Here is a 576,716-nt window from a genome sequence, read left to right on the forward strand (position 1 = left end):
CATAATGGAAAGATCGTAACAATAGACCAGCTGGCTTACTTTTCATCCGACCCAGCCTCTTCGGAGAGTATTCAGCATGTCGGTAAATCGACTATCCCATATAAGGATGTTGGAGTAGGATTAGTTAAAGATGCCGGTTTACTGGGAACTTTTCCTTTTCCTCCAATCAACGCATCATCTTCATTTGCAACCATTCATATGATTACATCAGACACCATTTTTTATGACGATCCTTGGATCGTTCCTTCTGAATCTGAAATAGACTCATTTGGTAATTCCATGCCTTTGAGTCCATATGAAATTGCCTATGAAGCCGTGCAGTCTTTTGCCGACCCGTGTTCAACCGAAAATGACTTAATGAATGTGATCCGTGAGGAATCACTTTTCACATCAACCTCGGATTTAACTACGTTTTCCGAACTTGTTCACTCTGATGAGAAAATTCGTGAAATCCTATGTGTAGATGATTTACCATGGGAAGATCTCCATCACAGATCTTCGTTTTTACCTGAGGATGATCGTTTTGAAAATGATTTCTCATCAATTTTTACGACTGAATATGTCAAGGAACCTCAGAATCCAATGAAACATGTAACAGTCCAAAGATAAATATCTAATTAACTTTTCTGATTAACATTAAATTCAACTAAGATACGGTCCAAAGATAAACGTTAAATTCAACTAAGAGTAGTGCTTACCTGTCGTAGAAGTAGGCTTACCGCAACAAGGTTTTTGGGGATGACTCTCCACCCAACCGTAGGCTCAATTGTGCAAGGATTCTGCTACAACTGGCCACCCCCGAGCCCTCAATCAACGTACTACTGCCAGTGACTCCTAAGTGTTAGAACACCATTCTCCCAAGAGAATGCAAGATAGAATCTCGGAATGATGGAATGCAGGAATGCCTCTCATCTTCCTCACCATCTATTAAATAGAACAATATTGGAAGGGGAACCACATGCACACACTCCATGTGTCTACATGCAACTTTCTTTTGATTTTTAGCTTTCTTGTTTTATTTCTTTACTTTTCTTTTGATTTTTAGCTTTCTTGTTTTATTTCTATTTATTCTGATTTAGAGTTTTAGTATAGTTATTACTATTTTTATTTTTATTATTTTTATTTATTTTCTTGTATATTTTTAAATATCATTTATTATTTATGATTCATTATTTTTATTATTCATTATTAAGTGATTTATTATTTATTTGTATTATTTATTATTTATTATTATATTATTATTTATTAGTTTTATTATTTATTATTTATTATTAAGGGAAGGGATATTACATACTCTACCCCTTTAAGGAACTTCGTCCCGAAGTTATGTTGAATTATGTATTATGTATTGTTTTTATTATTTATTATTTATTATTTTATTTACTTCCTGTTGCCAACACCCTTTGCTGAACTAGTATAACCAACAGGCATCGAAAGTCCCCAACACCCCGGGAAATCTCAAGGAATCTCTGTCCTTTTTCCCACTTTCGGCACCAAGCTAAGCCTGACCCAGTCTGTATCCTAGTCCAAGGCTGGCCCCAAGGCTCGCGCCTGACTCAGACCTCATCTGCCCCAAGGCAGGCATCCGGTCTGGTACTCAATGACCCCGGGCATCTAGCAAGGCTGGCCCACTCCCTCCACAACTACTAAGGCGCACAGCCCCAGGCATCGAAGTCTTATACAACCCTTCCAGACTTCAGCATCCCAATCCAATAACAGGCACCAAGCCTAGAACATCAGGCACTTGGCCTCCTCAAGATGGTCTCATAGCTCTTCAAGAGCTATCCATCAAGAGCTGTAAACAAGACAAAAGAACCACTGGCATATGTAGTGTTGATTGAGTTTTGTCCCCATCCCATATGGTGTTACTTATTCTCCCTTGTGCGTATGGGCTCGCACAAGATCATCAAATAAACTGGCCCTCTTGGCCCATTTGTGGAGTCCTGTGAATTATCACATCTCAACATGCATCCAATGCATTAACCATACCATCATAGTATCATAGGAAATAATCCACATGCGAAGTCTTGCATGTCATCATGAGAACGCTCATCTTTGTTAATCACAATATTATGAATAATAAGGAACTGCATGCTCATGCATGTCATATATGCTTCAGTTATACCATCAACATAATTATATCTAAGACATGTCATGACTTCACATAAATAAACCACATGTCAATAATCCTCATATTATAGCGTTATAATTCCTATGCCACATACCATATCCATCATGAGTATTGAACATTAAATACCTAGCATCACGTGGTAAATGAATATGTCAATATTCCTTGACATAACGTCATAATACCTATGCATATCGCTTATTATCATATGGATACATTATCACTATAAGAATCATATATACATCATTATCTTGAGTCTTAATCTCTCGTCATATTCTTCCTTCCCCAAGGAAATTCTGGTGAATTTCATTGTTTAAGATATTACTAGTGATACCATCATTATTGAAATCATCTATCTCAGAATTAAAATCCCTTGATTTTACATCCATTTACCCTTTGGCTTACTGATTCCAATCCCGCTATATGCATATAAATACTATTTTCATCATGATTTAACTTTATATCATGCTTAATTTTCTTGCATGAGAATTTGTTGATCGATGTTGACTTATTTAACAATTAGCACTTCATCCACGGAAATATTTTCTTTTCTCGTCAAGTTCGTCTCTTTTAATGTTATGGAAAGTCCTAGTCAATACAACCTCGATTAATTGACTTTTACGTCTTTGTCACTATGTACACAATCCTTCTCACGGTATCCTTATAACATTTCTAGCAACATTCTTTCCTATATCTTCCAAGTTTATCATTACTTGGTCATCATGCAACTTCATACATTACTCTTTCCCAACTTGGGTAATACCTAAAAATAATTTCATTAAGATAGCTACCAAATGTAATCCGCTTATCAACATAATAAAATTACCTGATCATACGTCTTGTTATCCATAATTCCTTCATATAGTTAGTCACCTATGGAAAACTTTACAATGTGGTTCTCCCATTAGAGAGAAAATTGCTATAGATGTTGTCACACACACAACTTATCCTTTCCAATCATTTTATCATACCTTCCAAGTTTTGTAAAATTATTACCATAATTATTCAACTTCGTTGGTTGATTGCCAATATTTTCTTCCTTATGTGCATCATCCTTAGATAGACCTTATAGTGATACCTTTAGAGTACCAAGTTATGTTTATACTAAATTCTTCCATTATGTTCCAAAATACCACAATACTCTTCTTTTATGTTCCAAAAGAGGTTGTCTCTTCTTACTGATTTATTATCTTTGTTGTGATAATTCTTCTTTGCCACCTTAAATATCTGATCCAAGTTGGCCATAATCACATGAACTATCATTAGTTATCATCCTTAAAAAATTGCAAGTTTCTCCTTTCCATTTCTCTTTAGAAAACTTTAACCATTATATGTAATTAACCTTGAATCCCGAACCATTATACTCAACATCTGAACTTTAATCCAAATCTGTACGATTTGCCACTGAGACTATATACTCTCTCGTAGCTTGATGATGTTTAATATACAAATGATATGAGTAGTAAATGAGCAGATACATGTAATCTGAATGGCAATTGCAATGCAAAATTAAATTTATTAGAAGATCATATGGAGAGAGTTGTGTTCTTGCAATAATGGACCAGAGAAATGCCAAGCAACTGCTATTGCTAAAGGTCAGTAATCCAACAAATAATTAGTGAATAATATGATCAACATTCACATAATGTTATTGCTGTGTTTTTAGATAAGATTGAACCATAAAATAATGAGCAGATGCAAGTGAACAATGATCAACTAAAGGTAATAAGATATCAGAGTTTATCCATTGTGAATTGGAATAGATCTCACTATTTTAGAGCACTTTAATTGGTGACAATTTCAACTTCAATTATCCAATTACTTCAAGTGCTATGTAAATTGTGTTGTAAAATGAACCAGTGGTGAGTAGTTATGCCAGTATACCATATCAATAGTGTGATCTTTCAGAGAATTTATATATCGTCAATTATGGGTAGATTATCACCATCAAGATGATAAGATTATATACTTTTCTAATGAATCGATGAGTCATAACAAAACTATATACTTTTAATTAGGTGAGTCATTTAGAATTTCACTTTGTTATATGGTTGTAATGGAGAGAACCATTGTAGTTGATTATAGCACTTTTTAGGTTTAGAAAATGATAAGAGGATGGGGACACAAACAACTCAATAAAATGAGATAGTGGTTTTACCATGTAATGAGATTCTAATGCGAACAGAGAACCAAAGAATCTGCTATCTATAATGATGCATGAGAATACCAATGAGGAATTTAATGAATGCACCAACTTTAAGTCATACCAACGTTATTCTGTTGTCAAGAATCTGATTGTTGTAGCTTATTGCCAAGAATATATCAGTCCTTAGATACCAAATTGGATAGCTAATTAAAGTAAAACTGCAATGTGATGTGAGTCACTAGATGATTCAATCAATCCACTAATTCACTTTTCAAATGATCACTGAATGCAAGATAAGGAGTACTAATGATCTAGATTCAAGCTTAGTGCCAAATGCAAAGGTAATATATCATGGTAATGTCAAGATCAGACCTATATCCGACCTCTAAAAATATCAGATTTCTACTAGTGAAATCAAGTCACCCGCATATGCATGCAATGATATCCAAACACTGTAATCAGTCACTAATATCAAGATTCATCACTGAAGAAGCATAAAATAAGAACCAAAATACTTATATTATCGTTGTGATAATTATGCAGTGAATTTTTTAACCAGATATGTATTAACCATGCTAAATTTATTCAACAAAGTTTTGAAGATTCTTGATTCATTTCAATCTATATTTTTCCCCTACTGCATGGCATGCAATCAGGCCATTGCCAAATTTGAAACTGTGTGATTGATCATGCAAATTATCAATAATCACTAGTTTTGTAGTATTAAAACTTAGAGAATTGTCTCAACATAAAATCAAAATTCCAATGAGTAAAGCTTAAGAATATTAGTGGCAGTATTGTTTTAAGAAGGTACTTGAATTCTGAAAGAAATTTCACCATGACTTTTGAAATTATATGTCATGCCAATATTATGTCTACAGATTCATGACCTTATGTGCTAGGATAAATTGAAATTATGTGCTGTAGAGTGAAATATTGTGAGTATCTGTTTAAGCAATCATAACTTATGTTAGAAGAATTAAATGGACTGCTTTTAACAAAATAAATCAGGAAATTTAAGAAATAAAACAACCAAAGAAATATTCCACACCATAAAGAAGAGACACCGTCACCCGATCCAGAACCGGATCGGATGACTGGGAAGGTTATCCCTCCCCAACACAAAATAAAATCATTTTATTAATTATATGGCTTGCCTGCAAGCGCACCCACGAAGGCAACACCATCCCTTAAATTACAATACATTTAGCCATATTAATTTCCTGGATAAGACGTCAAATTGCCTACATAAGATTGTAAGCTTGCAGCCATGGCTATGCGTGTTCCTACAAATTCCATTGTTCCTTTTGACAACAATGTCGAGAAATCTGCACACACTATAAGATCAATAGTACCATTTACCCAATCAATAGTACCATTTCCTCATCCAAGGTAGGTAATTGTTCCTTCAACAAATTATATAGAACTGGTATTTGTTTATACTCGTTTATCGAAGTATTCACACTACTAGTACCAGAAGAAGAAATTATACAACAATATTTTTTTCACGGGCTGTTGTATTGAGGGGCAGAGATGGCAACAGAATTAGTCAAGATCGGATTCCTTCCAAAGGGCAGAAAGTGACTAGAGGTCAATGAAACATGTTGGTTAATATATATATGAAATTACATATATGATTAATAAATAAATAAAAAAAATACAAAGAAAATCATTGGCATGTAATAAACAGTGAAAGAAAATGTACTTCTCATACCTGAACGGCTTATAAATCTTATCTCACCGCCTATTAATTCAATCAAGCATCGGCTGATACTAAGGCCATTCATGTGTAATCATTCTCAAAGTCACATTATAGAATTTCCAATAGTATTTCCTCCTACACTTCATGCTTGGTGCTTTTCATTAGTCATAGTGTCTTTCATTTTCCAAAAGTTAAACAATCATTATCCAAATACTTTATTGTGAAGAGAGATGCTTGTTTGTTTTTGTCAAGATAGAAAGAAAGTAGTAGCCACATGGGCCTTAATTGGTATTTCTAGTCCCTTCGCTCCAAAAAAAAAAGAAAAGGTTAACCAATCACTATGTTTGTATTTAGCATTGTGCATTACCAAGTATCCTGATTAAGAAGGCTAATATTCAACATCATTATTCATTAAGTTTTTCCTTGCCATAGTTAAGATATCCCCTTACACTAAACCAACATATACAGTTTCAATTCTTTTTTTTTAAATAAATTCATCTTTTATAACTCATTTAAAAAAAAACAACTTCACTACAACTTATAATCTAATAACATAACTAATTTTATAATTACTACTCTATACTAATTAACAATATACCAAATATTTTCACCTATTATTATATTTCAATATACAATATTACATTTTCTCACAATATTTTTATTTATTCTATTAATAAAATAATTACCATCCATCCAAAATAATTATATTTATTATTTTAATTTAATTTCACTTTGCAAAAATTATATTTTTATAACTCATATATATATATATAATACAAAATTACAAATACATCTCAGAAAAAGAATGTGATTTTAAATGTGCTCACACACGTATATTTCGTTAAAGAATTGATTACTAAATTTAAACACCTTCTACCTTATTGTATTAATAAGAATAAGTACGTTAAACTATAGACCATGTTAATGGGTAAACTGTCCAACTCACTCTATTAAAAAAAATAAAATAAAAAAAATCAACGCCTACTCTATCAAGCAGGTCTTTTACCGAATGCCTTTACATGTCTATGAGCAATTATAGCATGATTTTTGCTTTTATTCATCTTAAATTAGATACGGAAACACGATTGGTTTTTTTTTTTTCGATAACAGTAAAATCAAGTCTCCTCCGTTACAGCAGCAGCTAACAACGTGAGAACAAAATAGTGAAATAAATGAATAATTGACGGTTATTTAAAATGCTCAGAAGTAATTGTTTTTCCGACGTTTAGAAAGCTTCACAACGTTAGATATTTATTAAATATCTAATTAATAATAAATCTGATAACGTATGAATCATGACTTCCAATATTTAACAAATAATGAACTGAAACATCCACCTTTACCATACGGCCAATCTGTAGGAATTATTCTAATGCATGGACCAGCTTCAGAAATTTCGCTTTGAGATTATAATTTTAACCCTTGAAAAATGAAAGACTCGCCAAATTCCACGGAAAACTAAAATATTTTGAAACATAAATCATTAGATAGATAGCATAGATGTCTGGTCACTTCACGCGCGTAGCATATATTTATGTTTTCATTTTACTTAAATTATCTTTATTGAAAATATGTTAGGACTATAATACTATTTATCTTTTACATGTTTTTGTGAAACACCGTCTTTTTCACAAGATAAATTCAACTGTTTTTACAATGGTCTTTTGCTTCATCGGATTACTCGCCTTTTTGCAAAAATGAACCTCAGAAACTCAAAGATGCGGACATATCAAACAACCGTCATAAAACAATGATTACAGATGAATTCTCCAACGCATTGCAATCTCCTTTAATCATATGACAACAAAATTGCTCGTATTTACTATGAGTTTAGGCAGGAATTATTAAGGGATATGCACGAATTCCAACATACAGAAATATCAATCATCATCCATGCATGGCAGGAGAATTATAATCCACATTAAATCAGACGACATCATGACTGGAAAATGTACACTCTTGCATTAACATTAAATTATTGATTACTAACATTCAAAAATACGAAGATATATCTATAAACTTGTAATTATAGATGACAACTAAATATTCATATTTATTGCAGAACGGCTTACTGTAATTCAAACATTTTTCAACAATTCTATTAAGTATCAAACTATGGAGTTTAAAATAAAATGATGTTACTACCCACGAAGTCTATACATACCACAGGATTTCCTACTCTAAAACATAATATTATTAGCTTGTTAATAATAATAATCCACAGTCAAAGAAGTTCCAAAGAAAAACAATAAACTGTATAATAGACTTGAACCCACTAATGATTTTCCTTTGTAAGCGTACCTAATCATATTGATGTTCTGCTTTTTAAATAAGATCATACCAATTCTTTTGCTTTAAAATAAGATCATCCTACGCTACAATCCTCATAGGCTTAATAAAAAAATCTTTATCTAGAGGTCACCCAGAGTTGAACCAGCTCTGATACCATATGTAACAGTCCAAAGATAAATATCTAATTAACTTTTCTGATTAACATTAAATTCAACTAAGATACGGTCCAAAGATAAACGTTAAATTCAACTAAGAGTAGTGCTTACCTGTCGTAGAAGTAGGCTTACCGCAATAAGGTTTTTGGGGACAACTCACCACCCAACCGTAGGCTCAATTGTGCAAGGATTCTGCTACAATTGGCCACCCCCGAGCCCTCAATCAACGTACTACTTCCAATGACTCCTAAGTCTTAGAACACCATTCTCCCAAGAGAATGCAAGATAGAATCTCGGAATGATGGAATGCAGGGATGCCTCTCATCTTCCTCACCATCTATTAAATAGAACAATATTGGAAGGGGAACCACATGCACACACTCCATGTGTCTACATGCAACTTTCTTTTGATTTTTAGCTTTCTTGTCTTATTTTACTTTTTTTTTTATTTTTAGCTTTCTTGTTTTATTTCCTTCTTTTTGATAGTTTTCTTGTTTTATTTCTATTTATTCTAATTTAGAGTTTTAGTATAGTTTTTTCCGGAGAAAAAAAGCGAACTTTTTATATAGAGAAAATAAAAAGTTACAAGCAGATGCAAAAAGCATTCAGTTCTGTGAGGACTTCTTCCTCAGCAGACCCAGAGAAGGATAAAGCTTCTCTGACAACTAGCCATAGTCTTAAAAAAATTTCAGTTCCCCTGTACCAGGTACAGGTTGCTTCCCCTTTGGGATCCAAGCGTAAGCCCCAGTCTTTGTGTTTACAGACCACGACTTAGACCAAAACAGAACAGTTCCGTGGGCCTCCTTGAAAGGAAAACAGCCCACCAACAAAAAGACGCCCGCAAACATTGGGCAGATCGCTAATAGTGTCCAGCATTAACTTGTCCATTACAAACAAAAAGATACATGCGGCTATATACAGAAAGAGAAAATAAACAACAGCAGAAATAAGTAGAAACATTTAAGTATAAGGAGGGAGATCCGACACACGGATCTGTTCATGCACTTTTTCAGTTATTTTCCAAATGCCCACAGCCTGCTGCAGACCATCTTTAGAAAGCTTATCCGCGGCTTCATTTCGGTCCCTGTAGATATGTTCAATTGAAAAAGCATTAAAGGACTGTTTTAATATCAAGATCTCTTCAAGAAGTGGCCTCAACATGTAATTAAGACATCTACTGTTACCATTTACCCACTTCACTACATTCAAGGAGTCTCCAAAAATCTGAATTGCGAAGATGTGCCTATGGACAAGCCAACAGAGGAGAAGCTTTAGAGCTGATAGTTCAGCATAATTATTTGATCCGGATCCAATACCCACTGAAGCCATTAAGGAGTGAGATTCGTTTAAATGAATGATTATCCCTGCCCCAGCTGAGTTGTTCTGTGAAGCCCCATCAAAATAAGCCCACGGGATGCCTGCTCTTATTTGTTCCTCCCGGCTCTGGGGCTTTTTCCTTGAATCCTCTGGTTCAGGGATACTGGAAAAAATAGCTGAGCTTTGAATGGCTATAGCTTCTGCTGAAGGAGTACTGTCATTGAAGAGGCTTCTGTTCCTGGCTATCCATACTCCCCAGCAGATAATGGGAGGGAGATTCCTCAAGTTCCCTTCTGAAAAATGGTTCCACCACTGCTCCCAAGCAGTCAAAATGGTTCCCCCATCCCATCTTAGTTGTTTCTTCAGTAATTTTTGAACCTCCTCCCACACCTTTTTAGAGAAAGGGCATCCCATGAAAAGATGGAAAATGGTCTCCGAGTCCTCTTTACATAGAGGACATCTTCCAGGCCCTTGTTTGAATCTTGCTTGGAGAACGTCCCAGGTTGGAATCTTCTTTTTCAGTACACACCAAAAAAATAGTCTGGCTTTTTTAGGACATTTTAATTTCCACAAAGGTTTTGCCCACCAACCTGGGTCTTCCCATCCTTTTTTCGACATTAAGAAATTGTAACCTGCTTTCGGGGAATAGGATCCTGATTCAGCATGGGCCCAGACCAACTGGTCAGGTCTATCTCTTATTCTTACATTGGATCTTGATAATTCTTGAATGAAAATCTGCCACTCATTCCGCCAAAGAGGACTGATCTCAAGATCTTCTCCCGATTTCCAAGCTTGCCCCCAAATGGAAGACTGCCCTATTTTCTCAATCTGATGTAGATGAACAATGCCTTTAGAATCCAGATGTCTGATGAGCCCAGGGGACAAAGCAAAGAGTTCATTACATCCCACCCAGGGATCCCTGCCTATCCTTACATTTTCACCATTTCCCACCTGCCAAGCCAAACCTTGCTCTATAACTTTAAATGCTTCAGTGGTGGCCTTCCAAACCACTGAGACATTCCTTCCTTTCTTATTTTGATTACGGATCCATTCTTCCAGAGGAACTGGATCTATATACTTGCGCTTCACTACTCTTGTCCACAGATTCTCAGAGGTTATGAGTCTCCAACCGGATTTAGCTGCCAGTGAGATACTGAAATCATTGAGATTCTTTATACCCCAACCACCCCAATCTTTAGGTCTAGCTATCTTATCCCAGGCTGCCCAGGGAAGAACAGAATCCTCCTTGGACCCAGACCAAAGAAACCTGCTGCAAAGCTTTTTTATCTTATGGAGGATCCCTTTTGGAATCCAAGTCAAAGCTGCCCAAAAGACTGGCATGGCTTGCAAAACTGAATTTACCAAGGTCAATCTGCCTGCCCTAGATAACCACTTGAAACTCCAGTGATTGATTTTTGCTTCAATTTTGGCCACCAGCCAATTCCAGTCCTGCTTTTTATAAGAATTTGGTTTCAGCCAGAATCCCAGGTACTTGAAAGAAGTCTCCAAATTGTAGACCTCAAAAGGAAGAATAGCTGTGATGTGGGCACATTCGTTTCTGCTGAAACCTTCCATTATTAGTTGGGACTTCCTGAAATTTATTTGCATTCCTGTGGCTTTCATGAACAGATCAAGAATACTCTTTAGTTCTTTCAATTCATTCAGGCTCCCATTTGTAAATAATAAAATATCATCTACAAAAAGGAGATGAGAGATGAACATATTTACAGCTACTTCCAAACCTTTTATCAAACCTGTTCTTCTTGCCTCCAAGATCAATCTGCTGAGCCCTTCTGCCACAAGGAGAAAAAGCAATGGGGATAGTGGACATCCTTGTCTCAGTCCCCTTTGCCCTTTGAAGAACTGAGATGAAGCCCCATTTATTAGGACTGCAAAACTTACGCTGGTTACACATCCCATTACCCAGTTTATAAAATCCAGCTTGAAACCCAGATGGGTTAGCAGCATCCTGAGATAAGTCCAGCTGATCCTATCATATGCTTTGGACAAGTCTATCTTAATCACAGCCCCTTTCTTGATAGACTGTCTTAAGCTATGAATTGTCTCCTGAGCTACCCCTATAGCTTCATGGATTTGTCGACCATCCAAAAAACCAAATTGTTCACTTGATATACTTCTTGAGAGGACCGGTTTCAGGCGCACAGCAATAATTTTTGCTATAATTTTATAAACACAATTGCAGAGGGAGATGGGCCTGAAATCTTCAAAGGAGTCCGGGTCCTCCTTTTTTGGGATGAGAGCTATGAAGGTAGCATTGAAAGAGGGGTAGATCTCACCTTTTCTTCTTGATTCTTCCACAACCTCAGTAAGTTCTTCTCCAATCGCATCAAAAAAGTGACTGAACAGTTCAATAGTCCACCCATCTGGGCCTGGACTCTTATCTTTTGCCATTGATTTTACTACATTTTCAACTTCCTCCTTTGTCACCACATCCACTAGACCTTCAGCTTCTTCCCCTTCAACAAAGCGTGGAAAACATTGGGTTGTTCTGATTACCTCTGCTAAAGTGATCCCTTCTTGTTCTGTAAACAGGTTCTGGAAGTGATTCTTTCCCATAGTTGAAAGGTCCTCAAAAGATGTAGCTTCTCTTCCATCCTGATCCTTTAGCTTCCAGATAGTGTTTGAATTTTTCCGGCCTTTAGCAAAGTTATGGAAAAATTTTGTGTTCTCATCTCCAGCTTTCAACCATATCGCCCTGCTTTTTAGCCTCCACTCCTCTTCTTTGTCCAATAAAATCTTGCTTCTTTGTTTTTCTAGCATCAGGATCTTGTCTTTCGATTCCTGATTTACATACCCTTCTGCCTCAGGATCCTCCATAGCTCTAATTTCAGCATCGATTTTGGAAAGCTCCTCATTCTGACTGATCTTCCTAGCTTTTGCCCATTCTATGGTCGCTTTTTTGAGTCTCTTTAGATTATCCATGAACAGGGCCCCTTTGTTCTCCGACGAAGAACTGTCCGGATGCCTCCAAGTGTCCCTGAAAAGGGTATTGAAAGAATCCTCCTGCAGCCAGGATGCATTAAATTTGAAAGGAGCAGCTGGTTTAAGGGGAGGCTTTTGAAACTCCATTAGGATGGGAAAATGGTCAGAGTTCCCCCCTTCACCAATCCATTGCCTGAACATAGGGATGCTGACTGTCAAATCTTCACTTATGAGAAAACGATCCAATCGCTTTGCCACTCTTCCCTCCCCTGCTCTTCTGTTCCTCCAGGTAGGCTTTACTTTGATAGGATTCACATCTATAAGGTTATGGGAGAGGAGGGTGTTTGCAAAGAAATCCGAAAGCGGATCTTCCCTGGCTGAGGGACCCCAGGCTTCCACATTACCCATTGAGAAATTTAGATCTCCTCCTAGAATCAAACTTCGGTTCTTCAGAAGAGATTTGGATAACAAATTGTTCCAGAATGACTCTCTCCCCTGACATGGCCCATAGATATTTAGGATCAGAATAGGGAAGCCAATCTCAGGGGACCAGACCTCCATACCAAGAACATGAGCCATTCCCCAAAGGCTATTAATCTGCAACCTACCATCTCGAACACCAACAGCCAAACCCCCTGAATGCCCCTCAGCATCTATGGCATGGAAAGTCCATCCTGGAAAAGAAATCCTAAGGACAGATTCCACCTCCAGGCTCCTGCCAAGGGTTTCTTGAAGAAAAAGGATATCTGGATTATAACGAGAAACTAACTCTTTTAACGCCAGTTTTTTGGGTTTACTGGCTAAACCCCTACAGTTCCAGGATAAGAGGATCATTTTACAACCTGATCGGGGGGATTTGCTGCTCTAAGCGCCCCAGGGATGGACATTTGTTTTCCATCAGCAACATCGAACTTCGCTTTAACCTGTGCTTTTGACAGGTTTGATTTCCTACCCCTACCCTTCCTTTTGGAAACCTGAGACGAAGAAGGGCCTAAACCTCCAATCGGATCAGGGGATTCTATCACTTTGCCCGGTCTTTTGTCCAGAGATCTTAAGTTATAGTGACAAGACGGAGTGGAGAGGGCAGGGTTCAAGCTATTTTGAGGTTCATCTTCGCAATTCAGATCAATGGAGGGAATTGCATCAATAAGATTTTCTATCGATAACTGATCAACTATACTACTGTTTTTAACAGGAATTTCAACATTTGAGAGATTATCAACCAAATCTGAGAAAGGAGGAGGATTACAAAAGTCACGTTGCATACCGTTATGATCTTCCATCACGATATCAGTTCCTTCAGCTGGAGTCTCCAAGGCTTTCTTCTCCAGGGGAGCTTGGGCCTCTGTGACTTCGGGATCAGTTTTTGTTGCCTGAGTGACAACAGGTTCCTTTTCGATCTGGATCTCCTCCATTTCAGTATCCTTTTGGGGTTCCTCAGGCATGAAATCCTTCTCCTTCCTCAATTTCTTCTCCCTCTGCTCACCTTTCTTCTGCGACCTTCTTCTGCGATTTCCCAGAGGGCAGTCCCTTGCCAGATGCCCATATTCATGGCATCTATGACACCTAAAGGGAAGGTGTTCATAATCCAAAGGCTGTTCAAACACATAGTCTCTGTACTGAAGATTAATGGATTCTGCTAGCCCCTCCTTAGGGTTTAATCGAACAAGGATCCTGGCCATCGCCCTTTCATGAGTGTGAAGGAATGACATATCGGCTTCAAGGTAAGTACCCAGCAGATTCCCTATGGACTTGAAAACAGATTCCACCCACAGAAAAGGAGGAAGGCCGGGGGCTCTGACCCAAACTGGAAATTCGTCCACCTTCTCCTTCTTGGCGTCAAATAATGGCGACCACCTCTTAAACAGGACCGGTCGATTTCCAAAGGCCCAGTTCCTCTCTGCAACCCAATCAGCATCTTCCTTTTTTTCGAACCTGGCCATGAACCAGCCCTTCACTAGAACAGCAATTCTAAACGAATTAGCAAGAGAATCCTTCCATTGGGTCTCAGCCCACTGGTTCAGCGTTTTGCCAGACAAAGCCTTCCCTCTAACTCTACCCACTAGGGTACATTCCGCCACTACTAATGCATCTTCCACCTGGACGTCCATGCCAAGAACCAGATTATCAAACTTCCTCTTCTTTAAGGGTTTTTCTTTCTTTCTTTTGCCCCCCGCCTTATCCTGATCAGGATCTTCCTCCCCTCCTAAAGGGTTTTGGACTGCAATTTCCTGCGATTCCTGATGTCCTAGCTGCCTTGCCGCAAGAGATTGAACAGCTATGTCATCGTGAGAAACCTGGCGGCCACCTTTCAAACCCTCCTTATCATTTGTGCCGAGCCCCGAAATCTCTGCTTCCTTCCCGCCGCTTAGGGTTTCCCCAACCTTCCCAGCCTTCAAAGCCTCGCTTGACTCAATGGTAAAACCTTCTATGCTCGGACAGGGTTTTGGCAACTCTTTAAGGGGTGAGCGCCTAATAACAGATGGCTGGCTGCTCCCTTCCTTTGTAGATCTTCCAGGACTTAAATCCCCTCCAACCGACCTCCATACTCCCTGATTTGTTTGGAAGTTGATGATATCCTCGAGCCCCCCTGACAGACGGACTGCGCCTGAGAGAAGTCTATTTTTACAACCCTGAGAGCCGACTGGAACCTGATCTTTCTCCGAAAAAACTGGTGCTATGATGTCCTTCTTTCCTTTGAAACTCAGCCCGGCCAAACCCAGGTCTTCCCCTAACTGACCTTTTGAACCTTTGATGCTCCACACGCCTTCTGCAGACAGATCAGCGGGTGCATGGCTGCCATCTGACCCGAAAAACTTGACTAGATTCTGGGCAGTTACCTCTTTTCCCCACACCGACAGTATGTCCTCAGGAGCCGGGTCTAGGTCAACAGACTCATTTGGTTTCACCATGGTAAGAAAAACAGTAAAAAAACCGAAACCTGACACCGCTAGCGGCCCGTTACCTGTTGCTGTCGAGCTGCTTGGGAACGTCGACCGCCGGCTCACCAGGAAAAACAAACAGCGAAAAGCCAAAACCCCCTCCGGTTTGACGCTAACCTCTTCCGTTTCGGAGTTAAACACTGCATTAACCCTAAACGGCCCTTCTAACAAAACCTCCCTTACCCCGACCTGCGCCTCGGGGGATCCACCAGATGTCGCTGCCCGTACCGTTACGGAAACTGCCAAACCCTACCGTGAGCCTGAACTGCAGCAACCTAGGCCATCGGCCTAGGTGGCCCAAGATCGAAACCTGCTACCTCCGCGATCCTTCATCCTCATTGTCCGTTGCCATTAGAGTTTTAGTATAGTTATTACTATTTTTATTTTTATTATTTTTATTTATTTTCTTGTATATTTTTAAATATCATTTATTATTTATGATTTATTATTTTTATTATTTATTATTAAGTGATTTATTATTTATTATTTATTTGTATTATTTATTATTTATTATTATATTATTATTTATTATTTATTATTAAGGGAAGGGATATTACAAAACATCCTGATTCAGAGTTAAATTTGGGAAACATCTCTCGAACTATTCCTATTGACATTTCGGTTAAGCCCGGAATTGTTGAGAACATTCATATAGGTGCCTCGTGTACAGATGACGAAATTCAATTATATAAGGCCCTATTTCAAGAATTCAGCGACGTGTTTGCCTGGTCCTATGAGGAAATGTCAGGAATTGATCCCGCGATTGTTGTTCATGAGATCAAGACTTACCTGGACGCTAAACCCGTCCGGCAACGTTTGCGTCAGATTCACCCACGAAAAGCTACTGCAATTAAAGCAGAAGTTGAAAAACTGTTGAAAGCAGGTTTCATTTATCCAATCTCGCTAACGGATTGGGTATCGAATATTGTTCCGGTTAACAAAAAGCAGGGAACAATAAGAATATGCATCGACTATAGGGACATTAATCGAGCCTATCCAAAGGACAACTACCCAACTCCCTATATCGATCAAATCATTGATGATTGTGCCAGCATCGAAATATTTTCCTTTATGGACGGTTTTTCCGGATACAATCAAATCAACATTCTACCTGCCGATCAACCAAAAACGGCTTTCATTTTTCCATGGGGGACATTTGCTTATTGCAAATTACCTTTTGGGCTTAAGAATGCCGGAGCAACTTTTCAGAGGGCGATGTCTTATGCGTTTCATGACATCAAGCACATTGTGCAACCCTATCTCGATGACTTGCCTGCTCATTCATTACATCGAGCTGATCACCTCGTCCATTTACGAGCAATCTTTATGAGGTGTAGGCATTATCGTATTCGGTTGAACCCACACAAATGTGTCTTCTGTATAGAAACGGGTCGATTGCTGGGATTTGTAGTTTCGAAAGCCGGCATTCGCGTTGATCCCTCGAAGGTCGAAGCTATCATCAATTTGCCTCCTCCTTCGAGTCTTCGCCAACTCCAAAGTTTGCAGGGGAAAGAAAACTTTTTACGACGATTCATTCCTAACTACGCCGAGGTTACAAAGGGTTTTACACGGTTGTTGAAACAGAACACTCCATTCTATTGGGATGAGATAGCTCAGAAATCTTTCGATGCACTCAAACACGTGTTGACCCATGCACCGTTGTTGCATCCTCCCAACTACAACCAGGATTACTTCTTGTATCTCGTCACCTCTCATTCCACCATTGGAATGGTCTTAGTTCAGGAAGATGAATTTAGAACGGAACATGTGATATATTACCTTAGTCGAACGTTAAATCCAACTGAGCTAAAATACTCACATGTGGAGAAATTGGCATTGGCAGCCGTTCAAGCTGTCCAACGTTTTCGTCACTACATTCTACTACGCAAAACTACTGTAATTTCGGATTGCAACCCTATGATCTACATTTTGACCAAGCAATTTCTAGGGGGCAAGTACTCTAAATGGATCGTTATCCTGCAAGAGTTCGATTTGGAATTTGAAAAATCTAAGTCTAAGAAATCTTTAGTTTTTGCGGAGTTAATGTGTGACTTCCCGCGTGCTGAGACGGAAACTGTGGCGGAGGAACCCATTGCGGACGAATCCTTGTTTCTAATCAGCACTTTAGATCCATGGTATGGGGATATTATCGTCTATCTCCAGACCCAATCCTTTCGGTCAGAAATTTCAAGTTTGGAACGTCGGAAAATTCGATTCCAGTCCCAACAATTCAAAATTATTGGAGATACTCTTTATTGCCGTGGGGCGGACTCTATTTTTCGACGTTGCTTAACTCACGAAGAAGTTGAAAGGGTTCTAAATGACTGTCACTCTGGAGCGTGTGGCGGTCATATGTCTGGGTATGCCACAGCCCAAAAGATATTGCGCGCTGGCTACTTCTGGCCGTCTTTATTTAAAGATTGTATTACCGCGGTTCGAAAATGCCACAACTGCCAGATTTTTGATCGTAAGATGCGCGCTCTACCTGCTCCTCTCCACCCTGTAATTGTTGTTGGTCCTTTTGCCAAATGGGGTATCGATTTTATTACATGTAACCCTCACTCGGCCAGGGGGCATGCGTATATCATCCTTGCGGTAGATTATTTTACTAAGTGGGCCGAGGCGATGCCTACATTCGAGGCAGACGGCAAGACAGCTGCAATTTTCGTGTTCAATCATATAATTGCTAGGTTTGGTGTTCCACAAGCGATAATCACTGATCATGGGCGTCATTTTCGAAACGTTATGATGACCGAACTTACAGGCCAGCTTGGTTTACGTCACGATAGTTCAACTCCTTATTATCCACAAGCGAATGGTCTGGTTGAATCCATCAACAAAGTTTTAGTTATCATGATCCGACGAATCATTGGGATTCATCGGTCGAATTGGCACAACATGCTATTTTCAGCGCTTTGGGCGTACCGAACTTCAGTAAAAACATCAACAGGGTTCACTCCTTTCCAACTAGTCTATGGTTTGGAAGCTATGTTACCCATTGAATGCGAAATCCCGTCACTGCAAATGGCCATCGAGTTACTTCCAGCTACTTCCGAAGAGGAAAAGCGTTTGTTATACTTAGCTCAATTAGATGAGAATCGACGTGATGCTGCATTGGCGATCGAGACTCACGCAAAACGTATGAAAGCTTAGTATGATCGGAATGTGACCCCTCGAAATTTTTCGAAAGGGGACCTAGTATTATTATATGATCAAGCTAATGATAAATTAGGCACTGGGAAATTCGTTCCTATGTGGCATGGTCCCTATATTGTTAAGCGAAAGCTAGCAAAAGGGGCCCATGAATTGGTAGACTTTGATGGGGACTCTTTGGGTAAACCCAGAAATGGCCTTTACTTGAAAAGGTACTATGCTTAAAAGAATGGGTATGGAGATTTTTAGTTAGGATAGTTTTTTCTTTCTAGCTGGTGTGTTTTAGTTTAAAAAAGTGTGCTTAGCTTAGAGAGTGTTTTTTCGTCATTATTCCTGCTTATCTTGGTTTTACTCTTGATATTGCAGATGTTGATGCCTCTCCAAACATACATTGGATTTGCTGATGGTGCTTGTCGTAATACACAGAACATCTCTTCCGCAGCTTGGGTTATCTATTCGCCCTCTGACGAGTTAGTTTCTATGCATGGGGTAAGCCTCGGTCAAACAACAAACAACATTGCAGAGTATAGTGCAGTGATTGAGTTATTATCTGAATCTATTTCATTTGGGATTCGGAGTTTGATAGTGAGGTTAGATTTTGAACTCGTTGTATTACAGCTTAATAGAGTGTATGCCATTAGAAATCCAGTGTTATTAAGATTATTTTTGAGAGTGCGTCTCTTGGAACGTGAATTTGATTACATTGAATATCAGCATATTCCAAGGTCTTTAAATACATTAGCAGATGCAATTGCTTCTCGAATGTTAAATAGACATTTGCAATAATCATACATGTAAATTTAAAACCATTCCATAACATGATTTACAAGATAAGCCGGTAATAGTGATATATATATAGGAGTGTGTCAAAAATACATCGTCCTCGATCATAGGTTGAAAAACACCTTATGATCGACAAAAATGATAAGTACAAAAAACAAAAATGTCACATGTGCTCACAATAGGCGATCATCCTATCACTGGTGATGATCTCTATAAGAAACCATTGCCCGGGCCACCTTGCAAAGGAACCTCCTAAAAGGTCCCGGGACTCCAATCACATAGCGCTGAAGTTGACGAGGAATGTCATCTATAGTGGTCTCGGGAATATCTCCTGTCAAACGCTCGAGATGACCCTCCAACTCGGCCAAAACCTCTGCTGATTCGTCTTGCGGGGCAGGCACGGGTGAAACTGGTTGCTTCCTATCGAAAGGCCGGAGAGCGGCTGGTCGTTGTGGACCCACATATGCATTTGAAACTTTTGCTATCAGTTTTGAGACGATGGAAAATAACAAAAAATTTTAAAATAGGAAAAATGTTGAAAAGGATTTTACCTGAGTCATCCCACTGCTCTCCTGGTGGAAGAGCCATGTCTGGGTCACCACGAAAATCTATCCCAGCGTAAGGGAAATCCTGAATGGAAAAGACCTGGTTTTCCAGCCATTGGAAATACTCAGGTTTGAATCAAGCAACCTCTGTCCTCTCGTCCGGGTGACGGGCCATGACTGCGACCCATCGCATCAGTTTGGGCTCTTGAGGAAGCCCAGCTCCAATAGTAAGGTGTTGTGGGATCAGCATAGAAACCCACTCCAGGCCAAAGCTCACAACCAAAGCCCCATAACCAAAGGTCTTTAGTCGTCCGCTCTTGGCCCTGGTCAGTTGGCCTTTCACATTGGCCAGCACAGCATCGCACCAGTTGAAGATGGTGCCTCGAAAGCAATCAACTGCCATACGCATCTGGGATCCGGTGGCAATATGTAATGCGGCAACTCTGCAAAGTCTGGTGACAGTAAACGCAATCACCATGAGTTCAGGACGGGATATGGTCTTTATGTCTATCCCTTTGTCTCTAGCCTGGCTGTTGCAGTACTCTAGCCAGAGGCTATCGACATACTGGCCACCTGGCCTAGTCCCGTGCAGAGTCAAGTCTTCGCCTCTCTTAGGCAAACAAGTCAAGAAATAAATATCGGCCAGCTCGATTTCGAGCTGGTGGCCGCCAATGAAGAAGCACTGGTCCTGTATGCTCCATCTGTCAACCAGCCACTGTAAGAAATCCACCTGAGCCCTCATGCCAGGAATGGCCCAGAATTTGTACAGTCCGCACGCCCTCAAAGCATCAAGTGAAGGCTGATGATTCCATGCAGCAGCATCCACGTCCTCATGCCCTCGTTCACGCCAGTCTAGCATGATGTACTCTCTGCATCAAGTATACGGATAAATTAAATTGCTAGAAAATATTTTGTGTGGTCCATTTTTGAGAACTTTTGGGTTCAAAACCCTTGCGGTGGGGTACGCACCCTCCGAGTTAGACACAGTGCGTGGGACCGCACTTTGTCTACACGGAAGGTACGGACCCCGAGCTTTTTCCCAATGGAGAAAAAATCGAGGTCCGCGGGTCCGCAATGGTAAACCTGCGGACCCCCGCGCGCGGGTTTTGTGCCTAAAAACCCTCCCAAAAATGAAATAAATGACTTAAACAAAAAATTAAACGGTTAAAAATGAAGAGTGGGATGATGTGGATTACCTGGAGAAGACGGCGTTCGATTTTGACGGTTGGATTTTCCGCAATCTTCATGGGAAGTTTTCTAAGCAAAAGCACTATTTTCTCACCCAAACTCAAACGGTAAAAATGAATTGACAAAGGCCCTTTTTATAAGTTTTTTGAGTAAATGAATTGCAAATTTGTTTATGTTTCACTTTGAAAATGTATTTTGCGACATTTTTATCCATTTCAAACAGGTATGAGTAATGTTTGTGTTTTTGTGCAGAATAAAGGATTATTCAGGCGAAATCTATCATTTTCAACGAAAAAACAAGTAGAGTCATCTTTAAGCCCTTTTCTGACTCCTAAAATATGAAAAGATTGCCGAGTGTTTCTTTTACACTCATTAAAATGGAATTAAAAGATGGTCCACTTACAGCTCTTTTCCAACTGTAAAAATACGAAAAGATTGCCGGATTTTTGTCGTTTCAAATTCGATATTGGTTATAAAACGACGTGTCGTTGATCGCTTTTTTACTTTTTCGGATCAGTGACACTAATAACGAAAAGTACTCCTTGGTCGTAAAAGATCAAGCGGTTCTCTCAAGTATTATTTTATACTTTTTCGGGCTTGGGAGACACAAATTTACGAAAAAGGTCAACCCTGGAGTCTTCTTAAGTTTTTTTCAGACTCTCTAAAATTGAAAAACACCGAGTTTCTCCTATACTGGACTCGTTAAAATTTCACAGTAAAGGACCTGTTCAATTACAAATAGGAACGAACCACTCCTTCTTAGGGTTCGAATCTAAACTAAGTTGGACTCATTCGAAGGATGAGCTTATAATCAAGCAAATGTTATCCTCCTCAAGCTTGTCAAAAATAAATAGGTACTTGCCAGAAATGGTGGGGGAAAAGGGAGAAAAATGAGTCTATTTGTCATACTTTGTAACCACTCTTGAACACAACACTTTCATTCACCTGGGTTGGGAAATCCTTTGCCTAACAGTTGGTCAAACCACATTGAATGTCTTCAGCCGGTTTTGGGTATTAACTTTGGGTCAATTGTTACCAAGCCATCTGTTGTGTCGTTATGTGTTCAAGAGGTCACTGCCAATAAGCCATTCATCTGCAAAATATCTGTCATCCATCTTGACCATCCCTGAGTCAGTCCTTGCAACTAAATTTCTTCAACTTGATCTATGATTTCGTGTTGTGGGCTTGCCTGCGACGGATCGCTTTCTATCGACATCAGCACATTATCTAGAAAGATGATCTAGGAATCATCAGTACCTTGAGATCTGCATGCCTCAATGGCAGGTTTCTCGCCTTTGACGACAGTTTACATCATTGACTTCCGATCAAAGGATTCCGTGACATGTTCGACATCAACACATTTATTCACATCTCATGGATTGTACTGGGTACTTTGAGAGCCATTGACATCACTGGTGGTTTCTCTCACACTTGTTAACAGTTTACATCATTGACTGGTAATCAAGTGGTTTCTACCATGTTCGACATCAACATATTTATTCGCATGGATAGAATCGTACTATTTCAGGAAGTAGAAATGAAGACCCTGGATCTAGTTTCCACTATCCAGGATGCGAGAAATTTTGTATTCATTGTGTTGTGGACTATTTATAAACAGATGGCTGCGTCCATACTGTGTTCACACGAGTCTATACTTGTGATGTCTTACAAGATCATTCCTATATCAGAGCAGTAGATAATTTTCTAGTTAGTTTTGATCTGAGTATGGGAATGCCTACCTCAGCGATGATATGATCTCATATATATATCTTGCATTGAATGTTTTTACAGGTTCCGACCGGGCTCTCCACAATATGATCCTCGAAATGATAAAGTGCTTCACTCTTCCTATATGATAAATGAAATCCTCATCTACTACAGACTTCGCACTTTAGGGGGCAATCTGTTACACAAAAATATCGTCACTATGATTATTTACAGTCAGTATGGGTTTATCATCACTTGTACTGTCCTCCTAAGCAAGTCTAAGACCTCAGCTCTTCAAATCAAGCTTTGGAAATGGGAGAAAGACATTAAAAATCAATGTAACTCTGGTTCCGCACTTTCTCTCATGGTCACCTGCGGTCCTACCCGCTCTGTCCCTAACGGTGTAGGTGCGGACCCCTGTGAAAGTCAAAAGGCGCAAGTTTTATCTTAAAAAACTCACTTTGGGTTAATTCTAGAGTTTTCTAGAAGGAATTTTGACGTGGATTGTTCGCTCTGAGGTGGTTTATGCATCCCAAAAGAGAAGGAGCTAATCCCTTGACTAAAGGAGCTATCCCTTTGAAGGAGGACTTTATCCCTTTGAAGGAGGACCTAGTAACTTCCCTCCATTGCACTATAAATACAGGCATTGGGGTGAAGAATAGGGAGGTTAGAAGCTGAACATTTTGAGGGTAAATGCTGGTGAAATTAAGACTCTTTGGTTGAGCTTGAGAGGAGAGATCACATACCTCTTGGTTCCATTGGAGAGTGAGTGAAACTTGTCAAAGTAGAGGAGACATCTTGTTGGACCCTGGGAGGAGTTTGTACAGCGTCAAGGCAAAGGTTGTAAAGTTCTTCTTCTTTTGAATTAATACAATCAAACTCATTTTTCTCAACAAGTATCTTATGTTATTTGTTTCATGGACTCCTTGACTTTCATGTTAAATATGTTTTATGCAATTGGCTTTTCAGGTGCTATTTAATTTGTTTGCCTTGTTTGTGTTTGCAGATTCGCGAAAAGGAGCTCATTTGGATCAAAGGAGCGAGGGCATCCACAAGCTTGCGTTGGACCAAAGGTAGGCCCTAAAAACACTTGTTTGCTATTGTTTATCAAAGCATATTTAGAGAAAGATAGTGTCTGGTTGGTTTGCTTGTCATTAGGTCTTCTTTAGATTCTAGGAAGGTCTATCTTGTCCGCAAGATCGACTCATTCCGCGTGACACTTTCCTTCCTGGAGATCTGACCATGCCACATTAGTAAGCGTCTGCATGTTGACAACTCCTTCATTGGACAACCTGTCTACCACAACATTTGTTAACCTCCAAACTAGGCTGGATTCCACTTTTATCGAAGTCACTAGGTGCTGTTGTATGCATTGGATTAATTGTGCTAGATGCCAACTCCTTGTAACCTTCCTTACCTATGAGCCACATTGCAGTTGCCTTGATGCTTAGATGGCTATCGTTGAGTCTCCCTCCATAGTAGCATTAACAATGATTTCTCGAGCAAAAATTTCTAGTCTTTGTTCTAGGACATGGAATTCAACTGCTTTTTTTGAGGTGTGTCCAAAATTTATAAAAAATACCCTACAAATTTTCCCTCTCCATTATCGTATAAATTCACCCTCTCTTGCACTACTAAGGTTACCTTTAGATGCCCCATCAAAATTCAACTTAAAGAAACCTTTAGGGGAGGAATCCAGATCATTGTGCCCAAATGGATTCAAGGATCTTTGGCCCGTGACGCTTTCATACCAAGGTAATCTAGCTCTAAAATATTTAAGCTCTTACCTCTTGTGGAGATGGTTGTTTCTCAGATATTCTAGGTCCTTTATTGATTATCATTCCTTCAGTTGGCATCAAATGGATTCCACCAGGCGTTCTACAGGGAGCTTCTTATTCTGGAAGACTTGTTGGTGCCATTCCTTCCATACTGAATAAAGAATGAAACAAGGAACCAAGCACCAAGTGAGTTTTACCAATTCATTGTTTATGTAATTCCCTTTCCATTTTCTAATAGTCTCTTTTATATTGTCCCTAATTCTACCAGTTTTCTTGAAGATATAAACTATCCAATCCCATACGAAAAACCTATGAATATAGATGTTTAAAAGATAATTTAGGTCTTCATCTTCACATTCACAGAGAAAACACCATGAGGATCCAATAAAACCTCTCCTCACGATATTTTCCCATGTGAGAAATTTCTTGTGCAACACCAGCCACATGAAGGTTTTAATTTTCGGTCATTGGGGAGATAACCACAGTTTCTTCCAAGTTGGATCAATTGCCTCACCTTCGGCACCTTCTATATAAAGTTTCACTTCCTTGAGATCAAATTCTCTACCTTCTTTTCCCCCCCATCTTAATTGATCATGGTCATCATTACAGAGAATTATTCTCCTACTTAATTACTCTACTAATCCTTGAATCACTTTTTCATTCTGGTTGGGCTCTTGGAAGAGGCTAAGGTTCTATTTTCATCATTTATTACCATGCCACCCTTGTTCCCAAAACTGGTGCACTTCATTGCAACCTTGGCTCTCAATAAATAATTGGATTGGGCACCACTCTTCCTTGCTTAAAGTGGGTAGTTTTTTTCCAAGCGTCTTCCCAAAACAAAGCTGACCTTCCATTTCCAATCTCCTAGAAGCAATGGTTTTTTCTTACTTCTATATTTCCCAAGCCAGATTCCATATCACCAAACATTGAATAGACCTCGACATATGGACTAGGCCTTGCGGAGACCAGTTGGGGGCATATTTTTCTCTCCAGAGCTGGGCCCATGACGTCGACCCTCCTCTTAGCTAGTGCCACCAAATTTTAACTCCACTTTCTCTATTGACCGTCTCTGGATCCTGTAAGCCCAGGCCCCCCAAACCTTTTGGTTTACATATAGTGTTCCAGGCTATCATCGACCATTTCCTCTTATCCTCAACTCCTCTCCATAAAAAAATTATTTGAATTTCTCTAATTTTTTTCAAAACCCCTTTAGAAGTTGGGAGTATTAATTACATATACCTTGGAATCGCTTGCAGAATGGATTTAGTAAGGACTAGTCTAGTTTCAAGGTTCAATGCTCTAAACGTCCATCGTTTAACCCTATCCTCCAAGCTCGAAACAACCTTTTCCTAATTCAATTTCTTCTAGGCTTGAATAGTTAGAGGGATACCCAAATATTTGGAAGGAAGGCTTTTCCTTTGGAATCCTAGGATAACAGTCAAATTTCTCTAAATAGCAATATGTGTGTTGAAGAAAAAAATCATAGATTTGGAGTGGTTTATCTCCATACCTGAATCTGCTACAAAATTGTCCAGGATAGACTTGAACAAATGAGCTTCCTTCACTGTAGGTATACCATGTTACATGGTATCATCTACAAACTGTCGGTGCGTGGTAGTTAGACACCCCTCATGCAATTAGAGCCCCCTAATGTCCCCATCCACGAGAGCTGTTGAAATTTCTCTGCCCAAGCCTTCCATCATTATGAAAAACAGGAATGGTGACATAGGATCACCTTGGCATATTCCCCAGGAAGGGAAAAATGGTTTTGCATGAGCGCCATTTAGTAGAATTGAAAAGATAGGAGAGGTAACCAAGGCCATTATCCAGTGGATCCATCTATTATCAAATCCAAAGGCCATTAAAATAGCCTCCATGTATTCCTAGTTGATATTATCATACACCTTAGAAAGGTTAAGTTGTATTATCATACTTGCCTTCCCCAATATATTTAGAGAATGGGAAATCTCATGGGCATGAATCACATATCTATAATTTGCATATCTTCCACAAAACTTGATTGTTCTTCTGAGAACTTGCTAACTCTTCAAGGGTGACAATAACCAAATATTCCACTGATGAAACCAATACACCAGTACAAGTTATCTCTTTCTTTCTTGGATATGAGGAAGGTCATGGGCAACAAGAAGTAATCCAAGAGCTCTTGGGAAATGAAAAGTAATTGGCTAGATTGTACGGATTTGATTGTAGGTAAGCTCAAAAGTTTGTTTCAGACCAAGATGAGAAGATTCTCCAATTTTAGTAATATAATTGGAATTGAACTCAGACCGTTATTGCCTTGCACAAATGTTTCATTGTTCTGGTGAGGTAAATTTTCATCCATAAAAAGGTGGCCACCCTCCTTCTAGCGCTAAAATGTTGACGGTATTGGAGCCCACCAACATAGAGGGGATCTCCCTAACATGAAGTCCCAATTATACCTCACACCGTTTGGTATAGGAGTCACATTCGGATAATGGCCCAACTGCCATTTACTTAAATATTTTCCTTTGCTTGAGAAGTTAGCATGAGAGAGAAGCACACACATACTTTTGAATGAGCAAGAAACCATGCCTTGTTAAATTTCCAGTTGTAAAATATATTAGGTTTCTTTCACTGAAACGAACAAAAGTGATTCCTCAAGAGACAAGTATTAGTACTGATCTAGTGAAGACACATGAACATATGCATGAAATAATCGTTAGACATCAAGAAAAATAGTTCACATAAATGCAACAACCATTATAACTACCATAACACACTTTCAATAAGATAAGCACCATTTCCACCGAAGTAGTTCAATTTCTTCAGTACATAAGAATGCCAACATAAACCGACAAAAAATAAAATAATAGTCTCAAATAATCCTCGATCTATGCATGAAAATGTGTTGGCCAAATGGGCTTCAAGTATTAAGCAAAATTTCCAAGATACATGAGTACAATGAACACCACTTGCTCCAAATAGTGGAGCATTAGAGCCATCACTTGCTCTCCAAAGGAAATATCTTTATCTCTCTAATGCCTTGTGGGAGAAGCCAAGGTGAAAAGTCCTCCCTTTTAGTAATGAGACCTATTTTATAACTAGAGAGATGAATCTTCACATCCTCATGACTCTTGACCTTCTCATATAATGTTTCAACTTCTAATGACCTTTGGACTTCTAAATAACCCTTGGTCTTCCAAATGACTTTTGAACTTCAACATGACTTTTAGACTCCTTTATGTCTTTTTGAATTCTACATGTGACATTTGGACTTCCAAATGTGGCTCTTTTGACCATACATGACTCTTAGACATCCACATATTTATATTTACAATAATTACATCATTATTTCCACATCATGATATGGCGAAAACAAGACAAGTCACTAACATTGATGACTTGGAACCATAGTGACTTGTGACTGGAATTTCTTAAGAGATGACAATGCTACCACCTATGGCTTCAATTATTGATGCAAATTCCTTGTTTTTGTTTCCATTTACCCTCCAAAGAGTCTTGAGATACATGGAGTCTATATGAATCACTTTGGTCATCAGAATATGGTGTTATTTCACTTGTAACAATAACACATTCTTTGTCTTTGAATGCTTCTTTGTGCTGTTTCCTTTTACATATATTCTCATGCCTCCTTCCCATGTTTTTCTAGTTAAAAATTCAAGTAAGAACACTCATGACAAGAAAAATCAGCCTGAAAAATATTCTATTCTATCATGTTTCATTCAAACCTTCCAACTATGAATCAACAATGTGCTTGGGAAAAGAAGGGAAAGCTTTTGGGTGCACAGTCAAGAGACAAGGGTTGTGTGTTGAGCACTAAGAATGTGTTTTGTGCTCCACTGGGAAGAGGAGGCTTGATGGAGGGTGCAGGGCATAGTCTCAAGGGACTAGGAGGCTTAATGATGCTTTTTGATGCACCATGCACTCAACTAAGGAGGCCTGAGTCATAAAGAAGGTGCAGGGCACAATGTTAGGGCTCAAGGAAGGCTTGATGTTCATTATTGGTGCGCTATGCACTCAATTGAGGGCAGAATATAAAGGCTTAAGGAAGTTATAATGACCACTTTCGGTGTGCTATGCACTCATCTGTGTGAGATGGTTCAAGAAGGGCTATAACACCTCTTCCCACATTTACCCACTTTTACAAGCTCTCCTGGGTAAAGATGAACTAATTTTCACTATGATATGACCTGGCCTCCAAGTTCCAGTTATGGAAGTGGGGCCAAATAAATGACAACTTACATCAAGCCCTTAGGGACTATAGACCACACAGGAGCCTGCAAACCACCCCAAGTGATCAATCCCTGAGCTGAAACTCTTTTTCACAAGAGAATCTCCATAACGACACCCATAACACCTTACACATGAATTTATGAGGCTATAAACACACTCAAAAGCCTTCTTCCATGTGGTTATGACCCACAAATTCTAGTTTTGTGCCAACAGTTCCGAGGTCTGAGCCACTTTTCCAGTCTAACCTCTAAACCACTGGCCAAAACTTTCTATAACTTTCCAGTAATATAAACAAGATGATAACAATGCTAACCATTCAAAAATTAAACAAGAAATTGACCTAACCATGCCTAATCCATGATAGACATTTCATCAAACATGTGATAAACATATAAGCTACAGGTCATGAATTCATATATGATCATAAACTTTTGAACTTCACCTGAGAATCACCAAGAAGACTTAATGCCCTATCAAGCTACTTGCAACAAAAATTGTTAGCCCATGCGTTCATCAACCATTCAATAAACTATCAAATCATGAACAAGAGCCATGGCTAGAGCACATAATAGAACCATGCTTATAACCAACATATAACCAAAATATCAACCATGACAAATTAGTCATAAAATCCACATAATAACAAGTAAAATTTCTTATAGATCATAATAGGGAAAAATATCATATATTAACTTTTGAAAAGCCAACCAAGTTAGGGACTTCCACATACCACCCAACTATAGATTGGGCTAAACCAAATTTGTCTTTCAGCCAATCACCCACGTGCCATATTCCAAGCATGAATGTGGGATCTCATGGGATAAACCAAGACACAGCCAAACAAATAATCCATAGGTTAAACCACCTCCACCCTAAAATAACCATGATCTCAGCTAAACTTGTCCCGAGATCACAAAACCAAAACAAGCTTGGATGCCTCAAAATTCCTTCACCATACCTTGAGGAATTTTTTTTTCTCCACCCACATGATGAGGGCTTCTTGGAGAAAAATAGCTCCACCCGCAACCCTTGGAATTTTCTTGAGACCACCTCACCTGGTTCCAAAACATTTAGGCAATCCAAAGCTCAACCAAGAATGAATCCCATCACACCATGATTATCCAAGAAATGGCAAGGCAAGGTTGAAACCAATGTCAAACCAAGCAAAACCCATGCCAATGACAAAAAATGAACCAAATAAACAAATGCATGTACCATGCATTCACATCTTAGCAAGGAAATCATAGATGCAAGATTTTACCTAAAAAATCCTCCTGTTGAAGATGTCAATCCAACCTTCTCCTTTCTTTCCTTCTCTTTCCTTTTCTTGTCCTTTTCCTTCCTTTGTTTGATTGCCCATCTTTCTCCAAATCCAAGTGAATGCCCAAGTGCTCGAAGAATGCTCTAAGTGTGCAAGAGTGTAAGAGAGCCAAAATCTAAATTGACAAAATCTAAGAAAAAAGTTGTGAATTGTTTCTCTAATGCCTTTTTATCATTGATTTCCATGTTTCCTTCATTTTTCCTCTAATTTCCCTTGCATGCAAATTTTTACCTCTTCACCTTCCTTTTCTCATATTTTTCTTATTTCTCATAATTAAATGCCAATTAATGCCTCTTTGCCTTTGCCAATTCCTTTGCAAATTTCCATATCCATTAATAAACCACAAGTGATGCCCACTATAATGTTTTCCCGACATTCAACTTGGAATACGTGTCCCATGACCTTGGTCTTATTTTTCCTTTATTATCCTTTATTACATGAAACTTTAACCATGGGTTGTTACAAGGGCGTAGTTTGGAAGAACAAGGAGAGCTTGTGGCTTGAGAGTGTGTTGTGTGCCCAAGAGAGAGATAATGCTTAGCCTAGGCGCAGGGCGCATCCTCAAAAAACAAGGGGGGGTCTGACTAAGCTTTGAGAGTGCACTATGCACTCTCCTAGGCTTCATGGGTAAGCTTTGTGAAAACTAAGATTTGTCTAAATATGGAGGGTAAGGTGCAAGAAAACAAAATGAGTTTAGAGTAAAACAAGTGCGACACATACTAACTCATCAATACAACTTACACAAAACCCAATACTGAGAAGTATACATCAAAATTCCATTTTACAAACACTCTCAAAGGATAATGGACAAAGTATGTGTGGCTATGATCAAAGTGTCATTTTGGGAATAAATTTGTACTAAGACTGAGAATTGCATCATGGATGTTCTAAATGATGCAATGATACTTAGGAAAGAACAAGGACAATTGAAACACATGGAGTAACATGAAACATCAATGGTGACCAAAAGCGAAACTTAATATGACAAACAATAGGCTAAAAAATTGAATGTAGCAAAATTTTGGAGGTTGTTGTAGCAACGACAACAATATAAAATGCTATCCACATGTTGACATGATCTAGGTGGCTCTAGAAAGGCTCAAAAATCAAATTCTTTGGTTTTCAGCGAAACCAAGACTAGAGGGTAGATCTCGTCTTCTTGATTCCAACAGAGTAAATGACACATCAATCCAAATTCGTATGTGAAAGTTATGCTCAGTAAAAGTTTCAGTTAAACTGGGAAAAAGTCAAAGTCAAAGTCAACATTCTTCCACATGGTAGGCCATACAAATGACGGGTGGCATAAAATTCAGCAAACCAGGTGGACCCTCAAGCAGATGATGTCGTAGCACCATGAGTCGACACATGGAAACTAAGTGATATAAGTGGCATATGATGTGGACCAATGAAAGCCTGACACATGGCCCAATCACATGGTGCCACATGGCACCTCAAATTAGGCCCAAGTGGCCTTAGGATGGTGCAACCTCCATTTTTGTCTTATTCACATGGTTTTGGGAGTCATTACAATATGTACATATGATTTCCATATATTATATGGTTTGAAAACTACATTAAAACCAAAATTGGGCTTTAAAACCATATTAAAGAAAAATTGGGAGTTTGTGGGTTTTGAACCCAAAACTACCCCAACAACAAGTAACTTAATATGACTATGCCAATCATTGTTCCAACCATACACTTTGTCTTATTCACCCCCACACTTTTTTATAAAATTCCATTCAAATGGTTCAAAGGGAACCATGGAGAATACATGAGAGATGAGGGCATAGGCAGCCAATGAAGACACGAATCTCAAGAAGATTCTAGGAATATTGTTAGAGAATATGTTAAGGAATATTTCAAAGAATATTCTCAATGAATAATCTTTAAGGAATCTTGGGGAAGAATTTTGAAGGCGTCAAAATTATGTCGAGTTGATACTTATTTGAACCAATTTCTCACCCGGAGTTTGATGTTGCAGTCCATTTCTTCATCCGAGCAACATATTTTTCGCAAGTTGTCAAAATAGAATATTGTGAGGAATCTAAAATATTCCCTGGGAGCCCAAATATGTCCGTGACAGAATGGGGTTGTGTTTATGCTCAGATTTCATGGTTTTCCGTAAGGAACGTGATGTCACAAGCTATTTCTTCATCTGAGTAGCTGATTTTCAGGTCATCGCCATACTTGGAGGTATAAGGTGCATTGTTTCCATGTGTTCATTTGATTTTTTCTTAGATGATGATTTTATTTTGAGATCCATGTATGCCACATTGTGAGAGGATCATTGTATGCTACTTTATGTGTGATTTTTCCTTGTCATGCTGAAGGAGAACATCTTGTGAGTGAGAGTTCTTTGTAGGAGAGCGTCTTGTGGAGAGACATGCCAATATAGATAAGGGGGTTAATCCTTGTGTTGATAGAGATTACATCATGTACTCATCACCTTCTTGCAACAACTAATGAAGTGGCCTCCCCACTCTTGCCACCAGGCCTGGAGATGTAACCCACACTGGGTGAAATCCGTTATCAAGTTGTGTTTTTTCTTTGATTTGATGGTTTCCTTTATGTTTCCTCTTCTTTAAAGTATGCACATGTGGTTTTTCATACTCTTTCACATGCAATTCTTCTAACATCATAGAAGTAAAAGATCTTGGTTAATTCCGGTAGCTGAGCTAAACATAGTGTAATTCACATATTTGTCACTATGTACACACATCACCCCACAAGTTCAACTTCTTATAGATCCTCTTCATATGAGTATGATTTTCCACTTTAACTCATTGAGATCTGGGTGAATCAAAATATTGGATTGGTTTTTTATAATATTGTCATTTCACACGCTAAAGTTTCATAAAGGGAAACTTTCTATGTTTCAAATGTAAAATGAGCTTAAGTCATCATCCCCAACTCCGAGTCACTTAAAATCAAATATAACTTAAGAAATTAACCGTCCCCATCGAGGGGCCATAAAATAATTTTATAGTTTATGTTAGGACTTTAAGGTAGGAATCCAAATAATCCCTCTTAGCCATTTTACGTTTGAAACATAGAAGTTTTCCCTTTAGGAAACTTTAAATCCTCTACCATCCTATGTAAAAAAGCTACGGTGGTGAGAAGAAACTCATGTAGGGGGTAAGGCTTAGAACTACAATCTTTGGAGACCTCTTGAGTCTCCCAACTCTTTGTAGAAGCTCCAACTTGGTGGTTGACACACAGAAGTTGGGATTCTCTCATCCACATTGGATAAAGGTAACTTAGTGGCAAAAACTTAGGGCATCCACCCAAGGTGGTGGTTGTGGGTAGAAACTACACCTAGAGGTGATTTTGAATGGATATTAGACGTGTTTCCAACTCTCTCAAGAGGTGCCCCAATACTCCTCATTATAAACATGCTTTCAACATTCACTATTTATTTTTCGATGGAATCATTCCCCACTATTGAAAACTTTTGATGGCCCAATTACTCTCTAAGGAAAGATGTTAACTCTTTTAGTATTTAATGTATTATTACCCCTTTTAGCCATCATTGAAATTGGTATGTTGACAAATATGAAATATTATTAAGTGATAAACTTTTTGTTTTGCTTTATTTTATGCATTGCCTTTGCATGTTTCAAAATCCCCCTCACAATACACACAACATATCGAGAACCGTAGGGGACCATTTAGACCTTGGTGGTATCTGTTAGTGTCAGTCTTTCCAGCCTTCCTACAGTGATCAAATGTGCTCTTACAAAGTGATTTTGAAGTGTCAAGGTCAAATTTTGTCATTTCAGTGAGTCTTCAAGCAAAATTTGGTCACTAGGCATTAGGTCTAGGGTTTGCCTAAATGTCAGTCCATGTCATCATTCAGCTGAGTTTATCATCATTCATAGGGTTTTCATTATCATGTCAGTGTCAAATGAGTCATTTTACACTTTGTTCATGCTTCAGTTGCCACCCAGGCAAGGTCATTTCCCTCTCCTAGGGTTTTGAAGGCAATTTCTCTTGGATGGTCAAATCACCGGCAAAAATTGTTTCCAGATGTTCATACACCTTCCCCTACCCTTCACCTACCTTATCAAACACTTCCCAACACTCAGATCCCCCAAATTCCTCATTTTTGCACAAACCCTAGTTTCTAGCTACAACCTGGCAATTTTCTAGGTTGGGCCTGTGTTTCGCCCTTTTGGACCCCTTCCGCTCACTCAATCTCTGAGATTCCACTTTCCCTTGCTTCCTAACATCCCTCCCTACTTCCAAAAGTTTCCCCAAGAATTTAGAAGCCCCCTATCCCCTTCATTTCGCTCCATTTCGACAAAATTCTTTGTTTCACACATCGGGACAAGTTTCACTCAAAAGCTGTTTCAGAGCAATCAGAGATGAATTTTGCAAAACTGAGAGAGGTTTTTGTCCAAAACATGCCAAGGAAGAGAAACCTCCTTCACTTTTTACACAGGTGTCATGGTTTGAGAGAAATGTCAAGAATACCGTTGCCTCAGGAGAATCAAAGGCACCTCTAAAGTGACCTTGGGAAAATCAAGTTTTCTCCTAGCTTGGTTGGCCAAATGACTTTATTAATGGGTAAAATGATAACTAGACACAAAGATCTTTCCAATGAGCTATCATGAGCTCAATTTGGGGTTGAGGAAGGCATTCAAAAGTTGACTGAAACAACACTCTTCCTTGAGGCAGCCTCATTGGGCACTTTTTGACCAGTCTTGGGAGATTTGATTTTTGACAGGTCAAATCAACTCCAAATTGAAAAATTCCAGTTGGGTTGGAAATTAGACTCAAAGACCTTTCCAACGAGCTATCCTGCACCCAATTCCGACACCGGGAAGGCCTCCAAAAGCCTCCTGCAAAAGCGCGACCACTCGAGCAGGGGCGCGACCACTCAGAGGCCTCTCTGCAGTGTATTTTCCTAAGGGGCGCGACCACTCAAGCAGGGGCGCGACCACTCAGGCTGTAAGTGCCAAATTGACTCAAATTTCCTCCAAATTTGCAAATTGGAGTGAGGTAGGCCTCCTAAACATTTTAAGTGATGGTGCCATGGATTCAATGATTGGTTTTTGCTCATGTTCACCATGCAAAAAATTATCAAACGATAGGTTAAGTGACTTGTTGTTTTGCAAGCTTATGTTAGGTTGTATTGTTGATTTTTCAAGGTAATAATTCCTTTATTCCCCTCCATTATTTTCCCAATATAAAATCACATGTGTTAGAGTGTTGTTTTCATTAATCTCATTTGCAAAGAAATGCCAAACCCCAGCCCAATTCCATCAAACCCTAACCCCTCCTAAACCCTATTCAAACCCTAAATGCTACCATGTTTCTTACCCAAACCCTACACTATGACACACAGCAAAATCATATGTAAAATGCACAGCATAATGAAAAAGAAAACATAGTGAAAAGAAAGGAAAATGATGACAAAGGCATGCACATGAAATATCATAAAAAACAGAGTAAAAATATAACTTGCATAGCCTAGTACAAAAACAAAAGAAAATAGACATATTGCTGTGCCAATATCAGAGGCTAGAGGGCTGTGAGAATGTTCATGACAAAGATTATCAAATGTACAGCTGCAATGTTTCCAAAAGGAGCAGTTTGCTGTGACTAGGGTTTGCACAAAGACATGATTCATCTCCCTATCCCTAAACTCTGTTTTCCGACCTATTCCCTTCATAAAAACCCTAATTCAATTGCCTATCCCTTCCTAAAAATCTCTATGCAATTGAATTCCCTTTCCCTTTTGTCAAAGCATGTAAACAAACCCTATATCACCTATGACAAAAGCATCATGAAGCTGCCAGCATGGTTGAAAGAACTGCTGTTGTAAATTATGGGTGGCAGACATTGTTAAAAGGTTTCATTGTCCCAAAACCCTAATTTCCTTTATCCCCTCATTTCCCTAACTCCCTTGATACAGTCCCTCTCCCTTCCATTGCAAAACTGTCATAAGAACCCTTTCCCTCCCCTTGTAATCAAATACCCAAAACCCCTGTTTCATATTAGCATCAAATGGCCATTTCAAAATGTGGAAAAAACAGAGTATGCTCATGAAAGACATTTGAAGACAAAATTAAAGGAGCAGCTTGTTGATGCTAATGATTGATGCTACCCCATACCCTATACTCATGCCCTCATTCCCTCCATCATGTAAATCTATATTGTCCTTTCCCTTGGTGATCAAAATACTCATTTTCCCTAATAAAGTATTGTTTTGCAAATGATGAGAGATGAGATGGCATGTTTGACATTGTGTGATTATTTCCTTCAAAGTTCCCTGTTTTTTGTATATATTTTCCCTTTCCTTATGTAAACTCCCTCCCCTAACATTTCCCTCATGATTTTTCCCCTTGAAAACAACATACTTCTCAGCATTTTGCAGGCAGGGCAGCAATCATCTTTGCCTATTTGATTCCACCTTGCTCAATAACATCATGTCAACCAATGAGACTAATGAGCAAGGTGATGACCGGTCTTCTTCCACGGAGGTTGAGACACAGCAGAGGCTTTTAGAGAAGGCAAATCATGACAAAGAGCTGCTCCGGAACATGAAAACACATTATTGGGCCAGAATGCATGTTTGCAAAGCAAGGATGAAGATCCTTCAACGGCGGTTGAACGAGGCTCTCATGAGGAAAAAGAAAAGGACAAACCCACTCCGTATCTTGGCTGAGGCATCCCTCACTCACCATGGTACTCATCAGCCTTGATCCAGCATTAAAATCTAAAAATTTTGAGAATTTTGGAGCATTTTGGCAATTTTTTGTAAATTTACAGGTTTTTGCCTGTGGAGTGGTCGCGCACCCCGCGCGACCACTCGTGGGGACAGCTCAGAATGAGGAAAGGTTTACATTTTTGGAAAGGGCATGCAGAGACTAAAATTACCTATACTTGGGAGAAGCTTGATTTTGAGATTTGGGCCTCCAAAAGCTCAAAATACATCAAAAAAATGACTTTCTGCCCACTTTTTGAGTTGCAGAAAGTGACCTTGGGAGAATTGACTTTTGAGGGGTCAAATCAACTCCAAATCCAGAAATTCCACTTGGGATGGAAAGTAGACAGACCAAGCTTTCCAATGAGCCATCTTGCACCTGATTTGGACCAGTGGAACCCACTCAAAATTTGCTGCAAAGGGGCGCGACCACTCGAGCAGGGGGCGCGACCACTCGAGCTGAATTTGGCAGTTTTGACTTTTCAGGCCAGAAAACACTGTTTTCACCTTGGTTGATGATTTTTACTTGTAGATGATGGATGAATGTATAATTTTCATGGCACATTGATAGATTTTATCTCTCTTTACCCTTCTAGAAGCTTCCTTGATGTAAAAAGTGAATAATTAATGCATGGATGAGTTAGCTAAGTAATAGAGGCAAGTTGTTGGACTGCCTATTATCTAGTGCTTAGTTTAGAATTAGTTCAAACTGCTCCTAGGAAGCTGAGCTCGACCCCTAGAGGTGGGGAAAGGAGTTAGATGGTCTATATTATGCTCTCTCTTTCTCATTTTCATGGTTGGACTCTTGTGGGAGAAGTATTATTGCATATTGTACATCTATTACTGCAATTTAAGGAAAAGGAAGGCCAGGGTTTTGCAGACATCATTGTGGATTCTTGTGGATTGATGTGTTGATGGTGTGTTCTCTACATGTTATTGTAAGTTTGTTTATGTATTCCACATCTCTCTTTTGCTTCTAATTGGACAGATGAAGTGGTAAAGTTTGAATTCATGCTTTGACATGCTCAGCTTTTAGTTTGTTCAATATTTATGTTTTCTACTGTCTAGAGAGGATTCAAAATGGTTGTTTGCCCTCTTTAGCTCCTCCTCTATCATCCCTGATCATCCATCTCAGATTAAGGCATCAACGCTCACTCCTACCTTGCCCCAAAGACCCACCTGCAAAAACTGAGCTCAATCCCCGCACCCTGAATTGCACTCCCTCCAAATTGCCACCAAAAAACCCAAAAACTTTAAATCAAATCCCCTTATCAGTTTACTAGCCTAAAATCCTTATTCCTAATTGGTCAAACTCATCTCATTGAGAAATCCACCAAGTTTGACCCGAGAGAGCCTTCTCATACCTCGTAGGGCTAGCTACGAAGTGAAATGGTTTGATGTTGCCTTGAAGGTTTACCTTCCTCAGCCTAGGGTGAAATCTCAAGCGCTAACAGTATCATCAAATCCAATGCCTTCCACCTTTGGTAGGAGGAGTTCTAGGACTTGCTTGATCTTCACCTCAGTGGGCATCATTTGGTCCAACCATGTTAGGTTCACCTATCTTAGGTACAACATTTTTAGGTACCATGGTACGTCAAGGTAGCCCCACATCCAACACTTGTTAATATCAAGTCATGCAAAACCCAAATCCAACCACTAATCTCTTGTTTGTTTCTTTGTTGAACCTTCAACATTTGTTGAAGCTAACAAATGATCCCATAGTGCATAAAAACTTTTGGACCACAATGGAAACCAAACTACTTTCAAATATTCCAAAGTTTTATGGTAAGCTAGGAGAGGACCTTGTTAACCATGTAATTACATTTCATTTGTGGCGCTCATCAAAAAGCATCATTGACAACTCAATACAATTGATGATTTTTTAATGCATCTTAACTATCCCCTCGACCTACATTTGAATCCATGGCAAAGACTTTTCTCACATTTTTGCAGCTACCAGCCTGTCATGACTTTGGACTAGATTTTTAAACAGATTTTAGACAAACATAATCTACCCACATAACAAATCATATCCATGAATGGATAATATGTTGCAACACCTGCAAAGTGAAGGTTCCAAAATAACGTCTTTTATACTTTTTCCTCGAGTCATTTTTTCCTGTCATAGAAATATATGTCGCAGCCATTATGCCTCAAGACAAGGAACAAGCCATGAGAAAGGCTCAACAATTTGATCTAATTTATGCGCAATTGGGATTCCTCTACATGTTAATATTTGATTCCCCACAACCCTAACCTTTCAAAAAATAGAAACTAAGGGCATCAAATCTTTTTGATGAGCTTATCAAGTCCATTACCTAGTATAACCCTCAGTGTAGGAATCAATTTCCCTATAATATTCATGGAAATCCATATGGGCCACCCCACATTTTTGGCCATGGGTGTGGTACCATATACACCTACACCCATAATGGGTGGCTATTATCAAAACTCTCATGTTACATCAAGTGTTCCTCCCATGTAGGGCAAAAGTTACTTTTCACAATTCTTACGAGATGTCTACATCCCAATCTTCATATAGGAATCTTACACAAGGAAAACCTTACTTCCATTTCCTTTTCCCACCCCAATCTAACCTACAAACCAACATCCCCAGTAGGATGCAAGTGTTAAATTTATTTAACCTTCCTTTTTACAATAACAATAGGCCTTTTAGCAATTCAATATGGCCAACAACCCTTCCCAACAAAATAGTGGGAAAAAGAAAGGAAAGAAAAAGTAAAAAGAAACTGGGAACATGGGGGAAACCTCCAACAATAGACTTTATAAGGTGGAAGCAATGACCAAAACCATAATCAACATTCTAACCATGGTCCTAACAATTTGCAGAAACAAGGAAAGAACAATGATATTTGGACTAACTTCTTTCACACATTATGTAGAGAGTATGGCCATTACATTCATAACTACCCCCATATTGCCAAATTCAAGCATATGAAGGAGGTTATGGGTAGTTATGGCCCTAGTGGATAACCAAGAATAAAGCATAAACCTATTGTATTATAGACTCCCTTTACTTAACAAAATATGAGAGCCAACCAATAAGAGACCAATGCTCCCCATTTCAATAATTTTGTACTAGTAAATTCACAAAACACCACAAATTGGGACACCGATATGAATTCTACAAGTATGTTACTACAAACCCACCCTAATTATTATATCCCACATCCTAATCCCAATCCATCTTTGAACAATGATATTTTGTCTACTCCCAGTGCACCCTTGGTGATTCCACATCCGAAAATTGATCCTTTTTCAAGGTTGACCAAAGGACCACTAAGGCAAACCACTCATAATGTAAAAGTGATGCATAGTTTAGCATCATTAATGATTTAGCTAAATCCCATGTTTCCATGTTAGCATTGGATATTCTTTAAACCTACCCAATGCAATGTAAGTAATTTCTCTCAACATTGGGGCCGATTGATCCTTTCATTTTTCTATCTAATCACATTTAATTTTAACAACTTGGAATTGTGACTCCCATCACTTGCTACCTTTTAGATACTTTTTACCATTCATCATTGGATTCATTTATAAAAGTGCATCTACATGCATCATTTCTAAAATAGTGTGGCAGAAACACAAAGCTCCTGAACTCGATACTTTATCCATCACCTTGAGGGCATATGATGATTTCCATTCACAACTTGTTGGCCTCTTTCAAAATGTACTTGTGGAACTTGTAGGGAAATAAATCCTTATAGACATTGAATTTCTTGTACTCTTTTGGATTATAACATTTTTTTTCTTGATGAAGTTACATATATGCTATGAAGGTTGTAGCCTCCTTAGTTTTTGGTACAATGAGTGTTCCCCATAGTGGGAATATCATCACCATAGACCAACTAACACACTATGAGCCTCGACCACCACCCTCAGTAGATAGGATGTTACCATTTGTTGGGTTGCAATAGAAACATGTACCTTTCTTCATCGAAGTAGGACCTATAATTTTTAAATATTCCTTTCTCCACAGTACATACCTTGGAGACCTCCCATGATGCCTAGTTCTAGCTCTACCCTATTTTTGTGTTTACCATTTCTCCCATAGAATCATCTCAAGAGACTCAACCACCTATGTTATAACTAGATATGACCTCCATGAATGATAGGCCATTCATCCCTTATGTTATCACTCAAACACCTTTCTTGTACCCACCACTTGGATTTGCATCACATCGAGTGATGGCCACATTAACCCTTCCCAATATGGTTTCGGCATTTCACATATGGTATCTAACACCTCTTGTTGTGTTCTTCATGCTAGTAGCCATGCCTACTAGTTACATTCATATCACCTCGTCATCCATAGACCAAATTACCACCAAGCCACATAATTCTAAGAGGACACTAGATGGCACTAAGAAACATACTAGGGGAAAGTAGGAAAAGAAAAAAAATTTCCTCAACATATTCCACCCCTATGGTTATCCCCCCTTGCACCCTTTGCAACACTCAGGGTCACCCTACCAACCTATGTCTTTCCCATATAGAGTCAAAGAATTTTATGCATGCCACATAGGAACCTCTTTTTCTCCCCAATCCATCATTTAATATAATTATACCTACATGCACTAAATACTTGTGAAATAAGCACCTATGAACCATTTTCGCTCAACATAATCACTATACACATTATTGACCTAATCTCCCCTAATATCAAGATGCATTAGTCGCATCACATCATACATCCATCTTAGATATGGAATTCCCACTAACATTGGATCCTAAGGATGCCCCATCAACCATATATGGTGACAAAAATGATTTCACTTATCTTTGTCCCATTATCAACGCACACTACATATGAAGAATGATTTTTGTATCAACCATTACCCAATATGATATGGTTCAAACACTCATGAAGACCTAACTGACTCCCTTAGAGTCCCAAATTCCTCCAAGAGTATAAGGAACTATTTAGTGGAATCCGTGTATATTCCCACAACAATAGAAACATTGGATGTACAAATTGCCTTCTCACAGGGAGCAAGGGAAGAAATGCCTCTACATGTCTTCCTTTGCTTCATGACTCTTCTCAAACACTACCATCTATTTTAGAGGTATTCCATTTAGATGAAGACATTCTTGAAGTCATGATAGAACTTGAGCACTCTAGGGATGACATGCATCATCAATCCTTTTGACCTAAAGGACCATTCAGACCTCCCGTACCACATGTGGTAGACGTTTGTGTGATGGAGATAAAATATTTAATTCCCTCAAGCCATGTCAATTGGTTTAAAACTCATATTCTTGCAACATATGCCTCTGAAGAAGGTAATATGGATAACATCTCATTGACTATCAAGATCGACATATCTACTAAACCTCACATCGTTGAAGAATTATTGATGGGAGTGGTTTATTCACTAGAAGAGGTTGCGTCCTATACAAATCTATTTCAAGAATTTTGAGATATTTTTTCTTGGTCATACATAAAAATTCCTGGACTAAACCTCACCATTATGGAATGCCACATTGAAACATGGACCAATGCTTCTCCAATTCGATAGAAGCTACCATTAGGGGATTTTTGAGGTCTAAAATGGGCCTCCTAAGGAAATTATAAAATAATGGTGGAAATAATAAAATAAGATTAGATGACATCATCAAATTTTAGAGGGAAAAAAGAAAAAACTATTTTTTCAACTTGTATTTTTAACTTATCTCCCTATAGGGTTACTCAAATTTCGAGCGGAAACACTTGTTGGATGCATAATTTGATTCCTCATCTAAGGAGTATGCATGTTGCATACTTTCGATGGACCTTGCTACATGAAAACTGAGAAATACATCAAAAATGTAATTGTAATCACGTGTTTTCATGTATTTTTCATTTTTCATGTAGTAGGGTCCATCGAAAGTATGCAACACAGGTAGTCTTTGGATGAGTAATTAAATTTTGCATCCAACAAGTACTCCTACTCAAAATTTGAGTAAAACCTTAGGTAGATAAGTTGAAAATACTAGTTGAAAAAGTAGTTTTATTATTTTATTATTTTTTATTATTTTTACTTTTTTACTCCAAAAATGGTGAATCATCCCCCATGGCTGACATCATCATCTTGAATCCTATTGGTTCTTATAAAGTTTATTTTGGTTGTACATTTTTCTTAGGAGGCCCACTTTAGGCCTCAAAATTCCCCTAATGACTTGTTGCACCCATCTAAATTCATTGCTATCAAAGGTGAACTTCATAATCTACACAAATCAAGCTTCACCTACTCCATTTCTTACACATAATGGGTTTCAAACCCTATCCCTGTTATCAAAAAGATTTTCGACTCTGCATTGATTTATGAGATCTGAACAAAGCATATTTGAAAGAAAAGTTTCATATTTGATTTATTGATTAGGTCATTGATGCTTTCACAACAAATGAAGCATTGTACTTCATGTACAACTTCTTAGGATATAATCGGATTCAATTTTCCCATATGGATCAATGCAAGATAGCCTTCACCATTCCTTTGGGCACCTTCACCTATCACATTATTCCCTTCAGACTCAAGAATGCCAAAGCTACTTTTTAGTGAGCCATGAACTACATTTGTCATGATCTGGCTCATCTCATACTTTCTTACTTAGAGGATCTCACTTCATGTTCCACAAAGCATTCTCAATACTTGAGGATCTCTGCATGGTCTTCTAGCATTGTTTATAATACAAGCTTTGCATGAACTCACTCAAGTACATGTTTTATGTATCCGCTAGACATATTCTTGGATTCCCAACAAGGGATTATGGTTAACCCCTTGAAGTTCCAAGCCATTCAAGAGACCCCCCTACCAAAAAGCTATGTGCCAATTGTGAAGCCTCTAAGACAAGGTCAATTTCTTGTGATGCTTTGTCCCTATTTACACAACTTTAGCACACAATTTTCTACATATCCTTTTTTAGGATTTTCCATTCCAATGGGATGAGAAATATCAATAATCATCATTCTATGCTTTAAATGGTGCATCATCAAAAGCCCCATTGATTAGTCCTCCTGTTTTCACTAATGATTATACCCTTTACAAGTCATCTTCCAAATTTACCATCATTAGAGTATTAATTTATGAAGGAGATGACAATCAATAACACTTCATCTACTACGCAAATAAAAACTTATAAAGACCACCCCTCATCTATGAGTAGGATGAAAATTTGTTCTTGGAATAGTGCACATAGTCTAAAACTTATGTCACTATATCATCTTATGGCTATGAGAGTAGTCAAAATTTCTAATTCCATGCATTAATTGCTTAGCTAGAGAATGATGAACAATAATTTTTCTTGATAGATAATAATTTTTAATGGGGGCATGTCCCCTGTGGCGGGGGTCATACTCCTTGCATTTTCCATACTCCTCGGAGGAGGGGATGCCTGGAGAATATTTTCCCCAATGTGGGGGATGGTTTTCCCCAAAAGGGGTGCTTGTAGGTGATCCCCCTCAAAAATGGATGGGCATCCCCCTTGAATTTGCATAAAAGCAATAATTTATGATTGGGAAGACTAACATTCAACTCTAGGACCCTAATAATGTTATGTAATTCATGGTAATATTAAGTAAAAATATATCATTTTACTTAGGTTTTCAACATTAAAATTAATTGTTTCTTGATGTTTGAGAGTGGTTCCAACCTCATTGGATTTCACATGGAGAAAGTAAAATTTTAAATCCCACACAAAATCCTTGAGACTTAATAGTTCCGAGGATTCTAAGATTGGGGGAATTGCGGGTGTTTACTTTGGATTCTATAATGTATGAGGGTATGGAACTAGTATTTAATCAAGAGCAAAAAGCCCTCTATGTACCTTAATGTTGGTGGCCGTAATAAAAATCTTCCCTATCACTAAAAAAAAAAAATCTCAATTTGACATGTTAAGATTTTTCTATCTTATTTTAATACTTAAAGGGTGATATTGACAATGAGGATCCCAATATAGGAAAAAATTTAGATTATATGTAGGTATTTGTTATAGGATCATATTTTTTGGACTATGTAAGCCATCTAGAGCCTCTTTTTTGATGCATTTTTGGTTCAAATATGTATTACACTTGGTGTTATTTTGGTTATAAGCACCATAATTGGTCCACTTCCTTATAATCCATAACCCTTACTTGCTATAGATGTGAGAAACTTAGTTGTGTATAATGGCTTGGATGGATGGGTATGGGGAGAGTATTTGTTGGGAAAGAGTATGCTCCAGAGAGCAGAGGGAGCCTTTAACCATCTCTACCAGGTCTTAGCACATAGAGCTTTGCTGAGGTTTTATGAGTCCATGAGTCCTAGACCTCCTACCACTTTGGACTGGCATAATTTTCCAGGCTACTAAAGCCCACTTCTTTTGGAAATTGGCTTCCCCCCCCACCCCCCCCCCCACCCCCCCCCCCACCCCCCCAAAGGAAAGAGCGTTGGAGGCTATGAAGTTTATTTAGAATAAATTTAGGGGCAACAAGAGTGGACAAAAGATAAGTGGGAAGAGATTGAAGAACCAGTTTTAGCAATATAAATCATCCAACAAAGTTTAAAGCATGAAAAGTCAAACATGAGAGCTTAGATTCAAATTTTAGTAGAAGGTCTTCCCAAACAATCTTTCTGAGAGGGTGAGAAGTGAGTGGGGCTCCAAGATATCTAGATGAAAGGGAGAGCTTTTGGAAGCCCACGAAGTGTGAAATGAAGAGTTGAACTGCTTGAGGAGTATTAAAAAAAATGATTAGAGATTTACTTTTATTGATATCCATACCTGAAGAGGCAACAAAAGCGTCAAGGATGTCTTTGAATATTTTATATTCTTTGATGGAGGGATGCCCCAGGAGGAGAGTGTCATAAACGAACTGTTAATGAGTAGAACGAAGATTATGAATACCAAGTGGAATACCCTTTAAATGATTATGAGCAAGGGCATGCTTGATGGAGTGGCTTAAAACTTCCACATCTAATAAAAATATGTAGGGAGAGAGAGGGTCTCCTTGATGAATACCACAAGAGGAAGGGAAAGTGGAGGAGGGGGAACCCAGTGAAAATGATTGAAAATAAGGTTTTAGAGACTATAGACAGCACCTAAGAGATTCATTTTCCATGAAAACCATATGCACGGAGAACATGAAAGAGATATTGCCAGTTGAGTTTATCGAAGGACTTCAACATGTCCAACTTAATGATCATACCTAGCTACTTGGATGATTGTAGGGAGTGAATTTGTTCTTGGACAAGAATGCTACTATCCAGAATTTGTCTTCCTTCAATGTACCCAGTTTGATTAGGAGAGATAATACCCATAAGAATGAGCTTGAGGGGATTGGTAATGGTGTTTTAGATGATTTTTCAAAATTATAAATGTGCAAAGAGCTATGGGATGGTAGTCTGAAGGAGAAGTGACCTATTGGGATTTTGGCATAAGAGAAATGAAGGTTGCATCGAAAGCATATAGAACAAAACTAGAACATCTAGAATCCTCCATGACTTGCCAAACATATTGACTGAGAATGGATCAGTAAGATTGGAAAAATTTGGTCGTAAATCATCTGGGCCTAGTGCTTTATTCTTTGGCACATTCATGATTACTTCCTCTACTTCTTGAAAGGTGATTTTACTTAGGAATATTCTAAGTTCTATCTTGTATGGGTTCTTTGAGAAGATAGCTAAAATCTTGGGTGAGTTTGGCTGCCATTGCCTCATGATCTTCTACAAAGTGATTATCTTGGTTGCAAATTCTAGAGATTCCATTCTGGTGCCTGTAATTTCCCATGGACTTGTGAAAAAATTTGGTGTTGCGCTCTCCCTCTTTTAGCCATTTTATTCTTGACGTTTTCCTGTATAAGATCTCTTCCTGATCCCTACAGTACATATCACATAAGAAACACTCTACATTAACCTTCTATATATTCTAGGGGATACGGAGGTGCATAAAAGAAAAGGGAAAAAAAGAAAAAAATGATAAATAAATAAATAAATAAATTTGAACAACGAGATCTAGATATCAAGGAAACAATAATAAAGATTGTTGCATACTCTGGGGAGATTGGACCTATTATTAAAAAAGGACATAGAGGTAATCTTGGGCCTCAAATATGCCCATTTTTCTGCTATATATTACCTCCATTCATAACATAAATTCCTATACATTTAGATTCATTCCATACCATAATTCCTCGACTTGTTGCCAAATCACATCTTACACCTTGTGGTTGATTATCATTGGTTTTCTATGCTTTTCTATGATTAGAGATGATTTTGTCATGATTTACTAATGAATTTTTTTGCCAATTTCATTTGCTACAGGGTTTAATTGCCGAAAATCTTCACAAGTCAATTAAACTAGTTGTTATAAGTTGAGTACGGAATAAATTCCTATAGGTAAAAATATCCAATTTGGAGCTTCGACATCTCGGCATGCTTCCGAGGAAAATCGAGGAAGGTTATTGTCCAAAATGATGTTCTAACACCTTCCCATGAGTTGGATTGCACCCAGGTCGCACATGTGGGTCTCTAGAAGAAAATCAACAAATCTACTCAAAATATGCACAGTTTTCAAACTTCCAAGTTTGACCTCAATTTTCATGCAACTGGAGGTGAATAAGGAAAATATGAGAAAATGGGGTTTTTACCAATATAAAAAATTATCTATAACCAAAACCGTTTATCAATATTCTCTTTGGTTCAAAAGTTACATGCGTTTCTTTAAGGAAGTTTCATAAAAAAACATTGTTTTTCCAGAATTCTAGAATCTTGCAAAAAGAGCCAAACAATCAACTTTGGGCACGCTTTCCGAGGATATGGAGTTGAATGAGACAAATATAGGAGAGGTTGTTTTTTAAAATATGGCAAATTAGGTTCCCTCCAAACTTTTTTCCAAAATTCGCCATGGTTAGGAAGATATGCCAATATCTTTGAGGCCAATTTGTTAAAAATATGCAATTTTCTAGAATTAAGGAAAATGATTGATTCGCCTTGTAAATATTATAAATGGCTTATCCATGGCCTGTGGGAAGGGGAGGGGCGGGGAGACAAGGTGTGAATAGGAGACAAATGATTGATGTGATTAGGTTTTACCTTAAACAAAATTGAAGGAATGTATGCAAGTGAACTTATGATTTGAATCTTAATACAATTTGACTTTGCCATGAACTCTCTATAAATGTTATGGTTTTGCTTAATATTTAGGCATTGATTTAGTCTAAACTAGCTCCATGAGTGGTAAGGGCCCACCACGCCTGGAAACTAGTTCCTTCATTTGTCTAAGTTTTAGAATTTACATTTACAGTGTGGATTGGTTTTCGAATCATAAATCTGAATTCATAGTGTGAATTGTGTCTCATATTTAGAGCCCTATATTCTTAGTTTGAAGGATGAATGCTTCTTTGATGATTGTAGCATTGTTGGATTTCATTGAGGTTTCCATTTTGTGCTTAAGTAATACTTGTGGAGGTATCAACCAATTCAATTCCTGTAGAGAATTACGAGATTAATTACCATGTGGCGAGAAGATTAATATATTGTTTTGAGTTAGATGAACTGCAATATGATTAATGCAGTAACTCAGTAAGGTACAGGATTGAAATAGGATTTTTTGCATATTTAATTGCCACTGTTAACTACAGAACCTGCGACTTCTTGCTCGTTGTTGCTAGTACATGAGTGCGAGTAGTATAAAGTATGTCAAGTTATTTGAAACAATTTTTATTTGAATATTAGCCCAACTGATAGAATTTTGTAATTAAAGGTTCTCTTTCTGTTTGATAGCACGAATGTCTCTTTAAGAAAAAAACAAAGTGTGAGTTAGGATGTGTGATCATAGTTCGAATAGTGATTGATTTCATTTCCAATGCTTCTGAAGTTTGGTTATGTTTTAGAAGAATAGAGAATGAGTTTGATTGTGTAAGGAGGAATTGTAGTTTGGACATTAATTAGTTTAAGTTTTCATTGGTAAGTCTAGTTTCCATTTATTTTTGAGTTTTGGTTATTAACTCGTCATTATCTACTTAAACAGGTCCGGAAATATTATGTTTTATATGAATGACCAACAATGACATGACCACATATTGATGGTTGTAGCTTAGTTTTGAGATTAGTTTGAATTATTTTTGGCTTGTTTCATGCACCCGGGGATTAGAATCAGTCTTGTTTGGATTGTTTATTTTCCTTAAGTTTAGAATCGATTGAATTAGAATTAGTTTTGTTTAAGATTGAAATTAGAATAATCTGATATTGAATGATAACTAGTTTTGTTTGATTTTAGATTTCTAAAGTTTATTGTTTGTTAAGTTTTACTTCCATTGTGATTAAGTTTGATTGATTTACTTTAATTAGATTGAGATTAAAATTGTTAATTTTCATTATGTACTTAATTCAGAAATAGGAATTTGATGTTAATTTAGGTTAGATGCTTTGATCCTGCATTACCTTCACTTGCGCCTCTAAGTCTTACAACCCCATATTGATAATTTAATGTTGGAATTGTAACACATATAATTTCCCCAACGGGTACCAACAAATATATCGACATTTGGAGTGAGCTCCTAGCTGGGTTTTTTGATGGGGCATGTACAAAGGAAATGTGGATGCAGGGCATATATAATAATAGAACCTGGTACATTTTTACCAATTTTGGTGGGAAGGAGGAAGGGGCACAAAAAATCGAGAAGAACGTGGGGGACATTACTATGTGCAAAATGGTTGGGTATTGAGACTTTAAATATATTCGAGGACACAAAAAGTGTCATCGAATGGGTACAGGGATCTTCACAATTTAATCCTTTCATTCTTATTGCGTGGATGAGGCACATCTAGATTCTGGAGTAGTCCTTTCGTCAGATCACATTCAGGCATGTGTACCTTGAATAGAATGGGGTTGCAGTCATGTTTTAAAAAATGGGAATTGCAGCAGAAACATGTATGATTCACTTTTATGCATATCTACAGGGTTCTGTAGTTAATGAAAGAACTACAGAGATCTTGTAACATAGCAAATTGATAATATGCATTTTGAAGTTGTAATGATTCTTATTGAGGCAATCACATAGATACTACAGAAACAATCAGAGGGGTTATACTAATAGATTTCTAAGTGGAATCATCACTAGGTTTTGGGGATATGATATGTAAGTAGAATTTTGTATTAAGTTTTGAATGGAGGTATAATGATAAATCTATGACTAAAATGTTTATTTGGGGAGGAAGAAAATTAGAAACAAGCTATTGTAATCATTTTATTGATGAAAGATGATTTTTTTTCTACTGAAGAAAAATAAAATAGATCTCTTCCTGAGCCATTCTTTCATGGAGCTAATGTCGAAGGGTTTCCTCTAGATCTTTAGTCTGTTTGGTAATACCTTCATTGATAATTTGTTATTGGACTTCTTTCATTTGAAGTCTGACCCTTGCTTTGTCTTCCCAGATGTGGCTAAAGTCCTTTTTATTATATTCTCACAACTTTGCCTTGAGGAACTTTAATTGCTGCAGGAAGCGATACATTATTCGACCTTGAATGACTACAAATTCTGTCAACCAAGATTAAATTTTAGCAAGGAAATAAGGATGCCTTACCCAGAAGGCCTCAAATCAGAAGGGTTGATTTTTTGGAGAGGAAGACCAGCGGAGCTACAGAGCGATGGGCCAGTGATTCGATCTGAAGCTTGGAAGTATTAAAGCACCTATATGCATACCAAACATGACTAAGGCTTCAGAAAGTTGGAAATGGTCCAACTTAAAAGAAACTTGATGTTTCCCCCCTCTTCTATTATTCCATGTGTAAATACTATAGAAGTTTGGATATCCACCAGATTTGTTGAGTCGATAAAATAATTGAAAGTTGTGGCTTCTTCTTCCAAACATCTTATACCTCCCTTTTTTTCCTACAGAGATCGGATTAGATTGAAGTCACCTCCCAAGATCCACTAGTCAAAGGATTCCAGACGGACAATAGAGGATAGGTTGGTAAGGAACATTCATTTATCCTAAGGGATAATGGGGTCATAGACATTAGAAATTATACCTAAATGGGAAGAGTCAGTGAGTTGAAATCTGGTCGATAAGATTTACAAGAGAGAGAAAGAATCAATGATGGCCACATCCTTGGGGTTCCAAATAATGGAAAGCCCTCTTGAAGCACCTGCAAGTACCTCCAGATAGAGCTGATAATCCTTGAGAGGTGTTGATGGGTGCATTTGGTTTCTTGAAAGAGAAGAATGTTTGGATTTCTTTAGAGATGTGATTCTTAAGGATCTGACGTTTATACTTTTCGTTTAATACTCTCACATTCCAAGAGATGATATTCATCATGCATATTTGGTGATGGAGGGGAAAAGGGAAGTCATTGGGGCTACATGGCCCAAATTAACCAAAAATTCACCAAGATCGTAAAGGAGTTAGCTATTTGTTTTGCGACCCTTTTTCTTGGTCTCCTAGAGAGAGAGAGAGAATTATCTCGAGGAGCATTTATTTTTATCCCTTGCATGGAAAATGAGGGGAGGGAGAAGGAGAAGTACCTTGATTTTTTTTGAGGAAGCGCATCCTCATGACGAATATATTCTCTTTCTATGAGTTGGATCTGGTAGCCAAGAATGGTTGTTGGATCCATGCTCTCTAGTAAATATTCCTCTTCCATGGGGGTTGGTGTTTCTTCATTAGGAGTCTTCAAAGTTGGTGATGTATCTAAGAGTGGAGGGTTGTCTTTTGAAGCGTGATTTGAAGATTTTTCATAGTTTGGGTCCCCTTGGGCCTGGGGTCTTTCCTTGTCTTCTTGCTGAAGGATGGAGAATATGTTCACCCCTGGTTGTTCTTGAGATGAAGAAGGATCCCATTTCTTTTTGGTTCTTTCTTTCAACTTGCAATAGTGGTGAAACCATCTTTATTCACCGACTAAGCATTCGAAGGATGTGCCATATCTGTGGTAGAGGGTTTCTTTGGGAAATCTTTCAATATATGCCCATACGCATGGTAGCGTCTACAGTAGAAGGGGATTTGCTCGTAATTGATTGTTTGTTCCTAGATAATGTCCTCGTAGGTGAGATGAATAGATTTTTTGTTCCTAGATAGACTTCCTATGCCAAGTTGTGCATTTATATGGATTTAACCAAATCCTTTTCTTGCTAAACCTCAAGAAAATGCCAAACTAAAAATTTGGATGTGTTTAGTGAAGGTTTGTCCACTAGGACCTTTTTTTGTTTAATTTTCTTGCAGTTTAGGGGAAATTCTTGATAGTGAACATGGATTAGGGTTGGTTGTCGTCGAGCCACTTGAGAAGAGGACGACTGACTACTAGACTTACACGGTTGTTGATGAGAGGAGCGACCAACAATGGATTTGAATAAGGGGTCGCCTTTGTCCCCCCCATGGGGGTGTCATTCGATTACAGCAGAGGATGTAGAGAGAAGATCTCACGAAACCCTAGTTTCAACGTTGACGTCATCTTGCCTTCACTTAAAGTAATGGATGTTCCTTAAACTATATTGACTACTAGGATTTTCTATCATTCCCTTTCCTTTTTTATCCTCTCAATTTATTGATTATTATTCTAAATATAAATAAATATTTAAAAGAAAATAATTAAATAAAAAAAATAATGCAAGAGTGAATTATCCACAATTTAGTAATGGGGTAGTCTAATTAATGGATGAAATGACTTTCTTAGTAGGAATGAATTTAACACCCTAAAAAACTCATGATCGAACTTTGTTGACTAAACAACTTAAACTTATAATTAAAATATATATATACCAAAATTGACTAGAAAAAATGCCCAAACCAAAAAAATTGGCCATTTATGAACTAGACTACACATTTAATAATTAAATGTAACAATGAAAACTTAAATTAAAAATTGATGTCATTTATAAATACATAGATTAATGTGCAATTTTTGAGCTGGGAGGGTCATTCTACATATCAAAATGAGGGAGATGTGTAATTCCGCCAGTGCTCAACTTCAAGTTCACATGTGTCCATTAAAAAACTATTCTCTAAATAAAAAAATGTGGGCTATAATAAAAATAAAAAATGAAAATATGTCTTACTCACTCTCGACATAAATTAAATATTTAAATGTTCATATGAAATATCATAATTATATATCAACTTTATAATGAAATAAAGTAGCTTAAAAAACAACTTTTTTTAATTGTGAGAAAGTTGTATAAAAAATATTCTAGCACATGACTTAAACTTTTTAAAAATATTTCAATACATTAGTTGAATAAAGTTTTTAAATATGCATGTTTACTAATTTATTTTAATTTCAAATTCATGCATATATATAGAGAAAATAAATGAAAAAATATTTTAATGTTGGTTATAATAAAATATTTCATTGCAAGAGGAATAATTAAAAAGATATGCAATTAAATAGCTAAATAAATATATAATTTATTTAATTATTAATATTGTATTTAAAAAAATATTATTAATAATAAAAGTTCAGTATGAATAATAAATAAATATTTTAATATTTAAGGTTAATATTATTCTAATATTTAAAGTCAATTAATATTGAAGTATATTTATAAATATAATAATATTGAAATATATTTATAAATATATTAATGTTAAAAGCAACACGCCCTATCCTATTCTCCTCAAAATTAAAAGCAACACACCCTATCCTATTCTCGTGATAGAAGTGGGTATTTCCTCTATTGAGAGCCTAGCTATGACTAGGCTTCTGTTGTACAAGCACAAACTCAATAACATAGGAGACCATAAACTTCCTAAGCTAGCTTTAAATTCCAGCCAAAACCACTTACAAACTCAATAACATAGGAGACCATAAACTTCCTAAGCTAGCTTTAAATTCCAGCCAAAACCACCGAAGACTCAAACGAGGTTGGTATAAAGACACCAAGGCCCGGTTAAACCATTGGGAGATCGACGAGGATGTTGCATTGCAAAACATTAATAACATTAAAAATATTGTTACTTCTAAGTTCAAATAAAAAATGTGGTATGAGAAAGATTTAGTAGCTAAAAGATAAGAAGGTCATCAACCCCACCCTAGAAGATCAAAATTATCTCTTTGTTTTAATTCATTCAAAGAAGAAAATTAATATAGCCAAGATTAGAACGAACTCTCATGAGCTCCATAGTGAAAAGGGTGGTTGGGCAGTTCCTAAAACACCATGGATGGAAAGGTTCTGCCATCTCTGTGAGAATACCAACATCGAGGATGAAAATCACTTCATCTTAGAGTGCCCCGCATACAACCACATTAGATCTCAGTTTCAAAATCGTTGTTGCAACACTGACCTTCCTAGCCTTTTACGTTGTCAAAATTACAGTGAGCTCAGGAGGCTTCTCTCCAAGCTTTTTGAGCATAGGAATAAAATCTTATAATTCGTTTCTTTAGGTCTGATAAACCAAAATTTGGTCTCAGTAGACTTTATCCATCATCATCATCATCATTAATAATAGAAAAAAACATTAAATTTTAATGTGGACAATATAATTCATAAATAAAATATTTCAAGTAAAGTATTTAAATGTGTATATATTATATATGATTAAACAAAACTATGTATACATTATATAAATAAATTGAAAATAAATAAATCAAATCATAGTTAAAATATTTTAAGTGGTATTATTATTATTTTACAATGTGCATATTTTTATGTATATTTTTTGGTGAATTTTGTTTGAAATTGAAAAAATATGTTAGAACAACAAATTTAAGCATTGTAGCAGACACTATCTAAATTTCCAAATAAATTTTGAAAACATTAAATTCATTTTTATAAATTTAAAAATGCAAAATATATATATATAAATTCAAAAATACAAAAATATATATATATTACAGATCTAATTAACTTTTATAGAAATCAAATATATCAACTCAGCCGCCATCATCATTGTATCTCATTCAATGTTTATCCATTCCTGAACATGGTCTCACTTTTTCCTGCATTCCCGTGGATTGCTCAAAAGGCAAGCGCGAGTTTGAGTATCTCCGCAAAGAAAACGAACATCAAAATCTATTTGAAGTGAGATATTTTAATCTTTACATTCCGAATTGGCCACATTTTTGCATATACATGTCTATGTTTTAAAAAATATAGGTGAATGCAAACATAACCAAATCTGTGAACGGAGAGCCCTCATTGTGTTAAATATGCATGGTTTTTTCGCTATAATATATGGCCTGGAAGTCTCATATATGTAACACAAACTCACGTAATAGACGATACCCTAACAACTATGTAGCAAAAATGGAAGCTTAAACTAATAACAGAATGAAATGCCATGAGCTTTAAAGCTATAATGACAATTCCCAGCAAACAGTCTGACGTTTCATAATCTTAATGCTCATGTCAGCTCTCATCGGCCTTCTTTTCTATCACTATCAATCTTTGATGGAGATACATTCTCCATCTTCTGAAGACCAGGCCAAGCTGTCATGGCTTAAATTGATGAGCTCTCTACGCTGTTGTACAATGGTGGTGTTGCTACGACAGGTGTACTGCCACTGCCGGCAATGGTAGCGTTATATTGCTGAACTCGTGTTTCCCTTCTCTAGATTCAGAAGAGAGTTGCTTCACTGCCACCATTTCACCATCTGAAAGAGTGCCCTATTTGGTGCCACAATTTAGAATCGCGTTAGTCAGACTAATTTAAGAGAAAAGACAAACAATACAGAATGACAGTAGTAAGACAAATTTAAGAGAAAAGAAGCTGTTTCTGTGACCTGTTCTTCTCTGTCTCAAAGGATTGACAGTCTCCAAAAGCTCGCTCTGGTTGGAAAATGGTATTTTCCAGAAATGAATGAGGAAAGCATGAGAAAATGGATTTCAGCGTCTTGGTCCCCTCTTATTGGCTACACTCCAATAATCTCCCGCCTCATGAAAGATTGGCTCTCCTTCCATTTTCAGAAGGCTTCGGATTTAGAGCTGATCTTGAACAGACCTTGGGTTTCTGGTCGAAGTTTTCTCTCACTGTCAAGATGGTTCATGGGTTTCGACCCGCTCAAAAACACTCCAACACACAGCATGATTTGGGTCAAGCTCCCAAACCTGCCCTTAGAATTATGGACGACTGAAATTCTCATTATGATCGGAGACGCTGTTGGCAAATTCATATATGTCGACCCATGGGTCAGGGGAGAAAAAGACAAGAGAATCGCGTGGATTCTTATTGAGAGGCCTTACAAGGGGGGCTATCCGGACCAGATAGAGATTTTATGGTAGGGTTTTAAAACTCATCAAAGGCTTGACTTCTGGGGCATCCCTTTTCGATGCTCCTCATGTCATCGAATGGGTCACCTCATTAGGAATTGCAGGTACCGATCTAAATACAGGAAAAACAGGTCCCCCCCAGAAAAGAAAAGAAGCTCGGGGCCAGATTCTGAAGATGTAAATGATTTGGAAAATCTCTTATCCTTTCAATCCACTGATCTTCGTTGCTCTCAGTACAAATCCCAATTTCAATTTGAGTCGCCAAAACTAGCGGATTTTCCTTGCCCCCCCATTCCTGAACCGCAAGATGAGGATCCTGTTCCTTCTCCGCAGATGAAGAATCAAGCTGATTTTGTGGTGGGATCACACCCGATTTAGATTTCCTCCTCTTCGCCATCTTCAAATGGGCCGCCCCTGTCATGCAAAAGGGTAAGGAACCTATGGTAACCCCTACCCCTCTCAACTCCCCTACACAATCCCCTGTCAATAGTCTCGATAGCGATATTGAACTCCTCCTTCAGCGGAACCCATCGGTGCTCGAACCTCTCACTATACATAAGCCGTCTTTTCCATCCATTAGTCCCAATTCAGCCAAAAATATCACTGTCAGGAAGAAGAAAAAAGGAGATAGCCATCACTTTCGAGGCAGAACTATTGCTTCTGACTTGGGGGTCACTAATTTGTCTCTTGTGGAAGTCCCAATCATGGAACCTACTGCTTCACAGCCTCTTAGAGCATGTCAGGCTGGACAAGCCTCCAAATGACTTTTCTAGTATCTTTTAATATTAGGGGACTGGGTGCCGCCCCTAAATTCCTGGCGCTAAAAGAAACTCTTGCTTCTGCTCATCCTCTCATCATTTTTATACAGGAAACAATGCATCCAAGTTCGGTCTCTCTGGCTTTTTTCAGAAGAATGTTCCCCAGCTGGTATATGGTTGCTACAGAAGCGGAAGGAATGTCTGGTGGTCTGGCAGTATTGTGGAACCCAGCCTTTGTCAGAGCAAAGGCTTTCAAATGTTGTGCTGGGATTCTCATTTCAGCTTCTATCAGAGGAAGGTCACTGTCTATCAACATCTTGAACATCTACGCGCCCTACAGGGACAGATCTTTTTTCTGGGACAAGCTCTTTGAATCTGAAATTCTAGACATAAAATCCCTATTAATAGCGGGTGATCTTAATTTGACCCTCCATGCTGCGGAGTGCTGGGGCAGTGGTAGAAAACAGGATCGCTTGGCCGATAAAATGTGTCGGGAACTGCTAAATAGGAATTTAGTAGATGTTATCCCTGACCCTATGGTCCCAACTTGGGAAAATGGCAGGACGGGCTCAGCATACATTGCAAAACGTATAGACCGCTTTATTATTAATGTTAGCATAATCGAAATCTGGGGGATGCCTGTTGCCAGAACGGGTTTGGAGCCTTCCTCGGATCATAGACCCATCTTCCTCACATGGGAGCACATGAATTGCAAGTTGGGGTACCCTTTCAAATTTAACAGCTCCCATCTTGAGGATGAATCTTTCAATGCTCTTATAGCTAATTCTTGGAGGGATATCCATCTTTCTCAAGATGCTTTCCTACTTACCTTCCGAGAAAAAATTCAAATGCTCAGAAAAGCAGCAAAGGATTGGCAGATCAAGAAGAGGCGTTTGGACAAACAGGAGCTATCTGCCATCAAAGAACAAATAAGTTATCTCTCTAATTCGGCTCAGGATGGTCTAACTTTTAAACAAAAAGTCCTCATTAGGTCCCTGGAAAAAAAGAAGATCGAGCTGCTGCAAAAGGAGGAAGCATTATGGAGGCTTAAAAGTAGAGCGACTTGGCTCAAGGAGGGTGATCGAAATACTAAATTTTTTCACAACTTCGCAAATGCACACCGGGCCAAAAACTCCATCTGGAAGATTGAGGATGGCAACGGAGGTTTCTTCCATTCTCAATAGGATATCTCGGAGGAAGCCTCTAGATTTTTTCAAAACCTTTATAAAAGGCAGGACAGCAACGCATATGACTCCTTATGGGCCGTGGATCAGATGCCTGTAATGTTTGACGAGAACGCAAATGAACAGTTTTTTAAGCCTATCATGGAGGAGGAACTTCTGGAAACCATCAAAAAGTTCAAAAGGGAAAAAAGCCCTGGGCCCGATGGCTGGCCGATTGAGTTCTTTAGTCATTTTTATGATCTGTTCAAAAAGGATTTGTTGGGAATGGTGGATGCCTCTCGCATGTCTGGGAACATTCACAGTGCGCTATCTGCCACGTTTATAGCACTTATACCCAAGAAGGACAAATCGGAATCTTTCTCTGACTTCAGGCCGATAGCCCTTTGCAACACTCTATTTAAAATCATATCTAAGATCATCGCCGAAAGGCTGAAGGCGGTTCTAAATTCCTTCATTACAAAGGAGCAGCATGCCTTTTTAAAAGATAGGCTTATTTTGGACGTTGTTGCTATGACGCAGGAGTGCCTTTTCTCAATTACAACAAGAAATATAGATGCTGCAGTCCTGAAGATTGATCTCAAAAAAGCCTACGATTGCGTAGACTGGGGCTTCCTTCGAATCCTTCTTGCAAAAATTGGATTAAATGCTCAAGGTATTCGATGGATCATGGCGTGTGTCGAAAACGTCAATTACTCAGTTCTCATCAATGGCATTCCATCTTCTTTCTTTCCTGCGGAGAGGGGCCTTCGCCAAGGCTGCCCTCTATCCCCGCTTCTTTTTATTCTTGTAATGAACTCCCTTAGCACACAGATCAATCGGGCAGTTGCAGATGGGAGATGCAGGCCGATCAAAATCTGCAAGGACATTTCCCTCTCACATAACCTCTTTGTAGATGACATTCTCCTTCTCGCGATGCTCTGTAAATCTTCATGGGTTTGCTTACATGTCATTTTCCAGAAATTTCACTCGACATCGGGCCTCTCTATCAATAAAGATAAATCCACTTTGTATCACAATGGTACAAATCCGGACATAGCACAATGGATCGCTGCTCGTTTTGGCATAAAATTGGCATTGATTAAGGACGGGTTTAAATACCTCGGCTTCCACTTAAAAGCAAAAGCTTATCATGCAAAGGATTGGCAATGGCTGGTCGAACGTTTTTACAAGAAAATCTCATGCTGGCAGATGCGCTTCTTATCCTTGGCAGGCAGATACATATTGGTTCGCTCTGTTCTTTCCCAACTGGCGGTATATTGGGGCCACCTCTTCCTACTTCCTGCATCTATTACAAGAAAAATGGATTCTCTGACGGCTTCTTTTTTATGGGGTGGCAGTACTTATCAGTCAAAGATCCATCTTGTTAAGCTGGACTCCATCACAAGGCCAAAGGTGCTGGGCGGTTGGGGCCTTCTGCACATGCCGTCTTTTGGGAAAGCCTTGCTATGCAAATCCCTCATCAGAGGTATCTTTGGGAAATGCCAATGGAGCACTATCATAAATCAGAAATACCTCAAACGAAAATCTATGGTTTTTTGGTACAGAAGGCGCTCTCTTGGCATCAGTCGAGGCTCCCCCATCTGGCGGGGTTTCAGAAAGATCCAGTCACTCTTCCTCATGAATCTAAGATGGAAACTGTTCACGGGCTCCAGCATTTTTATTGGATTGGATTCTACTGTTTTTGATCTGGAATCAAAGATTCCCCCGGATTTGCTTTCTTTCTTCTTCCAAAGGGGCTTGTTCACATGGGACAAATTAATAAAATCTTGGTCATCTCAGTCCCCTGTGTGGAAGGATGCGGATGATTTATCTCTTCCTCTCCCTCTTCGTCCCTCTTGGTCATCTGCTATAAATGGTTTTTCCTGCAGGGGTTTCTCTCGATCGGGGTCCAAGGATGAACTCATCTGGTCGCTCAAGAATTCAACACACCCTATCACTGTCAGAGATCTTTATGCTGCTTTTCTTCCTCAATAGTCACCTCCCTCTCCCATCTTTCCCCTCAAACTGTGGAAAGCCTCCTGTCCTCTCAAGATGATTCTTTTCTCATGGCTCCTCTTCTCGGACAGGAACCTCACCTGGCAGGTTCTCCAAAGAAAGGGATGGCAGGGCCCTGGCAGATGTCCAATGTGCCTTTTAGATGCTGAATCCAATGCACACATGTTCTTCAGCTGCGCCTCATCTTCAACAATCTGGTATGAATTATCTTTGATATATGGTTTTCCTCATCAAGTTTTTTCATCTTTACAGGAAGGTTTTAACTGGTGGCGCGCACAGTCCCCCTCCTGGCGCACTTTGTTTATCCTCACTTGCTGGTATCTTTGGAAATGGAGGAATGAATGTATCTTTCAGAACTCCAGACGGGCCCTTGATACTATTCTGACCCAAATCACGGGCAATCTGCCTCCTGCAGATTAATCTCCAATTCGGCTCTGGTTTTTCTTATATAGCATATTTCAGCATTTTTCTTTCAATGCTGATGTATTTTCTTACTGGACTGACTCTCACATCTTTTTTGGATGGTCTGTTTCTATTTGAAGTGACAATGTGGTTTTTAGTTCATGGCTTTTTCTCTTGCCTATCGGCTACGCTTCTTTGCTCCAGGCCGGACTCAATGTCTCACACTGGTTTTTCTCTATAAAATCAATGATAATGTATAATGTTGTCTCAACAGTGCGCTCCAATGATCTGCAGCATTCTTCCTGTTGTTTTCACTCAGATATGATATGTATTTTGACTTCTATATTTTCTTAATATAACTATCCTGATTTTCTCTCTGAAAAAAAATGTTGAAAGGCCAAAAAAAAAAAAAATGTGAGCTGTTCAACATTACATCCACACAGAATTGGGGTTCATCTCTTTTCTTGTTTCTCATTACAATGACCTAATCATTACTATATAAACACCAAATTTACTAACTAAATATAGAATCATGCAAATTCTAACTATCTCTTGGTGCTTTCCATTACAATGACCCAAACACTAATATATAAACATCAAACTTATTAAATACATAATCATGCAAACTCTAACTAACTTAACTTTTCTCAACTAAAACTGCATGCAGACTCACACTAAAATTGAATTCTAATAATATTAAACTCTATTTGCTTTTCTTAACTTAACTCAACTCTCCATGCATTACATAAAAGAGAGAAATTACTATTTCCAATACCATAGATGGAAAGAATGTTAAGCCACCTTATAAACTACACCATATCCTCCCTCACCTAACTTATTCTCTTTAGCAAAATCTCCTGTTGCAGTTTTCATATCCGCACAGCTGAAAATTTTCAGTCTTGAACGGATATCGTTTATTGCTGACAAAAAGAAGAAATCGTCGTTAAAACGGAAAAACTACTAAATCCTTATTTTTTTTTTTTTTTAAATCTAGGATAATCAGTAACTGGTGAGAGTTATCCTGAACAGACCCAAGATCAAATCTAACTAGCTGAACTACTAAATCCTTATTGCAACTTTTAAACCATAAAATGTTAGGACAACTATCCCCGCACGAGTCCTCGAATATTTTGTCAATACCGTTGTCTTCCTCAACATCTGCTGCTGCGAGCTTTTGCACTCTCCTCCTCCAAAGGAGAGAAAACAAAATTATGCATATCAAAGCCGCAACAATCCCAGTTGTGATTCCAATCACCATTCCTGTCTTACTCTTCTTCTTGGGATTGAATTCTACACACATTTTAAAATCAGAAGTGACAAAGGCAGGTGAAAGTAACAAAGCATTTACAATTTCATAATTGAAAATTAATTTGAAAGTTAATATAAGAATGTTTTAGTACAACCATCTTTGGCCTAGTTCATTATACCCATCCAGGCTAGAAAACTGTTCTATCTAGATATTTTTATTTTTACTTTTATTTTTTTCCTTATCAGAAATAAAATTACACATGTCCAGCATGTATTCGTATACGTAGATCTGTCCAAAAATTGCCAAAAAGCTACGGTAGAAACTGTTATCCCGGGCTACTATAAACACATATACAAAAAATAAATATATAAGTGCTGTTTTATACGGAAAGAAATTAAATTCTTTTAATTTAATGAAACACATCATTTATCATCACCTGGCGTAACACTTATAGCTGATACTAATGGTCCATAGGTTCCTTGGGCTGGAATACAGCAAGTTCCTTTTCCAGCCCAGAAAAAAGGAATTTCGAGGAAGTTTGCTGTCACATTGGTCATGTTGAAAGATTTAACAACACCTATATTTTAGCCCCCTGCCTCCTTTCGGATGTCAAAATCTGTTAACACTTTCTGCCCCTACAATATCAACGTACATAATATTTATACTATTTAGTTAAGCTATAAACATCGTAGTCAGTAACAGGAGGAAATAAAATAATACAGTTTCACTTTTAGAATGGTATTTTTAATCTATATATAGATCATTTGCTTAAGGCAAAAATACCTATAACTACAATTTCTCCATAAAATAATGTAAACAGTGCGTCAATGGTTTACGTAAATAAAAACATTCTTTTTCTTTTTTGGGAGAGTAGCAATAACACTTTCAAATAAAAAACATAAACATCAAAAACGCGTCTTCCAACACTCTTCCAACTATTAGAATTTTCAATCTGTATCTCTGCAAAATGTAGTTTTACTGTATATGGTCCATTCTCGAGCCCTAAACCATAGTATCGAAGTGAGCTGGGAGATAAGCGTGCTGTCTCATACAGTTCTGAGTTTAATGTCTTTGCATTACTGCTGTCCATAAAACGTCCAGCATAACTCACTCCCCACTTCTGTGTATTGCTGACATAAAATGACGTATTATCAAGTGATTCGCTGTCCGGCTCAAAAGCATCTCCCATAGCAAAAATCTTCTGTCCGCCTCCACAATTTATAGCAAAGCGAGAATCTGCAAAAGGGGGAGCCAAAGTGTGAGTTTTGTGGGTCGTTTTTTCAATCAGACTAGGATGATATCTCAAAAACCTTGATCTCCGACCCAAGGTGAATACAGATGCCAGAATATAGATCTGGAGGATAAAATGTAATTAGGTTACTTCTAACTGTTTATGCCCATTAAAATTCAGTGTCATATAAGACAAGATAGGAAAGGAAAAAGTAGGGTAACCAAATAGGAATTGATATTTGGTGAAAGATAGACAAAATTCAATTCAGTGTCATATAAGACAAGATAGGAAAGGAAAAAGTAGGGTAACCCAATAGGAATTGATATTTGGTGAAAGATAGATGAAATTCAAGCGTCATATAAGACAAGAAAAATATAATTATCTTGAAATGAGTTTTTCATTTTAAAAATATTTTATACTAGCATTTGCACCTTGTTGCAAAGGAAACTCCTTAAGGCATAGTGTGTGGAAGAATATTGAAATGTGAATGGGCTTTTTTGAAAGCAAGGGTCGATAATAATGAGTTTGAATTGAGGAAGCCATGCCGAAAATCCTATTCGAGGGTTAAAGTGGCTATGAAATAGAATAAAAGTAGTCATAAATATCCATTGAACTTGTTTAGATGCCTTAAAGATTGCCTAATTGAAGGTGAAGTTAAACAAATGAATTCACGCGAACAACAACTAGGTATCCATATTGATATACAAAATTTTAAGGAGAGGTATGTTAATCTTTTCAAACAGCATTCTAATGTATTTGCCTAGAAATATGAAGACCTTAAACCATATCACATTGTGATGAACTGAATCCTTGCCAGGATATATTCCTTATGACGCAGAGGAGCCACAGGTGGTTGATAAGGAGGTGAAAACAAATGCTTGGGCTCATGAAGGAGCTCTGTATTGTCCTCCAGCCCACATTGTTCCTATGCCTATTATATTCCATGGCAACATCGTACACAGAGATATCTCTTGCTCATTACTCCTAGTATGGTAATATTGACTAACTCTGCATGTGTCACAAATCATATAAAATTGGATTTCAGTTAGCTCCATGGTCCTTGGAGAATAATAATATATACAACTTTCATCCATCATGGCCTCTCAATAGTCCGATTACTTAGCTAATTGCAGACCTATCTTGAAACATTCTATATGATGCCACTTTTATTACAGGGATGCAGAAATCAGATTTTAGAATGGAAATTGTGCTTCAGTGTTATTTTCATTCAAGCGGCATTTGTGCCAGCTATGTCTTTTGGACAGTTATGGTTATTCTAAATGGTAATGTTGTGTCAAGTAGTATGTGCTAGCATTTTTATTTTTATGATGAAACCTGCATATTATATCAGTTTAAACAAGCATAATCTGATTTTCATGCTACACTGCAATTTTTTTCATAGGCATTGAGTTGTTTTTCTGCAGAGTATCCAGAAGTCTGAATGCCCTAAAGAATTAGAGCCAAGAGAGTTTTGGCACTTCTGGAGGGTTTTGGCCAGAAGTTTGTTTAGAATGAGAGTAAGAATGATGATGAGCAAACTTGCAAAAAGGATGCCAATTACTACACAAATTTGCAAAGGGACGGTCCAACCCCAATGCAGCCACCACGGAAACTCTCCAAAACAATATGCATCTACAGCTATGTAGTTTACAATCTCACCAGTGGCATGTCTTCGTCTTCCTAGAATGGACAAGCGAACTTGTTTCTGATATACAACTACCATCAAGGCCGAACGCATTCACATACCTGTGCGTCTGGAATTGAAGTAGTTTTTTCCTGTTTGCTTAGGTGGGCCAATGCATGTTCTGAATGTAGGGAAGTCTGAAATTCTGTTGACTGTCATTCAATGCGCTTAGGAAGTTTTGCTGTTGGAAAGTTTGATTGGGCTGCATTGAATTAAGCAAGGCTGAAACATTATTGTTGACGTTGTAGCTGTAGTTGTTCTGCATGTTGTTGAATCTCTTTGTAGGGTTGGTTTCATCGTCCCCATATGATAAGGAGAGGGTCCTCTTGAGAGAATTGAATTTGTTGTCATTCTCCACTGCTAATTCTTCTTGTTTTGGGACAACTTCATATCGGCAATCGCTATTGTTGTCATTGTTATTGCTGAAATTGTTTTGAGAGAGGTTGGACGACTGGACTTGAGGTAGTCTACTGCTGTTTCCATTGCCATCCATGGCTTCATCATTTAAAAAACCATCTATGAAAGGATCGTCACTCTCCAATAACCCACTGAAAGAGGCAATTTTGGGCAGTTGCAGTTTGTTTTTCTAATCAATATCAGGCAAAGAAGCCATCACTTCATCTGCACTTCATGATTCATCTCGTTCTACCCCTTGTACTCTCTGAGAATGACCATTTTTCTTGTAAATTCGGCATAGCACCCAATCATCAATCTGGACAACAAAAGTGCCATCAAAATCAACAATACCAATTTTAGTTGAATGAATCAATTCCTATTCATAAAGAATCAAAACACAAGAACTGTGAAAGGAAAATCTTTCATATTGATCAATATTCAAGAAGACATCACTTTGTAGGGTGTGTTATTTGTATTTACACAATTGATTTTTTTGGAGTAGTCTACCTAGGCGAAGGAATTGCCCGATTTCCGTCGCCGCCCAGAAAATCGTCCATCTCCGGCCGTCGACAATCCCTCCGTCCTCCGCCACCCTCCCCTAGCTCCGCCACCCTTTGTCCACCACTCCGCATTCATTTCCTGACAGATCGGATCGGAGCTGGCAATCCTGACATTCTCTGACAGATCGGATCGACGCTGGATTTGATGCAGCGGAGATTTGATGTCATTTCGATTTCAAAATGGAGGAATTTCTAAACCGCGCGCTGCTCCCCCAACCAACACGACTCAGCCCCTGCAGCTCACTCACCTTCCTCCTCGACTCGGCGCCTACAACTCACCACAAAACTCCGGCCCAAGAAATTCCTCCGCTTTGCAGCTCACCACACAAGGGACGTCACCTTCAGGTTCAGGCGTAATTGGGTGAGTGCCGATTTTTATTATTTGTTGGTAAATTGAATAGTGGGTGCTTCACAAGGATTCCATCCACCACGAGGTGAGCAGAGTTCATTATATCCACCACAGGCTAATGTCGAGCCACAAGGACATATGGTTAAGATCCATTGTGAAGCCAACCCAGAGTATTTCTTGGTTGCTCGTGGTGATGTTGCAGTGCTTGCGCTGGAAAAACCACATGATCCTCATAAGGTATGTTCATCAGTTTGAGCTACTTTATTTGAAGCTCGCTGAAAGCATTTGTTCATCTGATAATTGATGATTGATCACTATCCTTATTCCCCTGTTTGATGGAACCTTTTATCAGTAATGGATCAAAGTAGATTCATGGGGCCTTCGAGTCAAGGATGAAGCTGGCTTCCCAGCATTTGCCTTTGTGAACAAGGCCACCATACATGCTCTAAAACACGGGGATAAAGAATGGGACCAGGTAAAACTTTCTATTTCCCTTTTCCTTTTAGTTTCATTGTTTAATATAGCCTCTCCTCTGGATATGTAGAGAAGTCTTATTCATTGCAATGCTATAAACCACCTTAACTCAGGGTTTTAGAATGCCAGGGTCTTGGGCATTATGGGCTGCAACAGAGCTGTTTACAACGGTGTTCCCCTAATCCATAGTTTTTGTTAAATGTTGTTGAACAGATATACTTGGTAGATTATAATCATGACAAGGCAGAGCAGTTTGTTCTGTGGACCTTAAGTGCAGATGTTGGAAATAGGTATCAATGTCTAAGGCTTGTGAACAACATTAATTTGAATATGGATGTGAAAGCTGCAGATAGCCATGTTGGAGGAATACATGATGGAAATGAACTCATCCTCTTTGAGTGGAAGAAACAGAGCAACCAGAAATGGAAGCTCTAGCCCATCTATTGTAAGCAATCTAACAATAACAAGTTGTATTGCAAGCTCTTTATTGAAAGTAGCATCATTTATGTAAGTTTATCAATAGAAAGGACGGAGGGTTCATGCTACTTGAAAGTTTATCATTTCTGACATTTTCTGTAAGTTTTTCTGGCATCACTTTCCACATTCTTTTGTTTGCAGGTTTGGGTGTTCATCATAAGTTTGCTTAGCCTTGCACCTCTTGCTGAACGTATAGGCTTTGTGACCGAGTAAGTGAAAAATTGCATGGTATATGTACATAGGTTACGTGTAATCTATACCTTGTACTGCAATTGTTTATACACTTGGAATGGTCACTGCAGTGCAGTGACTTCATAAAATATTATGTTTGTTGGTTCTACAATCTGATGTTTTGTTGTAAATTGTTGCAGACAAATTGCATTCTACACTGGACCAACAAGTGAGATTCTTATATGTATATGGACTATGTACTCATATTTGTGGATACAAGATATGAACTAATTGATATATATGAGAAAGTGTTTGATATTTCGAAGTAGCTGATGCAAATATATTGTTAATTAATTCTCCTATAGTTGGTGGGCTGCTTAACGCCACATGTGGAAATGCAATAGAGATGCTCATTGCAGTGTTTGCACTTTACCATGGCAAGACCAATGTGGTCAAGTATTCTCTACTAGGCTCTGTGCTTTCCAGCTTACCTTTTGTGCTTGGCACATCTCTCTTTTGTGGAGGAATTGCCAACATGAAAGAAGAACAACGGTTTGACAAGGCATGTGATATATTTTTAGTTTTTCTTTAACAACCTAGGCCACCAAAACAAGTCCGACCTGCTCATGATATTCATTCATTAGGGCCTAACCATGGGTTTTGTATTGCTATATGACGTAGGTTATTTCTGGAATCGACTCCAGTCTTCTCATGATGGCTTCACTGTGTCTCATGCTACCCTTGGCCCTTCAACAATCTATGGCATATAGTGAAGCAGCTGTATCAAAATTACAACTGTCTAGAGTCAGCAGCATCATCATGCTGATAGCTTATGCTACATATTTGTTCTCTTCCAATTAAGGACACACAGACAATTGTTTGAAGAAGGCCCAGAAACAAAGGAGCTTTTTCTCTGAATCCTCAGCAACAAGAATTCTTTGTCTTGGGTGGTTCCACTCCATCCCCATCTCCATATACATCCATAATATTAACTCTGTTGAGAGACAATTGAGACTTATAGGAATCTAAATTCAGCATTTTCTTGCTCACATTAGTGTAAATCTCCTTGACCACAATTTGGAATGCATGCAATACATTTGTATTATCCAGAGCCAATTCATATTCAAATGAATCCATGCATGATTGACTACAATCAATGGCTTATCTAATCATGATTCAGTGTTTGGAGGCTACCAATTTGACTCAGAGGAAGAGGTAAGTGACGCTCCAATGGTAATTGGGGATCTCCTTCTAGATTTGCAGGACACTGGCTTGGAGCTTGCAGCTCTGGATGAATCTACGTCAAATGGAAAAATTTTGTATTGTCTCAGATCGAAACTAGAATGTGTCTTGGAAAGGAGAGGCAAAAATGGTGATTTTTGGCACTCTAAATTTCTCGATTTCTTAGTGGTATTGTCTGATAGAAGGTGCTATTGTGTTGAAAAGTGGCTTCACTGCAACACTGCAGAATTTTCTGGGAATGCTGATGTACAAAAGTTGCAACTGGAGGCAATTTTATCATTTGCAGAATTGAAACAGGGACTCTCTGTATGTGTTTGTAAATGTTCTATATGTTTTTGGCGATGTGTTCTAGAGAAGGGCCATTCCTCTAATCACTCTTGTATGGGTAACCATTGTTGCGATGAAAAGTGCACATATTGCTCTATCGAATCACACCAATGAAATGAATTGGAGGAATGCCGAAATTTGGTAGGTCATGATGGGAGTCATGATTGCAAAAATAAAAATCATACATGTATGAAGTTCTATTCTTTATTTGATAAATCTTCTAATTGTAACAAATTTTGTTGCTTGAAGGTTGGCCATGAAGGTTACAAATTGCTACAAATTGGCAAATGCCTACAAATTGTTCATTTTAATAAAATGAAAAGTTATTTGCAGGTGGGATGTTGTCTTTTAACAAGTAGACTTCCAAGGGTTGCCAAACTAAAGTCCCCATATGGATTATTAAGCAATGACACATTTGATATTAGGACAAATTCTATATCAGCATCTTATTATACAACCTTAACTAATGCATTGACTAGCTTTTCCACTAGGCAATCAACTAGTGTAACAGATTTCACTTCGAGTGGATCTTTTCCAATATAATTGACTACAAACAATGGCTGAATGCAATAGGGAAGTCTGAAAGTCTGAATGCAATAGGGATTTTTTCGAGTGGGCAATGCATGCTCTGAATGTAGGGAAGTCTGAAATTCTGTTGATTGTCATTCAATGCACTTAGGAAGTTTTTCTGTTGGAAAGTTTGATTGGGCTGCATTGAATTAAGCAAGGCTTAAACATTACTGTAGACGTTGTAGCTGTAGTTGTTCTGCATGTTGTTGAATCTCTTTGCAGGGTTGGTTTCATCGTCCCCATATGCTAAGGAGAGGGTCCTCTTAAGAGAATTGAATTTGTTGTCATTCTCCACTGCTAATTCTTCTTGTTTTGGGACAACTTCATATCGGCAATCGCTATTGTTGTCATTGTTATTGCTGAAATTGTTTTCAGAGAGGTTGGACGACTGGACTTGAGGTAGTCTGCTGCTGTTTCCATTGCCATCCATGGCTTCATCGTTTAAAAAACCATCTATGAAAGGATCGTCACTCTCCAATAACCCACTGAAAGAGGCAATTTTGGGCAGTTGCAGTTTGTTTTGCTGGACAATATCAGGCAAAGAAGCCATCACTTCATTTGCACTTCGTGATTCATCTCGTTCTACCCCTTGTACTCTCTGAGAATGACCATTTTTCTTGTAAATTCGGCATAGCACCCAATCATCAAGTTGGACAACAAAAGTGCCATCAAAATCAACAATACCAATTTTAGTTGAATGAATCAATTCCTATTCATAAAGAATCAAAACACAAGAACTGTGAAAGGAAAACCATTCATATTGATCAATATTCAAGAAGACATCACTTTGTAGGGTGTGTTATTTGTATTTACACAATTGATTTTTTTGGAGTAGTCTACCTAGGCGAAGGAATTGCCCGGTTTCCGTCGCTGCCCAGAAAATCATCCAGCTCCGGCCGTCGGCAATCCCTCCATCCTCCGCCACCCTCCCCTAGCTCCGCCACCCTCCGTCCATCACTCCGCATTCATTTCCTGACATTTCCTGACAGATCGGATCGGAGCTGGAAATCCTGACATTCTCTGACAGATCGGATCGGCGCTGGAATTACCGCAACGGAGAGTTGATGTCATTTCCAATTCGAAATGGAGGAATTTCTAAACCACATGCTGCTCCCCCAACCAACACGACTCAGCCCCTGCAGCTCACTCACCTTCCTCCTCGACTCAGCGCTTGCAGCTCACCACAAAACTACGACCCAGGCAATTCCTCCGCTCTGCAGCTCACCACGCAGGGGACGTCACGTTCAGGTTCAGGCGTAATTGGGTGAGTGCTGATTTTTAATATTTGTTGGTAAATTGGACAGTGGGTGCTTCAAAAGGAGTCCATCCACCACGAGGTGAGCAGAGTTCATTCTATCCACCACAGGCTAATGTCGAGCCATAAGGACATACGGTTAAGATCCATTGTGAAGCCAACCCAGAGTATTTCTTGGCTGCTCGTGGTGATGTTGCAGTGCTTGCACTGGAAAACCCACATGATCCTCATCAGGTATGTTCATCAGTTTGAGCTACTTTATTTGAAGCTCGCTGAAAGCATTTGTTCATCTAATAATTGATGATTGATCACTATCCTTATTCCCCTATTTGATGGAACCTTTTGTCAGCAATGGATCAAAGTAGATTCATGTGGCCTTCGAGTCAAGGATGAAGCTGGCTTCCCAGCATTTGCCTTTGTGAACAAGGCCACCATACATGCTCTAAAACACGGGGATAAAGAATGGGACCAGGTAAAACTTTCTATTTCCCTTTTCCTTTTAGTTTCATTGTTTAATATAGCCTCTCCTCTGGATATGTAGAGAAGTCTTATTCACTGTAATGCTATAAACCACCTTAACTCAGGGTTTCAGAATGCTAGGGTCTTGGGCATTATGGGCTGCAATAGAGCTATTTACAATGGTGGTTCCCTAATCCGTAGTTTTTGTTGAATGTTGTTGAACAGATATACTTGGAAGATTATAATCATGACAAGGCACAGCAATCTGTTCTGTGGACCTTAAGTGCAGATGTTGGAAATAGGTATCAATGTCTGAGGCCTGTGAACAACATTAATTTGAATATGGATGCGAAAGCTGCAGATAGCCATGTTGGAGGAATACGTGATGGAAATGAACTCATCCTCTTTGAGTGGAAGAAACAGAGCAACCAGAAATGGAAGCTCCAGCCCATCTATTGTAAGCAATCTAACAATAACAAGTTGTCTTTCAAGCTCTTTATTGAAAGTAGCATCATTTCTGTAAGTTTATCAATAGAAAGGATGGAGGGTTCATGCTACTTTAAATTTTATCATTTCTAACATTTTCTGTAAGTTTTTCTGGCATCACTTTCCACATTCTTTTATTTGCAGGTTTGGGTGTTCATCATAAGTTTGCTTGGCCTTGCACCTCTTGCTGAACGTATAGGCTTTGTCACCGAGTAAGTGAAAAATTGCATGGTATATGTACATAGGTTACGTGTAATCTATACCTTGTACTGCAATTGTTTATACACTTGGAATGGTCACTGCAGTGCAGTGACTTCATAAAATATTATGTTTGTTGGTTCTACAATCTGATGTTTTGTTGTAAATTGTTGCAGACAAATTGCATTCTACACTGGACCAACAAGTGAGATTCTTATATGTATATGGACTATGTACTCATATTTGTGGATACAAGATATGAGCTAATTGATATATATGAGAAAGTGTTTGACATTTCGAAGTAACTGATGCAAATATATTGTTAATTAATTCTCCTATAGTTGGTGGGCTGCTCAACGCCACATGTAGAAATGCAACAAAGATGCTCATTGCAGTGTTTGCACTTTACCATGGAAAGATCAATATGGTCAAGTATTCTCTACTAGGCTCTGTGCTTTCCAGCTTACTTTTTGTGCTTGGCACATCTCTCTTTTGTGGAGGAATTGCCAACATGAAAAAAGAACAACGGTTTGACAAGGCATGTGATATATTTTTAGTTTTTATTTAACAACTTAGGCCACCAAAACAAGTCCAACCTGGTCACGATATTCATTCATTAGGGCCTAACCATGGGTGTTGTATTGCTATATGACGTAGGTTATTTCTGGAATCGACTCCAGTCTTCTCATGATGGCTTCACTGTGTCTCAAGCTACCCTTTGCCCTTCAACAATCTATGGCATATAGTGAAGCAGCTGTATCAACATTACAACTATCTAGAGTCAGCAGCATCATCATGCTGATAGCTTATGTTGCATATTTGTTCTCTTCCAATTAAGGACACACAGACAATTGTTTGAAGAAGGCCCAGAAACAAAGGAGCTTTTTCTCTGAATCCTCAGCAACAAGAATTCTTTGTCTTGGGTGGTTCCACTCCATCCCCATCTCCATATACATCCATAATATTAACTCTGTTGAGAGACAATTGAGACTTATAGGAATCTGAATTCAGCATTTTCTTGCTCACATTAGTGTAAATCTCCTTGACCACAATTTGGAATGCATGCAATACATTTGTATTATCCAGAGGCAATTCATAGTCAAATGAATCCATGCATGATTGACTACAACCAATGGCTTATCTAATCATGATTCAGTGTTTGAAGGTTGCCAATTTGACTCAGAGGAAGAGGTAAGTGACACTCCAATGGTAATTGGGGATCTCCTTCTAGATTTGCAGGACACTGGCTTGGAGCTTGCAGCTCTAGATGCATCTACGTCAAATGGAAAAATTTTGTATTGTCTCAGATCGAAACTAGAATGTGTCTTGGAAAGGAGAGGCAAAAATGGTGATTTTTGGCACTCTAAATTTCTCTATTTCTTAGTGGCATTGTCTGATAGATGGCGTGATCGTGTTGAAAAATGGCTTCACTGCAACACTGCAGAATTTTCTAGGAATGCTGATGTACAAAAGTTGCAACTGGAGGCAATTTTATCACTTGCAGAACTGAAACAGGGACTCTCTGTATGTGTTTGTAAATGTTCTGTATGTTTTTGGCGATGTGTTCTAGAGAAGGGCCATTCCTCTGATCACTCTTGTATGGGTAACCATTGTTGCGATGAAAAGTGCACATATTGCTCTCTTGAATCACACCAAGGAAATGAATTGGAGGAATGCCGAAATTTGGCAAGTCATGATGGGAGTCATGATTGCAAAAAGAAAAATCATACATGTATGAAGCTCTATTGTTTATTTGATAAATCATCTAATTGTAACAAATTTTGTTGCTTGAAGGTTGGCCATGAAGGTTACAAATTGCTACAAATTGGCAAATGCCTACAAATTGTTCATTCTAATAAAATGAAAAGTTATTTGCAGGTGGGATGTTGTATTTTAACAAGTAGACTTCCAAGGTTGCCAAACTAAAGTCCCCATATGGATTATTAAGCAATGACACATTTGAGATTAGGACAAATTCTATATCAACATATTATTATACAACCTTAACTAATGCATTGACTAGCTTTTCCACTAGGCAATCAACTAGTGTAACAGATTTCACTTCGAGTGGATCTTTTCCAATATATTTGACTACAAGCAATGGCTTATCTAATCATTTGACTATGAATTCTCATGGTGAATCTAATACAAAAATTCCATCTATAATGGACATTTGTCTTCTCCAATGGTTGACTAAGACAATTGAAGTTGTCGATGTTAATGTAGGTACGATAAATGACTCAAGAAAGACTTGATAGAAATAGTGTGTTAGTGTTGCTTTCATGGCATGTATCCTAAAGGAATTGATCTCAATAGACATTCAGATGCACAAGTTTAATCTAAATGGGAGAATGATATGACTAAAGAGTGCAATTCCTTTGATGAGAAATAAAAGTTGAGACTGAGTTCCTCGGGCATAAAGAAAGAATGTGATGAAATATCTAATGGTCTACAAGACTAAATTTACCATCTGCAAGTGTTATTGAGAAACATAAATCTACTCGTGACAAAAATCTTCTCTCAACAAGATCATATTCATATTGACTACATTGAAATCTTTGCACCTATTGCAAATATGAACACTTATCTACTTATTCTTTCACACATTATTCATTCTGTATAAGAGTTATAACATACATCAATTGGATGTCAATAGTGTTTTTTACATAGTGTTTTTTACATGGTAACCCAATAGGAATTGATATTTGGTGAAAGATAGATGAAATTCAAGCGTCATATAAGACAAGAAAAATATAATTATCTTGAAATGAGTTTTTCATTTTAAAAATATTTTATAATATAATTTTGAAAATGTCTTAAAATTATATTATCATATACCTATGTGTATTTTTTTAATTTTTATTTTTAAATTATAAAGTTTAACATATATATTGTGAGAGATAAGACAAGATAGGAACGGAAAAAGTAGGGTAACCAAATAGGAATTGATATTTGGTGAAAGATAGATGAAATTCAATTCAGTGTCATATAAGACAAGATAGGAAAGGAAAAAGTAGGGTAACCCAATAGGAATTGATATTTGGTGAAAGATAGATGAAATTCAAGTGTAATATAAGAAAAGAAAAATATTAATGAACGTTGATTTTATTTAAAGAAAGTATTTTAAATTATTTTATAAATGTGAATGGTTTTAAAACCAGCTAATGTTGTAAGTATGTTTGGATAGTACCTGTAGTATTGGATTTACATTTTATTTATATGATAATATTGTATATAGGTAATTTTTGAATATATACTTTATCTCACATCTTAATCACTTGTATAAGTAATATGGGTAATTTGTGCATATAAACTTCACTGCACAATCTTAATCACATGTATAAATAATACATGGAAAAAATACACAATCTTAATCACATGTATAAATAATACAAGGAAAAAAATTCATAATCTTAATTATAGGTATAAAAGGAAAAAAATAAGTTTAGATAGAAACACTTTTAGTATAAATAATACAAGGAAAAAAATACATAATCTTAATCATATGTATAAAAGAAAAAAATAAGTTTAGATAGAAACACTTTTAATACTACATAAATAAATTATTTTCTTCATAAAAATATAATTATCTTGAAATGAGTTTTTCATTTTAAAAATATTTTATAATATAATTTTGAAAAAGTCTTAAAATTATAAAGTTTAACATATATATTGCAAGAGATAATAAAATCATTCACTAACCAACTTTTTATTAGATTTCAAATATCAAAACACAATTTTGTAAGTGTGGTTTCTATGTAACAATTTTTTTGTCTTGTCATATGTTTTTTTTAGTTTTCATTCATTTCCAATTAATGTGGATGTGCTTTAGAACTGGGTTAAGTTTGATCTAAGTTGGCTCTTAATAAATTCACATCTCTATATACATAGAAATTCATTAACATATTTTTTTTATATATTTTTAAATGTGGTGTGAATAACATTGATTCATTATAGGTGTATGTGTGTCAATTTTAATCTTAAAAATAAAATCTCATCACATAATCAATCATCAACACAATGTTTGAACACAAGAATTAAAATGAAAATCCAAATTTGAAGAAGAAATGTTTTTCAAATAGTCATGAATTTATTACAACCAGTGGTGAGGACGCCAATCCTTTGTAATCACCAACTTATAGTTGTTTTATTGTTAAAGAGGCAATTTTTAGGTTTATCACTTATTCAAAAGAAGGTCTAACTTCCTTGCAGCTTGTACCCGACTCAAACTAGAATTTAGCATCCATAAGGACTACAACTTGGTCTACAACAAAGCTCAGCCTCTAACCAAAATACGTCTTATAATTTGGCTCTAAGCAGAACTACAACTCAACTTATGACTAGGATTGCAACTCAGCCTCAAACTAGGACAAAAGCTTGGCCTCAAGCTAGAATAGGTCTAATAGAACTCAGTCCATCAATCCCTGAGCTCAACCTCCTCAATAGACTTTGAAACCGACCTCCTTAACAATAGAACTTGGCCTCAACATGCCTCAAACAGAACGGGAACCCTTCCCAAGATTTACACCAAAAACCCTTCCAACTTGGCTTCGATTCCAACTCGGATTTACGTTACTTGGTTCATGAGGTATGAAACTCAAACCTATTCCTTTGTTGACCTAAAAACATAATCGAATTGCTTGAGAAAATGAGTGTCTTGGCTTCTCCACATAACACTTATTTATAGTGTTCTTGGGTCCAGAGTAGGGCCGACTTGAGCAAATGAAGGATATTAACTATATATACATGAATATATTTCAAAAGTTAATTTCTTCTCGGTTGTGTTGAGTTAGGATGTGTGTTACGTATCATTGGAAAGGTCTCTAAATATGCTATTTGACTATGTAATTTCCTATTCATTAGGATATCCTTTAACATCAATCATAACCATTTTCAACAATATCCCCTTTCTAATTGATGGTAATACTTTGATATCTACTCTTTTTAATAGTTTCTCCCCCTATATGCATTCTCTTTCCCTTTGAAATCAATAGCAAAGGTTGCTCCCCTTAATTTTGTGCTTCCTTTACTAAGATAAAGGAGAGATCCCTCATAACGTTTCCCTGAGATATTCAAATGTTTCTCTAGGAATAGGCTTGGTATATATGTCAACAAATTGTTCTTCGGTGCCAAAATATTCCATCTTGAAATTTTTCTCAATGACTTATTCTTTGAGGAAATGGTACTTGATTGAAATATGCTTTGCTTTTTAGTGCATGACATGATTTTTTGAAATATTGACTGCACTACAGTTGCCGTAGAAAATGACAATTGGTTGATCATATTCCATTTTGATGTCATGCAAAGTTTGTTTCATCCAGAGAACTTTGGTACAAAAGTCTATTATTGTTATGTATTCAGTTTCAATTATTGAAAGAGAAATTGGTGATTACTTTATGCTTGAACAAGATACAAGGAAATCTCCTAGGAAAAATGCACTCTCACTGGTGCTTTTTCTAATATCAATGCTACTTGTTTTTTTTTTACAATAACGGTTATTTTTATTTAGGGCGGCAAACTAGTTGCCGCATGCTCTTACAATACAGCGATGACAGAGATAGATTCTCGTGGATAGCTGTTTGGAATTGCTGTCAAAGAAACCAGAAGACAGATAGCAGAGAAAGGTTCGCCTCGCTTCGCCTATTTTGACAGGAGAATGTCCCTCAAAGCTGAGTGAGGTGTTGTAGGGCAATGGGCGAAGCATCGCACAAGGGCCAGAAGACTTCCCTGGGCATTTCATGTTCGTGCAATACATAGGATCAACGGTGCAATTGATTGGTGGAAAGTAGTGATGGTCCGCGTCTACTTTGGAGATGCTGCTACTGTAGAGGAGAAGCTCCAGCGCAGGGCCCAATTTTTGCTTCGCACAGAAATACATGTCGAGATTGCAGCCTTTCGGAGATGAGAAACTGTGATAATAATGTAAATGGGCTTCAGATTTGAGAGCAGAGTAAAAGTCAATACTGGAACTGAAATGGCATCTTGAAGGTTCTTTGTGGACGCTTGTAAAATAGGCCACCGACAGGAAACAGAGGCCATTGAAAGGAAGACACACAGGAGATGAGAACAGGCCTGAGACCACAGTTTTAAATAGATTGAAATTACAATGAGGTGAGATCCCGAAGAGCAGGGTATTGAGGAGTAGAGTGATAGCCCTAGGATCAATTAGGAAAGGAAGTCCGATCAGCAGAAACATTAAGGAATGGAACAGGAGGATTCAATCGAATTGACCACCAGAGATCTCCGTTTACAGAGGGAGCCAAGATTGGCCTCCATATCAGCTTGAGAGTTGAGATTCCTTAATATGTGGAAGAAGGAGATTTTACTGAACTTGGGCAATAAGAGCCGGATTTTTTTGATAATAGTGGCTAAATGAACCTGATGGGAGGTCTTATGAGAGGTCAACGCCTGGATGATAAGTCTAGAATCTCCAAAGACAGAGAGAGAGAGAGGATATTTCTATTAATCGCCAAACTCAGCCCCTGCCACAGTGCGAGAGCCTCCACTCTGTTATTGGATTCGATGCCCAGACCCCAATGGAACCGCAATTCCGATGAACCTCCAGGACGCAGAAGAACCCCACCACTGCCAACAACCCCAGGGTTTCCTTTAGAGGCCCCATCGAAGAATAAACAGTGATCATCCAAGGCCGATCTCCACTTGATAAACTCCAGTTCCTCTAGCCTAATCTCCCAGTTGGCATGGGCCAATGCAGGAGGAATGGACCTTTCCTTCAGATTCAGAACCAGTTCTTTAAGCCAATGCTCCTCCTCTTTGACCAGACTCATTTCGTTCCTTGAGGAAGTATTGGCTTCCAAAGCCTCGCCCAACAAAGCTTTGATTTTAGAAATAACTCTTGTAGAAGTGCAGCTTTCCCCTCTGAAAATTCTATTATTCCTCTCCAACCACAGCTTCCAGCAGATGAATTTAGGGATCCACATCCAACTTGTTTTAAGAAGACTTTTTTTTGTAAGGCAAAAGGGAGATAAGCTGGCCCAAGTTCGGAGCAGAGAAGGAATGCTGTCTGGGAGGTCAAGTTTAGCTGGACCTAACATCAGAACTCCCCTCCAGACTACCAGAGCAAAGGGGCAAAGCAACAGCAGATGATTGGCAGTTTCTTCATCAGACAAGCAAAGAGGGCACCTGGAAGGCCCTTCCATCCCTCGTCTACGCAAATTATCTCTGGTAAGAATGCTTTGGTGCGCAACAGTCCAACAGAAGAAGTCAATTTTGGGGAGAGAGGGGAAATCCCATATAAATTTCCATTGAGCTGGGTCAGGAGGAGCATATGGGACAACCATCATTCTTTTATAACCTTCGGAAGCAGTGTAAGAGCCTGATAGGGAGCCCCAGCCTCTTTTGTCTTTAGAAGTGGCCTTTGAGGGAGATTTGCCTTGAAGCAGATCTAACAGTAATGAAGCTTCCCCCTGCAACATAAGGGGAACCTCCCCCAGATTCCAACAATCCCAGAGTCTATCGGGATCATCCTTCCAGTTAGATATATCCCACAGAGTGTACAAATTGCAGGACTGAAGCCAAGCTTTGATATTTGCTAGACCTTCCACTTGAATCAAAGGTTGATCACCCAGAATCGAGTCTTCCCAGATTTTGATTTTTCTCCCATTACCAGGGATCCAGTAGAGATAATGGCTGAATTGCTCCATAGCAGAGCTGCAAAGATTGAAGATCGGAGATCCTTTTAAAGATCTTGGGGGCTTATCCAAGCATCTCAGGCGTTGCCCTTGGAAGTATTTCTTCCAAATGACTCTTTTACTCCAGCTAGAATTTCCAGAGACTAAATTCCACAGGATCTTGGATCCCAAAGCAAGGTTTTGAGCAGCCAAGTTACGCAGATGGAGGCCTCCTTCCAGAAGAGGTCTCTTGAGAGTCTCCCAATTCACTAAATGGAGCCTTCTATCGTTGTTGTTCCCACCTTCCCACAGGAATCTTCTCAACAGACTGTCCATTTTACTGAGAAAGGTTTTGGGGGCAAGGAGAACGGAGTGTTGATATAGAGGCATACTTATAAGGACCGATTTCATAAGGATGAGTTTCCCTGCATTATTCAGCCAAGAGGCTCCCCAAGCTTGGATTCTGTTCTTTAGCTTATCGAGCAGTGGCAGCCAATGAGCAACTTTGGGCTTGGATTTGAAGATTGGGATCCCTAGATATTTAAATGACTCCCAATTTCGAATTCCATCCATTTCTAAAAGCCTTGCAATATCTGACAGCTCCTTTATTGAGCAGTTCCAGCCATAGATAGAACATTTTCGATAGTTAATTTTGCTGCCCGAGAACAACCTGTAAATGTCCAGCTCCTTCTTGAAGGATCTGGCAGAGATTATGCTGGCTCCTCCAAGCAGCAAGGTGTCGTCGGCGAACTGGGCATGATTAATGTCTTTCACCTTGTGAGTCGTTCTGAGGCCAGGCAGGGTTTGAATCTGCTGGTTATGATCGAGTTGGAAACTGAGCACCGAGGCCTGAACAGCATAGAGGAGAGGAGACAAAGGACATCCTTGTCTAAGGCCCCTAGAGGCTTGGAAGAAGTCAGTAGAACGGCCATTGACCAGTGGCGCGATCCATGGCGAGGCAATACAGGCATTCACCCAGTTTATGAAGGCTATTGAGAAGCCTAACTTCTTCATCACAATGAACAAAAATTCATGTCTCACCCTATCAAATGCGTTAGCCAGATCGAGCTTAATCACCATACCTTTCTCGTTTCTTTGGCAGCTAGAATGAACTGCTTCTTGCACCAGCACAATGTTGTCCAATATCTTTCTTCCTTTTATGAATCCGCCTTGATTTTCAGGAATGATGGCTGGCAATATATTCTTAAGCCTGTTGGCAATTATTTTGGAGACCAGCTTGTAACTGGAATTGCACAAGGAAATGGGCCTAAATCTGCTGAAGTCGGTGGCGCCTTTCTCTTTTGGGATCAAGGCTAGAAAGGCCGAGTTGATGCCACCGCCCAGCTTTGCACAATTCTGGGACTTTCTGACCATTCTCAAAAGATCTTTTTTTATTGTTGACCAGCAAGTCAAGAGAAACCTGACAGAGAACCCATCAGGGCCTGGGGCTTTATCAGGGTCCATGCAATCCAGAACTTTCTTAAGCTCGTCCATACTGATCAGAGCAGTCAACATAGCATTATCCGATTCCTGAACGCATTTGGGAATTAAGTCAATCGGGTAGGCATGAGGATCAATAGGGGGTTCTTCAGGAGCTGAATAAAGATCTTTGAAGAAGGAGTAAGCAGCTCTCTTAATGCCATCGAAATCCTTAACCACAGTGTTTTGGTAATGTATCTCAGAAACTGATTTGGAATGATTTCGAGCTTCGGCTTGCTTATGAAAGAAACTGGTGTTTTTATCTCCGGACTGTAACCATAGATTCCTAGACTTCTGTCTCCAGAATTCTTCCTCCTCCCTGCTAGATCTGTGAACCTCTTTTTGTAGCTCGACTTCTTTTTGGAGAAGACTTTGTGTTACAAGACTGTGCTCCATAGCTAATTGATGAGCAGCAAGACTATTAATAGATTCTTTTCTTTTGGCAGAAGGGGTTTTCAATCTTTTAGCCCACTCCTTAAGACTTCTTTTTAGGCCCTTGATTTTCTCTTCCCACACAAAGAATGGAGAACCATGGATAGGCCTATTCCAGACTTCAGAAACCACCTCTTGAAATCCTTCTTGCTGAATCCACAGAGGACTGAAACGAAAAGGGATGGGGCCTAGATTACCATCCAGGGAAAGCTCGAGGAGGATGGGCTTATGATCAGAAGTGAGATTTGGTAGAATTTTAGAAGTGGCCATAAGACCGCATGTCAAGAAAGAAGAGTGGACAAGGAATCTGTCCAAACGGGAAGCAATGTGATTGGGGGCTAATCTTTTGTTGGACCAGGTGTATTTCCCTGAAGAAAGTTTAATATCCTCCAGATCCTAGCCTAGCATAATATCTTCAACCCATTCTCTGGCAGGGTCCCTGACCATGGAGCCTCCCTTTTTCTCATCAAGAGCAAGGGTGACATTCAGGTCACCTGCAATAATGATATTTCCTGGATTTTTCTCTGAAAGAAAGGATTGAAGCGAATTCCAACAAATTTTTTTCTCGCTTGGCAATACCGGAGCATAAAGATTAAACATACTTACTTGTTGACCAGAATCTTTGTGGAGGAGCTGAGTGAAGAGCCAATGGGGGCTACTTTTTTCTTGAATAAGATCATATATGGCGTTGTTCCAAAAGGTGGCTATTCCACCAGAAGCGCCTCTTGCACTAACCGCTCTTCCATGACCTTTTTGCCAAAAAAATTTACTAGATTGGAGGAGAAGAAGATCCTCCAGCTTTGTCTCCTGGATGAGGAGGATTTCAGGCGAGTATATTCTCACTATGTCTTTCAAGGCTTCCTCTTTCAACCTGCTACCTAAACCTCTGCAATTCCAGGAGACGTATTTCATTATTTACTGACTTGGGGGGTTGAGGCTCCTTTTGGAGCCCTGTTACTCTTGCGCCCAGATCTGGTATTCATCATTCCTTTGAGGGTTTTTTGGGAGCCTTGGAGGACATCTAGATAAGTTTTTTCCTCTCTCTGTTTCTTCTTGGACTTCCGACCCCTAGTCGTCTTGATAGGAGTGACTTGCGAGTTATCAGTTTCAGAATCTCTCTCTTCTGATTCTCCCTCAGAATCGGAGGCGAGACTGATGTGCTCTTCGTTGCCTTCATTTCCCCTCTGACAATCATCAACTGGTGGAACAGTTGATTCGACTTCAGTTTCTTTCACTTGCTTCAACTTATTTTCTGTTTCCTCTTGGGTCTCCATGACATCCACCTTTTCTCCTGAGGAGGAGCCATCTTTAGAAGTAGCAGTGGCCTTTGTATTAGATTGTGGCTTCCCCAATGGTACGGAGTTATTCTGCCCCGGTGGCTTTGGAATAGCCTTTCCCTTTTTAATTTCTTTCCATCCTTCTTCTTCAACCGTGTTCCCTGTTGGAGCTTTTGGGCAGTTTCGCTGGAAGTGTCCATGCTCATGACAGGTTCGGCATTTGAAAGGCAACTGCTCGTAGTCCAACTTCTGGTAATGCTGCCATTCTCCAACTGTAAGTTTGACCGCTTCTGGCAGACCGGCTTCCAGATCGACTTCCACGCAGATTCTAGCGCAGGTATATTGGCCGTTGTGATCAGCTTTGTTAATGAAACGACCCAGCCCATTAGCAATCTTCTGCAGGGATTGATAGCTCCAGCAGTGTATCGGGAGGTTAGGGAGACGAACCCAGACCGACGCCTCCTTAGGGACATCGACAGAGGGATCGATATCAGGGCTCCATTTGTTAAGATGCAGTCCCTGATTTCCCATAAAATACGGTCTGTTTCTAAACACCAGATCACAATCTTCTTTGGAGGTAAATTCAAAAATGAAATAGCCTCTTCCAACAGCATAACAAATCACGTTATTTTTCAGCTGAGGTCTCCAGTTTCTCTGAATCCAATCGTCCGTGGTTTTTGTGGAAGGCCAGTGACCCATAAATTTCCCTACCAGGCCTCTGTCAGCCAGAGCAAGAGCGATCTTAATCGGTTGTTCCTCTGGAAGTGCGATCTCTGGTATTTCTTCGAGCTTTTTTATGAATTTCGGCACTTCAGAGATCTGGCGTTTCTTCCCTTTCTGAGTTAATAGGCTACGGAATGCGTCTTCAGCAGATGATGGTGGGGTGGGAGCGGACTCCCCACCCCCAGGACCGCTCATGGCAGCGTCAAAGCTCGACGGCGGCTGCAGACCTAATCCCAACGCCGCAGATCAGAGCAGAGCGCGCACAAAAAAGGTTTTTTTTTGTCAAAGGTTGTTATTCCTAATCAGATTAAGAATTATTATTATATTTTCAATGCTACTTGTTACCCACCATTTTGCGGGTGATATCCCTCGGAGATTTTTTTTTTTTTTTTTCAAGATGGTCCTCAGATGACAGGCACTAGCCCCTTGTAGCCATCAATTAGCTCATTCTTCCATTTCTCTGTCACCTGAGCCACCCATGTGGTCACTTGATGCAGGAGGGCATTCAGCTCAACAATTTCATCATAGTCTAGTGAACTTAGGGGTCTTGTGTTTTCAAGGAAGTTGGATTCCTATGTATGTAATCATTAATGTTTTGAGTGATTAGAATAGGAATTAATTAGGTAAGTGTGAGGATATTTGTAAATGGTCTCAAGTGTAAGAGAACATGAGTGATTAATGATGATGAGAGAGTTGGAAATCAATTGTAACTCTTATAGGTCTCATGATTCGAGGAACTAGAGAGGACTCTTAGGGATAAGTAGGAGTTAAAAGTGGATTTAGAAGAATTTCAGGAGTTAGTTCAACAAATTAAGGATCTGAACTAGAATTAGTTCAACAGAACCTTTTTGTATAAAGGTAAGCCTAAAAGGCGAGAGCAAGTTAGTTAGTCAGTAGTTAGAGAGGAGTAGATAGAGAGTAGTTAGAAGAGTTAGTGAGTCAGATTGTAAGCCTATGGGCAAGAGAAGAAAGGCCACTGATCAGAAAATCAGGCCAGGGAGAGGGACTCTCATGTAAATACTCGTTTATTAATACAAACAACTCGATTCAGAGTTTGTATAATGTGTACTGTGTAATTGAATTATAATCTGTGTGTGGCTAGAGTGATTCTGCGTAACTTATGTTGCAGGTGCAGAACAGAGATGAAATACAGAGAAGTGTAACAAAAAACTTCCAACTGCGGTTGGGTAGAAGTTGTTGAGGCAGCTCCACAGTTGTGATTGTGGGTAGAGTTGTCTTAGAGATAACAGTTCCAGCAAAAGGAGCGTTGGGTAGAATTATTACTCAGCAAGAGGTTTGAGGAGAGAACCATAGAACTTGCATTACGACTTTGTACACATGGACACTACAGAAGAGAGCCTTTAGTGTTACAGTGAAGGTGAAAGAGCATAAAGGTGTGAGTGGAATTAAGTTAATGAGAGAGTTGTGGTGGAACAGCGAAGGATTGGAACCTTGAAGAAAGCCGAGCCCATATAAGGACATTGAATAAATGGCACAAACCCAAAGTAAAGAGTAGTGGGGGTAGGAAAGAACAAATTCCTTTGATTATAGTTGAAGTCCCGTAGTAAATCCTGACCGTCGATCGCCAAAGTCAATGCTTACATCATAGTCAACTATGGGATTAAGCTAATTGATAACCTGTGTGCTAGTTGAAGGGTTGTAGATCGTAGGATTTAAGAGCCTCGTCATCCAATGGATATCGGGCCGTAAAGAGATTGAGAGTTAACTGTAAGGGCGGACCCAAACTTTTATAGATTGAGGACTTATAATTCTCATCGGGTCCGAAAAGGTGTTAAATGTCGTGTAAATGGTCCACCCGATATCATTGTAGACCGTTGGATCAAGCGGATCTCGATCAACAGTTATAAAGCATCGGAAAGTCTGTTGATCAGGAAGAAGTACAGCCGTTGGATCGAGGGTGAGATCGACGGTGGAGATTGAATCAAAAAGAAATTGGAAAAGGCAGACCCAAAGAGGTTATAGGCGCAGCTTTAAATATATTTGAAGTCTAGTTGTGTTGTCACACGTCGCTTGCGAAAGGCGATGGAAGCACAAGTTGATGTGTTGCAATATTGCGAGAGCTGTTGATCTGATGAATGAAATCAACGGTGGGGAAAGGCAATCGCATATCGCAAGTGGGGAGTTCCAAAGGCATGATCTATTGAGTTGAAAGGTTTCATGATAAAGGAGGAGTTGTCTTATAGAATGGGTTTGGTTAATATGCATGGTTAAAGGATTAACCAAGGTTGCCATAAAGGATGAAAGGTTTAGTTATAAATTTCTGATATAAAGATTGATGAAGGGTTAGACTATGGAAAGTCTAATGAAATGTTTCCGCATGAAGGTTAAATGAAGGGGCCTTAACCTTAGCTTATGAAGGTTTGACCAGGCGGGTCATAATAATTCTTGGGACAGATAAGATTATGCATTTATATATGCATACTGTGGGTAATGCGGGTTTTACCCTGCGTTAGAGTGGTATCAAAGCTATTTTTAATTAAAGCATAATTGTGCAGAATACAAGTGTGATTGCAAAAGAAAGAGGAGATCAAGTTATTTGAATCTGATAAGTAGAAGGGATGAGATAAGATGATAGTAAGTGATACTCTTAAGAAGAGAATGTAGAAGCATAAAGAAAACACAGTGATGTTTGTTTTCTTGAGGAAAACAGAGGTTCACTCAAATGTGAAGAATGGATGGAAACTGCTTGTGAAGCCATGTAGTGGCAGTGAACTTGAAGAATCCAATTGAAGGTTGAACAGAGAGGATAAGAGTGCTCTCAGAAGGAAGTTGAGAAGCAAGCTTTTGAAAGCTTGGAAATGATTTTTGGTTTGAATATCATTGATACATAGGTGACAACAAAGGAATGTGTGAAGATTGTAGCAACCTAGAGCAAGGAGTGCTCAATTGGTTCCAGAGGAAAGAACCAGAGAAATGCTAAAAGACTGAGCTCAAAGGAGAGAAGCTTAGTGAGGCATGTGTAGCAAGAAGGAGTTTTGTTACTGTAGAGGTATTGTTGCAGCTCACAAAGGCAATTCCACAAAGGATGTGGGTATAATTGCTAAGGGATGAAGAAAGCTGATAAGACTTTCTGAGTGAAAGAAGAGGTGGTCAGAACCTAGTATTTCATTTGTAAATGAAGTACAAGATGACAGTTGTGTTTTTAAAAGGTGCATATGAGTTGAAGCCTAAAAGGAGTAGAGAGAAGTGCTCAAAGAGGTTCCATAGAATAGAGAACCAAGTGCTTGCCAAAAGACCAAGTAGAAAGGAAAGCTTGGTGAGGTAAGTGGCAGTAGGGAGGAATTGCTGTTGCAGAGGCTTTAATGCAGCTCATAGTAAGTGAGTGAGGAACTCATGAAGATGGAGAAGATGACTATTGATAGTCATAACAAAGATAACAGAGGTTCTAAGGAAGACCATAGTAGAAGTAAAGTGAAGAAGTAGGATGCCAAGGTAAATGGCAAGAGGTTGAGTCAAGAGGAACGTGACAAGGAGATTGCAGAGTTAAAAGAACAACTCGATGCATTACAAAGGATATTGGAGGAAAGCCAGAGATTAGGTTGGGTCTTGAAGAAAAAGGCAGTGAAATGGTCTAAGTTATAGAGAAGGCTATGGCAGAGACAAGTGAAGAACCTAGTGGAAGAACTCAGAGAAGCTGAGTAGAGAATGGAAGTTTCCATTTGTGGATCAGAACAAGGTGAAGTTCTAGGTGAAGATGAAAACTGGAGATCTGTGGAAGATATTATGAATCATATGAAGGATTCAGAATAGCAAGGAGATATGATGATTGAAACATCAAGTGAGACCACAAGGTCTTATGTTTTTAAAATTGATAGTTTGTGTATGATTGCAGGTATTGCAGGAGAAAAGAAACCTTTTAAAGATGTCTTCAGAATAGATTAAGATCTAGAAGTAAAAGGTAACCAGCAGAAGATTAAAGGAAAATTTAAAGAAGAAACTATGTTAGCTGAGAACATAGTAAAGGATCATCATTCCATCATGATGATAGGCACAGTGGAGATAACTAGGGAAACTGTTGAGGCAGTCAACAAAGAAGGACTAAACTCTCATCAAAGGATCAGTGAATGGGAGACAGAATTGGAGCTACTAGAGAAATGGCTGAAAGCACCAGTAAGGAAGAAAGACCCTGATGAAGATTGCAAAGGATATGCAAGAGAGGAAGAGGAAAGAGTCTAGCACAGAAGGGAGTTGGAAAAACATAGAGATCATTGAAAAAAATGGTATGGAGGAGAGACTAGCTGACAGTCTCATGAATTCTTTTGGGAATTAAAATCAGCATACTGATGTGTTGATAGAGGAGGAGAAATCAGAGCAGCATATTGATGTGTTGCCAAAGAAGGAGAAGGTAATGAGGCCTTATATTTTTAATTCTAATATTTGTTTTATGATTACAGGATTTGTTGAAAATGAGACAGACATGTTTCAAATTGAAGAGTCAGCTTTAGAACTGAAGAAGACTAGAAGTTCCCAGGACAGACATGTTGATGAGGAAAAAGAAAAGCATGAAGATACTATGCTTGAAGAAGTTAAACTGATTGTTAGAATCAGTCAAGAAAGTGAAGGACAATTATTGAGGATTGTCAAGGAAGAAGAAGGAAAATATGTTGGAACTGATGAACAACATAGTGATGTATTTGAGGGAAATCAAGTATGAGGGAAATTGGAGAACAATTTACTTTTTGAAAGTAAATTTACAAATATTGAATAGAGGTTGTTTGGATAGAAACAAGAGGGTAAGGATGAAAGGGCGGTAGTAAGGATCCAACAACTTCAAAGAGAAGACAGTAAACAACAGTTTGAAGATGAGTGGACAGAGTACAACAACAATTGGCAAAGTAATTATCAGTCAAAGGATAAATTGGACATAGAGATTGAAAGAATAAGAAGATTGATGATGAAGGTGCCTCAAAAGAAAACAAAGTAAGAAGACCAAGGAGCAGCAGAAAGAGAAAGACAGCAACAGACTATGAAAGCATAGCTAATGAAGAAAAGCAACATAAAGTGTGGAAACCTGGAGATCAACAACAAACAACATCAACAACCAAAGGAAAATTACAGAACAAAGTATGGGATCCAGGGAGACAAAGGACAAAAGCACATGATTAGGAGATCATGATTATTTTAACCTTGGGAGTCTGATGTAGGAGCATTCAGCTCAACAATTTCATCATAGTCTAGTTAACTTAGGGGTCTTGTGTTTTCAAGGAAGTTGGATTCCTATGTATGTAACCATTAATGTTTTGAGTGATTAGAATATGAATTAATTAGATAAGTGTGAGGATATTTGTAATTGGTCTCAAGTGTAGGAGAACATGAGTGATTAATGATGATGAGAGAGTTGGAAATCAGTTGTAACTCTTATAAGTCTCATGATTCAAGGAACTAGAGAGGACTCTTAGGGATAAGTAGGAGTTAAAAGTGGATTTAAAAGAATTTCAGGAGTTAATTCAACAAATTAAGGATCTGAACTAGAATTAGTTCAACAGAACCTTTTTGTATAAAGGTAAGCCTAAAAGGCGAGAGAAATTTAGTTAGTTAGTAGTTAGAGAGTAGTTAGAAGAGTCAGTCAGTCAGACTGTAAGCCTACGAGCAAGAGAAGAAAGGCCACTGACCAGAAAATCAGGCTAGGGAGAGAGACTCTCGTGTAAATACTCATTTATTAATACAAACAACTTGATTAAGAGTTTGTACAATGTGTATTGTGTAATTGAATTATAATCTGTGTGTGGCTAGAGTGATTCTATGTAACTTATGTTGCAGATGCAGAACAGAGATGAAATACAAAGAAGCGTAACAGAACAACTTCCAACTGCGGTTGGGTAGAAGTTGTTGAGGCATCTCCACAGTTGCGATTGTGGGTAGAGTTTTCTTAGAGATAACAGTTCCAGCAAAAGGAGTGTTGGGTAGAATTGTTAGTCAACAAGAGGTTCGAGGAGAGAACCATAGAACTTGTGTTACAGCTTTGTACACATGGACAATACAAAAGAGAGCCTTTAGTGTTACAGTGAAGGTGAAAGAGCATAAAGGCGTGAGTGGAATTAAGTTAAGGAGAGAGTTGTGGCAGAACAACGAAGGGCTAGAACCCTGAAGAAAGCCGAGTCCACAGAAGGACATTGAAGAAACGACACAAACCCAAAGTAAAGAGTAGCGGGGGTAGGAAAGAACAAATTCCTTTGATTATAGTTGAAGTCCCGTAGTAAATCTTGACCGTCGATCACCAAAGTCAATGTTTACATTATAGTCAACTGCGGGATTAAGCTGATTGATAACTTGTGTGCTAGTTAAAGGGCCTCAGATCGTAGGATTTAAGAGCCTCGTCATCCAACGAATATCGGGCCGTAAAGAGATCAAGCTTTAACTATAAGGGTAGACCCAAACTTTTATAGATTGAGGACTTATAATTCTCATCGGGTTTGAAAAGGCGTTAAGTGTCGTGTAAATGGTCCACCCGATATCATTGTGGACCGTCGGATCAAGCAGATCTTGATCAACGGTTATAAAGCATCCAGAAAGTCTGTTGATCGGGAAGAAGTACAACCGTTGGATCAAGGGTGAGATTGACAACGGATATTGAAGCGAAAAGAAATTGGAAAAGGCAGACCCGAAGAGGTTATAGGCGCTGCTTTAGATATATTTGATGTCCAGTTGTGTTGTCGCACGTCGCTTGCGAAAGGCGATGGAAGCACATGTTGATGTGTTGCGATATTGCGAGAGCCATTGATCTGATGAATGAAATCAACAGTGGGGAAAGGCAATCACATATCACAAGTTAGGAGTTCTGAAGGCATGATCTATTGAGTTGAAAGGTTTTGCGATAAAGGAGGAGTTGGCTTATAGAATGGGTTTGGTTAATATGCACGGTTAAAGGATTAACCATGGTTGCCATAAATGATTAAAGGTTGAGTTATAAAGTTCCAATAGAAATATTGATGAAGGGTTAGACTATGGAAAGTCTAATGAAATGTTTCCACATGAAGGTTAAAGGAAGGGGTCTTAACCTTAGCTTATGAAGGTTTGACCAGGCGGGTCATAGTAATTCCTGGGATAGATAAGATTATGCATTTCTATATGAATAATGTGCGTAATTAGCCTCCGCCAAAATTCAACAATGTAAACTTTGAAACAGGAACTATAAACTCAAAACGGGAACTCTGGCCAAAAAACCTTGAAAAAACATCAAAAATAGTGTTAAAAACGAAAAGTGTTGATGCTGGAACAACACCTTTTTTTTTCTTGGGTAAATTTTCAACATGTTCTAAAAATGGCGGTGAAAACCAAATTTTTGTGCAAAAATTGTCCAAAAAACACCTCAAAACGAAAAGTGTTAACGGTGGAAAAACACTTTTTTTTTTTCAAAAGTAAAATTTCAATATTTCAAAATAATGGCGTAAAATATTTTTATCATGACCCCCAAAAACAATAAAATTTAAAAAAAATAATGAAAACATCAAAAAAAAAAACACACAAAACAAAAAAAGTTATAAAACATAACAAAACATAAATTAAAATATATACTAATAAAAAAAAAAAAAATCAATCAATCATAAAAAATGTTAAAAAAAAACCAAAATTAAAGATACATATATATAAACAAATAAATAGTTAGAAAAATATTTAAAAAAAATGGAATAAAATAAAATAAAATAAAATCCTCTAAACAATAAAAAAAAAATATAGAAAAGAAAAGAAAAAAAAGATATATATATATATATATATATATATATATATATATATATATATAAAAGAAAAAATAACATTTAAAATAAACTAAAAATTAAGTAAGAAAAAAAATTAAGAAAAATTAAGAAATTAAAAATTAAAATTAAAAACAAACAAGATTTTAAAAAATAAAAAATTAATAAAAAAATTAAAAACTAATAAAATTAAGATTAAAATATTGATTACTTAAAAAAAATATATAAAAAGGACAAAAAAAAAGAAGAAAAAAATGTTAAAAAAATTTATCTAATAAACCATAAAAGAATTTGGAATATATATATATATATATATATATATATATATATATATATATATATATATATATATATATATAGAGAGAGAGAGAGAGAGAGAGAGAGAGAGAGAGAGAGAGAGAGATTGAAAAAAAAAACATTAACAAAAACTAAAAAAAAAATAAAAAAATAACGAAAAAAATTAAAAAACTAGTAAAATTAATATTAAAAAACAAAAATTAACTCAAATTATAAAAAAAAAAACCCAAAAAAATATGAAAATTAATTAAAAAAACCCAAAAACCCACACATATATATATATATATAAACAATTTTTTTTATTAAAAAAGAATTATTATTATTAACTTTTTTTTTAAACAATTTTTTTTTTCTTATTTAAAAAAAAAAATCATTAAAAAAAATGTAAAGTTTTTTTAAACGAATTAAAATTTTTAATTTTAAAAAATTATTTAAAAAAAAATAAAATTTAAAATATTTTTTATCAATTTTTTTAAAAACAATTTTTTTGAAATAATTATTATATTAATTTTTTTTTAAACTTTTTTTTTTTTTTAATTTAAAATTTAAAAATATATAATTATTATTTAAAAATATTTTATACCTTTAAAAATTTTTATTTTAAAATTTTAAAATATATAATTATTATTTAAAAAAATTATTTGGGTCGCTTTATATCCACTTGTTGATTTATCCTTCATTTTTTAATCCATATATACTGGGTCTCCTCCCATCGATGAAAGTTCGTAAATAACAAGAAGGCTTAGCTGAGGTGACAATGGGCTAAGTCTCCATTTTCTTCCCTTGGTCTAGCATTTGCTCCTTTAGGGATCCCTTTTAGGTCCCCTGCTAGTTTGAGCGGTAACATTTTGGCGTTGTTGTCGAGAGGAAGCAGGTCATTGATCCATCCCCAAAGATTCTATCTAGTTCTAACATTGACCCAAAACAAGATCAACCTAAGATGACCAAGAGTGAAAGACACTTGGTTAGTGTCTTTTCCCCTTTGAAATTGAGTGATGATCCCAAACCATTACCTGAAAAATATAACCGATGGTTACCCAAATTCAAAGGGGATGCTACTTGGACTGCCCATGGTTTTATTGAAGAATTCTATTGGAACGTTGTCCCCTAGAATGATCTATGATGAAGATAGACTCCTGATGCTTTTTGCTTTATCCCTTGAGGGACAAGAAAGAGATTGGTACCTTAGCCTCCCCCCTGCATGCATACAATACACCAATGAATTTGAAGACCTATTCATGAAAAGGTGGTCATGCAATGCCCAAGGGACCTTTAATATCGAAAAATTCTACCAAATAACCAACGGAAAGGAGGATGTGTGAAAATTCATTCAAAATTTTGATAGGGTAGTCAAAGATATATCTGATCATTTGAAGCCATCTGAAGCCAATATCCTTGATAAATTCATAAGGCGGTGGGTGTCCATTTCACCTATGTGTTAAGGGATAAGAAACCTTCCACTTTGGCTGAAGCTAAAGAGATAGCAATGGAAGTTGATGAGAACATACAAATCTCAAAGATTGATATCAATGGCCACCATAGAGCTAAATCTGAAGTTAAGAAGGAGAAATACAAAGATCAACATGAGGAAACTCTCCTTGCCATCCTCAAAAGGATGGAAAAGTTCACTGAAGAAGAAAATGCACGTGATAGGGTTATCATGAACAAAATCACCGCCATAGAAAGGGCCCAAAAATCTAGTTATATCCCTAAACGAAAGCATTTTCCCAAAAAGAAAAATGAAGAAGATAGGCCAAGCTCTTCTCAAATTCCAAACACTTTGGCTCCAACTAGTGTTGTTGAGCCAGACTCTTCATTTGAGGATGAGGAAAGTGAAGGAGAAGAGAGCGAGGATGAACATGAGCAGGGCAACCTTGTGGAATCTAACATCTTTAACATTTTGTTAGGGGGTCGTATACACATCCTCCCATTAGTAATGTCACCCTTAAAGAGGAAAAGGAAGAATCCATTCTTAACTCTGATAGCCAGGGAATATTCAAAGGGGTCCAATATTCATGAAAAGAAAAGGGAAAAGACCCCTCAACTCTTAAGAAACCATTTGACAAAGGTCCATCACCTTAGCAAGCCCCTTCTAAAGAATTTATCCCTGAAATTCCTCCCAAGAAGGATCCCCCAACTAAATCCAATCTGAAAAAGGATCCTCCAAGGAAAGAATACATCAAGAAGAAGGAAAAAGGGAAAGAGGTTAAACTTGAGATCGACATAGGGGTTGCCATGGGGAGAATGACTATACCCGTTCCTTTGAAGCAGATTGTTAAGCTTCCCGAGCAACAACAACAAATTAAGAAGTCCCTTGGAATTTAAGAAGAAGAACTACGTGAAGAATAGCAAAACATTCATATTCTTGACCGAAACCTTAGACATGAGCCCTTCTTGCTTACTTTGGCTATTAATGACCTCTTCTTACACAATTTTATGTTAGACTCAGGGGCTTTCGTAAATATCATGCCTTTGACATTTATGAAACAATTGGGTCCCAACATCACTCAACCATACAAGAAGGTGTGTGGTTTTAATTCCAAACATGTGGAAGTGGAAGGTATCATCAAGAACCTTACGGTTTATTTAGCTAAGAATCGTGATATATCCCTCATGGATGTTATTTTCATTGATATTCCTTATCTGTGGGGGATGCTATTATCTAGGAAATGGGGGGCATGTTGAAATGGATTTATCATATGCCACTATTATGCAATTTGATGGCACCCTTTTTATCCTTTATAGGGAACCTACCTACTTACCTCAAGTGATCAAGCCTGAACCTTACTATGAAACATGTGAAATCGAGAAGCCTTCTCCTATTCCCTTGACTCAAGAAGTTTGTATCCTCAAGTGGCCAATCTATAAAACAAGTAAAATGTGGAAACCAAAGAAATAATATAAGGGTGGGGATTTAGTCTTGGTTGATAGAGATCCCATACCTGTTAGGATTCATGGAAAGGTTGGGGATGATTATTACTACATTGCAAAACTTAATGACCAACTTTGGCCTGATCCAGTCAAATTAAGTCGTATCACCTCTTTCCTTGAGACTTGAGCTTATATCATATGCATGGTAGAGTAGGATGCATTTCGTGATGATTTTTGCGTTATAATTAACGTCATCTGATATTTCTCATGGTAGATAGATGCATGTTTGCATATTTTATTTTATGTTGATTTTATGGCCTAACATTTCGCATGTGTGATCATGAGATGTCGCACAATCATGTTGCCCCATGTTTTTCATATATTATATGTGCAGGTGACAAGTATATGATAACCAAGAGATTGTTGGAGTTCTCATGGCCTCCCATTTGAGTAGCTTCGTCCACTTCCTCAAGAGATCACGTCCCAATTGGAGCCAGATGTTACCCACCATTTTGTGGGTGATATCCCTAAGATAATTTTTTTCTCCAAGATAGTCCTCAACCGACAACTAGCATCCACTTGCAGCCACCAACTAGCTGATTGTGCCATTTCTCTGTCACCTAAGCTAGCCATGTGGTCCCTCGCCCATATGCCATGATCATATGCTTGAAGTTGAGCCTCCCAAACCTAAAGGTATGCCTTGTCATTTGGTAATTGAGTATTGTAGTTTTCTTATCATGGACACTTCTGGGCATGGATTAATGGGGGGATTCGGTGGAAAGAATGGGCTACGTCTGTGCTCTTGTCCCCTAGACCCCTTTTGGATATTAACCTTGAATTCTAGTCTCGTGGGATCTCTTTTACTGATCATTTGGATTTAGGGATGGTATTTCACGGGAAACCTTGATTTTGGTTCCGTAGTCCCACTCCCATATCTGCTTATATTACCACATTTCCACTCATTATTACACCATTCATAATTTCTCCCACTTGAGTCCACATTCCTTCACTAGGTCCACATAGGGTTGGCTCACCCCTTCCCCTTGCACACACTTTGGGGCAGGCATGAAACGATGCCCTGGAGGTTGATGTAGATAAAAGAAAGATAAAAGCATATTTGGCCATGTTAATTAGGAAAATGTACCACAAAATGCAAAAGATGGTTCAGACAAACACATTTAGCATGTGGGAAAGAGCCAATACATGAGCTCTACCCCATCATCATGGTCATCACCCTGGTTCCTACATGTTCTATGAGCCTCCTTCATCATATAGGAACCCATGATTGTCCCAACCCCTGGTGGGAAATGAACTTACCTACCTTAAAAGGGGGTATTCATTGCTATATCTTATGCATCATGCTCTTACCCCTTGAGCCTCGAGCAGTTAATCAAATAAAATCATAAAAACGAAAAAGACATATAAAAAAGGGTGGAAAAATCAAGGCCGAGGCACCTCATCATGGAAAATTTTAGAATGTTCGCCCAGTGGGCTAATTTTCCATGATTTTTCAAAAGATTCGCCAATTTCCAATTTTATAAAAGACGATTCGCCCAAATTTTAGAATATAAAATTATTTTACCTTAAAAATCGCCAACATTATAGAGAGACCAAATATATCAATAAACATTTATAATTTGCATATTATGGATTAGTGAGATTCGCCAATGTTTTAAACTTCAAGCCATGCACCTCATGTACCACGATTTCTCTTCCTATACATTATAAACCCAAGTGTTGGCTTCCCTTTTATTAGCTACGCTTGTACCCAACATGTGGCCCAGGGCTGCCCATTTTCATCCCCTACTTCATTCACCTATCTGTCACATGCCACCTCCTTTTGAAGGAGGTACCTTGAACATATTACCCCTTTTAGAACTAGAAAACACCTAATAGGATACTTGGTTAACCCCATTTGGAGTGTAGGAGACCTTGGCACATCCCAAAGCCCATTAGGAAGGGCATGCCATTATGAAGTCCCCACCTGTGGTCCATGGTTGGTAATCTCATTTATTCGATTTCTCTAATGACTGGTGTTGAAAGGATAGGGGACGTATTGGATCTTATGAATGATTGCAAATGGTCTCCATCTTGGGTTTCTCTCCCTATACGGGGTCCTAATCCTCCAGAGGGCTAAATTATAACAAGTAGGGTGTGTGTTGAGAGCCATGTGCCTCCACAATAGTAAACAATACTCCATGGATCCCCAAGGATGTTTAGAGATTGCTCGAGATTCACCTATTGGACAAGGAAGATGCACCCGGTGCACCTTTGCCCAGCCAGCCCCACAGATGTACCATACACTTGGAAGTTGACCCAGGACCTGTAGGATGATGTGGCATCACCTACACCATTATCAGAGCCCTTGCAGATGATCTACATGCATCTTCAACTCATTTGGAGACCTATGAGGTTATTATTATGCCCCCACACCCACTGGGAGCACCATAGGTTTATTGTTTGGAGAACAAGGGGCCAACCCCTTGGCCATTACTTTTGAGGTCCTATTCTTCAATATGGCACCTATGGACCTCATCATGCCTCTTGGAGGGCCCTACGACATGTATTATTCATCATCTAGCCTATTAAGAGGCTTATTCTTTCATTTGTGAGCTAGTTTGGTGTCCTTGTCACCAAAAGTTAGATTATTAGCACATTATTTTATTTTTGGGGCTTATGTAGGCCAAGGAGACTAATTCGAACTCCCCATTAGTGTATAAATACAAGTGAGATGTGTTCATTTTCTCATCATCACTTTGGATTTGATCTCTTCTCTCTCTTAAGAATTTCACACTTTTTATTGGAGGATGAACTGAAGCTTTATGGATGAATTTTGATGTTTGGATTTGGTTTATCTTATCTTGGAGCTTCTCTATTGTCAAATTGTGGATGTTTGGATATGTTCTATTACAGGTAAGTACATGATTTTAATTCTATTCATGTTTTACTTTGTCATATACATTGGATTGGGATTTTCGCTATTTTTAGGGCTAATTGATGCATGCATTTACTGCTTAAATTGTGGAATTGTCTCTATATAACATCTCACAATGTATGCGACATGTAATTTGAATGAAATTTTCTTGGGATAATTCTATCAACGAATTCATCTTGATAAGCCATCACATTTTGCAAGTCAAAGTATAAAAGTTGTAAGGTTTCTTCCCTTACCCTACGAGGCTAGTGAGGTAGTCTTAAGGCCTCCTTGACTAAGAAACAATGTCCTCATTCATATTTATCCTAGAATCCATTCTCCCAAGAATAAGGCACTGATCTACCAAGGGATAGTCACCCAAAATCAATTCTTTTTCACCTTTTCCTAGGTCTAGCCAAGTTGGGTCACCTAGGGCATCATTTTCCCGACAAAATAGCCCTAAAAAAAGTTTGAACTCTTAGCCTACCCTATGTTAGTGTCTCCTCAATTCCTCCTTCAATTTTGAAGCCATTCTGACAGTGGCATTGTGAGAAAAGCGAAGCCCTAGCTCCGAGATTAAACTTTTCCCTGGTATTCCTAAAGCTAGTGCCTCGTAGGATCAATTCAACACCTTTAAGTGAAAATCCTTTATTTGATCCTTTCCCCCTCCTTGTCTGGGCAATTGGTTGCTAAACTCTTACCTCCTAACCTAGGCTTGGTCCACTTGGCCCCGTGTGGTCCCATTCCTTTGAAAAGACAAATCTTCAAGAACCATCTAGGATACCAATTTCAATAAGGATTTTAGGGATTGGGAAACTCTTTCACAAATCATATTCCCTAAACCTAACCCTCAAATCCTCCCATCCTTCTCCTAGAATACATTGTACCTTGCTTAGAAAGAAAGCGAGATATATTCTTCAACCTATTCTGGAAATGGATTATTTGGGTCACTCTATATCCACTTGTTGATTTATTCTTCATTTGTGACTCCATATATATCGGTTCTCCTCCCATCTGTGAAAGCCCATAAATAGTAGGGAGCCTTAGTTGAGGTGATAGTGGGCTATGTCTCCATTTGTTTCCCTTGGTTTAGCATTTGCCCCTTTAGGTCCTTTGCTAGTTTGAGCGGTAACACGACCTACCCAGTTAGTGTGAAAATTTCAACTATTGTAGCAACTGGAATTAATTTTTCTAACAGAAAAATTAATTATGCAGTTCATTGCTACGACAACAATGAATTAATCACACTGCAATATTCACAAATAAAATACCATGGAAAATAAAAGTGTTGGAAACAGATAAATGCTAGCACACACACATGTCAAAATGACATTATTATTTTTGGAGAAAAGTCCTTGGAAAAACCCAATGTGGGAAAATTGGTTGCAGCATATGAGGGTTTATATTATTATTTGCAGAAGAAAATTTGAATACAATAATTTGGATGCCAAATTCTGAGAGAATCAACATGAAAAATTATTGTGAAGATTTTTCCTCACCCTATAGTTGATTTCAGCTCTAGAAACTGGCCCCTCAGCAATTCGCTCTTTCCTCTGTCAGCTTCTGCATAGTGCTTGTGCAAGACTTGCTACTACTGCCTTTGAAAACTCCTAATATATGCAGTTTTGCTTCTCTTTGGCTCTGGAATTGATTCACTGGCCCTTATGATCAAAATCCCAACTTCTAGCTAGGCCTTGCTACTACTGCCTTTTGAAACTCCTAAAATATGCAGCTTTGCTTCTCTCTAGCTCTGGAACTCATTCACTGGCCCTTATGATCAAAATCTCGACTCCCAGCTACTAAATTGACTACCCATCCATCTAGATCGAACTGCATTGTTTCTATTGCCTACACAGTCATTGCACAAACCCTCTAGGCATACTCACACTCCCTCAATTTGACTCATGGATACTGCTGACCTCTCTTGCCACCTTCTATTCACCCATTGGCTCAACCTCCATTGTTGACTCATTCCTAGTACTGAGAATTCGACTTGCCTAGGAAATTGAGAATTTGAACTTGTGTGTTCTCCATCTACCCATCGACCTCTTCTTATAATCTCCAGTTGGGACTCCAACGACCACGATTAAAACTTAATTGATGGTTGATATCATCTGCAAGTCGATCTGTGTGATTTTCTAGAGAATTCTCACCTTTCTCAATTAATTACTATTAATTAACAATTTTTCCTAAGTTATACTTAGGAATTTTTTAATTATGGTCAATTAATAAAATGAGCCACCTCTTAGTGGAATTTCTACAAACGATTTATGGGTTTTGAATAACTCATGTGTTTTATCCTCTCCACAAAGTCTCAAGACTAAAAAACCATCCAATATTACAAAAACTAACACTCCCTCTTAGTGATGAAGGTGTTTTAGTGTCGTACTGCTACAACCCCCTGTCTCTGCATCATCCTCTATACGTTGTTGATGTTTGGCCACTATGAATGTCTACCACTACCCATCAACCATTGCGCAACTCTAATGTTGCATTTGTGCTACCACTGACACTGCTATACTACTACCAACTTTGCATTTGCACTGTAACTCCCTCCCAATGGTTTTTGTTGCTACTGCAACTACTACAACTGAGAAGCATCCAAGATACTATGTCCCTACTACTGAAATAGCTTCACCACCATACCCATTTTTTCTCTGAAATAGATGAACTTAGCTCTCCCTAGAGCTTTCATAAGTATATCTGCAACCTGCTCATTTGTGGAAATATACTATAGTTGGACACACTGCACACAATCTCTGATGAAATGACATCAAATATCTATGTGTTTCGACCTGTAATGAAACAATGGATTCTCAGAGATATTGATGCAACTCTAATTATCATAGTAAACATTGGTCGCTTCCATCCTCTGCCTGAACAAGCCTACTAGCAGCTTCCGAAGCCATATAGCTTCACACGTATCTGTGCTCACTACCATATACTTTGATTCTACAAAGCTCAATGCTACTGACTTCTACTTCCTGGTGCACCCAAAAACCATCCCTGATCCAACATTGAAGCAGTACCTAAAGGTAGTTTTTTTGTCCACTGAACTGCCTACTCAATCTGCATCTATGAACCCACATAGTCTGACATCATCCCCTCAGGTTTATTTTAGCCCATACTCTATTGTGTCATGCACATACCTAAAAATTTGCCTCGTCGGTGTCTAATGTACCCACTTCGATTCCACCATAAACTCGCTGAGGTATTGACTGCGAGGAAAATATCCGGCCTAGTGTTGACCAGATACATGAGAGAACCGATGAGTTGTCTATACAAGGTGGGGTCAACATCCTTGATATTTGATGCATCTATTTTCTTCCAGTAGGTCATCATGGGCGTAGACATGGGTCTACAATCCTACATTCTGAATCTCTTTAGAATATCTGTAGCATATCTTCCTTGGCCAAGTAAGATCTTCCCATTCTTCTACCACACTTCCAATCCTAGGAAATAGTGCATCAACCCTAAATCCTTCATATCAAACTTTGTTGCCAAGTTCCTCTTGCAGTCCTCTATGAGCCCTAATGACCATGTCAAGAAGAGATCATCCACATACAACACTAGGATGAGTGGCTCATCCTCTACCAACAAATAGTAAAGGTTGGTATCTGCGTCACTCTTGAAGAATCACATCTGCTGCAAGTAGTTGTCAACCCAACCGTACCATGCCTTGGCAGCCTGCTTGATCTTGTATAGAGATTTTTTCAGTTTGCACACATGAGTGTGACTCTCATGAGTCTCGAAGCCCTGTGGTTGTTCTATGTACGCCTCCTCCTCTATCACCTCGTTAAAGAATGTTGCCTTGACATCCATTTGGTGAATCTTCCACCCCATCTGAGCTGTTAGGGATATATCTAACCGGGTAGAAGCGTATCTAGAAACTGGGTTTAAGGTATCCTCATAATCTATCCCTTCTTTCTGTGGATACCCCTTTGCTACGAATCTAGCCTTGGACTTCTCCACGCCGTTATCTACATCGTACTTGATCTCATAGATCTACCGAGAACCTAAAACTGATCCATCCTCAGGCCTCGACACCACCTCCCAAACATCATTCATCATGATAGAGATGTACTCCTATACCATGACATCTACACATACATGATGCTGTGTGGCTTCTTGAAAGCTGGAAGATTTTGCAACTTGAGCCACCAATGCTTGGTACCTGTTAGGCTATTTGCGCTCTCTCTTTTTCGTTTTAGCAACTCAAATGAAATCCTCCGCATATCTCAATGTTTGACGAACTTCTTTGCTAGTTTGACCACTAGTGGTGGAAGGTTCAACCAAATCCTCCTTATCCTACCTCTGATGCTCTGTTTTCTGTCAATGGATCCCCTACACCTGAGGAAATGCTAGTACTAGTCACTGTACTAGATCCCTGTGATTGTCCCACTGGCTACCCATGTGGCTGCCCTTGTTGTTGGACCAATGGAGCTTCAACTAGTTGATTCTGATCACTTGCAAGCATCTCACGAGATCTCTTGAAAGCTCGGTCCTCCATGAAATTTATGTCCCGTCTCGCTACAATCTTCCTATTGCTAGGAATGTAGATCATGTATGCCTTTGAGATTTTTCTATACCCAACAAGGAACCCCTTCTCTACAGTTTAATCCAATTTTGTGCGCTTCCCATCTGGCACATGGCAATAAGCAATGTTGTTGAAGATGTTGAAGTGACTAACTTCTTCCTTGTGAATACTCCTAGTGTATTCCTCCCCAATTGCTTATGAGGAGTGTTATTATCAATATACACCATTGTGTTACATGCCTCTGCCCATAAAAACTTGGGAAAATCCTAGTCATATAACATTGCTTTTGTAGCCCCAACTATAGTTCTATTTTTCCGCACCGCTACCCCATTTTGTTGTGGATTGTATGGAGTTGTCCACTCTCTTCGGATTCCTTCCTTCGCACAAAAATATATGAAGTCTTTATCAATATACTCTCCACCAATATCTGAGTGAAGCACCTTGATCTTCTTCCACGTTTCGTTCTCTACGAGAGCCTTAAACTCCCTAAAATGATTAGAGACCTCATCCTTGGTCTTCAAGAAGTAGATACAAGCTTTCATGGAATGGTCATCAATAAAGGCAACGAAGTATTCAGCCCCACTGAGATCTCTAGTGGATGTTGGGTCACAAATGTTTGAGTGTATAAGTGTTAACACACCATCTGCTCCGCTGTCACTTCTTTGGAATGTTGCCTTAGCGTATTTTCCAAGCACGCACCCTTTGCACACATCATCGTGTTCTGTGCCAAGTTCTGGAACCCCTGTTACTATATCCTTGAGTATATTAAGTGCTCACTGGTGTAAATGTCCCATTCTCCTATGCCATATCTCATTCAATTCCTTCCCACTGAAATTGTCGTTGCCTATTAGAGCCATTGGATAATCAAGTCGCAACCTATATAACCTGTTGCTTCGAACTCCAATCTATCTCACCCTCTTCCATCTCGGGTGTTTGAAAAACACCTTCTTCTCTATGAAGTGGACATCATATCCCTTATCCTGTAGCTAGGATATTGAAATCAAGTTCATACCCAACCCTTTCACATGCAGTACATCTATAGCATTGGTACTTGCTCCTGACTCCCTCTGAAAATCGATGGTGCCCCTCCCCACTGGAGTACACTTCGTTTTGTTTCCCATTGTAATCTTGAAGTCCATCTACTCCTCATTGTAGCTAGAGAAATATTCTCTAATCCTTTTCATGTGAGTTGACGCTCCACTGTCTATATCCCAGACACCCTGTCAAGTTGAGCCTGATAAGCAAGCAAATTCGTCCTCCAACTTGGAAGACAATTCTAAAGCCTCCTGAATATCAACTCTATCCATGGTTTTATTGAAGACAAATTTTTGTGCTATTCCTCTTCCACTCGACACTGATTTTGCTCTAGCAAACTGCTGCAAAACCGTTTGTACCTAGACAAGAAAAACTACTCAGCGAAAATAATGATCTGCTTCATCGGAATAGCTTCTCGGCTTCACTACTTCCTGTTAGAATTGCTATTGGGCTCTGCGAATTTTTCCTACCAATTGGACTAGAAAAATTTAACCCTTTGCCCAACAAATCGAACTGCATGGCCAACTTTTGCACAAATATGAAAGTCGAGCTATTAGACTCCCTCTGAATTTGGACGATTTCTCCCTTCTTCTTCTGAGCTTATTTCCCGATAAAATAAACTCTGATACCATGTGAAAATTTCAACTATTTTAGCAATTGGAATTAATTATTCTAACTATAAAATTAATTATGCAGTTTATCGTTATGGCAACAACGAATTAATCACACCGCAATATTCACAAATAAAATATTGCAGGAAATAAAAGTGTTGGACATTGAGAAATGCTATCACACACACATAATAATGACACCGTTAGTTTTGTACAAAAGTTCCTAGAAAAACCCAATGTGGGAAAATAGGTTGCAGCAACTGAGGGTTTATATTATTATTTGCAGTAGAAAATCTGAGTAAAATAATTTGAATACCAAATTGGCAATCCAATCTAAGAAAATCACTAGAAAATTTATTGTGAGGAGTTTTCCTTACCCTACATCTAATCTCAGCTCCAGAAACTGGCCCCTCAGTAATTTTCACTTCCCTCTACATCAGCCTCTGCATAGTGCTTGCATAGGAATCGCTGCTACTGCCTATGGAAACTTCTGAAATTTGCAACTCTGCTTCTCTCTAGCTCTAGAACTGATTCACTAGCCCTTTGGATCAAAATCCTGACTTCCAGCTACTGAATCGACTGCCCCTCCATCTAGATCAAACTACATTGTTGTTGCTGCCTACAGAGTCCTTGCGCAGACCCTCTGGGCATACTCGCACTCCCTCAATCTGACTCTCCAAACTTGGAAAATATTCCTTCAGATACTACTGACATCTGCTGCCACTTTCTACTCACCCACTAGCTCGACCTCCATTGCTGACTCACTCCTGATACTAGGAATTTGACTTGCCTTGGTAACTGAGTATCTGCACTTGTGTATTCTCCATCTACCATCGACCTTTTCTTATAATCTCCAATTCGGACTCCAATGACCATGATTAAAACTTAATCGATGGTTGAGATCATCTCCAAATCAATCTGTGTGAGTTTCTAGAGAATTCTCACCTCTCTTGATTAGTTAGTATTAATGAACCATTTTTCCTAAGTTAGACTTAGGAAATTTTAATTATGATCAATTAATATAATTGAGCCATCTCTAGGTGCAATTTCCGGAAACTATTTCTGGGTTTTGGTGAACTCATGTGTTTTAGCCTCTCCACAAAATCTCGATACTAGAACACCATCCAATGCTACACAAACTAACATTTAGCTTATGTGTATGTTGTTAATGTGAAATTTGTATATTTAGAATACCAAAGCCCAAAATCGAGTGTGCCATTTAAGTATCGAAATATCCTTTTCATTTCTTGCATATGTGATTCCTTTGGCGCTGATTGAAATCATGCAGTCATTCATATTTCCTGAATAATGTCTCGTATCGAGGTTTTCAAGTATAGTGGACTCACAATCATAAACCTGTAAAGAGCTGAATTGACATAAGGAGATTCATCATCCTTACTCAACTTTCTTCAGGGAATCATAGGGATACTGACTGGTGCACATTCTTCCATTCCAAACCACTTGAGCATCTCCTTAAGGTATTTGGTCTGGTCAATGTATATTCCTTCATCGGTTTGAGAAACATGTAGTCCAAGGAAGAAGGATAATTATCCAATGATTGATATTTCAAATTCATTTGAAATTTCCTGAGTAAATCCATGACTCATATAATCGTTATTGCTTCCAAAAACTGAGATTGTCCACATATACAAGTGTAATTGTTAAGTTGTCCTTTTACATATTGATGTAGAGATTATTATCAATAGCCCCTCTTTTGAAGCCTTGTTGTTGAAGATAATGGTCTAGCATGGCATACCAAGCTCTTGGAGCTTGTTTTAACCCATAAAGAGCTTTCTTCAATTTGCACACATAATCTTTATTCTCGAAAAAGTCAAAACCTTATGGTTGTTCAATGTATACTTCTTCCTTTAAAATATCCATTTAGAAAGAATGATTTAACATCCATCTAATAAACTTTGAAGTCTTTTGAACATGCAAAAAACATTCATATTTCTTCTAATATGGAAACTGGAGCAAACGTTTCCTCAGATTCAATTCCTTCAATTTTTGCATATCCCTTACAAAAAATTCTTGCCTTATTTCTGATCATTTTTCCTTCTTCATTCATCTTATTTTTGAATACCCACTTCTAGTCCCAATCACAGTTTTATATTTCAACTATGGAACAAGTTCCGAGGTTCCATTTTGCTCGGAGTTTGATTCAATTCTTCTTCTATAGCATTCACCCACCTTACTCGATTGTGAAAATCCCCTTGGCTCTATTTTAGATAGCAAGTAAAATTTGACTTTTCTTGGAGAATTGGTCATTCTCCTTTGGGTTTGTTTACCTACATCAACATCTCCAATAATTTGGTTCTCCGAGTGATGTTTTTGCACAAATTTAAAAGTTGTATTGGATGAAGATTGTTCTTCTTTTTCCTTCTCTTCCTTTGTACTAATCTCTCTTGGTCCACGTAGATGGTATCTTCTAAATTCTCACTTGTTTTTCCTGTTTTTTTCTTTGTCCAAGCCTCATCTATTCTTAGATCAGTGCATTTCACAACTTTGTATAGCCCTTTATTGTATCATTTTTATTCTTTTCTTCTTATTGAGTATCCAAAGAAGATTCCCTTGTCCACTCTAGAATCAAATTTTCCCAAATTATCATCACTTATTTTCATATAAAACTTTCTTCCAAAAATTCGGAAATACTTAACTGAAGTTGGATTGCCTTTCCAAAACTCATATGGTGTCTTGTCGATGTTAACTCAGAGTTTTTCATGTTCATGATGTAAACTGATGTTGCAAATGCTTCTCTCCAAAACTTATCTGTTAATTTAGCCTCTAACAACATTGTTCTTGATGTTTCTTGCACTCACTTTTTCTTTCTTTCCACAACTCCTTTCTATTGTGGATCTCTTGCAACTAAAACTTTTCTTTTGATTCCATATTTCTCACAGAATTCATTAAAATCATCCAAGGTAAATTCATCTCTTCTATATTAACTTAAACATTTGATTCTTATATTACTTTCATATTCAACTAAGGCTTTGAACGATTTGAAAGTATCTAGTGTTTTTTATTTTTATTTAAGAAATGCAACCCAAACCATTCTAGTATAATCATCAACAAACAACATAATTTACTTTTCACCTTGCAGGGTTGGTGTTCTTGTTGGTTCATGGAGATTTGTGTGAACAAGTTCTAGTGGTCTTGACGTTGAACACTCATTTGAATTCAAGCTCACTTGTATCTATTTCTCATGTTGTCAAGATTCATAGATGAAACTTTTTGGTTTCGAGATTATGGGCATATCTCTCATTGCTTGTGTTCTATTGATTTTTACCACACTATCGAAGCTCAAGGGTCCTAGCCTTTTATGCCATAACCAACTCTCATATGTTTTTTCAATGTAGAATTTTATCCTTGAGTTTATCAAGAATGTTACATTTCCTAGAGTCCTTATCACTCTTCCCACTAATCTTTATGAATTAGTCTTCCTTATTTCACAATATTTAGTATGAAAAGTGAGATCATAATTTGATCGCACATTTTCCTGACACTTAAAAGATTATGTTAGAGTCCTTCAATATACAAAACATTTTGCACTTTAGTCCTACCTTTTTCAAGGTTTACAATACCTCTTCCATTGATTTTCACAAATCTATTGTATCCAAAACCCACATTTTCTCCTTTTTCTTCTTTTAGAGTAATAATTTTTTTGATCTTTGGTCACGTGTCTAAAGCACCTGCTATCACATACCACTGAATTTGACTGTTTCAAGCATTACATAACTAGTTCACATTTTTATATTGGTGGTTCTTCCTGATTTTTCTTCCAAAACCCTTTTCTTGATTTTGTAGGACAGTCTCGTGCTATATTTACAAAATTGTTGCATCTATAACACTCTATAGTATACTTGGATAATGGAGCAAAGGAATTATTATTTCTATTATTAAATCCATAATTATCTTTGATTATGTTGTCTACAAGATTATTCCTATAGGTTTGATGAGAACCTATTTTAAAAATATTATAATATTTACACTCTCTTGCTCGATGTCCATATTTTTTGCATAAAAGACAATGACCAAGAAAAATATTTTGATGTTTGGCTACGTATGTTTTCCTTAATGGAATAGTTCTTCTAGAGTTGATCTACTTTGGAGAATATTTATGTTCCTTGTCCCTTATCATATTTCTACCTGCATTGTGAATGGAATTCTTGAGAACATCAACATAATTTTTTAGTGCAATAGTGTTTCTAGACTACTCCTTACTTTTGTCCTTGCTCTTGCCAAGATTGGAACCTTCAGGCTTTTCTTCAAATTCCTTTCTTGGTGACTTGGGATTTGCATCTTATTTGTATGAATTCTCACCCATTTAACCAATACCAGTCTTGTCATATGGTGGACTTTGAATACTGAGAATAACATCCAGGGTTTGAGAGCTTTTCATGTTGTATAGTAATCTTCGGCAAAATCACATAATCAATCTTTTGTCAACGCGTTTCGAACCAACCAGTGTGGTTCATCGTCAGGACAAGTTGAAGAACTGATCAGGCTTAGCTTGATTAAATAGAGTGTGCAGAGACTCCAACGGCTAATTTTGACCTGATGATCATAGTCAAACTAATAATTTTATTATTAATAGAAACATATTATTATTATAATGGTCATTATATCTGCATAATTATTAAAAACTTATATTTTTTATTATTCTTAGATTATTTAATTACAAATAAATAGTGTTAAATTACTATTTATCTTAGAATTTAGTTACAATGGTAACTGTGTATTTATATAATAATAATTGTTTATAATTAAGGATCCAATGGTCATTAATAAATTATGGTAAATTAATAATGGTAAAATATAATGGTCATTAATTATATCTTCATATAACCTATATTTCTTATTCCCAAATTATTTAAATATAAATAAATAGTATTAAATTCCTATTGTTCTTAGAATTTAGTTACAATAGGTAAAAGTTTAAATCCAATAAATCATTTTAATTAAATATTAAATGTAAAGGCCCATTCGAAATTAAAATAGTAAGTACTAAACAATAATATATATATATATATATATATATATATATATATATATATATATATATATATATATATTTCTTCTTAATAATTTATAGTTCTAATATTATTAAACAACAATAAATAGTATTCTAGTTAAATCATTAATACTCCTAGAATATAGTTACCTAGGGAAGATCCGTGTATGTTTATTAATAATAGTATATCCATTAACTCAATGATATTGGTATATCATATATTTCTAATAATTTCTTGTTTATCATTTAAACTTAAGGGTCAATTGGTAAAACTAGATCACCTCTTATCATTAATTTAATAATTTATATTAATTAATCAATAATTAATTATTAAAATTAACTAGGTTATTAGTTAATTATCTTATTACTTATAAGGCTTAAAAAGGGGGGCCTTTATTAATACGATATAAGGAAATCAGATAAAGGTAAAAATCAAAAAATCAAATCTAATTCTAAAAAACCCCCTGGAAAAGGTTAAGCCCGAAACTACTTAAAAACAAATTAAAACCCCAAGCACTCCATAAAAACTTGACAAACCCGCCAAAACCAGAACTTGAGGAGAGGGAAGACGGAAACCCTAAGGCCTAACATAGAGGGAAGGAGGAGGCTAGGAAGACAAGGCTGGGACCCAGCAACTGCTAATCTTCCAGCCATCATCCCTATTAAGATTGTTCGGCCTTTTCTCAATCTCCAGGGCCTCTCTAAATTTGCGATGGTGAAACTGTGCAACTTTGGCAATGACTTGAGCATCTTCTATACAAACATGATGCATAGTCTTCCCCGCATGCTCAGCCAGGGCTGAGGACTTGGTCCTACCATGTCTTAAGTCAGCTGAATGTTCGCTAATCCGCTGATTGATAGAGCGACCAGTCTCACCAATATAAGGGGTCCCACAGGAACAGGGAATGACATAGACGCCCTTCATGTCCTTAGGGTCAATAGGGTCTTTCACAGACCTGAGGGAGCTACGGATAGTGCGGAGAGGTCTAAAACTTGCGGGCACATCGTACTTCCTCAGAACCCTCGCAATCCTATCTGTGGTCCCTTGGATGTAAGGAAGGTTCACACCCAAGATATGGTCTTTGGGAACCTTTCGGATTGAAGGCTCCTTCTTGGCCCTGAGGAAGGCTTTTTGACCTAGGAGCCTATTATAACCATTCTTCTCAAAGACATCAAGGAGATGAGCCTTCTCCGCTTCCAGGCTTTCCTCATCCGAAATTCTTACAGCACGTGTGGAAAGCGTGCTAAGGACCCCTAACTTCTGAGCGGGGAAATGATGCGAAGACGCATGCAAGTATTGTTCGGTATGCGTCTTCTTTCTAAACACCTGATGAGAAAAGGAACCATCCACCTTCTTAGAGATGAGAACATCTAAGAACGGAAGACAACCATTATCTTCTTTTTCCATCGTGAATTTAATGGCGGTGGACCTTATTGACCTTATTTATCTCTTTCCTTAATGAGACAATTTTTGCTTCAAGTTTCTCACAATTTTCTTCCTTTTCGTTTATTAGAATATTCAACACTTCTTCCACTCTTTTTTCTTCCTCTTTTTCAGACTTATTGAAGATGATTTCCTTGGATATATTTTGTTCTTCTTCCTGAGGTTATCAATATTTTTTAATGCATTGATGAGTTCTGCTTCAAGATCCACTATGCCTTCAACTCCTTCTTCTTCTATTTTTTTTCTCATCTAATTTGTCTATGTTGGATTCTTCATTTGTAGCTAAAGATAGGATCTCTCTTCTATCATCATTATAATCATATTCTTCTTCTTCAAAGAGATAATTATCTTCATGGGAGTAGAGAATTTTATTTTTTGAAGATTTTCTTTGAAGACATTTTTTTTTGGGTTCTTCCTCATCATCACTATCTTTCTTGAAAGTAAATTAGCAAAATAATGTCCTATCTCACCAAAATTGAAATAGTTGAGAGGTAAATTACCTTTGGATTTGGGATTTTTTTTTTTTTTTTAAACTAGCTAAGCCATTTTTGTATTGGATTCATCACTGGAGCAGTCACTAGACTTGCATTTTCTTTATTCTTAGATGCTTTAAATTTTTCTTCCTTATGTGATGAATTTATCGCCTCATTTAATATGTAATGAGAATTTTGTGAAGCTTGTCCATTTTTAGATTCTCAAAATCCTTTAATTCTTCCATGGCAAATAATTTGACATCAAAATGCAGAGGAAGAGACCTCAAAATTTTTTGAACTGTTGTTTCTTCAACTTTTTCACCAAGTCCTTTGAGACAATTAACCACTCCATCTATTTAAATAAATTAAGTAGCATCATCTTCTTCATCATTCATTTTTAGGATTTCATGTTATCTAGGAAAGTCTGAATCTTTCCCTTCTTTGCTTTGTGATCTCCTTCTTAATTGCTTACAAGTTTGTCCCACATATCTTTAGCTGATTCACACTACATAAATTTAACAAAGTCTCATTCTGACAAGCCACTTAAAATGGAATTCATAGCTTTTGCATTAGATAGAAAGCCTTTCTCCCATCTTGATTAGTTGGAGGAGACGATGGAACCTTATATCCATTTATAACAGGTTGCCATATCAAGTGTGTTTTAATTCTTATCTTCCAAAAGGATAAAAATGTTCCATCAAAGAAAGGAATTTTGATTGATGCTTCTTGACTGGCGATGGACCCTGTAAAATATTCTTGTAGATGTTAGATTCTTCTTGAAGAAGCCTGTTTTGATACCAAGTATTGAAAATACACAATGATACTGAGAGTGAGTTGAATCAATAATATCACTTAGTTTTAAACTTTTTCACTCTATTAATCTTAAAAATAAAATATCAACACATAATCAATCATCAACACAATGATTGAATAGAAGCATTAAGGTCAAAATCCAAACTTGAAGAAGAAATGTTTTTCAAACAATTTTCAATTTATTACAACCAATTGTGAGGAAACCAAATCCTCTATAAGCATCAACTTACAAAAATAACAAGCTTCAACCTGTCAAGAAGATGAGGATACCAATCCTCAGTAAGCACCAAATTACAATTATTTTACTATTCAACATACAATTTTTCGGCTTAGAACTTGTTCAAAAGAAGGGTTTCCCTCCTGGCAACTTGTACCCAACTCAGACTAGAATTTTTACTCCAAAAGGATTATAACTTGGTCTCCAACACCTGGTCTCCAACCAAAACAAGTCTTATAATTTGGCCTCTAACCAGGACTACAACTTAGCCTCAAACAACAACAAAAACTTGGACTCAAACTAGAATAGTTCCAACAAAACTCGGTCCAATAAACCTTGAAATCATTCTCCTTCACACCAGAACTAGACCTCCTCAACGAAATTTAAACTCAGCCTGCTTAACAACAAAACTCAACCTCAACATGCCTCAAATAGATCGGAAACCCTTTTGAAGAATTATACCAAAAACCCTTCCAAATCGGCTTCCAAATGAACTATACTTTACTTGGTTCATGAGGTATGAACCTCATACCTATTCCTTCATTGACCTAAAAATAGAATCAAATTTCTTGAGCGAATGAGTACCTAAGCTCCTCCACATAACGCTTATTTGAAGCATTCTTAGGGTTCAGAGTCAGGTCGACTAATCCACTAGCTGGGCGGACTTAGGCAAAGGTAGGATATTAAATATATATAAATGAATATCTTCAAAAATTAGTTTCTCCTCAATTGTGATGAGTTAAGAGGCATGCCGCATGTCATGAGAAAGGTCTTGAAATATAATATATGGCTATGTAATTTCCTCTTTTATTTGGACAACTTTTGATATCAATAACAATTGTTTTCAAGAAAATTTCAATATCAAGTTTTGAAATATAATAGTTATGAATATGAATCATTATCATTTAAATTTATTTTAATATGATATGTATATTATGATTTTTTTAAATTTTACTAATAAAAACAAATTTACAATATAACAAATTGAATTGAATGAATTATTATTTTTATTACTTTGTAATTGAGTCCACATTATATTTTATTATAATTATTATTTGTTTATCTAATGTTTCATTTTAGGGAGACTACAACATCTCCTCCATATTGGGTTGTAGAGTGCAATTAGACATCGAAGAGATTTCTATGTTATTCTAATGTGCTTTATATCATTTTGCTATATTCACCTTTACAATGTTATATATACGAGAGCACTTTACATATTTGGAGTTTAATGGTTTGGGTTTATATATAGATATATTAAATGTTTTATGTATTTTTTGGTAAATTGGATTTTTCTAGGTTCTAATATTTGAAGTGGGTCAATTTAATTTTGGTTATAGGTTTTAGGGTGAATCGGTTTTGATAGAATTTCCTCATACTGTGATAATATTTTACTATAAGTTCATGAACAAGTAATGAACATAACCACAATTTCATAATAAATAAGGCATATAAAGATGATCTTGTCCTTTGTTTAGGTTCCTAGATACACAATCTACGAGTGAAATACTACCTTTGGAGGTGATGATGTGCCGTTATGCATATCAAATGGGAGAAAAATATAAAATTGGGCTAGAGGAACTCTTAAGCTACAAGGTAGTTTATTCTAGTATATATAGGAGTGAAAATGAGGGTTTCCTTCAAATGCATGTAGTTGTGGAAGTAGTTATGAAGTTTAAGAGTTACAAGCTCTTTTAACTCAATTGGAAATCAAACAGGTTTTACAAACTTATGTTTGAAACCTATATAAGATCCCCTTTTGAATTGGATCTCATCAATGAACAACACTAGGGGATAATCTTTCTGACATCCATGTTTGAATGTTGGAGGAGAGTCTAACATACAAACTAAAACCCTTTTCCAACAAGATTAATTAAGGATTAGAAAGTCTTTACACATATCCAATGTGAGAAAAATATAAAGTTAGGCTAGAGGAACTCTTAAGATACAAGGTGGTTGTAGTCTACTATATATATAGGAGTGCATAGGGGGTTATCATTGAGATCCATGTAGTTTTGGAAGTAATGATGAAGTTTAGGATTTGCAAGATATCCTAGCTCAATTCATGTGGCATTAAAGTGGTTTTTATAGATATTAGCTTTGAATCCTATATAATATCCCCTTGTGAATTAACTTGCATTTATGAACAAATCTAAGGGAGAAGATTTCCAATTTATCCATGTTTAAATTATGGAGAATGCTCTAGCATACCAACTATTTACAAACCCTTTTCCAACAAGTTTGATTAAGGATCAAAAAGTCTACCATGCATCAAATCCATGATACCTATTACAACTTAAGTGAAAGTCCACCATGCATCAAATCCATGATTTAATCAATATATTATTTACAACTTGAGTGGAAGTTCACCAAGCATCAAATTTTTTTTTATCACAGTGAGAACATGGAAAATCATGGATGTGAGGAGTGGGACAACAAAAATGTCAAACTAGATGCTAGAATGTTGAACTATTTTCTTTGCATTTATATGCTTATAAAATATACTAATGAGTACACTCTTTATGTGTCTCTAACCTAGGAATGGGATGCAAACCTCACAACTGTAAAGGAGGGAAGACATCACTAGAGTATGAAAGAGGTGAATCTTAGCCCACATATCTTAACGTTGAAGCTAGAAACATTGTCTCTCCAAGGTTATCAATGTCATGTAACCTATACTCATTCTTGATTCTACTCCTAGTGTCATGAAGGATGGGCCAAAGAGTACAACTCCAAGGTAAGTGTAGGACACCAAAACATCTATGCCTTGTCCTTTTCTTTGAGATGTTAATGGCCATAATGATTTCCTAAGTAAGGTTGAATCAAATTCCATGACTATCCCAAAATGAGCTTAAAGTATCTAAGTGTTGTTTGTTGGAGTGTTACAGATCCATTTGGGCACATCAAATCCCGACATCCAAATCAGTGTTTTAGGGCTCATCAAACCCTAATTTCAGTTGCATCATGCCCTAAGCAAGTCACCCCTTTGAATGCTTCCTTCCCAAACAATTTCATGACTTGAAGACATCCATAAATAGCCTCTAGAGGGACCAGCATAGGTAAGCCCTTATGAAGGTGCACCGCAGAGCAGTTAAGTCCATTGCCAGGGTGCTTTGCTAAGCACTTAAGCTTCCTTTCACCTGCGCTGGGTGAGAATGAGCGAAATTCATATAGGTTTTGGGGAATATTCTTATCTTTTGGAGTCATATAGAAGTTTCCCTCACTTATCAACTCATAAGAGCTTGAAAATGGATGAGGAATGAGTTAAGGTGCATCCTATCCTCTCATCCCTTCCTCCATGGAACTAATTCTAAGTATGGAAGGTCATTCAATGCCACCATTAATGACAAAACCTCCTTCATCTTCCTATAATTTACCACTCATCTAAGTGATCAGGGGCTAGATTATATTGAATTGTAAGGAGATAATGCTGCTATGAGATTTGGCTTTGAAGAAAGTATTGTGATGCTACAAGTTTGTCATGCTTTTGATGTGATGTGGATGGGATCCAAGCTGAAGGAATGGCTTTGAATCAGACACCGATGGTTGTAATTCCTTCTTCTATCTAATAAAGTGTTTGAACCTTTTCCCATATGTTTCTATTGTTTCATAATGCTTATATGTATGAATTGTATATGATTCCTTTCACTTATATTCAATAGATCGTATGCTTTGATCGGTTTTTGTCTGCTGTTGTGTTTACATGGTACTTCTCAAGCGGATTAAGTACGGGAAGGAGCGACGGAATCGATACAAGGTAGATGAGAGGAAAGTGGAACTACAGGTAGGCCTTCTATCTTATCAGCTTATCTATTGTTTATAGGAAAAGTCTAAAACACTTTAAACTGTTGTTCTAGATACAACTACTTATATACGGAATTAGTATTTATCCATAGATGCTAAATTCTCCAAAACAAATTGGCGACTCCACTAGGGAAGAATCCTCTTTCCTAGTAGCTTATCCACCTCCTAAGACATCCTTGTAGACATTATTTGTGTTCATAGACTGTATTTCAACTCTTTTCATTGAATTTTGGTCAAAAATTGAGGTTGGATGACTCTTGAGTGGCCTCTCAGAAATCAGCGCAGGCTTGGTCAGGGGACAGTTCTCTACAGTGCAGTTAGACCCTCTTTGACCTGCGCTGATCAACCTTAGGTTGAATTCCCTCCTTTGGAAAGTGTTTTTGCCAACTTTTATCTATGTGTTTGCTTGTTGATTGATCAATGAATGTCATGTCTCAGAGAACAAATTTCTATCTCCTTATCTAGCCCTACTTTCACTTGACTGATTAATGTTTTCTTTGTCATTATCAATCTATAGTCAAAGTTAGAATATAGTTGATTAATCTTTGTTCGAAAGAAAGTGTTGTAAAGTCTTCTTTTCCTTCAAAACAAAATTGTCGTCAAAGTATTCGTTCTTATTAAAGATTGATTGATTATATGTGCATATTTCCTTTTTGTTCATCATAACATTAAGGGATTCGAAAAGAAAAACTTGCATCGTTCATATTGTAGTTTGTGAATGCTTGAAAGGAATAGCTAGGGAAATTGCATTAGATGTGCTCTTTTCTCTTTGTCAAAATCTGATTGCTCTATCCCTACTAGCTAAGGATTTTCATTGTTAAATTGAATGGAAAGAATGCTTATCATATTAGTTGCATTTTAGGAATTGCAAACATATATCACGTGGTGAACCTCGAAAGGAAAATTCTAAAGAAGATCAACTTAAAATTTATCTTAATTTACCTAATGGAGCATTGTCACCTAACGAAAAACATTTATTGGTTCTAGGCTAGAGATGTGTTATGGCATCGTAAAACAAAGTAGTTGTCACTAACTTGTCTGCAATACATTCCGAGTGTGATACCTCATTCCATGTACGTGAGTATATCGTAGCTTTTCCACATACCTTTGGGTATATAGGGCGGTGTTACAGTACGTAAAGTATATGGGAATGCTCTCACTGTGCGGTTTTGCATTAGACAACGCTTATACAGATTAGGCCTCCACGTACTTTCGGGTATATATGGGAGGACAACACTAGGTTGCTATCCATCCTTAGCTAACTGAGTCGGTCGCCTTGTACACTGTGATACACCGAACACAACATTCGGGGAGATTGCCTACCCGTACTTCTCGGTTCGTCGGGAGGTATTCTGCAGTTCACAGTTGCTTGGTAAACCTTTTGCCTAGATTATCCCTCTTTTGTTTTGTTATGTTACTTTGATTAAAATAAAACTAATTGACTGCAGATAACATCCTCCATGCTCACTCCTTAGTCGATCTTAGGTTGAAACATATGGCAACAAATCCGGAGTCCACAAATCAAGGAATTCCTTTTGAAGGGAATCCTAGTCTTTTTCCTTCTTTTGGAAATATTGGTGCTCCATATATGGTTACATTGTCCCTTCCGGGATTTACCATTGGCTTGCCAGTATGGTTGTTTCCAACCTCATTGGTTCAAAATTTCGTGATTTCTCTGCAATCGAGTACTCCTCCAACTGGACAAAATCTACCTCTAGTTGATCCTAAAGTTGACCCTTTGCCTTCTTCCTCGGTTGTTTCTTCCTCCCCTTCTTCCTCTTCGCTTGGTGAAAGTATTGATACTAGTAACCACATGGCTAAGAAGAAGAAGAAAGGGAAGAAGAAGAAGAAGTAGCAAATTCAGCAAAGGGGAAACCAAGCAACCATTGTTTTGAATGCAACATCTGATGAGAAACTGTCTATCAAGCCTCACAAATTTCGATATCCATGCAAACTTTGTGCGGGAGACCATCTTCTTCGAAATTTTCCTGATATTCCTCAGATCTTAAAAGAATGGTCTTCTCATTCACATCATCATGTGTCATCGACTTCTGGAGATCATGCTCGTGACACACCATCAACTAGTGATAGTAAAGTTCATGGAAAGAAGGGTAAAGTAAAGTTTCCCTACAGGTTATGTGAATGGAATCACCCCATTCACCTTTGTCTCTATCTGGACGAAGCCAAAAAAGTGTTCGATAACCGTCCTGTTTCACCGCACTGACTTCCATCTGGTTACAGGAAACTCTCCCTAAGTCCTTCACTAGTTGATGAATTGACAGACCAAAATCAACCGTCGGTCAAACCCACTCTCTCTGAAAGTGAATCCTATGTGTCTATACTTGACCCAAATCAACAGGTCAAGGTAACAGTTGACCCGATTTCACCTTCAACTAATCGTACCTTTCTCGAAGAGAGTGAATATCATACCACTCAGGTTCTTTTTGTTTCTTCAGATTCCAATGAGCTTGGGGGCAATCCTCCTGTTCCATCAAGACAGGAGGAAAATCCTCCCGCTCTCGTAACTCAAGGGGTTAATTCTCCCGTTCTTACGGGACCCCCTCCAAGTAGTCTAGTCACTTCCTTTGATTGGAATCGACTGGCAGGATTCCATATTCCTTCTTATGTGCCTTTCCAGATCATAGTACAAGTTTGTAATATGATTGTATCGGGCACTATTATAGATGAGGGTGCATTAGTGAGTATCCTTTCCTCAACTGCTTGGCAAGCGCTCGGTTCACCGCCACTTGTGCCTGTTACCCAGAATATGTTGGATTTTAACAGAGGAACTAGTCAACCATTAGGGATCCTCCCTTAGTTTCCTATTACTTTGGGAAAAAAATTGTTTATCTGAATGTGATGGTAGTCCTAGGCCCTTTAGATTACAACTTACTTCTAGGGCACGACTATTTTTATGACATGGGAGCTATTGTTTCTGCACTCTTTCGAGTGATGTGTTTCCCGCATGAAGGCAGAATTGTCACCGTTGACCCGCTTTCATTTCCCGGTCTAAATATGGATTGTAGTCAACCATCTTCCCTAAATGGTCCTTTTGTACCAATGGTATCATCCCCGCCACAGGTTAATTATGTGGCAACCTGTTCCACGCCTACATCAACTGGCGATCAATTCAGTGATGTTGTACATTATGTACTAGGGGCATTGGAACTAGATCTCTCTTTACAGAGCATTGTTCTCCCATCAGATGGGAACCTCTTGGAAGTCATGACCTCTTATGAGTTGTGAACAAGGGTCTACGAGGATAGTTCTTTTACTGTGTCAACCTCGTTAAAAAATGCAACCAAGGATATGAACATAGTTCCTTGTCTTGTGTCAAGCTCGTTAAAAAATGAAACAAGGAATCTGAGAAGAATTCCTTGTCTTGTGTCAAGCTCATTAAAAAATGAAACAAGGTCCCCTGGAGAAAAGTCCCAATTCGAGTATTTGATTAGATCTCGTAAAATCCCAGTCGAGTCTTTCACTTGATCTCGTAAACTAACCTTCATTCCATCCACCTGATAGCCACGAGTAGCCTACTTAGGTGAATGTAATGAAGCTTGGGGGGCATGCACCCAGTGGTAAAGTTTCCCTGTAGGTTATGTGAAGGGAATCACCCCATTCATCTTTGTCCCTATCTGGACGAAGCCAAAAAGGTGTTGGATATCTGTCCTGCTTCACCGCAACGACTTCCATCTGGTTATAGGAGACTCTCCCTTTCATCATGCTAGGGGCATGTAAACCAATCTCAAGCATAGTTCTTCGTTTTAAGCTTGTGTAAAAATGAAACTGAATCCAAGCATAGTTTTTCGTTTCAAGCTTGTGTAAACATGAAACTGAATCCAAGCATAGTTCCCTATGGTTCAAGCTTGTGTAAAAATGAACCCATCTCCATTTTAACCCTCATGATTGTCGTTCTATCAACCTCTTTCATCAGATGCACCTTGGTTGTTTTCATCCCATCGCCACCATCCCCTTGGCCGATCATACGCTTTCACTTGGTTGTTCTACCCTTTTTGAGGAACAGTTGCAATGAGTGGTCTTATTAGCCAGCCTCTTCACATAAATCAACATATTTTGAGAAGTTCCAACATCACCAAAACTAGTTGCTATCCTAGACACCACTCGTTCCTCAAAGTGGAGTCCTCTTCTCTAAACATGAAAAGATTGCCGAGCGCTTGTCCTTTCCAGCTCGTTAATGGATTGGAAACGATATCTCTATTGTATTATTTTACGCTTTTTTGGGATTGAGATATTAATTTACGAAAAAAAACTTGCAGAGTTTTCTTTTTGTATATTTTCAAACTCTCTAAACATGAAAAGGACCGAGTTATCTTTGTCATTAAACTCGTTAAAACATCAAATAGCGAAAAACTTGTCCATCTCAACAAGATCGAGTTTCACCTTCACTAGACTCGTTAAAACATCAAATAGTGATGGATTTGCCCCAAGGTGAAATTATACAACAAGCATATGTTATCCTCCTCAAGCTTGATAAAAATAAAGAGGTACTGGTCAACAATGACTGGGGAAAATGGGAAAAAGGGGAAAACCACTTTATGGTAGCAGGTCGCTTTTGAACATGACACTTTCACTTCATCTCCGCGACTATTTGGGTTGGGTTATCTGCTTGACGGTTATCATACTTATGGTCTATCACACCATTCATCACTTTTGTTTTGGGTCAATACTGCTAATTCATTCAGATTATTTGGGTTGGGTTATCTGCTTGATGGTTATCATACCTATGGTCTATCACACCATCCATTACCTTGGTTTTGGGTCAATGCTGCCAATTCATTCAATGTCACTTATATGTTCAAGAGAAGTCATCCTTTACAGTACCATAAACATTCATTCTCATGACCGCCATTCTTGAACCTTGTGTCGTCAGTGAAATTCCATCTAAAAAATCACTACACTTGTTTCGTGTCATTAATGTGGGATACATCGAGGCCCTCATTTGACGAGTCGCTTCTTGTCGACATCAACTCATTATCCAAGAAGTTGACTTAGAAACACCCATTCAGTACCTTGAAGCTTGCATGCATCAATGGCAGGTTTCTCGCTTCCAGCGATAGGCATGCATCAATGGCCTTCGACCGAAAGACTTTGTATGGTGTTCGACATCAAATCATCCATTAACACCATGTAGAATGTACTGTAGTACCTTGAGGATCATTATCATTATCAGTGATTTCTCCCGCATTTGTTAACAGCGTACATCATTGGCTGGTAATCAGATGGTGTCTTCCCATGTTCGACTTTAGATCACATATTCACATGGTTAGACTCATACTTGAGCAAACGGTTGAATGAGATTGAAGACCTCGGATCTAGTTTCATCCATCCGGGCTGAGATTTCAGGAGTACTAAATCATATGTGCAATGGCTTTACATTGATGGTCATTCCAATCATGGATTGTATCTATAGACGACTGTTTATGTACATGTAATGAAAGTTTATAAGCTGAGCATGGGTATGCCTTCCCTCAGCAATTCATGTAAAATCAAATATCATGATATGTGTATTGTAATTGATACAGTTCACCTTCCACTTTGATACCTCCTCATCACATCGTAAAGCATTTCATCCGACATTGACAATTTTCTGACTTCATGCTTTAGGGGGCAATTGTTACAGATCCATTTTGGCACATCAAATCCCAACATCCAGATCAGTGTTTTAGGGCTCATAAAACCCTAATTTCAGTTGCTTCATGCCCTAAGCAAGTCACACCTTTGAATGCCTCCTTCCCAGACAGTTTCATGACTTGAAGACATCTAGAAATAGCCTCTAGAGGGACTAGCGCAGGTAAGCCCTTATGAAGGTGCGCTACAGAGCAGTTAAGTCCACTGCCAGGGTGATTTACAGAGCACTTAGGCTTCCTTTCACCTGTGTTGGGCGAGAATGAGTGAAGTTCACATAGGGTTTGGGGAATATTCTCATCTTTTGGAGTCATCTAGAAGTTTCCCTCACTTATCAACTCCTATGAGCTCGAAAATGGATGAGGAATGAGTTAAGGTGCATCCTATCCTCTCATCCCTTCCTCCATGGAACTAATTCTAAGTATGGAAGGCCATTCAATGCCACCATTAATGACAAAACCTCCTTCATCTTCCTATAAATTGAGCACTCATCTAAGTGATCAGGGGCTGGATTATATTGAATTGTAAGGAGATAATGCTGCTATGAGATTTGGCTTTGAAGCAAGTATTGTGATGCTACAGGTTTGTCATGCTTTTGATGTGATGTGGATGGGATCCAAGCTGAAGGAATGGCCTTGAATCAAACACCGATGGTTGTAATTCATTCTTCTATCTAATAAAGTGTTTGAACCTTTTCCCATATGTTTGTATTGTTTCATAATGCTTATATGTGTGAATTGTATCTGATTCCTTTCACTTATATTCAATAGATCGTATGCTTTGATCGATTTTTGTCTTCTGTTGTGTTTACAGGGTACTTCTCAAGTGGATTAAGTACGGGAAGGAGCGATGGAATCGATACAAGGGAGACGAGAGGAAAGCGGAACTATAGGTAGGCCTTATATCTTCTCATCTTATCTATTGTTTATAGGAAAAGACTAAAACACATTAAACTATTGTTCTAGATAAAGCTACTTATCTAGGAAATTAGTATTTATCCGTAGATGCTAAATTCTCCAAAACATGGAGTCCCTAAGTCCCATGGGATATGACAATTTATAAGTGCATGTGAGTGAACAAGAACGATGAAATGGCAAAAGGAGAAAGCACACAATGGGACACAAGTCAAAATTCTATATATATTTGGTTGGATATGAAATTCACCAAAATTTGAAATTCAAGGGTTAAATTGGGAAAACCAAATAACTTAGACTATAACCATGTGATTGAAATATAATCCCTATCCTCACCTTCATGGCTTAGCAAATCTTAAGAATCCCTGAAGTCCACTCTTTTGGAGCCTATAATAGTTGCAAACTCTTTGTAAGTATCAATTAAGAAAAGTACAAGGTATTGCAATATTGTCCATGTTTTGATTCAAAATTGAATTTACATCATTGTGAGTTTGTGTCATTTCGAATAATATTAATAGCTTAAATGATGATCCTATCGGCGTTGATGACTATCTATTAGCATGTGTCTAAAATGTTAAAGAATAATATCTCTTGTTATTGAAGTAGTTGGACACTTAGCCGTGAGTCCAAGTCACTTTAGAAAAATATTTTAGACACTATCAATCAAGACATTTTTAGAAAATTCTCGCAAATCCTAGATATCTTTAGAAGTGGTTAATCTTAGGCTATTCTAGAAAATTCTTGGTCTATGTAAAATCTATTTAATAATGAGAAAGGCTTGTAATGCCACAAGGGTGTATGACAACTTTTTCCTCATTCAGTTTTTAACTCCCTATAAAACTTTGCTTCGTATCAAAGCCAACATAAGACTTTTCACTCTTCACAGAGTGGAGAGCATATCCAAGAGAAAACAAATTTCAAAGCAGGTCTAAGACTCTTCGCAAAGTGGAGAGAAAATCATGAAGATCGTTAAATAAAAGATTTGAGTTTCAAAGTGTGAGGTCTACATAAAAAGGTTGACAATTTTTTTGGTGAGTGATCCCTATGGCATTTGTTGTAGTAGAACCATTGTTTCCCAGCTACCACTGCTACTTTGCAAAGCTGCCATATGCCATAAAGCAGTCGTTGTACGTAGGTACATGAATTTTCCCTAGTCGTTGCCGTGAGCCATTATTCATTGTTGTAAGAACTATCTTTGTTTGTGATATATATATATATATATATATATATATATATATATATATATATATATATATATACGCGGGTACTATATGATAGAGTTTGGTGTGTATATATATAAACGTGAGCCATTATTCATTTTTGTAAGAACTATCTTTGTTTGTGATATATATATATATATATATATATATCTATATATATATATACACGCGGGTACTATATGATAGAGTTTGGTGTGTATATATATAAACGGGTACTATATGATAGAGTTTGGAAACTCCGCAAGAGGTCCACCCATTTTTTCAAAGTAGCCAATGTAAAGAGTTAACGGTGCATTAGGGATGTAATGGATTTCTTTTGGATTTAGGTAATACGCTTAGTCATGCAAATACTTGGTATGTATTGAGGTTATGGAATTATTAATGATTGAGTTAAAATTTTAGAACCTTTTAGAATACGTTCAAGAAAGGATAAACAAGAAAAAGTGAAATCTCAATAAATTGTTTTTGACCAGGGGATTTTTTCTAGTCTTTTTTAATTATTATCTAAAAAAATATAATGAAAAAGGGTAGTCAAGGATTAAAAAAAAAAGTTTTGAAAGGTATTTAAGTTTCTTGAGAAAGATCAATATGGATTTTTTTAGTGGTTTTTATTTGCCAAAACTTATTAGTATGGATTTTCTCAATGTTATTATTTTCTATCACCTATTTTCATTGGTTAACATTATGAATTTTGGGTTTATTAAAATTAGAACTAGATTACAAATGTATAATTTATGGAACATTATTTCAAATGGGCTTGAGGAACCCTTGAGTAAGGGAGTCTCTGAAGCTATGACACAAGATCAAAAGGATCAACTCTTTGTGAACAACAAGTATGATGCAACAACATTGTTTCTCAACCACCAAGGTTTGGATGAAAGTATTCTTCCTAAGATTATAGCAACAACCACATCCCAAGAAGCTTCGAATATTCTAGAAATGACATATAGTGAAAGAGGAAGCAAGATTGATCAACATCAAGATGAGTCGAAAAACATTATAGTTGTTAATGAATTTCCCATTGTAATGGGAGAAGCAAGAGAATTTGATATTGTAGAGGTAACAAGAGAAGCTATGGAAGAGTTTGCCGACGTAGAAAAATGTATACAACACATGGAGACTACAATTATCCTAAACAATATAGTTGAAGAAATTGTGGAAGCAAAAGGTGATTATGTGCAATATGTTATGCATGAACATGGTAAAAATAGTGAAGCTAAGTGTGCAGATACACATGTGAGGATGAAATTAAATATTGTCTTTACAAACGTAGAAAAAGGTATACAACACATGGAGACTACAATTATCCTAAACAATATAGTTGAAAAAATTGTGGAAGCAAAAGGTGATTATGTGCAATATGTTATGCATGAACATGGTAAAAATAGTGAAGCTAAGTGTGCAGATACACATGTGAGGATGAAATTAAATATTGTCTTTACAGTCTTGAATTTGATTATGAAGTCGAGTTAGCGTTTCTTGAAGAGCGACTTTCGAACACCAAGTATGATAAAGGAAAGTGGTTATGGAGAAACTACAATAACTACAACAAAAAATTCAATAGAAGAAATCAAGGAAACCATCAGAGTTCTTGAAGACTTTGTGGTAGTGGAAGAGAAGATGAAAGAACATGAATATGTTGTTTTTGATCTTATAGTAATTGACAGAAAAGTTTAGTCAACAGTAGCCAAGGTACAAGTATATGAGACAAAGAACTAGATAAAGACGGCACTAAAGACAAGGAACTATTAAAGAAGAGTAAAAAGTATGTGGAATACAAAGTTTGGAGCAAAAGGAAGAAAAGACTTGTGCAAGGTAGCGTTGTGCATCGACTTGCACAAGTAAAACAAATTTTGAAATGGTATAAGTATTGTAAGCCTAGTTGAGACCAACAAGTAGTAGTGGTCGTAATTAAGAGGGAGTTGTTAATACTAGTGAATGTATTAGTTGAGATTAAGAGGGAGTGTTAAAGAATGATATCTCTTGTTAAGAGAAGTAGTCAGATAGTTAGTTGTTAGTCCCGAGTCACTTTTAGAAAGATATTTTTAGACACTATTAGTCAAGGTATTTTTAAATAATCATGAAAATCCTAGATATATTTAGCAGTGGTTAATTTAAAGTGATTTTGGAAAATTCCTGACTTATGTAAAATTTATTTAATGATGAGAAAGATGTGCAATGCCCCAAGAGTGTATGAAGCATTTTCTTCTTTCTCTCTTCCTTTCTATACATCTTTCCACAAAATATAGCAGAGTGACTAAGTTTTAGAAAAACATTTTAAATAAATGGTATCACTAATGACGAAAGGGAAGGTTCTCTTATGTAGGAATCATTAGGGAAGAGTCTTATTGCTAGTATCTATTATCAGCATGAACATGTGAAGTTATAAGACAAGGATAAGGCTATAACAAAATTAATTATGGCCACAGGTAAAGCTATCAAAATGGAGGACAATTCTGAAAATTGTATCAAATTCTGCAAACAGCTCATTGCTGAATCTTCTCAATGAAGACCAACAAGGAAGATCAAAGGTTTAATGGGTCATGGGAAGGACATATTCACTATATTGGATTATGAAAGGCAATTTTATAAATAAAAGTAATATGCATTTGAAAACATAGCACAAACCAAAAGAAAGAAAAAATGAAAACCTTTAAGTTGTTGCCGTCATTAATAAAACCCACTTTACAGGAACAGTTACCCCAAATTTGCAAGTGCAGGATCCTATATACACAGTACCCCATAGGAATAAAACAGATGACCCTATGTGAAATGCAACTTTTGTACTCAAAATGGAAGCAGTTAAAATAACTCACAACGTGGAGCTCCGTTGCAAGGAAAGGTTCGTTGGAGGCAACCTAATCCTCTCCCAGAAAATCTGTAAGAGCGGTAATTACCAATTATAATGATTATTCACGATGATTATAGTCGAAAAAAACACCACTTAATATTCTAAAAAATATAACCGATAAAAATTCAGGATATTAGGACACAGGTTTCAGACTCATGCCCAATTGCTTATATCCTGAATAAATATTAGACCGATGATTTTGTAGTCTATTAAATTCTAGGCTTTTCCCCTTTAGCTGGTGAAATCAAACAATATTTTTCAATATTAACTCAATATTTTTCATCTGTCTTTGCTCTTAAATAAAATGTGAGATAGAAAGAGGGCGTGGCTACCTATTATCTATTTCATTTGTTGCGAAGTAATTTCCTACCAGATTCCTGCATGTCATGATATAACATATTATAAATTGTGCAATGTAGTTGATAGAAAAAGGCTTGTTGATTACCCAACGATAGACACTGACGTTTACTAGTGAAGAAGGAAGTTACTAATAATAACGGACAGTAATATGAAATTAGTTTAAAAAGTCAACTGATGACTTCATATCAGAAATTACTCCTATTTGCATACACTGTCAAACTGTTCAGCCATCCTGGAAGAGCTCCAGAAAACTGGTTGTAAGATAGATCTCTGCGTACACAAGACATTAGAAGTATAGTAAGACAAAATTGTTAATAAAATTAAGATTCCATAAACAATAGCATATTATCTTAGAATATATGCATATGAGCGTAATGATGCGTAAAGATAATATACTTTATGTTACTCAGTTGAACTCAGCGTAATCATGTAATTATCGGTACCTTATGTAGTCTTTAGAGCTTTATGTTTGTTGTATGTACTTATTCTAGTTGTTTGTACGTCATTTACTCATTAAGGTTTTAGCTAAGTCATGGTTGGTGGGACATTAATTGCCTTAAATTCATTTTAAAGTAAGTTATAAGAGGAATTGATACACAGGTAGCAATTGGAATGTTAAAGATAATGCATGCATGTAAAGCCATTTATCCCATATGCAAGGATCAAAGGAGTAAGAGGGACAAGAAATTATAAATAGGCACGTAAGTTTCAACAAATGCCATGATGTTCAGATGTATATGCAAGGATCAAAGGAGTAAGAGGGACAAGAAATTATAAATAGGCACGTAAGTTTCAACAAATGCTATGATGTTCAGATGTTTTGTTGTAGGTAGTTTAATTTTTTTAGCAAATTAATATTATATACGGTTGAAGAGTACCTTTATCAACAAAATTGTTGTATTTGGAAAATTAACATTGTTATTTACATTTAGTTGCATAGTTTTTAGAATGGTTGATAAATTGTTGTATTTGGAAAATTAACATTGTTATTTACATTTAGTTGCATAGTTTTTAGAATGGTTGTCAGAATACTCTAAATTGTGATAAGTAAATCATTATATAATACAACATCATGTACTAGTCCACTGCTTTAATGGCATGTCATTACATATTGCACCTTTTTAAGTCTTTTGTCACAACTATATGTTACTAGCTGATTTTTTTAAGCCTTTATCGGCTCTTTTTTTGGACAAAAATTGTTCATTTTTCCTACTCTTTCCTTATTTATGAATTGTGTTCAAGTAAGATTATAATAATGGTATCAAAGAACTTTATTTGCTTCATGTGGAAACACCAACAATGGCTTATTTTTTAGCTATTGAAAATAGTTGAAAATCAAATAATTTACTCGCTGCAGAAGAAGCCATAAAAATCACATGGGTGAATAAGAGACACTAGAAAAAACAAATTAAGCCATTTGTTCAATGATTGTAATGATGGATAGAAGGGAATGATGAGATGAAAGAAGTGGTGAACAAGGCCATCGAAGACACTAAAATTAGAGGAGGATGGCTATCATGATCATGATTTTATGCATTTTTCAAACAAATATACAAAATAAATGGGCAATCATATGAATCAATCTAATTGAGAAAAGGATGAACCAAAAGTTACATCCCCATTCCTATGTTTGGCCATATTAGCAATGATATCAAACCAATGTCTTGGATAGAGTAACTCTCTCGTCTTTTAAAATTGAACCCCATGGTTAATAACAAAAAAAAATATTTTACAACTTTCACCTTGATGGATTTGTATTTGATTCACGGGATGAGAGAGATCAACAAAAGATAACCACTAGGAACCAATTTGTAACTACATTTTATTATTGTTTTGCATCCTACTTGGCCCTTAAATCATGAAGCAACAAGGCACCATAAGATACTACTACAGAGTTTCATTGAGCTATCTTGTTTGTAGATAATATTTCTCCTGGGCATGAAGTTTCCATGTATATCTACATATTAAAGAGTCCATTTGGGTGTATGTTAAAGTGTTCCAGCCTGCCACTCTTGAGTAGGGAATTTAACAAGCAAAAGGGTATTTACAAGTTTCCAAAAACCACTTATCAAGAGAATCCTCCTTTGAAAATGAAGGTAGACCTCAAAGATAAAGTGGAAGATAAATTTTCTCCTTTAAACATATTGTTGGAAAGTTTAAATGTATAGTAGTAGGCTCTACTATCATTGTTAATTTATATTGAAAACAACTTTGTTTTAATTGCAAAGAGAATTGGTTCAAAGGGCACGAGGATAGAGCTATTAGCATGATCCACATGATAGAATGTATATCCAAAGAACAACCAAAAGTAGTTGGGAATGATCAAGAGGAGGTAGCAGAAATTCAGGAGAAAAAACAAAAAGAGGACCCAATTTTGTCCCTTTCTGTCCATTGGGAATTATTCAATATTAGTTTTTTAGGTTAAAAAGTAATTTAAAAGGAAAGAATTGTGGTTACTCTTATTGATTCTAGCAGCACCAATATTATCATAACCAAACTAGACCGGTCAAAACCAACAGGTCTCATGGGTTGGAGGGAAAAACCAGTTTAGACCAGTAAACCAGACTGTTTTGGGCCGAGTCAGTAGCGAACTTGCCTTTTTTCACTAAACCGGCCAGTTTGGTAATGAACTGGCCCTTTGTCACTAAACCAACAAATTTGGTACCAAACCAACTAGTTTTGTACAATGCTACGCAGAACCCTTTGAATGCATTTTTTTTAAAGCAATGATTTATGAGTGAGGAAGCCTACTATTTGACCATATTCCCCTACTAATGCTATGCAATTAATGGTAATGTTAAATTCTTGATGTGAAATGACGAAAATGAGAATGTCACTTTTACTTAAATTTGTAACATTACCATTAATTGACTTAGGATGTTTGAGAGTGGTTACAAACTCATTGGATTTCATATGGAGGAAGTCGAATTTTAGATCCCACTCAAAATCCAACAAAATTAAGATTCCATAAACAATATCATATTATCTTAGAATATATGCATATCAGCGTAATGATGCGTAAAGATAATAACGTAATTATGCGTAAAGGTAATATACTTTATGTTACTCAGTTGCACTCAGCGTAATCATGTAATTATCGGTACCTTATGTAGTCTTTAGAGCTTTATGTTTTTGTATGTACTTATTCTAGTTGTTTGTACGTCATTTAGTCATTAAGGTTTTAGCTAAGTCATGGTTGGTGGGACATTAATTGCCTTAAATTCATTTTAAAGTAAGTTATAAGAGGAATTGATACACAGGTAGCAATTGGAATGTTAAAGATAATGCATGCATGTAAAGCCCCTTATCCCATATGCAAGGATCAAAGGAGTAAGAGGGACAAGAAATTATAAATAGGCACGTAAGTTTCAACAAATGCTATGATGTTCAGATGTTTTGTGGTAGGTAGTTTACTTTTTTTTAGCAAATTAATATTATATACGGTTGAAGAGTACCTTTATCAACAAAATTGTGTTTGGAAAATTAACGTTGTCATTTACATTTAGTTGCATAGTTTTTAGAATGGTGGTCAGAATACTCTAAATTGTGATAAGTAAATCATTATATAATACAACATCATGTACTAGTCCACTGCTTTAATGGCATGTCATTAAATGTTGCACCATTTTAAGTCCTTTGTCACAACTGCATGTTACTAGCTGATTTTTTTAAGCCTTTCTGGGCTCTTTTTTTGGACAAAAATTGTTCATTTTTCCTGCTCTTTCCTTGTTTATGAAGTGTGTTCAAGTAAGATTATAATAATGGTATCAAAGAACTTTCTTTGCTTCATCCGGAAACACCAACAATGGCTTATTTTTTAGCTATTGAAAATAGTTGAAAATCAAATAATTTACTCGCTGCAGAAGAAGCCATAAAAATCACACGGGTGATTAAGGGACACTAGAAAAAACAAATTAGGTCATTTGTTCAATGATCGTAATGATGGATAGAAGGGAATGATGAGATGAAAGAAGTGGTGAACAAGGCCATCGAAGACACTGAAATTAGAGAAGAGAGGATGGCTATCATGATCATGATTTTATGCCTTTTTCAAACAACTATACAAAATAAATGGGCAATCATATGAATCAATCTAATTGAGAAAAGGATGAACCAAAAGTTACATCCCCATTCCCATGTTTGGCCATATTAGCAATGATATCAAACCAATGTCTTGGATAGAGTAACTCTCTCGTCTTTTCAAATTGAACCCCATGGTTAATAACAAAAAAAAATTATTTTACAACTTTTACCTTGATGGATTTGTATTTGATTCATGGGATGAGAGAAATCAACAAAAGATAACCACTAGGAACCAATTTGTAACTACATTTTATTATTGTTTTGCGTCCTACTTGGCCCTTAAAACATAAAGCAACAAGGCACCATAAGATACTACTACAGAGTTTCAATGAGCTATCTTGTTTGTAGATAATATTTCTCATGGGCATGAAGTTTCCATATATATCTACATATTAAAGAGTCCATTTGGGTGTATGTTAAAGTGTTCCAACTTGCCACTCTTGAGTAGGGAATTTAACAAGCAAAAGGTTATTTACAAGTTTCCAAAAACCACTTGTCAAGAGAATCCTCCTTTGAAAATGAAGGTAGACCTCAAAGATAAAGTGGAAGATAAATTTTCTCCTTTAAACATATTGTTGGAAAGTTTAAATGTATAGTAGTAGGCTCTCCTATCATTGTTAATTTATATTGAAAACAACTTTGTTTTAATTGCAAAGAGAATCGGTTCAAAGGGCACAAGGATAGATCTATTAGCATGATCCACATGATAGAATGTATATCCAAAGAACAACCAAAAGTAGTTGGGAATGATCAAGAGGAGGTAGCAGAAATTCAGGAGAAAAAACAAAAAGAGGACCCAATTTTGTCCCTTTCTGTCCATTGGGAATTATTCAATATTAGTTTTTTTAGGTTAAAAAGAAATTTAAAAGGAAAGAATTGTGGTTACTCTTATTGATTCTAGCAGCACCAATATTATCATAACCGGACTAGACTGGTCAAAACCAGCAGGTCTCATGGGTTGGAGGGAAAAAGCGGTTCAGACCAGTAAACCCGATTGTTTTTGGCCGGGTCAGTAGCGAAATTGCCTTTTTTCACTAAACCGACCAGTTTGGTAATGAACTGGCCCTTTGTCACTAAACCAACAAATTTGGTACCGAACCAACTAGTTTTGTATGATGCTACGAAGAACCCTTTGAATGCATTTTTTTTTAAAGCAATGATTTATGAGTGAGGAAGCCTACTATTTGACCATATTCCCCTACTAATGCTATGCAATTAATGGTAATGTTAAATTCTTGATGTGAAATGACGAAAATGAGAATGTCACTTTTACTTAAATTTGTAACATTTGACTTAGGATGTTTGAGAGTGGTTACGAACTCATTGGATTTCATATGGAGGAAGTTGAATTTTAGATCCCACTCAAAATCCAACAAAATTAACAATTTTTTAAGATTTTAGGATTGGGGGGATTACAATGTTTCCATTGGATTTCATCATATACGAGGGTTTAGAACTAGCATTTAATCAAGAGAACCAACCCCTCTATGTACCTTGATGTTAGTGGCATTGGTTGTTGAACTCATGTATCATGATCCTACAAAAAATGTATTCATCACTCAAACAAAATCTTGACTTGACATGCTAAGTTTTTTCTATCCTATTTTAATGCTTAGAGGGTGATATTGATGATGAAGATCCTAATATAGGAAAATATTTTGATGATAGGTAGATATTTGTTGTGGCATGATTTTTTTGGATGCTAGAGGCCATCTAGGGCATGTTGGTTGATGTATTTTCAGCTCAAAGATGGATTGTACTCCGTGTTATTTTGGTTATATGCATCCTTACATACTATATAAATGAGAGCTTTCGCTTATTTGTGTATAAAGAGTTTAGAATCCTGGATTCATATGGATGCACATGAATGTATATGTTTTTCTTTAAAATTTGAATAATTTATGTGTTTTTGGTTGATTGATTTTTTGTTCTATTTTTTTTACCAGTTATTCTCCAATTTTGACCAGTTTCGAGTCTGGGGGGTCTACCAGTTCGATGACCAGACCGGTTCTGATAACATTGAGTAGCACTCATAACTTCATAGAACCAAATTTGATGCTATTAGTGATTTCCAGATGGAATTTAATGAGTTGTACATGAAATTTGGAAAAGGACAACAACTTATCACAATTAGAAGGATACAACTAAGTCCATATCGATTGATCTCAATATACAATGGCCAAATATCTTACGCAAGGTGACTTTTATTTCATTTTTCGATGTAATTCCATGAAGGGATTGCATTTCAAGGTAGAAGCATAAAAAATAGAAATACAAAAGGCCCGGTGCAACAATTAATTAATGAGTTTGTTGACCTATTTTGGGACCCACCTCTAATTCCCACTACATTGGGGACAAAACCATGTCATTAAGTTGTTAGCAAGGTTGAAACTAGCCATTGTTCTTCCCTTTAGAATCCTAGTTCCATGCAAGAATCCTTTTGCATCTATAGTGTTGTTGCCAATGAAGAAGGATGGTTCCTCTTTGCACAAATTGATTAGAAAGTATTGAGTCAGGACTACTACTACAAGGAGTACACCAATTAGCAAGGGATTTTCTGGATTTTTTTATTTCATATACGTTAGATACCTAAATCTTGGTAATATTGCATTGTAATTTTTTAAATATTAGAGAAAATGAAGAGTCATAGGTGAATAGGAACAACCATCCTCGGACTTGTGGGTAGATGAAACAAAAGGTCAATTTTGTGTATATATTTGTCTCATTTTAATAAAATTACCATGTATGGAGTTATATAATCCCCAACCTATCGATGGTATAAGAGCTTGGTGCCTTTTTTTGTTAACTCCATTGTCTTGGGAGCATCATTGTCCTCCTGTGGTGCAATATGAGTGCATCAATTATTCATCTTCTCCTTTTTCTCTGTAATTTGCCTTTCAAGCCCTACCTATGCATTGAGATTAAATGTTGATAAACCCTAAAATTCCTCCACATGTAATGTTCTAAAATTTGTGCGTGTAGAAATCACTTAGGAGATTTGCCAAATTTTGGATAATATTTGAAGGGGAAAATATTATTTTGGGAGAAAAGGGGAGAAATTATTTTAATGAAATGGTGGAAAAATAATATTTTATTGGAGGAGGAAGGAAAACATTATTTTAATGGAATGGTGGAAAAATAATATTTTATTGGAGAGGGAGGAAAATTATTATTTTATTGGAATGGAAAAAAATTATTATTTTATTTAAATGGTGGAAAAAGTGGAGAATGGCTCCCACCAATAAAATAATAAGGAAAAAGGCATAATCTAGAAGCTAGAGGAAGGTTCCATGAATAATTATAAAAGGAGGAGGAACTCAATTGCAAATTATTCTATTCTATCTATTTCATTGGCAATTGAAAGGAGCTCAAACGAGTTCAAGAGTTTCAAGCGAAACTCAAGCTAATTTCGGCGGACTTCGAGTGCCACCATAGTTATCTCTTGGGGGAATATCATTTCTGTTGATTTATGGTAGCATCAGATGTGCTCTAAGACTCAAAAGTTGCAAGGAGGCTTAGACACATGCATTCTCCAATACCCAGAAATCGTTTTGGGAAATTCCACCCGGAGACAGTTTTATTACAATAATTAATTATTTTTAATGAGACCCTAAGTCTAAACTCAAGAAATTAAAATAATTAAAGGGTATTAATCTAACTGTGGGTGAAACTTCTAGAAGAAGATGAGGATCAAGCCAAAATAATCTAATCCATTGATTAGAACTTAATCTGGGTCGTTGGTTGTCCAACAAAAAGATATAAGAAGAGGTTTGAGGGGCACTTGGAGAACACATCAGGGAGAGATCAAGAGATCAAATTTCTCAGAGAGGGTAGCGCAACAATTGCTAGAGAGAAGATCGAAGTGATTTCTTGCAGTGAGGGGCAGGGATAGTAGACCGGATGAAGCTTTCTAGATCTGGGGAATGCAAGGCAAAGAAGGAAAAGAGCAATTCACTGATGTAGTGCAGAGCTTCAGAGGGAGTTCAAATTCAAACTACGAGAGACGAGATTCAGTGTAGGAAGTTGGTGTGTGAGACCGAAAGGCCCAGAGATCAAATTTCCTATCAACAGGAGGTCAACAGAGGGATTGATGTAGAGCCCTGCCAGAGTGACGCAGTTCTATGTAGGGCTGATGTAGAAGCCGCGCAGAGGTAACGTGGGGCCAGTCAACAAGCCCCATATTAGAATCGAATCTCCCAGAACAGTGTGATATTTCTCTCACTAACCTTTTCAATAGTTTCTCTTTGTATTGGATATCTAGTTGGGCGTCCAACGAATTGTACTTAGATTTACTATTGCTTAATAATAGAAACCCTGAGTTGCTGCAGTGATTTTCCCACATTGGGTTTTGCGGGGACACTTGTCCAAAAATAACTGTGTAGATGTGTTGTACACTTTTTTCTTGTTCGGTTTCTTATTTCTGCATTTTATTTAAATGGTGAAGGCTGCAATGTATTAGTTTCAGTGTTTACTATAGGAAATAGTAAATAATTGTGTTCAGTAATTAACAAATAGAATAATCACAATCAATTGTTGTAGTATATATTTGGGCATCCAAATTTTCACATGGTATCAGAGGTGCAGGTGAAACAAGAGAGAAGTGTTGAAAGATCCCAGTGCTGAAGGAGGAAGGGAGTTCGAAATTCCTATAGAGGTAGCAATTCAAATCCCCTGAGGTTTGCGTAGTCAGGCCAAGGGGGGAGATTTTCATGGTAAATCTCTCTCTCAGTGAGTCGACAGAGAGGTAGGATTTCCAAATCAAAATATGTTAGCCACAGAAGGAGCAGCGCAACAAAAGCTTAAGCAAAGAGGGGTTTCTGGTGGGACACAGTTTATTGCAAGCAGTTGCTGGGAAGAAAGATGTCAGAGGAAAGAGAGAGACATGGTTGAGGGAATTCTTCCTCAAAGGACTTCCAGCCAAGGAGTCTAAATTCTCACTTGTTGAGCAGAAACGGAGACGGGCAGATCTACAAGTTCCAACAAGGAGTGCGTAGGCCAGTCTAATGTTGAGCAGAGGAGAGAGGAAGCTATTCAACTTTTTTCATTTGGAAAGGATGACAACCAGTGTACTAAGAGATCAAGATAGGTTGGATGGGGCATCCAATTATGTGATCTAGAAGACAAGGATGTCATGCCTTCTGGATGAGAATTTTCTAAAAGTATACGTCGACAATGTGGTAGCTGAGCGTGCAGATCCAGATCCACTCAAGAAGTACAAGGGAGAAATGGTGAAGACAAAGAGAATGATCCTCAACGGAGTGAAGGCTCATATAGTCTGTCACATTGATGGTAGAAACACTTCCAAGGAGATGTGGGATGCATTGTCGATGATATATCAGGGATCTTCTAAGCAGCGAAAGATGTACTTGGAGTAGAAGATGAGGTATATGGAGATGCAAAAGGGGGAATGCATTGATCCTTTCCTTGCAAAGCTTCAGGAGACTCGAGATGAGCTGGTAGTTATGGTGTCAACACCTCAAGGTCTTGACATGGTAAGACTGGCCCTTAATTCAGTGTCTGAGGAGTGGCAAGTCTTTGTCTAGAGCATCCTGGGCAGGGTGACTTTGCCAAATTGGGATAAAATGTGGGCAACTCTTAAGCAAGAGGAGCTGAGGAGACACTTGGTCAAGTGTAAACTTGACAGAAGTAGCAGCAGTGGGTCAAAGCCCAACGAGAAGGAAGAGAATGCAACCCTCACATCCAAGTGGCAGCAGGAGCAACGGAAGAAGAAAATGCTTCAGGTGTGGTGAATTCGATTACTACTCAATGCAGTGTCCTCTTAGGAAGAAGGACAAAGATGAGAATCATGATCCGAAGGTTGCAGCCGTGAAGATTGAGGAGGATGAGTTTTCCATGACAGTCAAGGTGTCTCCAGGAGGGAGGTGGTGTGATCTAGAGCTGTAGTTTGAAAGGACTGTAGTTGGGCAGGAACTTTGAGGAGTCCACCTCTCGGATCAATTCCTTGCTATGTGAAGCCCAAATCAGAAGTAGCAGGATGGACTAGTGCAGTTGGCACAAAGAAGAGGTCAGCAGTAGCGCAAAAGCTTCAAAGGGTCAGAGTAGAGACTAGTAGTAGTCAGACTCCAACAACAAGATGCATCATATTGAACACTAGTTCAGTAATTTGGGATGATTTTCCATTGCTGATGCAGTAGCAGCAACAGCTGGAGAAGATTGCAATGCAGATGTAGTATTGACAGTGGCAGGGTAAGCATCAATACAAATGAAACATTTTCCCAATAGTTGGTGGACAGGATGTCAAACATCAACAACACAGAAGGAGATGTTACAGAACAGAGTGATGCTTCAGCAGGTTGCATTGCTAAAGCACATTCCTCGCTAAGAAGGAGTGTTTATTTATGGTAGCATGAGATGTTCTCTAAGTCTCAAAATTCTCAGGGAGGCTTAGACCATGCATTCTCCAAAACCTAGAAATCGTTTTGGGAAATTCCACCCGGAGACAATTTTATTAAAATAATTAATTATTTTTAATGGGACCCTAAGTCTAAACTAGAAAATTAAAATAATTAAAGGGTATTAATCTAATTATGGGTGAAACTTCTAGAAGAAGATGAGAATCAAGCCAAAATAATCTAATCCGTTGATTAAAAATTAATTTGGGCCATTGGTTGTCCAAAAAAAAGATATAAGAAGAGGGGGCACTTGGAGAACACATCAAGGAGAGATCATGAGATCGAATTTCTTAGAGAGGGAAGCACAGTAATTGCTAGAGAGAAGATAGAAGTGATTTCTTGCAGTGATGGGCAAAGATAGTAAACTGAAGGAAGCTTTCCAGATCTGGGGAGTGCAAGGCAGAGAAAGCGGAGAGAAGTTCAGTGAGGCAGCGTAGTGCCACGCAGAGGTAGTGCAGACCTTCAGAGGGAGTTTGAATTCCAACTAGGAGAGACGAGATTAAGTGCAGGAAGCCAGTGTGTGAGACCGAAAGGCCTGGAGATCGAATTTGCAGTCAACAGGAGGTCAGCAGAGGGATTGACACAGAGCCCAACCAAAGTGATGCAGTTCTGTGTAGGGCTAACGCAGAAGCTGCACAGAGGTAGCGTGGGGTCAGTCAGCAAGCCCCAGAACAGTGTGAGATTTCTCTCACTAACCTTTTTTCCAGTTTCTCTCTGTATCGGATAGCTAGTTGGGCATCCAACGAATTGTACTCATATTTACTACTGCTTAATAATATAAACTCTCAGCTGCTGCACCGCTTTTCCCACATTTGTTTTTTTTGGGGACATTTGTCTAAAAATAACTGTGTAGATGTGTTGTGCATTTCTTTCTTGTTCAGTTTCTTATTGCTGCATTTTATTTAAATGGTGAAGGTGGCAGTGTATTAGTTTCGGTGTTTATTATAGGAAACAATAAATAATTCTTTTCAATAATTAACAAATAGAAGATCATAATCAATTGCTGCAATAGAAATTTGGGCATCCAAATTTTCACAATTTCAAATTTTGCAATTGCATTTGCAAGGATATAATCTCAAGGACCGAGTTCAATTATTCACCAAAGGGTAAAGTACTCAAGGGTCTAGAGGAGAATAATTCTTAAGCAAATATCAAGAGCTAAGAATCAATATTATTTTCCTCAAGAGGTCGTGCTATTCCTAGCGCCAAGTTGCAGTCAGTGTTTGTGCCAAAAACAAAAACCAGGGTGAATTACAAAGAGGTCATGTGCCAAGGAGAAGGATGATTCCTGTTGTCCCTCAGATTGTACAGGCATCGCAACAATGGCTCAGGGCAGGGGCTATCACTATGATCTCTGCCAACTCTGTTCTAGTTGTCTCCCAACAACAGGCTATGGGGGGCATGTGAAAATTCTAAAAACCAAAATCTTATTGCAGCAACTAGTATTATTTCTTCTAACTGATAATTTAATTATTCAGTTTATTGCTACGACAACATCGAAATAAACACACTACAACCTTCACAAATAAAACTGCGGAAAATAAAATAGTATTGGAACTGAGAAAATACTAGCACACACACATAAAAATAAAACTGTTGTTTTTGGACAAAAGTCCACGGAAAAACCCAATGCGAGAAAATTGGTGCAGCAGATGAGCGTTTTATTTTATTATGCAGTAGTGAAATCTGAATACAATCTAGATGCGTGAAACTGGCAATCAACAACAAGAAAATCTAGGCAAAATTATTGAATGGAATTACCCTTCCTCCACAAGAAAACCCAACACAACTTGCCTTCAGAAAACTCAACCTCCTGGACCCTCTGCGTCAAATTTTGCGCTGCTCTGCATTGTCTCTATGACATCAATCCTCCAACCAATCTCTCATGAAGTCATTCTGCCTGCTTCCCACGAGGAAATTTGTTATAGGCATTTTTGGGCACTGCGACCCCAATCATACATGTCCATAAACCAAGGGCTCCTAAGTCCCTAAAAGTGTTGCTTCACACCCTAAAGGAACAAGGTCAGCTGATTACATCATCTGCCAGAAATTCTCCACAGAAAACTACTCAGAACTGGTCAAAGCTGGACCATATAGACTGCCCAGTGCAGAGGGTGCGATGCATCTCACCTGCTCAGTGTAAAAGGTGCAATGCATACTGGAAAGCCCTTCTATAGGGTGCGATGGGAGAGAGTAGACAAATGGCAGAGATAGTTTGCAAGGTGGATCGTCATGGAATCTTCCAGAAAATTCTCCTATGACACTTGCCTCTCTGAATTCGCCCAGGGATGAGTAAGAGATCAACAATCTCCAAGTGGAATCAAGAACTATCATAGAGAGGACACTAATCAAAATCCCAAAAGCTGACTCACCCCCCTGCAATCATCTATATATGAATCCCTCATTCCAGAGATCCAGAGGCTGGAATTTTGTATCTTGTAAGGAAGTGCTATTGGTTTCTTGGTGGAATATCATAGTGTTGGGTGATCTAAGCTTTTCATGAGGTGAAGAAGGGCTTTCGTGCTAGGAGGATGACGCTGGGTCAGAACAATTAGTTGTAATCCTCTTTGCTATTCTTGATATTAATAAAGCTATTCAAGTTTTCCTCCACATCCTTGTATGTTTGATGATATATGCATTTGTGTGGTTAATATATATCTGGTCCTATATTGTTTATGATTGTAGATCTCTGTTCTTCGATAGTATTATGCTGCTTTGATTCCACAGGTGCTCTTTGAAGCTGGGTAGGTGAAGGAAAAGTAGAAAGGATCTATCAGAAGGGAGAGGAACCAAGCAAGGAACCAAGCGCAAGACTGAGGTTGGTGTCCTTTGTTCCCCTCTTATCTACTTCTCATAAAGGAAAGCGAAAGTAGTATTAGTTTGTTTGTTTCTAAGATAGCTACCAGTCTTAGTGGGACTAGCAGCTCCGAGTGGACACTAGATTTCCTGATAAAAAAATGGCGACTCCACTGGGGAGCGAATAGATTGTTTGCTTGTCTATATTTGTTTGCTTTATAAACTTACAGACGGAGCCTGAAGTTAATCTAGCTAGCCTTCGAACTGCATTTGCTATGCAAGTGCAAAGTAGATCAATGCTGCTTCAGTCTATCTCCGGGTTTTGTTTATAAACTAAACAATCGATTTGCAAAAATCCTAATTGCCCTAGTGGTGGCTGTAGTAATCTCATTGGATCAGCCCATGTGATTTCTATTTACTGACTATCATTAGCTCGGCCTAAATCCCTGAACTAAGCTGCAAATTGTGACCCAGAACCAAGTTGAAGTCTCGTCCCTGGACCATCGCACTTTCTCCTCTTGGGAATCTGCATGCATCGCACTTTCCTTGTGTTGTAGGTGCGCTGCATCGCACTTTCCTTGTGTTGCAGGTGCGCTGATCAGACAAGACCTCTTATGCTCTCAGATTTTGGTTTTTATGTTCACTCTCTTCGGCTTTATTTAGGAGTTTTGCTTTTTGTGATTAGTAGACCACTGTAGAAACTCCCTTCTTTTGCATGATTCCGCCTCCAAAGTGCAAATAATTGTGAATGTTTTTATGTATTGTGTGCCATTTACAGTTCTCTTTTACAAAAAGTAACATAATCACACTGTCGTCTTTTGATTTGGAAGTGTCGCAAGTGTCATTTTCAGTCAAAGAAAAGAATTCTATTGTTCTTGGTGGTCAATTATACAGTTACTCTTGTATTTGATTTGAATTAGTAGTTTTTAAAAGTGTCTAAAGTAGTTTTCAATTCAAAATAGCAAAGTGTCGTCATTATCTTCCTTTCGTTTTGAAGAGAAATTTGTTAGTACTGTCGCTTTGAAAAGATAATTCAGATTTGTACTTAGCATTCTTCTTATCATTCACACATTAAGAAAGCTGAAAAAAAATACATGCATGTGCATTTGCATTTAGACTGCTTGTTGGTTTGATTTAGGACAGTGCATCTAGTGTGTGCTCTCTGCTCTATGTTGAAAGAATATCATCTCTCTTTCTTTAGTAGCTAGGATTTTCATTGCAAAAAGAAGATTAAACAATTGTTTATCATCTTAGATTGCATTTGAGGAATTGTATATCTACATCACGCAGTGAACCTGAAAGGAAAATTTCTTAAGAAAGATCAACTATAAAATAAATTTAATGAACATAAAAATGCTTTGGAACCTAACGCACAACATCTAGAAGTCTAGGCTAAGAGACGTATTCTAGCGTCGTAAAGCCTGGTAACTATCGCTTTCAATGTTGGTTGGGTGATTCCTCCTCTTTGAGACGACAAGTGCCAGTATGGACTTGTGCTCCCACGTACCGTCGAGTATATATTGGGAGACCACAATAGGCTATATCCTTTATCCATAGGAAGCCGTGTCTGCCGCCCTATCGAACGCAATGCACTGAACACAACATTCAGGAAGATTGACTGCCATACCGTAAAAAGTATTCTACAGTTTTGTGATTGGTTTGGTGATCCCTCTATCTAGATTTCCAGAGTAGTCTCTTTCATTCCTTTTCAGACTCTTTAAATGAAAAGGTCCATCTGAGCACTTGTCACTTCAGGCTCATTAAAAATCGAAGGCAACTAGAGTTATCTTTTGTTTTTTATCGACTCTTAAAAATTGAAAAAACAAGTTGTGTCAAAGCATCTAAAATTTATTTTAATCAGAATAATATCACCATTCCCGCATTGGTCTTAGGTTGAGAAAAATGGAGTCCACCAACCAAGGATTTCCCCTTGGAGGAAATCCTAGTCCTTTCTCCTCTTGGGGAGATGTTGGTGCACCTCATATGGCCACATTGTCACTTCCAGGATTGACGATTGGCTTGCCAATATGGCTCTTCTCAATCTCCATCGTTTAGAACACCGTGATTCCTGAACAATCGAGTCAGCAATTGGATGATACTAAAGTTACCCCCCAACCTTCTACTTCGTCCAATTCACCCTCTCCTCCTTCCTCTTTGCTTGATGAAGCTGGTAAAGCCAAAAATCACGTAATTAAGAAGGAGAAGAAGGGGAAGGAGAAGAAAGAGAAGAAGAAGAAGAAGGAGCCAAAGGCGAAATGGGGTAACCGAGCATCGTCTAGTGAAAATCCGCACACTGCACTATCCAAGCCTAAATCTCCATGTGTCATTTGCAAAGGAGACCACTATCATCGAGATTGTCCTTGCATCCCTCGGATCTTAAGGGACTGGTCTCCTTGTTTGCGCAATCCGGTGTCATCAACCTCTGAAGATCGTGTTGAAAGTACACCATCAACTAGTGAAAGCGAAGCATTTGGACATAAAAGAAAATGTAAATTTCCTTGTAAACTGTGTGAAGGCGATCACGTCGTCCACCGTTGTCCCTTCCTAGACGAAGCTAAAAGAGTCTTGGATAACCATCCTGCTTCACTGCTATGGCTTCCTCCTGGATACAAGAAACTCTTGTCGAGTCCATCGCTAGTTGAAAATCCGACCAACACGCTATTGTGGTCGGTCAAAACATCTTTCATTGAAGATAAACTCGCTGAATTCATACCAGATGAAAGTCAAAAGGTTGAGGCGGTAGTCAACCCGGTCTTGTCTTTGGAAGGTCCATCTTCAGATGATACAATCACCGAAGAGAATGAGAATGACACCATTCAAATTATTTTCGTAAACACAGACTCCGATGAATATGGGGACAATCTACCCATTCCTTTACAGCAGGAAGGAAGTTCTTCAGAGTCATATCCGGCCGTCTATTCGGTCCCACCTCCAAGAAACCTAGTCGTTTCTTTCGATTGGAATCTACTAGGAAGACCCCGTTTACCGGCTAATGTACCATTCCGAATCATTATACAAGCTTACAAAATGATCATGGTCGGTACCATCATAGATGAAGGGGCTTCTGTGAGTGTCCTTTCTTCAACTACTTTGGAAGCACTTGGTTTGCCATCGCTTTTGCTTGAGATGAGAAATCTGACAAGCTTCGACAAAGGAACTAGTCGACCGTTAGGGATCCTTCCCAATGTGCCCATAATGTGGAGAAGGAAAACCGTTTATATGAACGTAATGGTAGTCCAAGGACATCTAGATTATAATCTACTCCTTGGGTGCGACTATATTTATAGCATGGGGGCCATTGTCTCCTCACTCTTTAGAGTAATGTGTTTTCTGCATGAAGGCCGAGTGGTCCAGCTCGTAGACCAGCGTTCGTACCCTGGCTCACACATAGCTAATAGTCAAATGCCATCCCTAAATGGTCTTTTCACGCAAGGAATGTCTCATTAATCTCCAGTCTGTCCACCTGAAGAGTGCGAGTAATTCGGGAGGACATGACTGAAACCCTAGGGGCATGCACCCTGGTCTTTTTCGGCAAGAAAACCTTGGGTATAGGGTAGGTTTCCACGGAGGATATATGACTAGTCTGACACACCCGTCCGTTTAGGAAAATGGGATTAGACTGGAATAAGATTCCCTCGTCAAAGTTATGTGAGTGGAGGCGACCGCCACTCACCTTTGTCTATTTTGGTAGACATCGCCAAGGAAGTGTTTTGTGTGCAACGCTGATGGAGCAATCTTGCAAATGCAAGAGCTTTCATATGGTAACCTAGAAACTCTACTTCGCTATGCCTGGGGGCATGCAAACCTTTTTGCCTGAAAGTAAAGAGCAACCATTTATTTTCTTAGTTTCTAGTTTCTCAACCCTTTAAACTCGTAGGATTGGTTGTTCCTAGCTTGCATAATGAAAGGATCCGGAGCAAAGTTTTCAATGGTGCAAGCTCCCTAAAAATTGAACCTATCGATGAGACATCCTTATTATACGACTGGCACAAGCAGTTTTTATACGAAGTTCAAGCTCGTTAAAAATTAAACCTTAGCAATGAGCAAACATTCCCCCAGAGTTTAATCTCATTAAAAAATGAACCAACCACCGGTAAATAACCATTGTGAATGCATTATCATCAGCTTTTGAGCCCTGGTCATGTACTTACCATCACCTCCACTCTGTTTTAGCCGATCATTCACCTCCATTTGATGGTTTACCCCTTTTGAGGAACAGCTGTTAAGAGTGATCCTGTTAGCCATCCTTGTGACACTACCGTGATTGGAAAATTCCAAACCTTACCTGGAATTAGCTGCTACCTGAAATTATCACTCGTTCCTCAAATAACGAGTCTCCTTTAAGCTGTTTTCATCTGACTCGTAAAATATGAAAAAGATTGCTGAGCAGTTGGCCTCTCCATCTCATTAAAGATACTGGGAGTGCTATCCCTCCTCTAGATTTTAATCTTTTTGGACCTGAGGGATTATTACACAAAAAGATCGAGCGCTTGTTTTTTTCGGCTCGTTAAAATTATTGAAAATTCATCCCCTTTGTATTATTTTATACTTTTTCAGACTTAAGGGATTATATCATGAAAAAGGATTATTGGAGTTTCCTTTACGTCCATTTCAGACTCTCTAGAATTGAAAAGGACCGAGTTATCTTTGTCGTTAAACTCGTTAAAACCAAATAGCGACAAACTTGTCCATATAGACAAGAACGGGTTTCAGTATCGCTAGGCTCGTTAAAACATAGCGACGGGTTTGCCCGAAGGGAAAATTATAGAACAAGAATATGTTATCCTCCTCAAGCTTGATAAAAATAAAGAGGTACTGGTTAGCAATGACTGGGGAAAATTGGGAAGAAAACTCCAAGAAACTTTATTGGTAGCAAGTCGCTCTTGAACATGACACTTTCACTCCACATCTGAGTCGGATTGGGTTATTCCGTTCACCGGTCATATCACCATTGGTCCGTCGCACCATCCATATTTGGGGTTAACGCTACCAATCCACTTCAGTTTCGCTAGTATGTTCAAGAGAAGTCACCTGTGTCTCATCCGCTGCAATACATTCACGCTCCATTCTTTCATGACCGCCACCCTGAACCCTGTATCATCAGATCATTTTCACCTCCAAAATCATTTACCCCGTTCCATGTCATAGATGTGGGATTCATTAAGGCCCTCCTACGACGGGTCGCTTCTTGTCAACATCAGCGCATTATCCAAGAAGTCGACTTAGGAACAACTCTTTCAGTACTTTGAAGCTTTCATGTCTCAATGGCAAGTTTCTCACTTCCGGCGATAGGTTTACATCAATGGCCTTCGACCGAAATATTTGCATGGTGTTCGACGCCAAGTCCATTTTTCACACCACGCGAATTGTACTGTAGTACCTTGAGGGTCATCATCATTATCGGTGATTCCTCTCGTGCCTGTTAACATCTTACATCATTGGCTGGTAATCAGGGGATGTCTTTCCATGTTCGACTCCAGAACATCTTTCACATGGATCGACTTGTACTCCGAGTGAAGATTGGACGAGTTTGAAGACCCCGGATCTAGTTTCATCCATCTGGGCTGCGATATATTCAGGAAAATAAAGACATCAAATGTACATCATTGCTGCACAGATGATCATCCGAATCAAAGGATGATCGCTCTATCAGAATCATCAGTTTTCCACACAGATGGTTGTCTGTCTTATGTACATGAAAGTGAATTTATAAAGCTGAGCATGGGAATGCCCACCTTAGCTAGATCATGAAAAATATTATGAAGATAATGTATTGTATTGTATCTTATTACAGGTCGCCTTCCAGCTCGAAAAAACTTCGGATCCTCATGATAAAGCATTTCACCCGACATCAAAAGATTAACAACCTCATGCTTTAGGGGGAAACTGTTATAAAAATTTTTGGGCACTGCAACCCCAATCATACATGTCCATAAACCAAGGGATCCTAAGTCCCTAAAAGTGTTGCTTCACACCCTAAAGGAACAAGGTCAGCTGATTACATCATCTCCCAGAAGTTCTCCACAGAAAACTACTTAGAACTGGTCAAAGCTGGACCATACAGACTGCCCAATGCAGAGGGTGTGATGCATCTCACCTGCTCAGTGTAAAAGGTGCGATGCATACTGGAAAACCCTTCTATAGGGTGATGGGTGAGAGTAGACAAATGGCAGAGATAGTTTGCAAGGTGGATCGTCATGGAATCTTCCAGAAATTTCTCCTGTGACACTTGCCTCTCTGAATTCGCCCATGGATGAGTAAGAGATCATCAATCTCCAAGTGGAATCAAGAACTATCAAAGAGAGGACACTAATCAAAATCCCAAAAGCTAACTCATCCCCCTGCAATCATCTATATATGGATCCCTCATCCCAGAGATCCAGAGGCTGGAATTTTGTATCTTGTAAGGAAGTGTTGTTGGTTTCTTGGTGGAATATCATAGTGTTGAGTGATCTAAGCTTTTCATGAGGTGAAGAAGGGCTTTCATGCTAGGATGATGACGCTGGGTCAGAACAATTGGTTGTAATCTTCTTTGCTATTCTTGATATTAATAAAGCTATTCAAGTTTTCCTCCACATTCTTGTATGTTTGATGATATATGCATTTGTGTGGTCAATATATATCTGGTCCTATATTGTTTATAATTGTAGATCTCTGTTCTTCGATAGTATTATGCTGCTTTAATTCCACAGGTGCTCTTTGAAGCTAGGTAGACGAAGGAAAAGCGACAAGGATTTGTCAGAAGGGAGAGGAACGAAGCAAGGAACCAAGCGCAAGACTGAGGTTGGTGTCCTTTGTTCCCCTCTTATCTACTTCTCATAAAGGAAAGTGAAAGTAGTTTTAATTTGTTTGTTTTTAAGATAGCTACCAGTCTTACTGGGACTAGCAGCTCCGAGTGGACACTAGATTTCCCGATAACAAAATTGTCTCTCCGACACTCTAGAACCTCTGCCCAACCTCTGGAACTGAGAATGAATTTTTCCTCAGCTAAATCGAACTACTAATATGAAGCAAATGCCCAGTCCTCTACGCTGCCTCATTGGGAATAACTCGACCCTCTTGTTGTGGCCTCTTTGGATCTTGAAAACTTCCTCTGGGCTCACTGTCCCTGCCCTTCACTCAGTGCTTCAATCTCTGACTCTCCGGAAGCTAATTGTCACTACTCTAGAAATCAATCTGCCAAGGAAATCAAATTTTTGGTGTTCTCAAGTGTATTCTCCAAGTGTTATAATCCATTGTTGGAGCACCAACGACCAAGATTAAAACTTAATCAATGGCTAGGATCATCTTGGGATTGATCCTTGTGAGTTCCTAGATGATTATCACCTTGACTTAATTAATACTGATTAATTAACCACTTTTCCTAAGTTTAGACATGGGAAACATTACAAAATTGGTTAATAATCTAATGAAGTCACTTCTAGGTGGAATTTCTAGAAATGATTTCTGGGTATTGGAGATCTCATATATTCTAGCTTCTCCACCAAATTATGTGGCTATAACACATCCGATGCTACAAAAAATGACATTCCCACTTAGTGAGGAATGTGTTCTAGTGCTGCACACCCTGTCACAACACTTTGTCTCTTTATCATCTCCTATCACCCTGTCGATGTCTGGATGTTTCCACCCACCAACTACTGCTCAAATATGATTCTGCATCTGTGTTGCCGCTAACACTGCCATACTGCTTCCAACTTTGAATTTGCACTGCAACTGCCTCTCATTTGTTGTTGCTGCAACTGCAACATCTATAACTGAAAAGCATCCAAAACACTGAATCAAATGGGTTCAGTATGATGCATCTATCTTCCGAGTCATGGACGCTACTAGCAACTGCACTTTCCACCAAGGAATTTGTGCTACTACTGATTCTGCACTCTACCACTTCTGCATTGTTGTCAACTCTACACTGCGCTCCCCAGCACCTAAGTGCTACTAGTCTACAACTGTCACTTTGGTACTTACTACATCAACTGCCACTGATCCATCCTTCTACTGAATATTATGGGCCCTTGTAGCAACGTATTGATCCATGAAGTGGACTCCTCAAGGACCCCGCCCAATATTTGTAGTTCTCTGTGTTAGTTTTTATAGCAATGGATGTGTTCTAGCCACGAAATTTGGTGGAGAGGCTGCTTTGAAACCAAACAGGCCATGATACTTCTAGCTGGGCGTGAGAGTTGATATCAACCCGTTACCTGTGCATACATCTCCCTTATCAGTGCTAAATTGTCTCAGATTTACTAGAGGAGTTCTATACGTGTTGTGGAAGAGGAAGAAAGAGATTAGGAGGGTTTTCTTCCACCTTATACATAGAAATATTTCCAAGAATACAGGACTATCCATTGCCTTAAGAATTCACTGATTATTTCAGATTCTCCTTACCTCCTTTTTTTTGTCTATAAGGCTAAATTAAATGTAAGGTCCATCTCTTTTTAAATCTGACATCGGTCTCTTTTTGTTAGTATTTAATGTAATTCTGGCCTAATATGTATATCAGAACAGCATGTAGAATGTGCTTAATTGCCATTATGCATATTTGGTTGGCAATGTATTTCTAAAGAAATACCTACAACACTTGAGGGGTTTATTTCGGTTATGCAAAATCACCATTGTGTAACTTCCTAGAGTCAAGCAATTAAAAATCATCCCTGCAGTAGTGTGTATTAACAACCTATTTGGATGGGACGAGTTGGTCTCAAAAAATATTTCTAGATCGATCATTTCAAAGTCCAACCCATTGGCATCAAATTCCAGGTGTATTCTCTACAATGATGTTATAAAAATTGGCATTTGCTCACAATAAGAAACCAATATTTTCCTCATCTTTGTTGCACATAAATTGTTGACAAATTCCCTGTGATAACTATAGGAATTGAATTTTTGAGTTTGCGCTCAAATTATTTGTCAAAAGTTGTCAACGAGAATTTATAAATATTTTTGGAAAAATTTACTTGAAACAGTTATTGGTGAGCTCTAAATTGATTAGAAGATTTTCTTGGGTGGAAATGTTAATGTTGTAGCATAGGACATGTCTAGTATTTACTATAAATTCTCCATTAGGAATATTACACCAGATTTCTAGGAAACCTTGATCTATTTTGTCAGTCACTAGAAAGAAGATCGCTGACTTTTTCTAGCATTTAATAATGAGATGGCTGCAATGAAAGAAAAACAAAAGTCAAAATATAAAAGATGGTTGAGACATAAGTTAGCATGTGGGGAAAATCCTAGCATGATTTCATCCCCCCTCATTAGCCATCACCCTATTCCTGATCACTTGATGATCCATCCACTGAAAGGAACCCTTGCATGTCCCAACCTTGATAAGCGAGAAAATGTCTCATCTTAAGAGGTGAAATAAATACTACATCAAAAAGAACAAGATTTGATACTTGAGCTATGCATCAATTAAAAAGAATTATATAAAAGAAGTAAAAGGCACATTAGACGGGTGGAAAAAGCAAGTTGTGAGGGGTGACTCGTGCCACAATTTCTCCCTCCATTACGCCTATGTACTCAAGATATAGACTCTCATTAGCTAGTGCCCTGTCCATGGCACTTGGCCATGAAGTCCTTCCCCTCCATTGTCATGTCTTCTCATTAACACCTATGGATTGAAGGGTTGACCTTGGAAATTCGAACTCCCCTTGGGGTTTGGAAGCACCTAATAGAGTTGAATACTTAGCCACCCCTACAAAGTTAGGGAACCCTTTTACGAGACCTGCTCTAGTTAGATATTTGAAGGTGACCCTAGTTTGAAGTACTAATATTCCCTTAACACTTAAGCATGGTCCACTTAGACACATTTATGATCTTAGTCTCTAATGAATGATGGTTTTTTAATTTGAGTTTGAGATAGCTTTTCCAAGTTTTCTAGAGTAGAAAATCACTTGAGGGCACTCTACTCCACATGATTCCCACACCATACTACACTCCCGAAGAGTATGATGATCTGGCGCTATAGCATTGCCCCTTTCTAGTAGTGTGTTGGCCACTTTTCTAACTTGAGCAATTGATGGATACCCCATAGCACCCCCAGATACTAGAATGTTGAGATTCTCTTGCTTGGCATGGAAGATTCTTGATGATGTACTAGTAGACCTAGTGTGCCCTCAGGCTGGCCTTGAAACTACTTGATGGGCATGCCTTGATCTAGACCCCAACAAATGATGATGACTATCCCCTAGGATGATTTAAGAGGGCTTCTTGCACTTGATGGAGCCCCAACTCTAGATATAGAGAGAACCATGTTGTCTACTTGGCACCCATGGAGATGAAGTAGGGAACCCACAACTGGATTTGGAGACATGGAGATGCTTTGAGGCTTGATATGAGTATTTTTCCTCAAATGGAGTATTATCATGATGCTTGGAGACCTTTGTAGCCCTTACATTGCATTGATGGAGCATTTGGAGCCATATAAGGGCGTGATATCATCCCTTTTTGAGGTTTACGACTCACACATGTGGGTTTCTATTGGAATATTTTGTTGTTGAGCTAGTGGGTTGGCTTGTAACTCAATTTTACTTTATGTCTACTAAAAATAAAAATAATTGTAGGGGATTTTAGTCATTAATTAGAGGTGATAAACCTCATATAAGTAGAGTATCACCTCTATCATTTGTTCATCATCACATTTATGGAATTTAGCCTCTCTAGAATATATTCGACTTGCTTTTTGTACTTCACTACTTGTGGAGATGTGATCTTATGTGGATTTTGGCTATTGGAGACTAGTTTTTGTTGTTGAGACACCATTTTGGGATTGAAAGAAGACATGTTCTTGGATATATTGTGAGTATTTTTGTTGAATATCTTTTATGGTTTTGCATGTAATGGAATATTGCTAGGGATTCTATTTTCCTTGTCTAAATTAATATGTTTACATGAAATTATTGGTAATTATTGAATGCTTAATATTGTTTCCTTGAACTCCATATAGAACCTCCTATGTAGCCTTTTTCTAATGAATTTCTCCCCTTATAGAATGATTTCTAGGGCTATGAAGTGAAAACTAGGGTTTTCCCCCTTACTTCCTTCAAGGATTTGATATTTCCATGGTTAAAGTTTCTAAGATTCCATCACCCAAGTAGGGAAAAGGAATTGGAAACCCTCTTGATAATAAAAAACTCTATAACTTTATCTTTTACCTTTATTTACCTATTTTTGGACCTTCAAGGCAAGTCGCTAGGGCTAGAGCTAAGGACAAATTCAACTAGGGCTTGAATTATTGGAATGTTGGAGCTGATTTGGAATTCTCCGCCCTTGCTTGAACTCACAAAATGAAAATCTAGCATATTGCATGGTGAAAAGTGCCTCATTAGGGTTGAAATAATCAACCCTAGGTAATTTAAGGCCTTACAAAAACCGTAATTTTATATAAGCCTTCAAGTTAGAGCTATTTGAAGGTTTGCTACTCCATTGGTTGATCATATTTTTCAAATCAAACCCTTTCTATATGCTTGTATGTCTAGATGTACCATTGTTGAGCTACATCTTGAAACCCTAGGCTTCAAGTACCATTACCTAGGCTTCTTCATAGGTACGTTGTTCCTTTACACGAAGAATTGTTCCTGGTTCCAAGTGAGAAGTACCTTGATAAAGCCTCTCAAATATCACCTTGATTCTATCAACATAGAATACCTTTGAGTAGTTTATACTGGGAAGCTCCCCATATGGTGAATTTCCACTAAATAGAAAGAGGTGGAGTGCTAAGGTGGCAATGGAAGCCACCTCATTGTTGTAGTAGGGTCTGGGCCTTGCCTTGTGAGCACTCTCACAACGCCTTGTAGATTTTGAGGAAACATCTTTGGCACTGTTGTCAGGGAGGATTTGAGTCAACCTCCTTGTTATCTAAATATTGAGCTTCAATAAATTTTAAGATAACATTTAAAAATGACAATGTAGATTCTCTTCTTGCAACTTCTAAAATAAATCCTATTATCTCCACTAGTAGTTCTTTTGACAATACCATAGCTCCAAGAAAGAAAAGAAATACTCATAAAACAATTGTTGACACTACCACATCTTTCTTGCTTCAAAAGACTCTTGTTGTTAGAATCTTATTCATGGATACAACCATGAACAAATCCTATCTCATTGTAGCATTCAAGCCATTGGATGTGAGTAAATTCCCTGGTGCTCCCCATTCATTGCCTAATAAATATGAGGAATTATTACCCAAATTCAATCGTACTAATGCTATTACTACAAAAAAACATATGCATGAGTTATATTAGGATGTTAGTGCTAGGTTGGTCCAAGATGAGGATGTGATTATGAAGCTTTTTGCCTTGACCTTAGAAGGATGTGCTAGGGATTGGTACCTTATTTTTCCTCAAGGTAGTCTTACGAACTAGGGTACATTTCACCAAGCCTTCAACAAAATATGGGCCATGGTAAAAGAAGGAATTATGCTCCTTGACAAATTCTAGGAGGCTAGAAAAACCAACAATGAAAATGTTAGAGAGCTCATGCATCATTTTGATAATATACTCAGGGAAGCGCCTAGTTTATATAGACCAATTGATGATACCATCCTTGATAGATTCATTAAAGCATTTCCTAGACACATGTCATATGCTCTGAGAGACAAGAATCTTAAATCTTTAGATGAGAGTAAAATCTTGCATATTTGTAATATTCCTAATAAAAAGTTTAATAGTAGCTACTAGAAAGGAACTTGAACTAGTCACAAACATGCTCACGATTTCGATTTCTCTTAAGAAAAATTGATAGACTTGAGACTTCAGAATTTTAGCTTCTTCAATTTGGATTTTGACTTTGCAAAATGTGCTCAGAAATTTCTTCATGTAGCTTTAACTTCAAAAATTTGGTAACCTTTGATAGTGGTCTCAAAATAGGACTAATGCCCAACATAGACCTTCAACTAATGCATATGAGTGGATTTTTTGGAGATTCTCGTTCTAGGGCTTATGCACAGAACCATACACAAATTTCGAACTATAGACAAAGGGTTTTACTCCTTTCTAGGATTGATATAGTTTCCAATAGGAGGGCCTTAAGCGCCTTGCAAAACTAGAACAATCCATTCTTAATAATTTCACTGATCAATAATGTACATACGAAAATCTACGTAGATGTTCATAAATTCGGTGATTTCGAATATGCATACCTAGGGGGCACCTTTTTGTTTTTCGCTACAATGTGGAGAGGTGTGGCTTCTATTATGTTGCTAGATAATTACTTTGACTCTTCAAAAATATGGTCCTTACGCCTTTGCTCTACTAAAGAAGGTTTGCGGTCTTGATTGTAGAGATAAGAGGACTATTGATTTTTGCTTTTCATTGTCCAAGACTTGGGGAAATTGGTGTGAAAAATAGAAATACTTGTGTTCCTCTAGAGCAACAAATTCATCATCGAGGATTTCATAACTTGTGTAATGTTGATACTCATTATCAGAAATGCCAATATTTGGTGCAAAATTCTTATTGTTGTCATATTTGGAGCAAAGTCTCTTGTCCTCGGAGGGATATTCTATCCTCAATTCTTGTGACAAGTCTAGGGAGGTTAGTCCAACATTGTTATAACATGACATAGTCTCAAAACCCTCCTAACGGATGCTTGTGAAGGGCTCAGAATCAGAGTTCCGCTCTTCTTCGTGATCACCAAACATCGGTGGTCCATGCAAGTAGTGTATAGGACTTGCCTCTACCCAACCCCAAAGATATGCTCTGATGATTGATCCATACTGATGAGAGGATAATTATGAGTGTCTAGGCTTATGTTTTCATTATTATGACTATCATGTACATAAGCCATAAGAGAAGGGAGTTTTCTTGTTTTTAGTTTTGAGCATAAATCCCATGCCAAATTCATCTCAAAACTGCTACTACTTTCTTCTTTTGTATCTACAACATTGTTTCCTATGGGGAAGCCAATAAAAACATCACCAACCTTATGCCAATCCTCACCAGAAAGAGTGACACATGTATCATTTGAAGGTGGTGTAATAATGCCATCACAGTTTTCATGGTGGTACTCATTTATGTGTTAAGCAATCACTTTAGATGCTAAAATGGCCCTCCTTCCTGTCATTGTTTCCGCAAGGTTGTTCGTGTTACAAATATATAGTGTTTTCATATTCAAATTTTGAGCATAATCCCTCTTCCATAGATGCTCCACTTTCATCCCCAACAATGTTATCATTTCCTTCAAAAAGTCCAAGGAGGCCTTCCTCTTGTAGGGTTGTCAACAACTCTTGATATGTACCATCAAATTTCTGAACCTTGGGTGGCAATGCTTGAGGAAGATTTCAACTACAGATTTGAGAGAATGTATGTTGTTTGGGATGCAAGAAAGTTTCAGCTAGCCACCATGCCCTTGTCCTAAAGAAATCATAAATAACCTATCATGAAATTGTCATGTCTTTCCATCAATTCCCATATATGCTTCATAAATGCCAGGATATGTGGGGCAGTAGAAAAAGAGTTCCCCTCAAACTGTGGAAGGTCCTTGCTATAGCTAGGAGGACATGATTTTTGTGTGGCAACCTATTATTCTCTAATACACAGAAATAAAAATATGCCCAAAAACTTAAGATGTGTATAAACTCATCACATGAAACTCCTATTGTATAATCTCTCATACTTTCCATGAAAATTTCGTTACAAAGGTGAAATATTTAAAGTGAAACGTACAACTACCTTGAGTGATGTATGAGATATTCCTTTAATAAATTGTGGATGGAAACTTCAACCATAATTGCACCTAGAGAAGTGAGGTGATCTTACATCCCAGTTGGAAATCCCATAGAGAAGGGAACCACCTGTATCAATTTGAAATGAGATCTTCTAAATCATCAATATAAAGTTGAAAGAGTATGGGACCTGGGTGACAATGGACATCTTTTCTTTGACATGTATGGTTCTATGTATTCCATTTGTTTCTCTGCCTTGCTACTAAATAGTTTAGTATGTCTGATTTATATATGCTAATTTTATTGGTTTTTGTGGGATTGTAGTGGCACACCAACTTGGGTTTTGCACACAGACACTAGCAGAGGGAGAATGTAAAGATAAGCAGGATAAAATCATAGTTGTCAGAGCATTTACACAACATAGGTCCAAGCAGATAACATTGTCCCAATAGTTGAAACAATAACACTCAACATCCAAGAGAAATATGCTCACCCAGAGAGAAAGAGAGTAGTAGCCATTTTGTTGAACACCAACATTATGAACCCTAGCCTAGAGGAAAATCACAATGGGTTTCTTTTGATTTTCCCACAGAAGTTTGTTCGAGCTTTAGTTCTAGTCATAATCATCATTTTCAGCAGCAGTTGCATCGTCCTGCTCTACCATTGTCTGGGTCTAGGATTTTGCCCCTAATTAGGTCTATTTTTTGCAGAGGAATACATCGGGCTCTCTTTATGATTCACCTTCATCCGAGCCTATATTTCAAGGGAAGTTCTTGCATCTAATCGATCTCCTGTTGGTGACTGTGTTGGGAGCTCTTTGCATGAGCCATTGCTATTAGCACTGTCTAGGGAAGCTATTGTAGCAAACAGAGTTGGTGCAAAATCTTAGGTGCCCATTGACTCTTCTACACCATTGATTAGCCTCTTTATAGTCATTGGTTGGTAGTTAGGTGTATATCATATGCCCTTTAGGTGTAATTATTTACTCATACTGATAAGATGTAATTAATGTCATATGCATCCAATGCCTCTTTATATGCCATTTTTGGAATCAGTGTCTGCTAGACTGATAAGATGAATCAAGAATATTTTTCTCATTAGAGAGATATTAATTCAAGACATTAATAAGTATACATTATTCAAACCAGAGGTATCTTCTAGTAAAGATGAAATATATTCTCATAAAAATAAATCAGAGTGAACTCTGAAAAATATCGATAAAGCAATCAAAATGGAAAATTTCATATTTTTTATAGTTAGTTGTTATATTTAATTCTAACATAACCCAAGGGGTTAGCTAAATGGTTTGTTTCCAATGTTTTTAGTCATTAGCTAGTTCCATGCCGACAGACACCTGGTTTGAGTCCCATTGGGTTAGGTGCAATAGTCTATGTGGATGGTTTTATTGGAGTTCCATCCAGTAATGGTCTACTCCTTTAATTTGGACTCAAGAGATGAAATTATTGTTTCTTGATCATCCCTGCAACATTTTTGTTCCTTCAATTCTACCTCTAAATTTCTCAAATTTTCTTGTAACGTCTAAGCTCTTTATCAAGTTTGAATTTTTCCTGGTAAGATTCTTGTAAAGTAGCCTCTAACTCTGTCTTCTCTACTCTGGAACTATCTAAGGCTATTTCAATTGCATCTAAGCCTATTTTAGTATATTCTAGGCCAGCTTTCAGATGCTCATACTCATGAGCCTTTTGAGTAAGTTCACTCTTTTCATTCATAAGGGTTTGAACTTCACTTTGTAATGTGGCTAGCTTCAGAGACAACTCTTCAATATGACTCCTATAATTAAGTTCATTCTTCACTTGTTTCTTAATCTCATCCAATGTGTTTTATAGCTTTGATGACAATTATTCACTCTCTTTCTTTGAGAGACCTAATTGGTTCATAAGTTCTTGCAGATTTCCTGATATTGCTTTTTCATAGATGTAATCTCTTCTTCAGCCTTTCTCAGTGATTCTTGCAGATTGGTTTTCTGTAGGTAGAATTCAAAAGCTTCTTTAAGTGCTTGTGTTGCTAGTTTCTCATTAGTATCGAACGTTGATGACAGATGTTTAGAAAGCCTCTTAAATTCTTCCTGAATTCATTCTGTTGTAGTAGAATTATTCCATCGAGTCATTCTTAGTGCTTCTTCTTATTTTTTGGTCCTTTGTTCCGGTTCCCTTTTAGACTACAACAATGCATCCAAATCTGCTACAAACTTTGTTGTCTTTGTATCTATATCTTGCTATAATTGTTCAACCTTACTCTCTAGGATACTTATGGTTGAAAAAGAAGTTGCATGCTCATCTCTGAGATTTTGTAATTCTTCTTGTAGTTGTTCCTCCAATTTTTTAGATGAACACTTCTCATGCTCCTATTTTAGTGCTTCAAATTCATGCTCTAATTGATCCATCTCTTTTACCAAATAGTCCCATGCTTTTTTGTAGTCTTCAACCTCTCTAGAGAGTTCAATAATATTTGCCTCTAATTCAAGTGTTTATGCAAGCTTCCCCTCCATTCTCATCAATTCCTCTCTTCTTTCTTTTGTTGTTTCTTTAGATCCACTTTTTTCTTCATCATGATTTAGTTGTCTCAAGCTCAGAAATTCTCTTAAGTTGATCATTTTTCTCCTATAGATGTAGTAGTGTGCTACCATTATTTCTGTGATCACCCTCTACTTCATAAGTTTTCTTATCTAAGATTTCTCTTATTTCATTTTCAGATTCAGTCTTTCCTGAGTATAATGACATTTCTTCCATTAGGTCCCCAATCTGTTCCTGTGCTAGCTTGCTAGCTTCTTGGCTTGCATGGAGGCAATTTTTCACTTGAATTTTTCTGCCTCCAAAGTTTCAATTTTTGCTTCCAGATGCTGGTTAGTTTCTGTAAGTTCCTGGGCTTACTCATCAACCATTGCAAGTTGAGATTCTAAGTTTGCAATGTCAAGCTTATATATCCTAATTTCCTCCTCTAATTTCTTGTTCATGTTTTCCAATTCAACCTGTACTTCATCAAGTTGAAAAATCTTATCCTCCAAAACTTGTATATCACATATAGCTTCTTGGCTTGCATGGAGGCAATTTTGCAACTCAAGGTTTTCTGCCTCCAAAGTTTCAAGTTTTGCTTTCAGATGCTGGTTAGTCTCTCTAAGTTCCTGGGCTTCCTTGTCAACCATTGCAAGTTGAGATTCTAAGTCTGCAATGTCAAGCTTATATATCCTAATTTCCTCCTCTAATTTCCTATTCATATTTTCAAATTCAACCTGTACTTCATCAAGCTAAAAAATCTTATACTGCAAAGCCTGTTTATCACATATAGCATTTTTCTTGAATGGGTGGTTGTATTCCAACCTTTCATCCTCTTTCAAGTCAAGAGTAAGGTTTTTGACATTTTGTTTTGGTCTTCTAGATTATCTTCACTTGTTTTGACAAGATGGATTGTCCTGGATGAATTATGCATACCATATTCAAGCTCAGATATTATTTTGTTTCTTGTATCTATTTCATTTTTTAAGTTACACATCAATCTTCTACTTTATTTTTCAGCCTCTTAAAAATCTGTCTCTAAAGTCTCCATGTCACCTCGTAGGAATTGGAAGCTTCTTCCACTATTACTGTGGATAATTTTGTTAGTGGTCTCTCTAATTTTTTGCTTTGAAGATGATAGCGTTTGTAGCCACTGCATTTCAATATCCCCAATTTGCCTTCCTTTATTATCTTCACTAGATTTTGAAACATCACAGGATCTGCTAGAGATCTCCTCAATCTCTTTACTTTTCTTTTGTAATAACACTTCTAAATCTTGAACTTCTAGAAAAAGCTCGAAATTTGATTCTTGTGTCTTCTATAGCTGCAAATTGAGATTTATATTAACCTATTTCTCATAGTCTATCTCTTGCTCAAGCTCCTCTATGATACGCTTGGCATTATCCATCTCATTTGATGCTTTATTTGTAGCTTTAAGCTTTTCATTGCCTTGTCCTAAACCCTTGAGTTTTTCAACTTCTAGTTTCATGTTATCTCGCTCTACTTTGAGAGAGGAAATTTTGCTTGCAAATTCTTGTCCCTATTTAGTCTCCTTCACGAGCTGTCTCTTTAGTGTTTCCATTTCCATGGATAGTTCTTTTGCCTATCTATCCAGTGATGAAACATCATTCTTGAGTTCCTCAATGGTTATTTCAAAAGCTTGCAGCTTTGCTTTCAGCCTTTCAAATTCTTTGTATATATTTTCTTTATTAATTTCCATGGAGCAATCTGAATTCCACCTCCACCTACACCTCCTTCCATCCCTCCACCTCCACCTCCACTTGTCAAGTCTGCACCTACCCCTGCACCTTCCGGCCATGGTAAGCATCTGAAATCATTTTAAAATCCTTAAATTCTCTTTTTGAAAAGGTAATTTTGTTTAAGTATATGTTATCTCAATTACAGATTCCATTTTTTTAAGTATTCTTTGAAACATAATTGATTTTCATTAGTATTCTTTGAAACAAAATTGTCACGAGAATCGTGACTCATAAGTTTGCATTATCACTCTGCCAGCATACTCAGAGAGAGGGCTTTATATAGGAATATGTTCAGTATTATTAACATTAATCATTAAATCACAGGCTTGGTCTTGGCCTTGACTTTAAGTCACTCCATATGGGTGAGAATGACTTTATAGTTTTATAGAGATGGTTCTTACCAAAATACAAGGGTAGATATTTTTTAGGATACACATCTATCAAACCATAAGATACATATATGTTAAACCTTAACACAGATAAAATATTCAAATGTAAATCTGTCAATTCTGGAAAAAACTATTTAAAATAAATATAGTTTTAAATTTTGGAGAAGGCATTTATCTTAGTAAGTGCAGATTTTGAAATATTCAAGAACTTTCAATTACACCATTAAATTTTCAAAAATTCTCTTTTTCAAATTTGGATTTTGAAATATTTTAGAAATCTAAAGTATATCATCAAATTTTCAAAAATTCTTTTTTCTTGATACAAATTCTGAAATATGTCGAAAATGTTTAGTACACCATAGGAGTTAAACTTCCTCCAAATAGTTCTCTGAGCATCATCACTGGCTAAGACTTGGTTGCCATAGGTGCTGCAATAATGCTACAATAATCTTCCCCATAGGAGCTGTCCAAAGTGGAATTTGGCCCTAGTTACCAATTTTAACATGTATTTACATGGTTGAAACAATTTCAAGATGCAGAGATGTTTGGCCTATCTAACTTAATAATGGGAATTTTTAGAAAATCATTTGAAATTCTAGTTACAAATCATGTTAAGGTTATGAATTAAAAATAACTATACAATGTTTTGCCAAGTTCTGGTGCAGCAATAAATCAGCTCTCAAATATATTTTAGTAATATTTTTTATTTCGGGTTTCAGTTCCATTTGAAGAATCCACCAATAGTACATTTTGAATCAAGGTGTTTCATCCAAATAGTAATATTTCTTCATGTTTTTTGAAGCTTTGAATTGAAATTTCATACCTTGCTTCCTCGCTCTTTGTTTTATAATAACTAATATGCTTGTGGAATTTTACTTACTTTTTCATTTATTTATGTGCAAAAACATATGGATTTGTTTTATAAAATTTCTACCAGTGAAGAGAATTTTATCATTGGCGTGGTCAAGTGTCGAGAAGGTTGTGCATTTGCTGAAATTCGTGATGGAATTGTGGATGATGAGATCATTGGATGCCCTTTTGATTTTATCTAGGATGGAGCAAGTTTAAATCCAAAGCAAGAGAAAAAATGGAAAGTTTATACAACACTTTTAGGTATCAAGAGGAAACTAGGCACATTTGATGTGGAAAAAAAGTGTTCAAATGTAGTGGAAACAATACCAATATTTGAAAACATTGAAGTGAATGTGGAGGGACCTATGCATAAACAACCAAGAGTTGAAAATATGTCTTTGTTAGTGGAACAAGCCATACTTGTTGATCCTAGTGTATTGGCATCTTGGGAAAAAAAGGTTAAAATTTTAATGGAAGAGTTTGTCAATGAGAAAATTACTCTCAAAGTATATTCAAAAAAGGGAGAATCTAAAATAAAGATCCATTGTGAAATTTGTGGCATTGATTATGGAATAGGTGATGTATCCTTGGCAATGCGAACAACACGCAACTTCAAAAACCATCATATGAAAATAGGGACCCATCAACAACGCCTATCAATGCCAAGTGGTAGTGAAATTCCTTCATGTAACGAAGTACAACAGACAGTGATGGTTGGAGATCAATTTCATATTGATCAAGAAATCAAACTTATAGATGATTTCAACAAGACACAAGAGCCTAATTTGTTCAAGGTGGTGTAAGCAACATTTGCAGACTATAAGGACATGAAAAAAGTGAGAGTGGAATGTACACAATGCAATAAATGGTTTTGTTTAGTGTCGACAAGTGGTAATATTGTCAGTTCTATAAATGAACACATGAAATCAAAGAAGCACACTTCTATTACTATAAATGAGGGTTCACATGAGGAGATTGGGCTGAGGAGTGGCACGGTTGGGAGACCCAAGAAGCCTACTAATGATAATTCCCAACAAAGTTTGACTAGGTTCTTGGTCCCATTATCACCATCAGTGTTACATAGGGGTTCTACAAGTGCAGATCCTTCTACTTTAGGTGTGTTAATTAACAGCTTAGACTAAACTTGAATATGAATTTGTAGATTATTTTATTTATCTTACTTCAAATTTATTTTTTTGTTTTCATCTTATTATAGCTCAATTATCTCCCTTGTTACCACAATGTTGGGGGTATTGGTATCCTTAAATTGATAGAAATGGGGAGAGATTAGAAACAAAGGTCATAATGGATGATCAAAGGAGTGGAAAATTATGGGCCATAGAGAAGCATACCAAGATCATGTTATGTTATGAGGGTATTGAATGTCGTATTGATGGTAGATATAGGCATATTCATTGCGAGAGGGCTTCTGAAACAGGGATCCCATTTGATTCATTAACATGCAAATTTTGTAAGTTGGTTCTAGAATGTGATGACTTCAGGATGCGATTATATCATGAATCAATGTGCACCAATAAAAGAAGTGAACAAGATACAGGAAAAGGTAGAAGACTCGACTATTTGACTCAAAATGAACTGAAGAATGCTGCAAGGGTTACAAATTCTAACCATAGATCAAAAATGTGATCTCTTTGGTGGGAGAGGACAAAGGTTGCTACACTCTCTATTAGAATGAGATCCCTAAAGGAAAAGTTGTTTGAATCGATAGAAAGGAAGGATGTCTTTAGGTTTTGCAAGGATGTGTGTGAGGCACATAAGCAAGGAAAATTACAAGGTAAAGATGCATTTTGGGAATTTTTCAAGGATATTTTTCATAACTTGATGCATGCAAAAGCAGGGAGAAGTTATAGTACATCCAAAAAATCCCTTTATGAGATAATCAAGTTATGGGGAGGTCCTAGATGCATAGCTTTATTAGCTTGAATTTGGATGGTCCTTCAATATCTACGACTTTAAGGCAAGTTAGAAAGTCATTAGCATATATCCCAGGGGAGAATGAGCATATTTTTGAGGTAGTCGGAAAATTTTATGCTTTTTATAAATCCAAGCATGGTATTGCTCACTGAAAATGAAACAGTTGTGAAAAAATATGTTAGGTTGGTAGAAAAAAGTGATACACTGGTGGGGTTTTGTGGTACAAAAGAAGAACAACAATGCCAATCACATTTCTTGGTGAGATTTGGTGAGGGAGCTTTAGGCTATGAGATTATAACAGATTCTTTAAGAACAATGTTATTGGTCATTATGCACGTGTTATTATTGCAAACCCTTTACATGAAAATCTTCCTCATTTGGTTGTGGTTGTTCATCCAACATGCAATAGGTTTAGTGCAAATTTTGTTTATCAACAATGGGAAAAGGTAGAATCTATGTGGAAGAAACACGTGGAAAATAATTTGGAACCTATTGTTGGTCATTCCTCGGATGGGGATAGCAAAAGAAGACAACTTATGTTGAAGGATTATTCTTCAACATCAGGTCTTCGATATCAAATTCCTTGGGAATGGTGGAGGCTAATTGGGTTGTACAATGGTTGTAATGTAATAGGATTGCATGACCAAGATTACATCCACAACGAAAAAAAGCTATTGAATCCTTCATTTAGAGGTCGATGAGAATTGGTTTTAGGAAATGATTACAAAAGTTTTGGTCATGTCAGAATGGTTTATCACACTTTTAAAGTGGATGATCACAAGCTTAAGGGTGAAGATATAGAGAGGATGGATCGAAAAAATTGGGGATCCGCACAATGCATTGCTTCAAGGCATGTTCAGAGGTGTTTCAAAGATTTGAGAAGTACACCAAGTGGAAAGTTGGAGAGGAAACTAGCTATAGAGACTTATCTAATGATTGTTGCTGACTACATTGACATCTTTATGTCTCATAGTTTGAGCCTTTGGGAAAGGGTGCGAAATGCTTCATGAGTTCATCATTTCTTCACATTATGGTTATGTTGGGTACAGAAACAATCTCATACTAATGTCAACATAAATTTCATTAGCAGAGAAGCATATCAAGATGTGAAAATTTCTTGCCATTTTTGCAGTTTTGTTGATGAGATTTTTTTTTAGATCATTACTCTAACTTTCCATGTGTTTTGCACCTGACTAGGTCAGATGTATGTGAGAACTTCTTTAGTAAAGTTGGTGGGATGGTTGGAGTGGAGAGGGCCTATGATTTCACTGACTTGCTTCATGTTGTTGGAACCCTTAATAGAGTTGTTGAAGAAGAATCAAATCCCCAAGGGCTTCATTTTAATAAATCTCATAAGAAGCAAGAAAGCATTTGGAATATATTGCGCCAAGAAACAATACAAAACATTCACATATTGTCGCAATATTATTCAATATCAACAAATGCTAAAATTGTAGAAGCCCTTAAGATTGGATTGAAGGATGCATAAGATATTTAATAAACTCTTGGAATGCAACCAGAAAATTACACTCAATCTTCTTCATGGGTTAAACCATGGACAAAGGATCAAAATTATCCAACATTCCAAATTGTGGATGAAGTAGTTGATGCTTCTCCACCGAGTTTCTCCAACTCTATATTCCAATCATCATCATCATTGGTGCACAATGAAAGTGAATTGAAAATAATGGAAAGTGAGTGGAGACACGATTTGGATGAAATTTTAGATTCCATTGATGAAAATGGAAGCAAAACAATAAAGCCAGTGGTGGATCTTGATGGTAAGGATATGTTTAAAGCATGTTTGGTTTGTCAGTTGAATGGAAATCTGACATTATCCAAAGATAGGTTAACAAAAGTGAGAAATGGGGTCTACTTTAGGTGAGATGGGAAGGCTCCACAAAAGGGTGTTTCAATTGGCTTTGGAATTGGATCAGATTGTGGGGTGTTGTTTGAAAGCAACTCAATTCCCCCACTGAACGTACTGCAAGAAAAGGTGTTCCTCGAAGTACAAAACAAGGTGTTTCTTGTGGAACATGGTACATTGGAAGGGTTCAAAGAATAAGGAAGAAGGATAGTAATAGGGTGTTTGATTACCATAATGACATTGACCTTTTGGATAGATTAGAAGGCATCGAGCTTCAATTATGTTGTTATAGTAGAATAAATGGGCAACGCATGTATAAGTATGATTTGACAGATCATGTTTTTGTACAACTTGAATCTGTTATAGCAATCGCAAAATTATCATACAGTGTTAGGAATGATACATACAAATTAGAAGAATGTGATTACAAAGTTTTTTCAAATTTTGTGAAAAATTTTAACAAGGTAGATTTTCAAAACATTCTACTTTCTCTTTCCTTATGTATTTCCATATGTTGGATCATTTATAAATAATTCTTGGTTGTACTTTTTTTGATTTGTTTGTATGAATCTGATGTTAATTTTGTACTTTTTGGTTTTAGGTCTATTGAATAGTTCAAATGGTAAATGTTTGGGATAACTCAACCTTTTTTTGCTACCTACTTTTTGGTGTAAGTTTCTTTCACTAGCCATTCATCCTTTTGTAGTTGTGTTTCATTCAAACGTTAATTTGGTATTTCCTCCATAAAAACAATATAATTACATACCTATATAACTATATGTACCCCTTACCTCAACACATATATACAATTTGGAGATAAGGGTACCCCTTACCTCAACACATATATACAATTTGGAGATAAGGGTACCCCTTACCTCAACACTTGTGTTGGATGCCTTACATTGTGGTTCCTCTGAAGTTGGTCCATTTAATCATGAAAAACAAGAAGAGGTGGTTTCTTTTTCATGAATATGTTTTGTGGATAAGTATGTGGTTCTTCTCACTAATGTTGACATTTTCCTTGAATTTTTAGATTAATGGTTCGCTTGCTAGAAAGGATATCAAGGCTCTGATGGCATGAGCTTTAGTTAGGATGGTTTTTGTTCACTCAAGTTAACAGATTTACACTAGAGCAACGTCTAGCACATGAAGTGCATTTTATTTTGAATGTTTATGTGGTAGTTGGATTTCCTATTTTTTAAATTGGACATATAAATCAGAGTCTGTAGTTCAAATGTGCCATTACAATCTTTTTGGAAGTATTTATGTTTTGGCCATATGCATGTGGTCTACAACAGTTAAATTGCACTTGGTTATTATTGATAATTGAGTCCTCAATCATATTTTGGGCATTTCCTTTTAGTGATTTCACTAAACGAAATTAACATTAGTTACTATTTGTAAAGGCTTTTGGACATGTGATGGTAGTTTGTTTTTAAATTGTTTGCAACTTTATTAAGATATGTGCTTCTAGTAGATTGGAAGGGTGATGGAACTTTGTTTTCCCAGAATCTCCAAGATGGCTGGTAAGCTTTTAGAATTCTTGAATCCTTGCAATAAATGATATGAATTACATAAGCAATTTGAAAGAGCACTTCTAAATCAATTTGAATATCACACTTTGAATATCATGTAGTTTGCACCCTTGTTACTGGGAACTTCTGAATCAATTTGAAAGGATCTTGGGTCATTATGAAATGATTTAACTTATGAGGCTAATTTGTATCTATCTTTAATTTCCTTTTGGTTCATTTAAGGCACAAACTAGCCCTTTCTTGAGGCCCTTCTCGACCTTTCTGAGACCCCCCTTGTCTGAGGCATTTTTTTATTAATTTCAGGCCTGTTCTAGGACCTATTTGGGCCCTCTTCTTGGTAGACCTCAGTAGTATTTGACCTAAGTATTTTCAATGGCATCTCTATGGACAAAATTTGGGATTATTTTGAGTGAATTTGGAGGACATTATTGTGTTATCTCTCTATGGTTTCTAGAATAATCTAATGCTCATTTAAGCCTTTGTTCTAGGCTCTTCTGAAAGAAATCTATATATATTCAAAATACGTCCAAGGCAGATTGTTTGTAGCCTTATCCTCACCTTCTGTAAGATTTATCATTTCTTCCAAATTTGAAGGGTTTGCTGAGCTATATCTAGACCTCTCTGGAGTTTCATCTAGGACTAATCAAGGGCTTATTCAAAGAAATGATAGAAGCCTGTAAGGAAATGATGGCTATAATCAAATTAGGTCTTGTTTATGAAACAATTACAAGAAGTCTATTATTGGCCATCTCAAGGGCAGATCTCTCATTGCTACTGGTATTTGTATATTTTCTTAAATTTCAATTTGATTTTATGTTGTTCAATAATTATTATTCTATTAGAAAGTGTATTATGTACAATTTTGATTACTTTCTATTGCCTTCCATGAATTGAATATTTTTTTTATCCACAATGTTTGACTATTTAAAGGTTATCGTGTAGTCATATCATAATATTTTACATATTACTTAACTATTTTTACACAGTAAATGATGGTGCAACAGAGTGCATGGGACTTCCATCCCAGCAACATGTTATATATAGGTGGATGTGGCAGCATAAGGTAGATGTGTTGTAAATGGCCATCTTTTGGTTAACTATTTGGAGCATTACTAAGAATAACTTGCTATTGGATACAATAACTATACCTATTTTATTTTTCCTTTGCAACACCTTGTTGACTTTTTATGCATTGTATATGTGCAAACTTCTTTGCTCTTGAAAATGGTAGGAAGAATCCATAATTGTCCTTTTACAAGTCTTGGTGGGGAGGTGAACAAATTACAAGTCTTTGTTGATAAATTTATCCCTTCGTTGAACAATTCCGAGGTATGAAAAAGTGTTGTTGGGACATTGTAATTTTATTTAAAGTTTTAACTTTAAATTTATTATTGGGTTGAACTTTGTATTGATAGACATATGTTCTTGGCAGGATTCTTTAGATAAGTATGTTCTTGGAGGTGAGTTTATCGCTATTGAATCTAGAAAGAAGTATGCACATTTATCATTTCAAAACAAATGGAGGAAGTGGTGTATCAATTATTTTTGGTGAAAAGGTGTATCAATTATTTTTGGTGAAAAAGGAAATGCAAGCAGATGTTTTAGCATTAGTTGAAGAGTGCATTGGAGAAGACAGTGTAATGCCCACCTTGAGTCAGATATCAGACCACCTTTTTTAGTTTTTCAACAAGTGATATTTTTGTGCTTACTGCAAGACATTTTCCCTGATATTTGCTGCTTAGATCTGTTTGAAGGCTTCAGATTAATACTGCATACAAAAATAAGTGTGACACTTCAGAAGGGGACAAAGCAACAAAATTTCCATATCTCGCATAGAAGAAGGCATTCATTTGTCTTGAAGCTTATTGCATGCTAATTGAAGAAGACTTGAGAAGAGAAGGATAATGTTATGCTTAAAGTTTTCACTGGTCTCACAATTCTACTGGGAAATTTTAGTGTTGAGCTCATCTACAAGGTTAATTTCGTAAGTCATTATGTGCTCGACATTAAGGGTTCTCTGTGGTCCATTTTCTTTTGTGTATAGCATCTCTCATCTCCCAACAATGTACAAATCCATAATGCAATGGTTGTTGGCTTTGAATCTCATTCATTAATGCAATTACAACTTGCTCATATGTACCAAATTCTAGCACTATGACACATTCTACTTGTATGTGTTCAACGACTTATCAATTTAGTTTATTTATGGGTACAATGTGGTTATGTTACAAGAGGTACGATGTGCTTATGATATAAACAAAATATATTGTTATGGGTTTATTTTAGGCCCTATACAAGCATTCATGCTTTGAAGCCCAAATTGAAGAGTAAAGTGGCAATTTCAGAGCCTATCTCTTTAAATGAAGGCCCAAGAAACACCCTTGTGATCTATCCTACCCCACTTCTACCATGCCAAACAAATATGAGAATAATATTCAAGATCTAAGCATAAATGTTGCTTCAACAGAAGCTATAGGAGTTGGTGCATCAACATTTCATAAGAAGAAGGATCTAGCTTTTACCAGAGTGCACATTGATAAGAAAAAACTCGATTCAATTTAGGAGGGCATGGTAGACTATGAATTGTATGATATGTACTTTTCAACTAACAAATGAATATTCTAACACCAGGCTTTGTAACGTGTCTTAACAGTGGTCAAAGTATTTTCACAGTAGTCATAGGTTTTCTGTAGTGCTTTTACAAATCATTTTTTGACCAGTGCTTAACAAGCTGACTTGGCTCTAGGTCTATGGAGTTGTTTCATAGATTCAATTTATTCTAGCATGAAGCACGATCCTAAACATGCAATATTTGAGTTTGTAAAAGTGGACATTTCTAGAGTTGGATGTACAAATCTATTGTTGGTTGTATCGTCATCCCATAAACAATTGTTTGATGGAGATGTTTTTTTAAAAGATATATCATAATATTTTGAGGCCTTGGCATATATTCGTTGTTTAGATTTAAATTGTGGAATGGTTGGAAATTTGGAATTTGGTTTTTGATGGTGCACAACCTAGATATTTTGACTTCATGCTATATAGTTGGGAACTTTCAAGTGCAATATGATCAGATAAAGAAACTTTTTTCTTCATTATGGGTATATATACAAATTTAGTCTTGTTTATAGTGGAGACTATGTTTTTTCACGTTATTTCATGTTATTGTGTATTTAATTTGTGTTTTGAGTCTTGAAAATATGATTTTTGTTTACACCATAGTGTTTAAAGTAATTTTTCTTAGCTTGTCCAAGAGTTTGATTCTTCTCAAGGCTCTTACACTAGATTGGACATTGTAGGTGGCACAATTTTTATGAAAAATCCTTGTATGACTATTCGTTGTGTTGCTACAATAGTGCTTGAATTCCACTGGAAGGTCACCCACTTGCATTTTTTGTTAACTGTAAGAATATCATAGTTTTAGACTTTAGTATATTGTTTTATGTATATTTATATTTGTCTAGGTACACCTTACCAGTGCAAAAAAAAAACAATCCAAAGTTTTCTCAAGACATGATTTTCTTCATAGTCTACATGCAACTGTGTATTGCTAAGGTCAGTTTGCGATATGTAATGAGAAATACTGGATATGGTTTTATTTCACATCTGTTAACTTGTTAATGCTTTTTCGTTATGTTACAACTAATAAGTGTGTGTATCTTTAATAATAAGTGATGTTTATTTGTTTTTTATCATTTAGTTCCCCTTAATAATGAATTTAATTACTGTCATTTTTAGCAACTAGGAAAAGATTTCTTGCTGATGTTGTCTATGTAAAATGCTAAATTATGTCTAACATTTACAACCACACATAGAGATCCGCTGCTTCAATTCTGCTAGGGCTAAAATTGCCTCCAGTTTCAACTTTTGTATATCATTATTGCATAAATTTCTGTAGTGTTGTTGCAAAGCCACTTCTGCACATTAGCATTCGATGTAGATTCATCTAGAGTTGCAAGCTCAAGACCTGTGCCCTGCAAATAAATGCATCTTGCTTTAACAGCAGAAACCAAATTCGAGCGAAGGATATGAACCTTCATAGCAACAAGTTCGAAATCTACAGGGGACCAACCCTTCGCTGCTATCTGGGCTATAACAAGTTTCGAATCCCTCAAGAAGGTACGACCACTGTCATAACTATGTTCCAAATCTTCTCTATAGCCAAAGCTATATCACAAGATGAAACATCAACCATTGGTTCCTTGATGTGAACAAGTACATTGAAATAACAAAAATCTTATTTCTCACAAAAAGTTTTGATTCTTCATCCTTTATCCACTTCAATGCCTCCACATCCATCTTGATCTTGTCAAAATATAATCGGTAACCTCTTTTGCTATTGTGATCCTCCGCTAGATTTATGCCATCATCAACCACCACAGCTCCAGGCTTCAGGCAGTCACCATGAACCAAATTGGCCATACCTGCATAAGCTAGGCATAATAAAAACTTGGACCAATATCTTGGACCAATCTCAAACGGCATGAATGCGAATGGATGCTTTGCGGCTTTTTCAGTTCCCACACCAAATTGTGATGGGTTAAATTCCTTTACATCATTTCCCCGCAACGACGGATCATGGTGGATTGCAAGGATGGGCAGTAGAGGGCCAGTGCCTGCAGGAATTGAGAGGTTTCAAAGCTCCATTAGTTTGTGTGTATGTCATTCTCATGGCGAAGATAGATGTTGCGCATCTAAATCATGGCCACACAAGATTGTATTTCCACTTTAACCTAGCGTTGTTATTGAAAACACCAACAGATTTCGGAGGGGGTCTGAAAGGGTAAATGGTTTTGGATGTGGGGGATCAAAACTCCTCCCGCTGATGCCACATAGTATCAAAATGGTTTTGGAAAAACAAGATTTCGGACCCCTCCAACTATTAAAGCTCAGATGACTTTGGGGGGTCCGAAATGAAATGACAACCTTTGATCTTTATGCCCTAATTTTTTACCATTGAAAAGTGATTGATATTTATCCCATGTACTTAGCATATTATTTAATGCACTGACCAAGGTATGTAAAGATCACGAAAGCGTCATAAGTGAGTTGAAATTGGACGAATCACTATTATCCCACCTATGTCGTGTACGGAACCTGACTACTTTTGGTATCGGAGAGGGGGAGAAGCATTATGTCCACCTATGAGAAAACAAACCTTTGGCTTCTGTCTCGGTAGGTGTATTATTCATCACTTGCCCCACTATCCTTGATAAGCTAGGCATAATAAAAACTAACGAATCCAGGTCTCTCCTGCACCTTTTATAACTCGTATATAATATCTACTCCTTGATTTGCGAGGTCAATTCATATAACTTGGAGATTGGATGTTTGGTCTAATAATTTTAACAAAAAGTTTTAATAATAAATAAATAAAATTTATAAAATATATATAATATTTCTATAGATTTTACATTCATTAAAACTTTTATTAAAATATCATCATTTACAAACAACAATTTTATAATTGTTTCAAAAGAATGGGCTAGGAACAACCGATAAATTCCACTGAAAATTAATTTTTGGTGTACCGAAATATGTTACAACAGATCCCTTGTCCCACAAGTAAGGGGGTCTCATACACCAATGTGGTGTTTGGCTTGGTTGTGACCTTAAAATTGGATAATCAAAATATCCTCTAGAAATTTTAGAATTGTATTTCAAAGGTATGAGAGTGCAAGGAAGCCTTGTCTTTAGTGAGGTGCATGATAAGGTAATGCTTGCCTTCAACATGTAGAAAATATCGTAGACGTTTGGAGGTTTATTTTTTAATACACCATTGTTTAGAGCTAGCCAAATGGAGTAGATCACCTCTACAACCAAAATTTTGTCTTATGTTCTAGTTGTAGTCCATTTATTTAATGCCTCTGTGTTATCTCCAATCCATTGTTGCATTTTACAGGGTCTATGAGTGATAGCCCATATCTCAGTGGTGAGATGACAGTGAGTCAAAAGGTGATTTCATGCTTTCGTGTTATTCCCTTAAGAGCGCATGTGTTGGGACTTGTCCATCCTCTTCTTCTAAGCATGTCTAGGTTGGGATTGCACCCTTGATTTGAGATTTGGGGCCCCAACCTTAGTTGTAGATAGGCATCTTGCATCTAGAGGGTCTAGACTTGTGCGTGAACACGTTTTTCGGTGCAAACCTATTCACAAAGATTCATTAATTGATTTTTAATCATCATATAGATCAATTTATATGTTATTTTATATACATGCACATAATCAATCTTCCTAAAACATGGTTGATCTTTGTGTGCCTTAGACCATTAAATGCCACAAATCATAGTGAGATGTGCTTGAGTGTGGGTTAAGTAATTGCATTGTGGGAGAACTAATATGCATTTACAATGTATATCAAAAGAAGAAAGGTGCAACTAATATGCATTTACAATGTATATCAAAAGAAGAAAGGTGCATTGTAGAATGCATGTGGGGTCATAAGAGAGGCATCATGTCACTATACCAGGGATATAAAAATAAAAGGGTATAAAAAATGTGAATAAAAAAATGGATACATACAATATTTAGTGAAAATAGGGGTTTTATAAATTGGGAAGGTGTATTGGATTTATATTGGTTGGGTGGTTAAATAATGTGATTTTTAGAGGTATTTTCCAATATGTTGTCAAATTAAGGGTACTGTTTAGTATGCATCGAACGCATGTGCTATGTTAGAGGTTCAGTGAGTGAAGCCCCCGTGAGGGCCCTCTAAGAGGCATAATGAGGTTTGTGGGTTCCATAATGAAAAGTAGGACCTTCAAAAGCAACGGACAAGGGGTTGGCCCCTTGTAGCAACCTGTGGTGCTCCAAATGACATGTGGGGGGCACACAAGTGTCCTCATGGGTCTCCAAATAAATCGAAGATGCTTGTAGATCCCCTGCAAGGTCTAGGACGATGGTGTAGGTGATGCCACATCATCCTGCAAGTCCTTGACCATCTGCCAAGTGTATGGTGCAAATCTGGGGTCAGCTGGGCATGATGGATTAGGTGCATCTTCCTCCTCTAATAAGTGAACCACAAACAATATCTGAATGGTAGTGGGAATCCATGGAGTGTTGTATGTTGTTGTGGAGTCCCATGGCTCTTAACGCACACCCTAAATGTGCCAATGTATCCCTCTGGAAGATTAGGACCCCGTATAGTGAGACCAAACCCAAGATGGAGACCATCTGCAATCCTGCATAAAATCCAATGTGTCCCCTAGCCTTCCAGTATAACAAGTCATTAGAGAAATATAGTAAATGAGATTACTAATCATGGACCATAGGCCGAGACTTCATAATGGCCTACACTTCCATAATGGGCTTCGGAATGTGTCAATGTCTCCTAAACTTCAAATGGGGTTAACCAAGAATCCTATTAGGTGGTTTCTACTTCTAAAGGGGAGAATATATTCAAGGTACATCCTTCAAAAGGTGGTGCCATGTGACAGATAGGTGAATGAAGTAGGGGATGAGAAGGGGTAGCCCTAGGCCACATGCTGGGGTACACGGGTAGCTAATAAAACGGAAGCCCACACTTGGGTTTATAATGTATAGGAAAGAGAAGTCGTGGTACATGAGGTGCCCAAACCTTCACTTTTTTACCCTTCTTTATATGCCTTTTTCCTTTTTATGATTTTCTTTGATTATCTGCTTGGGGCTCAAGGGGTAAGAGCATGATGAATAAGGTATTGTACTGAATACCCCTTTTTAAGGTAGGGTGGTTCATTTCTCACTAGGGGTTGGGACAATCATGGGTTCCTATATGATGAAAGAGGCTCATGGACCCTGTAGGAACCATGGTGATGGTCATCATGATGGGGTGGAGCTCATGTATTAGCTTTTGCCCACGTCCTAAATGTGTTTGTCTTGGCCATCTTTTTCATTTTGTGGTACATTTTCCTGTTGAATGTGGCCAATTATGATTTTATATTTCTTTTTGGCTGCATCAACCTCTGGGCACCATTCCAGGCCCTGACCCACGTGCGGGAAAGGGGAAGGGGTGAGCTAACCCTATGTGGACTTAGTGAAGGAATGTGGACCCAGGTCAGAGAGATGATGAATGGGGTAACAGAGTGGAAAGAGGGTAATATAAGCAGATAAGGGAGCGGGACCATGCAACCAAAGTCGGGGTTTCCCATGAAATACCATCCTTAGAGCCAAATGGTAAGTAAAAGAGATCCCACAAGACTAGAATGCAAGGTTAATATCCAAAGGTGTTTAGGGGACAAGGGCACAAACCTAGCCTATTCTTTCCACCGAATCCAACCATTAATCCATGCCTAGAAGTGTCCATGATAAGAAAACTACAATACTAAATTTCCAAATGACAAGGCATACCTTTAGGTTTGGGAGGCCCACCTTCAAACATACGATCATGGTAGATGGGTTGGGGACCACATGGATGGCTCAAGTTGCAAAGAAATGTCACAATGAGCTAGCTGGTCGCTGCAAGGGGTTGTTGGTTGCTAACTGAGGACCATCTTGGAGAAAAAAAATCCTCCTATGGATATTACCCACAAAATGGTGGGTAACATAACGTTTTCCATTCCTTTGTCCTTGTTACCCACCACCAATGGATGACCCCATAGGAGAATTTTTCTCCTAGATTTGTCTTCAGTCAGCAGCCAACAACCGCTTGACAACCACCATTGTAGCCAATGTTGTGCCCTATATCTCTGCTCCTTGAGCCAGTCATATGTCCCTTCACCCATCTGTCGAGATTGTATGTTTGAAGGTGGGACATCCAATCTTGAAAATATGATTTTTCATTATGTAATTGGGTGCATATGCTTGTTTTTTTTTAAAACACTTGGGTATGGATTATTAGGTGACTTGGAAGGAGGAATGGTTTCAACTGTAGTCTTGTTCATCTTAACTGGGGGGTTAATCCTCAACCCTAGTCAAGTAGGATGTCCCTTACTAGCTTACAGCTTTAGGATGGACACTACATGCGAAAACCATTTTTTGGTAGCACGGTCCCGTCTTCCCAATCCACATTTTTCACTTCCCTCCACACATTACATGCCCTATTTCATCATCTTCCCTCTCTGGGACCACATGACCACTAGGTCCACAATGCTCTAGTATCCCCCTCCCCTAGTCCACATGTTTGGGTCAGGCCTCGAACGACGCCCCATAGGTTGATGCAGCTAAAAAAATAGATAAAGTATAATATGGCTGCATACAATAGGAAATGTACCACAAAATGCAAAAGATGGTCAAGACAATAAAATTTAGCACATGGGAAAAAGCTAAACATGAGCTCTACCCCCTATCATTATGGCCATCACCATTGTTCCTAGGTCCCCTATGAGTGCAAATTGCATCGTCAAGGAACCCACGTATGTTCAAATCCCTAGTGGGCGATGAACCTCGCCACGTTAAAGGGGTAATCATTGCAATATCATTCACGTCATGTTCTCATCCCCTGGAGCCTTGAGCAGTAAAATAAAAGAAAAATCAATATAAAAGAAAAAGGAAAAGGAAAAAGGGTTGAAAAACAAAGGTTGGGGTAACTCATGTACCGCGATTTCTCCCTCCTCCATTCATACACCCAAATATGTGGACATCCCTCATCATTACCACCCTTGAGCCCATGTCACTTAGCCTTGAGACCCCTATGTCCTAATCCACCTCATCATCATTCACATGACACCTACTACTTGAAGGATGTACCTTGGAAATTTCCTTCCCTTTAGGGGCTGGGAAAACCTAATAGGGTGATTTAATAACTACTCGTACCTATTGAGGTAACACCATTATGTGCTCAAAGCCCCAAGTCTGGAAGGGAAACCCACTATGAAGTATCCATTTTTTCCCTTGATCAATACTTCATTTTTTCCCTTGATCAACAAGCTTATTTACTCAATTTCTCTAAGGATTATTGTATCTAAAGGTGAGGAGACGCATTGGCTCTTATACATGATTGGCAAGTGGTTTCACTTTGGGTTTGGCCTCCCTATATGGGATCCAAGCCCACCAGAAGATCATATTGACACATGTAGGGGATGAGTTGAGAACGACAGGTTTCTATAATGTGACAGAGCATTATCTCATGCCATGGGCAGCCTTCGCACCTTTAGTAGCTTGTTCATTGCCCACATTATATGAGAGATGATGCACTTGGACTAATAGTTCCCCCAATTGGATTAGCAGGGTATACAGGGTTTGGCAACTGATCTGAGGCCTAGAGGAGGTTTGTCTCATCCATCCATAATACATGGGAGGGGAAGCACCATCTTCTGCACCCTCATTTGGAGCAGTCTATAGGCTTATCTTACACTAGGAGCCCCATGACACCACTACTTGTGCCCTAGAGCTACTTTGGAGCACCACAAGATGTTTTGCTTGGAGATCAAGGGATGTGATATTCCCACTGAGCAATATTGCTAAGTGAAATATCGATTTTGATCAATTTTGTCAATTTTGGGTTGCAACTTAGGAAAACTGGGTTATGGGGCCCCACTTGCCATTTTGGGCCAAAAGAAGACTCCAACATAAGGGAAAAAGGGAAAATCGAATTGCTAGTGGATGGTGGGGGCCACTCCCAAAGGGAAAAATTCTCCCCTTGGCTAATACACACTCATGGAGGGAAGAGAGATGAGGAGGTTCGATGTATGGGTCCCACATGGAGAATTGGAGGCTCAAGGTTAAATAGGAGGTGCATTCATCACTTTGGGGACTTTTGATCATTTGACATTCACACTCACTTAGCACGCTTGAGCTGAGAGCCAAGTCAACATGTGATGTTGAGCACATGAGATTTTCATGCATGAATCTAACTGTACCTTCGGTGGATTTCAAGTGCCAGCCCAAGGAGGTGATCTACACTATGTTGGGAGTTGCCTGAGAGCTTATCTGGAAGATTCGTGGAGCTAGTTCAACATATTGGGCACAGTGAAGGAAATATGCATCACTTAGAGGAGCTGGTTGTGGAGCTGAGAATTCATTGGGCCTTCCAGGAGTGATTTGGGCCACCATTTGTTGGAGATTTGGAGTGCTAGCTGGGCACGAATTTGAGTAGGTTATGTTGTGTGATTGAGCCATCATCAAGGACTGCATGGGCCTGCATAGTGGTGTTTTCGTACCACAAGTGGGAGCTTGGGAGAAGGCCAATTTAGGTGATGAGACATGTTGGTGCTTGTGGGGACTTCTGGAGGGGAATTTGATTGAGCCTTGCTACTATTTTGGGGACTTCTAACAGTGCAATTTTCTGGAGGGTCGATTTGCCCATCAGTTGGAGGATAACATGGAAATTGTGGCAGATTTCGGAGATCAAAACTACACCAAACCCTTTTTAGGTTTTGGTGCGTTATTTGTGGAGAGACCTAGATTAATTTCTCAGAATTTGTTGAGCATCGGAGGAGGGCCAAACAACAGTTTATTCCAGCCAGCAGTGCAATTTTCTGGGTCTAGCGCAGAGCATTTGAGGGGAGCATCTTCCTAGCAGCTGAGCGGGAATTTTCATCACCTGGGCCATGTTAGTTTACCTTAGGTAAGACCAGTTGCATACATTTTGAGCTTATATTGTACCCCCCTTCGCATTATAAGAAACTGGCTCAGTTCTGCACAGTTTTGAAGTATTTATGAGTATTTAATTTTTTGTGAAAATTGTGTTTCGTTTATTATGCATGCTTTGTTTATCATTGTTAATTTTCCTGAGGGATATTATAGTGGTATAAGAGCTCATAGTCTTGACACAACCTGTGAGAGAAACTGTCAGTATATGACACCAGAGGATAGGAAGAACATCACGTACAGGAGGCAAAGGTATAGAAGAAGGAAAAGGCGACTACAAATTACTCCTGATACAAAGACCCTTGAGCCGGAGGTTGAGGGGCCAACTATGGGGGATAACCCGAATGATAAAGTGAGTAAAGAAGAGGAGTTTGCCCAACATCTCTTGAAGGCTATCCATGACTTATCTAGGGGTATTGATGAGTTGAGGTAGCAGAACAACAATAACAACAAGGGCAAGGGCGTTCAGGGAGATATTCATTTGGGTGAGGGCTCGAGTACCTCGCACCACCAGGCAAAAAACCCACCCAATGTGCCTCATGTCTCTAGCACACCACCCAGGTCGACCATCCCTACATTTTTAGCATCAGGTGCCAGAGGGCCACAGGGGCAGGAGGACATGCCCATGGGAGACTATTTCGTGGAGTACCAGTCCTATGGGGCTGATTTCAGAGATGCCATCACCTTCAAAGACTTTTGCCAACTGAAGGGAAACAATAGGAGCAAGGGGTAGAGTGGAGGAGGTTACACGCATGGCACCGATTTGCAGTGCATGGTGGGAAGGTTATTCCTTCCAACTTTTGATGGCTCACCTAAGAGCTCAGCCAGGGTGTGGGTTGAGAAGTTGGATGTTTATTTCTAGCATAACTAGATGATAGAGGTGGAGGCAATCAAAATTGCCACTTTACACTTGGAGGGAGAAGCCCATGAATGATTGTTCCATGGATTGATCATGATGGGGCATGCGGGCATCATGACCTATGAGGATTTCACATGGAGGGTACTTGAGAATTTTGAGAGGAGAGACCCAAAGGAGCACTTTGGGGAGTTGATGTGCCTCAAGAAGAGCGTTAGTGTAGAGGCATACATCTCTAAGTTTTTGAGAGTATTAGTGATGGTATCATATCTATTGAAGGCCAGGAGGGTTTTCCTATTTTTGGAGGGGCTAGCAGAGCCATTGAGGGGCTTTGTGAGGTCCAATAATCCCATCACTTTGTAGGACGTAGTTGGGAGAGCCTAGGAATTGCAGGATGCTCTACCGAGGATCAGAGCGCAGATACCCATTAGACCTATATTCCCGCAGAGGGGAAGAGAGACTAGACCCTCACCACAACGAGATATTCAGGGGAGTGGGTAGTTGGGTGATAAAGCTAGGAGGGACCTCTGTTATAGGAAGTTGTGCTTCACTTGCCAGGAGCCATGGACACCATGACATTAGTGTACCAATGGAAAGGCACATTTCATAGAGGTATTTTCTGACAGTGAGTCAGAGGATGATGTGGAGCAGGATATAGGCATTGGAGATGATGATCCACCAACGGCTAGAGGAGGAGGTGGAGGCCCACCACCCCCACCGGGGAGAGCCCCTTTCTTACCAGTAGTAGGAGTCATTGCTTCACTTCGAGGAGTGCTGAAGTACCTCACTTTGAGGATTAGGAGGACGGTACAGGGGAAACGTGTTTCAATGATGGTAGATAGTGGGGCCACCCACAATTTCATAGATTCCCATATAGAGTAGAGGAGGGGCATACTCACAGAGTCCTTTGAGGGATTCTTGATTTTGGTGCCAGGAGACCGTACCATGCAATGCACTAGATACATCCTCAGCATGACTATGGTGATGGGGAACTACTCTATGACGGACCACTTATTTGTGGTTGATGTTCCAGACACCAACGTGGTGCTTGGTGTGCGATGGTTGTACTCTCTTGGGTGCGTTACTACTGACTAGCAGAAGTTGGAGATGGAGTTCACAGGGCCTGACAGGAAGATGGTTTTATTGAGGGGCATGCACTCATACCCCCAACAAAGGGTGTTAGCACATAGGATGGAGGTAGATTTGAGGCATGGTGATATAGAGTGAGCCATAGAGCTGAGGATATCTGACGCAGGGGGCAAATCCCAACCACCACTTCTAGACATCCAGGCCATTCCAGACAGGTACCCATCATTGTTTGGAGACATTCCAGTAGGACAACCACCTGATAGGGGGTTTGAGCACACTATTGAGCTAGAGCCAGGTGTGTAGTCAATGATCACGACCCCATAATGACATCCCAAGGCTTACCGGGATGATATTGAGCAGGCTATTCATGAGTTGTTGGCTTTGGGGCACATTAGGCCTAGCTCAAGTTCGTTTGCTTCATTAGTTGTCCTGGTGAAGAAGAAGGATGGCATGCTGAGGATTTGTATTGACTATAATTCCCTTAACAAGAAGACCTTGAAGAACCAATACCCCATTCCCTGCATAGATGAGCTGATTGATGAGCTTAGAGGAGCCTAGTACTTCTCTAAGATAGATCTGTGCTTGGGGTACCATCAGATTCGAGTGAGGGATTAGGATATCCCCAATACAATGTTCCGATGTCACTATGGCCATTTTGAGTTTTTGGTTATGACCTTTGGGTTGACCAACACCCCAACCACCTTCCATTCTTGCACGAACCATGTGCTCTGCAAGAAACTACGCAAATTTGTGCTAGTGTTGTTTGGTGACATATTGATCTATAGCAAGACGTGGGAGGAGCACCTGCAGCATCTTGAGGAGGTGCTTCGCATTTTGGAGGGACAACAGTTCTATGCGAAACTATCCAAGTGTGAGTTTGGGCTGACTGAGATGCTCTACTTGGGGCTTATCATTGGAGAGGATTGCCTGCGAGTGCATGAGGAGAAGATTAGAGCCATCCGAGATTGGCCAGTTCCCCAAAATGTGACTGAGCTGAGGGGGTTTGTAGGCATTTACACCTATTACAGGATGTTCATAAAGGGGTTTTTACAGCTAGTATCACCCCTCACAGATGTGACCGAGAAGGGGGCATTCACATGGATTGATAGGGCACAGACAACATTTGAGCACCTTGAGCAGGTGATGGGAAATTTCCCGATATTGGCAATACCCGATTTCACATAGCCCTTCACCTTGGAGTGTGATGCATCAGGTGAGGGCATTGGCACAATTTTGTTACAGGGGGCCATCCTATAGCTCTTGAGAGTCAGAAGCTCCTTAGTCATGATAGGTTGTACTCAATCTATGACAAGGAGATGTTTTCCATCATGCATGCTTTGGCTAAGTTCCAATAGTATTTGGTTGGTAAGAGGTTCAGAGTGAAGACAAATCATAACAGTCTTTGCCGCTTTCTAGGGAAGAAGGGCCTCAATGACAGGAAGCAGAAGTGGGTCAGTAGGATTCAAGCCTACAATTTTGACATAGAATATGTCAAGGGCAAGCATAATGTGGGGGCAGATGCCCTATCTAGGAGGCTCATGACACTTTCCCTTATGAGCATATGCCATTATTGGAAGCCACAGTTCTTGGTTGAGTACTCCAAGGATCGACAAGCGTGTGAGATCTTGGAGGGTACCCATGGGGATGAGCACTACCGTGTGATGCCAAATGTCATTTACTACAAGGGGCACATCTATTTGGTTCCTGGTTCACAGTTGAGGGAGAGAATCCTTGATGCAGTGCATGATTCACCACTATCAGGACACCATGGATTCCTGAAGACTTACAGGATAGTCAGGGAGTGCTGCACGTTGAAGGGCCTCAAGGGGGATGCACTAAGACATGTATAGGAGCACGAGGCCTTCCAAAGGAACAAAGGGGAGTTGACTCATCCAGGTGGGTTATTATAGCCATTGCCTATCCTGGAGGGGAATTGGGAGAGCATCTCGATGGAATTCATCATAGGAATTATCACAATGCAAGGTCGTGTTGCATCAACATGGTGGTGGACAGGTTGAAGAAGTATGCCCATTTCTTCGTTGTTCCCGCTAGGTACTCTGCTTCGCAGGTTGTGGAGTAGGGAGGTTTTCCGGTTACATGGTCTTCTCAAGACCATAGTGAGTGACAGGGACAACCATTTCATGGGGGCCTTCTGGCAAGAGCTCTTCAGGCTAGTGGGCACAGAGCTCACACCAAGTACCAACTACCACCCCCAGATGGAGATTGTTAACAAATTGCTAGAGCGTTATTTGTGGAATTACGTGACAGGGTAGCAGAGAACTTGAACAAGATGGCTACACTTTGGGGAGTATTGCTACAATACTACCTATCACATTTCTATTAGTATGTCACCTTTCTGAGCTTTATATGGATATGATGCTTTATCTTTTGTTGAAATTTTTTTTGGAGACACTCAGGCCCCAAGGGCCAAAGATTGGATACAGGAGAGCCAAAATATTCTTAAAGCCCTCAAGGATAATTTGCAAACAACCAAAAATCAGCAGAAGATGTATGTAGATAGGCACAAGGTTGAGAGACATTTTGAGGTGTGGGACTTAGTTTTCTTGTGACTCCAACCTTATAGGCAGTCCACGTTGATGTAGAAGGGGGGAGAGAAGCTACATCCATGATTTTATGGCCCTTACCAGGTGACCAAGAGAATGGGTGAGCTGGCATACGAGTTGGAGCTTCCGCTTGGGAGCAAGGTGCATAATGTCTTCCATGTTTCGTTCCTCAAGAAGGTACTGGAACAACATCTGACAACATCCGTTGAGCTACCTCCACTGGATGATGAGGGGCATCTAGTTCTTGAGCCTGAGGCTACCTTGGAGAGCAGGGAGAGGAGATTGAGGAGTAGAGTCATCAAGGAGTTCTTGATCAGATGGAAGAACCTGCCCGATGAGGATGCCACTTGGGAGGGTGAGCAGATACTATAGCATCCAACATTGCAGTTGCTTGAGGGAAAGCAACATCTTGGCGAGGAGGACTGTGATATTCCCACTTAGCAATATTGCTAAGTGAAATATCAATTTTGATCAATATTGTCAATTTTGGGTTGTAACTTAGGAAAAGTGGGTTTTGGTGCCCCACTTGCCATTTTGGGCCAAAAGAAGACTCCAACATAAGGGAAAAAGGAAAACTTGAATTGCTAGTGGATGGTGGGGGCCGCCTCCAAAGGGAAAAATGCTCCCGTTGGCTAATACGCACTCATGGAGGGAAAAAAGATGAGGAGGGTCGATGTTTGTGTCCCACTTGGAGAATTGGAGGCTCAAGGTTAAATAGGAGGTGCATTCATCACTTTGGGGACTTTTGATCATTTGACATTCACACTGAATTAACACGCTTGAGCTGAGAGCCAAGTATGCATGTGTTATTAAGAACACGAGATTTTCATGTGAGAATCTCACCCTACTATCAGGGGACTTCGAGTGACAAGCCAAGGAGGTGATCTACACTACGTTGGAAGTTGTCCGAGAATTTATCTAGCAAATTTGTGGAGCTGGTTCAATAGATTGGGCATAGTGAGGGAAATAAACAACACTTAGAGGAGCTAGTTGTGGAGCTGAGAATTCATTGGGCCTTTCGAGAGTGATTTGGGCCACCATTTGCTGGAGATTTGGAGTGCTAGCTGGGCAAAATTTTGAGGAGTTTCTACTATGCCATTGAGCCATCATTAGGGATTGCATGGGCCTGCGCAGTGGTGTTTTCGTACCACATGTGGGAGCTTGGGAGAAGGCCAATTTTGGTGTTGGGGTAGTGTGGTGCTTGTGGAGACTTCCGGAGGGGAATTTCGTTGAGCCTTGTTGCCATTGTGGGGACTTCTAATAGTGCAATTTTCTGGAGGGTTGATTTTCCCAACAGTTGGAGGATAGCGTGGACATTGGGACAAATTTTGGAGGTCAAAACCAGACGAAATAATTTCTAGGTTTTGGTGGGTTATTTGTGGGGTCACCAGGGTTAATTTCCTAGAATTTTCTGAGCAGGAAAGGAGGGCCAAATAACATTTTCTTCCAACGAGCAATGTAGTTTTCTGGGTCCAATGTAGATCATTTGAGGGGAGCATCTTCCTAACAACTGAGCAAGAATTTTCATCACCTAGGACTTGTTAGCTTGCCTTGGTCAAGCCCAGGTGCATACATTCCGAGCTTATATTGTACCCCCTTTTTCATTATAAGAGAATGGCTCAGTTCTGCACAATTTTGAAGTATTTCTAAGTATTTAATTTTGTGTGAAAATTTTGTGTTGCTTTTTCTATGCATGCTTTGTTTATCGTTGTTAAATACAAGGGGCCACCCCCTTGGCCATCATTCATGGATCCCTCTTCTTCATTATGGCACTTGAGGACTTGATTAGGCCTTCCAATGACCCCTCCTACACCATTGATACATCATTTTGGCTTCATTTTGGATGTCTTATCTTAGATTTTACGACTATTTGGTGGGCTTGTCACCAAGGTTATTGTTATTTTCCACATTAAAGTGAATTTAGGGGCATCTTAGGCTAACTCGAAATCCTAGAGCCTTGTAACCCACCATTTTGTGTGTAATATCCATAGGAGAATTTTTTTTTTCTTGAAGATGGTCCTCAGTCAGTAGCCACTAGCTAGCTCATTGTGCCATTTTCTCCGCCACCTGAACCAGCCATGCGGTCCCTTGCCCATCTTCCATGGTCATATGTTTGAAGGTGGGCCTCCCGAATCTAAAGGTATGCATGCCATTTGGAAATTGAGTATTGTAGTTTAATTATCATTGACACTTCTGGGCATGGATTAATGGGGGGATTTGGCAGAAAGAATGGGATAGGTCTATGTTTTTGTCCCCTAGACCCCTCTTAGGAATTAACCTTGGATTTTTGTCCTATGGGATCTCTTTTACTAACCATTTGGTTCCAAGGATGGTATTTCACAGAAAACTCCAATATTGATTGCGTGGTCCCGCTCCCTAATCCGCCTATATTACCCTCTTTCCATTCATTATCACCCCATTCATCATTTCTACTGCCTGGGTCCACATTCCTCCATTGGGTCCACATAGGGTTAGATTTCCCCTTCCTCTTGCCCAAACCTTGGGTCATGGTCTGGAATGAAGCTCGGAGGTTGATGCAGCTGAAAAGAAAGATAAAAGTATATATGGCCATATTCACCAGGAAAATGTACCACAAAATGAAAAAGATGGGCGGGACAAATATATTTAGCACGTGGGAAAAAGCCAATACATGAGATCTACCCCATCATCACAACCATCACCCTATTTCCCACAGGTTTTATGAAGCTTTTTTATCATATAGGAACCCATGGTTGTCCCAACCCCTGGTGAGCAATGAACCTGTTGATTTGGGGTAGCATAGGATGTGCTCTAGCCATGAAAATTGGTGGAGAGGCTAAAGCACATGAGATCTCCAAGACCCATAATGGTTTGGGCAGATTCTAACTGGTTTAGGAGATATTAAATTAATTAATATTTTTAATGGAGTTTCTAAGTATAAACTTAGGGAAAATAAAATATTAATTGGTATTAATATAAAACTGGGTTAGAAGGTTCCAAAATTCATGGATCAAGACAAATATAATCTTAACCATTGATTAGAGATGTAATCTCATCCGTTAAAGGACCAACATGAAAAGTATAAGAGGAGGCTTGAGGGTCAGTTGGAAAACACACCAGAGTGATCAATCATTCGATTTACGAGAGTGGGGATTGCTAAGTAAAGTCAAATCAGTGATCAACAGTGAGGGGCAGTGAGTACTGGACAGAGAGGCAGAGATAGTGCCGAGAGACTAGTGCAGAAGTAGAGAGGTAGGCGCAGAAGCTAGAGCAGGCCACATAGAACTCAACAGAGATAGCGCAGAGGCTAGAGGGCCTGCGTTATCCACGCAGAGGGCAGTAGGAGTGACACATAGGGTCCCAGAGGCTACCAGTGCCTTAGAGGGCTGACATAGAGGGTTCTGAGGTTGACACAGAGGCCAAAAGGGCCAGCACAATGCTTCAGAGTTGCTGGAGACAGTTTTGTGGGACAGGTTTTCTGAATACCTGTTTCCGAACAGAGAGGTATTACTATCGGTTGTTTTTCTCTATCGGGTGAGCTAGTTTGTCACCCAGTTGTACTCAAGGAAATACTGCATAATAATAAACCCTCAGAATTGCTGCACTGGTTTTCCCGCATTGGGTTTTTCTGGGGAGGAGTTGTCCAAAAATAATGGTGTCACTTGTCTAATTGTTTTCTTTTAGTTTTTGATCTGTAGATGGTTGAGACTGTATTGTGTTTATTTCGTTATTTATTTGTTTTAAATAACTTGTTCATAATTAAGAAGTACAAGAAATAAACCAGAAGAATACAAATTAAATTTCTAACAGATAGACTTAGAAATTTCAACATGGTATCAGAGGGTGGTTGCAGATCACAAGAGAGCTGAAGGCATCAGCTAAGCAGAGCATTTGCAACAAAATCAGTTGTCTCGAGTGACAGAAACTGATCCTTGCAGAAAGCGACAAAAGAATGGTTGACACAGAGGGACTGCACCAATAGTTCGGGCTAGATAGAGGCCAATGTAGAGGCTGAGGAGGGCAGAAAAGGCTTATGCAAAGACCAGGAGGGTTGACACAGTTGGCTGAGGGAGCAGTTTTGCCAATGCCAGGATTGCACAGAACCTAGAGGCTTAGTCCTTAAGTTGCTGGGGCATAGGAAGCTGTGGGAAGTTTGCGGGAGTGAAGCTGGTGGGGTATTGTGGGTAGAACATTACCTGACAGGGAAAAACCAAGGTAGAGGGAGCTGCTACTGAGGCGGATTTCTAGCCAAGGAATCTGGATCAGCATTGCAGGTGCACAAAAGATCGGAGACATGCAACTTGATGATTGGTAGAAGGACTTCCAGAAGGGAAATCGAGACTCAAATGGAGTCTAGTAGAGAACTTCCAGAGGGAAGTAGAGAGACTCGGAGGAGTCGACAAAAAGAGTAGAGAGATGGCCATGAATTGGTTGAGGGATCAAGACAGGTTGGACGGGGCATCCAACCTTGTGATCTTGAAGGCCAAGATCCTGTCCATTCTAGATAAACATCGCATCAAGGCCTTCACCTTGATAACAGTGACGATCCCAGTTGACCCAGCTGATAATGAGAACTACGAGGAGGCAATGGCCAAGGTGAAATGCATCATCCTTGATGGGGTCAAGGATCATGTGGTCCAACATATTACCGAGAAGGAGATGGCAAAGGAAATGTGGGACACCCTAAAGAAATTGTACGAGCATACTTGTGCAGAGGAAGATGTTACTTGAGAATTAGTTGCGGTCATACCAGATGCAGAAGGGGGAGCAGATAGATCACATCTTTGGTCGGTTGAAGGAGATCTGGGACAAACTAACTTCCATAGGTCCCACATCGAATGAGTAGATGTTGGTGAGGACCGCACTTAACGCAGTCTCCGAGGAGTGGGAGACATTTGTCTAGAGCATACTGGGCAGGGCAGATCTTCTAGATTGGGAATAATTGTGGGTGGCTCTTCACCAAGAGAAGATCAGAAGGCTGAGCAAGACGGAAGTACCATCAAAGGAGTCTGGATCAAGAAGGAAGAGGGAGAGGATGCAGCTCTGGCATCTGCGAGAAAGTAGGAGAAGAGGAAGAAAAAGGACCTTTCCAAGGTCAAATGCTTCAACTGTGGGGAATTGGGTCATTATGCGAATCAGTTTCCGAAGAAGAAGAGTAAAGGAGAGGCATCTGACTCTAAGGCAGCGCCGGCGAAGGTGGAGAAGGAGGTTGAGGAGGATGATGATTGTACCCCTAGAGAAGAGGTGGGGACACATAGAGTTGTAGTTAGGATGACTACAAGCAATGAGGGCAACATCCTTGAGGAACCCAACCTCTTGGATTATACCTTGCTATAGGAGCCCTGAAGAGAGAGTAGCAGGACTGGCAGATGTCGGTAGAGACGGATGTGGATGAAGCGGCAGAGAGTGCTACAGTGTAAGAGTCTCTGGGCAGCATGAGGCTAGTAGGCTGCAATGGTACGAGAGGCACGGAGAGTGTTGCAACAGTGCAGGATGGCATAGAGAGGTTTGCAGCGATGCGAGATGCAGGGAGTTGTTGCAGCAGTGCAGAGGTCAGCAGAGGGAGCACTTGTTAGCAGCAGAGAGAGCTTTAGCATTGGGAGCATTTCTAGCCTAACAGGGATGTCAAAAGTTGGGTGGATCAGTTACTTACTTCTCAGTAACTGAATTGCAGTGCAGTAGCAGTTGGCAGTAGCACAATGCAACATGATGAGAGGAGGATGCAGTGTTGGGAGGATGGACTAGTAGCAGCACAAATGCAAAGGGTGCTACTGTACAAATGCAATAGTGGCAGTGGCAAGGCCATGGGAAGTAGTAAAGGATGCAGCAGTGCAGAGGATGTTGGGTGGGGAGACCTAGCATCAGCACAGGTACCAGTGCCGAATAATCAGAGTGATGCTCAATGAAGAGTACTACTAGAGCACAGTCCTCGCTAAGAGGGAGTGTTGATTTGGGGTAGCATCGGATGTGCTCTAGCCATGAAAATTGGTGGAGAGGCTAAAGCACATGAGATCTCCAAGACCCATAAATGGTTTGGGAAAATTCTAACCGGTTTAGGAGATATTAAAATAATTAATATTTTTAATGGAGTTCCTAAGTCTAAACTTAGGAAAAATAAAATATTAATGGGTATTAATATAAAACTGGGTTATAAGGTTCCAAAAGTCTTGGATCAAGCCAAAGCTAATCTTATCCATTGATTAGATATGTAATCTTGGCCGTTGAAGGACCAACAAGAAAAGTATAAGAGGAGGCTTGAGGTTGAGTTGGAGAACACACCAGAGTGACCAGTGATTCGATTTACTAGAGCGGGGTTTGCTAAGTAAAGTCAAATCAGTGATCAACAATGAGGGGTAGTGAGTACTGGACAGAGAGTTAGATATAGTTCTGAGAGACTAGCGTAGAAGTAGAGAGGTAGAAGCAGAAGCCAGAGCAGGCCACGTAGAACCCAACAAAGACAGCGTAGAGGCCAGAGGGCTTGCGTCATCCACGCAGAGGCTAGAGGGCTTGTGTCATCCATGCAAAGAGAAGCAAGAGTGAGATAGAGGGTCCCAGAGGCTGCGCAGTGCCTCAAAGGGCTGACGCAAAGGCCAGAAGGGCCAATGTAGTGCTTCAGAGTTGCTGAAGAGGGTTTCATGCAATAGGTTTCCTGAATACCTGTTTCCGAATAGAGAGGTATTACTGCAGTTGTTTTTCTCTGTTGGGTGAGCCAGTTTGGCACCCAGTTGTACTCAAAGAAATATTGCATAGTAATAAACCCTCATAATTGTTGCATTGGTTTTCCCACACTGGGGTTTTTCTGAGGACGAGTTGTCCAAAACTAATGGTGTCACTTGTGTTTGTTTTCTTTCAGTTGTTGATCTATATATGGTTGAGATTGTATTGTGTTTATTTCGTTATTTATATGTTTTAAATAACTTGTTCGTAATTAACAAGTAGAAGAAATAAACCAAAAGAATACAAATTAAATTTCTAACGATAGACTTAGAAATTTCAACAAGACCGCCCCACTATAAGAGGGGGAATTCACTGCTACATTTTATACATCATGCTCTAGCCCCTTGAGCCTTGAGCAATTAATTGAATGAAATGATAAAAGGAAAAAGGCACATAAAAAAGGGTGGAAAAATCAAGGTCGGGGCACCTCATGTACCACAATTTCTCCCTCCTACACATTATAAATCCAAGTGTGGGCTTCCGTCTTATTAGCTACCCTTGTACCCCAGCATGTGACCCAAGGCTACCCTTCTCATTCCCTCTTCATTCACCTATCTGTCACATGCCACCACCTTTTGAAGGATGTACCTTGACTATATTATCCCCTTTAAAAGTAGAAACCACCTAATAGGATTATTGGTTAAACCCATTTGGAGTTTAGGAGACATTGGCACATCCCAAAGCCCATTATGGTAGGCCAGGCCATTATCGAGTCTCGACCTGTGGTCCATAACTAGGTAAGCTCATTTACTTGATTTCTCTAATGAGTTGTTGTACTGGAAGGCTAGGGGATGCATTGGATCTTATGCATGATTGCAAATTGTTCCATCTTGGGTTTGATCACTCTATACGAGGTCCTAATCCTCCTACGTTGGCACATGTAGGGTGAGCATTGAGAGCCATGGGCCTCCACATCAACAGATTGCACTCCATGGATCCCCACAACCATTCAGAGATTGCTCATGGTTCACTTATTGGACAAGGAAGATGCACCTAATCCATCATGCCCAACTTGCCCCAGATTTGCAATATACACTTGGCAGATGAACTAGGTTTTGCACAATGATGTGGCATCACCTACACCATCATCCTAGCCCTTGCAGGCGTCTACATGCATCTTCAAGTTTTTTGGAGGCCCATGAGGACACTTGTGTGCCCCTACATGTCATTTGGAGCACCACATGTTATTACAAGGGGTTGACCCCTATTCCACTGCTTTTGATGGTCTTATTCTTCATTGTGACACCCATGGACCTCATTAGGCCTTTTAGAGGACCCTAGAACGAGGATATATTATTATTTGACCTCTTAAGAGGCTTACTCTTTCATTTATGAGCTAGTTTGGTGGGCTTGTCACCAAAAGTTGAATTATTAGAACATTATTTTATTTTGGGGCTTGTGTAGGCAAAAGAGGCTAATTCGAACTCCTAAGTTGTGTATAAATACAAATGATATGATCTCATTTTCTCATCATCACTTTGGTTTGGATCTCTCTCTTCTTTAGGGAATTTTACACTTTTTCTCGAGGATGAATTGGATCTTTTATGGATGAATTTTGATGTATGGATATTGGTCTGTCTTCTCTTCGAGCTTCTCTCTTATCAATTTTGAATGGTTGGATATATTATGTTACATGTAAGTACACACTTTTAATGTTATTTTTGTTTTACTTTGTCATATACATTGGACTGGGATTTCCGTTGTTCTAGGGCTAATTGCAACATGCATTTACTACTTAAAATTGTGGACTTTTGTCTCTATTGTAGCATCTCTCAATGTATGGGCCATGTAATATTAACGAAATATCCTAGGGGTAATTCTATCCAAGAATTCGACCTTGACAAGCCATTTCTTTTGCACATCAAAATATAAAAGCTGCAAGGTTGCTTCTTCTTGACCTAGAAGTCCAGTGAAGTGATCTTGAAGCCTCCTTCACTGGGAACCAAGAAATCCTACTCATATTCATCATAAAATCCATTCTCCAAATGATTAAGGTATTGATCTACCAAGGGTGGTGATTAAAAATCATATTGTTTCACCTCCTTCTATGTCTAGCCAAGTTGGGGTATCTAGGGCATCAATTTCACGACAAGTTAGCCATCCAAAAAGTTCGATCTCTTAGGGTCTCCTGCGTTGGCCTTTATTCAAGCTCTCCTCTAATTTTGAATCCATTCTGACAGTGGATTTGGGAGAAAATAGAAGCCCTAGCTCCGGGATCAAACTTTGCCCTACCATCCCCAAGGCTAGTACTTCGTAGGGTCAAAACAACATCTTCAAGTGAAAGATCTTTCTTTGATCCTTTCCCCACCTTGTCTAGGGTAAGAATATCATTGGTTGCTACATTTTTTCCTCATACCTTAGATCGGGTCCACTTGGCCCCATGTGGTCCCGCTCCTTTGAAAGATCATTCTTCGGAAACCATCCAAGATACCAATTCTAACAATGATTTTAGGTATTTGGGAACTCCTTCTCAAGTCTTATCGCATAAACCTAGCCCTCAAATCCTCTCTTCCTTTCCCTAGAATACATAGTACCTTGCTTGGAAGCAAGCAAGTTCCATCCTTCAAACTCTTCTGGGAAAGGGTTTATTTGGGTCACTCATATCCATTGACTTATCCTCATTGGTGACTCCATACATACCGGGTCTCCTCCCATCGGTGAAATTCTGTAAATAGAAGGAAGCCTTAGCTAAGATGACAATGGGCGAGTCTCCATTTGTTTACCTTGGCCTAGCATTTTCCCTTTAGGGATCCCCCTACTAGTTTGAGTGGTAATATTTTGGCGTCATTTCTGGGGACACGAAATGTGCGTTTTGTTCCCCATACGACATATTGAGATATCATTCTTGGCGACTTCATTGGAAGAATGAATCCCAAGTTCCTCATTAAACTTTAAGGTCGATGCTTGTAGGGTGAAGCAAGGATTTTTCTAGGTATCTTTAATTTCATCCTGGCGATCCTACATTGTTTCGTGTATACCTCAAATAGGTTGTCATTATTTCATAAATTTCCCGCTTTGGACATTGCTAGCATCCCTGGACATCCTAATCATGTCACGGGAAGGATGCTACATGGGATTCCTGTGTTTAATGGTGATCCACTATCCGCAATTAACCACATAGAAATATTTAATTCACATTCTTCAAAGAGAAGGTTGTCCACCAAGATGTCCTTATGTTATTATTCATGGGATCTCTCGGTGGTCATAACTCATGGCTGCATGATCATGAACCTAGGCGCATCTCATCTATTGAAGAGTTTGTTGATGGCTTTCTTAGACATTTTCAAGTACACCTTGCATTAAGCATCTAAGAGGAATCCCTCATTGAGCATCATCAAGATATTAAGAATCTAGGTAATGAGCAAGAAGACGGGTCCTCCCTGGGTTCGCATGATGAAAATGATGATTTTGAGGACACATGTGCTAGGAAGGATGAATTTATGGAAAGTGAAATTGAGACCAACCCTACCTTTCTCAAGGAGATTACTCCCGATGAATCCTCTTTTGAAAACCTTGAGAGAGATGATCTCATTAGCCCTTTGAAAGATGGAATTGAAGATTATTTCCGCATTGAAAATGAGAAATGGGAAATTGCAGGTATTCAATTTGATTTGGATCCCATTTACATCACCGACAAGGAGGATGAGGATGAGATTGGTCTCCCCTTCCCCTCAAGCATTATTTATGATGACATACCCATTAATACCCTTGGGAAGGAGAATCTTCATTTTCCTTTGGATAAAGAGGGGCAGTTGGAAGTGATCAATTTTCCTTTTAGGAGAAACCAAATCTTTGATACTAAGGAAATTGATAAGGCTCCCACCTCTCCTGAGTATGATTCCATGTTCAAATCACTTGAGCCTTTAGATTATGATTTTGGGAAAGCACAACCCATTGAATACGATACTTCATTCTCACTTTTTCCTGTTGGTCATCATCTTGGGTCTTAATCAAGTGATTCCCTCAACCGTGGTCATATGATATCAAGTAATTGTGAACCCTTTTCCCCTCCCGAGTATAGTGTCAAGGAAAATCCCATCACTGATTATACTTTTCCTCCTTGGATGCACCCTCGGGGTTTTGATCACTCCATAGTCTCCCCTCTCCAATGTAATCATTATGCAACCTACTCATGTTTCTCCATTTCGTCGACCTCCCTTTCTTGCTAATCATAAACCAATGAAGGTCGTAAGCCATGACGCAAATAATAAGGACAATAGTGGAAGTGATATGCCAAAGGTCGTCATCCATCAAAAGTTTATGAGCTTGGTTGTTGACATCTCTATATTTTCGTTGCAAGAGAAGATCTCATGGACTAGATTACATTCTTTTCTTACCTCTTCTCACATAACTATCCATATGTGGGCATAATATTTTCCCACCTCCCACACACAACATCCTCCATGTGTTTGGGTTTGCATTCACTTTGGGACGTGTTGCATGAATAATCATATAGGCAGGCATATTTATATTGACTTGATGATATGTTGGTTGCACTAGCTTTATGATTACACTTAATAATAGCTTCGTCATATGCATGTTAGGGTAGGATGCATTGCATGCTCATTTCCACATTAGAATTAACGTCATATGATATTTCTCATGGTATATAGACGCATATCATATTTTATTTTATGTTGATTTTATGGCCTAAAATATAGCATGTGCGATCATGAGACGTCGTGAAAGCATGTTGCCCCATGTTTTTCATCTATCATATGTGCAGGTGATAGGTCTACAGTAACCAAGAGATTTCTAGAGTTCTCATGACCTCCTGTTCGAGTAGCTTCGTCCACTTCTTCAAGAGATCACGTCCCAGTTGGAGCTAGATGTTACCCATCATTTTGTGGGTAATATCCATAGGAGAATTTTTTTTCTCCAATATTGTCCTCAGCCAGCAGGCAATAATCCCTTGCAACCACCATCTAACTCATTGTTCCATTCCTACGCCACCTGAGCCATCCATGTGGTCCCTCACCCATCTGCTATGATCGTATGTTTGAAGGTGGACCTCCTAAATATTAAGTTATGCCTTGTCATATGGAAATTGAGTATTGTAGTTTTTTTATCATATACACTTATGGGTATGGATTAATGGGGGGATTTGGTGGAAAGAATGGGTTAAGTATGTGTTTCTATCCCCTAGACACCTCTTAGGAATTAACCTTGGATTCTAGTCCCGTGGGATCTCTTTTACTAACCATTTGGTTCCACAGATGGTATTTCACAGAAAACCCCAATATTGGTTGTGTGGTCCCACTCCCTAATCCACCTATATTACCATCTTTCCATTCACTATTACCCAATTCATCATTTCTCCTGCTTGGGTCCACATTCCTCCACTGGGTCCACATAGGGTTGGCTTGCCCCTTCCCCTTGCCCACACCTTGGGTCATGGCCTGGAATGAAGCCCGGAGGTTGATGCAGCTGAAAAGAAAGATACAAGCATATATGGACACATTCAATAGGAAAATATACCAAAAAATGAAAAATATGGTCGAGAAAACTACATTTAGCACGTGGGCAAAAGCCAATAAATGAGCTCTACCCCATCATCATGGCCATCACCCTGGTTCCTACAGGTTCTATGAATCTTCTTCATCATATAAGAACCCATAATTTTCCCAACCCTTGATGAGCGATGAACCACCCTATTATGGCCCAAATCTACCTGAGGTTGAGAAAGGCAAGTCTAGGGTAACATCAAACCACGCTTAACCTTGTAGCTAGCCCTACCAGGTCGGGAGAGGGCTATTTCCTTGTCAATATCAGGAAAATATAGCAAGTGAGGCTTGAGATCACTGATGTAAAAACTAATTTTAGGCTAGGTATATGCTCAGAGGAGGTTGATTGAATTTTATGGTGGTCTACTGGATCAGATGTCAAAGGCAGTTTTGGGTCCGGGGAATGAGCTCAGTTTTGCAGAGGTTTATGTGGGGCGAGGTAGGCAAGTGCTTTAGTACTTTGAATTAAGTAAAATGGAGAGTCTTAAGACTGGTGAGGAGTTGGAGAGGGCATATAAATGTCATGAGTCCTTTTCAAATAGTAGAAAACATGTAAAACTAAAGAAACCCTAAGGTAGAGCACTGCAACATCAATGATTTCCACCTTTATATTTGTTTCATTTAGTTAAGTAGAAAAGAGAGAGATAATGGCACACATAAACATATGATAACTTGAATCAGAGAAGGAAAAACAATACTAAGTCACCTTGCCACAAGAATCCCACAAAATGCTGCAAACCCTGGTCTATTTCCTTGCCAAACTGCAAACATGAATGTACAACATTGTTCAAAGCATTCACAAGAGTCCAACCCTGACAAATGACTAAGAAAGTACAAGATATAGGCATCAAACCACCTATGCTAGCCATCAGGGGTTGAATCCATGAGTCAAGGAGTTGTTTCAACAATATCTAAATTAGGAACTGAAAAATAGGCAATGGAACAGCTTGCCTCTAAAACTATGGAAACTGATTCATTCAGTTCAAAACCACCTAAAACTGATGTATCTACTTCCTTGAGTCAATTTTTATCCTTTTTACATCATAGTACATCAATTTACATCATGTCACATCATGAATTTGACCATAATAGAGAAAAATTCAAACTAGAAGAAAACTAGGTGAAATTTTGAGCAAACAGGCAAAATTGGCACCTTTTCATCTTGTGCGTAGCGCTTTTTCCAAGTTTCTTTTAGAAGGCTTCCTGAGGTCTAAATCAGGTGCAAGTATCTTGTTGGAAATCCTGGTGAGTCTACTTTCTGGAGGAACTTGAATTTTTTGATTTGGAGTCCATTTGCCCCTCCAAAATTGAAATCTCCCAAGACTGCTTCCTGTGTGGCCCAAAAGTGGCAAAGAGGGCATTTTTGGGATGTTTTTGGCCCTTTTGGAGGCCCAAAACTTGTCAAAATTTCCTAGCAATTTTTGAGCATGCATAACTTTTCATGAGGAATCCAAAAATGCAAAGTTTTCTTCAAATGGAGGTCCCCATCAAAAGTGTAGTGCGGTGGCACTACGCACCTGCCAAAAAAACTTGTTTTTTCCCTTGAAAAATTCAAAAATGCCAAAAAGTTTACCAAATTTATTGAAATTTGGCATGAGTGATCTACGTTAGGTGCTATGCTGGACCAATGAAGCTTCAACCAAGATTTTGAGCTTATCTTTCTTTTTCTTGCTCCTCAAAGTTCTCCTTAACTTGGTTTTTGTGCTTCTTATCCTTGTTTTACAAATTTTGTTCCGGTCCAAATAGTGATAAGCCATGTGGCACAACATCTTTTTCTCCTTGTTGGCTTTCTCAAGAAGCTTCTCCAAGTGAACTTTTACATTCTCTAGTCATGATTCCCGATCAGGCTCAATTTCTTGCTCAAGACGTTTCAATTTGACCTTCCTTCTTTTTGTTGCTTGCTTTGTTTCCCTTATGGTTTACAGCTCCATGATTGTCTGTTTATCCTCCAATTTCTTGTTTTATTGCTCAAGGAAGTTAAAGATCCACTTGGCCCTCTCAAGGTCAAGTGATAAGGCATGGATTTCAGCTTCTTTCTCTTTGATGACCTCCTTGAGTCTTGAGCTTTGGGAGCCCAAATTAGTGTCCTCATCCTGAATCAAAATAAAATCTCTATCTTGACCTTCAGAAGGCCCTTCATCATGCAAAGGTTTCTTTCCTTTATCTTGTACCTGTACTGCTGAAGGAGAAGGCAAAGCCCCTTTCACCCCAGGTGAAGATAGCATTTTCCTGTGATCTGGTGAAGGAAACGAGACTCCTTCCACCCCACGTGGAGATAATACTCGTTTGGTAGCTGCAAATAGTCGCCTTGTGCCCTTTTCATAAGTGACAAACATTGGCACACCTGTAGTTTGAGTCTTGTGAACCTCTGGCTGATTTGAAGGCCCTCCTTCCTCTTGAAACACTGATGAGGTCACCTGAGGGCCTTTGAAAACTTCATGTGAAATGAAGGTATCCCAAGAAATATTCAGTAAGCTCAGTTGATGCAAAAAAACAATTTTGATCAATGTACTGAACTGCTGAGGAAGAGGTTTCCTTTGTACCAATGTAGCCATCTTCTCAATATTTCTGCATATGAAATAGGGGAGGTTCATCATCCTCACTCTAGTAAAGTTCATCAGCAATCTAACATGGTAAGTATACAAGCGAGAAAACCTCCCTTCATAGGTGAAATATTTGATAACGAGCTTCATGAGTGGAGCATAAGTGTCTTGTATGTATCTGAAAGGAAAGACCCTACTGAATTGCCTTTGATAACTAGCTTTGATGTAAGGCTCATAATGCTCTTTGCCCACAAGCTGTCCTTTGTTCCACTTTTCACCGACATTAGGAATACCTGTTGCTGCAGCTATGCTTTCAAGTGTCAAAGTGAAAGAGACACCAGCTAAGTTAACTTGGCCATTGTGAAGATGAAGAACAAATAGTCTAGCAAGTTCATGGTGATATTTCACCCTCTCCACCATCAACAATGTAAACTTTGAAACGGGAACTGATACTGTTACCCGTTTCGTAGAGATAGCAAAAAAATAACCCGATTTTCAAAAGTGGTGATGCAGAATACACATGTTTTTTTTAGAACATGGTTTTTGGAACTTTAATTTTTTTTCATGTTCAAGGATGAAATCAAGTTTCAGAATGGTAGTGATTTTCATTCTGATTTTAAAAAGTGAGTATTCTGCATCACACCATTTTTTTAAAAGACCTATTTTTTGACTTTTAATTTTCTAGTGTGTGAAATGTAAAAAATTATTTTCTAAATTTGATAGTTTTTGAAGTGGTCATTTTATTCATATTTTCTTGTTCTCTATCTTAATTTTTTTTTTTTTTAGTGGGGTTTTTATTGTTTTGCGTTTTTAAATTAGAAAGTCGATAGTTTGAATTTTAGATAATCTACATATTTATACATCCTTAATTAATTTTTCAATCCACATGAAATAATTGTTTCTAAAAAACAACATTTTTTAAGAATGGACATAAAAATAACCATTTTTAACATAAATATAACAAAAAAACTAAACGTTTTGATAATTTTTTGTTGGAATTAACATGTCAAAATCACAATTTTTATACAAAAATATGAACTAAAACTGGTCAAATAATAGTTTTTTTTATGAATTTCATGTCAAAAAAATAATAATAACAACTTTTTTTTCAAAAAATAATAATTAACTTAAAAATCAATGCGAAAATCACAAATTACAAATATTGAACACATAACAACTTTAATTCATTGATTATTCTTTTCATGAAATGTCAGAGTCAAAACATTGCAAAGCTTGATTTCCAGGTATAACTTAAATTTAATCAACAATGTCACGTAATCCAAACTCTTCGTCCTCTAGAGTTTCATCATTGTCATCTTCCACAATATTTTTTGCTTCCTTTTGCGCAATTTCCTCTTCTAATGGGTCTTTGATGTCTGCAAATCTCCCAATATATGTCTTTCCAAACATTCCATGTAATGGTGGTTGGGGTTCCTTTGCCTTTTTTGCCACACGTGATTCACTAAAGTCCCCTTTCCTCAACCCAATTTCTTGCATTTCATTTGGAAGAAATTGAAGAGCATTAATTCTTTGCTGAATGAAATTGCATTGTAATGGATCTTTCTCAATTGCAATGCAATTTCTTCCTTTTTGAAGGCAGCATGCTAGTGTTGTACCTAATTATCAAGCACAATAAAATAATGAAGTAAATTAGTACAATGACATATTAATTAAAAAAAAGAACATATTGAAATTCAATTCCATGTGGCAAAACCTACCTGAGCCGGAAAATAAATCCAGAACCCAATCTCCTTCATTTGAACATATGTCTATAAGATAGTTAATCAATAATTGTGGTTTCTGATAAATGTTAACTATCTCTCCTTTCGTTTCTTTGTCTTCATATGTTAGTTTTCTCACAACAGCATCATAAGTCAGTATTTGGCTATGACTCTTTCTCTCCACCCGATTAAAAATCATAGACATATGGCTATCATCTTTTGCCCAACTATCAATATGAATGAACTCACAGTCATTTATAAATTGTTGATCTTCATTGTTAAGAAGATTTGACTTTTGCCTGTAACATAAAATAGTAAAAGTTCAATTAACTTGTACATAAATGAATTTTTCAACATTAATCAAATATACCTTTAAACATCTTACCATGTAAGCTGCATCCTTGAATTTGTTTTCCCCTTGAAGCTTGACAATACCATTGCCAATTGTGTGTCTGAATGAAATGTCACAAATCTCCATAATGGTGATGACGTCACTTCCATAAATCCCGCCACCACTTTATTAAAAGCTTGATAAGTATAAGGGTCACTATCATAGTAAATGTTTGGAATATTGAAACCATGGGGAATATCTGCAATAACCAGGGCATAATCCCTTTTTGGTACGAGTTTAGCAATGTCTTCACAGTCGCCTTGTATTACTTGATATTGAATAGTGTCTAGCCCATTCCAAATGAAATGATTAAGAGTTGGATCAAGTTCAACATTCTTAATACGTTGCTTTCTCAGTCTTTCAATCTTTATTTTTTCAATAAAAGTCTTGAAACTGTCTGGTGCTCCATTATCTTCTTTCCTCATCTTTTACCAAACAAACAAATGTATGTGTAAGTTTTAAATTAAAAATAGTACACAGATGATTAAAACTGAATGTATAAATCAAGTTACCTTTTTAAATGCAAGATAAAAAGCTTTTAATGTTGATGTAGAACTTGAATCTGGATAGTTGCGTACAACATCATCCCAACTATCTTCATTCAACAGTTTAACCATTTGTTCCTGAATTTTCATGTAAACTTTGTGACTGCATAGATAAAGTAAGAAAAAGTTAATATAATGATATGTATAACAAATACTACCAATAACAACATGTTTTATTTAAAAGATAACTATAATCCTGGAAATAAGTAAAAATAATTCAGCAAACTTACTTTTGAAATTCTTCAGACATTTCTTCCAATGATAATTCCCCCAACCTCACACGAGATAATATTGTTTTGACAATTTTTTCATCTTTCACTCCTTGCATCGCCCTCCAAGGCGTGATGGTCATATCGTCTGGAAATTTCTTCAGTTCAGGAGCTGATTTATTGTTGCTACAAATCAATGGCTTAGACTTTTTGACCCTCTGGTTTTTAATGCCAATGTCTTCCCACATGCTAAAAATGTCATCAATCAAATTCCAAATATCTCCAGTTCTAAATGCCAATTGGAAAATGTTATCAACACCTCTGAATAAATCGCTATGTCTGCTGTCTTTTCCACCTTTTGAATTGGTTTTCTCTTCAATTTGATAGCCTATTTCCATACAACATTCCTTTCGGAAATCTGCAGTAATATTTATCTTATCCCCACCACATTTTTCTAGGAATTCACTATGAATAAATCTAACCTTTTGGATCAAAGTCATAGACATCCTATATTCATTATCTGAATTATGATCCAATGCCACTAACTTTGCTTCTGTTTCATTTAAACCAGCATAAATGATACATTTCATTGTTTCAAAACGTGGGTTATTAGGATATTCCTCCATCAATTCTTTGAGCTTCAACAGAATGGTTCCCTCCAAGCACATAATAATTGTATTCAAAACATTTTGACTTATCAAATGCTTCTTTGTTGGGAACTTGAAGTGGATCAACAAGAAGCACATAACTAACCACATGAGCATATGGATTGTACCTCATCAATGTCTTCAAGTTGTGAACATGCAGATGATGTGGCTTTCTGATTTGATATTGGCATTGTCCTTCACTTGCCTTATAGGTTTGTCTAACATTTAACTGAAATGTACGACCACCATCAATTAAGTTTCTCTTTGTCAAATTCTGTCGAATGGCATTTTGTTTTGTTTTGATTATGCCATCATCTAAATCAGCTCCTGGTGTAATGATTTCTTTGCTTTCTTTTGAAGTTTCACTAGGTTCTTGACTGCTGGTAATGACTACTTCAAGATCTTCAAATCTACTTTTTTTCGTCATAACATTTTCAAGAGATCTATTCTTGGGCATTGTTACTTTTGGTCTTTTACGACCTTCTTCAGTTCCAATGTCATCTTCAGTAATGACAACATATGCTTCATTGTCAATTTCAACTTCATCGTCCTCAAAAGTAACTTGTTTACCCTTGCTAGATTTATCCACCAGAGGCCTTTTTTTCTGATTCTTTGGATGTAGTTTTGTAGCATCATCAATTACTACATTTTCCATGTTTTCCATATCTTCTTCTGACACTGAGTAAAAATGGCTGACAACATTCATGATATCATGCTCTATGAAATGAATGCCTCCCAACCTAATTGAACAGCTTTCAACAAAATTCTGCCAAACAAAATATCATATGTTAATATAAACAAAGTTAAAAAAATATAGCGAGACACTTTCAAAACGCAAAATAAAAATACAAATAACAATACTTACGATGTTTTGTGTCATCTCATTTACGATTTCTTTACACAACTTTGTAGATACCTCTCTCGTGTCATATAATGAATATGATGGTCGGTATTTAATCCTTTCATGTGACTTGGGAGCTTTTGTAAGTACGTAAACAACTTCAGTGTTTGGTACCGAACACATATCTATGACTCTTCCCATCACCTCCAACTTTTCATTATTTTGGGGTATATCAATGTATAGATATATATTCACAGTTGTGCTCTCTCTTTCTTTCACATACTAGACTCTTGATGGAAATTTCACCTCTTTTGAACTTTTCCAATCTGAGATTAGCTTCTTATCACTTGAAGCACTTGAAATATTTGTAGGCATGAGCTCAGGTGAAGTTTGTTCACCAATGTTTTTTGAAGATACACCTTTAAGACTCTTTGGTCCAGAAAGATTCACAGAAATTTCCCTTGATGCCATTTTCCTAAAAAAACACATAAATTAGTAAATAAAAAAACATATTAACTTAAATTAATAACAAAAATATACCATAAATTTTTTATTTGTATAATTAGAATTGCCCAGCCACCTCTAACGGGCAGGCGGGTCGATGGGCGAGCGGGAGGTCAGGTGAGGGATAATGAGGCTAAGTAAACATTTAGGCAAGTATGGGCGAGCCTCTAACCACGCGCCCCCCACAACCCCCTAAGCTTCCCCCCCTCTCCGCCCCCCCCCTTCCCTCACCCTACCCCCTACCGTCCCCCACACCCCCACCCCCAAAACCCCCTCCCCCCCATCCCCCGCACCCAAACCCCCTACACCCCCCAACACCTCCCCGCGGCCGCCCCTCCCCACTGCGCCCACCACTCTCCACACCACGCACCCCCCCCCAGCCCATCCCCCCCCTCCAACCCCGCGCCCTACCCCTTACCCCCCCTATTCTCCACCCGCGCCCTACCCCATTCCCCCCCCCTCCACCGCCCCCTCTTACCCGCGCCCTACCCTTACCCCCCGCCCCTACCCCCCTATTCCCCACCCGCGCCCTACCCCATTCCCCCCCCCCTCGCCCCCTACCCTGCCCTACCCCTACCCCCCACCGCCCCCTACCCTACAGACCCTACCCCCCCTCCCCACCCCTATCCTACCCCATTCCCCCCCCCACGCCCCCTATCCTACCCCATTCCCCCCACCCGGGCCACCCTCCCTACCCGCCCACCCCATCCCCCCTCCCTACCCATTCCCCCCCCCCCACCCGGGCCACCCTCCCTACCCGCCCACCCCATTCCCCCCTCCCTACCCCATTCCCCCCCCCCGCGCCCCCCTCCCTACCCGCCCACCCCATCCCCCCTCCCTACCCTACCCCACCTCATTCCCCCCCCGCCCCCTACCCTACCCCACCCCAATCCCCCCCCCGGCCCCCTGTCCTACCCCATCCCCACCCGGCCCCCCCGCCCCACCCGCCCCACCCCGCCCACCCCGCCCTACCCGGCCACCCGCCCCACTCGCCCTACCCGGCCCACCCGCCCACCCGTACCACCCGGCCCACCCGCCCTACCCGGCCCACCCCGCCCACCCAACCCACCCCGCCCTACCCGGCCACCCGGCCTACCCGGCCCACCCGGCCCACCGGGCCCACCGGACCTACCAGGCCCACCCAGCCCACCCGCCCTACCCGGCCCACCCCGCCCCCTCGCCCCTCCCGGGCCCCCTCCGCCACCCCTCCCCCGCCCCTCCCCGGCCCCCTTCACCCACCCTCCGCCCACCCCTCCACCTCCCCCGCCCCTTCCCGGCCCCCTCCGCCGCCCCCTCCTAGGCCCCTACGCCCACCCCGCCCCCTCCCCGGCCCCCTCCGCCCGGACAGGGCCACCCCGGAATCAACCCGCTGTCGGTCGGGCGAGGCGGGTTGGCCCGGGGGTGGCCCTGCGTGGGCGGAGGGGGCCAGGGAGGGGCCTGGGTGGGAGGAGGGGCCGGGGAGGGGGCGACGGAGGGGGAGGGGAGGATGGAGGGTGGGCGGAGGGGGCGGGGGAGGTGGCGGTGGAGGGGTGGGCGGAGGGGGCCGGGGAGGGGCGGGGGAGGTGGCGGCGGAGGGGGCCGGGGAGGGGCGGGGGAGGGGAGGGGTGGGCGGAGGGGGCAGCGGAGGGGTGGGGGGAGGGGGCTGGGGGAGGGGGAGGGGTGGGCGGGGTGGGTAGGGTAGGGGGTGGGGGGTGGTAGGGGGGTTAGGGTGGGTAGGCCGGGGGGTAGGGTGGGGGGGGTGTAGGGGGGGTAGGGGGTTAGGGTAGGGTAGGGTAGGGTAGGGGGGGTAGGGGTAGGGGGGGGGAATGGGGTGGGGTGGGGTGGGGGGATGGGATGGGGTAGGGGGGAGGGTGTAGAGTGGGGTAGGGCTAGGGGCAGAAGGGGGGGGGTTAAGGGTAGGGGTTAGGGGGTAGGTTGGGGGTAGGGGTAGGGGCAGAAGGGGGTGGAGGGAGAGGGGGCACGGGGAAGGAGTTAGGGGGTGGGGCCCATGGGGCCGGCGTTAAGGAAGGGGGGAGGAGTTGAGATTGACATAATTGTTATTTTGGCTTGGAAAAATTATTAATTTAAAAAAAAAAATCTTCTTCGACGTTAAATTAATTTAATATGAAAATTTTGAAAAAAAAATTGAACTTACCTTTCAATTGCGATAATTCTTTGTTGAATATGTTGTTGATAGCAATATAGCTGCTCCACAAATTCACGTCTTTCAACCAACTTCAGAAAACCGAACTTCAGAAAACCTGGATGTGAGGTAAGTAATAGTGATAAAGAAATTTAATATATAAGTGAAATTACGAAGATGTTTTTCTGTACGATTAATGTGGGATAATTTGTTTTAAATTATTATAGAGCGAATATTGTAGAGTTATTTTACAATGGATTGAATGTGGGATTAATTTGTTTTAGAATATATTATAAAAAAAAAAAAAAAAAATTAGTTGTTTAGTAAATATTATATACTTTAACTATTAGAATAATTAATATAGAAGTTGTAGTTTACAATTTGAATTTCAGTGATTGATTTCATAAAAAAATTTAGTTTATGTTTTTCAATGAATTGTAGAATAAAATAATAAAGGTAAATAAATCTAACAAACTTTTGGAGGGAAATATTTTCACGAAAATTTTTGGAGGGAAATATTTTCGCGAAAATTTTTGGAGGGAATATTTCATTCTTTAAGCTATATAATATTCTTAGGAGACTCCATTTGTATCATTCAACATCTTCTATTTGAAAGGGATGGATTGTTCTGATGGTGAGGTTTCGGTTTATACACCATCAACATGTTCATCGCGTAACAACTCTATTCATATTGATGAATATAGCGGGAATTCTTCCACTATGAATAGAAAGTCAATTCTTCCACTTAGTCCCGATTCTAAGGACTATGAAAGCAGCGGTGATGAAGAGCATGATGGTGAAGTTCAAAAGAATGGAGTGTCACGATGTCCACTTAGTCCTAATTCTGAGGACTATGAGAGTAGCAGTTTTGAAGAGTGTGATGGTGAAGTTCAAAAGAATGGAGGGTCACGGTGTCCACTCAGTCCTAATTCTGAAGACTATGAGAGTAGCAGTTTTGACGTGCATGATGGTGAATTTCAAAATAATGGAGTGTCACGGTGTCCACTTAGTCCTAATTCTAAGGACTATGAGAGCAGTAGTGATGAAAAGTGTGATAATGAATTTCAAAAAAATGGAGTGTCAAAGTGTCCACTTAGTCCTAATTCTAAGGACTATGAGAGCAGCAGTGATGATGAGTGTGATAATGAATTTCAAAAGAATGGAGTGTCAAAGTGTCCAGTTAGTCCTAATTCTAAGGACTATGAGAGCAGCGGTGATGAAGCGCGGGATGATGATTTTCAAAAGATTGGAGTATCACAATGTCCTCTTAGTCCTGATTCTAAGGACTATGAGAGCAGCAGTGATGAAGCGCGGGATGATGATTTTCAAAAGATTGGAGTATCACAATGTCCTCTTAGTCCTGATTCTAAGGACTATGAGAGCAGCAGTGATGAAGCGCGGGATGATGATTTTCAAAAGATTGGAGTATCACAATGTCCTCTTAGTCCTGATTCTAAGGACTATGAGACCAGCAGTGATGAAGCGCGGGATGATGATTTTCAAAAGATTGGAGTATCACAATGTCCTCTTAGTCCTGATTCTAAGGACTATGAGAGCAGCAGTGATGAAGAACATGATGAGAGCAGCAGTGATGATCCAATGATGGAGATGTTGCCAAGAAATATTGTATCGAGGAGTAGGAGCAGACCTTTTCGTATCAATGCAAACTATTCTAGTTATACAAGGGGTAGAGCAGAATATTTGACGAGAAGAAGTTCTATCAGCGCTCTCATTTCAAGTGAATGTTGCCAAAAAAATTGCTTGAAACTTATGGATTTCACATTTGCATTAGAAAGCAGGAAGAGATATTTGTCAATGAATAAAAGCACGCAAAGCTCATATTTAGTTGGCTGCATGCAATCTACATTGTCAGGTTATGATTATCATATTAGGAATTTATTATTGTGTAGAAAAGCTTTCAAAATGTTTCATTCAATTGGGAATTTTCGTCTCTCGAGAATTCAAGAAAATTTGGAAAAGGATCCCACATTTTATTCAGAAGTACGTTATAAAAGACAGTTTGGGCCATTATCAAATACTGCAATGTCATGGATGAAAGATTTCTTTTCAAAGCATGGAGAGTGTATGCCAAATAGAGAGACAATACATATTCCAGATAATTTTTCAAGACGAGAAATATACAACTTATACAAAGAATATGCAGAAAGTGCTGAGGGACAGGGCCAATTTATTACATATCAATATTTTGTGAAGATATGGAAGAAAGAATTCAATAATGTTCGTATTCCTAAGAAGACAAGGATGGGGATTTGCAGTACATGTGCTTCTCTTAAATAAAAAAGGGACAAATGTGAAGGCTCAGAAAGAGGTAAGTGTTCATAACTTTTACTTTCAAAATTGTATAGTCATCAACTATGAAAACATATTTCTTAATGAGTTTCTTTTATGTTGTGTAGATTTAATTGTCAAAGAACTTCAGGAGCATTGCGAACAACAAACAAATGAAAGGAAGAAGTTGTACAAGCATCGAAAGAATTGTTATGATAATCCAAATAAATATTTGGGTTTGATAATTGATGGTATGGACCAGAAGAAAACAATTTTACCACATTTTGTTCGCACACCCAAAAATCTACAAGAGGAAAATTTTATTCAGTTTCACTTGGTCGGTTGTATGGTCTTCAATGGGAAAATGTTGCCAAGGGTGTACTTCACAGCTCCAAATATTCATAATGATGCAAATCTGACCATAGCCATAATTCATGATGTGATTTCTCATTGGTCTGGTAATCTTCCTGAAGTTTTGTATCTACAATTGGACAACATTTGCCGTGAAAATAAAATTCAGGTTGTTTTTGGGTATCTGAACATGCTTGTTGAATTGAGAATTTTTCAAAAGGTAAAGGTTGGTTTCCTTCTTGTTGGGCACACTCATGACCATATTGATCAGATGTTCAGTCGTTTTTCAGTCACATTGAGGAGGAAAGAAGTTGGGAGCTTGCCATCACTAATTGAATGTATTAAGAAATCATACATGCCAGAGCCTGCTTTTGAAGTGTTGGAAGAAACTGTTGACATGTGAAGGTTTATTCTAGGATCATATGGTGAGGGGAAATGCATTGAACAACTTAATGATATTAGCTTCCAACATCAATTTTGTATAAAAAAAATTGATGGGAAAACACTAATATGGGGCAAGAAGTTTTCAACTACTACAAAATGGGCACCGTCATCAGGGTTGCAATTTTTGAAGTTCATTCCAGATCGTCCAATATTTGCATCAAAAATATTGTTATTACAATCAGTTGGTGAAGTTCAGAATGCACGCAGACAGAATAGACATATAAATTATTCTGATTGCCTAGAAGAAATTAAAAAATGTATTAGATATACATATGAGTACTTTGACATTGTTGATTCAGTTTGGTGGGAGTCATTTTTCAATAATCAAAGTGATATCATTTCAACAACAACCAATGAAGATATACCTTTGAAAAATCCATTTATTTGGCCACAAAATGTGTCGAATGAACAAGAGGAAGTAAACATTGTTGAACAGCAACAAACTCAAGGTATTATTAATTCTTCACAGGCAATGGAAAGAGAGATGTATATTGGTTCCAGAAGATCTCGTGCACAACGTGAAGCCATGGAAGACCTTTATAGGGGTTCAGTACATGATATTAAGGAGGGTTGCATGATTGCAGTGCTAGCAGATGGAGATCCCAAAGACTATCCATTTTGGGTTGCTAAAGTTATCAAAGTCTTTACAGAAAATGAGGATGTTACAAGTGTTGAAGTACATTGGTATGCCACAAATACACACCCATTCAATGGTGTGTATAACCCAGAGATGGTAGTTGACAAAAAAAATGGTGGAAAAAGAAAAAGAAAGGGTACAAATATAAATCGCCGCCGCATAGACATATTACAATTGGAGGATGTTGACATACTTGTTTATGACTTCAATTTAACAAAGAGAGGAACTCTTCGCTTCAAGACGATAGAGATTCTGAAAAGGTTGTTACCAGAAGGAATAATGTTGACATGGGAGTCTGCTGAAACCAGTCGTAGATCTAGAAGACTTTTGAAACCTGGAATGTTGGGCATGCATGTGGACTCAGATGGGGCACTAGTTGATGAAAGAGAAGAATATGGAACATCTTCGTCAGCATCTAGTCACTCATCTGAAGATGTGAATTGTGATGGTGTGCAAGAAAATATGAGCGATTCTGAATAATTGTTTAAGACAGATTATATAACTGATGTATGCATCATATCTTCAAATAAAATTAATGTTTTCCATATGTTGTTAAATGAGAAGTTATGAAGCATTTTTATGTTGTTGGATTATGTCTTAAGTATGATAAATTTTATTGTTTAAATATCTACAATGCAATATCAAATTAGAGATATAATGTCTGTTTTATTCAATATACAAATAAAGACTTTTGATTTCATTCAGTGATATACTTTGTTCATAATGTCATGGTTTTTTAATTTTATGGTTGAAAAATTTCAATTTCTTTTGTATCTAGCATGGTGTGGTTGAAAACATGTTAAATTTATACTTAGAAAAGAAAAATGATATTCTACCAGAAACATTAATGTGTTTTTTCCTTAAAAATTAACTTTGTTTGAGACATAAAAAATTGGTTTTATTAGCATTTTTTAAAAAGTTTGAAAATTGACCCTAAAAAAAAAACGTTATTCCAGTAGCATCACTTTCGTTTTGAAGCTATATTTTGCACGAAAATTTCGTAGTCATTGCCATTTTCAAAACACGTTCAAAATTGACACCTAAAAAAAAAAACATCGTTCCAGTATACACACTTTTTGGTTTTAGCACTGTTTTTGATGTTTTTTTGGGGTTTTTTGGCCAGAGTTCCCGTTTTGAGTTTATAGTTCCCGTTTCAAAGTTTACATTGTTCATCTCACAAAACTAGTAGTAAGACTGATGCTTAAAACATGTCACTGCAAGAGGGCAAGCTAGTAACTCTGTGAGAGTGGTGGGCTCCTCCCGGATGTGTTTTCCTCCCTTATGTGGTTTTCTTGGTTCATGAACCTCTTAGGAAGAATCACTCACAGTTTCACCATCCCTCTCATATGCTGAATCTGTTTCCATACTTGCAAATGTGGAGTGTAGGATGATGAGTATGAAGATATTTTCTCAAATATAGGGTGACTGATGTTTCTCTTTTGGGAATAAAAGCATTGGCTGATAGTATAAGTGCAAAGGAGGGTTTTTATGATGGCAATAGGGTTAATAGGGTTTAATATGGTTTGGGAAATGAGAATTAGGGTTTGGGGAATAGTGGGAATTATGTATAGGGTTTAGGGTTTGGTGATAGGGGGTAAGGTGACTGTCAATGAGAGAGGGAAAGGGGAAGGGAATTAAGGAAATTCATTGCAAGGGGATGGGATGTGAGAAAATAGTCACGAGGGAGTGAAAACAACAAAAAACTACAAAACCCTAGACAGCTTTTTCAAAACAATTTTGAGGCAACTAGGGTTTTATTTTTCAAGATTCAAAACACCATCAAGGATGACAAAAGCTCTTGCTATGGAAAATGGTAGGATGTACTTACTTGGAGAGATGTTATTTGCAAATTTTAAGGCTTGTGAAATCGATGAAATAAGTTTTTGAGCTTAGTTGACAAATGCGTCACGTCAACGCCCAGGTGCGTAGCGCTCTTTTTGTGCGTAGTGCGCGTTGAAAATCCTTTGGAAAACCTGCACCTGGTGCGTAGCACCGGTGAAAACTAGAAATTTTTGCTGCAGTTTTCTCTCTTTCTCCTCAAAATGCGATTTTTCTTCTTTCTCTCTCTCACTTGCACAAAATGAGGTCTTCTAATACAAAGGATCACTTTATATACATCTTGACTTTAATTTTTCATTTTAGAAACCCACTTTCCTAAAGTTGAATTCATTTGCTTTAAAAACCATGTTTTTTGTAGTTTTGGCTCTTTTTGTCATTTGATGAGCTGATGCTTGGATGTTTTTTGTTTCTTTTGCACAAGATGGAGTGCTGGAGTTTGGCAAGGTGACCAAGGGCTGCAGATGATGCTTTATTACATATGAAAACAATAAAATTACATAATTTTTTTACATGAAATAGAAAAACTCTGTTTTCACCTCAAAACAGAGTTTTGAGGTAAAAACCCTTTATGAAGCAAATCATCAGTGAAATTTGTGATTTTATAAATTTATTAGACATCCTCATGTGGCTGCTAACCTTTTATTGAGTTTTTGAAGACCATGGTGGCAAACCCTAGACCTAATGAGACCTAAAAATCCTAAAATGACTTTTGTAAATGGAATGAAATAAAAATGACAACAGATGACCTGTACATGTGAAAATAGGCCAACAAATGATAGGCATGAGGGAAATTGACAAAGAACCACTAGCATTAGTTTATCCATGACCTAATGGAATGCAGCTGGTTGGATGAGACACCTAATATGCATGCAAAAAGAGAAATTTGATCACTGATGGAGGGATGAAGAGACCGACACTAACATTGGCTCCAATGGGGATGGTAGCTCCTGGGAGGTGCCAAGAACCACAGATATCTGGAAAGAAAACCAGTTCCTTATCCATTGGGAAAAATGGAGTCAATAACTTCAAAAACCAAAACTGACACTATGACTCAAAATGATTCAAAACTGAACTAACTAAAACAAAAAATGACTCAAGACTGACTTAACTAAAACAAGTACTTACAAAGCTTTTTAATGGCAGCATACCATCGAGATTTGAGGGCTTCAAATCATGATGAAAACCACCTACATACTGATGAAATATGTACAATCATGTGAAGTGGGCCTTCCAATGTAACCAATCCAGCAAATGGCTACATACTGAAATTATACTCTCACTTTCGCCGAGAGGGTAGAATGATGTACATGTAGGAAAATCATAATAACAATTGAAACCAAGGCTTATGATAACAAACCAGGAAACATTCATCTTCTCTAGTGCTTGCAAAAGAATGCCGAAGGGATCTTGAAAATCCTGAAGCAATAGCTTGTCTTGAGGTCCAGAAACAAAAATACAAGTACTCCCTTTATTTTGATCTGAAAGAAGAACTGGTTGTTGAGTGATAGGAAGGCATAGAGAGGTATAAACTTCTACCACCTGAGTCTTAGCTGTAAATTCCTCGAGCATGAGAAATTCTGGCATATTGTCTCTCTCAAGCTCATATTCCTCAATTTCATGGTCTAGGTCATTCTTAAAAAGAAAACAATCTTCAAGATTATCAAACATGATAGTCTTATCATTTTCATGAAAGAAAATATTATCTTTTCGCTGATCTATAAATCTGATTTCAAGATTGTCATCATTTTCAAAAGAGGAAGAAGTTTCACCAACACCTTCTTGACCATGTTGTTAAAATTGGAAACTAGGGAAAAAATTCATGTGGGTAATCTTATTCATGGCTAATAATATTTTTATTAGATTCCTCTCATCGAGAGGTGTAGGATTGATATAAAGATCATCCAATTCCGATAAATATTCATGGAGATATGAATTTATTTTAATTATGGAATTATTATCAAGCCGACCTACAACTCATGTAGGCTCAGAAGCCCAACAGTCGCATCTATTCACCCACCAAAGTTGTGTATAAATATAAGAGGACTTTTCCTCATTTAGACACACTCATCTCATCACATCTCTCTCTCTCTACTGCGTAGATATGAGTCTCTTCTCTACTACGCTGAAATGGGTCTCTCTCTCTCACACATGTGAAGCCGGAAGCTGTTGAATTTGAAGCTGCAACTGCAGAAGTAAAGATTGAATTGCGTGGCCTAGAAGATCTCCTCTTTTGAACTGCGATGTAGGTTCATCTGAACCTCCTCTGAAAGCCGCAACTTTTGGTGGTGGAATGAAGTCAATCCGACGAACGGTTTGCAAGATATCAACTACCCTAGTTTGAAGCCGGAAACTACTGAAACTGAAGCTGCAACTGCAGAAGCAAAGATTGACTTGCGTGGCCTAGAAGATCTTCTCATCTAAACTACACTGTAGGTTCATTTGAACCTCCTCTGAAAGCCGCAACTTTTGGTGGTGGAATGAAGTCAATCCAACGAACGGTTTGCAATAGATCGACTGCCCTAGTTTGAAGCCGGAAACTACTAAAACTGAAGCTGCAACTGCAGAAGCAAAGATTGACTTGCGTGGCCTAGAAGATCTCCTCATCTGAACTGCGTTGTAGGTTCATCTGAACCTCCTCTAGGAGTCGAAACTTTTGGTGGTGGAATGAAGTCAATCCGACTGTCGGTTTGTGAGATATGGTCTGCCCTAGTTTGATAATGAAGCCGCTAATGCTGATACTACTGATCTAGGTTTGCTACTGTTGATATGAATCAGATTTATTGTACTATTTCTCTCTGCTGAATTATTGAAGATAAAAGAAGATTTGATCAAAGGGTTTCCCCACACATTGTGGGGTTTGTCCCTGGCTAGCCGCCACATCTTGTGTCTCTTGTCTTGGCTTGTTTTCTGTTGATCGTTTAATGTTCTATCTGCACTTTACTTTATGTATATGTGATTGCTAATCGGTGGAATATAATAAGAAAAAGAAGTAAAATGTTATAAGCATAGAACATACCATAACTTAACATGGTATCAGAGCTAAGGTGAAGACAAAGCCCAAGCAAGAGCAAGAGCAATCATTGAAGAGAAGATTGGCAAGGCCATCCTAAAAGAACTATGGGGTCCTCAACACTCTTTCCTACCGAAGACAAGCTCTGTGAGAAAGCTGACTATCACGGATGGAAGATGTCTATCAATCTAACCCTTGAAGATCAAAGAGTGCTGGACCATGTAAGAGGCAATATTGTTGAGCCTTCATCAAATGCATCTGCTGCTGCCTGGAACAAATGGAAAAATGGAGAAGTCAAATCAAAGAAGATCATCCGGGACTCTATCGACAAGCGCTTGGTGGCCTGCATCTCTGATCTAGACACCTCCAAGGAAATCTACGACAGACTGGTGAGTTTATTTAAAGTTAATGATGCAAATCAAGTTTTGTTTCTTAGAAATAAGTTGAGGGAAATCAAGAAGGGTAAAGATGAAAGTATGCAAGCATACTTCTTAAGAATCACCGAGATCAAGAACGATCTCCTATTCATTGGGGAAACCATTACTGATAGAGAAATGGCACTCGCAACTCTCGGAGGATTACCATCTGAATGGTATGTGTTCAGGACTACTCTTCTGAACAATAATGTAATTCCTAGTTTCGAGGAATTAATGGCTAGATGCATTCAAGAACAAACAAGGGTAGAAGAGCAAGAAATGCCCTTGCCTAAAGGTCCTCCTGCTGCTTTTTCTTCTCATGCTAAGAAAAGAAATAATTCTGGGACTAAATCAAATGGAAAGGCTGGACCTAAGGGTGGAAGAAAAGGATGATGTTACGTCTGCGATAAAGCAAGTCACTATGCAAGGGAGTGCACTGATAGAAAGGACTCACACCGGGACGATGATCAAAATCCCTCTGATGGCAAATCAAAGGAATGACAAATTCAACAACAAAGGTAAGAGGAAAGCTGAGGATCGAGGAAGAGGACAACCATTCAAGAAGGCTAGAAATTCCAGGCAATGTTTCTCTTAAACTGAATCAAGGTAATACGATTCACTTACAAGATGTATTATATGTACCTGATCTCAAAAAGAACCTAGTGTCCATCTCGGCAATGGAAGACAAAGGCTACAAGGTAACCTTCAACAATGGCAAGGTATGTATATGGAAAAATAATGTTAAAGATGCCTTTACTCTTGGGTTTAGTGTTGATTCATTATATCAGGTCGATGGATGTCCACTAGGTGTCATGTCTTGTGACACAACTCTTCAGTCCGAACTTTGGCATCAGAGATTTGCCCACCTTCATTACAAAGCTCTACCTGATGTAAGACAGATGGTAACAAGGATGCCTGAATTCCAAGTAGAAGGTGTATGTTCGGGATGTGCCGAAGGAAAGCTCAAAAGGGGACCATTCCCCTCAAGCCAAAGCAAGACCTCTGATATATTACAGTTGGTTCACTCAGGCATATTTGAGGCTGGCATTAAGAGGGAGACTACTACACCATGTACTCCTGAGCAGAATGGTGTGGCGGGAAGGAAGAACCGCATGATTGTGGAAGTTTTCCGGGCCATGCTACATGATCAAAGACTTCCGAAGTTTCTATGGGTTGAAACTACAAACACTGCCATATAGCATTGGGTTCCAAGACTCCTGAAGAAAAGTTCACCAGTATCAGCAAGGTGAACAATCTTCCGACTTTGAGGAGCTCTCAAGAAGCTGACACCAGGGAACCGAAAGAAAAGGATGATGAATCAATGCCTGATGTAGAAGAACCCATGGATTCGATTGATCCTCCTCCACATGAGCCTTCCTCTTCTAGGAAGAGGCCTTCATGGCTTAGGGGGCTACTTGATGATGCTGAAGGACATGCTGCACCCTGAGGAACCTTTCGTGAAAGTAAGAAACCTAATAGGTATCAGGGATACCTGACCATCATGAGCACGATCATACAAAATAAGCCTTCATCATTCTCAGATGCCGTCAAGCATCAAGTATGGAAGGATGCTATGACCGAAAAATATGAGTCTATCATGAAGAATGATGTCTGGGAAGTAGTTCCCAGACCCCAGGACAAGACAGTTGTTACTTCCAAATGGCTTTACAAGATAAAGCATGCAGCAGATGGAAGTACGGAAAAGTATAAGGCTCGTTTTGTTGCTCGTGGTTTCTCCCAGAAGGAAGGTATAGACTATGATGTGATATTTGCACCTGTTGCTAGATATACCGCTTCACAGGATGAAACCTACATCAGATGGATGTCAAGACTGCGTTATTACACAGCTCGATCAAAGAAGAGGTCTACGTGGAGCAACCCGAAGGATTTGAAATTTATGATTTAAAATCTCATGTATGCAGGTTGAAGAAGGCTCTCTATGGGCTGAAGCAAGCACCCCAGGCATGGTATGAGAGGATCGATAGCTACTTGATGAAGCTGGGATTCACTAGGAGTGAAGCTGATCCTAACCTTTACTTTAAGGTTGAAGATGACAAGCCTCTCATACCGGTGTTGTATGTGAATGACCTCTTTCTAACAAGTGCAGACCCTCTCATTCACAAATGTAAGAGGGAGTTGGCTTCTGAATTTGAAATGAAGGACCAAGGACTTGAAGTGTGGCAGAAGCCAAGGGAAATTTTCCTATCTCAAGGAAAATATGTGGTAAATATATTGGAAAGATTTGGTATGATGGACAGCAAGCCTGTGACTACCTCAAGGATCTTAACTTTTAGAAGTTATATGGTAGTGATGTCGGACCAGACTTGGGAAATGCCTCTGAGTTTCAAAAACTCATTTGCATTGATGTTCTTGGTGAACCTCCGTCCGAACATATGTTTTGCAGTTAGCATTGTGTGCCCATATTTGGTTGAGCCTCACTGGATTGATGCCAGGAATCTTCTGAGATGTCTTCAGGACATAATCTCTCATGGATTAAGATACACTGCCGGAGATGTGAGACTACTTGGATATACTGATGTTGATTGGGCAGGCAGTGTGGTGGACCATAAGAGCACTTCCGGGTACTGTTTCACCTTGGGATCTGCTTCGATATCCTGGATGAGCAGGAAGCAGAAGTCGGTGGCTTTGAGCACCGCTAAAGCAGGATATATTGTTGCTAGCATAACCTCGTGTGAGGCAGTCTGGTTACGAAAGCTCTTCAGTGAGCTGTTTGGATTTACATTGGATACCTCTGTGATTCTCTATAACAACCAGAGGTGGGATTCGATTATTGAGGAATCATGTATTCGTCAATTTCTCCAGCAGATAGACATCATCTGGGATATGGTAATTTGATGAGCAAGGAGGCTCCATCGCATTAAGATGATGTACAGGTTGATACACCTTGTCAAAGCCCTCAGGAAATATCTAATCTGTGATTTTCCCAAACGACTTGGAGTCGGCAAGAAACCCTTGTACAAGGGTCCTGCATGTTGCATACATTGAGCTCTGGGAGCTTTGAGGGCTTGCGGTTATTACTGGAGCAACATACGACCACAGGGTGACTCACCCTCCCTTGGTGGTGCGCACTGGAACAAGACGATTCGCTCTCTTGTGGGACAAGATGATTCGCTCTCTTGTGGAACAGGATGATTCGCTCTCCTGTGTAGCAGGATGATTAGTTCTCCTGTGAGGCCTGGATTGATGTGTTCTCCATGGCAGCCTGGATTGATGTGTTCTCCATGGTGATTGTAGTAGGATTGATGTGTTCTCGTGTGAGGGCTGGATTGATGTGTTCACCACGGCGATTGTAGCAGGATTGATGTGTTCTCCATGGAAATTGTAGCAGGATTGATGTGTTCTCCTGTGAGGACAGGATTGATTAGTTCTCCTGTCGAGGCATCCTATCCATGCAGTCTGGGACTCATGGGAAGTACCTCTCATCTGATCAATGAGCAGGGAAATGAAGTTAGGGACCATAGTAGTACCGATGGACGCATCGTTGTAACTACCGTACTCCCTACACTAGGATGACCTCCACTGATCTAGGATCAATGATACTGGTCTGGGACCAGTGGTAGGAGTGGTACTTACTATGAAGCTGACTTCGGGTCGGCTGAGACTTGTCTGGGACCAGTGGTACGCACTCTGAGACTGACTTTGAGTCAGTGGAGGATGATACTGGTCTAGGACCAGTGGAGTTGTACTCACTATGACACTGACTTCGGGTTGGTTGAGACTGTTCTCGGACCAGTGGTACATACTCTGAGACTGACTTTGAGTCAGTATGATACATCCTCGATCATTTCTTCTTCTTCATAATTCGGACAAAAGCAGAGAAAAACAAAACAATGCAAGAGCAGAGCAGAACAGAGCAAAACAGTACAGATCAGTGCAAGGCAGAACAAGACAAAGCAAAACAGGTAGAATAGAGCAGAGCAGGGCAAGGGTCAGGCTGTACAAGGCAGTGCATTTGATGGATGAATAGAAACGACTGATAGACAGATTGCAGATGAAGTTCTCCATGGTTGAGAGGGAGTGTTAAAATTGGCAACCAGGGAAAAACTTCATGTGGGTCATCTTATTCAATGATAATAATATTTTTATTAGATTCCTCTCGTCGAGAGGTGTAGGATTGATATAAAGATTATCTAATTCCGATAAGTATTCATGGAGATATGAATTTATTTTAATTATGGAATTATTATCAAGCCGACCTACAACTCATGTAGGCTCAGAAGCCCAACAGTCGCATCTATTCACCCACCAACGTTGTGTATAAATATAAGAGGACTTTTCCTCATTTAGACACACTCATCTCATCACATCTCTCTCTCTCTACTGCGTAGATATGAGTCTCTTCTCTACTGCGCTGAAATGGGTCTCTCTCTCTCACACATGTGAAGCTGGAAGCTGTTGAATTTGAAGCTGCAACTGCAGAAGTAAAGATTGACTTGCGTGGCCTAGAAGATCTCCTCTTTGGAACTGCGCTGTAGGATCATTTGAAACTCCTCTGAAAGCCAGAACTTTTGGTGAGGGAATGAAGTCAATCCGACGAACTGTTTGCAAGATATCGACTGCCCTAGTTTGAAGCCGGAAACTGTTGAAACTGAAGCTACAACTGCAGAAGCAAAGATTGACTTGCGTGGCCTAGAAGATCTCCTCATCTGAACTGCGTTGTAGGTTCATCTGAACCTCCTCTGAAAGCCACAACTTTTGGTGGTGGAATGAAGTCAATCCGATAAACGGTTTGCAAGATATCGACTGCCCTAGTTTGAAGCCGGAAACTGCTGAAACTGAAGCTGCAACTGCAGAAGCAAAGATTTACTTGCGTGGCCTAGAAGATCTCCTCATCTGAACTACACTGTAGGTTCATCTGAACCTCCTCTAGAAGCCGAAACTTTTGGTGGTGGAATGAGGTCAATCCGACTGTCGGTTTGTGAGATATGGTCTGCCCTAGTTTGATAATGAAGCTGCTAATGCTGATGCTACTGATCTAGGGTTTGCTACTGCTGATATGAATCAGATTTATTGTACAAAGGGTTTCCCCACACATTGTGGGGTTTGTCCCTGGCTAGCCGCCACATCTTGTGTCTCTTGTCTTGGCTTGTTTTCTGTCGATCGTTTAATGTTCTATCTGCACTTTACTTTATGTATATGTGATTGCTAATCGGTGGAATATAACAAGAAAAAGAAGTAAACTGTTATAAGCATAGAACATACCATAACTTAACACATGTTCACACTGCAGACCTGCATTAGTTTGGGCTCTAACCTAACCTTTCAGGATTTGATCTATCTCATCTTCACATGGAGGAGATAAGACCTTTTGTTTTCGTTTTCTCAAACAATGATTGTCTTCTTGAAATAACATTTCAAAACATGAAAAACCTGAATGATAGTCCTCATTTCCCTGATCTTCTAAAATTTGAAAACATTGTTGATCATCTTCATATGACATGGAAATCAAATTATCATTTACCACTGAGTTATCGAAAGAAGATTTTTCACTTGAACAAAGATCTCATCTTGTTTTTCATAAAATGACTGGATTACCTCCTCATGAAGGCTTTGTTCTAATGAAATGAGAACACTTGGGTCAATAACTCTATCTTCTTCATTCCAGATGATCTCAATAGCAGAGCTCTCCTTCATGGGATTCAAAACAAGGTACTCTTGATCATAAGGATCTGAATCTAGATCTAATATAGCCGACTTGACTTTATCACATTCTGAAATTGAAACTTGACTTTCCTGCATACTGTCTTCTTCTATGGACAGATTTGAAATAAAACCTTCTCTTTCATCATTTTCCATTGTGCTAAGATCTTGATCCAGCTGCAAATTTTCCTGCACATCTTGATAACTATCCTATTTATGTTGCTAGAATGGATTTTCATACAGGGATTCCATGATCTCATCATCCATGAAGTCATCATCTTCATAAATTCTCTCAAGATTTTCAATAAAACTATGAACATGTTTGCAACAGTTCTGAACCAAATTTAATGATGGATAAGATTCTTTATACCTTTCAGAGAACATGGTATGAAAATCCTTTAAACAATAAATACACGCAGGCTGCAAACTTTCATACCAAGATTGGGCTTCACCTTCCAGAGTGGCCATGGATATCTTCATCAAGCAATCTTCAGGAAAATCAACCTTTAATTTGCTAATATGTATGTGAAATCTAACCAGATGTAAAGCAGCATCATTCTTGTCATCGTATTTAAACATAGGCAAATTCCTTTGCCAATCTACCTTAGGAATTTTATTTGGGAAACCTGGAGTGTGATCCTAACTCATGGGAGCATACCTTCGAGCAAGCAAATCCATTTTGATAACAATGAATTCACCAAGAAATTCTTCAGGCTACTGGTTCTTGAAGAGTAGAGTCGCCATAAAAATTCTGAAACTTGGGATTCTTCGAAACTGGAGTTTCCAGGTGAATGATTTCAGCCTTCCGGTCTCTGATTCTTGTCCACCATCAAAAATCAGATCTAGGCTTGATACATTTTGCTGAGGAACATAAAATTATGTTCCCCAGTATGGTCACCACTAGCCAAAACTGCAAAAAACAGGGTTTTTAAAGTAAAGTGAATTCAACTTTAGGAAAGTGGGTTTCTAAAATGAAAAATTAAAGTCAAGATGTATATAAAGTGATCCTTTGTGTTAGAATACCTAATTTTGTGCAAGTGAGAGAGAGCAAGAAGAAAAATCGCATTTTGAGGAGAAAGAGAGAAAACTGTAGCAAAAATTTCTAGTTTTTACTGGCGCGACGCACATGGGCACTGGTGTGACGCACCTGCTTGGCGCTACACACCGGGCACAGGTTTTCCAAAGGATTTTCAACGTGCGCTACACACCTGGGCGTTGGCGCGACGCATCTGTCAACTGAGCTCAAAAACTTATTTCATCGATTTCAAAAGCCTCCAAATTTTCAAATAACATCTCTCCAAGTAAGTACATCCTCCCATTTGCCATAGCAAGAGCTTTTGTCATCCTTGATGGTGTTTTGAATCTTAAAAAATAAAACCCTAGTCTCTTCAAAATTGTCTTGACAAAACTGTCTAGGGTTTTGTAGTTTTTTGTTGTTTTCACTCCCTTGTGACTATTTTCTCACATCTCATCCATCTGCACTAAATTTCCTTAATTCCCTTCCCCTTTCCCTCTCCCATTGACACTCACCTTACCCCACTATCACCAAACCCTAAACCCTATAAATAATTCCCACTATTCCCCAAACCCTAATTCTCATTTCACAAACATTATTAAACCCTATTAACCCTACTTCAATCACCAAAACCCTCCTTTGCACTTATACTATCAGTGAATCCTTTTATTCCCAAAAGAGAAACAACAGTCACCCTATATTTGAGAAAATCTCTTCATACTCATCATCCTACACTCCACATTTGCAGGTATGGAAACAGATTCAGTATATGAGAGGGATGATGAAACTGTGAGTGATTCTTCCCAAGAGGTTCATGCACCAAGAAAACCACATAATGGAGGAAAACACATCCGGGAGGAGCCCACCACTCTCACAGAGTTACTAGCTTTCCCTCTTGCAGTGACATGTTTTAAGCATCAGTTTTGTTACTAGTTTTGTGAGATGGTGGAGAGGGTGAAATATTACCATGAACTTGCTAAACTATTTGTTTTTCATTTTCACAATGGCCAGGTGAGCTTAGCTAGTGTCTCTTTCACTTTGGCACCTGAAAGCATAGCTATAGCAATAGGGATTCCTAATGTGGGTGAACAATGGAACAAAGGACAGCTTGTGGGCAAAGAGCATTATGAGCCTTACATCAAGGCTAGTTATCAAAGGCAAATCAGTAGGGTCTTTCCTTTTAGATACCTACAAGACACTTATGATCCACTCATGAAGCTAATTATCAAATATTTCACCTGTGAAAGGAGGTTTTCTAGCTTGTATACTTACCATGTTAGATTGCTGATGCACTTTACTAGAGTGAGGATGATGAACCTCCCCTATTTCATATGTAGAAATATTGAGAAGATGGCTACATTGGTGCAACGGAAACCTCTTCCTCAGCAGTTCAGTAGCCTTTATCATTTTTCATTGATCAAAATTGTTGTTTTCCATTAGCCGAGCTTACTGAATATTTCTTGGGATACCTTCACTTCACATGAAGTTTTCAAAGGCCCTAAGGTGACCTCATCAGTGTTTCAAGAGGAAGGAGGGCCTTCAAATCAGCCAAAGGTTCATGAGACTCAAACTATAGGTGTGCTAGTGTTTGTGACTTATGAAAAGGGCACAAGGAGATTATCTGCAGTTTCCAAATGAGTATTATCTCCAATTGGGGTGGAAGGGGTCTTGTTTCCTTCACCAGATCATAGGGAAATGCTATCTTCACCTAGGGTGAAAGGGGCTTTGCCTTCTTCTTCAGCAGTACAGGTACAGGATAAAGGAAAGCAACCTTTGCATGATGAAGGGCCTTCTAAAGGTCAAGATAGAGATTTTATTTTGATTTAGGATGAGGACACTGATTTGGGCTCCCAAAGCTTAAGACTCAAGGAGGTCATCAAAGAGAAAGACGCTGACATCCATGCCTTATCACTTGACCTTGAGAGGGCCAAGTGGATCATTAACTTCCTTGAGCAACAGAACAAGCAATTGGAAGATAAACAAACAACCGTAGAGCTGCAAACCATAAGGGAAAACAAGCAAACAACAAAAAGAAGGAAAGTCAAATTGACACCTCTTGAGCAAGAAATTGAGGCTGACCGAGAATCACGGCTAGAGGAGGCAAACATTCACTTGGAGAAGCTGCTTGAGAAAGCGAACAAGGAGAAAAATATGTTGTGCCACATGACTTATCACTATTTGGCCCGGAACAAAATTTGTAAAACAAGGATAAGAAGCCTAAAAGCCAAGTTAAGGAGAATTTTGAGGAGAAAGAAAGAGCAAGACAAGCTCAAAATCTTGGCTAAAGCTTCATTGGCCCAGCATAGAACCTAACATGGATCACTCATGCCAAATTTCAAGAAATTTGGTGAGCGTTTTGGCATTTTTGAATTTTTCAAGGGAAAAAACAAGTTTTTCTGGTAGGTGCGTAGCACCACTGGCACTACGCTTTTGATGGGGACCTCCATTTGAAGAAAACTTTGAATTTTTGGATTTCTCGTGAAAATTTATGCATGCTCAGAAATTTCTAGGAAATTTTAACAAGTTTTGGGCCTCAAAAAGTGCCAAAAACACCAAAACAAATGCCCTCTCTGCCACTTTTGGGCCACACAGGAAGCAATCTTGGGAGATTGCAATTGTTGAGGGGCAAATGGACTCCAAATTAAAAAATTCAAATTGCTCCAAAAAGTAGACTCGCCAGGTTTTCCAACAAGATATGCTTCACCTGATTTGGACCTCGGGAAGCCTTCCAAAAGCAGCTTGGAAAAAGCGTTACGCACAGAAAAATGGCGCTACGCACAAGATGAAAAAGTGCCAATTTTGCCTATTTGCTCAGAATTTCGCCTAGTTTTCTTCTAGTTTGACTTTTTCTCTCTTATGGTCAAATTCATGATGTGACATGATGTAAATTGATGTACTATGATGTAAAAAAATGATAAAAATTGACTCAAGGAGGTAGATACATCAGTTTTAGGTGGTTTTGAACTGAATGAATCAGTTTCCATAATTTTAGAGGGAAGTTGTTCCACTGCCTATTTTTCAGTTCCTAATTTAGATCTTGTTGAAATAGCTCCTTGACTCATGGATTTGACCCCTGATGGCTAGCATAGGTGGTTTGATGCCTATATCTTGTAGTTTCTTAGTCATTTGTGAGGGTTGGACTCTTGTGAATGCTTTGAGCACTGTTGTACATTCATTTTTGCAGTTTGGCAAAGAAATAGACCAGGGTTTGTAGCATTTTGTGGGATTCTTGTGGCAAGGTGACTTAGTATTGTTTTTCCTTCTATGATTCAAGTTTCATATGTTTATGTGTGCCATTATCTCTCTCTTTTCTTCTTAACTAAATGAATCAAGTATAAAGGTGGAAATCATTGATGTTGCAGTGCTCTACCTTAGGGTTTCTTTAGTTTTACATGTTTTCTACTATTTGAAGAGGACTCATGACATTTCCATGCCCTCTCCAACTCACCACCAATATTAAGACTCTCCATTTCACTTAATTCAAAGTACTAAAGCACTTGCCTACCTCACCCCACAGAAACCTCTGCAAAATTGAGCTCATTCCCCAGACCCAAAACTGCCTTTCACATCTGATCTAGTAGACCACCATAAAATTTAATCAAGCTCCTCTGAGCATATACCTAGCCTAAAATTAGTTTTTACATCAGTCATCTCAAGCCTCACTTGCTATATTTTCCTGAGATTGACAAGGAGAGATCCCTCTCCCGACCTGGTAGGGCTAGCTACCAGGTTAAGCATGGTTTGATGTTACCCTAGACTTGCCTTTCTAAGTCTGAGGTAGATTTGGGCCATAGCACACCCCACCTTAAGAGGGGAATTGACTGCTACATCTTATACATCATGATCTAGCCCCTTGGGCTCCGAGCAATTAATTGAAGAAAATCAGAAAAATGAAAAAGGCATATAAATAAGGGTGGAAAAATAAAGGTGGGGCACTTCATGTACCACGGTTTCTCCCTCCTACACATTATAAACCCAATTGTGGCCCTCCCTCTTATTAACTACCCTTGTACCCTAGCATGTGACCTAAGGCTACCCATTCTCATTCCCTACTTCATTCACCTATCTGTCACATGCCACCACCTTTTGAAGGATGTACCTTAACTATATTATCCCCTTTAGAAGTAGAAGCCACCTAATAGGATTATTGGTTAACCCCATTTGGAGTTTAGGAGACATTGGAACATCCCGAAGCCCATTATGGGAGGCTAGACCATTATGAAGTCCCCACCTGTGGTCCATAATTAGGTAAGCCTATTTACTATATTTTTCTAATGACTTGTTGTACTAGAAAGCTAGGGGGCGCATTGGATCTTATGCAGGATTGCAGATGGTTTCCATCTTGGGTTTGGTCTCCCTATATGGGGTCCTAATATTCCTGAGGGCTACGTTGGCACATTTAGGGTGAGCGTTGTGAACCATGGGCCTCCACAGTAGTAGATTGCAGTCCATGGATCCCCAAAATGATTCAAATATTGCTCGTGGTTCAGTTATTGGATGAGGAAGATGCACCTGATCCATCATGCCCAGCTAGCCCCAGATTTGCACCATACACTTGGTAGATGATCGAGGACTTGCAGAATGATGTGACATCACCTACACCATCATCCTAGCCCTTGCATGTGATCTATAGGCTTCTTCTCTTTGTTTGGAGACCCATGAGGACACTTGTGTGCCCCCACATGTCATTTGGAGCACAACGAATTATTACAAAGGGCCAACCCCTTGTCCACTCCTTTTGAGGGTCCTATTCTTCATTTTGGCACCCATGGACCTCATTAGGCCCCTTAGAGGGTCGTACGACAGACATATATTCTTATTTGACCTCTTGAGAGGCTTGCTCTTTCATTTATGAACTAGTTTGGTGGGCTTGGCACCAAAAGTTGAATTATTAGAACATAATTTTATTTTAGGGGCTTATGTAGGCCAAGGAGGCTAATTCAAACTCCTAAGTTGTGTATAAATACGAGCGAGATGAGCTCATTTTCTCATCATCACTTTGGTTTGGATCTCTCTCTTCTTTAGAGAATTTCACACTTTTTCTCAAGGATGAATTGGAGCTTTTATGGATGAATTTTGATGTATGGATATTGGTCTGTCTTCTCTTAGAGCTTCTCTCTTGTCAATTTGAATGGTTGGATATATTATATTACATGTAATTACACACTTTTAATGTTATTATTTCTTTACTTTGTCATATATATTGGACTGGTATTTCCGTTGTTGTAGGGCTAATTGCAGCATGCATTTACTGCTTAAAATTGTGGAATTTTGTCTCTATTGTAGGATCTCTCAATGTATGGGCCATGTAATATGAAAAAAATGTCATAGGAATAATTCTATCAAATAATTCGACCTTGAAAATCCATTCCTTTTGTACATCGAAATATAAAAGTTGCAAGGTTGCTTCTTCTTTACCTAGAAGGCTAGTGAAGTGATCTTGGGGCCTCTTTGACTGGGAACCAAGAAATCCTACTCATATTCACCATAGAATCTATTCTCCCAAATATTAAGGCACTGATCTACCAAGGGTGGTCACTAAAAATCATATTCTTTGACCTCCTTCCAGGTCTAGCCAAGTTGGGGTACTTAGGGCATCAATTTCCCGACAAGCTAACCATCCAAAAAATTCGATCTCCTAGGGTCTCATGCGCTGGTATTTTTTCAAGCTCTCCTCCAATTTTTAAGTCATTCTGAAAATGGAGTTGGGAGAAAAGCCAAGCCTTAGCTCCAGGATCAAACCTTGCCCTACCATCCCTAAGGCTAGTACCTCATAGGGTCAAAACAACATCTTCAAGTGAAAATTATTTCTTTGATCCTTTCCCCACTTGGTCTAGGGTAAGAATAGCATTGGTTGCTACCTTTTTTCCTCATACCCTAGACTATTTCCACTTGGCCCTGTGTGGTCCCGCTCCTTTGAAAGATCATTCTTCAAGAACCATCTGGGATACCAATTCTAAAAAGGATTTTAGGGATTGGGGAACTCCTTCACAAATCTTATGCCATAAACCTAGCCCTCAAATCCTCTCTACCTTTCCCTAGAATACACAGTACCTTGCTTAGGAAGAAAGAAAGCTCCAGCCTTCAAACTCTTCTGGGAAAGGGTTTATTTGGGTCACTCATATCCATTGACTTATCCTCATTGGTGACTCCATACATACCGGGTCTCCTCCCATCGGTGAAAGTCCATAAATAGAAAGGAGCCTTAGCCAATGATAGTGGGTTGAGTCTCCATTTGTTGCCCTTGGCCTAGCATTTGCCCTTTAGGGATCCCCCTTAGGTCGTCTGCTAGTTTGAGCGGTAAAAAGTCTCATATAAACAAAGTATATCCCCATTTGTATCAAACAACATCATCATTTCTTGGATCTCTCTCTTGAGAATTTCACACTTTTTCTTTGGAATGTCTATTGGATCTCTTTCGATGCATTTCGATATTTTTGGGAGCTGAAGTTTCATTCTCTCTTGGAGCTGCTATCTTGGTTTTGGATTGGATATATCTCTTGCTATTTTTTAAGTGATTTTATGTTGAAAAGTTTTCATCTAATAATGTGTAATGTGTGGAAATCTTGCAAATAGCTAGTTATTTTTATGTGTGGAAATATTGCAATTAGAAGTCTTTGTTCACATCCACAACCTTGATCCTAGGCATCCTTCTCATTATTGAATATCATTAACCCTAGGTCTAGGTTTTTTCCTCATAGGTCTTTCTTGGAGAGACATTTTCTTCTCTTGAAGCATTGAGCCCTTATTTTGACCATCTCCTTTGAATGGGCCTAGGAAATCACATCACACCTTGTCATTAATCATATCATCATTGGTTATTTCCCTAATATTGCGACTCCTCCCATCGGTGAAAGTCCATAAACATTAGGGGACACTGACTGACGTGAGAGTTGGTCTCCATCCGATTGTTTACATTTGATCTAGTAGTTGTCCCTTAGGTACTCCTCCTACGACCCCTGCTAGATTGTGTGGCGACATTTTTGGCACTGTTGTCGAGGATACAAAATGATTGTTTTATTCCCATATCACAATATTGACACATCTTTTTGAAATTCCATTGGAAGAACGAAACCCTTATTCTTCATTGAACCCCAAAGTCAATGCTTGTAGGGTGAAGAAAGCATCTTTCAAGGCACCTTGAAGTTCACCCTCGCGACTCCATAGTTAGTTATTATGCGAAGATTAAGGAAATGGCTCAACTTATTGTTTCCTATTGCAAATAGAATCAAGGGACCATTGACTATCATAATTAATCAGTCAAACCATTAAATTTTGATGCATTCACTGGCTCCCTTCACAAATTACCTGAAAAACACGATGAGTGGTGTGAAAAATCGGAAACTCAATTCCTATTGCAGCAACTGGAAATTGTTATCCTAATTGTTAATTAAATTTAACAATTTATTTATTGTTTCCTACAACAAATACTAAATAAATCACAATACAACCTACAGAAAAAAACTACGGAAGAATAAACACTGGAAGAAATGCTAGCACACACACACATAAATTTACACAGTTATTTTTGGACCAATGTCCCTAAAAAACCGAACTTGGGAAAATTGGTGCAGGAGTGAGGGTTTTATTATTATGCAACAGTGAAATAATCTAAGTACAACTGGATGCCGAAACTGGCAATCCTACAAATAAATACTGTTAAGAAAAATTTGGTGAGGAAATGTCCTCAATCCATATGCTAATCTAGGCTCTGACCTTAGCTCAAATTGAGTTATCCAAACTAGCTCTATGGAGCTACTACATCACCTTAGCGCAGTCACTTCTGCACTCAGCTCGAACCAACTTCTCCTCAAGACTCTGGTCTGCTATTGTCTGGGAAAATTTCTCTCCTGGCCTCTTGAACCTTTGCCTAGCTTCTGGCACTGAAACTTTGCTTTTCCCTAGCATATTCGAAATTGCCTCTAGAGGCTATTGTGTTTCTCTGCATCAACCTCACTATGGTTCTTATGCCTCTTTTCAAATGCACTCATTGGATCTGGAATCCTTCCTCCAACTTCACTTTCTATGTCCGTCTCTAACTACTTCGATATCACTAGCTCTTTGCGCAACTCTAATATCAGTTGCATATGTGCTCCTATTGACATTGCCATGCTGCTGCCAACACTACATTTGCACTACAACTCCCTCTTCATCTGTTGTTGCTGCAACTGCAACATCTATAAATGAAAAGCATCCTAAATTATGAATCAACTGTGATCAGTATGATGCATCTGTCACCCGAGTCTCCAACTGCTGCTAGCATCTGCGTTGTCACTAAGGAATCTGCGTTGTTGCTAACTCTGGACTGTGCCACCTGCACTGTTGCCACTTTGCATTGCGCTCCTCAGAATCTAACTGCTACTAGACTCTGCAACTATCACTCTTGGCATTTGACTGCATAAAATGTCACTAATCCATCCTACTACTGAATACTGTGGGCCCCCATAGCCAGATATTGATCCATGAGGTGGACTCCTCAATGATCCTGCCCATTTGGAACACTAGAGTTTCATATGTTAGTTTTTGGTAGCATCGGATGTGCTCTAGCTGTGAAAATTGGTGGAGAGGCTAAGGCACATGAGTTGTAAAGAAACTAGGAACCGTAAACGGTGAAATTCCACTTGGATTGTATTTCATTAAAATAATTAATATTTTTAATGGGGTTCCTAAGTTTAAACATAGGAAAATTAAATTATTAATGGGTATTATTCAAAATATCGGTTAGAATGATCTAGAAGGCGGATCAAGTGAAGTTTTAATCTTAGTCGTTGATTAGAGACTTAATCTCGGCCATTGAAGTCGCAATGGGAAAAGTAAAGATGGAGGCTTGGGGCTCATTTGTAGATACACGAAAGTTGATCAGTCAGTTCGATATTCCTAGGGAAGGGTTTGCTAAGGAATTCGAACAAGTGATCAAACAGTGAGGATCAAAGGCAGTACTAGAAGGAAGTGATTTCCAATTCTAGTGAATATACTTCAGATAAGATAGTGAAGGATCAAAGAGCCAGTGCAGTGTCAGGGAGGGACAACGCAACAACTAGAGGACGTTGACGCAGAGGTTGATGTAGAATTGTTGGGGGACAACAAAGATTAAAGCCAGGAATCACTGTGGATGATTGGCAAGAGAAATCTCAATTTCTCAGCAGCAAAAGCAGCAACATCTAGGGTGACGCAGTCAGAGGGATTCTCCATGCAGAAGCCACGTAGTGACTGCGTAGGCTCACACAGAGACTACATAATGGGTAATCCAACAGCTGGGGCGAGTGTAAAATCTTCAGATTCAATTTGAGAAAATTTTCACTATTTATCTATTAGTTATCTTCTCTGAGTGGATTGCCAATTTCCTCTAGGGCATATAGATTGTATTTAGAAATTTACTGCCAAGAATAAAAACCCTCAGATCTGCTGCACCTCTTTTCCCGCATTGGGATTTTCTGGGGACGATTGTCCAAAAACAAGTGTCAATGTGATTGTTCACATGTTGGTGTCTCTCTTGCCTATTTAATTTTCAGTTCTTAATTTGTGAAGTCTACAACTGAATTTGTTTTGATATTTACTAGAGCATTGGTAAATAACTTATTATTGTAAATAAGTAGGAGAAATAAATCAATCACTACAGCGAAATTTCACATGGTATCAAAGAAAAGTTTAGGCAAGATGGTAGTAGAGAAAATGAGCATGGATAATATTAGGGATCAAAATATTTCCGAATTAGCTTCCAGGCTGGAAGAGTAATTTTCTTGCTTATCGAGTTCTGCATCAGTCGAGGATTGGTACATTGATAGTGGGGCTTCAGCTTGTATGACTGCAGAACAGTAATATTTCTCAAGCTATCAGGAGGAACAAATGAACTTCCAAATCAAAATGGGTAATAAGCTGAAATGAACCCCAGTAGGAAAGGGAACCATTACATTCTAGATAGCAATAGGAGATAGTCTCTGGGCCACTAATGTACTGCATGTGCCAGGTATGGGAATGAACTTGATTTCTATATCTCAATTACAAGATAAAGGATATGATGTGTACTTCATCGATCATAGAGTATATGTCAAGCATCCTAAGTGGAAAAAGAGGGCCCAGATTGGAACTCGAAGCGACAGGTTATACAATTTGCAGCTCGAGTCTCCTACGGCACTAATGAGAAATAATGTCAGTGGAGAAAAAGATTTAAATGAACTATTGCATAGAAGGATGGGGCACTTACATCATGGGACGTTAAGGATGCTGAAGGAAACAGTTACAGGGGTTCCAGTGCTTACTACCAGGCATGATGATACCTGCAGAGGATGAGTACTAAGAAAGTACGGCAAAGAAGCTTATTCCAGAAGCAAAAATAGAGCTAAGAGTGTATTGGGTTTAATACACTCAAACATTTGTGATCTAATGTCTACAAGAGCTATCAGTGGTGTTGAGTATTTTATCACCTTCATAGATGACCATTCCAAGAAAACTTGGATTTATTTCTTAAGAACCAAGAATGAAGTCTTTGATTAGTTTAAGGAGTTTAAGACTCTAGTGGAAAACCTAATAGGAAGGAAGATCAAAATATTGCACTTAGACAATGGTGGAGAATACACGGATAAAAAATTCATAGATTTCTGCGCAAGGGAAGGGATCAAAAGAGAATGGAAAACACTTTATAATCCATAGCAGAATGGAGTCACAGAAAGAAAAAGTAGAATTATTGTTGGAGTGGCAAAGGTGATGTTATATGATCAGAATCTACCCAAATTTTTATGGGAAAAATCATGCAGCACATTTGTATTAATTCAGAACAGGACTCCTCATAGGGCTTTCGGAAAGAAGACACCAAAAGGTGTTTTCACGGAAAAGAAGCTAGAAGCGAGACACCTTAGGATATTTGTAAGTGTTGCTTATTGTCATATTCCAAAATAGAAGAGGAGCAAGTTAGAGTAGACTGCTGAAATTTGATATCTCGTGGGTTATAGTGAGACTTCTAAGGCGTATTGAATCTACATTCTGAGAAGGAAGATTGTAGTGAGGTGGGATGTAAAGTTCATGGAAGACAGAGCATTCACGGAATCTAGAGAGATGCCTTTTGAAGAACAGGCTGAGGATGTTCCTCTGGTTTAGCAACAAGGATCAGATCTAGCAGGAAGACAAGTATTTGGTTCAAGCACTGTCACCAGTACTAGCATCTTCTTAAGGGAAGAGGAGCCAAGAGTGTCACAATAGGTACAATAACATGAAGAGGAACAGATGGAACCTCCCACTACAAGTGGTAGAACTAGCTGAGAGGTACGACAGACTCTGAGGGACATGGAGGAATTCATTAGAGCTCCTAGAGCTGAGAAAAGGCAGTGTAGACAACTTGACAGGTACCAAGCCTTGGTAGCTCAGGTCGAAGAACCTTCTAGTTTTCGTGAAGCTGTACAACACCAGGTATGGGTGGATGCCATGGTAGAAGAGTACAGTTCAATTATGACAAATGATGTTTGGGAAATTAAACCAAGACCAGAGAATATCAGCTGTGGGTTCAAGATGGATCTACAAGATCAAGTATGTTGCAAATGGTAACGTAGACAAGTATAAGGCTATGTTCGTAGCAAAAAGATATTATCAAAAGGAAGGAATAGACTATGAAGAGACCTTTGTCCCAGTAGCTCAGTATACCTCTATCAGATCCATTATATCCCTTGCAGCATAGATGGGATGGGAGATTCACCAAATGGATATCAAGAAAATGTTCTTGAATGGGGTGATAGAAGAAGAGGTATATATCGAACAACCAAAAGTTTTCGAAACACATGAAAAGAGAACTCATGTGTGTAGATTGAAGAAAGCCTTGTATGGGCTGAAACAAGCACCCAGAGCTTGGTATGGTCAAATTGACAACTACTTACGGTAGTTGGGATTCATCAAGAGGGATGTCGATCCCAATCTTCATTACCTGTTGGTAGAAGGTGAGCCGTTAATTCTAGTGTTATATGTGGATGATCTATTTTTGACAGGATCATCCAGACTCATAGAGGATTGCAAGAAGAACCTGGAAACATAATTTGACATGAATGATTTGGGGCTAATGCACTACTTTATGGGGTTGAAGTTTGGTAGTAGGATGGTGAGATCTTCCTTGGCCAAGGTATATATGCATTAGAAATTTTGAAAAGATTCAGAATCTAGGATTGTCGACCTATGGCTATGCCTATGATTACCAATTGGAAGAAAATAGATGATTTCATAGACAAGGAAGTGGACTCCACCTTATACAGACAACACATTGGGTCGCTTATGTATATGGTCAACACCAGGTCAGATATATGCTATGTTGTCAACAACCTGAGTCAGTTCATGGTGGAACCAAAGAGGGCGCATTGGGCAGCAGCAAAGCACATTCTCAGGTATGTGCGGGGAATAGTCAATTTTGGATTAAGATACACCAAGGGCGATGATATCGAATTGAGTGGATTCACTGATGCAGATTGGGTAGGAAGTTACGTAGACAGGAAAAGTACCAGTGGGTATTGCTTTGGTATTGGATCGGAGATGACCTCCTGGTGCAGTTAGAAGTAGAAGTCTGTAGCACTGAGCTAGGGTGAAGCAGAGTATATGGCAACTAGCAAACCAACATGTGAAGCTATATGGCTCAGGAAACTACTTGTAAATCTATTCAAGAAAAGGATGGAAGCGATGAAAATCTTCTATGATAAACAGAGTTGTATCAAGCTCTCTTCAAATCTAGTGTTTCATGATCGCACCAAACACATTGATATTCAGTGTCACTTTATCAGTGACTATGTTTAGTGTGGGGCGGTACAGTTGGAGTATACTCCCACAGGAAATCAGGTAGCAGATGTACTCACCAAGGCTCTAGGAAGAACAAAGTTTGTTCAATTTCGGGAGTAGATGGGTATGATGGAAAATCCATTTCAATAGTGTGATGCGTCATTTGAGAGGGAGTTGTAGTACAGATGCAACAATGGTTGTGGCAGTGTCATGGTAAGCAGTACAATTGCAGCAATACCACAAGGTTGGTGGCAACAACAGTGCAGAAATGCTTCAGAAACAGAGCAACATGCAATTGGATATTGTTGCTAGAACACATTCCTTGCTAAGAGGGAGTGTTAGTTTTTGGTAGCATCAGATGTGCTCTAGCCATGAAGATTGGTGGAGAGGCTATGAGACATGAGCTCTAAAGAACACAAAAACCATTTGGTGAAATTCCACCCAGGTTGTATTTTATTAAAATAATTAATATTTTTAATGGGGTTCCTAAGTCTAAGCTTAGGAAATTAAAGTATTAATGGGTATTAATCAAAATATGGGTGAGAATGATCTAGAAGGAGGATCAAGTGAAGTTTTAATCTTAGCCATTGATTAGAGACTTAACCTTGGGAATTGAAGTCTCAACGCGAAAATTATAAGGAGGCTTGGGGTTCATTTGAAGATACATAGAGAGTTTATCAATCAATTCGATATTCCTAGGGCACGGTTTGCTAAGGAATTCGAACAAGTGATCAAGTAGTGAGGATTAGAGGAAGTACTAGAAGGAAGTGATTTCCAATTCCAGTGAATATACTTCAGAGAAGATAGTGAAGGATCAAAGAGCCAGCGCAGTGCCAAGGAGGGACAATGCAACAACCAGAGGAGGTTGACGCAGAATTGTTGGGGGATAGTAGAGATCAGAGACAGGAATCACTTGGGTGATTGGCAGGAGAAATCTCAATTTCTCAACAGCAGAAGTAGCAGAAGCTAGGGTGACACAGTCAGAGGGAGTCTCCAAGCAGAAGCCACATAGTCACTGCACAGGCTCACATAGAGACTGCACAGTGGGTCATCCAGGAGCTGGGGCCAGTGTAACATTTCTAGATTCAGTGTGAGAAAATTCTCATTATTTATCTATCAGTTATCTTCTTTGAGTGGATTGCCAAATTTCTCTGGGGCATCCAGATTGTATTCAGAAATTTACTACAAATAATAGAAACCATCAAATCTGTTGCACCGGTTTTCCCACATTGGGTCTTTTCGGGGACGATTGTCTAAAAACAAGTGTGTCAATGTGATTGTTCATATGTTGGTGTTTCTCATGCCTATTTAATTTTTCAGTTCTTAATTTTTGAAGTCTGCAGTTGAATTTATTTTGATATTTACTGAAGCATTGGTAGATAACTTATTATTGTAAATAAGTAGGAGAAATAAATCAATCACTGCAGCGAAATTTTCACATGGTATTGGAGCAAGGTTTAGGCAATATGGTAGTAGATAAAAAGAGCATGGAGAACAATAGGGATTTGAATATTTCTAATTAGCTTCTAGGCTGGAAGAGGAATTTTCTTGCTTATCAAGTTCTGCATCAGCCAAGGATTGGTACATTGATAACAGGGCTTCAACTCATATGACTAGAGAACGAGAATATTTTCTGAGCTATCAGGAGGAACATATAAACTTCCAAATCACAATGGATAACAGGACAAAATACACCCCAATAGGGAAGGGAATTGTTACATTCCAAACAGTAGCAGGAGATAGTCTTCGGGCCACTAACGAACTAGATGTGTGAGGTATGGGAATGAATTTGATTTTTGTATCTCAATTACAAGATAAAGGATATGATGTGTACTTCATCAGTAACAAAGTATATGCCAAGCATCATAAGTGGAAAAAGAGGGCCGAGATTGGAACTCAAAGCAACAGGTTATACAAGTTGTAGCGTGAGTCTCCTATGGCATTGATAAGCAATAATTTCAGTGGAGAAAAAGACTTAAATGAACTATGGCATAGAAAGATGGGGCTCTTACATCATGGGGCGTTAAGGATGCTGAAGGAAACAATTATGGGGGTTCCAATGCTTACTACCAAGGATGATGATAAATGCAGACACTGCATACTAGGCAAGTATGCCAAAGCAACTTATTCCAGAAGCAAAAATAGAGCTAAGAGTGTATTGGATTTAATACATTAAGACATCTGCAATCCAATTTCTACAAGAGCTATTAGTGGTGTTGAGTATTTTGTCACCTTCATAGATGACCATTCCAGGAAAACTTGGATTTATTTCTTAAGAACCAAGGATGAGGAAGATCAAAATATTGCGCTTAGACAATAGTGGAAATACACAGATAAAAACTTCATAGATTTTGCATAAGGGAAGGGATCATAAGAGAATGGACAACACCTTATAATCCAGAGCAGAATGGAGTCATAGAAAGGGAAAACAAAACTATTTTTGGATTGGCAAAGGCGATGTCATATGATCAAAATCTACCCAAGTTTTTATGGGCAGAAGCATGCACCATTAGTGTATACATTTAGAACAGGACTCCTCACAGGGCTTTGGGAAAGAAGACACTAGGTGTTTTCACGTAAAAGAAGCCAGAAGTGAGTCACCTCAGGATATTCGAAAGTGTGGCTTATTGTCATTTTCCATAAAGAGAAGCAGACAAAGTTAGAGCAAACTACCAAAGTTGGATATCTCACGGGTTACAACGAGACTTTAAAGGCATATCGAATCTACATTCCGAGCAGTAGGAAGATTGTAGTGAGGTGGGATGTAAAGTTCATGGAAGACAAAGCTTTTAGGAAATCTTGAGAGATGCCTTTTGAAGAACAGGTTGAGGACGTTCCTCAAGTCCAGCAATAGGGATGAGATCTAGTAGGAAGACAAATATCTAGTTCAAGCATTATCACTAGTACTAGCATCTCCTTAAGGGAAGAGGAGCCCTGAGTGTCATAGTAGGTACAAAAATAGGAAGAGGAACAGATGGAACCTCCCACGACAAGTGGTAGAACTAGCTGAGAGGTACGATAGACTTTGAGGGGACGCAGAGGAATCCATTGGAGCTCTTAGAGCTGAGAAAAGGCAGCGTAGACACCCTGACAAGTACCAAGCCTTGGTAGCTCAAGTCGAAGAACCTTCTAGTTTTCGTGAAGTTGTACAACACCATGTATGGGTGGATGCCATGGTAAAAGAGTATAGTTCCATTATGACAAATGATGTCTGGGAAATTGTACCAAGACTAGAGAATACATTAGTTGTGGGTTTGAGATGGATCTACAAGATCAAGTATGCTACAGATGGCAGTGTAGCATTGTAGACAAGTATAAGGCTAGGTTTTTAGCAAAAGGATATGCTCAAAAGGAAGGAATAGAACCTTTGCCCCAATAGCTTAGTATACCTCTATCAGATCCATTATATCCCTTGTAGCACAGATGGGATGGGAGATTCACCAAATGGATGTCAAGACAACGTTCTTGAATGGGGTAATAGAAGAAGAGGTATATATCGAACAAACATACGGTTTCGAAACACATGGGAGGAGAACTCATGTGTGTAGATTGAAGAAAGCCTTGTATGGGTTGAAAAAAGCACCCAGAGCTTGGTATGGTCGAATTGATAGATACTTACGGTAGCTGATGTTGATCCCAATCTTTATTATCTTTTGGTAGAAGGTGGGTCGTTAATTCTGGTGTTATATGTGGATGATCTATTTTGACAGAATCATCCAAACTCATAAAGCATTGCAAGAAGAACCTGGAACATAATTTGACATGAAGGACTTGGGACTAACACACTTCTTTTTGGGATTGGAAGTTTGGCAGCAAGATGGTGAGATCTTCCTTGGCCAAGGTAGATATGCATCAGAAATTCTGAAAAGATTCAGAATGCAGGATTGTTGACCTATGGCTACGCCTACGATTACCAATTGGAAGAAAATAGATGCTTCTAGAGACAAGGAACTAGACCCCACCTTATACAGACAGCTCATTGGGTCACTTATGTATCTGGTCAACACCAGGTCAGACATATGTTATGCTATCAAGACCCTTAGTCAGTTCATGGTGGAACCAAAAAGGGTGCACTAGGAAGCAGCAAAGCACATTCTCAGGTATGTGCGGGGAACAATCAATTTTGGATTAATATACACCAAGGACGATGATACCAGTTTGAGTGGATTCACTGATGTAGATTGGGCAGAAATTTCAGTAGACATGAAAAGTACCACTAGGTATTGCTTTGGTATTGGATCTAGGATGACCTCCTAGTGCAGTAAGAAGCAAAATTTTGTAGCATTGAGCCCAACTAAAGCCGAGTATATGGCAGCTAGCAAAGAAACTTGTGAAGTTATAGGGCTGAGGAAAGTGCTTGTAAATCTATTCAATAAAAGGATGGAAGCGACGAAAATTTTCTGTGATAATCAGAGTCGTATCAAGCTCTCTGAAAATCCAAAGTTTCATCATCGCTCCAAACACATTGATATTCGGTGTCACTTTATCAGGGATTATGTTCAGCATGGGGTGGTACAGTTGGAGTATACTCCCACAGTAAATCAGGTAGTAGATGTACTCACCAAGGCTCTAGGAAGAACAAAGTTTGTTCAATTTTGGGAGCATATGGGTATGATGGAAAATCCTTTTAAATAGCATGATGCAACGTTTGAGAGGGAGTTGTAGTACAGATGCAACAGTGGTAGTGGCAGTGTCATGGGTAGTAGTACAATTGCAGTAGCAGCACAATGTTTGTGGCAACAACAGTGCGGAAATGCTTCAGAAATAGAGTAGCAGGCAATTGGAAATTTTGCTAGAGCACATTCCTCGCTAAGAGGGAGTGTTAGTTTTTGGTAGCATCGGTTGTGCTCTAGCCATGAAAATTGGTGGAGAGGCTAAAGCACATGAGTTCTAAAGAAAACAGAAACCATTTTGGTGAAATTCCACCCGAATTGTATTTTATTAAAATAATTAATATTTTTAATGGGGTTCCTAAATCTAAACTTAGGAAAATTAAAGTATTAGTGGGTATTAATCAAAATATGGGTGGGAATGATCTAGAAGGCAGATCAAGTCAAGTTTTAATCTTAGCCATTGATTAGAGACTTAACCTCAGCAGTTGAAGTCTCAACGAGAAAAGTATAAGAAGGAGGCCTGGGGTTCATTTGTAGATACACAAAGAGTTGATCAGTCAGTTCGATATTTCTAGGGCAGGTTTGCTAAGGAATTCGAACAAGTGATCAAGCCAGCGAGGATCAGAGACAGTACTGGAAGGAAGTGATTTCTAGTTCCAGTGAATATACTTCAGAGAAGATAATGAAGGATCATAGAGGCAGCGCAGTGCCAAGGAGGGACAACGCAACAACTAGAGGAGGTTGACGCAGAATTGCTGGGGGATAGCAGAGATCAGAGCCAGGAATCAATGTGTGATTGGTAGGAGAAATCTTGATTTCTTAGTAACAGAAGCAATAGCAACTGGGGTGATGCATTCAGAGGGAGTCTCCATGCAGAAGCTACAGAGTGACTGTGTATGCTCATGCAGAGATTGCGTAGTGGGTCATCTAGGAGCGAGGGCCAATGTAAAAAGTCCAGATTCAGTGTTAGAAAATTATCACTATTTATCTATCAGTTATCTTCTCTGAGTGGATTCCCAATTTTCTCTGGGGCATCTAGATTGTATTTAGAAATTTACTGGCAATAATAGAAACCCTCAGATTTGTTGCACCTATTTTCCCGTATCGGATATTTCCGGGCACGATTGTCCAAAACCAAGTGTGTTAATGTAATTGTTCATATGCTTGTGTTTCTCTTTCCTATTTAATTTTTAGTTCTTAATTTGTGAAGTCTACAACTGAATTTATTATGATATTTACTAAAGCATTGGTAAATAGCTTATTATTATAAATAAGTATGAGAAATAAATCAATCACTGCAGCGAAACTTTCACATGGTATCAGAGCAAGGTTCCGGGAAGATGGTAACCGAGAAGAAGAGCACGGAGAACAATAGGGATCAGAATATTTCCGATTTAGATTCTAGGCTAAAAGATGAATTTTCTTGCTTATTGAGTTTTGCATTGGCCGAGGATTGGTACATTGATAACGAGGCTTCAACTCACATGACTGGAGAACGAGACTATTTATTGAGCTATCAGGAGGAACAAATGAACTTCCAAATCACAATGGGTAATAGGACGAAATGCACCCCAGTAGGAAAGGGAACCGTTACATTCTAGACATTAGCAGGAGATGGCCTTTGGGACACTAACGTACTACATGTGCCAGATATGGGAATGAGTTTGATTTCTGTATCTCAATTACAAGATAAAGGATATGAGGTGTATTTCATCAGTAATAGAGTATATGTCAAGCATCCTAAGTGGAGAGAGAGGGCCCAAATTGGAACTTGAAGCAATAGGTTATACAAGTTGTAGCTAGAGTCTCCTATGGCACTAATAAGCAATAATGTTAGTGGAGAAAAAGACTTAAATGAACTATGGCATAGAAGGATGGGGCACTTACATCATAGGGCGTTAAGGATGCTCAAGGAAACTGTTACAGGGGTTCCAATGCTTACTACCAAGCATGATGATACATGCAAACGCTGTGTCCTAGGAAAGTACGACAAAGCAGCTTATTCTAGAAGCAACAATAGAGCTAAGAGTATATTGGGTTTAATACTCTCAGACATTTGCGGTTCAATGTCTAAAAGAGCTATCAATGGTGTTGATTATTTGGTCACCTTCATAGATGACCATTCTAGGAAAACTTGGATTTATTTCTTAAGAACCAATGATGAGGTCTTTGATCGGTGTATGGAGTTTAAGGCTCTAGTGGAAAACGTGACAGGAAGGAAGATCAAAATATTGCACTTAGACAATGGTGGAGACTACACGAATATAAACTTACAAATTTCTATGCAAGGGATTAAAAACAACACTTGTGACTCAGTTGAATAGCTTGAGCAACAAAGTGTAAAATATCAAATGATTAAAAAAAGTGCTCAATGATGTTGCCTTCAGCTTATTTATAATTGTTGCTCTCTTCCTTCACATGGGCCCCTTCACCAAGCAATTTGAGCCCCCTCCTTAGTGATTTGAATTTCTCCCATCAAGGGGGGTGTATTTCATCATGGGGTGGTCCCCACATTCCACTATGTGATTAATCTTCCCTTTGTATAATGTTTGGGGCATCCACTACCACACAACATTAACATAATTAATTTCCACCCGCTTTTCCTAAGTTTGTATCCAAATTTTTCCCCATCCATAATTTACAAAAATTGAGAAAGGCACTTAGCAGATTTTTATGGGTAGGGATATTACAACAACAGACCTTGCAATCAGATCTTGGGTGAAAATTAGTATATGCGCCTACAAAATCAAACCCAAGTCAGATTTTTTACGAGGAAACTCAAAAAATTGTTTGCAAATTTTCTAGATTTGAAACCCCTTCCGAATTTCCAAGTTTTCAATGATATTAGGGCTTCAAAAGCCTAGTTGTTGCCTTAGAGAATCTTCTCTTGAGGAATAGAGCCACAAAATTGCAGATCAAACCCTTTGGAAGGCCTAGAATGGCCTCAAACCATTGTGGCCTTGCTGAAAAATATTCATTAGCCTCTGCAAAATAAAATAAGGGTTAGATTAAGAGCAAAAAAGGCATGTTAGGCCTGCAACTAGGTTAAAGATATTCAACAAAATTTTAAGAAGCACAAACCCAAATTTTATATGAAAATTCTCCATTTTGAGATGCTAGAAGAGCCTCTTTGGCTTGGGGCGTTGAAGGAGAAAGATCAGAGGCCTAACAACCTTCCAGATATGTGATGTTGGGCTCAAAACCCTATCCATCTAGGCTAGGTGAGGTCTAGAAACCCTCCTCCTACCCTTTATTCCTTGATGAAGTGACCTGCAAAAACAAATAAAATCCAGAAAACCTATGCTATCCTATTCAAACCTGCAAGAAAAACAAATGAAATCCACACATATATACAAGACAACTATAGATACAAAGGGTTAGAGGAAAAATTATCCACAATTATTTACAATATTTACAATGATAATATCTTTTTAAATAGCAAATATTCATTAAAAGCACTTGAAAATAATTGAGATAGAATTTTTAAATGGATGATCTTGGTAGAGAAAAAGGCAAGAAACTCCCTTCAAAGCATCTTATGATAAGTCCTTGGGAGTCCCACTATGGGTTCTTAGTTGCTATGTGCCAAGGATATCGAGATCCAAGCAAGGATTACTCCAAATTCTTGACTTGAGGAGATGAAGATTCAAACAAGAATTACTTCAAATGCTCGATATCTAATCACAAAAGGTTTTCTACACAGCTTCGAAAGACTTTGTTATTTTCAATAGGGATCGGTTAGCAAAGAAAAAAGGAAGTCTAGTGTCCAAGAAAGGATCCACTAGATCTACCTAATCAAATGTGTTTCCCCAATCCCAATATAGGTGGTGTTGCACTCAAATTGTCAAAGTTCCAGGGAAGCGGAAGTACCAACTTTTTTCAACAAGGATTGGATCACATATCAGCAGTGCATGTGTCATGGTCATCCCATTCTACAATTTATATATTGTAAATGATTTTAGTAAATCCATGAGTCTATGTAGCAACCTAGGTAAGCCTATAATTTGATGACGAATTCCATCCTAGGAGGTTTTTTAACCTCACTGAATGCCTCTGTTTTTTGACACGGCTAATCAAAAGAGTTTTTTCCCTCCAGCTTAAACCCCCAAAGCTAGAGTGAAATTTATTGTCGAATTATTAGGTGAGTCCTAGTGTTTTAGTTGAGTCTGGTTTTGGGAATAATTTAAGCTAATTGGCTAAATTATTTTATTTCAAATCACTTTGTTTACTAGATCATATTGAGTTGCAGATGGGTTATGTGCTTTGAGTCTCTAAGACGAATGTGTATTCCCTCTTTGAGTCTTGTAAATGAAAAATCATATGTATTATAGGGCTGGAAAAATAATTAATCCCCTCGTGTAAATTAAATAATTTTTCTGGCAAAATAAAATTAAATCATAAGCTAGAAAATTAATTAATTAGAGTCAAAATTAAATTGTCTAGGAAAATAAACTTTCCAAATGGATAATTTGTGGGTCTTGAAAGAATCAATTTTTTAGAAGTCCTTCACCAAGGGAATATTGTCTTTTTTAGGTAAGTTTGGACCCTTCGACCTTAATGGTTAAATCAAAGTCAATTTTTTGAGGAAATTAGCTCTAAGTAATTAATTTTGAGCTAATTAAAACGGAATTAAATGATAAATTCAAAAATTCTTCAAAAATAAGAAATCAAGGGTCAAGATTAAAAGATCTTGAAGTTTTATCAATGTCCAAGATTATTTTGATAGGGATCAAAGAAACTAGCCATTATTTTTCCATTTGGAGGATTTATCTATAAATTAGAGAGTGATTTGAATCTCTAGGCATCTTGATATCTAGTTAGAATTGTTGCTGAAGCATTGTGTAAACTATTGTCCCACTATGAACTATTTCTTCTACCACAATAAAAGACTTTGGGGTACAACTCGAGGTGTTCTTGTTTTGATGATCTGTGGTATGTATTTACTATGAGCTTCCTATGTGGTGCTTTATGATTATTATTTTGAGATAGTACATAGCATTTGTAGGTACTTGATCCTTGGTCTCCAAGTTCACAGACTGTGGGCAAGGGTTACTTTTCTTAGATCTCTAGTTTTCATATTGTGGATTTAATCTTTGCTTGAGCTATAGTGATCATTAATTTTTGTAAAGCATTTATCCATTCTTTTAAGTAAAAAATATTATAAAAATTATTTTCTCAAAATCCATTTGAAAACCCATGTATATTTTGTAAACAAAATTGTAAATTTCAATGGTAAATTATTTTTCTAACTTGGGTTGGGGTTTTTAGATTCATTTTGTATATATTTGGGGTTTTGGTGTCTCTATTTTCATTTTTTGTAGGTTAGATCAAGGAGTTAAGTGAAAGAAGAGCTAGATCTAGGCCCTTGAGGGTAAGATCTAGTCTCTTGGAATTTTTTGTAGGGTTTCCACGAAAGAAGTTTCAGAAAATCAAAGAGTTGAAGCATACAAAATTTTGGAGCAAGGATTTCAAACCTTTTAGGGGCCTTAGCCCCGGTTCTGCCCTCCAAACCCTCAACGTCCCTCCTTCTTCCCTCTGTGGGGAAAAATGGGCTAGGATGATAGATCGGGGCACAAGGAGGCTGGAAAAGGCCAAGAAGGGCCAATGCTTTGCCCAGTGAGGCTAGTGTTTGGGAAAGAGAGGTCTTAGGGTCTTAGGGAAAGTCGCAAGGCTTATGGACTAGGACTTAAACGCCACAAAATGAAGGGTAGCAAGCCCTTAGAGGGTTGCGGCTTACGGAAAGAGGAGAGGAGGCCAAGGGAGGAGGGTCGAGGGGAGAAAGGAGAGGGAGAGGAAGAGGAGAAGGTTGGACGAAGGGCTGAGGAGGCCTCATGGAGGAGGATGGAGGTAGATTCCATGGTAGAAGAGTAAAGCTCTATCATGATGAATTATGTTTGGGACGTAGTGCCAAGGCTGGAAGATAAATCAATTGTAGGTTCTAGATGGAGCTATAAGATCAAATATGCGGCAGGAGGTAGTGTGGAAAAGTACAAGGCTAGGTTCGTGGCAAAGGGGTATGCACAAGGATATATTATGGGGAAACCTTCACCCCAGTTGCCAGATACACTTCTATCTGGTTAGTTATATCTCTAGCAGCTCGGATGGGATGGAAGATTCACTAGATGGACGTCAAGACAACCTTTTTGAACGAGGTGATAAAGGAAGAAGTGTACATAGAACAATGAGAGGGTGTTGAGACTCATGAAAGGCACACTCATGTTTGCATATTGAAGAAAACTCTATACGAACTCAAGCAAACTCCCAGGGCATGGTATGGTAGGAATGACAACTACTTGCAGCAGATGGGATTCGTCAAGAGTGATGTAGATTCCAACCTTTACTATTTAATGGTAGAGGGTGAGCCATTCATTCTAGTTTTGTATGTGGATGACCTCATTTTGACAGGATCGTCAAGGTTCATAGATGATTGCAAGAGGAACCTAGCAACAGAATTTGACATGAAAGATTTGGAGTTGATGCACTATTTCCTAGGATTGGAAGTGTGGCAAAAGGATGGGGAGATCTTCCTTGGGAAAGGAAGATACATTATAGATATTCTAAAGAGGTTCATGATGTAGGATTGCAGACCCATGTCTATGCCCATGATCACAAACTGAAAGAAGATAGATGCATTAGATGACGAGGATGTCAACCCCACCTTGTATAGACAACTTATTGGGTCTCTCATGTATTTGGTCAGCACTAGGCCAGATATTTGCTTCACATTCAATACCCTTAGTTAGTTCATGGTAGATCTGAAGAGGGTACATTAAGCAGCAACGGGGCATATTCTGAGGTATGTTCGTAGGACAGTCGAGTATGGATTGAGATATACTCGAGGGGATGACATCAGACTTTGTGGATACACAAATGCAAATTGGGCAAGCAGTTCAATAGACAAGAAAAGTACCTCTAGGTACTGCTTCAGTGGTGGATCAGGGATGATTTCTTAGTGTAGCAGGAAGCAAACGTTAGTAGCACTGAGCTCTGCAGAAGAAGAGTATATGACAGCGAGCACAGCTATTTGCGAAGTTATATGGATTCGAAAGTTGATACTAAGCTTGTTTAGGCAAAAGATGGAGGCGACCAATGTCTATTGTGATAATAAAAGTTGCATAAATATCTCTGAGAATCCAGTGTTTCATGACAGGTCGAAGCACATCAATATTCGGTGTCACTTCATTAGAGATTGTGTACAACGTGGAGCAGTCCAGCTACAGTATGTTCCTACGGAAGAGCAGGTTGCATATATACTCACGAAAGCTCTAGGGAGAGCTAAGTTTGTCTATTTTAGAGAACAAATGGGTATGGTGGAGAACCCATTCTAGGAGTAGGGACAAACTATTTTGGATGCTTTCCAGTTGCAGTAGCAACAGATGAAGAGGGAGTTGCTGTGCGGATGCAATATTGGCAGCAGTTCAACAAAGTCAGCAGTAGCACAGATGCAACATATATCACAGTTGAACAGTGGTTGGTGGGAAGTTTGGCTAGACATCAACAAAATGATAGGAGATGATGTAGAGAAAGGGTGTGCAGTAGCACTAGAACACATTCCTCGCTAGGAGGGAGTGTTAGTTTTTGTAGCATCGGATGTGTTCTAGCCACAAAATTTGGTGGAGAGCCTAGAATACATGAGATCTCCAAAATGCTGAAATCGTTTCTGGAAATTCTTCCTTGAAGTGTCTCAATTATATTATTAACATATGTTTAAATATTTTCAGAGTCTAATTAATCAGTGTAAATATTTTAATAAGTTTAAATATTTTTAAATGGTTAATTAATTAGTATTAATTGAGATAAGGCATGAATCATCTAGAAACTCACATGGATCGATCCAGAGATGATCCTAGCCATAGATTATGTTTTAATCTTGGTCATTGGTGCTCTAATAGTGGATTATAAGAGGAAGTCGATGTGGTGATGGAGAAATCATCTAGTTTAGATTCTCAGTTTCCCAGGCAGTTCAATTTTCTTAGTAGTAGTAGCCCAGCAGAGAAGATAGAGCCAGATGGTAAGTAGCAGGTGGAAGAGGGGGGAAATAGCATTCCAGGAGGAAGATTTCTAGTTCACGTGAGAGGCAAAGGAAGGAAGGCTGAACTTTCCAGAGGAACAGCGTAAGATCTACACAAAGGGTGATGCAGGGAGCTCAGCGCAAAGGCTAGGGAGGCAGTTTTGGAGGCAGAGAATAGCTATGGGGTGAGAGAAAATTCTTGCGATATTTTTGCTAGTATTTTCCTCAAATTAGATTGTCAGCTGGTTATCTAAATTATGGTACTCAAAATTGCTACTGAAGATTAACAATAACACCCTTGTCCGCTGCACCGGTTTTCCCAGGTTGGGTTTTTCCGGGGACAATCGTCTAAAAATAACTGTGTCAAAATTATTGTGTGTGTGCTATAATTTCTCAACTTCTAGTATTTTATTTTTTGCAATATTTTTATGGTGAAAATTGCAGTTGTGATTTTATTCGTCATTTTATGTAGAAAATAAACTGCATAATTAAATTTGCAGTTAGAAGAATAATTTCCAATAGATGCAATAGATAAAATTTCACACCAATTAGATTCCAATTATCACAAGATCAGATCTAGAGCTTAAATGTAAGAGTGCTTTAGGTGCAAAATTCCATAAATTTTACAAACTTAGAGTAAACCACACAAGTGTTAGATCTCAATAGTTAAATCAGCAGTAGTACTTTAGAAAATTTCAGCGCTTATTAATGTTATGACAGCAGTAGAAAAATCACTCTAAATTATAAAATTTGCCAAACATATGAAGTACAAAACTTTCCAATGACTAGTAGAAGTAAATTTATATGTCTAGCTTACTTTATGAAGATGTATTCAGTAATATTTCAGACCTTTAATAAGTTATTACAACAGTAAATTGACCCACAAATCAGCAAGCTAGAGATGTCAAAAACAATACCCAATATACCAAAAAATAGTAAAATTCACCCAACTTGAAAAAAAAAAATTAGGGTTTTTTGAGAGTGTGATTCAGAAAATTTCGGACCTGATCTATTTACTACAACAATGAATAATTGACAAATCAACAAGCTGATGTGATTACAATCAATGCCAAAATTTCCTAGAAATAGAAAAAATTACTGGAAATTGAAAATTTCAAGTTTTAGACCCTTATTAAGTGTATGTTTTAGAAATTTCAGATCTGAAAACTTTAGTTATGCAGTAAATTTCAGAAAGAATAAAATTTAGATCTAGGTTAGATCTAGGATGCCCAAGTGGCCAAAATTTATGAAAATGAAGATTTTGCAATTTTAAACAATTTTGACCATGTAGCATGTGATTTTAGTGCTTAATTGTTATTGATTTGACTGTTGTAATAAATCAAAGATAAAACTAGGGTTTAGAGGTCAAACCCTAGACCCAAGGTCTTGACGATTACTTGCCCATATTTGCCAAAATTTCTCCAATGTACTTGGCACCTGAAAACACAATATTTGAGCCAAAATTGCTGCAAAACAAATTGATAGAGATAAAGTGCCAATCCTTTGAAAACCCCTTGTTTGAAATGAGATATAGCCCTTGTAGGGCTCATGGCCTTCTTAATGCTTGCAAAACAGATCCCAAACACTAGCCTTTTAGGTTGCGTAAGAGCTAGGGCCTTCAGAAAATGGGTTTTTTTCCCTAATTTGAAAATAAGCAACCTGCAAAAATAGCCTGAAAACCCTACACTTCTAGGGTTTATGAGGTCTTTAATATCAATTGCTTCCTCACTCCTGAAACAAATTTAGAATAGAAACCCAAATAGCTAATATAAAAATATAAATTTCAAAACCCCAAATACTATACAAAAATTCAAAACCCCAAAACCCAAATATATACAAAAATACTAAAAATCCCCAAAACCCAAGTTAGAAAAAATAATTTACAAGTTACATCTACAAAATTATTCACAAAATCTACAAATATACAAGGGTTTAAAAAAAAATAAAAAATTTGAGAAAAATATTTTATGGAGTTATTTCATTTGAAGAATGGCTAAAAATGTTATAAAAACTCCAATGTATACTATAGCCTTAGTGAAGATTTTATCCACCATATAAATATTTGGAATCTAAGAAATTGTTGATTTGTGGTAGCATCGGATGTGCTCTAGCCATGAAAATTGGTGTAGAAGCTAAAGCACATGAAATCTCCAAGACCTAGAAATGGTTTGGGAAAATTCCACCCAGTTAGAAAGATGTTAAAATAATTAATATTTTTAATGGAGTTCCTAATTCTAAACTTAGGAAAATTAAAATATTAATGGGTATTAATATAAAACTAGGTGAAAATGTTCTAAATGACATGGATCAAGCCAAATCTAATCTTAGCTGTTGATTAGAGACTTAATCTCGGCAGTTGAAGACTCAACAGGAAAAGTATAAGAGGAGGTTTGAGGGTCAGTTGGAGATACACCAAGATTGATCAGTCAGTTCGATTTTCTAGAATGGGGTTTGTTGAGAAAGTCGAACAAGTGATCTGTTGCAGCGAGGGGCAGTGAGTACATAGCAGAGACGTAGAGATAGTACTTGAGGGTCAGCGCAATGACTAAAGAGGCTGATGTAGAGGCATCCAGGGCTACACAGAGGCAGCTAGAGACTGCGCAGAGGCTGAGGGGCCTGCGTGGGTGACGTGAAAGGCTAGACAGCTAATGCAAAGGGTTCTAGAGTTGCACTAAGGCTAGAGGGCTGATGCAGAGACTTGGAGAAGCGACGTAAGGATTTTGGTGGGGAAGACTAGTGCTGAGAAGCTGAATATCTATCTTCGAGAAGAGGTATTACTACCATGTAGAAATCTCTATTGGGTGAGCCAGTTTGGCACCCCTCTTGTACTCAAGAAATTTGCATAATAATAAAACTCTCAAATCTGTTGCACCGGTTTTCTGGCATTAGGTTTTTCTGGGGAAGATTGTCCAAAAAATAACGGTGTCGCTTGTGTGTTTGTCTAGTATTTCAGTTGTTGATCTGTATATGGGTTAAGGCTTCATTTGTGTTTATTTTCAGTATTTATATGTATAAATAACTTGTTAATGGAATAAACAAGTAGGTGAAATAAACTAGATAACACAGTAGGGATTTCTAATGTGTCAGACTTAGAAATTTCAACATGCTATCAGAGGGAGGTTGCAGATCACAGAAGGACTGAAGGCACCAGCATAATTAGAAATATTTTTCGCAGTAGCAGCTATCCTGAGAGACAAAGCTGCTCCTAAGTAGAAACCAACAGAGACGGAGTGACGCAGAGGGCCTGCATCATAATTTCGAGCCAGAGAGAGGGCCAGCACAGAGGTAGAGAGAGAAAGAAGAGGCTCACGAAGAGCCACTTCATCCTAAGTCAGGTAGCTTGATGCAGTTGGCCAGAGGAGAGATTCAGCTTTTACCGGGATTGCGCAGAGCTGGAAGGCTCAATTTCTTTAGTTGTTGGGGCATAAGGAGTTGTGGGAAGATTGTGGATTAGGAAGTTGGTGGGGTGTTGTTGTTGTCGAAGCAGAACAATACCTAATGGGACAAAACCACGGTAGAGGGAGTCGTTGCCTTGACATATTTCTAGCCAAGAAATCCAGAACTGAGTTGCAGTTGTAAAGAGGATGGAGAGGAGTGGTTCGACAGTTGGTAGGAATATTTCTAGTATGGAAATCAGGACTTAGAGAGAGATTTCCAAGAGGGAAGCCGAATCTCAGAGGGAGCCTAGAAGAAGAGCGGAAATGGCAGTGAACGGACTGAGGGATCAAGATAGGTTGGACGGGACTTCCAACTTTGTCATCTAGAAGGCCAAGATCCTATTAGTTTTGGATAGACATCGCATCAAGAGCTTTGCCTTGAAAATCGTGGCTATCCCAGTAGACCCAACTGATAATGAGAAGTGTGAGGATCTAATGGCGAAGACAAAGTGCATAATCCTTGATGGGGTCAAAGATCATGTCGTACCACATATTGCCGAAAAGAACACGGCAAAGGAGTTGTGGGATACTTTGATAACATTATATTAGGGCACTTTCGTGCAGTGGAAGATCCTATTAGAGAATCAACTGTGATCGTATTAGATGTAGAAGGGGGAGCAGATAGATCTATACCTCCATAAATTGCAGGAGATTCGGGACCAACTTACTTCCATAGGGGCCACACCAGATGATGAGTTCATGGTGAGGACCGCCCTAAATGCAGTCTTCGAGTAGTGGGAGACATTTATCTAAGGCATTTTTGGCGGAGCTATTCTTCCAGGATGGTAAGAGATGTGGGCATCTCTTTGCTAAGAAGCGATCAGACGGTTGACCACGACAGAAAGTAGCAGCAAAGGAGGATGAATTAAAAAAGAGGAGGAGGATGCCGCTCTAGCATCTGCGGGACAGCAGGGGAAAAGGAAGAAGAAGGACATCTCCAAGGTAAAGTGCTTCCATTGTGGGGAATTGGGTCATTATGCAACCTAGTGTCCCAGGAAGAAGAATAAGGGAGATGCTTTTGACTCCAAGGAAGCTTCAACTAAGTTGGAGAAAGAAGTTGAGACTGATGACAATTGTGCCATGAGTGCTCATGCACCTCTCGAGAAGAGGTGGGGTGACATCGAGCTATAGTCAAGAGGACTACAGAAGATGAGGGGAAAGATCCTTGAGGTACCCAAAATATTGGATCATATTCGGCTATGGGAGCCCCGAGTGATAGTAGCAGGATGATGGATGTCGCTAGAAGCAAGATGCGATGAAGGGACAAGGCAGTGCTAGAGTGTTGGTGTCTGTAGCAGTGCATTCAGGGTTGTAGTAGTGCAAGAGGCACAGAGGTGTTTGTAGCAGTGTGAGATGCATAGAGGTGGTTGCAGCAGTGTGAGATGTGGTGTTTGCAGCAGCACAAAGGAAAAAAAGCGAGAATAGGATAGCAGCAGAGGTAGCTTCAACACTAGGAGGCTTCCGGACTAACAAGGATGTCATTTATTGGGTAGATCAGTTACTTACTTCTCGGTAAAGGAGTTGTAGTGCAGCAGTTAGTAGTGGCAGTGCTATAGGAAGCATGGGCAACATTTGAGAGAGTTGCAGTGCAAATGCAGTGTTGGGAGGAAGGACCAGTAGCAGCACGGATGCAGAGGGAGTTGCAGTACAGATGTAGTAGTGGTAGTGGGAGAGCCATGGGCAACAATACAGGAAGCAGCAATGCAGTGGATGTGGGGTAGTAGGGCAAGCATCAGCACAAGTACCAGGGCGGAAGGATCAGTGTGATCTTCAGTGGTGGAGCATTACTAGAGCACATTCTCCGCTAAGAGGGAGTGTTGATTTTTGGTAGCATCGAATGTGATCTAGTCATGAAAATTGGTAGAGAGGCTAAAGCACATGAGATCTCCAAGACCCAGAAATGGTTTGGGTAAATTCAACCGGGTTAAAGAGATGCTAAAATAATTAATATTTTTAATGGAGTTCCTAAGTCTAAGCTTAGGAAAATTAAAATATTAATGGGTATTAATATAAAATTGGGTGAGAATGTTCTAAATAACATGGATCGAGCCAAATCTAATCTTAGTTTTTGATTAGAGACTTAATCTCAGCCGTTGAAGACTCAACAGGAAAAGTATATGAAGAGGCTTGATGGTCAGTTGGAGATACACCAAGATTGATGAGTCAGTTCAATTTTCTAGAGCAAGGTTTGCTGAGAAAGTTGAAGAAGTGATCTGTTGCAGCGAGGGGCAGTGAGTACATAGCAGAGAGGTAGAGATAGTACATGAGGGTCAGTGCAGTGACTAAGGAGGCTGACATAGAGGAATCCAGGGCTACGCAGAGGCAACTAGAGACTGCATAGGGTTGAGGGGCCTGTGTGTGTCACAAAAAAGGCCAGGAGCTGACGCAGAGAGGCAGAGGGCTAACACAGAGGGTTCTAGAGCTACGTTGAGGCTAGCAGGGCTAACATAGAACCTTGGAGCAGTGTTGGAAGGATTTTCATGGGGTAAACTAGTGCTGAGAAGTTGAATATCTGTCTCAGAGAAGAGGTATTACTCTGGTGTAGAAATATCTGTTGGCTGAGATAGTTTGGTACCCTACTTGTACTAAACAAATCTACATAATAATAAAACCCTCAGAACTATTGCACTGGTTTTCCCGCATTGGGTTTTTCTAAGGACGATTGTCCAAATATAACGGTGTCCCTTGTGTGTTTGTCTAATATTTCAGTTGTTGATCTGTATATGGGTTAAGGTTGCATTTTTGTTTATTTTCAGTATTTCTATGTATAAATAACTTGTTAATGGAATAAACAAGTAGGTGAAATAAATCAGATAATGCAGTGGGGATTTCTAACGTGTCAGACTTAGAAATTTTAATAGCAACAATGATTCTTGCCCAAGTTTGTGAACTTGGAGGCCAAGGATTGAAGTACCTACAAGCAATATGAATTTATCTCAAAATAATGTTAGATCACATGGGGAATCAAACCACCTAAGATGAACCCAAAACTATCAATATTATGGTTCTATCTCCATCTAATGAAAAATAAATCTTACCAATATTCAGCACAACATAGAGATGCTTGTAGTTAGAACATACCACAAATCAATAAGAAAGAATACCTTGAGTTGCACCCAAAAGTCTCTATTATGATTGAAGAAAAAGTTCCCAGCAGGATAATAAATTTTCTAGCCAGAGATCAAGATGCTAGAGACTCAAATGTTTCTCTAATTAATATATTTATCCTCCAAGTGGAAAAATAATAGCTAGTTTCTTTGATCCTTGTCAAAATAATCTTGGTCATTGATAAACACTTCAAGACCTTTCATTCTTTACCCTTGATTTTTTATTTTTGAGGAATTTATGAATTTATCATTTAATTCAATTTTAATTTCCTAAAAACTTTGTCTTTGACTTAATCACCAAGGTCCAAGGGTCCAAATTTTCTTGAAACATACAATATTACCTTGCTGGAGGACCTTTAAAAATTTATTCCTTTAGGGCCCACAAATTTTTCCACTTGGAGAATTATTTTTCTGAAGACAATTTAATTTTGACTCTAATTAATTAATTTTTTGGCTTAGTATTTAATTTTATTTTGCCAAAAAAATTAATTAATTTACACATGAGAAGATTTAATTATTTTTCCATCCTTTAATACATGAGATTTTACATTTACAATCCTCAAAGGGGGAATACACATTTGGATTAGACCCCCAAGATACATAATTCATCTGCGACACAATATGATCTAGTAAACCAAGTGATTTGTAATAAGATAATTAAGCCAACTACCTTAAATTATTCTCAGATCATTTTTACATTAGACTCGACTAAAAACACTAGCACTCACCTAAGATTTCGAAAATAAATTTCACCCTAGCATTGGGGTTTAAGCTGGAGGGAAAAAATCTTCTGATTAGCCGTGTTTAGAAACACAAGTAATCAATGAGGTTAAAAAACCTCCTAGGATGAAAATTTTTATCAAAATCATGGGCTTACTTAGGTTGTTACATCTATTCAAGGTCTTACTAGGATCATTTACATTAGATAAATTGCAGAATGGGTTTACAATGTCATATAGACTGCTGACAAATGATCTAATCTTGTTGAAAATTTTTGGCACTTACACTTCCTTAGAACTTTGACAAATCCAGTGAAATAGTTCCAGGACCTAAAGACAAAAAAGTCATTGGAACAAAATGGGTTCTCAAAAAGAAGTTGAGTGAGGATGGAAAAGTAACTAGGAATACGGCAATATTGGTATGTGATGGATATGCATAAGTCGAAGGAATAGATTTTGAAGAAACATTTGCACCTATTGCTAGAATGGAAGGTATCAAGATGTTCTTGGTTTATGCTTTCTTAAGAAGGATCAAAGTGTACCAGATTGATGTAAAATCAGTCTTTCTAAATGGAGATTTAGAAGAATAAGTCTAGTTAGAACAATCAGAAGTGTAGTTGCTAACTGAAAAGGAAGATTATGTTTGAAGATCGAAGAAAGCCCTACATGGGCTTAACCAAGCACGTAGAGCCTGGAATGCAACAATGGGAAATTATTTACAACAATAAGGATTTAGAAAAGGAAGTGCAAATAGTAATCTATAAACAAATATTGATCGATACAACCTAACCATTATTGAAGTATACATGAATGAGATCATCTTTTGAAGCGACGATGACAAGTTGAGTTAGAATTTTTCCAAGGATATGTAGAATGAGTTTGAGATGTCTCTACTTGGAGAGTTGACCTTCTTCTTGGGATGCCAAATATCTCAGGAAGATGATGGAATATTCATTTCCCAAACTATGTACATCAAGGAAATGTTGAAAAGGTTCCAAATGGAAGATTGTAAACCCATAAGAACTCCCATGGTGACTGGTTGCAAATTAAGCAAGGACGATGAATCCAAAGAAACTGATCATAGACTCTTTAGATCGATGATTGGTACGTTACTGTATGTGACAGTTTCAAGAACAAATGTGATGTAGGCAGATGGACAAGTGGCAAGATTCCAAGCAACACCAAAAGTATCCCATGTTATAGCAATGAAAAGGATCTTCAAATATCTCAAAGAAACAACATAATTTGGATTGTGGTATCCGAAAGGGAATAAATTAGCTATGATAGCTTCTACAGATGCATATTGTGTAGGTAGTGTTGATGAGTCTGATGACTGAAAAAGTGGAAGAGGAGAAGCCTTCTGCTTAGGCAGTTCTCTTGTATCATGGTTTAACAAGAAGCCGTCTTCAGTATCCTTGTCTACAACAGAAATTAAATACATAGCAGTAGCAATGTGTTGTACTCAAGTTATCTAGATGAAGCAAACTCTGCAAGATCTTCAAGTGAAGTATGATAAGCCCATTCAAATATTTTGTGACAACACTAGTGCCATAAGTCAAAGAATCTTATGTAGCACTCCAAGACTAAACATATTCCATAGAATATAAATTTCTTCGAGAACATGTTGCAAAAAATGAATATCAAGGTTGAGTACATTGGAACAAAGGAAAAAATAGCTAACATCCTCACCATGCCTCTTCCATGAGATACATGTGATTATCTTTGGTGAAAGCTCAAAGTTCTTCCGGGTTCACATTGATCTTCATTCCATCCAAACAAGAATACGGGGGAGAAAGGTAGATAGACGAAGATATTTCATTAGGGGGAATTACCCTTTTCTATTGATATCAAAGGGTGAAAGAAATCAACAGAGGAATATTAAAGGCATGTAGATAGGAGGAGAAACAATTGCAGGGGAAGTATGAGAGTTGTCATCAATGCCAAAAGGGGAGATTGTTGAAAATGGTTGTCATTGATGTCAACTCAAGCAACATCCAAACAAAGCCCCTCATTTGATTAGGTAAATGAATAGGAAGATTAGTGAATTTGCTAGCAATATCATCATCAGTTGATGGCACTCATCATGTTATTTCAAACGCTAGGTGGAATGCTACGTAACTCCTCATAGTTGAGGAAATATTCCTTCTCAAAGTTGAAACCCCAAAAGTAGAGTCATGGGGTTAGGGTGCCCCAAAGTGTATGATGTATTGGTCCAAAATTTTGGCATAAAAATTAAACGAAAATATATTGGATTGTGATAAATTTTATTGGGTCCTGGTAGTTACAATTTGTTGACCAAGTCGACCCTTAAAAAGAGGATTTCTATTTTTTAAAATGATTTTATCATGGATGCTTCACTCAACCTTATTAAGGGGTTACATTTTAAATTTAAATTTAAATTTTTGGGACAAGTTGGCCCTCCTACTTTCCCCCCTTCACATCTATAAATAGGGCACACGTATTCCCTCCAAATGGATCATTATTCTATCATTTTTCATGTAATTTTCTCTAATATTTTCTAAGGATGAGGGCAAAACTGATTATTTGAAGAAGAAGTCGAATTAGTCTGTCTAGACCACAGAGAAGAAGCTGAATTAGTTTGTTTCGATTAGATAGAAAAGAAGTTGAATTAGTCTTTCTAGACTACATAGAAAAGAAGTCGAATTAGTCTATTTAGACTGCAGAGAAAAGAAGCCGAATTAGTTCGCAGAGAAAAGAAGTTGAATTAGTCTGTCTATACTACAGAGAAAAGAAGTTGATTTATTCTATCTAGAGAACAAGGAAAGGAAGTTGAATTCATCTGTCTAGACCACAGAGAAAAGAAGATGAATTATTCTATCTATACCATAGAGAAAAGAAACCTAATCAGTTTGTCTAGACCGCAGAGAAAAGAAGCCAAATCAATTTGTATAGACCATAGAGAAAAGAAGTCAAATTAGTTTGTCTAGACCATAGATAAAAGAAGTCGAATTAGTTTTTCTAGACAACAGAGAAAAGAAGCCAAATTAGTCTATCTAGACCACAGAGAAAAGAGGCCAAATTAATTTTTGTAGACCAAAGAGAAAAAAAATTGAATTAGTTTGTATATACCATAGAGAAAAGAAGTCAAATTAGTTAATCTAGACTACAGAGAAAAGAAGCATAATTAGTTTGTATACACCTTGGATAAATTTGGAAGGAAGATGAAAGTTGCCTTTGACATAGGAGAATGGGTCACACGCAATGTAATGTCCCAAGCTACAAAAAATAGTGATATGCAAAGAAAACAATAAAAACAACACCGTAAAATTGAAACATTCAATGCACACCCATAAAAAGTCCAGGAATAACCATCAGCTGAGCCATTTTATTATAATCTGGGAGCAAAGTACAATAATGTGGAAGAGGTGCACCTAGACTTGCCTCAATGGCAAGCATGATCAAGCCCAGGTGATAATATGTCAAGACCAGATGGTAGAAATGGCTGTTGCAATGATACCTTGTGCTGCTCTTGTGAAACTGTGTTGTCTGCTGCAAAGACACTGTTGGAAACCCCGACTCCAGTGCTCAGAAAATTCCAGGAAATTAACCGTAGGTTCTCCACCAAATACCCAGCATAACCCACGAAGGAATTGGCCAAATGTTGACCTCGGAATTTCGGCCCAATTTCCTCTAGCTCCTCTAGTTGTTGGCTGAGTTGGTACCCCTGTTTGACCACACAAATATGCCCAGAAAATTCTGGCAAATTAATCTTAGCCTCTCCTTAATAAACCCAGAAAAACCCAGAATTGTTTGGCCTAGTTTTGACCCCATAAGTTCGGCCTCCTAAGAGCCACGTCCTCCTTCAATTGCTGAAATGTACGGCATGCCTGTAACTCCATAATAAGCCCTCCAAACACACCAAAGTGGCCGAGATAATCTTCCCCGAACTTTCCCTTATCTCTCCCGATAAATACTCGCTCCAAAGACTTACCCACGAACTCTCATGTGTGCCTAGTGAGAACCTCTTGCGTAGGACTTAAGTGTTGTCAATTGTGCTGCTCTCCAACAACAATCTCCAGCTCCAAAAGTCCTTCCAAAGGCTAGTGTTCCCCTATACTCCCTTCACCAAAATTCCTCTGCCAATTGCTCCCCAGAGGGGCCCTGAAATAGCTACTATGTGTTCCACTACAACGTCTTATCGGAGCACGCACTGGTTGAATGATAGTTGAGTTGAGTGTGCTGAATATCCACCTCAAATCTCCCAGAATGATAGAAAGAAACCTCACTAGGGTGGCACTCGTGGTCCATCGAGGAGAGGGTGAGTTCTCCGCTCGGAGAGCTCGCGCTAAATAACAAGTGACCCACCTAAGCAGCTCGAGCAACTAAGGTTCAGTTCAATATGTCCAAAAGATACCAAATGAGGCTAGGCCTCTATTTATTACTCGTGAGCCTATTTTCCCATGTGGGTCCCTTCCAATTAGCAATTCAACCCTCTCTCTCTAGCCATTCGAAATTCCCTCTAAAGTGGTGTGTATTTCCTCTTGTGGGTGGCCCCCACGCTTGGCCAACAAGACATTTCAGTTGCCATTTTCCTTCATGGGTTTCTCTCCAAAATTCCCATGGGCCTCATGCTTCCAAAATTGCCAAAATTGTAGAGTAGATAAACCCGTAACAATTTAATTTAGGAAGGGAAATTACAGTCCTCCCCTCCCAAGTGTTGCTTGTCCCCAAGCAACTTTAGTGTTGTATGCTCACGTATTTGTTCACCCTCCCAAGTGGCATCCTCATCCGAAAAGTTCCTCCAACGCATCAAAAATTGCTCGTCCTCGAGCAATGCCTGAGTAAGCATCTCCTCTGACTATGCACCCCCACTTTCACTAAAAACTTCACCAGGGTCCCAAATGTGCCATTGGATCATTCCTAATCTCTGTACCATCCTATAGTGAAGGAGTCCCTCAATACCAGGATCCCACACCAACTTGATCAACAAGAAGCACCCCTTGCTCCACTCGTTATCTTGCTAGATATGGGTGTTACAACCGCTCTGTCTATTGCCAATAAGTAGAGGATCCTAATGATGTGAAACTCTGTCCAAATCCTCATGAAGATGCCCTATCGAATAGTCCCCTTCATGCACTCTGATTGTGGCCCTTGAATATAAAACTCAATCCCTATGCGAATGAAGTCTCTCCTGCTTGAGCTCCTCCTGAAATCCTTTTGCTGGCCTGCATGACATGTTGATGAAGTCTCCAACGCCATTAGCCAATCACTGAAACCCAATGGAAAATCTGGATGACCCTCCCCTGTAGAAACCAGCTCACCCCTATGGGTAGCTGAACCACTAAGCACTATGATGCTATGGCCCCATGCCCATCGCAACAAGAAACTATCTTGTTGACCTCGTGATGCCCTGGTCATCACTAATTGTCTAGCATGCTCGTACCAGAGCCTCCTCTCACATAACTCTTAGCCGTAATCTATGAGATGATCGAGTTTAGGCCCAACCCGCCAAAGGGCCTCAATAGTGCCAACGCCTATCACTCCCTGGCTAGCCCCAATCCTGAGCAACAGTCTGCCTCACCCTATGGTGAGGGCTTCAATGACTCCCCATGTATTCGCTTGTGAATGAATTAGTTTGCTTGTTATCCTAACCAAGCTCACTGAGGAGTGTAGTATCCCACCAATCCAATGGATCCCTAGATCCCATAACCATATTGGAGATCCACAACCCCCAATCCTATCCGCCTATCATTGTGATATGCTGCTAGTTGCTGGGAACCCTTTGTGCCCTGTCTCTGACTCTTGGAGGTATCCAATAGGTAGGCACCAAGCATCAAGAATCTGAGCCATGAATAACCAACTACTCTTTGCCTGCCAGATCACACAACAATATTTGTTGTTCCAGCTCCTGATGATGTGCCTAGGTATCGTTGGAAGCCTAGGAATCATCCTCCCAACAAGGACTATCATCCACCGCACCTCATGCTCACCTAATGCCTTGAGTTGTCCAGTGGAAAAAGCATCATGCAACTCCCTCTCTGTCACCTCCCCAAGTGTGAGCCCAGGGGTGGAACATAGACTACCTCGACAATCAACCACGCCATCCCTAAGCCTGTATATGTCAACTCGTGCACCTACCAAATCTCTCAATTAAAGAGTTTCTTCCCAGCTCATGACTGCGACGTCTCATCCAACTATCTAGGGTGAGCCTTCCATGTCGTGCTGCCTGAATGGAGAGTGTGAAGGGGCAATAGCCAAACACTTTGTGACTGTGAGCAACACTAGAGGATGATGGGTGGGTATGTCCCAATGGGTATGTTCAAAAGTCTACCGGAATGCTCAAGAGTAATCCCACGGACGACACTCTCTCCACCTTGGATCTATTGATAGCCCCCTCGAAGCCCTTTCTCCGCTAAACATTGTGTCCCTAGATGCTCAACAATGTCCTCATCGATCCTAGGTGGGATGCATCCAATGGTACACCCAACGACCCGACCCATCAGTCTCCTTGAAGGCAATGCTCCAAAAGCCTGTTACACTGCATCATGTGTCACTGCATACCACCAAGTATCACCATACTCCTTGACATGCCACTATGCACCGCAACCTGCCCCTGTACACCACTAGATACCTCGGGCTATGACTATACCATCCTGTACCATCTTGCATCCTGTCTATGTCAAGGCACCAGTCACTCCCCACCTGTACACAATGTGATGTAAGGCCCTCCTACTCCACAACACAATCCAACACACTACGGTACACCACCATGCACCTCCATATCCACCTATAGTCCACTTCTCAATGCTAGCTGCTCCCACACATCCCTCAATGTGATGGTCTAGAGCTATGTCTCTACGTTTCGGCCCATACTTGATCAGTATCATCACCTCCACCATCACATCACTATACTCATTGATGAATTGATCTTTACTCCAATCCTCCTTGAGGGATCCGAGATGAATCTTCCTATGTGTCAGTAGTGATGCCACCACTACTCTGCATCCTTCCTACCCCACACAAAAGTGAAGAATCCTCAGCTCCATATAAGGCAGCATCTGGTGGCCTGCCAATGCCACCTCCTTTGAAAAACTCTGGCAAGAGTATGTTGATCACCTCCTGATCCCGTGCACAGACATCATACCAAGACAACCAGAGTGTGTCCATAAACTTGTTGGCCATTGGTGTTGAACGAGACTCCCCTAGTGAATGTACATGCTCAACTGTACCATCTAGGTCGTACTCAACCAACATACCTAGGAAATGATAGGTAGTCCCACCCAGATCCCAATGCAAATATGGGCTTTTGGTATCCCCAATTCCTGGAAGCTCATGCTGATCTTCTCCTGGGTCCACTACCATCTCCATAGCCCACTCCACTAGGTACCAACTCAAAACCTCTTGCCATCCAACCCTAAGAGAGGGATTGAATGTACGAACTCCCATACATAGGACAATCCCTCCATCCTGTGAATGTTGCACCCTGCGGTGCTCATGTTGCCTCATCTCATCAACACGGTCAACACATAAAATATGTCAAGGTGGCTCTGCCTCTCCCTCTCCAAGGTGCAGAGGTAAACTATGGATTCTACAAGCCCCATCTATGTATGTATGAAGAGGGATGCTCTGATGCTCTAACGTGCACTCTAGTTGTACCGTTAGGGAATCCAACCATTCCCCTACATGAGTCAGTTTGGCCACAAACTCGATGCAAACTACTCATGCACTCCAACTCCCCATTTTGCTATAGAATGGCCTCTCCTACTATCGCAGCCTTCTCTCTCAACGTTAGAAAGTCGGCCTGGAACTGATGAAACTATCATGCATATCTTTCACCTGTAGACTCGATCACAAATTTGGATACCTCAGCAACTATCGACATATTATCCATGGGTGGCACCTCTTCAATAGATGGTTCTATGTGAGTAGGCTATATCCTCTCCACCAAGGTGTCAACTGTGGCTATCAAAGAGGTCTCTAAGAAAGGTGACTCCTGCGCCACATCGGGTATATCAATGTGCTCCTCACCATCCTTTGGGATCTCAGCATCATGCTCAACCTCCTCCTCAGGCTCCGGATATCTAAAGCTGGGTTTCCACTAGCAAAAGCACCCCCTGGTCTCACCCTCTAACTGTCCCTGTCCTACCTGCTCCTTTTCAGGAGATTTGGTGCCTTGATTTTGTCGACTTTCCGCACATGATGTAGATGGTTGCACCCCCACAACCTGTTCACCTCTAGCATCTTTTTTGTAAGGGTGAGGATGGGTATGGTCTCTCACCCTCCTCCACTGGGCCAACCTCTCATCATCCCAGCAGATTTCACCCCAAGATTTCTGCATACTGGATTTCGCTTGAGCCATGGGTTTGTTTCTAGTTTCCCTCGTCACTGGGCACTCATACCCAAATCTCCCATGCTCTTTTTGGCTACCCAAAGCTGGGCCAAGAACTTGGCTTTGATACCACTGTAATGTCCTGAAGTAGAAAAAATAGTGATATACAAAGCAAACAATAAAAACAACACCATAAAATTAAAACATTCAGTGGACACCAATAAAAAGTCTATGAATAACCATTAGTTGAGCCATTTTATTATAATTTGGGAGAAAACTAGAATAATGTGGAAGAGGTGCACTTGGGCTTGTCTCAATGGCAAGCGTGATCAAGCCCAGGTGATAATATGTCAAGCCCGTATGGCAAAAATGGCTGCAACAATGATGCCTTTTGTTTCCCTTGTGAAACTATGTTGTCTGCTACAAAGACACTGCTGGAAACCCTAACTTAGGTGCTCAGAAAATTCTAGGAAACTAACCTTGGGCAGCAGTTGAGGGTTTTTATTATTAAGTAGCAGTGACAAATTCTGAGTACAACTGGATGTCGAAATCTAGCAATCCTATAGAGAAATGTACTGGAAAAAATATTGTGAGAAATTTTCCTCACCCGCACAAGCAATCCAGACTCTAATTGGCAGCTCCAAGTGATTCGTCCAAACCGGTTTGCATAGACCCTGCATTATCCTAGCATGGAACCAAAATACGCACTGTCTAGAATTGTTGCTCCTCAACTTGTCCTGTCTGTTGCTGAATGAGAAACTCTCTCCGACACTTTGGGAAATCTTCTCAACCTTTGGAACTAAAAATGAGCTTCTCATCAACAAAAACAAACTACCCTCTAGATACTTCTGCACAGCCCCTGCATTAGCCTCTCTATGGCTATCTCTACTTCTCTGCAAGCTACTCTCCAAATCTAGAAAACTTACTCCCGACTCACTGTCTCTGCCCCTCTCTATCTTTACTTCCCTACTCTGGCTCGAACTCTTTCGGCAACTATTGCTACTCCCTGGAAAATCGAACTACCCAAGGAAATTGATCTAAAGTGTGTTCTGTTGAAATTTCTAAGTTTAACCTGTTACAAATTTTCCTGCACTATCTGGTTTATTTCACCTACTTGTTTAATTACTGAACAAGTTATTTAACCATATAAATACTGAAATAAACACAATGCAGTCTCAACCATCTACAGATAATCAACTAAAAGAAATACACAAACACATAAGGGATACTGTTATTTTTAGACAATCGTCCGTGGAAAAACCCAACTTGGGATAACCAATGCAATAGTTCCAAGGGTTGTATTATTAAGAAGATTTTCTCGAGTACAACTGGGTACCAAACTAGCTCACCCGATAGATAAATCTATCTGGTAGTAATACCTCTCTTCGGAAGTAGATATTCTGAAAGACTGCTCCAAAAAACTCTCTACAATGCCTCTTTGAGGCTTAGCATCAGCCCTCCTAACCTCTGCATCAGTGTAGAACCCTCTGCATCAGCCTCCTAATGCACTGCGCAGCCTCTCTGGCCCTCTGCGTCACTCATGCAGACCCTTTGGCCCTCTGTGTGGCTCTTGCTGGCTCTGCGTCTGCCTCTTTGTCTCTACGCTAGTCTTCCGGCACTATCTCTGCTTCTCTGCTATGCACTCACTGCCCCTCGCTGCAAATCTGATCACTGGTTCGATTTCTCTTAGCACCCCCTCCTCTAGAAAATCGAACTGACTGATCACTCTGGTGTATCTCCAATTGACCCTCAAGCCTCCTCTTATACTTTTTCTACTGAGTCTTCAAAATTACATCTCTAATCAATGGATAAGATTAGATTTGGATTGATCCATGTCATTTAGAACCTTCTAACCCAGTTTTATATTAATACCCATTAATATTTTTATTTTCGTATGTTTAGAATTAGGTACCCATTAAAAATATTAATTATTTTAATATCTCCTTCACCGGGTAGAATTTCCCCAAACCATTTACTGGTCTTGGATATCTCATGTGCTTTAGCCTCTCCACTAATTTTCATGGCTAGAGCACATCCCATGCTACCCCAAATCAACACTCCCTCTTAGCAAGGAATGAGCTCTAGTAATACTCCACCACTGAGCATCACCTTGATCATCCGGCACCAGTACCTGTGTTGATGTTTGGCCTTGCTGCCCAACAGCCTTTTCACTATTGCATCTTGTATTGTTGCCCATGGCTCTATCACTACCACTACTACATATGTACGACAGCTCCTCTGCATCCGTGTTGTTGCTGCTCCTTTCTCCCAACACTACATCTGCATTGCAACCCTCTCTCCTCATGCTGCATCGTGCTGATCATAACACTACCATTGCTACTGCTATACTGCAACTCAATTACTGAGACAATGGTCATTGATCTACCAACTACTGACATCCTTGTTAGGCTAGAAACCCTTCTGATGTAGAAGCTCTCTCTGCTGCTACCCTGTGCTCCCTCTACAGCTTTTGCGCTGCTGCAACAATTTTGTGCCTCTCGCACTGCTGCAACCTCCTCGGTGCTCTTTCACTGCTCCAATCCCTACTACACTGCTACATATCCCTGCACTCTAGCACTCTATGATGCTTCATCCGCATCCGCTTCTACCGACATTTGCCATCTTGCTATTGTCTCTCGGGGCTCCCATAGATGGATATGATCCAAGAGTTTGGGTACCTCAAGGATCCTGCCCCTCATCTCCTGTAGTCCTCCTGACTACAGCTTGATGTCTCCCCACCTCTTCTCTAGAGGTACATGAGCACTCATGGCACAATCGCCATCATCCTCTACCTCCTTCTATGCCTTAGCCGGCGCTACCTTGGAGTTAGACGCCTCTCCCTTATTCTTCTTCCTAGGACACTGGGTTGCATAATGGCCCAGCTCCCTACAGTTGAAGTACTTAATCTTGGAGAGGTCCTTTTTCTTCCTCTTCCCTTGCTGCCCCGTAGATGCCAGAGCCACATCCTCTTCCTCCTCTTTCTTGATCCTGACTCCTTTGCCACTACTTCCCGCCTTGGTCAGCCGTCTGATCTCTTCTTGGTGAAGAGTTGCCCACAGTTCTTCCTAATCTTGAAGATTCAATCTGCCCAAAATGCTTTGGACAAATGTCTCTCACTCCTTGGAGATTACGTTCAGGACGGTCCTCAACATTAACTCCTGATTCAGTTTGGCCCCTATGGAAGTCAATTGGTCCCAAATCTCCTGCAACCTGCTGAGGAAGTGATCTATCTACTCTCCCCTCTGCATTTGATACGATGGTAGTTGATTCTCCAGTAGCATCTTATTCTGCACGGGAGTGCCCTGATACAATGTCGTCAAGGTGTCCCACATCTTCTTTGCTGTATTCTTCTCGGCAATATGTTGAACTACATGATCCTTGACCCCATCAAGGATTATGCACTTTGCCTTGGCCATCGCATCCTCATAGTTTTCGTTATCAATTGGGTTGACTGGGATAGCCACAGTTCTCAAGGCAAAGACCTTGATGTGATGTCTATCTAGAACAAACAGGATCCTGGCCTTCCAGATGAAAAAGTTGGACACCCCATCCAGCCTGTCCTGATCCCTCGGTCCTTTCATGGCCATCTCTGCTCTTCTTTTCGACTCCTGTGAGTCTCTACTTCCCTCCTGGAAGTTCACCTCTAGACTCCCTCTAGGTCTTGATTTCCCTCCTGGAAATCCTTCTGCCAACAGTCGAATCATATCTCTCCGATCTCCTATGCTCCTGCAAAACTAAACTAGATTTCTTGGCTAGAAATCCGCCTAGGTAGTGACTCCCTCTACCTTAGTTCCATCCCATTAGGTATTGTTCTGCCTCGATAGCAGCAATACCCCACTAACTTCACACTCCACAATCTACCCACAACTTCCTATGCTTGAGTAACTGAAGAACTGAGCCTCTAGGCTCTACGCAATCCCGACAATGGCTAAATCGCTCCACTGGCCAACTGCATCACTCCTACTTGGTTGAGCAAGATGACGTGGCTCTTTGTGAGCCTCTTTTGCCTCTCACTGCTTCTGCGCTAGCCCCTTCTCTGGCTCGAGCTGATGATGTAGGCCTTCTGCGTCACCCCTTATCTATTGATTTCTGCTTAGGAACAACTTCTGTCACTCGGGACAGTTCTTTCTATTGCAAATTCTCCGATAGAGCTGGTGCCTTCAGCTCTCCTGTGGTTTTCAATGCTTTGATACCATATTGAAATTTCTAAGCTTAACCCATTAGAAATTTTCCTGCACTATCTGGTTTATTTCACCTACTTGTTTAATTATTGAACAAGTTATTTAACCATATAAATACTGAAATAAACACAATGCAGTCTCAACCATCTACAGATCATCAACTGAAAGAAATAGACAAACACACGAGGGACACCATTATTTTGGACAATCGTCCCCGGAAAAGCCAACTTGGGAAAATCGGTGCAGCAGTTCTGAGGGTTTTATTATTAAGAAGATTTTCTCGAGTATAACTGGGTGCCTAATTGGATCACCCGATAGACAAATCTATCTGGCACTAATACCTCTTCGGAAGCAAATATTCTGAAAGTTTGATCCACAAAACTCTCTCCAATGCCTCTTTGAGGCTCAATGCTAGCCCTCCTAGCCTTTGCGTTAGCCTAGAACCCTCTGCGTCAACTTCTTGATGCACTGCGCAGCCTCTCTGGCCCTCTGTGTCACTCCTGAAGCCTCTGCGTCACTCACGCAGACCCTTTGGCCCTCTGTGCAGTCACTCTGGCCTTTACATGACTTCTGTTGGCTTTGCATCTGGCTCTCTACCTCTGCGCTAGTCTTCCGACACTATCTTTGCCTCTCTGCTATGCACTCACTGCTCCTCGCCGCAACTCTAATCACTGGTTGGATTTCTTTTAGCAAACCCCACTCTAGAAAATCAAACTGACTGATCACTCTGGTGTATCTACAACTAACTTAGACTTTTGAAAGAAATTAGTATAAGTCTAACTTAGGAAGAAATCTTACTTTCCTTAATTAATTCCTGTTAATTAATTATTTTTCTTAAGTTAGACTTAGGAAAAAATTAATTACTTATCAATTAACTCAATTAAGGCATTTCTCGGTGGATTTTCCAGAAATTTTTTCTAGGTTATAGAGTCCTAGAGTTTCTTACCCTCTCTGACAACTATTGAGACTATAACACCATCCGATGCTACAAAAATTAACACTCCCTCTTAGTGAGGAAAGCGTTGTAGTGCTGAACTTCTCCAACGCCCTGTCTCTGCATTATCCTCCATACATTGCTGATGTCTGGCCACTATGACTGCCTGCCAATGCCCACCAACCACTGCGCAACTCTTATGTTGCATCTATGTTGCTACTGACACTACTATGTTGCTCTCAACTCTGCATCTACACTGCAACTCCCTCTCAACTGTAATTATTTCTCCTACAACTACTACAAATGAGAAGCATCTGAAATATTGAATCAATTGTGTCTTTGTGTTTCATTTGTCTTCTGAGCATGTAACTACTACTAGCCTTTGCACTATCCACTGAGAAATTTTCACTGCTATTGAGCCTCCTTCTCTATTGTTAACACTTCTTTGCACTCCTTAGCATCTGACTACAACTAATGTGCAACTGTCACTTTAGAATCTGAATGGATCACTTAAAATGATCCATCTTGCTACTAAATATTGTGGGCCCCTATAACAAGGTAATTATCCATGACGAAGGCACCTCGATGGACCCTTCCCAACCTCTATGCAACTCTAGGACTATAGCTGCATATCGCCCCACCTCATTCCTAGAAGTATAGCTGCAAACATGGAAAAATATTCCTCCATCCTCAAGGACAACTTATCTATCTCTACGGATGCTACAACCTGGTCGTGCTTCTCCTTCTTGTCCTTCTTCCTGAGTAGACACTGAGTATTGTAGTGGCAAAAATCACCACACCTGAAGCACTTGACCTTAGATAGGTCCTTGTTTGATCAAATACAAATACATCTGAGCTCCTTGTTTGATCAAATGCACTTTGGTACCATGTGAAAATTTCAACTAAAATTTTTATTGCAACAATTGGAATTAATTCTTCTAAATGATAAATTAATTATGTTTTTTATTGCTATGGTAACATCTAATTAATCACACTATAATCTTCACAAACAAGAATACTGCAGAAAATAAACTAGAAGCTATGAAAAAACTGGCACACACACAAAAATATGACGTTGTTATTTTTGGACAAAAGTCCCTGGAAAAACCCAACTTTGGAAAATTGGTGAAACAATTGAAAGTTTTTATTATTAAGTAGCAGTGAGAAATTCTGAGTATAACTGGATACCGAAATCTGGCAATCCTATAGAGAAAAATAATGGCAAAAATATTTTGAGCAATTTTCCTCACCCCCACAAGCAATCCAGGCTCTAACTGGCAGCTCCAAGTGAGTTGTCCAAACTGGCCTATGTAGACCCTACGTCACCCCAGCGCAGAACTAGAATACACATTGCCTGGAACAACTTCTCCTCAAGTTATCTTTTCTGTTGCTGACTGAGAAATTGTCTCTTCGACACTCTGGGAAATCTTCCTGGCCTCTGGAACTGAAAACGAGCTCCTCTCCAACAAAATCAAATTTTCCTCTAGAGACTTCTACACAACCCCTGTGTCAGCCTCTCTGTGGCTATCTCTGCCTCTCTAGAAGCGACTCTCTGGATCTGGAAAACTTCCTCGGGACTCACTGTCTCTGCTCCTCTCTGTCTCTGCTTCCCTACTTTGGCTCGAACTCTTCCGGCAACTACTACTGCTCTTTGGAAAATCGAACTGCTCAAGGAAATCGATCTCAAGTGTGTTCCTCCATCTACCCATCAAATTATTATAATCTCAATGTGGAACTCCAATTGCCAAGATTAAATCTTAATCAATGGCTGAGATTATTTCCCAATCGACCAGCGTCAGTTTCTAGAGAAATCACACCTTCCTCAACTAATTCCTGTTAATTAATCATTTTTCCTAATTTATATTTAGGAAAAATTTAACTATTGATTAATTAACTTAATTAAGGCATTTCTAGGTGTATTTTCCTGAAACATTTTCTAGGTTATGGATTCCTAGTGTTTCTTAGCCTCTCTGACAACTGTCAAGACTGGAACACCATCTGATGCTACAAAAACTAACACAAAGTGGACTGTATGTAGGGTTGGAGCCTTAGGAAAACCAAGTCCCCAACCTCAAAGTGCCACTCAATCCCGTGCCTATTAGCGTACATCTTTGGTTGGTTTTGGGTGATCTGTAAGTTATCCTTGAAATCTCTATTGATCTCTTGGCTCTCCTGAATCCTATCTTTGGCCCTTGGGGCCCTGCTTTGTTTAAAAATCATGTCAGAAAAATTCAAAGCATCGTAACCATACAAAGCATGGAAGGGATACATATTAATAGACATTGATAGGTGGTGTTGTATAGTATTCCCCAAGGTGTAGCCACTTCACCCACACACATTGTCATCCTGTCACAGAGTTCCGCAAGTACCCTCTAGCCATTTTTTCATGATCTTAGTTTGCTCGTCAGTCTAAGTATGATAGCTTGTTCTGGGTGTGAACTCGGTACCCACCAACCGGAAAATATCCTACCAAAATGCCCCCATAAATTGGTTATCCCTATAACTAAAAATGCTCTTTTGAAGACCATGCAACCTAAAGATCTCTCTAAAGAAGAGCTATGCCACTTGTGATGCTAAATATTTGGCTAGGATGGTAAAAAAAATGGGCGAATTTTGTCAACCTATCCACCACCACATAAATACAATCACACCCCTGTACCATTGGTAGCCTTGTGATGAAGTCCATGGATATTCTCTCCCACTCCCCCTCAGGAATAGGGAGAGGCTGAAGTAGACCTGCTGGATGTGTCAACTCCCCTTTGTTCCTCTAACATACATCACACTCCCATGTCTCAAAACATCCCCGATGATACCCCTCCAAATAAAGCACTCCCAAATAGCATAGTAAGTCTTGAGGAAACCCTCATCTTAGCTAAAGGGGAGTTATGTGTTTCCTGCATGATCCTTTCTCTCAACTATGAACCCGGTACCAAGTATATCCTCCCTTTGTACTATATCACCTCATTCATCACTCTGTACCTGTCATCCTCATAAGTTCCATCCAAGATCTCACAAGCCTGCCTATCCTTTGAGTACTCTACTAGCAACTACCATTAGAGGAAATTCCAGCCTAAAAGTGGCAGCCTAAGGGAATTAATAAAATAAGAGTTATGAATTTTGGAGGGAAAAGAAGAAAACTACTTTTTTAAATTGTATTTTTGGATGTGAAATTTAATTCTGCATCCAACGAGTGTCTACACTTGAAATTTGAGTAAACCTATAAAGAGATAAACCAAAAATACAATTAAAAAAATAGTTTTTCTTCTTTTCCCTCCAAAATATTTACATGTACCTCTTTTTAAATTTAAAGGATTTTGATTGGTTTATATATTATGACATGAAAAATACATGAAAATTTCATGGGAATTTTTAAGCTAAAATTTCCTCTAATGACTCTCCAATCCTGGAAAATATTCATAAGGGAGAGTGTTGCGGGCCTCCTAGATAGAGCATCAAATACCACATTTTGGTTTCCCTTGACATACTCTACATCAAAGTCATAGTCTTTGATCTTGCTAACCCACTTCTGTTTCCTCTCATTGAGCTCCTTCTACTCCAAAAAGAATTGAACACTGTTATGGTCAGTCTTCACTCTAAATTTGTTTCCCACCAAGTACTGTCTAAACTTGGCCAATGCATGCATAATGGTTAGCATCTCCTTGTCATATATAGCATAAAACCTCTCATGCGGAAGGAGCTTCTGGCTGTCAAAATCTATAGGGTGGCCTCCCTGCATCAAAACAACCCCAATGCCCTCTCTAGGCACGTCACACTCCAAGAAAAAGGGTTGTGTAAAATCTGGCAAGGCTAACACTGGGAAATTGCTCATAACCCTCTTGACGCACTCAAAGGCCTCCTGTGCCACATCAGTCCACTCAAAGCCCCTTTCTTGGTCAAATCTATGAGGGGTGTTGGCAACTATGAAAATCCCCTCACAAACTTCCTGTAGTAAGTGCAAATGCCTAAAAATCTCCACAACTCTATCACATTCTGTGGCGTAGGCCAATCCAAGATGGTCTGATCTTCTCCTGGTGTACACACATCTCATCCTCACCGATCACATGGCCAAGGTATGTCCTTGTCAATCTAAACTCGCATTTGGACACCTTGGCATACAACTTCTACTTCTCAAGAATAAGTAGAACCTCCTCCAAGTACCTCAGGTGCTCCTCCCAAGTCCTGTTGTAAATCAAGATTTCATCAAAGAATACCAACACAAATCTATGAAGTTGCTTGTGGAACACATGGTTCATGCAAGATTGGAAGGTAGCTAGGGCATTGGTTAGCCCGAAGGGCATTACCAAGAACTCAAAGTGCCCATGGTTGCACTGGAAAGCTATCTTCGAGATGTCCTACCCTCACACCCAAATCTGATGGTATCCCCAACATAGATCTATCTTAGAGAAGTATTTATCTCTTCTAAGCTCATCCATCAAATCATCTATGCGTGCAATTGGATATTGCTTCTTATTCAGGACCCTATAACTAGTGCACATGCGAAGGGTCACGTCCTTCTTCTTCACCAACACCACCGAAGAAGCGGAGGGACTAGAACTGGGCATAAAGTGCCCCAAAGCCAACACCTCACATATGGCCCTCTCAATCTCATCTCGATAACCCTTGGGATGTCTATAAGGTGTGGTGATGACCGCATTTACTCCCTCCACTAAATCAATCATGTGCTCAAATCCCCTATCTAGTAGCCGCTTGGAGGGATGTCTCCAAAGACTACTGGGTACCTGTTCAATATCACCTGAAAGTTGGGATGCGATGGTCATGGCTGAGTCCCTAGGTCTGAGACCTTGAGCTCCACTTTCCACTCTATATCTCCATGTCGTAGGTCAATCTTCATCCGATGCACTGACACTCTCTGCGGTGGGTACGAATGCATATCTCTCAACAACTCCAGCTTCTCATCTGGTCCCGTGAACTCCATCTTTAGCTTCCACCAATTAGTAGTGACTCGCCCCAAGGAACAGAGCCACTAGACACCCATCACCACGTTTTTGTCTGGCACATCAACCACAAAGAAATGATTAGTCACTAAATAATTTCCCATAGTCACTGTCAGACTAGGGACATATTTGGTACATTGCATGGTCCTGTCTCTCGGTACTAGAACTGAAAAACCCTTTGCACATCAATAAATTTGTGGGTAGCCCCACTATCCACTACCACTACCATGCGATGTTCCTCCAATATGCCTCTAATCCTCAATTTCGAATACTTGGGGACTCCCCTCAGTGAAGCAATGACTCCTATAGTGGGTCAGAAAGGGTCTCCTCCAGGCAGGGGTGGTGGGCCTCCTCAACCACCTCCAATAGTCTACATCTTACCATCTGCCTCTTGCTCAACATTATCCTCTAGCTCATTGTTGAGAACACTTCTATATAGTGGGCCTTGCCCTTGGTGCACCGATGCCTTGGTTCCCATGGCTCCTGAAAAGTGAAGCACAACTTCCTCCTTTGGAGGTCTCTCCTAGTTTTCTCATATAGCTTCCCACACACCTAAATCTCCCTTTGCGGTGGGGTTCTGGTTTCTTTGCCACTCTGTGGAAAAGTGGGCCAAGTGGGTATTGGTGCTCTGGTCTTAGGGATTGCATCCTGCAAATCCCAAATACAACTCACTGCATCCTAGAGAGTAGAAGGTTTTCTCGACCTCACTAGGCAAGGGCTCAACTAAGACCTCCACAAATAGAAAAACTCTTCTATGTTAGTTTTTGGTAGCATCAGAGGTACTGTAGCCTTGAAAATTGGTGGAGAGGTTAAGACACAGGAATTCTAAAGGACCCAGAAACTATTTGGTGAAATTCCAACCGGATTGTATTTTATTAAAATAATTAATATTTTTAATGGGGTTCCTAAGTCTAAACTTAGGAAAATTAACATATTAATGGGTATTAATCAAAATATTGGCAAGAATGGTCTAGAAGGCGGATCAAGTACTTAATCTTGGCCTAATTGAAGACTCAAAAGGAAAAGTATAAAATGGAGGCTTGGGGTTCATTTGAAAAAACATACAGAGAGATTTAGGAAATCGATTTTCTGAGCTGAGAAGTTCTCAGGAGGAAAATCTATTCGGGAGATCTTGCAGTTGAAGGGCAAAGAGAATCCAGAAGGACTTTCCGGAGAATAATGATACAGAGGTCGAGAGAGCTTAGAGAGAGGCAACATAGTAGCCGGGAGAGTTGACGCAAAAAAGTTGCCTATCACACAGAATCCAGAATTGTCAAAACAGACGAAACTGTCGGGAACTTCTGGAACAGCGAGGAGAGTTGACGCAGAGGCAGTGCAGTAGCTAGGAGAGCTGATACAGAAAAGATGTCTATCATGCAAAATCTAGAACTGCCGGAACAATCGAAACTGCCAGAACTGCCGGGAGAGCTGATGCAAAGGGTAGAGAAGGTGACGCAGGACTGACGCAGAGCCAATGTAGAAATAGTCGGGGTTAGCTAGACTTATGCCAAATCAGCTGGAATTCTGTCGGGTGAAGTGAGGTAAAACTCACTCAAATTTTCCGCCAGTATTTTCACTGTAAAGGATTGCTAGGTGAGAATCCTAGATTTGTATTTAGATATTTCTCTTGCATAATAATAAACCCTCAGAGTTTTGCACTGGTTTTCCTACATTGGGTTTTTCCGAGGACTATTATGTCCAAAAATAAGTGTGTCCTATGTATCTTGTTCTTTGCTTTGTTTTTTGTTTCATGGGGTCAAATATTTAATTAGTGTAGGTTGCAGAAGTAATTTGCTTCAGTATTTAGAAGAATAACTTGATGAATGTAATTTAAAAGATCAAGTAGGTGAAGTAGATTCAAATTTGCTATAGTAGGGTTCTTTCGAGTGTAGGAATTTTCAAATGGTATCAGAGCATTGATTTTGAAACAGGAAGAACAGATCCAATGCTGAGTAGTGAGGCCAAAAGCTACACTTGGAAGCAACTCGAATCCCCTTGAAGGGATTGTGCAGTCCTTTCCGGGAAGAAGATCTGAGGAAATCTCTCTCTAAGTGAGATGACAGAGAGATACAATTTCCAGTTCATGATTTTGCAGAGGCAGAGGGAGTGACATAGAGCCTCAACACAGTGCTTGAAGGGTGCAATTTCTGCTAGGGAAAAAATCCGTTGGAAAAGAACGAAGACATGTAGAAGGCGACTTTTCTCCTCATACAACTTTTCGCTAGAAATTTCAAATTTCTCACTTACTAAGCAGCTGAACAGTGCTAAGCAGTGACTAGAGGAGTCAGTTCGACAATTAGGTAAGATCGCATCACATGGGCTTGAAGATTAGGACAAGTTGGATGGAGCCTCTAACTATGTCATATGGAAGACCAAAATCTTAGCTGCTCTGGAGGAATAAGATCTTGAGGCCTACGTCAATAGTGTTGTAGTTGTTCCTCTCGACAATGATCAAAAGAAGAAGTACAAAGCCGAGCAGGGGAAGGCAAAGAGGCTCATTCTCGATGGAGTTCGAGATCATGTGGTCTCACACTTGCAGGGCAAAGATACAGCTCGGGAGATGTGGCAAGCCTTGTCATCTCTCTATGAAGGCTCTTTCGAACAGCAGAAGATGTACTTAGAGCAGAAGTTGCAATGAACCTTGGTGCAAAAAGGAGAAGGGGTGAACCTCTATCTTCAGCGTCTTCAGGACACTAGAGACCAACTTGCTACAGTGGGGTCCACTCCTCAGCCAATCGCAATGGTAAGGATAGCCCTGAATGGAGTCTCGGATGAATGGCAAGTTTTCATCCAAAGCATATTAGGCAGAGAAAAACTACCTTCATGGGAGGAGATGTGGGTGACTCTTCAATAGGAGGCGCTAATTAGGGACCTAATGAAGGTAAACCTTAGTGGTAGCAATGGGAGTGGAACAAAGATGAAGGAGGAGGAGGAGAAAGCAGCTCTGGCATCGAAGGGACAGTAGAAGTTGAAGGAAAGGAGGACATTTTGAAAGTGAAATGTTCCAGTTGTGGCGAGTTGGGCCACTATGCATCCTAGTGTCCTTTGAAGAAAAAGGATAAGGATGAGAAACATGATCGTAAGGTTGCTTCAGCAAATATTGACGAGGAAGAGTATGCCATGAGTGCCCACGCAAATCCAGGTGGGAGATGGGTTGATATTGAGTTGTAGTCGGGAGGACTATATGTGGGTAGGATCCTTGAGGAGTCCACCTCTTGGATCAATTCCTTGCTACGGGAGCCCAAGATTCAGCAGTAACGAGATGGACTTAGTGTTAGATGATGCAATGGAGTGTTTAGAGGACTGATGCAGTATCTTGGGACCAGAGACCGATCAGTGCAAAGCAAGGTTGGCAGCAGTGCAATTGGCACAGTGCAGGATTCAGCAGCAGCGCAAACGATTCAGAGAGTCAGATTCCACAACAGTTAGATTCCAACATTCATTGTATTATGTTGAACACAATTAATTTCAACTAATTTTGGATGTTTTCCAATTGCTTCTCTCAACAACTGAGTTGCAGTACGAATGTAGTGTTAGTAGTGGTAGTGCTAGCAGCATAACAGATGCAGTGTTTGAGAGGGAGCTATAGTACAGATGCAGTAGCGGTAGTTACAGTGTCATGGACGGCAGTACAATAGTAGCAGTAGCACAGTGTTGGTGGCAGCAAAAGTGCAGAAAGGACGTGCTTCAGAAACAAAGCAGCATGCAAGTGGACAATGTTGCTAGAGCACTTTCCTCGCTAAGAGGGAGTGTTAGTTTTTGGTAGAATGGGAAGTTCTCTAGCCTTTAAAATTGGTGGAGAGGCTAGCACACGATTTCTAAAGAACCCAGAAACTATTTGGTGAAATTCCACCCGGATTGTATTTTATTAAAATAATTAATAGTTTTGATGGGGTTCCTAACTCTAAACTTAGGAAAATTAAAATATTAATGGGTATTAATCAAAATATGGGTGAGAATGATCTAGAAGGTAGATCAAGTCATGTTTTAATCTTAGCTGTTGATTAGAAAATTAAAGTTGTTCGTTGAAGATTCAATTGGAAAAGTATAAAATGGAGGCTTGGGGTTCATTTGAACACACACGCAGAATCCAAAACTGCCAGAACCGTCGAAACTGCTAGGAACTGCCAGGAACTACTGGAACTGTCGGGAACTGTCAAAATAGCCATGAGAGCTGACGTAGAGGGCAGAGAAGGTGACGCAGGGGTGACATAGAGCCAGCAGAAATAGTTGGGATTAGCCAGTCTTGTGCCAAATCAACCTAAATTTTGCCGGTGAAGTGAGGTAAAACACACTCAGATTTTCCACCAATATTTTCTCTATAAAGGATTCCTAGATGAGCATCCTAGATTTGTATTCAAATATTTCTCTTGCATAATAAAAAATCCTAAGAGCTGCCACACCAGTTTTCCTGCATTGGGTTTTTCCAGGGACAATTGTGTCCAAAAATAAGTGTGTCCTATGTACCTTGTTCTTTGCTCTATTTTTTGTTTCATGAGATCAAATATTTAATTAGTGTAGGCTGTAGAAGTAATTTGCTTCAGTATTCAGAAGAATAACTTGATGAATGTAATTTAAAAAATCAAGTATGTGAAGTAGATTCAGATTTGCTACAGTAGGGGTTCCTTCAAGTGTAGGAATTTTCACATCCTGGCCTCCGACAAGTCTGGCACTATCAGTGACACCCTCAAAAACTCTGCTATGTAATGCTCTGGGTTGCCTGTCTTCTTGAGTTGTGTTAGCTTTCTGAAGTGTGCCTCAGGGTCCCTCTTGTCAAAACGCTCCACAACCCTCCATGTGAATTACTCATAAGAGGTCACACTGGCATGCCCTAGTGTAGATAATCCATGGAACCACCAATCATGGGCCTCCCCCTCTAAGTGTAAGGTAACCATTTTAATGGCTTCCACCTCCATCATTTGATTAAGATGAAAATATGTGTTTAGTATCTCCACCCATGCCCTAACAGTGCACTTGGAAGACTCATCAAATGTGGGAAGGTATAACCTCCCAATGGTATGTTGTAGATCTTAGATCTGTGTGTATGAGCCTCCCGCTCCCTTTCCCTTATTTCCTTGCTTGAGAAAGAAATAATCCTTGAAGCTCAAGGAAGTTCAAAACTCCTCCCCTTGGAACTACCACTCATGAAAGTACTCTGCATAAGCATCTCGTCCTAACCCTGCAACTCCCCAGCACCTGGAGCCAAGAACGTGGGTATAATAGACCTAGTTGGTCCACTGTAAATGTGAGGGTGGGTCATAGGGGAATGGTGGTTGAATGTGTTGAAGTTTATAAGTTTATTTTAATTTAGAAACCCTTCATGCACTTTTTCTGATTTATTCCTACCTACTTGTTAATTTTTCTTTAACAAGTTATTTACAAAGTAAATACTGAAAATAAACACCAATGCATGCTCAACATATTACAGATCAGCAACTAAAATAAACAAGAACAAACACACCACATGACACCATTATTTTTGGACCAATGTGCCCAGAAAAACCCAATGCGGGAAAACCGGTGCAGCTATCTGAGGGTTTTCTTATTAAGCAATATCAGAGTACAATCTGGGTGCTATAACTGGCCTACCCAACAGAGAATTTCCTTAGTAGCTATATCTCATAGTTTGAGAGAAATCTCCTAGCTGAAACCTTGGAGAACCCTTCTGGCAGCTCCTCAACACAAAACCACTCCTGCAACCCTACCGTCTGCCCAGTCTGGACTGCATCAGCCCCTCTTTGTCTCATGTTGGCCCTTCGTCAGCCTTTCCTGGCCTATGTCATCCCCAGGAGGCCCTGCATCAGCTTTGGGACGCCTCTGCACCAGCTACGTTGGCCCGTCTGGTGCTCTGCATAGCACTTGGCTGTCTCTGCGCGGCCCTACGTGAGCCTTTGCTGGCTCTGCATCACCCTCCTTGGCTGTTGCGCTGCTCTCCCGACACAATCTCTGCCTTCTTTGTTCCTCTGTACTCAATGCCCCTCATCTGGTCTCCCAATCACTGATTCTATCTCTCTTAGAAAACCCTGCTCTAGAGAATAGAATGACTGATAATCTAGTGTGATCTCCAAGTGACCATCAAGTCTCGTCCTATACTTTTCCTGTTGACGATTCAACGATTGAGATTAAGTCCCTAATCAACGACTAAGATTAGATCTGGCTTGATCCATGTATTTTGGACCACTCTAACACAGATTCATATTAATACACATTAATATTTTATTTTCCCTATGTTTAAACTTAGGGACTCCATTAAAAATATTAATTATTTTAATATCTCCTGATCTGTTTAAAATTTACCAAAACCCTTTCTCGGTTTTGAAGATCTCATCTGCCCTAACCTCTCCACCAAATTTCGTGGCTACAACACATCCGATGCTACCCCAGATCAACACTCCCTTTTAGCGAGGACTGTGCTCTAGCAATACTCCTCACTGAGTATTACTCTGATCATCTGGCATCGGTACCTTTGCTGATGCTAGGCCTCCCTGCCCAACATCCTCTACACTGCTGCCTCCTGTACTGCTACCCATGGTTTTACCACTACCACTATTGCATCTGTATGATAGCTCCCTCTGTATTCGTGCTGCTACTGGTCCTTTCTCCCAATACTGCATCCGCACTGCACCTCCTCTCATCATGCTGCATCGTGCTGCCCACTGTTGTACTGCAACTCAGTTGTTGAGAAGTAAGTAACTGATCTCCCAACTGACCTTTCTGTTGGGCTAGAAACACCCATTGATGCTGAAGATCCCTCTGCCGCTAACAAGTGCTCCCTCTCTCTGACCTTTGTGCTGCTACAACAACTCCTTGCATCTCGCACCATTGCACACCTCTCTGTGCCTTCCTGCACTGGTGCAACACTCTTGTGCCTCTCGCACTACTGCAGCCTGCTAGCTCTGCACTGTCTCGGGACTCCTTCACTATAGATCCCTCTACCGCTCCATATGCATCCGTCTCTACCCACCCAGCCAGTCCTGCTACTCCTTGTTGGGGCTCCCATAGCAAGATCTAATCCAAGAGGCTAGGTACCTCGAGGATCCTGCCCCTCATCGCCTGTAGTCCGCCTAACTATAGCTCGATGTCTCCCCACTTCTGCTCAAGTGGTGCGTATGCACTCATGGCACAGTCATCGTCTATCAAAACTTCCTTCTTTGCCCGTGCTGGCACTGCCTTAGTCTCGCAAGACTCTCCCTTACTCTTCTTCCTTGGGCACTGGATTGCATAATGACCCATCTCCCCACAGTGGAAGCACTTGATCTTGGAGGGATCTTTCTTCTTCCGCTTCTCTTGCTTTCCCTCAGATGCTAGGGCCACATCCTCCTCCTCCTTCTTGACCTTGATCCCTTTGCTGCTGCTACCTGTCTTTGACTGCTGTCTGATCTCTTCCTGGCGAAGCGCTGCCCACATCTTGTCCCAAGGTAGGAGAGTCCCTCTACCCAGGATGCACTGGACAAACACTTCCCACTCTTCTGTGACAACATTCAGGGCTATTCTCAGCATAAGCTCCTGATCTGGTGTCGCTCCTATAGCAGTCAATTGATCTCAGATCTCGTTCAATCCTCCGAGGAAGGAGTTAATCGATTGACCCTTTTTCATCTGATACAACCTCATCTGGTTCTCAAGCAACATTCTTCTCTGCACAAAAGTATGCTGGTACAGGTTCTTGAGAGCCTCCCACATCTCAGTTGTCATTTCCTTCTCGGCTATATGTGGTACCACATGATCCTTGACCTCGTCAAGGATAATGCACTTGGCCCTCGCCATCTCCTCCTCGTACTTGTCATTATCATTGAGGTCGACTGGGATGGCTATAACCTTCAAGGCAAAGTTCATGATACGATTCCTGTCAAGCACTGATAAGATTCTGGCCTTCCAGACTGTGAAGTTCGATGCTCCATCCAGTCTATCGTGGTCTCTTACCCCATGTAGTCCCATGACGCTCCTCAACTTCCCTCTTGGAAGTTCTTTGTTCGACTCCTTTGAGTCTCTACTTCCCATCTGGAAGTTCTCTTCTAGACTCCCTCTAAGTCTTGATTTCCCCCTAGAAATCCTTCTGCCACTTGTCGAGATTCCCCCTACTCTAATCGTCTTGTGCAACTGCACTACTAATTTGGGTTCCTGGGCTACAAAGCCTTGGTAACAACTTCTCTGGCCCTGCTCTGTTAGGTATTGTTCTGACTATAGTACCTCACTAGCTCCACTCTGCAATATTCCTGCAACCTTCTAGAGCCCAACAACTACCTCTTTGTGAACTGCGTCAGCCCCTCTCTGCCTTATGTTTTCTTTGCGTCACCCTGGATGGGTCTGTGTCAGCCCTAGGATGCCCTGCTTCAGCCCTCTGGCCCTTTGTGTCAACAACACTGACCTCTCTGAGGCTCTGCGCAGCTCCCGACTTCTTCTGTGTGGCTCTAGCTAGCTTTGCATCACACTTCTTGGCTTCTGCGCTGCTAGAAACAAATTCTGTCACCTCGGGGCACTGTTTTCTGCTGCTATTGCTCCGCTCGGCTGATGCGTTTTAGTCCTCCTATTATCTTCAATCACTCTCTGATACCATGTTGAAGTTTCTAAGTTTACTTAATTTAGAAACCCTTCATGCACTTTTTCTGATTTATTCCTACCTACTTGTTAATTTTTCTTTAACAAGTTATTTACAAAGTAAATACTAAAAATAAACACCAATGCATGCTCAACATATTACAGATCAGCAACTAAAAGAAACAAGAACAAACACACCACATGACACCATTATTTTTGGACCAATGTCCCCAAGAAAGCCCAATGCGGGAAAACCGGTGCAACTATATGAGGGTTTTATTATTAAGAAATATCAAAGTACAATCTGGGTGCCATAGTTGGCCTACCCAACAAAGAATTTCCTTAGCAACTATACCTCATAGTTTGAGAGAAATCTCCTGGCCGAAACCCCAGAAAACCCTTCTGGCAGCTCCTCAGCAAAAAACTGCTCCTGCAACCCTAGCGCCTGCCCAATCTGGACCGCGTCAGCCCCTCTCTGGCTCACGCTGGCCCTGCATGAGCCTTTGCTGGCTCTATCACCCTTCTTGGCTGCTGTGCTACTCTCCTGGTACAATCTCTGCCTTCTCTGTTCCTATTTACTCAATGCCCCTCAGTTGCTCTCCCAATCACTGAATCTATCTCTCTTAGCAAACCCCGTTCTACAGAATAAAATGACCATCCGGTGTGATCTCCAAGTGACCCTCAAGCCTCCTCTTATACTTTTTTTGTTGATGATTCAACGACCGAGATTAAGTCCCTAATCAATGGCTAAGATTAGACTTGGCTTGATCCATGTCTTTTGGACAACTCTAACACAGACTCATATTAATACGCATTAATATTTTATTTTCCCTAAGTTTTAACTTAGGGACTCCATTAAAAATATTAATTATTTTAATATCTCCTGATCTGTTTAGAATCTGGCCGAACCCTTTCTGGGTATCGGAGATCTCATGTGCCCAAGTTCCAACCTCTCCACCAAATTTTGTGGCTAGAGCGCATCCGATGCTACCCCAAATCAACAGAACGAATGCGATGCACCTGATCTCTCTCCCCCTATGAAATCCCTATGGATGTCCCTGTTACAATTATGTTGCTTAATCTCCTCCAACATATCTTTCTGCCTTTTTGCCAGATAATTCAAAGCCTTCAAGAAGCTTTGGAAGGTTGCCTCCTCTTTGTCCTGCATGTTTGTTTCTTTTGTCCCCTGCTCAGGAACCTCCGGATCTAGGGTAATTTCTAAATCCCTTTCCCTGCTCCTATACCTTGTCCTTTGGTAAGTAATGTTTTGTTTGTCTTTCAGTGTCATAGAAGGGTTTTCTTCCACAGCTGGGCCAAGATCAAGACTATGATACCACTATAACATCCACAACAGGAAATAACAGTGATAACAAAAGTAAATACCAGCATGCATCACAAAATTTTAACCCATGCATAAATGACAATGTAAAACACCAAAATTGTGCCAAGCTAAGCCATTTTATTAATAGAACAAGATGGAGTACAAATATATGGAGATAGATGAACTTGGGTTTGCTACAACAAGAAAAGTAAACACCCAAGTGAAGATGGAGGCACCCAAGTGCTGAAAATGGATTTGCTGCAAGGATTGCGCCCAACCATAAATAATTGTTGCAACTGCCATGAATGAATTGTTGATTTAGCAGTCCAAACTGCTCAAGAAATTCAATGAAATTAGCCAGAGCCTCTACACCTCAAACCCACAAAAACCCAACAGTGAATTGGCCTACTTCCGGCTTGTTTGGAAAGCCCCAAAAATGCACACACCGGGTGTATGCACAACTGAAGGAAGAATGTTGATTTCAAGCCCCAAATCCCCTCTGAAAATCTCTCTAAAGCTCCTCTACAAATTCCTCTAGCAATACCTTCAAATCCTAGCAAGTATCTCTCCTCAAATCCCACAGCAATACACCATGCGTAGGCCCAGCCAGTGACCCTCTGCACACTGTGAAAAGGAAACAAAAAACCCTCTCCAAACTCCCTTTACTTCAGACCAGCAAATCACCAAAAAACTCCTGCAAGTATCAAAGCAATCACTCCCCGAAAAGCCCAAAAACCAATATGCCTTGTACCTATTTCTCCCAAGAATGCATGCACCTTCTTCCATGCCCAGCCTACCCCAAATCATGGTTGAATTTAGTTGTAAATCTCCTCGGAAAAGCCTCGAGATGTAGGAATCGAATCCCCTAGGGTGGCACTCGAAGTCCACCAAAGATGTAGGTGAGATTCCCGCCTGGAAATCTCGTGTTGAACAACACGATGTTGACTTTGCTCAACAGCTCAAGCAAACAAGGGTCCAATTCTGAGTTTGGTAAAAATCTCAAAATGAGGTCTCCCACCTCTATTTTTCCTTTCTACCCCTCCTCTCTCCATGTGGGCTCCACAAATTGAACTCCCTTCTCTCTTCCATCCCAAAAGTGAAAGTTCTCCTAAGGGTTGTGAATTCCTTCTTGGAGTGGCCCCTAGATTCCACTAACCTTTTAATTTCCTTCTTTCCTTATGTTTGGACCCTTATTCTATCAAAATGTCAAGTGGGGTCCTCCTAACCCACTTTTTCCTAAGTCAAACATGACAAAATGTCAAAATTGTGGAAAAATGTATTATTTAGAAAAACTTGCTAAGTGGGGACATCACACTCTCTCATGCACAAGCTTAAGCTCTATTCTATCCAACAAGTTAAGAACCAAGCAAACAAATGAATGTATGCATGTGTATTTATTTCTTGTTTCTTTGTTAAGGTCTATGAGAGAGAGAAAAGGAAGAAAAAAACTTTACAGGTATGCAAGGGATGCACTCTTTTGGGAAGGAAGCTTCCCTGATAAACTGTTATTTCCAAGCAACCTGCAATTATTGCAATGTAAGTTATCTCACAGGTGATTTAACTTGTGACTTTCCATATATTAGGTTTGATAGAATTTTCAGAGAAAAACATTGCAGTTCACATAATTGTGAGAATGTTTTTGATTGGAATACATATAGTTTGGTCCAGTAATACACTTACAAAATTGTGAGAGTGCTCAAATTTTGGAGTGAATCTGGAATTCCTCCTGTAAAATTATTAAAGCTCAAGTCCCTAACGCAATAATGTTAAGGTAAGTAGGCATGCAAGAATATGACTTGATAAAAGTAGTCAACGTAAGGACTGTATATTATAAACTAGATTATGATAATTTTCAAAATTCAAACTCCCATCCACCTATGCTCTAGATAAGAAGGCTATCTTTCCTTGCTGTAGAAATACCACACTCAGTTCATGTAATGCTTTCCATATTCACTGAAAGAAAATGAAATACTGAAAGTGCAAAAAGAAAATGTTTAAAAGTGATATATAGAACACATTAAGCGGTAGGACATTCCTGCAATACACACTATCATATTAGCTTCCATTCCCGAAACATAACCTGCATCTTATTGTACAAGAAAAAGAATGACGCTTAACCAGATAGAGTATCAGCATTCAACGTCCAATTAGAAGCATGCTCAATCTTGGTTCAGACAAGAAAATCAAAGTAACAGATGTGAAGAGGAGAAATTTTTTCAGGTTGATTCAAAATAAGCTTATTTTCAGATTATATTTAGACATTGGAATTATATCTTAGTTTATATTGATTTCATAAAATCTGGATCAATAGTAAGGAATTGACCATGATCAACTGAACATTAACAGAGTGATCATTGAAAGACAATCTATAATTCTTTCAAGTAAAATATTCCCCTCCCCTTATAACAATTAGGCTAATCCAGATTTAGCATTACAAGGATTCATTAGCACAATTCAATTTGCTCAATTTTCAACAAAGCAGATGGAATTTAAAGTAATCCAAAACCTCCGACTAACATGAACTATTGTGTGCACTGGTGTGCATCCACAAGCGCAAGCACAAACACACATGTTACTAGCAGGAGTTGAATCTTAGTAGGCTTTATATTAGCTACCCATTCCACTGACTAGGCAACCCAGACATGACTAAAGGTATAAACAATTGGAAAAACACTTATTAAGTCAATATATTTATATTTCTATAATTTGTGTAGTAAATAATATAAATCCACTTGCATATTTTTAATTGGTCAGTGGCCGGTTATCATTAATAGTTTGCAAGATCAAAAATATATGATTGTACCTACTCTCAACAATTAATCATATAGCTTTGCAAATAGGTGCATTATATGTCATAACTTGCACCACATTTTCTGGCCCTATTTTTTCAGTAACAACAATTGAGGATTGCTAGTGTCACCCATACCAATTTTTCTTCTTTGATCCTTCAATCCTTGAGCATCATCTTGCTCTCTTTTAAATGTAGCCCTCACTTATGGATTTTAGTATGTGCACAAACTTCAATACCCTTTATATCTTCATGCAAAAAGTGAGCCTTCACTCTTGTGTAACAGCCCTTGAAGGTCCTACCAATTTTACATAAATTGCACCTCCATTCCCGAGTACCCCCAACACTCATTTTCTTGACATTGGTAACATACTTCCAAAGAGGATAGAATTCTTTCTTCCTGATTGCTTAAGAAGCTCTAGGGGCACCCAAAACACCACTTTGAGAAGCTATGAATGCTGCAAAAGCAGAAAATAAATTTATTCACCCAAAAAACTACGGCACATGCCCTTCTTCTTGCTATAAATGCACCAAAGCTTGCTCCCAATGACCCAAAACACAACTTGAATGTTTCCTATTTTTGTAGGTAGCTCCTCTTGCTGAATAATGTGTGAGAAATAAGTGAATGAAGTGTTTTTTTATAGAAAGGAAGAGACTTTTAGGGTTTCTAGAGAATTCTAATTTTATTATTTTCTAGGGAACTCTAATTTTAATTTTCTTAAATGAAATTAGCTTAGGAGTGAATTAATCTTAATGAAAATGATAAATTTAAAGTTTTTGGGCCATAAAAGGTCCCCATGCCCTTCTTGGACACTTGAGCAGGCCCACACAAGTCATTGAACACGTCAAAATGCCATGGAAATAGCCCCAAAACACCACCATCTATACCACACGACATTTCAAAATTGTGAAACATCTTACAGTGCAATCGACAACATTTCAAGGGCATTTTAGTATTTCAACACATTTTAGGTACTGGTACGCCTATTGGCGTAATGTTTCTTGCAACATACATCTTATTTTTTCATGCTAGCCTTACTACCAAATTTTATAACTAACAAAAGATGGATCTACCTCAATGGTTAGCAAATGTTATGATCCAATTAATTTTCTAGGTATGAGGGGTTTTCCCCATGATATAGTTGGGTCACATGATAGACCCAATTTTCATCGATATTGGGAATAAATTGAAAATCAGCTTTCCACATTTATCAAATATTGTAAGAAAAATGAATTCCTCGATGAGGATTTCATGATGAATTTGGAAGGATCTACAATAGTTTGGTACGAAAGCCTTGGAAAAGACATGTTTACATATTTAATAGAATTCTTGGAAGCATTTGGTGCAATATGGGATTATGATTTAGGAAGTTGGCTTCCCCTCGTTTGAGAAATAGAAAGGCTATATATTTCATGAAAACTTCAAGAAGCATTAGAGAAATTTTTAGGTTAAGAATAAGCCTCAAAACAAAAAAGGTACAACAAAATTCAACTTTATAAGAACCAATATGATTCAATATGATGATGTCTACCATGGGGGATGATTCACCACTTTTGGAGTAAATGGGTAAAAAAAAAAACTATTTTTTCAACTTGTATTTTCAACTTATCTCCCTATGATTTTACTCAAATTTTGAACAGGAGCACTCGTTGAATGCGGAATTTAATTTTTCATCCATGGAGTATCCATGTTGCATAATTTTGATAGACCCTACTACATGAAAAATGTGAGATACATGAAAAATCACATTTTTTTATGTATTTCACATTTTTCATGTAGTAGGGTCCATTGAAAGCATGCAACGTGGGTACACCATGGATGCAAAATTAAATTCCACATCCAACGAATGCTCTCGCTCAAAATTTGAGTAAAATCATAGGGAGATAAGTTGAAAATAGGAGATGAAAAAATAGTTTTTTCTTTTTTCCCTCCAAAAATTAATGAGGTAATCTAATCTTATTCTATTATTTCCACTAATATTTTACAGTATTCCTTAGGAGGCCCATTTTAGACCTCAAAATTTCTCTAATGAAAGCCTTGTTCATTTACCTTCAAGTCGGGACGTCAGTGAAGAAGAAGAAGAAGAAGATTTCCATGAAGAGGTTCATCCTTCTCCTTCATACCATGAGCTAGAGAGCGATGACATGTGGGTTTCCTATTTGAAATCTTAAAGAATTCATTAAGAAAGAAGATCTTGAGACAGTGGAATTAAATGTGTCAGTTCAAGAAGAAAATAATGGTAAAGAGTCTTGTCATGCTTCATGCCAATAGGGGTACATACAAAAACTTTTGCAGTAATTATCACCACCATTGTAAGCCCAAGGTCACATGTCAAAGCATTGTAACAACCATGGGAGGTTTTGTATTAGGTATCCCATCTTGTGTCTTGTTCTCATTGTCTTTATTTTTGTTGAAAATGGCAACAAGAAATGCTAAAAATAGAAATGCTATAAATAGCATCTCAGGTACCAATGTTGGATATAGCAACAAGGAATGAAAAATGGAAATGCTAAAAATAGCATTGCTATAAATAGTATTTTGGGATAGATTCCAATTTTAGTTAGTCCCTGAACTAAAATTGAGAAGTAAAATTCGAATTTGATCTTAGTAGATGTTTGTAAAATAATTAATTAATTCATTTTGAGTTAATTAGTTGTAGAAAATCAAACATGAAGTCTATGTGAAGACATGCAACAATTTCTCCATTGATTGAGGAAGTTATCCCTTGATTAAAGGAGATCAGGATGACTTGTACTTTGAGTTGTAATCGGTTAGCTCAATTAACTAAGTTAAGTCCAGTTAGATTAGTTCAAATAGTTTGTTGAACTAATGGTGAGTTCAGTTAGTTAATGCATGCATGCATGTAACTGTTGCACTTCAGATAACTGAGTATTCTCTCATAAATAACTCATGCATGTTAGTTCAGTGAGAGACCCACTTGAGATCAGAGGAAGGGATAGTGTACTATCAACTGGAGGATTTTTCCTATAGAGGAAACTCATCCATGCAAAAGGAATTATCTCCTTCAGGATTGCGCAGTTACTTATGAGTTTAGTGAGCAGTGTGAGAGGTGAATTCACACATGTGGTAGCATTGGACCCCAGGAGAAACTGCGCAAGGAAATAGGAGGCTCGGAGGGCAGAGGAGAAGGTTTGTGAGAAGCCTTTGACTATCTATGAGCATCAGAGGGATTGTACTGAGAGCTAGATAGCTTGTGAGTTAAAGCTTTGTGTAATCCAGACATATTTCCACTTGTATGATATTACAAAGATCAGGGTTTTTAGCTGAGGCTTTCCCCAGAGTATTCTTCTATGTTCATGTGTGATTACTTTCTCATTCTCAGTTATATGTGTTCTATTTAATCTTGCTCATAATCGATTAAGCTTCCACAAGTTTTTTGTAGAAGTAGATCTGGTATTTTGCTTTAGTATATTACATAATTTGTTGATCTACAGTGGGAACTACAATTTTGTCACCTATTCAAAGCATGGTTGGTCCCCTATAGATCATTTTTGGTTTCTCTTGTCCTATATAGAATTGGAGGGCCTTAGGTGAGTCTACTTGAGGACTCATGGTTTTATGAGAGCTTTCTTTTGTAGAGGTGATCACCATTGCATGGGCCATTCTAGCTTGCATCAAGGTGCACCTATGTCTTACCATATAATTAGAGTCTATAGAGCTTGTAGATGGCCTTTGATTTGGTGCAATATTTCTCAGAGAACTCTCATGCATGACAATCTCATATTCACAGCTTTCATAGTTCCCAAGGTACTTCATGGTTTCCAATGCAAAGTGGGTTCCAAGGTAAAAAAGTCAACTTGGTCTCAGATTGTTTAGTTCGATGAGAGGAATACATTCCATGTCGAACTTTTCCAATCAGAGGTGGTTGTGGCTAGTTATAACTTGGTCAACATGTTCCCAGGTGGAAGAGAAAGGGTAGCATTGGGAAGGATGATGCAATGCATTGCATAACAAATGATCACCAAAATAAGAGGAACAATACTCAAGTGTCATATTCACAAGATTCCTTAAGGCATTATGGAACTAGCAGCAGTGGAAGATGGCATGGTAGAGCAGGTGATGACATGGCAACGCTAGGAAATATTTGAATATTTTGAGAGAGACTTAGTTTATATCATGGCCATTTTAGCCAAACCCTGGTGCTAGAAATACAAAATTGTCCAAGGCATTAAAGATCCAATGAATAGGTGACCAAGTCGAATTAGTAAAGGGAAAAAGTCGATCTACATGTTGGAGAAGTCAACTAGCCATTGGGTGGTCTAACTAGCCGTTGGAGACCTCATGGACCAAGGAGTTGACTAATAGACCAAGAAAGTAGTCATTAAAAGACAAATTATTCCTTTAGATGACGAAGTTGAACCTCCCAGTGAAATCATACATCTCAAAGGACCGATTTGAATTTCTTCAAAGGCAAGTAAGTGGAATGTTGAGCAACAAAGGTGTACTATTTTCCTTCTTTGACTGTATTGGTCCATGAAGGAAGGGATTTGTGGACTAAATTAGGAGATTGAACCCAAGATGACCCCTTAATGGGAAAATAAAAAATTGTAAACAAATATTTATGAAAATTTACTGTCTCCAATTTGCAGATGACTAGTAAAAATAATTATTTGAGGAGTCCAACTAGCCATTAGCTAGTTAGTATCTAGCCATTAAAAATGTTATGTAAAAGGCTAGCCTCCTCTCTTGTAATAGTTGTTGTCATATGAGATTCGTGCCACCAAATGATAAAGAACTTCATTTTCCCAACCCTTGTTCAAATTTTTGTTCATTGTGTGCAATGGATTTTCTTACATTTATTTTCTTGATTAAATTTATCAACATGGATATAATCTAGTATTCAATTTTAATAAGTAAAATTGCACAAAGTTGGTTGAGCCACCAAGGGGCTACAAGTCAGGTGGAGAGGGAAAACTAGCGTACACCCCTACTTTGTTCACTTGTTTTGTAGGTGGATTCCTTTGAACAATTGAGCCATTACAAAGGGGATATTTAATTTGGGGAAAGTTCATATTCATCGTTCACTCAATTTTATGACCAGAGAATGCCACAAGAAGGGGTCACTCCTAGTTAAGTTTGAAAGTTAAAGAGGGTGCTACATCAATATTGGGAGCGAATTATCTTTCAAGAGACCAAATTCACTCCCTTTATCATATACAAAATCAACTTAAAAAAATATGAGTTTCACATCCCAGCAAAGTGAGGTAATCTTGGTAATAATGTATAACCCGCAACCACTTTTATTTACAAAATATTATTTTTTTTTACTTTTTAGCATTAGATTAGGACTTAATTACTTGCTGGTTTTTAACTGATTTTATCTTATTATCAATTTAAAACCTTGGATAACTCGAGTTTATTGTTAGTTCTAATCTAAGGAGAGTTACATGGTTTTACTAGAAATATTTACACTTGTATCTGGTTGAAATCTTGCAAATCTGAACTTGTTTATTGGATGTACGTTTGAAACATGCAACAAAAACCAAAGGCTTCATATTCCGAAATAGGTAAGTACCTTTATGAAGTCTTATTTCAGGACTCTTGTGCTTGCTGATTTTACATTTTTTAGAGTCAGATATTTAAGTTTCCAGCCATAAATAAATCACATATTAAATTTGGAAATTATTTAGGCACTTGGCCTGGAGGAATATACTCCCAATCGATAGAAAGGAATTTTCCATTGTTGGAAATTGACTTTATTTTTTGTTACAATCTAACGAGAGGCCTCACAAGCCTCATGTTTAATCCTTAAACTGTTCCAACCCTAGAATACACATCTAGGAGTGGTGTGTAACTCATACAAGCCTCATATTTAATCCTTAAACTGTCCCATCCCTAGAAAATGCATCTAGGAGTGGTGTGTAACTTATACAGTGGCTAATTTGGGCTCAACAAGTTGTTGTCGTTGTGATTTTATGCAGACTTTGTAGTTTGATATAACAGGACTGCAGTTGTTTCGATGCACAAGTCCTAAACCAATAGTCCAACAAGAAAAGGAATAATATATTTGGTTAGGATATTTTCAGAACACCAGAATCAACTGGTCACACAATGTATTTTCTAGTATTTGATGTCATTTAACTTCTTGTTTAGTTTTTTGTTGCACAGTTGTAGTCAGAAAGAGCTAGACAGACTCAGAAATTAACACTTCCACCTCACTTTGACCCATCTAAGGCTTGGTCTTGCTTCAAGTTGATTGTGGTTTCAATTGGGACTCCTCTCCTAACTATTTAGTAGGTTTTTGGGTCTAAAGAGCAAGGGTTTTGGGCCGAGGTGACACTAGGTCCCTACACTTTGTGTGCCCATCTAGCAAGTTCGTCAAGACCCTAGCAACCCTGCTAATTGGATCGGTAACAAGTCCCATCTGATTGAGGATGAAAAAGTTATGGTAGATAAAAATGAGGATATTTTTTACCATACAAATAAAAAAGATGAAGAAATTAATGAATCTTCTTGTTTTCCCATCAAGAACGAAAAATTAATTTTATTTATTTTTAGCATTAGATTAGGACTTAATTACTTGATGGTTTTTAACTGATTTTATCTTATTAGCAAGTTAAAACCTTGGAGAACTCGAGTTTATTATTAGATCTAATCTAAGGAGAGTTACATGGTTTTAGTAGAAATATTTTACACTTGTATCTAGTTGAAATCTTGCAAATCTGAACTTGTTTATTGGGTGTACCTTCTGAAACATGCAACGGAAACCAAAGGCTTCACATTCCCAAACAGGTGAGTAAGAAGTCTTATTTCAAGACTCTTATGCTTGCTGATTTTACATTTTTTGAGTCAAATATTTAAGCTTCCCACCATAAATAAATTTGGAAATTATTTAGGCACTTGGCCTAGAGGGATATACTCCCAATCAACAGAAAATGAAATTTTCATTGTTGGAAATTGACTTTATTTATTGTTACAATCTAACGAGAAGCCTCACAAGCCTCATGTTTAATCCTTAAACTGTCCCATCCCTAGAAGAAGCATCTAGGAGTGGTGTGTAACTCATATACTAGCTGATTTGGGATCAACAAGTTGTTGTCATTGTGATTTTATGCAGACTTCATAGTCTGATATAACAGGACATCAACTTGTTTTGATGTAGAAGTCCTAAACTAATAGTCGAACAAGAAAAAGAATAATATATTTGGCTAGGATAGTTTCAGAACATCAGAATCAACTCGTCACACAATGTACTTTCTAGTATTTGATGTCATTTAACCTGTTTTTTAGTTTTCTGTTGCACAATTGTAGCCAGAAAGAGCTAGACAGTCTTAGAAATTAACATTTCCACCTCATTTTGACTCCATATAAGGCATTGGTCTTGCATTTATTTGATTGGGGTTTCAACTGGGACTCCTCTCCTAACTATTTAGTAGATTGTTGGGTCAAAAGAGCAGGGGTTTGGGCCGTGGTGACACTAGGTCCCTACACTTTGTGTGCCCATCTAGCAAGTTTGTCAAGACCCTAGCAATCCTGCTAATTGGATCAGTAATAAGTCCCATCTTATTGAGGATCAGAAAGTTATGGTAGATAAAAACGAGGATATTTTTGACCGTACAAATAAAAAAGATGAAGAAATTAGTGAAGATATTAATGAATCTTCTTGTTTTCCCATCAAGAATGAACAAATAATTAAAGAACAAGGATACAAGAAGAGCCTTGATGTTAGAATCATTCATGAAACCACCCACCCTCTTCTAGATGAAAACACATGTTTAAAAATTACCTTCCTTTCCAAGAAATTGAATTGCATGACACATTTCCTAGTGTTTTGGAAAAGGAAGATTTAGTAAACACAACCTAATATTGAAGAAGGTGGGGATCATAAAGAACCTGAGTCTAATGATGCATTCATTAAGGTTGAAAGATATATATGGGACTTGTTACCGACCAAAACATGGGTAACCTATAGAAGAAAATTTTTCCTAGCTAGCCAATGGCCATTAGGAAAAATCTGAGGGAAAAAATGGGCCTCAAAAAAAAAAATGTACTAACAAAATTAAATTTAAAAGAACCAATAGGATTCAAGAAGATGATGTCACCCCTAGGGGTAAATATTTTGGAGGGAAAAGAAGAAAAGTATTTTTTTTAATTGTATTTTTAGCTTATCTCCTTATATATTTACTCAAATGTCAAGTATAAAGACCCGTTGGATGGAGAATTAAATTCCAAATCCAAAGAGTACCCACCCTACATACTTTTGAGTAGAACAACATGGAACAAAATTGAAAATACATGAAAAAAAGTGTTGAAAATTTGAAAATACATGAAAAATACATGTTCAACACTTTTTTTTCATTTTTTTTCAGTTTCTTTTTCATGTGGGTCTACTCAAGTAGGCAGGGTGGGTACTCATTGGATGTGTAATTTAATTCTGCATCCAACGGGTGTCTATGCTTGACATTTGAGTAAAACTATAAGGAGATAAACCAAAATACAATAAAAATAGTAGTTTGTTTTTTTCTTTAAAAAATCATAACTCTTATTTTATTAATAACTATTAATTTATTATTTTCCTTAGGAGGCCCATTTTACACCTCAAAATTCCCCTAATTCATATTGATAAACACATGAAATGGTGTCATAGACCCTCCATATATTGCTCCTGTCAGATTTCTTTCTCCGATCAAGCATTACTTCTTGAAGGAAGGTGGGTGATCCATCGGTAGGTACTTCAACCATTTTGTAATCATGTGCTTTTACTTGATTTTTTGGGCATACAAATATGAATCAAGGGATGATATGGTTGATTGAATGATATTGACTGTATTCTTGTCACCTCACTTCACTTGGGAGGTTAGTCTTTGACTCCAGTCCAGTGGGACCTCCTCTGAGGTCTTAGGGTTATAGGAAGGACACTATTGAGGACGCTCTGACTAAAGTAGTGTGACCATGATATTCACCATTTTTTTTATTCCCTCTATTCCATATCCATTCTTGAGACCGTGTCCATTGGTCATTAGGCTTGGTACTTTCTCATCCCTATCCTTGAGTCTAGGCTGGAAAAATTTTCCTTGGAGGTTGATGCAACTAAAAGAAATATAAAAGAAAAAGAAAGCTAAAATGAAATAAAATGATAAAATGAAAAAGGTGGTTAGGACAAAAATTAGTGTGTGGAAAAAAGCCTAGCATGAGTTTTACCCACCACATTAGCCATTACGCAGTTCCTAAAACACATGATGCTCCATCCATAAAAGGGAACCCTTGTATTGTCCCAACCCCGATGAAAAATAAACTACTACATCATTAAAGGGTAATAAATGCTAAATATCTCAAATGCAAGTTTGGGGTCCTGAGCTATGTTATAATATTCCTAATAGGAAAATACTAGAAATAACAAAGGCTATGAACTAACTACAAATTGCAATCTCAAAAACATACAAGCATAGGAATTAAACACCAGAAATATGAACCAAAGCTCCGAGCCATTTTATTAATATGAGCAGAATGAGTACAATAGACAATAATAGTAGAACCTGGGCTTGCTACAAGAAAGCAAGGCAAAACTCAGGTGATAATAATGAAGCTCAAGTGTTGTAGAAGCTCCTCCCCAACTTCTGCGTTGACCCAATAAATTTTTCGTTGTTGCTACTAGATAGGAAATGGAAAGTATCCCCTCAGAAGTGCTCATAAAATTCTAAGAAATTACCTAGTGCACTTTCTCAACAAGGCCAACAAAACACAAAAAGGGTTTGGCCCCAAAAAAACTCTCTAGGAAACCCACAAAGGGGTGCAAATTTTCAGCTGACTAGTAAAACGCACTTCCCACAGAAAGTGGATTTATGGCCTGAACATTGCCTAGATCACACTGAAAATGTAGCCATAGACTTCTCTTCAAATACCCACAGAAACCTAGAAAATATCTGGGATGATTCGGAATAACGAAAGAGCCCACCAAATAGTGTGAGTGGCCCTCTAGCTCGCTACATGCACTGCTGTGAAATGATTCTCTAGAAACTTCCAAATACTCCACTAAATTTCCATTAAAATTCCACACAAAATCCCCTCCGAAAACTACCTTCTCCAGCCAATCTCCTCTGGAAATTAGTTTCCCTCTTCCCCTGCATAAGCTTTCTCTAGTGAGCTTTATGCACTGCCAAAATGGAGAAATTTGGCCCACCAAATGGCCAACACTTCTGCCCTGTAAAATGCTACCAAAATTTCAGTCTCAAGGTAGGAAATCTCTCTACAAATCATTGAATCTCCCAACTCAGTCCAGCTGAAGAAATTTGTGCTCCAAAAATTGTCTCTATGCTCAGGAAGTGCACAGAACTGGGTGAACACCTGCAATAAAGCTCTGTGGAAATCCTGAATTGGACTCCCCAAATTTCCTCACTAGGGAGACACTCGGAGTTCTCTGAAATGAGGGTGGAATTCCACTTGGAACTCTTGTGCTAAACAACACTTCTCTTCTTGTGCTAAACAACTCCAAGAGAAGATGTAATGTGAAGTGTAATAGTCAAAATATACCTCAACAAATGAGTCCCTCCTCCCTTTATAATTTCTCCTCATGCTTCTAGACTCCCTTTTTAATCAGTATTTGATTAGTGGGGGCCATTTTCCACTAAGTGGCTTTTTCCTTCATTTTAATAAACTAATAATTTGTTTCCAATATCTAATAAAAGAATACATTTCACCTTTCTCCAAAATAATATTTTCCCCTTCTAATTACTATTACCAAAATTGGGAAAAATTTCCCAAGCTCACAAAATTGGGGATATTACAGTCCTCCCTGCCAAAAATTGTTTGTCCTCGAGCAATGCTTAAACCAATGACTCCACTATTTTCTGGCCCCAATGGTCACTTTAAACATTACTGGAATCCCAAATGTGCCACTGAGTCATCCTTGTCCCATGCACTATCCTGTCATTAAGGAATCTCATGATACTAGGATCCCAAGCCATCCTTATCAACATGAAACACCCCTTGCTCCACCCACTGTCCAACCATGTATAAGCTCCAGAAGCCCTCTACATACTATCGATGAGTAGAGCATCACGATAATATAAAATCCTGATCAACCCCTCATGAAGTTTCTCTATTGGGTAGTCAATCTCATGCACTTTAGGAGTAGGTTCCTGAAGATACAATCCAACAACCCCTATAGATATGAATATTTTTCCACATGGGCTCCCACTAAAACCTAATGGAAGATCTAAATGATCTTCCCCTATAGGAACTAGCTCATCCCTAAAGGTAGGTGAACTGCCAAATCTTGTAATGCCAGGATCCCATGCCCATCGCAGTGTGAAACTGCCCCTACTGACACCGCAACATCCCTGTCATGGCTAACTACCCAACATGCTCGTACTAGAGCCTCCTCTCCTGTAATGCTTCGCCGCAATATTTTTCATGATTGAAGCTATGCCCAACTGCCCCTATTGACACCGCAACATCCCTGTCATGGCTAACTACCCAACATGCTCGTACTAGAGCCTCCTCTCCTGTAATGCTTCACCGCAATATCTGTCATGATTGAAGCTATGCCCAACCTACAAGGGAAACTCAATAGTACCAGAGTCTACCACTCCATGGATAGCCTCAATCTTGAGCAGAAACCTTCCTCGCCATATGATGAGCAGTGTTGTGAAAATCGTGATTTTATCACAATTTTTTGAAAAAAACGCAATGTTTTCCTTGAAATGATTAAATTGGCCAATTAAATCAGCGATTTTTGCCAAAAATCGTAATTTTTGTATTTTTTAAAATTTTAATTTTTTTTAATTTTTTGTATTTTTTGTATTTTTTTAATTTTGTCGATTTTTACCGATTTTATGATGATTTTTATGATTTTTTCTTTTCCACCCCTTGTCGATTTAATCCTGATCGCAATTATCGCAACATTGATGATAATGATTGTTACCCACTACTTGTGGGTAGTATGCATAAGAGAAAAATTTCTCATGGATGGTCCTCAACTGGTAGCCAGCGACCCCTTGCAGCCATCAGATAGCTCGATGTGCCACTTTCTCCACCACCTGAGCCATCCATGTGGTCCCTCGCACATCTCGTGTCCACGATTATGGCACGAAAAGTATTGTTGCACAAACTCGAAAGTGTAGTTTGTAGGCTAAAGATGGAAGCCACAACAACAATTTGGGACAAAGGCCCATTGTCACCACAACCTATGCCCCCTTCTCTTCTCATATTTTCACCGATAGGAGGAGTCCCAATAACCCTCACTTTTGATTAATGTGTCTATACTAGGGTTTGAAGTGAGGCTAGGATAGTTCATTCAGTAGAAAGGCTCAATTGAGGTGTGAGATTTGGGAGAAGCTAGAATGGCTTTACACACAAAACCCCTTGAGAGAGAGAGAGAGAGACTATACTAGGCCTAGGGTTGAGGTATGTGATCGGATAGGAGTTCATCCAAGGTCAATATAGTCAAGTGAAAAAGCTTTGAATGATATGCTACTTAAATTACAAACCTTCAAGGAATCCCCAACTCGAATCATCTTCAAGGGTTCCCACTTGGTACGATTGCTATGACATCAATTATCTTGAGATTCAATCATGAGAATTTCCTCAAATTTAGAGGAGGGCTAAGGGAAACACCAATGTAGAAGCCTATCCAATTCGTTTTGCAAGAACTCACTCCAAATGAATTTTGGTACCAAGCCCTAGAGAGGCTACATATCCTTAAAGGGACGAAGAATAATGAGGGAAGATAAGGTGAGGGTAAATGATTTTTCAATGAGGATATGATCACAAAGGATCCTAGACCCACTGTCTTATCAATTGGGAGAAACGGAGTCAAGAATTACTTTGATTCAATAACTTCGCTCTATCAAGGAAACCCATGCAGCTTCACTAGCCCCAAAGGAGGCAGCTACACAACTACAATAGATATTTATACTTTGTTGACAATGATTGATGCAATTTCAAGTTTGTAATATGCAAAATAACCTCTAGGAACATTCATTCATCATTATCTATGAGTAATGCATGCAATACATCCAATAATCCTAGTGATCTCGTAAATTCACATTAAATTAGGGTACATTCAAGATCTAGACATAATATTCCATACATTAGACATGTAACAATGTAAAATATAGCATCAAAAGGCACTTACAAGACAATGAGAATATATCCATCCATCAACATTGCAAAGAGAAGCTCCAAGGAAAAATAGAAAAAATTTCCATACATCAAAACGCATACAAACATCCAATTTTGTCCAACAATTGTAGGTCCAAATTCTTTTCACAAGAGAGATTGAATTCCAATTGATGATAAAAATACAAATGATGCCTCTTTTATTTATATGAAGCTACTCAAGTTCGATTTGGTCTAATTTAGCCTAATTAAGCCCCTAATAATATTTTAATGTGCAAGATATATGTCTTTGGTGACAAGCCCACCAAATACCTACTAAAGTGAATGATAAACCATCCCAAGAGGGCCGAAATAGTACAAAATGGAGTAACATGGATTGTTGGAAGGCCAAGATGAGTCCTCTAAGTGCCATGATGAAGAGGAGGGCTCCATAAATGATGATCAAGCAAAACATCAAGTGGTGCTCCCAAGTGGATGTGGGGCACAATCAATGGTCTCATGGGTCTCTAGTGGCTTAATAATAAGTTGATACTCCATCAATGAGGGATAGAAGATAATACATTCCCCCCTGTGTCCCTCCGGATGAGACAAAACCTCATCTAGGCTCTGGATCAGCTGCCAATTGTTGGCTGCAAATCTGTGGCCGGTTGGGCAATGTTGTCTGAGTGCATCATCATCTATGTATGGCTAGGGAATGAACAAACAATGTGTGGTGTTGAAGAAGCCCATGGTAAGGTAATGGATGCTCTGCAATGTGTGGAGGCCCATGGCTCTCAACGCTCACCCTCCAAGTGCCATTATGACCCTATGGAAGGCTTGGACCCCATATAGGGAGACCAAGTCCAAGATGAAGACCCACCTACAATCTTGTATAAGATCCAATGCATCTCCTCACCTTCCAGTATAATTAATCATTAGTGCAATTGAGTAAGTAGGGTTGCTAATCAAGGGCAGAAGTGGACACTTCATAGTGACATGCCCTTCCAAATGGGCTTCAAAATGTACAGATGTTTCCTTGCTCAACAAGAGAGGTTAATAAAGGACACTATTAATTGGTTTCAACCTATAAGGGAGTGATAGGTCCATGGTACATCCATCAAATGGCAGGTGTCATGTGAAATGATGATGGAATGTAGTGGGGCAATAGGGAAGTCTCAAAGCCACATGCCATGGCACAAGGGAAGCAATAATGAGGGAAGCCCACACCTTGGGTATATGAATGTAGGAGGGAGAAATCGTGGCACATCATTTACCCCAGCCTTTGTTTTTCCACCCTTCTTCATATGCCTTTTTCCTTTTATTGATTTTTCTCCATTTTACTACTCAGGGCTCTAGGGAATGAGAGTATGATGCATATGATGAAGTAGTGATTACCCCCTTAAGGTTGGGTAGTTCATCACCCACCAGGGGTTTGGACAATCATGGGTTCCTTAATGATGCAAGGGGCACTCTTAGGGGCCCTAGTAACCAAGGTGATGGCCATAGTGACAAGGGGCTAGAGCTCATGTTTGGCTTTTGCCCACGTGCTATTTTTTATGTCCTGGCCATCTTTTGCATTTTATGATACATTTGCTATTATAAGTGGCCAAATTATGTGTTTATCATTCTTTTAGCTACATCAACCTCTAAGGCATCATTCCAAGACCGACCCAAAGTGTGGACACAGGGATGAGGAAGACAACACCTTGTGGAACCAATGGACAAATGTGGACCAAGATGGGGAAAATTTGTAAAGGGCTAGTAATCAGCGAAGGGTACTGAAATATATTGTGTTGGGAAGTAGGACCACGCAACCAAAATTAGGGTTTCCCATGTAGTGCCACTCCTAAAGCTAGTATCCAATAAAGGAAATCCCATGGGACTAGGATACAAGATTAACACCCAGGTTGAGACAAGGGAACAAGTGTACAGTTGAAGCCCATTATTCCCGTCAAAACTCCCACTAATCCATGTCCAAATGTGCCTAAGAAAAGCAATCATAAGCATCCAATTGCATAATGAAAAGTCATACCTTCGGGGTTAGAAGGCCCACCTTCAAACATACAATCATCATAGATGGACAAGGGCACATAATGGATGACTCAAGTGGTGGAGAATGGTGGCACATCGAGCAATCTGGTGGCTACAAGGGGTTGTTGGCTGCCAGCTAAAGACAAATCTAGGAGAAATTTTCTCCTATAAGGGTCACCCACTGGTGGTGGGTAATAGTTCCCACAGCCATATCCAAAGTTCACAACTCCCAATCTCCACTAATTGCTATTGGAACCCATCCATGCCTCTCCTCTAATTCTTGTATGCAATCAATAGATGGACACCATGTATCAATAATCAAACTCGTGCATGTTAAACCGCCTTGTTTTTTCCATATCACACAACGAACCTTTCTATCTCATCTCTTGATGATGCACACAAATATTGCCTGGAGCCTACATGCCCTCCTGTAAAAGAGGTCTACCATCCACTGTACCTCATGCTCATGCAACACCTCGAAATGTCCTACCAAAGGTTTGTCATGCAACTTCCTCATGATCATCTCCCCAAGTGTGTACTTGGGGGCGGTACATATGATACATCTGCAGTAGACCAAGCCATCCCTAAGCTAACACCCGCCAACTTGCACACTAATCATACGCCTCAATTGGAAGGCCTCTCTCTTGTCCATGATGCTTTGTGTCTCATCCAACTATCTTAGGTGAGACTCTTGCATCATGCTGCTCATGATGAAAGCATCAAGGGGTGACAACCAAATCCTCTGTGATATTAAACAACACTGAAAAGTGCTAGGCGTGTGAATCCCCAAGGGTATGATTGAGATTCCATATGGATATACAAGAGTCATCATGTGAACCCCCCTCTCCATCTCTAATATGTTGATATCTTGATCATATACATGATTCTCCCAGATTCTCATCCATCCCCTCACCGATTCTAGGTGAACTTGTGCGGCATAACTCCTCACATGCTAATGCGGATGTCATTGTTTTGCTAATCCTCAGTGGCTCCTATACCCAATACATCAATGAAAGAGTATCGTTTCCATACAATTCCTTACCAGGTGGCATACCAATGCCATCACATACAAATGTCTCTTGCCATAACACATTGATCATCTCGCAATCCCATACATGAAAATTGTGCTAGGAAATCTCTTGGATTATGCTCATTTTCTTGTCAAACCAACTGGCCACTAATGTTGACCGAAACTCCATGAAGAAATGTAAGTAATTGGTCACTGGGTCAACCATTCCACCATAGTCATCCCGCACCTCTGGCATATAATGGAAAGCGCCACTTGGATCCCAATGCCAACTTGGGCTTCCCATAGCCACTCCACTCATGTCAACTAAACCTAAATCCCTAATGGATATACCCTTGTCTGAAATATGTCTATCTCCACATCCCATGGAGGCATAATTAGAATCCTCTAGAAAATATGTCTCTACAAGTGCCTATTCATCGGGTGCTCCTCATGCTCAAATATCACAGGAGCTTCCTCTATCAAATGATGAGTGTCCCTAACATCCTCTTGAGTGATGGCTTCCATAGTTAACTGACTGTCTACAACGGGGGATGAAGAATGTCCACAACTCAACCTCACACAAAGTTGCTCAACCTGCAACTCTGATTCTTGAAGGGCCATTTGAGTGCTCTTCAAGGACTCCTAAGTAGTCTCAAGCTCATACGTAAGCCTATCGACTTCCTCTTATTTCCTTTCTAGTGCATCATGATATATCTCAACAAGCATGAGTAGCTGATCTCTATTTGAAAAAGGTGAAGGTAGCTAGATTTCATCTTTACCAAATCCTCTTTCAATGTTTGAAAATATGCTAGTGAAGGCTCTCTTCCCAAATTGTCACATATCACTACATTTGTCCAACAATAATTTTCCACTAATCTCTGTGTATCATCATAATGCCTTGTGGATGCCATAATATGGTCAACGCTTACCCTCAATTGGTTTTCCAAATTATGGGCACAAGTAGGCATATGAGCAACATCTTCTTCATAAAATAAATCATCTGATGGGTCTGTGTTCACACCATTGACTACCTGTGTATTATCATCTTTGCACACCTCTTGGGAATCATCATCAACTATTGTAGCCTCATGATTTTCCTCAAAAATCTCGTTAAATGATGACAAGCATTCTGCATCATTATTTGACTCTCCTTCATCCCAAACCCTTGTACCAACCTGCTAGAGTGAATTTGGGCTAGCTTCATCTTCAATGGGTATGACTTCTCCCAATTCATCCTGGGAGGTTTGATCATAGTCCTCACTTCCAATCATTGTTTCTCCTGCACTTATAGCATTATCACTGGGATTTTGTTCAGCCATTGTGCTCCTTTTACCTTCATCATCTGCCAATCTACAATTTATTTTTCCTTTTGTCACCCTTGATGATGCCCATGATTTGAATTGTTCTACCAATCTTGTGAAATTCTGGTTATATTCTCCAAATTTTTGAACAAGTCTTTCTTTTTGCAACTGACTCTAGGGGCATTTCTCCCTTTCAATTTTGTCCCTAAAGTTCTTCTCGATATCACCTTGATTTAGACCCACAACTGACCAAAATCATTCTCTAATACCGTTATAATATCCCTTTTTGATAAAATTCAAGGAACTTTGGGACATTATAGATATTCCTTTTTTTGTTATGATTATGCTGCTAAAATATGATAATATAACTCGCAAGATTTATTATTTTTTCCTTTTACACATTTCTTCGAACACTTAGGTGAGAAAGCATTTCTTTGAACACTTAGTAATAAAAGTAATAAACACTTGCAGAAGAAAATATTCCAAGGGCACATCCATAATATTAAACTTAACAGGAGATTTACATTCAAAATACCAACCCATAAATATGAGTATAACTCTGGAAAAATGGCTCAACCAATTCAACCCTTAGAAAAGGATGAATTCTGTATCTAAAATAAACAATGCAATTTTGGCCCTCCTCTAGAATAAAGAATTCAGCCTCAACAAATACTAGCTCCAAGAAATAATCTCGACCCCAACAAATACAAACTGCAGTAATATTGGCCCCATCAAATAAAGATCTCCAGAAAATAATCTCGGCCCAAGTAAATAAAGATCTCTGGAAAATAATCTTGGCCCCAACAAATAAATATCTCTAGAAAAATAGATAGAAACCCAACAAATAACTCAACTCCAATAAACAATCTTTGCAAACAACTCAGCCCTCAGAAATAGCAAATGAAACTCGACCCAACATCAACAACTCGATCTCTAGAAAATATATATAAATTCGACTCCTTGAGAGGTAGATACAAATTAACCTGCAATTTAAGCACAAATGAAAATTTGAATAATTTCCCCACAATGGCAACTAGGCTAGCAATGATGTCCACCGAAATTGGATGATTTCTAGCTAGGGTGGCAATGTATGTCCACCAAAACTGGTTTGAGAGTCTCACTTGAAACCCTTGACAGAAACTCGCCTAAGATCCCAAAACAAACAACAAGAAATAATCATAAACTAGAATGAATGAGAAATGACCTCTCCCTTTTTATAAGATTTTGTTGGATCTTCTCCAATCTTCTAGAAATCTCTTTCTAAGATTTTATTAATAAGGCACTTAGTGCATTTTCCTCTTATTTCCAAGTGACTTTTTCCCCCTTTTATTTGCCCCTTAGATAAAAACACTTTTTCTCCTTTTATTTAAGAAGTGACTTTTTTATTACTAATTAGAGTCACTTTTATCTCCATAAAATGCTTAAACTTCCACGATGATCACACCAGCCTCCCAAAGCCCCTTTTCATCATTCTGTTTTGTAGATCTTTTTGTCCCGATTCCAATGAGCTATTACACTATGTTTCTCCAAGTAATAAGCCCAAAACAACACCTTAAGCATAATTAATTAACATATCCTCGTTAATAACTTCGTTGCACGGAAATTTTTGAAATACAATGGAACTAAGATCAAATTGTGTAGAACTGATCCTGATGATGAAAAATGGCAAGCGATCCCAATGAGCCCCCATAAAACTTGTCATAACCCTCTAGGCCCACTAATAATGTAATCTTGTTCCTGTGACCTCGCTGGCATAAGCTTTGGAAATCCCTCCTTTTCACAAGGAAATCCAAAAATTAGGGACATTACATATCCTCAATAGATTACCTTATATTCTTGGTCTTTTGGTTATTCTCATTAAGACTTTTCCTGACTAGATTTTGACCACAACCATTCAGAGTTTCTCTTGTTACCTCGGTCTTTGACCACAATTTGGCCTTTGGCTATTTAAAAATTTCAATTCTATTGAAGAAAAAAATTTCTACCCCGGGCTCAAGTAGTCACTCATCAATGGTCACCGTAAAGTTAGTTATCAATTTGCTATACATTCACTTGCATAATTGTACTATTGTATAGTTGCAATTTAGTCACAAGTGTCCATATTATTTTTTACTATACAACAAACATTCAAATTTTATTGTTTTTTTTGCTGCAAACACATCAGTAATGTGGTATATCAAAATTGCAGTGTTTGTATAACCACTAAAACTACATTCACGTTTGTATTCTTAAAACACACATCTGTATAGCTTTCGCTACCAATTTCGATTCAATCAGACATGTTTTTCAAACTCATAAAATAAATGTTCATTACAACCATTAATTGGCCTTCCATGCCAATAAAGAAATAAAATATTTAAAATTGTCCCATTCGGAGAATTTATAAGTGTCACGCCTCTTTTGGAGAAACGTGATTCTAAAACCATAAGTCACATTTGGTATAAGTCACATTTCCACTCTAGCAACTAAAATGAAACAATAAGCATTTTTATTACTTTGTCGTGGAAAAAAATAAGGTGTCATTTTAGAGATTCAAGACCCTTCAAGCAGAAGGTCAAACCACTAACAATGACTCTAAAAAGATAATCAATCTAATTGTTGTGTATAGTTGTTCTTATTTCTCGTGATGTCATTTCTTTATTTTTATTTTCCTTTATAGTACAGCCATAGGGTAGATTTTCAAGGCACTCGATGGCCATGTTATGGGAGAAATTTTATGTCATCAGGAGTTTTAGGGAAGTTTTGAGCAGTTTTTACGAGATACGATGGCATGTTCTATTATCTGCATAGCTTGACTTTCGTTCTGTTGCATTACGACAACTTTCAAAAAATGGCTTTATCACTCGGCCTAACTTAATTAATTACACTTGGGGTGGCATTCCAAGAGGATCACTTGGTGGAACGCCTCAGTGTAATAGCTCGTTGGAACTGGATAATGGGATGCTCGTTGGAACTGGATAATGGGATGCTGAGAAGTGACTTCCATTGGCCAAAGAAAGTATGGTGGGTGATTTACCATTTTCCTATGGATTTAATTAGTCATTTAATTAAAAGGGGAAAATAATTAATTGGAGGCAAAAAGGCTAAAGTAACTTAAAATAAAATTAAAAAGTCACCTACGATAAAGTCAAGGGAGGATCTTCTATAATAATAATAAAATAAGATGCTTCTAGAGGCTTGGAAATCTATCTATGAAGCCTTTAAAAGGAGGCAAATGAGATCATTTGGTACATCTTGGATTGGAGCATTTGTCTTTGGTGTGGATTGGAGAATTCAGTTCTCTACCATAGTAGTCCTAGGATGAAAACCCTTGGATGATTTAGTTAAAGTGGGCGAGAACCCATCTCTCTCCTTGATGAATTCATTCAAAATTCACAGGTTGTTCTCATCAGTTTCTAGTTATTTTGGAGTCCGGGTTTAGCTTGGAGCAGATGTTTGTGGGAGGTCATTTCCTCAACCATATTCTTGTTCTTATACCAGCATATTCGATATAATAAAATAAGGCTGAGCTTCTTGCATGCTTGTGTTGTTTATGTTTCAGTTGCAGAATTTTGTTCCAGTTTTTCAGTTTAGTTTGTGGTTTAATTTGTACATATCATTTATAAAATTAGCGGTTTCATTTTTTGAAGAAATTTCCTACAAAAATTCTATCTAGAACATTACACGTGAACAATTATATCAAGCCATCATTATGTGATATGGTTGTTGTCCAACAAATTATTAGCTCACAGTCGTGTCTATCTGCTAAAGGGTTGAGGGTATTATAAGTCCACAATAAAGAGTGATACAAAAACATTACAAGCTAGGAAAAATGACAAGCCTTTCCATAACTATGCATTGAAATCAAAACATTTCTAGATGGGAAGACAATGTTATGAACATAAATATGTTTAAAATAAAAATAATAATTAATAATTATGAAAGGAAATGTCTCAAAGGACATGAATGTTCATGAAAGAGTATCCTACCTAATTATATGTACGAGGCCCTCATTTGTATCATCATATCAATTCTCCCATATATTATTCAATATACTTATTTATTTATCCTCAATGAATTACTTTATATTCCAAGTCTCTTGGTTATTTTATTTGTGTGCCATATTTAGATGTCACAACTTAATATGAAAATGGATTGCATACCTCATATTTCAAGACCCACTTTCATCAAGTGACTTGGGTAGAGGAAAAGAATATTTGATTGGAGAGTGGTTAAGAGGCATGTGAGAGTGGCCATCTATCGATCAGTGTGGGGCCGCTAGCTCAAGTTGGATCAAATGGGGTGTGGGGGGGGGTAATTTTCCATGGGGGTTACCCATAGGTTGGTGGTTAATAGCAGTGTTGATAATATCGTTCTCGACAAAATATCGGCAAGGGTCCTGAAAACATCTTTTCGGCAATATCTGCGAAAATATAGCAAAATATCGAAAAATATTGGCAAATATAAAAAATCTTTTTTTTTTCCATATTTTTAAACATATAAAACAATACTGATATTTAGCCAAGATTTTCAAAATATCGCGATATTTAGCCAAGATTTTGAAAATATCGCGATATTTTCATGTACAAATATCATTTGTCTTAAAATCATGATATTCACAATAGTTCGTGGTCAATATTATCAACACTAATTAATAGGCTACAAACAAATTCCTTAAAAAATTCTTCAATCTTCAGTAAGCATTAAAATATGTGAACCAACATAAATAATAATAGAAAATAAGTTGCAACCCTTGACACAAATTTCAAACTTGGCAGCCAAAGTCACTAGCTTTTAATCTATTTATCTACTTTTTTGGCAATGCTCTGGATCACTCTATCCCACAACTCTCCTTGGGTGAGGCTTGCAAGAAAAAGTGGATTCGAAGGTCTAGAACACTTAGTGAGGCTGAATTAAAGCCCATACATGAGATTAAAGCCAATCAGGAATATGATTATTACTACCGAAAGCATTGATTTTTTCCCTTTTGAATCTTGGAACTTCATGTTTTATAGAATATTTTGTAGGAAATCTATTCCATTATAAGCATTTTTCTTCCATGACAATCAAGAAAGAATCATTGGCAAAGTGGTTATTAACCATTTGCCCCAAGTTAGGATCTGGTTATGGAATGCCTTAATCAACCCTTAGGCCATCCTGTTCTCTAGAGATAACCAAGGGATTTAGCAACGATTACATACAATCCCAATTCTATGGGAGCGTAGATTCTCCCTTCCAAGATATGACATTCAACTCTCTCGAGCAATGGCCGGAAGTAATAGAAACACTTTCTTCTTACCTAAAACCAAAAAGAAAAGTTGTGTTGAAAATCTATATGCTATCTCCCACACAATGGATCCCTTCCTTTTATAACACAAGAAATAGAAGTGACTGCTATGCTACACAAAAATAAAAATTTGGTTTTCGATTTTATGTATCAAACTAGGTATATACAATTCTGTAAATGTGGTTTTCATAATTTCGTGTTCTTTTAAATTCACGAAGTGAGTATAAAATTTATTTGTTTCCACCAGCGTAACCCTATAGGCCGTTATATTAAAAAAAAGCCGTTTTCTTCTACTATAAAATCGTCTTTTTCTTGTTTATTTATGTATGTCATCATATGTTTGCGTATGTGGGACAATTTATCGTCAACTCCACATATATTCCGAGAGACCAATTTAATTATTTTCATTAAACCATTGAATGTCTAATATGATTATTTTAGGGCTTCCAAAGTTATGAGAGTGGTCGAGGGAAAGCTATAATCCTAGAAAATATAAGAACAATAAACAAAAGTGGCTTACAAACTTTGTAGCCCAATAAATTCTCCAATGTACGAAGGAATTTCACCAGAAATCATGTTGTTTCTTAGCACTCTGCACAAGACGTGAAATGTTAGAATCTTATTGTTTAGAAGATGAGCAGCAAAGTCGAATAGCTTGCATTAAGTTAAGGTTTATAAGCACAAGAGGCTATTTCGCTTACAGTGTAGTCAAGTTCTTCAAGTTTTTTAAGAATGACAATGACGAGACACCTGACCACGTTATGTCACTTACTCTCCTGCCAGCATGCATACCAAATATATGTCAACAAATAGTGAACTTTTAATGTCAATTTATGAACCAATTTACTTGCATTTCAAGTTGAAAAAGGTAGTAGCAAAAATGCCAGTGAACGTTGAAACAAATATATACAGATTTGTCAAAGAGGTTAAGTTGGAAAATCTTGAAGGAATTGGACCCTTGAAAGCATTCCCCTGTAGCCTCCTGCATAGCCCTTTGATTCAACATCGTGTGCAAGCCATATAATAATGTGAAAATTAAATGGACAAATATCTGTACATTAAAATTATGATAGATAGAGAAGAACAACGGTATGAACCAATGTATAACTTCATGAATTTTTAATATAAATTTGGATACCATATAACATTTTGAGGAGAAAAAACAATACACTGACAAATTAATGTTTACAGAACTTAAGATCGGTTACACTTGGTTAGAAGTATCCAGGTTCAGCACAATTCTTATGCATACATATAAATGCTGAGCAAGTTCATCATAGTTTCATATGCATATGGATGCTTTTACAAACAGCCTATGCCTATGATACCAAGTGTGTATAAGTTCATTACAAATCAAGTAAGCCTTAGGCTTATGTATGATATGTTAAAAGGACCTATGTATGTTGATGGTTATAAAAATGATAGACATCAATCTTTCTGATTATTCCATTATTTAAAAAACATTTTACAAAAGCATTAATAAGAATATATAGAGTTTTTCAGCAAGAATGCTGCAAAAACGTTTTAATAACCTCTTTTCCACCCAAGAAATCAATATTAAAAATGAATATAACTGCTTTTTTTTTGGTAATCAACAAAATACCTTACCACAAAAGAAGATATATCATGCCACATTCATGACTCTTACTACAAAAGAAGATATATCCTGCCACATTCATGATTCTCCTACAAAAAGAAAACACCAAATGCTTGTTGGCCAAAAAATAAAAAGGTGAATGGTGAGTCTTAGATAACCTTTCCATTTTCTAATTAAGATAATCATAGAATTCAACATATTGTACATGTATATTAAAAGAATATGTTTGTACATCCAAATAATATTGAAAGGATGTTTAAAAATTGATGTTTATGCTTTTCTGGGCCTGTTATCTCCCCAAATCGCACTTAATCGCACTCAATGATAAAATACCTAATCCATGGATCCAACCTTGACGTAATCCTAAGAGAAAATACCAATGTCACCTTAGTACAATTGCGCTCTCACTTTTGACCGACTCTCTTAAGGCCACGAGGTTATTCCTAGAAGAATGTGATGAAATGAGGCTAAGCCTAGAATATATATCATTGAAGAGATTTAGACTTAGTAAGTAAATCGTAATGATGATAATTATATAATGCAAGGATTTACTCTATGAATTACAAATAACTTAAATCCAACACCAGATATGACTTTGAGACATAAATAATTCAACACATTAGAAAATGCTTAAATTGATGCCTCATACAAGCACATTTGAATATTAATAAACATAATTGTGCATCAATTAGATTTGACTTAGATAAAATAATTTATGATTATATGGATATATGAATCAAGTTTTGTTTAAATAATATTCTTTTGGGGAAATTCCACATTTGAACAAGTGCAGGAAACCATCTTTTTAAACTGATGTAGTTGATATCAAATAAAATTCAATATGTTAACTTCCATATGTAATTTCTAATATGAGAATGTAAATTCAAGATTTTCTACATGATATAGCAACTCACATAATGATATGACACTGAAGCACCTTAAAGTTAAAGAAACTTAAATAAATAGTAGTAATGACAATTAGGGTTTATTTAAAGAATGTTAAATAATTTCTAGAATTGTGACTAAGCAAAACAAGTTTAGGAAATGAATTTTTATCTATGTAAAATGACTAAAGTTAAATGAAATATGATGTAATGTATTTGGGAACCTATGTTATATTTCAATAAGAAAAAAAAATTTAAAACTAATATTGGATTTTTTTTTTATGGTGGTTGAAGAGAGAAACACGTGCTGAATAAACCCTATGGATTATGGAGTGGAGAACAATATTGAAGAGGCTATTTTTGTTTTCTGCATTGGTGGTGGCTAGCATGTAAAAGTGACCGAGCACATTTCACTCCCTAGCTTTATAAAGTTGAGAAGTGTACATTTTTAATTAATGACTTGAAAGAGACTTTTTATAAAGTGGGTGTGACTTTATAAATCTGGTTCACTTAAGTGATTTAAGTGGGTTCAAGGTGAAATTAATTCATGGCCCCATTGATCTTGATATGGCTAGATTAAATCTCATCCATTGAGATCTAGGGTTAGGGATTTTAGTCATTGATGAGAAATAAAAGGAGAAAGGGAGAGTGAAGAGATGCACTATTCTTCATTAGATTTGGAGAATAGGATAAAGAGGGCCAAGGAAGAAGTTCAGCAAGAGGAAGAGTATTACAACAACTGGTACACTAAGGAGGGCATGTATTCCTGTGTAGAGAAGGGAACACTTCGCCAACATGGATTTCAAGGAAGTGGACAGGCATGGAATTTGAGGCAAAGGACAGAATTTTTTCAAGCTACAAACCGGCACGAGCTTCAAGGGACCCAACATAGATTTAGAGGGAGAAATTTAGAAGGGAAATGTGTGCAACTGGCATGAATTTTGAGGAGGTTGAGGCACAATATTCTAGGAAAATATGGGCACAAAAAACAAGGCTTGAACAACATGGATTTTAATGGATAGAGAGAGTTAATATTGGCATGATTTACAAGGAAAAATTGGCACAAAAAATGAGGTTTATTAGGCACTGAAATCGAGGGGTTGCTGGCACAAATTTCAAGGAATAGCTACAACACTTTTTCCAATGAATTATGAGCATGAAATCTTGGAGATAAGTTGGTTTTTCTCCATCATTTAATACTATAATAAATTCTATGAAAGAAATAAATTTCTCTCTCACTGGTTTTCTCTTCGAAGTTTTCCAGGGGCCTTGCCCAAAAATCTTGTGTGTCAAATGTGTGTTGTCTATTGTTCATTTCCAGGTGTTAAAAGTTTGATTTATTCAATTGTATTTCAGCTCATAAAAATCATATTGGATGTGTTTAAGTTTAATGCATTGACTAAGAAGTTTTTTATTGGAGTCTGAAATTAGAGTATTGGCTAAGTGTTTGACAAAAGTCCTACAAGAGAAAATTGTTGTCGATGAAATTTCAACATGGTATTAGAGCCAAGTTAATAGAACAACTGAGTATAATATACTAAACAAAGACTTTTGGTTGAGATGGAGTTGATGTCCACCCTTGGAGAGATTTGAAATATTGTGTTGGTAAGCATGTCAATGGCAACAACGTTAAGGGTGGAGGATAGGCTAAATGAGGCTGATAATTTTAGTCCATGGAAGGAGAGGTTTGTATTGGTGATTCAAGAGTTTGAGTTGTGGGACATTGTTGGCAAGGCAATGAAAATACCCACTGATTTAGTACAACTAGTTGATTTTAACAAGAGGAATGTTAAGGCCAAGAGGCTTCTTCTAGATGCTATCAAAGGCCATCTTATTCCCCATGTTTCTAGGAAGACATATGCTTTTGAGATGTGGGCAAACTTAATTAAAATTTTCCACAAGACTAATGAGAACAAAAAGATGGTGTGGTGGGAAAAACTAAGGGAAACTAAGATTACCAAAACTGACACAGTTTCCTCATACCTCACCAAGATCATTCAAGTGAGAGATGAGTTGGCAGTCGTGGGAGAAACCACCTCAGATGAGAAGGTGGCTATATCAGCTATGAATGATTTTTCTAAGGAGTGCGATGAATTCATTAATCAGATAGTTTCCGTGAAAAACTTCCAGAATGGGGAATAATGTGGGATGATTTCCATCAAGAGGAGATAAGTCAAAATGCCAAGAGTGGTGGGAAGTGTGGAGGGGAAGAAGAGGGGAATGTTTCTCTTATTCCAAAAGGAAAAGGAAAAGGTAACATAAAGGGAAGTGGGGGATATGCTTCTGTGAAGGACAAGAGCAAAGTGAAATGCTCTACATGTCAAAAGACTAGTCACTATGCAAGCCATTGTCCATACAAGAAGAAGAAGAAGAAGAAAGAGGCTCAAGTGGCAGCAGTAGCATCAACTAGGATTAAGGACTTTGCTGAGAAATTTGAGAAAGAGTATTATCTTATTTTTTTTATTTTGGATAGTAGTACTGTAGTGTACGAGGAAAGTGAGTTATGGCTAGTGGATAGTAGAGCATCCAATCACATGACGAGGATGAGGTCAATGTTCTGCAGTATTTAAGAGACAAACTCAGAATACCATGTGAGTTGTAGAGCTAGAACCACACATGCAGTAAAGGGGGTTGGACATGTTAGATTCCAACTAGAGTCAAGAGAATTTTTGTATTTGACATGGATATTATTTGTTATAGGGTTGATGGTACATGTTCTCTCATTATCAACCCTGGAGAAGGATGGATATATAGTTTTGCTTCGAGGTGTACAAGTGCTTCTATATTCATAGGGAGCGACCTTGGATGTAGTAGTAGTGCTTGGCATTAGATAGGGGTAGTCATACAGGTTGTTAGGCTAGCCTGTAGGTGTATCTAAGGGGATATTAGATACAAGATCAATATCATTTATTGAGAGGAGATAGGTGACTAGGAAGAGTGATTCTTCAGGTACTACCAGGAGATTTAGTTGGTATGCCATGACATTGACAGTTGCTCAGGAGTGTGATAGGACTCCTCAGAGCATGGTTTTTTGTGACAGATTCTTAGTTCAAGTTTCAGGTCAGGTGGGAGGAAAGGATTTAGGGTTAGAGGGAGTAGCTACATGTACTGATATGGGTTGGAGACAGATTTTGGTGGTGGAGGTGCAAGAAGTACCTCACTCACTAAGAGTGAATATTAGTTTTTGGTAGCTCAAAGGTACTTCTACTTTGGTGGTGTCTCGCATTTAGAAGTGGCCGAGAACATTTCACTCCCTAGACACTTTATTTTATAAAGTGATTTTATAAGGTTGAGAAGTGTACCTTTTTAATTAATGACTAAAAAGTGACTTTTGATTAAGTGAGTGTGACTTTATAAAGTTAGGTCACTTAAGTGATTTAAGTGGACCTAATTTGAAATTAAGTCATGATCGTTTATCTTGAGATGGCTAGATTAAATCTCAGCCATTGAGATCTAGTATTAGGGATTTTAGTCATTGATGAGAAATAAAAGGAGAAAGGGAGAGTGAAGAGGAACACTATTCTTCATAATATTTGTAGAAGAGGAGAAAGAGAGCCAAGGGATAAGTTCAGAAAGAGGAAGAGTATTACAACTAGTATAACAAGGAGGGCACGCATTCCTAGGCATAGAAGGGCACACTTTGCTAGCATGAATTTCGAGGAAGTGGACAAACACAAAATTTGAGGCAAAGGATAGGGAGTTTTTTGAGCTACAGACCAACATGAGCTTGAAGGGACCTAGCAAACATTTCGAGGGAGAAATTCAGCAAGGAAATTCATGTAGTTGGCGTGAAATTATGCGCAGATTTGGACTTGAAAAATGTGGCTTGAATAGGAAAAAAGTCTAGAGATAGAGAGAGCTGAGATTGGAATAATTTTCTGGGAAAATTTTTCATAGAAAATGAGGCCTATCAGGCACTGAAATCAAGCAGTTTCTAGCAAGAATTTCAAGGAACAACCATATCACCTTTCCTAAGGAATTATGAGCATGAAATCTGGGAGATAAGTTTTTTATTCACTGCCATTTAATGATGTAATAGATTCTTCAAAAGAAATAATTTTTTCCCTCTCACTGGTTTTTACTTCGGGGGTTTTCCAGGGGCCTTGCCCAAAAATCCTGTGTCAAATGTGTGTTGTCTATTGTTCATTTTTAGCTATTATAATTCTGATTTAGTCATTTTTATTTTAGCTTATACAAATCAGATCGGATGTCTTTAATTTTAATGCATTAATTGTGAAGTTTTTTAACCGAGATTGAAATCAAATTATTGGCTAAGTGTTTGATGAAAGTCCTACAAGATAAAATTAGCTTGTAGGTGAAATTTCAACAACTTTATGATGTAATTGGGGTTTGAAATAAGGCATAAGAAGCACTACATCCACCCTAATCTTTCTGGAAAATAAATGAAAAAAAATTAACAATGGTGGGCTCATAAGTGATGCTCCCTCAATTAGCTATTTGATTTTCCCCTAGAATTGGAATTAAGAAGTTTGCAAGTATTCGTAAGATATATCATCAAAATTATTAAACCAAAAGTAAAATATAAAGGGAGAATAGCGTGTGAATAGAGGATGATAACATGTTAGAATCCTTTCAAAGTAGTAGATGTGCTCTTCAATGGATCAAGTCCCTTGAATTTGCATGTAAACAATCCCTTGAATTTGCATATAAACAATCAACAAAACTTCCAATCTTGAAAAAATGAAGCCACATATGAAAATAAAGCCTTTAATGGAACCCCAAAAAACTTTATATTCTGTAAATTTAACAAAAGTTCTTTCAATTATTCCAACAACAACAAAATAACAAAGAAGGGGAGCCTCTTATATATAATTCTAGGTTTCAAAACCCGGTCAATAAAGTAATAATATCCTAGGTTAAAACCCTAGATTTAGCCTAAGAGAACATAAATGACCATTATCCAGTAGCAACCTAAGGAGGATAAGGTCAAAAACACATAAAGAATGTGAGGTGGTTATGCCAAATATACAACAATCTCCATGGAGGTAGGTAGTGTCCATCAAAAGAAGAGGAAAAATTAGGCCAACACTTTAATGTCTTGCCTCTAAGCAAAGGATGAGGCCTAAAACCTACCTCAAGTGTGCATGTCCCCTCAAAAAGTGAAACAAACTACAAAACACAATGTTCAAGGTGGCACATGTTGATTTTTGTAGCATTAGTTGTGCCCTAGCCTCAAGATTTTCCAGAGACGATAAGACACATGTATTCTCCAAGATCTAGAATTTGTTTTGGAAAATTCCACCTAGAGATGGTTTAATTAAAATAATTAATCATTTTTAATGTATTCCTAAGTCTAAACTTAGGAAATGTGATTAATTAAAGGGTATTAATTAAATCTGGTGCAAATATTCTCTTAGAAGACAAGGATAAACTCCCAGTTAATCTTAGCCTTTGATTATGTTTTAATCTTGGTCATTGGTTCTCCAACGAGAGATTATAAGAAGGAGTTCGATGGGCACTTGGATAACACACAGAGATAGTGAGATCTAGAGATCGAATTCTCAAGAGAAGTAGTGTTGAGTTGTCAGAGAGAGATCGAGTGATTTTCTTGCAGTGGGGGGCAAGGATAGTAGACTAGAGGGGATTCTCCCAGTTTCGGTGAGTGCAAGGCAGAGAAGGCAACGAGAGGTCTAGACAGGCAACGCAGTGCCATGCAGAGGCAACAAAATGCTTCAGAGGGAGTCAGTAATTTTGTTGAGGAGCAGTCAAGATCCAGTGCCAGAAGCTAGGGTGTGATTTTGGGAGGCTAGGGCAACGTTGCATGAAGCGGGGATGCAAAAGTGTCATTTCCCAAAAATATAGGAAGCAAAGCGTCTCAGAAGCGTCTACTATATATATATATATATATATATTTATATATATATATATATTATATTTATATATATATATATATATTGCATATATATATATATATATAAATATATATCCAAAATACCAAATTAGTTGTAGAAGACATGAAAACATGCATATTTTTACATAAATCAAGATAGATATGACATCCATTGTACATCAATAATTAATTATTCCAGCATCAACCATCTAGAATTGAGATTCCTCTTCTCTCGTCTAGCCTTTGCCTCTACTTGGATCCTCTAGGGATATTAGTCAACATTGCTCAATTTTGATCAAACATCCTAATACAAGCCTTATAATATGGTAAAGAAAGATTAACATGCCTCATCAATGATTTTGACATGAGCGAAGGGTACATTTTTGCTAAGGCCATGACAAAGGAGTCCAACAACCAACAACACTGACACAGGGGTACATATAGGGCTCGGTGCTCTTGCTTAAATTCCAATCGCATGCCCTCATACATGATGTAATTGAATGAAACGCCACAATCCCATTGATCCTGGAAACTGTTGAGTCCGCTGAATTTTGAATAGGATATAAAATTATATTTTCTCTGTATGAGGTCTGATGAGGTTGGAACCACTCTCAAACATCCTGAGTCATTTCATGGTAATGTTAAAAATTTAAGTAAAAGGATGGAAATGAAAGATAAAGGAGAATGTCACTTTTAATTTAATAATTTAACACTACCATTAGGGAGCATCTAGGAAGCGTCTAGGAAGCATCAAATGGCACCTTGGGAGTATTCAGAAGGTTTAGTTCCTCACATAACAATTAGAAATTTCCAACAAAAAATAAAAAAGCCCCGTAGAACCGTCCACCTTCTCTCGGATCCACTCGCAATCCATGGTGGATACACACCCGAACCTCCATGGATCTGCACCTGATCCTTTCTGGATCTGCAGATCGGGCAGCTAGAATCGTGGATTGGGCACCAGCGGATTTGATTTTCCAGGAATCGCCAAAAAGGCTGGAACTGTGGATCTTATTTTCGGATCCGTGGTTTTGCCGAAGGATCGGTGGTGGATCCATATGAGACGCGATTCCGCCTCTGGATCCTTGGGGGGTGGGGGGGATGGATCCTGCAACACTAGGCCCGGGAGTCAAGTTTCGAGAGGAAAAATATTAGGAGGAGGAGGTGATGCGGTCAATTGAGCTGTGAAGCAAAGCCAAGGTGAGCCCATGCAGAGACTGCACAGTGATAGCATAAGGCAACTCGTCCAAAGCTCAGATCAGTGTCGGATCTCTAGTGACAGTGTGAGATATTTTCTCACTACCTCTTTGCCAATTTACTCTCTGTATCGGATAGCCAATTTGGGCATCCAATGATTTGTACTCAGATTTAATATGGCATAGTAATCAAACCCTTAGCTGCTGCATCGGTTTTCCTGCATTGGGTTTTTTTTAGGACTTTTGTCCAAAAATAACAGCGTACTTGTGTGTGTTTATTTCTTTCCTGTGCGGTATTTTGTTTCCATGGTATTTTTATGTTATGAAGGCTACAATAGATTTTATTTTGATATTTACTGTGTAACACTATAAATAACTTGATTTAGAATTAACAAGTAGGAGAAAGATAATTAGTTGCTAAAGTATGGATTTGAGTAACCAATTTTTGACAGCACATGTGGCTCCAAGAAGGTCGATGACTCCTCCAAAATTGGCTTAATGGTCCAAGAATGAAAAATTCAAGGTGTAAATAACCTCTCAAATCATTTGAATGATCATATCCAAGAAGTGAGGGGTCAAGATCCTCTTCAAACAGGCACCATGTTCAAGTAGAATGCCAAAAACCTCATGAAGAATGGGATAGCTCCTCAAAAGTGATGATATATGCCTCCAAATATGTGCCAAATAATGGAAGACCCCATTATGGATGGTGATTCATCCTCTCATTTTCCAATGTGTATGTAAAGTAGCCTTCAAAAAGGCTAGGCACACTAGGGAGGAATGCTGAGTTGTCCATGTGCATAAAAAATGTAGAGAGGGAGAGTGCTCTACATGGTGTTCCACATGCTCTAAAGTTCCAAATGCATATCAAATAGCCCAATTTCTAGGAAAATGATCACTTGGGCCAAAGTGTGACCTATATAGATCCATGCTCATGCTAAAAGGGGAGTGTGCTTTTAAGTATAAAACCTTTACAATAATATATCACAACCTTTATAAGGAGTGAAGTGAAAAAATGTAGGGGAACTCTAAGTCATGTGTTGCACTAGACCCATCCCAAAACTTATGCACACCCACCTCTACCATAAATGATCTATATAATATGGTTAGAATGAACCATAAGGGCATATTGGACTTGAAGTGGAATCTAAAAGGACATTCCATGGCCAACCATAGGGGTTTAGTGAAACTACCTACGTAAAAAATCAGTGTACGAAAATGTTGATAACATTGTAAATTTTTTAGTGATGTGCTAAAAAATTACAATTTTCTTGGCCAACCATTTTTTGAACCCAAGAAAATTGCTACATTTTCCTTAAAAAGCATCGCGTGGTTTAATAAAAAATCACTAATTTTTTCTAATTTTTTGTGTGGATTACTAAAAGATCATAGTCACAAGGCATAATTCCTTCTCTCTTTTTCATTTCACTCAACAAGTTGGAGTTATGAGGAAATCTGGAGTTTAGTTGGGGATTACTATGCAATGTTAGAAGGGATTCCAAGTGTTCGACAAACGGATTTTTCCAACCCCTACCAACAATGTGTAATTAATGGTGATGTTAAATTATTAAAGAAAAAGTGACAGCCTTTTACTTAAATGATTAATATTATCATTAATTGTTTTCAGATGTTTAAGAGTGGTTTAAAATTCATTAGTTTTCATATGAGGAAAGTAGAATTTTAGATCCCACTCAAAATCCAACAAACTTATCAATTTTTAGGATTTCAGGGTTTGGGGGATTGCAATGTTTCCATTTGATTTTGACATGTATGAGGGTATGGAATTAGCATTTAATCAAGAGCACAAACCCAACTACACACATCAATGTTTGGGACAATGATCGTTGAACTCCTTTTTCATTAAACTAGTAAAAATGTACCCATAATTGAAACAAAATCTCCATTTGACACGTTAAGTTTTTTTATTTTTCACATAATTTAATTCAAGCTCCATCGAATTGCTCAGCTACCACATATCAGACTTGGCCTTCTAGAGGAATTCAACCTTCCACAAATAAATTCGACTTTCACAAATTGGATTTAATCTTTCAAGGAATTTGGCCCACGAGATCAATTCGTCCTGCCCAATAAAAATTTGGAACTGTTGCAATGAATAAATTGGCTTTGTCTCCACGTTCCCTATATCTAGCAAAAATCAATCTTCTTCTTCTCATTAAATCAATATGAGGAATCTGAGTGATTCTTTCCTTGGATTACCTAGGGCAGATATTCTCACCATCAAAAACAATCTTAACTAGCTAGGGTGGATTAGTCTCACTAGTGAAATTGATTCTCACGAGGGTTTCACATTTTCACATCAAGCTACAAGAGCTCTCCAAATTAAAATAGCACACAACTAGATCATACCCTTAGTCAACTATAATTTTATTTTTATAATTTTATCATTGGAATAGCATGGGTCATCAAAAATACCATGGGTCATAAAGTAACTATAATGTCCCCATTTTTGGTTTCCTTTATGATGCAGTTAGGGTAGATTTCCAAGGCCTGTGTCAGCCAAATCATAGGAGCGAGATTATGTCATCGATGGGTCCGAAGGGATTTGGAGGAGTTTTATGGTGTTCGACGGGGTTCACTTGCTATATTTCATTATCAAGGTAAATTATGTACAGATTGTTCTTGGTTCAATTGTATTCTCATTATTCCTATAAAACGAGATCATTATTAGGCATACTTTAATTATTTATAGTTAAGGTGTTATTTGGAGCAAATTATTTGGAGAAACACCTTAGTGTATGTTATAGACATTTTTGTGCCTCGCATCATGGAGCATGAAATGTCAATAATCACAGGGATCCTCAGTCCCTAAACATGTTGTTCTTACCCCTAAAAGAACAAGGTCATCAAACAACAGCACTTCCAATCAGTTCTCCACCTGAAAACACTTCAAAACAGGCTTATTTTGGATCATGTCAGCTGCTCCACTGAGCTTCTGCGCTGGAATGCAACTGTCCCTCCTTGTACCTGCGCTGGAAGTCAAGATTAATGAAGGCTACCTGCGCTGGGCGAGATTGGCCAAGTGGCACAGTCATCCTGCAAGGTGTCAACTGCCCAGGAAGCTTCCAAACTGACACTTGGTTCATGAGATTCGCCCTGTGATGAGTAAGAGGTACTTGATCACCATGTGTAAGCAAGGATCTCCAAGTGGACTCAAGGACTGAAGTTTAACTGAAGAGGGAGAGGACACAAGGCAGCTTCATGTCAGTCTCAAGCTGACTCATCCTCTCTTCTTCTCTCCTATATATAGAGCTCTTCTATGAGGTCTAAGGAGGCTGGAATTTTGTGTAAAGCAAGGAGGTGCTGTTGGTTTACAGTTAGAGCTATTGGGTGATTGTTTTACTAGAGGTGAAGAGGAGAGTTCTTGCTGCTGGGGAGGTGCTGCTGGATTGGAGCCATCATTGGTTGTAACCTTCTCAGAACCCTGTTACTTCTATCAATAAAGTTTTGCATGTTCTCCTATATACTTGTATTGCATTGATGTATTGTATTTACATGTATATTTGATTCATCCTAATCCATGCTTCAGTTATGAGTACATGTATCTTGTAGTTTGCTCTCTTGTTTTGTGCAGGATCTGTGTGTAGCTGGACCGGCAAAGAGAGCAAGGAGCTGGGAACAAGAGACAAAGAGAGAGGACAAGGATCGACTAAGCGAAAGACACCAGGTTGGTTAATCTTTCTTCATTCTCTCTGTACTTTCATAAAGGAAATCATCAAAACTTTACTTTCAGTTGTTGCTAAAGACTGTCACCTTTAGAGTAGGGATAGGGTCATCCGCATCGGATACTTTTCCCCACAACAAACTGGCGACTCCGCTGGGGAGCCTAGTATCTTGTTGGTGTTTGTAGTATTTTGCTATTCATTTCTTGAAGAAAAGAGTACCAAATCGAAAAGCTTTTGACTATATCAAAAGCGAAGTAGAGGGTCTGCTACTCTTGCTCATTTGCTGAGCAAATTCAAGATTTAAAGAGCTTATCTACAAAAGACTCTTTACTCTTTGTGATAGATCTTCATCCTCTTGATCATCCCTTAGCCTGTACTTGACCTATAGCTTTTTATTTCAGCAAAAACAGTGCATTTTTGAGCTTTTTATGACCCGGAATTCTTTGCAGACGCAACTCTCGTGTGTCAGTGCAGGCTGTCCACAGGCAGTCTGCATTACAGCGCAGGAGCTCCCTTCGGGAACTGCGCTGAGAGTCAAACTGGCAGACTAGAACCTGCGCTGGTCCAGTTAGCCATTGTCTTGCTCAGCTTTCCCTTTGTGTCTTGGCCCTGTTTTCACTAAGTTTTAGCTGATTGCTTGCTGGTCATTGTACTTGCTGTAGACCACTTCTCCTTGACATTATTCCGCCTCAGTTGTGTGATGAAACTGTGAATGTTCTTTCAGTATTTCTTGTTTCAGTTACAGTTTCCCATTGTGAAAAGCGAACCAGTATAGCTGTGACCTCTTAGATCCTGAACTGTAAAAGTGTCTTTGTGATCTTATGAGCTAGTTTTATTACTGTTCATGGCTGTTTGAGTTTGTTTGTTTTTCACTTTATGGTTTGAATTCATATATTTTGAGTGTTGAAACAAGTACTTGTAAAGCGTCTTTTCATTTAGACAAAGCTTGTTTGTTTACGCTTCAAATTGAATTCGAAAGTCATACAACAGTTTTCCTTTTGTCTACATCAACATTAAAGGAAAAGAAAAGAAATACATGCATCTTGCATTCGCATTTTTGATAAGTTTGTGTGTCTGATCTAGGAGAAAGTGCATTAGTTTGTGCTTTGTGCTCTGTGTGGAAAGATATTGTTTTCTCTCCCCTCAGTAGTTAGGATTTTCAAAGCTAAAAAGATTGTGAAAGCTTGCTTATCATTTTAGCTGCATTTAGGAATTTGTACCAATACATCTCGTGGTGATCCTGAAAGACAAACTGATAAACAAGATCAACTTAAAATATATTGAATGAATCTAAAAACGCATTGTAACATAACGCTCACAGTAGAGGTCTAGGTAGAGACGTGTTCCGGCGTCGTTAAACGTAGTGACTGTCGATCTCTACGAAGGTGGGTGATTCCTCCTGAGGGACGATAGCACTAATACGGACTTGTGCTCCCGCGTACCGTCGCGTATATTGGGAGACCCCTATAGGCAATTATCCTTTATCCTTAGGAAGCCGTGTCGACCGCCCTACTGATCGCGATGCAGTGAACACAGCATTCACGAAGATCGACCACCCGTACCGTAAAACGTATTCTGTGGTTTCGCGAAAGGTTTGGCACACCCTCTGCCTAGATCTCCAGAGCAGTTTCTTTTGGCCCTTTTCAAACTCTATAACTGAAAAGGTCCAACCGAGCATTTGTCACTTCGGGCTCGTTAATACATCGAAGGCGACTAGAGTCATCTTTAGCTTTTTCTCGACTCTTAAAACATGAAAAAGCAAAGTTGTGTCTAAAAGCGTCTAATAAAATTCATTCAATACGGAAACATAATTCCCCTTTTTGTATTTTAGTTGATCAAGTAATCCGCAACCGTGGAGGAAAGTCAATTAAAACCCCGTCGTTCAGGGAGGCTTGCGAGTCAACCGCCTTTGTCTCCGGAACCGAGAGTAGTACGGACGAAGCGAACTCGCTTGACCAGGTCAAAATCTCCTTTTAAAGTTAGAACGGAAGTTCCAACAACATCTGAGATTCTGGTCACTCCCAATATTTCTGGAATCCCTGCCTCTATTGAAGAAGTTCAACAGCAACAGAAGGACAGTTGTACTGATCCTAGTCTGAAGACAAGTACTTGCATAACTGAACCAGTTCCATCTGAAACCGGTCCACAGAGTCTTGTTGTTCAAACGACTGTCGCTGTCGAAGCAACCCCTTCTTCGGCACCAGAAATCTTTTACGGACCTGACGGTCTTCCTCTTCCTCCTGGTCTGATTGCAATAGAGGAAATCGTAGAGGACCAGCAAGCAAATACTCCAATTCATTTTGGAGTAGGTACCACTCTTTTTCCTTCTGCATCAGAAGTTTGTCCATCGCCACAGGAAGTTCCTGAAGAATCGTTAGGAAGTTTATTGGATAGACTTAAAATGTCTGAACAACCGTCGACATCTAGAACTGTGCCAAACGACACAGCGACAGCAGAAGCTCCTGCTGCCACTCCAACGATGTTTGCCGGCATACCATCTGTCCCAACTAGTTCTCATCAACTAGAAGGAGTCCACCCAGGGACTATTATGACAACTTGGTCTGTTCCAGTTTGTTCTTCCGGTATAATACCCGGTAATTCTTATGTTGAAACGAGACAAATTGATCCCTTTGGGAATCAGTTTGGGCCATCCAGTCCTCAAAGGCCATCTATACCCTTGAGCTCCGGATTGTTACCGTATGGGGGGCAATATGCCCTTTCACTTCCCCTTTCGGGGGGATACCCATACGGCAGTTTTCAACCACATTCAGGTTTGACTGAAGTAACGACGAGTGGTTGGGTACCTATGTTACCCCAACAACCAAGAGTTGTATATTCCATGCAACAATGTGTACCTATGTCTAGTATCCCGACGACGCCAGCAATTGTAACCGTGTCGCAAGTTCAATCGATGCCTGTTGTATGTCAACCCCAAGTTGTAATGCAACAGCCTATTGACCCTGCAACACAACCACAATCGCCAACTGCCGGGACGACACAGATACAAACGGGAACCATAACCCCGCATCTTGGTCCGTCGGTTAGTGTCGCACAACAAAACATGGCTTCACAACCATGGATGGTGCAATACCAACAACCTCAGTTTCAACAAGTGTACCAGGGGTCTGAGCAACAGATCTTTGCAAATAGTGGGCAACCCTATATTCAGAATGGGTTAAACCAACCACTTTACAGTGGCCAAGCCCACCAACCATATCAGTCATATCAACATCAGTTGCATTATACTGGTGTGCAAAGACCTACTGCTCAGGCGATTCCATCATATCCTGGGTACGCCTCGCCAAACCTGAATCAGCAGTTGCCATTCGTGGCGACCTTAGAATTACCAGATTTACATCGATTGACGAACGATCCAATCGCCTATGCCCATTGGTGGCCAGCGATTCCTCACAAACTTCCTTCGGACATTCCTAAATTCAATGGAAATCCGGGCGAAGACCCGTCGAATCATGTGATGACATTCCATCTGTGGTGTTCGTCGAATACCTTGAATGATGATTCGATAAGGCTTCGTCTTTTCCAGAGGACATTGAATGGTCCGGCGGCCAAATGGTATATTGAATTACCTAGAGCCTCTTTCGACAATTTTAGTTCCCTAGCCACGACTTTCTTAACACACTTTCAGTTACCTATAAGGTACGAAACTGGGACAGAGATCTTGACCAATTTCAAGCAGACAACAGCCACACATATATCTGATCATATACATGAGTGGCGTCGTCGTCGCAGAATGGTAAAAACCTATGTTCCAGATCAGCTATTAGCTGAGTGGTTTATAAAGTCGCTTCTGCCGGCAATAACAGAAGATGTGGCCAAGGGAGGTGTCGTAACAGAAGAGCAAGTGATTGCTCGTGCTCAATATTTGGACTTAGTGTATACTCAGTCGGGCACGCTCTATGATAAGATACCTGATGCCCCCAGACCGGAATTTTCAATCCCTCCTCCTCCCGGATCGAATAGTGACTCTCATGCCGGTGATGGCGTGATTGGAACTGCAAACGCTAAGTCGACAAGGGATTCAAATAAGAAAGCCCGTAAGACTTCGAATCAAAAAGCAAATCAAGAGATTCTTGCTTCGGAGGTAAATGCTGTATCTACGGATAAAGACAAAAACTCCAATCAACCAGGAAGCAAGAAGAAACAAAACAAAGGGAAGAAGAAGAAACAAGGTGGGTCATCCCCTCAAAAAACTTCTTCAAACCCTCCTGGGCAAGGGAAACAATCTCCTCCATGTCAAATATGCGATGAAAATCATTCAACAAAGAACTGTCCGTTCAAAGCTGAGTTAAAGAGGTTCTTTAAAAGTTCCCAAACTTCAGCTGTGTTGACTGATCCATTTCCCACCCCAGGTCAAAATATGGTTGATAGTGGAAATGCTTCTCCGTCTCAAGTGCTTATGTTGTCGGTTTCTAAGCAAAATGATGCTTTGATCTCGACTAGGAATAAAGATTATGGGAATCCGCCGGTGTCGAACGACAAAGGGAAAGATCAACCCAGTAGTTCGACAACAACTTCGGCAGAAGTTGTACCCCCCCTCACGCATGAATTAACAATAAAGCCGCCTAAGGGAGTAGTCCACAAGTCGACATTCAACCCTCGCGCCAGAGCGGCGCAACACTATAATATAGTGGAGGATTTGGCCCAATCGCCATCTGCTATGTCGACTCTTGAGGTACTACAAAATTGCCCATCCCAAAGACAGGCATTGTTATCAGCAATTGGTGGAGTGGATCCTAAAGATTCCAATCTTGTATCCTTTGATCACAAAGGATATGATCCTCAGTTACCAGCGCAATTAGCTTTCCTTATTCAAGTGAAAGCACTCAACAAAACTGTTCATAGAACGATTATTGATGAGGGCGCATCAACATGTATCATGTCGATGAGTTGCTGGAAAACTCTTGGATCTCCAACCTTGTCGCGATCTTCGACGACATTGAAAGCATTTGACGGTAGGTCGTACACTCCGTACGGTATCCTAAATAACTTTAAGGTTGAACTAGGAGGAAAAACAGTAGAGATTGATGTTGAAGTCATTGATGGCAATCTTGACTATAACATCCTACTGGGAAGACCATGGATATATGCCATGGCAGCTGTAGTGTCGACATATTTTAGGAAGATCGCATTCCCGTTTGAAGGAGGGATTACGATCGTCGACCAACAGAATTTCCTCCTTAATGGTTCACAAGTTACTGGAAGCATTCCCCTGATCCATGGGAGCGACCATTCAATAAAAGATATAGGAGTAGGCTTGCTAAAAGATCCCACAATGATGGGAACTTTCACGTTGCCACCTCCTTTCCATGAAGGGAATATCCCGTTTGTAGCAACATGCAACATGGTATCTTCATCGAAGGTCGCAGAAGACAAAGTCGTCATGGATCATCAAGTGGTATTGCCACCTAGCCCTATTGAAATATTGTAGCAATCAATGTTTCAGGCATGGGAGGCGAGCCCAAATGAACGCTCGTCAAGCGTTTGGGTAGATAGGTCCGAAGAATATGGTACCCCATTAGATCCATGGTCAAAAGTTCATGGGACTGACGAAGGAATCTTACAATCAATGATGATTGAGGGGGCACCATGGAATGATCACCACCATCGTTCCCTTCTTCCAGAGTGTGAAGAAGAAACTCATCACGACCTATACCACCCTTCAGTGTTTGAATTCCTAACAAATACTGTAAATACGGTGGATTCAGAGAGAAACCTATCCAATATTGAAGAAACCATAGCCATAAACATCTCGACAAAATCTGATGTTGTTGAGAATATTCATGTCGGCAAAAGTTGTTCCCCTTCAGAACTGGAAATATATAGTGCTCTCTTTCGCGAATTTAGAGATGTCTTTGCATGGTCATATGATGAAATGCCAGGCATTGACTCGAGCATAGTTGAACATGAGATTAAAATGTATCCTGATGTCAAACCAGTAAGACAACGGCTTCGGCAGGTACATCCGAAGAAAGCCGCTGCCATTAAGGCAGAAGTTGAAAAACTTCTCCATGCTGGATTCATCTACCCGGTTCCTCTAACCGATTGGGTATCGAATATTGTCCCTGTTATGAAAAAACAAGGGACGATAAGAGTGTGCGTCGACTATAGGGATGTAAACAAAGCTTGTCCAAAGGACAACTACCCTACACCCTTCATCGACCAGATAATTGATGAATGCGCCGGATGTGAAATCTTTTCCTTTATGGATGGATTTTCCGGGTATAATCAAATAAATATCCGCCCACAGGACCAGTCTAAGACTGCATTCATCTGTCCGTGGGGCACATTCGCTTATCGAAAATTACCCTTTGGTTTAAAGAACGCAGGGGCGACGTTTCAGAGGGCAATGAATTATGCCTTCCATGACATCAAGAACATTGTTCAACCTTACCTCGACGATCTTCCGGCTCATTCGCGGAAGCGGATTGATCATCCGCAGCATTTGAGAGCAATATTTCTACGTTGCCGACATTACAAGATAAGACTCAATCCGCACAAATGTGTGTTTTGCGTCGGTTCTGGTCGTTTACTTGGCTTTGTGGTCTCTAAGGATGGGATTCGTCTCGACCCCTGTAAGGTTCAGGCAATCATTAATTTGCCTCCACCTTCAAATTTGCTTCAGATTCAGAAACTCCAAGGGAAAGCAAACTTTCTGAGGAGGTTCATTCCAAATTACGCAGAACTTGCCAAAGGTTATACTCGTCTTTTGAAAAAGGATGTACCTTTTGTCTGGGACCAGGTTGCGCAAGCTTCCTTTGACGCTCTGAAAGATTCTCTAGTAAGAGCATCATTAATGTACGCCCCGGACTATCAAAGAGATTTTAACCTGTATCTAGCTGCAGCAGATACGACCATTGCGATGGTCTTAGTGCAAGAAGTAGATGGAATAGAACATCCTATTTATTATTTAAGTAAAAACTTAAATGACACAGAAAGTAAATATTCCTATGTTGAAAAACTAGCGCTTGCCGCTGTTCAAGCGATTCAAAGGTTTCGACATTATGTCCTCTTTAGGAAAACTACCGTTCTGTCAGATTGCAATCCCATGACATATATACTGTCGCGACAGTTGCTTGGGGGCAAATATTCAAAATGGATAGCAATCCTTCAAGAGTTTGATTTAGATTTTGTAAAATCCAAATCGAAGAAAGCTCTAGTTTTCGCGGAATTATTATGCGATCTCCCATCGTCATCCAACGATGAAACATCAGAAGAGTCAATCGTGGATGAAAATTTGTTTCTGATATCGGTAAGCGATGAGTGGTATGGAGACATCATTGTTTATCTCCAAACCCAAAAATTTAGGCCTAATACCTCACACTCGGAACGGAAACATATACGATACCAATCTAAAGACTACATGATCGTCGGTGATACACTTTACCGTCGTGGTGTCGATACGGTTCTGAGGAGGTGCCTTACCCATGAGGAGGCCGAAAAAGCCCTGAATGATTGTCATTCAGGCGCGTGCGGGGGGCATCAATCTGGATATGCAACAGCACAAAGGATCTTACGAGCAGGATATTTCTGGCCAACTATGTTTAAAGATTGCATAATAGCTGTCAGAAGTTGCCATGCATGTCAGATCTTTGATAGCAAAACCAGAAGACCACCCGCACCCTTACAGCCGATAGTTGCTGTTGGGCCCTTCGCCAAGTGGGGCATCGATTTCATGCAATGTAACCCCACCTCGACCGGGGGGCATGGGTATATTATAGTCGCTGTTGACTATTTTACCAAATGGGCCGAGGCGATGCCTACATTGGATAACACTGGTGAAACAGCTGCCCTTTTCTTTTTCAATCATGTAGTCGCCAGGTTCGGCGTTCCGCAAGCTATAGTGACAGATCATGGATCGCATTTTCGCAATCACATGATGGTTGAATTAGCTGCCAAACTAGGGCTATCGCACGACAGCTCTACCCCGTATTATCCACAAGCCAACGGACAAGTTGAGGCAATCAACAAGGTCCTGAAGCGAATGTTGCAAAGGATGATCGGGGTTCACAAAAGAAGATGGCATCTAATCCTGTACTCAGCATTATGGGCTTACCGAACCTCGGTAAAGAACGCCACTGGGTTCACACCATTCCAATTGGTGTATGGCCTGGAGGCAGTCTTACCGATCCAGTGCGAAATTTCGTCTCTTAAACTCGCAATTGACCTCCTCCCCGGAACCTCAGAAGAAGAGGCTCGTTTCCTGGAATTGATCCAGTTGGATGAAAACCGTCGTGACGCCGCTTTGGCGAACGAGGCCCATAAGAAACGAGTCAAAGCACAGTTCGACAAAAATGTCAAACCTCGCAACTTCTCTGAGGGTGACTTGGTTTTGCTTTACGACCAAGAATCCGACAAATTAGGAGCAGGAAAATTTCAGTCCTTATGGATGGGTCCCTATATTGTTAAAAGGGTGTTAGCAAAAGGAGCCTACGAGTTAATGGATTATGACGGAATACCACTGGCGCAACCCCGTAACGGGTTGTACCTCAAGCGTTACTATGCCTAAATAGTAACCTGAGTGCTTTTGTTGTATTTTGTTTTCGCTAAAATGTTTGTTTCGGTTAAGTAATCCACCTTTCTCGTTTGTTGCAGATGTCGAATTATTCTGATACATATGTGGGATATGCCGACGGAGCGAGTCGTAGTACGCGGAATTTGTCCTCCGCAGCCTGGGCCATTTTTGATCCAAGCGGCGAGTTAGTGAGTTTCAGAGGTGTGTGTATTGGACGATCAACGAACAATATCGCTGAGTATAGTGCGTTGATTGAACTCCTCTCTGATACCATCGCTCATGGTATACGCCGACTAATTGTCAGGCTAGACTCACAACTTGTGATACTACAACTCACTGGTATATATTCAGTCCGCAATCCAGCTATTTATCGTATGTTTCTAAGAGTTAAGATTTTGGAAAGAGAGTTTGATTCAATTCAATACCAACATATTTCCAGAAACTTGAACACATTAACAGATTCATTAGCAAACTATGTATTAGATAGACATTTACAACATATATAAAAGAGATGCATCGGTGCTATGTAAGTGGATCACAAGTAAACTGAAATAAACTCCGAAAATCAAAATATATAAAGCTGTTTATAGTTTGTACATAATGTGCTGTAATCAAAACAAAATTGGTCATATGACCTAGAACTCAAAAAGATGCTAGGGGGCACCCTAGCCTAGTGGTGCTCATGAAAGTACGTCACGGTCTGTGCGATCATGCGCAAGAGACGAGTCCATCGTCTAGGCACGCCAATAGTGTGCCGCTGCAACTGTAAAGGTAACTCGTCAATCTGTACATCCGGAAGACCACGAGTAAGGCTCTCAACCTGCTCCTGCACAGCTGCAAGTATCTCAGTATCTCCAAGGTCGCGAATAACAACTCTCCTAGCAGGCTCTGCTGCTGGGGCAGCAACTGGCGATCGTGGACGAGCTACTGGACGAACAGGACCAACATCTGCATGCACCCAAGAGTTTGATCAGTTTGAACAGTAACATCATGAATAAAAACAATAAACAGTGATATGGTCAGAGATTTTACCAATAGCGCCCCATTGCTCGCCATCCGGAAGCACCAAGTCCGGATCACCTCGGTAGTCCATACCCACGTATGGATACTCGGAAAATGCCATCTCCTGACGCTCGAACCACCTAAAGAAGGACTCAGTGAAAGTAATATGAGGTTGACCAGCATGCCGGGACATATGGTCAACCCACCTCTGCATGCGTGGCTCGGTCGGAGATGGTAAATCGAGCAAGATGTACTGAGGTTGCATCAATGGGATTTTCTCCAAGACAAAGGCAGTCAGAATAGAACCAAAACCAAAGTTCTTCAGCCCCCCGTCCTTTACCTTGGTCAATTGACTTTTCATCTGAACAAGTACTGCATCACACCAGTTAAACACTTTCGGTTGGAGACACTCCAAGGCGTGCTGCATGTAAGATCTGTTGGCAACATGTAAAGCTGCGCTACCGGCCATCCTACCAATAGTAAACAGAATGGACCTGAGAGACCTGTCAGTGATGTCACGGATGTTGATCTTGCCGTCTTTGCTCGGCTGTGAACCTTCCCGGCAATACTGACGGATATAGTCTCTGGTGGAAGTAGTCCCTCGAGCCGTACCTGACAAAGAAATGGGGGCACCCCGCCTTGACAACCCAGTCAAGAAGTACATGTCCTCTATGGTCAAGGGGAAAGACTTCCCCCTAATCTGGAATACTTGGTTAACAGGATCCCAAGCATCAAGCATATACTGCAGTAAAGAAATCTGTGCTCTCATGCTAGAGATACGGAAGAACTTCAGCAGGCCACAGTTCCGAAGCGCGTTCACCGTGACTGGGTCATGGAGTGCAACCATGTCCTCTGCTTCATGTTCTCGTTCTCGCCATGTAAGGGACATTTTGTTCAAAGTTCCCTGCAAGCAAACAAGAGAAGGAGTAAGTTCCTAATTTTGATGAAAATCTGGCGAAAAAATCATCAAAAAACACATGCAAGGTCAGCTTTTCTAGGCCCAGCGCAGGCAGAGAGGCTTCCCCTTGCGCTGTAAGGCAGTCTGCCTTAAGGCTGCCTGAAATACAGCGCAATTTTCGAAAGGGGAACCTGCGCTGATGCCAGGGCGCCCTGATGAAACCCCTGGGGCTCAGAAACCCTGAAAAACATGCATGAAACTGAAAAAGGAAACCATGAAAGTGAAGGGCTAAGGTTTAGCTCCTACCTGGTCCAAACGGCGCCGAAAATCGTCCACAGAATCTCCCGGAATCAGCTGGTGAAAATCAAGGAAGAAGAGGCACCTCCAGAGCTCCAACAAGCAAAATGCAAATGAAATGGTAAATGAGAGGTAAAAACCCCTTTTTATGACTTTTACACAGTTTAAAGTTAAATATTAGGGTTATAATCTCGTTTTCATGCAAATATTGTCCATTTCTAACAAAATTTGTTGCAGCAATTGAAGATGAAGTACTACATTTGAAAAGAGAAAAGCTAGTAAAAGTAAAAAATTAAATTTGACCATGAATCGAGCAGTTTTACCACAGAATTTATGCTCGTTAAAAAATAGAAAAGTGTGAGCAAAGTTTTTCCGCCAAAGTTCAAGCTCATTAAAAAAAATGAACCTATCTCGGTAAATAACCATTGCGATCGTAAGCCTTAAAAGCCTTGGTCGTGTTTTCATCCATCACCTCCATTTCATTTGGCCGGTCGTTCACCCCCATATGTGTGTTTACCCTTTTTGAGGAACAGCTGCGAAGAGTGATTTCACCTAGCCATCCTTGTGACACTACCGTGATTGGAAAATTCCAATTTGTACCTGGAATCAATTGCTATCCCTGTTTATCACTCGTTCCTCAAAAGACGAGTCTTCTTTGAGCTCTTTTCACTGACTCGTAAAATATGAAAAGTTTGCCGAGTTTTTGGCCTTCTAGCTCGTTAAAACGACCGAAAGCTATCCCTCCTCTAGATTTTAATCTGTTTTGGACCTGAGGGATTATTACACAAAAAGATCGAGCGCTTGTCTTATTCAGCTCGTAAAAGTACCGAATAGCCATCCCTTCTGTATTGTTTTATACTTTTTCGGACTTAAGGGATTAGATGACGAAAAAGGAATCATGGAGTTGACTTTCTGTACCTTTTCAGACTCTCTAAAAATGAAAAGGACCGAGTTTTCTTTGTCGTTAGACTCGTTAAAATGATTAAATAGCGACAAACTTGTCTTTAGACAAGAACGAGTTTCCCTATCGCTAGGCTCGTTAAATCATAGCGATGGGCTTGCCCGAAGGGCAGGTTATAGAACAAGCATATGTTATCCTCCTCAAGCTTGACAAAAATAAAGAGGTACTGGTCAGAAATGACTGGGGAAAAATTGGGAGAACATCAAAGTTTAATGGTAGCAAGTCACTCTTGAACATGACACTTTTCCTCCGTACCACATCGGGTTGGGTTGTTTCATTCACCGGTCTCATCGCCATGGTCCTCGCCAAACCATCCACATTTGGGGTAATGCTACCGATCCATCGCATCAGTGTCGTTATATGTTCAAGAGGGGTCATTCTGAAAGTGTCAACCGTGTCCCATCCACTGCCATACATTATCCTTCATCCATTCATGATCGCCACCCTGAATCATATGTCACAGTTTGTTTTCACCTCCACTAAAATCATTAGCTCCGTTCCGTGTCATTGATGTGGGATTCATTAAGGCCCTCCTTTGACGGATCGCTTCTTGTCGACTTCAGCTCATTATCCAAGAAGTTGATCTAGGAACACCCCCATCAGTACTTTGAAGCTTGCATGCCTCAATGGCAAGTTTCTCACTTCCGGCGACAGGTATACATCAATGACCTTCGACCAGAAGATTTTGCGTGGCGTTCGACGCCAAGTCCTTTATTCACGCCACGTGAATTGTACTGCAGTACCTTGAGGGTCATCGTCATTATTGGTGATTCCTCTCGCGCTTGTTAACGGTTTTCATTATTGACCGGTAATCAAGCGATGTCTTTCCATGTTCGACTTCAGCGCAATTCTCACATGGATCGACTTGTACTTAGAGTGAAGATCGAACGAGTTTGAAGACCCCGGATCTAGTTTCATCCATCCGGGCTGCGATATATATTCAGGAAATATAAAAGCATTTGTCACGTACATCATTGCAACAGATGATCATCCTATTCAAAGGATGATAATTTCAGCAGAAAATTATCAGTCTACCTTCAGACGATCGTCTGTCATATGTACCAAAATGTATTTATAAAAGCTGAGCATGGGAATGCCCGCCTCAGCTAGATCATGAAAATAGAATGAAAAATAATGTATTGTATTGTATTGTGTATTACAGGGCGCCTCCTCAGCACTGGAATGAACTTCGGACCCTCTAGATAAAGCATTTCACCCGATAAACGGCCTCATACTTTAGGGGGCAACTGTTATAGACATTTTTGTGCCTCGCATCATGGAGCATGAAATGTCAATAATCACAGGGATCCTCAGTCCCTAAACATGTTGTTCTTACCCCTAAAAGAACAAGGTCATCAAACAACAGCACTTCCAATCAGTTCTCCACCTGAAAACACTTCAAAACAGGCTTATTTTGGATCATGTCAGCTGCTCCACTGAGCTTCTGCGCTGGAATGCAACTGTCCCTCCTTGTACCTGCGCTGGAAGTCAAGATTAATGAAGGCTACCTGCGCTGGGCGAGATTGGCCAAGTGGCACAGTCATCCTGCAAGGTGTCAACTGCCCAGGAAGCTTCCAAACTGACACTTGGTTCATGAGATTCCACCTGTGATGAGTAAGAGGTACTTGATCACCATGTGTAAGCAAGGATCTCCAAGTGGACTCAAGGACTGAAGTTTAACTGAAGAGGGAGAGGACACAAGGCAGCTTCATGTCAGTCTCAAGCTGACTCATCCTCTCTTCTTCTCTCCTATATATAGAGCTCTTCTATGAGGTCTAAGGAGGCTGGAATTTTGTGTAAAGCAAGGAGGTGCTGTTGGTTTACAGTTAGAGCTATTGGGTGATTGTTTTACTAGAGGTGAAGAGGAGAGTTCTTGCTGCTGGGGAGGTGCTGCTGGATTGGAGCCATCATTGGTTGTAACCTTCTCAGAACCCTGTTACTTCTATCAATAAAGTTTTGCATGTTCTCCTATATACTTGTATTGCATTGATGTATTGTATTTACATGTATATTTGATTCATCCTAATCCATGCTTCAGTTATGAGTACATGTATCTTGTAGTTTGCTCTCTTGTTTTGTGCAGGATCTGTGTGTAGCTGGACCGGCAAAGAGAGCAAGGAGCTGGGAACAAGAGACAAAGAGAGAGGACAAGGATCGACTAAGCGAAAGACACCATGTTGGTTAATCTTTCTTCATTCTCTCTGTACTTTCATAAAGGAAATCATCAAAACTTTACTTTCAGTTGTTGCTAAAGACTGTCACCTTTAGAGTAGGGATAGGGTCATCCGCATCGGATACTTTTCCCCACAACAGTGTAATATCTCATCAGAACTGGGATGAAGAGATCTATAGGATGGGATGATGAAAAGTGACTTTTAGTGGCTAGAGAAATCATAGAAGCAAATTAATATTTTTTGGGGATTAAAATTGACTTAAATAAAATTAAATAAAAAGAGTCAAATAAAATAAAAGGGAGAAGCTTCTAGAATGAAAATAAAATAATAAAATAAAATTGCTTCTAGAAGGTTGGAGAGATATCCATTAGATATTTAAAAAGGAGGGGAAGCAAGATTTTTGGATCATCAGGAGTTAATCATTTGTTGTTTGTGAAGATGGGGGAAATTGTCCTCACAGGTTATTGTTTCAGAGATGAAAACCCTTGGCTACCTTACTGAGATTGGATGAAAACCCATTTCATCCCTTGGTGAATTCATTTAGAATTAATAGGTGCGTATATTTGTTCCAATTACAATTTTAGGAGGCCAAGTTACATGTTGCTACATTCATCTTTAGAGGCCACAACATCAACTTATTATTTAGCCAAGTATGCCATGTAGTAAGGGACATTTACAAATCTGTTCAAGGTTCTGATACTAAAGTGTTGGCATTGAATTTCATATTGCATATTAATAAAAATAAGGCTGAGTTTTTGCTACCATTTCTCATGTTAACTTTGAGTTGCAATTTCGTGGTTTTTACATTGCAAAATTTATTCGTTGTGTCGATAATTTAATAGTGCATATTGTGAAACTTGATTGATTTTTGGAGAAATAAACTTAAGGTTTATTTTTCTAAAGCAAAATTTTGGCAAATTTTATCAAATTATTTTTCGGGATATTACAATAACACCCCTTATAATTTAATTACTCAACATCACTTTCAAAATGACATTAAATAATTAAATTAATCAATCCCCTTCTTCCAACTATAACCTGCAAGAACCATATAGGCTACTAAGCCGACCACTTGTAAACATTACTTGAAAAGGGACATTATAGTCCTCCCTACACGAGATTGTTTATCCTCAAGCAACTACAAACTAGGATGCTGCAAAATTTCTCTCCCTCCCATGTGGCATCTTCTATTGGAAAGTATTTCCACTTTATAAGATGTTCCTTGATCAATACTCTTCTCAACCTCCTACCCCTAACATCCAAAACCTCCTCGAGAATCAAAATTCGCTAGCCTTCTTCATCCAATGGGGGTAACTCTGCTGAACTAATAACCTACTGCCCCAGTGCCTTATTGAGACACAATACATGAAACAAATTATGCATCTTGCTTTCCTTTGGCAGCTCAAGCTTGTAGGCTACTTCCCTAACTCTTTGTATGACCCTATAGGGGCCATAAAAATGTGGTTTTGATTTTTCTTCCCCACTTTTCATCAATGAAGACTACCTATATGGCTGTAATCTTAGAAAGACCAATTCTCCTAACTCAAAGTTGTGCTCCAAACTATGTTTATCCCATATATATTTTTATGATTATGGGAAACCTGCAAGTTTTCATCAAGAGACTTGAGGACATCTTAAATCTCCTATATCCAATCCTTATTTTTTGGATATCTACTATCCCCAAATCCAATTTTGCAAATGAAGGAGCATCATATCTATATAACTCTCAGAATTATGTCATACCAATTGACATAAGGTAGGTGGTGTTGTGACAATGTTCAGATAGATGCAACCACATAATCCAATCCTTCCTCTACCTTGACACAGTTACATAGATAGCACTCAACCCATTTGTTCACAATCTCAGTTTGACCATTTGTAGGAGGGTGATTATTGGTACTTGTAGTCAACTTTGTGCCAACTAATCTAAACAAATAATGACAAAATACACTTAGAAGCCTACTATCTTTATCACTGACAATGTGTTTAGGTAGTCCATGAAGTCTAAACACTTCTCGAAAAGATAACTCGACCAACTGTGCTACCTTATACTCTCAAGAAATAAAAAACAAGCTCTTGAAATTGGTCAATCGATCAACAAATACATAAATACAATCTCTACTGTGCACCTTCAAAATACTTGTAATGAAATCCATGGATAAGCTCTCCCACTTCTTTTTTGGGGTGGGTAAAGGTCGTAACAAACCTATAGGATTAGTATGCTTAGACTTGTTCTAGTGACAAGTCATACACTCCCCCACATGCCTCAATACATCAACCTTGAGGCCCTTATAAGATAACCTTTCTTTGATCTATCTGTAAGCTTTGAAATACCTCAGATTCCCTACCAATGGTGCATCATGAATAAATCTCATAATATTCTCCTTGAATTTGGAGTCAGGGACTAAGTAGATCCAATCTTTATAAAAGATAATATCATCCACTAATTTGTACTTGTTACCCTGAATGTGCCCTTCCATTAACTCGCAATCAAACTTGTTCAAGGAATATTCCACTAACAAAAGTGCTTTCCAATCAACTGAAATCTCCATGAGTGAGCATGTTGTTGGCTTCCTGGAAAGGGAATTTTCAACAACATTCTTCTTTCCCTTCATATAGTCAATGTAAAATTCATAGGTTTGTATCTTTCTTACCCACTTCTGCTACCTCTCATTGAAGTCTTTCTGCTTCAGAAAATACCGCAAAATGTTGTGGTTTGTACCTGTTACCCACCATTTTGTGGGTGATATCCCAAGATAAAAAATTTCTCCATGACGGCCCTCAATCGACAGCTAGTAGCCCCTCACAGCCACCAACTAGTGCGATATGCCATTTCTCCGCCACTTGAGCTAGCGATGTGATCCCTCACCCATCTATCATGATCGTGTGTTTGAAGGTGGGCCTCCCAAACCTAAAGGTATGCCTTGTTATTTGGTAATTGAGTATTCTAGTTTATTTATCATGGAAACTTTGGCCATGGATTAATGGGGGGATTCAGTGGAAAGAGTGGTCTAGGTCTGTGCTCTTCTCCCCTAGGTATCTTTTTGGATGTTAACCTTGCGCCCTAGTCCTGTGGGATATCTTTTACTGACCTATTGGTTTTAGGGATGGTATTACATAGGAAATCATAATTTTGGTTGCGTCGTCCTGCTCCCCGATTCACATATATTACTCCATTTCCACTCATTACACCCCCAATCATCTCTCCTCCCACCTATGTCTACATTCCTCCATTGGGTACACATAGGGTCAACTACACCCTCCCCTTGCCCCAGATCTTGGGTCGAGCTTGGAATGATCCCCGAAAGTTGATGCAGCTAAAAGAAAAAGAAAAATCATAATTGGCCACATTCAACAAGAGATTATACGAGAAAATCCAAAAGAAGGTTGGGACAAAAGCATTTAGCATGTGGGCAAAAGCCATGACATGAGCTATACCCTATTCCATGGTCATCATCTCCATTCCTACATGGCCCTTCATGAGCTTCATTTATCATTCAGGAACCCATGGTTGTCCCAACACCTAGTGGGAGATGAACTGCCCCACCTTATAAGGGGGCATCCACTGTTATTCTTTACACACCATGCTCCCATTACCTAGAGTTCGGAGCAGTTAACCAAAGAAAATCATAGAAAAGAAATGGGCATATGAGGAAGGGTGGAAGAATCAAGGCCTGGGTAACTCATGCACCATGATTGCTCCCTCCTACACATTATCTATCCAATCATGAACTTCCATTTTATTAGCTACCCTTGTACCATGGCACGTGATCCGAGTTGCCCCCTTTCATTCCCTACTCCATTCCATAATTATGCCACATGCCACCACCATTTGAGGGATGAACTGTGGATATACCACCCCCTTTAAAGTTAGAAACCACCTAATAGGATGCCTGGTTAACCCTATTTGGAGTTGGGAGACATTAGCACATGCCAAAGCCCACTATAGAAGGGCATGCCATTATGAAGTGCTCACTTGTTATACATGATTTATAAACTCTTCTACTTGATTTTTTTTAATGACTTGGTGTGCTGGAAGGCACGGGGATGTATTGGATGTTATGCAAGATTGTAGGTGGTTTCCATTTGGGTTTGGTATCCCTATACGGGGTCTTGATCCCAGAGAGCTACATTGGCACATGTAAGGTGTGTGTAGAGAGCCACGGGCCTCCACAACAGCAGACAACACTCCACGGATGCCCACAACCATTCAGATATGAATCGTGGTTCACTTATTGGACGAGGAAGATACACTTAATCCATCATGCCCACCTGGCCCTAGAGTTGCACCATACACTTGGAAGATGATCAAGGGATTGCACGATGATGTGGCATCACGTACACCATCATCCTAGCCCTTGTAGGTGATCTATAAGCGTCTTCAAATTGTTTAGAGACCCATGAGGACACTTGTGTGCCCCCACAGTCATTTGGAGCACGACAGATTATTACAAGGGGCCAACCCCTTGCCCACTACTTTTGGAAGTTAAACTACACATTATGGCACATATGGACTCCATTAGGCCTCCTCTAAGGCCCAATGACATGCACTATTCATTATTTGACCTCTTGAGAGGCTTATTCTTTTGTTTATGAGCTAGTTTGGTGGGCTTGTCACCAAAAGTGAGTTATTTTGCACATTATTTTATTGTAGGGGCTAATGTAGTCCTAATTAGCTAAATCAAACTCATTAGAAGTGTATAAATACATGTGACATGAATTAATTTTAGCATCATCACTTGGATTTCGAACTAGTATCTCTTTAGAGATTTTAACTATCCTTTTTGGAGGAGGAATGTTTGGAGCATGGACTGAATTTTGATGTTTTGATCATTTTCATATGTCTTGGAGTTTCTTGATGGCAAGTTTATGAATTTTTGGATATATTCTTATACATGTAAGGACATTTTAATGCCATTCTTTCTTTCTAATTTTGTCACATACATTGTTGTTGGGATTTCGCTATACCAAGGTTTATTTGATGCATCTCTTATGTGAATTTGTGGAGATTTTGTTTCTGGATAGTGAATGCTTCATGTATGGGCCATGTATCATGAATGAATATTCCTAGGGATGTTTCATTTCTGAAATTCATCTTGCAAAACTAAGCATAAAGTCTTTGGAGGTGCTTTTGTTCCTGCCTTAGTGCCAAGAAAATTTGTCTTTGAGGCCTCGTTGACCTAGAAAATTCAAAGGTCCATAGTAATAATTCTATCTATCTCTAATATCCCCAAAGGATTAGGCACTGGTCCACCCAAAGGTGATTACCTTAAACCTATTTTCCTTCTCCCCTTTCCTCTTCTCTAGGTCTAGTCCTCTAGGTCACCTAGGGCATCAATTATCTCATGATATAGCCATCCAAATACTTTGATTTTTGGTCTACACTGCGATGGTGTTTCCTCAAGAAGCCCTCCAAATTTCATGAGATTCTGACAATGGGATCTTGAGATATCGCAAGTCCTAGCCCAAATACCAAGTCTTGCCCTTGGTTTCCCTTAGGCTAGAAACCTCACCATATCCTTGCATTGCCTTCAATTAAAAATTCATACCTTGATCCCTTTCCTCTCCCTAATTAGGTCAAGCATATCATTGGTTACTTTATCCTATCCTCTTGACCTAACCTGGGTCCACATGGCCCCATGTGGTCCCATATCTTATCAAAGTCAACTCTTCAATAACCACTTGGGAAACCAAGTTCCAGAAGAATTTTAGGGTTTGGGAAGCCCCTTTGCAAGTCACATTCCCTAAGCCAAGCCCTCAAATCCTTATTCCTCTATCCTAGAGAACCTTTTACCTTTCTTAAAAGGTAAGAAAGTCCCACTCTTGAGTCTCTCCTAGGAAAGGATCATCAAGATCACTTTGCATCAATCTTAGTTGATCTATCCCTCATAAGGGATTCTCTATATATCGGGTCTCCTCCCATCGGTAAAAGTTCATAAATAGTAGGAATCTTTAGCTGTGGTGACAATGGGCTTTAGCTTCATTGTTGCTCTTGACCTAGCAAGTGCCCCTCTAGGATCCTTGCTAGTTTGAGCGGTAACATTTTGGCATCGTTGCCGGGGACATGAAATGTGTGTTTTTGTTCCCTATACAACACATTGACATATCATTATTGATGACTCCATTGGAAGAGAAAATCCCTAGTTCTTCATTGAACTTTAAGGTTGATGCTTGTAGGGTGAAGCAAGCATTTTTCTAGGCATCTTTAAAAATCAACCTGGTGACTCCTACATAATTTACATCTATATCCAAAGTAAGGTGTCTTTCTTTGATGATTTTCCCACTTTGGACATCGCTAGCATCCCTGGGCACCCCAATCATGTCACAAGAAGGATGGTACGTGGGTACTTGTGCTTGATGGTGACCTAAGGTCTGCAATTGACCATGTGGAAAGATTTAATGCACATACTTCAAAGGAGAAAGTGGTCAACTAGGATGTCCTTATGTTATTATTCTTTAGTTCTCTCTATGGTCATAACTCATGGTTGCAAAATCACGAACCTGGGAGCATCTCATCTATTGAGGAGTTCGTTGATGGATTTCTTAGGCATTTTCAAGTATTCTCCACATTGAGCATTCAATAGGAAGACTTCATTGAGCATCGTCAAGACCTTAACAATCTAAGTGATGAACGGGAAGATGAGTCCTCCTTGGGTCCACATGATGAAAAGAATGATTTTGAGAACACGTGTTAGGAAGGATGAGTCCATTGAAAGTGAAGTTGAGACTAACTTTACCTTTCTCAAGAATATTACTCTCGATGAATCTCCTTTTGAGAACCTTGAAGAAGGTGACCCCATTAGCCCCTTGGAAGATGACATTAGAGATTACTTCCACATTGAAAAGGAGAAATGGGAAATTGTTGGTCCTTAATTTGATTGTGCTTCCATTTATGACACCAACAAGGAAGATGAGGTTGAAAGTGGTATCCTCTTTCTCTCAGGCATTATTTATGACGACATATCCATCGATACCCTTGGGAAGAAGGGTCATTGTTTTCCCTTACATTAAAAGAATGATTTTGACGAGGAAAAACCCATTGAATATAACACTTCACCCTCCCCTTTTCCTTATCCTTTTGTTCATCACTTCAAGTCTTCCACAAGTGATTCCCTCACCCCTTTTCAAATGATCCTGAGTGACCGTGAGCCCTTCTCCCTTCTAAGTATGGTGTCAAGGAAGAACTCCTCATTGACTATACCTTATCTCCTTTGACACACCCTCAAGATCATGATCAATTTATAATCCCCCCTTTTCAGTATGATCATCATGGGAAACCTACTTGTGTTTTTCCATCTCATCACTCTCCCTTGCCTACTAATCATAATCCTATAGAGGCCATAAAATATGACATAAATGATAAGGACCATAATAGAAATAATATGCCCGAGGTTTCCATCTATCAAAAGTTTATGAGCCTAATCATTGACATCTCTATATTTTGGCTAGAAGAGAAGATCTCATGGACTAGATTACATCCTTTTCTTTCCTCTTCTCACATGATCATCCATGTGTGGGCATTCTATTTCCCTACCTCCCACCTGCCTTATCATCCATTTGATTTTGTCCTAATTCGCTTTGGCGTTTGCTACATGAGTAATCATATAGGCCAACATATTTATATTTATTTGATGACATGTTGGTTGCACTGGCTTTATGATTACACTTAGTATTAGTTTTGTACCATATGCACGTTAGGGAAGGATGCATTGCATGCTGATTTTTGCATTAGAACTAATGACATATGATATTTCTCATGGTAGATTGGCTGCATTTAGATTAAAATTTGCATATTTTATTTTTCTGTTGAATTTATGGCCTAAGACTAAGCATGGGTGATCATAAGACACCATCAAACCATGTTTCCCCCTTGGGTTTAGTCTTTAGTGTTCTCATGACCTCCCATTCCAATAGCTTTGCCCACTTTTCCAAGAGAGCATGTCCCAGTTGGAGCTAGATGTTACCCACCATTTTGTGGGAGATATCCCTAGGAGAAAAAAAAATTCCATGATGGTCCTGAGTCGGCAGCTAGCAGTGCCTCGCAACCACCAACTAGCTTGATGTGCCATTTCTTCGCCACCTGAGCTAGCCATGTGGTCCCTCACCCATATGTGATGATCATATGTTTGAAGATGGGCCTCCCAAACCTAAAGGTATGCCTTGTTATTTGGTAATTGAGTATTCTAGTTTATTTATCATGGAAACATTGGGCATGAATTAATGGGGGGATTCGGTAGAAAGAGTGATCTAGGTCTATGCTCTTGTCTCCTAGGTCTCTTATGGGATGTTAACCTTGCACCCTAGTCTTATGGGATCTATTTTACTGACCTATTGGTTTTAGGGATGGTACTACATGGGAAACCCTAATTTTGGTTGCGTGTTCCCGCTCGCTGATTCACATGTATTACTCCCATTCCATTCATTAAACCCCCAATAATCTCTCCTCCCACCTGGGTCCACATATCTCCACTGGTTCCACATAGGGTCAGCCAACCCCTTCCCTTACCCCACATCTTGGGTCAGGCCTGAAATAATGCCTAGAGCTTGATGCAGCTAAAAGAAAAAGAAAAAGCATAATTGGCCACATTCAACAAGAGATTGTACCACAAAATGCAAAAGATAGTCGGGAAAAAAGCATTTAGTACGTGGGGAAAAGACATGACATGGGCTCTACCCCATTCCATGGCCATCACACTAGTTCCTACATGGCCCTTCATGAGCCTCCTTTATCATTCAGGAACCCATGGTTGTCCCAACACCTAGTGGGATATGAACTGCCCCACCTTATAATGGGGTATCCACTACTATAATTTACGCGTCATGCTCTCATTACTTGGAGTCTGGAGTGGTTAACCAAATAAAATCATAAAAAAATAAAAAGGCATATGAGGAAGGGTGGAAAAATCAAGGTTGGCGTAACTTATGCACCACGATTACTTCCTCCTACACGTTATTTACCCAAACATGGGCTTCAATTTTATTAGCTACCCTTGTACCATGGCATGTGATCCAGGTTTCCCTCTTTCATTCACTACTCCATTCCATGATTATGCGACATGCCACCACCATTTGAAGGATGAACCATGGACATACCACCCGCTTTGAAGGTAGAAACCACCTAATAGGATGCTTGGTTAACCCTATTTGGAGCTGGGAGACATTAGCACATGCCAAAGCCCACTATGGAACAACATGCCATTATGAAGTGCTCACTTGTTATCCATGATTTATGAACTCTTCTACTTAATTTTTTATGACTTGATGTACTAGAAGGCACGAGGACGTATTGGATCTTATGGAGGATTGCAGGTGGTTTCCATTTGGGTTTAGTCTCCCTATACAGGGTCCTGATCCCAAAAGGCTACATTGGCACATGTAGGGTGTGTGTAGAGAGCCATGAGCCTCCACAACAGTGGAAAACACTCCATGGATCCCCTCATACATTCATATATTTCTCGTGGTTCACTTATTAGATGAGGGAGATGCACCTGATCCATCATGCCTAGCTGACCCCAGAGTTGCACCTTACACTTGGCAGATGATCCAGGGTTTGCACGATGATTTGGCATCACATATACCATCATCCTAGCCCTTACAGGTGATATGTAGGCATCTGTGATTTGTTCTAAGACCCATGAGGACACTTGTGTGCCCCCACATGTCATTTGGAGCACCACAAGTTATTACAAGGGGGCAACCCCTTGTCCACTGCTTTTGGGAGTTCAAATACACATTATGGCACATATGGAATCTATTAGGCCTCCTCCAAGGCCCAACGACATGTATTATTCATTAATCAACCTCTTGAGAGGCTTATTCTTTTTTTTATGAGCTAGTTTGGTGGGCTTGTCACCAAAAGTTATTTATTTTGCACGTTATTTTATCGTAGCATCTAATGTAGGCCTAATTAGCTAAATCAAACTCATTAGAAGTGTATAAATAAAAGTGATGTGAATTCATTTTAGCATCATCACTTGGATTTGGAACTAGTATCTCTTTAGATATTTTCGCTATCCTTCTTGGAGGACGAATTTTTGGAGCATGGAATGAATTTTGATGGTTGGATAAATTTCACATGTCTTGGAGCTTCTTGATGGCAAGTTTTTGGATGGTTGGATATATTCTTATACATGTAAGTACATTTTAATGCTATGCTTTCTTTCTAATTTTGTCCATATGTTGTTTCTGGGATTTTGTTATACCAAGGCTTATTTGTTACATCTCTTATGAAAATTTGTGGAGATTTTGTTTCTGGATAGTGAATGCTTCATGTATGGGCCAAGTATAATGAATGAATGTTCCTAGGGATGTTTCATTATTGAAATTCATCTTGGCAAGCCATTTATCTTTCAAAATTAAGTATAAAGTCTTTGGAGCTGCTTTAGCTGCTACCCTATGACCAAGCAACGTTGTCATGAGGCCTCCTTGATCTAGAAAATTCAAAGGCCCATAGTCATAATTATACTTGACTCCAATATCCCCAAAGAATTAGGCACTGGTCCACCCAAAGGTGATCACCTTAAACCTATTTTTATTCTTCCCTTTCCTCTTCTCTAGGTCTAGTTCTCTAGGTCAACTAGGGCATGGATTATCTCACGATCTAGCCATCCAAACACTTTGATTTTTTGTCCACAACTACATTGGTGTGTCCTCAAGAATCCCTCCAAATTTCATGAGATTCCGACAGCGGTATCTTGATATATCGCAATTCCTAGCTTGAAGACCAAGTCTTGCCTTTGGTTTCCCTTAGGCTAGAAACCTCACTAGGATCCTCGCATTGCCTTCAATTGAAAATTCATACCTTGATCCCTTTCCTCTCACTAATTAGGTCAACCATATAATTGGTTACTAAATCATATCCTCTTGACCTAAACTGGGTCCACTTGGTCCCATGTGGTCCCATATCTTATCAAAGTCAACTCTTCAAAAACCACTTGGGAAACCAAGTTCCACAAGAATTTTAGGGTTTAGGAATCCCCTTTGCAAGTCACATTCCCTAAGCCAAGCCCTCAAATCCCTATTCCCCTATCATAAATAACCTTTTACCTTGCTTAAAAGCCAAGTAAGTCCCACTCTTGAGTCTCTCCTAGGAAAGGGTCATCGAGATCACTTCACATCCATCTTAGTTGATCTATCCCTCATAAGTGATTCTCTACGTATCGAGTCTCCTCCCATTGGTGAAAAATCGTAAATAGTAGGAAGCTTTAGCTGTGGTGATAGTGGGCTTTAGCTTCATTGTTTCTCTTGACCTAACAAGTACCCCTCTAGGATCCCTACTAGTTTGAGCGGTAATAGTCCTAACCATAAATCTAACACCCACCAAATACTGCCTGAATTTTTGCAAAGCATGCATGATGGTGACCATCTCCTTGTCATAGATGGAGTAGAGTCTCTCTAAATCCCTGAGTTTCTTACTCTAAAATGTTATCAAAGGTTTATTCTACGCTAAGATGGCCCCTATACCTTCTCCTGAAGCATCACATTCAAGCAAAAATGGTTGAGTGAAGTCAAGTAGTGCAAAAACTAGGAAAGAGCTCATCATCTCCTTGAGCTTGTTGAATATCTATTGAGCTTCCCCTATCCATCTAAATGCCCCTTTCTTCATCAAATCTTTCAAGGGTGCAACCAACTAGAAGAATCTCTTAACAAAGCAATTATAGTAGTTGCACAATCCCATGAAACCTGTTAGCTCTGTGAGGGTCATTGGTGTTGGCCAATCTAATATGGCTTGGATCTTCTCCCGATGTACGTATATACCCTACATGCTTATCACATGGCCCAAATAAATATTCACATTTTAATTGCTTGGCATATAGTGATTACTCCTACAATATATCCAATCCATCATCTAGATGTCTCAAGTGGTCCTCCCATGATTGAATTTATACAAGAAGATCAACAGAGAACACCGGTAATAATTTCCACAATTTCCTATTGAAAATGTGATTCATTCAATACTGGAAAGTGGTAGGTGTGTTGGTCAACCCAAATGGAATGACTAGGCACTCATAGTGCCCATAATGACACTGAAAAGCAGTATTTTGTACTTCCTATTCTGACCCTAATTTGATGATACCCGAATTGAAGATCAATCTTCAAAAAATAGACTACCCCATGCCACTTGTCCAACAACACATCAATCCTGGGTATGGGGTACTTACTTTTAATTGTCTTATTGTTTTGGACATAATATCCAATGCACATCCTCATGGTTCCATCCTTCGTTTTAACCTATACAACTGATGAAGCGAATGAGCTAGAACTAGGCCTGATGTGCCCCATTTCGAATAGTTCCTTGATCATTTTTTTGATCTCCTCCTTGAACTTCTTAGGTTTCCTGTATGGAGTGGTTATCATTGGATTTTCCCCTTCTTCTAGCTTGATGGTATGCTCAAAGCCAATGTCAGGAGGTATCCATGTTGGAATATTTCAAAAGACCTTGTACGTTTATTCAACAATGATTGAATATTTGTGTGATAAAGTTGGCTATTTTCTAAAAGTATCTTTGATGTAACCAGACACTTTGTTGCCCAAGATATGTCACCATGCCTAAATATACTCTCCATCCATTTGTATGTAACAATTTTAGGGGCACCATTGGTCATTCCCCTTAGAATCACTTTATTTCAATTCGTTATAGTGAACTCCATCTGCATTGTCTGGTAGTCCTTCTAGTGCCTCCTTATATATATAAGCCATTGAACACCCAATACAAGATTGGTGTGTGAAATTTCCTTAATTGCAGTAAACAGAAATTTATCTTCTAAATTATGTAGTTTATTTGTCTTCATAAATTATTACGGAAAATAATGATTAATTCACTGCTACAATCTTCATAAATAAAATATAGGAACTGATAAATAATTCACACACAAAATTTTTACACCAGTATTTTTGGTCAATAGTCCCTAGAAAATTCCCAAGGTGGAGAAAAATAGTTAAGCAAATGAGGGTTTTATTATTAATTCTTTGGCAAATTAAAGAGTACATCAACTACTTGCCTAACATTGGAAAATCTCCAATAAATTTATCCAGTGGAAAAATTATTTTGGAAACACAAAGTTTCCTTTTGCAAATCAAATAGACCTCCTACCTGCAACTCACACTAGAAAAATATGGAAGAGTGTATAACTCTACTGGAAATTGCACTACCTTAGGAAATCGTTCCTGCATCTCCTTCTTTCGCCTACAACCTGACTTATTTATTTGCTCTTTCTACTGGCAATTATTTTTAAAAACTGGAAATCGAATAACTGCCCAGTAATGTGCACTGGCTAACTCACAATGGCTAGTGCGACCTCTTTACAGAATAAATTGTCCTCTATTCCTTCCTCTCAAAACGCTGGAATATTTTGAAGAATCCCTCTAGCAATCACTCCACAATTATTCCTACGAAAACACTTGTTGTTGGTGTCCCTCTGCTTCAACTGCACCCTTTCTAATCACTACAATTGGGAAGTCAAACTACTTGAATGTTTGTTGTGTCTTCTCTAAGGCCCCATCGACTTTATCCTATAATCTCTCGTTGACAAATCAATGGCCATGATCTAACCACAATCATTCGTTAATATCATCTTGGCTCCATCAAGTGACTTTTCAGGAAGTCTCTGGAGAAAAATCGATTTTCCTCAATTAATTTGATTTAATTAACCAGTTTTCTTAAGTTAGAATTAGAGAAACAATTAATAATTAGCTAATTAATCTAATTGAGGTGTTTCTTACGAAACCTTTTCTAGGTATTGGAGAAAATGTGTTCCTTAGCCTCATAAACACCATAGAGACTAGAACACCTATATGTTACTACCAAAAACTAACATGGTGTTGGCTAGCTCTACCGCAGAGAAATCATCAGTTAGAGATCAGTTCCCCATATTTAGCTCCAACTGTGGTGCCCTTTTAGTGCAGGTCATACCATATCCATCAACCACCTCCACATCAAACCCCTCAAAATTTTCAGTGGGAATGCCTCTCCTGGCTACCAAAGTTGAGTCAATAAAGTTATGGGTTGACCCACATTCAATTAGAACAGTGACTCGTTGTCCCTACACAACTCCTCTAACCCTAAAGGTATTATTTTGAGGAAGACATAAGAGTTTGGATATGCTGCCACCTTTAGCCTCCACCTGTTGAAGTTCCTCATCTATACTTCTATGCTCATAGTCCCAAGCCAAACCTGCTCCTTCTTAATCATTGTCTGAAAGTACCTCTATGTAATGTACCTTCCCCTTTCCCATGCACCTGTGACCTGGTTCCCAAGGCTCCTTTCAGTTAACATAAATATTCCTTCTTCTCATCTCCTTCCAAATCTCATCATCTAACCTGTTTTTCTAGACCACTCCTTCTGGAGGGGATTCTTATCCTTGTTTTTCTGAGGGAAGGGTTTGAAAGAGACTTTACTCTTGGGTACTACTTCCTCGATATCCTTTGTCCTAATGATAACATCTTGTAAGGAACCTAGTTTAAACTTTAAAGGCCTTAACCCATTCACGTACAGGCTTAGATAATCCCTTGTTGGGCCTCGAATATGCCCATTTTTCCATCATACAAAATCGCCATTTATAACCTAAATTCTGACACCCGTATACTCATTTAACGTCATAATTCCATCATTTATCACCAAATCATATCCTATCCCTCATGGTTGATTTACATTAGTTTTATTAGCTTTTCTATGATTAAAGATGACTATGCCATGCTTTACTAATGACGGTTTCGCTAAGCTCATCTTTTCACAGAGTTCTATCGCCGAGTTTGTTTACAAGCTAGTAGAGTACAAAAATGACCAATTTGGGGCTTTGACACTTTCGATATTGCTTCCAAAGAAAACAAGAGAGGATGTTATCAAAAATAATGTTTTAATACCTTTCCATAACCTGGATTGCACCCAGGTCACTTATGTGGGTCGTTAGAACGAAATTCACAAATTTGCCCAAATCTGCATTAAGTTTCAAACTGCCAACTTCTGCCTCAATTTCCGTGTAGGTGAAGGCAAATGAATAAACTATGGCACATTGGTTTTGATCCCAGTATAGCACAATGACTAAGCCCCAAAAAGATTTATCAAATTCATCATGGTTTGGGAGATACGAAGAGGTCTTTGAGGAAAATTTGTATAAAAATAAGGTAAAACTCAGATTTGTAAAATATCCAAACAACCAAATTTGGGCACGCTTTCTGAGGAGATGGAGTTGAATCAGAAGATTTCAATACATGGGATTTGTCAAAAATATGGCTAATTGGGTTCGTTATGAACAATTTACCAAAATACATTATGGTTGAGGAGATCAAACCAACTCTTCATCACTAATTTGTGTCGAATCAGAACAAACCCAGATTTTTGGGATCTCTACCAAAATTGCAAATTCGTTTGGGAATTCAGTTTAAATGGATTTTATGTATATATTAGAGCTCAGGGAGGGAGTAATAGAGTAATGATATTCTTGTAATTGTTGTAAGGCTCCAGAATTGTTGATTAAGAACTTATGTTATTCCAAACTTTGTATGCCATCATTTTGGTTTAATACAAGTTCCGGCACTTGTTCCACTGTGCTTTATTTATGATTTTGTTTTAGATTTCCATTTAACTGCAGTAAACTAGCTCGCTCCAGGCGTGGGAGGGCCTACCACTCCTGGAACTGAGCCCAATAGCTAGTATAGATTAGGAAATGTGTGATTTTACAGAGTGACTCTTCATTGACTTAAGATTGCAGAGTGTTTGAAGGTTGTTGTGTGATCCTCCTGTGATTATGTTTTGGTTTGATTTATAAATGTTTAGCAATCGTTTACATTGAATAATTGATCGATTAAAATACTATTTTTATGAGATTGTGGAGTTACGATTTGTTGTCATATAAGGTTTGCGTATACAATCTATCTCAGAGTCATACTCTGCATTTTTATAAACAAGAGAGCAAGAACACATTAAGAGCCACAGTTGAAGTATTAGTGATAGGGAATGAACATGGAATTAAAAAATTTCTGAACGCATATATATTTTGTCCTATAGCTTAGATTTGGGTGAGGTGCTTTCTCATTTATGCTTGAATAATTGTTTCATGATTACATTGTGTAGTAACTGTAAGTTAGAATGAATTCGTTTTTGACAATGATAGCATTTTGAATAGGAATAGTTAGCATAGGTGTTGTTCTTTGATTCTGTTCTTGCAATTCGAATTGGTTAAAGTAATTTCATTATTTGCAGTTTGATTCATTTTGGGTAACTTCGAGGATTATTGTGATAGAACAGAGTAGTTGATTTCATTTCAGAATGGTTATTGCAGCAGTTCTAAATTACAATAGGATTTGATCATTGAGTCTTTTAATTTGAGTGTGTTAATTTAGGCAACATAGAAATATTTATTTGACACTGTCATTTTGAAGCTTTGAAGGTGTGAACTAGATATGATTAAAAGATAAGTTTCAATGCTTATTTATTAGTGTGATCTCGAGAATCAGATTAGTTACAATTTTGTTTGAATTGTAGTTATTTTTTGCATTAGAATAGTGTTTATTTCAACTGCAAGTGTGATTACTTTTCTGCATTATATTAAGATTAATTTCTTGCATTATATTAAGCGTGTTTGTTTTCTGGCATTAGATTATGGTTAATTCCTTGCATGTGTGGTTACTTTTATGTACTAGATTAAGTTTCATTCCATTATAATATTGGTTAATTTTGATAGTAGAGTTTCATTTCCTTACATGTCATTTGTTTAGATTTCTTTGAGTTTTATAATTCGATTACTTGAGATAGCGTTAGTTTAAAAGCCTTTTCATTTTGTACTTAATTCTGAAATAGGAATTTGATATTAAGTTAGGTTAGATGCTCTGATCCTGCGTTACCTGCGCTTGTGCCTCTAAGTCTTACGACCCCGGATTGATAATTTAATGTTGGAAACTATAACACATATAATTTCCCCAACATTTTTGGCATTGTTGCCGGGGAGGTACTAAAGGGATCAGAGCATAGTTTCTTTCACAAGTTTTTGTGTGATCTTAGTTTTAGGGCACTCAGAGGGCAAAGATGACGGTAAGACATGAGTGAAGAGCCACGCATCTACTTTTGTTTGGGTTGCTCCAAAGTCTAGCTATCCAAGTAAGCGAGGAGTTCAAGTTTGGTGAGTTTTATATTGCAATCAGTTTTTATTCATTTAAATTAAAAATTTCAAGCTCTTAAATGAAAAAAAAAAAATTGGGGTGCTGTAAGAACCCCCAAGTACTAATCCGTGTGTGGAGACAGGGATTTCTAAACTAGCAACCATGATTCAAGGATGATTAAGAATTTGAAGGAGTTATCTCAAATCCTAGCAGCAGTTGGGGTCTCAGCCTCTCAGAAAGAGCAGATCTTGACAACAATCAAGAACCTTTCTAACTCTCCAAAAGTGATCGAAGAACCTCATTTCCATGAGCCACAACCACAAGAAGAGTTAGAATCCTCCAATAATCACGTTTTCCAATATTTAGAGGAAACTGAGGACTTATGCACAACATGTATTGGAGAGAATCCCCTAAAACCAGAGATTGAAGAGGCCAACGAAGAGGACATGCAACATTGTCCAAATGAAGAAATGAACCAAGACCACTATGATTACATTGAGCATTGGTTCCAAACCACTACTCCAGCAAGGCATCATTCTCTTCTTCACACTCTCTTAGCATCATATAATTTGCAGCTGCTAGTTTCACATGCTCATGTACACTGTAAATTTTCTATGTTAAATCTGAGCATGAATGTATCATTGTACCTTATCTGCACATGGCTTCACTGGAATCTCTCTTTCACTTGAAGGAGGACATCTTTTCTCGAATATAGTAGGAAAGTTAGTAAATAGATAAATGAAAATAGTAAAGAGAAAAATAAGTCCTTTTGTGAAAACCAGATTGTGTGGCACAACTAGACAGGGAATTTTGCTTGAAAACCAGGTAACTGGCGGGCAAGGTTCCCATTAAAGTTTGTAAATTTGTATGAGTTCTTCAAATCATATATTTCATTATGTCTTGTACTCATGTTGGTTGATGTGGGATTCCTTAAGGCCCACCTACCAACAAGCCTTATCCCATCGACATTAGCACATTATCTGGGATTAGGGTTAGTGTTAGATAAGGTACCTAGGAACTTGCATGCCTTAATGGCAGGTATCCTTGTCCTCTACTAAGGAAATACATCAATGTTTCTTAGTGGATGAATTTTTCAGTCCATTCAACGTCGACAAATTCATTCATGGCTAGTAGAATGGACGTGGTGCCTTGATTCCCATTAACATCAAAGGTGGGATATCTCACATTGGTTAACGATCTCCTCAATGGTCAGTAATCCAATGATTCTTTCTTATGTTCGAGATCGACACCATTTATTCACATAAGAAAGATTACACATGGGTGTGTAGAATTTGAAGATTATATGGTTTTGAGATCTCGACACAGATTTGTGGCAGTTTGGATTTTTCTATCAGCATTTCCATTATCATTTGCAGTAGCAGTCACCTTTCCTCAATTTTTTGGGAACATTCAACTCCTTAGGCATGGGGGAGAAGGGGACCTTCAGCTCTTCATATTTTTAGTTCATCCTTCAGGTCTTCAGCTTCCTTCAGCAGATCCAAATTAGCCTCCATTGCAGCTCTAGCTCTTCTTCAGTAGATCAGATTAGTGATGACATCAGCTCCAGCCATTCCATCCTCCACTTCATCTTGCAGCACCGGGCACATCAATGATAAAGGTAAAAATTGAGGTAAAATTGGCTTATGATTCTCTAATTCATTAGAAGGTTAAAGAAACTTAATGATTCGCCACTTCTCATTCCATGCATTTCATCTTTCATAAACCATCATCCTTTTATTATCCTTCCATTCACTCCGCATATACTCTGATTACAAGACCATGTTAAAAGAAAAAACCTTATGGTGCATTGATAAAGCAGCCTCTATGATGTCTTCTCCTTCCATGATGAAAAACATTAGGATGAAGTCATTACTGCCATGAAATGATAAAGGAAACCGCCTATAGACATTGGTCTTACGAAGACAGAGTATCAATCGCCCATTCACCATCTCCATCACTCATCTCTCCTTCACTCGTCCCTTTCTTGTCCTCAATTTGTATTGCTCAGTAAATTAGTGTGACCTATTAAGTATGAAGAGTGTTGCACCACAAGAACCAACACCTCCAAACATTCAAGTAAGTGCTGCTCCACAAGAACCAGTGCCTTCAAATATCCAAGTAATGTTGTCCCACAAGAACCTATCAAAGAGCAAGAGATTTGTTTGCATGAGGACATGCAAACCCTCAGGCATGGGGGGATGTTGAGTCTCGAATATGCCCATTTTTACATCATACAAAACCGCCATTTATAACCAAAATTTCGACACTAGTATACTCATTTCACGTCATAATTCCATCATTTATCGCCAAATCACATCCTATGCCTTGTGGTTGATTATCATTAGTTATATTAGCTTTTCTATGATTAAATATGATTATGTCATGATTTATTAATGATGGTTTTGCTAAGTTCATCTTTTCACAGGGTTCCATTGCCAAGTTTCTTTACAAGCCAGTAGAGTACGGAAATGACCAATTTGGGGCTTTAACACTTTTGGCATGCTTCCAAAGAAACCGAGAGAGGTTATTATCAAAAATAATGTTTTAATACATTTCCGTAACCTATATTTCTCCCAGGTCACTCATGTGGGTCTCTAGAAGGAAATTCACAAATTTGCCCAAATCTGCAATAAGTTTCAAACTGCCAACTTCCGCCTCGATTTACATGCAGGTGAAGGTGAATGAAGAAAATATGGCACATGGGTTTTGGTCCCAGTATAGCACATTGACTAAGCCTCAAACCGATTTATAAAATTCATCACAGTTTGGGAGATACGAAGAGGTCTTTGAGGCAGATTTGTATAAAAATCAGGTAAAACTCAGATTTGTAAAATATCCAAACAGCCAACTTTGGGCACACTTTTTGAGGAGATGGAGTTGAATCAGAAGATTTCAAGACATGGGATTTGTCAACAATATGGCCAATTAGGTTCCATATGAACAGTTTACCAAAATACATTATGGTTGAGGAGATCAAGCCAACTCTTCATCACTAATTTGTGTAAAATCACAGCAAACCCAGATTTTTGGGATCTCTTCCAAAATTGCAAATTCGTTTGGGAATTTAGTTTAAATGGCTTTTGTGTATATATTAGAGCTCAGGGAGGGAGTAATGGAGTAATGATACTGTTGTAATTGTTGTAAGGCTCCAGAATTGTTGATTAAGAACTTATGTTATTCCAGACTTTGTATGCCATCATTTTGATTTAATACAAGTTCCAACACTCATTCCACTGTGAGTTATTTATGATTTCGTTTTAGATTTCCATTTCACTGCAGTAAACTAGCTCGCTCCAGGCGTGGGAGGGCCCACCACTCCTGGAACTAAGCCCAATAGCTAGTATAGATTAGGAAATGTGTGATTTTGCAGAGTGACTCTTCATTGATTTAAGATTGCAGAGTGTTTGAAGCTTGTTGTGTGATCCTCCTGTGATTATGTTTTGGTTTGATTTATAAATGTTTAGCAATCGTTTACATTGAATAATTGATCGATTAAAATGCTATTTTTATGAGATTGTGGAGTTACGATTTGTTTTCATATAAGGTCTGCGTATATAATCTATCTCAGAGTCATACTCTGGATTTTAATAAACAAGAGAGCAAGAATACATTAAGAGCCATAGTTGAAGTACTAGTGATAGGGAATGAACATGGAATTAAACAATTTCTGAACGCATATATATTTTGTCTTGTAGCTTAGATTTGGGTGAGGTGCTTTCTCATTTATGCTTGAATAATTGTTTCATGATTACATTGTGTAGTAACTGTAAGTTAGAATGAATTCTAGCATTTTGAATAGGAATAGTTAGCATAGGTGTTGTTCTTTGATTCTGTTCTTGCAATTCGAATTGGTTAAAGTAATTTAATTATTTGCAGTTTGATTCGATTTGGGTAACTTTGAGGGTTATTGTGATAGAACAGAGTAATTGATTTCGTTTCAGAATGGTTATTGCAGCAGTTTTAAATTACAATAGGATTTGATCATTGAGTCTTTCAATTTGAGTGTGTTTAGGGAACATAGAAATATTTATTTGAAACTGTCATTTTGAAGCTTTGAAGGTGTGAACTAGATAGGATTAAGAGATAAGTTTCAATGCTTATTTATTTGTGTGATCTCGAGAATTAGATTAGTTACAATTTTGTTTGAATTGTGGTTATTTTTTGCATTAGAATAGTGTTTATTTCAACTGCAAGTTAGATTACTTTTCCGCGTTAGATTAAGCGTGTTTATTTTCTGGCATCACATTATGGTTACTTCATTGCATGTGTGGTTACTTTTATGTACTAGATTAAGTTTCATTCCATTACAATATTGGTTAATTTTGACAGTAGAGTTCCATTTCCTTACATGTCATTTGTTTCGATTGCTTTGAGTTTTATAATTCGATTGCTTGACATAGCATTACTTTAAAAGCATTTTCATTTTGTACTTAATTCTAAAAGAGGAATTTGGTATTAAGTTAGGTTAGATGCTCTGATCCTATGTTACCTGCGCTAGTGCCTCTGAGTCTTACGACCCCGGATTGATAATTTAATGTTGGAAACTATAACACATATAATTTCCCCAACACCCCTCAACAAATATCATGACTAATCTATGCTCTAATACATCATTCACTATGATTACTAATCTCTGGAACTCATAAATGTAAGCATTAAGAATACCTACTACTTGAGTTGTGCTAGATCTCTGAAATGCAACTTAGGGTTGTTCTTATCAAACCTATCAATCAACCTTTGTGTGAAATCTAAGTAAGAGGTGATGCTAGAATGCCACATCATAACTAGACCATGGTACTGCCATTCATGATCTTTTCCCTCCGAATGTAATGTTGCAAACTTAATGGATTTAGTCTTTTTCATAGGGTTGAGTTGGAGGTATGTTTCCAATTTTTGTACCCATGCCCAGGCAATGCAACTAGATGATCTATCAAAAAAAGGAATAGATAACTCCCTTCGATTTCCTTGGAGGTTCATAATTTTGGGGACCCATATTGAACTATCTAGGCTTTCTCTTGTATTTGATAGTTAAAAAATATTAAAAGGACATAGTTGCATGAAACTCTTCCACGAGCACCGGATACTCCTTTAGATAGTTAGAAACCCCTTTGCCTAGCCCTTGCTTCCCTTGGTCTTCGTTTGGTTGTTCTTCTAATAATTTTGATAATAAGTGCCTAGGTGATACTCTGCTCATGTCTGAGGATTGTTTTGAGTTGGAATATGGGTGTGGATTCCCTCAGTGTGACTCCCAATGTGACCATTGGACCCTCCTTTTCCACTGGTATTGGTATTATGTTGGTTCCCCTAAAATGCTTGCCATAGATTGAGTAATAACCTACATGAACTATTGTTGCCCTCTTGCCAAGAAATTTAAGGCATTCATAATGCATTTGATCAGGGAAACTACTGAGAATCAGTCCGCAAATGCAGGTTACAAATTTGGTCAGGAGGAAGAAACCTACAATATTGTGGCTGCTCACGGTTATTTCGACTGATTGATCTTCCAATATTTTTCCGCCACGACGGGCATAACGATTAATTGTTCTTCGTCCGGCTTCTATCTGCCCAGATGTGATCCAAGTGGGTTCAAGTGCTTGAAGAGCGAATCTACCGAAACAAATAGTACCTTTTTGTTGACTATCTTTTAATGGTTATGCATGCAATAAATTTATCTAGGGTTTCTTTGTTCTTGTTAAATTGCATATCTTTCTATGGAATTTTCGCCAAATATTGTATGTTTTAACTAGATAATGTATGACATCCCTTGAGGACCTCTAAGTGAGCTTTCCTATTGATTTTATCCCCTCATAAAGTGGTTTATGGGGTATTGAAACTAGGGTTTATCTTCCCCTTACTACCTTCTAGGGTTTTATATCTCCATAGTGGATTTCCCTTAGAATCCGTCACTGAAGAAACGGGCACTATCTTCCACATAGGTGATCAAATATCAAAAAATATCCTTCTCAAATTTTATTTATCTCTCCTCTCTCATTGTTGGCCCTTTAAGGCAAGCAGCTAGGCTAGGGAATAGTGTTGATACCAATAGGGGGATGACGTTGCCCTATTTTGAGGTGCTTCATGTGGATTGAGTTTCATTGAATTAAAATCTAGCCTTTTCCATTGTCAAATTTTCCTCATTAGGGCTGACGTCACATGACCTAGCTAATTTTGCCCTAGGGAAGCCCTAATCTAGCACCATGGCTTCTACTTAGGGCTTGTTGAAGGTTTGTGGCTCCTGTTTTTTATGATATCAATTTTTCATAAGCCTTTTCTTGGTCTTATGTGCCTTTATAAGCCATTATCATTGCTTATCTCTTAAACCATCCATAGGTACCTTTGATAGGCCTCTTGAAGTGCACACTATTCCTTTTGTTATTGGATTGTGACTTGTCCTTAGTTTGAGTGCCCTTCTTGAGCCTATCCCATCTATCACCTTTGAACCTTTTCCTTAAAATTCCTATTGGGTGACTAATACTGAGAATCCTCCCTTGTGGTAAAATTTCACTAAATAGAAATAGGTGGTGTGTTGTCATGACAGTGGGCCTTCACCTCAAGTGTTGTCCCTTGGTCTAATTATTTTCTTGTGAGATCTTTCACAAGACTCGCTATAATTTTAGGTAACAGTCCTAATGATGACATTCAACATTCTCCATCGATAGTAGTCGAAACATTCCTCTTACGTCATTCTTAGCTCACTCATTTTATGATATTGGCACTTGACACACATGAGGTACATTTGTCCATTGCTTCATATTAAGCATTTATGATAAGTGCTTTGGCCATCAAAATGGATAACCCCATAGGAGAAAACTTTCTCCTATTCTTGAAACCCAGTTAATCAACCATGTAGCCAACAACCCCTTACAACCACCACTAGTTGATGATTTTCCATTTATCTCCACCACTTGCATCAACCATTTTCTTCTCACCTATCTAGCATGAGCGAATGGATGAAGGTGGATTTCCACTCAAAAAGGTACTTTGGTCATTTGGCAATCAAGTGCTTATGCTTGTTTTTTCTTGGGCATTTGATATGGATTATGGAGTGATCTGGAAGAATGATGGGCTTTGACCCTAATTTTTCTCCCTCACAATAAATGGGGGTTTAATTTTTTATCCTAGTCCAGTGGATCCTCCCTTAATGACCCAATGGGTATAGGTGGAGCACTAGTTAGGAAGCACTAATTGAGATAGCATAGTTCCATCTATCCTTATGTCATACTTAACACTTTCCATTTCACATTATAAGCCCTTATCTCACCTGCATTCTTTGGGTTAAGCCTGTCATGAGCTCTTTGGGATTTTCCACCCATATGTCCACATACCTAGGTAGGGCCTGGAAACTTTGCTCTGGGAGGTAGATGCAGCTAAAAGAAATAGAAAGAGCATATCATGGCCATAGAAAAATGCAAAATATGACCAGGGACATAAGAATTAGCTTATGGGAAAAATCATATCATGATCTCTACCTCACTCACTATGGCCATCCCATGGTTCCTGACCACATGTCGCTCCACTACATCAAAAGGAGGAAACCTCGCATGTCCCAACCCCAATGATTAATGAACTGACTAATCATTAAGGGGTAATACAACTGCTATATCATTCAATGAAAGCTCTAACCCTTGAAGTATGAGCAATAATACAAAGAAAAAAATCAAGAAGTAAAAGTCACACAAGTGAGGTGGAAAAACAAAGGCCGAGTTGGTAACTCATGCATCCATGAATGCTCCCTCCTCACATCTATACACTTAGGATGCGGATACCCCCATCAACTGGTCCCTTTGACTATGGCACTTTGCCATGAAGTATTATCCCTTCCATTACCATCATTATTATTCACTAACACCTATCAATTTAGACTAAAAAAATGTTGCTTGCCCTTAGGAGTTGGAAACACCTAATAGGGTTATCCTTTAGCCACTCCTACCTAGGGAGAAAAAACCATTGCAAGTTCAAGGCCCTAATTTTGGAACAGGATGCCTATCTAAAGTATTAAATAGCCCATGACTTCAATTTTGGATCACTTAGATGCAATGATGATCTTTGTCTCTAATGAATGGTTACTTTCACTAGAGTTTTTATTGTTATTGTGATTGTGGTGGTTCAACAAGCTATGTCTTGGTCACCTTCTCCATAGATACCAAAGCCATTAGAGTAGTGTACTAGCACAAACAGGTGAAGTGTTGTGACTTTGTGGCCTCCTAACAATGAAAACATATGGAAAATGTTCCAGGGCCCCTTCTGCACCCAAGACATTAGATGCCACTGCACTAAATTTGATGATTCTTTAAGATGACACAACTAGACCTAGGATGACCCCAGGTCGGCCTTAACACCAATTGATGAATGGAAGTTGATTCAAGACCTAGATGAGGATGGTATCACCTTCGAAGACTAGGGAGGGCTAGTTACACCTGAGAAGCCCTTAACATTGGAGCAAAGAAGGCCATTTTGAGTAGTTGGAGACCCATGGAGACCACCTTATGCATCCCTAGCTCGATTTTGGGACCACATAGGAGCCATTGAGGTGAATTGGACCAACACTCAAATATTGATTTTTACATGCTTCTACATCATCTTGGACACCTCATATCACTTGGGAAATGATATTTGGAGCTCACGTATAGCATGACATCATCCCTAAAGAGATAGAGGCTCACACATGTTGGCTAATTGGGGTATTTATTGTCTAAGCTAGTGAGTTGACTTGTAACCCAAGGTTGTATTGTAGTCAAACTTGTTTTGTAATATCCCTATTTTTGGTTTCCCTTATGATTCGATTAAGATGGATTTCCAGGGTTTGTATCAGCCAGGTCACAGGAGTGAGATTCAAGCTTGCTTGGAAGTGGGAGTGGAAGCAGGGCCGGGGATCAAGAACTTTCAGAAGCTTCTAGGTTGGGAGTTAATTGGGAGTGAATTTTATATGATATAATTTTTTATATATTTTGATGCATATATATCAACAAAAGCATGTGGAATGATGAATTAGTTATAAAAAACATGTAAACATGGATTAAAACATATAGCTTCAATCATCTAGTATACATGGGATCATCAGCATGTGCTACATAAATATCATCAGGCTCAGAGTCTAAGGACTCCTGAGTGTCCTCTATGTTGAAGTTTCTAAGACTACTTAGTTAGAAACCCTCCATGCACTTTATCTGATTTATTCCTACCTACTTGTTATTTTACTTAACCAGTTATTTACAATGTAAATACTGAAAATAAACACTAGTGCATGCTGAACATATTATAGATTAGCAAATAAAGGAAACAGAAACAATCGCACCATGTGACGCCATTATTTTTGGTCTAATGTCCCCGAAAAAACCCATTGTGGGAAAACCGGTGCAACTCTGAGGGTTTTCTTATTAAGCAATATCAGAGTACAATCTGGGTGCTGAAACTGACCTACCCAATAGAGAATTTCCTTGGCAGTAATACCTCTCAATTTCTAACAAATCACCTAGTTGAAACCCTGGATAAACCTTCCGGCAGCTACTCAGAACAAATCTACCCCAGAAACCCCAGCGTCAGCCTCTCTCTAAACTGCGTCAGCCCCTCTCTGCCCAGCACTGGCCATGCGTCACCCCGGATGGGTCTGCGTCAGCCTTAGGAGGCCCTATGTCAGCCCTCTGGCCCTCTATGTCAGCAACGCTAGCCTCTCTGAGGCTCTGCGCAGCTCCCAGCTGCCTCTGCGTGGCCCTACATGAGCCTTGGTTGTCTCTACGTCACTCTCCCCTGCTACTACGCTGCTCTCCTAGCACTATCTCTGCCTCTCTATCTCTCTATACTCAAATTCCCCTTAGCTACATCTCCCAATCACTAATTCTATCTCTCTTAGCAAACCCCGCTCTAGAGAATAGAATCACTGATCACTCTGGTGTGTTCTCCAAGTGACCCTCAAGCCTCCTCTTACACTTTTCCTGTTGACATACCAACGGCCGAGATTAAGTCCTTAATCAATGGCTAAGATTATATGTAGCTTGATCCATGTATTTTGGACCATTCTAACATAGTTTCATATTAACTCCCATTAATATTTTATTTTCCCTAAGTTTAGACTTAGGGGCTCCATTAAACATATTAATTATTTTAATATCTCTTGAACTGTTTAGAATCTGCCCAAACCCTTGCTAGGTATTGGAGATCTCATGTGCCCCAACCTCTCCACCAAATTTTTTGGCCAGAGAACATTCAATGCTACCCCAAATCAACACTCTCTCTTAGCGAGGACTGTGCTCTAGCAATACTCCTCATTGAGTATTACTCTAATCATCTGGCATCGGTACCTGTGCTAATGCTAGGCCTTCTTGCCCAACATCCTCTACACTACTGCATCCTGTACTGCTGCCCATGGTTCTGCCACTGCCACTGTTGCATCTGTACGACAACTTCTGTTAAGTTATGGTATGTTCTATGCTTATAACAGTTTACTTCTTTTTCTTATTATATTCCATAGATTAGCAATCACATGTACATAAAGTAAAGTGCAGATAGGACATTAAATGATCGACAGAAAACAAGCCAAGACAAGAGACACAAGATGTGGCGGCTAGCCAGGGACAAACCACACAATGTGTGCGGAAATCTTTGATCAAATCTTCTTTTATCTTCAATAATTCAGCAGAGAGAAATAGTACAATAAATCTGATTCATATCAGCAGTAGCAAACCCTAGTTCAACAACATCAACATTAGCGCCTTCATTATCAAACTAGGGTAGACGATATCTCACAAACCGACCGTCGGGTTGAATTCATTCCACCACCAAAAGTTGCGGCTTCTAGAGGAGGTTCAGATGAACCTACAATGCAGTTCAGATGAGGAGATATTCTAGGGCATGCAGGTCAATATTTACTTCTGCAGTTGCAGCTTCAGTTCCAGCAGTTTCCAGCTTCAAACTAGGGCAGTCGATATCTTGCAAACCGTTCGTCAGATTGACTTCATTCCACCACCAAAAGTTGCGGCTTTCAGAGGAGGTTCAGATGAACCTACAGGGTAGTTCCAAAGAGGATATATTCTAGGCCACGCAGGTCAATCTTTACTTCTACAGTTGCAGCTTCAGTTTCAATAGTTTCCGGCTTCAAACTAGGGCAGTCGATATCTTGCAAACCGTTCGTCGGATTGACTTCATTCCACCACCAAAAGTTGCGTTTTTCAGAGGAGATCTAGATGGACCTACAATGCAGTTCCAAAGAGGAGATCTTCTAGGCCACGTAGATCAATCTTTGGATCTGCAATTGCAGCTTCAGGTTCAATAGCTTCCGGATTCACATGTGTGAGAGAGAGACCCAAATTTGTGCAGTAGAGAAGAGACTCATTTCTGTGCTATAGAGAGAGAGAGATGTGATGAGAAGAGTGAGTGCAAATGAGGAAAAGTCCTCTTATATTTATACACAACGTTGGTGTTTGAATAGATGCGACTGTTGGGCTTTTGAGCCTACATGAGTTGTAGGTTGGCTTGATAATAATTCCATAATCAAAATAAATTCATATATCCATGAATACTTATTAGAATCGGATGATCTGTATATCAATCCTACACCTCTCGACGTGAGGAATCTAATAAAAATATTATCAGCCATGAATAAGATGACCCACATGAAGTTCTGCCCTGGTTGCCAATTTTAACAACTTCCTCTACATCTGTGCTACTGTTGGTCCTTTCTCCAAGCACTGCATCTCCACTGCACCTCCTCTCATCATGTTGCATCATGCTGCCCACTGCTGCACTGCAACTCAGTTACTGAGAAGTAAGTAACTGATCTCCCAACTGACCTCTCTATTGGGCTAGAGACACCCACTGATGTTGAAGCTCCCTCTACCGCTGACAAGTGCTCCCTCTTTGACCTCTACGCTGCTGCAATAACTCCCTGCATCTCGCATCGTTGTACACCTCTCTGTGCCATCTTGCACTGGTGCAACACTCTTATGCCTCTCACATTGTTTCAGCTTGCTAGCCTCGCTCTGTCTTGGGACTCTTGCACTGTAGCTCTCTCTGCCGCTTCATCCACATCCGTCTCTATCTGACTCAACCAGTCTTGCTACTCCTCTTCGGGGCTCCCGTAGCAAGGTATAATCCAAGAGGCTGAGTACCTCGAGGATCCGGCCCCTCATCGCCTGTAGTCCGCCTGACTACAGCTTGATTTCTCTCCACTTCTGCTCAAGTGGTGTGTGTGCATTCATGGCACAGTCATCGTCTGTCAAAACTTCCTTTTCTGCCCTTGTTGGCGCTGCCTTAGTCTCGGAAGACTCTCCCTTACTCTTTTTCCTTGGACACTGGGTTGCATAATGACCCAACTCCCCATAGTGGAAGCACTTGATCTTGGAGAGATCCTTCTTCTTCCGCTTTTCCTGCATTCCCTCAAATGCTAGGGCAACATCTTCCTCCTCCTTCTTGACTTTGATCCCCTTGCTGTTGCTACCTGTCCTTGACTGCCATCTGATCTCTTCCTGGCGAAGAGCCGCCCACATCTCATCCCAAGGTGGGAGAGTCCCTCTGCCCAGTATACTTTGGACAAATACCTCCCAGTCTTTTGAGACAGCATTTAGGGCTCTCTTCATCATCAACTCTTGATCCGGTGTCACTTCTATAGTAGTCAACTGATCTTGGATCTCATTCAGTCCTCCGAGGAAGGTGTCAATCGGCTCTCCGTTCTTCATCTGATGCGACCTCAACTGATTCTCAAACAACATTTTCTTTGCACATAAGTATGTTGGTACAATTTCTTGAGAGCCTCCCACATCTCAAATGTTGTTTCCTTCTTAGCTATGTGTGGTACTACATGATCCTTGACCCCTTCAAGGATGATGCTCTTGACCCTCGCCATTGCCTCCTCGTACTTTTCATTATCATTGGGGTCGACTAGGATAGCTATTACCTTCAAGGCAAAGTTCTTGACACGATTTCTGTCAAGTACGGATAAGATTCTAGCCTTCCAGATTGTGAGGTTTGATGCTCCATCCAGTCTATCCTGGTCTCTTACTCCATGTAGTTCCATGATGCTCCTCTACTTCCCTCCTGGAAGTTGTTTGTTTGACTCCTCTGAGTCTCTACTTCTCGTCTGGAAGTTCTCTCCTGGACTCCCTCTAAGTCTCTACTTCCCATCTGGAAGTTCTCTTCTGGAATCCCTCTGAGTCTTGATTTCCCTCCTGGAAATCCTTCTGCCATTGTCAAGATGGCCCCTACTCTAATCGTCTTGTGCAACCACACCACTGATCCAGGTTCCTCGGCTAGAAACCCTTAGTATCAACTCCTCTGGACTTGCTCTATCAGGTACTGCTCTGACTACAGTACCTCACCAACTCCACTCTGCAATATTCCCATAGCCTTCTAAACCCCAACAACCTGAAGGTGAGAGCTCCCAGGCTCTGCGCAATCCCGACACCAGCAACTCAACCTCCTTAGCCAACTACGTCAGCCCTCCCAGCTACTACGTGGCTCTGGCTGAGGCTCCCTTTGCCTTCCTTAGCCTCTGTGCCACCTCTTTCTATCTCACCTTTGATGACGCAGGCACTACATCACCCTTCCCTTGTTGCTCCTCTGCTAGAAACAACTTATGTCACCTCAGGGCAACTATTTTATATTGTTATTGCTTTGCTCGGCTGATGTCCTTTAGTCCTCCTGTGATTTGCAATCATTCTTTGATACCATGTTGAAGTTTCTAAGTCTACTTAGTTAGAAACCCTCCATGCACTTTATCTAATTTATTCCTACCTACTAGTTAGTTTACTTAACAAGTTATTTACAATATAAATACTAAAAATAATCACCAGTGCATGCTCAACATATTACAGATAATCGGCTAAAGGACACAGAAAAAATCGCACCATATGACACCATTATTTTTGGACCAATGTCCCCAGAAAAACCCAATGTGGGAAAACTGGTGCAACTATCTGAGGGTTTTCTTATTAAGCAATATCAGAGTACAATCTGGGTGCCGAAACTGGCCTACCCAACAGAGAATTTCCTTGGCAGTAATACCTCTCATTTTCTGACAAATCTCCTAGCTGAAACCCAAATAAACCTTCCGACAACTACTCAACACAAATCTGCCCCAGAAACCCCAACGTCAGCTTCTCTCTGGACTGCGTTAGCCCCTCTCTGCCCAGCACTGGCCATGCATCACCCCAAATGGGTCTGCATCAGCCTTAGGAGGTCCTGTATTTGGCCTTCTGTGTCAGCAATACTGGCCTCTCTGAGGCTCTACGCAGCTCATGGCTGCCTCTACGTGGCCTTGCGTGAGCCCTGGTTGGATCTGCGTCACTCTCCCCTGCTACTGTGATAGTCTCCTGACACTATCTCTACCTCTCTGTCTCTCTGTACTCAAATTCCCCTCAATTGCATCTCCTAATCACTAATTCTATCTCTCTTATCAAACCCCACTCTAGAGAATAAAATGACTGATCACTCTAGTGTGTTCTCCAAGTGACCCTCAATCCTCCTCTTATACTTTTCCTGTTGACATATCAACATCCAAGATTAAGTCCCTAATCAATGGCTAAGATTAGATCTGGCTTGATCCATGTCTTTTGGACCATTCTAACAAAGTTTCATATTAATTTCCATTAATATTTTATTCTCCCTAAGTTTAAACTTAGGGCCTCCATTAAAAATATTAATTATTTTAATATCTCCTGAACTGTTTAGAATCTGCCCAAATCCTTTCTGGGTATTGGAGATATCATGTTCCCCAACCTCTCCACCAAATTTCATGGCTAGAGAACATTCGATGCTACCCCAAATCAACATTCTACAACCTCAGTAGTAGTAGTAGCAACAAAACTGTTAATTTTGCAACTAGGGTTAAATTACACATTGAACAGCTCATATCCTTGAGATGATGCTTGCATTAATTTCCTCTTTTCGAGAGCACCAAGATCAGCCTAAATATAACCCAATTTGGTTAAGCGAAAGTTAAGTTTTCAATTATCTTATACATACATTCATTATGGAATGGGTTAGCCCTAACCACATGTGTAACTACTTGGGTTACCTTAACCCCAAGTAAACGCTCAGGAAAGCCTATAAATAGAAGTGACCTCAAGTTCATTTCAATGCATTGATCAAGTCATTTTCTATTCTTTTGTCTTGGCTCGCACAGGTTTGACGGAAGGAGTTCGCACAAGGGTGTGAAATCACAGGTGTAAGGTTTGTTATGAGTTAAGGATTTTTGGGTTTCATACGTTGTCACAGAACAGGGAAATATGGTCCCTAGACAATGGCATAGAGTGGAAAATAGAGAGTACAGAGATCCCTAGACACTGGCAGATAGGCTTAAGAAAGCATCCAAGTGTTCGAAGTTAGATCGGGCTACATTGGTCCCTGGACACTCGCTCAGAGTGGTCTTGTGAGCGTCCAAGCCATCCTGGACACTTGCACAACAACTATAAGAGAGCGTCCAAGGGTTTCTAGTGTGTTTTACCCTGAACGCACACATAGAGTATTCCTCAGAAGGACCGAGCAATTACATTTTCCCTCACACAGTGTCCAAGAGAGCATCCAGGATGTTTCAGACGCACGCAGACAGTTTTGATGAGAGCATCCCTGGTTCAAAGCTAGGGCTTGACATCTTGGCTTCAGTTGGCTTCAGTGATATAGTGGATCTGGGTTTCTCTCTGCTGTTATACAGATCTGTAGATCTGTATATTTGATTTGTTAGTATCCATTGCAAATATATGTATTGGGCTCATTGTACCCTCTGCTAAAATATTTTTATGTAGATGTATTAAAGAAGAAGATTTGAAAGGGTTTCTCCCTTGTGGGGTTTTTCTTTGGTCTTGGACAAATCTGCTATCGCTTATGGTTGTGCTTGTCTTCTTTGTTAGTGCATACATTGTTCTTTCTTCAGTTACATTTATGTTTGGTTATACTGCTAATAATTGGACGCATTGTTAATAAAGAAGTGATTTGGGCTAAAGTAACTGATACAACATAGAAAAATTAGAAAATTTAACATGGTATCAGAGTTGAGGTGAAGAAAATCCTAAAAGATGACAAGGATTGAATCCCTCATTTTCAGAAAGCAAATTTCCTAGTCAATGACAAGATGTCATCCTCTACCTTCAAGGAGCATGAAAGTTTGGGTGATGCATCAAAATTTGTTGCATGGAAAGTCAAATTGGAGATCATAGCTGACAACAATGATGTGCTAGAATACATTCAAGGAAGGATGCTCGAGCCTCCAGAAAATACTTCTGCTTCCCTCAAGAACAGGTACAAGAAAATTGAGTCCAAAGTAAATAAAATTAGAGCTCACAGTTTACAAGATCATTTACTTGCATATGTTGGGAATCTAAGAAAATCTAAAGATATGTATGACAAGATAGCCGGCATGTATGAAATCAACAACTTGAATGGGATCATCACCTTGAAAGATCAACTCAAGGAATCTAAGATGAACAAAGAAGAAGTTGTCCAATCCTACATTATGAGGATCTCTCGCTTTGTAGAGAGTTGGGGAAAATGTGCCTAACAGGGAGCTAGTAGTTGTGACTTTTAGAGGTCTCCCTCCTATTTGGGAAACCTTCATTACTACAATCAACAACAACAATGTCCTTCTGTCATTTAATGAAATTTTTGGGAAGCTCACTCAAGAATAATCAAGGATGATAGTGAAACGAAGGATTCCAAAACATGAAGAGGGACAGCCCACTGCATATATCACTCATGGCAAAAGGAAGAGGCAAGAAGAGGTCCATCAGGGAAGCCTCCTTCTCAAAATACAAAAGGAAGGAATGATATATCATTATCTCATGTTGAATGCTTCAATTGCCACAAGAAGGGTCATTATGCACGAGATTGTCCTGAGAAAGGAAAGAGGCCACACTACAACACTAGAGGCAACTACAATAACAAAAGAAGAAAAGACAATCAAAGAAATAACCATGATAAAAGATATGAAAGAAGAAGAAGGGACTCCTCAAGCAAGCATGAAGAAGATCATCCTCCTCAAAAGAAGTGAAGGGCTCCCAGTTATGAAACTAATGTTGTAAAAAAATCTGAATACATTCTTATTTCTACTCTTACTAATTCTTCTCCACCGGATTCATGGGATAGTTGGTTAGTTGATAGTAGGGCCACTCATCATTTCTCTGGTTACAAGGAGGTCCTCTCTAATCTGGTAGAGAGGGAGACTAAGCTAAAGATCATTCTTGGAAACAACTCCACTCATCTCATGAAAATATTTTGGTCTGTCAAAGTTCAGCTGAATTCTGGGGAATCAGTTATGTTGCATGATGTTATGTATGTACCAGGATTAATGAAGAATTTGGTATCTATATCTGCATTGGAAGATAAAGGGATGAGGGTTGCCTTCATCAAAGGGAAAGTTTTGACTTGGCCTATTGATTCTGTAATGTCCCAAATGGAACAATTTGGGGTTTTCCTTAAATTCTAACTCAAAAATACTTAAATTTTGGAAGAATTTCTTAAAAAATTAATCCGTAAAATTCATTCATCAAATTCCACAAATTTTCACCAAGAAATTAACAGCAAAACCACGAAGAATAAACTGCAACTTGAAATGGACAAGAAATATATGCAGAATCCTCAGCCTTATTTTGTTAAAAATAAAGAGTACATAGAAAGCTAGAAATGGCTAAGAGAATAGCTATTAAAGAAAATTGCTCCAATACTGCACTGGGCCTCCAAAAATTGAACTGACCAATCAATATGGCGCAACTTGTGAATTTTGGTTGAATCCACCAAGGAGATGAGGTGGGTTTTCGTCCACACTCACCAAGATCACCCGAGGGTTTCCGTCCTGGGGCTACTGCTGAAGTAGAGAACCGAGTTCTCAAACCTCTCCACAAAAAGAAATCACCAATCCAAGATTTCTCCAAATGACCTATGCCTCCCCTTTTACAGATCTAATCGATAGATCGCCAAGCCTTTAGAAGCATATTATTTTATTATTATTCTAGAAGCTCCTCCATTGAATTTATCTTAAGTGACCTTTTAATTTTATTTTATTTCACTTAAGTCATTTTCGGCCCATTTTCTCCAATTAATTATTTTTCCTTGATTAAATGACTAATTAGAGTCATTTTTAACTAAGGAAAATGGTAAATAGCCCACCATACTCTCTTCAGACACTGTAAGTCACTTCTCTGCATCCCATCCAGTATATCTTCTCGTTTCGGTTCCAATGAGCTATTACATTGAGGTGTTCCATCAATTAATCTCCCTGGAATGCCACCTCGAGCATAATTAATTAAGTTAGGCCCCATAACAATTCTAATTTTTGAAAGTTGTCGGAATGCGACGGAATGAAAGGAAAATTGTGCGGATGATGAAATATGCCAAGTGAATGCCATCAGATCCCATAAAAACTCCTCAAAACTCCATCAGAACCCCTGATGACATAAACCTGCTCCATTGACCTGGCCATCCCCTGCCCTAGAAATCCACCCTCGCTGTACTATGGAGGAAAATAAAAATGGGGACATTGCAAATTTACCTATGAGAGATGCATTCACATTAGGATCAAGATTTGAAGGACTCTATAGAGTCACTGGAATACCTCTTCTAGCATTAATTCATAATACCAATCATCTGAGCGAGTTATGGCACTGCAGGCTGGTTCATCTACACTATGATGCACTTCCAAAGTTGAAAAATTGGTCTTAGGTATTCCCAATGTTAAAACTCATCATGATGGAGTTTCTGTAGGTTGTGCAAGTGGAAAGAAAAAAAGGGGACCATTTCCCTCTAGTAAGAACAAAAAAAATGACATCCTCCATCTCATTCATTCTGATATATGTGGACCGATGCCTGCACATTCTGTTGGTGGTCATCTCTACTACATCACCTTTATTGATGACTTATCAAGAAAGACATGGATATACTATCTTAAGCAGAAGGATGAAGCGTTTAAAATATTCAAGGAATTCAAAGCTTTGATAGAAAATCAATCAAGAAAGAAATCAAAGTCTTCAGGTCCGATAATGGAGGGGAATACATGTCAAAATAATTCGTGGAATTTTACAAGAAAGACGGGATCAAAAAAGAAACGATTGTGCCATATACTCTTGGATAGAATGGTCTAGCTGAAAAGAAGAACAAGTCTATATTAGAAGTTTCTCGTGCTATGCTCCATGATCAAAAGGTGCCAAAGTTCCGTTGGGCCAAAAGCTACACTACTGCTATATATGTTAAAAATAGGGTGCCTCATCAAGCGTTAGAAAACAAGGCTCCTAAAGAAATATTCACAGGTATCAAGCTTGATATCAGTCATCTTCATGTATTTATATGCCTCGTATATTTTAATGTGCCGAAGGACAAAAGGAACAAATTGGAAGCTACAAGAAGAAAAGGTACGTTTGTGGGTTATTGTGAAAATTCTAAAGAATATAGAATTTATGTTCCTGGTCAGAGGAAGGTCGAAATTAGTAAGGAAGTAACATTCGATGAAGATGCAGCTCTTGGAAAAGCAAGAGATCTTACTCTGCCTCCTCCTCCCAAGGAAAAGAATGATGATTGTGATATTCTAGATGCTCCATCCGTGCCCGAGTCCGATATGGTTGTTGATCCTATGGAGCCTATGGATTTGTTAGATCTGCCTCCAAGTTACCCTCCTACTAGGAAGAGACCACTTTGGCTCTGCGATACTTTACAGGATTTTGAAAGAAATTTCCCCATCCGTAGATCATTCAGAGAAAGGAAGAAACCCTACAGGTATAAGGGATATGTTGCAGCCATGAGCACTATGATTCAAGTTGAACTATCCTCATTTGAAGAAGCTGTAAAAGAACAAGTTTGGAAGGATGTTATGGATGAGGAATATGAATTGATTGAAAAATGGTGTATCAGATATTGTACCTAGACCTAATGGGAAGTCTGTTGTGACTTCAAAATGGCTATTCAAGATCAAACATGGAATGGATGGTAGCATTGAGAAATACAAATCAAGGTTCATAGCTCGAGGATTCTCTCAAAAAGAGGGAGAAGATTATGATGACATATCTTCTCCTGTGGCTCGATATACAACCATTTGTTTTATAGTTTTCCTTGCTACAAGTCAAGGATGGAATGTTCATCAGATGGATGTAAAGAGTGCATTCCTTCACGATAGGCTACAGGAAGAAGTATACGTTTAACAACCATAGGGATTTGAGGTGGAATATCGAAAAACACATGTTTGCAGGGTGAAGAAGTCATTGTATCGTTTGAAGCAAGATCCCCGAGCTTGGTATGTGCACATTAACAATTACTTAGTGACGCTGGAATTCACAAGAAGCAATGCCACTACTTAAAGGTAGTCCAAGGTATGCCTTTCATTTTAGTTTATATGTTGATGATCTATTCTTGAGAGGTAGTGAGACTTTGATGATCGAATGTAAGAGGAAGCTAGTCTCTAAATTTGAGATGAAATACCTTGGTCTCATGCACTACTTTTTGGGACTTGAGGTATGGAAAAAGCTTGTGATATTTTCCTTTCACAATGAAAATAGATTGTAAAATTTCTGGAAAGATTTGGAATGACTAAATGCAAATCCATAGTTACACTGATGGAAATTACCTTCAAGAAGTTATGTCGAGATGCTACAGGACCAGCCTTGGAAAATCCATCCAAGTATAGACAACTAATTGGGGCTTTGATATTCATTGTAAACACATGTCCAGACATATGCTATGTAGTAAACACGTTGATTCAATTCATGACCGAGTCCCTCCAGGCACTTTGGATAGCTTCTGGACACATATTGAGATATTTGCATGGGTCGATCACACTTGGCTTGAGATATTCTGCCGGAAATGTTCAACTTCATGGATACATTGATGCTGATTGGGCTGGAAATGTTATCAAAAGGAAAAGTACATCTAAATGTTGCTTTAGCCTTGGATCGGCCATGATATCCCAGATGCATAGGAAACAAAATTTTGTAGCATTGAGCACTACTGAAGAAGAATAAATTGCTGCTAGCATGGCTTGCTATGAAGTTGTTTGGTTGGGAAATCTCTTTGGAGAGATATTTGAGAAATTCCTAGATACTACAGTGATATACTGTGACAACAAGAGTGGAATTCGTTTGGTAGAGAATCCTGTGTTCCATGACAAGTCCAAGCATATTGAAATTTGATATCACTTTATTTGAGACATGGTGTAGAGAGGCACTGTCAAGCTCCATCACATATCGACAGATGAACAGATTGCAAATATTCTCACCAAGGCATTACCAAAAATAAAGTTGGTTTTCAAAGAGCAGCTTGGACTAATGGATATAGCCCCTCTAGATAAGGGGAAAAACTGATCGAGGACACTGAGCGAACTCTTCCTACCCTATTTGAGCTTCCAGGGTAAGGAATGAAGATAGAGGGCTCCTAGGGTTGAGGGAACTTTGTACAATAGGGCGTTACCCCTATCTGTTACCCATAGGGTTAAAGAATGCTGCTCCCCTATCTTCATAGGGTCAGAGAATGCTGCTCCCCTACTTGGTCTTTTTAGAGTATGCCCCATTTGGCATCATACCCACAAGAAGACTAGCATGTTGGGAATATCGCTCCTTATTTGGCCAACAAGTTGAGAGTGTACTTGGAGTGTACAACCCAAGACAATTATGATGCAGTCTTCTACCACATGACTACTAAGAGTCATTGTTGGGAAGATCGGTAGGCAATAGGATTGGGTTGAGAATTACTCCCTTTTTGAGATTCCGGGTTGAGGGTAAGCTCCCCGATGAGATTCCAGGGTTGAGGATGTGCTCCCCTATATGATATGTTATCCTATTTCTCGGTATGGGTGGAAGCTATTGCTCCCCGATTCTTCTTCTTCTAGATCTGAGAAAGTTTCAGCAGATAGATTTGAGTAGAGACAGTCAAAGCATTACAACATCATGATAGGATGATGTGAAGATCAACTGACAAATATTGGTAGGTGGAATTCTTCCTAGTTGAGAGGGAGTGTTAATTTTTCAACTAGGGTCAAATTTCACATTGAATAACTCATATGCCCGCGATGATGCTTGCATTAAATTCCTCTTTTCAAGAGGACCAAAATCGATCTAAAGATCACCCAATTTGGTTAAGCGAATGTTAAGTTTTGAATTATTTTATACATACATTCATTATGGAATGGGCTGGCCCTAACCATATGTGTAACTACTTGGGTTACCTTAACCCCAAGTAAACCCTCAGGAAATCCTATAAATAGAAGCGACCTCAAGTTCATTTCAACACATTGATCAAGTCATTTTCTATTCTTTTGTATTTCCTCACACAGGTTCGACAGAAGGAGTTCACACAAGGGTTCGAAATCGCAGGCATAAGGTTCGCTCTGAGTTAAAAAATTTTGGGTTTCGGATGCTGGCACGAACAGGACAATCTGGTCCCTAGACGCTGGCACAGAGTGGGCAAGAGAGCATCCGAATAGCCCTAGACACTAGCAGATAGGCTTAAGAGAGCGTCTAGGGGTTTGGTGTTAGATCGCGCTGCATTGGTCCTCAGACGCTCACTCAAAGTGGTCCTGAGAGCATCCAAACCATCCCAAACGCCCGCACAACAACTGCAAGAGAGTGTCCAAGGCTTTCTGGTGTGTTTTACCTTGGACGCATGCAAAAAGTCTTCCTGAGAGTGACCAAGTAGTTACATTCACCCTGACAGTTTCTGAGAGAGCATCCAGGGTGTTTCAGATGCAGATAGCCAGTTTTGATGAAAAAATCCCTGGTTCAGATCTAGGGCTTGACATCTTGGCTTCTATTGGCTTTTGTGATCTGGTGGATCTGGGTTTCTCTCCGCTGTTATATAGATATGTATATCTGTATATTTGATTTTTTAGTATCCACTACAAAAATATGTATTGGGCTCATTGTACTCTCTACTGAAATCATTTTATGACGATCTATTAAGGAAGAAGATTTGAAAGGGTTTCCCCCTTGTGGGGTTTTTCCCTGATCTTGGACCAATATGTTGTCTCGTATGGTTGTGTTATTGTCTTCTTTGCCACTACATACATTGTTCTATCTTTAGTTACATTTATGATTGGTTATATTGCTAATAATTGGATGCATTGTTAATAAAGAAGTGATTTGGGCTAAAGTAACTGATACAACATAGAACAATTAGAGAATTTAACAAAAACTAGACATTAAAACTACAAATTGGTGATCAACATGATCACTCATGAAACTCATCATTGATTCAGTAGTAGCATTACAAGAATGGGTTAAAAAACAAGAGATACATAAACATCATCTAGCTCAAAGTCTTCGGACTTTGATTGCCCAACCTTATAGTATGGTAGAAATTGAAAAAGTTTAACATGCCTAACCAATGCTTTTGGTTTGAGTGAAGGGTCCTTCTCCTCAACCTTATTATATGGTAGAAAAAACATAGCATTCCTAACCAATTATTTTCTTTTGACTGAATGGTTCATTTTAGTTAAGTCCATGGCAGAGGAGTTCAACAAGCAATACCACGAACATCAATGAAGTTCAACAGTGAATGACACCAACATCAAGGTAAAGGACTTCATTCTCTTGATCAAATGCTAATCTTATACCCTCGGGCATGACGGAATCAATTGGAAATGTTGCAATCCCCTAAATATTGAAATCCTGAAAACCATTAAGTCTGCTGGATATAAATATTGAAATCCTGTAAACCTTAAGTTTGTTGGATTTTGAGTGATATCTAAAAATCTAGTTTCTTCATATGGAATCCGATGAGGTTGAATCCACTCTTAAACATCTTGATTCATTTCATGGTAATGTTAAATATTGAAGTAAAAGGATTAATTTAAGAATTTAACATTACCATTGATTGCCAACATTGCTAGGGTTGAGAATCTTAACCACCTGTGAAAGCAAGGAGCGAAATTTTTTTGGTGGGAATGAACTCCTAAAAATCACTCCCAAATGGGAGTAATTAAGGAGCGCACTCCCTGTTTCACTCTCTAAGCACTTCCATTCGGATTGTGTTTCAGGAGAGGGTGTGGAGGGGGGCGCTCCCCTGCATCCCTGGTGAGATCATGTCATCTGTGGGCCCAAAGAGTTTTGGTGGAGCTTTATGGGGTCTGATGGGTTCACTTGATGTATTTTATCATTAGGACCAATTCTGCATAGTTCTTACTTGCTTATGTTACATTTCGATCCTATAAAACGGTGCAATTATCGAGCATATTATAATTAAATACACTAGAGGTGTTATTTGGAGCGGATTATTTGGAGAAACACCTTAGTGTAATAGCTTGTTGGAACCAAGATGAAGAGATCTCTAGGATGAGATGATGAAAAGTGACTCTCATGGCTAGGGAAATCACAGAGGCAGAATAATCATTTTCCATGATTAAAAGTGACATAAACAAAATAAAATAAAAAGAATCACTTAGATAAAATAAAAAAGAGGAGCTTCTAGAATGAAAATAAAATAATAAAATAAAAGTGATTCTAGAAGGTTGGAGAGAGATCCATCAAATATTTAAAAGAGGAGAAAGCAATTCATTTGGGATCATCTTGGATTTGGAATATTTTCTCTCTAATAGTTTTTGAGAACTTATTTTTCAGGTTTGAAGATCCATAGGATGAAAACCCTTGGATGTGTTTGGTGTGTTGGAACTAGCCACAAGAGAAGTCTGGGAGTGCATGCATACATCGATATGACATGGAAATAAGCCAAGCCATCGAGCGGGGTTATTCCTATACACAAAAGGGATTTGTATTACTATAAATATTTTACATGTCGTCAGACTAGTAACCATCCACTGAGAATACAATAGAAAGACCACAGACTAGGAATCGAGTATTAATTGTTCAATTGAACAGGAAACACGTCCCAAGAAATTATTAATTTAGGGCCAAATATTTATATTTCCAGGGGACAAAAATTGAGATTTTGACTTGTCGTGAGATAGAATTGTTGAAAGCCGCATTTTTAAAGCCAAGCAAATCATCGTGGGCAAATTGAAGGGCGACTTATCTATGATACACCAGCTTAGTTCATGAATACGTGAAAAATAGATAGGGCTACATGCAGAGTTGGGGTGATAGTGCAATCAAGAAGGGTGGTTCAAGCAAAGCTGGGAACGTGGGAAAGTCAACAGCAACCAACCCATAATCTGATACCGATGGTGGTCCTCATGAAACACAAGAAAGAGGATAACAACGAAACAACAATTGCATTCTCACTCATATCATATTGTCAACTTCATACATCAGATTGCTATAGTCATGTTTCTCTTAAGCAATAAAATCTAGCAGTCAATTGCCTGTCTATTAATTGTGTTATGCTTGTGGTGGATTATTTTTAAATCATGAAATGACGTGAACATCAACCATTCAAACTTGAAGGAAAAGAAGAACAACCAAACAGCTAGAAACCTTCACAAGTTATGGGGTTAAGCATATTACAGGTGATAGAGGAGGTTTTTGGAGAGATTTAATTTGATATTTGTTGCTACTCATTTTAAGGCAGCAAAACTACAATGCATGATTCCTAAATTTTATGCTGGTAGTATAATTTATGAAATGCTATGGCAGAGATTTGAAAGCAAAAATTTTTCATTGGTATCCTATAGCTTACAAGTAGGAAGAAGGTTATTCTTGACAGCAGTGGTTGAGTGGATCCAATCTTGTGACAGAGGTCAAGTCTTGTACTATCGGGTATTGTCACAAAAGGTCCCAGGTTTACTCTAGATGTGGGAATACAAGCATCCATTAGTGTTGAATTATTTTCAATGATTGGGTTATAGCAGGTATTCATAGGTATAGGGAAAATTATTTTGCTGGAGTTGGATGTGACTCGTAGTCAACAAAGTTTTACTTTGGACAGTTGCGAGCCTATTGCTCACCAAAAATGGCTGACCCCTCGGAGAAACTTTTCTTCTATTCATCTCTTCTAGTAGATAGCTAGCAACCCCTAGTAGTTGATGTGATGTGCCATTCGTATCTCTGCCACCTGCATCAATCATATATTAACTGACCCATTTGCCAAGAGCGCATGTTGGAAGGTGAGATTCTGATTCAAAGCTACTTTATTCATTTTGAAATCAGGTGCTTATGCTTGTTTGTATTTGGGCATTTTCATGTGGATTATGGAGTAACTTGGAAGAAAGAAGGATCTTGCCCATTATCTTGTCCCTCACCTTAAATTCAGGGTTAATCTTCAATCTTAGTCCAATGGGACCTCCCCTAACAACCCAATGGGTATAGGAGGGGCAATACTTGGGAGTCCATGATAGAGATAACATAGCCCCATCTCTCCCTATTTCATACTTACCACTTTCCATCTTACATTATAAGTCCCTATTCCACCTCTCTTCTTCGAGTTCAATAGACCCTTGGATCATTGGGATTTTGCACCCACACATCCTCATATCTAGGTAGGGCCTAGAAATGTACATTGATGCCACTAAAAGAAATATAAAGAGCATATGATGGCCATAAGCAAGACAAAAGAAAAATCAAAATGCAAAAGATGGTTGGGACTTAAAAATTATCACATGGGCAAAAGCCAAGCATGAAATCTACCTCACTCATATGGCCATCACATGGTTACTGGGCCAATATTGCCCTCTCTCATAGAAGACAAGGAACCCTTGCATGTCCCAACCCCTGAAGATACAACAATGGATACAACAATGGATACCCCCTTTAAGGTGGGGTAGTTCATTGCCCACCAAGGGTTGGGAAAATCACGGGTTCCTTAATGATGGAGCAGGCTCATCTAGGGCCCATAGGAACCAGGGTGATGGCCATGGATAAGGGGTAGAGCTCATGTTCGGCTTTTTCCCATGTGCTAAATTTATATGTCCCAGCCATCTTTTGCATTTTGTGTTACAATTTCTTATTGAGAGTGGCCAAATGTGTTTTTCCTTTTCCTTTTAGCTACATCAACCTCTGGGGCATCTTTCCAAGCCTAACCCAGGGTGTGGACAAGGGGAGGGGGAGACTAACCCTTTGTGGACCTGGTGGAAAAATGTGGACCCGGATGGGAAAAGTGATGAATGAGGCTAAAACGAGTGGAGAGGAATGTTGTATGTGGTGTCAGGAAGCGGGACCACGGAACCAAAATCAAGATTTCCCATGTAATGCGATCCCTAAATCTAGTAGTCAGTAAAGGAGATACCATAGGACTAGTATACAAGTCTGAACACTAAATCGGGCAAATGAGATGAGTACAGACCTAGCCCACTCTTTCCGATGAATGCCCCCACCAATCCACGCCCAAAAGTGTCTATGAAAAGTAAACAAAATTACTCAACTACACCAATGAAAAGCCATACCTTTGGGGTCAGGAGGCCCACATTCAAACATACAATCATAAAATATGAGCGAGAGACCAAATGGTTGGCTCAGGTGGCGAAGATAATGGCACATCGAGCTATTTGGTGCCTGTAAGGGGTTGTTGGCTACTGGCTGAGGACCATATAAGAGAAAATTTTTGTCCTATGGACACTACCCACAGGTGGTGGGTAACAATCCCTAAACAATGTCTCAAAGGAATGGCAAGTCTTTGTCCAAAGCATCTTGGGACAAGAAACATTACCAGGGTGGGATAGAATGTGGTCAGAGGAGATGAGGCAAGCACTTGTAAAGACCTTGATCATCGGAAGCTACATTAAGGGTTTGAAGGGTTCGAAGGACTAGGAGAATGTGGTCCTTGCATCAACGGGTCCTAATCAGGGATAAGGGGAAAATAATAAAAAGAAGGACCTATCTAAGGTCAAGTGCTTCAGGTTTGGCGAGTTTGGCAACTACAGTACTCAGTGTCCTCTAAGGAAGAAGGAAAAGAAGGAGAAGTAGGACTAGGTGGCAGCATCCATAGAGATAGACAAGTTGTCCTCCAAGCTGGAGGAAGACTTCACCATGTTTGCGGCTATACCTCCAGGAGTAAGGTGGGACAATATGGAGCTTTAGTCCCAGAGTTGCACAAAGATTTGGGCAGGGTCCATTGAGGTGTCTTCCTCATGGATCATTACCTTACTACGAGAACCCACAATATTCAGTAGCAGGATGGATTAGTGTCAGTTGATGCAGTCAGATTCCATTGTGACAGTTGCATACTAGTTACAGCGATGTACTGAGGAGCACAGAGCAATTTTGACAGCAAAGTAGGAGGCTCAGTAGCAGAGTCAACAACAACGCAGATTCCTAGTGGACACTGCATAGCTTAGTAACAGTCAGATGCTTAGGAGATAGATGCATCACAAAGACACTGTTGATTTAGTATTTCAGATCATTCTAAGTTGCATTAGTTGTAGTAGTAGAAACAACAGTTGAGAGGGAGTTGCAGTGAAAATGCAGAGTTGGTAGCAACATAGCAGTGTCAGCAGCAACACAAATGCAACATTAGAGTTGTGCAGTGGTTTGTGGGCAATGGCAGGCAGTTATAGTGGCCCAACATCAGAAGTGTACAAAGGGTGATGCAGAGACAAGGTGTTGGAGGAGTTCAACACTAGAACAACTTCGTCACTAAGAGGGAGTGTTAGTTTTTGTAGCATTGGATGATGTTCTAGTCTTGATAGTTATCAGAGAGGCTAGAAAACACTAGAACTCCATAACCTAGAAAAGGTTTAAGGAAAATCCACCTAGAAATGCCTTAATTAAGTTAATTAGTCAGTAATTAATTTTTTCCTAAGTATAACTTAGGAAAATGATTAAGTAAAAACAATTAATTGAGGAAGGTAACATTTCACTAGAAAATCGCACACATCGACTAGGAAATAATCTTAACCATTGATTAGTATTTAATCTTGGTTGTTGGAGTCCCATAGTGAGATTATAAGAAGAAGTTGATGGGTAGATGGAGGAACATACTTGAGATCAATTTCCTTGGGCAGGTAGATTTCCTAAGAGAAGCAATAGTTTCCAAAAGAGTTTGAGCCACAGAAGGAAAGCAGAGACAGAGAAGGGTAGAGACAGTGAGTCCGAAGGAAGTTATCTAGTTCCAGAGAGTCAGAAAGAGAATGCCAAAAATTTTCTCTAGGAGGCTGTGTAGAGCCTCAAGAGGGCAATTTGATGTTGCTGGAGAGAAGCTTATTTTCAGTCCCAGAGGCCAAAAAGTGTTTCCAGAGTGTCGGAGAGATAATTTTTCAGTCAACAGTAAGAAGGATGACTAGATTGGCAGTCAATTAAGGTTGTGCGTGTGGAAGACAACCTTAGGGTGATGCACGACCTGTGCTAACCACTTGGACAAGTAGTTTTGCATAGGTCAGACAATGTCAGGAATGCTTAGAGAAAGAGTATAATCCCTTAGAAAAATTTTGCCAGTATTTCTCTTGGATAGATTTTCCATATTGGCGATATTTATTGTACTCCAAATTTCTCACTGCTGCTTAATAATATAAAACCCTTACCTGCTACACCGGTTTTCCAAATTGGGTTTTTTCGGGGACTTTTGTCCAAAAATAGCGATGTCATATTTTTGTGTGGGTGTTCCAGTATTTTCTCAGTTTCTAGTTTATCTTCCACTATATTTATTTTTGAATATTGTGGTTTGATTAAATATTTAATTTATAGTTAAAAGAATTAATTCTAGTTGTTGCAAAAGAATTTCAATGGTAAAATTTTCACATGGTATCAGAGCGTATTTGATCAAATGGAGAAGCTCAGAAGCAAAAGAAAAATTTTTGTTTAGAGGGAGCAACAAGACGATTTTTTCTGGGATTTGCGCAGTGCCTAGCCAGGTAGTGCAAATTTCTTGAGCAATTCGCTTTTTTCAGTGCAGGGTTGTAGAAAAATTCAGCTTACCAGTTTTGAGTGCTTCAAGCAGTCAGAGGGAGCATTGGTCCATTATTTTCACTGGGAAGATTTCTTATTTGGCTGCAAAAGGGTTTTGCAACAGTTTTTAGAGAAAAATCAGCATTGGATGCATGAGAAAGTGCGCACGTAGAGGGAAATTTCTCTTAGAGGGTTTCTAGGCTAGAAATCAAATTTCCCAGTTGTAGCTGCAAGAAAATTTGTCACTCCAAAAGGGAGTACGAATAGAAGATTTAGTAGCTAAGCAGGAGGAAGAGGGAGATTTTCATTCAAGATTCAGAGATGGCCACAACTAGGCTTAGATATTAGGATAGATTGGAGGGAGCCTCGAACTATGTCATCTAGAAGGCCAAGATGTCCTACCTGTTAAATGAATTTGGCCTGAATACCTATGCAGATAATGTGGTGGTAGTTCCGACTGATGCAGATCAGCTGAAAGAGTACAAGAAAGAAATGGCCAAGGTGAAGCGAATGATCCTAGATGGATTTTGGGACCATATAGTCTAACATATATCAACCAATAATATGGCCAAGGAGATGTGGGATGCTCTTTCTCATCTATATTAGAATCCTTCCGAGCAACGATAGATGTTCCTACAAGAGAAGCTGAGAAACATTAGGACGCAGAAGGGTGAAGGAATAGATTCGTTCCTCACTAGAATTCAAGAAATCAGGGATAATTTTTCAGTAGTTGGAGAGGCACCTCAATCTACAAAGCTTGTGCGTTTGGCCCTAAACAGTGTCTTAGAGGAATGGCAAGTCCTTGTTCAAAGTATCTTGAGACGAGACACAATACTAGGGTGGGAAGGATGTGGTAAAACCTGCAACAAGAGGAGATGAGGCGAGCACTTGTAAAGAATTCCATCAATGAAAGCAGATATAAGGGTTCTTAGGGTGAGAAGGAGGAGGAGAATGTGCCCCTTGCATCAAAGGGTCCCAATTAGGGACAAGAGAAGAAGAAGAAAATGAAGGACCCATCTAAGGTCAAGTGCTTCAGGTCTGGTGAGTTTGGCCACTACAATAATCTGTGTCCTCTAAGGAGGAAGGAAGAGAAGGAGAAGCAGGAACAGGTGGTAGCATTTGCAAAGATTGACAAGTTGTTCTCCAAGTTGTAGGAAGACTTCACGATGTTTTCAACTATACCTCCAAGAGTGAGGTGGGGTGATATGGAGCTTTAGTCCCAGAGTCACACAGATATTTGAGCAAGGTCCATTGAGATGTCTTCCTCATGGATCATTACCTTTTTATGGGGGCCCACAGTATTCAGTAGCAGGATGTATCAGTGAAAGTTGATATAACCAGATTCCAGAGTGACAGTTGCATACTAGTTGCAGTCAGGTGCTGAGCAGTGTAGAGCAGTGTTGACAACAAAGCAGGCGGCTCAATAGCAGAGTTAGAAACAATGCATATTCCTAGTGGAAAGGGCATAGGCTAGTAGCAGTCAGATTCTCAGGAGACATATGCAGCACTGATACACAGTTGATTCAATATTTCGGATGCGTCTCAGTTGCAGTAGTTGTAGTAGCAGCAACAACAATTGAGAGGGAGTTGCAATGTAGATGCAAAGTTGGTAGCAACATAGCTGTGTCTGCAGCAGCACAGATGCAACATTAGAGTTGGGTAGTCATTGGTGGGCAGTTGCAGGTAGTCACAGTGGCCAAACATTAGCAGCATATAGAGGGTGATGCAGAGACAGGGCATTGGAGCAGTTCAGCACTAGAGCACCTTCCTCACTTAGATGGAGTGTTAGTTTTAGCATTGGATGGTGTTATAGTTTTGACAGTTGTCAGGGAGGCTAACAAACACTAGGACTCCATAACTCAAAAAAGGTTTCATGGAAAGCCATCTAGAAATGCCTTAATTAAGTTAATTAACTAGTAATAAAAAATTTCCTGACTTAGGAAAAATTATTAATTAACAACACTTAATTGGGGAAGGTGATATTTCTCTAGAAACTCACATGGATCGACTAGGAAATAATCTCAACCATTGATTAATATTTAATATTGGCCATTGGAGACGCACAGTGAGATTATAAGAAGAAGAAAATGGTTAGATGGAAGAACACACTTGAGATCGATTTCCTTGGGAAATTCTATTTTCCTTAGAGTAGCAGCAATTGTCAGAAGACTTCGAGCTAGAGAAGGGAAGCAGAGATAGGAAGGGGTAGAGACAGTGAGTCCGGAGGAAGTTTTCCATTTCTAGAGAGTCAGAAAGTCAGAGAGTTAGAGAGACTCAAGAGGGCAATTTAATTTTGCTAGAGAGAAGCTTGTTTTCAGTTCCAAAGGCCCAAAAGTGTTTCCAAAGTGCCAGAGAGGCATTTTCTGAGTCAGCAACAAGCAGTATAGATATATTGGGAGTCGATTGAGGTTGTGTATGTGGCAGGAAGCTCTAGGGTGATGCAGGGCTTGGGTAGACCACTTGGATGACTAACTTTTCAGAGGTCAACTAGTGTCGAGATTGCTCGGGGGGAGGGTAAAATTCCTTAGAAAATTTTTACCAGTATTTCTCTTGGATAGATTCACTAGTTTGGTGATATTTATTGTACTCGAAATTTCTCACTGCTGCTTAATAATAAAAAGCCTCAGTTGCTACAGTGATTTCCCCCAATTGGGTTTTTTCGGGGAATTTAAAAATAACGATGTCATATTTTTGTGTGTGTGCGTGCCATTATTTTCTTAGTTTCTAGTTTATCTTCTACAATATTTATTTTTGAATATCGAATTGTGAATAATTCATTGTTTCCATACAAATAAACTACATAATTAAGTTACAGTTAAAATAATTAATTCCAGTTGTTGCAATAGAATTTTTGTGGTGAAATTTTCACAAGGTCCAATGTCACGTTAGCGAAAACTCCCTGCTCTTTACAAACTTTCACCAATGGGAGGAGTCCCAAAAGGAAGGAGATCACTTAAAATAAATATACTAGGTGTAAGGCACAAAGTGATCAAGCTAGATCTTAGTCAAGAGAGAGACCCAATAATGGTTCAAGGCTTCAAAGAAGCAAAACACACTCAAATAAAAGTCCTAGAAAATAAAATAAAATCCATACAGAAAAGAAAATCTATTCTAAGATGCAAGTTTAATCTACCATGCAATCAGTGCTATCATGAGAACATAATATGATGATATTAGCTACGCAAAAGAGATATACAATGTACCTATACTATCATGCATGCTGACACATTATGCAAGGGCTAAGTGTAGTCATATAGCCAATGTAAGCAGCATATCATTAGATTAATATAAAAACAATTGTCCTTATGAACCATAATGGGGTAGGGCAACCAAATATAACATCTTCCTTGGCAAGATTGACTTGATGAATAGTATGGGTGGGAGGCGGGAAACCAAGATAATGTAATATTCCAAACTATGAAAATACAACAAATAATAGATGCATGAACTAAACTACAACAATAAAAATTTGAACAAGAGCACAAATCAGAAAACCCCAAAATTTGGGCAATAGTTTTGAGCCATTTTATTAATTATGCATGGAAAATCAAGTACAATAGGACGAAATCTACAAATCTTAGGTTTGCTACAACAAGAAACACAAAACCCAGGTGAGAATGTGTAGGATCAAGTGTTGGAATTGGCCCAAATTTGCAGCTCGAACTTGCCCAAAAACTCTGACGCTGACTAGTAAATGGAATTGGTCGTCCTGCTCAAAATAATGCCCAGAATGCCATGAAATTGTAACTATGAGCTCCTCTCCTCAAACCTGAAAATACCCATAAAAGGTTTGGCCTATCTCTAAGCCAAAATCAAACCCACAAAGTGATACAAATTTCCTGGCTAACTAGCAATTTGCTCTACTATAAGAATGAGGACTTCAGGCCCGAATATTGCTCGGAAAATTTTAAAATTAGTCGGAGACTCCTCTCAATAAACCCACAAAAACCTAGAAAGGGTTTGGGTTGGATCCACTGACCCCTGATGACCCCCAACTGTGCAAATTGCTGAATTTGGCCAAAAAATGCCCCACAGTACTATACTGCTGAATTAAGCCCAAATCCACTACTAAAAATCTCTCCCAACTCTGGCTAAATTCTCCCCTAAAGAATTCCTCCAATCTATGACCCTTATCTATCCTCAACCTCTATTTCTCTAGCCCCTGCACAAGCCTTCCTAGAAACCCTTGCGCACTTACCGAAATGTAGAATTTCAGCCCCAAGAGTTATCTCAAACTCAACCTTTCTAATCACCACAAAATCTATGGCTAAATTAAAGGAAAACCCCTGCAAATCCTTCGATGTTCTACTCCTCCATAACTGATCTCCCCACAAGCAATTCGAACCACTTTTGCACCTTGGAAGAAACATGTACCAGCTGAAATAACTTGCAAATACACCCAATGGAAACTTTGAACTGAGCTCCCCAATTTGGGTCACTAGGGAGACACTCGAAGTTCTTCAAAATGGGGGGGAATTCCCACTCGGAAATTCCTTTTATTTGAAATAATACTGAGAGGGGGGGGGGGGGTGAATCAGTATTATCAGATCAATAATTTAATTTCCCAAATAGATTTTTATATGCTACTTCAGCCAAGTGAACTGGGATGTATACGCGACTGTACTTAAAGCAACCAGCGTATATGCAGAGAACTTTTGATTTACCCAATTTATCATCCATTGAACTTTAACCAATATATCATAGATTTATTAGATAGTGCAGTAAAATAAGAATAAAGCATCACACATAAGCAACACAATGAACACCAAGATATAAGGTGGAAACCCAATGTGGGTGAAAACCACCTGCTGCTGTCATCTCTGTCTTCTTTTAGTAATAAGAAAATATGTTTACAATTTTGTACTGGTGTAGACTTATACCAGTATGCAGGCTTCTACCTTCAGAAGGTTACAACCTTCTCTCTTTCTCCAGCTTCTACTGGAAGGGAGTTACAACCCCCTAACTTTTGTACTAGCCGATATGTTTACTAGTACATAGGCTGCGACCTATAGAAGGCTACGACCTTCTTTCTTCCTCCATGGACCACGTTTCATAAATTTTCAGACTGGATCCATCAACAACATTATAACTGCAATTCAATCATTAAATACATCTGCATCAACCAATCACTGAAACTCAAACATCACTTTCTTAATCACCCATAATTAATCAATAAATCACTTTGACAATCAATCTGATCAGTCAGAACACTGTCACCAGAATACAGTCACCAGAACCCATAATTCTGCAACAGAAAACATAAACAACTGAAACATACTTTATGAGGTATACGCTACTTCCATGTGTCAAACCTATGTGTATATGCACTTTTATCAAAGCCAACTAGTGTACACATCTGTAAATATTAATTCATAATTCTACAGCTATTCCAGACTTAAGTTATACCCAGATCATAATATTTACAGACCAATACATGCGTCAGTATTCAAATCTAGACTATAAATGATCAAACCACATAATGATAATTCATTTCAAGCCTTAACATCCCGATCCATCATTAGATCTTATCCTTCACCAACCGTTGAGGTCCATCCTTGGTTCAGATCAAGCACAGTGCCATAAGCCAATAACCTGCATACTAGATCTCACACTTCATCAGATATTTGATACTTGCACACTTGGCCTAATGATCTTCTCCTCCTTGTATAGTTTTTAGGCCTTTCTTAATACCATGGACCAAAACTACTTAGGACCAATACGTTGGACCAAATACCTAAGGTCAATACCTCAGACAAGATACCTTGGACCAATACCATGGATCAAAATACCATGGACTAAAAACTTAGTTTCCAAGATATATGCACTTTTCCTTCTGTGAAAGTGCGTGTGTACATATATGCTACTTGTGTTCAGTGAACCTGCGTGTATACACACCTTGGTCAAGGTGAACCTGTGTATACCTCTCTTTCTTCATTCTTTGTAGTATAATCTGTAATTCTTTGTTGTTAACCTGCTGTATTGTGATCTTTCATCTGAGTGAGTTTCCATCAAGGACAACACTTGTATAATAATTCCAACAATCTCCCCCTTTGGACTTGATGGCGACAACAACACCAAGTCACTCTCCCCTTTTGACATCAAGGGAAAAGGGTCATGCTCCCCCTGTGTACATGCTAAATTCTTTGATATGCTGAAATGTACCGATTGAGCTCCCATGATTGAGTCCATGCTCCCCCTGAGCACTAGCAAAGTCTGCAAGAAGATTTATTAAAAGAATAACATGACTCTATAAATCAACTATGTGAGGATGACCTTCCTATCACCAATGACGCATACATCCATCTCCCAACCAAGTGGGATATACCAAATTGGACTCATCCACCCAACCAAGTGGGGATATACCAATTGTTTATACATGACAAAAACAAGAAATATTCCATCATCCATCCGATGCATAGTGGGGTTACAAATTAGGTCTTTTCATGACCTTTACATTAAATTATATACATGACATTTATAATAACGACAACCGATCTAAACAAGACCATGATAGTCATCAGCGTCTATCATACACCATATATGATCTGCACCATCAGCAACATCAGGATCAACAGCCTGTATATTTCCATCATCAAAAGAGTCACTTGAATCAAAACAATTATGGGGATCTGTACCAAGATCTTCTAAGATAATGCCAGCAATGGATTATTAGAAGCATATGCTCCCCCTGAACCTGTGCTAGATGTTCACTGTCAGATCTGATTATTGCATATATCAGTAAGAAATATCGAGGCATCATCAACAATCAGATATACATCAAGTTATCAACAACTTATGAGGACCAACATATTTCCACATGTTATCGGCAGATTGTAACCATCATCAAACAGATCGAATAATTAACTGAACCATATCAGACCCCTTGTTCCTGAGTCTGGGCCACTACTTTTCTTCAAACCAACATATATGCAACTGTGCCCACAGAAACCCACGTATGTACGTGACTACGCTTCATGAAACTCATGTATAGCAACCTTTTTCTGAAATATAGGATTTAACAGCAAGATGATGTAGCAACTACTCCCAACATTTGTCTGAGATACTCAAATGTCTCTCTGGGCAGTGGTTTAGTGAATATATCAACAACCTATTCTTTGGAGGGAACATACTCCAATTTGACCTTTTGTTCAAGCACTTGTTCATGTAGAAAATGATATTTGATGGGTATGTGCTTGGTCTTGGAGTGCATGACTGGATTCTTTGAAATACTGATGGCACTTGTATTATCACATAGAATGGAGATGGGTGGAGTACATGTGATCTGAATGTCTTGCAAGGTTTGCATCATCCAAAGTAGTTGTGTGCAGCAAGATGCAGTAGCCACATATTCTACTTTAGCTGTAGATAATGCAATTGAACTTTCTTTCTTGCTGAACCAAGACACTAACCTGGAACCCATATAGAATGCAGCACCACTAGTGCTTTTTCTGTCATCAACACTTCCTGCAAATCTGCATTTGTATATGCATGAAGAGTAAGATATGTATCTCTAGGATACCATAAACCAAAGTTCTGTGTTCCTTGAAGATATTTGAAAATCCTTTTGACTGCCTGAAGGTGTGATTCCTTTGGATTTGCTTGGAATCTTCCAAATATTCCTACTGCATGCATGATGTCAGGTCAATTACCTGTTAGATAAAGCAAATTGCCAATCATGGATCTGTAAGTTGGTTGATGTACTGCTGCTAATTCATCATTTGAGCTGAGACTGCATCTTGTTACTATTGGGGTACATACTGGTTTAGAATCTTCCATGCCGCACTTTTTCAAGATTTGTTTGAGATATTTGGTTTGTGAAAGAAAAATACCATCTTTATTTTGTTGAACTTCTAGACCAAGAAAACAGGTAAGCTCACCAAGCAAGGACATTTCAAATTCTTGCTACAATATTGAAGCAAAATTCTGACTCATGTATTCTTCATTACTACCAAAAATGATATCATCAACATAAACAACAATTATTAGCAACTTATCAGTTTCAATCTTTGTATATAGATTACTTTCTGCTGGCCCCTTTGAAAAACCGTGTTGGTGGAGATATTTGTCAAGATAGTAATACCAGGCCCTTGGAGCCTGTTTTAGACCATAGAGAGCCTTTCTGAGTCTGCATACAAGTTTTGCATCATTTCCAAGAATGAATCCTTCTGGTTGTTCAATATAGACTTCTTTTTCTAAGTCTCCATTAAGGAAGGTGGATTTTACATCCATTTGGTATACTTTGAATTTTTGAAAACTAGAAAGAGCAAGAAACATCCTTATGGCTTCAAGTCTAGCAATAGATGCAAAATTTTCTTCAAAATCTATACCTTCTTGTTGAGCATATCCTTTACAAACAAGTTTAGCCTTGTTTATAATAACTTCTCCATTTTCATTTAGCTTGCTTTTGAATATCCATTTAGTTCCTATGATATTCTTATCATGAGGTCTAGGAACTATTTCCCAAGTATTCTTTTCAATTTGCTCAAATTCTTCATTCATGGCCTTGACCCAACATTCATCTTTGCATGCTTCATTTACATTTTGAGGTTCAGTGGAGGATAGTAATTCTAGATAGCTTGAGGTTTCTATAATAGTTCTTCTTTTCTGTACACCTACCTCTTTTTCCCCTAAAATTTGAGTTTCTGGATGATTTTTCTGAACATATCTAGACGGAGTCCTTTCTGCTACTGTTATCTCTTCTTCTGGTGCTTCATTGGTTTCTTCTTCAGAATCATTGTGATTTGATGTGGGAAAATAATCCCCATCTTCTTCATTATCATAATCTTTGGTTTTTATCTGTTTAGGATTTTTGCATGCTTCATCAACTACAACATCAATACTTTCAAAAAATTTCCCAAGTCTTTTATTATAACATTTATATCCTTTACTATGGGAAGAGTAACCAAGAATAATACCTTCATCTGCTCTGGGCTCAAACTTACCAAGTTTTTCATCAATCCTTTTGATATAGCATTTGCTTCCAAAAATTTAAAGTATTTTACCATATGAGTTTTACCATACCAAAATTCATGCAGTGTTTGAGTGTTGTTTACCCGAACATTTGCTTGGTTGAGAATAGTTATGGCAGCGAATGCAGCTTCACCCCAGAAGGTTGTAGGAGTTCTAGATTCATCTAGCATAGCTCGATCCATTTGTTGAACAGTTCTGTTCATTCTTTCTACCACTCCATTTTGCCGAGGAGTCCTTACGGTGGAGAATTGCCTTTTTATTCCATGTTATTCACAAAAGTCAAAGAATTCATCCGAGGTAAATTCCCCTCCTCGATCAGATCTAAGGCATTTGATTTTGCGATCTGATTCATTTTCAACCAAAGCTTTGAAGGCTTTGAACTTTTCAAATGCTTCATCTTTATGCTTTAGAAAACCTATACAACACATTCTGGAAAAATTATCAATGAACAAAATAAAGTATTCTTCTCCACGAGGTGACTTTTTCCTTGATGGTCCACATAAATCAATGTGAACAAGTTCAAGAGGCTTACTAGCTGACCCTTCTTTTTCAATGAAGTGAGATTTGGTTTGCTTACCAAATTGACATGGTTTGCATATTGTATTTTCAGGAATGTTGATATCTGGAAGATCACGAACAGCCTGGTATCTGCATGCTTTTCTTATTTGAGAAAAGCTTAGATGTCCCAATCTTCTGTGCCATAGCCAGTTTTCATCATTTTTGCTTAGATATCACTATTGTTGTCCTCCCTTTAGTATGTATAAGTTGTTTGGAGTTCTTGTACCATTGATCACTGTTTCTCCTGTATCAAGCTCATGAACAACACATCCATTTGATCGAAACACCACTTCATTTCCTTGATCACACATTTGACTGACACTCAACAAGTTATGCTTTAGACCATCTACATACATAACATTCCTAGCTTTAACCTTTTCTTTCAAGAAAATAGAGCCTTTACCTTTTATGATAGCAGGAGTCTCATTTCCAAATGAGACATTCTTTTCCTTTTCTAATGGAGTATATGAGAGAAGTTTTTCTTTGTCACCTGTCATGTGTTTTGAGCATCCACTGTCGATGTACCATTGATTTTCTTGTCCTTCTGCATAAAAGGCTATACCACATCTTTTTGTTTGAGGTTCTTTCCTTCTCCATATTTTTGGACTTAATGGAGTTTGCTCCTTTTGAGATATTTTTCAAAATTTACTCCTGCATTCAGATTCTTCATGGCCAAAGTTGTTACAGATTGAGCATTCTATTTCATTTTCAAGAAGAGAAAAGTTATTATAGGAAATTTTCTTGATCCCTGTCACATTCCTTTGATTTCGTGCTTCTCTAGTCATGATGGTTTTGTAAGCAACACATTGAGCAGCTTTGTGTCCAAAATTATGACATGAGAAACATTGACCATTAAAGAAGTTCCTGCGATTATCGAATCTATTGACCTGGTGATTGTAGTTTCTATTGATATTCATCTTTGAAGCAAATTGAGTATGATTTACCTGAGGTTGGTTGTGGCTTTTGTTCATCCTTGAAGCAAATTGAGCCTGATTTACCTGGTGATCTACTTTATGCCTTTGCTGACAATTGTCATACTGTTCACTGTTCTTTGCTGCATCAAGATAGCTTTTAGTGGAGGTTGACGGCTTTTGTGATTGAGATGCTTCTTCAATATATCTAGGACTTGTCTTTATCAGAGGATAACACTGCACTTTGATAATTTCATTTAAGGTTTCTGATCCTTTAGCAAATCTAAGATTGAGAGATTTTGTTTTCTCAAGATCCTTTCTTAGACCCACAATTTCACATTCTAGTTTTTCATTGTGTTTTTCTCTTTCAGCAAGTTGGTATGTCAAGGTATCTATAATCATATTCTTTTCTTCTAATAAATATATTTTGAGTTTAGAGATTTCTTCACGAAGGTCATCTTCTTCTAAAGCATCCCAAAAATTATCATCGTCATAAGCCATTAGAAGTCTATAGTCATTACTATTTTCATCTTCATCACTATTTGATAAGCCATCACTGTCTTCATGAGTATAGTAACTCTTTTTACTTACATTTTGTTTTATATTCCATTTTGCAGATTCCTTCCCTTTATCATATTTATCTTTATGAGGACATTTGGCAGCATAATGACCGACTCTACCACAGGAAAAACATTTGAAAGATAGTTTACCTCTAAATCGCCCAGAACCCTGTTGAAGCTTCTTGACAAAGTTTACTTCATCTTCTTCTTCTTAAATATGTCCTGATTCATTGAGTTCTTCCTTTCCGTTTGTTGAAGCTTTAAATGCGGCTTCTCTCATATCTGATGGGCCTCCTTTTCTCATCTCAAAGGCAGTTAAGATTCCGTGAAGCTGTGTCATAGTGATAGTCTGTAGATACTGTTTTTCTTCTATGGCAAATACTTTTGATTCGAATTTAGCAGACAAGGATCATAAAAATTTCTCAACTAAGGTAACTTCCTTTATCTCTTCACCCAGATTCTTCATACAATTGAAAAACTCATCTATACGTAAGAAGTAACTAGCTATACTTTCATCATTGTGCATCTTAAGAGTTTCATATTGAATTCTGAGAGTTTGTAGTTTAGCACATTTTACCTGAGAGGCTCCTTTGTAGCTTAGAACGATTTTGTCCCATATTTCTTTGGCTAATTTGAGTTGCATAACTTTGACAAACTCTGATTGTGATAGACTTCCCAATAATTTATTGACAGCCTTGTCATTGGTTTCATATTGCTTTTTACCTGCCATATCTGTAGGAATTGCTGATGGAAATGTATATCCTCCTTCCACGATTTCCCACACATCCGTTCCAAGTGATTGTAGATAGGCTGTGGTTCTTATCTTCCAATAAACAAAGTTGCTCCCATCAAAGATTGGCAGTCTGATGGATCCCACGCTTTCTTGATTACTCATGATGATGGATCTCCCTTCAAGCGATCAAGCTTCTTCTAAAGGACCTGCTCTGATACCAATTGTTGAAAATAATATTGAGAGGGGGAGTGAATCAGTGTTATCAGATCAATAATTTAATTTCCCAAATAGATCTGTATATGATACTTTAGCCAAGTGAACTAGCGTGTATACGTGACTGTACTTAAAGCAACCAACTTATATGTAGAGAACTTTTGATTTACCCAATTTATCATGCATTGAACTTTAACTGGTATGTTAGAGATTTATTAGATAGTGCAATAAAAGCATAATAAAGCATGACACATAAGCAACACACATGAACGCCAAGATATAAGGTGGAAACCCAATGTGGGTGAAAACCACCTGCTGCTGTTGTCTCTGTCTTCTTTTAATAATAAGAAAATTTGTTTACAATTTTGTACTGGTGCAGACTTATACCACTACGCAAGCTTCTACCTATAGAAGGTTACAACCTTCTCTCGTTCTCCAACTTCTACTAGAAGGGAGCTACAACCCCCTAACTTTTGTACTAGCCAATATGTTTACTAGTATGTAGGCTGTGACCTATAGAAGGCTACGACCTTCTTTCTTGCTCCATGGACCATGTTTCTTGAATTTTCAGACTGGATCCATCAACAACATTATAACTGCAATTCAATCATCAAATACATCTGCATCGACCAATCACTAGAACTCAAACATCACTTTCTGAATCACCCATAACTGAATCAATCAATCATTTTGACAGTCAATCTGATCAATCAGAATACTGTCACCAAAACCCAAACTAGAACCCAGAATTATGCAACAAAAAACAGAAACAACTGAAACATATTTTATGAGGTATACGCTACTTCCATGTGTCGAACCTCCATGTATACGCGCTTTTATCAAAGTCGACCAGCGTACACATCTGCAGATATTAATTCATAATTCTACAGTTATTCCACACTTAAGTTATACCCATATCATAATATTTAGGATCCCGATCCATCATTAGATCTTATCCTTCACCAACCGTTGAGGTTCATCCTTGGTTCAGATTAAGCACAATACCATAAGCCAATAACCTGCATACTAGATTTCACACTTGATCAGATATTCAATACTTGCACACTTGGCCTAATGATCTTCTCCTCCTTATATAGTTTTATGCCTTTCTCAATACCATGGACCAAAACCACTTAGGACCAATACCTTGGACCAAATACCTAGGGTCAATACCTCAGACCAGATACCTTGGACCAATACCATGGATCAAAATACCATGGACCAAAAACTTAGTTTTCCAAGATATACACGCTTTTCCTTCTGTGAAAGTGCATGTGTACATATACGCTACTTGTGTTCAGTGAACCTGCTTGTATCCACACCTTGGTCAAGGTGGACTTGCGTATACCTCTCTTTCTTCATTCTTTGTAATCTGATCTGTAATTCTTTGTTGTTAACCTGCTATATTGTGATGTTTCATCCAAATGAGTTTCCATCAAGGACAACACCTATATCATAATGCCAACACCTTCTATTGAAAAACATAGTTGTCTTGGCTAAGCAACTTAAGGGAACTAATGTCAAATTTTCAAATGATCAAACATACCAAATGGATGCCTCCAAGATCTATTTATATTTGTGGGCCCTCTCTACCTTGGTGATCCCCACCTTCACTAATTCGCACCCCTTCCTTTCTCTCTCTCTTCTAACTAGTGCAAATTGCCTCTTGGGTTGAATTTTATCTCCTTGTGGTCCCCACTCTACACTAAGGCTGTAATTTTCCTTTTTCCTCCTAAGTCCCAAAGTTGGAAATGTTTCCCTTTTTCCTAAAATTGTATCTAATGTAGAAAATCAAAATTGGGGATATTACAGTCCTCCCCACCAAAAATTACTTTTCTTCGAGCAATGCATGAACAAGAACCCTCTTGATTAGTAGACCCAAATATTTACTGCAAACAATAATGGGGTACCAAATGTGCCACTAAGTCATCCCTGATCTCTACACTATCCTTCCATGGGGAAATCCCTTGATACCAAGAACCAAACACCCTCTTCTTACCACCACTAAGTAGAGCATCATGATAATTTAGGACTCTCTCCAACTACCCATGAAGCTACCCTACCGAGTAGCCCCCTCATGCTCTCCAAGAGTAAACTCCTAAAGATACAACCCAATCCCTATGAGGATGAATTCTCTCCTACACCAACTTCCCCTGCTATACTCATACTAACCCACCTTCCATGTTGATGAAGTTATGCATGCAATCAAGGAGTCATTAAATCCCATTGGAATATCTGAATGATCTTCCCCTATAGTAGCCAACTCATCCCTAAAGGTCATTGAAACTTGAGATGTCAAGTACTGTGATGCGCGAATCCCATGCTAGTCTTAGAAGGGTGCCACCATGTTGTCCTTGTCCCACTCTGATTCTCACAAGCTATCCATCGGGCACACACTATATCCTCCTCCCCTAAAGGCTGGTGATGTAATATCGATGAAGGCCAAGCTCATCCTGCCCAAGTATCTCTATGATGTCAATATCTACCCATCCATTGCTAATCCCGATCCTGAACTGTGAATGGAAAAACCTGCCTCGCCATACCCTTGAGGTCGTGGTGATCCCCAACGTGTCAACGCCAAAGGGAGCTAGATCACCCTATACTCTCATCCTGCACCCCACGAAATGGAGTGGCCTATCATCCAACTAAACCCCTCAATCCCATAACCAGATCTGCTACGACGTAGTCCTAACGACTACTAAAATCCACCTACCCCACATCTCTATTACCTGCATGTAATCGATATATAGGCTACACAAAACATGAATCAATCTAGTGCATCCAAAACTTCCCTACACATACCATACCAGATCGTGGGATATGCTATCTTGTCTCTTGAAAATGCACCTCGATACTGCCTAGAGGCTAAGCATCCTCCAGTAATAAAGGTCAAACACCTCTTGTATATGCTCATGTGACACATCAAAGTGCCTTGCCAAAAAGTGTCACGTAATGAGCCCAAAATTTGGTAACTTGTTGGGCTCATTTGGCCTAATTATCCTTGTTCAATCCTTCATTTTTCATAGCTTATGCATTATTTTTCAGTATGTTTATGTCATTTGTACGAATAAGGGTAGTCACTCTTCCTAGGTGGCTAACACGTGCTCATTTCAGGTTTTTTTGGCACATGTTGGAGCAAAACAGAGCAATCATGGGCTAGAAGACAACCAAGCTTGGGGTGAGGATTCGTAGGGGGGTTGTCTATGGCATTAAATAGCCTTCCTCGGGATCTTCACCCCCAACTCCGAGCTCCAAAGACCACCAAAACCGGATCTAGAAGGCAGCCAAGTAGATTTTGGAAGGAGTTGTCTACTCACAGTTTGGGCAGCCAAGTCCCATAGATTTAGGAGGCCAGCTAGGGCCCTCGTGGTGTATAAATGTTAAGGCCTCAACCTTCGTGAGGGACTTTTTTTGGAAACCATTTCATATTTTGCACTACAGTGCTTCTAGCTTTACTTTTTTCTCTTGTAGCCATTTTGGCATAACTCTTGACTTATGACTATTTTTTGATAATGAGAAGCAGTCCGATTTTATATCAACTTTGAGTTTCCTATAGGAGCCATAGCTCTCGGGGTTGGGCCTAATCTGAGAGCCTAGGGCTTCCTTCTTTGTACTGTTACCTTTCCTTTATGCATCGTTGTTTTCCTTTTATGCATTTGAAGCGTATTTCTGTTGGGTAGATTTAGTTGTGTTGGTTAAATAGGTTACTGGTTATGAATAGAATTGCTTCAGATGTTTATAATAGATTGGTAGGATAATAACAGATAAAGCTCCAAGAAAAGGGTCAACAACACTCTCAGTTTCACCTCATCCTTATTGGATCAGGGGCTGGAATTGAAGAAACAGTGTTGCCCCAACAAAAACACTAGTTTGCTTGACCATGCAATCCTTAGTGTACCGTTTCCATTTGCAGAAGTTAGTTATGGGTTCAGATCTCTGATATGTTTCTTTGCATGATTGATGTACATGGTTTTCTTTCCAAATAAAGATGTTGTTCATTCGTCTCACTGACAGTTAGATTAGATTAGCTAGGACTTTGATTATTTGTAGGATTTTGTTGATTCGGTTGAATGTACACCGTGCAAGGCATATATACCACTCTCTCATCCACCTAAGGTTCATCAAAGCCAGTTGTTCCATCTCCTAGCTAGGTTCCTTGTCTCACACCTATCCTTTTGCCCATGTAACCCTACCATCTTGCTCCATCTTTGTCTTAGCCGTCTTGAAGCCAAGTCAGCCTTCTACACCCTCTCACCACTCCATCCACCAGTTCCTGGGTCACTCCAGGCCCCCATCCTACCTCCCTATCCATTCATGCATCTTCCCTCACTCACCCATCCTCTAAAATCCACTTTTTAAACATCCTGTAGAAATTTTTGAACATCCTGTAGAAATCTCTGAACATCTTGTAGAACCCTTGCAGACTTCCTGTAGAAGCTCACAAATGAGGTTTCTTGATAGCAAAACTTTGTGAAACTCTCCGGAAGGGTGTTAGGGACTCCTTAGACCCCCTCTGAACCATCCCAGCCTTTTCCAAGAATTCCTCCTCCTTGATCCACCCCTGCACAGTAAAAAGCCAGTCAAAAGCACATGCATGATAATTCTAATAACTTATTCAAAAATACAAAAAGATGTTTTCTTCAGGTAGTGGTAGTCTAGACGCATGTATTTTACCTTCATAGAAGTAATGGCATTCCTTACAGTAGTTTTCATTCTCTCCTTTGCATCAGTAGGACTAGCTGGTAAAATTAGGGTTTGCTAGGGTTTGTGTTACTTTTTGGCTTTCAGTTTCTTTCCACAAGAAGATTAGCTTCCTTTGAGTTAACTTTCATCCATCAGTAAAAAAGCTTCTTCTAAGAGCTCATAGAAGTTGGCTTAAGCCCCTAGTAGACTTGTGCAAGCTGACCAAGTGACAGTTGCGGCAAGAGCTAGTACTTGTGCATACAGCACCGTCGCTTCCAAGTTTGTTACGAACTACCGGGTTGATAAAAGTAAAGAAGGGAGTCCCAGGAGTTGCAGCATTATTGCTGCAATACTGGAGCCCACCATCATGCATCCTCTTAAGTGTGAAATCAAGGGTGGAACATACTCTACCTCCACAACAATCCACGCACTCCCCAAACTTGTACCTTTCAGCTCGTGCCCTGACCCAATGCCGCCACTAAGAAGTCTCTCCCCTAGTGTATTGAGTCCCATCCAAATATCTCAAGTTGGCTCCCCGCACCCTGCTACTCATGCCCAGAGTGTCAAAGTGCAACAACCAAATCATTTGTGCCTACAATCGATGTATAATAGGGATAGGTTTGTGAGTCCCTATGGATACCCTCAAATGTCACTCATATGTGTCCCTGTCGATCTTGGGTGAACTACACCCAAAGGCATGCCTAGTGTCCTCGTCCCTAAGTAACGTTGGAGGAAACACCCCAAGACCCCGCTGTGCAACACCATATGCCTTTGCATACCACAGATTATCCCTGTACTCCTCAACATACCACTGTACACTATGACCTATCCCTGTACACCACTAAATACCCCTGCTACAGTTGTACAATATTGTACCATCTCGTACCCTACTTGTGTCACTATACTAGACACTCCTATTATGTACTCAATGCGAATTGAGTCACTCCTCCTACTCAATAGGAAAAACCAACACACTACGACACACCACCATCCATATCCATGCCCACCTGCAATCCTCTGGTCAATGCTATACACTCCTACACACCACTGAATGCCATGGCCTAAAACTTAGACAATACATGTCTATCCATACCCTACCAGCATCACCACCTCCACAATCACATCACCATGCCCTCTAATGAATGGATTCTCCCTCTAAATCCTACCTAAGGGACCCGAGAGGTGAATCTCCCTATGTACCAATAGCGATGCCACCATTGCTCTGCTTCTCCATGTCTCTTGTGCACCACATAATTGTGTATAATCCCCAGCCCCATATAAGGCTCTGTTTGGTGGCCTACCAACGCCACCTCTTCTGACAATCTCCTGCCAAAGTGTGTTGATCATCCCACGACCCCATGCACAACTAGCATACCCAGATGACCCATGGAGTCCCCTCACAAAATGACTAGCCACTGGTGCTGATTGAAATTCCCCTAGCGAATGCGTACGCTCGACCATTAGGTCAAATATGCCACCGATTCCATATTCAATATGCATATTTGGTAAATGGTAGGTAGTCCCACCTAGATCCCAATGCCAACCTTGGCCTCCAGTATCCCCTATGCTTGAACGCGCCTATTGATCCTCACTCAGGTCTATGATCAACTCCATATGTCTCACCCACTCCACTGGGTACCAACTAAGAATCTTTTTCCATCCAACCCCAAAGGAAAGATCAAAAGTAAAAACTCCCATACATGCAACTAGGCCCCCATCCTACGAATGTTGCCCCCTACACAGGTCATGTCGTCTCATCTCATTGATCTGGGCATCACATAAAATTTGTCTAGGTGACGTGGCCTCTCTTCCACAAAAGTGTAGAAGTAACCTACTAGTGTTACAAGTCCCATCTATGTATGTTTGAAGAGGGATGCTAGGATCCTCCAATCTGCACTCTCGTTGTACCATTAGGAAATCCAATTGTTCCCCAACGTGAGTCAGTTTGGCCATTGACTCAACACAAACTACTCTCATGCCCTCCAACTCCTCATTTGGCTGCAGAATGGCCTCTCGCACTATATGGCCTTCCTTTTCAATGCTAGAAGGGTAGCCTGGAATTGATGAAACTACTGTGGGCGACCATGATCTAATACCACTATCTCTTCTGACACCTCATCAATGGTGGATATGTCTCCCAGCACCTCACCAATCTGCTGTGTGCTGCTATCACCTAAAACTTGGACATGACCCTTGTCACCTCATCAATGGATGGCACCTCCTAAATGGTGGACACCTCTATGTCACCTGGCACCTCGTCAATGGATGTCCCTATGGGTGTATGCTCTATTATCTCCCTTAAGGTGTTAGTTGGAGCTATCAAAGGAATTTCCAACAAGGGTGACTTCTATGTCACGCTGCATATATCTATGCGCTCCTCACAACCCTGCATGCCCTCAGCCTCATGCTCAATCTCCTCCTCAGGCTCCTAATATCTAAAACCAGGTCTCCACCAGCAAAAGCACCTCCTATTTTCAACCTCTAACTATCTATGTCCTACCTTCTCCTTTTGAGGAGATCGGGTGCCCTGATTCTATCGTTTTCCCACATGGTGTAGATGGCCGCACCCGCATGGCCTTTGTACCTCTAGTGTCTTTGTTGTATGGATGAAGATGGATCTGGTCCGACATCCTCCTCAACTGGGCCAACCTTGTGAAAATTCCTACACTCGAAGGAACCCCTACTGCAGAAAATCTGAATCTACTTCACCTACCTGATTTTTAAATTACATTCATCAAGTTATTCTTCTGAATATTGAAGCAAATTACTTCGGCAACATACACTAATTAAATATTTGATCTCATGAAACTAAAAGCAAATCAAAGAACAAGATACATAGGACACACTTATTTTTGGACACAATAGTCCCTGTAAAAACCCAATGCAGGTAAACCGGTGCAACAGTTCTGAGGGTTTATTATTATGCAAGAGAAATATCTGAATACAAATCTAGGATGCTCAGCCAACAATCCTTTACAAAAAAAATACTAGTGTAAAATCTGAGTGTGTTTTACCACACTTCACCCGACCGAAGTTCGTTTGATCCAGCACAAGACTCGCTAACCTCAGCTATTTCTGCGTTGGCTCTGCATCATCCCTGCATCACCTTCTTCGCCCTCTATGTTAGCTCTCCTAGTTATTCCGACAGTTTCGACTATTATAATAGTTCTGTATTCTGCATGATAGCCAACTTTTCTGTGTTAGATCTCCCGGATACTGTGTTACCTTTGCATCAACTCTCCAGGATGTTCCAATAGTTCTGATTTTAGTGTCAGCTCTCCCGGCTACTACAAGCTCTCTCTGCCTCTCTGTTCTGTATTTTCTGGAAAGTCCTTCTCCCAAATTCTCTCTACCCCTCAACTGCAAGATCTTCGCAATTGATTTTCCTCCTGAGAACTTCTCACTTTAGAAAATCGATTTTCCTCTTAAGAACATCTCACCTCAAAAAATTGATTTCCTCAATCTCTCTGTGTGTGTTTCCAAAGGAACCCAGGCCTCCATTTTATACTTTTCCTGTTGAGTCTTCAACGACTAATATTAAGTCTCTAATCAACGGCTAAGATTAAAACATCACTTGATCTGCCTTCTAGATCATTCTCACCCATATTTTGATTAATACCCATTAATATTTTAATTTTCCTAAGCTTAGACTTAGGAACCCCATTAAAAATATTAATTATTTTAATAAAATGCAATCCGGGTGGAACTTCACCAAACGGTTTATGGGTTATTTAGAACTCCTGTGATTTAGCCACTCCGCTAATTTTCAAGGCTAGAGCACTTCTGATGCTACCAAAAACTAACACTACCTCTTAGCGAGGAAAGTGCTCTAGCAACAATGTCCAACTGCATGCTACTCTGTTTCTAAAGCACCTCCTTTCTGCACTGCTGCTGCCACCAACACTATGCTATTGTTGCTACTGTACTATGTTTGTTGACACTTCCACTGCCACTACTGCATCTATACTACATCTCCCTCTCAAACGCTGCATCTGCTATGTTACTAGCACTGCCACTGCTAACACTGCATCCATACTGCAACTCAGTCGCTGAGAGAAGCAACTGAAAAACATTCAAAATTAGTTGAACTTAATTGTGTTCAACATAATACAATGAATGTTGGAATCTGACTGTCGTTGGTTCTGACCCTCTGAATCTTTTGCCTTGCTGTTGACAACTGCACTGCTGCCAACCTTGCTCTGCGTTGATCAGTCTCTGGTCCCCAGCTACTGCATCTGTCCTCCAAACACTCCACTACATCGTCTGACACTAAGTCCATCTCGCTATTGTTGAATCTTGGGCTCTCATATCAAGGAATTGATCCAAGAGGTGGACTCCTCAAGGATACTGCCCATATCTAGCTCTTTCGAACTACAACTCTAAATCTCTCCACCTCCCCCGTGGAGATGCGATTGCCATCTCACAAAATGTCGAATGACCTCCTCTCTCCTCTACACAACACTAGACTAATCTACGCACTCCCTATTGGAGCTTGTAGATCTACCCCTCTCTGCTATTGTTCAGAAAGTGAAGATTAATATTCCTTGGTTGGATGTACTCTGAGGGGAAAATTCACCTTCTACGTGTCTTTGTTCTTTTCCAGCGCATTTTTGCCTCGACATAAACTGCGCCCTTCAAGCACTGTGCTAAGGCTCTGCGTCACTCCCTCTGCTTTTGCAAACTCACAAACTAGAAATTGTACCTCTTTGTCGTCTCATTTAGAGAGAGATTTCCTCGGATCTGCTTCCTGGAAAGGACTGCGCAATCCCTTCAAGCGAACTCGAATTGCTGCGAAGTGCAGCTTTCAGCCTCACTGCTCAGCACTAGATCTGCTCTTCCCATTTCAAAATCAATGCTCTGATACCATGTGAAAATTCCTACTACTACAACAAATATGAATCTACTTCACCTACTTGATTTTTAAAATACATTCATCAAGTTATTCTTCTGAATGCTGAAGCAAATTACTTCTGCATCCTACACTAATTGAATATTTGATCTCATGAAACAAAAAACAGAGCAAAGAACAAGATACATAGGACACACTTATTTTTGGACACGATAGTCCCCGGAAAAACCCAACGTAGGAAAACCGGTGCAACAGTTCTGAGGGTTTATTATTATGCAGGAGAAATATCTGAATACAAATCTAGGATGCTCAGCTAGCAATCCTTTACAGAGAAAAAACTGGCGGAATATCTGAGTGAGTTTTACCTCACTTCACCCGACATAATTTTGGTTGATCCGGCGCAAGCCTGGCTAACCCCGGCTATTTCTGTGTTGGCTTTGCATCAGCCTTGTGTCACCTTCTCTCCCCTCTACGTCAGCTGTCTTGGTTGTTCTAGCAGTTCCCGATAGTTCCGGTAGTTCTTGATAGTTTCGGTTGTTCCGATAGTTCTGGATTCTGCGTGACAGGAAAATTTTCTGCACCAGTTGTCCCGGCTGTTCCAGCAGTTCCCGACAGTTCCAGTAGTTTAAGCCGTTTTGGATTCTGCATGACAGTCATCTTTTCTGCATTAGCTCTCCCGGCTACTGTGTTGCCTCTCTGCAAGCTCTCTCTGCCTCTCTGCTCTGTATTTTCCAGAAATTCCTTCTCCTAGATTCTCTTTGCCCCTCAGCTGCAATATCTCCCCAATCAATTGTCCTCCTGAGAACTTCTCACCTCATAAAAGTGATTTCCTCAATCTCTCTATGTGTGTTTCCAATTGAACCCCAAGCCTCCATTTTATACTTTTCCTGTTGAGTCTTCAATGACCGAGATTAATTCTATAATCAACGGCTAAGATTAAAACATCACTTGATCCGCCTTCTATATCATTCTCACCCATATTTTGATTAATACCCATTAATATTTTAGTTTTCCTAAGTTTAGACTTAGGAACCCCATTAAAAATATTAATTATTTTAATAAAATACAATCCGAGTGGAATTTCACCAAACAGCTTATGGGTTCTTTAGAACTCATGTGCCTTAGCCTCTCCACCAATTTTCAAGGCTAGAGAACTTCCTATGCTACCAAAAACTAACAAACCTCACATCATTCCAGTGGATTCCACCCCAGAATTCCTGCACAATAAATCATCCTTGAGCCATGGGTTTGTCTATGGTTTCACCCATCACTATGCATACATACCCAAATCTTCCATGATCTTGCTAGCTACCCCACAACTGGCCAAGATCTTACTCTGATACCACAGTAATATTCTAAACTAGGAAAATAAAACAAATAATATATTCATGAACTAAACTACAACAATAAAAAATTGAAGAAGATAACAAATCAGAAAACCCCAAAATTTGGGCAATAATTTTGAGCTATTTATTAATTGTGCATGGAAAATCAAGTGCAATAGGACCAAATCTACAAAAGCTGGGCTTGCTACAACAAGCAACGCAAAACCCAAGTGAGAATGTGTAGGATCAGGGGTTGGAATTTGCCCAATTTCATAGCTCAAACTTGCCCAGAAACTCTGATACTGACTACAAAATGGAATTGGTCATCCTGCTCAAAATTATTCCCAGAATTCTTTGAAATTGTAAAGATGAGCTCCTCTCCTCAAACTTGAAAATACCCAAAAAAGTTTTGGTCTATCTCTAAGCCAAAATCAAACCCACAAAGTGATGCAAATTCCCTAGCTAACTAGCAATTCGCCCTACTATAAGAATGAGGAATTCATGCTCGAATATCGCCTGAAATATTATATAAAATTAGTTGGAGACTTCTCTCAATAAACGCATAAAAACCCATAAAGGGTTTCATTTGAATCCACCAACCTTGGTTAACCCCCAACAGTGCAAATTGCCCAATTTGGCCAGAAAATGCCCCACAATACTGATATTGTTGAATTAAGCTCAAATCCACCACTAGAAATCTCTCCCAACTCTGGCTAAATTATCCCCTTGATTGGCTTGATGAATAGTACGGGTTGGAGGTGGAAAAATAAGAGAGCCATGTATTGTGATAAGAATCCATGTACAAGGACAAGGAATCTAACCTAAGCCATTGGATCCTCCCCTCCAACCAAATAATGGAGACTTCAACAATCAAGCTCATAAAATTTTGATGAAGAGTGACTTCAAGCATATCATCCTCATCATTGTCCTTGGAAACATGCTGTGAGAGATATGATGTGGAAGATGAAGGACAGATAAGATCATCATTGATGTCATATATTGGATCATTGTCAAAATGATGACCAATATCCCATTTTCCTTCTTCTATATATAGGAATTCATAAATGTCAACATCATGTGGATCTGAAGGAGCCATTTCCTTGAGTTTCGCATTACAACCAAAAGGGGAGTCACTAGGGTGAAATCAAAATGCCTTGAGAGATGCTTTCTTCACTCTAAAAACATTGGCTTTGAGGTTCAATGAAGAACAAGGGCTTCATTTTCCAATGGAGTCGCCAAATAAGGATTTTATATTGTCGTCTGGGGACAATACACATGCTTCGTGTCCCCAACAATGGTGCCAAAATGTTACCACAAAATCTAGCATGCCTTGGAGAGGCAAACCCTACAAGACAAAAACTACATAAATTGCTAACAATGGGGTAGAGGTCCAATGTGACCTCATCCAAAACCCCCTCCTGTTTATGGAGTTTCACCGATGGGAGGAGTCCTGGTATGAAGGAGATCACTTAAATTAAATATGATAGGTATAAGGCACAAAGTGATCAAGCTAGATCTCATTTAAGAGAGAGACTCAATAATGGTTCAAGGCTTCAAAGAAGTAAAATGCTCTCAAAGGAAAGCCCTAGAAAAGAAGGATCAAGACCTAGGTTTTTCATATTTTTTGATGGTGATATCTATTCACAAGGTCAAAGCCTAAGGGAAAGGGTTTCCCACAAGGTCAAATCCTGAGGGAAAGGGTTTCCTAAAATGATATTGAAGTAAGCCAAGGCTCATGAAACCCTCAAGAATTCCTCAAGTTAAGAGGAAAAGACACTAGGGTTTTCCTCTTGGAGCAACACCTAGGGAAAGATATTTTATGGATGAAATTTAAGTGGATCCCCACCAAATTGATAGGTTAGGTGACCTAGAGCTATCTCTTTATGTTTAGGATCTCAAATCACCAAAAAGCCTCCTCCATGAAATTTCCCTGCAAGTGCTAGATTTCCGCCCTAACCTTAAAAGGACCAATTTTAAGGAGAGATATTTATGGAGAAAATTTTGAGATGATCAACGAACACTTGGACTAGTACCTTGTCCTTTAGGCATATGCATTCAAGAATATGATAGATAAGCCAAATTTGTTTCCAAGGCCGAAATTTGATGCCCTAGGTATCAAAATTCTAGCATTTACCCACTCAATGATAAATGGAGTTTTATGGAGTTATAAGAATTCCTCCACTAGGATCATTCTTTACATGTTATACAATGAGTAACATATGAAATTCTCGACTAGATAGGTTTCCAAAAATTATCTTCAACAATTTAGGGCACAAATGAGCATAATCTACAACCAACAATTCCATACATTAGACATATTCAAAATGATAAACTTCAACAATAGGCACTTACAAGATAACAAGTAGTATATCCATCCATTCACCAAAGAAAAAGCTCCAAAAACAATCCAAAATAGCTTCCAAACATCAAAATACATTCGAAGGATATCTTATAGCCAATAAGGAACAAGTGTGAATTCTCTTATGAGGTCTGAATTCTCCAAGTGATGATGATGAGAGTCAATTGAGCACTCTCTTCTTTATATGTGTCTTGTGATCTCTAATTTACCCTAAGAGACCCTCAAATTGTAAAACAATGGGCTTGATACTAAGTGAGGCTACAAACCTACCACATAGCCAATGCAAAACATAAAAATTAGCCCACAAAGGAGGTTGAATTGTTGATATCATCAACGTGTGGGCCTCTTGGAGGCAAGCGTTAGGCTCCTCTAGTGGCATGTTGAGCGAAGAGGGCTCTAAAAATCATCCTCTAGGGGTTGGCCCCTAGATCTCCATGCAAATCATCGCGTGGGCCCCATTCTTGTGTTTGGGGTGAAAAATGGGTCTCATGGGTCTCCTGGTGATAGAATAGGCTAGTTCTGCTCCAGCATTAAGGGCTCAAAGAATGGTGATAGCCCTCCCATGTCTTAAGGGGTGAGACAAACCTCAACTGGGCCTTAGATCAACAGCCATAAATTGTATGTACTGCTAAGTTGGTTGGAGGCACACTGCTCCAAGTGCATTATCTCATGAATAATGTGGCGCAATGGATAGACTGTTGGGGTATTGTAGGTGCCCATTCAATGGAGTGATGCTCTGCAAGTGATAGGAGTCCCATGGCACTCAACACTTCACCAATATGGTGGCATAATGCTCCTCTAGTGGAACTAGGCCCGAGTTAAGTTTACCAGCCCATGATGGAAACTACCTACCAATCACGCAAAATGTTCAATGCTGCATTTTCTCCATTAGGTACAAATGCGATATTCCCACTTAGAAATTATTGCTAAGTGAGAATATAATTTTTGTACAATTTTGACAATTTTGGGTTCTAACTTAGGAGAAGCGGGTTGGAGGACTCTGCTTCCAATTTTTAATGGATGGAGGCACTCATGTGATGGAAAAAGGAAAAATCAAACTCTTAGTGGAATGTGGGGGCCACCAAGGAGGAAATATGCTTCACTTGTGCAATTCACACTACTTGGGAAGGAAGGGAGTTCAATGATGGGACCAACATGAGGAGGAGGTAGCCAAGGTTAAATAGAAGGGGCTCACTTCAGTTTGGGGCTTTTGACATTTTTGAGAATTACTTGCATCTAGCACGCTTAAGCTGTTTAGCCAAGTATGCACCTGAGATTTTCAAGTGAGTTTCTCACCCCTTGCTTCGGTGGACTTCGAGTGCCAGCTCAAGGAGGGAAGTCTTATCTGTTGTGAGCAAGTTTAGGATTGTCACAGGGATTTCGTGGGGCCTCATTGTTGCTTTCTGGGTGTAGTAGCAAGTACGAATTGCACTTGGCGAGGTTAGCAAGAGCATCCAATTCATGGAGGATTGTAGAGGAAGCATTTCATCATCTATTTCTGCAGCTTTTGGGGAAGGACAATCACTATTTTGGGGGAGAGCCCTTGCTGCTACAGCGTGCCATTTTGTTGACTTCATGGGCCTATGCAATGAGAAATTCCTGGGCACACGTGGGAGTTATGGAGCTAGCCTGGGGGGCTGATTTGAGTTGGGGGATTTAAGGAGTCATCCGAAGGAGTGAACCCAACCTTTTGGCATCATTTTGGAGGTTCGCAAGTTCGCAACAGATAGTTTCCAGGAGGGACGTAATTTCTAGTCAGTTTGGAGGTCGTGGTAATTGGGAGTCAATTTCAGGAGTCAGAACTAGACCAAACCCTTTTTGGGTTTTGGTGAGTTATTTGAGAGGAACCCGAGCTTAATTTCCTGAAATTTTCCGAGCGCTAGAAGGGGGCCAAAAATCAGAATCTTTGCAGCAAATATTGTTGTTTCTCTAGGGCAGTGCAGGGCATAATAGAGGATACACTTTCCAGCATTTGGGCATTGTACTTTTCCACCTAGGGCTTGTATAGCTTTCCTTTTTGGCAAGTCCAGGTGCACTCAAACGAAACCCCATTGTACTACAGCTTTATTTAATAAAATGGGTCAGCTGGGAGTTTATTTTGATGGAGCTCTAGATGTTTACTTATGTGCCTAAATTTTGTGTGTGCATTTTGTTATTTGCTTTGTTTATCACTATATTTCCTAAGTACGAATATTATAGTGGTATCAGAGCTCATAGTCTTGGCTTAGCCTGTGGAAGCAACTATCAGTTTATGACACCAGAGGATACGCAAAACATCACTTACAGAAGGCAACGGTATAAAATTAGAGAAAGGCAGCTACAAATTACTCTTGATCCAGTAACAGTTGAACCGAAGGTTGAGAGGCCACACATGGGGGATAATGAGGGAGATAGGATGAGTAAAGAAGAGGAGTTCGATTAACATCTTTTGAAGGCCATCAATGATTTTTCTAGGGGTGTTGATGGTTTGAGGAAACAAAACTGCAGCAACAACAAGGGCAAGGGAATTCAGGGAGAAACTCATCTGGGTGAAGGCTTAGGCACTTCGCACCACCATGTAGCAAATCCACCCAATGTACCCCTTGTTTCTAACACACCACCCACGTCAACGATCCCCACATTTCTAGCATCAGGTGTTGGAGGGATGCATGTGCAGGAGGAGATTCCCATGAGGAACTATTTTGTGGAGTATTAGTCCTATGGTCCTAATTTCAGAGAGGACATCACCTTTAGAGACTTTTGTCATCTTAAGGGAAACAATAAGAGAGGGGATAAAGTGGAGGAGGCTACTCACAGGGCACCAATTTATAGTGCACGATGGGGAGGTTATTCCTCCCAACTTTCAATGGATCGCCTAAGAGCTCATCCAGGGCATGGGTTGAGAAGTTGGATGTCAATTTCCAACTCAACCAGATGACAGAAGGGGAGGTAATCAAAATTTCCACACTGCACTTAGAGGGGGAAGCCCATGCTTGGTGGTTCCATGGATTGACCATGATGGGACATGCAGGAGTTACGGCCTATGAGGATTTCACTCAAAGGGTACTAGAGCGTTTTGAGAGGAAAGACCTGGAGGAACACTTTGGGGAGGTAATAGGGCTCAAGTAGACTTGGAGTGTTGAGGCCTATATCTCGGAGTTTTTGAGGCTGTCAGTGATGGTACTAGCTTTATCAGATGCCAAGATGGTCTTCATGTTTTTGGAGGGGATAGCAGAGCCATTGAGGGTCTTAGTGAGGTCCAGAAAACCCACCACTTTGCAGAATTAACTTGGTAGAGCTCATGACTTGTAGGATTCTCTTCCCAATACGAGAGCACAGGTGCTCACTAGGCCTGTATTCCTGTAGAGGGGCCATGACACCGGGGCTCCACCACCACCGAGAGCCAACTACGGTCATGGAAAGTTGGATGAGGAGACCAGGAGAGACCTTCTGAGGAGTAAGATATGCTTCACCTGTCAGGATCCTTGGGCACCAGGCTATAGATGCACAACGGACAAGGCCCATTAGATTGAGGTCTTCTCTAAAAGTGACGAAGAGGATGACATGGAGTTGGAGATAGGTAGGGGTGACAATGAGACACATGCAGAGAGGGGACCACCTCCACCACCAACACTTGGGGGAGCACCTTTCGCACCAGCTAGAGAATTCTTAGCTTCCATGTGTAGGGTTCCCAAATTTTTGACCTTGAGGATCAGAGGCATAGTGCACGGACAACGTGTCTCAATTTTGGTAGATAGTGGGGCCACCCACAATTTCATTGATGCACAGATGGTTCTGAGATGGGGTATCACTACGAAAGAGTTTGAGGGGTTTTCAATCCTTGTGCTGGGAGATAGGACCATGTAGTGTACTCGATATGTCGCCGCTTTGAGAGTGACCATGGAGAACTACTCAGTGACAGATCATTTCTTCGTGGTGGATGTACTAGACACCAATGTGGCGATGGGTGTTCAGTGGATCTACTCTCTAGGGCAAGTGACGATTGATTGGTGGAAGCTAGAAATGTAGTTCGTGGGGCCAGATGGAAAGTTGATTATTTGAGGGGCATGCATTCGTACCCACCACAAACAGTATCAACACATCTGATGGAAGTTGATTTCAGACATGGGGACTTTGAGTGGGCTTTGGAGTTGAGGATTTCGGAGGTTGGGGGTGAGCCCAAGCCACCTCACTCGGATATTTAGGCTATCTTAGACAGGTACCCAATAGTATTTGAGGACATCCACCCAAGACGACCACATGACAGAGGATTTAAGCATACCATTGAGCTAGAGTAAGGGTACAATCGGTCATTACCACCCCTTATAGACATCCCAAGGCTTATCGAGATGAGATAGAGAGGTTATCTAGGATCTGATGGCATTGAGGCATATCAGGCCCAGTTCTAGTCATTTCACTTCATCAATTGTCTTGGTGACAAAGAATGATGGCATGCTGAGGATGTGCATTGATTACTAGGCCCTCAATAAGAAGACTCTAAAGAGCTAGGAGCCCATTCCCTGGATTGACGAGTTGATGAATGAACTTAGAAGAGCTAAGTACTTCTCTAAGATAGACCTGTGTTCGGGGTACCACCAAATCAGGGTTTGTGAGTAGGCCATCCCCAAGACATCTTTTCACTGCCACTATAGGCATTTTGAGTTTTTGGTGATGCCCTTTGGGCTAACCAACACATTAGCCACATTCGATTCCTGCATGAACTACATATTTCTTGGGAAACTGAGGAATTATGTCCTTGTTTTCTTCGATGGCATATTGATCTATAGTCAGACATGGGAGGAGCACTTGCAACATCTAGAGGAGGTGCTCAATATCTTGTAGGGACAATAGTTCTATGTGAAGCTATCCAAATGTGAGGTTGGGCTCACAGAGATGCTCTATCTAGGGCACATTATTGGAGAAGATGGGGTGAGGGTGAACAAAGGAGAATATTAGGGCCATTTTGCACTGGCCCACACCCAGAAGCGTGACAAAACTATGGGATTTTTTGGGATTTTGAACCTACTATAGGAAGTTCATGAAAGGGTTTTCACAGTTGGAAACACCCCTCACAGATTTGACCAAGAAAGGTGCATTCGAGTGGACATATGGGGCGTAGGAGGCTTTTGAGCACCTCAAATAGGTGATGAGTAGCTTTCCGGTGTTGGCAGTTCCAGATTTCACATAACCCTTTATGCTTGAGTGCGATGCATCACGGGATGGTGTAGGAGCAATCCTGATGCAAGGAGGGCACTAAATAGATTTTGAGAGTGGGAGCTACTTCCCCATGAGCAGTTGTACTCCATTTTTGACAAAGAGATGCTAGTCATCATGCATGCATTAGCCAAGTTTAGATAGTAACTAGTGGGGAACAGATCTTGGATGAAGATAGATCACAATAGCCTTAGATTCTTTCTAGAGTAGAAACAGTTGCAGGAGAGGCAGCAAAAGTGGGTGAGAAAAATCCATGCGTATGAATTTGACACTGAGTATGTTAAGTTCAATAAAACATGGTAACTAATGCATTGTATAGGAGGCTGACTACTATTTCACTTATGATCCTTGCACCAGATTGGAGGGTGCAGTTGCTAGTGAAGTATTCCAAGAACTGACATGCATTCAAGGTTCTTGATGGTACAACTATGGATAACTGGTATAGGGTGATGAACGAGGTGATCTACTATAAGGACTGGATTTATTTGGTACCCAACTCCCAAATGAGGGAGAATATTATGCAGGTTTCCCATGATTCACCATTAGCAGGACACCATGGGTTCACCAAAACTTACAGGGCCATCAGGGAGCATTTTTCATGGAAGGGCCTCAAGGGAGATGTTTTGAGGCACATTCGGGAGTGTGACACATGACCGAGGAACATGGGTGAGAAGACACACCCCGTTGGATTGTTGCAACCTCTTCCTATCCTTGAGGGGAAATGGGAGAGCATTTCAATGGAATTTATCACAAGCCTGCCTGCAGTCCAAGGCAAGGACTTCATTTATGTGGTGGTCGATAGATTGACCAAGTTTTCCCACTTTTTTGCTATTTTTGCTCTGTCTTCAGCTTCACAAGTGGATGAACTGTTTTTCAGGGAGGTGTTTCGACTTCATGGCCTCCCCAAGACCATCGTTAATGACTGGGACAACAGATTCATGCAAGGATTTTGGCATGAATTATTCCGGCTGGTGGGTACTGAGCTTACTTTGAGCACTAGCTATACTGCCGGATCGATGGGCAGACAGAGATTGTGAACAAGTGGCTGGAGAGCTATTTACCCAACTATATGATGGGCCACTAGTGTGCATGGATACGGTGGTTGCATTTGGGCGAATACTGCTACAACACAACGTACCACATGTTCATAGATATGTCCCATTTTCCGGCTTTGTATAGTTATGATGCATTGACTTTCGCTGACATGATGTTTGGAGACAGCGGGACCCCAAGGGCCAAGGATTGGATACAAGAGAGTCAAGATATCCTTTGAGCTCTCAAGGATAACGTACAGAGTACGCAGAACAAACAAAAACTGTACGCAGACAAGGTTCGAGTAAAGAGGCAGTTTGAGGTTGGGGATTTAGTTTTCCTGAGGCTTCAACCGTAAAAATAGTCCATGCTCAAGCAAAGGGGGGAAAAAAGCTTAAGCCCAATTTTTATGGACCATATCGGGTCACCAAGCGGGTTGGAGAGGTGAGGTATGAGCCGGACCTACCTCCAGGCAATAGAGTCCATAATATATTCCATGTGTCTTGCCTGAAAAAGGCATTGGGCCAACAAGTGATAGTAGCTACAGAGTTACCACACTTGGATGATGAGGGGCATTTGGTTTTGGAGCTGGAGAGAATTTTGGACACCCGTGAGAGACAATTGTGGAATAGGGTCAGCAAATAATTCTTGGTCAGATGGAGAAACTGGCCTGATGAGGATGACACTTGGCAGGGAGAGAAGGTACTCTTAGTGGAATGCGGGGGCCACCAAGGAGGAAATATACTCCAGTTGGGAAATTAAAGCTACTTGGGAAGGAAGGGAGTTCGATGATGGGACCCACATGAGGAGCTATCCAAGGTTAAATAGAAGGGGCTCACTTCAATTTGGGGTTTTTGACATTTTTGACAATTACTTGCATCTAGCACGCTTGAGTTGTTTAGCCGAGTCTGCACTTGATATTCTCAAGCGAGTCTCTCACCCCTTGCTTCGGTGGGATTCAAGTGCTAGATTAAGGAGGTAAGTCTTATCTATTGTGAGCCAGTTCATCATTGTCACGGGGATTTCATGGGGCCTCATTATTGCTTTCTAAGCATAGTAGGGAGTATGAATTGCACTTGGGGAGGTCAGTAAGAGAAGACAATTCGTGCAAGATTCCAGAGGAAGCATTTCATCATCTATTGCTGGAGGTTTTTGGGAAGGACAACCACTATTTTTGGGGAGAGCCCTTGTTTCTATAGCGTGCCATTTTAGTGACTGATCGGGCCTACGTAGTGAGAACTTCTTGGGCACACATGGGAGTTAGGGAGTTAGCTTGAGGAGTTGATTTGAGCTGGGGGATTTAGGGAGTCATCCAAAGGAGTGAAGCCCAACCTTTTGGAATCATTTTTGAGGTTTGTTGCAAAGATTTTCTAGGAGGGCCATAATTTCTAGTTAGTTTGTAGGCTGTGGTAATTAGGGGTCAATTTCGGGAGTTGGAACTAGACCAAACTCTTTCTGGGTTTTGGTGGGTTATTTGAGAGGAGCCCAGGGTTAATTTCATGGAATTTTTTGAGCACTGAAAGGTTGCCAAAAATCAAAATCTTTGCAAGAGATAATGTTGTTTCTCTAGTGCAGCACAGGGCATAATAGAGGATACACTTTTCTGCATCTGGGCATTGCACTTTTCCACTTGGGGCTTGTCTAGCTTGCCTTTTTGGCAAGCCCAAGTGCACTCAAACCAAACCCCCATTGTATTATAGTTTGATTTAATAAAATGGCTCAGCTAGGAGTTTATTTTGATGGAGCTTTGGATGTTTACATATGTGCCTGAATTTTGTGTGTGCTTATTGTTATTTTATTTGTTTATCACTGTATTTCCTAAGTAGGAATATTACAGTGGTATCAAAGCTCATAGTCTTGGCTCAGCCTATGGGAGAAACTATTAGTCTATGACACCAAAGGATAAGAAGAACATCACTTACTGAAGCAAAAGGTATAGAAGCAGAGAAAAGAAACTACAAATTACTCCTGATCCAATAACAGTTGAACTAGAAGTTGAGAGGCCAAACATGGGGGATAATGCAGGAGATAAGATGAGTAAATAAGAGGAGTTTGCTCAACATCTTTTCAAGGCAATCAAATTTTTTTTGAGGGGTATTGATGAACTAAGGCAGAAAAATTGCAACAACAACAAGGGCAAGGGAATTCAAGGAGAAATTCATATGCGTGAAGGCTCAGGTAGTTAGCACCACCAGACAGCAAATCCACCCAACTCACCCCTTGTTTCTAGCACACCAACCAGGTCAACCAATCCCAAATTTCTAGCATCAGGTGCTAGAGGCTCACAAGAGCAGGAGGAGATGCCCATGGGGGACTATTTTTTGGAGTATTAGTCCTATAGACCTAATTTCAGAGAGGCCACCACCTTTAGTAACTTCTGTCAGCTTAAGGGAGATAACATCTTATCCATTTTATTAAATCATGAATTCACATAAAATGGAAAGAAATATTGGAACTTGGGCTTCTTAAGCAAGTTGAGAAAAACCCAAGAATATGTTGTTGTCCCACGTGATGAAGATTTGAGAATAGCTGATGTAGATGACCTAGTAAATAAACTACTGTTGCTTGGCTACTGGAATGCTGATTTTTTATCTGAATACTGTGTGAATCTCATAAAAATTGTTTTCATGGACTGCTCTCCAAAAACCCACAAAAACCCAAAAAAGGGTTTGGCCCAGACCCAAGACATGAAGAAGCCGTCCAAATGGTGTGAATGGCCCCAGTGATGAACTGGTGTGCACCACAACGGAAATATATTGCTGGAATTATCCCTCAACTCCGCAACTGAGTAACACACAATTAATCTGAAATATACCCCTCTTGGAATGCTTCAATCCTTTGGCCCAATAATCTCTCAATCTTCCTAGCACATATGTCTGTGTAGGCTTCCTCTAGTGAGGCCCATGCATTGCCAAAAAAATGATGAATTCAGCCCTCAAAAATTTCCCCCAAAAACTAATAGAAATTATCACCAAAATCCCACTCCTCCGACAAGGGAATAACCCCTACAATTTTTCCTCCTAATCTCCTCTACACCCTACGCATTGGCCAAGTCGACTTCTCTCCTGTGCCCAACAAATGCGCACTACTCCAAAAAGGCTAAATGTCATGCTCAGGTGAACTCCTATGATGGACCCCTCCAATTTCCCAACTACAGAGTCACTCGAGGTTCTTTGAAACTAGCTTGGATTTTTCCTGAAACCCTTGTTCTCAACAACACTCCGACCCTTGCACTGAACAACTCAAAGAGATGTAAATTTTGTAGTGTAATAGACAAAAGATAATGTGGAGTGCCCCCTTTTTGCCTCTATATACTCATGGTCCCATGCACCCTCCTTGGTGGCCCCCACTTTCCCTCCAAAAGTTGCTCCCCCTCTAGGGGTGTGAATTGCTTCCATGTGGATTAGAATTTGACTGTGGGACCCACTTCCTCCTCATCTTCTATGTCCAAAAATGCCAAAATTGACCCCCAACCCTTTGCCTCTTTTCCCAAGGGAAAAAATGGGCTTAGTCTATCCTTTTAGCAATCTCATGGTATAGGGTATATTATAGTCCTCCTCACCAAAATTTGCTTGTCCTCAAGTAACTGCAATGTTGGGTGCTATAGTACATGCTCCCCTTCCCATGTAGCATCCTCCAAAGGCAAGTCCTTCCACCTAACAAGGGACTCCCTGATAACCCTGTTCCTGAACTTCTCCTCATGCATCTTCAGGATGGCTTCAGGAACCAACACCAAATGTCTCTCATCATCAAGTGATGGTAGCTCCATGTTAGCTATCACTTGCTATCCCAATGCCTTCTTCAGGTAGGATATGTAAAACACATTGTGCACTTTGTTGTCTAAAGGAAGCTCCAATCCATATGCCACCTCCCCTACACGTTGGATCACCTGTAAGGTCCATAAAAGCGGGACATGAGCTTCTTGGCCCCCTTTTGTTTGAGTGTCGACTCCTAGTGTGGCTACATGCATAGGTACACTAAGTCTCCCACCTCAAATTTACTCTCTGTCCGATGGAAGTTTGCATACATCTTTTCCTGATTCTAAGATGTATACAATGTGTCCTTGAGAGCCCTCAGGATCTCTTGGCTCTCTTGGATCCAATTCTTTTCCCTTAGGCCTCTGCTATTCCCAAACACCATGTTAGTAAGTGATAGATCCTCATAGCCATAGAGCACTCTAAAGGTTGTCATCCCACTGGACATGTGATATGATGTATTGTAGCAGTACTCCCCTAGATGAAGCCATTTCACCCATGCCCAGTGCTGACCTATCACATAGTTATGCAAGTAACCCTCCAACCATATTTTCACAATCCTGATCCACCCTTTGGTCTGAAGGTGGTAGCTAGTGTTAGGTATAAGTTTAGTACCCACTGATTTAAAGAGCTCTAGCCAAAAGCCCTCCATGAACCTGTTGTCCTTGTCACTAATGATGGTCCTAGGGATCCCATGCAATTTGTACACCTCCCTGAAGAAGAGCATGGCCACCTGCGTTGTTGAGTACCTAGCTAGAATAGCTAAAAGTAGGAGAACTTGGTCAACCTATCCCCACCACATATATACAGTCTCTCCCCTGAACAACTGGGAATCTAGTGATGAATTCATGGAGATACTCTCCCACTTCTTCTCGGGAATAGGAAGGGGTTGAAGCAACCCGACTGAACATGTGTGCCTCACCTTGTTCCTCTGACATGTGCTACACTCTTTCACATACCTCAAGATATCACCCTTGAGGCCTCTCCATGTAAATTTCTCCCTAGCAGACCTATAGGTTTGGAGGAACCTAAGATGTCATGCAAGAGGTTTATATTGGGTTTCTCGCATGATTTTCCCCTGTCGATGAGACCTTGGCATCAAATAAATCCTTCTCTTGTAATAGATCACCTCATCCATCACCCTATACGTCTTATCCCCAAATGAGCCATCAAGAATCTCGCATACTTGTTGATCCTCGGAGTACTCCACCAAAATCTATTCCTTCCAATCTCGGGTGATGTCCATAAGAGAGTGTCACAGGCCTCATGGAAAGTGCATCAGCCACTACATTATACTTCCCCTTGACATACTCTATCTAAAAATCATATGCCTAGATCCTACTAACCCACTTTTGTTGCCTGTCTTGAAGCTCCCTCTAGTCCAAGAAGAACCACAACCTATTATGGTTTGTCTTCAGCCTGAACTAGTTCCCCACTAGGTACTTCTTGAATTTTTCCAAGGCATACATGATGGCCAACATCTCCTTATCATAAATGGAGTATAGTCTCTCGTAGTCACAAAGATTTCGGTTCTCATAAGCAATGGGGTGACCACCTTGCATCAAGACTACTCCAATGCCCTCCCTGAGGCATTGCACTCTAGTACAAAGGGTTATGAAAAATATGGAAACTATAATATGGGGCATGAACTCATCACTACCTTGAGGCACTAAAAAGCCTCTTATGCCGTGGCTAACCATTCAAAAGCCCCCTTTTTCATGAGGTTTGTAAGGGGTGCTTGCGACTGAGAAAATCCCTTCATGAACCACCTGTAATATGTATAGATGCCCAGAAATCCTCTCAACTCTGTCACACTCTTGGAATATGACCAATCCAAGATGGCCTAAATCTTCTCTTGATGCACCCCCACTCCCTCCTCTCCAATCACGTGGCCCAAGTAAAGAATCTTTGTGAGGCCAAACTCACATTTGGACATTTCAACATAAATCTATTGCTTCTCCAAAATCCGCAACACCTTCTCTAAGTGTTGCAAGTGCTCCTCCCAAGTCCTACTATAGATCAATATGTCACCAAAGAATACTAGTACATATATACACAATTCCTTGTAGAACATGTGGTTCATGCAAGACTGGAAGGTGGTTGACATATTGGTTAGCCCAAAGGGCATAACCAAAAACTCAAAGTGCCAATAGTGACATTGGAAGGTTGTCTTCGGGATGTCCTACTCTCTCACCCAAATCTAATGGTACCCTGAGCACAAGTCTATTTTAGAGAAGTATGTGACTCCCCTAAACTCATCCATAAACTCGCTTATCCTCAAGATAGGGTACTTTTTCTTTAGTGTCTTCTTGTTGAGATACTGGTAATCAATGCACATGTGGAGAGTGCCATAGTTCTTCTTCATCAACACCACACAAGAAGAAAAATGATTGTAACTTGCCTGATGATCACCTAAACCCCCTTCTTTAGCACAATAGTATTCTCAACCCATCTATCTGGGGAATGACCTAGAGGAATGTCTCCAAAAACTATTTAATGTCTCTGCAAGGCTATTGAAATATCTAGTTGATGTTGCCATGTCTGAGCCCCTATCCCTGTCTCTGAAATTCTGCACTCCACTTCCCATGCTATATCTCCCCATTGTAGGTCATCCTCGAGCCTGTTAGCTATCACTATCTTTAGTGTGTATGAGTGCATGCCCCTCAAAACCACATTCTTCCCATCATGCCCCATGAACTCCATCTCCATCGCCTGATAATCTGTAGTATAGTGCCCAATCAAATATCACCATTGCATGCCCAACACCACATTGTTGTTCGACGTGTTCATAAAAAATAAGTCAATCGTAATTGTGTAATTCCCCATGGTCAAATTCATCTTGGAGATCATCCTAGTACACTCCATGGTGTAGTTCCCTACTATCAAAATTTAAAATCCCTCAATGGTTGTGTGTCTAACCCTTCCAATCTAGTAATTGTGCATCTATAAAGTTGTGAGTTGCCCCACCATTCCCTAGAACAGTCACCCTTTGTCCCAAAATAGTGTTGCTGATACGCAAGGTCTGGTATATAGGAATTCGTGTAATAGAAGAAACGATGCCCCCTTTGGTAACCTAATGATGTGGCTCCTCTCTTGCGTCCTAGTTCTCCTCCTATCCTATGAGCTTCTATTCACCCTCCTCATTAGGCTCGCTATTGGAAAACACCTCAACTTTCCCTTAGAATACTTGTGCCCAGGTGCCCAAGGCTCTTGATAAGTGAAGCACAGTTTCCTCCTTTAGAGATCCCTCATGGTCTCATCATCCAACTGTCCCTGTCTGATCCACTCCTTTTGAGGAGGCCTGGTGTCCTTACCCTTTTGAGGAAGGGTAGGCGTGGGAGGGAATCTCTTCTTAAGGACTGCATTCAACATGTCCCTAGACCCAGTAATCGCATCCTGCAAAGTGGTGGGCTAGTAAACCCTCACCCATCTAAGCCCCTCAATGAACAACATGATCAATCTCAGATCCGAGATATATGACACTGTTATGGCTAACCTTTGGAATTCTGAAATGTTTGCCTTTGCACTGCTGGTCTATCTTAGCTACACCAAATCCCTGAAATGTAGCTCTAGGTCCTTCCTAACAAACCTCTCTATGAGTCTCTACGTGAACATTGTGTAGGAAGTAATGTGAGCATGCCTGCTAGCCCTAGAGTGATCAACCCATGGTACCACCACTCTTGTGCATCCCCATCCAGATGTAAGGTGGCAAATTTAATAGCATCCATCCCCCTCATGGAATTTAGCTGGAAATAAGTGTCCAACTTCTGCACCCATGCTTTATCAGAACTCTTGGATAATCCATCAAAGCTAACAAGCATTATCTTTTCCACTTTCCTTTGTAGGTCTTGGTTCTACTAACCTCCCCTGTATTGTTTCCCAGTGTCGGGTCTATGTTTCTCCTTCAAGTGGAAAAACTCCCCAAAGGTTAGGGCCATCTTAATCCTTGGGTCCAAGGCATCATACTCCAGAATCCCACCTGTAAATGACTTCATCAAGGATGTGAATGAATCTGGTTCTCATGAGGGCCCATCCATAAATTGGGGCATAGTGGGTTGGCTGGAATGGCCAGTTATATGTGGGGTGTCCTATAAATTTATGCACCCATGCATGTGGCTCCACTCACCAGATCGGGATCTGCCTTCCCCATCATTATCCTGCTTCCCCTAATTTTGTATATGAATGCTAGCCAACTACGCCAGTATCACAAGCTTTTGTTGCTTTGCGAGTTCAGCCAGCGTTGGCTCTTTTTCCCCTTTTTAAGGTTCTTCCCTACCATCCATGGTCTCCTTGTCACAATTATCATGCTCCCTTGCATTGTCTACCTTAGTATAAGAAAATGGGTCAGGGCCCCAACCTATACCTCATCATCTTCTGCCTCGACCTTTGCCTCTAAAAAATACCACTCCACTGAAGATAGGTGGCATCACCTGTTCCTAATTCCACACCTGGAAAACAACATTCTTTGATACCACTGTAATATTCCTAATGGAAAAAACAATAATAGATGCCAAAAATGAACTTGGAACAACAACTAGAATGAAGTAACAATAGTCACAAATACAACATGCAAATGAAGCCAACATAAAATCTAAGCCATTTTATTAAATCATGAATCTGAGTACATAAAATGGAAAGAAATAATGGAGCCTAGGCTTGCTAAGCAAGATAAGAAAAACCTAGGAATTTTTTTCTATTCCACGTGATGAAGGTCTTAGAATTGTTGATGTAGATGACCCAGTAAATAAACTATTTTCGCCTGGTTGCTGGAATGAAGATTTATGATTTGAATACTACCTAGATCACCTACAAATTTCTTTCAAGGAACTCCTCTGCAAAAACCCAAAAAAACCAGAAAGGGTCTAGCCCAGACCCAAGTAGTGAAAAAGCCCTCCAACTGGTGTGTAACACTACCAAAATATACTATTGGAATTAGCCCTCAAGTCTGCAACTAAAGTACGCACTATTAATCTGAAATTTACCCCTCTCGAAATGCTCCAATCCTTCGGCCCAAGACTCTCTCAATCTGCCTAGCACATATGCTTGTGCAGGCTTCCTCTAGTGAGGCCTATGCACTGCTAGAAAATGATGAATTTGGCCCTCATAAATGGCCCCCAAACACCACTGCAAATTATCACCAAAATCCTGCTCCTCTGACAACGGAAAAACCACTACAAGTTTACCTCTAATCTCCTCTACAGCTTGCGCATTAGCCAAGTCAACTTCTCTCCCGCGCATAAGAAATGTGCACTGCTCCAAAAAGGTTGAATTTTATGCTTAGGTGAAGTCCCATGATGGACCCCTCAGATTTTATAGCTAGGGAGAAACTCAAGGTTCTTCGAAACTAATTGGGATTTCGCCTGAAAACCTTGTGCTCAACAACACTACAACCTTGTGTTGAATAACTCCAAGAGATGTAAGTTCTGAAGTGTAATAGACAAAAGATAATGTAGAGTGCCCACTTTTTTCATCTATATACTCAAGGCCCAGATTCCCTCCTTGGTGGCCCCAACTTTCTCTCCAAAAGTTGCTCCTACTGTAGGGCAGCAAATTGCTCCCATGTGGCTAGCAATTTGAGCATGGGACCCACTTCCCCCTCAACTCCTAAGTCTAAAAATGCCAAAATTGGTCCCCAATCCTTTGCCACTATTACCAAGGGAAAAAATGGGCTTAAGGCTATCCTTTTAGCAATCTCATGGGATAGGGGATATTACATGTTCCCACGTGCTATTATTAATGTCCTGACCATCTTTTGCTTTTGATGATTTTCTTTTCTTTTGTTTCTTTCTTGTGGCAATAATATGATTTTAACTTTCTTTTAACCGCATCAGCCAGTGGGGCAACTTTTCCAGGATCTATTCTGATATATTTACAAGAGGAGGATGTGTCCTAGACTCTATGGACCCAATGGCCATGTGGACCCGGGGAAAATAAATGGTGAAATGGGGCTCGTAGTGTGTGGAGAGAAGTGATAAATATGGAATGGGAAAATGGGACCGTGCTACAAAAATCGGGGTTTTCCAAGTAATGCCCATGCTAAAGCCATAGGAAAATAGGGGAGATCCCATGGATTAAGATTGAATATTAAACCCCCATTTAAGGTGAGGGAAAAAAACCACGGTCAAAGCCCTTCCTTCTTCCAAGTCACCTAATAAACTATGCGAAAATTCCCAAATAAAAAACCAACATAAACACCCGATTGCATAATGAAGAACATACCCTTTTGATTGGATTTCCCACCTTCTAACATGTGCTCTTCACAAATGGGCAAGGAAACATACAACTGATTCAGGTTCCAGAGATAAAGTGGCACATCACATCGGCTACTTAGTAGTTGTTAGGGGCTTCTAGCTTTCGATTGGAAGAAGATGAATAGAAGAAATTCTCTCTTAGGAGTACCCACTTTTTGGTGGGTAATACATCATACAAAGCAAGCTCTCACTCCTTGAGCTACGAGCAGTAATAAAAAGAAGGATCAATAAAAAGTAAAAGGAATTTAGAGGGGTGGAAAAACAAAGGCTGAGGTAACTCATGCATCCACAATTGATCCCTCACATCTATACATCTAGGATGAGATACTCCATCTAATTGGTCCCTTTGACCATGGCACTAGGCCATGAATTTTTTTCCCCTCTATTCCATCATTATTCACATGGCACCTATCGATTGAAGGGTGGACCAAAAACATGTCACTTCCACTTGGGGGTTGAGAACACCTAATAAGATCATCTATTAACCAATCCTACCTAGGCAGGTGACACCATTACGTGATTAAGGCCCCAATTTTGGAAGTGAAACCTTACATGAAGTGTTAATTTTACCATTTCTTTCAAGCTTGGTTCATTTAGATGAAATAATAAAAGTTGCAGCACTACATATTGTGTGTAATTGGCACGTAGTTCCATGTATAGGTATGGGCAACTTAACTGGAATCTAGGCCCTCCAAAGGGACTTATTGACACCCATAGGTTGTGCGTTGAGAGCCATGAGACTTCAAATAGTCGTAGAACATCATTTCTAGCAATGGGAACCGGCAAAACCCGTAGAGTTCTTGCATTTTTATTTATTATTCATGGGATGATGCACTTGGGCTAGCATGCCCCTAGCCGACTTAGCACTACTATAGGGTTAGGCATTTGATCCAAGGCCCAAATAAGGTTTATCTCATGCCTTGAGGTAAGGGGGAGCTAGCAACATCTTCAGTGCCCTCAACGTTGGAGCAAAATCAAGCTTATTCACCACCTGGAGACCCATGAGACCCATGTTTGTGCCCCAACCCCAAAACTAGGGCCCACAAAGGATTTTTCCAGAGATCTAGGGGCCAAATCCTAGAACATGATTTTAGAGGGCCTCTACACTCATCATGGCACTTGAATCCCTCAACATTAGCCCTAAATAAGCCTACCCTAGCTGATGGGTCCCATCAATAGGTATATTTTGAGGCCCATTGTGCTATCCTAAAGCCCTTAAATTCTCTTTTTCTCACATTAATTTACATTTCTTAGCCATAATGTGCTTAGTAGGAAAAATAAAGGGTGCTTATCATATTTCATGGCCTAATGTGATTAATATGCAGGCAAAAGAAGCATTTTTGGAGACATTTACTATGAAGGGGCATGTTGGAGGCACTAGAGAGAATATAGGAGGCTTGTCCATTACATTAACTCTCCAACTCCACTTCAGTCCCAAGATTCCTCACCAACAGCACGAAGTCCACTGCCATCCGATGAACACAATTTCATGCAAGGACCTAAGGGGACTATATCCACTAATTTCGAGCTTTTGGAGGAAAGTAGTCCTCCTTTCAAGGGAGTTTCCCTCAGTCATATTTTGTATAAGTAAATGAGCCCAAGAGCTCATTAGTATTTTAACTTTGGAGAGATAGGAAGAGATACTGAGAGCCAAGTGCTCAAGACTGTTATTCTTATTTTGATGTGATGTATCTGAACGCTATTTTATGTTAATTAAAGGTTTATTGTTGGTCTATCACTGAGTTAACTTTAGAGGGCTAAGACCCTTGGGTTAGGGCCCACCCAGAGGCTCTAGTATCTCTGATGTATTTTATTTTATCACTTGGATAGTATTATTTTTGTTTGTTTGTTTTAGTATTAGTTAAATTACAAAAGTTGTGGCACCTCTCCTTTTGGAAGTGTGGTTTCAGAACCTACAAAACAAGTACATGTTTTATTTACTTTGAAAGTTGTTAGGATTTAGTTCATGGTTTCTTGTATGATTTGTTTCAGAATTCTAGAAGATCCAATCATGTCTGTGCATAAGGATTATATGCATACTGTAGGTTAGAATAGTTCTTATAAAAATCAACTCAACCTTTCCATCTTGATTTGCTTTTTCTAAACCTTGATCACTAGGTTGATTCTCTTTCCAAGAATAAACAAGGGCTGACTATTGGGCGGCAGGAACTATCAGTGATTTGCAGTGACTAGCACATTTCATCCTACATCCACTTTGTCATTTCCCTTCTCCCCCTTGATCCCTCATACTGTTCCTAAACTCTGCCACCGAGATCATCTTTTCAAGGTCATTGGAGGACACTGTGGACATGTACTTTTGTGCAAGATGGGCCTCTGACGGGTGCTAATCTTGGAAAAAGGCTTCACATATCCTCCATACACCTTCATCCACCTTTTGCCACCTCTAGCACACCTTTTTTTCCTTTAGGATGCTCTCGGATCTATTCCTGTAGCAATCATGAGTATCCTGTAGCAGTCTTGGGTATCTTGTAGCAGTGTCTAAACTTGCCAGATTTGACTCAAAACCTTGATCTTTGCGTTTTGGGATTGAATAATGGCCTCCAGGCCTTGAATCCATGGCTGGGGAGGATCAAAGACCACTCCAAACCCATTCCTCCTCCACTGCAAGTATAGATTAGATCTTATTAGAGTTATTATTTACATTTTGCAAATAGAATGTTGATTTGATTCTTACAAATAGAATAGCATGGTTGGTTTTTGCAATTAGCATAGATCTTTACTTCCTGCAATTGTAATTAGTCATTACATCTGATGATTCATTTCTGCAATTAGTGTAGTCCTCTCCTTCCTGCAATTGTAGTTAGTCTTTGCATTTGATGGATGATACTTTCCCTTATGCAAATAGGATAATGTCTTTAGAGTAGATTCTTGTCTCTTCATGCAAGTTTTTTTTGCAAGCTATTTGAAGGAGTGGTCTTTATATGCCTTGATCTGATTCAATGATTGAAGGTGACATTGTTGATTTTTGGTAGCATCAGATGTGCTCTAAGCCTCAAATTTTGCAGGGAGGCTTAGACACATGTATTCTCCAATACCTCGAAATAATTTTGGGAAATTCCACTCGGAGACAGTTTTATTAAAATAATTAATTATTTTTAATGGGGCCCTAAGTCTAAACTTAGGAAGTTAAAATAATTAAAAGGTATTAATCTAAACTGTGGGTGAAACTTCTAGAAGAAGGCAGAGATCAAGTCAATGCGATCCTAGCCATTGATTAGAATCTAATTTGGATCGTTGATTGATCAATGAGAGGATTATAAGAGAAGGCTTGATGGAACTTGGAGAACACACAAAGAGAGTTCAAAAGATCGAATTTCTGAAGTAGAGCAGTTGCTAGTGAGAAATTCAAAGTGAGCTTTTGCAGTGAGGGGCAGGCATAGTTTAGTGGGAGATTTCTCCTGATCCGGGAGTACTCAACAGAGGTAGAGAGATATCCAGCAGAGGTAGCACTGATCCAGAAGAGGCTAATGTAGAGCTACACAAGGCCATGCAGAGGTAGCGTAGAAGCCTTGAGGGAGTCTGAAATTTGCTGGAGGGTTTGATTTTTGCACCTGGAAGCTAGAGTGTGAGATCGAGAGAGTAGAAGTATGAATCTCAGAAGCAAATCAATCAGTCAGGAAGAGTGACGCAAGTCCTAGACAGTGTGATGTTGGGTTGACACAGACACTGCGCAGAGGCAGCCAGGGGCTTTTCTTTCAAGGGTTGGATCAGCCAGGACTTCCTGTGACAGTGGGAGGTAATCTCATAGATCTCTTTGTCAGTGATATTTCCTGTAACTGGATTGTTGGGAAGGCATCTAGAAGTTGTATTCAGAAATTACTACTGCATAATAATAAAACCCTCAATGTTGTTGCGCCGGTTTTCCTGCATTGGATTTTTCAGAGGACATTTGTCCAAAAATAACCGTGTAGATGTGTGTTGTATCTCTTTCTTTTTCAGTTTCTTGTTTCGACATATTAACTTTAAATAGTGAATGTTGCAGTTGTATTTACTTCGATATTTACCATAGAACATAGTAAATAACTTGTATGGATTAACAACTAGGAGAAGTAACATCAATTTGTTGCAGTAGGGATTCCGGGTTTAAGAATTTTCACATGGTATCAGAGATGCAGATGAAGCAAGGAGAATAGAGCCAGAAGACCTAGCACTGAAGGAAGAAGGGCATTCGAAATTCCTACAGAGGCAGCAATTTGAATCCCTAGAGGGTTTGCACAACTTAGCCCAGGAGGGCTACATTTTCATGGTAAATATCTCTTTGAGTGAGTCAACAGAGTGATAATATTTCCAGATCGAAATCTGTCAGCGACAAAGGGAGCATTTCAATAGAAGCTTCAGCGAAGTGGGGATTTTCTGGTGAGACACATTTTTTTGCAAGTAGTTGTTGGGCAAAAAGATGTCAGAGGGAAGAGAGAGACACAATTGAGGGAATTCTTCCTTAGAGGACTTCTAGCCAAGGAGTTCGAATTATCACTAGCTGAGCAACAGTGGAGAGGGGCAGATCTACAAGCTCCAGAAAGGAGTGCATAGGCCAATCTAATGCTACGTAGAGGAGAGAGGAGGTTATTCGACTTTTTCAATGACACGGATTGCAGCCAATGGACTGAGAGATCAAGATAGGTTGGATGGGACATCCAACTATGTGATGTGGAAGTCAAAGAGGTCATGCCATCTAGATGAGCATTTTCTCAAAGTCTACATCGACAACATGGTAGGTGAGCCTACATATCCAGATCAACTCAAGAAGTACAAGGGAGAAATGTCGAAGACAAAAAGAATGATCCTCGACTAAGTGAAGGATCATATAGTCTATCACATAGTTGGCAGAAACACTGCCAATGAAATGTGGGATGCATTGTCGACGTTGTATCAAGGATCTTCCGAGCAGCGAAAGATGTACTTGGAGATAAAGATGAGACCTACGCAGATTTAGAAGGGGGAACACATTGATCCATTTCTCACGAAGCTTTAGGGGACCCGAGATGAATTCGCAGTTTTGGGTTCAACACCTCAAGGTTCCGAGATGGTAAGACTGACCCTAAATTCAGTGTCTAAGGAGTGGCAAGTCTTTGTCCAGAGCATCCTGGGTAGGGCGGCTTTGCCAAACTAGGATGAGATGTGGGTAGCTCTTAAGCAAGAGGAGATGAGGAGGGACTTGGTCAAGTGTAAAATTGACAAAAGCAGCAACAGTGGGTCGAAGCCCAAGAAGGAGGATGAGAATGCAGCCCTTGCATCCAAGGGGTAGTAGGAGCAACAAAAGAAGAAGAAAGATGTTTCAAAGATCAAATGCTTCAGGTGTGGTGAATTCAGTCACTACGTAACACACGTCCTCTTAGGAAGAAGGACAAAGATAAGAAGCATGATCCGAAGGTTGTAGGCACAAAGATCGAGGAGGATTAGTTTTCCATGACAGCCGAGATACCTCTAGGAGGGAGGTGGGCTGATTTAGAGTTGTAGTTTGAAAGAGATACAGATGGGCAGGATCCTTGAGGAGCCCACCTCTTGGATCAATTCCTTGCTACGGCTAAAACAGAGGTAGCAGGATGAACCAGGTCAGTTGATGCAGAGGAGTGTCAGAGTGACAGTTGTAGTGGCTAGTAGCGCCAAAGATTGGGTAGCGTAGAGCAGAATTGGCAGCAATGCAGATGGCACAAAGCAGAGGTCACGCAGCATCGCAGAGCCTTCACAGGGTCAGCGCAAAGACTAGCAGCAGTGAAACTCCAGCAAAAAGATGCATCATACTGAACACCAGTTCAGTAATTTGGGATGCTTTTCCATTATTGATGCAGTAGCAGCAGTAGTTGGAGAAGGTTGCAGTGCAGATGCAGTTGGCAATGGTAGTGCCAGTAATAGCACGAATGCAGTGTTGACAATGGTAGGGTCAGTAGTAGTACACTTGTAGAATTTGCGCAATAGTTGGTGGACAGGATGTCAGAAATCAGCAGCGCAGAAGGAGATGTTACAGAAAAGAGCGATGCTTCACCAGGTTGCATTGCTAGAGCACATTCCTCACTAAGATGGAGTGTTGATTTATGGTAGCATCGAATGTGCTCTAAGTCTCAAATTTTGCAAGGAGGCTTAGACACATTTATTCTCCAATACCCAGAATCGTTTTGAGAAATTCCACCCGGAGACAGTTTTATTAAAATAATTAATTATTTTTAATGGGACCCTAAGTCTAAACTTAGGAAATTAAAATAATTAAAGGTTATTAATCTAAACTGTGGGTGAAACTTCTAGAAGAAGGCGAAGATCAAGTCAATATCATCCTAGCCATTGATTAGAATCTAATTTGGGCCGTTGATTGATCAACGAGAGGATTATAAGATAAGGCTTGATGGGCAATTGGAAAACACACACAGAACATTCAGAAGAACGAATTTCTGAAGGAGAGCAGCTACCAGTGAGAAATTCGTAGTGACCTTTCGCAGTGAGGGGCAGGGATAGTTCCGGTTGGAGATTTCTCATGATCCGAGAATACTCAGCAGAGGAGGTAGAGAGAGATCCAGGAGAGGTAGCGCTGATCCAGAAGAGGCTCACACAGAGGCAGAGTAAGCTGACATAGATGCAACGCAGAAGCCTTGAGGGAGTCTGAAATTTGCTGGAGGGTTCAATTTCTATAGCTGGAAGACAGCGTGTGAGACCAGGAGAGCAAAAGTCTGAATCTCAAAAGCAAATCAATCAGCTAGGAAGAGTGACACAAGTCCTAGGCAGTGTGATGCTGGGCTGACGCACACACAGCCCAGAGGCAACTAAGGGTTCTTCTTTCAAGGGCTGGATTAGCCAGGACTTCCAGTGATAGTGTGAGGTAATCTCACAGATCTCTCTGTCAGTGATATTCTCTATAACTGGATTATCGGGAAGGTATTCAGAAGTTGTATTGAAAAATTACTACTGCATGATAATAAAACCCTTAGAGCTATTGCACTAGTTTTCCTGCTTTAGGTTTTTCCAGGGACATTTTTCCAAAAATAAATCTGTAGATGTGTGTTGTATCTCTTTCTTGTTCAGTTTCTTGTTTCGGCATATTAATTTTAAAGAGTGAATGTTGTACTTCGATATTTACCGTAGAACATAGTAAATAACTTGTATGGCTTAACAAGTAGGAGAAGTAACATTAGTTTGCAACGATAAGGATTCCAGGTTTAGGAATTTTCACATACAAGAGTAGAGCTTGACCTACTGTGAATATAGCACTGTCACCTCTAAGTTTGTACAAATCTCGGATTGATAATTAAAGTTGATAGCCCCAAGAGTCTCAACATTCTTCGTGAGATACTGGGGCTCATCACTTTTTAGCACTATCATCAGGGAGGTGTCTAAGTAGCTGTTGTTTCTACTTAGAAGTTGCTTGTTTTTTTTTTTTTTTTGCATCAATACTATTGATTTGAAAATTTTAAAAGAAAGAGAGAAAAATTCAAAAACATAGTAGTTCTTTCATGCCTCATAGGAGTAGGGATAGTCAATGGAAATTCCTACCAAAAACCCCCATTCCTTCATTCTTCTTTGGTGACTGTGAACTTCCCTCTCTAACTACAAGGAAGTTAGAAAACCCTCTAGGTGAGTGTTGTTGCACAGATTGTCATGACAATGCTCAGACCGGGGGCTGTCACCCTAATCCCCGATCTCTTCGTTTAAGCCGTCTCCCATGGCTAAGGGGGTAGACCCTATGAGATGAATGAAGACCAACTATGGACTAGTTGGGTTGGGAGACACAGCAAGGCGACAAGCACTTGATTGATTTTAGAAGTTAATGTATCAGTGCCTTATGGAGTTAATGATTAAATGATTGTTTATCAAATGCTGCAAAAATATGAACTTTGAAATTCCACCATTAATAATCATTTATCATCAAATAACCCAAGCAAAATGCAAGATATCCAGTAAATTCACAATGCTTTAACGATGATCCAGCAATTAAACTTCAAGAAAAATCAAATGCTTTGAGTGATCATAAAATTTAAATGTTGACTAGTTACCACTTTCATATAGCTAACTTTAGACGAACATTTAAGCACATTTAACTATAAAGAAGTGGAACATAGATACCACAAAAATTAATTTTCAATATTTTGTTAAGTTTTTTCAAAATAATTTTTAATTTTTATATATTTCTATTTTTTTAAAATAAAACAAAACTAGACAAAAAAACTAAAGTAAATGAAACTTAAAAAACACTAAACTAAACTAAATGAAAAGGGAATAAACTAAAACTAAAACCTAACTTAAAAAAAATCAATATTAAACTAATCTAAATCTAAAATTTAATTCTAAAAAAAATGTTTATGCCTTTTTTACTTTTTACTTTTTATTTTTTATTTTTTAACCTTTTATGATTTTTTGATATTGTTTTTTTTAATCAAACTTAAAAAAAAATTAAAACTAAATAACCTAAACACATGAGCTAACGTATATCAAACAAACTAAAACTAAACTTTAATCTAAAATATTAACCTAACTAAAAAAGGAGCTCATATCTGAATTTAAATTAAACAAACCTATCCTAAAACAAGCAAACGCATATGTCAAGAATACCTACTTAAATCTAGGACCTGGTAAAGAAATTTTTTATGATTTTATTATTTTTTTTTATGATTTTAAATTCTAAATTTAAAACTAATATAAAACTAAACTAAAATCTAAATGAAAATAGAACCTAACGAATCCTAAATAAAATGGTAAACCAATCAAAAATTAAAATACGTGAACTAAACTAAAGTAATGAAATACAAAAAAAATGAACTAACTTATCTCTAAAACTAAAGCTAAAACAAAATATAATTCAAAATCTAAAACTAAAATGTTATACGCTACACAACTATACTAAATAAAACTCATAAAAAAAAAACCAAAGAAATACTTACGCTAACCATATTGATATATACATGTAAAAAAATGAAATTTCTGCCGTTTGTACAACGGCTTGAGAGGGCAGATTGCGGGATTGGAAGAGCAACTAGTTTTCTTTGTGTTTGCAGGTATGGCTGATAGCGGGGAGAAGATTGCTTTGCAGGGGAAAGGAATATGACTGGGTGGAGTTTGCAGCGACGTAAGGGGCAAAATGAATGCTCACGCAGGAAGAAAAATTTATTGTAGCAGCATAGAAATCGAAGCCTGCGTGAGGAGCTGCAGATCAAGCTTGAGATTGCAGGTATGGCAGTGGAAATGGGGACATGGATCAGTAGGAAGCAGCGTAGAGAGGATTTGATGGATTGTTAGCTGGCAGAGCAAAACAAAAGGTTTAACACATGAAGGATGAGGGCAAATAGAGTTGATAATAGACTTGTTGCAAGGAGAAAGGAGATACTGCGTGGGTCAAAAATGTAGCCAGACAGGGATGATACGCTGGTCAAAGAGTGAGGAGTGATCACTGTAGTGGAGGATTGGGCAGCGGGTAAAGAAAAGCGCATGGAGCTGCGTGAGGGACATGTTCAGGTCCAGGGTAGCGTAGAGGATGAAGGAACCACATATGTTTTGATCTTGTGTTTGCAGAATGGATTCTTGGGTGTTGCGTGAGAAGCTTGGAGGGTTCTGGCAGCACGCTGGAGCAGAGGATGCAAGGCAAGACTGCAGCCTCCTAAAAAAAATTTTGAAATTACTCTGCAAATAAAAATAAACCCCGAGCAACAAAACAATTTTGATAAACCATCAAATTCCCTCAGAAAATTAGAAAATCAGCTGAAAATTATCCCCGCTGGAAACCTTAAAAAAAAACTTTTAAAATCTATACCTACAACCTGCAATGGCAAAAAAAAACACCGAGAATTAAAATGTGCCAGAAACAAAACTGAAAACCCTAAAACCAGCTAAAAATTTACAATATTTGTAGATTTTCGACTCTTAAGCAGCCAGATTTGTCAATAATCCACAGTAATATTTTCAGAATTTTAAACTTAATGTGAGATACTTCAAAAAACCCTAATGCATTCATAAAAAATTTCAGATGATAAGCCCAGGATTAAAACTGGCTGGGCTCTTTTAGAAAACACAATCCAGGAGTTGGTTGGTTCAGTCGAGAACTTCCCCTAATGCTTGGTAAACTCAAAACTAAAATTTCCTGCACAGCGTAAAATCAATCATTAACATAGAGGAAAAAAACAATAGTGAAATCCAGATAAAATGGAGATACCTACCATTATATTTCATAATCTAAACTATCATTCAAACCCTAGAGATCAGACAAGATACCTGTGCCTGAATCAATCTTCATCAAGCTATTATCGATGACTGAAAATAAAATTATGCACAAAAATAAAAGATCTTACAACATTTCAAGAAGAGTAACACCAGCAAGATTTTTAACCCCGAAGTCTTTCTTTATTGCACAAAAATGACTACAAGAGAGCTTTCTTTAGCACCAGACTCTCAGATCCAATCTGATCTCGAATGACCCCTAGCACCCTATTTAAAGGAAAAAATCCCAACGGCTAGTTCGAGTGATCCATGTTAAACTAATTTCGATCATCGATGAGAATCAAGATTTCTTTTAATCTCATCCGTCAAATTTTTAAATGCATTTTAATATATTAAAAAATTAAAATTCTGCATTTATTTACTCAAAAATTTGACTTTTTATTATTATTTTATTATTTATTAATTATTTTTTTAAATTTTTTTTTTTTTTTTTTTAAATTTTCTTTTATTCTTTTAATTATTTTAATTTTATTATTAATTTTATCTATTTTTTGATTTTTTAATTTTTTAAATTTTTAAATTTTTATTTTTGGATCCTCGAACTTAGCCTTTGGAAAAATCACCTAGGATCTAGGACTTAGGACTTATTAGGAGATTAAAACATTTTCTAACCCTCAAGACACTTTACATCATGACTTTTACAATTTTACATCTCAAGGGGGAAAGCCCATTTGACATAGACCCTCATAGTCCACCCAATTCTGTGACCAAACATAATCTAGCAGACCAACACACTAGGATTCCCCTAAGATTCTAATGACAAAATTCATTCTGGCTTTGGGTTTAGGCTGAAGGAAAACTCTATTGATCATGGATTGGTGAGACAAAAAACCTTCTAGAACGTAGATTATCACTAGAAAATTAGGTCCACCTAAGCAATTTACATACATGACTCAGATCTTGCTAAGATTATTTACAATTTACACATGCAGACTGGGTTTACAACATAACATGATCAGGTCGACAATGACTGTCGAATGGCATGGACACGTTGATCAAGCGCTATCCCTTTTGTGAAAAAAGGGGGGTGTACTGCTATGGGTAGTTGACACGTAGTGGTCAACAGTGAGCAACCTGAAATTTTTGAGGAATCCATAGGAGAGAAAGAGCCCATCTCACTTACCCAAACCATGGCTGAAAACAGAAAAAATGAGTCCTTTCCTATCCGAGAAACCAATGGGGAGGCAAAAATGAAAAACATAAGCCCTGCTACCCTTCCACACTTCCATGGCCTAACCTCTAAGGACCCTGAAACATTCATGTTTGAGTTTGTTGTTGTCTGTATGACCTATGACTATCCATATGATGAACAAAAGCTGAAGTTGTTTGCATCCGCCCTCAAAGATGCATCATTGCATTGGTTTATGAGCTTACCTCGAGGCAGTATCACTACCTAGGCACAAATGTAGCAAGCCGTTAATGAAAAGTACAAGGATTACTGTAGGTCTAAAGAAACAAAAGAAGAAATCTTTAGGATGACCCTATCATGTTCCTTCTCAAACACATTTGTAACAAGTTATCTCTACACATTTTTGCACATTTTTGGCTAAGGAATAGGACCCAGTAGTTTCGACTTAGGGACTTACGAGAAATTTCGGCTTAATTTGTTTGCTAGTGGAAGGTGGGGACCACCCATGTGGGAATTCGAACTAGGCCATTCAAATGGCTTGGAGGGAATTCAAAATGCTGATTGAAGGGGCCCACATGAGGTAAGGGAGGTCCACAAAGACAAAAGGAGGAGGAGGCTCTCATTTCGATCATTCATTCACCTTGCATATCGAATTTACTTTATTTTTTGCTCAGCTTCTTAGCTGAGTCAACTGGTTGTTCAACCACAGATCTTCAACCTTACCTTTGGGGGACTTCAAGTGCCCACCCTAGGAAGGAAGTTCCATCATCATTTTCAGGAGATCCGAGGAGTTTCTACAACACCATCACTTAGCTACACTTAGGGAATGTGTATTTCTGGGCCACAAGGAGAACACACAAAGGGAGATTCAGCCACATAGGATCAACCACTTGCCAGAGGAGCCAGGGAATCTGAAGGAAAAAATTAAGCCAGCATTCTGTGAGAGTTTTGGATCCAAAGAAGCCAGCAACCTAGCAGTTCGAATTCCAGTCCTAGGAGACAACGGAGAGGGCTAGTTCAGCAATTTCGTGGGTCTTGAGGGCAAGAGATACAACCCGAAAACTCATCCAAGAAGTCAGGATATCTATAGGAGGGATTGACCCAACATTTTTGGACACTTTCCAGGAGGTTTTACAGTCAAAATCTAGCAGGCTGAGTTTTGCAGTTGCAACTGAAGTTGGGCTCCTTGGGGGTCGAATTTCAAAAGTCTGAACCAACCAAATTCCTTCGTGGGTTTTTTTGGGTTTAGGCCAAGGAGTCATAATCTCGAATCTCATAATTTTCTGAGAACATGAAGTACTAATTCTGTCCCTTTGAATCCAACAAAAAGAATAGTTTTATGGGCAACGCAATGCTTTTTGGTGCAGCAGTTGTAGCAGCTTTCAATTAAGTTATTGCTCACCTGGGTTTGGTCATGCTTGTCCATTGAGACAATCCCAGGTGCACCATTCTATTTACTATTGTATTTTTCTCTTGAAGAAGTAATAAAATGGCTCAGCAGTTCCTTATTTCCAACATTTCGATGGGTGCTTAGTGTCTATTTCGTTTTTCTGTTTACTGAACTGATTAAATGCTTGTATATCACTTGTATTCCTACTTAAGAACAATATAGATCGTAGGAACAGATGAATGTTTGGAGGAATATGAAGAAAGATTCGAACTCAACTATAGGAGAGCTAATTGTACCCTTGACCCTGAGTCACTCAAGCTAGTACTTCTCTGAGTGATCAAGGAATATTTAATGGAGATCCTCAACATGTTGTCTGAAGGAGACATTTACCAGCTTCCTTATAGATAGTATTCAAGAATCATTCTAGGGTTGCTAGGAAAAAGGGTAGGTCTAATCAAGGCCTCGTCAGTTCATCTCCCTCTATATTAGCCATCAAACATGAGATAGGGAGTATGTTGGAGGACTTCAAGAGTGAAATGTTTCATACCTTTTCCCTACACATCGACACTATGTAGATTAAAAGGAAGCAAGAGGAATAAAAAAGGGCACTAGCTATCTTTTGCCCTAGATGCACCAAGAGACATCCTAGAAATGAATGCCCACTGAACATCATAGAATTTTTCTTTGTCTGTGAAGAAAACCATGCAACAGACAAATGTCCTTCTCTGTTAGGCCTGGAAGTTGTATACCAAGGGGCAGAAGGTGGTTAAGAGCAACTCTACTTCATTAACCAAAGGAGGCCCCAATGCCCTCGACCATATCAACAAGGCATGCAAGGTGCACATTATCCTCGTTAAAACCCACATCAGAATGCACCTTTCCAGCCTTTGTACCCTTCCACTCATCCATCATGGTGCATACCTTCTCCTTGGCCTTATACTCCCCAATATCCTCCTCAGCCTATTAACCCTCCTTTCTAGCCATGTCCACCTCAACCTCCTCAATGGAGCAACCCCACACAAGGATGGAAGCCTCAAACAACCCAACCTCCTGCTTTAATGCCTCCTCCTCAACCTCAACCATAACCCTCACCATAACCCAGCGAAGCAACATCAAATACCTACCAAACCCAATTCGAACCCAAATAATAAGAAGACACAGTAGGTTTACAATGGGGAGGCATCCTATCCTGCTTATACTGTGAAAATCCAAGAGATAAACCTTTGATCTGTGAAGGTATGTCCAGATGCACACCCATGTTCTCCACCTGAGGAATTTTAAGAAGAGAAGGAGATATTACTCCCCAAGCCAATGCACCTCCCTATCCTGAAAGGTTGATACAACCTAAACAACACACTCCAGAAGAGGTAAAAAGTCTGGCAGAATTGAAAAACTTGTGTGTCAAAATACCCCTTCTTCAGGCCATCAACGATGTCCCCATTTACAACAAGCTTATCAAGGAAGAGTGTTTCAAAAGGCCTTGGAGAAGAAGAAGAGATATTCCTACTATCAATGTTTTTGGGCAGTTCTCTAATCTAATGCTTGGGAGGGTGATCTTCCCAAAGTACTTGGACTCTAGTAGCCCAATAGTGGATGTGCAAATTGATAACATTATAGTCCCTAATACCTTTATTGACCTTGGGGCCACAATCAATGTGATGACCAAGGAAACCATGCTCAAGCTCAAATTCCAAGTGGCCTTAAGGAATACCACTACAGTGCTGCAACTTGCAGATAGATCTACAATAGATCCTAAAGGAGGTATTGAGGATGTTATGGTCTCCATTGACTCTTGGGAGTACCCCATGGATTTCCTTGTCCTCTAGCCCAAAACCAATTTTAATGGTTACCCTCTGTTAAAACTGGAAACTAGGACCAAACTCTATGTGGGTCATCTTATTTATGGTAGCTGATATTTTGCTTGGATCCCTCTCATTGAGAGGTGTAGGATTGATCTAAAGATCATCCAATTCTGATAAGTATTCATGAAGATATGAATTTATTTGTGTTATGGGACAATTCGTCAAGGTCGACCAGCAACAAATAACCCCCACATGTGCTCAACGTTTTAGTATAAAAGGAGGTGACTTGATAGTCATTTGGAAACACACTTCACTCTTGATTTCTCTCCACTTAGTTCTGGGTTTTGGTGGAAGATAAGTCTAAGAGGAGGAAGCCCTACACGCAATAAGGAAGAATCCTAAAGCTTGAAGTCTAAACACAGTCTTAGATGATTCCCTAGAAAGGAAGATGAAATCATGATGTGAAGAAGGGATGCCCTAATCCTCTATGCTATCAAGGAAGACTTCCCTCATCTATATGTTGTCCCAAGGGTGACCTTAAGATGTCTATAGGATGCCATAACCATAGTCAGCAGAAGGTCTTAGCTGCAGCAAAGGAAGGTCTGTTTCTAGGGTATGTCTAAGGGCCAAATTATTTTGAGGGGAGACGAAGAAAAATCCCTAGAGGTCCGAGGCAAGGAGAGGCTGGTTCAGCCTACATGGAGGTGTCTTGGGTGCAAGGAAGGGCAATGTATGATGCTGTAGGTGGGCCGCAGGTCCTAACTCTCTTTGGAGGGCAGTGTGGAGTTGTTTTGGGGCTATCTATTCCCAGGATAACAACCAAGGGTGCCAACACCTCTTCAAGAGTAGGCCACAGTCAAGGAGGGTTGTTTTGTTGGCTGATCAAGGGTTATTATAGCAGGAAAATATGCCCTCACCAGTGACAAACATTACAGTAGTAACTCAGACTTGGACCAGCAATTGTGATGTGCGTTGGATCCATTCTTTGGGTCAGTTTGGATAAGATTGTTGAGCAGTCTATGGGAGCCAAATTGGTGGCTTGACATAGCAACATGGTACATGGGACATCAAATACATGGTGCATCAATCATGGTACAACAATGGTACTTGGGACAGCATGGTACATGGGACAACAAGTACATGGTGCAGCAATCATGTTGCATCAATCATGGTACAACAATGGTACTTGGGACAACATGGTACATGGGACATCAAGTACATGGTGCAGCAATCATGGTGCAACAATGGTACTTGGGACAGCCATGATACTTGGTGGAGCAAGTACATGGTGCAACAATGGTTCATGGTGCAGCATTGGTACAACAATGGGAGCTGCAACGAGTACATGTTATACAGTGTAGCATAGTGCACACAAGAGCAACAATGCATAACATCTCTCAACTTAGTACAATAGTACAATGATGGGTGCAATCATGACTAGTGAAGCATGATGAGATGCAGCATAGTGATGATGGGTGCAACATGGTGCAGCACAGTGAGGTGCAACATGATGATGAGAAGCAACACAATGATGGGTGCAACATGGTCATGGAGTCACCCTGGAGAATCAATTGAAGCAGCATGACTTCAACTGAGTTCAGCTACTTCATGTATCATCTTCTTAGAGATGATCTATGCTCTTATTTTAGATAAGTCAAAGTGTTGACTTCTATTGTATATGTACTATTTCTCTCTGTCTCTCTCTCTCTCTGCTGAACTATTGAAGAACATATAAGAAGAATTGATCAAGGGTTTCCCCACATTGGGGTTTGTCCTTGGCTAGCGCCACATCTTATGTCCTCTTGTCTTGGCTTGTCTTCTGTGATTTATTTTTATGTTCTATATACAATTTACTATTATGCTAATGTGATTGCTAATCTGAAAAAGATATTGAGCTAACTATGAAAATTGAAATAAATTGCTCTAAGCATAGAACATACCTAAAATTAACATGGTATCGAAGTTGAGGTGAAGACAAAGCCCAAGCAAGAGTGAAAGAGCAATCACTGAAGACAGTTGGGAAAGGACAAAAGGCTCAATGGATTCCTCATCCCTCTTCAAATTCACCAAGGGTGAAGTTGAAGCAGAGAATATTATCAGAATGGTGCAGCGGAAGTTTTTGATGGCCTACCTAAAGATCACTTCAATGGGAAGTCCGGATCTAAGGGTGGAAGGAAAGGCAGATGCCTTGTTTGTAATAAGTTTGGCCATTGTGCGAAGGAGTGTCTGAGGTAGAGATGCATCACTTGACGATGATAACAATCATTCCAAAGACATCTTCAATGATTAGAGGAATGACAGTTAATGCAGGTCATCAAGAAAATAGCTGACTCTTTAAGGAAAGAAAGGAACCCTAGGTATGAAGAATCAAATGTTGTTTCTTTTGATAAGATAAAGAAACATTATCTTATATTGGCCCTCTCCTCCAGACTCTTTGGGAATCTGGCTTGTTGTCGCACAAAGTGTCTAAGCAACGCGACAACGCTCAGAATAAGGGCTATCACTCTAATCCTTACTCACTCCATTTAGACTCTCTCCTAGGAAAGTCAAGGGGGGGTAGTCCCTAAGGTGAATGGATAAGGATAGCCTGTAGAACACAGGCTCTAAAATTTTAAGGATGAACAACTTGATGAATTTAAAGTAGGTCTTGGCTAAATAAGACACAATCACAAGATAAAAATGACTACAGACCAGTGTCTTTAATGTTATTTAACCAAAGACTAAATAAATGACAAGTTATCTAGAACAATTTTCCAATATGTGACAAATAGTGACAATCAAGTATGATCAATATAAACACCCAAAACTGTATCATGCAAGAAATTCCAGAAGAATGATTTTCGTTAGGAATTCAGATCTAGAACAATTAACCTCCTCCAATAGTCAATATGATTTAAAACATTTATCACACCTTGACCATAGAAAAATCATGAAAATTACATTTAATAACCAAATAACACCAAGGAAATTTAAATTTGTGTTTCACTTATTCCTTAGGCAATTGCTTTAATGTGAAAAATAAAGAAGTAAAGCAAATCAACAGGTTAATAAATCGAATTTTTAATGGGCCATAGGCCACATTTTTTTTTTAATGTTTAAGCACAAATCCCTTAATTTATTTTAACTCCTTAGTCACCAAAATTTTAAACTGTTTGATTTTTTTTTTTAATTTTTTTAGATTTTTAGATTTTTAGGATTTTGGAATTTTTTTTATTTGTTTTAGATTTTTTTAAAAATTTAGATTTTTTTTTTAGAATTTTAAATCAAAAATTAAAAAAAAAAGGAAAAAATCAAATGTCAAAATAAATTTTAATTTTTTTTTTAGATTTTTAATTTTTTAGAATTTTTTGAAACTTTTATATTTATTAATCAAAAACAAAATCATAAATGACATCAAAATAAAAGTGAAAACAAAATCGAATTTTTTAGACTTTTAATGAATCTAACTAAAGCGTTATTTAGATGAAATCGAATAATAAGATAAAATATAATTAAATAATAATTTAAACAAAACAAAAAAAAAGCCAAGCTAAAATGAAAAAAGTCGAAGTGTTTTTTGTTGATTGTTGTGCAAGTCAAAGCTTGGAAGACGACGGTAAGGTTTTGAGCTATAGTAGGGAGCTCGGGAAGGTTTTGGACGGAGGAAGGGAAGAGCGGCTTGTTTGTTTTATGCGTTTGAGAGCCGCAGAGCTGCAGAAGGGAAGAGCTTAGGAAGCTCGAGGGACAGCAGGCTTCGTTGCAGGAGTTGGACAAAGAAAACGATGGAAGCAGCGTAGGAGATGGTGGGTAGCATTGAAGGAAAGAAGCTGCGTGGAGAAGAAGAGAGGGAGCCGCACATGATGGATGAGGAAAGAAGGGACAACATGGAAAGAGCTTGAGGGAGGAGATCTGAAGGTTGCAGAAAAACAAAGATGGAGCTGCGAGCAAATGAGAGCAGCAGGAAATGGACTGCGTGAGGAGAAAGGGACGTGGATAGGGTTTGATGGGCGAGCAGCAAGGTAACGAAAGGGATGGGTGAGGAAAACGCATGAAGAGAGAGAAGGCAGCAAGGGCTATTAAAAAATGAAATTTGCACAGTAAACCCTAAAACGAGGCAGCAAAATCAATCTGCAAAAATGGTAGCCCAGAACATCTTTAAAAAAATTCCAGAAATCTTAATTTAAAATTTTGAATCCACTTGCTTCAGATTTAACCCTGAAACCCTCACGAAATTTCTAGATCAAAAAATAAAGAATCTTAATTTAAATCCTTGGACTGCAAAAATCTAGATAGAATCCTTAGAAAATGATGTTGATGAACCCCAGAGATCTAGATCTTACCCTCCAGTGCCTAGATCTGGACCCTACACAGTTTTCTTCTTTAGATCTACAGTTGCAAGGCAACAAAAAACACCCAAACGATATATACAATGATAAAACTAAAACCCAAAAAACCTAAGTCAGAAAACCGAAAATAATTACAGATCTATGCACACGAATAACAAATCTATCAAATCTAGGGAGTGTGAGTCCAACTCCGCTCCCAGATTTGATAATCTAAGGCTCTTAATAGCCAGATTCATCAATTTCGAACATAAAAAAATTTAAATTTTTAAAGTTTAAAATAGGTGTTGAGCTCAAAACCCTTCATGCATCACTAGTAAACAATACCTTATGATAAGCCTGGGATCAAATTAAGATGGGTTCTTCAGAAAACACGGATAGGGAATTGGCTGGTCCAACTGAAAACTTCCCCAAAAGCCTGATAATCTAAAAATCAAAACTTTCTTGCAAAACTCACTTCTGCCATCATTATAGAGCGATAAAACAATAATAAAACTCAGACAAATAGAGATACCTACTATTACATTTAGAATTTAGGTTATTATTCAAACCCCAGCGACTGAGCAAGGTACCTGTACTCAAGTCACTCTTTAGAAGCTATTATCAATGGCTAAAAAAAATTACGCATGAAAAACGACACATCTTACAGTATTTCTATGAAGAGTAACAACGGCGAAAATTGACCCCAAAGTCTTTCTTTATTATCTGAATAAAGATTTAAACGAAATCTTTTCGCCTAGCACACGACTCAAAGGTCAGATGAATTGATAGACAAATGAACTCCTATTTAAAGATAAATCCTCCAAAGGCTAGTTCTATTGATCCTCGTCAAAGAAATCTCTATCATTGATGAGGATCAAAATTTCTTTTAATCTCGTCTGTCGAAATTTTAAATTCTTGAGGAAATTTGAATTTTTCAATTAAATGCATTTTAATTAATTCAAAAATTAAAATTTTGAAATAATTTCCTCAAAATTTTGTCTTTGACTTAACCCCAGGACCAAAGGCTTAAAATTTTGCAAAATAATCAATTTACCTTAGTCCCGGGACCTCCTAAAATTTAATTTTTAAGGACCGAGGAATTTTGCCTTCAGAGAATTTAAATTTACCTAGGACCCAGAATTAATTAAATCTCCGTCTTAGGATTTTAATTATTTTTTTGCCAGAGGGGATAAATTATTGTTCCAACCCTTAAGACACTTTACATCATAATTTTCATATTTTTTACATCTCAAGGGGGAAACCCATCTATAAAGGACCCTCATAGACTACTCATTTCTGTGACACAAATATAATCGAGCAGACTAAGCAAGTTGTAATAAAATAACCTAACCAAATAGTTAGGATTATTCCCAAATCACTTTTGCATAAACTCGATCTATAACACTAGGACTTTCCTAAGATCCGAGTGACAAAAGACATTTTCACTTTGGGGTAACAATGAAGGAAACTCTTCCAACCATTCGATAATGGATCGGTGAGACAGAAAACCTCCCAGAATGTGATATCCCATATCAAGAATATACCCCAAAGACAAGCAAACTCCAACCAGAGATGGACTGGGAGGGCATTTACCAGATATATCGCCTTTAAAAAGAGGATGAGATCCGGAGGCTACCTGGCCCTTTCTAGAATCTATCTAAGAGCATAATAGAAACACACAAGTGGTATAATAACCGAGAATGCTCATAGAGATACAAGTAACAATGATACTATATATATCAAATAACCATAAACAGATACACAAGAAATGCAGAGAGAATGCTAAGCCATTTTATTATACTGAGTAATAAAATGAGTACAGGAGGTGATTAGGAAGATGGCACCTCTACTTGCACAAGGCAAGTGAAGAAATACACTCAGAATAGCAAAGGAATGGCCCCTCCCTAATATGCGTCCAAGCTGCTGGGAAAACTGTTACGCTGTTGCTGCTGCTAGAAATCAAACGAGGATTTGGGACTGCTCCCCTAAAAAAAAACTGAAACTCTAGAATCAGACTCTACCCAAGAAACCCAGAAAAACCCAGAAAGCTTTCCTCGAATGGTCGACCCCCGAAAATCACCCCCTTGGGGTTCTGCGCAGTTCCTCACTGCTCTGCGCTGCCACTGAATAGAACCCTCCGAAACTCAGCCCAAACTTCTACCAAACTCCAATATGCAAGAGTTGATCTCTTGCTCAATCCCTCGGCTCAAATCCTCCACAAACCCTCAATCCAGACTGCTCCCAAAAAGAACTGCGTCCCTCTCCCAGTGTTGCATAGTCCTCCAGAACATTGATAAAACCACTGTTGAAATGCCAATGAAAATACCTTACCCGAGCAGGCACTCGAAGTCTCCCGGGGCTAAGGGTGAGATCTCTGAACGGAGACACTCAATGCACTAAACAATGCTGCAGACTAGCTAAACAACCAACGTGCTTTAAGTCAAAATGGCTATCACAAATGCACATAACCGAATGATCAAAATGAGGGGGCTCCTCTCTCTTTTATAGCTTCTGCCTCTCTCAATCCCAATGCTCACCTTCTCCTACGTGATCCCTTTTTGCCACGTGTTCCTCCCCTCCTGCGCAGTCCCTCCATGTGTCTGCGTGAGCTCCATTTCTGCGTCCCCCTTTTGGCCCCCTTGGCTCTCCCTTTAAGTCAGAATGTTATGCTACTAGGAAGAGACTTTTATTCTAAAAGTGAGTTATGTCCCCCTTTCTCACTTTTTTATTTAAAAAATAACTATAGAAGGCAAAATTTGGAAAAATCAAATATTTCAATTAGCTGGGGCTAATTAGGAATATTACAATCTCCCTCGGCAAAATGTTGCCTGTCCTCAAGCAACTGAAGTGATGGATGTTGTAAGATCTTCTCATTCTCCCAAGTGGCATCCTCATCCGGAAAATTCTTCCACCTCACCAAGAATTCCCAGACCGTCCTGCTCTGCAATTGCCTCTCCCTGGTATCAATGATAGCCTCCAGCTGCAATACCAAATGCCCTTCATCATCCATAGGTGTTAGCTCATCTGTCACTGTTACCTACTGCCCCAATGCCTTTTTCAGGCATGATACATGAAAAATGTTATGAATCTTGCTGCCTTGGGGCAGCTCCAACTCATATGCAACTTGTCCAATCCTGCGTATCACCCTGTATGGCCCATAAAAGCGGGGCTTGAGCTTTGCAGACCCCTTCTGCTTCAGTGACGACTGTCGGTATGGCTGTAATCGTAGGTAGACCATGTCCCCCACCTCGAACTGCCTCTCTACACGATCCCTGTCGGCATACAGCTTCTGCTGGTTCTGCGTTGTAGCCATGTTATCCTTGAGAGCTCGGAGGATATTCTGACTCTCTTGGATCCAAATCTTGGCTCTAGGAGCCCTGCTGTCACCAAACTTCACGTCAACAAAAGATAAAGGATGATACCCATATAAGGCATAAAAGGGTGACATACCAATGGATATGTGATGTGAAGTATTGTAGCAATACTCCGCTAGATGCAGCCACTTCAGCCATGCTCGCTACTGCCCACTGACATAGTTATGCAAGTAGTCCTCCAGCCACTTGTTAACTCTCTCTGTCTGCCCATCAGTCTTTGGGTGATAACTGGTACTTGGAGTCAACTCCGTCCCCACCAACCGGAAAAGCTCCTGCCAAAACCCACCCATGAAACAACTGTCCCTGTCACTGACGATGGTCTTAGGAAGACCATGTAGCCTGAAGATCTCCCTGAAGAACAGCTCGGCCACCTATGTTGTGTAGTGTGCAGATATGGCAAAGAAATGCACGTACTTTGTCAGTCAGTCAACGACGACAAAGATACAATCCTTGCCCTATACCGTGGGCAATCCTGTGATGAAGTCCATCGAAATGCTCTCCCATTTCCCCTCCGGAATGGGTAGCAGCTGCAATAAACCCGCGGGATGGCTCATCTCTCCCTTGTTCCACTGGCAAACATCGCATTCCCTGATATGCGAAGTACGTCCTCCTTGAGGCCCTTCCAAGAGAACCTCTCTCTAATGGCCCTGTAGGTTTTGGTAAACCCCTGATGGCCTGCCAATGGTGAATCATGTGATGCCTGGAGTATCTTCTTCTTGAGCTGAGACCCCTCAGTCAAGAAGATCCAATCCCTATAATAGATGGTCTCATCGATCACCCTAAACCTGTCATCTGCCACCTGCTCATCCAGAATCTCACATGCAAACCTGTCCTTGGAGTACTCTACTAAGAGTTGAGCCCTCCAGTCTATATCCAAGCTCATAAGGGAAAACGTGGCTGGTCTATGTGACAGGGCATCTGCTACCATGTTGTTCTTACCCTTGACATACTCAATGTCAAAGTCATATGCTTGGATCTTATTGATCGACTTCTGCTACCTCTCCTGCAACTGCTTCTGCTCCAAAAAGAACTTGAGATTATTGTGATCAGTCCTCACCTAGAACCTGTTCCCCACCAAATACTGTCGGTACTTAGCCAATGAATGCGTGATGGCCAGCATCTCCTTGTCGTATATAGAATACAACCTCTCGTGCGGAAGGAGCTTCCGGCTCTCAAAGACTATAGGGTGACCTCCATGCATCAATACTGCGCCAATCCCCTATCCCGATGCATCACACTCCAAAACAAATGGCTGCATAAAATCTAGCAATGCAAGCACTAGGCAGCTGCTCATAACCTCCTTGAGCCTGTCAAAGGCTCGTTGTGTTGTATCTGACCAACTAAATGCCCCCTTGCTCATCAAATCTGTCAGGGGTGCAACAAGCTGTGAGAAACCTTTGACGAACTTCTGGTAGTAAGTACAAATGCCAATGAATACTCGAAGTTCCGTAACGTTTCTCGGCTCTGGCCAATATCTAATGGCCCTAATATTCTCTTCATGGACCCTCACTCCATCCACTCCAATGATGTGTCCCAAGTATAACATCTCCATCAACCCGAACTCACATTTGGAGAGCTTGGCATAGAACTGCTGCTCCTCCAAGATGCGTAATACTGTATCAATATGCTGGAGATGCTCCTCCCACGTCCTGCTGTAAATGAGTATATCATCAAAGAACACCAACACAAACTTCCACAAGTGACTATGGAAGATGTGATTCATGCAAGACTGGAATGTAGCTGGGGCATTGGTTAGCCCGAAGGGCATCAGCAAAAACTCGAAGTGTCCATAGTGACATCTGAAGGCAGTCTTGGGAATGTCCTGGTCCTCACGCGAATCTGATGGTACCCTGATCTCAAATCAATCCTTGAGAAGAAGTGTGCTCCTCTCAACTCATCCATCAACTCATCGATCCTAGGTATGGGGTACCTATTCTTCAGTGTCCTCTTGTTCAGGGCCTTGTAGTCAATGCACATCCTCAATGTACCATCCTTCTTCTTCACCAACACCATAGAAGAAGCAAAAGGACTCGTGCTCGGTCGGATGTGCCCCAGAGCCAGCAACTCCTAAATGGCCTACTCTATCTCATCCTGATAGGCCTTGGGATGCCTATAGGGGGTATTAATCACTGCTTGTATGCCCTGCTCAAGCTCAATAGTTTGCTCAAACCCCCAGTCCGGTGGTTGACTCGGCGGAATCTCCCCAAATACTATGGCATACAGGTCAAGGATGGACTGTATCTCCGGGTGCATTGTCTGCCCTATAGTCCCTACCTCTGATGCACGCAGCTCTACTGCCCACTCTATGTCTCCCTTCCGGAACACTGCCTCCATCCAATGAGCTGATTAGTCTGAAGAGGATACGTATGCTGTCCCTGTATCTTCTCATGCTTCCCTGTCTTCTCATCATCCCACTCCATCTCTAGGGTCTTCCAATCCGTCGTGAACTTCCCTAGAGTGATGAGCCATTGAACACCCAATATCATGTTGGTGTCCAGAATATCAACCACGAAAAAGTGGTCAGTCAATGTGTAGGTGCCCATCGTCACTGAAAGCTCTGGAACATATTGAGCACACGTCATGGTCTGATCTACTGGGACCAAGACTAAAAATCCATCGAAGCTCTCTATATGTATGCCTCTTCGCTCAACCATTTGTGCATCGATGAAGTTGTGGGTCGCCCCATTGTCAACCAAAACTGACACTCGCTGGCCACATACCATCCCTTGTACACGCAACGTCAAATATTAGGGAAATCCTCGTAATGCAGCAAGGGCCCCTCCGATGGGTGCAAAAGATGCACCACTTGCTGCTGGCGGTGGAGGTGGCAAAGGTCCCTGTCCATCATGGCTATCTCCTGTGTCCACACCATCCTCGTCATCCTCTTCTCCACTGCTCTCGGAGAAAACCTCAATGAAATGTGCCTTGCTAGCAACACATCTATGTCCTGGTGCCCATGGCTCTGGACATGTGAAGCACAACTGCTTCTTCTTCAGCTCCCCCTTGACATCATCGTCAATTTGCACTCGTCTTGGATTCCCCTTTGGAGGTGGAATCCTCACATCCTTCCCCTTAGACTGGAAAGTCTGTCTCTGGGGGTAAGGTGTCCAGGTCCTGGGTAAGATATCTTGTAGGTCCCAGGTCCTACTGATAGCATCCTGAAGGGTGGTCGGTCTAGCGGATCTGACTAGACCCCGAAGTGGCTCTGCTAACCCCTCAACATACATATAGATCCTCCGTTCCGTGGATAGATTTGGCACCATCACTGAGGCCCTCAAGAAATCTGCAATGTAGGTCTTTGGGCTCCCTGTCTGTTTGAGCCTTGTCATCTCAACAAAACATTGCTCTAGATCCCTCTGATCAAATCGCTCCATCAATCTCCTGGTGAACTCGGGATATGTCGTCACCATGGAGTGTCCTAGTGTAACCATCCCATGAAACCACCAATCCTGGGCCTCACCATCCAAATGCAATGTCGCCACCTTTATGGCCTTTGTCTTCGACATCTGGTTAAGCTAGAAATAAATGTCCAGCTTCTCCTCCCAAGACCTTGCCAAACTGTTTGATGAGCCATCAAACATAGGCAAGTGGAATCTACTCGCTGCACGGTGGGTGTCACCATCATGATAATGTCAGTACCCTTTATGATGGTTGCGGGGTCTACTATCCCACTGGAGCTGAACAAAATCATGGAATGAGAAGGCTTCCCTAAAATCCTGCCCATAGGCCTCGTACTCTGCAAAATAATTACCCATGTGTCCAGGCTCTGCCTCCTGCTGGGCTACAACCCCCGTGTCTGCTCCTAAGAAAGTGGGCATGGTAGAGCGTGTAGGGGCATATGAGGCCACCTGCTGCGCAGTATCATCCTGCTCTGGCAAATGGTGAGATGCACCCGATCCCTCACCAACCTGGAAAACCCGTGGGCTCTCACGCTATCTGCCCTCTACTGCCGTGAATCTCTGCCCCATCACCTTAATCTGCCTCGACAGATCCTGCAGTAATTTGAGGAGCATATATGCAAATCTCTTCCCGTCATCATCTGCCATTGGAGCCTCCTGCTCTGCGGCCACCACCAGCTCCCTCTATTCTGCATCCACCACAGCCTCCTCCTGTTCTACGTCCACCACCGAAACACAATCTCCCTCTCCGTAGGTATTCTCCAACCTACGCCCAGTGTCTCTGTATCTTCGAACTCTGTAATAGATATAGGGTTTCTCCCCTGGTGTCATAGATTGCTATCTCCACAGGCTGAGCCAGATCTATGCTCTAATACCACTGTAATATCCCATATCAGGGATATACCCTAAACGCAAGCAAACTCCAACCAGAGATGGACTGGGAGGGAATTTACCAGATATGTCGCCTCTAAAAAGAGGACGAGATCCGGAGGCTACCTGGCCCTTTCCAGACTCTGTTTAAGAGTATAATAGAAATACACAAGTGGTATAATAGCCGAGAATGCTCATAGAGATACAAGTAACAATGATACTATATATATCAAATAACCATAAACAGATACACAAGAGAGAATGCTAAGTCATTTTATTATACTGAGTAATAAAATGAGTACATGAGGTGATCAGGAAGATGGCACCTCTACTTGCATAAGACAAGTGAAGAAATACACTCAGAATACCAAAGGAATGGCCCCTCTCTTATCTGCATCCAAGTTGCTGGGAAAACTACTCTGATGCTGCTGCTTCTAGAAATCAAACGAGGATTTGAGACTGCTCCCTTCAGAAAAAGCTGAAACTCTGGAATCAGACTCTACCCAAGAAACCCAGAAAAACCCAGAAAGCTTTCTTGGAATGGCCGCCCCCCGAAAATCACCTCCTTGGGGTTCTACGCAGTTCCTCACTGCTTTGCGCAGTCATTGAATAGAACCCTCCAAAACTCAGCCCAAAACTCTGCCAAACTCCTCCAATATGCAAGAGTTGATCTCTTGCTCAATACCTCGGCTCAAATCCTCCACAAACCCTCAATCCAGACTGCTCCCAAAAAGAACTGCGTCCCTCTCCCAGTGCTGCGTAGCCCTCCAGAACACTAATAAAACCAACGCTGAAATGCTGAAGATACTGTTGTTGAGATGCCAATGAAAATACCTTGCCCCAGTAAGCACTCAAAGTCCCCTAGGGCTAAGGGTGAGATCTCCGAACGGAGACACTCAATGCACTAAACAGTGATGCAGACTAGCTAAACAGCCAGCGTGATCTAAGTCAAAACGACTATCACAAATGCACATAACCGAATGATCAAAATGAGAGGGCTCCTGTCTCTTTTATAGCTTCTGCCTCTCTCAATCCCAATGCTCACCTTCTCTTGCGTGATTCCCCTTTTGCCATGTGTTCCTCCCCTCCTACGCAGTCCCTCCATGTGTCTACGTGGGCTCCATTTCTGCATCCCCCTTTTGGCTCCCTTGGCTCTCCCTTTAAGTCACAACGTTGTGCTGCTAGGAAGTGACTTTTATTCTAAAAGTGAGTTATGTCCCCCTTTCTCAATTTTTTTATTTATAAAATAACTATAGAAGGCAAAATTTGGCAAAATAGAATATTCCAATTAGCTGGGGCTAATTAGGAATATTACACAGAATGTAGATCGTCACCATAAAAGTAGGTTTACCTAGGTAATGACATACATGACACAGATCTGCTGAGATTATTTACATCATATACATGCAGAATGGGTTTACATCATAACATGATCCTCAGGCTAATGATGATAGTTGGATGGCACGAACACATCAATCAAGCGTTATCCCTTTTGCAAAAAAATGGGGTGTATTTCTATGGGTTGTTGACACGTAGTGGTCAACATCTGGGTCTACTTGGGGACAGATTGTTGCACCAAAGGAATGTGAGAATCCAAAATCTGCATCCACGCAACACACAACATAAGTAGCGTCCATCCAAAAATCATCATATAACGTTAAGCACATGAAAGATATAAGCTCTTCATTTATTAACTAGTCTAGCAACATGAAAAACATCTACCTACAAAATAAAATACTAAAATAAAAGGGTACTAGGTTAGAAATACAATACAAAAAATGCCCCATGGCATCAAATGTGTTCAATATAGTGCATACTGAGCATTTTCCTGCTTTCAGGAAAATCTGTCGATTTTTTCTCAGATGTGCCATGTTCAATCCTGCATAAGGTAGGACTTTTTCCTATCTAAAAATCAAGCTGCTTGTGGCCGTCAGATGCAACAAACAACATTCTAATTCTCTTTCTCTTGCATCTTTTCTTTGTGGCAGGCCGTGTCACTGATGATGTGGAACATTCTTCTTGAAAACTATCAGATGAAGTATGTAAGATATGCACAACATGTCTTTCTTCATTCTCTATCTGCTTCTTACTAATTTCCATTTTATTCAGGTCACCTTCAATTAGCCACTTTTCAATGGAACAAATGACCTTCTCATAATAAGATGGAGCTTGCTAGAGAAAACAAGGAGACTTATGATTGGTTGACGTTTCCTTGTTTCTTTCATCCTCTGACTGATGATGAAATTTTTGTACCTGTATTGTTATGGCATCCATCTGTCTAGAGTGTTCAACCTTCATAGCATTGACTTCCTTGGCATGGTTTTCCTCCATGGTCAATAACTTATTCTGAAGACGTATCTGACCAGTGTCCATATCTTTTATTACTTTGTCATTATCTGCTTTTATGGTCATCAAGCAATTTTGCATATAGCTCATTTCTCTGTCATGATTAGCTTTCATGGTTTCCATTTCCTTAGCATGCTGACCCTGCATGTCGGTCCTCATAGCCTCCATATTCTGAGCACAATTTTCTACTACAGTGGCTACATGATTGGAGTGTTTAATTTTCATGATTTCCATCTCCTCATCACGTTTTTCCAGTTGAGTGTACAAAGTTCTCCTAACTTTGATGTAATCAGTTATATTTTTTTCTTGATTAAGATCCATATTTTTTAACAGTTGTGTTTGACTGAACTGGATGTCTTTAACCAACTTCTTTAGTTCTTATATAAAATGCTTATCATTCTCCCTTTCATTGTTGACATTGATTTGATAACTTGTTCCTGCTCTTCCACTATCATGGATTTGTCTTGCAAAGGTACAAGTGGATGGCACATTCTAATATGGAGAATTGTCTTGAAATCTTTCATTGACAGTTGGATGCTTTACAAGATCACTCTCATTATGTTGCATAGTATTAGAGGCACAAGGCGAGCCACCTTGATCTTCATATCTATCTATAAAAGCATTGATGATGTCTTGTAAAGAAGAGAAAGAATCTTCAGGACAATTATGAAACCAATTCAAAGCATCAACCTCCAAAGGAAAGGCAAATAGATGCATCTTGAAATCTTCATGTTTATATTGGGAAGAACTACAATATCTGATTATTATATGAGTAACCTTGCATAGATGATTTCTAGTAGCGGTTGAATCACCACCTGAGAACAAAGGTAATTTATGAATGGCATCTTCCGACATATCATAGAGAAAAGTTGTAAAATGACACGGGGTAAACAAGTCATCCATGATGATTTGCTTAAAAGGATGAGGAGGGACCAAATGGATGCTAGAGAGAGACCCCTGTTCAAGAAAATCAAGAGATGCACAAGAAGGGGGCTTCTAGTGGAAATTCTTGTAAGATATGAAAGAAGTGGAGTCGCGACTTGAACATAAATCTAGCTCTAGGATCCAAAAGGCAAAAATAGTTGGATATAAGGGAGGGCTTTTTGTCTGAGAAATAATGGATGAATAAGTAGAGTTGCCACCCAAACAAGAAATGAACCGATATGTCTAGGTGCTAAAAGTGCAAATGAAAATATTAATGAGATGACGAAAGATAAGGCAATGAAAAGATCAAATGACGCCAAGAAATGTTGTGCACTTGACAGGCTAATGAATGGCAGAAAAGATGAGATGATTAAAACAATGTCGAGGAAATCAAGGACCGAAAAACTCTATCCCCGACAACGGCGCCAAAAAATGTTGTCTTTGCTGGCTCAAATGAAAAGATGAGAAATGAAAAGAATGATGAGGAAATGTCGTTGAAAGGCTAAGAATAAAATGTCCTCGGCAACAACACCAAAAATTGTTGGTGTTGCCGGCTAAAATGAATGATAGAAAGATGAAAGATGAATGACATAAAGCCAAGGCCCAATAAATTGGTCCCCAACAATGGCACCAAAAAATGTTGTCACAGAAAGTGTCTAGGCAGCGCGACAATGCTCAGAGTAAGGGTTGTCACTCTAATCCTTACTCTGTTTAGACTCTCTCCTAGGCAAGTCAAGGGGGGTAGTCCCTAAGGTGAATGGATGAGGAAAGCCTATAGAACACAGGCTCTAAGAGATTTTAAGGATGAACAACTTGATGAATTTAAAGCAGGCCTCAGCTAAATAAGACACAATCACGAGATAAAAATGACTACAGACCAATGCCTTTAATGTGATTTGACTAAAGACTAAATAAATGACAAGTTATCCAGAACAATTTTCCAATATGTGACAAATAGTGACAATTAGGTATGATCAATATAAACGTCCAAAACTGTATCATGCAAGATATTCCGAAAGAATGATTTTCGTTAGGAATTCAGATCTAGAACAATTAACCTCGTCCAACAATCAATATGATTTAAAACATTTATCGCACTTTGACCATAGAAAAATCATGAAAATTGCATTTAATAACCAAATAACACCAAGGAAATTTAAATTTGCGTTTCAATTATTCCTTAGGCAATTTTTTTAATGTGAAAAATAAAGAAGTAAAACAAATCAACAAGTTAATAAATCGAATTTTTAATGGGCCATAGGCCACAATTTGTTTTTAATATTTAAGCACAAATACCGTAATTTATTTTAACTCCTTAGTCACCAGAACTTTAAAATGTTTAGATTTTTTTTTTTTTTTTTAGATTTTTAGGATTTAGGATTTTTTTTATTTGTTTTAGATTTAAAACAAAAAAATAGATTTTAATTTTTAGAATTTTAAATCAAGAAAAAAAATGGAAAAAATCAAATGTCAAAAGATTAAATTTTTAAAATTCTTTTAGATTTTTTTAAACTTTTATAATTTTTAATCAAAATCAAAATCATAAATGAAATCAAAATAAAAGTGAAAACAAAATCAATTTTTTAAGCTTTTAATGAATCTAGCTAAAGAGTTATTTACATGAAATCGAAAAAAAAAAAGGAACTAAATCTAGACCAAGCTAAAATGAAAAAAGTCGAAGTGTTTTTTGTTGATCGTTGTGCAGGTTAGAGCTTGGAAGATGGCGGCAAGGTTTTGAGCTACATCAGGGAGCTTGGGAAGGTTTTGGATGGAGGAAGGGAAGTGCAGCTTGTTTGTTGTATGCATTTGAGAGCCGCAGTGCAACAGAACGTATGGAATGGAAGAGCATAGGAAGCTCGACGGATAGCAGGTTCATTGCAAGAGCTAGATGGCAGAAAATGATGGAAGCATCGTAGGAGATGATGGGCATCGTTGAAGGAAAGAAGTTGTGTGGAGAGGAAGAGAGGGAGCCGAAGGTGATGGCTAAGCAAAGAAGAGACGGCGTGGAAAGAGTTCGAGGGAGGAAATCTGAAGACTGTAGAACAACGAGAATGGAGCTGCGAGCAGATGAGAGCAGCGGGAATGGATTGGGTGAGGAGAAAGGGATGCAGACAGGGTTTGATGGGCGAGTAGCAAGGTAACGAAAGGGATGGGTGAGGAAAACACAGGAACAAAGAGAAGGCAGTAAGGGCTATAAAAAAAAATTGAAATTTGCACAGTAAACCCTAAAACTAGGCGGCAAATCAATTTGCAAAAATGGTATCCTAGAATCTCTTTAAAAAATTTCCTAAAATATTAATTAAAAATTTTGAATCCACTTGCTTTAGATTTAACCCTAAAACCATCACGAAATCTCTAGATAAAAAATAAAGAATTTAAATTTAGATCCTTGGACTGCAAAAATCTAGATAGAATCCCTACAAAAATGATATTGATGAACCCCAGAGATTCAGATCTTACCCTCCAGGGCCTAGATCTAGACTCTACACAGTCTTCTTCTTCAAATCTACAGCTGCAAGGAAAAAAAAAATACCCAAACAATATATACAATGTTAAAACTAAAACCCAGAAAGCCCAAGTCAAAAAACCGAAAATAATTTACAGATCTTAGCATCTTACACATGAATGATAGATCTATCAAATCTAGGGAGTGTGAGTCCAATTCCGCTCTCAAATCTGATAATCTAAGGCTCTTAATAGCCAGATTCATCAATTTCACAAATAAAAAATTTAAATTTTTAAAGTTTAAAAGAGGTGTTGAGCTCAAAACCCTTCATGCATCACTAGTAAAAATTATCTTATGATAAGCCTGAGAACAAATTAAGTTGGGCTATTCAGAAAACATGGATTGGGAGTTGGCTGGTCCAATAGAAAACTTCCCCGAGCACCCGATGATCTAAAAATCAAGACTTTCTTGCAAAACTCAATTCAACAATCAATATAGAGCAAGAAAACAGTAATAAAACTCAGACAAATAGAGATACCTGCTATTACGTTCATAATTTAGATTATTATTCAAACCCTAATGACTGAGCAAGATACTTGTACTCAAATCACTCTTCAGAAGCTATTATCAATGGCTAAAAAAATTTACGCATGAAAAATGACACATCTTACAGTATTTCCATGAAGACTAACACCGGTGAAAATTGAACCCAAAGTCTTTCTTTATTATCCGAATAAAAATTTACATGAGAACTTGTCGCTTAAACACACAACTCAAAGTTCGGATGAAGTGACTGACAAATGACCTCCTATTTAAAGATAAATCCTCCAATGGTTAGTTCAAGTGATCTTCGTCAAAGCAATCTAGACCGTTGATGAGGATCAAAATTTCTTTTAATCTCATCCGTCGAAATTTTAAATTCTTGAGGAAATTCGAAATTTTCAATTAAATGCATTTTAATTAATTCAAAAATTAAAATTTTGAATTAAGTTCCTCAAAATTTTGATTTTGACTTAACCCCAGGGACCAAAGGCTTAAAATTTAGAAAAATAATCAATTTACCTTAGTCCCGGGACCTTTTAAAATTTAATTTTTAAGGACTGATGAATATTGCCTTTGGATAATTTAAAATTACCTAGGACATCGAATTAATTAAATCTCTAGCTTAGGATTTTAATTAATTTTTGGCCAAAAAATTTAATTAATTAGCGTATGAGGGGATAAATTATTTTTCCAACCCTTTAGACACTTTTCATCATAATTTTCATATTTTTTACATCTCAAGTGGGAAAACCCATCTGTAAAAGACCCTCACATACTACCCATTTCTGCGACACAAATATAATCGACCAGACTAAGCAATTTGTAATAAAATAACCTAAACAAATAGTTACGATTATTCCCGGATCACTTTTACATAGACTCGACCTATAACACTAGGACTTGCCTAAGATCCTAGTGACAAAATACATTCCGGCTTTGGGGTAAGACTGAAGAAAAACTCTGTCGACCATCTGAGAATGGATCGGTGAGACAAAAAGCCTCCTAGAATGTAGATCGTCACTAGAAAAGTAGGTTTACCTAGGTAATTACATACATGACACGGATCTGTTGAGATTACTTACATCATATACATGAAAAATGGGTTTAAATTATAACATGATCCTCAGGGTGATGATGATAGCTGGACAACATGAACACATCGATCAGGCGCTATACCTATTGCGAAAAAATTGGGTGTATTGCTATGGGTCGTTGACACGTAGTGGTCAACATCTGGCTCTACTTGGGGACATGTTGCTGCACCGAAGGAATGTGAGAATACATAATTTGCATCCACGCAACACACAACATAACATAAGTAGCGTCCATCCAAAAATCATCATATAACATTAAGCACAGGAAAGATATAAGCTCTTCATTTATTAACTAGTCTAGAAACATAAAAAACATCTACCTACAAAATACAATACTTAAATAAAAGGGTATAAGGTTAGAAATACAATACAAAGATTCCCCATGGCATCAGATGTGTTCAATATAATGCATACTGAGCATTTTCCTACTTTCAAGCAAATCTATCGGTTGTTTCTCGGACGTGCCATGTCCAATCCTGCATATGGTAGGACTTTTTCCTATCTGAAAATCAAGCTGCTCGTGGCCATCAGATGCAGCAAACCGCTTTCTCATTCTATTTTTCTTGCGTATTTTCTTTGTGGCAGGCTATATCACTGATGATGTGGAACATTCTGCTTCAAAACTCTCAGATGAAGTATGTAAGATATGCACAACATGTCTTTCTTCATTCTCTATCCGATTCTTATTAATTTCCATTTTATCCGGGTCACCTTCAATTAGCCACTTTTCAATGGAACAAATGACCTCCTCATAATAAGATGGATCTTGCTGCAACAGACAAGGAGGCTTATGATCTGTTGATGTTTCCTTTTTCTTTCATCCTCTTAATGATGCTGAAATTTTTGTACCTGTATTGTTATGGCATCCATCTGGCTAGAGTGTTCAACCTTCATAGCACTGACTTCCTTGGCATGGTTTTCCTCCATGGTCAATAACTTATTCTGAAGAACTATCTGACTAGCTTCCATATCTTTTATTACTTTGTCATTATCTGCTTTTATGGTCATCAAGCAATTTTGCATAGAGCTCATTTCTCTATCATGATTAGCTTTCATGGTTTCCATTTCCTTAGAATGTCAATCCTCATAGCCTCCATATTCTGAGCACACTTTTCTATTACGGTGGCTACGTGATCAAAGTGTTTAATTTTCATGATTTCCATCTCCTCATCACGTTTTTCTAGTTGAGTGTACAAAGTTCTCATATCTTTGACGTAATCAGTTATAATTTTTTATTAATTAAGATCCATATATTTTACCAGTTGTGTTTGACTGAACTGCATGTCTTTAACCAACTTCTTTAGTTCTTCTGTAAGGTGCTTATCATTCTCCCTTTCATTGTCGACACTGATTTGATAACTTGTTCCTGCTCTTCCATTATCGTGGATTTGTCTTGCAACGGTACAAGTGGATGGCACATTCTAATATGGAGAACTATCTTGCAATCTTTCATTGACAGTTGAATCTTTTACAAGATCACTCTCATTCTGTTGCATAGTATTAGAGGCACAAGGCAAGCCACCTTGATCTTTATATCTATCTGTAAAAGCATTGATGATGTCTTGTAAAAAAGCGAAAGAATCTTTAGGACAATTATTAAACCAATTCAAAGCATCACCCTCCAAAGAAAAGGAAAATAGATGCATCTTGAAATCTTCATGTTTATATTGGGAAGAACTACAATATCTTATTATTGTATGAGTAACCCTGCATAAATGCTTTCTAGCAGTGGATGAATCACCACTTGAGAACAAAGGCAATTTATGAACGACATCTCCCGGCATATCGTGGAGAAAAGTAGTGAAATGACATGGGGTAAACAAGTCATCCATGATGACATGCTTAAAGGGATGAGAAGGGACCAAATGGATGCCAGAGAGAGACCCCTATTTAAGAAAATCAAGAGATGCACAAGAAGGGGGCTTCTAAAGGAAATTCTTGTAAGAAATAAAAGAAGTGGAGTCGCCACTTGAACATGAATCTAGCTCTAGGATCCAAAAGGCAAAAACAACTGGATATAAGGGAGGGTTTCTTATTTGAGAAATAATGGATGAATAAGTGGAGTCGCCACCCAAACAAGAAACGAATCGATATGTCCAGATGTTAAAAGTGAAAATGAAAAGATTAATGAGATAACAAAAGATAAGGTGATAAAAAGATCAAATGATGCCAGGGAATTTTGTGCCACTTGATAGGCTAATGAATGGCGGAAAAGATGAGATGATTAAAATGATGTCGAGGAAACCAAGGACAACAAAACTCTGTCCCCGACAACGGTGCCAAATTTTTTTTCGTTGCCAGCTCAAATGAAAAGATGAGAAATGAGAAGAATGATGAGAAAATGTTGTTGAATCGCCGAGAATAAAATGTCCCTGGCAATGAAGCCAAAAAATGTTGGTGTTGCTGGCTAAAATGAATAATAGAAAGATAAAAGATGAATGACATAAAGCCAAGGCCCAATAAATTGGTCCCTAACAATGGTTGCAAAAAATGTTGTCACACAAAGTGTCTAGGTAGCGTGACAATGCTCAGAGTAAGGGTTGTCACTCTAATCCTTACTCACTCCGTTTAGACTCTTTCCTAGGCAAGTCAAGGGGGGTAGTCCCTAAGGTGAATGGATGAGGATAGCCTATAGAACACAGGGTCTAGGAGATTTTAAGGATGAACAACTTGATGAATTTAAAGTAGGTCTCGGCTAAATAAAACACAATCATGAGATAAAAATGACTACAAACTAGTGCCTTTAATGTGATTTAACCAAAGACTAAATAAATGACAAGTTATCCAGAACAATTTTCCAATATGTGACAAATAGTGGCAATCAGGTATGATCAATATAAACACCCAAAACTGTGTCATGCAAGAGATTACAAAAAAATGATTTTCGTTAGGAATTCAGATCTAGAACAATTAACCTCCTCCAACAGTCAATATGATTTAAAACATTTATTGCACCTTGACCATAGAAAAATCATGAAAATTGCATTTGATAGCCAAATAACACCAAGGAAATTTAAATTTGCGTTTCAATTATTCCTTAGGCAAACACTTTAATGTGAAAATAAAGAAGTAAAACAAATCAACGGGTTAATAAATCGAATTTTTAATGGGCCACAGGCCACAAATTTTTTTTTAATGTTTAAACACAAATCCCTTAATTTATTTTAACTCCTTAGTCACCAGAATTTTAAAATGTTTAGATTTTTTTTTAATTTTAGATTTTCAGATTTTGGATTTTTTTTATTTGTTTTAGATTTTTAATTTTTATAATTTTAAATCAAAAAAAAAGGAGGAAAAAATCAAATGTCAAAAGATTAAATTTTTAAATTTTTTTTACATTTTTAATTTTTTAGGTTTTTTGAAACTTTTATATTTTTTAATCAAAATCAAAATCATAAATGAAATCAAAATAAAAGTGAAAACAAAATTGAGTTTTTTAAACTTTTAATGAATATAACTAACGAGTTATTTAGATGAAATCGAAAAAAAAATAAGAAAAAAGAACTAAACATAAACCAAGCTAGAATGAAAAAAGTCGAAGTGTTTTTTGTCGATCATTGTGTAGGTCAGAGCTTGAAAGACGGTGGCAAGGTTTCGAGCTGCAGCAGGGAGCTCGGGAGGGTTTTGGATGGAGGAATGGAAGTGCAGCTTGTTTTTTGTATGGGTTCGAGAGCCGCAGAGCAACAAAACGCACGGAATGGAAGAGCATAGGAAGCTCGACGGACAGTGGGCTTTGTTGTAGGAGCTAGACGACAGAAAATGATGGAAGCAACGTAGGATATGGTGGGCATCATTGAAGGAAAGAAGTTGCGTGGAGAGAAAGAGAGGTAGCCGCAGGTGATGGTTGAGCAAAGAAGAGACATCGTGGAAAGAGCTCGAGGGAGGAGATCTAAAGACTGTGGAACAACGAGGATGGAGCTGCGAGCAGATGAGAGCAGTGGGAAATGGACTGCGTGAGGAGAAAGGGATGCGGACAGGATTTGATGGGCGAGTATCAAGGTAATGAAATGGATGGGTGAGGAAAATGCAGGAAGAGAGATAAGGCAGCAAGGGCTGTAAAAAAAATTAATTTTGTGCAGTAAACCCTAAAAACAGGTAGCAAATCAATCTGCCAAAACGGTAGCCCACAACATCTTTAAAAAATTTCCAGAAATCTTAATTTAAAATTTTGAATCCACTTGCTTCAAACTTAACCCTGAAACCCTCACGACATTTCCAAATCAAAAATAAAGAATTTAAATTTAAATCCTTGGACTACAAAAATCTTGATAGAATACTTGCAAAAATGATGTTGATGAACCCCAAAGATCTAGATCTTACCCTCCAGGTCCTAGATCTGGACTCTATATAATTTTCTTCTTCAAATCTATAGCTGCAAGGCAACAAAAAATACCCAAATGATATATACAATGATAAAACTAAAACCCAAAAAGCCCAAGTCAGAAAATAAAAAATAATTACAAATATATACACATGAATGATAGATCTATCAAATCTAGGGAGTGTGAGTCCAACTCCGCTCCCAGATCTGATAATATAAGGCTCTTAACAGCCAAATTCATCAATTTCGCACGTAAAAAATTCAATTTTTTCAAGTTTAAAGGAGGTTCTGAGCTCAAAACCGTTCATGCATCGCTAGTAAAAAATATCTTATGATAAGCCCGGGAACAAATTAAGTTGGGATCTTTAGAAAACATGGATCGAGAGTTGGTTGGTCCAAATGAAAAATTCCTTGAACATCCGATGATCTAAAAATCAAGACTTTCCTGCAAAACGCAATTCAGCCATCAATATAGAGCAAGAAAACAATAATAAAACTCAGACAAATAGAGATACCTGCTATTACGTTCAGAATTTAGATTATTATTCAAACCCCAGCGACTAAGCAAGATACCTGTACTCAAATCACTCTTCAGAAGCTATTATCAATGGCTAAAAAAATTTACGCATGAAAAAAAGCACATCTTACAGTATTTCCATGAAGAGTAACACCGACGAAAATTAACCCCAAAGTATTTCTTTATTATCCAAATAAAATTTACATGAGAGCTTTTCACGTAGCACACGACTCAATGGTCGGATGAATTGACTAAAAAATTGCCTCCTATTTAAAGATAAATCCTCCAACGGCTAGTTCGAGTGATCCTCGTCAAAGCAATCTCGACCGTTGATGAGGATCAAAATTTCTTTTAATCTCATTCGTCGAAATTTTAAATTCTTGAGGAAATTTGAATTTTTCAATTAGATGCATTTTAATTAATTCAAAAATTAAAATTTTGAATTAATTTCCTCAAAATTTTGACTTTGACTTAATCCCAGGGACCAAAGACTTAAAATTTAGCAAAATAATTTACCTTAGTCCAGGGACATCTTAAAATTTAATTTTCAAGGATCGACGAATTTTTCCTTTGGAGAATTTAAATTTGCCTAGGACCTAAAATTAATTAAATTTCTGGCTTTGGTTTTTAGTTAATTTTTGGCCAGAAAATTTAATTAATTAGCCTATGAGGGAATAAATTATTTTTCGAACCCTCAAGGCACTTTACATCATAATTTTCATATTTTTTACATCTCAAGTGGGAAAACCCATTTGTAAAAGACCCTCACAAACTACCCATTTCTGTGACACAAATATAATCCAACAGAATAAGCAATTTGTAATAAAATAACCTAACCAAATAGTTAGGATTATTCCTGAATCACTTTTACATAGACTCAATCTATAACACTAGGACTTTCCTAAGATTCTAGTGACAAGAAATTCCGACTTTGGGGTAAAATTGAAGGAATACTTTGCTGACCATCCGAGAATGGATTGGTGAGACAAAAAACCTCTCGAAATGTAGATTGTCACCAGAAAAGTAGGTTTACCTAGGTAATTACATACATGATAGAGATCTGTTGAAATTATTTAGATCATATACATGAAGAATGGGTTTACATTATAACATGGTTTTCAAGCTAATGATGATAGCTCGACGGCACGAACACATCGATCTTTCACTATCCCTTTTGCAACAACCTACAAGGTTGACACCACAAAATTTGGAGGAAAAAAGAGAAAAAGGGCTTTTTTACAGTTGTGATAGAAAATACACTAAAGGTCATAAGAGTGTTGAGAAGAAATTATTTTACATAGATTGTGAAGAGGAGGAAGAAAAGGAACAAGAAACATAAAATGAGAGGATATATACTAGGAACCAACTCCAGAGAAAGAAGAAATGAATCCAACCATATCTTGTAATGCATTGGTGGGAATTACCACTCTTCAAAGTCTCAAGATAGAAGGATATATTAAGAAGAAAAAGGTAATAGTGATGATTGACTTGGGTAGTACCCATAATTTTATTCTTTGTAAGATAGCCAGGGAATTGAATTTGTTTCTATATCCAGCACCAGAGTGTCAAGTGATTGTTGCAAATGGAGTAACTATAAAATGCTCTGGAAAGTGCCATAATATCAAGATAACCATGGGGTAATATGAATTGAATAGTCCAATGCTTTCCATTCCAATGGTTGGTGCTAATGTTGTACTAGGAGTCCAATGGTTAAAATCTTTGGGGACAATAACTTTTAATTTTCAAGAAATTTTCCTGAAATTTTTTTGGGAAGGAAAGGAAATTGAATTAAGGGGAATCAAAGGGAAACAAGGGAAGCTAATAAGCTCTAATGGAATGAAAAAGCTTTTGAATAAAGAACAATGAGGTGTAATTGCACAATTATGATCACCAGAGGTTCAAACATCGAAATAATTTACTTCTCCAGATCTCTAAAAAGTCTTGTACAATCATTCTAAGGTATTTAAGACCCCCAAAGGCCTCCCACCTATTCGCGATAATGATCATGCTATTCACTTGATTCCAAGAAGTGTTCCTCCAAACATTAGGCCTTACAGATATCCCTGTGCCCAAAAGAGTGAAATTGAACATATGGTTGCAGAAATGCTAGAGGCTAGTATAATTCAACCTAGCCAAATTTCTTTCTTTGCTCCAGTAGTATTGTTGCACAAGAAGGATGGATCATGGCATATGTGTCCATATTATAGGGAGGTCAACATGCTCAATATTAAAGATAAATTTCCCATTCTTGTCATTGATGAATTGTTGGATGAATTAAATGGATAATTTTACTTCACCAAGTTGGATCTTCATTCAGGATATTATCAAATTAGAATGAAGATTGAAGACATTCCCAAAACAACATTTAGAACTCATGAAGGTCATTATGAATTTTTGTTCATGCCTTTTGGCCTTACTATTGAACCTTCCACATTTCAAAGTTTGATGAATTATATTTTCAAACCCTTATTTAGAAAAAAATTGTTAGTAATTTTTGATGATATACTAATCTACAACAAGTCTTGGAAGAATCATGTTCAACATGTTGACAGGGTGCTCAAACTATTGGAGGAGAAATAATTATTTGCAAAAACCTTCAAATGTTTCTTTGGAGCACAGGAGGTGGAATATTTGGGTCATATTGTAGTTCAGAAGGGTATTAATGTAAACCATAACAAAATTAAAGCCATTAAGGAATGGAAAATCCCCACAACCCGATAGAATCTTCAAGGATTTCTTGGGTCGACAGGGTATTATCGTATGTTTGTTAAGAATAATGGGAGAATAGCAGCACCTCTAACAACATTATTGAAAAAAGATGCATTTTATTGGGCTCCATATAAAAGTAAGGCCTTTGAACATCTTAAAGAGGAAATGTGCCAAGAACTGGTCTTAGCTACACCAGACTTCATGAAAACATTTATTGTGGAATGTGATACCTTGGGAAATGAAATTGATGTTGTTGTTTTTTTTGATCAAGTAAGAGTGGAACCTTCCATTAATCTAAAAAAAATTACATAATGTACACTTCTTTAGCGGAGCCAAGCATGGCAGCACTAGCTCTGTGAAACTTCAACAGACATCTGGGAAGACAGAACCCCGAACCTAATTCCATCAAGACTACAAAAGAAAAAATGATGAAAATACATTCCGCCCAACAAAGGGTGTAAAGAATCCAAAATAACACACAAGAACTGTAGGCCAGCGAATAGTAAACCTACTAATCGAACTGGAAGGAGAAGTTGAAAAACTCAACTCTCAAGCAACAAATAACCAGAAGCCCTTGATGACAGGGCCCACAGATCCGAAGGCCCATAAAACTGCCACAAGTGACCCAAGCACCATCCTTAACCTTCAATTAACTTTCAAACCCGATGACCGTGCAATCCAACCTTCATTGGTCCGACGTTCATGAGTTGATATTGGGATGACACCTTACCCACCCTTTATCCTTACTTATGGACCTGAAGAGAAACATAAGCCAATGTACTAAACTTTTTCGGGTCCGATTGTAGAATTAACAGTCATGCACTTTCTTCGCCCGAAATCCATAGGATGGAGGAGTTCCAAAGAAATCTCGCCAACTTGCCCATGCTTTAACTAGACTTACGGACCCAAAGAGTAAATAAACCACCGCACAATAATTTTTCAGGTCCATTTTGAGAATTATCTTTCGTGCATTTTTCCACCCGAAATCCATGGGATGAAGGATTTCCTAAGCAAAATCATCAACCTGCCCACTCTTTACCCTTTCTTATGGACCCAAAGAGTAAATATGCCTCCGCTCTATAATAATTCAGGTCCATTTGAAAAATTAACCAACGAGCATTTTTCTGCCCGAAATCCATAGGATGATGGAGTTCAGGGCAATCTTTGGTCAGCCGCTTGCCAACCTGCCCGCAGTTTATCCCTTGCTTCTTCCCTGTGATTGGTCCACTTCTCACTGTTTCCATTGGTCTTATCCCTACTTATTTCTCATATTTTGGAAGTGCTCCCTGTCTTCGATAGGTTGTCTGTGACAGTCCTCACGCAATTTCCCTGATGGAATCATCATCCAGGTATACCTTCTATTGCTTTTTGAACAGAGCACTCCTTCATTCTCCAGACGGTCCACTAACCTATTAGCTGTTCTATGCACATGAAAAAAATTGAGGGTTCTCAGGGCTCTCAGGTGGGATTGTATGCGTTGATAGACCTGCAATAACCTCCAGTGTTTCGACACTCTTTCTGGTGCTGTTCCATGGCATATCTTCTTGGCCGAATTAATTATCAGTTTAGAGTCCGCTTCAATGATGGCATTATGTAAATTATCTTCCATCAAGATTTCTAGGCGTTGCTCCAAGGCCATGATTTCCACCATATTATTAGTGGCATTCCCCAGATGACTATGAAAGATGACTTTTATGTATCCCTGCTTATCTCTTATGACTCCACCATAACCAGCTATCCCAGGGTTTCCTTTAGAGGTTCCATCTATATTAAATTCAAAAAACCATGAGGAGGGGGTTGCCAGAAGTCCTTATCCACTATCATATGACTTACAATCTTGCTTATGCCCTGGGGGAAAGGCAACTGCAGACCCAAATGCAAAAGTATTTGTGCATCCTGGTCTTGAGGTGGATTCTCGAGGGGTTTCTTTAGAAGGGTTCCCATAGTCTCTTTGAGCTGTCTAATGATCTGAGCTATGATGCTCTGAGAAGAGCCAATTCTATTCTTGAAAATCCTATTGTTGTGTTCTTTCCAGACATCCCAGATTAAAAAGTCTGGAACCAAAGTCCAAGATTTGTTGATTATTTCATTCTCTGAGAATTTTTTCCTCCAATTCTTTAAAGTGTCAATGATACTGAGATTATCCCTATCCATTTGTCTGAAGATTGAAGCCACCCAATTCCATAAGGAAGAGGTGAAGGGGTAGAGGTTGAGTAGGTGTTCCATTGTTTCTTTTTGTAATTCACATAAATGCCATCTAGATGGACCGGCTACACCTCTTTTCCGAATGTTTTCCCAAGTCAGGATTTTTTTATGTTGCACCAACCATGTGAATAGTTTGATTTTCATCCAGTGCGGGTTTTGCCATAGTTCCTTCCATACCTTATTAGGGTTTGGAAAGTCGAGCCCTAGGGCCATTAGCTTGGCTTCTTTGAGGTTGAAGTTGCCTTCATTGTTCCTTCCCCATCTCAGTTGGTCAGACGATGTTAATTTCAAAATCTTTCTCTGTTCCAAGATCACTGTAAGAGCTTCTGCTTAGGCCTTCAAAGGGGTCTCTTCACTATATACCAGATCCTTCCATATTCTCCATTTTCCCTTGTTCCTCGCTTGATACCAAAAATCACTTACCCTAAGTAGACCTTTAATATCAGTGTCATTCTTGAGATTGGCTAGTTCTTCTCTTAAAAGGTTAGGTTCTTGCTGCCAGTTGTCCTCCCAAAGCCAAGCTAGGTTTCCATCTTTGATCTCCCAGAAAGTATGCTTCTGAACAATTGCTCTATTCTCCCATGCATTGTTCCAAATGTGGGAGCTCTTGATGAGCCCAGACATTTGAATGTGATCCCTTTCTTGCCAATTATTTGCATACTTCTGTTTCCATACCTTGGCCCAAGGGGTTACGAATTCCTTTAGCCATCTCCACCATAGGTTTTCCCCCAAAACTTTGCTTAGGGTTTCAGGGTCATGAAGTCCCAAACCTCCATGGGTCTTAGGTTTACAGAGCTTATCCCATGTGACCAAAGCCCATTTATTTTTCTCTTCCCCTTTGCCCCAAAGAAAGTCTCTTTGGATATTTCGGATGTGTTGCAAAACTCCTTTAGGAGCAGGAAGAGCTGATAACATGAAGATGGGAACAATTTGTAGGACAACTTTTGTTAGCACTAGCCGTCTTGCTAAATTCAAAGACCTGCTTGTCCATTTCCTGACTTTGTCCTAGAGTTTATTGATTACTGGCTCCCAAAATTCCTTGCTCAGAGGTTTTTCCATTAGAGGTATACCCAGATATTTGGAGGGTAGCTGTTCTCTTTGAAAGCTGAGTATTCTGGTGAGGTTTCTCTGAATAGCAATGTCAGTATTAAAAAAAGAAAATCTTTAATTTGGTAAGACTTACCTATGTACCAGCAGCCATGGCAAAGTCATTCAGGATTTGTTTGAAAGCTTTAGTTTCCTTAACCGTGGGTGTACCTTGCAGCATAGTGTCATCCAAAAATTGTTGATGAGTCAGGGCATCTCCATTCAGGGTGAGTTTTAGACCCTGGATTTTTCCCTCTACCTTGGCTGATTTGATCGCATTGCCTAAACCTTCCATCATGGGAATAAAGAGGAAGGGGGAGAGCAGATATCCTTGTCTGATACCTCTTGAAGGCCTAAAGGTTTTGGATGGTGAGCCATTAAGCAGGGTTGAAAAACTAGCTGTGGCGACAAGGGCCATTACCCATCTTATCCAGTTGTGGTCAAAGCCATACGCTTTTAGTACTTCCCTGATGTACGACCAGCTTAGATTATCATAAGGTTTTTCTAGGTCAAGTTGTATGATCATACCTGCTTGCTCATTTCTCTTAAGAGAATGTACCACCTCGTGTGCTCGAATGATGTTATTTAGAATTTGTCTTCCTTCCACATATCCAATTTGCTCCTTAGACACAAGAGTTGGAAGAAGGGGCTTGATCTTATTTCCAATTACTTTGGATATAATTTTGTACATCACATTCCATAGAGCTATGGGTTTGAATCTGTCTGGTGCCATAGCTTTTTCCTGCTTTGGAATCAAAGTTATGAAAGAGGCATTAAGCGCCCTCAAAACAATTTTGGATTTCCTCTAGCCCTCCACCACATCAAGGATATCTTGTTTGACTATTTCCTAGTGTGCTTTGAAGAAGTCTACATTGAACCCATCCGAGCCTGGAGCTTTCCCATTTTACATCTCTTTAATGACTTCATTGACCTCCTCTTCAGTCACTGGCCTATTGAGATTTTAATTGTCTTCTCTAGTTATAATCTTTGGAATATAATGTGTGAAGTTGTTGATAAATTGTGATCTATCAATGAGAGGCTCCTCTGCTATGCTTTGGAAATGTTGTACCAGAGTAGATTCTGTTTCTTTGTGGGTGCTGAGCTATTTTCCTTGAGTATCTCTGAGTTTTGAAATCCTGTTATGAGCTCTGTGATCCACAATTGACTTGTGAAAAAAATTTGTGTTTCTTTCCCCTTCCTTAATCCATTACACTCTCGATTTCTATCTCCAGAAGATCTCCTCTTGTTGGCATCTGTCTTCCCATTCCTATTGAAGAGAGTCAGATTGTATTTTTTTTCCTTGGTAAAGCCTTCTGTGATGAGGATTTGGTTAATTCCCTGTAATTTCTATTCAACTTCTTTTTCGGCTTTGAAAATATTTACAAACTCATTTTTGTTCCAATCATTGAGCCTAAGTTTGATGTGTTTCAGTCTCTGATGCAGTAGGAACATATTAGTTCCTTGAACAGTCATATCCTTCCCCCACCATTTTCCAATATTTCTAATGAATTCAGGGTGGGTGAGCCAAACATTTTCAAACCTAAAAGGTCTGTTTCTGGGAGTGCCTATAAAAGAAGCTTCCAATTGGATAAGCTAGTGATCCGAGCCTCCAAAAGGGAGGATTAAAGCAGACAAGTATAGGCCTGTGAGAATGAGGTCCTCAGAGATTATAAATCTATCTAGTTTAGAGGCAACTTGTGAAGCCCCTCCCCGCTTATTATTCCAGGCAGAGGTGCCATTTTTAGTCTCCATATCCACTAGCTTCATGTCATTTAGGAAGTTCTGAAAGGAAATGGAGTGTTTGGCTAGTGTTCTGGCCCCACCTTTTTTTCTAAAATAGATATGATCTATTAAAGTCCCCTCCCAGAATCCATGGCATATCAGGATGCCTTTCTCTTAGATCCTCTAATGAGATAAGAATCTTGAGTTTGTCTTCCAATCTTTGAGGACCATAGACATTTGTGATCAAATAGACTTCTTTATCCCCCAAAGGTTGGATCACCATCGAAAGGTAGTTCCTGGATGCTTCAGCATCTAGGATTTCAAGTTTCTGGGGGTTCCAAAGTGTGAGAATCCCTCCTGCTATGGTGTCTACTTTAACTTCTAGATATTCATACTTGATTAGCCATTTGCTATGTATCTCTCTTATTTTGTCTATAGATAATTTTGTTTCCTGGATAAACACCATATCTAGTTTTTCCTCTTTTATTCTATTGCTACAATTTCTTTGTTTCCTTTTACTTCCTAGACCCCTAATATTCTAGGTCGTGATCTTCATTAAGAAAGATTTGTAAAAGAGTAGCTAGTAAGATCTTTCATCTTACCTGAGTTGATCATGAGTTTCCCACACTCTATTAGCAACTCATTCTGTCTTTTCCTTCCTCTTTTCCTGCCTAGGTTTTTGGATGAGTCTCCTGATGCTAACTCCATTGTTTTCACCCCTCTGTTTTCCTAGCTATCGTGGTTTCTCTTGACTCCAAAACCCTTTGTCTGAGATCTCCAAAGGAAGAGCTTTTGCACTCTATCAAACTCCTCTTATGGTAGAGAATCAACCCCTTCGGTGGTTCCGTGTTCCAGGAACTTTTCTAGATCGAGATTCTCCCTTGAAGAATTTCCTGCAGATCATGATCCTCCGTTCCAACCTCGCTTGGGGTCATCTCATGGTCCTTGTCAAGTTCCATGGTGCTTGGCAGATCCTCCTTTAGTTTTTTGTTTAAAGGTATAACCTCTATGCTATCATATTTTTCTTTCTCTACAAGATTATCCTCCAGTACTTGGTTCGTCCCATTGTTCCCACCTTCTTCTTCTAAAATCTTGAAGCTGTTGTGACTTGGTTGCTTATCCTCGTTGGTTTTCTTCTGGTTCTTTTTACCTCCTTTCCCTTTGCCTCCCACCTTGGTAAAGCCTTCGGGATATTTGCCTGAGTTGGTTTTTTTACTGTTCTCTAGTTTGTTTAAAGGGCAATCTCTAAAGAGGTGCCCGTGCTCATGACATTTGCGACATCTGAATGGGACATGTTCATAGTCCACCGCTTGCACCCATTCTTCATCATATACTTCTAGAATTATTTCATCCAGAAGTGCTCTAGATGGGTCCATTTTTATGCATATGCAGGCAAATGAGGTGTATTTTCCTCGTAGAGTTGCATCTGATATTTTTAAAAAATGACCTAATTTATTGCCTATGGCTTTTAAGGATTCTGGCAACCAATAATCTAAAGGTAGGGAGTAGAGTCTTATCCATACTGATACTGATGTGAAATTCTCTCGTTCCAGGACAAAATTCATCGCCCATGGTTGCATGTAGAGGCCTGCAGCAGCGTAAAAGTATGGTCCTCCTTTGAACACTCTATCTTTGTCCTCTAAGTTTGTGAACACCACTGTGAAGAAACCCTTGAACCCAAGGTGAAGGTTTATTTTCCCCTTTGGTTTCCAGTGGTTTTTTATCCAAGCATGCAGAGCCTTCTCCATAGGCCATATCCCCATAAATTTGCATATTATCACATATGCCTCCATGTGATCCCTGTGCACCTGTAGCGTTGGATCACTTAAAAAAACCCAAGGTGTAATGGTTGACCTAGGTTTACAGAGTCCTACCATTTTCTTATGCTCAGCTCTCTGACTGCCTCCTCCTATTCTCTTGTCTCTTCTAACCTCCTCATGATTCTCTTCCTGTTCATGAGCTCTGATGTTTCTCAGCTTTTCTATGTTGATACTCCCAGTCTCTGCCTCCATTGGTTTCTTGATGAGGTTTGAAATAGCTTCCTTGCTTCTATTCACAACTGCATGACTGTAGGAGGGAGTGGAACTCCCCCTTTCTCGCCCCTCCATGGTTACCAGCAGTGTTATCCCATTGCAAACCCTCGTTTCGCTAGCTCCCCTCCAAAGATCCGGAATTGATGTCGTTTTAATACAAGAAGTAAAGCCCATTTCTTTTGAAAGTCATCCAATCAAGGGAAATTATTAATACAAACATATTTATAAGAAGAAAATGTTGGAAATACCACATGCACTAAAGCAATGGTGACCTTACTTAATGGGAAGACACTTCAAGGTAAAAACAGATCATGATAGTATTACATACTTTTTGGAACAAAGATTATCTTCAGAAGAGTAGCAAAAATGGGTCATAAAGATGTTGGGTTATGAATTTGAAATCATCTACAAAAAAAAAGAAAAAAAATGTTGTTACAGATGCACTCTCAAGTGTGAAAATTTTGAAGTCTAGAATCCTACTGCAGCAACTGATAAGATTTCTTCTATTTTTTAAATTAATTAAACAAATTATTTGCAATTTCCTACGGAAAATATCGAAACATATACATTGCAGCCTTCACAAAATAAATACTACTGAAGAAAACAAAATATTTCCTTTGCATATTTCCCAAGTACGCATCCTCTACACACATCATCGTGCTCTGTGATGAGAACTGGAACCCTTGTTATAGTTTCTCTAATCATCCTAAGTGCTCCATGGTGTAAATGTCCCATCCTCATGTGCCATAGTTCATTCAACTCCTTCCCACTGCTATTATCACTGCCTATCAGTGCCATTGGAGAATTTATTTGCAACTTGTATAACCTGCTGCTTTGAGCTCCAATCTGTCTCACCTTCTTCCAGCTAGAGTGTTTAACATACACTTTCTTCCCCACAAAGTGCACTTCATACCCCTTGTCCTATAACTGGGACACTGAAATTATGTTCATACCCAATCTTGACACGTGCAGTACATCAGTAGCACTGGTGCTAGTTCCTGTTTCTGTCAGAAATTTTATTGTGCCTCTCCCTACTAGAGTACATTTGGTTTTGTTGACCATAGTGATATGGAAGTCCATTTTCTCCTCATGATAGCTAGAGAAATATTCTCTAAATCCTGTCATGTTAGTTGAAGCTCCACTATCAATATACTAGACACCAGATCCTTAGGGGAATTTTGAGGTCTAAAATGGGCCTCCTAAGAAAAATGTACAACAAAATAACTTTTATAAGAACCAATAGGATTCAAGATGATGATGTCAACCATGGGGGATGATTCACAATTTTTGGAGTAAAAGAGTAAAAGGATTAAAAAATAATAAAATAATAAAACTATTTTTCAACTCGTATTTTTAACTTATATCCCTAAGGTTTTACTCGAATTTCGAGCGGAAGTACTCATTGGATGCACAATTTAATTCCTCATCCAATGAGTATCGATGTTCCATACTTCCGATGGACCCTACTACAATAAAAATGACAAATACATGAAAAAATGTGATTGCAATCATATTTCTTTTTATGTATTTCTCATGTTTCGTGTAGCAAGGTCCATCGAAAGTATGCAACATGGGTATTATTTGGATGGGGAATCAAATTATGCATCCAACAAGTTCTTCCGCTCGAAATTTGAGTAAACCCATAGGGAGATAAGTTAAAAATACGAGTTGAAAAAATATTTTTTCTTTTTTCCCTCTAAAATTTGATGATGTAATCTAATCTTATTTTATTATTTCAAATATTATTTTAGACCTCAAGGCGCCCCTAATGGATGTTGATCTTGACAAGCATGCAAACTCATATTCCAACCTAGAAGATAATTATGAGGCTTCCTAACTATTGATTCCATCCATGTTTTTTGTGTTATTTCTCCTTTCCTTCCTAGCGTTGTTTTTGCCACTGCAAAATACTGTGTCCTAGCTAGAAATATAATCTGCAAGAAATATTGTTGCTCCCTCTACCTTTGGCAATCTTTGATGTGGAAAATTCTATTCTCTGTTGACTCTACCAGAGAAATAAAATTTTCCACAAAAATCAACTCTCTTGGCCATAGGAACTTTGTTGCCTCTGAGGGTTTAGAAATTTTGCTTATGAAGAGCTTCGAAATTCCTCTTCCCTTTTGCAACTAAGCTCTATGACTTCTATCTGTGCTTTGATACCATGTGAAAATACGGAAATCCAGAATCCTACTACAACAACTGATAAGATTTCTTCTATTTGTTAAATTAATTAAACAAATTATTTACAGTTTCCTAGGACAAATATCAAAACATATACACTGCAACTTTCACAAAATAAATACTATGAAAGAAAATAAATTATGGACAATTAGAGAAATTCTAGCACACACATAAAGATATTGACATAGTTATTTTTGGACAATTTTCCATGGAAAAACCCAATGCGGGAAAACTGGTGCAACAATTGAGGGTTTCTTTACTAATTCTTCAGTAGTAATTCAATTACAAGAATTCGAACAACAAAAGAGAGGAAAAATACTGAGATAAATTTAGAAACAAATTTCTCACTCTCCACAGTGACTCCCTAACCCCGAGATGGACCCTCTGCCCATACGTGGGTGCTTCTACGTCACCCTCTACGTAGTAATTGCATAGTGCACTAGTGGACTGCATCTCTCCTTCTGTTGTCTCCTCCTAAATTAGTCTTGCAATCTTCAGGCCATTGTTGATGCCCTCTTGCTCTCCTCTGCAAAGCACCCACTATCTCTATCTCCTCTACTGGACGTCAACCACTGACAAAATTGATCTGCCTGGGCAACTGAGTAACTTCCTTGGTGTGTTCTCCATCTACCCATCGACTTCTTCTTATAATATTTTGTTGGAGCACCAATGGCCAAGATTAAAACATAATCGATGGCTCAAATTATTTCCTTGTCGATCCACGTGAGTTTCTAGAACATTCACACCATAACTTAATTAATACCTTTTAATTAATCATATTTCCTAAGTTTAGACTTAGGAAACATTAAAAAATTGATTAATTATTTTAATTAAGTCATCTATAGGTGGAATTTCCTGAAACGATTTCTAGGTTTCGTTTGGAGAATACATGTATCCTAGCCTCTCCACCAAATTTCGTGGCTAGAACACATCTGATGCTACAAAAACTAACATCAAGAAAGGATGAGGATGTGGAAGCATTACTTTGTTCCATTTCTATTATCCAACCTGATTAGATAACTGAAGCAAGGGATGAATGGATGAATGAAAAAGAAGTGTGGAAACTCATTCAAATGTTGTGGCAAGATTCCATTACATATGATACATTTATCTTGAAAAATGATTCCATATTGTACAAATATCGCTTATACCTCTGTAAGAATTTCCAACTCAAACAAAATATTATTTTGGGATTCCACACCTCCCCCCTTAGGAGGGCACCCAGGATTTTAAAAAACTTACTGCAGGGTTAAGAAGGAAGTTTTTTGGGATGGCCTTCAATCTAATATTCAAAAGTTTGTGGTAGAATGTTTGATTTGCCAACAAAATAAATGAGACAATTAAGATCTCAGGTCTCTTACAACCTTTAGCCATCCCAAGTCAGCGTTGGGACAAGGTCTCAATGGATTTTATCATAGGTTTACCAAAGTCTGAAGGAAAGAGTGTCATCATGGTGGTAGTTGATAGACTTACCAAGTATGCACACTTTTGTGCATTTTCTCATCCTTTTAAATCCAATACATTTTCTACTACATTTATGGAAACAATTCAAAAGCTACATGGAAACCTAGAGATTATTGTAAGTGACAGGGATCCCATTTTGACTAGAATTTTTTGGATGGAATTATTTTCTTGTCATGTTATTCAATTAGCTCATATATCATCTTATCATCCTCAATCTAGCAATAAAATTGAGATAGTGAACAAATGTTTGGAAGGATATCTCCGTTGCTTTGTATCCGATAAATAAACGCAAAGGTTCATGTGGTTACCTTTGGCTGAATGGTGGTGTAACACTTCCTTCCATACTACATCAAAAATGACCCCATTTATGGCACTTTATGGATATCATCCACCATGCGTCACATCATATTTAAGAGAAAATTCTAAGGTTCAAGCAATGGAAGATCACATCGAGAATCAACAATAAGTTCTCCAACTCTTAAAGAATAACCTCACTATGGCACAAAATCAAATGAAACAACAGGGATATCAACATCTCAATGAAATAATTTTTGGTGTAGGTGATTGGGCATTTTTTTGGCTACAACCATACAAACAAATGTTTCTCAAGCAAGCTAAGAAAGATAATAAATTATCACCCAAGTACTAAGTTCCTTACAAGGTGTTGCAAAAGATTGATAATATGGAATACAAATTGGAGTTTCCTACATCTTCTTGAGTGCACCTAGTTTCCATGTTTCATGCTTAAAAAATGTTATCTATGACAAGCTCCTAATTCAAACAATATTGCCAGAACTTTATGAAGAAGGAAAAATCATATTGGAGCCTGAAGGAGTCACAGAAACAAGAACCCGACAAGTACAGAATCAATCAATTTCAGAGTATCTCATTAAGTGGAAGAACTTACTTGTGAATATTCCACATGGGAGGATGAGAATTTTATACAGAAGCGTCCAAAACTACTCAAGCGTTGAGGACAACACTTTTTTTGAAGGATAGGAGCATGTTAGGTCCCTATAACACTAGTGTAGTCCCCTTATTGTTATTTTTAGTGTATCCCCCTATTGTTATTGTTGTACCCTTACATTATTATTGTCATGTAGGCTTTGACTATATTGTGACCCCTTAGACACCTATATATACCAAGGAGATATTTTTATTTGTAACATCCAAGAATTTTTCATTTATGTGACTTAAAGGAGGATGCCCCCTCGAAGAGGCTAATTTTCAAGTTTTTGATCTATATTTCCTTGTGTTTTATGATCTGGTTGCATAACATACCCTCTTAAGTATATGTCGTCATCTAGGGCTTTTTGTGAATTAGCTTAGAAGGGAATTTTGGCTTGTGGAGAGATTTAAAATTAAGGGAAGAGATGATTTCCTCAAAATCATCTTCCTTTAATGGCCTATATTTCCTTTTCAAGGCCTAATTCTCTTACTGTGGGTAGGATTTCCCTAGCAAAATCCTAGTTTGCCAAGCTTCAACTTGAGGGATTATTGAAGGTTCCTTATTCCATTTGCTTGTTAGTATTCATTATGGTGAAAACTTTTCTTAGCCTATTGAATCTAGGATAATCCATTTGGCCTGCTATCTCTCTAGCACTATGTCAATTGAGTCATAATTTGGTCTCGATAGAGGATGTGAGTTCCGTTTTTCTTGCTTAACAAGCATTGTCCATGAGAAGAGTCATCCTCTATAAGCCATTTGTCACCTTGAACTTTGAACCTAGGATATATTTCATAGGTGACATCTCTAACGAGAAGCCTCCCAAATGTGAAAGTCGATAAAGAGTAGAGGGTAGTGGTTATGGTGATAGTGGGCCACACCCCATTATTGTCACCATGTCTAGTGTTTGTCTTGTAATGTGCCCCTATACAAAACCTACTAGATATTGACACGTCATCTCTGCCAACTTTGCTCAGGGGGAATTGATTCAACCTCCTCATAATATGAAGTTTTAGCTTCACCCCTTTTGATTATAATATCTCTAATGACAAGATCTATCCTCTTTTGGTAACTCTTGAATTGAATTATATTCAATCCCCTAGGAGTTCTTCCGAAAGAACCATAGATCCCAAAAAATTAAGGGCTACAAATAAGACTCCTGAAGCTCATACTTCTACCATAAATCCCAATAGTGCAGTGGTTAGGAACCTCTTTGGTGATAAAACCACCACCATTTCTATAATTGGGCCTTAGACCATAGTTTCATTTAGGCCTTTGGAGTGGATCCCCAAATACAATGTCACTAATGCCATCACTATCGAAAAACACATACATGATTTTTATTGGGCATTGAGTGCAAGGATTATAATGGAAGAAAATATAATCATGATGTTGTTTTCCCCTAACATTTGATGGAAATGATAGAGATTGGTATCTTAACTTTCCCCAATGTAGCATTCCTGATTGGGATACCTTTCATGATGCATTCAAGAATATATGGGCTTTATCCCTAGATGGAGGTATTCTCCTTGAGAGATTCCTTGTAGAAACTAAGACTAAGAAGGAAAGTATTAAGGAATTCACTCAAAGGTTTGAAAGCCTCCTTAGAGAGAGTCTTATAGATTTAGACCTTCCGATGATATTATTGTTGATAGATACATTAGGTCTCTCCACGGACATTTGACAAATGAACTTAGGGAGAAGAAACCCAAGGACGTCATAGAGGCTAAGAAGATCGTTGCTGAAGTCAAGCACAATTTGAATTCTTCAATATTTGATATATTTAACTAATCTATGGCAAGGATTGATCCTAAGACCAATTATAGCTCTTAGGTTGATCTTGTCTTACAAGCCTTTGATCAAAAGTTTGATAATCTCACTAATGAGTTGATTCAAGGTCTAAATAAATTAATAAACAAAATGTCCATGATAGAAAGAAGAAATGGATCTTGATCTAGTTTTCCTCCCAAAGCTCAATTCAATAAGGAAAAATCCTTCAATAGAAGGGCTATTGAGGGACATCATGCTACTCAACAAAGTGTTCTAAACACTCTTTCTCCAACTAATCTGGTGGGACAAGAAGAGTCCCATTGGTTCCAACCTTCTTTGGAGCCACACTCCCAAGAGGACAATCCTTATAAACAAGAAGATGATGAGGAAAATCCTAAGCACTTGAATATAGTAAATGATGGTGCTACTTTCAATATTTTGCTTGGGGATACATGCGTCCACCCAGAGCCTAGAGAAGTCCAAGATACTATCAATAAGGATAAAGTTGAACCAATTTTCTCCATTGAAGATGGCGGAAGGTTTAAAGGTCACCAATATTCTAGAAAAAATAATGAGTAGGCCCAAGCAAACGCTAGTTCAATTAATCCATCCCAAAGGAAAGACAATTTCCAAGTTCAAGCTCAAAATAAACCTAAGCCAAAGCCGAAAAACAATGATATTGCATTAGATGTAGATATGACTAATGTTTTGGCTAAGGTTAATGTTCAAGTTCCCCTTATGGAGATGGCTAAGCTTCCTGCCCAACGGAAGCATGATAGGAAGGCCTTTGGTTTTGAAGATGAGCTTAATGACCCTCCTGTTATTTTGCAAAATATGTACTTTGATAAGAGAAATGGAGGTCATGAGTCGTTATTATTTTCCTTAGTGATCAATAATCTTATACTTCATAAATGTATGATTGATTCAATTGCCTCTACCAATGTCATGCCATTAAAGTTCATGCATCAATTAGAAATTAACATCACTAGGACATATAAGAGTATTTGTGGTTTCGATTCCAAATCTGTTCCTATGTATGGTCTCATTAAATATGTGAAGGTATCATTGGAGGCTAGCAAAAAAATTATTGTATTGATGGATATTGTAGTCATTAATGTATTAGGTGCCTAGGGCATGTTATTATCAAGAAAATGGTGTGCTTCAATAGGTGGCCCTTAGTAAAAATGAGATCATAATCAGTAAAAAACCCAAAGGTTGTGAGTCAAAAACCTCATAGTGGGCCTTCAAAATCAATGAAGTCTCCTGCTTTTGAAGTGGTTTGTTATATCAAGAAGTCTAACTCAAGGCTGACCATTCCCAAGAAGTAATGGGTCCAAAAACCAAAGAGGGAATACCAATTAGGTGACCTTGTTATGGTTGATAAAGACCTCATCTATGTTAGAATTCATGGCAAAGTGGGTGTAGGATACTTTTATATTTGCTAAGCTTGATGGTGAACTTTTACCTTCTCTGGTGAAAGGGAGCCACTGCACTTTCATTGATGGAAACTAACATGTATACATGATGAATGGTAGTCAGTTGCATTGCATATTGTGTGAGAATTCTAACATCATTCATATCATGTTCCATGTTATAATAGGTTGCACTTAGAATATATATATATATATATATATATATATATATATATATATATATATATATATATATATATATATATATATATATATATATAATGGATTTATTATCTTCATATAAAACAAGGGTGGTACCCTACACCCAATGCACATGTTCCCAAACAAGTTGATTACAATGTGTAGGTTCCAGACCTGCGAGCTCAGGGATTGATGGAGTTCTCATGGATACCCTATTTGAGCATATGCAACATCCATTCTATGGTGAGCTCATGTCCTCATGATGGAGCCAGATGTTACCCACCAAAATGGGTAACCCCGTAGGAGAAATATTTTCTCCTATTCGTGATAGGCAGTCGGTCAGCCATACATCCAACAACCCCTGAAAACCACCACTAGATTATGATATGCCACATATCTTTGCCACTTGCATTATCCACTTGTTTCTCACCCATCCAACGTGAGCACATGGATGAAGGTGGGCTTCAACAAAAGGTACTTTGGTCATTTTAAAATCAAGTGCCTAAGCTTGTTTGTTCTTGGTCATTTAGTATGGATTATGGGGTGATCTATATGAATGATGGGCTTTGACCATGATCTTGTTCTCTCACCTTAAATGGGGGGTTAATCTTTGATCCTATTCTACTGGGACTTCCCTTAATGGCTCAATGGATATAAGAGGGGCACTACTTGGTACTCAAATATTGAGATAGCGTAGTTCCATCTTGCCTTGTGTCATGATTAACACTTTCCATCACACATTACAATCCCATATTCAACCTCCATTCCTTGGGTTCAACCTGCCATGAGATCTTTGGGATTTGGCACCCATATGTCCACATACCTAGCTAGGGCCCAAAAAATTTAACCTAGGAGGTTGATGCAATTGAAAGAAATATAGAGAGCATATCATGGCCACAAAAAAAATAAAAAATAAAAAAAAAATGCAAAAGATGGTCAGGGACATAAAAAATAACACGTGGTCAAAATCCTAGCATGAGCTCTACTTTTCTCATATGGCCATCCCCTGGTTCTTAGGCACATGTTGTCAAAATAAGGAACCCTTGCATGTCCCAACCTCAATGAGCAATGAACCGAACCATCATTAAGGGGTAATACAATTGCTACATCATTCAAAGCAAGCACCGACCCTTGAGCAATGAGCATTAATACAAAGAAAATCAAGAAGTAAAAGACACACAAAAGGGGTGGAAAAACAAAGACTGATTTGCTATGTTAAGTCCCTATAATAGTAGTGTAGCCCCCATATTGTTATTTTTGTGCCCCATGTAGCCCCCATGTTGTTATTATTGTGCCCCATAGAAGCCCACTATTGTTATTGTTGTGCCCTTACATTATTATTGTTATGTAAGCCCTGATTATATTGTGACCCTTTAGACTCTTATATATACCAAGGAGTTCTTGTCAATTGTATCATCCAAGAATTGTTCATTTATCTAATGTAAAAGGAGGTTTCCCCTCGAGGAGGCTTATTTTCAAATCGTTGATCTATCTTTCTTTTGCTTTGTGATTTGGTTACATAACATTTGGTATCAGAAGCTAAGATGTATGGTTTGAAGGATGGTTTACAATACTACATGGAAGGTTTGAAGGGTGATTATTTTATATAGAAGCATCTAGAACTACTCAAGCATTGAGGACAACACTTTTTTTATGGAGAGGGGCATGTTAGGTTCCTATAATAGTAGGGTGATAGCATGGAGCCAGGTTACAATTTTTGGTGAAATGAGGGCACATTTTGGTGAAAAATGATGCTCAATCAAGCAATTTTAAGTACTCGATCGAGAAATTTTTAAGAACTCGATTGAGTTTTTGAGGCGCTTAAAATTAGCTCGATCAAGATTTTATCAAACCCTTGATCGAGCTCCTGTGTAACCCCAGGTTAGGAGCTTGATTGAGCCTTAACGCTAGAAATTTTAAAATTTATGTAAATATCAATAATGATATGTAACTTTTAAATTATAAGTATTTGATTGTTAAAAAAAAAACAAATTTAATTACTAATTACATCTGAATAGGTAATTAACAATGGCGTGGATTAATTTATCATTGCATTTCTAGCGTTTTGGTGTATAAGTTTGAAAAAAAATCTATCCCTCTTGCAATTGAAATTGTAATATTCTTATATTTATACTTAAAAATTAGTTTTAATATGGTTTAAATTTTCAATGTTATAATTTAAATAATAAATTGATTAAAAATAAGAAAATTTATCAATTTGATTTTAATAAATATTGATTTTTTATATGAATAATTGTAACTCAAGAATGTGAATTTGAGGTGGTTGGAAGTGTATATTTTATAAAATTCACTAAAGAGTTAATAAACATGATTCCTTCAGTCATAATCAGATCTATTAAAATCACACACACACACACAGATATATATATTGTTCAAGAAAAGAATAAATCACACACACACACACACATATCTTGTTCAGGAAAAGAATAAATCTCTCTCAACATGTAAAATGTGATTGCACTCAATTTTGTCCCCAGTTTGCACAAGTGTGAAGTATATATAGAAATTTTTACTCTTGACTTAGGTTTGCAATACATATTTTTAAAATACACACACACACACACACACACACATATCTTATTCAGGAAAAGAATAAATCTCTCTCAACATGTAAAATGTGATTGCACTCAATTTTGTCCTCAGTTTGCACAAGTGCGAAGTATATATAGAAATTTTTACTCTTGACTTAGGTTTGCAATACATATTTTTAAAATAATAAAAACATAAGGAAATCATGAATGTTAAAACATTATTTGACTTGATTTGAATTTAAGTAATATAAATTTAAATGTGCGTATGGAATTATTTTTAAAATTATAATATTATAAAATTTAATTTAATTTAGTTTCTTGTTTTATTTTTTATTTATTATAATTTGATTTATCTTTATTGAAAATTTATACATAAAAAATTATAAAATGATTAATAAAATTATGTTATATTTAAAATCAAAACAATAAATAAATTATCGTTTTTAATAATTTTGAAATTGAAAAAGAAAATTTAAATTTTTTTATAGAAAGTTATCTATATATTATTATAATTATTTTCTTGATAAAATAAACTAAAATTTGGAAAATTAGAGCTTGGAATATATTTGAATATTTATAAAAAATATTTGTGGAATAAATAAATTTTATAATTCGCTTAAAGATAAGTATTGAGAGGCTTCAATTTTTTATTTTTAGACAATTATGATAGCTCGATCGAGCCTATAGCTCGATTGAGCCTTTGTTTAACCCCATCGAGGGTTTATCAAGCTACTTCAAATTTTAATTTCCAACACTCAATTGAGTGTTTTAAGCGCTCGATTAGGCCGTTGAGGGCCTAAAAACATATTTTTAGCTCCTCTTTTGCAGATTTCTCTACAACACTATTTTGTACCCTAGGGGACTTAGGGCAAATTTTGTCTTTAGGTGATGAATTTGTTGATTTTGGGTAGCATTGGATGTGATCTAGCTCTGAAACTTTGTGGAGGGGATAGAGAACACATGATATCTCCAAGACCCAGAAATCATTTGGTGAAAGTCCACTCGGATTGTGTTTTATTAAAATAATTAATATCTTTATTGGGTTTCTTAAGTCTAAACTTGGAAAAATAAACATATTAATGGGTATTGATGAAAATATGGGTGAGAAGCTTGTACGTGATGAAGATCAAATCTAATTTAATCTTAGTCATTGATTAGGGACTTAATCTTGGCCGTTGATTCATCAACAGGAAAAGTATAAGAAGAGGCTTGAGGGTCAGTTGGAGAGACACTAAGTTGATAAGTCATTTCGATTTTTTTGGGGCGTGGTTTGTTGAGAAAATCAAACAAGTGATCTAAGTTGCAGTGAGAGGGGAAAAAACAGAGATTTGGATTGGATAGGAAGTTTCGAGATAAAGAGTACATAGCAGAGAGGCAACTTGAGCATCAGGGAGGTAGCGCAGAAGCCTACATAGCCTAGGAGGAGCTCACGCAGAGCTGACACAGTCCAAAGGGGTTCTTGCAGTGGCAGTGCAGAGTATTCGTTAGTAGTCTGAGATTTTGCTAGAGAAGCGAGGTTCTAAGCCAGGAAGGTTGAATAGAAGTCTTCATCCAGCAACTCGAGCCAGTAGAAGAGGAGACGCAGTTCTCTAGAGGCAAGATGTTGGCCCACACGGTGATTACATAGGGACTTCGCAATGTTTTTCGAGAGGGTGTCAGATCATTCATTGGATCAGCTGTGACTTGGGGAGCAAGGTAAACCCTCGAATGTATTTCTTGTTGCCATGATTTCTGTGTAAGGTTAGCTGGTGTGAGAGAGAACTTGTTGTACTCAGATTCTACTTGATTAATAATACAAACCCTCTATCTGTTGCATTGATTTCCCACACTTGGTTTTTTCGAGGAAATGTTGTCCGAAACTAACGGTGTCCCTTACGTGTTTGTCTCATCTATTGTTTTAGTTTATGATCTGTATGTTAGTGTAGTCTGCAGTAGTGTTTACATCATTGTTTATCTAACTAAATAACTTGTTGAATGCAATAACAAGTAGGAGATGTTAAACTAGTAAATGCAGTAGGATTTCTGTTTGTAAAGATTCATAAATTTTCACATTGTATCAGAGCGATTGTAGATCATAGGACATTGAAGCCATCAGCTGAGAGATTCATCAAATTTATTGCAAAGAGAAAGTTATCTCGAGTGACAGCATTGTTACAGAGCCTGAAACGTAGAGGGAGGGTGATGCAGTGCAGAAGAAGTAACACAGAGACTCACGCAGTGCCTGCGTCAGCATTCTGAGGTAGGAGAGGATGACGCAGTAGCTAGGAGGAGCCCATGCAGTGACTACTCAGCTCTCTGGGCCAGTGCAAAAGTAGAGGGGCAGATCAGGCTCACGCAGAGCCATGTCATCTTTCTGGACCAGGAAGGAGTGATGCAATGGCCTGGAGGAGATGATCTAGCTCACGTAGTGACTACACAAAGCCCGAGGAGCTCAGATTCTTTAGTTGCTGAAGCAGAGGGAGTAGTGCAGATCAGATCTGAGGTGTTGGTGGGACGCTGTTGTTTCTGGTGCAGAACATTGTCTGAAGAGACTGAACCAAGGTAGAGGGAGTCATTGCCTTAATACATTTCTTGCCAAATAAAACTAGATATGGGTTGCTAAGCAGAAGCAAGGGAGGATCGAAGAGGGGTGATTTGACATTATTTGGTGGAAGGATTTCCGTGAAGGAAATCAGGACTTAGAGGGAGTCTATAAGGAACTTGTTCCTTAGAGGATTTCTAGCACCAAAGAAATCCAGATCCGAGTTTTGCTGAGATAGCAGCAAAAGAGGGAGAAGGGAACCTGTTCGACACTCATTTGAGTAGAGATGGGAGTTAATGGACTAAGGGATCATGACAGATTGGATGGAGCATCCAAATTTGTCATCTGGAAGGTCAGGATCCTAACAGTATTGGACAAGAATCGCATCAAGGATTATGCTTTGAAGACGGTTGTTGTTCCAGTCGATGTTGATCCTCTCAAGAAATATGAGGAGGCTCAAGCAAAGGTGAAGTGCATGATTTTGGACGGGATCAAGGATCATGTGCTCCCACATATTGCTGAAAAGGACAGAAGAAGGGAAATGTGATAGGCCTTGACCACCTTGTATGAGGGAACTTCCGTTCAACAGAAGATGCTGCTTGAGAATCAGCTAAGAAAGTACCATAAACAGAAGGGAGAAGAAATCGATCCCTTCCTTCTCAGATTGCAAGGGATTCGAGATTAGCTGACTTCTGTGGGGTCTACACTAGATCCTGACTTCATGGTCAAGACTGCCCTGAATGCAGTCACTGAAGACTTCGGAGACATTTGTCAAGATAATCTTGGGCAGGCTTCTCTCCCCATTTGGGAAGAGATGTGGGCAACTCTTCGACAGGAAGAGATCAGATGGTTAACCAAGGCGGGAAGTAGCAGAAAAGGAGTCAGATCCAAGAAGGAGGAAGAGGAAGATGCAACTCTTGCATCAGCAATATAGCAAGGGAAATAAAAGAGGAAAAATAAAGATATACCCAAGGTTAGATGCTTCAGATGTGGGGAACTGGGACATTTCACCACTTAGTGCCCTTTGAAGAAGGGCAAGGAAGATAAGTTTGACTGAAAGGCTGCTCTAGGGAAAGCTGACAAGGAGGACGATGATGAGGATTGTGCCATGAGTGCTCATGCACCTCTAGAGAAGAGGTGGGGCGATATTGAGTTGTAGTGAGGAGGACTACACAGGGGGTAGGATCCTTAAGGTGCCCAAACCCTTGGATCACATATGACTATGGGAGCCCTTAATGAAAATAGCAGAATGACAGAAGTCAGTAGATGCGAGGGATGATGGAGCGACAGTCGCAGAGCCATAGTGCCAAAGTCTGAAGTAGTGCAGTGGAATGTTGCAGCATTGCGAGAGTCACAGAGAAGACACAACAGTGGTGCAATAACATTAGAGGGTCATCACAGCATAACAACAGAGGTACCTTTAGCATCATGAGGCATCTAGACTAACCAGCATGTCAGTTTTTGGGTGGCTTTTCAGTTTCTTATTTCACAACAACTGAGTTTCAGTGAAACAATTAGCAGTGGCAGTGCTATGGGCAACATGATGTGACATATTGAGAGGGAGCTGCAGTACAAGTGTAGCAGTGATAGTGGTTGTCTCATGGACAACAACATAGACTGTAGCAATGCAGTGGATGAGAGGCAGCAAGTTGAGCATCAGTAGTGCAGAGGACCGATGTCATGGATTAGTGTGGTACTTATGTTGGGAAGTATTGCTAGAGCACATTCCTCGCTAAGAGGGAGTGTTTATTTTGGGTAGCATCGGATGTGCTCTAGCTCCAAAATTTTGTGGAGGGGCTAGAACACATGAGATCTCCAAGACCCAGAAATCGTTTGGTGAAATCCCACTTGGATTGTGTTTTATTAAAATAATTAATATTTTTAATGGGGTTCCTAAGTCTAAACTTAGGAAAATAAAAATATTAATGGGTATTAATGAAAATATGTGTGAGAAGCTTCTAAGTGATGAAGGTAAAGTATAATTTAATCTTAGCCATTGATTAGGGACTTAATCTAGGTCGTTGATTCATCAACAGGAAAGGTATAAGAGGAGGCTTGAGGGCGAGTTGGAGACACACCAAGTTGATTAGTCAGTTCAATTTTTCTAGGGTGTGGTTTGCTGAGAAAATCAAACAAGTGATTTGAGTTGCAGTGAGAAGGACAGAAGCAGAGATTTGGATCGGAGAGGAAGTTCGGAGACAAAGAGTACGTAGCAGAGAGGCAGCTTGAGCATCAGGGAGGCAGCATAGAGGCCTACACAGCCCAAGAGGGGCTCACGCAGAGCTGATGTAGTTTAGAGGGGCTCTTGTAGTGGCAATGAAGAGTATTTATCAGTAGTTTGAGATTTAGCTGGAGAAGCCAGGTTTTGAGCTAGGATGGCTGAACAATAGTCTTCATCTAGTAACTCGATCCAACAGGAGAGGAGATGCAATTTTCTAGAGGCAAGACACTGGTCCAAGCAGTGATTGCATAGGGACTTTGCAGTGTTTGCTGGAAGGGTGTCAGATCATTCATTGGATCAGTTATGATGTTTGGGGAGCGAGGTAAACCCTCGAATGTATTTCTTGTTGCCGTGATTTCTCTATAAGGTTAGCCAGTGTGAGAGGAAACCTGTTGTACTCAGATTCTTCTTGCTTAATAATACAAACCCTCTATCTATTGCACCGGTTTTCCTGCATTGGGTTTTCTCAGGGACGTGTTGTCCAAAAATAATGGTGTCCCTTATGTGTTTGTCTCATCTATTGTTTCAGTTTATGATTTGTATGTCATTGTAGTCTGCAGTCGTGTTTACATCATTGTTTATCTAATTAAATAACTTGTTAAATGAAATAACAAGTAGGAGATGTTAAACCAGTAACTCCAGTAGGATTTATGTTTGTAAAGATTTAGAAATTTTCACAGGAGTTGATCATGTTGGATTCATGAAGGAATCTTCTATCCAATGGCATATGAGTTTGACATTTTCGAATTCATATGATATTTTTCATCTAATTTCTTTTAAACATAATGCTTGGAATTTTTTTGAAAAATTTTAAATAGGTTGAATAAAAAATCAATTTCATAAAACATACACAACAAAAAAATTCAAAAAAATACCACTATCTTCATTTACGAGTCATGTTCAAAAGGGTACTCTTGGTTTTTCAATTTATTTAAATATTTGAAAAAAAAAACCTTACGTGAACATGTGTCTAAAAAATGCAATTAAAATATTACTTTGCCAACTTCGAAAAATAATAAAAAATATAATTTTGCATAAAAAAATATTTTTTTAATATGAAAAACTTAGCTCTCTCCATGTAGATCATGCTCATATATATATATATATATATATATATATATATATATATATATATATATATATATATATATATATATATATATAAATTACACATTTTAGACTAAGTTATGCTACATGAACACACACATACCTTTTAAGATGTGTGAAAATTTGCAAGGACAAACATTTCATTTAATGGAAAATTGACATATTATATGACAATAAATATCTTTGCAAAAAATATCATTAGGAGAAAATCATAATTCTCCACAATTTGTCTTTTTACTCTGAATCAAAATTCACAATGCTTACATGAATTTTGATGGTCTCAATTCAATAAAAGAGGAAAAACTTGAAATTTCATGGCCACATTTGGCCCAAAAGTGTAAGGTCCATCTTGATGCTTTCACCCAGTTGTGTAGCACCTATACTATTATTCTTCTGCCCCATGTAGCCCCCATATTGTTATTATTGTGCCCCATAGAAGCCCACTATTGTTATTTTTGTTCCCTTATAGTATTATTGTTATGTAGACCCTGATTATATTGTGACCCTTTAGACTCCTATATATACCAAGGAGTTTTTGTCAATTGTATCATCCAAGAATTATTCACTTATCTGATTTAAAAGGAGGTTGTGCCCTCAAAGAGGCTTATTTTCAAGTCGTTGATATATTTTTTCTTCTGTTTTTTGATCTGGTTACATAACATGGTAAATCATGCATCCACGAATGCTCCCTCCCCACATATATACACTCAAGATATGAACACCCCTAGCAGTCGGTCCCTTTGACCATGTTACTTGGACATGAAGTCTTATCCCCTTTGTTATCATCATTATTATTCACTAACACCTATCAATTGAAGGGTGGACCGAGAAAATGTTACTTCCTCGTAGGGGGTGGAAGCACCTGACATGGTTGACCTTTAGCCACCTCTATCTAGGGAGAATAAACCATTGCATGTTTAGAGTCTTGATTTTGGAAGGGGATCCTTATTTGAAGTATTAATTATCCCTTAACACTCAAGCCTGGTTCACTTAGATGCAATATTGATCTTTGTCCCTAATGATTGGTTTCTTTCACTAGAATCTTTATTGTGATTGCCAAGTGATTCAACAACCCAGTTCTTGCCATAGGTACCCAATCCCTCCAGAGAAGTATATTGGCACAAATAAGTGAAGTGTTGAGACTCTTGGGCCTCATAGAAACAACATCATATGAAACATGTCCCTAATCACCTCCTACACTCGGGAAATTAAATCACATTGCACCGAATTTGATGATTCTTCAGGATGACACACTAGGACCTACCATTACCCCAAGTTGTCCTTGACACTATTGGATGGATGGTAGTTGATTCAGAGCCCAGATGAGGATGATATCACCTTCAAAGACTAGGGCTGGCTAGTTTCATGTGAGAAGCCCTCAATGTTGGAGTAGAGGACGCCACTTTGAGCAGTTGGATTTCCATGGAGACCAATTTGTGGTGCCCCAGCGAGATTTTGGGACCCCACAGGAGGTATTGAGGTGGATTTGAGGGCCAACTCTCAAATCACAGACATGACACACTTCTACACCATCTTGGACACCTCATCACACTTGGACATGCCATTTGGAGCACATTATTGATGATTTTTGGTAGCATCCGATGTGATCTAATCTTGAAATTTGGAGAAGAGGGCGAGGCGCATGAGATCTCCAAGACCCATAAATCGCTTTGAGAAATTCCACCCGGATGAGGAGTTATTAAAATAATTAATATTTTTAATGGGTTCCTAAATCTAAACTTAGGGAAATAAAAATATTAATGGGTATTAATAAAGATAAGGGTGAGAAGCTTCCAAGAGACAAGGATCAAGTCTGTTTTAATCTTAGCCATTGATTAACAACTTAATCTCAGTCGTTGATTCATCAACAATAAAAGTATAAGAGAAGACTTGAGGATCATTTGGAGAGACATGATAGATACTCAGTATCTCAAGGAAAATCGATTCTCAAGAGAGGAGATCGATTTCAGAGGGAGAGTTACAGGTTGGAGGAAGAGGAGGGCATCAGCAACAGGTAGTGACTGAGGAGGAGGTGACATAGCGACAGTGGGAGATAGCGCAGAGAGAGACACAATCCAGAGGAGAGACACAACCCACACGAAGGCTGATGCATAGTAACGCAGAGCCAATCAGAGCCCCGCTGAGCCACACAGAGTGACGTAGAGGTGATGCTAGAGTGTGAGTAGGGTCTCCAAAGTGTTAGAAAGTCTCAAAGGTAAAGTTTCAGGTGTTTTCTTTCAGTTTCTTTGTAAAATCATTCCTTGTAAAAGAAATTGTTGTTGAAGATTAATAAAGCCCTCATCTGCTGCGACGGTTTTCTCACATTAGGTTTTTCAGAGGATAATTGTCCAAAAAACAACTGTGTTGATGTGATTGGTTCTTGTGCATGTATTTTTTTCTCTGGGTAATTGTGTGATAACTGCAGTAGAATTTATTTTAATATTTGTTGAATGGATTTCATAAATAACTTATTGTGAATAATAAGTAGGTGAAATAAATCAGTTACTGCAGTAGAATTTCAGTTTAGAAATTTTCACATGGTATTGAAGCAGAGATCCAACAATAGGAGAGGGAAATCAACTATGGGTCAAGAGAATAATGCAGAGGAATCCACTCAAGGGGACTCACGCATATTTCCAGAAGAATGCACAAGGGACATGAATTACGAGTATTCTATGTTAGCTTCCAGATTGGAAGAAGAAGTTGCTTGCTTACCAAGCTCTGCCTCCTCTGAGTTTTGGTATATAGGCAGTGGAGATTCCTGGCATATAAAAGGAATTTGAGAATGTTTTTCATATTTTCAAGAAGAAAGAATGAATTTTCAGATCACCATGGGAAATAAGGAAAAGTGTACTCTAGTGGGAAGAGGTACCGTGGTCTTACAAACTAAAGTAGGAGAACAACTTCTAGCAACCAATGTGATGCATGTGCCAAGATTGAGGATGAACTTACTCTTCGTATCTCAACTTCAAAACAAGGGCTATGACATTTTCTTCATTAAGGAAAAAGTATATGTCAAACACCTGAGTTGGAAAAATAAGGCCCATATTGGAATTAGAAGTAATAGGTTGTAAAATTTGCAACTAGAATCACCAATGGCCTGATAGGCAGTAATGGACACAAATATTTGAATGAACTATGGAATAGGAGGATGGGACACTTACATCATGGGGCTCTGAGAATTCTCAGGAAAATAGTATCAGGAGTTCCAAAACTAAGTACCAAATGAGATGATGTATGCAGAGGGTGCACTTTGGGCAAGTATGTCAAAGCAACGTTTTTCAAAAGTGACCATAGAGCTAAGAGTGTGATAGGATTGATACACTGAGATACCTGTAGACTGATGTCTACAAAAGCTCTTAGTGATACTAAATACTTTGTCACCTTCATTGATGACCATTCCAGAAAGACTTGGATCTACTTTTTGAAAACAAAGGATGAGGCTTTTGGTCGATTCAAAGAGTTCAAGGCTCCAATGGAGACTCTGATAGGAAAGAAGATAAAAGTGTTGAGCTCAGACAATGGTGGAGAGTATGTTGACAAGGACTTCACCTATTTTTGCGCTAAGAAAGGCATCAGAAGGGAGTGGACAACTCCCTACAATCCGGAGCAGAATGGAGTAGCAGAAAGGAAAAATGGGACTATTGTGGAAGTAGCTAGGGCCATGTTGTATGATCAGGATATGCCTAAATTTCTATGGGCCGAAGCATGCAACATGACAGTTTATGTCCAGAACAGGACTCCACATAGGGCATTGGGAAAAATCACTCCAGAGAAGGTCTTCACAAGGAAGACACCTGAAGTCAGTCATTTTAGGATATTTTGGAGTTTAGCGTATTGTCGTATATCCAAAGAAAAGAGAAAGAAATTAGATCAAACTGTTGAGAAAGGATATCTTGTGGGATATAGCGAGAATGCTAAGCCATATAGATTCTATCTTCTAGGACATAGGAAGGTTGTAGTTTGGCAGGATGTAAATTTCATGGAGGAGAGAGCTTTTAGGAAATCCCGAGAAATGCCTTCCGAGGAGTTGTCCAAACACAATTTGTTGGTCAAACCACTTCAACCAACATAAACTAGTACCAGAAACTCTTCTAAAGACAAAGCTTCAGAACAAGAGGAATCTCAGGAAGAGGAAGAGATGATAGTTGTGCCTACTACCAGTGGAAGAATGTTAAAATTGTCAACTAGGGCCAAAATCCATGTGGGTCATCTTATTTATGGAAACTGATATTTTTCTTGGATTCCTCTTGTCAAGAGGTGTAGGATTGATCTAATGATCATCCGATTCTGACATGTATTCATGGAGATATGAATTTATTTGTATTTCTTGACAATTTGTCAAGGTCGTCCAACAAGTTAAAGTGTGTGGCACGCCCCCAACTTATCCTCCACGATTCATATAAAAGGAGGAGACCTTGTGGCATTATTCCAATCATCTCACCACACATCTTCTCTCTCTCCTACGCATTAGAAGAGATTATCTCTCTCACATGTGTGGCTAAAGAAGGAGGATGCAAATTTCTAGTTAGGGCAACGTTGACTTGGGTTGACCTAGCTGCAGGTGCGTAGAATGGATTGTGTTGACCAGCATGGAGGCCTTCTTGATTATGGTTTTGGTTGGGCAGCCTCTCCTAGGTTAGCCGCAGTTCTGTTTAGCTCTTTTGCCCAAGTTTGACCACTACTTTGACTATGAAAGAAGCTGCTGTAGGTTTGACCAGATATTGACTGTTGTTTGACTTGGTATTATGGACTGTTTTGGGCTGCCTATGTTTGTTTTTGAAGACCAAGTTCTTCAAGGTTGACTTGGGGTCAAATTTGAGAGCTGTTTGACCAGCTTCAACCTTGCTGAACATTGTTCTATTACTGTTGATATAAAATCACAGGTTTGTGATATTATACTCTCTCTCTATGTTGAATTATTGAAGAATATAGAAGAATTGATCAAAGGGTTTCCTTGCATTGGGGTTTGTCCCTGGCTAGCCGCCACATCTTGTGTCTCTTGTCTTGGGTTTTCTTCTATCGATTTTATTTATGTTCTATCAACATTTTACTTATATGTTAATGTGATTTCTATACTGAGAATTGAAATTGGGCTAATAAGAAGAAATTGAAGTAAATTTCTCTAAGCATAGAACATACCATAACTGAACAAAGAACAAGTAGAGAACTCCGACAGATTCTACAGGATGCAGAGGACTTCATTGGTGCACCCAGGAATAATAAAAGGAAGCAAAGATAGCTAGACAGATACGAAGCCTTAGTAGCTCAGGTTGGGAAACCGTCTAGTTTTTAGGAGGTTGTTCAGCATCAAGTATGGGTAGATACTATGGTGGAGGAATACAACTCTATAATGGTCAATGATGTTTGGGAGGTGGTACCTAGGCCTCAGGACAGATCTGTGGTAGGTTTGAGATGGATCTACAAGGTCAAATATGCTACAGACGACAATGTGGAGAAATATAGAGCCAGCTTTGTGGCTAGCGGTATGCTCAGAAGGAATGGATAGACTATGAGGAAACCTTCACCCTAGCATCTAGGTATACTTCTATTAGAACCATGATATCTCTTGCAACACATATGTGGTGGGAGATTCATCATATGGATATCAAGATGGCATTGTTGAACGGGGTAATAGAAGAGGAAGTATACATTGAATGGGCAGAAGGTTTTGAGACACATGAGAAGAAATCTCATGTATGCAGATTAAGGAAAGCCTTGTATGGGCTTAAAAAAGAACTTAGAGCATGGTACGATTGAATTGATGGCTACTTGCAGAAGACGGGGTTCGTTAAGAGTGATGCAGACCCTAATCTCTACTATTTTGTCATAGAGAATGAGCCTCTAATCCTAGTGTTATACGTCGATGATCTCTTCTTAACAAGATCATCCAAGCTCATCAAAGACTGCAAGAATAACCTAGCCACATAATTTGACATGAAGGATTTGGGATAGATGCATTATTTCCTAGGGTTGGAAGTTTGGCAGTAGAAGGGTGAGATCTTCCTTGGACAAAGGAGATATGCTATAGAAACCTTGAAGAGATTCAAGATGCAAGACTTTAGACCTATGGCTACTCCAATGATCACCAACTGGAAGAAGATTGATGCATTAGATGATAAATATGTTGATCCCACCTTGTACAGGCAGCTTATAGGGTCGCTGATGTATTTGGTCAATACCAAGCCAAACATTTGTTACGCTGTAAACACCCTCAGTCAGTTCATGGTGGAACCTAAGAGGGCACACTGGGAAATAGCCAAACATGTTCTCAGGTATATACAAGGAACATTTTAGCATGGACTATTGTACACTAGAGGCAATGATATCACACTAAGTGGATTAACTAATGTAGATTGGGATGGAATTTCAGTAGATCGGAAAAGTACAACAGGGTACTATTTCAACATTGGATCAGGAATGACTTCTTGGTGTAGTAGGAAACAGAAATCTGTGGCTCTGAGCTCAACTGAAGCAGAAGCCATATGGCTTAGGAAACTGCTTGTGAATTTGTTCAGGAGAAGGATGGATGCAACCATGATCATGTGTGATAATTAGAGTTGCATCAACCTCTTTGAGAATCCAATATTTCATGATCGGTCAAAGCACATTGATATCATGTTTCACTTTGTCAGATACTGTGTCTAACGAGGAGTAGTACAGTTGAGATACACTCCTATAGGAGAACAGGTGGAAGACATCCTCACCAAGGCTCTAGGATGAAAAAAGTTTATTTATTTCAGGGAGAAGATGGGGATGGTAAAGAATCCATTTAAGTAGCAGAAAGGGATAAGTGTCAAAAGTTGCAGTGCGATAGTTAGCAATGGTAGTGCTATGCATAGCATGATGCAGCATGTTGAGAGGGAGTTGCAATATAGATGTAGTAGTGGCAGTGGCAGTTTCATGGGAAGTAGTAAAGGAAGCAACAGTGTAGGGGATGTGAGGCAACAGGCCAAGCATCAACACAGGTATCGATGCGGAAGATCAATGTGATGTTTCTATAGTGAAGCATTTCTAGAGAACATTCCTCGCTAAGAGGGAGTGTTCGTTTTTGGTAGTATCGGATGTGCTCTAGCCTTGAAATTTGGAGGAGAGGCTAAGGCACATGAGATATTCAAGACCCATAAATCATTTTTAGAAATTCCACCCGGATGAGGAGTTATTAAAATAATTAATATTTTTAATGGGTTCCTAAGTCTAAACTTAAGAAAATAAAAATATTAATGGGTATTAATAAAGATAAGGGTGAGAAGCTTCTAAGATACAAGGATCAAATCTATTTTAATCTTAGCCATTGATTAGAGACTTAATCTCGGCCGTTGATTCATCAAGAGGAAAAGTATAGGAGAAGACTTGTGGATCATTTGGAGACACACCGACAGATACTCAGTATCTCAAGGAAAATTGATTCTCAAGAGAGGAGATAGATTTCAGAGGGAGAGTTATAGGGTGGAGGAAGAGGAGGGCATCAACAACAGGAAATGACTAAGGAGGAGGTGGTGCATGGACAGTGGGAGACAACGCAGAGAGAGACGCATTGCAGAGGAGAGACACAACCCTCACGCAGGCTGACGTAGAGTGTCAAAAAGTCTCAAAAGGAAAGTCTCAGGTGTTTTCTTTCAGTTTCTTTGTAAAATCATTCCTTGTAAAAGCAATTGCTACTGAAGATTAATAAATCCCTCATCTGTTGTAATAGTTTTCCCACATTGGGTTTTTCCGGGGACAATTGTCATGGGGTATTCACTCAGTGAACCTCTGACATATCACGTGCATTCATGGCATATTAAACAATACCCTTAATTTGACTACATATTGGAAAATCCATATAAAAATCACATCATATAACCCCCTGCCAATATAAACCCAATATAGCTTCCCAATTTAAAAAACCCCTACTTTCACTGGATATTGTAGGTATCCATTTTTTCATTAACATATTTTACACCCCTTTATATTTTTTCATTAACTTTGAGCTCCATTTTTTATATTTTCCAATATAAAAACCCTTTACCCCCTATATATCCCCCAATATATTATGTCATTTTTTCCTCAATATATATCCCCCAATATGAACCCACGTGGTATGATATTGCTCCCCCAGTGAAGCCCCCATGACAATTGTCAAAAAAACAACTGTGTTGATGTGATTGGTTCTTGTGCATGTATTTTTTCTCTGGGTAATTGTGTGATAACTGCAGTAGAATTTATTTTAATATTTGTTGAAGGGATTTCGTAAACAATTTATTGTGAATAATGAGTAGGTGAAATAAATCAATTGTTGCAGTAGAATTTTAGTTTAGAAATTTTCACATTTGTTGTATGACATCAGCCCTAGAGAGCTAGCAACTCATGCCTATGGGCTAATTAAGGCATATTTGTGAAAATCTAGTGGGTTGGCCTATAACCCAAGTTATTTTGTCATCAAACTAGTTTTTAGAGGCTTTGTGGGATAATTAGTGTGATCCTCACATAAATAGAGGAGAGGGTCATTCTATTTCATCATGATCACTTGTGACTTGATTTCAGCCTCCTTGAGGATTTTGGCCTAGCTTGTATCTTTGTGGAGGTGTGATTCTATGGATCATTTTTGTCTATTGGAGCTACTTCTTGGCATTGAAGATGTTGTCTTGGAGAAATAAAGACTTGTTCATTCCTTTTGTCTTGTAAATGAACCTTGTACTGGATAATTTTTTTATCTTATGTCTAATATGGAATGCATTGATTATCTATGGTTTTCTATTGTGCCATTTATTCTTGAAGATCAATTGTATAGAATCTAGATATCATCATTGTATACATTACTCATATATGAAATGTGAATGGAAATCCTCGTAGTGAAACTTTAAAATAGCTCTCCAAGTGACCTTGATCCCTCACAAAGATAATAGCTAGGGTTTTGATCTAGGCATCAAAATTTCCTTACTCCTTCACAAAATTTAGCCAATACTTCACCTCCATGCACTCCATCATCCCAAGGAATAGGAACTGGCCTTGTCAAATTGGTGATCACACATAATTTCATCCCTAAACTAATTTTCATTCTCTTATTTTTAATTTTGGCACTCTTAAGGATAAGTCGTCATCTAGGGCTTGGTGTGAATTGGTTTAAAAGGAGAATTTTGGCTTGTGGAGAGATTCAACATTGAGGGAAGAGTTGATTTCCTCAAATTCATCTTCTTGTACTGGACAATTTTTAGATTTCAAGGCCTAATTCTCTTGCCCTAGGGAAACCCTAGTTTGCAAAGCTTCAACTTGAGGGCTTATTGAAGGTTCCTTTTTCCATTTTCTTATTAGTATTCATTGCAGGGAAAACTTTTCTTAGCCTATTGACTCTAAGATAATCCATTTTTCTTCCTATCTCTTAAGCGCTAGGTGAATTGAATCCTAATTTGGTCTTCATAGAGGATGTGAATTCCCTTTTTCTTACTTAATGAGCTTTGTCCTTGAGAAGAGTCATCCTCTATGTTGACACCTAATCATGGGGATTGGGTGAACACTTGTAAATAATGTAAATAGTAAATAATGGAAAAGGAAGAGTCATCGGGAGGTGAAACCCAAGAGTCACTCCCTCATGTATATAACCATGAGTAATCTTAATGAAGAAGCATGAGTGATTTGAGGAGTTACCTCCTAGCCTGACATGGTATCACAGCCAACCCCATTTTTGGCTTCCTTTCTGGCTTGTAACTCCCTCCTGCCTATGTTCTACCTATTTTTCAGAACTGACACCTTTTCCATATTCACTGTCCTACATTAGTATTGAATGTATATTTCACTCCAGTTTCCTATGCAATCCCGTTGGTTAATACTGTATTCGTTCCTCACTGTTCACATCTCCCACTACGCAAGCCCAACCAAGTGGTGTCTCCAAAATTCAAGAAAGAACAACTACTAAGGAGCAACTTGTGTTTAATTACACCTTTCATTTCAGAATCACTCTCTCAGGCCAACTTACACTATCCCTCTACACATCGGTATTGCACTGTCAGTGGTAGCATGAATGTTTCCTCCCTCGACCCTTCCACCTTTCGGCTTTCCCTCACACTCGCGCAACCCATTAGATGCCTTATACACACTGCTTTGTTGTTCAATTCACACTGTATCACAGCGCCTCCCACTTGACCTCCCCTCTGCTCTGCTCCTATACATGCCCTATACACCACTCTAGTATACGTAGACCTCCACGCACTGTCTCGTCCGACTGTGAACCTGACTATAAACCGACTCATTATGTCTAAGTTGAAGTCAAGGAACAATTCATTCTTGGTATGTTGGAAGAGAAGGATCCTCTTGCTCTTGCATCAGAAGTAAAATCTATTATGCATGATATCAAAGTCACTAATGTTGAACTAGACATTCCTCTGATAGCTTTTGTCAAGGCACTTTATCCCACTTATTCAAATTATCTTGAGTCATTGCAAGCAAATGGAAACCTCAAAGAAATTACCTTTGACTCCCTTGTGAATAAATTTGCTGAGAGAGAGAAAGATTTTGGGAAGAAGACAACTCCTCAATCTTCTGAAGAAGTTGTGTGTCTTTCACATAGAGAGAAGAATCATGCTCAAGATTCTTCCAGAGGAAGAGGTGGTCGAAGAGGAAGAGGAAGAAGAAATTTCAGAGGCAGGGGCGCAGACACTCTCAAGGAGAAAATTGCATACGTTGCAATAGAGATGGATCACATGATGCATCCACATGCAAGTTTCCTTGAGACAGAATTGAGCAGGAAAGAAATCAACCCAAAGGTAAAACCAATGACAAAGATAAAGGTAAAGCACCTGAATCCACTAACTACGTTGTGGTACATTGTAATATTGGAGTAAATGAAGACTTGTTTAACGCTTCACTTGCTTCTTGGAAAAATGATTGGTTGCTTGATTCAAGAGCAACTTGCCACATGACTTTTAGAAGATATTTTTTTGAAGAATTTACTGATAGCGTTGATGGAGCAGTATACTTTGTAGACAATGGCACAATCAGTCTGAAATTGCCTAGTCTTACAGACTTTCTTTTGCATGATGTTTTATATCTCCCACAATTGAGGAGAAACTTATTGTCCTTGGTCCACATTTGCTAGCAAGGACACTCCATTTATATGTTTGATGGCAAGGTGGAGGTGAGAAACACATCATATCACTCACTTGTCATGATGGGAATAGAAGAAGAAAGGCTTCTCAAGCTACAAGGTACCTCTGCTCGTGCGCAAAATTTCTCATACAATTCTCATTATGATGAAGGTACATTTCCATCAAGTCTATTATGGCATGCTAGATTTGGACACTTGAACTATGATAGCCTTCACTTGTTGAAGAAAAATGGTGTTACTAGTTTGCCTACAATTCCTAGGAAACTTAAGCAATGTGATGCTTGCATTCTAGGAAAGCATAGCAAACAGGGTTTTCATGCATTCCAGAGCACATAGAAAACTTGAACTCATTCATTCAGATTTATGCAGTCTAATGCCTATTCCTTCTGCAAATGGAAATAAATATATGATGACATTTATTGATGATGACACTAGAATGTCTTGGGTTTATTTATTGAAGAAGAAATATGATGCTTTTCAAACATTCAAGAACATTCATACATGGATTGAAAATGATGCAAAATCTCATATTGGCTCTATTCGCACTGATAATGGAAAAGAATACACTTCAAATGAATTTGAAAACTATCTTTGCCAGCATGGGATCAAACATGAAACAACTGTGCCTTATAATTCCCAATAGAACTGAGTAGCTGAAAGAATGAATATGACAATATTAAATATGGTATGTTCCATGATGTTTTTCAAGAATGAAAAATTGATTTTTTGGGCTAATGCAGTTCTATGTGTTGTATATGTAAAGAATAGATGTCCATATAATGCTATTAGAAACAAGACTCCTTATTAAATGTGGTATGGCCACATTCCTTCGGTAAATCATCTCAGGGTCTTTGGTTCCACCTGTTATGTCTTGATACCAAAAGTACATAGAAACAAACTTGGTGCAAGGAGTTGTAAGTGTATCTTCTTGGGGTATTCAAATGCCTCCAAAGCATATGTCTCTATGATGAATTTAATAAAAAGTTTGTTGTATCTAGAGATGTCATCTTTCTTGAATATTCCAAAGTTAACAATGTTATTGGGCAACAACTTGATCACTTGGATAGATTCAGAAATGCAAAATCATTTCAAGAATTTGATAGTCAGATTCCACATCTTGAAGGGGGGATTCCTATACTGGATCAATCTGTAGAATCTTCTTCTGAAGCACTCTCTCCCCCGCATGAAGCTCCAACCACTGATGATACTTTGAGTGATGTAATTGACAAAATTGGGAGACTTAATCTTGATTCAGTCCCAACTCAATCAACTGAGCAGCCTAGACCATCTCAAAAAGGTCCCCCAAAGTGGCTGACAAAGACACTTGAAACTGTTCATCCTGATGAGGTTGGAAAGACAAGAACAATAAATTGAACTAGGCAAAATGGAGGTGATGTAGATGATTCTGATTCACTTGTTGATATGGATGTTTCTTATGATTATGAACAGCATTTGTCTACAGATTTTGAATCAACTTCCTTCAAATAAGTCGCTTCTCATGATGAATGGAAAGAAGTGATGCAAAAGGAGTATGATGCCTTGATAAAGAATGGCACTTGGAAGCTGGTTGATCATCCATTGAGAACCAAACCAATTGGATGCAAGTGGGTCTACAAGAACAAGTATAAAGTTGATGGCTCACTTGACAAGCACAAAGCCAAGCTTTTGGCAAAAGGTTTTGCACAGAAGGAAGGGGTCAACTATGAGGAGACTTTTTTCCCCCACAGCAAAATGGGCTACCATCTGGATACTCTTTGCCCTAGCTTCTCAAAACGGTTATAAAGTCCATCAAATGGATGTAAAAACTTATTTGTTGAATGGAGATCTATAAGATAATGTTTTTATGTCCCAGCCTGAAGAATTTGTTGCGAAAGGACATGAACATAAAGTATGCAAACTTGTGAAATCCTTGTATGGCCTCAAGCAAGCATCACGAGCCTGGTATGAGAAGTTAACTGAGCATATTTTGAAACTCAACTTCAAACATTATGATTTTGATGATGCAACTTTGTTTGTCAAGAAAGTTGGAAAAACAGTTGTGTATCATGTGGTATATATATATGATCTTTTGTTGACAGGGAATAATGGGAGCTACATTGCATCCATAAAGAAGGAATTGAGGAAAGGTTTTGAAATAACTAACTTGGGCTATGTTCACTACTATCTTGGTATTGAAGTAACTCAACATCCAAAGTCTCTATTCCTTTCTCAAAAGAAGTACATTGGAGATTTGTTGAACAGGTTTGGCATGGCTAGGTGAAATCCTCTGACTACTCCAATGGAACAAAACTTAAAGCTCAAATCCATTAAAGGAAAAGAATTTGAGGATGCAACATAGTATAGAAAACTTGTAGGAAGTCTCAACTACCTAACTACTAGTAGACCAGACATTTCATTTTCTATTGGAATCTTTTCCAGGTTTATGAAAAATCCTTGTGAGGGACATTGGTCTACTGTAAAAAGAGTTCTGAAGTACTTGAAGGGAACTCAAGACTTTGGGCTCAAGTATACATAGGTGGACGACTTCAGCTTGATTGGATACTTTGATTCAGACTTCGATGGAGACAAAGAAACTGGGGTATCTACTTCTGGTTATGTTATGAGTCCTAAATCAATAGCTATCTCCTGGAGATCACGTAAACAATCAGTTCTAGCAGATTCCACAACAAAGGCAGAATATGTGGCAGCAACTGAGGTAACAAAACAAATTGTGTGGCTTAGGAAAATTTTGGAAGATTTGCAGGTAAAACAAGTACATTCAACTCTAATCATGATTGACAACACCTCTACAATAAAGTTGGACAAGAACCCAAAGTTCCATGATCAAATGAATCACATCAATACAAAATACCATCTGATTCGACATCATGTTGAGGCCAAGACAATCCATCTACGCCATTGTTCCATTGATGAGCAGATTGCAGACATCTTCACCAAAGCGCTTGGAAGAGAAAAGTTTGAAAGATTCAAAACGATGCTTGGACTCACCAACATCCCTTCAGATTAGGGGGGAATGTTGACACCTAATCATGGGGATTGGGTGATCACTTGTAGATAATGTAAATAGTAAATAATGGAAAAGGAAGAATCATCGGGAGATGAAACCCAAGAATCAATCCCTCATGTATATAACCATGAGTAATCTTAATGAAGAAGCATGATTTATTTGAGGAGTTACCTCCTGGCCTGACACTCTACAAGTCATTTGTCACCTTGAACCTTGAACCTAGCATATTTTTCATAGGTGACCTCTCTAATGTGAAGCCTCCCATTGGTGAAAGTCCATAAAGAGCAGGGGGTAGTGGTTGTGGTGATAGTCAGCCACACCTCATTGTTGTCGCTTAGTCTAGTGTTTTGTCTTGTAGGGTGCCCCTTTAGAAGACTTGCTAGATTTTGAGGCAATAAACTGCATTAGAAGATGGAAGTTAGTGTGCAATGTCAGGCCAGGCTAGCTCAAAAATTAATGAGCGCAAAACAACTGGTGATATTATTCATTAGACTATTATTATTTATACATATACAAAACGGATCAGTTCATCTTCTAGATGACTGTCCAACTTCACCTCATCCGTTTCGGATTAGGTGTCAACATTCCCCCCCTTAATCTGAAGGGATGTTGGTGAGTCCAAGCATCGTTCTGAATCTTTCAAGCTTTTCTCTTCCAAGCACTTTGGTGAAGATGTCTGCAATTTGCTCGTTTGTGGAACAATGACGGAGATGGATTGTTTTGGCCTCAACATGATGTCGGATTAGATGATATTTAGTATTGATGTGTTTAGTACGATCATGGAACTTTGGGTTCTTGGCCAACTTTATTGCAGAGGTGTTATCAATCATGAGTGGAGTAGATTGTATTTGTTTTACTTGCAAATCTTCAAGAATTTTCCTGAGCCACACAATTTCTTTCGTTGCTTCAGCTGCTGCCACGTATTCTGCTTCTGTTGTGGAATCTGCTGGTACTGATTGTTTGCGTGATCTCCAGGAGACAGCTCCCGATCCAAGACTCATAGCATATCCTGAAGTAGATACCCCAGTTTCTTTGTCTCCATCGAAGTCTGAATCAGAGTATCCAATCAAGTTGAAGTCGTCCACCTGTGTATACTTGATTCCAAGGTCTTGAGTTCCCTTCAAGTACCTTAGAACTCTTTTTGCAGCAGACCAATGTCCCTCACAAGGCTTTTGCATAAACCTGGAGAGGATTCCAACAGCAAATGAAATGTCTGGTCTGGTAGTAGTGAGGTAGATGAGACTTCCTACAAGTTGTCTATACTTTGTTGCATCCTCAAATTCCTTTCCTTCAATAGATGTGAGCTTCAAATTTTGTTCCATTGGAGTAGAAAGGGGATTGCACTCTGTCATGCCAAATCTGTTTAACAAATCTCCAATGTATTTCTTTTGAGAAAGATATATGGACTTTGGATGTTGGGTTACTTCAATGCCAAGATAGTAATGAACATAGCCCAAATCAGTCATTTCAAAAAAATTTCCTAATTCTTTCTTTATGGATGCAATATAGCTTTCATTGTTCCCTGTCATTAAAAGATCATCTACATATACCACAAGATATACAACTGTTTTGCCAACTTTCTTGACAAATAAAGTTGCATCATCAAGATCAAAATGATTGAAGTTGAGTTTCAGAAGATGCTCAGTTAGTTTTTCATACCAGGCTCGTGGTGCTTGTTTGAGGCCATACAAGGACTTCACAAGTTTTCATACTTTGTGTTCATGTCCTTTCACAGCAAATCCTTCAGGCTGGGACATAAAAACATTCTCTTTTAGATCTCCATTCAAGAATGCAGTTTTTACATCCATTTGATGGACTTTCCAACTGTTCTAAGCAGCTAGTGCAAAGAGTGTCCGGATGGTGGCCCATTTTGCTGTGGGAGCAAAAGTTTCCTCATAATCGACCCCTTCCTTCTGTGCAAAACCTTTAGCCACAAGCCTAGCTTTGTGCTTGTCAAGTGAGCCATCAGCTTTGTACTTGTTCTTGTAGACCCACTTGCAGCCAATTGGTTTGGTTCCAAATGGAGGATCAACCAGCTTCCAAGTGCCATTCTTTATGAGGGCATCATACTCCTTCTGCATCGCTTCTTTCCATTCATCATGAGAAGCAGCTTCTTTGAAGGAAGTTGGTTCAAAATCTGTAGACAAGTTCAATTCACAATCATAAGTAACATCCATATCAACAGGTGAATTAGAGTTATCTACATCACCTCCATCTTGTCGGTTTGAATTTCTGGTTCCTGTTTTTCCAATTTCATCAGGATGAACACTTTCAAGTGTCTTTGTCAGCCACTTTGGGGGACCTTTCTGAGATGGTCCAGGCTGTTCTGTTGATTGAGTTGGGTCTGAATCAAGATTGAGTCTCCCAATTCTATCAATTACATCACTTAAAGCATCATCCGTTGTTGGAGTGTCATGTAGGGGAGATTGTTCTTCAGAAGAAGATTCCACATGTTGATCTAGTATAGGAATCCCCCCTTCAAGATGTGGAATCTGATTATCAAACTCTTGAAATGATTTCGGTTTTGTGAATCTATCCAAGCGATCAAGTTGCCGCTCAACAACACTGTCAGATTTGGATGATTCAAGAAAAATGACATCTCTAGATAAAACAAACTTTTTATTTACTTCATCATAAAGGCGGTATGCTTTAGATGTGTTTGAATACCCCAGGAAGATACACTTACGACTTCTAGCACCAAGTTTGTTTCTATGTACCTTTGGTATTAAAGCATAACAGGTGGAACCAAAAATCCTGAGATGTTTTACCGAAGGAACATGTCCATACCACAATTCATAAGGAGTCTTGTTTCTTATAGCACTAGATGGACATCTATTCTTTATATATGCAGCACATAGAACAGCATCAGCCCAAAACATTGTCTTTACATTTTTGAAGAAAAGCATGGATCGTACCATATTCAAAATTGTTCTGTTCATTCTTTCAGCTACACCATTCTGTTGAGGATTATAAGGTACAGTTGTTTGATGTTTAATCCCATGTTGGCGAAGATAGTGTTCAAATTCATTTGATGTATATTCTTTTCCATTATCAGTGCGAATAGACCCAATATGAGATTGTGCATCATTTTCAATCCACTTATGAAAATTCTTGAATGTTTGAAAAGCATCAGATTTGTTCTTCAATAAGTAAACCCAACACATTCTAGTGTAATCATCAATAAATGTCATGATATATTTATTTCCATTTGCAGAAGGAACAGGCATTGGACCACATAAATCTGAATGAATAAGTTCAAGCTTCCTATGTGCTCTTGAATGTGAATTATGAAAAGACTGTTTGCTATGCTTTCCTAGAATGCAAGCATCACATTGTTTATGTTTTCTAGGAATTGTAGGCAAACCAGCAACACCATTTTTCTTCAACAAGCAGAGACTATCATAGTTTAAATGTCCAAATCTAGCATGCCATAATAAACTTGATGGAAGTGCACCTTCTTCATGATAAGAAATATATGAAAAATGTTGTGCATGAGCAGAGGTTCCTTGCAGTTTAAGGAGTCTTTCTTCTTCTATACCCCTCATGTAATAAAACACCAATCCATAGAATCCAATCATAAATCACCATGTACAAGCTTTGGGCGGCAGCAAATTTAGATTTTACGGAAGTAGTCCAGCATTCTATATAAGGATGTTTATTATGTAAAGTTCTATATTTGTTGCTAATGTATTTACTGTAAATTTTTGTATTAATATGTGATATAATCGACTTAATCCAATGAATAGAAAATGAAATGTTCCTTGTCCACTATCAAAGGCATAAGAAAAACTCTATTACATGTAATGAGGCATCCATTTAAGATATATTTCACAAGAATAAGAAATGTTTTAATGAAGATCACTGGATCAGGTCATTGTCATTCCGAAGATATATTTCTTATTACTTGGAAAGTGGGTCACTTGATTGGGTTATTGACCATATAAGTTACTTGAATGCCTATATTTGGTGCGTCAATGATTAGTGACTTTCCAACAGATTCCTATTTTTCTATTGTGATTACTATTAGATGCTCAGGAGTGGAGGGAAGCAAAATTTATCCAAATTATTCCTTGTGCTTGTAACACACTTGTCATTAGACAGATGGCTAGACATCATTCCAAATATTCCTAATTTGAAATTTTGTTCTCTATTTTTCCCAAACAGGTACATTAGTAGTTCAGGAGTAAGTGGAGAGATACCATCCTCCTTTTGAAATCTTCAAAGCTTAGAAAATTCTGTGAGTTTTCATTGCTACTATTCTCGAGAGTAATAGTCTGTTTTTTTTGGTATAGACCACAAAACGAGTTGCATACATTGGAAAATTGTTATGAAATATATATTAAGACGGTTGTATTTGGATGAATTTTTTTTGATTTTGTGATCCAGATGGGCTTCTAATAGTCATTTCACTAGAGGAATACCAAACTTCATTGGAAGTTGGAAGAACCTTATGGATCTGTATGTGTGTTCACTGTGTGATTGAGTTGATCTATAGTATTTGAAAATTCATAATGTATATGTATATATGTATGCTTGATTCAAATTTAATTGTTTCCTTGCAAGTTTTTGGGTTTCATTCAACATATTGCTCATATTACTAGAAATGTAGTTAGCCTTGGAAATTGTTACAATATAAGCAGACATAAGCAAGAGGTTTGTAGGAGATAATTCATATTTTAGGATGCTTTGGGTATTAATAAACTTTCTAATAAACCTTCTTATAGCAAACAATTGACAGAATTATTGTTATCCTTAGGATAATAGAAAATTTTGGAGAGAATTGGTCACACTAACATTACCTGATTGGATGTTTCAAGGATCATTTATTTGGGAATTTTGAGGTAAAAAATTATCTTCAGAACAAAACTTGTATTAACAAAATCATATTTAAAATAATCCATAAGATTCAAGACAATAACCAATAATATTCAAAACAATGATGTCATCTCCATAGGTAAATATTTTGGAAAAAAAAACATTATGAGAATTTTGAGTTTAAAAATGGCTGTCACAAAAAATATACTAACAAAATTAAATTTAAGAGAACAAATAATATTAAGGATGATGATGTCATCCCTAGGGGTAAATATTTAGGAAGGAAAAGATGAAAACTTTTTTCTTTATTCTATTTTTGGATTATTTTTTTATAGGTTTACTCAAATGTAGAATGTAGGACCAGTCGGATACAGAATCGAGTTCCACATCCAACGATTACCCAATAAGAATACTTTTGAGTAAACACACACCAAAAAAAATGAAAATACAATGAAAAAACACATTTTTTATGTATTTTCATTTTTTTTTTTTTCAGTGTGGATATACTCAAAAGTATGCAAATTGGGTACTTGTTGGATGTGAAATTCAATTTTGCATCCAGCGGGTCCCTACACTCGACGTTTGAATAAACGTATAAGGATAAACCTAAAACACAATAAGAAAAAAATAGTTATATTTCTTTTTATTTAAAAACGAGGCCCATTTTAGACCTCAAAATCCTCCTAATACTACTTTTTTCAATTGTATTTTTGATTTATCTCCTTATAGGTTTACTCAAATGTCAAGTGTAGGCATCCTTTGGATCCAAAATTAAAAAACATGGTTTTTCAGAAATTTTCATTATTTTAGTGCAAGTCTACTAAATTATGAAGAGTGGATACTCCTTGAATCCAAAATTTAATTTCGCATCCAGTGAAATTCTACATCCAGTAGTTCTTATTCTTTACATATGAGTAAACCAATAAAGAGATAAGTAAAAATATAATAATTTTTTTTCCCTTTTCCTTCAAAAATTCATTAACTCTTATTCTATTATTTTATTATTTTTCTTAAGAGACTCATTTTATAATTCAAAAATCCCCTAATGGTCCAAATTTTGATTTATTTAGAACACAAAAATTTGTAAAGAGAGTACTCATTTTTATAAATCTATCTAATTGATTAGCACACAAGAATTGAGGGAAAGAAAGGAAGAGTTCTAGTTTCAAACTTTCTTGTTATTATTTTTCCAGATTGTTTACAAGATCAATCCCAAAGAATGTTATAGCCTAGGAGTTTTCCATGTCAACATACCTAAAGGTAAACGATTACATGTCAAAGAGATATCTTGTAAGGTAGGAATTTGCTTCACACATAGATATTGAAGAAAAGAAGAATCAATGAGTGTTCATAGATTGAAAATTAAATTCCAAGTTCTTCTCATGAATATTCCTTCCTATAAACTTTCCTTGTATTATCTTTGATCCTAATAGTTGGTTTACCTATGCTTCATTTATAATGTTCCTAACCATTTCCCCATGCCCGATCTTAATCACATTTATAACTCCAACATATTTTCATTAACCATATGGTACTTATATAGTTATTTAAACTTAATTGAGTTTAATTCTTGCAAAGAAACAGATATTGAAAATTTGAAAGATGTGTTCCTTAATAACAACCTTGAGTCACTTCCCATACACATTGTTGACATTTGTAAACAACTTGTTTCATTTGGACTAAGTTGCACGATACGGGGAAACAGGTACGAGTTTTCGAAATGGGTATGGGTGCAAAACGTGAGCCCCTAAAGTTTGGAAATGGGGAATGCATATATGTGTGTGTGTGTGTGTGGACATTTAATAAATATTATCTGCAATCATAAATCATACATGATACATTATTACATTATGATTACATTGTCCAATGTCATTGCATAAACTAGAAGTATATCAATTATAAATGATGATGAAACATACTAACATCACATTTACTCATGAATGATCACATAATTAAAGTAGTAATATCCAAAACAACCTTGATAAGCGAGGTTTATTATAAATATATATCCAATATCAACCTTTATATATGAGGCTGCAAGTACAATGTTACATCAAAAAGTATCAAATTGTGGACAATAAACACGTATAAAAAAAACATGAGCTCAATCTAGTACAAAGTAAACAATAACAACTAATAGTCATCAATATTCATCCCCATCATCATAATCCTCGTAAAAATTAGAAGAAGAAGCATGCTCAAAAGTGAATGGTGGAGTGGAAGAAGATGATGGGCATAAGAAAGATCCATTTTCAATTGTCCACCTATTGAAGCACACCATTTTCTTGATGACTACAACATCCATTAATACAGTAATGTCCTTGTTCGTTGCCAAATGTACCTTCAAATATTTAATGAGATCATGCACAAGAATAGACTTAGAGTCGAACTCACAAACATTCTCATATGGCCTAGTGATGTTCATTTCTAATTGATGACCTTTAATGGCATGAAATTAGCAAAGGCACCTAAACCAAGCATGCAGTTATGAAGTATTATAATATTAATCACTAGGGACAATAAAAAGGTCCCACGGCCTTCATTTTTCTTATCAAGGGTCATATTCTCCAAAATGATGGGAGTGTCACCGGGCTTACCTTCAAAACCCAAAGCCTTCCTTATTTGCTTCCTTTGGGGAGGAAGCTTAGCCATATCTATAAGGGGGACTTGCATATTCACCTTGTACAAAACATTAGTCATGTCAACATCTACTGTAATATCATTATTTTTAGGTTTTGGCTTAAGTTTATTTTGAGGCTTCGCTTGGGAATTTTACTTCCCTTGAGATGGATTACTTGAGCTAGCGCTTGCTTGGGATTGATCATTGTTTATTCTAGAATATTGGATACCATTAAATTGTCCACTATTTTTAGCTTCTAAAACAGGTTGAGCTTGATCACTATTGGTAGCATTATGGACTTGGTTGGGCTCTAGGCGAAAACAGGTGTCCCCAAGCAAGATGTTGATAGGAGAACTAGAATTTACTATGTTTAGGTGCCTAGGATTTTCATCCTCATTTTCTTCATTATAAGGACTATCTTCTTGAGGCTCTTCAGAAGGTTGGCACCAATGGGACTCTTCTTTTCCAACCAATTTTATTGGGGCAAAGGTGTTTGGAACACTTTGTTAAGTGGTATGGTCTTCCTTAGTAGTCTTTCTATTGAAGGACTTGTCCTTAATGAATTAAGCTTTAGGAGGAAAACCAGGTCGAGATCCCTTTTCCCTCTATCATGAACATTTCGTTCATTAGTGCCTTTTGACCTTGGATAAACTCACTAGTGATATTTTTAAACTTTTGAGAAAATTATTGCATGACTGGATCAATCTAAGCATTGGATTTGGTCTTAGGATCAATCCTAACTCTAGGATAGTTAAATCGATCAATTTTTGAAGAATTCAAATTCTGCTCAACTTCAACAATGATATTATTAGCATCTATTAATTCCTTGGCATTCTTATACCTAAGGGAATAGGTCAAATGCTTATGGATAGATCTAATGAATCTATCAAGAATAACGTCATCAAAAGATATCAATATATTAGGGATCTCTCTAAGGAGGTTATCAAATCTTTGAGGGAATTCCTTCAGAGTTTCTTTCTTAGTTTTTGTGGCTGTAAGGAATCCCTCAAGGAGAAAACCTCCATCTAATTCCGAAGCCCATATCTTCTTGAATGCATCATGAAAGGTATCCCAATTAGGAATTCCACCTTGAGGAAAAATAAGATAGCGATCTCGAGCATTCCCATCAATGTGAGGTAAAATAACATCGTGACAATATCCTCTTCCATTATAAGCCTAGCACTTTCTGGCCAATAGAAATCACGTATATGTTTCAACAATGATAGCATCAATGCCATCGAATCTAATTATCCACTCATGATATTTACAAGGTAAAGGATGAGGAGAATTAGGGTGGCTACTCAAATCCAAAGGCTTGAAGGCAACAATAATCCATGGTCTATCCATAGTTATGGTAGGGGTAGTATTATCACCAAAAACATTCGTAACCATTGGATGATCAGGATTAATGGAAGGATAATTAGCCTTAGGAGCCTTCTTTGTAGTCCTTTTCTTTCTTGGATCTATGGTTCTGTTGAAAGAAATCCTAAGGGATTAAATAGGGTTCAATTGACGAGTCTTTAGAAGAGGATCTATCTTCTCATTAGAGGTATTCTCTTCAAAGGCATGCAAACTAAATCTTTAGATTATAGGGAGGTTGATTGAATTCCTCCCCAGCAAGCGTGCCAAAAATGTTGCCTCAAAATATAACAAGTCTTGTAGAGGGGTACCCTACAAGACAAGTACTAGACCAAGTGACAACAATGAGGTGTGGCCCACTATCACCATAGCCACTACCCTCTGCTCTTTATGGACTTTCACTAATGGGAGGCTTCCCGTTAGATAGGTTACCTATGAGAGATATTCTAGGTTCAAGGTTCAAGGTGACATGAGGATTATAGAGGATGGCTCTTCCTAAGTACAAGGCTCAATCAAGGAAAGAAAGGCATCTCACATCCTATAGAAAGGCAAAATTAGGGCATACTAGACTTAGGGTTTGGGAAATATCTAGCAAAATGGAATATCCTAATGCCACAATGCCAAGAAAAGGTTTCCAACTAATGAATATTAGCAAGCCAATGGCATAATAAACCTTCATAAAGCCCTCAAGTTGAAGCTTATAAAAACTAGGGTTTCACTAGGGAAAATCTACCTAGGGCAAGGGAATCAGATCTTGGAATTGAGAGATTGGCCACAAAGGGAGGTTGATTTTGAGGCAACATGTTCTTCCTTAAATGTTGAATCCTTCCACAAGCTCAATTTCCCCTTCTAGGTTGATTCACACCAAGCCCTATCTTTGCCACTTATCCTTAAAAGGGATGAATTTAAGAAAAAGATCGAAAATCAAATTTATGGATAAAGTGACACTTAATCACCAAATTGACAAGGCCAGTTCCTAGTCCTTGGGTTAATGGAGTCTATGGGATTGTTAGATTGGATAAATTTTGCAAAGTAGTAAGGATATTTTGATGCATATTGCTGCAAAATTACTCAAGTCTTGTAGAGGGGTACCCTACAAGTAAAACTCTAGACCAAGTGACAATAGTAAGGTAGTGGCCCACTATCACCACAGCCGCTACTCTGGGCTCTTTATTGATATTCACCAATGGGAGAAGTTTTGGTATAAGGTCACCTATAAGATATATTCTAGGCTTATAGGTTTAAGGTGACATGATAGGAATCCAAAGGATGTCACAACCTTAGTACAAGACGTAAAAAATGAGGAATATGCAATTCACATCCATTAGAGAGGCTAATCATGGGGCACACTAAACCTATGAATTCAGTAATAGTGTGTAAAATGGAATTGCCTAAGGTCAAGGTACCAAGAAAAGGTTTCCAACAATGTATTCTAACAAGACAATGGAATATGAAACCTTCAAGAATCCATCAAGTTGAATATCAACCAAACTATTGTCTCTCCTAGGAAAAAATAGCTAGGACAAGAGAAATTATGGAGAAAAATAGAGAGATTAGCCATCAAAAGGAATTATTTTTAGGAAACCACTTCTACTCTTGATGTTGAATCCTTCCAATGTCCAAAACCCCCTTCCTAGACAAATTTGCACTGAGCCCTAGATGAGGCTGCTTATCCTTAAGAGGGCTGAAAATAGAGAGATAAGGAGATCAAAACTCAATTTGTGGATAAGATAAAGGTTGATAACCTATTAGACAATGCTAATGGCTAGTCCTTGGTTTGATGGAGTTTATGGATGTTAAAGATTGCTTAATCCTTGCAAAGGAGTAAGGATATTTTGATAGCCTAGCAACACAACCCTAACTATTACCTTTGTGGGGAATCAATATTCACTTTGAGAGCTAATTTAAAGATTCACATAGGGGATTGTCATTCACATATTATACATGAGTAATGCATGCAATGATGAGATCTATCTTCCATACAATTTATCTTCAATAACAATTGTACAATAGAAAAACCCTAGATCATCAATACATTCCATATGTTAGACAAAAAAACATAAATTTATCCTTAAGAAAGCTCACTTACAAGATAACATGCCTATACAATCCTTTCATTGATCCAAGATAACTTTTCCAAAGATAATAATTTAGCTCCAATGGACAAATGCTCCATAGGTCACATCTCTCCAAAAATAGAAGAGGGCCAAAATTCTCCAACATTAGCTGAATTAGTTCAAGTGGTGATGATCCAAATGAAAGATCATGTCCTCTATTTATATGAGGATGAGTCCTAATATTAGCTTAAAAGCCCCTAATAACAAGTTAAATCATAGTAAACCCTTAGGTTACAAGGAAATCCACTAGCTTTTGATCATAAGTGCAAAATAAGCCCTAGGTGTGAGCTGCTAGCACTCTAGGACTGATGTCAAACATGAAATAGGATTCAAGCGGCATCTCCAAGTGCTATGAGGAGTCCAAAGTGAAAATCGTCCATCTCTGCTCCAACCTTGAGGGCTTTCTAGGTGCTACCAATCCTCTCAAGTCTCTAAAGGTGAGACCATCATCATATGGGCCTTGAGTCAACTACCATCCCTCATAAGGTGCTAAGACTAGCTTGGGGGCATGTTGGGTCAAGGTGTGTCATCCAGAAGAATCATCAAATCTAGTGCAAAGAGGCATAATGTCTAGGGTGCAAGGAGTGTTCTGGTACATGCATGATGTGATGGTGCTAGCGAGAGGCCCAACAATCTCAACGCTTCACTTGATTTTTTTTTATTTTGGGTAGCATCGGATGTGCTCTAGCTCCAAAATTTTGTGAATGGGCTAGAATACATGAGATCTCGAGAACCGAGAAATCGTTTGGAGAATTTCCACATGGATGAGGAGTTATTAAAATAATTAATATTTTTAATGAGTTCCTAAGTCTAAACTTAGGAAAATAAAAATATTAATGGGTATTAATAAGAATCTGGGTGAGAAAGCTCTAAATAACGAGGATCAAGCCAAGCCTAATCTTAGTCATTGGTTAGGGACTTAATCTCGGTCGTTGAATTGTCAATGGGAAAAGTATAAGAGGAGGGTTGAGGGTCAGTTGGAGATACACCAAGTTGATTAAGAATTTGATTTTCTGGGGCAGGGTTTGCTGAGAAATCGAGTTAGTGATCTATTGCAGCGAGGGGTAGTTCAGCAGAAGGCTGAGAATACGTAGTAGAGAGGCAGAGAAAGTGCTGGAGAGACAGCGCAGAGCCTTGGAAGGCTGATGCAGAGGTAGTCAGGACTGACGCAAAAGCTGAGGAGGGTAGTGCAAAAGATGCAGAGGGTCCTGAGGCTGAAGTAGAGGGCCAAGAGGTTGACGCAGAGGCAGCAGATGCTGACGCAGGAAGCACAGAGAGCTGTAGAGTTAATGCTAGGTAGAAGAGGCAGCGCTGAGGAACTTTCATGGGGCAGACTAGGAGCTGAGAGGCAGACATAGAGCCATAGAGGGTGACGCAGTCCCTGGAGGGTGATGCAGTTCCGAAAGAAATCTTGGAGCAGCTTTCATTGGCCAGCCGAGGAACATTTGAGGTCACTATGGGGTTCATCATCTGGTTTCTGATCAGTGGGAATATCTGTTTCCGAGGAGAGGTACTTATTCCAAGGAAATTCTATGAAGGGTGAGCCATTTCTAGCACCCTAGTTGTATTTAGAAACTGCATAATAATAAAACCCTCATATTTGCTGCACCAGTTTTCCCGCATTGGGTTTTTCTGGGGATATTTGTCCAAAATAATGGTGTCCCTTGTGTGATTGTCTCAGTTATTTCAGTTGTTGATCTGTATATGTGTTAAGGCTGCATTTGTGTTTATTTTGGTATTTATATTTATAAATAACTTGTTAATGGAAAGAACAAGTAGGAGATAATAAACCAGATAATGTAGCAGGGATTTATAATGTGTCAGACTTAGAAATTTCAACAATTGTGCCAACATACTTCTCTAATGGCCTGGGGACATGTGGAAAGATGCCCCAAAAATGGGTTGTTGAACCACCTAACAATCACAACATAGATTCTAGTGAAAGAAACTAGTCATTAGGGGAAAAACTCATTATTGAATCTAAGTGAACCAAGCTTGAATTTAATGGTTATTTAATGCTCGAAATAAGGATTCCCTTCCAAAATTGGGGCTTTCAACTCGCAATGATGTTTCCTCCCTAGGTAGGAGTGGCTAAAAGAAAAACCTATTACCTATTTCCAACCCGTAAGGGGAAGTAACATCTCCTCAATCCACCCTTCAATTGATAGGTATTAGTGAATAATAAGTATGGCATGAAGGGGAGATGACTTCATGGCCAAGTGCCATGGTCAAAGGGACCAGTTGATGGGGATCCGCATCCTGAGTGTATAGATGTGAGGAGGTAGTGATCATGGATGCATGAGCTACCAACTTGGCCTTTTTTTTTCCACCCCTTTTGTGTGCCTTTTACTTTTTCTTGATTTTTCTTTGTATTACTACTCATAAATCAAGGGTCAAAGCTTGCTTTGAATGATATAGTAGTTGTATTAACCCTTAATGATGAGTCGATTTATCACTCATCGGGGCTGGGACATGCAAGGGTTCCCTTTTATGATGTAATGGCACAACATGTGCTTAGGAACTCGGTGATGGCCATAATGAGTGAGGTAGAGCTCATGTTAGGCTTTTACCCATGTGCTAATGTGTATGTCAATTACCTTATTTTGTATTTTGATATTCTTTCTTTTATTTTTATTGTGGCCAGAATATGATTTTTAAGTTTTTTTTAGCTGCATCAACCTTCTAGGGAAAAGTTTTAGAACCTACCGAGGTATGTTGATGTATGGGTGCCAAATCCCAGAGAACCAATGGTCAGTTGAATCCAAAGAATGGTTGTGAGATAAGGGCTTGTAATTTATGAAGGAAAGTGTTAAGAATGACGTAGGGATAGATGGAACTATGCTATCTCAATAAAGGCTTCCCAAGTAGTGCCCCTCCTAAATCCATTGGGCCATTAGGGGAGGTCTCACTGGACTAGGTTCAAAGGTTAACCCCCCATTTTAGGTGAGAGAACAAGATCATGGCCAAAACCCATCCCTCTTTGAGATAAATCAATAATCCATATCAAATTCCCACAAAAAAGAAAGCATAAGAACTCGATTGCAAAATTATTCAAGTACATTTTGATAGGAATCCCACTTTCGTCCATGTGCTCATGTTGAATGGGTGAGAAGTATATGGTTAATGCAAGTGGCAGAGATATATGGCAAATAATTAGCTAGTGGTAGCTGTCAAGGATTGTTTGCTACATGGATGACTAACCAACTGCCAAGGATAGGAGAAAAGTTTCCTCCTAGAGGGTTACCCATTTTGGTGGGTAACAATGCCCTAGCACAAAACCTTAACTATTATATTTGTGAGGGATCAAGTTCACTTCGGATAGTTATTACAAAATTTCACCTAGGGGATTTCCATTATATTTCATACATGAATAATGTATACAATTATGATATCTAGATTCTATACAATTGATCTTCAAGAATAATAGAAAAATACTATAGAAATGTGAAAATTTCACCACTGAAATCCTATTGCAGCAACTGGAAATAATTCTTCTAATTGTTAATTAATTTAACAATTTATTTTCTACAAAAAATATCAAATAAATCACACTACAACCTTCACAAATAAAATTGAGCAAAATAATAGCACTAGAAATTGAGAAATATGTTAGCACACACATAAAAATTGACACAATTATTTTTGGACAAATGTCCCCGGAAACAGTCAACTTGGGAAAACTGGTACAACAGCTGAGGGTTTTATATTATTATGTAGCAATGAGTCTGAGTACAACTGGATGTTGAATTCTGACAATCCTACAGAGAAAATATTGGCAAAAATTTCTTAAGCGAGATTACACTCACTCCAAGCAATCTCAACACTGCTTGAGCTCTGAAAGGCTAGGCGTCCAATTGGGCCTGCGTAGGCTCTCTATCACATTGGAGCTTCCTACCACATGTGCTACCTTAATCAACTTCCAATCTAGCCATCTTGCCTACTGCTAATTAGTAAAATTCTTCTCCGACACTCTGGGACCTGTTCCCGACATTTGGAACTGAAGACGTCTTCTCCACAGCAAAAATAGAACTGCCTTTTGAGGGTTTGCGCTACCTTTACGCAACCTCTTGGAGAAAATCTCGACCTCTCTGCTATGTACTTGTCTGATCTAGAAGATATTCCTTCGACCTCACTATCCCTAGCCCTCTCTGTCTCTTCTTCCTTCTGAATCTCAAACTCGTCTAGCTACTACCTCTAGAAAATCAAACTCTCCAAGGAAATCGACCTCAAGTGTGTCCTCCATCTACCCATCGAATTCTCCTTATAATATTATGTTGGGGATCCAACGGCCAAGATTAAAACTTAATCAAGCGCCTAGATCATATCAGAGTCTATCCATGTGAGTTTCTGGATGATTCACACCTTATCTCAATGAATTATGATTAATTAACCCCTTTTTCTAAGTTTAGACTTAGGAAATATTTAAAATTAGTTTAATAATCTAATTGAGACACTTCTAGGTGGAATTTTAAGAAAAAATTTTGGGTTATGGAGAACTCCCGTGTTTTAACCTCTCCACAAAGCTTCAAGACTAGAACACCTTTGATGCTACAAAAAACTAATATTTCCTCTTAGAAAGGAAGGTGTTCTACTGTTGCACCACTAATACAACGCCTTGTCTCTGTATCACCCTCTGTCACGTTGTTGATGTTTGGCCACTATGATTGCCTGCCACTGCCCCCAAATCACTGTGCAACTTTGATGTTGCATCTATGATGCTATTGATATTTCCGTACTGCTTCCAACACTAGATCTGCAATGCAACTCCCTCTCAACTATTGTTGTTGCAACTACAACAACTGCAGCTGAGAAGCATCCAAAACACTGAATCAATTGTGTTCATTATGATGCATCTGACTCTCGATTCTCTGACTGCTACTAGCCATTGCACTGCCTACTAAATAATTTGCGTTGTTGTTGACTCTGCTATTGTTCCTCTCTGCACTTGTGCCAACACTGCATTGCACTCCTTCGCATCTAACTGCTACTAGTCTACAACTGTCACTTGGGAATCTAAATGCATCAACTAACATTGATCCATCTTGCTACTAAATACTATGGGCCCCCGTAGCAAGGTAATGATCCATGAGGAGGGCACCTTAACGGACACTGCCCATCTTTTGCAACTCTAAGATTATAACTACATATTGCCCCACCTCACTCCTGGAGGTATAGATGCAAACATGGAGAAATCTTCCTCCAGCCTGGAGGATAATTTGTCTATATCTGCGGATGTTGCTGCCTGGTCCCATTTCTCCTACTTGTCCTTCTTCCTGAGAGGACACTGCGTACTGCAGTGGCCAAATTTACCACATCTGAAGCACTTGACCTTCGACGGGTCCTTCTTCTTCTTTTCCCCTTGACCTTGACTGGGACCCTTAAATGCTAGGGCCACATTTTCTTCTTCCTTCTCACCCTTCATGCCCTTGTTGCTACTAACGTTGATGATACTCTACTACAACTCGCCTTAACTGCTCCTACTATAGATCAAACCACATCTTGTCCCATTTAGGAAATGTTTCTATGCCCAAGATACTTTGGACAAACATCTACCAGTCATTTGAGACACTATTCAGTGTCAATCGTACAAGCTCTGTGGGTTGGGGTGCCTCCTCAACGACTGCAAGCTGATCTCGGATTTCCTGAATCTTGGTGAGGAAGTCATCTATGCTTTCACCCTTCTACATCCTTATGCTTCTGAACTTCTGTTGGAGAAACATCTTCTACTTCTCCAAAGAACTCTGAAATATCTTGGATAGGGCATACCACATTTCCTTGGTCGTACCTTTGTATGTCACATGTGAGACTAGATGATCTCGAACTCCTTCCAAAATCATCCACTTCAACTTCGCCATTTCCTTTCTATACTCCTTAAGTTGATCGACATCCTGGGGTGCTACTACCACATTCTCTATAGAGGTTTTCAGGCCATATTCATCTAGAAGAAAGGACATCCTAGACTTCCAGATGACATAGTTGGAGGTTCCCTCCAACCTATCCTAATCTCTAAGTCCAGTTGTGGCCATCTCTAAATTTGGTCGAAAATCTTCCTCTTTACCTCTGCTTAGCTACTAGATCTTCTATTCACACTCCCTACTGGAGTGAGAAAAATACTCATGGCTAATGTCAATCTGCAACTGGAAAAATTAGATCTCTAAAACTTGAGATCCCTTGAGAGAAATTTTCCCTCTATGTGTTATTTCTCTTCCACCCGTCACTGATTCTGCTTCTCCAACCTGCTACAAAACCCTCTATGCCAAAACAAGGAATTTTCTCAATGAAAATCTGAGCTTCTACTACTTGCTTTGCCTGTTGGAATCATTCACCTGGCAAACCGAATTTTTCTACCAACTTGCACTGAAAAATCGTACTACCCCAACCAATTCGGTTTCCCTGGCTTAGGCTCTGTGTAACCTCAAAAAATTCATTTTGCCACTCCCTTTGAACAATGAATTTCTTCCTTCGATTCTTCACACTTTGATACCATTTGAAAATTTCACCATTGAAATCCTATTGCAACAACTAGAATTAATTCTTCTAGTTGTTAATTAATTTAACAATTTATTTGCTACGACAAATATCAAATAAATCACACAGCAACCTTCACAAATAAAACTATGTAAACTAATATCGCTCGAAACTAAGAAATATTATAGCACACACATAAAAATTGACACAATTATTTTTCGATAAATGTCCCCAGAAAAACCCAGCGTGGGAAAACTAGTGCAACAATTGAGGGTTTTATATTATTATGCAGCAGTGACAAACTATGAGTACAACTAGATGCCGAAATTTGGTAATCCTATAGATAAAATACTGGCAAAAAATTTCTTAAGGGAAATTACCCTCACTCTGAGCAATCCCGACACTGTTTGAGCTCTGAAAGGCTAGCCATCCAATTGGGCCTGCATAGGCTCTACAACACACTCGAGTTTCTTGCCACACATGTTGCCTGAATCGATTGCCAATCTAGCCATCCTACCCGTTGTTGATTAGGAAAATTCTTCTTCGAAACTCTCGAACCTCTTATTGGCCTCTGGAACTAAAGATGTCTTCCCCTCAACAAAAATTGAACTGCCCTTTGAGGGTCTGTGCTGCCTTTGTGCAGCCCCATAAATAAAATCTCAGCCTCTTTGCTATGTACTCGTCAGATCTGGAAAATATTCCTCCGCCTCACTTTCCATGCCCCTCCCTATCTCTGCTTCCTTTTGAAGCTTGAACTCTTCTGGCTATTGCCTCTAGAAAATTGAAATCTACAAGGAAATCGACCTCAAGTGTGTCTCACCAGTGTGTCCTCCATCTACCCGACTTCTTCTTATTATCTTCTATTGGTGCTCTAACAACCAAGATTAAAACTTAATCAAGGGCCAAGATCATATCGAAGTCAATTTGTGTGAGTTTCTAGATGATTCACACCTTATCTCAATTAATTATGATTAATTAACCCCCTTTTCTAAGTTTAGACTTAGGAAATATTTAAATATAGGTTAATAATCTAATTGAGACACATCTAGGTGGAATTTCCAGAAACAATTTTTGGGTTATGGAGAACTCCTGTGTTTTAGCCTCTCTATAAAGTTTCGAGACTAGAACACCTCCGTTGCTACCAAAACTAACTAGAAAAACCCTAGATTACCAATTCGTTCCACAAATTATACAATAATATACAAAAATTATCAAATACAAGGCTCATGTACAAGACAAAATGCATGTACAATCCTTTATTGACCAAAGATAACTTCTCCAATGCCAAGAAAATAGATCCAATAGGCAAAGTTCTCCATAGAATCACATCTCTTCAAGATACAAGAAGGCTAAAATTCTCAAAGAGGCCTTGTAAATGAGTACCTTACAAGGTAATGACTAGATGAAGTGACAACAATGGGGTGATGGCCCACTATCACCACAACCAAAACCCCCTTCTCTTTATGGACTTTCACCAATGGTAGGAGTCCCTGTATGAGGTCACTTATGATGGATATTCTAAATATAGAGGTATATGATGACCAATAGGCTTATAAGGGAGAAGATCAACTTAAGTACAAGGTTCTAATTACCAAATGGAGGAAAATCACTTTTCCAAGAGAGGTATAATTTACGAGGCACAAAAACTAGGGCTTGATTAGTAGGTTGACTGTTGGGATGACCAAAGGTCAAGGCAGGGATAAAGGGTTTCCAACAATGTGTTTTAGCAAGGAAAAGCCACATGAAACTAGTGTTGTGAAAAGCATGATTTTATCGAGATTGAGTTTTTCCCTAAAATGATTAAATCAACCGATAAATTGGCATTTTTTCATTTTGAAAAAATCATGATTAGACCCAAAAAAATCGTATTTTCTATTTTTTGTGCTTCTTTAATTTTGTCGACTTTTACCAATTTTATCCTAATTTTTATGATCTTTTCTTTTTATGGATCCTCGTTGATTTAATCCCAATCACGATTCTCACAACATTGCATGAAACCCTCAAAAGGCCCCCAAGTTGAAGCTAAAACCTATCTAGGGTCTACCTTAGGGGAAATAACTAGGGCAAAGAATTTATGGATCAAATTGGAATGAATGCCTACCAAAGTTGGTCATTTTGTGATAACCACCCTACCCTTGATATTTAGACTTTCCAACAACCAAAATTTGTCTTGCTTAGGAATTTTCACCGAGCCCTAGATTAGATGCTTGGCCTTAAAGGGGATGAATTAGGGATAGAAGAAGAAAGATAAAATTTATGGATAAAAAGTTAAATTTATCAGCGACAACGAAGGCTAGTGGCTAGTCCTAAGGTCAATGGGATCTTAAAATTTATTTATTTTTATAAAGTAATAGGATATTTTGATGCCCTAGCATCAAAAACCTAATTATCACCTTTGTGAGGGATCATACTTCACTTGGGAGAGCTAACATGAGATCACAAAGGGGATTTTCATTCATATATAATACTATGAGTAATGCCTGCAATAATTTGACCTAATTTTCATTCAATTTATAGTCAACAAATTAGGGAACAAATTATCCTATATCAACAATTTATTCAATACATTACACCTGAAAAATCATAAATTTTCAATAAAAATGGCACTTACAAGACAATATGCATGTACAATCCAATTTTTTATTCAAAGTGACTTCACCAAAGTCAAAAACAAATGCTCCAAGACAATTTTTCTCCAATAGGTCACATTTTTCCCATTAGACAAGAGGCCAAAAATCTCAAGACGGGCTGAAATTCCAAATCCAAGTGATGATGAGAAGCAAAATGATCTCTCCTTTATTTATACGAGGAGAAAAAATATCTATTTAGCCTAAATTTCCAAAATCTCAAGTAAAATTATATTGACGAATTGGGTTACAAGCCAACTCACTAGCCAAGACATAAAACATAAATATTTCCCCATAGGTGTGAGTCATAGGGTTGACATATTCCATGCGTAGGGCTATATGAGCTATGCATTGAGGCTTCTTGGTGCCAATATAGGTGTAGAAGCCTTCTCGAATCATCCTCCAAGGGTTGGCCCTCAGATCTCTATCAATATTCCTCCGTGGACCCCAAATTTCATCGATGATTCCAAATGGCCATAGTATCAATCTATGCTCCAATGTTGAGTGCTTCCAGGGTGGTGCTAGCCCTCCCATATCTCAAAAGGGTGATACCATCCTCACCTAGCCCCTAGATCCGTTGCCATCCCTCATGAAGTGCTAAGTTGATTTGGGGCCTACTAGGTCCAGCTTCATGATCCCAAAAGTCATCAAATGTAGGGGAAAGTGCCAAAGTTTTGTGAGTATTGGAGATGCCCAAGGTGTGTGTGATGTTCTACTGCTACTTGAAGTCCCATGTCTCTCAATTCTTCACCTGTGGGTGTCAATATGCTTCTTTGAAGGCCTAGGTTCCAGTTAAGGTGCCCAGGTCAGAGTTGTGGAACCACCTCACAATCACATAACAAAGTCTAGCAAGTAACCAATAATTAGGTACAATAATAATTTTGGCATCTAAGTGGATGAAGCTTGAATGTAAAGGGCTATTTATTACTTCATATAGGGCTTCCCTTCCAAATTCAAGCTCTTGAACTTGCGAAGGTGTTTTATCCCTAGGTAGGAGTGGCTAAAGGACCACCATTTTAGGTGTTTCCTATCCCTAAGGGGAAGTAACATTTTCTCAGTCCACCCTTCAAACAATTGGTGTTATTAGAAAAATGATGGTAATAGAGGAGAGAATAATTCATGGCCAAGTGCCATGGTCAAAGGGACCAACATGATGGGGATCCACATCTTGAGTATATACATGTGAGGAGGGAGAAATTGTGGATGCATGAAATACCAATTCAACCTTAAATTTTTTTCCACCCTATTGTGTGTCTTTTAGTTTTTCTTGATTTTTCTTTGTATTATTGCTCGTAGCTCAAAGGATTAGAGCTTTATTTGTAAGATGTATAGTAGTTGTATTACCCCTCAATAATGAGGCACCTCATTACCCATTGGGGTTGGGACATGCAAGGGTTCCTTTTATGATGTATAGGAGCAATATGGTGCTTAGGAACCGGGTGATGACCATAAGGGGTGAGGTAGAGCTCATGATAGGATTTTACCCATTTCCTAATGTGTATGTCCTAACCATATTTTGCATTTTGATATTCTTTCTTTTGTTTTACTTGTGGTCATTATATGCCATTTCTTTTTCTTTTAGCTGCGTCAACCTCCCAGGGCCAAGTTTCTGTCCCTACCTAGGTATGAGGATGTATGGGTGCCAAATCCCAGAGAACCAATGCTCAATTAAACATGAAGAATGGAGGTGGAATATAGAGATCGTAATGTAAGATGGAAAGTTGTAACTATGGAATCAGGATTGATGGAACACATTATCTCGATCAAGACTTCCCAAGTAGTGCCCCTCCTATACCCATTGGGTGATTAATAGATGTCCCACTAGACTAGGGTCGAAGATTAACCCCCCATTTAAGGTGAGGGATAATGATCATTTTCAAAACCCCTACTTCTAGGTCACCCCATAATCCATATCAAAAGCTCAAAGTACAAACAAGCATAAGCACCTAGTTGCAAAATGAATGAAATACCTTTTGACCGAGGCCCACTTTTGTTCAAATGCTCTTGTGAGATGGGTGAGAGGCATATAAATGATGTAGGTGGCAAAGATGAATAGTGACACTTCATCGACTAGTGTTGACTGTCAGAGGTTGTTGGTTGGCCATATGTATGTAGATGGGAGAAAAAAATTCTCTTATAGGGTCAAGCACTTTTGGTGGGTAGCATCTAGCTTTAATTGGGACATGAGATCCCTGCAGAGCACATGATCCATCTACTCAAATGGTTAGTTCATGATAACTATAAAAATCCCTAGGACCACAAGCCTTTAACCTGCACATTATAATCAACTTGTTTGGGGGCATGTGCATTGGGAATGGGGTATCACCCATGTTTTATAAAAAATATATAAATCCATACAATAAAATAAAATCTACTCGAAATGAAATCTAATCTACATGAAACATGATATGAATAATATTAGAATGCTAACACAATATTCAATTCACCTACATTACCATCCATGATATGTGAATGTGCTAAGTATAGCCATATAACCAATGTAGCCAACAAATGATCAGATAAATAGAACACCCCTTGTTCCTATGAGCCATTATGAGATAGGACAAGAGGACATTATAATCACTTTTGCAAAATTGGTATGTTGAATCATGAGGATGGGATGTGGCAAAACAATATGACTGTGGATTGTGAAAAGGAATCATGGATGCAGGGGAAAAAGGGGAATCAGGCCAACACCATCGAATCATTCCTTCAAGCTTGAATATGGAGAAATTAGTGATCAAGTTTAGGAATTTCCCCTCAAAATCCTTCTTAGGCATGCAACTCTCCTTGATGTCCTCAGGGACATGTTGGGAAGGATATGATAAGTTGGATGGCTGGCAAGGAAGATCACGACAACTAGGCTACTCATTACAAGGGTCACATTGTAAAGGGGAAACCAACATAGGTTCATTATTTTCAAAACCTATGCATTGGAGAATGATAGCAAAAGGATCTAAAGGGTGACTCAAATACATCTTCTTGATCACAAGGAAGGTAATGCAAAACAAGGTCCTTTCTAATATCATCATCGGTATCATAAAATGGGTCCTTGTTAAAATGACGACCACTGACATCTCATTTACCTTCTTCTATATGCAAGTAATCTCCAATGTCAGCCTCCAAGGGATAAATGGGATCACCATTTCCAAGGTGTTCAGAATGTTTACCACCCGAACACAACATTCATGAAAGGAGTGGGGCCTGCCTCAACTTCTCTTCCCAAAGATTCATCTTCATCATAATCCTTACCATGCTCTCTTTCAAAATCATCTTCAAGATCTTCATCAATGTTTTCCTTCATCCTAATGATCCAAGGAGAAATCTTCCTCTTTTTCATGGCATTCTTCTTCAAATTATTCAGTACAATTAATGAGGCCTTCCTTATGGAGAGCAACCTCCAAGATTTAACATAATTCCTCGTTAGATTGAAAAATTGGGTCCATTATTTTTCATAAATTCTCCTATAAATACGAAGAAAGAGGGAATACTTCCAGGTTCACATGAGTCATCAAGCCAATCCCTATGCTTATGTCTAATAGTGATAATAAACAATCCAATGAGAACGTCTTGATGCACCACATTAACCTTTGAGGCATGCTTGATGAATTTCGCTATATGATCGGCTGCTAAAGATGGATCACCATCAAATTTTGGCATATTTCCCATATACTTCCAATCAAAGTTATTTGGATATCAAGGGGTCCATTGAATATCCAAAGCCAAGAATGACTTGTGAAAATACCAAAGAGCCATTTCCTCAAGTCTTGCATATCAACCAATCAGGGAGTCGCTAGGGTGAATTTAAAATGCATTGAAAGATGCTAACTTCACCATGCAAGTATTGAATTTAGAGCTCAATGAAGGACAAGGGATTCGTTCTTCCAATGGATTCGCCAAAAAGGATTTATCTTATCATTAGGGATGAAGCTAAATCTTCAAATCATAGGGAAGCATACTTGCTTCGTCCCCTGAAATGATTCCATAAATGTTTCTACAAAATATAGCAAGCCTTGTAGAGGGGTACCCTACAAGGAAATCATTAGACTAAGTGGCAACAATGGGGTGATGGACCACTATCACCATAGCCAAAACTCTCCTCTTTATGGATTTTTGCCAATAGGAGTAATCCCTATATGAGGTCGTTGTGATGGATATTCTAAATTTAAAGCTATATGATTACCAATAGTATTCTAAGGGAAAATCTCAACTTAAGTACAAGGTTACAATCACCAAGTGGAGGAAAATCAGTTTTCGAAGAGAGGTTGAATTTATGAGGCATAAGATATAGGGCCTGATTAGTAGTTTAAGTGTTGGGATGGCCAAAGGTCAATGCAAGGAGAAAGGGTTTCCAACAATGTGTTTTGGCATGGACAAGGAACATAAAACCCTCAAAAGGCCCCCATGTTGAAGCTAAAATCTAGCTAGGGTTTACCCTAGGGAAAACAACTAGGGAAAGGAATTTTATGGATAAAACTGGAATGGATGCCTACCAAAGTTAGTGATTTTGTGGCAACTAAACTACCCTTGATATTTAGACTTTCCAACAACCAATATTCCTCTTTCCTAGGAATTTTCACTAACCCCTGGCTTGGACGCTTGGCCTTAAAGGGTCGAATTAGGGCAATAAGGAAAAAGCTAACGTTTATGGATAAAAATTTAAATTGATCAGCTACAAGGAAGTCCAATTCCTAGCTCTATGGCTAATGGAGTCTATGGGCTCTTAAAATTGATTTATTCTCACAAAGGAATAAGGATATTTTGATGCCCTAGCATCAAAACCCTAACTATCACCTTTGTGAAGGGTCAAAATTCACTCGGAGAGCTAACATGAGATCACCAAGGGTGTTGTCATTCACATATCATACTATGAGTAATGCATGCAATAATTTGACCTAGTTTTCATTCAATTTATAATCAACAAATTAGGGTACATATTTAACCTAGATTCGTAATTTATTCCATACATTAGACATGAAAAGTCATAAATTTGCAATAAACATGGAACTTACAAGACAATATGCATGTACAATCCAATTTTTGATCCAAAGCGGCTTCTCCAAAGGCAATAACAAATGCTCCAAGACAATTTTGCTCCAATAGATCACATTTTTCCCATTAAACAAGAGGCCAAAAATCTCATTAGAGGCTGAAATTCCAAATCCAGGTTATGATGACAAACATAATGATCCTCTCCTCTATTTACATGAGGAGGAACAATATCTGTTTAGCCTAAGAGCCCCTAAATCGCAAGTAAAATTACAATTATGAATTGAGTTACAAGCCAACCCACTGGCCAAGACATAACACATAAAGATTTTCCCACATGTGTGAGTCGTAGGGATGACAACATCCATGCGTAGGGATATATGAGCTATGCATCGAGTCTTCTTGGTACCAACCTAGGTGTAGAAGCCTTCTAAAATCATCCTCTAAGGGTTGGCCCTCAAATATCTGCCAATGTTCCTCAGTGGATCCCAAATTTCATCTTGGGGCACAAAGGTTCTCTCATGGGTCTCCAAATGGCCATAATGTCAATATATGCTCCAACATTACGGTATTTCAAGCTAGTGCTATCCCTCCCATATCTCAAGGGGTGAGACCATCTTCATTTGGGCCTTGGATTAGCTATCATCCCTCATCCCAAAATTCATCAAATATAGGGAAAAGTGCCAAAACACTATGGATGATGGAGTGCCCAAGGGTGTATGTGATGCTCTCAAGTTGCTTGGAGTCCCATAGCTCTCAACACTTCACCTGTTGCTGTCAATATGCTTCTCTGGAGGCTTGGGTTCCAGTTAAGGGGCCCATGTCATTGCTGTGTAACCACCTAACAATCACATCACAAATTCTATCAAGTAACCAATCATTAAGTACAATAATAATTTTTTCATCTAAGTTGATAATGATTGAATGTAAAGGGTTATTTAATACTTCATACAGGGCTTCCCTTCCAAATTCAGGGTCTTGAACTCGCAAAGGTGTTTCCTCCCTAGGTAGGAGTGGCTAAAGAACTATTCTATTAGGTGTTTCCAAACCCTGAGGGGAAGTAACATTTCCTCAGTCTTCTCTTCAATCAATAGGCGTTATGTGAAAAATGATGGTAATGTGAAAAATGATGGTAATGAAGGGGAGAAGACTTCATGGCCAAGTGCCATGGTCAAAGGGACCAACATGATGGGGATCCATATCCTGAGTGTATATATGTGAGGAGGGAGCAGTCATGGATGCATGAGTTACCAATCTAGCCTTTGTGTTTCTACCCCTCTTGTGGGCCTTTTAATTTTTCTTGATTTTTCTTTGTATTACTGATCGTAGCTCCAAGGATTAGAGCTTGCTTTGTATGATGTATAGCACTTGTATTACCCCTCAATGATGAGGCGACTCATTTCCCATCAGGGTTTGGATATGCGAGGGTTCATTTTATGATGTATAGGAGCAATATGGTGCTTAGGAACCAGGTGATTGCCATAAGGGGTGAAGTAGAGATAATGCTAGGCTTTTTCCCACGTGCTAATGTGCATGTCCCATCCATCTTGATATTCTTTATTTTGTTTTTCTTGTGGCCAATATATTCCGTTTCATTTTCCTTTAGCTGTGTAAACCTCCCAAGGCCAAGTTTGGAGCCCAACCCAGGTATGACGATGTATGGGTGCCAAATCCTAGATAACCAATGGTCAGTTAAACTCAAAGAATGGAGGTGGAATATAAGGGTCGTAATGTAAGATGGAAAGTGTTAAGTATGGAATCGAGATAGATGGAACACACTATCTAAATTGGGGATTCCTAAGTAGTGACCTTCCTATACCCATTGGGCTATTAGGGGAGGTCCCAGTGGAATAGGGTCGAAGATTAACCCCCCACTTAAGGTGAGGGAACAAGATCATAGTAAAGACCCTTCATTTTAGGTCACCCCATAATCCATATCAAAATTCCAAAGTACAAACAAGCATAAGCATTCAATTAAAAAATGAATAAATACCTTTTGATTGGAGGCCAACCTTCATTCATGTGCTCTTAAGAGATGGATGAGAGGCATATGATTGATGTATATGGAAGAGATTAATAGTGGCATGTCATTGGCTAGTGTTGGTTGTTTGGGGCTGCTAGTTGGCTGGTTGGATGTAGAAGTATGGGAGAAATTTTTCTTCGATAGGGTCACCTAATTTTGGTGGGTGACATGATGAATTGTGTCATAATTGATGATGAATATAAATGAATGATTCTCTCCGCTATTTATCAGAGGAATACAAGATTTAATTAGCCTAAAAGCCCCTAGAAAATATGTAATATTCCTTTTAGAATATTACTGTGTTATCAAATCTAGTTTTCCTACCAGCCTAATGGATTTAGTGATTGAAGGTCTATCATCTATTTCCAGAGCAAGAAATTTTAATGCAGGTTAAAACCCTAGCCAAGTATTATCTTGCTAGTTGATCGGTTGGAGAAGTCAAGAGTTAAAATTTGGGAAGGCTGAATTTCACATCTAGAGGAGACTAAAAATTTATGGGAGCCAAATTTATTTGTGTTCAAGGCAAAATTTGTCTTGGTTCATAATCCATCAATTTTCTATGATTCGAATTGAATTTCCCAAGGCCAAACTGCTAGATGAAACTCAAGCTACAAGAAGTTGCGACCATTATTTTCCTGAGGAGCTGAGATTGTAATCTAAGAAATTGCCAGATCAGTGGGTCCAAGCTCATAAAGTGACCTAGTCCGAGTCAGTGAATTCGTTGGGAGCATCTAATGATCATGGATTATAGGCTGAGGCACCTGTAGCATCTCAGTGCAATTGAAGCCGAGATGGTCCGAGAATATTGTGGGCGAAAATTCCAAATAAATTGTTGAAGCACATTAGGCCATTCGCTAAGGTCGAATTACCAATTTATGTAGTTGATTGGGGGGCCAAACTTACTTAAGGTAGATTGTGCCAATTTTGGATTCGTAAGGAGCTAAGGATTGTTGTGTTCTAGACCACAACCAAGTTCCCATTTGCTGAGATCCACTGCCACGTCAGTCCAATCACCATACTATGCAAATTCAGAGTTGGGAATTTATACCCTGGGCATAGTTGATAATAGCCAGATCGAATCCTATCTATGTTTTTTTAATTCGCATTGACACATTAGGTAGATCATGACCGAGTTAGTCATAATTCAACTAGGCAGAGGCATGAGTGGCACTTTGGTTGAGTTCATAATTGAATCATGACAATATTGATTCATTGGTCGTAGCATTCATTATTTCTACACTGATCGTGGGTGAAGTCTCATTCTTTAATTGGGAAGGAGATGCATAGGATCAGGCCAAGCTCCAAGTTAAGCAGTTTGAGCGTCTTACACTTGGACCAAAATCTCAGTGTACCACTATAATATTACTTTCAAAATATTTGGTTAAAATCCCCAGCAATTTATTTCAGAAAAAGTACACCATAATAAATTGTACAATTTTACCAGCACAAATAAAATTGCAGATGTAAAAGAAACTAGAAACATTGCAACTTAGAGTAAACATGAAACATAAGTAGAAAAACTAAACTTTATTTTATTAACTAGAAGATGATTAGATGCCAATATAAAGTAACTGGAAAATAGCTGAGATGATACCAAAATTGGAGATTTGGGTGATCCTTACTTCCAATCCATGGATCTTTTTACCAACGAATGTCGATGAAGCTCTATGATATTTCAGAATGAAATCCCACACTAGCGATTTTGGGTTTCATCCAACACACCAAGAAACGTAAGGGTTTTCGTCCTAGGGTTCTCTAAACCTGAAAACCAAGTTCTCAAAAACTCTCCAAGAGAAAATATTCCAAATCAAAGTTGATCCCAAATGAATTGCTTTCCCCTCATTTAAACATTTGATGGATCTCTATCCGAACTTATAGAAGCACTTCTATTTTATTATTTTATTTTCATTATAGAAGGTCCTCCATTTTATTTTACCTAAGTGACTCTTTTTAATTAATTTTATTTATGTCACTTTTAATTCTGGAAGATGATTAATTTGCCTCCATGATTTCTTTTCCCATTGAGAGTCACTTTTCATCATCTCATCCAGTAGATATCTTCATCTGGTTCCAAATAATCCACTCCAAATAACACCTTTAGTGTCTTTAATTAAAATATGCTTGATAATAACCTTGTTTTATGAGAATCGTCAGAACGCAGCAGAACCTAGAATGAACTATACAGAACTGGCACTGGTTATGAAATATAGAAAGCAAGCCTCGTCAAACCCCATATAAATCCTCCAATGCCCTTTGGGCTCACTAACGACGTGATCTTGCTCCTATGACATCACTGACACAAACCTTGGAAATCCAGCTTAACTGCATCACAAGGGAACCCAAAAATGGGGATACTACACATCCTCCCACCTTGAGATTGCTTTCCCTCAAGAAATCCACATTTTTCAACTGTAAAGGCATATGTACACCAATACCAGGATCCCATATGAACCACTGTGTCACATCATGCCTTCGTGTCACCCAATCATGAATGGATACCTCGATACCTGAACCCCAAACAAACCTTTGACTCATATTGTCACCCATGGATCCACTTGGATCCGATTTACAACTCAAACATCTCATATTCTTCATGTCTAGGGGCTCTTCATGTGCTATGCCCATGACTAAGAATATCTTCCCAAGAATCGCCCCATCAATAGAATACCAACTCATAATATATCACCAATCCAACCAGTGGGAAGGATCGAATGCATGAACCCCTGTACACGAAACAAGTCCACTATGCCAATGTTGCACCATGCTCAACTCATGTTGCTCTTCCTGGTCAACCTTGTTACCACACAATCGAGCAGGTGTCCTAGCAGGGGTACCTAAATGACAAATGCTAGACCTAATGGAAACTACGGGACAAGGACCCACTATCACCTGATTCAATGTCCCCTACACTTTACGGACTTTCACCAATGGGAGGAGTCCCGGTATGAAGGAAATCACTAGAAAGATGAGGTCAATTTTTAGATACGGTGTGATTTCCCAAAGCCCATTCAAAGGAGAGGCTCAAATGAAGGCATGCTTGCTTCAAAAGCAAGATAAAGAGCCATCGAAGAAAGGCATATGGGGGGAAGCCAAGACCTAGGAAGAAATGATAGTTAATACAAGGGATATGCCGAGATCAAGGTTTCCTCCTAAAATGATGAAAGAACCTCTCTTGAGGTTTTGTGAAATATAGATCATACAAATGTTGGGACCACAAGTGAGACCTAGGGATCCAAGCAAGGCCTAGGGTTTTGGATGATCATCAACAATATGAGAGGAAAGGGTCAAAGAGAGGTGAACTTATAATGCGTTTTTAAGATAAAATGACCCTAGAAATGACGCTAACCAAGATGGATGAAGGATAGAAATAAGTTTCAGAGCTAGGGTTTGAAATTTCTCTCAAACTAGCCATGGGAATTGCCTCAAATTTGGAGGGCACTTATAGGACTCACCAACTCGCTCTCAATAACTCACCTCCTAAAGAAATTCATGCTATGCCTTAGGAGACCATCACAGGTTAGGGAAGAAATAAAAAAAGTGAAAGAAAAGGTTCATGGTTGATCACCAAGGATTCCTAGACTAGTGCCTGTGTATTGAAGAAAATGGAGTAAAAATTTACTTCAATTAGGAATTTCGCTCAAACAAGGAGTCCTAATGCAACTTTCGCTAACCCTAGTGAGGCAACAACAAAACTACAATAGAAATTTAAACTTCGTTAACAATGTATAATGGAGTTTTGAGGATGCAATATATCCCTCTAGGACCATTCATTCACATTCTCAAATGAATAATCAAGAATGCATGAAATAATACAATAACCTTGTGCTTTCAAAAATTTCACATCATATTAGGGCACAATAATGAGATTATTACTATGTATTCCATACATTAGACATGCAACAACAATGAAATAGCATCAAAATTGCACTTACAAGAGAAAACAAGTATATCCATCATCATAATTGTAGTAAAGAAGCTCCAAAAATGAATAGAAAAAGTTTCCATACATCAAAGCACATTCCAGAATCCAAACATCCAAATTTCATCCAAATTGCAAGTCTGAGCTCTTTTTTCAAAAGGAATAGAAATCCAAGTGATGATGAAAGAATGTGTTAAAATTTGAAACTAGTGCCAAACTCTACATGGGTCATCTTATTTATGATAGTTGATATTTTTCTTGGATTCCTCTCTCCAAGAGGTGTAGGATTGATCTAGATATTATTCGATTCCGACATGTAAAAATGAAGTTATGAATTTATTTTGGTTATGGACAAATTGTCAAGATCGGCCAACAAACTTATGTAGGCTTAGAAGCCCAACAGTCACGTCTATTCATCATCAACGTTTGCTATAAATACATGATGCCTTAGCCTCATTTGGACACACTCATCTTCACACTTCTCTCTCTCCCCTCATTGATTGGGTATGGATTTCTGGGCCTCTCTCTCCACAAGTCCGAAATTTCAAGAGAGTGAAATTTCAGGAGGCCAAAATTTGAGGAGAGCGAAATTTCAGGAGGTCGAAATTTCAGGAGACCCAATTTCTGTACAATTTGACCAAGCATTGACCAGCATGCATTGACCTCCTTTGACTACATTTTTATGAGGGCTATCTCTATTTGGGCAGGCTGCATTTTTGGGAACAAAAATCAAGGCTAAACGTTGACTGCAGCTGGGGCTAACCGTAGTTGGGTTGTTTGACCAGATTTTGACTGGGCTGAATTTGACTCTGTTTTTGTGAGGGCTATCTCTGTTTAGGCTGGACACATTTTTGGGCACAAAAATCAAGGCTAAATGTTGACTGATGACTAGCATTGACTTTTATGGTTAGGGATCTTTTGCTGTTGTTATAAATTATTAGATTTGTAAATTGTACTATCTCTCTCTCTCTCTATGTTGAACTATTGAAGAGTATAAGAAGAATTGATCAAGGGTTCCCCACATTCGGGTTTGTCCCTGGCTAGTGCCACATCTTGTGTCCTCTTATCTTGGCTTGTCTTCTACTGTTTATGTTTACGTTTTATCTATATTTTACTATAATGTTGATGTGATTGCTAATCTGGATATTGATATTGGGTCAATAAAGAAATTGAAGTAAAATTGCTCTAAAGCATAGAACATACCATTGTTGCCTAAAATTAACATGGGATCAAAGTAGAGGTGAAGACAAAGCCCAAGCAAGAGTGAAAGAGCAATCACCAAAGATAGTTGGACAAGGAAAAAAGACTCAATGGGTTCCTCATCTTACTTCCAGGCTGAGACAAGATCCATGATAAATCTAACTATCATGGATGGAAGATGTCTCTTGATTTGACCTTGGAGGAAAAAGAAGTGATGGATTATGTGCAAGGTAAAATCCCTCAACCTCCTTCAAATGCACCAGCTGCTGCGAAGACCAAGTACAATAGGGCTGAAGTCAAAGCGAATAAGATTATCAAGTATTCCATTGACAAGGATCTGGTGGCCTACATCTTCGAATTGAAGACCTCCAAGGAGGTCTACGATAGGTTGGTCGACATGTTCAACGTTAGTAATGCTAATCAGATTCTATTTCTCAAGAATAAGTTAAAGGATATTAAGAAAGGCAAGGATGAGGACATTCAATCCTATTTATTGAGGATTACTGAGATCATGAATGATCTACAATCAATTGGAGAAGTCATTCTTGATAGGGAACTTACTCTCACGACCCTTGGAGGACTCCCACCTGAGTGGTACATATTTATAACCACTATACTCAACAATGATCGAATTCCAGGGTTTGAAGAAATGATGTCAAGATGCATTCAAGAAGAAACAAGAATGGTGGAGCAAGAAATGCCTTCTAATATAAGAAACCCCACTGCATTCTCTGCTCATACCAAGAGGAAGAACAATGTAGGTTCAAGAAGCAAAGTCAATGAAGACCGAGATTCAAAAATGGAAGGAAGGGAAGATGCTTTGTTTTCAATAATTTTGGGCACTATGCAAGGGAGTGTCCTAATAGAAGGTGTTGAAATTTCTAAGTCTATTCGTTAGAAATTTAATCTGCATTCTGCCGGTTTATTTCTTCTACTTGTAAATTCTAAAAAAGCTATTTAAAACATATAAATAACAAAATAAACACAATATAGTCTCAACATCTACAGATCATCACCTAAAAGAAAACAAACACACAAGTGACACTGTTATTTTTGGACAAATGTCCCTGGAAAAACCCAATGCGGGAAAATCGGTGTAGCTATTCTGAGGGTTTATTATTATGTAGTATTTCCTTGAGTACAACTGGGTGCCTAACCGGCTCACTCGACAGAGAAAAATAACTGGCAGCAATCCCTCTCTATTCGGAAACAGGTATTCAAAAAACCTGTCCCACGAAACCCTCTCCAGTGACTCTAAAGCTTTGTGCTAGCCGTTCTGGCATCTGTGTTAGCCTCCTACTGCTCTGTGTCAGCCTCAAACCCTATGTGTCAACCCTTTGAGGTACTATGTAGCCTTTGGGACCCTCTGCGTCACTCCCTTTGCCTTCTGCGTGGATGATGCAGTCCCTCTGGGCTCTGCACTATCTCTGCTGGGCTTTGCGTGGCCTGCTCTGCCTGCTACTTCTCGCTCTTTGCCTCTGCACTGGTCTATCAACATTGTCTCTTCCTCTCTGTCTAGTACTCATTGCCCCTCGATGCTGATCACTGACTCGACTTTTCTTAGCAACCCTGCTCTAGCAAATCGAATGGCTGATCACTATGGTGTGTTCTCCCACTGACCCTCAAGCCTTCTCTTATGCTTTTCCTATTGGTCCTTCAATGGCCGAGATTAAATCTCTAATCAATGGCTAAGATTATATTTGGCTTGATCCATGATTTTTGGAACCTTCGAACACAGTTTTATATTAATACCTATTAATATTTTATTTTTCCTCAGTTTAGACTTAGGATCTCCATTAAAAATATTAATTATTTTAATATCTCCCAAATCATGTACAATCTATCCAAACCATTTCTGGGTCTTGGAGATCTCATGTGCTTTAGCCTCTCCACCATTTTTCATGTCTTGAGCACATCTAATGCTACCCTAAATCAACAGAAGGGACACACCTCGAGATGATGACTATCATAACAACTCCAAAGGAAACTTCAACAACAACGATCAAAGGAATGGCAGGTCCAATGGAAAAGGAAAAAGGAATGCGGGACATCAAGGAAATGGTCAACCCTCCAAGAAATCAAGGAACTCCAGGTTTGAATAATCCAATGTTGTTAACAATAAGAAAAAAAGGTACTATCTTATATCAGCCCTCTCCACTACCTTGCCTCCGGACACTTTGAGAAACTAGCTGATTGATAGTGGTTCCTCAAGGCACTTCACTGGATACAAGGAAGCCATCTCTAATCTGATAGAAAAAGAGACAAACTTGGAGATCATCCTTGGAGACAATGCCACCTATCCCGTGAAGGGACTAGGGAATGTTACCCTTCAATTGAATCAAGGTAACACTATTCATTTGCAAGAAGTACTATATGTACCTGATCTCAAGAAGAACCTGGTGTCCATTTCAGCAATGGAAGACAGAGGATTCAAGGTGGCTTTTATCGACGGAAAGGTACATGTTTGGAAAATAAATTTCAAAGATGCTTTTACTCTTGGGTTTATGGTTGACACTTTATATCAAGTTGGAGGAAGTCCATTGGGAGACATGTCTTGCGACACATCTCTACAATATGAACTATGGCACCGGAGGTTTGTCTATCTTCATTATAATTCCCTACCCGATGTGAGAAAGATGGTGTTAGGTATGTCTGAGTTCAAAGTAGAGCATGAATGTGTATGTCTAGGATGTGCCGAAGGAAAACTTACAAGGGTACCATTCCCCTAAAGTAATAGCAAGACCACAAACATATTGCTATTGATCCACTCCGACATATCTGGTATGATGCCCATAAACTCTTTGTGAGGATACTATTATTATCTCACCTTCACAGATGATTATTCTCGCAAGACCTGGATCTACTTCTTGAAGAAGAAGGATGAAGTGTTCACCTGGTTCCGACACTTCAAAACCTTGATAGAAAACCAGTCCGAGAAGAAAATAAAGATATTGAGGACTGATAATGGAACTGAGTATGAATCCAATGAATTCCAAGATTATTGCAGAGAAGCTGGAATTAAGAGGGAGACTACAACACCATACACTCGTGAGCATAATGGTGTGGCTGAAAGGAAGAATTTCTCTATTGTAGAAGCAGTTTGTGCCATGCTTCATGATTAAGTCCTTCCGAAGTTCCTATGGGCTGAAACTACAAATATCGTCGTGTATGTTCAAAATTGATTCCCTCATCAAGCATTGGAATCCGAGACTCCCGAAGAAATGTTCACTGGTAAGAAACCTAATGTCTCTCATTTTAGAATTTTTGGAAGTCCCATATATTTTCATGTGCTGAAAGAGAAAAGAAGTAAATTGGATGCATCTCTCAGAAGAAGGGAATATTTGTGGGCTATAGTGAAAATTCTAAGGGATATAGAATTTATGTGGCTGGTCAAAAGGAAGTAGAGATAAGTCATGATGTCACCTTTGACAAAGATATGGCCCTCAAGAAGATCAATAACCTTCCTATCCTAAGGAAGGATAAAGAAGCTAACACCACAAAATTAGGGTGAAAAATAGAAAAAAACAATGCGTGATGTTGATGACCCTATGGAGCCTATTGATCCTCCTCCTCCAAAAGGGGACCCTCATGGCCTAGGGAGACTCTCGAAGATGTCGAGAGACACATTGCACCAAGGGATACTTTCCGTGAAAGCAAGAAGCCTAATAGGTGTCAAGGATATTTTAACGCCATGAGCACTATCATTCAAAATGAACCTTCATCATTTGAAGAAGTCGTGAAGCATCAAGTATGGAAGGATGCTATGAATGAAGAATACGAGTCAATTATGAAGAATGATGGCTAGGATGTGGTCCTTGACCCTAGGACAAATCGATTTTCACCTCTAAGTGCCTCTACAAAATCAAGCATAGAGCTGATGGAAGTGCAGACCCTCTCATTCACAAATGTAAGAGGGAGTTGGCTTCTGAATTTGACATGAAGGACCTAGGACCGATGCACTATTTCCTAGGGTTGGAGGTCTGGAAAAATCCAGGAGAAATTTTCCTCTCTCAAGGAAAATATGTTGAGAAGATATTGGAAAGATTTGGGATGGTGGACTGCAAGCCTGTGACTACTCCAATGGAATTTAACTTTAAGAATTTATGTGGTAGTGTTGTTGGACCTAAATTGGGAAATGCTTCTAAGTATATTCAACTCATAGGAGCACTGATGTTCTTGGTAAACTCTCGTTCAGACATATTTTTTTCAGTTAACACATTGAGCCAATATATGGTTGAACCTCATCATATACATTGGATTGGTGCCAAGAATCTTCTAAGATATCTTCGTGGCACAATCACTCATGTACTGATATACATTGTAGGAGATGTGAGGCTACATGGTTATTCTGATGTTGATTTGGCTGCAAGTGTGGTGGATCACAAGAGCTCTTCTGGATGTTGTTTTTCTTGGGGTTTTTCTTCGATATCCTGGATGAGCAGGAAGCAGAAATCGGTTAGCTTGAGCACCAATGAGGCTGAATACATAGCTGCTAGTATGGCCTTCTGTGAAGCTATCTAGTTGAGAAATATCTTCAGTGAGTTGTTTGTACATGTACTGGATACCACTGTGATCCTCTACGCCAACCAAAGTGGGATCCGATTATTAGAGAATCCTGTGTTTCATGATCGCTCCAAGCATAGAGATATCAGGTACCACTTTATCTGGGACATGCTACAATGAGGAGAAATAAGGCTCCATCAAATTGGGACTGATGAGCAGGTCGCGGATATTCTAACAAAGCCCCTGGGGAAGGTCAAGTTTGTGAAAATGATATTACTGTAGCAACTGATTTATTTTACCTACTTATTTTCCAATAAGTTATTTATGAAATCCCTTCAGTAAATATTAAACTAAATTCTATTGCAGATATCACACCATAATACAAAAACAAATGCATGCATAAGAATCAAACACATCAACACAAATATTTTGGACAATTGTTCCTTGAAAAACCCAATGTGGGAAAACTGGTGCAACAGAGGAGTATTTTATTATTAAGCTTTTCTCGAGTACAACTTGGGCGCCAAATTGGCTCACCCAATAGAGATAAATCCTCCAGCACCTCCCCTAGACTTAGCATATGTTTGGCTAGCCTATGCGCAGCTCCTAGACCCTCTGCGTCAGCACTTGGCCTCTTTGCGTCACCCACGCAGGCCCTCCAGTGACTGCGCTTTCCAGTTGCCTCTGCATCTTCTTGAGTAGCTCCGCGTTTGTCTCTCTAAACATACATTGATCCTCCAACACTGTCCCTGCCTCTCTGTTACGTACTCGCTACCTCTTTCTATAATCCATAACTCTGGTTCGAGTTTCTCAGCAAGCCCCACTCTAGAAATCGAATTGACTGGTCTCCCTTAGCATATTTCCAACTGACCCTCAAGCCTTCTCTTATAATTTTCCTGTTGATGAATCAATGACCGAGATTAAGTCCCTAATCAATGGCTAAGATTAAAATAGACTTGATATTCATCTATTATAAGCTTCTCATTCTTATCTTTATTAATACCCATCAATATTTTTATTTTCCTAAGTTTAGACTTAGGAACTCATTAAAAATATTAATTATTTTAATAACTCTTCATCAGGATGGAATTTTCCAAAATGATTTATGGTTCTTGGAGAACTCATGTGCCTTAGCCTCTCCACCAAGTTTTATGGCTAGATCACATCCGATGCTACCCCAAATCAACACTCCCTCTTAGCGAGGATTGTGCTCTAGTAATACTCCAGAACTAAGTATCACCCTAATCGTCCAGCTTCGTTACCTGTGTTGATGTTTGGCCTACCTACCTAACATCCTCTGCACTGCTGCATCCTGTACTATTGTCCATGACTCTACCACTACCACTGCTACATCTGTACTATAGCTCCCTCTGTAGTCATGCTGCTGCTAGTCCTTCCTCCCAATACTGCAACTCCCTCTGCATCTGTGTTGTTGCTAGTCCTTCCTCCCAACACTGTATCTGCACTGCAACATCATACCCATTTTTGCTACTGAAATGGATTCTTTATCATCCCCATCTTCTCCCTAAAATAAGCAAACTTTGTTCTTCCAAGGGCCTTGGTAAGGATGTCTACCACCTGTTCTCCTGTAGGAGTGTATATAAACTATACAGCTCCTCATTGGACACAGTCTCTGACAAAGTGACACCAAATATCAATGTGCTTTGACCGATCATGAAATACTAGATTCTCAGAGAGCTTGATACAACTCTGATTATCACACATGATCCTGGTCGCTTCCATCCTTCTTTTGAATAGGTTCACAAGCAGTTTTCTAAGCCATATGGCTTCACATGAAGCTGTGCTAGCGGCCATATATTCTGCTTCAACTGAGCTCAGAGCTATGGATTTCTATTTCCTATTGCACTAGGAGGTCATTCCTGATCCAATGTTGAAACAATACCCAAAGGTACTTTTCCGATCCACTTTACTTCTAGCCCAATCTGCATCAGTAAACCCACTCAATCTGATATCCTTATTTCTTGTGTACAAGAGTCCATAATCGACTATTCCCTGTAAATATCTAAGAATGTGTTTGGTTGTTGCCCATTGAGCCCTCTTTGGTTCCACCATGAACTAACTGAGTGTGTTGACAACTTAACAAATGTTTGGCCTGGTATTCACCAGATACATCAGGGACCCTATGAGCTTCCTGTATAAGGTGGGATCAACATCTTTGTCTTTTGATGCATCAATTTTCTTCCAGTTGGTGATCATTGGAGTAGCCATCAGCCTACAGTCCTGCATCCTAAATCTCTTTAGGATCTTTGTAGCATGTCTCCCTTGTCCAAGGAAGATTTTATCCTTTTGCTGCCAAACTTCCAACCCTAGAAAATAATGCATCAGTCCCAAATCCTTCATGTCAAACTATGTGGCTAGATTCTTCTTGCAGTCCTCGATGAGCCTAGATGATCCTATCAGAAAGATATCATCCACATATAATACTAGTATTAAAGGATCACTTTCTACAACCAAATAGTAGAGATTGGGATCAGCATCACTCTTGACAAACCCCATTTTTTCCAAGTAGCCATCAATTCAACCATACCACGCTCTAGGTGTCTGTTTGAGCCCATACAAGGCTTTCTTCAATCTGCATACATGAGACTTCTTCTCATGTGTCTCAAAGCCTTCTGGTTGTTCAATGTATACTTCCTCTTCTATTACCTCATTCAAGAATGTCGTTTTGACATCCATCTGATGAACCTCCCATCCCATCTGAATTGCAAGAGATATCATGGTTCTAATAGGTCAAGGAGGCCTTAAGATCAACTTCGCTTGTCACCAAGGCAAAAGAGAGTGACCTAAAAATATTTTATACTTCATTTTGCAAGGTGAAGTGGCTTATTAAGATAAATTCAACCATAGAATTATCTTTAGGAGAATTCGTTCAACATACATGGTCCATACATAGAGATATGCTATATAGAAACATAATTCCACAATTTCGAAGTAAATGCATGCAACAACTAGCCCTAGTATAGTGAAAATCTCATTATCAATGAATGTTAAATTTGTTCTTACATGTAAGAGAACATATCCAACCACCAATAGATTTGCCAATCATGAAGCGCCAAGATAAGAAAAGACAATCCATACATCAAAATTCATCCATGCTCCAAAATTTTGTCCACCAAGAAGGAATAGCGAAAATATCAAGAGAGATACAAGTCCAAACCAAGTGATGATGAGAAATGAACTCCCATCATTTGTATATATACACCTCTAAGGAGTTTGATTTGGCTATTTGATCCTACATTAGCCCATAAAATAATGTGCAAATAACTAATTTTGGTGACAAGCCCACCAAACTAGCTCATAAACAAAATAACAAGCCTCCAAAGCTTATAGTATGTCCAAAGTACACCCTTCAAAAGGTGGTGGTATGTGATAAAGAGATAAATGGAATAGGGGATGAAATGGGTAGCCCTGGGCTGCATGCTGGGGTACAAGGGTAGCCAATAAAAGAGAAGCCCACACTTGGGTATATTATGTATAGGAGGGAGAAATTGTGGTACATGGGGTGCCCCCGACCTTGATTTTTCCACCCTTATTTATATTCCTTTTGCCTTTAATGATTTTTCTTTAATTGACTGCTCAGGGCTCAAGGGGTAAGAGTGTGATGTGTGAGATATAGTAGTGGATACCCCCTTTAAGGTAAGGCAGTTCATTGTCCACTGGGGGTTGGGACAATCATGGGTTTCTGAATGATAAAGGATGCTCATCTAGGGCCTGTAGGAACCAGGGCGATGGCCATGATGATGGGGCAGAACTCATTTATTGGCTTTTCTCTATGTGCTAAATGTGTTTGTCCCAACCATCTTTCTCATTTTGTGGTACACTTTCTTGTTGAATGTGGCCAATTATGCTTCTAATTTTCTTTTCAGCTGCATCAACCTCTAGGGCATCATTCCAGGCTTGACCCAAGCTGTGGGAAAGGGTAAGGGGAAAGCTAACTCTATGTGGACCAAGTGAAGGAATGTGAACCCAAGTGGGAGAAATTATGAATGGGGTTATAAGGAGTGGGGGGGGAGTAATATATATGCATGAGGACGAAGGACCACACAACCAACATCAGGGTTTCCCATGTAATACCATCCCTAAAGTCAAAGGGTTAGTAAAAGAGATCCCACGGGAGTAGAAATCCGGGGTTAACATCCAAAGGGGTCTAGGGGACAAGAGCTCAGGCCTATCCCATTCTTTCAACCAAATCCCCCCATTAATCCATGCTCAAAAGTGTCCACGATAAGAAAACTACAATACTCAACTATCAACTGACAAGCCATACCTGTACATTCAGGAGGCCCACCTTCACACATACCATCATGGAAGATGGGTGAGGGACCACATGGCTAGCTTAAGCGGTGGAAAAGTAGCACATCGAGCTAGTAGGTGGCTGTGAGGGGTTGTTGGTTGTCGACTGAGGACCATCTTAGAGAAAAAATTTATCTTAATATCACCCACAAAATGTGGGTAACAACACTCATCCTCAAATATTCTTGATACCCATTGTTGTAATCGAACTCAGCCAGTGGAAGATACTCTTCTCACTTCCGTTGCTGATGCATGATGTACATTCTCAGCATGTCCTCCAAAATCCTGTTGACCCTCTCTATTTGCCCATTTGTCTACAAATGATGAGCTGTGTTGAAGGTCAACTTTGTACCCAAACTTGCAAATAACTTTTTCCAGAATTACTTTTACCTGTTGACAATCCAAGCACCTAGCCACAAACTCTTATACTTCTTTCTTCAAGTTTGGCCAATAGTAGAACTTTGTCACCAATGCCAATGTCTTCTGATATCCCGGATGACCTGAATATGGCTTAGCATTAAATTCCCTCAATATAAGCTTCTTGAACTCATTTTCATCTAGCACATATATATTGTCCCTTAATCTAACCAAGCCATTTTCTATGAGACGATAGTCCACATCCTCATCACCTATGCCCTATTGTAACCTGTGCATAAGCTCCCTGTACCTGTCATCTTGCTGACCTGCCTGCAATATTTGATCCTGTAAATCTATGCAATAGGAGCTCATAGTTGTTATATGATTTACCTGTATCCACCTGGTAAGAGAATCTGCAATCTTGTTCTCTTTACCCTTAGTGTACTTGATCTCAAAGTCGAACTAACTGATCGTGGCCAACTATCTAGCTTTTTTGGCATTCAGATTTGGTTGGTCAAATATATACCTCAATTCACTATGATCACTCATCAAGATGAACCATCTGCCAAGAAGATAGTGTCTCCACATTTTCGAAGCATGGATGATTGCTACCAACTCAAGATCATGTGTTGGATAATTTTCTCCTGCTCATTAAGTTTCCTTGATTCATAGCATACTACCTATCCTTCATGCATAAGGAATCCACCGAGCCATATCTTGCAAGCATATGTACATACCACAAACTATTTGTCTGAATCCGCAATCTTTAGAACTGGAGCATTTGTCAACAACTGCTTCAGGTTCTTAAAACTGACTCCACATTCCTCTGTCCATTCAAATTTATTACCTTTCCTTTGCAACGACGTAATAGGATAAGCAATTTGTGAGAAGTTTTTGATGAACCTCCTATAATAACCTTCTAATCCCATGAATGATCTTACCTCATCTACATTTCTAGGAGCTGCCCATTCCATGATAGCCCTTATCTTCTCTAGATCCACTGCTATGCCTTCCTTAGAAACCACATGCCCCAAGTAGTGTACCTATCTCTGAAAGAAACTGCATTTACTGATCTTAGCATATAACTGATGCTCTCTAAGAAATCTCAATATTGTTGCTAAATGTTCAACATGTTCTTTGTCATTCTTAGAATATACCAATATATCATCAATATATACAATAACAAACTTTTCCAGATAATGACGCAACACACTATTCATCAAGCACATAAAAGTAGTTGAGACATTAGTCAAACAAAATGGAACTACATCAAACTCATAATGCCCATACCTGGTCTAGAAAGTAGTCTTATAGATGTTCTCTTATTTAATGCGTACATGATTATATCCTGATCTCAGATCAATATTCGAGAGCACTACTTCTTCCTTCAACTAATCAAACATGTCATCGATCCTCGACAATAGATACCTATTCTTGATGGTCACTTTGTTCAACTACCTATAATCAATGCATAACCTGAGAGTACCGTCCTTCTTCTTCACAAACAACACTAGTGCACCCCAAGGTGACACACTTGGCCTAATGTATCCCTTGTCAAGCATTTCCTTCAATTGCAACTTCAACTCCACCAACTCCATTGTGCTCATCCTATAAGGTGCCTTTGATGTTGGTGCTTCCCCTGGTACCAACCCAATAGAAAGGTCTACTTCCCTATGAGGTGACAACTTTGAAATATCTATCGGAAACACATCCTAAACTACTGTAGAACTGGGTACCTGCTAAAGACATTCGCATCCTCAACTTCCTTACCTTTGTCATTGGAAATATGCACTACGAATAACACACACCCTTTCCTACGACCGTGCTTCGCTTGCATAGTCGTCACCATTCTGATTGATGTTGCCTTCTTCTTACCCTACAAGACTATTTGTTCCCCATTGTCATCTAGACATTCAATAGCCTTGTCATAACAATCCACTTTAGTCCTGTGAAGATACAACCAGTCCATACTAAAAAGCATACTATTGATCCCAATGGCAATACATTCAAATGTGATGATGTAGGCATACCATTCAACTCAAATGCACTATCTTTTACCCAGTAATGAACTCTCTTCTTTGTACCTATAGCCCATGTCACTAACCAAGATTCTACATGCACTTCTTTATTCAAACCACACTTATTGACTAAGTTAGGATCAACATAACTATAATTAGATCCAGGGTCAATCAAAATAGAAACAACTTAATCACAAATCTTACTGTCCATCTCGATAATAGACGCCTAGTGATATGCCTACATGTTCTCCAATGACGCATAGATCCGAGGAATACTCTGTCCAACATCCCCCACTGTCTGTGCCTCCTGAGAACTGTATATCTACGGTATACCAGCATGATGTTGTGGACAGTCTCTCCAGCGATGCTCTCCTCCACAAGTCCAACACTGCAAAGGCTTGCAACCTACACCCTCGTTCTGCTCCTCAGACAAAAATCCTGTCCTCTATAAGATGCGTTGAACTTCTTATGCGGTGGCACATTCTCCTTGTTACTTATATCTTGAGGCCTTGTTCACTTCTTGTCCCATTTTCCTTTCTTCTTTGCATTACCTTTCCAATCTGTCTTAGTCTCAGATTTGAGCTTTGATTTCTCAAAACAATGCTTTAGCTTCTGAATGGCCTCCTCCAATGATCTAGGCTCATCAAACTCATTCTTGTCCTTGAATGCTATAGACAACCCATGATGAATTGTTGGATCTTGGCCTTCTCCTCCTTGAGGTAAGACACATACTTCAATAACTCCAAAATATGCGAGTGTAATCCTCCTCAGTCATAGATCCCATCTTCAGCTCATAGAATTATTTTTCCCTGTCATCACAGTATCTCTTAGATAAATACTTCTTCTTGAATAGTCTCTCAAACTCACTCCAAGTCAACTCCTCTTCATGAATACCTCTAACATTCTTTACATATTCCCACAAAATATCTTCTTTACCTTTAATATTGAATGTCGCTATCCTGGCCTTCATGTTCGTTGAGTAATCATGCAACTTGAAGAACTTATTCATACCAAGGAACCATGCTTATGCATCACGTGACTTCTTCATTTCCCCATCAAATATAAGTGCCTTTGCTTTCTTTAACTCATCCAGCAAATTTCCCCTGTCACTCCTCCTATAAGGATGATAGCGAAGATGACCATGATACTTGTTTGAACCAGAACTAGAGTAAAGCCCATGTCCACAGCCTCATCTATCGGGTGTATCCAAGAATCTGTCATCTCTATCCAACCTGTGCCCACCATGTGACTTGTTACCATATGCTCCATTAGTCCTGTCCTCCTGTCCATGACTGATTCTAAGCGGTCCTTGTCTCTGCAAGTCTGAAAAACTCTGAAGAATCACTGCATTGACTTCCGCTCGTTTCTCTTGTTCTCTAGCAAGTCTCTTTTTTGACTGAATGATTCAATGATTATCTTCTTTTCAACTCCTTATTTCTTCCTTCAAACTTCTCAGAGTGTTTATTATGTCAGTAGAATATCCCTCACCATGTTTCTCATTTGATCTATAGGGATAATCTCGTGAGATGTAGTCTACCATCTTGCTAGTCATCTTTGATCATCTCTTCCTGCAAGGTATACCATGTCAGCTAAACCAAATCATAATCAAACCAATGTACCTTAGTGTAGTTCAGGGGAGGATATCTCGTCTGCAAGACCAACTAGATTAGCGCAATACATATATAAACATAATCATATCCACATTTAATCATCTAATCATCAATGCATGACCATACCAACCACATACCATGACCTCATGCATGAAAACTACAACCATGTCAATGTATTCATAACAACATATAAACACTAACATGCATGCCCAATGCATAACTGGCATACACTCATGACGATCACATCCAACAACCACACCATCAACTTTTCACATGACAACACCACTACAACTATGACCAATGCCATGCATATGCAACAAGCACATAGACCACAAGCATAGAGAACACATATATAATTGATGAATGCATGACCAACACACAACCCATCTAGTCCAAAGGGTGAACCATGCTCTGATACCACTTTGATACCACCCTCCTCCTTTACCCAAGTTAACTGAGCCACCGGGGTAAACATGTGACGAGAGGCTACTATGATGTGATTCAACTCCCCATGTACAGTTAAGGAAGTGGAACCAACAAAACACAACCAATCTGACCTTCTACACATGCTACAGAACTTTCAGGAGCCAACCAACCCTTCCAGGTGACCAATCCTTGAGGTAACTTGACATTTTACTGACCTAGAGCCTCAGCCGCTCCTATGACATGGGCATGCATGCGACTAGGACCCTCCAGTTGCTCCCATGGCAAGGGCATGCCAACGACTAGAGATGTTTTCAGCTAGCTCTAAGCCAGTGACCCCAGATTTTGTGCCACTTTTTCAGGGTGAGGACTCAAGCCATTGCCCAAACTTCATGAAACTTTCAGAAATGATAAATAACATCAAAACAAATGTACTAATGCAAACACTTGATCAATGACTTGACGAGACTCCTACTAGCCATGACATGAATTTCGTCAAACATGTCGCAAATATGTATTCTACAAGTCATAACAATAGATCTGAGCAAAGGGGTCTCATACTTATCTGGGCATCGCTAAGAAGCACTGATTTCGTGCCACAATAGTTTCATTATCATCTGTTAGGTCATATGCTCATTGTTCATTATTTTTCAAGTCAAAACATGATGAGAGACATACATCAATTTGGTCATAAAACATGCTAATAACCAACATATAACCAATAGAAATAACAAGTATATAACAACCATAATAACTACATATAAACAAGTATATTTACCCATCAAATACAAGAGGAAGAAGCTCTTATTAACATATGCAAAATGCAACTAGGTCTGGGACTTCGATGTACCAATCAACCATAGATTGGCTAAACCAAATCTTTCTTTCAACCAAACACCCTCGTGCCATATTCCAAGCACGAATGTGGGATCTCATGGAACAAATCCAACAAAACCAAACCAGGGCTTCTAGAGGCCAAACCACCTCAACCCTAAACCAGTGATTCCACCTCACGGTCGGACATCACTAACCATCACTAGATTAGTCTCTATCCAAGCTATCCAGGGCTAAAGAGCGTTTGTTCCAACCAAGGCTTCCAGGACAAACTCAACCCACAACTGTTGTCGGGATTTTAGAGTGTTTGTCCAACGAGAGCTTCCAGGACTAGTAGCTCAACCCACTAAGATATTCCAAAGCGTTTTTCCAACCATGGCTTCTAGGACTAGTAACTCAATGCAAGCTATTACAGGGCTTCAAGATCGTTTATCCAACCAAGGCTTCCAGGAACTAGTAACTCAACCCACAACCAAAGGAACATGAGCACCAACCAAAAAACCAAAGTAAAGAAAACCCCAACAGTATGGCTATCCAGGGAATTGCAAGGCTAGGAAAAACCACTATCAATCCAGGAAATGCTCCATGCCAATGACTGATCATAACTAAGAAACCACATGCATGTGCCATGCATGCCAAAACTAATGAGGAAATCATACATGCAACTCGGTACCTGCAAGAAAAACTTGTTGTAGCTGCTAATCCTAATGTCCTCTTGTGCTTTCTTTCTCTTCCTTTGCCTTCTTGCTCCAAAATTCCATGTATGCCACACTTCTCCAAGATTCCTCCAAGAAAACTCCAAGTGTCCAAGAGTATGAGAGAGAGAGTAGAATAGAGAGAACTGAGCAAACTCTGAATTGATAAAAGCTACACGTTGATCCTCATAAGTCTTTTTTATTAATGAAGCTTCTATTTCTTCAATTTTCCTCCTCACATGCAACTTGTGAACTTTCACCTTCCTTTTCTCCTATTTTCCATTATTTTCATAAATAAAATTCCAATTAATGCCACTTTGCCTTTCCAAAGACTTTGCCATTGCCTTTTCCAATTTCCATAGCCATTAATTAACCACAAGTGGTTCCCGTCACTATGTTTTTTTCCCAACATTCTTCTTAGGATAGGTGTCCCATGACCATGGTTATTATTTTTTGCCTTTATTACATTGATTTTTGACTAGGGCTATTACACACACCTTTCATTTCCTTATGGTCCCAAGCAAAAGGATCAATGTGTTGCCTCATCACATTACATAATTTCTCTTCTTGCTCAACTGAGAGAGAGGGGTTGATCTTTAGAGTTTTTAATGGGCTAATTTATATAACCTTGGCATGATCTAGATTAGGGTCAATAGAGCACAAATCAGTCAATGGGTTACTCTCGGATTCTTTCATCAATTCATCCACTGACATAACAATGGGAGATTGATTCTGTAAGAGATGGTCAATAAGGTCATCTTCGTCAAATTGGCTCCCTCCTAAAACAATATCTTGTGTATAGACTGGGTAGAGGGATGTCTGATAAAACTCTTCTTATTCCTCATCCTATAACCACAAGGGAAAGTCATGCTCAATATAAGGTTGAGAAGGAGGGTACAACACAAGTTGATTTGATAGATTCCCATTCTTGATAGTCATGTTCCCAACCCTGCAACTAATGAAGGGATCTAAAGTGGCCAACCAAGGTCTTCCTAGGATGAGAGGGTGTTAATTTTAGGTATGTTCTATTCTTAGAGCAATTTATTTAAATTTTCATAGTTAGCTCAATATCTTTTCCAGATTAACAATCACATCAACATAATAGTAAATTGCAAATAGAACATAAACATAAATCGCAGAATACAAGCCAAGACAAGAGGACACAATATGTGGTGCTCGCTAGGGGAAAACCGCAATGTGGGGAAACCCTTGATCAATTCTTCTTATATGTTCTTCAATAGTTTAACAGAGAGAGAGAGTACATATACACAGAAGTCAACACTTTGACTTATCTAAATAAGATCATAAATCATCTCTAGGAAGATTATACATGAGGTAGTTGAACTCAGTTGAAGACATGCTGCTTCAACTGATTCTCCAAGGTGACTCCATCACCATGCTGCACCCGTCATTGTGCTGCTCCTCATCATCATGATGCAGCTCACTGTGCTGCACCATGTTGCGCCCATCATCACTATGTTGCATCTCATCATGCTTCACTAATCATGAATGTACCCATCATTGTACTACTGTACTATGCTAAGCTATGCTATGCATTGTTGCTCTTGTGTGAACTATGCTGCACTATACAACATGTACTCGTTGCAGTGCCCATTGTTGTACCAATGTTGCACCATGAACCATTGCTCCAGCATGAACCATTGTTGCACCATGTACTTGCTGCACCAAGTATCATGGTTGTCCCAAGTACCATTACTACACCATGATTGTTGCACCATGTACTTTCTATCCCATGTACCATGTTGTCCCAAGTACCATTGTTGTACCATGATTGTTGCACCATGTACTTGCTGTCCCATGTACCATGCTGCTATATCAAGTCACCAATTTGGCTCCCATAGACTGCCCAACAATATGATCCAAACTGAACCAAAGAACGAATCCAACACACATCACAATTGCTGCTCCAAGTTTGAGTTATTGCTGTAATGTCTGTAACTAGTTAGGGCATTTTTTGCTGCTGTAATAACCCTTGATCAGCCACCAAAACAACCCTCCTTGACTGCGGCCTACTCTTGAAGAGTTGTTGGCACCCTTGGCTGTTGTCATGGGCATCGATAGCCCATAAACAGCTCCACGTTGCCCTCCAAAGAGAGTTAGGACCTGTGGCCCACCTACAGCATCATAAACTGCCCTTCCTTGCACCCAAGACACCTCCATGCAGGCTGAACCAACCTCTCCTTGCCTCGGCCCTCTAGGGAGTTGTCTCGGCCTCTCCTCATAGCAATTTGGCCCTCAAACATACCCTAGAAACAGACCTTCCTTTGTTGTGGCTAAGACCTTCTGTTGACTGCAGTTAGGGCATCCTATAGACAGCTTAGTATCACCCTTAGGACAACATATAGATGAGGGCGGTCTTGCTTGATAGTGTAGAGGATTAGGACATCCCTTATTCACAACATGATTGCGTCTTCCTTTCTAGGGCATCATCTAGGACAATGTTTAGACTTCAAGCTTTAGGCTTCTTCCTTACTGCATCTAGGGCTTCCTCCTCTTAGACTTCTCTTCCACTAAAACCCAAAAACAAGTGGAGAGAAATCAAGAGTGAAGTGTGTGTCCAAATGACTATCAATTCACCTCCTTTTATACTAAAACATTGAGCACATGTGGGGGTTATTTGATTGCTGGCCGACCTTGACGAATTGTCCCATAACACAAATAAATTCATATCTTCATGAATACTTATAGGAATCAGATGATCTTTAGATCAATCCCACACCTCTTGATGAGAGGGATCCAAGAAAAATATCAGCTTCCATAAATAAGATGACCCACATGGAGTTTGGCCCTAGTTGCCAATTTTAACACTCCCTCTCAACTAGGGAGAACTCCATCTGCTGATCCATCTACTAGACTGTACTATCTCTACCATCAGCGGCTTGCACTACTCTACCGAACCATGAAAAAGAAGAATTGATCGAGAATATGTCATACCATTCTCTACTGACCCGTAGTTAGTCCCATATGAAGAGCGTGTGTCATACCACTCTTACTGATCCCAGATCAATTCTAAAAGAGAGCGAGTTATATCACTCTTGCTGACCCGAATTTAGTTCCAATTGATCCCAGATCAATATGAAAAGAGAGTGTCTCAAACCGCTCATATTGACCCGAAGTCATTTTCATTGATCCCAGATCAATATCAAGAGAGAGTTTCTCAAACCACTCATACTGATCCTAGATTAGTTCCAAGAGAGAGTGGGCTATATCACTTTTACTGACCTGAAGTCAGTTCCAATTGATCCCAGATCAATGCCTGTCATCCTAGCATAGGGAGTATGGTAGATACACGATGCGTCCATCTGTACTACTATGGTCCCTAACCCCATTTCCCTACTGATTGGCCAAATGAGAGGTACTTCCCATGAGTCCCAGAATGCATGGGTAGGATGTCTCGATAAGAGAATCACTCATCCTATCCATAGGTCGCCACGGGGTATCACAGGGAAGGCTAAACCATTTACCCTATACACAACGCACCATTAGGGGAGGGTGAGTTTCCCTATGGTCGCTTGTTGCTCCAAGAAGTACCCCAAGCCCCCCGGAGCTCGATGCATGCATAAGACAAGACCCTCATAAGAGGGTCTCTCAACAACTCCAAGTCGTTATGGAAAGTCACAAATTTTACCTTTCCTCAGGGCTTTGACAGAATGTCTATGACTTGCACATCAGTCCCAATGCAATGGAGCCTTCTTGCTCATCGATGTACCATATCCCAGATAAAGTGGCACTTGATGTCTATATGCTTGGAGCGATGATAACACACGGGTTTCCGAAACAGTCAAATCCCCCTCTGTTTGTCACAGAAGATCACGGTGGTATCCATCATGTGTCAAACAGCTCACTAAAGAGCTTCCACAACCAGCGAGCTTCACACGAGGTCATACTTGTAGCTATTTGTTCGGTCTTGGTGGTGCTTATAGCAACCAACTTCTGCTTCATTCTCATCCAGGATATTGAGTAGAACCCAAGGAGAACCAACACCTAGAAATTCTCTTGTGATCCTCCACACTACTTACCTAATTAGCATCAAAATAATCATGCAACTTCACATTTCTGGTAGTGTATCTCAATTCATGAGAGATTATGCCTTGAAGATATCTTAAATGATTCTTGACATCAATCCAGTGAGGCTCAACCAAATATGAGCCCAACATGCTAACTGAAAAACATATATCTGGACGGGAGTTCAGCAAGAACATCAATGCTAGAATGGATTTCTGAAACTTAGAGGCATTTCCCAGATCAGGTCCGACATCCCTACCACATAACTTCTGAAAGTTAGGCTTCATTGAGGTAGTCACGGGGATGCAGTTCACCATTCCAAATTTGGAATCCAACTCCCTCTTACTTTTGCAAATGAGAGGGTCTGCACCTGTTAGAAAGAGGTCGTAGTCATAAGGTGCCAGTATGAGAGGTCTATCTTCCGCAAACTTCAAGCAATGGTTTGGATCTATTAGAAAATTATATATTACGGAGCAATGGAACACATAAAATATTGCAAAAATATTAACACAGAAAACGCATGAAACAAGAGAGACATAGATATACGTGGTTCACCCAGTTTGGGCTACGTCCACGAAGAAATAGCCAGTCCTTTTATTATATTATCCAGCAAATTGAAGAGATACAATCTACAGAAGATCTGCTGTAACACCCTCTTCGCTCTCAATCTCCTCTCTCTTCCTCACTCAGAATATATATATATACATAGACACAATACAATTCCCTCATATATAGTGAGGGGTTGCCTTCTAGGGCAAAAAACCCTAAATTAAACATAACTTCTATCGTCAGATCATCTGCCTAATGAACGGCCTAGATTGACTACAAATTACTAGACTTTTACAAGGCAATTTTACATCTATTTTTAGCTTCGGGGGCACTACCCCCGGACCCCCCAACCGGGGGGATTTACCCCCCTCGGACCCCCGCAAGGGGGGGGGGGGCAAGTCCCCCCGGCATGGAGGGGTGTAAAGTCTTCCTGGGGTATACATCCAGCTAAAACCTTTGAATACAGAAGATAATCAGGCTCCACACCCAATAGGATCGGCTTCATGGAGGGGTGTACAGTCTTCCTGGCATATACATCCAGCTGAAACCTTTGAATACAGAAGATAATCAGGCTCCACACCCAACAGGATCGGCTTCACTCCTAGTGAATCTCAGCTTCATCAAACAACTATCAATCCTCTCATATTAAGCCCAGGGTGTTTTTGCATCAAGCCATAGAGGGGTTTCTTCCACCTGCATACATGAGATTCTTGATCATGAATCTCAAACCCCTCGAGTTGTTCCAAACCTATGGACCAGCTACATGAGGGGAATGGTCCCCTTATAAGATTTTCCTTTGGTAAATATCCGACATTTACCTTCATGCTCTTCTTGAATTCAGGCATCTCTGTCACCATCTTGCTCACATCAGGTAGGGCCTCAAAATAATCAAACCTCCAGTGCTATAGGTGGGATGTGTCAACTGACATGGTCCCCAATGGACCATCCTGCAACTTGATACAAATTGCCATTCTTGAACTGAAGGATAAAAGCATCTTTGAAAATTCTATTTTCAAACATGTACCTTTCCATCGATGAATGCCACCTTGAAACCTTTGACTTCCATTACCGAAATGGACACCAGGTTCTTCTTGCGATTAGGTACATAAAGAGATTCTTGTAAATGAATCGAGTTGCCCTCATTCAATTGAGGGGTAACATTCCCTACACCCTTTTCGGGATAGGTGGCATTGAATCCAAATATAATCCCATGATTGTTTCCATCTCTACCAAATTACAGAGTGCACCCTTCCATCCGATGAAGTGCCTTGAAGCACTACAATAAGCCATGTTGACCACTACGTGTCAATGATCCAAAGCAATACACCCCCTTTTTTCGAAGGCTAGGAGCAATAATACTTCCATCTTTATAGTTGTGAGTGGTAGAATTTCTTGTTGCCATAATTTTTCTTTCAAATTTCCTTTCCACCCAGAATTCCCTCCAACGAATTAGGTTCCCAAAGGCAAACCGCATGTAGAAATTCATTGTAGATTCAAACTGCCTATGTAATTTTCTAAAACAAAAGACTTGAATATACTCTACTCATCAGTAGAAACAATTAAATGATCATGAAATCACGAAGAATACAAAAGAAAGAATTCAATAAACACATGACACAATGATTTCTTGGGGAAATACACAACTAAAAACCCCTGCTATATGTATATTGCTTTAGTCATAAAATATGAGAAGATCACAATGCTTTTCTCAAACCCGAGAAACCTCTGCACTATCTCTATCTGTCTTACTACTTCCTAGACCAGCCTAGGCCAATACTTAGCCAACTTTTGACTTGCCCAAATCCCTATTTCCTTGAACTGTTTCCTTGGGAATTAGCCCCTATTAATTGGGGAAATTCCTCAATTTGAATTGCACAATCCTCATAGGCCTTCCTCTAACTGCATGCACCACATGTACAATTCAAATGATTATACAACTGATAGTACATTGTACTTGAACTCCAATCTCAACTGGGTAACTCTCATATCTGACATGCATGAGTTATTTATGAGTGAATCATCAGTTAACTAGTTCAACACATGAAGCCTCACCCCACTGTCTGACCTCCTACTAGTTCTTCCATCAGTTGGAACTAGTTTAAGTGACTTTAACTCAGTCAAACTAGATTAATTAATTACAATTCAAAATAAACTCAATCAGGGCTCCTATAATGTAGGAGACACTCTACATTACCCTAGTTAGACCCTCAACTCAAATTAACTGAGCCAACTAATTCAATTTAACTTAGTTAACTCATGCAAGTTTCCTTGTGATGTGGAATTACAATTTTATTCCTAATTTAATTCAAGGACAAAATTAAATTAGGATTTTCTTATTGCATTTTCAACACTCCCTCTCAATAAGAAAAGGATTATCAAATACCCCAATCCTGCCTCTATGGAACTCGAATTTTCCTCTTGACAATGCCTTAGTCAAGATGTCTGCATCCTATTCCTCTGTAGGAATGTACTCCAACAATATGGTTATCCTTTGCACACAATCTCGTATATGGTGATACCAGATGTCGATATGCTTGAAACATTCATGAAAAAATGGATTATCAGAGAGTTTGATACAACTTTGATTGTCACAGTAAATCACTATAGGATGCATCTGGTAACCAAATAACACAAAAAGGATCTTCCTCATCTAGATAGCCTCACAAGCTGCTTGACTATCAGCCATGTACTCTATTTCTACCAAACTAAGTGCAACTGATCTCTGGTTCCAACTGCACCAAGAAATTGTTGTTGACCCAATACTGAAGATTCCCCCTGATGTTCTCTTCTTGTCGGATGGACTCCCTGCCCAATAGACATCTTTGAAGCCTTGAAGATTCACTCCCTCTATTTTTATGTACCAAAGACCAAACTAAGTGGTGCCTCTCAAATATCTCAACAGACGTTTAGCTTCCTTCCAAATAAAGTTTGGTTGGCTTCACAATTGCTTGACTAAGCTGGTTAACTGCAAAACGTATGTCCGGTCGTGTATTCACCAAATACTTAAGTGAACCCATAAGCTTCCTGTAAATAGTAGCCACCACTACTTCACTTGAAGTAACATATTCCTTCCTCTAATTCCCAAATAGAGGAGTCTCCATGGGTTTGCTGTTGTCCATGTTGAACTTCTTCAGTATCTCATTGACATACTTTTCCTGAGACATAAAAAATTCTTCATATCCTTGCCATAGTTCCATACCAACGATCTAATGCATGAGCCCCAGGTCCTTCATCTCGAATTCTCTTGAAAGATCCTCTTTGAAATATTTTACCATCTTCTCATCACTTGTTAGAATTAAAACATCGACATATAATACTATAATCAACAATTTACCTTCAACCACAATATGGTAAAGGTTTGCATCTGCTTCACATTTGGTGAAGCCCAACCTAGTGACATAGCTATCAATCCTGGTGTGGCAAGCACATGGTGCTTATTTCAATCCATATAACGCTTGCTTGAGTCTGCACACATGCGACTATTTTTTGAAGGTCTCAAATCCTTATAGTTTCTCAATGTACACCTCTTCCTCAATCACTCTGTTGAGGATTGTTGTCTTCACATCCATCTAATGTTTATTGCATCCTATCTGCGTTGAAGTGCTAGAGTAGATCTGATTGAAGAGTACCTTGCTACTGGAGCAAAGGTCTCCTCGTAATCAATTCCCTCCACTTGAGATAACCCTCTAGCCACAAATCTGGCCTTGCGTTTCTCAACACTCTTATCTGCTGCTTGATTTACCTTGTAAATCCATCTACAACTTACTATTGACTTATCTGCTTGATGTAAGTTGCAACTGTCTGCAAATTCTAATCCACAAATTTAAAAAGCCACACAACAATTACACTCAAAAAATCAGATATATTTCATTAAGACCAAAATATTTACAATATAATATTGGTCCAATTATCATTGGCCATTTACTCTCATACTCCACACCTCTCCCACACTCACACATGATTTTTTCATTATACATATCATGATTAATATATAAAGAGATTACATTCAATGAACCTCGTGGGTTCAAATCCACTAAGTTAAGATCTATTGGACTTGTATAAGGGAAAAATCAACAAAGTTGGATTTTTATGACACCTTCCATATTTCCAAAACTAATCATATCCTAACTACCACACTTTTCTAGAGCTTTTACATAATTTAGAAATCCTAGAGATTTTTCCAACTTTTATAAGTTCTATACTTTTCTGCAAGACTTTCAGAAATTTCCTTTTTGAAGATACCCCTAGATGCTCCTGCATCAGACACCCAAGGTAGAAAATTATTCATAGACTCTTGTCTATGAGGTTTGTCACTTTTATGTAACAATGTAACAACTCCTCCAGGATCCCAAACTTTAAATTGTAACTGATCATTTCCGAGGAAAAAATTTCCTTTACTCATTCTTCCTTTGTCCCATACTTTATTTTGTTGTTGTCCATTTAATTTGCTAACATAATTTCTCTCAGCTGACTGCATTCTCTAACTGAATGTTTTCTTCTCCTTTCTGTACATTCTCTTGGAATGTTGCTTCATAAGTTTCCACAACTCATCAATCTCTTTGTCAAATTTGTTTCTTGATTGAAGTTTGTTGTCAACTTCTGCTGGTTACATCTTCTTTTCAGGCATGATACTGTTTTATGAAACACTAATATTTTTCTCCAAACCAACTGACTTTGCCACCTCTATGCAACCTTCATCTCTTTCCAACCAATTATCCAAATGTCATCTCTTCCTCAAAATCTCTAAAAAATTGTTTTGAATGTTGTACGCGAGGTTGGATTTCATCTTCAGGAAATAACATAGATTCTATCTCCCTAATCACAACTTCATGTTCATCATTCCTCTTTGTACCTCCTTTCACAAGCGATGCATTTAAGTGTTTCTCTTCATCTTGGCTTAGAAAAAAGTAAGAGTTTTGTCCTCCTTCACCTTCATTACTTGTAACAAAATTTGCATTCTGCTCTTCCTCTAATTTTGTGACAGTTGTAGGTAACTGTCCACCATCTTCCATACCTACATCCACAAAAAATTCATTAGTTTTAAAAATATGAGAATCTTGGATCTCATCCACTACTTCGTCCTCATTCTCTCCAAGCAATGGCCCTTTCTCTGGGTCACAATAGTGCACTTTTTCTGCCTCGTACTCAACTACCTTGAGTTCCCCTTCTTTCAACCAGGTTCTTATCATGTGCCTCATCTTCTTTTGCAACTTTCTTGCAAACAATTCTTTAACTGTCCATTTAACTTTCTTCTTAAAAATCCATCCACATTTCTGGTCTTCCTCATGTTTATGTAGCTGCTCCATAAGTACATTCAGTTGTACTTTAATCTCAACGAGTTCCCTATCAAACTCCTCATCACTCAACTTCCTCTTTATGTCATTTTCCTTGACATCTTCTTTCCTTCTCCTGTGGCTTTCACCTGAACCTTTGAAATGACCCTCTATGGTCATGCTTTCTCCAACTTTGTGAGCTTCTCCATGCTCAACAATGAACTGCAACCAAGCCTCTCCTTTGTAGCAAGTCTCCTTTTCTTACTACTAAATACCTCATCAATATTTATTCACTAGCTTGACCTTTTGGTATTTTCTTTGGTTCTCTCCTTAGAACCTTCTCGAGCACTCCTCTGATCCTTTGGTTGTTGCACTTACTCGGTTTACTTCTTTTGAGAACTTCCTCTACTACAAGGTTCTTTTGCCACAATTTTTTTCACTTGTTCTCTCTGTCACAACTTCCAAGCTATGATCCACTATCACTCTCCTTCAGTTGCTACCTGCAAACATCAATTCCTCTGCACAAATCAATTCATAAATATAAAGACTAGTTTACCTATTGCACTGCTACAATTCTCCAACCTTCTTCTCCTGCACAACTCTAATGTTTGTATAATCAACTATCCTTTCTTTCAATAACAAAGAGCATACTGATCTATGACTCTCTCCTCTGAAGAGATAATGATCCGAATTTAAACAGGAACGCAAAAAATTACAGATATAACCACAAATATAGGAATGCAGTAGAAATAACACTTCATTTCATTAATATTAGATATTGAAATATGCTTACAAACAGAATGGAAATAAGACTAACTCAGGAAATGGTAGCTTATCTATGAGAAGAGATGTGGCGGCTACATGCCTCTTAAATGTGTTACAGTGAGGCTTGAGGGACTATTTATTATTGAGAAACAATGGAAAACCCCAAACATCCAAAAACCTAACCCTAAGAGATGAAACACCAAACTATGGGCCCCGTTGGGGTAAATTGGTACATCAACTTCTCGGGGTCGTAACTTTGGCATACGATCTCTATTTGACGCACACAATACCTCGTTAGAAATATCTATCTGAGGACTACAACTGTTGACAACGACTGTCTAGTTGCCAGTGATTTTATAAAAATCCGTTGTTTAGGGCCTCAAAATGGCTCCAGAAGTTCAAGACACGAAAAACTGCCAAAAATAGTAAACTATGCAACAATTAAGGAAACTAAAGAATTGAAAGAAACAATGGTGGGGGTCCAAGTGGAATAGGCTGGTGGCCACCAATAACCACCTGGATCAGATAACTAACTCTGATACCAAAAAAAATGATACAAGTTGCAACTGCCTGCAAATTCTAATCCACAAATTTAAAAACCCACACAACAATTACACTAAAAAACTTAGATATATTTCATTAAGACCAAAATATTTACAATATAATATTGGCCTGATTATAATTGGCCATTTAATCTCATACTCCACACCTCTCTCACACTCACACACAAATTTTTCATTATACATTTCATGATTAATATATACAAAGATTACATTCAATGAACCTCATGAGTTCAGATCCACTAAGTTAAGATCTATTGGACTTGTATAAGGGAAAATTTGACAAAGATGGATTTTTATAACACCTTCCATGTTTCCAAAACTAATCCTATCCTAACTACCACACTTTTCTAGAGCTTTTACATAATTTTGAAAGCTATAGATTATTCCGGCTTTTATAAGTTTTATACCTTTCAACAAGACTTTCAGAAATTTCCTTTTTGAAGATACCCCTAGATGCTCCTGCATCACTACTAGTCTTGGGACCACTTACCAAACACTGTTTCTAATAATGGATTCATACTCCTCTACCATGGCATCAACCCATACTAGTTGTTGAATTTATTCCTTGAATGACGATGGCTCAATCTCTACACTTGCTCATCAGAGCCATGTAGCCAATATATTGATCTGGTGACCTCCTCTGCCTATGCTGTGATGTAAGTGCTCCCACATTCTCTCTAGCATCATGCATCAATTTGTTAGCCTCTCTGGTGCAATTCCTTCCATCTCTGGAAGTCTCTGCATGACTGGGTGCTTCCACTCTCTGCTCCTCTACATGTGGCTACTCCACATCATCCTGAGGTTATTCCTTTGGAGCTAAAAGATCCTCATTTGCATGCAACTGAAGCTCCCTCTCAAGGGAACATCTCATGGCCTTCTCTTCATCAAACTTTACATATCTACGAATCACTGTCATCCTGTGAGATGGCAGGTACACCCAATAGTTGTGAGGTGTATCAGTGTACCCCGCAAATATGCCCAACTTAGTTGTTGGCTCTAGCACTTTCCTTGCACTCCTTGGTAACATGACAGTAAGCCGATGAACCAAAGATCCTGAAGTGTGCCACATCTGGTTTCTTACTTGAAAATTCTTCTTCTAGTGTGCTCATCCTGAGAATCTGATGAGGATTGTTGTTCTGCACATATATAGTTGTGTTGCATGCTTCAACCCACAAGTGCAACGGTAGGCCCTAATCATGTAATATTGCCCATGCAGCTCCCACAATAATTATGTTCTTCCTTTCATCCACCCCATTTTGTTGTGGGTTATGGGGTTCTATTAACTCCTATCAAATGCCTTCTGATGCACAAAAGTTCTTGAATTCATTCGACACATATTCTCCACTGTTATTTCTCCTGAGAGCCTTCACTTTCCTCCTAATGTCCTTCTCGGCAAGTGCTTTAAATTCACAAAATTTATAGAACATCTAATCTTTCTTCTGCATGAAGAAACTCTAGCACTTACGTGAGAAATCATCTACAAATATTACATAATACCTGTGTTTGGCCGTGGAGGCTATTGAGAACGGTCCACGCACATCTGAGTGAATTCTTTCAACAATCTCTTGCGCTCGACTGCCCTTATCATGAAAGGTGTCTTTGGTGTACTTCCCCAATGTACAACCTTTGCATGTATCTTTCTACTCTAGTGTACCCTTGGGAATTCCTGTAGAAATATGCTACATGATCTTCAAAGCTCCATGGTGAAAGAGACCCGATATTCTATGCCACAATTCACTGATGTCTCAGCTTTGCACCTTCTTTGCTTTTGTGCTCAAAGTAGTACAATCTTCTACATCCAATTTACCGAGGTTGTTCACCCGAACCTCAATCCGCTTCACTTGTCCTAAGGCTATGTGATGAAGGAAAGCCTTTCCTTTGCTAAATATCACACCATAGCCACAGTCCTCCAACATAGCAACAAAAGCCAAATTCTTCTTCATACCTAGAACATACATGACATATTTTAATGTGAGAGAAAACCAAAATCCCTTTGAAAAGTAATAGTACCAATGCCAGTCGCGCTATACCTTCCGTCATCTCCCATTTCGATGTGCATTTGGAGGTCCTTCTCCTCCAAGTCATTGAAGAATTCTTTATTGCCAGTCATATGGAATGAGGCTCCACTATCTAGATACCACACACTACCCATCACAAATGTCACCATGCAAGCAATGACGGTGAAATCCAACTCAAATTGTGAAGCAAGAGCTTCACTTGCCGCTCCTTCTAAGGAATTCTTACCAACCTTCTTGTCCGGACACTTCATGGCATAGTGTCCCAGATCATGACAATGAAAACATTTAATCTTCGACAATTCCTTCTTCTTGTTGTCCTAACTAAAATTTTATTTGGAATGGGATGAATTTCCGTTCCCTTTCTTCACCTTTCCAGCTAAGGCACAGTTCTCCTCATCATCATGATTGGATGAGGATCCATCTCTGGTGTTTCGTTTAATCTTTTCTTGCACCAAGTTAAACCACAAACGCTCCCACTCTGGTAGCTTCTCCCTCCCATTTACTGAATCCGAGTAGTTGTGCCAACTTATGGGAAGGCCTAGAAGTGTTAGATTGCTAGATCATCTTCAACAACTATAAAACCAACACTTCCAAGCTCATCCCAACATTCGATGAATTTGGTTCAAGTACTTTGGTATTGTGTTGCCCTTCTCCATCTTGATTTTCCTAAGCTTGTCCTTCAGTGCCATCTTCCTGTGGCCACTGTTGTTCTGAAACAGGTTTGTCAAGGCCTTCCACATTGCATATGGAATCTCCTTCCCATGGAGATTCAAGATGATATGATCTTGAACTCCTTCTAGTATGATCCTTCTCGCATTTGCAACACATTTCCTCCACCCTGCTAGATATTGAGCATCAGTCATTAGAGGCTTAGGAATATAAGTGTCTATGAATTCCTTCAACCCGTTATCTTCCAACACTACCTCCATCCCGTCTTTCCAAGCAATATAGTTCAAAATACCCTCAAGGGAATATTTAAGTCACAATCCGTAGAACGACATCCTACTGGCTCTGAAGAATGATATTGTAAATTTGATTTCATGTGCAAAATAAAAACTTATATTCTCCTCTTCTAGAGTGATTTCTTCTCTCATACCATGTAGAAATTCTTTGTAGATTCAAACTTATTATGTAATTTTCTAAAACAAAAGACTTGAATCTACTCTACTCATCAGCGGAAACAATTAGGCAATCACGAAATCATGAATGATACAAGATAAATAATTCAATAAACACTTTGCACAATGATTTCCTAGGGAAATCCATAGCTAAAAACCCCTGCTATCTGTATATTGCATTAGTCAGAAAATATGAAAATATTACAATGCTTTTCTCAAGCTCGAGCAACCTCTGCACTATCTCTATCTGTCTCACTGCTTCCTAGACTAGCCTAGGCAAATACTTAACCAAATTTTGGCTTGCTCAAGTTCCTATTTCCTTAGGTTGTTTCCATGGGAATCAGCCCCTTATTAATTATGGAAATTCCTTAATTGAAATTGCGCAATCCTTATAGGTCTTCCTTTGACTGCATGCACCACCTGTACAATTCAGATGATAATACAACTAATAGTACATTGTCCCTGAACTCCAATATCAACTGGGTAACTCTCATATCTGACATTCATGAGTTATTTATGAGTGAATCATCAGTTAACTGGTTGAACACATGAAGAAAAACCCCATTGTTTAACCTCCTACTAATTCCTCCATTAGTTGGAACTAGTTTAACTGACTTTAACTCAGTTAAACCAAATTAACTAATTACAACTCAAAATAAACTCAATCACGGATCCTATAATGTAGGATACACTCTACATGACTATAGTTAGACTCTCAACTCAAATTAACTAAGCCAACTTAGTTAACTTGTACAAGTTGTCATGTGATGTGGAATTACAATTTTATTCCTAATTTAATTCAAGGACAAAATTACAATAGGATTTTTTTATTTCATTTTCAACACCTCATGTTGGATGTTGTCTTTTAAATTCCCTATGAAGAAATCAATCCTATGCTCCTCTGGAATATCAGTTACCATGATAATCAATTTTTGGAAGTCCTCAATGTGTTCCACCATTGAACCCTTTTGTTTGAGATTTATCAATTGGCTAAAGAAGGTGTTTCTCTTTGTATCCTCATAATGTGCTATTATTTCCTCCATAAAAATTGACCAAGTGACAAGTGATTTACGAGAAGAAAACCATTGATACCATATAAACTGATTGGATTTTAAATATAAAGATCCAATGCATACCTTTTGTGTGTGTTGCACATCATTTAGATCAAAATATTTCTCCATCTGTAATATCCATGTTACCAGATCCTTGCCATAAAAATTCCTCATATTGATCTTTGGAATGTGTTGGGTTTTAGATCCAACACTAGAGTCTCTAAAATCATAATTCATATTCCTTTTGTCCTCATCACAATTTTCTTGGGGTACCTTGTCACAACTAGCAAGCCTTTCTTGCAACAAATTTGTCAACCCTTCCAAATTGACATTAGTTGCATCCATATCTACTTCAAAAAAATATCATTTCTTATTTTAAAGTATCCTTTAGACATTCCATTTTTTATTTTAAAACATCCAATTCATTTTTGGTTTCTCTTTGTGAGAGTGAAATTTGTTGCACTTGGCCCTGTAATTTTGATATATCATGTTTCATTTCTTCCTCTTCTTCATGCACCATATTAGAGCTTTTTGGTTACTTACTGGTAGTATCCATTTTTTTGTTGTGAGGATATTTATGCTTTACTATGCCCTTTGAATCACTTTAAAATGAATTTTCAAACAGAAGTTATGCAAATTTAAAAAATACACACCTTTTTTCTTGCTTTTTGGACCTCAATATTGAAACTGTTATATCTTTGTAGTTTCGGCTCTCGAAGCCTTGAAATTCAGTCCCATGGTAGCACTTTGAGTCTTATTTCCAACACCACAACTCATACCAATATTTGATTCTTCAAGGCAAAGTTATGCAAAATCTCCCACGATGACCTAATTATGGACTAGTTTAGTAGAGAAAACTTGTATGGGAAGCCACATGTCACTATTTCAACCTTTGGCCCTGAAATTCATACATAAGAAACTAAAGTCCGTGAAATTTCAGTCACTTTTTACAAAATTCAAATATAGTCCTTAAAAGAAAATTTTTTACATTTTTCCTGGGTCTCCTGTTTGAGACTGAATTCTAGAGAATGCATAAACCCTAACTTCTTTGGAACATATATAATAAAATATAGCAAACCAAGATCTCAAATTTCTACAAGAAGTTCACCAAGATTTCAGTTTCACATGGTAGAAATTTCAGATTCTGAAGCTTCATATAAAAAAAGTTATAGCGAAAATTCCAAGATGATCTATTTGAAGCAACGAAACCCTAGATTCCAAAGTTCTGATACCAAATGTTATGCAACCAGATCACAAAACATAAGATAAGATAGATTAATAACTTGAAAACTATCTTCTTAAAGGGGAGAACCTCCTCTACATCACATAAATGAACAATTCTTGGATGTCAAAAATCACAAGACCTCCTTTGTATATATAGGAGTCTAAGGGGTCACAATATAATCAGAGCCTACATAACAATAATAATGTAAGGGCACAACAATAACAATAGTGGGCTTCTATGAGGCACAACAATAACAATATGGGGGCTACCTGAGCACAACAATAATAGTAGTGGGAAACACTAGTATTATAAGGACCTATCAGGGCCAAAATCATAAATAAGAGAGCGAAATTTAGTTTAAGGATTAAATTATGTGTGATCACTAATTTGACAAGGCCAGCCTAGTCCTTAGGATGATGGAGTCTATGGAGGTGAAAGATTGGCTAAATATTGTGAAGGAGTAGAGGAATTTTGATGCCCTAGATCAAAACCCTAGCTATTATCTTTGTGAACTATCAAGGTCACTTGGGAGAGCTAGTTTAAAGTTTCACAAGGGGATTTCCATTCAAATTTCATACATGAGTTACACACACAATGATGATATATAGATTCTATACAATTGATCTTAAAGAACAAATGACACAATAGAAAACACTAGACAACCATTGTATTCCATATATTAGACACAATATCAAAAATCTATGCAGTAAAAGGTTCACTTACAAGACAAAATGCATGAACAATCCTTTATTGATATAATATAACATATCCAATGCCAAGAAATAGATCTAAGAGGCAAAAATGCTCCAAAGAATCATTTATCCACAAGATACAAGCTAGGCTGAAATCAAGTCACAAGTGATCATGATGAAATATAATGATCCTCGCCCCTATTGTTGAAAATAATACTGAGAGGGGGTGGGGGGGGTGAATCAATATTATCAAATTCTTTTTCAATTTATACAAATATTTGCAGATCTGACTAATGAAACTTGCGTATACCTTCCAGGCTTATAATTTAATTTATTCTTCAGATGTTGATCATTAATCTGTGCGTCAGAACCATATAACAGTAAGCAGGAACAAAAAAGTAGAGCAGACAGTCACACAAAATAACACAAGATATAAGGTGGAAACCCAATGTGGGTGAAAACCACTTGCTGCAATATGTCTCTATCTTCTTTCAATTAGAAACTTCTTTTTACAATGATTCTGTGCTGGTGTAGTCTTACACCAGCACGTAGGCTTCAAACTGCAGAAGGCTACAACCTTCTCTCGTTCTCCAGACTCTTCTGGAAGGGAGCTACAACCCCCTTAGCTCTTGTACTAGCTGAGGTAGTAGTACGTAGGTGCTAACCTACAGAAGACTTATCTTTTCTTCCAAGGACCACATTTCATAAATTTTCAGACTGGATCAATGAATATCAATCAAACATCAAATAGATCAACAATCGACCAACTTCCTTGTACAAGTACTGAATCAATAACTTCTCAGAACACAGTACCAGTAATCAGACACCAATTCAGAACCCGGAACACTGTAGTAATAAACAAAAGCAGCTAAAACATATTTCAAGAAAAGTCCGCAACTTCACCAATAGAAATCTGCGTACATACGCAGTATTCACTTCTTTAACCTGCGGATATCCGCGCCTCCGCTGTGTCGAACCTGCGGGTATCCGCACCTGCACTCTGTCAAACCCGCGTATATCCACGCCTCTGCTGTGTCAATCCTGCGGAATACACGCCTGTGCTGTGTAAAACCTGCGTATATCCACGCCTTCTCTGTGTCGAACCTGCGGGTATCCGCGCCTCCACTGTGTCAGACCTGCGGGTATAGATCTATATGATAATTTATCCCTTTTCTTAATCAGACTTCAATTATACCCAGATTATCAGATCCAATCATGTGCCAAAGAGATCTCGACCTATCAGTAGATCTTAACCATCTTGTAATGTTCAGGTTCCTCCTTGATTCAGATCAGGCTATAACTCACCAACCGATCACCAGTATTTCAGATCTTGCTCTTCTCAAGATATTCAACACAACAGTCTACTCCAGCCAAATGATCTCCTTTCCTTTTTATAGTCTAGGCCTTACTCAAACCATGGTCCAAAACCATAGAGATCCAATACTAGGGACCCAATACCTGGGTTCAATACTTTAGATGCAAAACCACGGACCAAAACCATAGGTTCAAAAATGTCGAACTAAATACCATGGACCAATCATAAGATTTCCCACGTGTGCGTGCTTTTCTCTGCATGAAAGTGCGGGTACTGTACGCTCGCACCTTTTGATCGGTACACCTGCGTATATGTACGCACCTTTTGTTCGGCGCACCTGCGTATGTACGCAGCTTTGTGCAAAGGAACCTGTAGGTATCTCATTTTCTACCATTCTGAGAGCCTGAACTGAGATCTGATATTTGAGTGAGTTGCCATCAAGGACGACACTTATGTCATCGAGCCAAACCTATGTCATAATGCCAACAATCTCCCCCTTTGGACTTGATGGCAACCCAAAGTCACTCAAAGTATTTTCTTCCCCTTTGACATCAAGGGCAAAGGGTTATGCTCCCCCTAAGTACATGCTAAAATCTCTGCTCTGCTGTGTTGTCCAAGCTCCCCCTGAGATGTAGGCAAGATCTGCAAGAAGATGTTCTACAAAAGAAATCATAACTGACCTTACAATCACCAAAGACTCATACATATGACTCCCAACCAAGTGGGGATACATGATATAATAAGCACATTACATTATCCATCCCAGGCATAGTGGGGCAACCAAGATAATCCGTTACATGATCTTGACAAAATAAATATAAGACATAGAGACAAAACATCAGCAGCATCTGTCCATCATTATTCAGATCAGTATCCATGTTCTCCTTCTGCACTTGCTCCTCCTGAAATCAAAACAAATGAAAAATTGAACCAAGATCTTCTATGATAATGCCAACAATGTATTATTAGAAGAATATATGCTCCCCCTGAACCTGTGCCAGATGGTCTCTGACAGACCCATAGCAGACTCTTCTCATCCTTGCTTTTCTTCAAGTCAACATATACTCGACTGTACCCACATAAACCAGCGTATGTATGCATATACCCCATATGAAACTCGCGTACAACCAACAATCTCTGAAACATACAAGATTCAATAGCAAAATGATGTATCAACTACCCCCAGCTTTTGTCTGAGGTATTCAAAGGTCTCCCTGAGCAGTGGTTTGGTGAGAATATCAGCAACTTGTTCCTTAGAGGGAACATACTCCAATTTGACCTTTTGTTCAAGCACTTGTTCTCGGAGAAAATGATACTTGATTGGTATGTGCTTAGTCTTTGAGTGCATGACAGGATTCTTTGAAATACTGATTGCACTTGTATTATCACAGAAAATTGAGATAGGCAGAGTACAAGTGATTTGCATGTCTTGCAATGTTTGCATCATCCAAAGGAGTTTTGTGCAGCAAGATGCAGCAGCTACATATTCTGCTACAGTTGTAGATAATGCAATATAGCTTTGTTTCTTGCTGAACCATGATACTAATCTAGAACCCATGAAGAATGCACCACCACTGGTGCTTTTTCTGTCATTCACACTTCCTGCCCAATCTGCATCTGTATATGCATGAAGTGTGAGATATGTACCTCTAGGATACCATAAGCCATAGTTTTGAGTTCCTTGAAGATACTTGAAAATTCTCTTAACTGCCTGAAGATGAGTTTCCTTTGGATTTGCCTGAAACCTTCCAACTATTCCCACTGCATGCATAATGTCTGGTTGGGTACCTGTTAGATAGAGCAGACTACCAATCATGGATCTATAGGTTGGTTGATGTACTGCTGCCGATTCATCATTTGCGCTGAGGTTGCATCCTGTCACCATAGGGGTACATACTGGTTTCGAATCCTCCATCCCATATTTCTTCAAGATTTGCTTGAGATACTCGGTTTGTGATAGAAAAATGCCATCTTTGTTTTGTTGGACTTGTAAACCATGAAAATATGTGAGCTCACCAAGAATGGACATTTCAAACTCTTTCTGCATCACCAAGGCAAAATTTTGACTCATGTCTTCTTCATTGCTACCAAAGATGATATCATCAACATACACAACAAGTATTAGCAACTTATCATTGTCAATTTTTATATATATATTGCTATCAGTTGATCCTTTTATAAAACCTTATTGATGGAGGTACTTATCCAACCGATAATACCATGCCCTTGGAGCCTGTTTAAGGCCATAGAGAGCCTTTTTGAGTCTGCATGCAAGTTTTGGATCATTTCCAAGAATAAACCCATCTGGTTGTTCAATATATACTTCTTCATTTAAGTCTCCATTCAGAAAGGCCAATTTTACGTCCATCTGGAACACTTTGAACTTCTGAAAGCTAGAGAGAGCAAGGAACATTCTTATAGCCTCAACTCTGGGAACTGGAGCAAAAGTTTCTTCAAAGTCTATGCCTTCTTGTTGCGCATATCCTTTACAAACAATTCTTTCCTTGTTTCTAACCACATCCCCTTTTTCATTCAGCTTATTTTTGAAAATCCATTTTGTCCCTATGACATTCTTATCTTTTGGTCTAGGAACCAACTCCCAAGCGTTATTCTTTTCAATCTGCTTGAGTTCTTCCTCCATTGCCTTGACCTAGCATTCATCTTTGCAAGCCTCTCTTACATTCTGCAGTTCAGTGGAGGAGGGAAATGCTAGATAGATTGAAGCTTCTGAAATGGTTCTTCTTGTTTGTACACCTGCCTCTTTCTGCCCCAAAATTTGAGATTCTGGATGATTCTTCTGAACGTATCTGGATGGAGTCTTTTCTTCTATCGTTATCTGTTCTTCTGGTGCCTCATGGGTTTCTTCTTCGTCATGAATCTGATTTGATGTTGACGGATAGTCTTCACCATCTTCGAAATCTTCAGATTTTACCTGCCTAGGAGTGTTTCCTTCTTCATCAACCACTACATCAATACTTTCAACAATTTTACTGAGTATTTTATTGTAACATTTTTAAGATTTGCTGTGGGGAGAGTAGCCAAGTAAAATGCCTTCATCTGCTCTAGGTTCAAGCTTGGCAAGATTTTCATCAGTTCTTTTAATGTAGCATTTGCTTCCAAAAATTTTGAAGTATTTTACCGTGGGAGTCTTACTGTACCAAAGTTCATGAGGAGTCTGAGTTCTGTTTACCCAGACGTTTGTTTTGTTGAGAATAGTAACAACGACAAATGCGGCTTCACCCCAGAAGGTTGCGGGAGTTCCAGACTCATCAAGCATAGCACGAGCCATTTGTTGAACCATTCTGTTCATCCTTTCCACTACCTCATTTTTCTGAGGAGTCCTTGCAGCAAAGAATTCCCTTCTTATTCTATGTTCTTCATAAAAATTGAAAAATTCATTTGAGGTAAATTCCTCTCCTCGATCAGATCTGAGGCATTTGATTCTGTGATCTGATTCATTTTCAACCAAAGCTTTGAATGACTTTAACTTTTCGAAAGCTTCATCTTTATACTTCATGAGTCCTATCCAACACATCCTTGAAAAGTCATCAATGAACAATATGAAATACTCTTCTCCTCGAGGTGACCTCTTCCTAGTTGGACCACATATATCGGTGTGGACAAGTTCAAGTGGCCTGCTTGCTGATCCTTCCTTCTCAGGGAAATTAGTTCTGGTTTGCTTACCAAATTGACATGATTTTCGTATTGTATTGTCTGGAATTCTGATGTCAGGAAGATCACGAACTGCCTGATATTTGCATGCTTTCCTTATCTGAGAGAAGCTAAGCTGCCCCAGTCTTCTGTGCCATAGCCAGTGTTCATCATTCTTGCTTAAATAGCATTGTTGTTGTTCTCCCTTGAGTACGTATAAGTTATTTGGAGTTCTTATGCCTCTGATCATTGTTTTTCTGTATCAAGCTCATGAAAAATACATCCATTTGATCGAAATATTACCTTAGTTCCTTGATCACACATCTGACTGACACTCAATAGATTATGCTTTAAGCCATCAACATACATAACATTTCCAGCCTTGACCTTTTCTTTCAAATGAAAAGAGCCTTTACCTTTTATGAATGCAGGGGTGTCATTTCCAAATGAGACATTCTTTTCCTTTTCCAAGGCACTATATGACTGAAATTTTTCTTTATCACCTGTCATATGTTTCGAGCATCCACTGTCGATGTACCATTGATTTTCCTGTCCTTCCGCATATAAGGCTATCCCACATCTTTTTGGTTGTGTTTCTTTCCTTTTCCATGTTTTGGAACTCAATGAAGCTTGCTCCTTCTGAGTTGTTTGCCGAAACCTACTTCTGCATTCAGAATCTTCATGACCGAAGTTGTTACAGATAGAACATTCTATTTCATTTTCAAGAGCAAAGAAGTTATTATAGGTTCTTTTCATGATTCCTGTCATACTCCTTTGTTTTTGAGCTTCCCTAGTCATGATGGTCTTGTAGGCAACACATTGAGTAGCTTTATGACCAAAGTTATGACAAGAGAAACATTGGCCATTGAAGAAATTCCTGCGATTATCAAATCTACCAACCATATGATTGTAGCTTCCATCCATCCTTGAGCCAAATTGAGAATGATTTACCTGTGGTTGCTTCAGGCTTCTGTTCATCCTTGACGTAGATTGCCCCCGATTTACTTGATAATCTTTGATCATTCTTGAAGAAAAGTGTCCCTGATTTACCTGGTGATCTACATTATGCTTTTGCTGTCGACTATCAACTTGTTCACTTCTCCTTGCTACATCAAGATAACTTTTGGAGGTGGATGGATTCTGCGCTTGCTTCTAAGCTTAAGATGCCTCTTCGGAATATCCGAGACCAGTCTTGATTAGAGGAGAACGCTGCACTTTGATAATCTCATCTAGAGTTTCAGATCGTTAGCAAATATGAGATTAAGGGCTTTTGTTTTCTCAATTTCTTTTCTAAGTCCCACAATTTCACATTCTAACTCTTCATTGTGTTTATCTTTTTCAGCAAGTTGGAATGTTAGAGTATCTATAATCATATTCTTTTCCTCTAAACAAACTTTAAGTTTAGAAATTTCTTCATAAAGACCTTCATTTATAGCATCCAATAAATCATCATCTTCAAAAGCCATCAAAAGTCTATCATCATTACCTTGCTCATCTTAATCATTATTTGACAATCCATCACTGTCTTCATGTGTGTAATAGCTCTTCTTATTTACATTATGTTTTCTGTTCCATCTAATATGTTCCTTACCTTTGTCTAGTTTATCTTTATGAGGACATTTTGCAGCATAATGATCGACTCTTCCACAAGAAAAGCATTTGAAAGGCAGCTTACCTCTGAAACTTCCAGTTCCCTGTTGAAGGTTCTTGACAAAATTTGATTCTTCCTCTTCTTCTGACATATGTCCTGACTCATAGTAATCTCCTTTTCTAGAAGCCTTGAATGTAGCTTCTCTCCTGTCTGATGGTCCTCCTTTTCTCATTTCATAAGCAGTTAGAATTATGTGCAGCTGTGACATGGTAAGGCTCTGTAGATTCTGCTTTTCTTCTATGGCAGAAACTTTTGAATCAAACTTAGGAGACAAAGATCTTAGAACCTTTTCAACCAAAACAACTTCTTTTATTTCTTCACCCAAGTTTTTCATACAATTTACGATCTCATCTATACGTAGGAAATAGCTAGCCACCCTTTCATCATTATGCATTCTGAGACTTTCATATTGAATTCGAAGAGTTTGTAATTTTGCTCGTTTTACCTATTCATCTCCTTCATAGCTCAGAACGATCTTGTCCCATATTTCTTTTGCTATTTTGAGCTGCATAACCTTGATGAATTCTGATTGAGATAGACTTCCTAATAGAGTATTGATAGCTTTTGCATTTGTTTCATACTGATTCTTACCAGCTGCATCTGTAGCAGTTGCTGATGGAAATGTGTATCCTGTTTCCACAATATCCCAAACTTCTATACCAAGAGATTGAAGATAGACAGTGATTCTTACCTTCCAATAGACGAAGTTGCTCCCATCAAAAATCAGTGGCCTGATAGATGCTTCCTTTTCGTAGTTGCTCATGATGATATATATTCCTTCAAGCGATCAAGCTTTTCCTGAAGGACCTGCTCTGATACCAATTGTTGAAAATAATACTGAGAGGGGGGGGTGAATCAATATTATCAAATTCTTTTTCAATTTATACAAAGATTTGCAGATCTGACTAATGAAAGTTGCGTATACCTTCCAGGTTTATAATTTAATTTATTTTTCAGATGTTGATCATTAATCTGTGTGTCAGAACCATATAACAGTAAGTAGGAACAGAAAAGTAGAGCAGACAATCACACAAAAGAACACAAGCTATAAGGTGGAAACCTAATGTGGGTGAAAACCACTTGCTGCAATATGTCTCTATCTTCTTTCAATTAGAAACTTCTTTTTACAATGATTATGTGTTGGTGCAGTCTTATACTAGCACGCAGGCATCAAACTACAGAAGGCTACAACCTTCTCTTGTTCTCCAGACTCTTCTGGAAGGGAGCTACAACCCCCTTAGCCCTTGTACTAGCTGAGGTACTAGTACATAGGTGCTGACCTACAAAAGACTTCTCTTTTCTTCCAGGGACCACGTTTCATAAATTTTCAGACTGGATCCATGAATATCAATCAAACATCAAATAGATCTGCAATCAACCAACTTCCTTGTACAAATATTGAATCAATAACTTCTCAGAACATAGTACCAGTAATCAGACACCAATTCAGAACCCAGAACACTGTAGTAATAAACAAAAGCAGCTAAAACATATTTCAAGAAAAGTCCGCAACTTCACCAATAGAAATCTTTGTACGTACGCAATATTCACTTCTTTAACCTGCGGATATCCGCGCCTCCGCTGTGTCGAACCTGCGGGTATCTGCACTTGCGCTCTGTCAAACCCGCGTATATCCACGCCTCTGCTGTGTCGATCCTGTAAAATATGCGCCTGCACTGTGTAAAACCTGCGTATATCTGCGCCTTCTCTGTGTCGAACTTGTGGGTATTCGCGCCTCCACTTTGTCGAACCTGCGGGTATAGATCTATATGATAATTTATCCCTTTTCTTAATCAGACTTTAATTATACCCAGATTATCAGATCCAATCATGTGCCAAAGAGATCTCGACCTATCAGTAGATCTTAACCATCTTGTAATGCTCAGGTTCCTCCTTGATTCAGATCAGGCTATAACTCCCCAACCAATCACCAGTGTTTTAGATCTTTCTCTTCTCAAGATATTCAACACAACAGTCTACTCCAACCAAATGATCTCCTTTCCTTTTTATAGTCTAGGCCTTACTCAAACCGTGGTCCAAAACCGTAAAGATCCAGTACTAGGGACCCAATACCTGGGTTCAATACTTTAGATGCAAAACCACAGACCAAAACCATAGGTTCAAAAATGTCGGACTAAATACCATGGACAAATCATAAGATTTCCCACGTGTGCACGCTTTTCTCTGCATGAAAGTGCGTGTACTGTACACCCGCACCTTTTGATCAGTACACCTGCATATATGTATGCACCTTTTGCTCGACGCACCTGCGTATGTATGCAGCTTTGTGAAAAGGAACCTGCGGGTATCTCATTTTCTACCATTCTAAGAGCTTGAACTGAGATCTGCTATTTGAGTGAGTTGCCATCAAGGACAACACTTATGTCATCGAGCCAAACCTGTGTCATAATGCCAACACCTATTTATATGAGGAAGATGACATCTAAATAGCATACAAAGCCCCTAAAAACAAGTTTGATAAAAAAAATAATTGGTGTTACGAGCCAACCCAATATTTTTTCACAAATACACCCTAATTAGCCAAAAAGTGTATTCCACTAGCTCTCTATGGCTGATATTATGCAATAAATGTGCTCCAAATGGCATGTCTAAGTGTGATGAGGTGTCCAAGATGATGTAGAAGTATGTCATGTCCGTGATTTGATGTTTGGCCCTCAAAAGCACCTCAATTCCTCTTGTGGGATCCCAAGATCCAACTAGGGCACCACAAAGTGGTCTTCATGGGTCTTTAACTACTCAAAGTGGCCTCCTATACTTGAGGGATTCTTAGATGAATCTAGACCTCCCTAGTCTCTAAAGGAAAGACCATCCCCATTTGGGATCTAACGCAGCTACCATCCATCAATTGGTGTTAATGCTGACCAATGGGCTTACTGGCTCTAGGTGTATCATCCTAAAGAATCACCAAATATGGTACAAAGTGATCTAATGTCCTAGGTGCAGGAGGTGCCTAGGTACATGTAATATGATGTTTTTACTAGGAGGCACAAGAGTCTTAACACTTCACCTATTTGTGCCAATATACTTCTCTATAGGGCTTGGGTACTTATGGAGTAGGTGCCCAAGACCTGGGCTACTAAACCAACTGACAATCACAATGAAGATTCTAATGAAAGAAACCAGTCATTAGGGATAAATATCATTATTGCATCTAAGTGAACCAAGGTTGAGTTTCAAGGGAAATTTAATATTTCAAATAAGGATCCCCTTCCAAAATCATGACCCTCATCTCGTAATGGTGTTTTCTCCCTACGTAGAGGTGGCTAAAGATCAACCCTATAAGGTGCTTCTAGCCCCTAAGGGGAAGTAACATTTCCTTAGTCCACCCTTCAATTAATAGTTGTTAGTGAATATAATGGTGATAAAAGGTGGCTTAAGACGTCATGTCGAAGTGTCATGATCAATGGGACTGGCTGATGGGGGTGTCAACATCATAAGTCTATAAACGTGAGGAGGGAACATTTGTGGATGCATGAGTTACAAAATTGGCCTTTTTTTTCCACCCCTCTTGTGTGCCTTTTACTTCTTCTTGTTTTTCTTTGTAACACTACTTATAGCTCAAGGGTTAGAGCTATATTTGAATGATGTGGCTATTGTATTATCCCTTAATGATGAGTTTGTTCATTTCTCATCAAGGTTGGGACATGCAAGGGTTCCTTATTTTGAAAACATGTGCTCAGGAACTGGGAGATATCCATATGAGTGAGGTAGAGCTCATGCTAGGCTTTCACCCACATGCTAATTTTTATGCCCCTAGCCATATTTTTCATTTTTATTTTATTGTGGTCATGATATGCTCCTTTTATTTCTTTTAGCTACCTCAACCTACTAGGTTAAATTTTTTAGGACATACCTAGGTATGTGGACATATGAGTGCCAAATCCCAAAGAACTCACGGTAGGTTGAACCGAATAATAGAGGTGGAATATGGTCTTGTAATGTGTAATGGAAAGTGTTAATTATGACATAGGGGAAGATGGAACCATGCTATCTCAATCAGGGCTTCTCAAATAGTGCCTCTTCTATACCCATTGATCCATTAAGGGAGTTCCCACTAGACTAGGATCAAAGACTAAACCCCCATTTATGCTGAGAGAACAAGATCACAATCAAAGCCCATCATTCTTCTAGATCACCCCATAATCCTTACTAAATGCCCAAGGACAAACAAGCATAAGCACCCGATTGGAAAATGACCAAAGTACCTTTTAAGTGGAAGCACACCTTCATCCATGTGCTCATGACATATGGGTGAGAAGAAAGTGGCTAATGCAAGTGGCATGTGGCATATCATTAGCTAGTGGTGGTTGTTAGAAGTTGCTAGCTTTATGGCTGATCGTTCGCTGCCAAAAATAGCAGAAAATTTTTCTCCAATGGGGTTACCTATTTTTATGGGTAACATAGCCCATCCATATAGTTTTGTTTTGTCCAAGTAAATCACATAAGGGTGTATTTTGACACGAACACTATGTTCCTTTGGAAAATGAACTCACTATGTAATTCCAAAGGTGTTAGTGTCATAAATTGAATACTTCTACCAAGTAAGGATGGCTAGTTTCTAATCAATGGCCATTTTGTTGATACATATTTACTTGTCATAAAATCTAAATATAACAACAACAGAATTCAAACACAAATTCAATTGTATGAGGCAAATCAAGTGAGTGAATATTAAGAGCTAGATTACATCAAAGGTGAATAAGGGTTGCATTACCTCTTCAACTCACATATAAGTGGAAAAATCCCTACTCCATAGATGCAACCTTGAGGTAACCCTACGAGAAGTACCATTGGAACCTTAGTATAGTTATCCTCTTCACTTTAGGCCATCTCTCTTAAGGACAAGGGGGGTATCCATAGAATTATGTGATGAGATCATACTAAATCTACAAGTTTTATCTCTTAAGAACCTTAGACATGGTAAGTAAATCTAAAGGATGATAAATAAATGATGCAAAGATTTACTCTATTAAATACAAGTAAGTTAAATCCAACATAGTATACAGCTTTAAAAAGAGAAGGATTCAACACTATACAAAATTCTTAGATGTGATGCTTGATTCAAGTACATTCCAACATTAATAGACCAAAGCACACATCAATTAGATCAAACTTAGATAAACCAGTTTATGATTGTATGAATCTATGAATGAAATATGGTTTAAATGATTTTTTTAATGTCAATTTCCAAATTTGAACAAGTGGTTAAAACCAATTAAGAGACCTATGTAATCAATAAAAAATAAAGTTCATTAAGTTAACTTGCAAATCTGATTTCTAATACAAGAATGTAAATTCCAGATTTGTTTCATGATATAACAAACCAAACAAATGATATGAAATTAAATCTCAAATAGGACTAACCACAATTATGGTTTATTGAAAGAACCTTAAATAATTTCTATAATTTTGACCAAGCAAAACAAGTCTAGGAAATGATTTTGTATATATGCAAAATTACTAGACTTGAAATGAAATCTAATGTGAGATATTCGGGAATTTATATCATATTTCAATAAGCAAATAAAGTAAAAATATTCTAGATTCTATATATGGTGGTTGAATGGAGAAATTGATGCCAATAAACCCTAGGGATTATGGAGGCAAGATACTATCTAAGAAGGATATGTTCCTATGTAGTCAAGGATGGAAACAAGACACAAAGTGTACTAAATCCACCTCAATATTATTGAAAAATAAATGCAAAAATTTAACAAAAAAAGGCTCATAAATGATGCTCCTTTAACTAGTTACTTGGTTTTACCCTAGAATTGGAATTAACAAGTATTCCTATGATATGTCATGCAAATTATTAAACTCAAAACTAAAATAAAAAAGGAGAATACATGTCCATACCACACTAGAATCCTTCCAAAGTAGTATAGGTACTCTTCAATAGATCAAGTCACTCTCCTTTGCATGTAAACTATCGACAAAAATTCAAGGCTTGAAGAACCAGAATATTCACCGCACATGAAAAATTCTTCAATGAAACACCCAAAAGAATTAATGCTTGTATATTCAATAGAATCTCTATATTCCAACAACAAAAATTTATATAGATCTCTAGGCTCACCAACCCCCTCAATAAAATAATAATATCCTAGGTTAAATCCCCAGATCTAGCCTAGGAGAGCATAAACAACCATTATATTTTAACTACTTAAGGAGCATGAGATCAACAATTCATTAAAAAATGTGAGGTATTTATGCCACATATACAACTATCTCCATGGAGGTATGTGTAACCACCTCCTTCCACACTTACCCAAGTTCATCGGTCTACCGGGGTAAACATGTGATGAAGAGTTACTATGATATGACTCGAACTCCTAGATCACATTAAGAAAATGGAGTTGAGAAAATGAAACCTTACTGTCCTTCTCAGGAGCTACAAGACCCACAAGAGCTAAACAACCACTCCAAGTAACAAAACCCTAAGCTAACTTGCAATTTTAGTGATCAAGACTCCCATTCACTTGCATAACAAGGCTAGCCAGTAGATGTGGCCCTCCAGTCGCATGGATAACCCTACCTCCCAGCGACTGCAGTCTAGATTTCCCAGTTCTGAGCATACAACGCCAAAATTTGAGCCACTTTTTCAGGGCTAGTCTCCAAACCACTGCCCAGAACTTGATGAGACTTTCCAGAACAATAAATGACACAAGGAAAAATCCTCTAACAAAAGCCTTAGTCAAGAAATTGATCTAACTAGGCCTATCCATGACAAACATTTCGTGAAACCCATGGCGAACATGTAACCTACATGTCATCAATACATATATGAACATATGGGTTTGATATTTATATGAGAATCATCAAGAAGATCTAATTCCCTGACAATAGCTACAATAACATCTATTAGCTCATGCACTCATTAACCATTCATTTACAAATCAAAACATGATAAGGTCCATAACTAGAATCTGTCATGAATCCATGCTTATAACCAACATATAACCAGAATAATAACAATGATAGAGTAACCATCAAAGCCACATAATAACAAGTTTAAATTCTCATGAAATAATGAACTCTTATTAACGTATGAAAAAGCCAACCAAGCCAGAGAATTCCACATACCACATGATCATAGATTAAGATGAACCAAATATTTCTTTCATCCAATCACCCCTGTGCCATATTCCAAGCATGAATGTGGGATCTCATGGAATAAACCAAGCAAAACCAAACCAGGGCTTCCAAAGGCCAAACCACCTCAACCCTCAACTGATGATTCCACCTCACGGTCATACATCACTAAGCATCACCAGATCAGTCTCTACCCAAGTTG

The 576,716-nt window shown here is 38.9% G+C and overlaps 1 protein-coding gene and 1 pseudogene across 1 annotated transcript; one reads left to right on the forward strand and one right to left on the reverse strand.

The window, feature by feature from the left end:
- Window positions 1-62,651: 62,651 nt before the first annotated feature.
- On the reverse strand, window positions 62,652-305,501 carry LOC149227111 (putative LRR receptor-like serine/threonine-protein kinase At1g53430). The gene is made up of 9 exons (XM_089380409.1): window positions 305,396-305,501; window positions 305,187-305,261; window positions 305,006-305,077; window positions 280,711-280,782; window positions 280,485-280,550; window positions 126,184-126,243; window positions 125,946-125,990; window positions 125,579-125,640; window positions 62,652-63,055 (listed from the first exon to the last, which is right to left on the reverse strand). Exons 3-9 carry the CDS (start codon window positions 305,059-305,061, stop codon window positions 62,652-62,654), a joined length of 765 nt encoding a protein of 254 aa, XP_089236535.1. The 5' UTR covers window positions 305,062-305,077; window positions 305,187-305,261; window positions 305,396-305,501.
- LOC149227112 (ricin B-like lectin R40G2) lies at window positions 64,228-71,593 on the forward strand (annotated as a pseudogene).
- Window positions 305,502-576,716: the final 271,215 nt, after the last annotated feature.

This window comes from Pinus tabuliformis, chromosome J, assembly GCF_031772625.1.
Source record: "Pinus tabuliformis cultivar Carrire ecotype Pingquan chromosome J, CPIR1, whole genome shotgun sequence".
Lineage (NCBI taxonomy): Eukaryota > Viridiplantae > Streptophyta > Pinopsida > Pinales > Pinaceae > Pinus > Pinus tabuliformis.

Bases quoted from the DNA above. Each gene is read 5' to 3' on its own strand.
- LOC149227111 (XM_089380409.1), bottom strand. From the start codon at position 305,061: ATGATTTCTGGTGAAATTCCTTCGTACATTGGAGAATTTATTGGGCTA. The intron at 126,244-280,484 runs GTAAAGTTTTTT...TTGTGTACGCAG, and splicing joins AGTGCATCCCTTGCATACCT to AGATCTATCTTACAACCAGT. The intron at 125,641-125,945 runs GTAGCCACGCCC...CCGCTCTTACAG, and splicing joins ACAAATGAAATAGATAATAG to ATTTTCTGGGAGAGGATTAG.